Source organism: Hirundo rustica, chromosome 12 (genome assembly GCF_015227805.2).
Source record: "Hirundo rustica isolate bHirRus1 chromosome 12, bHirRus1.pri.v3, whole genome shotgun sequence".
NCBI classification, from domain to species: Eukaryota; Metazoa; Chordata; class Aves; order Passeriformes; family Hirundinidae; genus Hirundo; species Hirundo rustica.
Window position 1 is genome coordinate 2,599,003 of NC_053461.1, and position 485,794 is coordinate 3,084,796.

The 485,794-nt window shown below is 38.3% G+C and overlaps 2 protein-coding genes across 3 annotated transcripts; one reads left to right on the plus strand and one right to left on the minus strand.

Moving 5' to 3' along the window:
* Positions 1 to 34,104: 34,104 nt before the first annotated feature.
* On the minus strand, positions 34,105 to 430,946 carry CACNA2D3 (calcium voltage-gated channel auxiliary subunit alpha2delta 3). 2 transcript variants are annotated; one of them, XM_058422242.1, is made up of 38 exons: positions 430,122 to 430,945; positions 429,424 to 429,505; positions 346,368 to 346,484; positions 307,062 to 307,121; positions 271,417 to 271,579; positions 253,122 to 253,253; positions 251,677 to 251,737; positions 251,440 to 251,590; positions 244,292 to 244,366; positions 232,747 to 232,836; positions 228,965 to 229,078; positions 179,424 to 179,502; positions 173,195 to 173,328; positions 151,327 to 151,344; positions 144,470 to 144,541; positions 143,565 to 143,645; positions 139,737 to 139,811; positions 129,382 to 129,465; positions 123,643 to 123,714; positions 123,346 to 123,407; positions 121,398 to 121,465; positions 119,579 to 119,624; positions 119,328 to 119,425; positions 118,401 to 118,494; positions 116,860 to 116,955; positions 115,599 to 115,720; positions 114,931 to 115,011; positions 76,250 to 76,311; positions 75,334 to 75,378; positions 71,931 to 71,993; positions 69,324 to 69,394; positions 60,717 to 60,792; positions 57,156 to 57,208; positions 55,544 to 55,599; positions 52,004 to 52,115; positions 36,247 to 36,362; positions 35,341 to 35,420; positions 34,105 to 34,512 (listed from the first exon to the last, which is right to left on the minus strand). In XM_058422242.1, exons 1-38 carry the CDS (start codon positions 430,238 to 430,240, stop codon positions 34,420 to 34,422), a joined length of 3,273 nt encoding a protein of 1,090 aa, XP_058278225.1. In that variant the 5' UTR covers positions 430,241 to 430,945; the 3' UTR covers positions 34,105 to 34,419. The 2 variants fall into 2 exon arrangements, with proteins under 2 accessions (XP_058278225.1, XP_058278226.1); XM_058422243.1 differs by lacking the exon at positions 151,327 to 151,344 and having other exon boundaries at positions 430,122 to 430,946.
* LRTM1 (leucine rich repeats and transmembrane domains 1) lies at positions 97,783 to 104,452 on the plus strand. The gene is made up of 4 exons (XM_040075991.1): positions 97,783 to 97,996; positions 99,026 to 99,167; positions 100,607 to 101,184; positions 104,019 to 104,452. The coding sequence occupies exons 1-4, from the start codon at positions 97,783 to 97,785 to the stop codon at positions 104,450 to 104,452; spliced, it is 1,368 nt and encodes a 455-aa protein (XP_039931925.1).
* Positions 430,947 to 485,794: the final 54,848 nt, after the last annotated feature.

Genomic DNA, 485,794 nt, shown 5'->3' on the forward strand with positions numbered 1-485,794 from the left:
GGTGAGATGGAGACTTACCCCATGCAGCTCGTGGGAGCAGGACTGGCACGAGGAGCTCCATGGATTGGAGACTAAGGAGCAAGTTCCAGAAACTGAATTTTTACTATGTCAAAGCGATCCTGTGTGTATGTATCTAAGAGTCAGGGAAGCCAAAGCAAGCAAATTGAAGAGTTAATGTGAAGGCAGACTCAAAGCAAGCAGCAATGTACCATTACAGCTACCAAGGCTCCCTGCAGATTATTGCTACACGGAGAAATTACGCCTTGTGGTTTCCTGACATGTTCTTTAGTGCATGATCAGGCTCCAAATGACTCTGGCCACATGATGTCAAAAGCAAACCTTCTAAAATACACTGTGACCTGCAAAAGGCTCTTGGTCCCCAAGGAACCCACCAGCCTCATGCATGCCTGATGGACGTGGGGAAATAGCAGCCCTTGCAGCAGATATAGCAGAGGCAGGGGCTCCCTGAGGTCTCCATCACATACTATCCCTCTCCAGGTTGCCTTGTCATGGAAGTCCTGAGCCCTGCACTGGCTGCTCTGAGCCCAGCTCATCCTGTCTGCCCTGAGGGAGAAGCAAGATTGCCCAGGGTGGTGGCATGTGCTTCCTCTCCTCTTGCTCCCAGTATTCCTGGCATCCTCAGCAACACGTTACACTGATATTTAATGGAGTGGAGAACAATGTTCTTACAATTTTTACCTCATCAGAAGGGTTTCATGTTGGTCTTTCTTGTTTTATGGACTGTTTGCAGCAAAGAGCTGTGTGAGACACGATGTCAGAGTAGTGCAGGAGGAGCCCTCACCTTGCCAGCAGGTAGAACTGAGCCTCTCATGAGGCTGCTGGCAGGTGTGGCCAGCCACCCTCCCTCCAGATTCTCATTCCAGAGCAGCTGGGGAATGCCCCTGCCAGTGTCCCCTCCCCAGTGTGCCCACCGGGACATTCCAGCTCCCAGCCACCGCTGGGAGAAGAGGGGGCACTCTGAAATGAATGGATTTGAGTTGCAATACACCTTTCTGCCTTTCTGTGATAGGTGTTCCCTTAGGGGCACGTTTTGATCCTACTTGCATTAGGGGGACATGAGAATTTAGTGCAGAAAAAATAAAAAAGTACAGAGGTTGGAACATCTTTGGCTCTTTCTGCCAGTGGTACTGCTCCATTCCTTCAACAGGCTCCCTGCAGAAGAGCCTTGGCCAGACTGTGCTCTCTGGGGGTGGAGCTTTTTAAAGCAAGATTCTGATATTTACCCATGTCCCAGTACTGACGTCATTGCTCAAACCCACCTGTCAGGAAAAAAAAAACCACACACACACCCCAAACAACAAACAAACAAACAAACAAACAAACACCAAAAAAACCCCCCAAACATTTGGTTTTAGAGCTTCACAGATTCCTCAAGGCTCCATGTTTAACTTTCAGGATTCTAAATGTTCAATTTTTTATGGATCTTTAATAAAAATACAAATTACCCCTGAAAGCATCAGCTGCTTCAGTGCTCAGCGTGATATCTCCAGCCAGGGCCATTCTGCCTAGGAGAAGAGGAGGAACCTGGACAAGTCCTGGTACAAAATGGGAAAAGAGGACAAAGAAAGAGAGTGCATAAACATATCATCCCTAATATGCTGGGGTTGTTACAGGAAATCTCATATAAAATATATAGAAAACATTATACTGTTATTCAGTTGTTATTTTATATATAGATACACACACATGATGTTACTAAATTATTACATTAAATTAGGTATTTATGTACTTCACTTGTTACTGTCCAGTTAAAATGAGAAGGAAATTAATCCTGCAGAATTAACATGTAAAATAAAATGTTATGGTTTCACTTGTATTAATGTTACAACAGAAACTAACCAAAGCCAAAGGCTCCTGACACAACATCATGTAACTGCTACAAGAGTGGAAAAGAAATGTCACCCTAGAATGCTGTTCTTTGCCTTGCCTGCTTTAAGTCCTGGGTTTTGTGAGCTGGTGCTATTCAAATGTGTTATTTCTTTTTAATTATCATGCCAAGAATAATGTTTTTTTCCCTGATAGAACACACTCCTGCCTGGGAAGGAAGAACTCTTTGTTACATGTATATTTATTTTCTCACGCACAGTGAAGACATTGAAACTCAGCAAAATTCCTGGGAAAGTGCTTCAGAGGACATGCATTTAGAAATCTAGTTTGTTTTGTGTTTTTTACTGTGGAGGGACACACCTCAGTGAAAGAATAAAGCATGTTGTAGAGGTACTACCTGAAAAATACAAATGGATGGTTCAAAACACAGCTCCATATCAGCCTCTATGAAGAAAATGAACTCTACTCCAGCCCAAATCAGCACATAAGTAAAATTCAGGGGAAGTTTAAAGAGGACTAAACACAGATTCCTCTGCAGAAATGAAGCTTCCCTGTATCAGAACTTAAAAACCTTCAAAACAAGACCTCGGCTAATTATTCCTGATAGATGCTTCAAATGACAGTCAGAGACCCAATGGTTAACAAATTATTCCCAATTTAACTCAGCTCTTTTTACAAAAACATTTACTTAAAGATCCTCTAGTAGCTCTGTGAAAGTACAACCCACCTCAGGGACCGCTGAAAAGCTACTGGCAATAGGCAATATTTCACACACTTGTGTGTGATAATTGCTGTCCAGCTGACCCCATGGTATCAGTCCCTCCCCAGACTAGAGAGCCCCTGATTCAGATACTACATCCAAAGTAACCAGACATGGAATTGCAGTGCAAATATTTTGCCTTCAACATATTTACAGTCTTTTATCTTCTTACCCCTATGCCCAGTATTATTCATTAATATTAATAATTTCTACATATCTTTTGTGAAAGTCTCAAGAAAGCATCTGATTGCAAACACCAAAGTAAACCAGCAGACTCATTCAAATCCTTTCTCACGGAGTATTCACCCTGCTTTATTTCAAGAGTATGCTGGGAATAAAAAATGGACTTGGAGCAAAGCAATCCCTGTTGGAGACTGGAGAATCATCCATCCAGGAGAGATGCCCCGGGGGACACAGCAGCAGAGGCCGTGGCACCACTTGCTGCAGGCTGTGATGGTGACACGCAAAGCAACCACAGGGAGACCAGAGATTTGCAGGGCAGAGATGCTCCTAGAGAGAGCCCAAGGCTGAGCCAAGGCCGAGAGCCCCTCTGCCTGTTTATTTCTTACTTTTTATACATTTGTGGGTCAGGTTGTGGATTGGCTTCTGGGGTTGTCACCTCCCAGCCGAATGGCCAGACCAACTGTCAGTTACAATTGTTTTCAGGTTAGAAATATGCAAACAAAGGACAAGGAGTGAAAAACAAAAGGTTTGTTTATGTTACCATGTGTGAGAAAAAAGGGAAAACTGCTCCTAATATCGTACAGAGGCTAAAGAAACTGACTCCACCTTATGACAACCGGAAGGCTTTTAAAGAAACTCAGAAAAACCAGGGTGAGATCAGGTGATGCAGCAGCAGGACAGCGGCAACCACGGGCATCGCTCCTGAGGCAGCTGCTGCACGGCTGCTTTAGCTGTCCTGCGACAGCCACTGCCACTCCCCAGAGGGTTTGCACGGCTCCTGCTGCTCCGGGCACTGCACACAAGGGATGTTAGCTTGTCCACAGCATGCTGCGCTCTGCTCGGGTACCTGAATGCCCCTGCACACCACTTGCCTTCCCCAAAGCCTCTTTCCGTCATGTGTCCTCCCCCTCCTTGAGCTAGTCTCATTTTAGAACTTAGAATGATATAAAGTTTAAAGTAATCTTTTTGGGTTGTTTTTTCTTTGGGTTTTTGTTTGGTTTTTTTTTTTCAGGCTCAGTCAGGAAACTCCGGAGTGGGTGGGAGTTAAGCATTTTTGATTCTGAGGAAATTTGAAAACAGCACATCTTCCAGAATACCCATAAAAGTAAGCAGGAATTAGGCTTTGCAATTCTTTAAAGATTTAAAATATTTAAAATTCTTTTCATAACCTTACAAATTTCAGCAATGATCCAAAAGAACTAGAAAAAACAAGTGGCAATATAATACTACAATGTAATATAAAATCATAGATTAATAGCAGGAAACTATGGCTGTTCCATCTGAGATTGTGTGGGGAAGTCACTGGAACTATTTTAAGAGACTCCAGCTTTTTTATTTATGGGAAGTACTTGAATGTTGACATTGAAAACAAGTTTTGCAAATTCTCAAATACAGGATCTACAAGAACAGTAAATAAAGAAAAATGTTGTGAGATTAGAATCAACAACAAATCCCCAAACTTTTGATCTTTAGCATAAAATGACTAATGGATGAGAAAGTGACTTTCAGTTTAGATAACAAGAGCCAGCTCATTGGATCAAATAAATGCACAAAAGAAAAACCAGAGCCCTGTTTCTAGCCTGTGAGAAACAACAATAAAACTCCACTGACTGCAAAGGAGAAGAAATGAATCCCTTGAAGTAGACAGCTGCAGAAAAGCAAAAACCTTTCAGACAATGAAAAAAATCCGTAATTTGACTCACTGCTGTCAAAATGCAAAGAATTGACAGAAATGGGAACTGACAATACTGCCTGCAGAAAAATCAGAAGGGTTCTAATGGGGCTTAAGTAGCAAGAGCAGAGTTACTTCCTAAACTGCCAAAAAGATATTCAATATAAACATTTCAATCACTCACTCAGAAATTCAGTCAATCCATGTGGCGATTTTAAACCTAACAATAAATTAAAAGGCTGTTGCACTCTGGAGCAGAGTGTTTACATTAATCACATGGATAGTTATTTGCACCTTCTTTAGATCTGCTTTATTGTTCAAAGGAACATTTTCCCCAAAAAGTTAATCCTTAATTACATTCTGCTTTTGCTCATGGTATCTCTGTTACCAAAAGCAGCATGGACTTACGGATTGTTAAAGCCAGAAAGACCCATTACAACACGGACCATATTTTCCATACAGCGGTTCATGCCACTGGAACTGCATTTTGTATGTTTAACCTAAGTTTATCTTTTAGAAAGTTACCCAAATTTGAACTCACAGTGGTAGAAAACCTACCACATCCCTTGGCAGTCTTTTTCAAATGCCAATTGTTACAACTCCATGTTCACAATCCCTATATTTGAAAAAAAACAAATAAATTAAAATAATAAAAGAACATGGGTTTATATTCTTGGATCTAAGACAGAGTAAGGCCTGTTTATTGGCAGCAAGAGCACCTCTTCCTATTAACGTGCTAAACTTGAGGTTACAGGTCTGAGAAACTTCTTCACAGAGATAAATGAACACCTGAGAAAACACAGCCTTGTTAAAAAATGAAGGTGCACGACTCTACTATGTGGCCCTGTGCCAACAATATGAAAAAGCAACTCCCAGCACCTGCACGTGCACGTACAGGTTTTGATTCTAGCAGATAAGTGGGGGTGCATGCCACCTATTAAAGTGCTGGAGAAAAGCTTTGATCCCATTGACATCTCCTATATGTGTGTGCTTGTGTGTATAGGTGTACCTATTATATATATTGAAAGGTATTTTAATTATTCGTGCAGGAGCCTTTTTTTAGATGCCTTTTTGTTTCCTCCAGGTTTCTGTGTTTATCACTCAGTGATACCGGGGATGACTGAGAAGTTGAGCAAGAGGGAAGGCCCATGTTTTGTAACTTTATATGCTTTATTGAGCAAAGCACCTTGAATGAAATACTGCCTCTGTCAAAATCAGTGCCAAATCTTCCACCCATTTCAGTAAGGCCAGAATTTCAGGTCCAAGTCAAAAGGTCATCTCAGGTGCTGAAAGGTAAACATCTGCTTAAGCAGGAAATTTCCCTCATTGTTGGCTCAGATGCACGGACAAGACAAGGCAAGACAGAGCAGAGGAGGTTAAAAGCAGGCTGAAGGTTTACTTGTCACTCTTCATTGTCATGAGCAATGTCCAGGGCCTGAATGCAATATCAGAATTCTGAGAAAATTGTTTTTGAACTATGGAGATTTGTGTTAATTGAAAACATTAATGGACCTGGATGTCTCCTCTGCCTCCAGCAGGCGTTTGACCTCCCCAGCTCCTGACCAGCTGCTGCCTGGCCCTTGGCTGTCACAGACCTGTGCTGGACCTGTCCCCAGAGGCTCTCAGGGGACTGATTCCTCTTGCACTGTGGCATATTATGCAGATGCTTCTCCTATCTTACCTTCCCTTCTATGCTAGGAAATTGGGGGCAGGGAGAAGGTTCAATTTCTGCCAGCCTTGACAGGCCCAGTCTCTTCTGGCTGAGAGCTCGATTGCAGCCTTCGGTGCTTGGAGTGCAGCTCTTACTGACCACTGTACCCCAGGAACCAGCTGAGCTCATTCCTTCAGGGACTGTGCCCTCTAAGACCTTTTCCTTGCCTCCTATTCCAGCCAGTTCCTGCCTGAAGCCTGCTTAGGATCAGGAACCGAGTAATTTACCTGGGAAGAGCTCAGTCAAACGCCCAAGCCAGGAGAAGGGCAAAACTGAAAATTAAAAATGCTCTTAGGCAATCTGCTTTATTTCCCTGTTAGTTAGGCATCAGTCTACTACACTAAATTTCTAAAAGCTGCAGTCATTTTATTTTTAAATGTCTCAAGTAGAAAGGCTTACACAATGGTTTTTTCACATTCTCAGCTCTTATTCCTTGTTCTAGAAGCATTAATGCAGTAGCTCAGTGTCAAAAAATCTGCCAGAACAGCAGAAAAACAGAATTCCTTGCCAGGGAATCCTTAACACAGAGTAAGAAGGAGAAATAATTTCTTCTTAGGGGTGTGATCTTTGTTCTAATTTCCTCTAGTTAATTGAGGGTGTTAACACGCTGTATCCACAAGCAGATACAGAACAGGCAAGAAACAGTCAGCTTTTACTGCATATCCTACTGCTAAAGGTACTGAGGCTCCGCTTCAGCCAGTGAAGCAAGGAAGCATATTTTTCTCTTTGCAAATTTACCCCTCCATGTCCAATAAACCCCCTCCTGTTAGAGTGGGAATAGCCCTGATGAGGAAACCCCGCTGGACGGTCTATGATCTACTCCCTCTGATCTGAACAGGCAGCAGTGATGCTCTTCCACCTCATCCTGACCTCTTGAGACGTGTTTTGCACAGGTACTCCAGTGCATGGCACACAGGTGCTTTGGGAAAGGGGACATGGCATTTTTGCTGGCTGGCCCTCCCCTTGTCCTGGGCTTGCCCTGCCCAATGGGCGCCTGATGAGGCTGCTTCAAACGACAAACTTCAGTTCTCCCTTCCAGGGGTGTTGGACACTGGGGAGAAATGAAAATAACCAGCTTCAAAAAGTAGTACAAAGGCTCAACTCAGCAACAGAAAATAGATGTACATTTTATCCTTCCATATTCTTGACTCTTTTCAAGAAGTTCTTCTTCAAGCTTTCCTCCCTCTCCCTTGCTGCACTGTGCTTTCTCACCAGGCACCTTTAGCAAAATTTCATTTCTGAGAAGAGTATAATTTCATGGATGGACATAAATTCCTTGTGATACTGAAGCAATGCTGTTAAGGAGATGGACACAATAAAAGCACACTTATCAGCCTTGATTTCATAGAGGCTGGGCGCAGTATTTTGTCAGGGAATAGAAGACAAACTGCTAAATTATGTTACTCATTCTGCACAGTCCTTCTTATCTAATTTACATGTTAGGAGTGGTTACAAATATGGGTCTTTAAAGCTGGAAGAAAGATCCATGGCCATAAAAAACATTTAAGTCAAATGAAGATCATTTTGACCTAACTAAACTCAGTCAAAATATCCAAACTACATTCCGACCTGATTACAAATCAGAATTGGGGAACAGTAGGAATTTCATTTCTAGGGTCACACTTTCACCACCTTTAAATGGGCTCTCTGTACCTCTGTAGTTCTGAGTTTCAAGGAAGACTCGGTTGCCTGAAACTGGTTAGAACTCCCCTCCTGTTCCAGTTGGAGGTTGGCTTTCCCTGCACACAAGGTCCATATAGATCCCGTTCAACACCTATTGAATGTATTTGTGTATAATTGGAGCAAAATGGTGCATTTCAGAGTCGGGATGTTACACCTGAAATATCTCAGTACATAATTTCCTGCTTTTGTTGTTCTCAACTAATATCTTTTTAAAACCAGAAATTCAAGGTACATGGAAACCAAAAGAACAAACTCTTTAACCTCTCTCCATTTAAAGATTCTCCCTTTCCAATGTTCTTCAATAATTTCTTTCTACAATTTCTTTAAGTATCACGTAAAGAATTTATTTTACCACTCTTAAAGGTCATTTCTTGTAACCCATTCAGTATGTTTATTGCCCTTTGGATTAAATACAGTAGTTTCCTGTTAAGTTTCCTCTCCTAATTTCCTAGGATGTACATTATGTCGTCTTGGTTTTGTGATTTTGATGGTGGGAAAATTTTGTCTCGGTCAATTTTATCAGTCTTCTGCATGAGGAAAAGCATCAATTAGATAACCAAAATGTCTCCTTTCCCTAGTGAGAATAACCTTATTTTTCTCAGCCACTGCTAATTACATAAATCTTTCTGTTTTGCAAGTGCCAAGGGTTTCAACATTTGATACAGAGAATTAGATCTCATCACAAAGCCATGTGGAAAAATTTAGCGTGTAGATAGCAGCAAGAACATCAAAACTCAATTAAGCAGCACACAATTCTTTGGCAACAATCAGTAACTTGTGCTCCTAAACCAGAATGACTAAGTTTCACTGTCTTGAATTTCATGGAAATATCACAAAGAGATGCTTGAAGTAAACCAAATTAAGCTGATTGTATTGTAGTTTGAAAAGTAAAAAATTAATTGCCAACAGGGGTTACTGTGTTTATTGCTTCTCTATGGCTTCCAGATTAAATCTGTGCTGTTAATGAGATTTACAGCAAGCTTCCAAAGTTTATTGTAGTTTTCCTCTGTGAATCTAGGTTTAATACAGTTCTGATCATTACCAACAGATATAAATCTAAGAAAATTAACAAATGTGCCAAAGTAAAAAGGGCAGTTCCATGATCCATATTTGCAGTAAGCAAAGCACCATTCAGCATCTTTGAGAAAGACGAGGAAATCAGGAGAAAGAGAGCTTGAAGAATTGAAAAGAGAAAATGCAGGATGAAATTTTTTACTCTGGAAGGATTTTTCTCTTCCACTGGCCAGCTGAAGAGAGAATCTAGATGATACATTTGGCGTCCTGAATCATTGGCAGTTATGATGTTTGCCTCAATGTCCTGGCTATGTTTAAGTACATCTTGCATGGAGGGATGCATTCTCCTCCACTCCCTTCAAAGCTCATGGGACACGAGCTGGTACAACAGCTGTGTAGCTGCACTAACCTGGCACTGATCCCAGGCTCATCAACCCTGCTGTTTGCACCTCCCAAGTGGTTAAATTTATACTAAAATGCTGCAGAAAGACACTGCCTGCAGAAGCATTTGCTGAGGCAGCTCCAGAAATGACCAGCGGCCATTGAAGATTGACGACGTACTCACCAGTGTTTCCAACAGCCCTTGCAGAGGAAATACCACACTCATGCACCTCTCCAAAAAGGACGGACTGTGTAACCTCTGTGTCATGGATTGTGCAACATTTAACTCTGACCAAACTGAGAATTTATGTGCATATTTATTTTAAATATATTTTATCAGATCAGCTGTCCAGTAAGCTAATGACACAGCAATGTTTCTGAAGTAACTTCATCTCCTCTGTCTGGGATAACAGCAACAAGAGCAGTTAAGAGACTGGAGAATGTCAGAACTATGAACTTGTCCTTATTCATAGTACAAAAGACTGCACAAAACTGTTCTGTTCTTGGATTCACTCTGTGTCTAGCCTGGAGCTGAATTCTTTCTGGAGATCACTGCTATGGAATCATCAATTTCTGATGTGGGATTCCCTCACCATTGACATGTTTCTTTGTCTTTGATTGGTGAGCATGTATTAACCATGTATATTTTATCTGCCACGGTTATTGGTCTCGTCTACCATGACACCACCCACGGACTAAAGTCAGCTGATTTATTGCCTCTTTTCTAACTTGCCTTGACTATGCTTAAAGGATTTTCACTCATCTGAATATTTCCTTGCTTTCCCAAGGCTCCCCATTATATTTGTGAAATGTTTGCAATGTCCACGTGCTCTCAGATGGGCGTTAAAGCAGAAAAGACACAGCCACTTTGCAGGCTGCATGTATTTTCCCCAAGTTAAGCAACAGTGAGTGTAGAATTACAATTCTTTTAAAGCTTTTGTAGTGTACAAATAGTGCACTGGGGAACAAAAAGCTCCTCATTCACATTTTTTACTGTCTCTGTGTCATTTCTCACTTACCAGGGAACTTCTTGGTGAATTTTGACAAGCTCTGTGGATTTAAGCACTTTTTAAATTCATTCATCTGCAAAGTAGCAGTTTGTCTCTTATTTTCATTCTCTCAATTTGAATTTTCATTAATCTCTCTCATTTCTCTTGGTTAATGCTTACATTCAGAGACACAAATACCAGGGTTCACTTGAAGAGTTAAATAGTCTCACTGCATGACAGATTTGTTTGATGAAAGTCACCTTCCTTCCTGCCCATGCAATACGTTTCCATATTCAGGAAGCATTTTTAAGAGGAGACAGCATTGAGGTAATTCTGCCCCTGCTTAAATCCCGTGACACCCATTTCCGAAACTTAATACACATAGAGCTGAAAATAAGAGCTCTTTAAAAGCCTTGGAGTTAGGAATTACACACAGGCAGCATTTAGCTTTTTTCTTGACATTTTGTCCTCCTAGCAGATACAGCAAACTCTTCAGTCTGAGCAATGAAGTGAATGATGCAGCACTGCAAGCATGTGTCACACTTTTTCTTCCTTTTTTTTTTTTTTCTTTTTTTTTTTTTTTTTCCTTTTTGGTGAGAAAACAGACAACAACTCTGACATATATGAATAGAAAGCTTGAATTTTGACCTGTACAGACAATAGTCTGCCAGGTAGCTGGGACACAAATATCAAGGAAGAATGAAAAAAGACAGATGCACGTGAAATCCTGGCTCCATTGAGGCAGATGGGAATTTTGCCATTGATTTGAATGAAGCCAGGATTTCATTGCAAAAGCATTGTTCAGCTGTAAAAGTTGTCACTGTTAGGTCTGTACACCCTCATGCATTCAGTCCCAAATTCCTGATGAAAAGATTTGTAATTTTTCATATTGCCCAAATATTTTTTTTAACAGCTGACCCTTTCTCTTAAACACAACCTTTTTTCTCCAAGACAAGTATTGAATGCTTTTGTTGATTTTAATATGACTTTTAACAATTTTCCCACATTCCACAAAAGCCTACTTCTGCTATTTGCTTCCACTAAACTCCTCTTCTTGTTCTTTACAATTTTCTTAAAAATTGCTGTGAACATAACTGAGGCTGACTCAAAGTAATACAGAACCTTGTTGAACTGTGGCACTTTCTGGATTCTTGATGGCAGCAATACTTTATCATCCTCTTTTGTTCTTGGTAATCTATGTAGATAAACTACTTGTCTGCTGCTGTTATCTTTATTGTGCCAAACACTCTAGTTACAAACAGGAGGGTAGATGTTAGGGGAATTTCCATGTGGCTGTTTAATTGAGGAATTTTCATGCTTGCTATCTATATGGTCAGTGCCTCTGCCTGCCCTCATGCCTGACTTTTGGAGAGGTAATAATGTGATTCAAAGAGGAAAAAGAAAAGAAAGTAGAGGGCAAATTATGCTTAACATAAAATATTCTTTGATGTAACTAGCAATAACATAGCATCATGTGATTGACACAAACCATTACAATAAGTTCACAGAAGAAAATAGTTATGTTGTTTAGGATTATGTATTACCTGCTAAAAAATAAATATATCACCCAAACCAAGCAAATATAACCTTATACCTACTATAAAGTAGTAGACATACCGGCAGAAAATTAGTAGGGTGGCAGTGAAGAGAGCTTGGCCCTGGGTAGAAGTTTCAGGTCAGAGTGCCCTCACTTTTGGCAGCCACTGCTCAGGGTGGGGGACTTTGGAAGGCTTCCCTTTGCAGGAAAACTCTCCTCCACACCAAGATTTATATGAAAACGTGACTGATTTTCCCCACTCTGTACTGAGCCAAACACAGCAACAAAGTGGCAACACGAAAAGAGGAAGAAAAGAAACGTCTTTGGTACCTGAAGGCAGGGTGGGAATGCTGGCTTTCACAGCTGCAGCGACCAGCACTGAGGCAGCAGCCAGGCTCTGTCCGATGCGCCAAAGCAAGATTTGTGGATGTTCCACCCCAGCACCTTCAAGCAGAACCAACAGCAGCGTTCAGCTTTTGGCCCTAGTGAATCTCCAGGACCTGTGCTGTGTTTTGCAGTGCCTTGACACCAGTGCTGTGGTTCAGAGACTTGCGGGAGCCCAGCTCCTGATGAAGGCGGAGAAGCAGCTCCTTCCAGATGTCAGACTGCTGCTGGGACCCACCAGGTCTCATTTACTGCAGTGGGTGAGGAGGAACCACCAGGAGCCCCTGGTTCTCCCACTGCTCTGGCATCTGAGGGGTTGCAGCGACTGTTCAGCCTGATGCTCTGGTTGGAAGTTGAAGGAGGTTTTGCCAGTGAGATAACCAAAGGGAAACCTTTGGAAATATGTCTCCTAGGTATTTTTAAGAGAAGCCTATCATGGGAACAAGTCACATGAGTTTAATAAACGCATTTTTAAATACAGTTAACACTTTCACTGAAAATCTTCCAGTGATCCTGACCCCTGATGGAGGTCTCATTGTGGGTACGCCTACTGTCAGATTTAACATATGAAATAAAGTTAATATGCTTCAAATTAAATTTGAGGAGAAAGAGCATAAAAATTAAACACAATTGGTTTAGAAAAAAAATGTCTACTTTGTAGTTCTTGACCCTTTTATTTATAGTAAATATTTGTCTTGCCTTGGAGTAATTTCTATTCTGAAAGTCTATAATTAATGACATGGTTCATTAGTCGCAGGGAAACTAATGCAGCTCTGCTATACAGTGGTTCACATAATTGTGGGGGGTAACCCATCCCACGTTTTTAAAGTGTAATTTCAAAATATTTTCCTAATAGTTCTCAAATAAAAATATTTCTAAGTGCAAATTGAAATCTGCCTATATCCAAGGAAAAATTACCAGAATGTAGTTTAAGCATAACTTGCCAAAAAGTATTATTTTTGACTGTAACATAATTGGTATCACATGCTATTGCTGTTTTAAATACTTTTTTCCTTTTTGACCTAACTTCTATTATTTTATATGGCCACAGGTGTTACCTGAGGATGACCTCGCATATCAAGACGTAGGTGCATACTAGGTACCGGAATTTTAGTTTTCTTATTTCAAGCTGAAACAAATAAATGAAGCAGTTAAAGAAACTAATCTAATCCCCTCACACTTAGCAGAAATATTTTAACATGGCATTTTAAACAGCAATTTACATGGGAAAATAAAGCACAAGATCTAGAACAAGGCTGAATCTGGGGAAAAAAAAAAAAAAATTACCACAGTGAATAATCCTATAAACTTCACTTTTATGTAGAGGTATTTGACTTTATTTCAGCACCTTTGTCCCTTACCTCTAAGATCTTCAGAAGGCTGTTAACTTGGAATTTGTATCCCCGTGGCTCTCTGGGTCTTAACCCACTTTTTGAATAAGTAAGCTAATCATCCTTCACCCCATAAAACTCTTCATATATATACCCACTAAAGAGTTACTCTTCCCAGTCCATGGAAGATCCTCAATATTTCTGTGCCCAAGCTAAAATGCAGCTAAGAAATCCCAACAGTGAAACAGGATCAGGAGATTATACCTCTTCTATTATTTAATTAGGGGGGGATCCCAGGGAAGAGTAGAAATGTCACAGTTTAGAATGTGTATTTTTTACCTGTATTTAGTTTCAACAACATTAGATTTAATTATATCACTTCTCTTTAATGACATTGATGTGTTGATAGTGGTTACCTCTGGGTTCACAGGTACAAGAGGGACTTGTTATGCATTTGTCTTTAAAGAAACAGCTACAACAGGCTTTCAGGATATACTTCCAAGTACTGAAAATATTTTTAGCCACTGAGTCTCCTCTCCAAAAGGTCTTTTCTCAATATTAGAGGTGTTATAAGAGTTACTGCTATTATTATTTCTTTAAACTACTTTTCTGTTAAAAAAAAGAAATAAAAAAGGCAGTTCTGAGATTAAAGATTAGCTGGTACTATGATGAACCAGAGAAGTTTTTCAAGGAAATGAGTACTCAAAGCTGTACAGATTGCCTGGGTTTTGCCATTGCTATTTGTGCCAAAAAAAAGGGTGTTAATTGCATTTACTGGGAAATACCCCCACATTTTACCCCTGCATCAGCCAAGCCATAAAAAGCATAATTTACATTACATACTCAGGTTGATTTAAAAAGTCAATTTGGCCAACTGTAAAATTTTGTAGTTCCTAGAATAGCATCCAAAATCAATGTCAACTGAAAAATCCAGTTTGAAATGCAGTTATGTCATAGTTCTAATCAGTATTAGTAAATCAGGTGGGTTTGAAGCAAAACAATTCTGATTGCATCCCTTGAAACAATCCGATATATTGGTTATGAAATCCTGTGTATAATATTTAAGAGCTCTCATGGTGACTTGGTATGGACCTCCTACACAGCTTGTAAACCACAACCTTTTCTCCTTTTTCACACAGTTCCAGCACAATCTTTCAATCTCCTCTATTACATTATAGCAATTTGTAATTCAAACAGAGGAAATGCAGTTTATTAATGAGGAACTCTGGCAAGTAACATCCACAGATATATTTTACACTACAGTTTTGTCCTCAGAAACTATTTTAAAGTCTAACAGCAGCACTGACAGCAGAGACCTGTTTTTCTGTGCCCTCACATTGGCACTTGTTGAGGATCAAACATTCACCTGCTGATGTGATGCCCCCAATTCCTTGGCTGGGCTCCACCTGAGGCTGGGGAGGAGCCCATGCTCTGTGGGATCCTCTAAGGGATGAGGCGATTGGGAAGCCTCAGCAAAGCACTGGAGCTGCTGGTTGGTGACCCCTGGGATGCAAAGAGCTCTACAGGCACAGACTTGTCCTGCTGACCAAGTGGCTTCCTAATGTAGATGCAGTGTATGTTTTCCAAGCACAAATGATGAAGTTTTACTAATTGCCAGTGGTCTGTTTCCAGAAAACCACATATTCTATCTTCTACAATGCTTGGTAGATGGAGCACTGGATTCAGTAGGAGATTCCTTTTTTTTTGCCATTACAATCAAATTTATTTACCAAGAAACAGTTCTAGGTATTCTTAACACTACTATTTATAAAAAAAAAAAATAATAAAACCTATTCCACCCCCCTGTGAGATGGAAAGACAATACTTACAATGACAGACAGAGAAGCATAGCTGGATTATGCCTAATTCACCATGATTTGCTGTCGCACCAGAAACATTTTTGATATCAGAAATATGAGTTGTTCTACTTAGGTCAGTTTGGCTTGGACTGAGACTTTTATTCCGTGGAAGGGGAGTGCTGAATTAAGGTGTATCCTAACTTGTTTATATCGGAGGGGTTCCACTACTTCTCACGTTTGATTCGGCAGTGCTCACCTTAATGAAATTTTGTCCTTGGCTGCCATAGAAGCAGATTCAATGGTTACCACTAAAGACACCACTATAAATCCACAGATACTTCATAAGTAGTAAGAGGGAGTTCTAGTTCAAGTCATGTATAAAATAATATCTGAAATTCAGTGAGAGCATTGGTAAAATGATGGGAAAAGAGAGAGATATTTTTATTTTTCTAATGGAATTCACTCTGTAGAACATCCAAAAAGTTGTCTTTTTCTTATCCATATTTATGAAGGAAATTCTCCATTTTAAACTTCCTGGTAGAATCCAACCATTTGAGCTAATATTAATTTCAGAATGGATTATGCCTGAAAACTCAGCTGGCTACACCAAGAGAAGAGACTTCCTTGTATTTCCTCCGCACACCCCCAATTTTAGACATATTGAACATAAAGCAAGGCAGGCAGACAGTCATATTTACTCGTAGCAGAGACATTGCCAAGTTTGTAGAACAGCCTTTATCAAACGTTTTTTTGTCCATTATATTTCTCTTCCAGATACATTTTGAATTTTCATTTCTTTTCATATTCCCTTAGATACTCTGTTGATTTTTCTGTCTTGGCAACATGGTCTATCCTAATATCTTGCTTTAAAATGTGTTGAGTGATTAGAGAGGAGTCAGGGCAAAAATAGCAACAGCTGTGACTGCTTGTGCCTGACAGAAAATACCCAACTGTGCACGTCTCCAGGCACATCCAGCTTGTGAGGCCATGCCATGCCAGTGTTCCTCAGGACTTAAACTCACCAAAATGCTGTACAACAATGAAAAGGGGGCATTAGACAAATTAGGACTTCCATCTCTCTTCATTCATTTCTCCTGGGACAAAAAAAAAAGTATGTTTACTTACCCCAGGTAAAATTCAGGTGGCAAGTTCAGGTCTTCCTCCCTTCTCTTCCTCTAAGCCTCTATTGTCAATTAAAAAATAAAACAAACTGCTCTTTTAACTAACTTTGTCTGTATCTTCCTTGTAGCTTATGTATCTTCCACCCTTCTTCTGGTTGTTGGGGGTTAAGTTTAATTTGGTTTTTTTTCCTTTCCCTATAGAATTTTTCCCCCCCATAAGTTGCTAAGAGACTAAATCCTGATGCTTAAAGGGTACTTGACCCACACAAAAGTGGCAAGGGTGGTAGATCACTTAGTTTGGGGAGAGGGAAAGGCTCAGGGGCTCCGGGAGCTGAGGGTGGTTTCTTCTGCTCTCGGTTTCGGAGTGGACAGTCGGGCGACAGCTGGCTGTGTGAGGAGTCCACTGTTAACGAAGGGTCCGGTCCTGGGAATTCTATCACCTGCTGGAGCGCCCAGGAATTCAGAGCTTCTCGCCTGCCCTGCTGGATTTTGGGTCAGCCTCGTCCAGCCGCCACAGCTTCTCCAGCACTGCTCACTTTGCCTGCTGGGACACTCCCTGCCCGCCAGGACAACCCGCCGTTTCCAGCCATCAGCAGCTGGATTTTCCGCCGTTTCGGCTTGGTGCTCCCGGGGTCCCAAGAGATCAGACTGCCCGGGACTTGTGAGACAAAGCCCCTCGGGGTTCTTGGTTCCGTTTATTATTATTATTATTATTATTATTATTATTATTATTATTATTATTATTATTATTAATTGCTGTTGTTGTTTGTTTGTCCTGTTATATTTACTAGTAAAGAACTGTTATTCCTTTCCCCATAGCTCTGACTGAAAAGCCTCTTTAATCTTCTAAATTATAATAACTTGGAGGGAAGGGATTGGAATTCCCCATTCCTAGAGAGGCCCCGCCCCTCCCTAGCAGATGCCTGTCTTTTCAAACCAAGACACTGGTCTTGTTTTTCTCTTAAAGAGCAGAGAGGATTAATTTCAGATTTTTGGCAGAATGACCCATCCTCTAGAGATTTCCTCTCACTCTTACACCCTCATCACAATATTTAATAAATTAATAAACAGCAGCAGTCTGTACTCCAGTGATTGGTTGAAGGCCTAGTCACTAAAGAAAAAAAACAAAAACAAAAAAACAGTAGAGCTTTACTATGAGGTTTAGGGGGAATTTACTTCACATGTGCCCAAGTTATCAGTCATAACCCCATTCCCACCCTCATGCCCCAAATCTATTAGCTATTCTCTTTTTAAATCTATTTTTTGATTAAGTTTGTTTTATTCATCATTTGTGTCCCTTTCTCATAATGGAATTCTTGTCATGGTCTGTCTACAGATTTTCAGGATAAAAGCAAACCAACTACCATATTTTCTTGTGGACAAAGCTTTGTGTCTTGGCCAAGAGCCATTTATAGAAGGAATACATCAGTTGGAGGCCTTCCTCTCCAGTCTAAATGAGAAATTGCTCCTTATGTTGTCTTTCATCTTTTAAATATGTTCTGATCTGATCTGAGCGGCTGTCTATGTGAGATTTATTCCTCTGCTCGCTCACTGATGTTCTCGTCTATGCTAATCAGTCCTCCTTTGTGTCTTGAGCATTATCTTCTTAATCAAGTTTATTTTCAGGCCCCATTTCTTGGCTTTCATGGTCCAGTTCCTCAATTAATTCTTGTAGATTGAGTTTTAAGTCCAGCATGATATCTGACAATCTGATTTACCTAATATTTTTTTTATATTTGGGTGTTCATTTCTTTCATTCTAGACATTGCTTTTACAAAAATGCTACAGAATAGCTTTAAAACAGTAGAATCACATAGTTCTATTTTCTCTCTCTGTAAACACACACATGCGCATATATAAATAAGCCCACACAATTTAAACACGCGGTGGATGTTTCACATTACTGTGCTTCCTGGAGACACAAAGGAGTGCAACATTTTCATATGCTTTACCTTTCCAAAGCTCTGACTTTTGAGTTTTTCTCCAGCCAAAGATCCATGCTCACGCAGTTCATGAATGCCACGCAGAATAATAGTTACGTCTTTACTGGTGCTCGAGTAACTCATTAATCATCTGAGCATTATGTTACAAAGCACCCACAGCAAAAGCCCGACTCTTTTCATTGTTTAACCAAGTCACTGCAGTGTGGCAAATCCTGCTGGAACTATCTTTACACATTTGATTTCTGGAAGGACACAACCCTCCCAAGCTTAACAGTTTCTTGTCCAAGGCACCACCGAAACCATTTGGAGTCCACCACAACTTCCAGCACTAGGGTTCCTTTCTGCCACCTGACTGATGGCCCTGCTGTATATCTGGAATTACAGAAAACGTCTGTGGTGATCGCACAAGGAAAGTCACCAAAGGGACTCCTCAGAGCAACAGCCCACTTCTTCACTCAGCTGCAGGGCCGAGGGGGGACGAATAACCATTCCTCCCTGCGGCTAATGCAGAGCTGAAAAGACTTCAAAGAATCAAAGTGTTGGCTTATTTCAGCTTACTCCCAGTGTAAACTTTCCCAATAAAAACTCTTCTTGTCTTCCTCTTGTCTACCTCCTCTCTCCCAGGTAAAACTCATGTGGGATTTTAGCAGGGGAGAGGATGGGGAAAGTTCCAGAGCGGCTAACTCAGCCCAGCCCCGGCCTCAGCTCCACACTAAGAAGATCTCTTGCAATGTGATCACTTTCCTACCAAAGAGATACAGGCAGTGGCATGGTAAGTTTACACCTTCTACCTACAGCGCTGAATTCTTGTTGCCAAAATTTCCAGTTTCTGAGGACAGGTATTCCCTGCTGAGCACGTCTCTCTGACAGTACAGGCTCACTGACCAGCTTCCCTCAGGCCAACCTTTACTGCTTTCTCCATAATTCTGTCTTCATTCAGGCACTCAGCCTCTTTCCTCAGATGCTTTAACTCAATGGGAATTTGGAGGGAAATTTATCTCCACACCCAGGGTCCACCAATATCCCCCAAACCCTTTCAATTTTATTACCTAGTCCTGATTGTTGAGTGTTTTGCCACTTACCTATGGTTTGCCAGGATTTTGGTCCAACCACAAGGCCCAAATAATGCACCAGGCCTTGGAATGGAAATGAGCTTCTCCATTTCTCGACTGAAAGTCCTGGCTACTGCCACTAATGCTTGCCACTCCCCAGACATAAATGAGCATGTCATCAGAAACTCTCAGCTTCCAGCAAAAAGCATGAGAGTCACTGGTTTTACGAGAGTACAGAACTACATGTTGCTGCAACAGAGACCTCCAAAGTGTCTTTAAAAAAAAAAAAAATAGTGAACAGGCTTTTTAAAAGCCAAGTGGCAGCTACAAGCCAAACACAGTGGGTGGCTTTCACCTATCCTGCTCTAACACCACGGGAGGATTTATGGCAGATTCCCTTTACAGCTGCAGCTCGAGGTGCTCTTCTTCACTCCAGCAGTCTGGGAGCTGTGTGCTTTGACATTACCAGCCTGCCCTTCCCTTTGATCTGAGATTCTAGATCAGGCAGGGCACACAAATCACAGGGGTGTCTGTCTGAGCAGATTAGCTGACAGCACAGCACACACCAGGACTCTGTACCTTGCTTGAACCAAGAGCATGATGACCAGAGCCTGGCCCACACCCACTTTCTTGTCTTGGGAGGAAAGCAGAGTGTAAGACAGAGTGGTGGAAAAGGGGATTTGTTTGCCTCCACTGAAAAGCGCGGGGCAGACAGATGTTAATGCTGACGTCCCACTGTATTTTATGGTGGGCTTGCTTTGATAGTGTTCAATTACACACATGTGAAAAATAAATAAAACCACATAAGCACATGACTTTTACAGCTCCAGCCAGTGTGTGTCAGGTCCCTTGTTTAGTTTTTATTTTTAATTGAAGATGCTTACGCATTTAATAGCTTGAGACAGAAAGAGGTTCCTCTGTTGGCATGTGTTCAGGCTCATTTGTATTCAAATCCACATTTTGGAACAAAGAATCCAAAGCAAGCCCATATTGAAGTCAAAGGACGCATGAGCAGCTGAGCGTGGCTCTGGAACACATTGTGCAAACAGCCTCAGACCTGGGCTTGTGCAGCGCTGTCCTGCCAGGGGGTAAAGCCCCTTGCTAAGTTCGGCTCTGCTCCAGGAGACGTTTATGCATGTGTTTAATTTTTAGCAAAAAAGCTCTTCCACCAAAGCTGATGGAGCTGTGTAAGAATCTGGGCAAGCCTCGTTTAGTGCCTGTTGGATCAGGGCCACGGACAGCTACACTGCAATATGTAGGGGAAAACTCACTGAGCAGAGACAGCATCTTCCTTCAGGAAAATGTCTCATTCCTCATCTGCTTTTCCCGACGTTAACAATCAGGTGGATCTGAATTATACTTCCCTATTGAAACATGATGCTATTTATATACTCTTAAAACTTTACGCAGTTCTCAAGTAAGAAAAAAAGCCAAACAAGTAGTCAACAAAAATATAGCATTTTTACATTAAATTCAGAACTACACACTTTAAGTGCATCAGAAACTGTTCACATTTTTCTTAATGTTAGTTCAAAGAAAACATGTTTGGATTTTAATTTTTTTTTCTTTTTTTTTTTTTCTTTTTTTCTTTAGTAAAAGATGTTGGTTCGCTCCCCTCAAGGAAAAAAATATTTTCCATGGAAAGCAAAAGGTTACAACAAAACCATACTAAATTTTTTTTGTCCAAAAATGTTAACCACATCTTAATACAATTTAACAGCTACCCAGATTGTTGCACAACTGCCATCACTTATTTCTGAGGCATGAAGTCTCTCCTCAAAATCTATTGTGTCTTTTATCTGTAATGTGCATAAATTATTTTTTGAGCAGTAATGCATTGTGGCAATTGCTAAAATACAAGCATGTTTAATATGCCATGACATTTAAAAAGCTACAATTGCTTCTTAGAGAGGTACTGTAATCGTTTTTTTTCAGAATTAAATAGGAAATAAAAAGCCAAAGTGTACAGTGTATTATACATAATTGGCCAATCATCAAAATGAGCAAGAAAGTTCAGGACTCAGCCCGTGTGTTAAACTCAGCAAAGGAAGTGGCATACATTAACCAAGCTTCTGTATTTTATTTTCATTTCAAACCATATTACCAGAGCTGTAAGGGCTTGGGGAAAAAAACAGCCTGGCAGTGCACACTTCTCTAAGAAGCTCTTCAAGCTGCTGAGCCTTGGGAGAACTTCATTAAAGCCCCCTGCTTTTGCTTTTACACAGGTCTCCAACTCGGCTTCAACAAGTCCTGTCTCACTGTGCCAAATACTTAAGCAGACATTTTTCAATGAACAGTTTAAAACATAATAATTGAAAGTTATTTAGCACATCTCATCCCGAGAGATCCTGAAGCACGTTAAAAAGCTATCAGACTAACTCAGCAGCCAAATTTCTCCTACTTTCAGCTCTCCTTCCCTTTGCAAAGGGCGGTCGGAATTGGGCCCTGCTTTTAGTGAGGAAAAAAGGAAGCGTGAGAACGTATCTGAGCTTGTGGCTGGAGAATGAAGGCGAGCGTGTCGCCCCTGCACAGGGCTGAACAGATTCCTCCCTGCAGGAATGCTCAGGGCAGACTTCAGGAGCTCAGAGTGCAAGAGAGAGTCCAATTAAAGCTTTTGCCCCAGTCTCAGTAATTCCTCAGCGGCACACTTCTCTGAATCAGCACAAGGTGTGCCTGTGCCTGTTCATCAGCACCAGATTTTATCTGTAAGTGTTGCTAAAGTATTTTATCTAAAAGTGTTTCTATCCGATTTCCCCGATTCAGTACTTGCTGTCTGCAGCACTAGCTGAAATGTGATTAGAAGTCCTTCTCTTCTGAATGTGTTCAGGAATTTAGAAGATTTATTCACTTTTTTTGGTCTCTCTATAGAGAGCGAAGCTCTATGGATATTTTGTGCTATTTTCAGTGGCCAAAATCTAATGTTAGAAAATCGGGATTAGAGTTCCAAAAATATCCAAGCCCTCTAGCAATTTTTCCAAGCTTAGTACAAAGTTTGTTCCTTAACAGAGATTGATTTGTTACTACGAAAAAAAAAAATCAAAGGGTGTTTCCCATAACAGCTAGCTCTCTAAGTGTATATAATTTATATATACAGTTTGTTAAACTATTCTATGTACAATTAAAATATAAACAATTCTGAGGCAAAGGTTATCAGTGCATCTAACAGTATGTGTTTAAATATTTATAGAAATTGTCACAAAGAATGAGAACTTACCCAGAATATTTCTATACCTTCTAAACTACCTAGACAAGATTTAAATATTCACATCCTTCCTTAACAGCCAGGGATTAGGCCTTTGGTAAACTCCCCCACCTTCCAACCATCACAGAGCTCCAATTACCATCATAACACATAACCTCTAAAACGAATAGAAAAGGATGTATTTTGCAAAAAGCCCTGAAGATCAGTCAGCACACTGAGGCTTTTCTAGGAAGAGATGACATTAAGAAAGGGTTTCTAGACACCTGTCTCCTCTCTTTAGAGTGAAAAAGGATGCTTTTGCTCATTTTAACTACAAAAGTATGATGCTGGAAAGTCATTCTAGCATTCAGGATAATCCAAAGCTGTTTGGATCTTTCTAAATCAAACCTAGTGTCCTTTAAAATTCAGTCTGGATTTAACAGCTGTAGATTACAAAGCAGCAGGGCCTTGTGCTGTTGCACCAGCATCTATTAACTAGGAGACATCCTTCTTTATCAGTCTGTTCTGCTAATCAAAGCTGCACTGCAGTCACCTTATCTGGAAGAGGCAAAGGCTCCTGGTCCACATCAGAAACAATTAACCTCTTGGCTGGGCACAAATGGGACCAAAAAAAAAATCCTGATGAAGCATTTTTAAAACTGCAAACCTTTAAGACTCTAATTCCTAATTCAGGGCTTTGCTACACTGGGAAATTTATCAGCATAGCTCTAGTGGCCTAATTATAACTGTTATAATTATAACTGTTATAATAAGTATCTATTTCTACGCTCATATAAGGACTATGAGTGCTTATCTCTCATTTAGTTTATGTCACTATCAAAGTTGTGTGAGGAGAAAAAGATATCTTTACTTTATAATAAATATATCCAAAAGTGGAGTTATACTGGCCAGGCTGGTGTAATTGCAGCTGATATAATCACACCAGTACAACCAAGCCAGTGGGTGCTCCAGCCCTTCCCAGCAGACTCAGGTACAGGTGAACAGGATAAGAAAGTAGAAGGAAGCTTCTGGAGTCTCCCACCTCACACATTTGGTGAGCAAATGCCCTTCAGACTTACTGAGACTGTGCAGCAGGGGATGATGACTGAGGATGGAGACAATGTTTAAAATTACAGTGGCTGATGCAGCCAGCACCAGCTACAAATATTTTGAGTTGCCAAAATGATACTTGTGCAAAGGGCCAGCTGTCAATCCGAATTGACCAAGAGCTCTGCCCAGCCCTCAGTGGAACAGCAGCGCCTGTACCAGCTGCCCGTGCTCCTTGGGGACACCCACGTCAAAATAGGAGCTTATAGGTTTTACTTAGGAAGCAGCTCTAATATTTGACTTCCTCAAATTAGGAAGCATCTGCAGTGTGAACCTGGCATCTCCAATATTTGTTTCTTTCACCAACAATTTCCCGATGTTTCAGATCCTTATGTCCTGACAGGACCCTCCAGTGTTGCTTTCATTTCAGCAGAGGTGCACGGAAACCGGAATCTTTTTGAATTCATTGAATACAGAAAAACTTCTGAGATTATTCATTACAGTTTTAAAAGAAACATGTTTAAGCTAACATTTCACTGGGCAATATCTAATATTTTTCTCAACAGAAAAATATTCAGGAATAAGCGTTATACTTGCAAGAGAATTTTGAAGAATATGCATTTCCCTTTATAACAAAATAGTAAGACAAGTAACATGGAATACCTTAGAAGCCTTTCACAATAAAGAAAAAAAAAAAATACGATTTGCTGTCAATTAGCTTAAACTCTGGAGGTTTCAGTGTATTCCACTGGATCAAATAGATCTCACCTGATAGAGAGCTGCCTTCTACAGACAGAAAATCAGCCAGACTGTGTTTTCTTAGTGAGTTTTCCGAATCACTTTAAAAGTTGTGCTCAAAACCCATTTGCTTATATTTGCATGATCTCAGTTGCTCCTGATTCTTAAAATTGAAGAACTCCAACTTAAAACAAATTAATTTCAACCAGACAGAAACCAATTCCACCTGGAATAGGGATACAGGGCCCATGGCATGGGTGAAGATAGAATGACATACTGCTAACTTTGGAAATCCAGGAAATAATCTCCTGGAAACTCAGGAAGATTTACGCCTTTCTAATCCAATCATAATTCACTTTCTACAAAACATGGAATGAAATCCACAGAGAATCATCCAAGGAAATTCTTTGAGCAGACATATGGGGAAATTCCTCAGTAAAGGTAAAAGGTCATTTATTAACCTGAGACAACTGAATAAAAAAAAGAATAATGATGGTCTCCAATCCTTTCAAGACCTGTCCGTTTCTGAGAACAGTATAGGTGAAAAAGGGTGAAAACACAGCACCAGTACAGATATGCACAGCATTTCTCCTTGCAATTGTGCTAAATAAGAGGTTAAATTCACTGCAGCTGAGGAAGTTAGCACAGGACTGCAGATCTTAAGAATAGCCAAGAGGGTAATGCATGATTTAAAACCCTGCTAAAAATCCCTAAACTCTAAGTTGCAGAAGCCCAGAAACTATGAGGTTCCAGTCACCAGTGGCCACTTCAAACATACAATGCTTGCAGTGGATCACAGAATCAGACCCATATGTACTTTTATTCCCTGCTCAGATTGCTCTAAGTAGGTGTCATTGGTCCTTTCCAATCCAGCTTCCAGCAAACTCTAGAGAAACAGAAGGAAAAATAGCATTTTGTTGAAGTCAAGCCTCAAGATAAAACCAGTGCCTTTTCTTTCCCTGAAACAAAAGGAAAGATGAATTGACAAATGAAGTACTACTCTCCATATTGCATTCAAGAAGATAATCTAAAAGTGCACCATGGAATTCAATTACTTTTGATTGGCCCTGCCAAACCACTTCAAGTAGGGCACAGGTGCTAAAAAGCACATTATATAATGTATAAACAGGAACTGAAAATAATTCTCCCCAAGAAATCCTTGAGAAACACCAGGTAAAAGCAAAGAGAACTGAAAACAAAATGCTTCTCATTTCGGGGCTTCTCAATGGATTTTCTTTCCTAATTTTACCTCCCATCTCATACATCCAACACTTTGGAGGCAGTAGGGAATGTAGATGAATGGAGGGGTAGGGAGCAGAGCATGGATAGAGGGAATGCTGCCACACTCTTCAAACTCACCAGGAGACAAGGATTTACATTCTTTGCTGAAGACTGGACCAGGAGCTCAAAAGAGTCATGCTGTCACTTGAGAAGCCAGCTTGAAATATACACGGCCCATAATATTCCATGAATTATGGCACTCCAGTGCATAGGCATAGGTGGGGTTAAGAAGGTGTAATGAGAACCAGAAAGTGAGGATGTGCTTGGATGCCATGTTGCTTATCAATGCCTGCATAAGGAAAATAATGCTCCTTACAACATCACTATGTCCCAGACCTATGGCATATACAAATAGACATATACACACACTCCCTATAGCAGTGCCAAACTGATCTTTCTGTTTCTAATGGCAGCAGACTATATGAGAACCCCAAAAACATTCACTGAGCTCTTTTCCTTCCTCTGTATGACACTAGAGTTTGGTGGTTTCTTGGGTGTTTTACGATTGTTTTTCAAAACTCATGGAAAAAAAGTGAGTAGGAATAGAAACACAAAATGGAAGGATTTAAAAGGACCTAGAGCTCTATAAGCAGAAAAGATCCATCATGATAAAACTATGGAGAAGAAACAGATGTGGAGTCAGTAGTCTCTAAAGACTGGAACAAAGAGTGATAGATCAATTTTATATTCATTTGCTTTCTCTTTCCTTCTTCATGAATACTGTGATTGTGCCTCTTCAGTGATTATCCAGCCGCTAAAAAAACCCCAAACCTGATCTACTGATACTTTCAAGCATTGTCTGTTTGATAAGCGCCTGTTTTTTCATTTATATGAGTTGCAAATGTCTTCCAGAAGACAGTGCTGGTAATAGAAATTTATGTTTCTAGAAGTTCAGTAACAAATGGGCCAAGAGCCTTTTTGGGAACATTTTGCAATGTTTCACAGGTACTTACTTATGTTAAGGCTTTAAGATTAGTTTAATACTCTCTTCTTCCAGAAAGCAGACTTTTTAGGATATTATACTTCAGGGCTTACAGGCACCATTCAAGATTTCTCTCTTTGAGAGAAAATGTGACTTCTGATAAGCATGATAAATGTATATACTTTAAGAGCTATTTTTCAAATCAGCTTCTTTACTTATAGCACTGACCTTAAAATAACAGATACTTTAAATGAAGAGCTTTATATACTCCAGCTAAAGATATGGAAAAGATACCTGCCCCTACAATGCTGTTATTTCCATTAAAAAAAATGGCTAAGGCTCTAGCAGCACTTGTGAGATATAGGTGATTTTACACTTGATTTCTTATTCTGCGTTGATTTAGAAGATCTTCTCACCGGACACTGCAGTTTAACAGGCTGAACCTGCAGCTAATAGGTGAAATTCTTTGGAGCCATATCTTCACATTGTTTGCACACAACTGACTGAAACCTGAGCTCCTCAGTTTTATTTCCTGATTTGTTCAATGTAGCAGTTCTGGGGAAAAGTATTTACAGCCCAGTTAGGTCAAGCACCAGACTACTCTTACTTCCTGATTGAAACACAAATGCAGAATCCCAGAGGATTCACGTCCTGAGCTCTCTATATTTTCATCTCCCAAACTGCAAAAAGAGGACAATACGGTAGAAGAATTCCAGAGGAAATCTGTTGAATCAAGACCAAACCAAGCTCAGTGGGTAGCTTGTCTTTTTGTTTTCCCATTTTTCAGAGTTTACTCGGAATAAACTTCCCTCCCTGTTCCCTTGTCTTCATCTGCTACAGCTTTCAGCCTGTGCTGTCCTTGCTTGTGCTCACTCTGAAACAGCAAAGGTGGCTCCTGGGCAGCTGCCCTGCCACAAACACAAGTATGCACCAAATTCTCAGGCACTGCCTGCAATAATGTGTGTTGTCTCTTTTTTTTTCATATAAACTGCTGTATACAGAAGCCACGAAAATGCCGTCCCAAAAAAATTCATTTCACTCTGTAAAACATTAAAAAAAAAAAATAAAAAGAAAGCTGAATCTTGTATGCCCTCCCTGTTCATAGCCAGCTTTACCAGCAGGGCTACATGAAAGGAAGAATATTTCCAAGAAGGTGGCATGAATATTTCTATTGATAGGTACAAGAGGACTGGGGGAAAAATATGTCAGTCTTCCCTTTCAAGAGACCATAAGCTTTCCTCTGTAGCCATGCTACAAGGGATTTTTTTTCTTGTGTAAGACTGAGGCAAAAGCTCAGGGAAAGGCAGGGAAAGCAGTATAAAACATAGAAGGGGGTTTCCTGTTTATTTTACTCAGAGTATTTAATTTTTTTTTGAATTAGGGTATCCTCCACTAATCTTAAATCTGTCAGATGCTAATGAAGATAGGGTTGCTGTATTTGGAAAGGAATGGGCAGGACAAATTTCCAGGTTTTCTGCCATGAATATCAGAACGATAAAGCCTTCTTCTCTCAAGTGAAACAGTTAAGAAATTCATGGTTTATCCTAATCTGAAACAGCATTGCCTTGAGGTCCCAAATGCAGGGCTGAAAATATGCAACAATCTTGGTGTATTAGAAGTTGTAGATCATTTACATGCTTGGCAAGGCAGTTTAAGATCATTGTTTACTGTTAAGGAGTTCTCAAGTGTTTATTGAAAAATATGTTAAATGTGAAACTTTTAAGTATCTTCTATTAGAAAAAATCCTCCAAGATAGACAGATGCAAATACATAATGACTGCCATATGTCAAAAGGATTTCATGGTTAAAAACTGGACTTAAACAATGCCCCTCTGAGTTCTCATAAACCCAAGTTTTTAAAGCTTTTCTTTTTCTTTTAAATAAAATCTGGAGGTTTTCTGCCAAGAAAACTTTTATCAGTGGAAAATAAAAATTCTTGACCTTTCTATATCTTGCAAAATATTTATCTTCCTACAGAGATCTCTGTTTATATCATTACTAGTGGACCTAAAGGATATTAACTAGATATCCCTTATTGAGTCCATACTTGTATGAATTCAAGTGTATCATATTAACTCCAGGTTTTAAGCAGAATTCAAAATATTCTTTGTTTACTGTTTCTCCAGAGGACAGATTTCCTGGGAGTTCTTGAAATTCTCTGAGTTTAGACTTTGAAAGTCTGAAGAAGAAAGAGCAGGAAGTATTGTCAGCTTTAAAGAAAAATGCCTTTCTGAAACCCACAAAGATCTGATGATGGGAAATCACAACTCTCCATTAGAGCCTTTATGACTGGGTTTCATGTCCTGCTTTTTAAAGTCTGCTGGAGATAATAAAATTACAAATTAATTGTTGCTCTGGTTTGTCTTTGATGCTTAGAAACTAGCAATGTAATAGATTACTTTCCCCCCCGCCTAATTATTTCACTCACATCTGTAGACATTAATCAGATGTACCTAAACAGCTTCATTAACTATAATAATATTGTCAGAAACGGGATTCTCTCTTAACTATTGCACATATCACAGTAATGTCTAGGAAGCAAGAACAGAAGAACCAGGAATGCAGCTGACTGCTTCCAAATTGATTCTCCCCCACATACACCCCCCCAAACAAGATGGGCAAATGAAAAATAATATTTCATTTTTCCAGTTAAACCCAACTGACCAACGCCAAATGAATAACAAAGGAAAAACCCAAAACGATTCTGTGTTCCCTCTTTCAGGATTCATCTGAATCCACACACACACGTTGTATGTGTGCCCCAAGGATTCTCAGTTAGTGCAGCTATCCCAGCTAGTCCCGACTAGCTTCCTCTGTTAAACATTTAGCACTCTGCCTAAGACATTTAAATAGCTGATTCAAAACACTTCTCACCATGAACTGAAACCTGATCTTCCCTTTCTCCTGGAAGTGAAATGCCCAGCATGTTAAAGCTGCAAACTAAATCCTAACATAGTCAAACAAACCCAGCATTAACCACTTGAACTCCTGGTGTTAAGGTTCAAACCTGACTCAGAATTGTCAAGTGTAACCTTTTCTTACAAGGCTGCTTTAAACATACATATAAGTGCAGTTCAAGACCACATCTGGAATGAAAAAAACAGCTTTCCAGCTTGATCTTACAGAGGCCCTACTAGCTGTCAACTCCTTATAACCTCTTGATAAAAGAATTCAAGTAGGAGATAACCAAATTCTGCACTACTTGAATGAACCAGAGCTTAACTCTTCAAAAGCATCTTGGATTTTACAGTACTGTGACGTGACATCCTGGAAATTTATTCCTCAATTCCTCAATTCCGTTTAAAGATAACAAAGGACTTGCAATTAATAAGGAAAGCATCACAGGGAACACAATTGCTTCCACGCCACTTTTTGTGATATCGCGTTGATTTTTTTCAATACTATTTTGTCAATTTTGTGTGAATTGCCTGAAAATTTCTACATTGCCAGCACACCTCATTAGCTTCCAGAAGCTGTGAGCAGAGCGCAAATGTGAGCTTTTGACACCTGTTGAGGTGTTAGGGGGTAGTGTGACACAAACACAATTACCTGGTTATTCCTGCCAGAGTCACGAGCAATTAAATCTGCTAAGACTGTTGAAAAGGAAATTGTCTTAAGGTTTTAGTCTCTCACCACTTGGATGGCTGGATCAATCCATAGTTTGACCTGGCTACTCTTAATTAAGACACCATGAGACTTAGGACAAAATAATAGAAAATGTCTAATGTAGGAACAATCAATGAGTCCTTCCTAAATTAACACCGCGCTTTGAAATTCTTCAAAGCATCTGCTGGGCAGAACCGTGGACTTCACAAATAATTTGTACTGAAGTGCAAACAATAAAATAGTTACCCACAGTCACCATGGGAAGGAGGGAAAAAGTCTGGAAGAGTTGGAGACATATCCTTCCACCCAGAGCATCACAAGAACAGACTCTGAGTTGGTGTGTCCAAGTTATAACAGCCTCTTCCAAAAACTGTTCTTGGGAAGAAACATAGGACTGAATCTTGAGGAGGACATTAAAATCCTCCCAAGGAACTAGAGCAAGAATATTATTATATTGGAGGAAATATGATCTGAGCTTAAGGGCCAAAGGCTAAAGACAAGAGAGAAGAAAATTGTCTTGAGACTGGATTGTGATAAACTCCGGTGAGACCTTCTGGGCTCTGTACATGGGAACCATTTCTCTCTCAGGAGATACATGGGAGCTGGACCTGCCACAGGGAATATGTTGCTGTACACCAGATAAATAGCAAGGCAGCTACTCGGGGAAGGATTTGAACAAGTAGAAAAAAAGCTGCATATTATTGGGAGCATCTGAAGCAGCTCAGGGAAAAAGAATAATCAAATAGGAAAATTAGATTTAAATATTTTCCACGGGTGAAAGGTTTTGATGCACTCTTCTGCAGAAGACTTTCCAATTGTGAGTGCCTGTTTACATTAAATCTGCACGAGCTGGAATTTCTGAGGCACAGAATGTACCAAGATATAAAAGTCCTTGAAGGCCACAAAGGGCTCAGGAAACACATGGAAATAACTGGAGGCTTCCAGCCACAAAACTTCCGAGCCAAACTTCTATTTTACTTCGTGAACTCAAAGGGCTAAACAGGCCAGTGCCTTGTTCCGGGGCTCCTGCTCTCAGAAGAAAACTGAAACAGCCTCTTGAAGCTATTTAGGTAATGAAACAATTACTGCTGCTTTTAAATATCTTCTTGCCCAGGGCACCCACCTGTGTCGCTGAACACACATCTTGCAGAGCTGGCCCTGGCAGCGAAGCGCAGTGGCTCAGGCAGTCCCAGCGCCACAAAAACAATGAGAGGAGATAGCACAGCTGTGGAAACCTGCCCCAGGCTCTCTGGCTTACAGGATTTTAAAGGAGTGTTTGCAGCACTGACAGTTGTGGACAGTTTTCCCACACAAAACTATTAGAAAATGGAGTGTCCGTGGCCAGGCCTGAGCCCCCAGACAGCTTTTACTTTATCAAGATTAAAGGAAGAGGAGGCAGCTGGGGCTAATAAGTTGCAAATCAATGCCATTAGCAAGGAGAGTAAAGAAGAAAAAAGATCCAAGCCCTGCAAAAGCTAAAGCTTTTAGTTCTGCCTCTTGCTGTGCAGAAAATGATTGAACAGTTGTCCCAGTTCTCCTTGGATTTGTCCTCAGATTCAGGGAGATAAAAGATACAGAAAATGTCAGAATTTCCTGTTTATTAAAACTACATGTAGCTCACACATATGCACATGTACGTATGCATATGCACACATATTTGTTTTGCTTTTTACTGCAACTGACTTTGCATCAGACCTTGCATAATAATTTTAGTATTTAAGAGGAACAGCATCTCGGATTAGTGAGGTAATGGAATTAAATTCCATAACTTTCTATGACTTGACACAGGCACAGGAATGACAGCACAGACCCACTTCATGGTAGGATATCTTCACAGCTTCAGAGTTAAGGACACAGAGACCAGCGGACTCAAGCACGAGCATGAGATCAGCTTTCCTGGAAATCTGTTTCAGCCAGGCCCTGATCTCTGTCCCGTGAAGCTCATAACCATCATTTCTGTGTTCAGGCCAGGCTGCTCCTGCTGCAGCCATTTCCTCTGGAGAAGGGACTGACTGGCGCGCACACACACACACCCTGGAGTCTCTTGGCCTTGTGTCTATTTTTCCTGACTGGCTTTATCAACCTGGGTTCACACTGCACCAGAACCTGCCAAAGAATAGATACAAAATTAAAAAGATGTCTTCAATAAGTACTTTATACTCTCTTGCCACTCTCTGGCTCCTTTGTAATTAAAAAATTACCCATCTCTTTCCAAAATGAACAATGAATTACTATTATGGATTTTCACCTAGATTCTGTAGAAATAAACTTTCTCCATTCATGTAATTCCTTTCTTTGTAAGCAATGATGATTAACACATCAGACAATTGTATGCAGAGCTTTTCAATATCTACAATGAGAAAGATGCTTTTTTTCACTTTCTACTAACAAGGAAAATCACCTGTATTGTATTGTATTGGCTATAATAATTAAATATCATTACAGAATAATTTAATCAGATATACAAAAGTGTTTTGAGCCCGCAATGTTGTGAATTCTGGAAACCCAGATGGAGAATCAGAAGTTAAATGCTTTATTTATAAAGAATTGACATTCATTTTTTTGTGACAATGATGGACAGTAAGGGAGCTCAGAGAAAAACCAAGTAAAGAACCGCAGGATATCCAAGTCAGCCCAAGTGGAGAAAATGCCTTGAGTTCCCAATGTGCTTAGTAAACACAGCATGTCACTAGGACAACAGTTTGACTGAATCTCAGCTGGAAAATTATTCCATAGTGAGAGATTTTGAGACCAATAAGCAGGGACAGAGAAGTCTTTAGAAAGACACTAAAAAAAAAAAAAAAAAATAGAGGAAAAGAAATTTACGAGTACAAAGACCTGTATGGTTTCAGAATCAGAGGGAATACCAGTGCATTTGAATCCATTAAAGCATTGGAGTGGGAATTTTGTTTTACTAGTTCTTCCCCTTACAAGCTGGATAGTATTCTCTAAAACAAAGCCCCTCTCCGTGGCCTAGGTCCCTGTCCCAACCAGGATACGCAGCAAATCTGCTTAGCATTTATCCAAGGCTGAAAGCAAACTCACACCCAACCAGGAAACTGCAGTCTCCAAGCACCAGATTTAGACCAGTGGCATTTTATTTTGCATTTAATGTATTATATTGTTAGGAGGACAGGTCATCATTTGATAGCATTCTGCTTCGTATAAAACTCCAAACACAAACTGAGATCACTGTAGTTCAAAGATCAAGATCTTCAGCAAATACGTCCACAGCAGGGACTTTGCTGCCAATTGCAAAAGGAATATGCTCATCTTTATTACCTCATTTCCCTTACAGAGTAGAATGTAGGGCCTGGAATAAAAAGCATACTGGTCTAGATCTTTGCCTGCCATCAGGGACACTCAGTGAAAACCAATAATGGGTTCTGCTGACACAGATGTGTTGCAAGCCAGACTTTCTCTGCTTGTCACTTTCCTCCTGATGAGCTCCTGTCTGACGTGAGATCTGGAGGGCAGAACAGCAGCAGAACAGCGTCACCCTTTGATGTGGGCTACCCTGCATGTCTTCCTGGCCCTTTAGACAAAAAGAACTTGATTTTTGCCATCTGCAGCCAAATCAACCAATCTGACCCAAAGCTTGCCTAAGTTACAACCGAGGCTTTGATAAGGCTTTGATTCACTTTCTTAATGCAGATATTTTATAGCTATTTCCAGAAACCAAACATTTATAGTTCAGCACCATGTATTACCTGCTCAGCTTCACACACACACAGGTACTGCCTTAACTTGTCAATAAAAGCTCTTCTGCCCTGTTATAAAAGACAAGTCCCCATTTCCTTCTCTGAGCTTTTTCAGAAAGAGGCTAAAAGCATAATAAAATATCATCCATTTATTTTATTTTCTTCCCATCATTCATTATTTGAACAAATATATTAGCATACTTAAAATACACTCTGAAACTGTGATTTTAATATACTTTATTGAAAAAAGTACACAGTTTAAATTGTTCTCAATGGGACAAAGCAATGGTCACCTCTATCTACCAAGTCCTTTTTTGATGGATCATGACTGCCATATGCCAAATTCACATCTGCATGACTTGCAAAGTAAAAAGTTAAACCTTTTTTCAACATATCTTTAAGAATTTATATCACCAACAGTTTAAAATCATGAAATGCTGATGCTCTGACTATATTTCATGTCCTCTATGTTGCACCATTTCCCAGTTCACAGTTTATCCAAGTTTTAGCATGCTGTTGAACACATCAGTCACTGTCACCTGGAGAAAATCGTCAATAGCAGAGCAAGAAGAACAAGAGAAGGTTTAGCACTAAGGCCTGAGACACCACCACATTCTCTTGCATTTTCCTAAAGAAAATAAAACAACAACAAAGGAAAATAAATACAAGCCACTACAGTCAATTATGACACATGATTTTTTTAGCAAACACAGGCATAGGGAGCACTGGTGCAAACAACAAAGCCCATAAATAAAATATACTTGGGAAGTAATATAAGGGTTTGAGTTGAACAAGTTTAGGTTTCAGTTTTTAGACTGGAACAACAAGCGCTACACCATCCCCTCCACTTTATACTTTAGATCTTGTTCTACGTTTCATTACACCATCAGAGGCAGAAATTAAAGTTACTCCAGAGTAAAAAGGATGAACCTATGCTGTACGAGCCACTGCAATCACATCCTGGTCTCTATCAGCTCTCCTTGGCACTGTGTGAGAGCATTGTGCAGAACACAGAGCAGTAAATACAAGTAGTGGAGGGGTTTCTATCCCTCCCAAGCAATATTATGTGTGAGCATAATGACTACAGCATGACAGGTATGATACTGGAGCTAATTACTGAGACAAAGGTTAACAGCACAAAGTTCCCAGCCGTCTCTAACAAGGAGCCCTGTGGTCATTGTTTGAGCCAGAGTAAGTTCTCTGATATTCCTGGCTGCCAGTGCTCACATCCCACCACGTTCTCTGACACACAAACCAGTCTGCAAAAGCAGCAGCTCAAGACACTGTCTACATGAGTACAAAAAAGACTCGTAGCAATTACAATTTCCCTCACTTCCCTGACTCCTGAATATTTCCCAACATTTCATCTTGGAAGACAGGCTTCCTATTAATTATTTTTAAAGAAATAAAAAATTTACCAGAGTTCAAAAGAAAGGAAAAACAAATAGAAACTCACTTCAGGGTGAAATCCATGACAAGATTCTGGGCGTCTTCTTATCTTCTGAGATTTTAACCGTTCACATTTAAGGGATTCATTATGTACAAGGCAGTTAAGGAGAGATGCTCTAAGCATTGCATTCTCATGGCAGTGTTTTGAAATGAATACAGTGAAAATCTTTCAGCTCCTTCCTTCCTCTCCATTAAAACCCCAAGGTTTTAATGGATGTGTGATCACCACAAGAAAAAGAAAGTGATTCCAGTGCTTTCCTCTCTGTGATCTATGTTTTGAACAGCACATGTGCACTTACACCACTGACCTATCTTTCCATAAGTCTGCAATAAAAGCACAATGCAGGCTGCTTTTGACAAATTCCAACTCAGGGAAAAAAACCAAATCCTGAACTACCTGAACTACAGAACAGCAAAAAATAGGAAGTGGAGCAACCAAAAATCAAGCAGTATATTTACTTTGTTAAATTTTTGTAGTTTTGGAAAGCAGCATTCTGAAACATTTTCAATGCTCCAGTCAAACCTTAAATAAAGAGATATCTGTATTAGAAGGACTTCTATACGTTCCAGTATAATGAGGTCCATCCCTATAAGAAAATTACATACTTCATACTTAGTGCCTAATTTGAAATGCTTAATATTCAGCTGTCCAAAGATGATCATGGCCTTATGCTACATAAGATCCACGTAATATTGCATAATATTTAAAAAAAAAAAAAAAAAAAAAAAAAAAAAAAAAAAAAAAAAAGAAGTGAATTTTCATTGAAAAAATAGTGAGAACGTATTCCCAGACTGCTTAATTTCAAACAGCACATATAATGGGTGAGGATGTCATGTATTGCAACTTTTCCATGTTAAGAAATTCAGTATTTGCATCTTGAATCTCTTTCTGAGCAGTTTGTAAATAAAAGGATATACCTTATTTCTATAGGTGCCATGGTAATCGGTGGGATAGAATCACAGAAGCACTCATTATCTACTACCACCATGAAGAGGTTGCTACTTGGGATCTGCTGGATAACAAAAGACCTGAAAATTAAAAAGAAAACAGATAATGGCGACATTATCATCATCACTGGTTCTTACTGGGAGTTTATCAGACTTTTACATATTTACAGTCTGGAAGGGAACAGACCCACAACATTAATGAAGGTTCTTCTGCAGCCGTGCTCTGGTAGCTCAGTCTCAAACTTGAGTCTCTACACTTGTATTTTTAGGGCCTTTGTATACTCTGGGTCTTGCTTGAAGCAACACCAACTCCTGATCTCAGCTTTCATCTGACCTCTTGAGAGCCAGTTTATTATTGAGCCAACAAAACAGAGATTAGGCCTCAAAAATCTTCCAAGGCAATTTACTTTAGAATAATGGCTATCTGGTATAAATACGGTGATAACTTAGTACCATGTTCAAATGAAGACAGAGTAGGCAAACTCAAAGGGAGAGCAAAAAAAATAAAGAATTTTTTGTAAGAAGGAAAGCACCCAGGCGAGACCAGAGAAGGATCCTATGGGCATCAGTCAGTGATGCACAGAGTTTCAGAGAGCTGAACACTTCAGCACATACCATAGAGAAAAGGGGCAAAAGGTAGAGCCAAATAGAGACTATTTAGCTTTTCCTTTAAAACTCAGGACACAATACAAAGAATGGCTTTAAGGCTCAGACACAATTCTTCATGAAATTTTAAAACAATCTGTTAGAATTTATACATTTTATCAGCAGCATATTGGCCATCTCAAATATCACTGAAATCTGGCAATTCCAAGAATTAGGTGTTTTGCAGCATGGTTTGCTGGTGAATGTACAGAACGCTAAGTGAGGGTTTGAGCACCAAGAAGATGTGGAGAGAAACATATTTTTCCTCAGACATCTTTCTTTAAAATACATATTGTCTTACTATAATAACCCCCTACTTTTTCCAAAGATCACAGAAGATGAAATAGCAGAGAGGGCAGGGAATATTTAAACCTAGCCTAAGAAAAAAAATTTGGAAAACTTTCTATAAAAATGTTGCCAACGGAAAGATTAAATGCTTTTCAGTATTTTTTAAACTTACTGAACCTCCATTAAAATTACACTTAGAGTGATCTGCAATATGTTAACTTTATGTTTATACATGAAATATACATTTATGGCATAATGTAAAAGGCTGAACTTTATAAATGTACCTACCAAACAGCTGGAGCATGTAGCAAGACTGACATCATTGTAATGGAGCATCTGTGGCTTTGTGGATTTGTGTGTGGGAGAAATGGGGCCAATAAAAGGAAAGGAGGGAAAATCTTTAGCAGGCAATAGCACCAAAATTGTACTGCATGGATTTCTCAAAACATCTACGAATAAATCAAACAGTAAAGTATAGAAAAAACCATTACTTTTATTGCCAGAACTTGGCACAATTTGCATTTCGTGCAGTCTGAAACTTATATTCATTGTATCTTTAAAACTAGCTCAGAAAAGAACCTGATGGGCAGGAAGTGCTTCAGTAATAATTGGATGCTAAATGACTTATTTCTTTTTGCTGAGAAGGGAGTAATTACTCTTCTGTTTTACCTGTGGTGTTTCTAACTTCAAGCCCTTTTGTGACAGCCCTTTTTGTGACCCCCAGGTGACCACTGAAGCCAGTGGAAAGCATCTACCCTACAGCCAGGTTCACGGGTGCCAGTTCATGAAAGCTGGGCAATTTTCCACTCTGTTTCTTCTTTCACCCACTTTGAGGTGCCATAAGGGTTGTGCAGTATAAGGCTATTCCTTCCTCAAACTAGAGAGGGGGGAAGAAAAATTCCTATCGCTTCACCTAGCTGGGATGAAAGCACTTCATCCAGAAGAATGATTCCGCTACAGAGCTGTGATGCTGAATAAATTACTACAAAGCTAAACTACGAAGCCTAGCAACATTTTCTGTTTGCTTTATTACTTCAAGCCTTCATAATTTTGGACTTCATCAATTTGGGGGATGCAGTACCTGCACTGATTGATGGAAATTATGAATTAAAGGCAGTTCAAAGATCAATATATTAGTTATGCAAAACCCCCTCTTTGCTACCTTAGGAATTACATCCTAAGTATCAACTAATTTCTGACTAATTCACGAACAGCGAATATTCTTACAGACCTACAGTCTGTTTAACTAGTACAGAAGTTGGTGAAGTGTCTAAGCTTATGGTGGCTGCCACAGAGCATGGGACTGCTATAAAGAACAATAAAACAGTGAAACGCTTGGCTAACTGTGGCATTTTTTTCCTTAGCGCACAATAACAACTAAAGTAATGCCTTGAAAAGTGAAACAACTGGCTTCTCGTCCTCCCAATAAAAGTAATTTTAAAAGAAAATGTTCTCTTCCATCAAGCAGCATATGGATGTTTCCCCTTACACAGTTCTCAAACAAAATCTGGAAATGAAGTTGTAAAGCCTACATACCATTAAGTGAAGACAGAGGATTCAAGACCGAGACTGAGCTGAGCAAATAAATAAGGGCAAAAAATGTTCATTTTAGCTTTCTTTTCTGTTACTAGTTTGCACAAACAAAATATACTTCTTTCAGCCACTGTAATTTAAGATCATTTCACAGTCAGGAGATATTCTTACCCCCACCAGATCAGTGGCAAAGAAGCTTGTGCTGGTTGTAACCACCACAGCTGCTGTGTGACTACTCAGATAATTCACATGGCATTGCCTCCATGCCCAAACTGGATAAAGCACACAATCACCCCAGCAGCAGCTCTGCTGTTTGAGATCAGCCTTCAGTTCCCATGGTGACATGCATATGCATCTTTGAAATTCATTTTGAACATTCATGCCAGTAAGTCTCAGGAACCAAACACTGAGAGAAAACAAAAGGTGCATGAACACAGTCAGACCAAAGCCTTTCAGAGACTGAGACATTCCACCAAAGTACTTCACTACCTATGCCAAGGTTCTGTTGCAAGGGAGAAAAACCTCCAGCAAACAGCTTCCATGGCTGCAGTGAGAAATAAAGTCGCTAACAAAATAGGGAAAATGGTATTCTCTTTTTGTGAGATCCACTGTGAGTCTCTAAAGTTTCTCTTACAATGACCATTTCTGAGCACCTGCTGGCTTAAGCTGGCATTTGTGTCTCTGATAATATGGAAACCAACTCTCAAGGACTGAGTAAGGGGTTTGGCTGGACTTTATTGCTGCTCTAACAATCAAAAGAAAGTCTATGTTTAAGTGCCTTATTATTATGGAGAACGTTTCACATTTAAAGGATAAAGCTCTTTTTGTTTTAAGTAGTGTAAATCTTTTGATTTGAATCCTTTTCCTTTACAGCAGTATCATCGCCATCATTTGACAGGGGCAGCACAGGAATAGACTTGCATATATCTCCAAATATAAACCAGAATAAACTATTGGGGTTCCAGTTGAAGCTACGTTGAGTCAACAAGAACCTTATTAATATTTCCCCTCCATCTTTCATCCACTGAGGAACTAGCTTGGTTTATTTGATGTGCAGGTTCAGAGGCTTAAAACAGACCTGAAAACAAACTGTTTCTTGACTTTGTGGGGAAGGTGCGGAAGGAAGAAGTTTAATACTTGAAAGAGGTAGACAGGGAGGGAGGAAGAAAATCTAGTTATGCCAAGCTGTTTCGTTAATGAAGAAAAAGTAACAGCAGAGAGTAAGTCTGCAAGGAACTCCATATTTTGGGTCAGAGAATTACATGACAATTTTGTCATATTGCACACACAGTGTCTGTTTCTTTTTAAACTCTTTTGGTTATGGTCCACATAAAAACGTGCACAACCAAAATGCAAATTGATTTGGGAAAAAAACACCTTCATGTTTTAATTGGAGGTAGAAAATATTTGTTCAAAAAGTAATACTTATTAATCTGCTCCTTGAAAATTAATTTTTCATTGTGCAATTAAAGAGACTTGGACTTCGAGTACTGCTGTGTTCATAATTATATTTGGTAGTCATACTTCTGGAAGCATGATAAGAAAACAACCTTTTAATGTGTGTCTGGTGACTAAATGACTCTTCCCAGAGATAATCAGTTCTTTCTAACTCCTTTAGACAGCCTGTAACTTGGACAGCATCACAACAGCCCTGCAGTGCAATGCTGGGGTGCAATCACACCTACTGCCTTTAAGCACATAACTCAGGTTCCTGCATCAGAAGGGTGAGCACCTCCAGCCAGGACATGCAGAGACACACACTGTGAAAGGCTAATTTGGGGCAGGAGCTCGGCTTTGGGGGTCTGAGTCATCCTCTGCAGGAAGGTCCTTCTTTCTAATGGATGGACACTGATCCTGCAGAGAAATGCATCCTGAAACATGATGCCTAAAGCTAAGTGTGGGCTGCAACACCTGTTCTTAGAGAGCCAGCACATTACATTTGAATCTGGTTTGTTGTTTTTTCTTTTTTGTTTGTTTGCTGGGGTTTTTTTTGTTTGTTTAAATTTAAATTGGAATCTCTTCCTTTTATTTGTATATGTAAAAGTCCTGAAAGAGTTATAATATATATTCTATCATTATAGTATTTTTTTTTTTCCCCAGACTATGTTTAAAAACCCAAACAAATCAAAACCCTCAACCTAATTCCCAAAACGTCACCTCTCTGTCTTGTTATAAGACTCACTTTCTTTTGTAAGGAGAAATAATTAGAATATATACAGTACAGGAGCAGGGACTGAGCTGACACTACCCTTGCAAGCACTGCTTTCTCACCACTCTGTGCTTCTTTGTCTTTCTGTCTCTGAACCTCTCAGGTGGCAAAGTGTAAGTGAGGAAGCTTGGAGTGGGACAAACCTCTCTGGAAAAGGAGGAAGATGGAGGAAAGCACAGGGGACAAGCAGTGACAGTGCCCTCTGGGAAAGGATTTAGGGAAGCAGGTTATCTGCTGCTGCAGGAGCTGGCCCCTGCAGCCTGTCTCCTTAGAGATTTCAGAGCATTTCCCATGTTGATGGAAACAGGCACAGCAGGACCAAGGCAGAGCCGTGCCCTTTTTTTGGCTCCTGGCTGCTGTACCTCCTGACAGACCAAATCCAGCTTATTGGCCAACTTGAAGACCATACACTTCTGTAAGTCACTGATTTCCCTTCTTAATGCAGGCCATTGCTTCACTACAAATACCTCAATCATATAGTGCAAAATCTGTATGTGGTAGGCTTAATATCCTTGAAATGCTGCTGGCCTCACCTCTCCTCTCTTAGCATAGCTGGATCAATAACAGGCAAAGCTCAGGAAATTCTGTTTCAGACACGCCAGAGATGAGTCTCGTCCAGCTAAGCAAACCTAACCTTTAAGCTGTTTACTCTCCACTATTTGACTACAGCGTCTGCTGTTAAAGGAAATCAATATTCCAGTTGGGCAGCTTAGTCTCTCTATTTCCATGGAGAAGAGGTAATCCATTTCCTTGCCCGCTGGTGTTAGATTTTGGACAGGATATAAACGGAACACAGACGTGAGGTTTCCCTGCTAATAAGCAGCCACTTCCACGGCCCCAGCAGGGTGAATCTGAAGAAAACTGGTTCAACACAGCATATCCTGTATGGGCCAGGCAGCTGTGAGAGAGGGCACAGTGATAATGGCTTGTTCAGATTGAGCATCCCCAACAGCACAGGTCATTTGCAATGAGCTATTTTCCCTTTCCTGGCCCGCAGCCCCGCTGCCATTAGCTGGTGGCTACTGACACTGCTACAAGACTTGTTTCAGGAACAAACAATGGCAGGGAACCTCCTGAGAGCATTCAGGAATCTCTGATTTTCAGATCCACGGCTCCCTATTTTACTTCAAAGAGCTGCAAAGGCTGAAGAGTGTTAGAGGGAACAGAACTAATGTCAAGCAGCGTGGAACTCGGAAGACACAGGATAAAACTATGCTTGTGGGACCAGAACACTTAGAGAGAACATCTTCCCATTATACTGAAGAATGGAAGATATTTCTTTGTAATTTGGGGAGGATTTGAACATAGCAACAACACTAAAAGCAATTCCACTTGTTTGAAAACAATGTTGTGTACTTCTTGTTAAAAATTAATTCTTGTTTTCTCACAGAAATACTTCATTATTGCACTTTGCTTCAAATAAACCTTGCTCATAAGCTGTAATTGCTGGTCTGTATGCTGTATTTTACGATAAGTATTCTCTTTTAATTTTACAAAAATACCCTGCTGTTATGTCTGTGCTTATAACAACAGATACTTTGCGGTAGAATATATGGTCATGACAAACACATGGCTTAGGCAGGATTTTAGTCATATAAATATTTAAATCACTGTTTGGATTCACTTTTAATTCCATGCTCAGGAGGTTTAACAGCCTGATTTAAGGGCAAAAATATCTGTGTATGTATTTTCCATTTGTTTCCTTAATGACCATTGGAATACTATTTCTATCGTTTAATGTCACAGTGATGACTGAGGGACTTAAAATCAAATTATGAGTAGAATAACAGAGTATTGTGTTGGTAAATGTCACTCCTGCACATACATAATCATATCAATCATTTTTATGTGGCAATAGAAAAGATCCTTTAAATACCACTTGTTTTGCTCAGGCAGACAAAGCCTACAAAGCATGGAAGAATTTCACTGTGAGTAGTTTGACCTGAAATAAACATATGACAATACTTTCAGATTGGCAACCTACACAAAGGCACAAAGATGTGAGGAAGTATCTAAATTTCCGTGGACCTCAACTTAGATCACCCTCAGCAGCCACTCTGACTCTTGAGCATCACTGTAAGCTCAGCCTTTTCCCTCTGGGTCTTCCAGAGTTATATTTTGCCTGCAAACCTCCATTAATGAACTTGGAGTATTTTGGATTAAGATGAGTTGTAACTTTGGGATTACATTTCACATCTGTCAAATGTGATCCTTCCTATTTTTCACAGAAAGAAAAAATAAAATACCAGCATGAGGGCAGAGTAAATGGAAAATACTGTGCACACTGCGCTCAAATATGTGTTACTCACATCACTGTTGGTTGCAAACGTTCAACCCTAATGGTCTGGAACAAAGTTTAAGCATTCAGCTGAAGTGCAGATATCCACTTTGCTGTTTCCCAGCTCCTATCACGTGCTTTCCAGGCTGCTGGCCACCTTTCCAACCCACATCTCTCTCGCTTATCACATTTTTCAATGAATGAATGAAACATTTATATCACAGTCAAGTTGTGCTACCTGTTTTTTTTGGTTTTTCTCTCTTTTTGGTTTTTCTCTTTTTTTTTTTTTTTTTTTTTCCCCCAGGTAACTGATGACAGAGAATGAAATATCTAATGCAATTTCTAAAAATAACGTATATGCCAATAACAACATTTCTGAGAGCTGGAGGGGCATATAAATGGTTCTCTCACATGAAAAGAGGCAGATAAACTCTCAGCCTCAGGCTTGTAATGGGATCCTGACCTCATGCTAGCAAAATATTGCCACCACATACAGTCTGACTGACTGCAGTGCTGTTTGGCATCGGTGCAAACATAGAGCAAAGTTTAGCACGGAGGGTTTAGTTGAGCAATGTCATCCTCACCATTCCTGTGCTTCCTGAATGCTCAGAGCCCCACAGCGCTGTGCTGTGTTGGAAACCTCTTGGCATCAGACAGGATCCCCCAGAAGTGCCCGTCCTCGCTCACAACCCACCAGCAGGGGATTCTTTCTCAAATAACTGATGCTCAGACAGGAGTACTTGACCTGCTGCACGTTAGGAATGCTGCAAACAGCCAAAAACTTAGAGTGTACAGCCTTTGGGATGACAGAAGAGCCTTAGAGTAACGAGGCATCGTTCATACCCGTTCTAGTGCAGTCGCCCTCCCGTATGAGATGTAGGATAATGGAGAGTTTCAGACCTCTAGGTTTAAAATGTACTGGCAATTTTTTATTTTTTTTTTTCAAAGAAATCGAGACCAGAAATCCCATAAACTTTAAATATTTGTCAGGATTCCTACCCCTGAACAGACCAGGGTTGGGTGTGATGTACGTGAGTCTCCACAAGCAGAGTGGGTACCTGCTTCTGTGCTCACAGTGAGCAACTGAGGAGACACAGTAATCACCACAAAGCAAATCATATCAGACGTCTCCAAAAGACTTTTTCTTTTGACTGTGACAGGTCATTAACAAGACCACAACAGAGAGGTCAGAGAAGATATCCAGGCTCAAAAATGCAGTTCTACTACAGCATGTTAGCAAATATGTGTCTTTAGCAGAGTTCTTTAGCTCTGCACAAGTAGTTGTGGTTTCTATTGAGAGACATCTCAGATTGTGTTTTTTAAAATGCTATATGATTTCTAAGCTAGGTTCTAAATATAACTTTAAGATTAAAAAGCCTGTTGATATATTCTGGTTTAGGAAGGCTCGCAGATATCATATGACATTGCAAAAGTAACTTTTGAATTGCAAGAATTGGAATTACTCTTTTCCACAACTTTAGGTCAAGTCTCATCTACAATATGACGCTAGCAAGGATCTGCACAACAGAAATTGAAGCATAAAAAGCAGAAATGACTAGGAGATTCACATTAAAAGAGCAATAAGTCCTGGAGCTAAACTGCTCATCGGATATGTCCACAGTGTGTTTTGCAAGAATGTTGTTAATTTATTTCTGTTAACATAAACTTTAGCAATGATTGAGAATGCCACACCTGAAAGACTTAAGCACATTATGTGCAATCTTTTCCACAGCCAGCTAAAACTCTCTATTGTTTTATATAATACAAAAATGTTCTTTGCACGGCTCTCAGATCTTAAGATTCATGTTGTTTTTCTAAGTTAAAAGGCTTTAAAATATCCATTAAGCTATCCCAAACCCTTTAAAAAAGAAAGTGCTCCATGCAAAGATGTTTAAGCCATGCTTTTCATCTGGCTATAATATGAATATATTATATACTGAAATTAATGTTCTAGTATTAGCAATTCTTCACAAGTGTTCCTGGCTTTAAAAATTCATGGCAACATTTCTCAATTTCAATAATTTTTTTCATATCCCAAGCCATTCCATATAAAACTAATATATATTACTACTCAGCTCTGTATTTTATGGCATACATATGACTTTTTAAGTCTTGTCATTACAAAACATCCTTTTATAGCATCAGCTACTTTGTATAATTTTGTTAATATTAATTAAAGCTTGTTCAAAATGTAAAATTAAGCTAATTTTAAAGTAGATTGTGATTTACATTTTAATGGAGTACTGATTTTAACTATGAAGGGGGGATGGGTGCAAATCATCACATTCCGCTGCAGATGTTTTATTAGAAGAGGGGAGTTAAGAGAAACTGCACATCTCATCCAACTGGTGAGAAAAAAATTACAGCTAAATTTCATTTTAGCTAAATTTCCAAGATTTTACGGTGCTAACAGAGACAGACATAGAGTGGCATTCTGTGTATAGACAACTAAAATGCTCCAGAATTCAACAAGCATACTAAAAAAGTTCTGAAACAAACAAACAAACAAAAAAAAAACTCTCCAAGAAAATAGAAATTCTCCAGCCTTGAAAACTGTCCAAGGGATTGTTAAACTGGTGAGTGGCAGGCACAGACCTGCCTGGTAACCTAGATACGTCTTGCCCTATTATTTTATATACCTTTTTTTCTTAAATGGAAATAGTAATTTACAGTGTTTCCTGAACTGGACATTCAAAATATACATTATCAAAGGGTACAGTTAAATTGCCCATACAGTGACTTTAAATTACACCTGCATGACAAACGTTATAATCACTGGTGCCTTTGAAGTGAAGAGAAAGTTACTCAGCTTGCAAGTGGAGAAGTGTGGGTAACACACAATGTAACATTTTAAGCTAAGTATAAAGGCCTTTAATAAACAATTCTAGCAGTTTAAATGGCATAATTTGATACTTTTTACTAGGAAAGAACAAGGAAAAAATATTTTTGGATCTTCGAGAGTTTTGGGGTTTTGGCTACAATACGTTTCTAGAAATACTGTTGTTGCCTCAAATTTAAAGACTTTTTAGCAGCCATAAGTATTCTGCAAGTCTGGAAGATCTGCTTTTCAAAAGAGAGGCGCAAGATAATTCCATATACTTAGACTGTGATCCTTGAAACTTCAACAACGAACCACTGAGACATGCAAAATGCAGATATTCTTTTAGCTCTGTGCATGTCTAAGGAAGCTCACAGAAATCAAGAGCTGTTGAGCTTTGTAAAGACCAGTCCTGAGCAGTTTGACTGCAGCACACCTTGACCCAGCATGGGCACGGCTCGAAACCATTCGGGTGCACGTCGTCACGCGGGTACGCGGCACAGCTGCTGGAAAAGTGCAAAAACACAGGGGCTGAGCCAAGGGTGGGGAAATTGAGAGAGCGGGATCATAAAAGGTGGACGCAGGAAGAAGAATACAATCCACAGTGTCTTTTAGAAGACTGACTGTAATTTACCGCCCAAACAGCTCCGGGACAGACACAGGGACATTCCGATACACATCGATGGAGCTCCCAAAGAGAAGAAATTGGCCCTTGGTGCTTTGGCTCATTTATGTGGCAAGCTGGTTTGTTTAGAAGTAAGCTAACTACATCTGAAAAGGCAAATGATTATTTATTCCACGGGAAATTGAACTGTGTATTTATTTACACATTTTAAACACGATCAAGTACAGAAGTTTGGCAAGCTTCTACTGAGAAAGAAGTGCAGGAGTATTTTAGCAAATGGTGGTACGTCTCGAGATTAAGTGGGTTTTAAAAACCATTACCATTTCAATGTCTGCAGATTGCACCACTCCTGACACTAATGCACTCATGCCCTAGCAGTCTGCATCTAATTCGCTGTTATTTATCTGTTGCTGCAAAATCTGTGCGTTTAGTGGACAAGTCTGAAACTTGCCATTATAAATCCACATGAAGGGTTCAGTGTCATCCCTGTCATCCCGAACTACACTTCCATTGCCATTTACCTCTTTTATTGACAATAAACAGCATTCAATGCCCAGTCCATGAGAAAGCAAGAAAAGCAACTTGGTTTCTTGATGATTTTCCTTGTTAACTAAATGTCAGCTTACTAACACTCTGTCGGGGGAAACAGATGATACATGGGACAGTGTTTATCAAAATAAGTAATTATACATTTTAACAGGCAATTTACATGTGATGCCCAACAAAGTAAAGTAAGCACATTCATCTTTCATATCTGGCATAATTAAAACACGCAGAAATATTTCCCAGGGTTATGATGATTGTACCTTAAAACTTCCTTGTTTCCCTAGTGACAATATGGCTTTCTTATATTTACTTTCCTCTTTGTGTCTTAAGATTGTGAACAGAGGATCAACTGGAAACAAAACAGTTTCTTTGGGGTTTTGGTATTGACCTTGTAGACCCATGAGTGCTGCAATTAAAAGAGAAGGGGGAGTTTTTGGAAGTAAGGCCAGATTTTTGATCTTCATCCAAGTCCAATATGTCATCACACATGAACAGGAGAGGTTAAAAGGGCAAATTTTTCAGCATTTGACTGTGCACTGCTGCCTAATCTGTATGCCCACAGTTTTTACAGTGAATACACAAATTTGGTAGCTATGCACCCAAGTGGCTCCTGCAACTTTGAAATTTTAACATATATGCTTAAATTACAAATAGTCAGATGACTAAATTACTATGCTCACCTTCACAGCAGTTATAGCTGAAATTAAAGGTATTTTCCTAAGTGAAGCTTAATAAAAACATTTGAATTTTCATGAATAAATGACATTTGCAATTAGAGAAAAAACATTTTTGTTTGTTCTACAAAAAGATGGGAGGATACATTAAAAAGACTGGCAAACATTTTCTGATCAAGTATCTTAACAACAATCATCCTTTCTAATTTATAACAACTCTGACATTCTAAAGGATGCTTTTCTCAGACCCCTTTGGTGCAACTAAAATTTGTTATGATGAGCTCCCCAGAAGGCCAAAACTGGTTGGGTACCCCGTGAGAATTGCTGAACAACATTGGTTGGCACTCTTATTTAATTGGCTAAAATATTCAGGCAGTACTTCATGAAACTACAAGCAGCACTGAGATGTTTATATAGCCTAAAACTTCAAGCCTGATGTCTAATCAGAAACTCATCTCTGAGCAGCACAACCCCTTCAAAGCCCATACCAAGTACATCTGTCATTAGCGTAGTTCTGACTCCACAGAAGGAGTGCCAGTTGAGACTGATAAAGAAAAAGTATTTCTCTTTAGCAATTAATTACTTTCAGTGTTGAGGCTGTGATAGAACAGTCTATGATATCGGTTTTCAGAAGTAATGGGATCTTCTTTTTTTTTTTTTTTTTTTTTAGTTTTTTTTGTTTGTTTTTTTTTTAGGTTTTTTTGCTATAAAAGGGAATAGCTTACTGGAAAATATGAAATCATTTCAGATTTTTCAAAAAATCCCATTTTTTCTCTCCTGTTGACAGTGCTTAGAAAATGTGGGTTGACTTATTTTTGATTGCTGTTTAAATAACAGATTAATTTAATAATCATTGGGATATTGAGTAACAACAAATGATGGGGTGGGACAGCCAAACCCTGACCCTAATGACATTCTTATGTTAATTCTTATTTTCTTTTAGGCTCCTGCTTTCTTAATAAAACCTATATTTTTGAAAATAGTTTTTAAACATTGCAATTTATCTCAAACTAGGTTGCTTGTAAGAGATAAGTTTACATACAGGGAGTGCATTTTGTATGTCCGTGTATATTTAGTGCCTGACTCAAAGCCTGCTTAAGTGTATAGGTGTCCTTGCCTTGAATGAGTTCCCAGAGGTGGTTGAAGAAGTGAGCCAGCTATTAAAAAAGTAGTTAGCAGTTAGTCCTTTCTACTGTGTGATTTATTTTAGGATACTTCAATTTAAATCCAAGTACCCACAATTAAATTTATGACTGGAAATGTTCATGGATTTTCATTACTGAAAATTATAATTTTCATCACAAAATTCATTTCAGTTGTTAACTGTCCCTCTTTGCATGGGCAGAGTATTTCTACAAGATTAGTAACAGCACACCCAGGACAGGATAAAACTGAGCCTCAGCCCCTCACCCTGTGACCTTGCTGGCTATGACTGTGACTTTGTTAGCAAAAAAACAGTATTTGTGCCCCAAAATGTCTTATCTAAGTAACATTATATGGTTTCAATTAACATCAGTCATCATTTTTACTTCTACTAAGAGACTGTTTTCAGTCTCCCTTTTCAGACAAGGGCTCCATAGTAGTGCCTGACACCGCAGGAACAAAAGCCAGGGACTGGGGTATCTTTTGACACAAACGTGCTTAAAGCAGAGTATTTGCATAACTTTTGTTTGCAAACCTGTTCACAATGTAACGACTTCTCTAGTGTCTTTCAAGCAGTTTTTCAGTATGCCACGGGGTGCATAACCAGGTAAATATTTGCAATCATCTTCTTCTATTTGCAATAAATATTTGCAATTATATATCACAGAATAACCTATAACAGAAAATAATCCCACTGCCTGAAAGTGATGCTGCACAGGTTAAGCATCGGACACAGTGTCAGCTCCAGACTTACTGCAGAAAAGATTGAATCTAAATTCTGACTGATTGAGCCCACCGTTCTTAAATTACAAATATTAAGCAATACACTTGCTTGTAAAAATATTTATTGGTACTGAGGCTATGAAACAGAAAACTGGGTCAGAAGATGTAGGTCTACAAAGGACTTTGGGTCAAATTCCTTAGCTGTTCTGCGGGGAAGTGTCCTGGGTTATAACAAAAATATTTGGAATCCAGTGCAGTCTGCAATCTTAGATGCAATTTGTAGATTGTTAATGACAGTCGGTAAACGGTATAATGAACAACTTTCCCATGAGAATCTAATAGTTCTTCTGGATTATTTCTTTAGGTTTTGCCGTTGCTTGCGGAGAAAAATAATGGGCGCCTTGAGATCAGTTTGCAACTTACAGGGTTTTCTTTTATTTTATTTTTTTTTCCACTGTGGAGCACAAAATGTTTTTCTATGAAAAAGATCTTAGTGCATTATTTTTGAAATACTATAATTTTGACTAAACTCAGTTTCCAACTTGGTGCTTTCCAAGTATTGCAGAATTGTATTATTTTTGAAACTTATTGCCTTTGACCTGAAGTTACCTAGGAACACAGACTAAAATCTGCATTCCTTTGAGAAAACCTAGTCCTGGTAAATTAATCTTCCTTGCGTGGAATCATGCCTATTTGAAACATTTAAACAGAATCATACAATGGTTGGGGTTTGAAGGGACCTTAAAGACCATCTGGTTCCAGCCCCTCTGCCACGGCAGGGACGTCTTCCACTGGACCAGGGTGCTGAAAACCCCATCCAGCCTGGCCTGGAGCACCTCCAGGACTGCATGGTAATTTGTTGCACAACTTCTCAGTAACCTGCTGTTAAATTATCACAAAATAAGGCTGCCTAAATTCTACAATGCTGGCACAAAGCACTCACAGCAGTGTAACCTTCATTGTGTTTGATATGTCAAGTGGAAAAATCATGGCTTGATTTTGTTGAGCTTGTACTTTTCAGGCAGTGGGACTTATTGTTGCACTTATAAGGGTTCCAGAGCATCCATTTACAAAGCACATGCTTCTATTCCACAAAGCCATATAAAGCCAATTATTCATACTAGACATGAACAATTTCCTTCTACTTAAAAGTTGGTCAGAAGCAAATGGAAAGTGAATATTAGCACTTAAAATTTATCTCCAGTGTACTTATTCCTATTTCCTGTTTTAAAGTAGTGAAAATATCAAGGAGAAAATTTAGGAGTAAGTCTAGAAGCACACCTATAGACTTCAAAGTGAAGTTTTCAGCCTTATTTGCTAATTGCATATTGATTTCGCCTGGAAAGGAAGAGCTGTAACCATTTTTGTTTAACTTATAAATTCTTCCTGACATTTATATTGATAGACAAATTATTGCTGTAAATATTCATCTCCCTGGTGATGACAACTTCTCAGAATAAAGGAAATCCAATTAAGAGACTTATCAAAGTACAGAAATTTGCATAAGCAACACCTATGTAATTCCACAACTAAAATGTACCAGAACTACAGTAAAAATGTCACAGCACATGGGCACCAAATACAGAGAAAATACATTTTCAGTGTGAAAGAGGAAAGCTAGACTGAAGTCTTCCTCTTCTTTTAGCTCTATAAGGGATGAGTTTACAGCAGCACTGGTAGAAATGACATTACAGCACTGTCATGTGAGACTTTTTATTATTAACTCAGTTTCCCAGCACTGAAAGTTTGGAGAATAGATTTAATCATCTCCCACTCTTTCAGACTAACAGTTCCAAGAAGGAAACTCTGTTTGGAAGTCCTGTAAAACAACCAGATCTCACTGTACCACAAGGGAATTCCTAACATATCCAGCAGGGTTTCACTCCTGGACAGGAGACTGAACAGCATTTACCTTTTGAATCTAAGTCTTACAGCCTATGCCCTTAGAATGCTGCCTGCATTTAGGAAAAGTTTTAAAACATTCACCATTTGAAATTAACATAAGCCTCTACTGCTTTTACATTCCTTTTGGTAGAAAATAATCGGCACAGCTTTAATTTAAGAGCATCAAATTTAAGAGCAAAGTGACCCCTGTAACAGGAGAAATGACACCTTGACAGAGGTCAGTACACAGGATAAAACACGACAGACTTGTAGGCTCTTCAACGCTGCCTTGAATAATTCAGTTTTATTGCTTTGTCACAAACAGTTGTATAAAAAAAAAAATTGAAAGGGCTTACTTGAAACAGTCATCGCAAGCAATATTCCCCGTGGTCTCCTTTATAGTGCGCTCGGAAACAAAGGCTGGATATTCAGTATCACAGGGCTCTAGGGTTTGTTTCAACCTCTGCGCTATAGGCACAGGAAAAAACATCTTGATGTTAACATGAGAAGAACAGCACACAAAATTGCGAACAACGTGAGATGCTGTATTTGCAGAGCTCGCAGAGAACGGAAACGTTACTCAGCTTCTGCCACCCTGTGAGATTTCCTAGGCAGTGCATAACGCTATTTTTTCAATTAAATTTAAAAGAAAGAAAGGAAAAAAAAAAAGAAAAGTTTATCCATGGAATGTAATTTTGCAAGACATCACTGTTAAAGTAGTTATTAATGGTTTAGCCACTGCCTACCTACTTTACATTTATGCACAAGCTTTTATTCTTTCTGTGTAGATCCAAGAAGGATTTATTGTCATTTTTATCTCAGTGGTGCTGTGCATCACTAAACTTTATTCATGGCAGTTTACATTTATTTGATATGTCAATTGTGGTATATTTTACTGAAGCCAAAACATCTATTCTATATTACAGCTTGGGAATCTTGGAGGGTTTCATCGCTTAAAATAACTGCATGGGTGGGAGAGGCAGAAGAGTTACTTTACCCAACAGCAATGTTTGTTATCTGCTTCTGAAAATAGTAATAATTAAAAGGCTCCATAGCACCTTTAATCTGAAGTCCTTGCAATGCAAGGAAAAAGCTTCACTATTTCCATCTTAAAGACTAGGAAACTGAGTGTACCAGGAAGCTGTGGGGCTGGTTCAAGGTCAAACTACAGGACAGCAGCTCTTCTGGCTCTCACACTGAAGTATCTGTCACACAATCCCTCATTCCCTTTCTTTTTCCTCCCCACCCCTTCACTGTTCCTTAACGCAGAGATAACACTTTGCACATCAGCACAAATGTTGACCCTATCTTAAACTAATTGCTGACTGAGAAAACAAGATGAGGTATGTCAAAAATAGATTACACTGAACAGGCTCTTGGGCTCCACAGACCTTCCTGGGGATGATCTGTTTCAGAGTGAGTGGTGCATCCACTGAGCAGCGCCAGGAGAGCGACCACATCTGCATTTCCAATCACACCAGGGCAGGCATTTCTGAACTGGTCGCAGGTTTTTTGTATATAATAATAATAATAAAAAAAGATTCCACCAAATGCACAGATCTCAAAGGAGGTACTGAAGCTGGTCAGAAAAGTTTGGTTATTTTTGGTGTTTTCACTATGGTTGAGACATATTTAATAGTTCAGCATTTCTTAGAAAATTGTCTTACTAGCTCTGCTGCACCTCTTCCCTTTCTCTTCTGCTCTCCTTATCTGTTGTCAAGAATGACTGGAGTTTATCCCCTGTGGTTTGAGTCTACCCGCACTTGTATCAATGTATCGCTTCTGTAACAAAGAGACTGACAAAGATTCATTGGCCTCAGGTTTTCCTGCGCCTCCGTAGAGTCCAGAAGAAGATGGGGTTGGCCAAGGTTTAGGGTTTCTTCTCCCTCATTTACAAATGGGATTGCAACTACAAGATCTTGTCCAGAAGTGATTTCCAAAGTAGGGTTTCACAAATGGGCAGGTGTGTGTGGACCCTCCAACATCTCACGGTAAATCATATTCTATTAATATCACAATTTGAGTGGGAAGCAATTTCTCCACTCAAGTAACTGATATATATATTTTTTTTTCCTGAGCTTTGTTAAGCATTGTTAAGTAAAAAATAAATGTGCAAATTTATTTATTTTAATTTCATGTAGTGCAGTCATAAATATTACAACTCTTAGTGGTAACATAACACTTACAGAAGAACATACCCAAGCACATGCTTTTCTCTCCTGCTCTCTTGTGAAATATCTTCTGCTTTTTCTTCCTAAAATATGCTGCTTCCAAACAACCATCCCTTACTACCTAACCAGATCCGAGCTGGGCAAGCACCACCCAAAAATATTGACATTCCAATGAGTGTGATGAGGGGGTATTTCCAATACTCTTATCAAAGAAATGGAGCAAGTGACTTGTGAGATTAAAACTTCACTGTTAACTGAAACATGAATGGAAATTTCCCAATAATACTGGTCCATCAAGGGGCTGCACTGATAGCTTTGTTTTAAATAAAAGGAAGTTTGCAAGTTATTATTGCCTCTTCTGTAACGAGTAATAACGCACTTTCTAAATACAAATCAGGCATTCCTCTCTATGAGACGAAGGGGGATGTTGTGTTTGAAGAATATTTTCTCTAGCACACAGCGCAAGTGCCACTGGATGTTTCATGTCAGGATATATTAATGCATATTTGTACACTTGAAAAAAAAATTATTTATTTCCTACACTGGCTGTTTTGGCTGCTCTGCAAACACCTAGGAGCAGGACAGGCACAGCTGCCATTCCTCAAGGAACACTTTTCCATTTTCTGGGTTTAGCACAGCAAACCTGACTGTCTTTCACAGCCTCGGTGTTAGAGGTGGTTCTCTTCATGCTTAGGGAAAACTCTTGGTCTTGGTTTTTAGGGGCCTGACTGATATTTTAGCTGCAGACAGGACATTATTTGGGAATAAAGACAGCCTAGTATCCCGACAATACAAATATTAAATAAAGCCTAAAGCAGCAATTTAATCCCCTTCTTTGCTAAGAAATATGCAAATATGAAGCTGAAGAATTCAGTTTAAATCCTTATACCAGTCAATGACACACAGGATAATTTGCCTATTAAATTGTCACTTGAAGAGCACTGCTCTTGTAAAGTGGCCCTTTACTTTTGAGCAAGACTTCTGAAAATGCTATAAAATGTCTCTCAAAATATAAAAAGATGGCTTACACTGAAAACTTTCCATTCTTAGTGGAACTATTAAAATTTTTCATTATTTCAAATGAAGCTTCTGCATTTAAAAGAATTATTTTGAGTAAATTGAATTTTAATATATTTAAATGTCTATTTTGAACCGAATGATAAAACAAAATACAGATCAGCCTTTTTTTAGCATAAAATCTACTATCTTGAGCTTTAAAATTATTTTTTAATGAAATAATAGAGGTGGTCAGATTTCTGTACGCATGTTTTGAAATTGCATTTTCCAGCACAATAACTTCACTACACTTCATGGCAGCTCCAGAAAAAAAAAAAAAAAAAAAAAAAAAAAAAAAAAAAAAAAAAAAAAAATTGTATAAATAAAACAAGTCAATGTACTTGCTTTATTCACAAAGACTGTTTTGGAAGGAAGAGAAATGTTTTTAAAAAACACATTTAATCATTATCTACCATTTTAAATTTTCTGTTATAGTAGTGTGCTGCATTCCTAAAGTGCACACAAGCACTTAGTGGTTATTCATAGAAGATCTTAATTCTTGTGTGTTTTAGGAAACATTAACAAAGAAGAGGATGCTGGAATGGGAGGAAAACTATTATCAGATGTTTATTATTTAATCTAAAACACTGTACACACATCTGAATTTCCAAAGTCCAATTTGTTGTAGACATTTCTGCCATTATGCCAGGAAAAAAAAAAATCACTTACCTTTAGCTGTTAGATCAGAGTGCCACCAACTGCATAGATTAAATTCCACAAGGAACCTGGAGAAATTATTAGAGTTTTCACATTACTCCACACAATGTTTTCAAAACACTAAACTGGCAGTAGCTTCATAACATTAATCCTATTTTAAATAAAAGCCAACACAGAACTGAAATTCAAGTTACTGGCATAACTCTGGGATTAGAAATTCCTGCTACTCTCGTATTTTTACTTTTTTTTTTTTTTTTTTAAACTTCTGAAAACTTATTCTGAAAATAAACTCCTCAATAAATCATAGATTTACCCATTTTTAATTTAAAATATTGATTGTATTTGAAGTGTCCATTAAAACTCTCAGAGTGTGGCACCACACACCATTTTTGCTGTTGAACATTATTTCTTCATCTTGTGGGTATTTTGACTCAGTAAAATGCCATGGGATTATAACTGTCCTGGCTACCATACAGGAGTACACAGAAAATAGGGGGGTTTTTTATTAATTCTCAAACTGAAGAAATAAAGCCATTTTATTTCTAAGAGGAGAAAAGATTAACCACCATCTAATCAACTCTAACTAAATTATAAAGAACACCAAAATACACCATGATTTACTTGGAAGAATGGACTGAAAAGTGTCAGTCAGTCAGTTGTTGTAAGAGAAAAGAATGAAAACAACATTCAATTTTTATCATATGCCCGTGAATCTACAATACTGATAAGCACAGAAGGCTTCTTAATATTTTTAAAGCTGTGATATGTAGCATCAGTCATCAAATTTTACACAATTTCTTTCCCTTATACTCTCTTAGAACTCTGATTTTCAGATCAGTCTCTACCCTCTGGCAGCAGCCATTCATTTAATTCTCCTTAACTCTTGTTCTGCGCTTTGGAAAAAGCTCATACAGCTTACAATTGAACAAAACGACCACAAGAAAATAATCAGTTCCATGCCAGTAAAGATAAAATTCACATTTTATATCTGCAGCTCTGCTTTCAGATAAGAAGAACAACAAATCCTATAGCTAATACCATGGCACATTTTAAGGCTTCCTCTTCTCCACATGATATTGCTATTTCTTAGGCACCTTCTCTTAAAGATAATGATCATTACGAATTAACCGTGAATTTTAGAAGAATTCATGGGGATAGAAAAATTCAGCAACATCCAAGTGCACCTTCCCTGGCACTGTAATGGGTCCATCCTACAGAATTTTATGAAGTGACAAACAATAGAGTGAGTCAGGGTAACAAGTTTCTCTTCTGGCAAGAGCCCACCCAAGCAGCATCACAAACAGCCAGTCACGAATCTAAAATTTAACAGTAACCACAGAAAGAAATTTGGGTTGTCTATTGTGATCTGCTAAATGAAGACATGCAGATATAAGTGAGGACCATGAATACAATAATAGTGGAACTGCAATTATACAGCCAAAATGTTATCAGATATTTAAAACGCAAAATTGGAAAAAAAAAAATTTGAGAAATATTTAAGAGCATGTATGGAAAGCGGCACGATGCACGTAAAATGCTAAAGGTATAAATATCAATATTCAAAAATACAAATATTTAGTAATTCATAGACGTATTTGTTATATTCTTGACAAAATCTACTTACAAGACAAGTTCAGTCATAATCCACTTTACTGCAGCAAAGAAGGCATTATAAGGCTGAAGAGAAGCAAGTCATTTAATAAAAAGGCAAAACATGCAGCATTTATATCTTAACTGAATTCTTCATGTAAAAACAACACTTTGGATATTCAAATGCATGTGGAGCATAAAACCCCCCTTTTTTAATGATCAAGAAATATTATTATACTGATTATTAAAATGTATAGTAATGAAATTTCCTGTTTATCACACTTGGTCGTACACACAGATTATCAGTGGGAAAAGGAAAGTTTTGCAAACGATTCTTAAATCTTTAACCTCTAGGGGTTCCTATTTCCCAGGCTATTGCTGGAGGAACAGCTCCTGTAAATATGAGCTTTTCCTGGGCTGCAGTTCACAGCTTCCCTCTCTATAATGCAAATCCTTATTTCTTACCTCATTAGGCTCAGAAAAGCTTCTGAAGTCTGAATTTACCTAAAATTTTATCTGTGTCATTCGACAGTCCAGTTGTAAGCACTTTAAGAAGTTTTTCCCCCCTTCCTCTGTCTTCCTGGATCGTTACAAATACAGCAAATCCTTTGAAAATCCCCTGTTTACAGTACTTCTAATGCATTCTGAATATTTCATTTTTTAAAAGACTGTTTATAGGATAATGAATGAAAATCAGGCAGAAAAACCAGCTTCCAGAAACTTGGAATTTCTCCACATCTCCCTCATCTTTCTCAAGGTGTCCCAGTTGAATAAAATTCTGCAGACTCTTTTAAATACAGAGGATTTTAACAAATAGAAATCATAATGAAAGAACTCTTCGGATATCTAAAATCATGCTTAACCACCCCAAATCAGCACTCACTGAAGCAGTGCTGTTTGGCAGAGCAGGAACAGGATATCTGACATTTTCAGGGGCCACAGAGAAAGTTTCTGTGCAGGGCTGAGGACTCACAGATGCAAAGAACTCAGTCAGTGCCATGGAAAGCTGAGATCACAATCCAGCAGAAGGCACAATGTCTGAGACAGGAAAGATTTTCACCTGTGAAACCCTGAAAACATAAAGAACTACAAGACCTTCCTAGAGATGAAAGAGAAGATGAAGTCAGCCCTGTGGGACATCTTGTTTATCTCCATTCCAAATCAGAAAACCTGAAATATCATGCCCAAGCAATTAAATTTGCTATACACTTTTGTTTTCATAATGCCAAATTTAGTGTAAAACACTGTATTCCTTATTACTTATGAAGAATACTTATTTAGTGTAAAATATACGTGTTTTAGTAGCTATTTTCATATTAGAAATTAATTAAAATTTAAAACCCCAACATATCTGAAAAAATGCATTAATGTCTCCAGAAAATGAAAAAAATATTTTGATTTGAAATTCCAGTGGAAAAAACCCTGTGTCATTACATTGATATAAATGCATTCTCATGAAATGTGATTTTACTCAGGAGCGTTTTCCACTCACAGACCGTTCCTTCAAAGACTGCAACAAAAACCGCAGGAGTTTTATTCTCTCTACATATTTAAATCCCCATTGAGAGCCAAAATAATTTAGTTCTGTGGCTCCATGGCACTGCTACGTTTCCAACAAAGCAACTCTACAGAGAATCATATAGGTTTTGGACCAATTGAAACAAAAAAACCCGCTAAATAACAAAGTATCTGGATAGATATTAAGCAATACAATTCTGAGAAAGAAATGGACCAGGTGATCTGTAAATCTAGTCCATCCCTAATTTATCATCTCGCTCCCACAGTCTAAAAGGCTGGGATAGAGTCTCTGATGCCTCTTCTCCATGTCTGTGCTCTTTGGAATAGGAACTTTTTAGGGACTTTCCATCTTGTCCCTGTCTCTGTTCCTGTATTTAAAAAAAACATCATTCTCAAAAGGAAGGATAAACATTTGTAAGCAAACCTTTTGCTTAAGCAAAGAATTATACTGGATACTGCTTAATAACCTGGTATGTAAAAAATTGGGCACAAAACCAAGAAGCACGTGGAATGAGCCCTACCTGTCTTTGATGCAAGTTCTCTTTATACTTTCTCAGTAGTCATGGTTGATAGAAGTGATTGAATCAACAGGAAAATAATAACCTAAAGCTCTGTTCATCTTTCATACTGAGGATCACCAAAACTCACTTGAGGTTTAAAGAGCTTGATAATATTTAAGTTAAAAAAAAAAAAAAAAAAAAAATCCTTGACATGTTTCAGTGTATCCCATAACAGATACAGGTTTGGTTTGGTTGGTTTTGGTTTGGTTTTTCTTTTTATTTTTATTCATTCTTTTTTTCTTTTTTTTTTTTTCCCCTCAGATATCCTGGACAAAATTTGGAATAATAAAAAAATATATTTTGGATTAGAGCCCACTTTTTAAGGGATAATGCTTCAGCTCTACACGCTGAGCGCTGAGGCAAACTGGACTGAAGCTGCAAGTCTTTGGAGAGAAGGTTTTTGTTAAGTTGCAATATATTTTAAGATATTTCATGCAAATATGTTTCACAGCATCCCGTTCTATTTCACTAATAGTTTAGGTCTCATTGCAGTCTAATATTTATGATGTGAAGATGGTCTTTTTTTTGGGTTCAGATTTCAGTGGATAACAAACTGGTAAGTGCCATTAAGTCCAGGCGTATGAAAAACAGAGTCCCGTAAATATGTAAATGGAAACATCTCCAAAAGTACAACATTATTAAAGGGTGATCTTTTAATTTTTTACTTAGATCTATATTTTTCTAGTTAGATGTGCACCTAGAAATAGTATCAGATAATTTTTCCAGAGTGGCAAAATTGCCAGTGTTTTGCTGCTGTTCTCTTAACATAGGAATTTTTTCATGCTACTACTGTCATTTATTTGTGAAAACAGTTCCTTTTTAATATGCAGAACTTCTATCTAACACCTGATCAGTTCTGATAGATTATTATGGCCATCAGTGAAATGGATGCATGGTTACAAAGCATCCTTGGGGTTATTACCCTGATACAGGATTTAACAATAAGGAAGCGTTGCCTTGACAAGACCCAGATTGTCTCTAATCAAGCCTAGCAGAAGGACTGGGTTCGTTCTCAAACTGCAACAAGGGTTTAAACGCATCAAAATTCTACTTTAAAAGACATGTTTAAACACTAAGAATAAGAAATTGTAAAAAATCACTGACTTGCATGCCTTGACAATGAACCATTCCTTTCATATTAAAAAAAAACCCCTTCTTAATTTTTAATTTGAATTGCATGTTTATATACAGAAGAGACATATGTGATTCCAGTCCCCCAGACAAAACACAGTCTATTGCCAAATTTATAAATTCCTAAGAAGGCAGATTCATTCAGTGCAAAAACCATTCTGACAGAACCTCAGAAACGGTGGTCCAGCATTAAAATGTCTGAACTTGAAGAAACGGAACACTTTGCATTAATTTATAACGAACCACCCTTTGTATGCTCTGGGATAAGCACGAGAGCTGTAAGCATTCCAAATCAAAATAACAGTCTTACAATGGCCGTGAGACATCTGTAACAATTTTCTTTGATGATTGCATGGAAAGATGCTCATAAGATGCGCTGTACTTACGTCCAGTAAGCTATGGGCACTGTCACTGCTCTCTTTGTTTGTCCTACACATGGCCTGGTAGTCATAAAGTGTAATTCTACAGGGAAGAACAGAAAACTGCTTGACTAAAAGAAGAAAACACAGTGGAGTAAAAATGATGATACGGAACATTCTGCTCACAAACTGGACAGGAAAATAAAAATTAAAACAGGGGTGTGGGAAGAGGGAATGGGAGCATTAAAATACAGGTTACATGAAAGAGTGTAAGAAATGCTGTGAAAACTTTGTAAGGATTTTAGCAGACTACAGAAGAAAGCAAAAGCATAACTGGGAGGAATCAGGGAAGATATACAGGGAGTGTAACACGCAATGGCATAAACAATGTGGGGAGGAGGAGAATACACATCCAACACAATGCTTCAACGATTGGTTCTGGACTAAGATCAGCACATCTAGCCCCAGAAACTGAAAGAGCCTATGCATTTGAGTGGCTTCTCACAACAGACCACTTAGAACTTCAGTAAAACAGAAACACTCTTCTACAGCCCCAGCATCTCAGTGCACAACAGCTTTGTAACGTGGCATTGCTTCTGAAGGAGACAGAGGTGGAATTTCAGGGCATTGACAGTACGGATACTTGAAGCAGGATGGGTTTACCTTCGCTTCTTTTCATACAGGCAAAGTATTGCAGTTACCTGCTGTAACCAACTTATGCTAGAAGCCTCCTCAGATGCATAATTAACAGAGAAGTTTACTTATGCTTGCAATTTTACTCATCATTGAAACACTTCAGAGATCTAAATGTAAAATCCAGAACTCGGAGCTAGTAAATGGAATTATTGCGATTATTTCTCTAAATCTGTCTGTCCATAGAACAATCAATTAACTTTATCCATCCACACAAAAAATACCATTTAAAATGTGTAGCAGATGTAAAGAATCTTTAGCTGATTTGATTTAATTTGCAACAAGTGAAAATATATCGAACTCACTATTGTTATTTGAATATTTCCATTTGACTTTTGCATCGTCAGAGGGATAAGAGAACACAACAGGACAGAGATGGTTAGTAGAGGTATGAGATGGGACTTCAATGTTCTGCAATGTGTGCCTCGCTTTTAAGTGAAGAGGAAAGAAGAGCACACAAATTCAGCTACAGAGAGGATGTCCCAGAAGCTGCCAAAAGCAGGTCATGAAATGCATCCAGCATCACCATGAGGCATCCTGCACTGCATGCCATGAAACCTTGCAACCTGTACCAATAAAATGTTGTATTCCATTGTGGTAGAGAGTATACATTTTTTTCCTGATCTCATTTTGTGACAGCAATCATCACTAAAGACTTCTTTATTATGTCTATATTTTCTTTCCGGCTTACAGACAAAATCTCTAATATATCGGATGTCGCAGCTTCAACTAAACATTTAGCACATGGTCATAGAGCTTACATTATTGTTTTCTCTTATGTTGAGACTAGAAATGCCTAGGAAGCCATTGCTTTGTGGACTGGCAGAGAGAGGCACATGGGAGACAAACGCATAACTAGAGACCTAAATGTGGTGTGAGTCGAACACTGACCATCCTTGGCAGAATCCCGCCCACAGCCAGATCCGCGCACACACATCTGCCAAGACAAACAGAGCAGTACACGGTGTAAGCTGTGCTGCCTCTGCGGCCTGCAGAAACACACCACTTCCCCTAGCTTCTCCCTTCCTTCTTTTTCATCCTTTAACCGTGGTTGGGATCCGGCCCCTGGAAAGGAATTTCTAGAGCTCAGCCTTTCCAGCCTCGTTGGGCTCGAGAGTTTTATTCCTCGGGATCCACACACAGTGTTGTGTGCGTGCGCTTGGACCAGCCAGTGAAGAAGGCAAGAGATAAATGCATAGAAAAGGGCAGTTTAGAGATGTTAATGTGCTCCCTGCAGAGTATCAAGAAATTCTACATGGATGAAAAAGTCCCACCATGCTTCGTTTAATATCTAGCCTTAGAAGCAGACTACATTGTTTTGTTTGTATACATTGTTAATGTTTTTTTCAATATATTATTAAATTTGGTGACTGTTCCATGTTTGAAAGTGTAATCGATGTCTCAACTACCAGCTTCACACAGCAGAACTTCCTGGTCAATCAGTGGTCTTCATTATTCTGCGAAGCAGTTTTAATCAAATATTGTTATACTACTTTATAATACTATACTAGAATATATATATGCACTATTACACTATTCTAAGCTACATATAGAATATATATAGCATTATAATGTCATGTGAAAGATCTAATATAATTTGAACTTAATTTTTGATATTGATAAAAGCCTTTCCCCCCTCAGTATTTGAATTTGTATCACATTTCTTATGTAATTATTACATTCTGATAGAGCCAACAGCCTCTTTAAATGCTCAAAGATAAAAAAGTCTTAAAAGACTGAAATATGTACTCCCACAAAAAACCAGAAATACAAATAATACTGCACCCCAACATGTTAGGTAATATGTTTTATAGATTGTCTTATTTTATTGCAGGGAGTATTCAGCAATCTAATATTGCACTATGATTAAGAGAAACAAAACCCGTAAATAAATGTAGTTAAAACACTCTTCATTTAACAGGGAAAAAAAAAAATAAATTTTAGAGTGATGGCAGAAGGGAGGAGTTGTAATAAACAACCTCAAAATCATGTGGAACACTACAGAACTTGGAAAGGCTTGATATCATCTTGTGGATGATATTGGTTTTAGTTAGATGAATTTAGTTTGAGTAAATATATTTGAATCTTCCAGTGTGAAGGTTCTGGTTCAGGAAGAAAATGAGAAATCAGCTAATGTATCCAGGTTTAGAAAAAAGAAAAGCAAACAAACAAACTCCAAAGGAGCAAATGCTTGGAAAAGTACATAGTTTTCTGAACAAAAGTCTGGAATGAGTTTTGGGTTTAAAATGATGTGTTGCTGCCTCAGTAACTTTCAAAGTAGGCCGTTCAACACCTAGCTCAAAGTTTCTAAAGATGATTCAAACAATTTTAGCACAGGATGTGCAAAATATATTAGTGAGATCATTACTGCAAAACGTTCTTAGGAGATCTGATTGTTCTGTTCTAGAAACAAATAAGAATTGTGCAACACACTCCAAGGATCAGTGGATAAAGCAGATAACCACATTGAAATCTGAACACTGCCACATATTGAACCACTTCTTGATTCTCTGTCACAGTGAATGATATTATATGGGTTCCAAGGCATTCACAGTTTCAAATCTGGTTGTTTTAGTTTTATCCTTATAAATGTAATACAGCAAAGCAAAAGCCTTCCAGCCCTATTCCTTATAAAAGGTATTAGAGCATCTGTAGTCAAAGCAGTTGCCTAAGATGCTGTAGCATTTCTGTGCTCAGGTGTCATTTCCGGGGTGTTGTTTTACTGCTAAAGTCTTTCTGAGGTTTTAGAAAATAGACTTTCTTCTCACTCAGACTTAACCCAGTGTTTCAGGAGAAAGGCAACAGATCACCCTTTCTGAAGTGATTGTATTTCAGCTTCAAGTAACTGTTTGCAGCCGACCATATCCTGTCCAGCTGCTCATAGTCAGGGAACACAACTTCCCAAGCCCAAGTCTATGCTCTGAATCATAGCACCTCCCAGGAGAGCTCTGCTCTTAATACAGAGGACATTCCTGAGACTTTCTGACACCACCACGCTGTCAAATTCCACTCCTGAAGTCCACAGAGCAGTTGTGTTCAGCATCAGCTATTTAGCACAACCAAAATGTGCATTGTCAGTTTATGTAACTTCAGGGGCCAAACACATCTCAGTGAAAACCCTTTTATTGTCAATTTCCTGATACAGTAAATTCCACTCTCCTACTTTGCAGCGTACTTACAATTGAGTACGAATCTGGTTCAAGAAAATTAAACTTCCAAGACCTACCAGCAGCACAGGATATATTGGCAGATGTATTCTCTGCTGCTTTCAGCCAGGTTTTCATCACACCCATGGATTTCTACTTGGTAGTACAGAATACCCCCGCTGACAATTGTAGCAGCTGAAAGGTCTTCAATGCATAAAATTCCAAAGGTTTTGTCAGCAGTTCAAGATTTGGTGGGTTTCAAATACTGTGTAGGACTAATAAGCTTTTTACCATGGAAGTAAATGTCAAGTCTACAGGAAAGGAAAAAATGCTGAACAAAAGAGCTGAACAACAGAAGCCAATAATACAGAAGTCCTAATTATTGACACAGTGCTTTATTCACTGGTCTGTGGAAAAATTAGTGGTGACTACAGCTCGCTTGTGGTGGAAAGATGTTCATAACTCAGACATAAGGTGTGCAGCCTGTCTGGCACTCTCACAAGGAGGAGGAAGAGGGACAGGGTTGAACGGTGTGAAGATCAAACCAGTTTTTGAGTCTAAAGAGGTTCCTGTGGGGAGATAGCAGGACACTGTAGGAAACCTCAGACTGTTGCTGCTCTGGCTCTCACACCTGCACTGACAGATTATTAGTGTCCAGAAGCTGCCAGAAAAATACCTTTCACCAAAATCAATGGAAAGAATAAAACTAAATTACAGCATTTTGACAGAACAAACTTGTCATCACCTATCTTTGCTTTTATTGCTCAGCTATTCCTGAACTGCCAAGGTTCTCTAGCAATAACATGTATAAAAACTACAACTCAACCTGTATTTACTGAATATGGAACGAGAATTCATTTATGTAACCCATATACCTGTGTTTCTCTTTAAGTGTATAAACCTATTTTGTATGTGAATACGCTGCATTAAAGGTAATATTTACAGAGACATAAAGTTGAACAATGCCTAAAACTCTGATTAAAGATATTAATTTTACTTATCATATGAAAAAAAAAATCCTACAGCAATGTGAGAGTTTCAGTGTGCAGGTACCAGATATGCATTTAGTAAATGCCAAAATAAAAAGCAAACCTTATTGATAATTACAATTTGTCCAATGTCAAGTCCAACAACTGCAATTTGGAATGTTCCTTCAGTCTACCTCTGATCGTCTCCAAAGCATACATGGACAATTGGCTCAATTAATAAGCAGTTAAATCCATGACTGTAAAAATCCACATGAAAATACACATAAATTTTAAATATAAGTGTCAAATTAGCACTAAAAATTTTAATAATATCTCAATAAAATGCTTAAATATGAAATACTGGCCCAAACAAAAAAACATCCTTAATTTGGAGGCTGTGCTGCCTCAGTGAAAACTGTGTTCTGTTGTTAAGCAACTAGTTACTGTTCTCATGATTTGGCTTTAGGAATTTACTAAATTTACTAAATTTACTTTAGGAATTTACTACTTTCTAGAAGAAGAACAAAGTTTTGAATTTGTTTCATACTCATAATCTGGGGGCAAAACACTTGCTAGGTTTTCCTTGTAAAACAAATCAAGACAGATAGATGGAAGTCTGCCTCTTTGTGCATGAGGAGAGCACAAGCGAAGGATCTGCACTACAAGAAAATCTGGGAAACAAGAGAAACTCTAAGAGCAAAAAAAAAAAACTTGATGGAGTGAGCCTTAGCTCCTGGGAAAGCTGCATTTCAGGGATGTGCCACTTCAGTCATACATCCTGACAAACTGATCGAATATCTGTATCGCCAAATACCAGAATTACTAAATTACTAAATACCAAATACTACCGCACAGACTCTTCTATGTAAGAGGATGCCTGGTGGAAAGAGAACTGTAAGAGGAAATTATGCTGCTTCCATATTTGTCATGCAGAATTGCTTAGTTTTCCTCCTCCTGGGAAGGGTGAAAATGTTTTTAAGTCAAGAGATGTTTCATTTTCTCTTACAGATTTATTATGTTTATTTCTTCAGGGATCTCATTACTTTGATAGCCCTTAATTTTCCTGATGTTAGTGTTGTTTTTATAGATTTTCATGGCTTGAGCTGTTGAATTTTTTTCACTGTTTTTATATAAACAAAGCGCTGAGAAAACCATAAAGAAACTTTTCTAAGTTATGTGAAGCAGATACTTTTCCATAAGCACATCCTAATTTATTTAATAATACATTTAAATCATATTTAAATTATTTAACTACGTGCAATACTTAAGGTAGAAGATAAACATAATTTTGCTAAATGAAATCATAGAGCATGTCACGTTGCTCTGCAGGCACTGATATAATTTTTCTCCCTAATTATAAACCCCATAAACTAAGAAAATATACATACATACATACATATGCACACATTATTCAAAAGAAGTATTGAGTTTAAAGAAATTGAGGAGGGAAGGAGGTATTTAAGTTCACTTTAAAAAATAAACAGGGAATATAAAAATTGAATTTCATCCTGCTGCAGGTTGAAAAGAAACACAGTCAGCAGCAAACAACCCCCTTTTGTTTAGCACTTCCATCTCAATCCTACAAAGCGCTCCTATATCACTCCAAATGTGCGGTAGTTGGGAGAACAAAGAGTTTTTTCATTCCTTTTGTGGCTGCGGAGCCTGGAAGCTGGCAGGAGTCATGAGCACACACTGGCACTGCCACTCAGATCATGGGTGCTGGAGGAAGAGGGAGCTCCCACCCTTCTGCAGGGGAGGTCAGGCTCCACAGAACCTTCTAAACCCACCAGAAAGGGAGCACGAGCAGCTCAAGCAGGACAGGGTTATAAAATCCACCTGCTGGAGCGTACATGCCGTGTAAGAAGCGAACTGCAGGGAAGGATGGCTCTGGATATTCTCAGAATGAAATGCACTGAACAGAGCTGGCTCTCTGCTTTGCCCCCACGGTAAGAGCAGCAGTGACAATAAAATGCATGCGATGCCCACATTGTGCTCTCAGGGAAATGGTACTGCTGACAGACCTTGCCACTGCACCGAGCACTCTTGGTCTTTTCTCCTTATTTCATATAAATACATTTTGGAAAAGTAAAACGCACTCTTTGTCTTTTCTTCTTATTTCATATAAATACATTTTGGAAAAGTAAAACACAATCTCCACCAAAACAAATTAATAATATTAAAAATATTGCAAAAGCATCTGACACTATTTTTTGTGAGAACCGGCAAAGATTTCTTCTTCATATTGTTGGAATACTTTATTTAAAGGCCTCATCTAACACAGCTCAAAGGCAGTTTGGGGTTTTGGCTGCTGCTATCTGCTGTACACAAAGTTGCTCATTTGCAATTACTGCACCTTGATTCTGTCCCATCTTCAGCTGAGTTGCAATGGTCAGTTTATCACGGCTGAGTAACTGGCTCACTGTGTTTACACTTTCCTTAACATGCAGCTCAGTTGCCCTGACATTATGGCTTCTTTATCTCTAATAATGAAGTCCAAGACCAACAAAATCCTAACCAATGGTCCAGTCCAAAGATCCAGCCACTGCATTTTGGATGGAACCCTCAAGCTGTGCCTATTTTCTCAGTGGTGGCACCCACCACTATCAATCAGGGAGTAGATGTTCCATTTGAAATGCTTTGTTGGGCAGGACAAAACAAATTGGGACAAGTTAAAGCATTCTCACTTAGTTTTGACTCTATTATGTCCTTTGCATTAAATAAAATTCTTAATCTCTTGTACAAATAGATCCTTTCATTGCCAAATCCAGTCTATAAACAGGTATTACTTCACTTTCTTCTACAGTATATGTTAAAAACGTGGTCCTAAGTGTGAAAAAGTTGCCACCCTCAGAAAAGCAGGACCGGGGATGATTCCATGAGTGCTAGATCCTCACATTTCAGGTCAGTCATTTACTGGGAGCGGTACTCAGCTGCCATGCACAGAGACAGCACAGAAAGCTTCTGCCTTTAAGGGAGCTGATTTACCAAGCAGCCCACGAACCACCTGCTCAGAGAGCCTCTGCACACGCCCTCACAGGAAATAACTTATCTCAGGGATGGATGGCATCAGTGATATGTCTTTTTATTCATACTAGAAATGCACAAGAAAATAGAACGGAAAAGTAAAAAAGCAATTTTCTTCTGCTGTAAGAGGACAGAGGGCTACAGAACAGTTCTTAGACCACGTGAACAGTCCTTAGACCATGTGAAAGCCATGAAGACTCCAGCGGTGAGTTGCAGGTTAAAGGGAAATTTTATACTTAATCCATCAGAGTGCATAATTTATTTGAAAGGACAACACATAAAATCACTGTTAGTTTTTAATGTCATCACGATGGTGAAGCCAGGTCAATAGTCACAACCACGTTCAAAGGTAAGTCAGCATGTGAACGGAGATGGATCACTGGGAAAACACATCTTCCCTTCAGCAGCAGGGCATTTTGCACTGTCTAGCTTGAGCAATCTCAAACCTTTTACAGGTCAAACTGATAATGTGGCAAAATGTTTTGCTTCAGAGCTGTTTAAAACTGCTCAGTAGTGGATATGGCCCAATCGCTTCTCCACCTGAGCCCAGTGGGAAGAGGAAGGGGACACAGTTTTTGCTTTGTAGTCAAATAAACCATTCTTTTAATAAGAAACTCACTGTAGGCTGACTCCAATACTCTCAATATTTGATGTGTATGGAATCAAATTACACTCAGGTTGTACAGAAAACAGATATAGATTAGAATCCAGCCACACTGCCAGTCTTGGCTTTCTCTTACGTGACTTTGATTTTTGTTGTTGTTGTTAAAACACTTTTTAAGAGATAAAATGTCAACTCTTACCTCTTAAAAGAGCCCATTGTTAGTAACTTGTTCATCACAGCGCCTTCAACCTCCCCAAAAAAGTAACCAGTCTGTAAGGGGAAAATGCAAGGAATTACCAAAAGCATAGAAAAACGCCAAACAACACTGGATGCAATTTAAACTGGCACATTCTAGGATCTGACAACGGTGCCTTTGACAGTTATACAGACAGGTTTTCAAGACTGCTGCTACATAAAAACTAAAGAGGACTTCCCAGTCAGAGCAAATTGTTGGGATTATATTATTACCCCTGAGCAGATGTGAGAGCTTAAACAATATATTGAGGTATGTTATATAACATCTAATATCAAAAATAAAAGCCTTCCAAACCTAAGGCTTGTAAAGAAAACACACTAATCTGATCACAAACTCTTGTGATTAAAATGTTACTCAAAAAAGATATAAACAGGTTGTGAGAGGATTTCATAAACAGTCATTAAAAACATTGTTTATAATTCCTGTATGACCTGTTTAAGGAGCTGGAACAGTACATTTCATCAATCCTATAAATTTTAACTCCATTCAGAGTCATTTCATACTTAAAACCACTCAGCTTGATGAATTACTCATTTTGTCCCTATTCAGTACTTGTGGACTAATGAAAATAAATCTCTGTTGAGAAAACAAACATTGCTGTTATGAATTTGGTCTGTAGGATAGAAGTGACTCCGTCATCTGCAGCCATTCATGTGACAGTGGAAAATCTTGCAAGTACAGCACTTTTCTACCTTGGGAAGACCTGTTTTATTTTAGAGCCTCCACTCCCAGGGGGATTGGATATTTCTCTTCATTGTTTAAAGGGAGAAATCCCACAATTTATGAGGGGGAAAGGGCACTACACTCTCAAATTGCATGGATTCCATAGGTTTTGTACGAACTAAACCCCAATTCCATTACAAGGAACTTAGCTGACCTCAAGTATGCACCTGGGAGTTTGCAGGCAGAAAAGTTACAGCCTTTGCTAAAAAAAGGCATTCCTCCACCTAAAAGGCAAGCATTGCCTTTTTTTTTTTTTCTTTTCCTCAGGGGAATCTTGGAACATTTTTCCAAAAACATATGGGGATGTAAAGTCTCCTAGAAACACAAGGAACATGACTAAAAATACCAGCTTCAATAGCCTGGCTGACTGATGAAGAAGGATTACCCTAATGACTGGAGAGGCAGGCAATGTCAGGAAACTCCAAACCATAAATGCCTCATATAACCTTAGATAGTAATAAACTTGATTTGTCAAGCTGTGGACCAGTCTTATGAAGACGTTTCAGTGACAGCTCTCTCCACAAGAGCTCCCTTTGTAAATGCCACTTCTCCCCCAAAGCAGGCACACCCAGGTTATGGTTATTTTTTAATACATCAGGATTCTGAAGAATTCTGAAGAATTGCTCTGCCCCACAAACCCGATTCTGGGGGCAGTTTGGGTTGTGTTTGGAAAGCTGATAGAAAAACAGTGCTGGAGCAACCCCAGATAGGCCAGGAATTGATAAGGCATCATCCCACTTCTCTATCCACAGCAGCCTGTATGCACAAAATATATATAAAATAGACACACACTAATGTAATCTTATTTTAAATTTACATAAACACAGAGGCTTCTCTGTCGTCCATCTTAGACTTGGATTCATTTAATTAATGAAGCAGGTCAGAATAATTTCCAGCCTACTTCTGGTGCAACAGTTATCCAAATTATTCACAGGAATATGTAATGGATTTTATCAGGTGACTACCGAAAGAAATATCTCTTCCTAATAATCATTTGCCATAGCCAGCTATGAGCTGGTAAATCACTGACATATGTCACAGCTGTGCACCTGTAAACAGTAACAACCAAAGGGTATTTTAATTATATCAAGATCATTCCATAATGAGTGTATGTCTTAGCTCATGCTCATAGTGACAAATTTAATTCTGCTGAGGGCTAAGTAGGAGCGTGGCTATTCCTGTTCACAATCCCAACACATAAAAACAATTCAAATTCAGACAATTCTGGCATGAGGGGGCACCATCCCAGCAGTTTTCAGGCAAAAGTTAATGAGAATAGTGATGGTTCCTTCATAAGATTTGCAGGACTGAGCAAAAAGATTTTATGATTCTCTGATGTCATATTTCCTGTTCTCTCCATTGTGATGCTGAGTGCTTAGTTTTAATCCTTCAATGACTGTAATCCCCTTCAGAAAACAAACTCCTCAGCCAACAGCTCTGTAAAATCTCGTTATCTTAAGTTTGAATGTAAAAGTTCTGTGTCCTCTCCCTGTCCCTTCCCAACCTTTCCATGTGACAAAAATGGCACAGGGATTTTTTTTTTTTTACTTAGAGTAAAAGCCTCTTACAGAAAACACTTCTGCAGCGAGGAAGTTCTTTAAAGAGAACATTTATGAGTTTCAGAGCAGACTGCTCCAATGGGAGACAGAAATTGAGCTCTTGTGGAAAAAAAAGCTTGCATTCTTTGTAGAAGGCTTTGTTTTTTATTTTAATTTTATGTTACTAATTCTGTACCATTTTCAGATGGTGGCCTATTTTTTTTTTTTTTTAAGAAGTCATTTTAGATTAAAATGTTATATGAGAAGACAAGTAAAATCTTCCACTTACCTGCTGATAGTCTTCAGACACTAAAATAAATCCATTGTTATCTATTAGGTAACAGTTGATTGTCTGAAAAATAATAAAACACTATTTTAATTTTTTGATTTTAGGATACAGAATAAGTTAATTATATACTTTACTTCTAAGTCAATTATAAATAGGTAAAACCTTCAGATTGTTATAAGACTTTACATAAATTCAAAATGAGTATAGTCTTGGTTATAGGATATTAGCCAATTTAATTTTTATGCTTTTTTACAGGCAAAACCAAACAGTGATGTGTACAGAATGGCAGGATATAAGATAATTACCAACACAAAAGCCTAAATTTTGTGTTTTTATAATCCATTCTTAAAAGTTTTCCTTATACCAAAGTTAGCAAAGGCACAGAACTTGAGCGTTCCTGATGGCTTCTCCTGCATTCGCAGAAAAACCTCGGCGCAATGTCATTACCCTAACGATGTATTAATGAAAACACAGTGTCAGCCTGCAGAATCAACAGGGGAGCAGGTAATATTTTTTAATTTGTTCATTGGGGGATGGGACCAGAAACTTCTGGAACAGAGGCCCCACAGGTCTCCTAAAGCTTTTCAAATTGTGTTTTTAATTGGGAACTGGATTTAAAGGTAGGACTCTGTTAGCTTTTTGGAGGTCAGACGTCTGAACTGTATAAAAGGAGGTAAAGCCAAATCAGTGCTTCCCTCCGCACACACATGCACCGTTTTAACCTCACAGATTTACTTGCTACAGGCAAAGCTTTAATTACTGCGCTACAGAGTTTAAACATAAGGTTCAGCTCAAACCCTGAAACCTAGATATAACTCAGTTTCTCCTCAGTATTGCCAAATACCTATCTAAGTGTTAAATCTTTATTGTATTTCTATTGTTGGTCCAAAACACCAAGTTTTATCCTTGCTTATTGAATTTTCTATGGCATTTGTATAAAAGGAAGGAAAAAAAAAAAAAAAAGGCGGAATGGCTTTCAATACAGGAATCCTTCTAGCTTTGTTTTTAATTCAAAACCTGCTGCAAATGGGCTGTACAGGAATATGGCAAAATATATTTTCTGCTGCACCCTGCACATCCAGCAAGATCTCTGTGCTGTTTTAGGGAAGAAAGCAGCCTCATGCGGTAGTAGCTCTGCAAGATGTGAAAATGCAGTCTGATATTTCCAGAGATGCTTAGATATGCCTGATTCTCATTCTGGCCACATATTAGTACTGTTCTGTGGGGCCATAGAAGAGAAATTTGCAGAAATGCTAGCTTGAGGTTCAGTTAAAAAAAAAAAAAACAAACCACAAACAAACAAACAAATCCCAGAAGCTGAAATCAGGCAAAAATTCAGAATGAACATCATTCCCGAATGCAAATGCAGGATATTCATCCTAATAGGAGAAACCAAGCTACAGGCACCCCCAGCGACAGAAAACCTGTCAGAAAGGAAGCTGAAACAACTCATTTTTCACCTTTGATCTGCTCGAAAGCCCAGCGTTGGCCAATGCAGTGTGGAAAGCTGCTGATGCTGGCAGAGAGCTGAGCAGAGCTGATGCACTCAGGAGAGGCAGCTCCTTAACCCCAGTGGTGTGTGAAGGATGGAGTCGCAGAAGCAGGCTCTAACAGCACGACGCCGCTCTCCCCAAAGCCAGCCAGAAACCTCCCACCGAGTGGGTGAGGAGAGGAGCGAAGTCAACACAGAGATCTTTTGAGGACACGTCTTTGCAGTCCTCATGCATGAAAGTTTGATCTAAAGATACTGCTTTAGAAACAGTATTTCTCCATAGTATGGAAAATAAATAACAGAAGTCACGCTGGACAAGAAAGAAGCGTAGGCTTAATTTCCTAGTTTGTGGCTTAAGTGGTGTTGGGAAAAGACTGGCTCGATTCAAGAATTAGTGGCCGTGTCTCAAATCTCTTAAGATTTAGTTATTCACTAGCACAGTTCAGAATTTTAGAAGATGCTGATTTTTTTTTTAGCACTGTTATTGGAAGCAGGCATAATGCAATAAATGCAGTCTATATATTTTTTGTGGAACGTGAAGATAAGAGGGTTTCTATTTCGATCCATTTTAGAAATATTAACATTAATATTTTAGGGAAAAAAAATATTCTTTCAGGACCGTTTATTCATCACTTGCCAGCAACATAAATAACTTTCAGTATTACTACTTTGTTAAAGATGCTCCTTGTAATTTAACTTTAGCACGGACAAAGGGCAGAAGAATGCATTTACTCACTGCCAGCAAATCCCAGACAGATTTCTGATACAAGGTTTATGCAAGGGATAATAGCATTTGCATAGGCTACAGCTGTATGAAAGAGGTCTAATTCACAACGTTTCACAGGTATTGGAAGTGAACTACACTCAGGTCTGCCCAAAGGTTCAAGTTCAGTGAATTTCAGATTTCAAGGGGAATGTTCCGTAGGTGGAGGGTCCCTGAGCTTGTAAAACTGCAGGCACAAAGTCCAGAATAAACACAGCAAGAATGTTAGCTGAGGTCTGAGCACACATCTGAACTACAGTAACTTTGATCCTGTTCAAATCCTCCATGTATTTTTCACAGCTCCAGTATACAATAACAGTAATGGAATGTAACTTGGGTTAAGAAACCAAAAATGAAAAAGAAAGAAAACAGAACATTAAAATAAAACGTGAGGCATCGGGAAAACAAGAATAAATGAGCAAATTCAAAGCTCTCAAGGAAAAAAAAAAAATTAATTAATGGGTTGTCTCTATTTTAGGATCAAAGGTATCACACATTCACCAATTGATTACCTTTGTTTTTCAGTATACTTAAAATTAACATGTTATTATTAATAGTCATTAATATTTATTGACTATTGTGCCATTCAATTTGCATTAATGTTTTCATGTTTACTTTAAATCCTTTAATTTATACTGTAAATGTTCAGCAGATATTTTCTTGCCATTGAGAGAAGCTGTGAAAGTCAACAGACTCACCAGAGGAGCTGTGATATTTGTTTGAGTCCAATCAACAGTGTGTTTTATCATTAAGAAAAAGTCCAGAATCTCCAAATCAGCAATGTTCACACTATTACTACATTTCTACACGTTTGTATGGTTCCTGCTGGTGTGCAGCTGAAGACTTTAAACTGCTAACACTTTAGGTTTTTTTCATTAAAAATAAAGTAGTAAACAAATGTCTTAGAATTGCTTCAAATAATTTCCCAAACTGGATTCACAAAGCGAAAATTATTGCAACACATTTGAGGTACTGCAGTCAATCTTGGAATTCAGTGGCACAACAAAAGCCTCACTATCTAAACAGCAAAATATTTACAAGGTGATAAAGAACACAATGTACAATGAGACCTTGAAATTAAATTTGTCAACTGTATCTTCTACTGCAGTAGAGGTATACATGGAAAAAAAAATCTGTTAAATACTTACTTCATCATCACAGCTTATAGCACATCTGCCGTCGAGGGATGCACACTAAACATGATTTAAAAAAAAAAAAATCAATAAAATATTTTCAATTCGCATTTGATGATTCCAAAATAAAACATTTTATAAATTTGTATGAGCAAAGTTTTAAAGGAGTTGATACTGATCACATCTTTATCTAAATTACTTGTAAAAATGAGTAGCAAACTTTTGGATCGTTCACCAAACGTGTTCTGTCCCTCCCTGCAGAGAGAGGGTTCGTTCACACTGTAACAATTTCAGCTGCTTTAAGCACCACAATCTCTTCCATACCCTAAATCTTCGGGACCATTCATGGATGGGAGAAGATTCCAGCAGCGGTGGGGTCAGGGTTTATTTTCTGTAACACCACAGCTCCGATTGATTCTCAAACCAGGGGTGGCATCTCCCAATCTTTAGAAAGTGCCTGATTATCCTCTCCAGTGAGTACAAGTTCTACCCCTGAATGGTTTAGGTGAAGTTTACAGAACACTAGGAGTGCCAACCGTGATCCAGTAATGTAGTTTTGTTAATTAACCTGCGTGATCCTACAGTTACTTAGTGTTAGAGAAAAAAACCTGAGTGAGAAGTCACGATTCTGCTATCACATGAAAACAAATACCACACTTTTATTTACTGTTTACACTTCTTCTACGGGAGCAAAACCACGTGCCAGCAAAGTAACTCCTTATGCACTGGGGCCTAAAATTAACAAACTTTCTGCTTGCTTCCAAAAATCTAGCAACTTCTTCATCACTGAATTCTCCTTTTCTGCATCCAAATGTAAAACCAGAGCAAGTCTTCAAACACGCTGCTTCTTTACAATACTTTGCACGTGACAGGATCATCCCTTTCACTGTTGTGGATTCAATGACAAAGAACACTTCAATTTAAAATATACCTGTCTGCTCGCAGTCCAAAATTTCCGCTGGAAAAATTCAAGCTTCATCTGGATACCTACAGCTGCGAGAGACAAAATAAATGAATAAATAAACAAACAAACCCAGCATGCTTAATTCCTTCAAAATTATTCTTAAAATTAGTCAGGAAGAAAAGATTTCACAATAAAAACAGAAAGTTAACCCTAAAATACAATTAAAAAAAAAAAATGCAACTAATTAAATTGAAGAGACCACACAGTCATATTTTAAACCCTTTAAACAGAAAGATGTTGCTTGTATAACGTGAAGAATACACATGGGAAAAAAAAAAAATCATTCAAATTGCATGTCTCCATAATTAATATCAAAGAACCACAAGCTGAACATATTTATGTTCACACCAATCTCATTTATATTTTACTGGCACCAATATAACAGCTGTAGGGAGCACACACAATGTGTTTTCTACTGAAACCCATGATGATTTGCTGAAACAACATGAAAATGTTGGTTAACACTTCAAGTGATGATTTGTTTTGAGGTAATTTAACCCATAAATTATCAGTGGAATACAAGAAGTATTAAAAATGTATTTGAAGAAATGGAAGTAAAGAGTACGACATGTAATTCTGCTAAAGGGAAATATCTGACAAATATTACTGGGCATCAATTTTTTTTTTAAACGATATTAAAGATAATGGATTGCATTTTTTAAAAATCATTATTCAAGATAATACTGTTTCAAATTACATATTTCTCATAATCTCAGGTGGGATTATGTTTTGCCAAATATCAGCGAACCTTTCTGCCAGCCTAGTTTGATGTTCCTGTCACTGTTTTATTTTGAAGAGCAGTATAAAGCACTGAGGTTTGCAGAAGCTCCACAAGCAACTGATTCTTCAGGTTTCACTTGCCTAAACCGAGAGAATTCAAAAAAGCTTTAAAAGTCTGAAGATCTAACACCTTGCGAATTCATGGACTATTTTAAACACAAAGCCTCAAAAAAAAAAAAAGAGTTGTTTTGGAAAACTGAAGGAAATTTCATTTATTCATTCCTCCTCTAGGGCCTACAGCATGATTCATTTAAAAATGTATTTACATTTAGATTATTGGTACTTGTTTTTGCAAATGAGCACAGGCTGATGTCATGCACATATTTGATTTTGTGTTAGCAGGTAGGGAGAAGTATGTGAAATGAAATCTGTAATGGACCAATATAATGGGAGAAGTGAAATTAAATAAGGAATTTTCTTATTAGAGCAGGTTATTTATATTTTTCTGCTATCTGTAACTCATGGCTGGTTTTACTTCAGAGAGTAAGCAGAGAAATCCAATCCTCCTTTTGAATACACACCAGAGGAAACTCTCCAGCTAATTTTATTACCTAGGAGTTCATGTTCTGGTGCATGAGAAGATGCTCTCTGACAGCCAAGCAGCACACTCTCTTCATCTATTGCCTGTGTTTGGGCTCATCCCTAGCACACCCTTCCTGCTTTTTCTGAAATGCCGGCAAAACCCACACACACACGCTTTCAGGAGCTTTCCACAAGGAACTCGCATCACTTCTGGATGCTGTGTCATCTCCTGTGCTTCTAACAGGCAGAGGTGTGTGCACTGCAGGTAGATACTGCCCATTTTAGGTCCTGATAAGCTCAGCCCTTTGGAGTTCAAACTGTTGGAGACAGCGGTACCCGGAAAACCGCTGTTCTTGAAAAGTGTTAATGGAAGTGTAATAAGCATTCATTAAACAGTTAAAACTCTTGTTCTCCCCTAATGAAATTCTATGTATATACAAATTTGAGCAGGATTTTAGATGAGTGTCAGGAGGATCAGGAGATCCCTTCCGCTCTAAACTATCTTATGATTCTGATTTTAAGTGTAAATGTTTTCCTTGCAAAGAGAGTCAATATGCAGGGAAAGTTTTCTGTTTCCTGTACAAAACCTACCACACAACAGCATCTGAAACAGGAACGAGATAATTACAGCAAAGCTCGTTTGTAAAAGATTCCATGTGCACATTTCACCCAGTCACAATGGAATGCTGCAGCACATCAATTGAAATGCTGGGATTAATTTCTATGAAAAGCAGAGCATCCTTCTCCATGAGGGTGAGAAGGGGCAGCTGCAGGTTTGGTTTCATAGCAGCAACTCTTCAGATTTTGATGCTTTCTTGGACAGACTGTGAGGGAAAATAAAAGACAGTGAGGAATATTTGCTCCCACTTGAGCAGATTCAACAATTTAAGCAGTAGGGTAATTTGTGCAGAAACTGAAGGTACAGGCTTTATCAATTTAGCTGCTGCTGGACTCAAAAAAAAAAAAAAGAAATCAGTTTATTTCTCTAACTAACTTTGAAAAGGGTTGTATCACTAATCTCTGAGATACAATGCAATTAAAAAGGGTAAAACAGAAACACCCACTCTGTTCAAGGTAATACAACATTACAATATTTTAACATATCCCCCTTGCGAAGTAATTCCTCAATTAGAGTTTTGAAATCCTTTGGCTTGGTATCAAATAATGAACCACTACATGGTGTCAACTACATGATGGCTGGACCTGATTTATAGTTGGGCTCGATGACCTAAAGGGTCTTTTCCCATCTAAATGATTCTGTGATCTCTACTGTGCTTGCAGGGTAGGAGGAGAGAACACATCTCACAAACATGGCACAATGAAAGCAGCATTTGGTAGGGGTTTTTTTGAGATGTCTGTCTTAATATGAGATTTTAATCTCCTTAAAGTTTTGTCTCATTTACACATTGATCCCTGCACAATTCCACACAGGAACTTCCCTGTCACAGAACGAGTAGCTTAGAAATATTCTATATCTTACATAATATATAATCAATGAAAATAACGAATAGTTCCTAAAATTCAGCTGAAAATTATACTAATGCTTCCAGATTTGAAAGAACTAACTGTATTACGGTATAGGAAAATGATTTTCTTTTCAACCCCTCTTGTGATACCAAAGCACTCTTGCAGGTTTTTCCCTCCTGAGCTTTTCAAGGACTTTGTGACTAGAAGATGATTTTTTTTTTTTTTTGGTCTGGTCATTTAATGCCACAAGAGCTATTCAAATATACTTCAAAAGGTTTTTGAGACAATATATCCTCCTGAGAAATCTCTAATCCTTCAGCACTTGAGAACTTCAGAATAAAATATCTGTCCTCCAAACCACCCAATATTTAAATACTGTGTTTTACAAACTGGCTGCATGAGGGAGGAAAAGGAAAGATGGCAACTTCTAAATTATATCCCCCATGTCACTAATTCCTAGTTTAGCCCTCTGGGTATAAAAGCTACCACAGAGATTGAGATTAAAAAGCTGAAATTGCACTGAAATTTTTCTAGATACTGTTTAGGAAGGTACCCAGGTAACTGCCACAACAAAAACTCAAACTGACCTTTGTGTGGAACATACACTTCGCAGCATAAAGTATCCTTCCACATCGGCAGTTTTGGTTCAACCAAAATGGCCCAAAGGGAAAAAAATAATTGTGCAGCCAGGAAGAAAATGAGTTTTGTGTTCACTGTTGCCTTTTCTCTAATGCCACAGAGGAGGGTTGGCTGGAGCTGAGGGCAGGCAGAACAACTGATGGGAGCTAGTAGAGGGGTATTTTGTGTTATGCAACACACAAAATGTATCATTTCAAATGAATATTGCAAATCAAATTTTTTGTTTTCATCACATCAGCAAATTTACTTAGGTGATGCAAATAAAAACCTTTAATTCTGCCTGTGGAAAACAGTTATTAACTCCCTGAGATGATTTCTCTCTGTTTGATAAAGTGGCTGCTGTTTCTGTAGTGCAGACCCTATGGAGTAACAGATGGCTGAGAATGACAGAGCTGAATTCTCGGCTCAGTGATAATTATTGTTTAATAACTAATTTCCTTGTGCATTGATTCCATGGCTGAAGGTAATATTTTGCTCTCTCAGTGGGTTGCTTTCAGGATGGAAGTAGTGGGAAGGGCTCAAATGCTACACGGCTCAGGGCTGCTTAGTATCAAGGCAAACATGAAGGAAAACAAAAAACCACTCAGAACAGATCAGGATTCCTCGTGTTCACTTCAATCTCCACGGTTAAGCAAATAGACAGGAAGATAAGGAAATCCTTCCTTGACAAATTACTTCTGTGCAAAGAATTAGAATCCTTCTTAGGTTCTAAGTAAAAAGAATAATTTCCTACTTAAAATAAGAGAGGGAAATAGATTAGACTGATTTATTTCAGGCAAGAGAGGAGCTGAGTCTACCTACAGACCTGACAAATGGATTCTAAATGCACGATTATAGGAAAAAGTAGGAAAAGCTAAAGGGATTTCCACTCTCTGAAATACCCATTCCCTATAACACTGTATATAAGCACTAGATCAGCAAGGTTACAAAAATATCTTAAGGTCTCCATTCCTTTTCCCACAGAATACAGTAGAGATTTAGACTCTCTCTCATACATAAAAGTTGGCTAAATTCTTCAGGACATTTTTTAGCCTCCTATTTCTGAAGAAATTATCTTAAATGAGGTTTAACTTGGCTTCAGAATAAGAAATGTTGGACACAGACTTGTAGCGGGATTATTTTTCAATCTGTATCACCTTTGTGTATTGAGCTTAGACTCATTAAGATGCTCCTCTTTCTCCCTACTGGTATTAACTCTGACTATCATCTTTTAAAATATGTAATAACTGCATGTGAAATATTCCAGACACACTTAAATAATCTTTAAAAAGTTCATTTCACTTCTGTTTATACTCTAAATCTGTTTCCGTTTGAAATCCATCTTCAGCACTTAGCTCAGGCAAAGGAGACGCTGATTCTACACCCCAGTGCACAATCCTGAGAAATAAACACCATCAACTGCCAGGAACAACCAATACTGATTGTGCTGAGAAGACTCCCATCACCAAAGCCATGAGTGTTTTATGTAGAATAGTTAAAAATAAAATCTAGATATTTTTCTCCCCTCAATTGCAGGAAGTCTTAGCTAACAAGTTAAAGGTATTCCAACAGGAACTCTCTACAATATAGTTATTGAGGCATTACTATAGAAAATAATATAATTATGTAATTAGTAACACGGTTATGTTTCAGTATCACCCAACAGAGCTGTACTCTCAGTGGCAGTCATTCCTAAATCATATTCAGGATATATAAAAATGTGAACAAATACTTGTGAACTGGGCACTTCCCAGACTGCTTCTGAACCCAGGTTCAGTTTACTTGCACAATAAAATGAAGTCTCACCTTTCCAAACTTCATTCAGTTTCCTTCTCAGTGATGTTTCCCCTTTTATCTATACTTTCCTCTTCTCACCCCTGCTCATTTTCAGTTCCTCTCTTCAAAGAGAAGATCTTCAGGATATTATAACATGAAAAAAATTATTATTTTTATTATCTGGAATGACTGACTCTGATGTAAACATCCCTCAAAAAACAAAACAAATCAAAACAAACAAAAATAAGACCACCAGCCTAACAGTTTAAGCCTGGCTATTTTTTAATATAGTGAAAATACAAGCTTATTCTTGAAAGCATCAGGCAGTCTCAGTCCTGGGTGGTGCCCCCAGCCATCCTCACGGTGAACTGTTATGGGTAGCCTGTGATAAAAGAGCAAAATTGACAAAGAATGGGCCAAATTATTCAGCAGTTATACACTTTCTTCTGCTTTTCTTATGGTAAAGCGTGGTTCCTGCCTCGGCAAAAATAAGGTATCTGTTATGCATTTGGATGAGATGTCATTATTTTTCAGAAACTCTCCTTTGCAATGTGTTGCTTTGTTGTGTTGCGGTTTTCTTACGGTTAATTATTTTAAATCAGGGACAATTTCTAACATTTTTACAACTTGTTTTGTTGTTTCTTGATATGGAACTTTCTTGTTTACTCCACAATATGTCTATTGCATATTTAAGTACTCTAAAATTACTTTAATACCTTACAAATATTTTATTATTAAATCCTTTGAAATCCATATAAATGTGCACCTACCTTTTTCATCTCAGTTGGAGCTACTGAGAGCCTGATAGAGTGTCAAATACAAAATATCTCAAAGTGCAAACTATCAGCTAGTTTTGGATTCTAAACAATAGGCGGGGGAAAAAAAATCTGATATTATTTATGTTATCTTACCTTTACCTTTTTGTCACCAAGTAAGTGGAGTGACTGGAAATAGAGAGATATTTTTAAGTTTTATTTAATTATTGGTTTTTTTATGTGAGGCAGTTTGAATATGTCGTGGGATTTAGTAACACAAAGACTCCTTCCTTCATCAGAGCCTGGTCTATGAATATATGAAATGCCACTAGTCAAACCAAACACATCACACTGTGATGCACAGCGTCAATGAGCGAATCCTCCTTAAACGGGCAGCGGAAAGATGAAGTTGTGCCTCTTTTCTCACTGACCTCAGGCCTGCTGCTTTCCCCCGGAAGATTTTTGAATGAGTGGCGGAAGAGGTTGTGTGCGTGGAGACTACCAAGAGAGAGGGCAGGCAAATGGCGTTTGCTGGAGGCCACGCTCCGGCAGAAAGGGAGGAGATGCTGGGAAGCTGACGTGAGGCCAAGCTGAAAGGGGAGCAGGATGATGATGGCTGGGAGGCCAAAGTTCATCCAAACTCAAAGCTCCAGGGAAAGCTGCAGGGCTTGGTTTGCAGCCAAGCCCTGACAAACCGAACCGTGGAGGGCGGTCTGTGAACATCATCACGAACCAGACTCCCTCTGACTCCCTGACACACATCCTCCTTCTGGAGGACTAATGAAGGAGCAGCAGGAGCGGGAGGAAACGCAGAAAGGATACGGATTGAGTGTAAACATAAAAAAATATAGACACTGGTGACTGGAAGTCCATTGCCTTTTCAGGATGTCTTCAGAGGGGATCTGAAAATTATCGAGACAATCATCCTGCATCCCAAACTTTACAGGACAGCAGCTGATGTGCTGCCAACGCTGTGACAAAGGCTCCCACAGAAATCTGCTCACTTACCCCATGATGAACTTTCCATACCAGGAGCAAAGCTTGAGGGAGGTACTTGAGAATTAATCTGTGACTTAAAAAAAAAAAAACAAAACAAAAAACCCTAAAAGAAACCTCCCATAAGTCTGGAGGAAGGTAATCCCTGGGCATGTAAATTTACACTAAGTGCACTTTGCTGGAAAGGCAGGTGCCCTGTTCCTGGGGAAAACGAGGAGTACAGTGACAGCAGAAAGGAGTGGCTTGGGTGGCCCAGTTTGAAAAGGGTGAGGCAGGGCACAGCTCAGCCCTGTCTGGTGTCTGGAGGATCCTTCCTGTGACTTTTAGAAAATGCCTGACACCTACTGACACCTGGCTCATTCCATCGTCAAAAGAAAAAAAAAGGAAACAAACAAACAAACAAACAAAAAAACCAAAAAACCAAACCAAACCAAAACTAAACAAAACCACCAAAAAAAAAAAAAAAAAAAACCCCAAAAACCCCACAAAACAACAACAAAAAAACCCCACCAAAAATAGCAGCAGCCTCAAGAAGTTTCAGCAGCCTGCAGAAACAAGGCAAGAACCATCACAGAGGAAACTGTGCTGGTGGCAGAGCTTTTATGAATTCCTAAGAGCCTTCAACTTTCTTCCAGCATCTCCTAGCATGGCCACTGCTCTGACAAATATTTCTGAATTCCAACAGATAGGAAGCATGTGAAGATTGAAATCTGACCAGAGTAATGCTAAAATAATGAAGCAGTGAGAGTATTTTTATAGCTCCCTAACCATTTTTTAGTTTTATAGGGTTTTCTTGCTATTTGAGTACAAACCCCTGACTGAAATGAAAAATAGGAATATGTATTTGTAAGCACTTTTATAAATCTTAAGGGAAGATCCAGGACTTGTCAAGTTCTCAGAAAAAGCTTTACTTCTCGTAGCTGAGGTCCTAGCTTAGAGCAGCGCAGCCAGACTACCTTTCCATCCCAGCCAAAGGCTGTGGTTTCAAGCTGGCAATCAAGGAACCCTAAGAGGCTCAAAGTCCAGACAACCAGCCAGAAATTAGGATATTTATCTGAATATCCTGTGACCTTAGGATACAGAAGACTTGCTGCTTCCACTTGTGACTAAAACACAACACATTGAAGCCTCGATCACGTCTGATTTGCAGGCTTGATTCTGGCTACCTAAGCAGGTTAACAAAATAAAATCTGTTTCTACATTTCCCAGCATTGTGAGAAGGCTGATCTCAGACACGGGCAAAGATCCTACTGTAATGTCCAAAGTGCTTTACCCCTCCCAAACTGGAATCCTCTCACAGCAGAATGGGTACAAGTTGTCCTACTGCCAGACACAGAACACTTTGGACAAGACATTAAAGACAAACATTATGGCATCCACTGCGAAGGAACTTTGTGAGTCCTCTGTCCAGTTTGTCTCCTGACAGTTCAACCCCCCCACCACAGACCTGGGGCTCAATACATGCAGATTCTGCTGTACCAATCCTTGCAGGGGGAGGGATCTGACCAAATCCAACATTTCCTGCCTACAGAAGACGCTGAGCACCCACCACTCCCCCTCTGCTGCTGTCACAGGGGGATTTGTGTCCGTACAAAGTCTATGAATATCTGAAATGTCATTAGTCAAACCAGGCTTGGGACGCTGAATGAGCAAACACTGACATTTCATCAAACCACATCATCTGGGAAGAAGTCTTGGATCTCTTATTTATTGAGTTATAATAACAATAACAGTGATACTCTCTACAAACTGTTTGTGCTATACTGTGATTAGCAAATTACTTTGAATTACCGAAAATGTGAGTCATGTTACTTGAAGTCAAATAATACATCAGAAGGACCTCATAATGAATAAAAATCTCCAGCCTTTCAACACCATATCTGCTGGATGATTCATAAGTCAAATGTTTACTGCAATGTTCCAGAATAATTCTCATGTTTTTATTTTTCTAAGATGACTACTTCAACCATGTTTTTGCTGTTCAACCATGTGGTGATAATCTATAGTTTTAGAAGAGGACAAAAAAATTATGTGTCCAAAAGACTCAGTGCACATATTTTTATGTTTGTGCTTGAAATTGAGAAGTACCATGGTATTCTGCAGTTGCAAGTACAAAGAAAATAACTGGTGGATTTGCAACTTGATTTTCATTTGCGTCTTTTACTGACCGATTTTAAAAAAACAGTAACAGCAAAAGATACAGATGCTCAGCTTTTCCGTGAAGAGTATTATCTGCAAAAGCAGATTTGTTTGCCTCCTTTTTTCATTTTTGTGTCAAAATTTCTTTTTTATTAAATATACGTGTAGAAAAGAACACAGCTGCATCTTGGTTCAGCAAAATAGGAGTTAGCATTTGAGCTATAAACTAGCATTCTTGAGATCTCCTGAACTGCAGGTTTAAACCATGTCAGGAAGAGAAAACAATTTTAGACTAATAATACTGAGATTTTTCAGTATACTGAAATATAAATTTTCTTCTCTTTCATATTCTCCTACTTTTTATGTCTGAAATAAAAAGAAACACCACCTTTCAAGGTGTGTTCAGTATATTACAAACGCCCCTGGAAAGTCAGTTTCTAAAACTATGGATTTTCACGTTTACTTAAATTTTTTCATAAGAATACTTTACTGTCACAATTTTGAGTCATGGCCAAGAAATGTTAACTGTACCTCTCAGCAATGACCTGTACTGGGGAAATAAATTTATCTTTTGCTTTATTTAATGTGAAGAAGTCCATGCCCATCAGCTGCAAAGGAGCTAATGCCATCCAAGAGGTCAAGGAATCAGGGGTGGAATGAGAGCTTTCTGTTTACTTGTCTTACAAGATTTCAGGAAAAATAAGTAATCAACATCTTCAGAATTGCTACATGAGCCCACATAGGTTCCAGCAGAACTCGTTGCTTACAGCTGATATGCTGACTATTCCTGTATTAAGACGTGTTTTCATATTGCTGAAAATTAGCCAACAGCTTATTTTCTTCATTAGAAAAAATGAAATCACCTCTTTAAAGCCACAAAATATAAAGAACAATATATTGACCAACTTATGACCAAACACAAAATTAATAAATATTTTTAATTGATACTTCAAGAAAAAAAAAAAAAAAAAAAAAAAAAAAAAAAAAATAAGGCTTTTAAAAATGTTGAGACTGATAAAATTAAAAGGCACTGACACACTTCTAAAGTTTTTTAATGAAATGTCAGCATTGCCCAAGATGTGTGTGCCAAGTTATACCATAAGTGAACTTCCCTGGGTGAATTATTAACTTCTGGAAATAGCATAAGCACTGACATGAGTTTCACAATAAAAGTACAAAGGCACCATACTTACTTCACATAAACTGCTATCCAGATGCTTCAACAAGCATTATATGACTGCTTCAACAGTCTATTATAATTTATATACCAATGATTAGTAGGATTTAGCTATCAATGCCATCTCAAAGCATATTTTAGAAGTATAAATTGGTAAGTTTTAAGGGGAATCAATATAATGGGCACCAAATGTAATCCTCTTTAATGTAATTGCTTTGAAATAAATCAGGAAGGTTTCTGAAAGGGAGCTGTCCCATTATACATTAAACTAAGGATTTATCATACAAAATCGCTTCTCTTTCTAATAAGTTGCCTGATAGGCACAAATTCAGCTGGGGTTTTTGCCAGGAAGGTGCTGAGCGTTGCTAAGTGCTCACTGGAGTCTCTGAGAGTTAAGGGATGCCCAGCAAAGGATAAGAATACAAAACCCCTTCCAGAACAGAGCTCTGGAGAACACAAAACCCCTCAAAACTCTGCTCAAAAAAGGACTCTTGGCAGCACTTTCCAGAGACTGTGCTGTTGTACAGAGGCAAAGCTATTATTGACTTACAAGGAAAGTGCATCTTGCAAAGGCCAGGTTTTTAAAGCCATACCAAAGCAGGCTGATCCTGATGGGCTTTCCAGAAGCACTTATTTCACACTGCAATCAGTAAATGTTGGCCTGGAATTCTGAAGAATCTATCATATTCCTAGGCATCAAAATAACTTTGAAATACCACTTTCGAAAATGTAGACATTTATAAATGACAAAGGTTATCCTGGAAGTTCTGCTATAACACATTTATAAAATGTATTTAATTTTCTAATTAAGGCAAATTCAATAAATTCTTTCTTTTTCCGCTGCTCTACAAAAAGAATGCTGAGGTGTAATTTCCAGAGTTAATAAATCTCAGCACATCTATAATGGAAGCAAACATGATCTTCTCCATCCTCTCACAGAACAAGGCTGATATGCTCTATGCTAAGGGAAAAGCCCTCCTTATTTTTATTTGAAATAAAAGGAAATCAAAACCACACATTAGAGATGCAGTAAATTATAACAAACTCCAATAAAGTATATTTAAACAGATTTAGTTTATATTCTTATATAGATTTTTGCATTAAAGTGGCCACAGAAGGCAAAAAGAGAAGGGTCTCACACAAGTTTCCCTGCTTTACTCTGTTTTAAAGTACAGGCAGAAAACATCTACAGGGATGGAAGGCTCTGACTCTTGCATGTTTTATACTTTTATACTGTGTTGATTTCACAACAAATACTCATTTAATTCAATGAGTTTAGATTGTAGCGCTGATTACACTCATATCCAGAAATCAGAATTTTAACTGAGTTTCCATGGAAACACTACATGTCCCTGTTTTCCTTTCAGACAAGGCTATGCCTGTTTAACAAGTTTGCCGAGGACAACAGGTTTTGTTTAAGTTACATTAACTGGAGCCAATACTTCCTAATTGCATTACCAGAAGAAACATTTACAGCAAATCTTCTACCATGGGAAACCCTCCATTGTTCAGCCCATCCCTGAAAACCAGGAAATATCGGCATTCCTATAGCTTAAAATGTGGTAATTGGTCTTCTATGTGCAAAACAATCTCTTTTACAAAATGACAGCACTGCTCATGTTTTATAATATTCACATATAAGGAAATTATCACACGGAATCTGGGCTTCTGTGACACTTCCATCAGAGAACATCTGCCCAGGAGGACAACATAGGTCCAGGGTCTGAAGCACTGGAGGCTTAGGGCTGTTCCTGGTCTAAATATACCCTGTAAATAGGAATTAAAACAGATTCTCTTCTTCAGAGTGATTTTTTTTTTTTCCCCATAAGTTCAGCCCAACAAGGACTCTAGAAACCCAGGTCTGACAGGTGCCCTCAATCTGTCCAAAAAGGTGTAAAACATTTTGAAACTTTGAATGGTGTCTTTTTTTCACCATTTCATAATATTCTTACATAGAGCACCAGAAAGGATGTGCTGTATTCAGATTTGCAGTTCAAATCCTGTGTGGATGGAAGGGTGATAAGGACAATACATTTCCCTAGGATTTTAGGAGAAGAACCAGGTCCAAAGTCCTTATTTGGAACACTTAAAGAGATGCCTTAGCAAGAGTGCTGTGACAGTACAATGAAGAGGACTGTAGATAAACAGGGCTTTTTACTTTTTTAGTTTAAATCTGCCCTATGATGCAACTGCAATGTTGTTCTACATGATTAATTTCACCCAAGTTCCATTTAGACAAAGCATTATAGAAAATCAAGCTTAGGTAACTCCCACTTCTTTCTCAAAACCTTTTCACATTTTCGACGTAACAAAGTCTGCAGGAGTTCTAAAACAGGTATGCCTTTACTCCAAAGCTAAGAAAGCAACAATAGGTAAAAGTATGACCAGATGATGGCATAGAGAAAAGCAGAGAGTTTAATTTCCAAGGAAAAGCCTGTACTACAATTGCTTGAAATACAAATGGTCACTTCAGTGCCTACGTTTGAACACACCTCCAAATCATCACAAACTACAAATTACAGAGCGCTCTGCTCTTTCTTCTTTCTAACAGGTTTATAGAAAAGAAGCTTGTAGCAGTTACTAATGAAAACCATTTAAGATCTTAATGACACCACAAAAACTCGAGGTATGGAAATTATTATTTCACTAGGGTAGGCACATGATGCATAACTTCACCTTCTAAAAGTTAGCCCACTTCTCCCCCAGAGCACTTTGAGAAGGGAGAAGTCAACAGTGCTGTTCTCTGAACTCATTTATTCTAACTCTGCTGAAACATAGAGACGGAAAGGAAATGGACACTGTCATTTTGAAAAAGGAAAAGGATAAAAAGTCTCAGCCAAAATATGAGTAACCAAGCTCAGCCCTGCCATTATATTCTAAAATAACAGACTGCAGAAGGAAACAAAAGCAAATAAAGATGAAAACACACCCTTTTTGCTTAAGACAGCTATAGCTTTATGGACAGAGAAAGCTCAGCTACTCAGGCTGGGTACTTTTGAGATTAAAGAACAGTAAAATAGAAGTGCTTTTGGAATGAAAGGCATTCGTTGTATTAAATGATAATATGTATTATCTCTATACTTCAGTGTCACCCAGAGGTGACGCAGAAGTCAGATATAAATATGGAAGACAAAAAGATGACATCAACATTTAAACGCTTTCTGAACTTTAGGATTAATAATCTACTTTTATGCTGTACTTTTTTTTAAAATTTATTTTCTCACAGGCAAATTTAAGCTGTTGTCTTAAATTTGTTATCCTCTCGAGTAATGCATGGGCTTGAGAGAAAGTTCATCCTTCAGCACCTTAGGGGACAGTGAAACAGAAGCCACAGTTAAAAGTTAAACAATAACTTTAGGTAGTACAAACAAAAACGAGGCATAGCTCAGTGTTACAACTGTCAGGACTTCATAATTTATACCAATCCTAAAACATTTTCCTCCCTACTTAGCAGACAGCCTGTCAGCCATTTGGTATGATCCTCCCAAAAGAGGTATTAAAACCCAGAAAATAATATTCCTTTTCACCAAATCAAGAAAAGACAAATATACACTGGACATACTTAAGAAATTGCAATCAATATTGCAAAATAAACATTCTGTTAATGAGAGGAGAAACCATCGAATGAAGATCTTTGGGGATTCTCACCATGAAACAGGAAACCAAAACTGATGTACAGAAGGACGTGTAGCCAAAACAGACATGTTAATACAGAACTGGTAAAAAGAGCATAAGAATAGCGAAAACATGATGTTCCTTAATGATTTCAACCTTTAGCATCCCTTACTTGTCCCTTGGTTATCCCAGTCATATACTGCTCATATAAGTTGTACACCTACATAACCAGGGTATTATAGCCTCTTTTTATAATATTTCATAGCTACACTTTTTTTTTTTTTTTTTTTTTTTAATGCCTGTTGTTTAACTTCTGAATGCATTTCCTCCCAGGGTATCTGAAATCTGTAATCATCATCACAGTGTTTCTCTCCCACATTACACTTTTAGAATCAAGTTCCACGACTTTTAAGAGTTATGTTTACGTCAGAGGGATCAAGAGGTTTAAATTTCAGTACCTATTAAATGAATTTAATTATCCAACCAGTTCCATTTGGATACACTGTTACTGTTCTTCACTAATCCATAACAGACTTTCCAGTATTGTAATTCTCATTAATAAAATGCCCTCTGAAAGAGTATTTTCTTTTTTTTTTTTAAACAAAAGTGCTCTCAGTGGCCTATTTTACAAATTCTAAACAGAAGCATCATTATCCTGTATACTAGCTAAGTTTCCCAGGGATTTATCCTGTCTGAAAACAGCAGAACTAACTAAACATGAGGGATGAGAAGTTCCTCCATACACCTGACTTACCCTCTAACTTCATTTAAAACCTTCTGTGGAGGAAAAAAGGTTTTACAATAACGCCCTTGGTGTTTAAAACCTGCTGGCAGATTAAAAGTAAATGGTGAGGAAAGGATAACAGTGTGCTACGGGATCTCTAGGATGTTGTCAGAAGACTGTTGGTGTCTGCAGCTGCAGCAGCTCGAGCCATCGGGATGACAAAGCCAGAGTGAACAAGGAAACTGGAAATCCAGCAAACTATGCACTACTTTGTAAAACTTATCTGCTATTGAAACGAGGAACAGTGGCAACAGGTTCAGGCATCTGGCTCACTTGTTCACTGAAGCCATATGGGAAAATTCCCAATATCCCTCCTCTGCTTGTGAGATGGTGCCGTGAGCAACCAGCAGGGACATCCTGGGTGGTGTGCGTGGATCCTGCCCCGAGCTCTGCTGGCTACAGAGATGGATCCTGCCCACAGCTCTGCTGGGTGCAGAGATGGACCCTGCCCACAGCTCTGCTGGGTGCAGAGATGGATCCTGCCCCGAGCTCTGCTGGTCACAGAGATGGATCCTGCCCTGAGCTCTGCTGGTTACAGAGATGGATCCTGCCCACAGCTCTGCTGGTTACAGAGATGGACCCTGCCCTGAGCTCTGCTGGTTACAGAGATGGATCCTGCCCACAGCTCTGCTGGTTACAGAGATGGATCCTGCCCACAGCTCTGCTGGTTACAGAGATGGACCCTGCCCACAGCTCTGCTGGTTACAGAGATGGATCCTGCCCACAGCTCTGCTGGTTACAGAGATGGACCCTGCCCACAGCTCTGCTGGTCACAGAGATGGATCCTGCCCCGAGCTCTGCTGGGTGCAGAGATGGATCCTGCCCACAGCTCTGCTGGTTACAGAGATGGATCCTGCCCCGAGCTCTGCTGGGTGCAGAGATGGATCCTGCCCCGAGCTCTGCTGGTTACAGAGATGGATCCTGCCCACAGCTCTGCTGGTTACAGAGATGGATCCTGCCCCGAGCTCTGCTGGTTACAGAGATGTTGCCCAGAGCTCTGCTGGTTACAGAGATGGATCCTGCCCACAGCTCTGCTGGTCACAGAGATGGATCCTGCCCACAGCTCTGCTGGTTACAGAGACCCTGCCCACAGCTCTGCTGGTTACAGAGATGGATCCTGCCCACAGCTCTGCTGGTTACAGAGATGGATCCTGCCCACAGCTCTGCTGGTTACAGAGACCCTGCCCACAGCTCTGCTGGTTACAGAGATGGATCCTGCCCACAGCTCTGCTGGTTACAGAGATGGATCCTGCCCACAGCTCTGCTGGTTACAGAGACCCTGCCCACAGCTCTGCTGGTTACAGAGATGGATCCTGCCCACAGCTCTGCTGGTTACAGAGATGGATCCTGCCCACAGCTCTGCTGGTTACAGAGATGGACCCTGCCCACAGCTCTGCTAGTCACAGAGATGGACCCTGCCCACAGCTCTGCTGGTTACAGAGACTCTGCCCACAGCTCTGCTCATTACAGAGATGCTGCCCACAGCTCTGCTGGTTACAGAGATGGATCCTGCCCACAGCTCTGCTGGTTACAGAGATGGATCCTGCCCACAGCTCTGCTGGTTACAGAGATGGATCCTGCCCACAGCTCTGCTGGTTACAGAGATGGACCCTGCCCACAGCTCTGCTAGTCACAGAGATGGACCCTGCCCACAGCTCTGCTGGTTACAGAGACTCTGCCCACAGCTCTGCTCATTACAGAGATGCTGCCCACAGCTCTGCTGGTTACAGAGATGTTGCCCACAGCTCTGCTCATTACAGAGATGCTGCCCAGCTGCTAACAGCAGCATGGCAGAGGGCACAGCCTGGCAGCATGGACGTTTTAAAGGAGTTGGTCCCTCACACTTCACCTGCTCCAAGGCAATTAAGATCCTTTCAGGAGTTACTGTTACCTTTTGCCTCACAGCAAAACATCATCCAATGGAAATGTTCCACCCCAGCTCGAATCCAAAGCTACTGAGCACATCAGTCCTGATCAAACAGAATACTTACATTTCTACTGATGATGAAATCCACCAAAATTATGTATTTAACAGTTATCAGCTGCATCATTTTAATGTCAGGTTATTTAGTACCTTGTTAAATTAATGAAAAAAAAAAAAAAAAAAAAAAAAGCCCAAAAAAGCCTCCTGTGATTAGTTCCACAGTGCTGCAAGAATTTGAGCTTTAACTATACAACTTTTTACTGCAGCAAATGTGATCCCTGCTTCTGTAAGTTTCTGTGTTGAAGTGACTACTAGGGCAAAGAGTCTTTTTGAGGCCGCAAACATAGAAGTTCCCAACATTTTACAGTCGCTTGTACTCAAATACTACATTTTGCCTTAAAATCAGAAGGAATCAATGAAGTACAAGTTCTACTGTGTAGCACAATTGGTGAGCAGCAGTGTAAGAAACATTTACTGCACTTAAAAATATTTCTTCATACACTGTGAACATTTCGAAACCCTTTTACAGATGTTGTTCAAAAAAATTCCTTCCAATTCTTACAAGAGCTCCCCTAGTAAATCAACCACTCAGAATGCACAGGAGATTTATATCCTGGTCTTAAGTTTGAGTCCAGGGTGAGCTGTGACCATGAACAGAAATTCTCATCAAATATAAAAAGGAAACAAATTCACTAAGTAAAACTTTAGGGGAAAAAAAAAATGATGAAGAATAAGCTATCTAGAAAAGTAGCAAGTGATCTCAGTTTTAACATGTTTAAGAGAGGACAAAAAGCATCTAAAATGTCAAGATGAAACAAAGTGTAAACCTGGGCTTATTTTTGCATGTGCTTTTTCTCTCCAGTTTTATTTTTTTCATTTCTCTTAGCTTGATGTCAAGCATTTTTTTTTTTTTTTTTTTTTTCCTATTTGCAATAATGGCACAGCGAGTTCATTAATTTACTCTTACTGGAGATATGTTCTATCTATGGATGCCCAGCATGTATAACAGGTGGTTGACATTAGTCAGGAAATGATTGAAAATTGAATCTGCACCCCCTGCTGCTATTTGTGATGGAACAAATACTCTGCTGACACTTAATCTGCCCCTTGCTGCAACTTCATCTAACTTGCAATTAAGGTAGAGAGGCCCAGCATCTTTATTCCCTGTGCTTCTCCTCCTCTGAAGGCCTTGCATCCATCCTGCTAATTTTTCTACCTACCAAAGCACACTGTTCAAGCCAGTGTTTCAGCATTCTCCAGCTAATCCCTTCTCACCTTCATCTATTTCTTCTCATTTTGTTGTGGGGAAAGAGCACAAGCCACACTAACTCCTAAGAGCGTTATATTAAGAGTTAAAATACCACAACAAATAGCTGACTGCACTACCTAGTGAGTTAAAAGTCTTCAGAGAAAAGGGAAGGGAAAGGGAAAGGGAAAAGGGGAAAGGGAAAAGGGAAAAGGGAAAAGGGGAAAGGGGAAAGGGAAATGGAAAAGGGAAAGGGAAAAGGGAAAAGGGAAAGGGAAAAGGGTAAAGGGAAAGGGAAAAGGAAAAGGGAAAAGGAAAAGGGAAAAGGAAAAGGGAAAAGGAAAAGGGAAATGGAAAACAGGAAAAGGAAAGGAGGGGAGGGGACTGTAGACAAAGGACTGACCCAAACATTTGTTTATAGTTTATGAACAGACCCAGTGACAAAAACCTGGATATGAATATTGAAAGGATTTTCCAGTCCAGATCAGAACAGCAATGTGAGAAAAAGCAGAGTTCTGACCTGGACAGAGAGGATGCTCAGCCCAGCTGTTCTGTGGTGCCCGGGACACAGCAGCTCACACCTCCCCAGGCAGCAGCTTCCTGCCACTGCCAGGCTGCCCAGCCACCTCTTCCCCCACTGCAGATCTCCACCTGGAACACAGCACGTTCCAGTTCATCTCGTCCACTATTACATCTCATACTCTGGCCTCTCCTAGAGGTGTCAGAGGAAGGTGTAAAAATTCCCATAAATAATAATTATGGAAAAGAAAAAACCTGCCCACAGGGAAAGGTTTTTCTCCATAAGTTGTGTCATTAGTGGTTGATTAAAGCCCTTAAGAGTGAAAGTTTATATCCCTTCTAAATTTTTTTTTTTTTTTTCCCCATGAGGTAACTATGGCTCCAGATTATATATGAATCCTATTAATCTTCTGGCCCAAGGATAATTTCCAACAATGCATTTCAGAGATTAATTGCTCGCTGCATAAAAAAAGTATGCAGATACCAGATGTATCTAAGTAAAGCAAAATAAGCCACCGGAAAGGAAAAACTGGGCTCTTCCCCTGTACAAAATCACAACTCTCTGCCTGGTTTCTTGTTTCTAGAACTGCACAAGGTTACTTCCCACCTGAAAGGGACACCATCAAATAATTCATAACAACTCAGACACAAAGAAATCATGTTGTCTCATGCTGTGTCATAACCAGCATTGTATATTATTAAATTCTAGCTGATATTCCTCCCCTCTTATCTTGTTTAAGCAAAGGATGTCTGAAGAAATCCATAAGCCCACCTCTCTGGAAAATATGGCCAGGTTTTTAAGGTACATATTTTCCTTGAGCCAGATTGAGTTTGAGCCATTGGCTTATAGTTCTGTTTTGAAAAGCAAGCAGAAATAGGATCCAGGGCCCTCCTCTAAGCTTTGTCAACCTTTGAAAACCTAGTACCCTGCCAGGAAAAATTTGAGAGAGTCCTGATCTCTCAGAGCACAAGGAATGCCCTTGTAGAAGGAAAAGCATGAGAGACTCCCAGGCCTCTTTTGCCCTGGCACCTTTGCACACCGTTCTGACTCATGGGGAAGGGCACAACCTTTCTCCATCATGCCCTACTGTAGTTTTGAAAGTGACAGTTAAAGGGGAAGAATTTTAACAATAAAGGCATAGACTGTTTCACCAATAAATACAATTATTTTCTTTGTCCAGAACCAAAAGGAAGAGGGGTTTGCATTTATCCAAACTCATTCAGGGTCTTGCGCAAGAGCTTAGCTGTTTTACCAGTCTGGAGACACACATCAGTAAAGAGAAAGCACATGCCATTTCCCTGAAAGTATCTCAGTTTTAATTCCTTCCCACTCAAAGTATAAGGAAAATAAATCTAATAAAGAGTATGTACAGGAATTGTCTGCTGTGGTCTTGGGAACATTTTTCTATATAATCATGTCTGCCTGGACTCGATATACAATGCAGCGGAATCCAAATCCTGTAGCTTTTAAATATTCGAAATATTTAAATTGTTTCCTTTCTGCTAGAGTTTAATTAACATAATGATCTTCTGTAAAAGAGATGATTCTTACACATAGAGCTCCTTTAAAGCAGATGGCAGTAATTGCTGCAACAAAGAGTTTGCTGGCAAAGCAAAGACAGAGCTGGCCCCTCTCAGCCAACAGGGATCAGATATTAGTTCATGGGGCTTTCTTGCTCTTTGCAATAGGAAACATACCTTGCTACAACAAGGCACAGGCTAATTTAAGAGGCTGCAATAACAGTTGCTGCACCACATCAGACAACTGAAAAGAATCCTGCTGGTGGTTCAAAAGACCAGAAGTAGAGTAGGTTTCATGGTTATCCTGCTTCTGGCAAATCTCTACCTGTGACACGACTATAATTTTCACCACATCAGACTTCTCTGTCACAACCAAAGTATTATTCCTAATAAATGGGAACAGGACATGGATTATAGGTTGGGGAAACTTCTGTTTACAAAACATGTTTATTCAGAGTTCTCAATATAAGGAAAAAATGGCCACATCTACATGAAAAGCAAATTGACAGATTTAATCATATGTTTCCAAATCTGAACCCAGATGAAGATTTTTTTAAAGTGTAATAACTTCTTATACCATGATTCTGAGTAAATAAAACCACCTCTGCATTACTGCTGGAACTGAACCTCCCACAGCGTTTAACTTTCTGTGACCTTGTCCTGTGAACGTCTCTGTAATATGGTGCATACTAAAAATAATACAATTATAGTTGCAAAGATGTACCTAAAATAGGAGAGGCAGTTAAGAGGCATTTTTTAAGCCCACTGTTACATGAAATGAACTGCAGTGGGAACTCATATACCCATCTGGTCAGCAAATATTGGTTAAGATGGAAAAATAACTTAAAAAAGAAACCCTTTAAATTCCTAAGCCAAATAAAATTATAGATACCAAAGAGAATTTAAAAGCATCTTATCATACAAAAACTCAATAATATAATAGCTATTACCGAATCAAAAGTCATGAAAAGAGCTGCCACTGACACAACGGATGAGTTAATGCAAGGAGAGTGGGATGTCATCTCAAGAAAAAAGTGCCTGACCTACCTTTATTCTTTGTAAGAGCATCCATAGCCAACAAGGCTACAACTTCCAAGGAAGATGCTATTTTATGACTGACCTTTTTTCATTGAATTGTGTTTTCATTAAAATGATTCACGGGCATTTTTTAGGATGGGTCATAGAAACAGCAAATAAATGTATCAGGCTGCAAAAGTTAAAAAAGCTTTTTGCGTTAACCTGGCATTAATCTCAAGCACAGTACAGCTGATCTTTAAGCTTCTCTCCTCTTTCCTTTGCAAAGCTGGGGTTAACGAGCACGACTGTGCTGCGAGGTTATCTACATCTTCAGTGTTCCTCCACACTAAACCCCAGGCCTCACCCCGTACCAGGACACCGTGCATCCATCAAGAATGTCAAGGATGGTAAGGTCTGCCGTTCACAGCACTAATCCTGGGATCCTCAAGATGAACAATCATGTTTACTTTGCAGAATGACTATTTTCCCACATTCTCCTTCACCGTTCCCATGTATCCACCGTTCCTTTGGGTATCTTGACTGGTGTCAGAAACAACTGAGCAAAGCACACGATACTGGCAGGCACAGCTCTGCCCTGTGAGGCAGGGAGCTCAGCACAGACCTCTGGAAACCAAAAGGTACCTATGGAAAAGATAGGGCTACCCTCTTCACAAGGATTCATAGTGACAGGACAAGAGGGGAGGGACACAAGCTACTCCAAGGAAAACTCTAACCGGAAAGAAAGAAATATTGATTCTGAGGACAGCAACACATTGGAGAAGGTTGCCCAGAAAAATGACAGAATCTGTTACTGGAAATATCAAAGTCTCAACTTGACAGGACCCTGGATAACTTCTGGTAAAGATGCTGCTTTCAACAGCAGTTTGGTCCTTATGATCTGATTTTTCTAGCACTCCTTCTAGAATATTGCCTACATCATATAAATTTTGACCTGGAAAGTGAACTTTATGTGATCTTTTTAAAAGCACCTAAAAGCATAGTTTGTACCCAAGAAAGCTGTATTATAGGTCTGATATATTTTGATTGCACAGTTTCCCTCTCCACAGGACATAGCTGATAGATGGAGTGATCATATAGCCTGGAAAGACTCAATTATATACCAGATCTCTCATTCCTTTCAACACCTTTGAGTTCCTTCACAGTCACAGGTCATTAATCCTTTTATTGGTGTAGATGGCACAGTATGAGTTCTACTGAAGAAATAACAAAGAAACAAGTCACATTACAATTTCAGTGTCACCTGCTATGTCTTTCCAATACCTTTGAAAATAGAATTACTTTGTTCCATATTCATGGTGACTGTACTAGGATGTGTGCCATTTTTACAGAAGGATCCACTGCTCCTGTATTCCCAAGCAGTAAAATCCTGTCAGCACAACTAATGGATGTCAGATGAATAAGCTTAAAAGAGCAAACAAGGGCACTGTCAAAACCATGTCATCAACTCACAGGACTATTTGTAGAGATATTATACACTCCACTGCCTCCAGTCACAGCCCAGGATAATCAAAATCCACGTTCAGATCTTGCAAAAATTGACACAGCCTGGCTAACAATCCACCAGAACTCAGAAACCCTACTGGATATATAAAAAAAGGCAGCTTTATCTTTTGTACTTTGCTTTTGATGAAGATTAAGCAAATTGAAGAGGTGAGGTTATCAGGTTGTTATTTGTACGTTACAGCTGTCCAGTCGGAGTTGGACAGACACTGTTTACATGGCTTGTTGTCTGATTAAGATGCAGAATAAGTCTCTGAAAGTCAAAAAGGGGGGAGAAGATTGTGATTAAGAAAAAAAAAAAAAAAAAAAAAAAAAAACAAGGGCTGATAGAGTAACTGAAAAGAAATTGTTGCCCTTCTACACAAGTCACAGCTACACCTAAAAAACCACAAGAAAGGAAACTGGATGAGCTCGAAGTGGGAATCAGAACAGTGGCTGTTACTGTTCCACATCAGAAATCTGGACTGAATCTTCCACCAGGGGAAGAGCAAGCAGAGCGGAATGAAAGGTGAGACACTGAAGCATTCGGAGTAATAATGCAATTTTTCTGTTTGCAAAACATTTCCCTGCCAAGCAAGAGTTTATTTTACCTCTGCGTTGGAAGCTGTGTTTCTGAAGCCAACTGTTGCAGAACAATGTAATGAACTAAAAATATTGCTCACCTTGCATGCAGGAATGCTGGCTTCTTTCAAGTGACTTTTATGATGCAGAAATCAGTATTGCAGAAGATTATGCATATTTTTAATAGAAATATTTCATTTCTGATTGAAATGTAATGATTAATTTGTGCCTTAAACTGTAGTCTCAAAATACAACTTTCATTTATGTATTTATCATATTTCTTACTATGATCTTACATTATTCCATCAAAATGGTATTCCCTGTTAGTAATTCCCATTTGATCTCTGTAAATGAATAAATAGCAATTACTTTATTTTCGAAAGGTTTCAAGTAGCAGCTAAAATGTTTTGCACTTTGAAACAGTAAATAGTAAAGATTATTTGAAGCATCTCAGAAACAGTGTTAGAAAAAGATTCATTATTCTGACTTTCTTTAGTCAAAGAAAATGTAATTATTCAATACTGAGTTTTTTAATGTTTTATTATATGCATACAAGCATAGCTGCAAGTACCTTGTTTTCAAAGTTAAGATCATTAGCAAGACATAAAAGGTAAAAACTTTGGGGGTTTTTTTCAGTTTAAACCACCTGAACATCAAGAAGCAGTAGATAATTTTAAATACTAAATATTACTAAGTACTCCGGTCAACTAATTTATATTTTCAGAAGCTTATTGGCAAATGTCTGGTAGCTGTGTAGAAACCTGTGTCCATAGGGAAGTAATGCTGGCATTCAGAGAAGGGAATGAAAGCAAAAAGAATAAACAGATATTTTAAAGGAGAAACTTACAGAATCTGGATTGCTGAAGAAGTACTGCTAATAGTTTTTATAGTTATGTCTTTGAAGCTTGTCATTCTTTTAATGGTACATTGACTCAATTCTTCCAGGTAGTAGTATTAGTAAAACCGATGAAAAAGAAAAGTTTTGCTTTTAATTCTTCTGACACAAGATGTCTTAAAATTGCTACTACCACAGAAGGAGGGACATTTCAATTTAATAGTTTTAGAAACTGTCACATTCCCTTTAAACATCCCTGCTCTGTTGATGGCAAATCCTATTGAAAACCATTTGTACTTAAAAAAGCATGGGAAGTGCTTCATTTTCAGATCATGGTGACATTATCTTCATTCTGCACTATAGAAGTACATCAACACTATCTGTAATTTACTTATGTATTATAAAGGAAACAGACCCTGTGATATCTACATGATTGTTTATTGTGGAACTGCACACCTTCTGGGTGCGTTTATGGCCTAAAGACAAAAAATTTAAACTATTTTTAAATCTCCTTTCACTTGTGATACAGGTAACTGGCTTTTGGTTTGTAGTGTCATCATCTTGTTGGCACACAGAGCACACGGCTGCCCTGACAAATGCCTCTGCCACACAGCCTCAAAGACTGCAGACTGCAAGAACAGAGGGTTCACCGAAATTCCTGCCCGTTTACCTCCTGAAACTCAGATACTACAGCTGCAGAACAACCGTATCTGGAGAATCAACCAAAATGCATTCACTGCAACGCCGTTACTCAAAATCTTAGACTTGTCTAATAATACCCTCTCAAGCGTGGCACCTGGCGCTTTCCAAAAACTAAGGTATCTACAGGTTTTAAACCTAACCAGAAATTTGATTCATTATATAGAAAACAAGACTTTCAGTTTCCTCCCACACCTAAAAGAACTGGACTTATCATCCAACAGCATTATTCGCTTGCCCGAGACATTTGGAAACAGCACAGGGAATATAACATTGCTCTCTGTGAAGCATAACAAACTGCAGAAAATGGAAAGAATTCTGCTGGAGTCACTTCCAAACCTGAAAGTGGTTCTCTTCAAAGATAATCCCTGGCAATGCAATTGTAATATCTTTGGCCTCAAACTGTGGCTGGAGAGTTTTCTATACAGAGGTAAGGACTTTTTCTCGTCACATTTAGCGTACATGAGAACATTTAACCAGCATCTAACTGATCTTAATTTCTATTGCTTAAAAATTTACCCCACACTGTAGGTCACTTCCTCAAATAAATACATTAATTATATTCTTATGCAGAGATCAGAATGTAAGTGCTTTTATAAACACAAGTGGCAAACTAGAATCAGAGAGGGACTTCATATTTGTGCCCAGAGAAGAAGCAAGGATGCACACACCATACAGCAGGTACAGTGTATTCTCTAGTGTGTGAATTCAGATATAGACATTTTTAATTACAAAACAAGCAATACTTGTTCACATACACTTGTTTTAATCCTAGCAATATATTTTTTGCTGGAAACCAACCTACTGTTCTAAATCTTTTTACCTGTTGCATGATGGCAAGCATCAAGACAGATATCAGTCCTGGGCAAACTTTAGAGAACCCAGGATTCTAGTTATTATCTCAATTATGACTTAGTAGTTCTTTAATATTTTATGAATATGTAGTATCACTTCCTATTTTGTTGTTAACCAGAAGAGGAACTCAATTCATTAGCAATTTCCTGACAGAAATTTGTCATGGCATCACGTAGGGAAAAGTGAAGATTATAAATAATAGAGTCAGTATTTTGGTCACAACTGCTTTTAAATATATTCATGAGTTATGCTGTGAAAAATATAACATTATTTAATTCTAAAGGAATTAAGTATGAAAAGAAATTAATTTCTTTCTCCCAGGGGGTATGCTCAGACTGAGAATTCAGATCAGCGGGGTAAATTTCTTTTTTCTAAATCAGGCTTTGATGCTTGCATGTGACCAAACTACTGATTACCTGTCTCTGTACCAAAGTGATGTGGAGTCTGCTGTAGCACAGGGGATGTGGAGGTGGCCCACGTGGCCTGGGACTGATGGACTGCCTTTTGCAGGGATCAGAACTCTGCAGGCCAGCTGGAAAATTATCCTGGCCATGCAGGGACACAATTACGACTGGAGAGGTCTTCAGATGAAGTAAACTCACTACTATGAGCCACCTTTTAGAAAAGACAAAAGGCTAAACTCCTCTCAGCAATAAAATCTTAATGTCTTGAATAGGTAAAATATTACTTTATCACAGGGCTTTAGTCTATTATGCTGGAAATTCATCAGGGGTTGACTTCTCTGTGCAGAGGAATGAAATGATCCAAGATAAACATATCAGATTATCTTAATTACTCTGCCAGAAGCATAAATATTATCATTTATTTCAAAAACCAATGTTGTCTAGAATTTCCTAGTGATGTCCTTCCATCTTTCTGAACACTGTACCGATTAATTAAATGAAGTAACATGGAACTTACAAATTAATTTTAGCAACAAGCTTTAAAGGAAGCCCAAGGGTTATGTTCTCTTCTGTGTTTGCATTTCCCTAAAACTACTTGTGTGAATCACATGAAGAAAAATTAGTAACGGTACACATTAATGTTTCCCACTACTTATACGACACACGTGATGAAACTTCACGGTGGCCCTGCAGATATTTCTTGCATGTCATAACAAAGCAATGTAAGTCCAAAATATTTGAGTATTTTTAGCTGAATCCATCTCAATTCAGCTAAATTGATATTTCATGCACATTCACAGGAAATTACAGAGAATACTTCTGTTCAGGAGGAACACCAGGGTTCTATTCCAAGCACACATAATTAGTTACTTAAAACCATGAAATGATAAGAGTTAAAGGATTTGGAGGTTTTATCTATATCCATATTCAATCTAACACATTGAAGATGTCTGGAACCATGCTATGGGCTTCACCAGTAAAGACCAAGAGACCTGCTATGCTCAAATCTGTCCTGGAATATCACCATTATTTGTGGAGTAGTCTCCAGATTTCAGTTTGGCTCCATCTGTATTCACTACTTTTTCCAAGTCTTTTCAGGATGAAAATTCCTATGCCTGATTTTAGCTGAAAGGTGAATTATTCTGGACAGAGAGGAGAGGAGAAAGAAAAATCTGTTGATTAGTTAATTTTTAAAATATGTCAGCATTGTTTTTGGCCTTGTGGAATCCTTTACACACCACACCCCTAAAGCCCTGTGCTCTAACTAGGTACCTGAGGACTATCGATGTTTGGTGTATTTTCCTCTATAAACTCAGGAACAACCACATGATTTAGCAAGACTGTGGATTCCTACTTCCCTCCCCATTGTACTAAAAACCTCCCTTGGGAAGCTGGCTCTGAACAATCATGAAATTTAGCATCTGAGCAGAGTAATAGATTGATTAAACTCAACTCCTTTATACCTGTGTACGCGTTCTTTTCACAAGCCTTGCTTCAAAAAACCACTCATGGGTACATACAACTTACTGAACTTTCTCTCTTTGCCCTTTTAAAGCTAACCTGAGATGTCAGAATAATGATGATTTCATGGATATTTCAAAAAAGTGGGAAATATTCTACAAATACGTTGTTTCCATTTCTTGCCATAAAAATTAGCAGTGGCCAGAAGTTGAACAAACTGAATTTGCCATTAACAATACCTCTTTGTTTAGCTATGACAGTTCTTATTTCTCTACCACCATAGTTCTTTTTACACTTACATCCGTAAAAACACAGCTAACCTAATTCCTGATGAACCGCTTCTTGAAAACGCTCTCTTATGTGAGTTTTGAAGTGTAACAATCTCACCACTGACCTAATTGAACAAAAGCCTTTAAAATACATTACAAATCTTTAAAACTATGAAGCAGAAACTGATAATAAACCCACTCCCGGTTTACGTTAATTTTACGTTAAGGTGATTCAGAAACTGTCAGCTATTGAGACCGCTGCTTTTTATCTCCAGGAGGAATAAGCGATGGCATTATCTGCTCAGCGCCAGGGATCCGGAAGGGGAAGGACCTCCTCAAAGTTCCCTACGAGCTCTTTGGGGCTTGTCCTCTGAGGACAGCCCACGCGCACCCGGCCGGGAGCCACCACCACGGCTTCGAGCACCGCGGCTCGCCCAAGCACGGCCACCACGGCGAGCTCGGCGACGGCGGCCGTGCCAGCTGCGAGCCCAAGCCCAAGCCCAGGCCCGCCAGCCTGCGCCACGCCATCGCCACCGTCGTCATCACCGGCGTGGTGTGCGGCATCGTGTGCCTGATGATGCTGGCAGCTGCTGTTTATGGCTGCGCTTACGCCGCGATTACGGCCAAGTGCCACAAAGCCCGTTTGGCCCCGGTCCGGCAGCACGGGACTCCCAAGGAAAAAGAGCTGTTAGAGAGCTCCTCGGCTTGAGCTGCTTCTGTCTTTTTGGCTTCTTGACAATAAAGCCCTCACTGCAGTTGAAACGCCTAGGATCTCAATAGCATTGCTTTAATTGAAATTACTGGGGTTATTTTTTTTTTTTTCCCCTTTTTCATACTTTTTAAAAATGTAAGTATATATATCGATATATCGTCCGGAATATCCGCTAAGACTTTATATAGAACAACAGAAGTTTATTTATTTTGTGTGTGTGTATGTTCCAAACCTGCAATTTAGGGCTGAGTGTTTGAGATCACTAAATCTTGACGTAGCGAGTTTAAAGTATTTCAGCATCCCTTACTAACTCTCGATGCAGTATTAAACCAAGACATGATCTACGGTGCACCTACAGTCAGCGGCTGACAGGAGTGATGTTCTGCAAAGAAAAACAGAAAACAGCCATCTAACTCAGTACAAATTCAACTATCTTAGAGAGTACAAATTACTATTTAACTCAAGCTGTATACAATTCACGAGCAATTTTCAAACCAGCCACTCTATGCGCTGCCACTGATAACATAAATGTGCTAAAAGCATTTCCAAAAATGTGTTTTCAACTTTCCAGTGTGCCCCAGGAAGCAGCAATGAAACATAACATCCATTTCCTAACTCAGTAAATAGGAAGCATTTTGTTAACTATTGCATATGATTTTTAAATTACTTAGCAGGGGAGAAAGAAGAGAGCTGAGAAAATGCTGAAGAGAGGAAACGCTACTGTGCTTTCGATACAAGCCCCAAAAGGGGGTTCTGTAAGCAGAGCACACCTGAAGACACTGCCTGATATCCTGCAGGCTTACAGGTTTGCTACAGACTTTTCTGAAGCCACTGATCCACAGATCCTCACGCAAATACTCCATTTTGCAAATGCCATGACTGCAGAGGCAGCTCCCATCACAGTGCAGCCCTTCAGCAGGAGGATAATGTAGTTGCATGTTTACACGTCCTCCCTCTCAGAGGGAGCATTCAGCTGGATTCACTCAAGGGTGCTTCCTTACTCTCTGCAGAGCTGTTTCACCATCAGAGGAAATCAGAGCCAAATCCATTTGAATATCATAAGTTTAGAATTCCGAGAATATTTTGAGTGTGTGGAGGTAGTTATTTTAATGGTTCTTAGAAATTATTTTAAGACAACCAACAGAGATCAGGAGGTCCATTCACCTTTTCCAAGACTGGATAAAATACATTCTAGACTATTTGTGACAGACATCTCATCCGTCCCCCAACTGTCCTCAGTGACAGGGATAAAGGCCTGCCCCGGCAGCCAGTGCAGAAATCAGCAATGTTTATGGTATTGAGGAAAATGGCCGTGGAACAATCTGCAGTGAGGGCAAGGGGAAGCTGTGTCGTGGCACGTGGAGATCCGCACTCTCCTTCCAACAGATGGATTTCGAAATGAATCTCTGTAGCTGTTCCAGTTACAGCCTCGACTGAGTAATGAGCTCTATGGCAGGAGTCATGTAACCCTTGCTCTTATCTACTTTGTAATAATTGCAACCTAAATATTAAAGCTCATTCCTGCATCTGCAGTTACTTTCATGTCCAGAGAAAATTAAGCATCTCAGTCTTAATCTAAATCTGGCAGATATTGAAAACAATCAATTACTGTCTGTTCTTTTTTTTTTTTTTCTTTTTTTTTTTAACTGCTAAGTACTTCACATCATTATTAGGCTCCGTTCATTCTTCTTTGTCCTGAACTAAATAAACCAAGCTGTTTCAAATTTTTCCTGCAAGACCACATTCTTCAAAATTTTTCCTCATGCATTCCTTGGAGATTTTTCAGCTCTTTTACATTTTGTTTGAAATGTGGTACCCTAGACTCGGAACATCGCTTCAGCTGAGACATCATCAGTGCAACACTTTCAGAATATTTATATGTTTTTACAATATCCTAATATGTAGAATATTTGTATTCAGGCTCTGATGCCTTGATGCTTACTTTTTTTTTTTTTCCTTGTAAATATTTGTAAAGCTTAATGAATAATCTAATCTACTTTCAGAACTGAGTCATTTAAATATGTAAATCTACATTTTTTTACTTTTTTATCCATTAACTGCCATAGCATTTTGCAAAGCAAAGCACAGTTTTTCAGATACAGAAGACAGAAGGAAGACAGGATTGGATCCTATTGCCCATTGGCCCAAAAATGAATTTGCAGTTATGCCAAATCATTGTTTTTCCACAGTGACAACCTAAAATGAGCCCAGCTGTACTCAAAGTAGATCCTGAGATGAAAGCTAATAAACTTCCAGCCTCCAAAGAGATTTTACCCTCAGTGTTTCTAACAGGCTCAGACACAGCAGCACAGCTTCCATCGCAAATCACTTCACACTCCTGATCTTTTCAAGCAAAAGTAAAACAAGAATTGACTTGATATTTCCTAGTCAGGAATAAACCAGAACATATTCCTAGTCCATAAAGAAACAGTCCTAGCACCAAACACCTTTCAAACTTTCCTCATTGTATCATCAATCACAAATTAAAAAAAAAAAAAAAAAATTAAAAAAAAAGAAGGAAAAAAGAAAAAAGTGAGGAACAGTCAATGAAAGGGCACATCAACATTTAAAGAAACTCATTTTGAGTCACACTGAAGATGCTTTGGGGATTTTCATGCACACACGAGGCTGTAAATTGATATGGAGTTTTGCCAGAAAGCAAAGTATTAAACATTTCCATTAGTTTCCTTTGTTGTGGGAACAGAGCAAGACAACCCATGCAAATTCTGATTCTATATTTCTAATATGCCATTTGTCAAAGGAAAAAAAAAAAACTAAACACCATAAACAAACAAACAAAAAATCACAGGGGAACATTTCATTTAACATTTATAAGTCTGTATATCACGGTTATGGTAAAAGTGTTTGCAATTAACAAATTCAGTCATTTCTAATGATAAGTAATAGCAGAAAATGAACAGAGAAAAGTATTGAATCAATTATTTAATAAAGGTAAAACATTTATTATTCAGTAGAGGAAACAGAATTTTCAACTACTGATAAACAGAAATAAAAGCTGCAATTTGTTGTCTAGAAGAATTATTGACTACAACAAGTGGAAGACTGAATATAGGGAGTCCCCACAGAACTGCCCTTAATTTATAAAGCTTAGCAATGGACCTCTGCCACTGAAATTATTCATCTGTACAGATTTATTTTTCAGATAAAGGATCCTGAGAAAGCTTTGTTGTCCTTCCAGCAATCTCATGAGAGCATTATAGTAAGCACAGTATTTTTTTCTAATCTCTGTTAAAAACACTCTTTTCCCCCCAAAGTCAACAAAATATCAGGACACGCTACTTGGCAAGGCATTTGCAAAGACAGGGAAAGCACAGGTTGTTGTCTTCCTGTCTTTCATATAAAGGCTCAGTATATTGCTTTGTTTACAGAAAAAAAACTTTCTAAAATTTCATTTCAGAACAAAAATTGAAGACTATAATGCATCCATCTTCTTTACAGAAAATTATCGAAAGCATCTCTATGGAAAGACACAAAGTTTAAACTGAAACATTATTGCTTGCCATATTTGTCTTTCCATTGAGAGCTTGCAAAAAGTCAATCAAAATTCAGCTTCATTATTCTCTAGCAATACAATGTCCAAAAAAAAATCTGGATCCCTCTTCTTGAATATCAAAGTAGCACATTTAGTGACACTACACACAGCTTATCTTTCATTAACAATTAACAGGAAAACATCAACCATTACAACAATCTACCTTTGCTGCCCCGGAGACAAGGACACACAGGCTGTAGTCAAGCATCCAAAAAGGATGCTTGCTTTTACAGCTCAGATCTTTTAATCTGGCCAAAAGTGGCATAGTAACCACAATCTTCAGAGTCTTGGTATGTCCTGAGTTTATATTAACTGAAATGTGGCTGCATTCTCCCCAGATCAGGGGAAAACAGTAAACCACCACAGGGGAGAAGGTGTAGGAATCAGAAGCCCATAATAAACAAATAAACAAATCCAAACTTGACACCTCTCTCCAGTGGAAGCTGTGGTTGCTCTCTCATACTGATTGCAGAGGGATCCCTCCAGGTTTTAGGGCTGTGTACACTACGTGCTTTGCTTTTTTGCAAAGGCTGTCATCCCCATTTCAAGAAAAAACACTGTTGATGTTTGCAAATATAGTCCACTGAAGGGAAAATAAATTCATCAGTCCTCAATATTTAAAATTATAGCCATGTATTCATATTTATGATTGCAGCTTCAACCTTGGGCAGCATTATTTGAAGTTATCCAAAGGACCCACAGCTCGTCTGCTGCCTCATTCTGCTTGATCTGCAATCAGGGATTTATTCTGCTGGCAGCAGAACTCTTGAGCAAAATGCCCCTAGAATCTGACTGCTGTTAGATCACAAGGATCTTCCTCCTCCACAAATTACACAGAACTAAAACTCAAGCGAGCAACCAACAAATCCCGACACAAAGCAGAAGCGCAGAAGCAAAGAGCAGACGCTCTATGCCATTTATTATACATATTAATGCTAAACATGTTGGGATACATCTCTCCAAGTCCTGGATTCTCCAAGAAAAGTGGCGAGGAAATGCCAAGAATTAGATAAATAGAGGTTAAATTCTCAAGTTAACACCGGCAGAGAGTCAAAAAAGCAAAAACACTACTAAACTATTCCACACACTGATTCTGTAGGGTGAAATGAACTGAGAACAAATGCAAATGAATGTAAAGGTCTGAACTGTGAATGTGTCACTAACTTCAGCTTCTCTGTCCAGCCAGTGGAAAGGAACAGGACTTTACCACGTGCTCCAAAGCATCCAGTGGAGGAGTTGACCTCTCTCCACAGTTTTCCTCCAAACCATCTTTCCCAAGCAATGGCTCCCAACATGTGAGTTGCTTAATGTTAGGCTACACAAATGCACATCTCAGCTTTCCCAAAGCTGGGAACATTAGTCTGTATACCAATAATAGATTTATGAATACAAAAGCAATATTCAAAATGAACAAGAAACTCTGGAAAAACATAAAGTCGTGGTTTTCTACCGAAACATGAAAAACATTTTGAGGGATTTGCTAAATGCTACTGCTGAATATAATATTCTGTGGCTTATAATGGGGACTAAAGATTAGGTAAATCACTCTCTTGCCTGACAAGGAAAACATGTATTTTAGAATGCCTCAAAAATTTGGTTGGTGTGTCATTATGATGACATATTCATTTTCCCCTAGGCCTTCATATTAAAATGCAATTTAATAGATGGCATCATAAATTTTAAGGACTGTATATGGCATTGACATTTGCCTGAATGTTCTTAATAATATTATGAAAGCAATACACGTGAGAAAAAAAAAGGAAAAAAAGTCCAAGAACAGAGCCGATGTAATTGCTCTATGTATTACTGTAACATCAGCAGATTTCAGTATTTATGAAACTTTTACAGTATCTGTCACTTCTAGAAATACCAATAGTTCAAATTACTTTTGATTAAGTACTTGAGAGTCACTTTGTTAAAAGAGAATTGTGCATGCAAACCCAGGTTAAATTCATTTTAAAAAAACCCTGGATGAAGTGTTCAGGTGATGCATATACAAATATTAATACACAAAAAAAAAAAGGAAAACGGGGGAGAATTGTGCCATAAAAGTACATATTTTCAGAAATGAGGTGCACATCTTCTTCCACAATTTTTAAAAAGAATCTTCCATACTTAGAGCTTAGATCAGCAGAAGTCTCAGTTACTGGAAAACTGGCAAATTCATAAATTTTCCTTTTAAATTGCTGTCCTGGAGAGTCTGATCTGAACAGGAAGAATGAAGTGGGACCAGCCTCAATATGACTGATTTGTATTTTAAAAGTAATATGAGATCTTGGATCTTTCCTAATTTCAAGGTACAGTTTGACTATCTTAAACAGCAGGATGACAAGGGTGACTTTCCAATGGCCAGAGTAGAAGCATTCAAAATTGTGTGGCGTTTTTAACAAATCAGTGATTAAGTCTTTACTATTTCTTAGATAGAAATAGATAGATAGATAGATAGATAGATAGATAGATAGATAGATAGATAGATAGATAGATAGATACAAACCTAGAAGATAGATAGCTTATAGATACAAACCTAGAAGGAGATGCTAAATCTTCAAGCTGACTCATTCAAAAAACCTGAGGCTTTTTTTGCACTTGGACTAGGAATATTTAACATGAAATAACTGAATTTATTTTTATACTTAAGTTGGGTTTTAAAGTTATATGAAAGGGAGAACAAAGAGAGTGATGGATGAGGCCACTTGCAAAAAAATCTCTCTCTAACCAGAGTTTGGAGAAAAAAACCCCTTGAATTTGTATATGGGCTGGTTATAAAAATAAAGGATCAAGTTTGAAAAGTTAAACACTGGAAAAGTTAAATACTGGATCATGGCATTACTTGGAAAAATTTCCTTGGGAGAATAAAACATAGCATTCTTGTTTGCATGAGTATTTTTGGTAAGAGCATTTAAAATCCCACTGTCAGTGAACAGGAGAGGAGGACTGCCTTTACTTCAGTTTCAGTAACGCCTCTTAGACCTGATACAAAGGACTGCTTATTATATATTAAATATAATTTAGTTCATATATATGTGTGTGTGTGTTATATAAAATGTACATATTATATATAAGATATGTGTTATATGATATATGCATTATATTATATATGTTATATGATCTATATACTATATATATTATATAATATATATTATATATTATACTTTTTATATATATATGTTAGTGCAATTTCTCTTTTCATGCAGATTCATAAAGGGTAGAGTCAGAGCTATGGCAATGCCTAAACGCACATCCCAGGCAATCACCCTTCTTTGACAGACAATGATTGTAAACATGCCTTCATCCTCACAGAACTGGAATGCTTTCATTTCTCAATAATGGGGAGCTCAATTCCAAAATTTAGTGTTTTCTATTTTCTAATTTCTAATAGGAAGTCCAACACAAAACTGACCATATTAAAAAAAAAAAAAAAAAAAGACTGAAAATATTTCTTCAGATATTCCTTCCTTATACTTAAGTAGCATAGGAACAAAAGCTTTTTTCAATTCTACATTTTCAACAATTGGTGGTAACAGTAAGAAAACTCCTCCTGCTTTTCTATCTATTTACATTTAATTTAATACACCCAGAGAGGACATGGCCTCTGCACTTGGGAAGCATTTAAGATCTGACTGGACACAGTTCTGGGCAATCAGCTCTAGCTCAGATTCTCTCAAGATCTAGTCCACTAGGACTGGACTAGAGGAGATCAATTCCAGCCTCTAAAATTCATGTATTTTACTGGTCTGCACAAAAAAAGAGGCAGAAATATTAATATTCCAGGAATCTCACTAAATTTCAAGACTTGGGTCTGGGATCATCCTCCTGTTTTTAGTTCTTGTTAAGAGGAAAAAAAAAAAAAAAATCCCCCATATTTTAGTCTTCACTTTGTAACTGGGCAGTTTGAAGATGCTCAGCATTTCAATGTAAACTTGACAGAGAAGACATGGTCACAGAAAACACCGAATGTAAATGTGCTCAAATCTATAGAAAGCCCTGCCTGCAGTACTATTGTCACTTCCCTTCTGCAACTAAACTGAACTCTGTATACACAGCAATAAATATGATGTTACTACACTTATATTAAAGATTTATCTACACACCCATTATAGAAATTTGCATTCATTTAAGTGAAAATGAAATAATCACAATCTCAATTGCAAGAAGCAGAAGAGGTTTTAGGAAAAAATTAGATGGGCTTTTTGCCAAGAAGCAAAGATATTCTGACAGGGAACTGGTATCAGTAGGTACAGATGGATAAACAGCAGCAACACTCAATTCCTCTGTAGTAGCAGTGTGCAGACTCACTGATTTCAGGATTTTTTTGCCTATTTCATACAGCTGAATCTTCACTGTTTGCAACAGGCCTTAGACTTTTATATGAAATCTGTTATAAGTGATGAGTTTCTAAACAAAAAACACAAAACCCCAACAACAATAACAACAACAAAATCCCACTACAAATAAACAACAATAACAAGAAAAAGCAACCACCCCAAAATAAAACAAAAAAAAAAAAAAAAACAACCAAAACCCAGTCTATGGATTTTGCAGTAAAAATTGGTTTTATTCCTTTTTTCCCCTCTCATGGGCAGGAATAACTCAGTTTTCCATTTTATAACAACGTTTTTGTTTCTTTCTGTCAGATTTAAACCCTTGTAGTGATCTGTAATAAACAACATTCTGGCACAGCTTAATTTTCAGTCAAATCCCTCTAGGGAACAGAGTGATTTAACATGAAATGTGTATCCCATCCTGCTGCTTACTGAAATCTACTCAGGCCAAATGGGGATAAGGAATACTTACTTCACACAAATTAAAATGAGATGCTTTGGCCAAATTTGAACTCCAGAGGAAGTATTTGAAAACATTTCCCATAATCTTACTTTAGTTTCCTAAGTCTGGCTAATAAAAACTTCAAACTTCTCCCATTTATCGCTGCTCCAGTTTCTGCCCCCAAATCCATTTTGCTTAACATAGAATATTGTCAGCCTTATAATAAAACCTAAAAATTGAGCTAGAATGCTGGGTACTTTCCTGAAAGTTTTCTGAGGGAAAATAGGACTGACAAGTCACATTCATGATCTTACTGGGAACAAGAATAGTGCATATACTTATTTGTTTCTGAGAGGCTGTAGCTGGGTGAGTGATACCTTTATAAAAAAAGTTTGTACAAACCCAAGGTGACTTCCCCCCCAAAAAGAAAATCACCTGAAAACACACAACCATTCAAGAGGAAAAGGAAAAAAATATTCAAAACAAACTCTTAAAAATGCTTCATGTTGTAAATAAAATATGTAGCACACAGTTTTTAAAGTTTACAGAACTAGAAAAAAACCAAAACACTGACATGCTTCAGGGTGTAGGTACACTGCTCTTATCTTTCATGGCATTATACTTTTACAGATACCATGGAAATCTTCTACATGCTTTGGCATTAAAAACTTTCAAGACCCTGTGTTTATTTTGGACAGAAAGTATGGGACCCTAGCAATTTTAAATGTTCGAAAATAAACAGAATTACTGGGGGAATGGAAGCAACACCTGCTTTTCTCTTTTACAATTACTCAAAAGCAAACAACCACAAAGCTCGTTAACGGTGTATCAGAAGTAATTATGGCTGATACCTCCTCAAAGCCAAAACCAAATTGCAAATACTCATGAAAAAACAATAAATATCAGGATGTCTATTAACCCTACACATTTTAGAGAGGATGGAAAACTTCATGATGAAGCTTTTGCTAACTCCAAACAACAGAGCATCCTAGAAATAGCATGCCAACTTTCTTCCTTGTATGGTGAAAACTCTCAATTACATCTTCAGCACTTTGCAGGTATCTGCATTGGCACTAGTTTATAAATGCTGTTTTATGCTTTAACAGGAGCATGAAGTCAAAATTAAGATTCCATTAAATGTGATAGAAGAGTTCAATAATTTCTGAAGAATGATTCTTGTGGATTGGAGTCGGAAAGACACTTGACCTTCTAAAATCTTTTCTGATCAGTGGAAATATCCTGTGTTTGAGGAAGCATATTTGAGATTTCCCATTTTTCTGGAACATTCTTTTTCTTTCAGTATTGTATTCACTGCATTTTTAATAGTACTTTAAACACAAGAAAAAATTAGGTGGTTCTTGATTTTGTGGTAGGTATCTAATTTTTCCTGAGATAAGAGAGCTTGGTTTCTGGCAAAAAAAAAAAAAAAAATCATAAGAGTTATCAAAATTCTTTCCTTCTTCAAAAGTCAGTAACCATTGGGAACTAGAGAAACACTGGTCAGATAAGCATCTGAACTTGAGTGAGGAATATCCAACAATTTCAAATTTACTCACTCTTATTTTTAAATCAGTGTGATTTGTCTCTATTCTGTAGTTGTCACACTTCGCTTTTTAGCCTTCAGGTACTGTTATACTCTTGGCTGATAGACAGTAGAGTTTTGTTATTCAATTTCTATGCCCTGAACAAATCACATCTCTGATAATCTAGACAAAATCACCACATTATATCCTGTCATAAAACAATCCTGTTACAGCACAAAATTTTCAGACTTGAAGCCTGAGTGGAGCACTTACACATCAGATAATCCTTTCTCACATTTCTTTTTCCTTATCATAATAAAATCTGATATATGATGATATAGAATTGTGTCTACCAAAAATGCTTAGCAGATAATGGTTATTTCATAAAGTCAAACTCAATAGCTCACATGTAGCTTTGAGAGTCAATTAATAAAGGATCAAGTTCTTGGGGAGAGGAAGCATTAAATGCCCTCCACACTTAGTCATCCAACTGCATCTTCTAGGTGCGACTGCATCCTTCTCTCTCTCATCTCAGAAGATTGGATACCTATACCCGCTAACCCAAAAGAGAAAGCGAGGGACTCATAAACTGATTTTAAACAATTAACAAAATGGATGAACTACAACAATTGTACCTGCAACCACTGGAGATTTCCTGTCATCCAGAAGCTGAATAGCAGTACTGGCTGTCACCACATTGCTCTTGTTGGCGGTTTCTGCAGGGTGTATTAAGGTGGAGAATAAATTTGAAACAATCTATTGCAAAATGAGTAAATTTAGGGGTTTTTTTCCCCCCCTGGATTTAGATAACAGTCTATGTGGACACAGTGTTCAGAAAATAAAACAAGGAACATCACATATGCACAGAACATACTGCCAATGCCATTTTAAGTTCCCCAGTATGCCAAAAACAAGCCTAAAGCACTGAAATGAGTCAGCAGCTTCTGCCTCCCCTGCTAAAAGGGACAGTGGAGGGTGACAGCTGTTAGGGATTCTCAAAAATGCGGACATTTACTCTGCTGGACTTCCCCTGCTTAAAATACTGGTTAAAATATAGTTCTACCTGTGCAAATATTAAAATGAAAATTGTCACACCACATCTTGGGGTTTCGCTTGCAGCCCCATGAAAGACACACCTGGTCAAAGGACCAGTGAAGTAGCTGCCTATTTCAATTTCAAATTTCAATGCCTGTTTCAGATCAATATTTGAGATTAGCTGCAAAGCCCACTCTGTAGTGACACACTTGGGATCCTTTCAGTATCATGCGTGCTTCAGAATTTAGGGAATGACAAAATTGCAGACCTGTGCTGAAAGGGATTGAGTAGACAAAGCTCCCAGGTATTTGTTCAGCAGCTCTTCTGTACCAGAGTGGAAAATGGTCAGCATTAAAAATGTTCTCCTTATCTTCAGCTGTCAGGAAGTCTCTTGAGAAAAAGAGAGAATGAAAACAATTGTTTGTTGCACAGCACACAAGAGTTTCTAGCTTTGAAAGACAAAAAAGAAAATGCAGTCTTTTACAAAAGAAAATGGTTTGGTGCAATTTTTCTAGCACTTGTTCAACAAGAGTTACATTTAGTTACTAATAATTATTTGTGGCAGACAATAACCTTTTTTTGTGAAAGACAATAAAAGCCGTAAATAACAGTACCTCTACCACTCAAATTGTTTTTATGGATCTGTACAATTAAAAATGCTTAGCCTAAAAATCCTTTTTCTTTCAGCACAATAGAAGAACTGTGAGCTGCACAAGGTGGAAATGGCACTGGAGATTTGGTAGTCTGTTGCCAATGGCATTGACACTTAGGTAGTGAAAAAAGGGTAATTTCACAGTCTATTTTCAAAATACTATGAAGGGGTGGTAGTGGACAGCTATATACTTTATTCCTCAATAACTTCAGGGAACGTTGACAGAAGAAAATTTATGCAAAGAAGGAGTATAATGTTTGCTCTCTTGTTCTGGTTTTCTGTCTGACAGTAACAAATTGCAGTGCTGTTGATGTCACTTGCTCGTACAACAATATCTGTCCTCAGATAAGCCCACAGAACTTTATATTCAATCAACTTACATTATCATAAATATAAAACACAGATTTTCTTTTATATGCATAACACCTCCACTAGATTACATGTCCTCCAAGGAAAATGGGAAACTCTTGCAGGATGAGGTCTCCTGACTGCTCTTTCACCCAGTCCCATTCTGTCACTTGGCTTTATTTCAACACCAAAAATATTTTCCACAGCAGTGATGCAAAATCCCTGAAAAAACCTGCAGGTGTTTGTTTTCAGGTGGTGTAGTAAAAGGTGTAACATGCTCATAATGGTTCTCTGAAGAAGAGAGATGTGAGGATGGGGACGTGTGTGCAGGGAAAGCAAATTTATAAGGCTACAGGTGTAAAATAGTTTCTTCTTCCAAATGGTCCAGTCAAAGAAATAAATTAAGGGATCCTAGGATATCTTTCTATCTTGTTCTGTGTGAACAAGCAGCAGATGGGCTTTATAAAAATAAACTAAATTTTTTTTCTCTCTTTTCTTATCTGGCTGCCAGGCAGAGTTTCTTACTTACTGGTTGGTCAGCTGTTCTGGGCCCACAAACAGGTTGATACGAGAGAGTCCAGTCCGTGTCCCAAGGAAAGCAACTTCCACTCCCTTGTCAGAGTTTCTGAAACAGTGCAGAACATGAGCAAAGACAGTGCTTCAGACAGGAAACAGATAAAGCTGCATCACTGTCTCAGAGAGCACAAGTGCACACATTTTTTTGAGAAAGATTATTGTAAGCGTAGTTCCTTTATTTATTGATTTACTTTTAAATACTGGGTTTTTTTTAAGTTATAGTCATCTGGGTTTTGAATAATATGCAATGTAGAAATGCTATTTAGACCAAGAATCCCTAAAAAGCTAAATGCAATAAATTTTTAGGATTTGTAGAAAGGGATTATATGGCTAGAATAATAGAATAAAAATGTGTGGCATAAAATAATAAATAAATAAAGTAAGTAAGTAAGTAAGTAAGAATTATTTAGTAACTACTGACACACATTGATTCTGAGATAGGCAGGAATTCCAAATCTTGCTCTCAGTCCATGAAACATTTCTGTGCTATATTTATGCTTCAAATCATAGGCGTGACTACAAATCAGGTAAGCAAACAGATTTAAAACAGGTAGTTGAGAGTCAAACTTAACTACTATCAGGACAGCCCTTAGCCTCTAGAACTGGGGGGAAAAAAACAAACAAACAAACAAAAAAAAAACATGGCAGGCAGCTCAGACTGAACTCTTCTGCTGCACTGTTATCAGTATCAAGCCATTTTAAAACTATTTCTTGTATGGCTGCAAGAACTTCAGTCCCATCACCACAAAGCCAGAGTCCAGAGCCATTTAATTGTTTCATTAATGAGACAGAATAAAGCAAAGTCAGAATCTGAAAGAGCTTCAAAAGTCTCCTGCTGGCATCATTCCACAGCTGTCCTTGCTTTACTCTAATATGGATAAAAAAACTTGTTACTTAACACCTTAATATAGCATAACATAAATGAATAAAGTAGAAGATAAAACTCTGAAAAGAACACTCCCCTACCAGGAATCTAGATCCCAAGTAGTTCTAGAAAGTAAACAAATTAAGGATTAAAGAAATTATTTGCCAGTGTAAGGCTTTCTATATATAATTTATATATATAAAAATAACATATAAATATAAGTAATATATAAATATAAATTGCATCTATATATAGATATAATTTTATATGTTTATATATAATTTATTCTGAGACAAAGTACAATCTGCATCAATAATTTTGGTAAATTTTGCATTAAATTTCTCAAGTAACCTTTGTTAAAAAGGCACAGTACTATAAGCTGCAATTAGGGCACAATTTCATCAGTTTTATTGTTGAAATTGGGTAACCTTTCAGCTAATCATCATGACATATGCTGCAAGATAAACATTTCAGATTGAACTCAAACTTGGTGGTACTTAGGATCAAATAGTTAGTATAACATTTTCACGCATATCAGGATTTGTTGGACATTTCACCAGTTCATTAACATAAATAAATAAAAATACAGCCATGGCTGATGAATAATGATGGATACAAAGATCACTTACTCTGATTTATTCAGTGCTAGACTGGTCCAATAAGCTTCAATGGGTGCACTCACAACTGCATCAAACAAAACTTCCTGGATCAATTCTTTATCACCTACCACAGTGCAATAAAATCAGTAAATGTATGTGCATATAAAGACTTTTTTTAGATTACTAAACAATAGGGTTTTCTTGCATTTCACTTTATCTCTGATATGCTTTCAAACTTTTTGCACTACAAAGCATTTATTGCGTAATATTACGGCGTATTTTGCCACAACGCAGTTTTTCAAATATAATTTCATTGCATTATTAACCATTTTAGGTGAAAAGCCAATGCTACTCCACTGCATGTAACACATTCATGTACATATTATCTAATACTCATGTCTGCATGTGCCAAATGTTACAACTAGTAGGTCTAGTAACAGTCACAAAAACTCTGCATTTCTGCAAACATACAGAATATGCACCGATCTAAGTTTTTTGTTCTGCTTTGCAGTTCAGAAATGCTGCTTACATACGCATCCTCCCTAAAATACTCATGAAATATCTGGTATATTCTTTACAGGCGTGATCCAAGGGTTGATTCCCATCAGTCCTGTATAATTTATAAAACCAGATGGAGTGATAATTTTGCATAGTACAGCTACACCGTCTGAACAGAAACTTGAATGTTTGGTACAGCCACATAGTTTACTGAAAAAGTATATTTGTGTCATAATTAATATCACTACCACTACATAGTTAATTCTAATAAATAATGATATCTTTACTGATACCCTGGGAAAAGCTGAAAACCAAATGAAATTGCAACATCAGCTAAGCAATCCTATCTCGAATCATCACCGGCTGAACTAAGCAGAGCTTTGCATTTTGTAGAAGGTTAAGTAGGACAGGTTTTAGCTGGGATAAAGGCTGCAAATCCACGGTTCACAAAGTACTTGCATTGGAGCAGGGGCTCTTTTCCTGTGAGGTAGCGTTTAATTGCTTCTAACTGGGTCATCTGCCGGTGTTCAGGGTGTAAGTCAGTGTTGCAGTAGGACCTGTGAACACGTCGTCAAAACAGTAAAAAGTTATAATGTACAAGCACAATCTTTCTTTGCCTTTGAACGTAGAGAACTGGGCTGTGCAAGCACAAACAATATGAAACCAAGCAGGGTAACAGACACTAATTTCATGCTTTATTTAAGGCTTACCATTCGTCTGCTAAAGATACATCAGGGTGCTCTAAATCATGTAAACCTGTAACAGGAATAATAATGGGTTATTTAGGGAGAAATCTGGGTAACAGATGGTTATTTGCATACACTCCACAATATAAGCCCTTCTTGGAAAGTGCATTATTACCATAATGAAATAAATCACAGTAAACTATGTTCAAATACGCTTCAGGGTCTAACAAACTGTCAAAACCAGTTAAATATAAAACTGAAAATGTTAGAAAAAAAATTTGGGGCTGATGTGTTTAACTTATACGAGTTACTCGCATAATATATTTAAAGTTTAGAAGACAATTTGAGCAAAGACAAATGCAAACTGGTAACAGACTCCTGTTCATACTCCCTCATTCTCTTTGGCCAGTAAAGTTCTTCATGCTAAAATACACATTTCTCATTTCATGTGAGTTGTTTCTCCTCTCTTATAAAGAAAAAAAAAAAATCATTAAGAACCCTCAAAACCTAAGCACACAGCCTGTGAACACAAACAGCAATTTATGGGATTGTTCAGAAAAGATTTTTTGTACTAACAGGGTCACACAAATGCTCATAAATAAGAACTATATCATTAGTTATATAGCACAATAAAAATGTACTTTGTCAGTTTTAAAAACTCTTAAAACACTTATCAATAGACAATAAGCAAACAGGGTTCAGAAGGCAGCATCTGTGCTTAACTCCAGAGTACATAATGAGCAAGGACAGAGCAACCGTGGCTGAGGAAGGCAAGGAAACCAAACCTGAGCTAAAACTGTGGTCCCTGAGGAGGACAGTGAGGTGCAGTGAGAGAGAATCAGTGAAGGGAAGAGTGGGAACTGTTTGTTTTGGTTCTGTTTACACTTCTGGGGGTGCATCCAGGACTCAGGCTGACTGAGATGTGTGGCTGGATTAAAGAACATCGGTGAGAGGGATGTTGGGAACAGTCTGGGGAGTGAGTAGCTCCAAGTCTCCTGTTGTGCCTTCTTTGTAGCTGCTGTGTAGGTACTCAAACATCAAGAAATTTTTTTATATCTCTCCTTTTATATCTCTTTGTAGCTGCTGTGTATGTACTCAAACATCAAGAAAAAATTTTTATACCTCTCCTGAGTACAAGAACATATTCATCTCCCAAAATACAACCAAAGACCTGAAGAAGTTAACTGTCTTGTTTAGCATTACTGACAAAACAACTAGAAGAAAAAGAATGAGGAATAGAGAATTCAGCATAAAATCTGAAAGTGTTCCTCAATTGAAACATTTTTTGCTCAGCAGCTTTGAAAATTTTCAACCTTTCCTTCAACCTTCTGAAATGCCTCCACTCATCTTCAGAAACCTTCTTGCCAAGCAACTTTATCACCACACACAGTTGACTCCTCAACTCATTTAGCTGGGGACTTATTAAAAAGCAAAACCAAAGAACAGTTCTTTCCCTGGGTACCTCTACTCCTATTATAAAAATGTAAATCCTTGTAGCTAACGCACAAACCAGTTATAACTCTGAAAGATTTCACAATGTGTAGTCTGTGATCAAAACTAATAGCCATTACAGTGCTCTTAGTGGTTACTTCATTCAGAAAACACCACAAAAAATTAATATTGGACTATGGGTTGTTCTCTGGAACATTGAGAGAGGAGGATGGAAGATGATCCCATCTAAAGAAGACTCACAAACAGACTGACTACACTTTAAACCCTGTGAAGTAAAAGATCTTGAAAGAAAAAAGAAAAATCTAACTCCCTAATGGAATCTGCAGACAAGGAACTAGCAAATTAACACTAAAACTACTGTGTAAGCCACATGATAAAGTAGGTACTTTACCTTCTTCTACAGTTACGTTCCCTCTGAAGAAGTATTTTCCATGTCCTCTAGAGAGAGCCACACCTAAACTGTGCAGAGAAATAAAGCAGACCTTGAAATCTGTGAGACAAACAATAGCAGACATTCAGAGCTATTTTCATTTGTAACATTTCCAGCTCATGTACTATGATTGACTTAAAACTGTTTGTTTCCAAACCCTCACCAATTATATTTATTGTTCAATTAGTTGCTTCAATGATGTCTCAGTTCTGATGTGCCTGCAACAATTGGCTGTATTTATGTGTGCTTAGAGGTGCAGTAAACCATTATTCCCTGGCAAACTAATAAATGAGCCCCTCTAAGCTCACTGCTGTTCACCCAGCATGAGATTTCTTCAGCTGAGCCTTGAACATCACCATGGCCTTACAATGAAGGAGACAGTTTTTTGTAAATCAGACTAAGCTGTTGAGAAACTACAGAAGCGTGGGAATTGATGAAGCTACTGAGAGGAAAAGAATTTCAGATGTGACAACAGCATCATGACTCCTCCTGGACTAATTTTGCTGCGTTTCATATTTTTAGCTGGGGTAGCTTTTTTGTATTAACTTCAGCTTCATAAATTTTCAACAGTTATACGCTATGTTTTGGCCTGGTTTTCAGTCTACCATTTAAAACATCCAAGTTTCATGAGGTGGCTGGGGGATTCCATGGGGATCCCATGCCTCCTGCAGTTGAACACAAACACAGAATACCTTCTGGCATTCATTCATTCATTGAAGGGGATTATCTTGAGCTAGGAATCTGCAGTAATCAGCATGACTGCAAATGCATGGGCCAGTACTTGAAGTACATGGAGAGGCACCAAATCCAAGCTGCAATCAACAGCTCAGCCTGGGAAAGGGCTGAACACTAAACATCTTTGTCACTACATTGTGCAGTTGTCCCAAATCTGCACAGCAACCCAGAACTAGATACACACCATGTTGAAAAAGGACAGTTTTCCTAACTATATTTCTGTCCTTAGAGCCATAACTCACACTGCATGCATGTAGGTAGCCCCATTTCTGCTTACCTAACAGTGCAAGAGTGCCAGAGCCAAAGAAAAACAAACAAACAAACACACAAACAAAAAAGAAAAACGAAACAGCAACTAGAAAAAAAAAAATTCCACAAAATAAAAACAAAATAAGGAAATCACTGAGTATTACCACCCATGAGTAAATTTTAACATGCATTAGAGGTCAGAGAAATGTGCCTGCAGTTTCTCTGTGTGGTAATGTACCTCAAGTCATGTGAAATTCTTCCATTGAAGAAAATTTCAGTTGAGTATCACAGCTGCCAAACTCCTGCCTCAAGTGCAAAGTACAGTTAGAGCTCTTTTGTTAGTGGTTTATTTCTAGTTCAAATATGAGCATTTTTAAAGCGACTACCTGTTTTTCTTTTCCTTTTTTTTTTTTTTTTTCCTCCTAAAATATATGCCAAAATTACTGGCTTACTTGGGTTTTAGTTATAGAAATACACTGAAGGTAGTTCAGAGAAAGAAAACATCCAAACCTCAAATTGGAAATGAAATACTATCTCATTTTACATTACATTCTTGTTGTGGAAGAAAAAAAAAAATAAAATGGGGCTCAAGACGTAGTTACTTAAATGGATTATAGTATTTATAGCTCTCCAAGTACTTGCGAAAGCCTTTCGTTCAATGTAAACCTCAACTGAATATTTTTTCAATGAAACGTAAGCCATGACAAACACTGCGAGTTTGCCTGCGCGAGCTTGCACAAACTTTCCGTCCCTGGAAAAGCTGAAAGGAATGCTGGTAGGCTCCTTTTCCTTGCTATTTTCAGCATTGTCCAGGGATATTTCATTGTCAGCTTTTGCTGATGAGCTTTTAATGAGTTCACAAGCTCTGTATAAGCACAAATCCAACGCGCTGGATGAAACGTCCATTTATTATGGCCAGCTCTACCTGAATGGAGTACCCTTGATATCTGTATAATAGTAGTCATTTGTCATCACCAGGACCCGCTTCTAGATTCAGAACAAGAAAGTAAGAAAGGGAGAGGGGAAGAAGTTAGTTTGCTATAAGAAATGTATAAAAGATCAAGTGGTTAGTCGCTGACATAACTGGAAGCAAAATTTACATTCGGTGAGTGAAAAAAAAAAATGTACTGCAGGGAACTATATTTAAAGCAACCTTAAAAATAGTTTTTAAAATTATCTGCTTGCTTTATATTTAGTTGGAATAGTATTTTAGACATTGTACCCCTTTGTCCACTGTCTTCTTCACTTCCATGGAGAATTTTCCTGTTTTCCGGTTCACCATTGCATTTCGAAGCTGAAATAAAGGAAATGTGTGTCAGTTCCTTTATTTGTTTTTTTGGTAATCCTTTTAACTCTGAGCTCTCCAATACACTCATTTGGCCTCAGCAGCACTCAGTTTTCTTAATTTCTTTATTTTCAATAATTCTACTGCACACTGGAGAACCCGTTTACAGATTTTATTAGTGACTGCATAGGCCGAGGCTCCTGCCATATAATTTCAAGCTAAGGTACATAAAATAGGAGCTCTCAGCATCCCTCATAGTAAAATACCTTTTTGTGTAGTAATCTGGATTTTATTTGGTATGAACAGTGTAACTGACTACTATTCTGCATTTACTGCAAGGCAAGGACTAGATTCCTAGCTGGGTTTAACTGGTTATACCAGGGCCCCGTGTTTAAACACATCAACAATGACACAGATAACAAGGAAGCAAAAAAGAGAAAACCCCACATATCTTACACTATTTATTCAGCTTAAGGATCTACATTGGGCTGCATCATTAATGAACAACAGAAACTTTATTCCAACTGCCTCAAAAATTAACACTAGCCCATGAAAACCAGAATGACAGCCCATGTGGTGGGAACACACAGCAACAGGGCTCTGCAATTCCCTCTGGTTGTCCATTGCCCCCTTGCAAGGTATTAAATTTTACGTCTCTAGTGGAAGCCCTAGGCTAGTCACAGTTTATAACAATTGGCCTGGACCTTTCCAAGTCTTCCAAAAGACTTTTAAATCCCTTTCAAAAATGCGTTTCATTGCTTTATAAGGCAAAAATTCAGGGAAGCTAGGGAAAACAGAAAACAAATGGGAAAGGGTTTTTTACACAATGATTTAGCTGCTTCTCTGCAAATCTGTTACTTTTTAGATCACCACTACAAACAAACACTCTTTTCCTATAAAGTTTTTTTTTTCCCTACATGAGCTACAAGGCTCCCAAACCTGGGAGCTGCAAAGTTCCTGGCCCACCATCCCTAAAAACTCCGCCCTTGGTGCTCCCATCCTTCCTCCCAAAGGACACACCACCTCTTTCTTAGGTGAAGGTGCCGTGGTGATGAAAAGAAGAGTAAAAAACCCAACACCCATCGCTAAGGCCTGTAAGCCAGAATGACCATCGGTGTCCCCAAGGGTGGGGACAGGGCACCCCGGCACAGCGGCTCTGCGGAGAGGGTCTCTGGGCTAGAACGGAGGAAAGACAGGTTTTTGAGAAATCCTCAGGTTTGGAGTTTGCCTATTTATCGGTTCACTTCAGGGAAGAAATAAAAAAATCATTGTTTAACACTTACACCATCCATAAATGGAAATATTTAATTTGAACGCTCTTGGATTTACTAATGGAAGATGTGAGCTATTTTGCTTTTTTTGTGGGGAAAAAATCACCTATAGATCTCTTGCAGTTGTAATTTGCATTACAATTTGAAAATTCCACTATTACAAATCAATTCAGCATTTAAAATGCAGGAAAATATTGACAAAGTGAGTAGTTTTACGTCTCTTCTATTGCATATCTATCTAAACATAATTTTGGACATCATGTTTCTGCTGAATAAATATCTCCTATTCTACAGCACCTCATGCCAGACTGAGCAATTCAGTGGAGTTTTAATGAGAAATTGTGAAGACAGACATACCAATGTGCTCTGCAGACTGAGTCAGTATAGGGGGAAAAGAGAATAACCAAACTTCCCAGTGAAATACCTAGTTTTATTCTCACAAACAAGTTGAGAAGGTCTGACCTATCAAAAACTGCAAACTTTGCAGCTCTTTAAATTTAATTCTAGGGCATCCAGATTGGAATTAACAGTCTTATTCTTCTGTCAGTGAGCGTAAAAAAATAATTTTTAGCTGGAGGTATATATAAAATAAAGCATATATTTAACTGTAGATTTTTTTTTTTTTAACAATACATAATAGGCAATTCTGGAAATAGTTTCCTATTTTAAGTTTTGTGGTTTTGGACTTGGAGAGCTGGTCTTAATTAACCATCTACTTTCTAACATTTACTGAACAGTTCTATTTATCTTTAACGTGGTTTTCATTTTTATCCTATTGGTGCCTGCAGTTGTCTAAGACCCATTCCTCCCACAAGCCTCAGGCAAGTCATAGATTTACTAAAAGGATCTCCAAACTCTCAGTAGTGTTTAAGATCAAGTCTGCATGTGGGATTTAGAGTTTTACTCTTCTATTTTTTTTTCTTTTTTTTTTTTTTGTTTCTACTTGCTGTGATTGCATTTCTTGGCTTTGTAATCCAGTTTCTCAGCTCTTCTGCAGTTTCATCTCCCTCCTCAAATGCATAAAATAAGCACTGCCTCAGTTGGCTTCAAGCCCTAAAACATTCATTCATGGTCCTTTTTTTTTTTTTAATTTGGAAAAAAAGTATTTCATTCAGCTAGAAATTATAGCAGAAGAATTTTAAGTGACTTAATGAGAAAAAGGGCTCTATTCAAATTGAAACTTCTCTTTGGTACTGTGCAAACCTTGCTTGGAAGACACTATTAACTTAACAAGCTCATGCTAAAATTTCTGTTTCTAATAAAATGCCTGAACAGCAAGATAGCAGGTATTGTTAACCTGGAAAATGAGCTGATATATTTATGACAACAATATTTCAGGGTGAAAAAAATTCTAACCTTAGTTTGGCCACCTTTTCCTCATTGGATCACTGGAGAAAACCCATGTCTTCATCTTTCAGAGTAATAAGCATTATTGCTCCTTCAACAAAACATCTTTCAATCAATTCCTAGCAGCTCAGCTTCACTGCTGCAGTATGAGATCATTCTATATTCTTGGGAAACTATGTAGCCATTAAATTAATGTGGCAAAAAGCAAGAAAATGTCTTAATCAGCTTCTACATAAGTGTTTCACAGGAGAAAAATATACCAGTAGTAGTCTATGTTATTAAAAGCAGCTTTATGAATACATTAATTCTTTCCCTCTGCAGTTGAATAAACAATGCTTTACTACCGAAGCTTGGAAAAAATCAGGAACATCAAATTCAAGGCCTTGGGTGAAGCAGAGACACATGTAGCTTGTTTCTGTGTTACAATTAAAAATTCATATTTAAGAAACATATTCTATAGGTGAAAAATTAATATGAAATGTATGAATGTATTTTTCATCAAAATGAAAAAAAATTTTTGCAGACTTCATATGAGACAAAACTCAATTTTTGTAAGAAATTTTCAGAGAAAGTGATGGAGATTAGGGGGGTCTCAATCAAAGGCAGTACAGAGAGAGCTGAATCTGGACTTTCATGTGTACTCAGATAGAATCTCAATTATACATAAAACTTAATTTTCAATGTCACAGAAATAGCTCAATGTTCCATTATCCGAACCACTGAACTACTAAGATAAGATTTTAAAAAAGGGACTAAAAATGTGAAAAATAAGCAGAGGAAGTCATGGGAGAAATATAAAGAAAAAATAAAACAAACCAAGGAGAAATAACCTAAAGAAAAATCATGACGTTTAAAGACAAAACATCATGAAAGTTTAAAATCAATGTGTAACTACAGCAACACCATTTGAAAGGACAGAGGAAATTTTAAAAGGTGTCGGGTTTAATTTCCCGGCATTCAGGTGGTTTTAGAGTCCTGGCCCTCTGCAGAGCTCTGCGCCAAACCGAAGGAAGAGACGGGGTCTTCAGGTTTAGATTTTTCAAGGTTGCATACTTCATTTATTGTTTCTTATCTTACAATTTTCTCAGTGTCCCACAGATGTTTGCCACGGCTTGGACTTCTGAAGACTCCTCCCGAGCTGGGTTGTCCTTATCTTTTATACTAATTGCTATGTATTTTATATTTACTATTTCTTACCAATGTCTATCACTATTACTACAAAGGTCATCTCTACTCTGATCCAATCCCCACTAGCTACTTTGTGCCACGTCACTGCAGAAATGGAGTGAGGGAAGGAGAAATGAAGAAGAAGGAGACAACGCCCCAAATTCTCCATCTTGTCCCCATTCACTTCAATGCTATAAACCTAAATATACTGGTTTTTCCACCCTGTGATATACTAAACTACAATCTTTCACACTCCTGTGGCCTGCAATGCTTCCTGCCGTGCAAGAAGCCTCTCCCATGGACTGAAATCAAAGCCAGTGTCTCTCTGAGCTCTGGGCTGGGGTCCCAGACCCCCCTGCCCAGGTCCCTGACCCTCCAGGGCAGCCAAAGGAATGCCCTGGGCTCCAACAAAAAGGTCATTAGTAACTGGTTGAGTAATACATGATCAATGACAACAGAAAAAGCAGGGTATAAAACATGAGGCCAATGGGATTGCCAAGATAGCAGAAGGCTGATACAATAAAAGGAAATCTTTTGAGGAAACCTTAAATAGTGTGTGCATAGAAAACGACACAAAGCTATAAAAACGTTGAAGAAGTTTGTGTGTGCACTCCAACACAAAACTTCAACTTAGGAAGTGAAATGGCCTCTGAGGAGAGGCTGAGGACAATCTATCACCTGGTGGAACAGACGTTGCTTAAAACATAGATGAACTGTTTCACTATTCACCAAGGGGTGGAGAGCGAGGAATGCAAGATATATATTTTGTAAGGGAGAAAGAAAATATAGACTTATGTCAGAGCAGGGATCAAGAAATTAGGACATCTGAAGACTGACAAGACTCCAGGGGCTGCTGTACGTGATCCATCCCAGATTTCAGAAGGACATGACAAAGTAAATATGGGAACATTCAGTGGATGTATTTAAACCTCTCTGGAAAAGCAGAGGTATGAGGGACTCGAGAGAAGCTAACACAGGACTGATATTTGAGAAGGGATCGAGGAGACATCTATGAAAAATACAGACATGCTGTCGTGACTTTGGCAGGAGGGACCTTGTGGGGAAAACGAAATTATGGGACAGAAAGGTGAACACCTGGAAAGTTACGATTTAATTAGGGACAGTCAGCACAGATTCACACAAAACGAATCATGCCTAACAAATCAGATTTATAGGGGAAGTGATAGAAAGAACAGGCAAAGGTTAAGGCATGGACACAAGGAAAGCTTTTGATACAGTACTGCAGAAAAGGCTAAGCCTGAGAGGTAAGAAAGAACAAGATAAAGAGTGAACTACAGAGTAGATGGAGCACTGAAAAATGAGGTTAATGGAAAGCATTGTGTGATAGACACAGAACCCATGCTCCTGAAGTTCCCCATGTGTCTGAAATTAGAGTTTGGAATGAAACCCTGCTCTGCACATAGGTCAAAGAATCCAATTTTGTTTATTCATCTGATTTTTTTTGACTTTGTACATTACATAAAAACCTCACATTACTTCCCTTAAGGAAAGAAGGATCTCATGGAAAGAAGCTCAACTCATTTCTGAGCTTCAGCAGTTGTCTGGATCAGCCCTAGGGAGACATTCTGTTCCTGTTTCTAGTGTTTCTAGTTTCTATTTGCTATCCAGCACAAATACACAATGGGATGCATGGAGACTGCAAGGGTGATGGGTTTTACCAAAAATACAGGCTCTGTGTTTGGGGTATATGCATATGTAAGGAAGAAGCAATGCAAAAGTTATAAAATTCTGAATGAAATAAAAGGACTATTGTCCTTCCCTTCCTGAGAGCAGTCAGGTGGCCTCTCTAATGACTAGTCTAAACAGTTTCCAGGTACAGTAGTGGGATGCAATGATGTCCTCTGACAGGGTTTTAAAACACATCACTTACCACATCATCTCTGTCTTCCCACTCCACCTCAGAAAGGTCCACACTACTGTAGTTGGGCTTTCTTCGTTTCTTTCCCTCTTCATACTGGTATTAAAAAGGTGAAATAGTTAGTACATCCTGCTTTATTTGCACAACAATTTTTGTTTCAGAAGATTTTTAAAAAATTCTAAATTCATGCGGATGGTCTGCAATATATTTGGCAGTCAGTGGCTTAATTTGCATGAAGTGCACCATACTGCTGCATAAATGCTGCCTGTGAACTAAAACCCCACATCTCATGATTATCTGCATGATCTCTTGCCAAGATGCAGAGCTTTTCTTGATGGACACACAAGGAGGTCAACTCAGCTGCTGTACCTTCTTCTCCCCATATAGAAAATACATGAGGTCTTGGATCTTGCAGTTTATGTTAAATATCCCCTACTGGCTGTTTCAGCTGTACAGGAAGTTATATTTACTATAATCTTATCAACAAAATGTTTACCCATTTCACTTCAAACAAGATAAAATGCAAGTTTTGGCAAAGTGTGGTGTTAACATTTGCTGATACTTCATTTTATCTACAACTTCATGGGGGTAAGTAACATAGTAATAATGATAATGTAGGGGGCTTTATCACTACTCACTGTTACGCTGTAAATGGCACATTTAAAATAAACATTCTTGTGACAAATTAGTTTGACACCGAGGTGTTTATAACGTGGGAAACTCTGCCCTCTGCTGAACATTCAAAATCAGCCTATTAGTGCAACCACACAAACCTGGCTCAGTGGAAGAAAGGAGTACACAGGAAAACCTGTGAATAGAGAATCTGACTGGTTAAGTAAAAATTAGGAGACTACATTTGGAAAAAAAAACTTAAATTTGGGAGAGGACTGGCATAATGTGAAATCCGGTCTTTTATCAAGAGAAACCACAAGTCTTTTTTTGAGGTGTGACTGGAGACACTGTGATGTTGTGAAATGTCCCCAAATTGCTTTTGTGACTACTCAGCAGCACAACAGAAGGACAGAAACTGTACCTGTAAGGCAATATATATTTGGTTGATTCTCCTCCCACAGGCCAGGACCGACTAGACCATAAACCAAACCTGTCAGTGCTTGAGACAAGCAATTCATCACCACAGCCAGTGGTGCAGGCACTTTCATTCATGTTCTGCAGATTACACAAAAACCAAGGGAGAGCCTTCCTCTCTGAGCATTAAGAAGGTTAGTCCCATCCTGACTTTCCTCTCTGAATTAAAAACTCTCATATAAATCCCACAGTTTCTTTTTAAGACCATGGTGCTTAAAAATAGGAACAGCGAAAACCTTCCTGAACAGCAAACTTTTAAAAGTATTGATGACAATACTATAATCTCAAAGAAATTTTGAGATACTGGCAGCACTGTAAAGTTTCTCCTAGTAAAGGCTACACTGAGCTTCCTAAATTTTTGCTCATAAAAAATTGGTTACTCCAATTTTTCTTACAGACAATTCTTTCAGGAAATTCTGTGGGATAAATTCCCACATCAATTCTCATTTTTTGAATTAAAAAATCCCAGTGATTGGTATAAGTTCTGAGAAGTGATCCAGATGCAATTGAAAAGTATTTTCATGTGCTTTTCTTTCCCTCCTCTAACACCCACTATTCTTGTAACAAGGTTGTCTACTTCTCATCTACCACTGTTTGACAGATGGGTAGAGAGATGTGAAGAACTTCTGCTTTCAGCACAGTCCAGGCAGGGTGAAGTCTCAGTTCTACAATTAATTCTTGCTATGTGACAGCCCTGATAGCCAGAGAGATAACTATACCCAAATACTGAAGTCCAAAATTTGAATATAAATAAATCTCACAATGACATATGAGAGGATAACATCCCATTCATTACCAGGGCATGATTTCTGTAACTGTTTTGCAAGCCTTTCACTATGGCTGCAGCTATATCGATATTATCTTTAATCTTTCCAGGGAGTAACTGCATCCATTCTCCGTGGCTGCACCAATTAACCAAATAAATCTTTGATCTGATTTAGTCATTCTAGTATAGAAATGGTTACAGTCAAGCTCTGAAATGTTGAGAGCTGAACAGTGTTATAAAGACATTAGCTGGGATCATTTGAGTAGAGCAAACAGCTCCTGTACTGAATCCAATGTTTAATTACATCCTCCCTCCCAGATGTTGAAGAGCTTCTGGGCTATACTCAAACGTGCAGATCCTTAGGCCAAGAGAAGTAGATCTGGTGTGTCTGACAGCAGAAGGAGGCTTCAAACCCAAGGCAAACCATTAGCATCATCCTGATTGTGGGGTTTGTATTTATTTTAATCATATAGATTCCACACCTTGCGCTCAGAGAGAAAAAAAAAAAAAAAAAAAAAACCAAAAACAAATTAAGATCTGGACAAAACACCAAAGTTCTGCAGAAAAAAATCAGAAGCATTCATGTCTTAAAAATTCATACAAGTCACAAAGCCAAAATCCCAATGGTCAAGCAAGAGTTAGGCTCTATAAGCATTCAAAAGAACTACAAATGCACTTAAATGTATTTAGGACAGGAACTAATTAAGTACTGAGATGTCTAACCCCTTATTCAGCAATTACAATTTAGGGGCCACTCCTTAATTGCCTACACAGTAATTCAATAACTAAATAGGTTTATGTTACAGTGCAGAAAAGGACAGCAGAGAAAACAAAACCAACTTTCAGGAGGGATGGGATACAAAATCTATTTGTACATAATCTTCATGAAGATATCATCTTATTCTCAGCAGTATATTTACATTATGCTTATGTAAAGAGGGCATCAAACACCAATGCAAGCAGATCAGATATAAAATACTTCATAAAAGTAATTTTGAAATATCCATTCTTCTCTAGCTTCTTTCTGGTTCTATTGCTTAACTAATTTCTTAGTAAAAGTTATTCATGGACACAGAGGCAGTTCCCCAGGTTTTAAAGATAGCATTCACCTATATCTCCTCTGCTAGTAAACCTAATCTAACCTTTTATCTCTGAGGATCCTGGGTAAAGTATAAAATGCTGATTGAAGCCCGAAGCCAAGCCCATCTGCAAGATTATATTATAAAGCATTGAAAAAAATCATTAAAGGACCCATTGGGAAAGATAGAAACTAGGAATTCTACCAAATTACTATGATTTAAGTACAGGAGAAAAAGAGCTAGATTTAAAATGTGTGCTGTTAATCTTTGGCTAGTATAAAACATGAGGTGATATTATACAGCAGTTAACCCTGGAGAGAAAAAAAAAAAAAAAAAAAAAAAAAAAAAGACACTGAGAAGTGTTAAATACCTGGACTCAAAAGAAGAAACTTTTGGTCCACTCAAAACTACAGGATGGTTTTAACTTATTGTTTGTGAGAAAAGCACACAGTTTGGTTTTTTCCGTCAGAGTGATCTTTACCTTACTCAGTATCTTTTGTTTGAGACGGGGCCAGACTCTCACAGCATTGGATGATTCAAACAGCGTGTCATGTGTGTCGCTTAAAGACTGAACCACGCTTTCTCACCACCCTGTACACAACTGTTTACATGTGCCACGATTAAAAACTTTGCTTCGATTTTCTTTTTTTTTTTCTTTTAACACAAGCAGTCCCAAACCATCTGCATTGAACATGACCAGCCATGTGTTTATAGAGTCAGAGTGTAGCAATCTGATCAAGGACAGGGGCAAGCTACATCTTAACAGCTGCAATCTTGGGTCTAAGGTGATCGGAATTTCTCAGACGTGCTCCATCTGGATAACGGGGAGGTAGGAGCGAGGAAGTTTCTGTGATAGCAGCCTTGGAAGGATCAACAGGTTTTAGTGAACTTTCTAAGCCAAAATGTGGAATCTGTGAGAAAATACTATGGTGAGAAAGCACCTACTAAAAAGCAACAAAAACCTAGACAGGTAAAAATAATTTCAAGGAACAGGTCTCCGTTGCCAAACTACTAACGTGTACAAAAATAAGGAATTAGGTGCTGAAAAAACTCCTCCAATTTTAAAATATAGCATCATTCAACAAAATCTCATCTTTTTGAATTACCTCTTCAAAATTTGGATAATGTATTAATGTCATCATGTTTATTATTAATGTCATCCGGTTTATTAACATCATCAGGCCTTGAGAACGACTCCTTCTTCTTTTGTTTAGAGGACACAAATGAATGCATGCAAATATATTATGCTGAGCTTGATTTCTACATAATAAAATACACAATATAAATGTTTCTTTAACTGCAACTCACACTAAGCCATCCTGCAAAGGTATTCTTATCTATAAAGTCTGATAGGAAAGCTTGAATGAACAAATAGCAGAGGTAAAGCATAATGCACTAAAATGACACGCTTTTCCACGCAGTTTATTTGAAACAGGTAGAGATTGTATACACTGTATTTACTGCAGCTCCCTGGTCTGGGCAGCTGTTCAGCTCCCTTCCTTCCCTCAGACTACACATTAAAGCCACCACTTATTTATGGTCTGGGGTGGCTTTGACTGTCGTGCAAAACCCACAGGTTTGGGGTGGAAGCTGCATCACACCTGACTCCCCATGGTCAATGCAACATTCAAGACCTTCACCAGCCCTCCTGGCACAAGCTGCTGCTCTGTCCCACGGAGGGGACTGCGCAAGCAGAAAGTGTGATTTAAAAACAAATAAACAAACACAACAACAAAAAGGCCCCAAACAAGCAAACCAACAATATCAGTGAAAAATCCCCTTCCCTGCTTCACCAGCTTGTAACCTGATAATGCAACATCAGCCCCAGTGAGTGAGCTTTCATTCTCCATTTGCTGCTTAGCTCCAAAACATTCTGCCTGGGGATATATGTGAAGCAGCATTTTAATCTAAATCACTGCTGCTTGGCCTTTAAGCTCTTTATTTCATTTGGAATACTTTTTTTCCTCTGCTCACATGATCCTGATTTGTAATTCCTGATACTTTAATTTCATGGTTTCCATCCAGTTATTGATCTGCACCTCATCTTGAATCTGTAGAACACTAATAGGTGTTCAGTCAAAAAATAAAGTTTTTTCTATACACACCTCCTTAGCTTAATACTAAAAAAGGTAACGCCTTGATTCTCTTAGGAAAATAGGAAAAACAACTTCCCTGTCCAAAGACAGATTTTCATGACCAACCTATTATTTAAGATGTTAATCTAGAAGTTCCTAGGTTATGGTTGGGAGTAAAAAACCAGTTATTTTGGATGGATTCTCCATGACAGATGGCAGTGAAAGAAGGTTGCACTATAAAATTTACGGAAGTGCTGCAGAGAAAAGCTGAAAACAGGTGCCATGCCATTTGCTAGGGAAAAGAGAATAATTTAATTCTAAATTTCCAGGCAGAGAAAAAGTAGGAACTACTAGATGTGCCATGTACACAGGAGAACTCTCTAACGAAACAACAGAAGAAAACAGTTCTTATGCCACGGGTATTTAACTGCCTATTTAACATCCTAACATGTGTTTGCTTTTCAGATTGTGCAGTAATGTTTAAAATGACAAAGCAATATGGAAATGTACAGGGTGAAGTAAAAGCCGATACAAAATACCAGCTTTAGGTCCCACACCTTGAGCTCACGGTCTCAGGTGGATTGCAGTCAATTATCACAGCAACATGGATGTGATTTACTCCACTGAAGAAAACAACCCCTTTATTTGGGATATTATTTGCATTCTCGGGATTTATCATTTGGGATTATGTAAAACTGGCAGCTGCTTATAATTATTTGGGGTTTGAGTAGAAATAATGAAAAACATCTGCCTTTATCTTAATACTACCAGACTTAAACCCATGAGCTCAGTTATACCTAACTTCAAAGCTGAAAGCAAGGAATAAAAGAAAGCTTCGCATATTGCTAACAAATTTTCCGTGATTCATTTATATGTACGACCAGTTATTCAACAGCCTTCAAACCTTTAATTATCTTTTAAATATATGTAATTTTGCACTTCTAATTAGATAGCAATTTAATGCTCTCACAGGGATTCAGATGGGCTGTCTTTTTTTGAAATGTAAACTCCAATAGGAATAATCATTGGCATTCAAGTGATTGAATTCTTCAGTTATTTAAATGAACGTGAAGCATTTACACTGCTCAAATCATTTAAATATTCTGCTGTCAGCTACAGCTGTAGAGTTTTATGGAGTCAATGAATAAAGCAAGGGTAAGTGTAGGTTATCTTATGTTCCAGGCGGGACTCCCCAGGGAGAAATGAGATTTGCTGCTTCTGAAAGGCTAACACTGCCTAAGTGGGGCATTAATGTGTCCCCTGACACTCAGATTTCTCTGTTTTCCTGTATTAGGAGAAACAAATTTTCTCAAAATTTACAGCTACAAAAGACTTAATACTGATCTAGAATCTTCAAACGCTCCAGGTCCTGTAGCTTAACGCAACACATGGTGACAGTTCACATTCTAAGGCTGAAATGGGAACTTAGGCACCTGAACCACCAATATATTTTGGTGAGGTCATTGTAATATTATATAAAGGATTCGATTTCTAGCTGTAACTTTCCCAGTCAAGACTGATCAAATTAAAGATGTGTATCCTTGTATAGAAAGCGAGGCATCAATTGAATTAATATGCAGTGGTAAGAACATTCACAAGCAGCCATTCATAAACCCCATTACAAGTCTTCCAGAGCTTATATTGAAAGTAAGAATAAATGTCTCAATCTTCTGAGAGAAAGAGGATTTTGATTTAAACCCTGAAATATTACAAAATCTTTAGTAATCAGGGATGTTATTATATTAATTCACAAATCAGAACATATCTTTAACCTCAGATTTATTTTAAAAATGGTATGATATAAATAAAAGATGCAATTTTATTCAAGAACATATGCATTTGTCTTTAAATGCATTTTTTTTAATTAAGTCTGGCTTTTTTGATTCGATTGAGTTAGCAATGGGATTTGTATTTTTGTTCAGGGAGTGAAACAGGGTTGGGGTCTTTTTAGTAATTTACTAAGGTAATTTAGGGTAGAATACTCAGAGTTCTTGAACAAGGAGCATGAGTCTCTTAATTTCAAAAAATGCATTAATTTATCCTTTGTTTCTCATTCTTCCTTTACATTCAGTAAACTCATTTTTTTGGTAAACGGCAACATCAGCACCATGGCATATTTTCATTTTAAAATCTAACCGTCTGGTGCATACCACAAGTGTTAAGAGGCTCCTGAGAAGCAGATTAAACCTGCCAGGATCACAAATGAGGAAGACTCTGTCCTGATGTGCACATTTCAATACAGATAAGGAGCCTCAGACGCCGAGTTAAGAAAAATCTGAAATTCACTTCTGAACTCGCAAAAATTTTTTTATTATTATTATTTTTTTTTTTTAAATTAGCAGTAGGTCACGGTTTCCAACGGAATATAAAATTCCAAACTACATCGCACAACTGAAAACATTCTCTCGCAGAAAATAAAACAGCACTCTGTAATAGTATGGACTTTTAGTCAAACTCCGCGTATTTAGGAGGATTCTGATACTACAGAAACAAAACAACAAAAAAACAAAACAAAACAAAAGTATATCGTCTATGGAGTTGGAGTTCCCACTGGGGTACTTTTGGTATGAAAGAGGACTTTAAAAGGGCATAATACGGGAAAACGTGCAATGGGCACTCTTCAGCTGTGCGACGGAAGGAAGGAAGGAAGGAAGGAAGGAAGGAAAGGAAGGAAAGGAAGGAAAGGAAGGAAGGAAGGAAGGAAGGAAGGAAGGAAGGAAGGAAGGAAGGAAGGAAGGAAGGAAGGAAGGAAGGAAGGAAGGAAGGAAGGAAGGAAGGAAGGAAGGAAGGAAGGAAGGAAGGAAGGAAGGAAGGAAGGAAGGAAGGAAGGAAGGAAGGAAGGAAGGAAGGAAGGAAGGAAGGAAGGAAGGAAGGAAAAGAAAAGGGAAAAAAAAAGAAAGAAGAAAAAAAAAAGAAAAAAAAAAAAAAGGTGGGGGAAAATAATTTCAAAAAGCAAACGAAGACAATCAACCCTGAGGGGCAGCGAGGGCTCTGCAGGCCGGGGCGCGGATTCCCGGCGTTCCCCCGGGCGGAGCTGCGGCGCCACCTGCCGGCCAGCGCCCCGCACTGCAGCCCGCGGGCGGCGGGCTCCCTGTGCCGCCCGGCTCCTGAGGGAGCCCCGAGCCCCGCCGCCGCGGGTTCTTCTCGCCTTGTTTGTGGCCACTCATCGCCCTGCTAATGTCTTGTGAAGAATGGAAGCGAAAGGTGCTCTCCGGTCCCTCTGTGGGACGGTGACTGGTGAAAGCGCCCAGCACCCGCTGAGGGTTCAGGGAGCACCTTCCTCTGCGGCCTGCAATCCCTCCCATGAGCGCCCCAACCTACCGACCTCACCGAAAGCCACGTTTGTTCAAAAAAAAAAAACCAGCAGAAGAATCAAGAGACGAAATCTCCGAGAAAAGCATTTTTTTAAAATATAAACCCAGTAGAATAATCAGCACAAAAATGCAGCCGGCTTAATGATTACGTATGCTGCTCAGTGTTAGATAAAAATCTGGTGCAACAGGAAGCATTCTGTGCTGTTTGTTATCCTGCCTCTCTGCTCTGTGTCCCAGAAGACAATTCCTTAAAAAGCAGTACATCAGCTCCAGAACTAATAGATATGGGGTTAGGAACTCGGGAATTCTGTAATATTCTAGTTTTACATCACTGCCAGAAAATGCAACAGGATAAACTAGAGTGGATCAAGTCAGTAATCAGTGAGACTTGATTGTAAATCTAAGACAGAAATCATTTTAGAGAGTATCTTTAGTGAATTATCTAATTCCAGATCTACAGGCCTATTATCACATAGTTATTGTCCCAGCTTTCATTGAATCTTGCAATGGTATCAGCACTTGGCCTGCAATATTAAACCACGGGCCCAGGCCAGCAATCACTTCACTCTCAAAAACTCCACTGAAGTCAGCAGCAGACTCTCATTACCCACCACTGACAGAACCCAGAGGTAAAAATGACTCTTCCAAAAACCTGAAAAGAACAGACCATGAATATATCACAATGAGTTCCCTGAGCCGACAGCTTATGGGCTACCAACCAACATTTTGATTTTAAAAAGAGATTCCAATGTATCAGGTAATGAAGTAAGCACCTTCAACATGTACATTTGGTGAGGGATAGTAACAGCAAACCACCTTTTGCCTCACTAAAGCAAAAAATCAGAAATTAGGAAGACCCTCTGTCAGCCTAACTCAGAGCTATCCACAGTTCCTAGACCTCATTACCTTCTGCTTTATAAAATATATATTATATAGTGAATAAATACTAACAATTTTGAAGTAAGTAATTTGCCCGAAGTGAAAGGGACACCACAGCAAAGACAAGAGTTATCAAACTCTTGTGATGTAGAGAGAGAACTTTCAAATATATTCCTGCTTGCAAACCTGGGATATCAGATTTGCTCATTGAAGCTTCCTTCTTGCGCTTTTCGTAAGCTCTACTCCAGTTAAAAACCAAACTAAGTGCAAATATAAACGTTAATTTAGTGTGTAATTTCTAGCCCAAATCTTAGAAAGACAAATTCTTTTGCTTGGTGAAGACTTCAGATGTGCTAATAACTGAATAAATCATGCTTGTCAATAATTTTTTTTTTTTCATATTAAATTATCCACCCGGTTAATATTTCTGTTTTCCGCTGAAATATTGTTGGAATTGGATGGTGCTGGGAGTTCCTGCATGAGAAACACATGTGGCAGCCATGTGGCCACAGCAGTGGAACCATTAATGCCAGTGCTTTGCTAGGAGCCAGTGGTGATAGAACACTTGGCAGTGTCGTTCCCAAACAATGATGCAACCAGGAAAAGTACCAGACCCAAGGGGTGTTAACTTGATAAACATTTGAAATACAGTAACTTTCTTTTTCTTGCTGGGATCAGTGCAAACAAGATGATAAGGGAAACGAAAGGTAAAATTTGCTGCTATTTCTCTTTTAGTACAGAAAATCCCTAGTGCACCTATTTTGGTTAAAAATATGCTTTATTGAAATTTCTGCACATATATTAAATTAAATTAACTTTAACACTTTAGCATGAAAAATAGGGGTTATTACACAGCACTAGAGCATTCCAACATTCCATTTCAATGTAAAATGAACATAATTATAGCAATTTTTGGCTTTGCTATTTTGCAGTAATGGAGGTCTGCATCTTTTGCAGAAGCAACTTGTATATTTATTTTCCTAGGGGTTTTTTTCATGCTAAGTGCCGTTTCCAGAGATAAATTTACCAAGAACTATGACGGGTTATGAAACAATCCAAAGTATCTGCTCTGTTGTATTTAATTTTTAATGAAGGCTATTCACACTTGGAAAAAAAAACACCAAATGCAACACATACAGCTAAATAAATCAATAAATAGCATTCTTACCAAAGGCCTAAGTTCTGGGTGAGTCAAAATATATCCATTGTTTGTAATTGCAAAAGCATATCCATGAATACCTAACTGTAAAAGTAAATGAGAAAGAAATATTAATTAGCATGGTCTCCAGTAAGCCCTTAAACAAAGAAATCAGGCAATAATTTGTCTATCCAGGGCACCTGACATTCACAGCCCTTATCCACACAATGTTTTGCTATAACATAGGCAAAGATCCTTGACATGTTGTGCAAATGAGAACTTGCAATTGTGATGAATTCAGCATAGAGCAGAGTTTTACACTGTTCCACAACTCTGCTATCCAGGGCGCTTGTTCCTATGTGTGATAGAGTCAATTATTATATATATCCATATATAATATAGCTGTATATGAGATTCTAGCATGTGGCATACAGAGCATGGGCCAGGGCAAAGAGATACTGGAATATCATAAATTCCCCTACTCCCAGGAGTGCACAGCTTTCTTCCCTTGTTGTTAAAGAACCACTTAAATCAAAGATAAGGAAAGCACAGCTAGAGTGAGCAACAGTGACCTGTCATATGTGAGATTTACATCATCCCATCTTAAGGGCTCTCTGTTAATTCCAGGGCAGCTTGAGCCACAGAAGGCAGCTATTTCTGCTGAAGAATTTCCTCTAAGTTTACATCTTTGTACCAAGTGGAACTGTGGGAGATTCCTTGAGAGCAATGAGACGCTTGATGAGGCCTAACAGTGCCCAAATTTAGCATTGTACTTATTTAAATAAAATACTGGTCTGTTTAACAATATGCTTATTACACAGCTGATTGCATCCACTGAATGCAATAATGTACCTTTAAATCCTTCATGTGGTCGTTCAAACATCCCTTCTTAGCATGAAATTGCTGCTTATGTGGACTTTTTCTACAGGAAAATTTTTTCAAGTTCTTCAGACAATATATTATTTTTCTTTACGCATCTCAATACACTGGGGTATTAAATACCAAACAAACAATAACAAAAAAAAAAAAAAAAAAAGGAACTTGAAAGTTCAGCACTATCTTGCTTTGATATTTACTTTACAGTTCTCACTACTAAATCTTGTTCTTTTACTTGAGTGCATTCTTAAATGCTCTGCTGAAGTGGGTCTTTAGGAATCTGACACGAAGCAAGGCTGAAAAGCCAGAATCCTTTCTAGGAGGCAAAAGGGAGAGCAAGCCTATCGGATTCTGTGATTTTCTGGAAATATAAACCAGAGTATGATATTGTGGCAAGGTCACAGGTAAAGCATTCCAGATTAATTTATCGTGTCTGTGTGTGAATGGTTGTATATGGCCAACTGTAACTGCCACACACAAGATTGTTTCATAAATTAGAGGTTTTCCTATAGCAATAAACTTCAGTGAGAGCAATAGAAGGTGATAGGTTCTTGGCATCTCTTCATAAAGGAGGGATAACCAAAATAATAACAGCGGACATATTTTAACTATTATAGTGTGACAAGGGAATGAGCTGTTGGCTAAATATCAGATCTCAAGTGTAATTGTCTGTGTTGATAACTGCAGAATGACATCCAGGCAATGGAAGTCAGGTAAGGAAACAAATGTGGGTGGCATATTTCACAGGAAAAAAAGCATTTGCCTGTTTGAGGCCTGCACAGGATGCGAGGGTAGCGTTTTATCATGTTCTGTGCAATGTGTGAAACTGCACAGTCTCTGCAGTCTCTGAGAGATGCTACCCCTTACAGCAGCATTGCCGTTTTAAACCTTGAATTCTGTCTCTAAATCACAGATTCACAAACAAAAAAGCCTTTTTCTAACTGTCATAACTTCACATAGAAGTCAAGTATTACCAAATCAAACCCCATCTTATTCAGGAGAAACTGCCACTGACATCTGGGGATGTTTAGTCAAGGTAACAACTGCTGAAAACAGCTTATTGCTATTATTCATCTTCCTCAGCATAAAATCCACCTCATCCAAGCTGAGAGAATTCCAGGCCAGCAGACTTCTATTTTCAACCATCATTTTATATCCCTGTGTGAATTTTTTGTCACGTGTTGCCTCGGCAGGAATGGGTCCCAGGGGCGATGATGCCCTTGCAATTGCAGAGTCTTTCTTTAGGGCGTGTGGGACTGGAAGTTATAACTCAAGTGATCTCACTAACCCAACTGCATTGCATGATATTGCTGCCTCCTGTAATAATCCTCTCTTGCAGTACATCCTGCAATATAAAACATACCTTCAAATAAAAACTCTAATATTCAGCAAGAGGATCATATATTATTTCCTCAGAAAACTAATTCTTAAAAAACGTATTTTCTGAATCAGTCTCACTCTGTTCCAATTATCTGGGCCTCCCACTCTTTCTAGATTCTCATATTCAGGCTATGTCCAAATGTTACAGATTATTTAGGACTAACATCACTGTTACTTGGCTTATCCTATCCAGCCATGCACAGCCAAGCTTTTATTTTTGCAGGTACCACACCATTGTTCTTTCTTCTCACTACAAATGAAACTTCCTCTCCCCACAGCTCCTTCCAGGCAGCTCCAAAGATTGTGTCCATCGCTCCAAATTTAGCAAAGGAGCAAATTTTGCTCCTTTCTCCTCTGCCATCTACTGATTCAGTATTTCTGCATGCACTGAAATATAACATAAGCTGCTGTTAGCAAACTTTGATGGTCTGTGCACTGAGAGAGTTCCCTGTTATTTGCTCTGAGCAGCAATGTCTCTGTCACTCTTATATGTGTGGAATCACCTGCTGCCCATTCCCATAGCCTGCAATTTTTTTCCACCTGGGAAAGGGTTTCTGTGCTGGGTTTGCACAGCCCCCGTCCTAGTGGGATCCAGGTCACAGGAATTTACTCCAATCCACCTTATCAATATAACTGCCACTCTTTTTAATGTATCATTTTCATCAAGTTCTTGTTTAATTTAAACTTTCCAGTTACTGTATATTGATCCAGAAAATAATTTGGTAAATTCTAATGTATTCAAACTAGAATTAAAATTGATAGGAAGAATTTTTATGTGAGAATATTGGAAGGCACTCACAAGTCAGTTTCTTCCTCCACCCCCTTAGAAATCACTAAATGAGAACATGGCAGACAATTAAGAGACAATTTCTATGATATACAAATTTATGCTCAGTCCAGGTGCACCTGTTGCAGTGGCTGGCCTCTTTAGCAAAGGCTGTCTGCAATATCGTGTTACATGCTTGTTAGTCATGCAAAAACAATCCACTAGGAATTGACTGGAAAATAGTAATTTGATTTTCATTTGTGAATAGAAGAGTATTATAGTAAAGTATTTCATACATGGAGAAGTAGTGAAGTGCTGCATTAAATTTAAATGAAAAGTAATTACATTTTGTGTTCACCTGAAACCTACTTTTACCAAATGAAAAACATTTCACAAGAGGTACAGTGGCTCAAATTCTGAATTTTTTTAATGATAATTCATTTTTAAGAATTTTATTGTAGAGTTATCACTGACTTTGGAAAACTAAGTGGAGGAAAATATCTAGAAAATACTGGGTAGGAAGGAAGGAAGCATTAGTCTGGTGAAGCAGGAACTTAAACAAGTTAAATCAATTACATTGATTTTAATATGGGTGGTATTTACCATTACCTTCTAGACCACACTGATCCACAAAAATGTGACTATCAGGCCATATTTTAACTTAGGTTTTAAAAATGGCACTTGATCTCAGATGCTACAGAGGTAAAATTCCAGAGAAAAATGGGTGAAATAATGGAGCTATGTAAGTACAAACAATAACAGTATACTAAATTAATTATGTTATATTTTAGGCATTATACTGAATATAAATTATATATAAACCATTTGTGTATTACCTTGTATTTTGGAATAGTTTTTAAAAGCTCTTTAACTGGAACATCTGTGCCAACTACTCCCAGGAGGATTCCTTTAGACCTCTGAAAAGAATAAAAGATGCACTTAGAACCACAATAATAATAAACATTCTCACAACTTATTTCCCCTTGCAGCTACACTGCGGAATTGAACAGGTAACAGACAAATTATTTAAAAAGTGGGAAGGCAGAGAGTGGTACAACTCAGCTGATCAAGCAGTAATTAAATCAATAATATTTCTCCTTTCTGCTTTATTTACAAATCACATAGAAAAGGCATGCAAGGTTCTGATAGCTGATGAGTCCCTCTACCGAAATCTTTCACATGCAAATAGGTTTGAAATTAAAAACTACTATTAAAAAATATGTCGTCCTGTTTTTTCTCAATTTCTCCTACCATTTGATAAACAAAAGAGAAAGATGATGCATTAAGGGGAAAGTGCACTTAAGTTTCTTTAAAAATCTGTTGAATTACTAAAGATAAATAGATACGTATATAACAGACATAAAGCAAATAAAATTCTGATTATACATATATAAAATTATAACATTACATATTATAACAGAGCAAAGAGGAAAATTTAATAGACTATTTGCTACAAAAATGTTATACAGAAGTAAGAAAGCCGTAAGGCCTAGTGTCATCAGGGATTTTCCCTTAGACATAGGGTTTCATCATTTTACCGTGGTTTCTAGAGTACAGATATTTGGGATTATTTGTCCACATTTTTATGCTAATAAAGGGATACTAACTGTAGACAAAATAAGAAGAAGAAAAGAAAGAAAAAAAAAAGAATTGGAGTTGGCTAAAATCTTATTAGATCCCTGAAAGCAGCTTCACATCAGTAACACCATTATCACATGACAGAAATAATCTGAGTACTTACAGTCTCATTTTGCTTACTAAATACCGGCATGGCAACTGTTGTCATCAACACCAATCCCTGATCATCAGCAAGCTATATATGAAAAAGAAATACTATCTCTGAGAACTAAAGGACAATTAAAAGCATGTGATTGCAGTTTTCAGTGACTTTATTTCCATTTTAAATGAGATAAGGCAGTTTATCCAAATGACACTGATGTAGCTGAGCCTGAAGTCAGCGCAGCTTGGCCCCATCTGAACTGGACCAGCTCTGCCTATCCCAGCCCCTCCAGTGCAGCAAAGATGCTTCATCCTCTCTCCTGCTGCAGTCTGCCATGGGCCAGAGCAGGGGCTGACACGGTTGTGGAAGCAGCAGGAGCCGTAGCAAAGCAGCCGGAGCTCTGTTCCACATCCCTCCCACCATCAGCTCTGCCAAAGTTGCCTCGGGCTGGCTTGTCCCAGCAAAGAGCAAGAGGTCATGAGCTGTATGTGCTTTGTTCTGGTCCAGACCGAGATCTCAGCTCACACAGCAGCACGAAGGATCCCAGCAGCACCTTTGTCCCAGCTGCTTCCAGTTTGCTGGACAAAAAGAGGTGCCATGAAGCATTAGTTGATTCTGCACATCAGGTTTCGATTTTTCTAGTTTAGGGAGAAAGCAGATCTCCTGACCTTGGTTCCATTCAAGAGAAACATGCAGGATGTTTATCACATCACATGTTGGCCACAGGAGAGTGAGAGTGCTCAGATTGTCTCCTGTCAGCTCAGACTGAACCTCTGCCCTGGGGCAGACTGACTGGGGTGCTCCGGACAGGCACCGCTCTGTGCCTGCCGATCACACCAGCAACGCCAGAAAAACAGCTCATGCGGGACATGAGGTGTTATTGTTCAACCCTTTCTGTCCCCAGGGACAGATATAAAAGCTGAAGAGGTTTATCCAGCAATTGAAAGTGTGACACAGACAGTTATGATCTCAAGTGGAGATATTGTAGAACAAATTCTGCACCTGTATTCAGCCAGCTGAATGCAGCAATAGAGATGATCTTGCTGAGCAATACTGTAGGCGACAGTCATGCCCTATTGTGACTGACATTCTCCTACCACTCTTACATCTCTGCCATGTTTTCTGCACTCTGGTAGAACTCCTAATCCTTTTTTTTTTTTTTTTTAGAACTTTTGCAATTTATTTTTTTGCTTTCTCTGTGTTTACAAAGGTTTTCTTATAATGAAGCAATAGCAATTGGCTCCCCACATTCTCAGAAAACAATTCCTACACTATGATAAAGATACCTTATGGAGCATATTCCACATTAACAAGTCAGAAAAAACAAAATCTAGAAAACTATGTGTCCTGAATCTACCAATCTTCTTCAGAAGGATTTAAACTTTCTTAAACAAGTATATTTCCTGAGGCATGGCACTATTTCATGGTGAGAAGGAATGTTTGCAGACGTTAGACAGGACCACAATGGGGTTTAGAGTTAAAAAGTTTTACATCTGATAAGGAATCACTAGGGATATGAGGTGGAATGAACCTATGATCGTAACTCCTTTATTTTTGTTTGTTTTCCTTGCTAGCAAGAAGAGATAATTCTAACCCTAATATAATCCTGGATCAAGGAAGAGTAAGTTATCAAACAAACAAACAAAAAAAAAACCCCAAACTTGGCAAAACATTGTAGGTTCAAAGGCTGCACTTGAAACTCAAATGCAGCCCAACCAATGTAGGAATTTCCGCTCCTTAGCTAGAGTAGTAGAGTCAAGCACACTGACATGATTTGTGTGGAGAGGAGCCCAGGAAGTGGAAGAGCACTCTGCTGATTACGAGGAGATATTTTGGGGCACTTAGAGATTTTATATGATTGCCCTGGGTAATTTTCTCTGACATGTTTTTGTCAAGTACCAAGACAGTATTAATTTACAAGTCTGCTCACTCTCAAGATATTACTAAAAACAATTCAATGGACAGGATAAAGCCAGGGGACTGTCAGTAGAGTTTTTCTTTACAAGGAGGAAAAAAAACCAAACCCACAGTCTGGAGTTCCTGGGAATTTATGAAAGAGCTGCCCATTAACTCTCAAAACTGACTATGGAAGCAGGCAAGAGGGATTGCCCTGTAATTTTGTTATCTACAAGTACCAACCAGAGCTGGCTGCTGCAATCATTTCTATAGAATTGCAACTGCATAATCCAGCCTGTTTGATCTTTCATGTGTTTGGCAGATGAGCAGGTTGTCAAACACTTCCATAAGTGGAGTCAGCCAATAACTGGATGAGCAGGGACTCATATTTACAATGTTTGACTGAGTCACTGCTCATCATAATGTAGTTACTATCTAGTCTAAAATGATGAATGTAGGAGACAGCATCAGTGATTTGCCCCAGAATGTTCTTCTATTGGAAAGACATGGTGGTAACAGTTTTAGATGGGCAACTACCCAAGGGCAATGGATGCTCAGTTTGATAAAATGTTTAGCAAAAAACCACAAACTTTTGAAAGAAAATAAATCTCAAGACTGAGGAAAAAATGCATTCCCAGGCTAAATATCTCTGGGATGTTTAGAATAAAGAAACAGAACTTGGTCTCTGAAAAAGACACAGATGTCTAATGCCTAGTGATAATAGTTTTATGATTGGAGGAAAAATTCCCTTTAGAAATAGATTTAACTGCAACAGTTTTCCCTTTAATTCCTCACTGTACACAGTAACCTCCCTCACTGTACACAGTAACCTCAAGCAGATCTTCCCAAAAAACAAATAAAAATCATCCTCTTAAAGTTAAGACACTTAGTCTCACAGAACCAGCATCCATCTCTCAGGGCAAAGAGTAAGGCTGGTGCCAGAATTAAACCAGACCCACACATCCAGGAAAGAATATAAACATTTTCTGAGGTGTTCCCATTATGGAAAGAGGAATTTGAGAAGAGTTAGTGGGTTGCCCAGAATTTCTGACACACCTGCCCAAGCCAATGCCTCTTCTTCTTTTGCCCACCCTGTATAGATTTGTTTCACAATGTCTTTTCTTCTGTGACCACTGCATTTTTATCAGAGTCATGAGGCAGGCTGGAAGCCTCAGAGAACTGGAAATTGTGCTTTATATGGACTAAAAGAATAAGGAATAGCTATTATTCTGGCATAGTTATGGTCTGGGACAATATAAGAACATGCATGAGTGTCTTACGTTAAAGAGATGGGTTTTGTGTTTGACACACAGAGTAAACGAAAAAAAACAAACAACCTTATATTGTAAAATAGTTACTTGGAATTTGTAAATTGCTGATTCAGAAATGTTATTCCAATCAATTTGCTTTTTGAGGAATGTGAGAGAGAAATTTGGAAGCTAAAGATTGCAATTAATATGTAAGTGAAAATTTTAACATGGTTTTCTGAATAGAAACCAAACATACATTACAAGACAAAGACAATAGCATCTCATGAAGAGGAAATAAATCCAAAGGAACACTAAATAAAACTGTTTACTTTATGATTATTTTGTACCACATTAGATTCCACTTAAATGTTATAATTTTACAAAAGTACTAAAATCACTACTCATGCACTTCAGTGAAACCACAGCTTTCCAAATTTTCTATTTTCTATTTCCAGTGACAGTTAATTCAGCTCTTCAAAGTATAAGGTAAACAATGAAGGGAATGATAAATGGTCCTCCAAAAAGGCTGAAAGATCATAGCATCAAGATATGAGGAAGGCACAGCACTGCTTAGAGAAGTTAGGGATAACACAGAAAGAGAGAAGGAAGCTGTCAGGAACTTTTGGTCAATAAATATCATTAAAACATTTCTATGTGCAGGAAATATGGTTCCATTCATGAGAGAATCATTAAAAAAAATCTTAAATGTTCCTAAAAACAACTCTCTACTTCTGATTTGTGTGCCTAATTTATTCACTTTTACCTTTTCACTCAAGCTAAGTAGAACAAAACATCACAGCAGGAGTAGGGCAAAAGCTTTTGAATCCTGCTGTGTTTGCTCAAGAAAGCAAGCAAAGCTTTCCTACTTGGAAATAAAATACCTTTTTCAACTATTAAGGAAAAATGGCTTTTGCTCTTCAGTGCATACAAAAAGCTGTTTAACATAACTGTTTCAAAGATAAAGGTCAATTTGAAAATCAAAATGAAAAAATTTGTAAAGTGGTAAATTTGAGTTATTATTTCATCTTCATACTGCTATTTTCACAGCCCTGTGGGATGGCTACCTAAAAACATCCATAAAATAAACACAGAGGACAAGTAAAATTCATATGAATTTGTTTCATTTATCTGATAGCAGTTCCTCCTTTTAGATATATTAACTCTTCCTATACGTTTTTTGTTCTGAAAGTAACATAACCAGACCAAATCAAGGCCTGAAATTCTGACAAGTTTTTGGTTGGTATTTTTTTGGCTTGTTGGGTGGGTGGTTGGTTTGATTTGGTTTTGTGGTGCTTTCTATTTTAAGTATAGGGGATAACACAAAGATCATTTCAAGACAAATATCATGGTGCATCAGATATATCCGCCTCAAAGTCATCATTATTCATTTCACCTGCTCTCCAATTCTGAATTTGCACCAATTTGACTAAGAGCAGACAGCATAAGAATCATAGGTTTAATTGTTATTTGACTAAGAGCAGACAGCATAAGAATCATAGGTTTAATTGTTATTTAACTGCTGTAGACAGCTGAAAACCTACAGGTCTTCAAACTCAATAGCTGATCACCATAGAACACTGACTAAACACTGAGAAGTCAGAAGCCAAAGTGTCCCACATATAAGAGAAAACACATTTCATCAAGATGGTGAACTATTTATAACAAATACGAAATAGTAAAGGTAAACTTGAAATGCCACATTTTTCTTTCAGGTCACTCAGAGATTAAAGTGAACATGTTTAGAGAGACATGACTGTTTGAAATGTTTACAGAGAAAACATTTGCAAGATGATACATAGATTCCAGCAAAAATACGGCACGAGTTCAGACACCATATGGCAAAACAGTGACTAAGTCATTCATAAAGGCATGCACCAGCCGTGTGCTGCTTCCTTTCACCTTGCAGAGAGCAAGAGAGATTCTCTTGGTTTGTTCATAAGCTGCCAGGCCACACCCATCAAAAGGCATATTTCTTGCCTGAAGTTATCAAAAGCCCTGGAGGATTACTTGTACCTCTCCCCTCTCCCCACCCCATTCCTTCCTTCCCACCCCTCTCCTCTTTCTCTGCTCGAAAGTAACACACAGTCAATCAGAATGTAGTCAGCTATGAATGCATATAAAAATATCTGGCTTTAGTCCTGCATTTGTTCAATCTAGTGGTAAAACCACTGAAAATTGTTAATTTTGACCATTTATGAAAATTGTGTTTGCTAACTGCAAACTTGAGTAATTTGTGCCAGAATATTATTTACTAGCTCGTAACTGTGGCCATCAGAACAGGTAATACAGCATCACAGGGCACAAGCTGACAAAGAGCCCGGCTGGTTGTACTTTCTGCACCAGCACATCACAGTCCGACTCTCTCTGCTTTCTGCAAACTGTTAAGAGAAGCGTTTGGCGCAAATGTTTAGACAAGCAGGTGAAAATGAAAAAGCCAAAGTTAGCTAGTCTAGCCACTCTTTTGGTCCTTCTACTTTTCCAGATAGCTGTAAACAAAAGATTTCTTGAAAAAAAAAATAATTCAAGAAAAAAACAACCAAACAAACAAACAACAAAAACCAAAATAAACAAACAAACACAAACCCAACATCTTTTGGTACCACGTTCTGCAACTGTCAAAGCATGAACAAACAAACCATGGACATAGTCCAGTGTCATAAAAAGGCATATTACCTGCAGGCTTGAAATAGAATTTTCTGAGCTCCATGAGGAAGGAAATTTCAAATACGTGTGGTATCATAAAAATAAAGCCTCCCATCCTCATATTTATTGTTTTTTAAACTAAAAAATGGCTAAGATACATTCGTGAAGTTCTGAGATCTGTGGATGCCCTCACCATTTTTGGAAAGCTATGAAGTGAAAGATCGCTTCACTTATAGCTTTCATTAAAAAATCGAACTTTTATCATCATCCATGAATGTGAGGTCAAACTGACTAATTGCTGTGACATTTCTTATTGAAGTGCTTTACCAAGAACAGTAAGAATTGACTTGGACAAGTGAATGTTACAATTGCCCAGCACATTCTATTCCTTTTTATCGTTTTAATACCTTTTTTACCAAAAGCCAGCTACATTTTTACAAAATACCAGCTAGATTTCCTAGTTTCTGGAAGCCTTGATTATATTTGAAATACATAAGGATGATGCAACAGGCACCAAGCAATCGTTGGCTTTGCCCGTGCTGTCCTGAGGCGTGGAACTGACTCTGGTAACACCATATCGATGCACAAGTGGTTTAAGGGCAAGAGCACACTGCATGAAAAGTATGCAACCTGTTAGAGAAGGCAAATGCCAAATGTGCCCAGGGGTGTGTTGGTAGATACAGTGGGGAGCAGTGAAAGGGTGCCAGCTATGCCATGGGTTCTGTAGTCTCTACAGCAGATCCAGAAAGGTTTCATATGGAGTAATGGAGTGGATTGATTGGTTGTTTGTTTTTTTTTTAATCCCTATTATTATTTCAAATTGTTGATAAGATAGCCTCCCTGTTGTTTCCAAGTTGTAGGCTACTGGGTGCCTGGCATGTTAAATTAGCTCCTGTGTTTGGAGAGCTGCTCTCAGCAGGTATACCTCAGCTGGGCTCAAAGCAAGGCACCTTCCTGGGGCCCGGCTCGGAGCCCCCGTGACAGTGAAGGGTTTCACTGATCACCACCTGTACCGCACTCACACCACCATGGAAACGTGAAGCACTGATGACTACTTGGAATGACTAGGATTTGATTAAAATATTTTACCTTTTGTGCCTGAGGGAGCTGGAAAACAACAAAACAGAACAAGCAATTATTCATTAAATTAATTTGAACAGCTACTTTAGGTGCTGTAATAATAAAAGCATTAACATAATATAAAACAAAGTGTAAAGGAAAAAAGCTAGAGGAACTAGGTTTACATTGCCAATTGATTTAATTTATTGAGGGCTTATTAATTGACTTTATGATTTGACAGCTTCTCTTCAAGGTATTACAAAAGCAGTATGAAATTTGTTAACGACTACCACACCAAGAAAGGGATTGGTTCCTCATCAGATATGGTATCACACCTGAACTGTGAAGTAGTTCCATCTTCCTGAACACGAACGTAATTCAACATAAAGATAGTTTTAGGTTTAAATGAAACTGACATTAAGAAGAGATTATCACATTTAAGTAGAAGATTGTATCCTCCATGACAGAGGAAAGAAAAACAAAATGGGAATAGAAAGTTAGTAGCTGCTTATGCAAACAGATTACAATACATGCATAATATACAATAATTTATGCATAGAACAATACATTTCTGTGCTGTAAACACAAGTATGATTATATGTGCATATATGCAAATCAGATGCGAGTGTTTATGCATATATGCATATTTGTACCACACAGATGTTATTAGACAAGAGTGGCCATACCTGGTTGTGTGCACAGTATTTACTGTACGCAACAACTCACATATAAAAGCACTGAGAGCAGGCAGCAGACTCCATCACGTATAAAAGACCTTATTTACCAAGAGTTGTAATATGGGTTCTGTTTTCACTTCAGAAAAAAGAAAACCCATTGTAGTGGAGGAAGTCAGAAAACCAAACTGTTACAGGCACAATACAGTTTTCCCTTTTTCTGAATTCTTCTCCTCTTACAGCATACTTGTGGAGAAATTCACTCATGTAGCACTTTAGCCTTGTCCTAAATCTACCTCCTCGCAAAATTTCTTTGTCCAACTCAAGTTTTTTCTTTAAAGGCATCATCTGAACACAGAAACAGGCAGGTGAATTGATGCCAAAGGCAAAAAGACCTTCAAGATCTCTAGTGAGCTTCTGGCTGACCTTTTGCCCTTCCTCTGAACGAAAACAGAGAGAGAAAAAAACACCAAACTTGAACTCAGTCCTCTGTTAAAAGCTAATATCCACATGGTATATGCCATGAAAGAGAAGTGTCACATGATCTCTAATTCACAAATACTGAGAGTAAGCAGCAACAATTTCTGTTTTCACAACATAAAATGTAACAAAATTCTTGGCAGGAAGAATTGCTACAAGTAAAATTCTTTCATCCTAAAAATGCAGTGATCCAATATCAAAATACAAACCATGATCACATTACAATATGACCTCTATGTGTTTCAAAAAAAGCCTTTTTTAAAAAATAGATTACTATATTGAACACTATACGAGGGTTGCTGCAGAAATTGCAGATACCTGTGAATTGTAAATACATGACCTAAATACTGTTAACAGGTTAGAGCAGTTTAAAGCCTTTCTGAAAGTTTAACTGCTTGTTAGCCTTTGACTTGGTTAATTATTTTGACTCTGAGACGTGGAAATTTTTTTACATTCAAACAAGAGTAGAAAGTTGCAATACAATTTTAGTTTCTCTTTAATTTGCCAAATACAGTTAGGTACATGTAGTTTGGCCAAGTTTTGCCAAGTGAGGGAGTTACATTCAGATGGATTGAAGTGAGGATTTCCTATTAATAACTGCCACACAAACTAGATGCTTCACACTTTTGAATACGAAGTGGCCCCTATTGCTTTTATTCAGATTATTTTCATGAGCACATTAATAAGCATCTACAAACCACAGCTCTTTATTATCTACTGCTGAATTCAGTTAGTCAATCCAATTTATAACCTTTTATAAAATCAAGAGTATTTCCATTCTCTGAAATATTAGTAATCACAACCCTGATTAAAAATAATAAAGTCAGCAGATGAGAGCATCAATGCTTTTTCCAGGGCTGGAATTCTTAATATATTTTACCTAAGCTTAAAAATCCAGGTTCAAGGTATTTAGATCTTTCCTAAATAAATAAATAAATAAATAAATAAATAAATAAAAAAACAGTTTAAAAAAAAATTAAAAAGTCTTTGTTCCTATCAGATAAATTTTCATCTTATTGCTGATTTGAGACTTGGCTGTTACAAGGTCCTTTATGTCACCAATCCAATTTAATATTTGCTACAAACTCCTTTGAAATAAACTGCAGAGTTTGGTCTGACATTACCCCTTCTGGGGGCCATAGGAAACAATTAATTTTCCTAACCACAACAGTATTAATTCTCTGGTCTGACCCTCTGTTGGGCAGTGTAAGAGCTGCCTGTCTGTGTGTAAAAGCCTGCAGGTACCTCTGACTGGTGTGGTTTGCCTCATGCCCTGCCAAGAGGCAGCTTTGGGGCACTCTGTGATCTTTCCCTGGCCCTCCAGCACTGCAGGTATTTCTGTTCTACCTACACCCCTGGTAAATGCACCTTTGGGTGCTTTTGTTCAGCTCCAGCCACCCCAAAGTACCTCCTGTTCCTATTTGTTTTCCATTACATTTCCATTGTCTCTTCCTCCCTCAGATGCTTTTCCCTAAACAATACACACGACATAGGTTTGTTTTACTTGCTCCTAGTTTGCCACCCAGGTGAAGCAGGTTTAGTTAAAATTACTGTGGCTGAAGTGCAGGGGGGACACCAGGTCATCTCCTGTCTCCTGGTTTATCCGGTTGTGGGTCAGGAGAAGCCACCTGAAGGAAACTGGACCTTGCTCCACAAAGCTGCTTAGGAAGAGACCTTTGCTGTGCTGCCAGGTACAGCAGAGACAGGAGCCTGCAAACCTGTAAGCACCAGGGGAAACCTAAGGGAATTTTCTGATTTTCCAATTTAGAAGAGGCAGACTTAGGGATCTCGATGGAACTATGCAGATTTTGCTGCAACTTTAAAAAGTTCTTAGAATAAAGAGCAAGACTAAAGCACAGAGCACTGCAAGAACACAGGTAAAAAAGTAGTGGGATTTGTTTTCAAGCTCCTTTGAACCAGAAAAAAATATTCTTTACTAAGCACATTTTCTTCTTCTATTTTGCATTGTAAAAAAATTACTCTCAGAAACTGGAGGCCCCCTGAGGTTCACAATATGCTTGATGCCAGTAAGACATATGGAGAATTCCACGTCTAAATTCAGGTCAACTTGGGGTCCCATCACACAATGTAACACAGAATAAATAACCGCAGGAGGTTTTTCAATACTGGAGTTGCACACACTGTCATGCTTTCCACATTTGCAAATAATCTAGCATTGTTTTGAGCCTTTCATGGAAATGTGTTTGGTATTACCAGAAAAAGAAAAATTAGACACTACTAACATGGTAAAAAACCCCAAGATAGGCTGAGGGGTCCAACATCAATGACTTTGCACTGTTTTTTGGATCAGATACCTGTAAGACCAACATGATTGAATCAAACAAAACCCCAGAGATCGGAAATACTGTCTTTAGAGCAGGAGAAACAAGTTATAGAACCAGTAGTTCTGATAAGTACCTTGTAGAAGTCTATCTCCTTTCACCCTTACCAAAAGAAGACAGATTTTGTAAATTATTTCACGATAATTGAAAAGAAAAAAGTTAAAATATTTTAGAGCAGTTTCTTCAATTTATTCAAAACATTATGTAGCTGCATGTCCTAGATTGCCAAGAAACCAAGTCTAGAAGTTTTAAAGGAAAACAAAGTAGAATTACAGACTCATTGTTCCGTTGGAGCAGAATCCAACCTTATGTTTGTTTGAAGAATAGCAAAAAAAAAAGTGTTCTGCAAGAGTAAATTATACTCAGTAGCTTCTTACCGTATCAAAAACCATGGCTTCAATTAATAATGAAACAAAAATAACATCCATGATTATGATATTAACTTTCCATTTCTATTTTTCTAATGATTTCATGGAGTTACTGTTATAAAAAGTACACTATTGCAATTTACTTATGTTAAAACATTGAAAAAAATAAAGAAAAACTCTTCTTTTACATTCACTGACCTCATTTCCACAGTCCTCTTCTCCTGCCAAGCTTTTAAAAGTCACCAGTCACAGAAAAACCGCCCTACAGACTTCATTGTTCCACAGTCAGATACAATACAGGTCAACAGAAAGTAACTGCAAACATGTCAGTAAATAATCAGCAAGTCTGGATGTGGTTTTGATAATACAGACATTTCTATAAATACTTTCTGAGCTGCACTAAATTTAACCTTGATGCATTGCTAAATTTATGTCGTTTTTAATGTTCATGTTCATCCCATCCATGTCACATCCTGACTCTGTTTGACATGGGATGTTATGGCTTAGAACTTTTACTTTTCAGAAATACATTTTTGGGAAAGAGATGAAGTGCTGTGGCAAACATGGAGAGAATGAAAAGCATTTCATACATTGCTAGCAGGTTTCCTCAGCTCTTCCCATAAATAGCAAAAACTTGGGAAAGAGTAGAAAGAATATTCCATTTCTCAGTTTTGAGTAGAAAATGTAAACTTTCTGCTTTAAAATCGACTTACTCAATTGCTATAAGATATAGCATTTAAACATTATGATTTTGACAGTTTTTCTTTTGCAATCTATGCACTTATTCCCCCCCCCATCTAAGTACTACAGGCATCATAGAAAATTATACGCACACAGCGAGGAAGAAATAAAATTCAGCCTCCTACTGGGATGTTCCTGACATTAAGATTTCAGTATAAATATTAAAAGAGTGACATTAACCTGCAGCTTACTAGGCCAACATCTTTAAGGAAATGCACTTGATTTTTCATGGGATTTAACACCAAATCCTTCATTGTTCACATAATTGTTTTAGTGTGCTTCTACATATTTTTCAGTAACTACAGCATTTTAGACAAGGATAGGTTGTGCTCTGCATGCAAAGTACACCCATCAGAGGGAATTTAAATGTTGCTATGGAGAAGAGAGTCATAAAACATAGATGAAAACTACAATTCTAGTTCTCGCTTTAAAAAGAATTCCTATAGATGACAGAAAGGAAAGAATTTACCTCCTGTGAAATATGAAAAAGAGAACACACAGGAGCTGTAAAGGAATTGGATTGGAATTAAGAAAAAACAGCAAAATTTAAAATTACATACACTTAAGAACTTTTTAACAAATTGGCTCCATTCTTTGAAGATTTGATACATTTTCTAAAATGCATTAACTGCTTATTAATGCAAATAACTGAAGAATTCCTAAAGAACTCTAGTAATCTTGTTTGCAAAATGAGAATCAACACAAAAAAGGACCTAAGTATTCTCAAATTTTAAAACAGTTAGGTCATATCTGTCTGCATCTGCTCTCTAAGCTTCATGTGGAAATTAACAGAAAAGAAGCCCATACTCATATATTCTGTGAGTCTGTGCCTGTGATTCTTTTATTTGTATAAACTAACTGTTCTCTCTTTTTAACGAATGCAAAATATTTACAAGAAAGATTATACTTAAACTAAACCAAGATTACTTCAAACGTGAAGTGTGGCTAGAAATTTTATTAATAATTTTTTTAAAATAATTCTGCTAGTTGTAAGGATAAGCCACATGACTACAAATCAAAGTAGCAGAACCAAACACTCCATGAACATTCCACACACCATGACCAAAATTCTGGCCTCATGCTTGTGTGTGTAAAGGCAGCAAGTCTTATTTTCATCATTACACCAATAACTAAATACTCCTAAGCATGAAATATTTATCCATAGTTAATTCTGCTTATATATGCAAACATGTATTCTGTATAAACATTACTATATTTATATTTCCCTATAGAAATTATTGATACAACTATTTTCTTGCCTGCTATATAGTAGATATATCCTTCGTAATTAAAACCTGTACAAATATTCATTCATGGAATTAAAATAATTTTCTAAACATAGACAACTCCAAACAAAACTAATGATTGTAAAATACACATCACTAAGGGATACAATTCACAATTAAAATTTGCTTATCTAATCTTTTTATCTCTTACAAAAAAGGAAAGGAAGGAAGAGAAGGAATGAAAAAAGAATCAACCTCAGAAGACAGGTGCATATACACTCATTCATTTGTTCATCTCACATAAATGCTCTTCCACATTTGGAAAAAGGGCAGTTTTTTGACAGTCCTCCTAGAAACAAAAAATTATTTCTTGATCATAAGTCCTCTTAGGAGTCAATCACACGTCCTCTTTCTCTCACAGTAAAATCAGTTCTCAAAGCCAACCCAAGCAATAGCCTCACACAGTAACTATTAGAGTCAATGAGTATCCTGCAATGAGTTTAGTGGGGTTTTCATTATTAAATCTTATTAAATCTTAGTTGCTCTATGTCAACATCTAAAGATAACTCCTTCCTGAAGATAGATGAAAGCGTGTTTGATCAAATGAATGTGTAAAGCATGCCAGAATGTCTTCTAAAAAAATCAGACTTACTAATTGTGTTTGTGATTTTTAGCATGTTACTCTGATTGTATTAAATGGAAATGTATTTCTAGAAGAGATGTGCTGCTCTGTAGTCTGGTTTGCAATCATCCAACACAGCCTAAGAAGGGAACGGCTATAAGAACGTGCATAGGTGAATTATCCCAAACCATTGGTTTTCCTCCATATTTTTTCCACAAATACCATTTCCTCTGCTCAGCCAGAAGCAGTGGAAGGTGTAGCCAGGCTCTTTTTCCATTCCATTGCTCTCAGTCCCTCTCCCCTGCTGTCACAAACAATCTGTGCCTTTTGGGGCTCTTAGAAACCTGAGACGATTTCTCCTTTGCTGCGGTGGAGCTCACAACCTCACAGGAGCGAAGGTTTCTGCCGTGACAGGAGGTTTGTATAACTTAACTTTGAAAGCTGGAACTAAGCACATCTCATACCAGACAGTTTTACCTCAAGGATCTTGTATTCAATGAAGAACAATCTTTTGCTGGCGTTTACGTGCAAACAGCATCATTTCAAGTTCCCAGCATTTTGGTCTATGACCACAAAACGTGCAATGACAAAAGGAAGTTACTTACGTCAAGAAGTTCCCTGTAGAAGCAAAAATTTCCTTATTTGCAGGGGACACTACTTACAGGTAAAAAGACAAATCTGAGCCATTATAAAGTTCACATATAATTTTGTGTCAAGGACTCAGGGTTAAGAACAAAAATATTTGTATTCTGTAAAAAAACTGCCCTGACAGCAGGGGATGGACAGGACTTATTTACAATATTTAATTCAAGATGATTTTACTTTCCATTGTCTTCATTTAAGCTTTTTATTGTGGCAGTTGTTTTGGGGTTTGGTAGGTTTTTTTTGTTTGGTTCTGTTTGTTTGTTTGAGGGAGGGTTGTTCTTGTTTGGGGCATTTTGGGGGATTTTTTTTGGTGTTGGGGTTTTTTTCTTTTGTTTTTTAATTTATGATTAAATCAGTGAACTCGTAATTGAAAAAGCAAAACTTTAGCTAATACCAGGACAAAACAAGGCACCTGCAAAACTACTGTGAAATAGTTACCCTCACAACACATGGGGAAAGATAGAAAAATAACAGATTGATTTCAAATGTCTGAAATTCAGCATACAAGAACATGACCAGAAAAATCAGACTTAGGGAAAAAATCAGCACTGAGAACCTCATCAATAAGGCTGTGTATACAATTAAAGTAATCTACTTTTGCTAACTAGAGGACTAAATTAATCTTGTAAGAAATGTATCTTTTCTGCAAAAGATTCTAGGAATATCAAAATGAAGGAAGATGGAGTTGGCTTTGGGGAAGGGGAGGCTGTAATTAATGGGACTTACTCTTTCTCTTGCTTGCTTCCAAGTCCTTCCAAAAATATTTCGAAATTAACTTCTTGATTCTAGAAGACTGATGCAAAGACCAGAACCAGTCCAAAGTTCTAAATTCTGGAACCAATTATCTTTTAGAATTAAAATATTGGACATTTTTAGAGGTAACAATCTGCTTAGCTGCCTAACAAACACATTCCGAATAATTATTATATTTTATCGGGTATTTTTCCTCCCCCATTAATCGCTCCTGAATGAGCAGAATTTTTTGTACAGATTTTGAATTCAGCTGGCACAAAGCACCTTGAAGGCAATGTCAGTCAGCAATGGCCCAGAACTGCTCTGTGTGGAGCAGGAGGCTGCAGGGCAGAGCAAGATCGACACCATACGCTCACAAGATCATTTGAGCCGGTAAACAGCAAGAGATGATTTCAAAGGAAGAAAGGCTGCCCAAAAATGTTAGGATCATTTCTTTTGCTGGCAAGAAGTCCACAGATGCGATAATAGATCAAGGGCACCAGAAACCAGCAGGAAAGGCAGCTTATGCACAACAATTAAATGAGAAGCTTCAAACCTTTCAAAAAGCTTCATTTCCTTTCAAAGACAACCATCTTTTCTCTTGTTTATCAAATTGCCTCTGAAAGGGATAAACACTGATGAGTCCATCTCAAGGCACATCTGAAAAATTTTACATGAAGCATAAATAAAAAGAAGGAACTAATTATGTGCAAAAACAGTGCATAAATATACTACAAGAAGCAGAGGCGCTGAGCTCAGGTAGAGGTTTAAAAGTGTTATTCTGCTTTGTCGGGGAGAGGGATAGTCATGGGAACAAATCTCCATAAAAATTTTGTCCAAGTTTTGTGTACAAATTTGAGAATCAAATGCCCAACGTGTGTCTTGGAAATAAATTAACATTAAGCCATGTTCTAACAGCAAGGTGACCACCATGTGGTTTCAGGTTCACATACGTAAGCAAAGCAACTGATTTTATTAGCTAACAAATATGTACAAGATCAGAAGGGAGGTTTAAATCCCTGTTGAAAGCATTATTTTTAAACTATATGATAAAACAAAGAATTAATTAAAAAAAAAATCTTAGAAAACACTCCATCATTTAGTGTTGTGAAACCTCTTAGTTGTATAAGCTCCTAATCTAAAAAATCGATCCTTTTTTCTACAAAATTTTTCTATCACCTTGTGGGGAGGTTGGTATTTCAGACATGGTTAATGCTGCCATCATAAATGACAAAATGACATCATCAATGCCTCATCCTCTTCACCAGCTCTGCTTTGAGGACCAGATTCTGTCTTCATACCCTTCTAATAAGCACGTAGCTAATGCATCTCACCATTCCAATTTCACATTGAGATTTTATAGCCACACTTTATTGAAGCAGCCATGGAGCATTTTCTGGACTCTTCACACTACAGGGTGAATTCATCAGGTTCTATAAAGGTTCACTCACTCTGCAGAAAGAGCCACAATTCTCTTGCTGTTTTATTTTGGAAGAAGCTTTTTGTTGTTACTCTGCACATCTTGAAAGTTTAAAGCTTCCCAAAGGCCCATGTGACCTGACGGCCAATAACTAAGGCTCTGATTTGTTGGAAGATCACAAATCTGAGAGCATTTCTAGATGATCTAAGTTACATTCAAATATGCAGATTTAAATTTTTTAATACACTGCATGTGAAATCCAGATCCAGGAAACGTGTTTGTCCTAAGGCAAAGTTACCCATCACCTTCTCTCTTCTTTACTGAATCATCCAGCAGGTCTAAAAATCCTTACTCCTCCTTCACTACAAGGACTGACAAGAAAAACTCTCAAAATTCTTTCAGCTGTCTCAGAGCTAGAGCTGTTTGCAGACACTGAGGTAATTTTTAGACATACTAGAACCTAAAATGGGATAAATACCACCATCTTGTAGTACATGGCAAAAATTTCATTAACGTAAACCCCCTGATTATTGCAAATTCAGATTTCACTAACTCCATTTTTCAAACTAAATTATAACACAAAAAGGACAAGATGAAGGAGGCAAGGAAGGTTACACTTGTTTTTCCTACAAATACAATTTGTTGTTCACTGTAACTCAGTTTTAATACAAAATGTTGGAATGTTCCCTCGGTCAACAGCGGTGTAATCCAAGCACCTTAAACTAAGATTTCTTCTTCTTTTTTTATCTGACACAATGAATATGTGTTCTGATTTACATCAGCATAACTCCAGGTGCATAAGAGAGATACTGCTGATTTACTAGAGAGTAAAATAAGGAAGAACGATAATCAATAAATGTAACCCATATGGACTACAAGCATATAGCTGACTTAGGTAGTTTACATTTATGTTTTATGGAATAAACCTGTTGACATAGAAATGTGAAGCCTCTACTATTACTCAGAGTTCATTGGGTGCAACAACAAAAAGACATTGGAAAACTCAGTAATTTGTGCTGGTTTTTGGTATTAGTATACACTTTCTAATGTCTGCTGCTGTAGTATTTATGTGCCACTTAATGAAAGATAGTGCTAAAAAAAAGTAAAATCCTATTCTGTAAAAGACGTGCTTAAATGCAATGGTTGTGTAGAGTCCTTGTGGCAACTCTTACTAGACAGCCCTTGCATATTTTCCTAGAACTAGCAAATGTAAACTAATATTTAGGGTGAATAAATTTTCCTTCCCCCAAAAATTGACATCAGGGCAGGTGAAATGGCTGTTATAAATTCCAGAGAAAATGCTTGTGAGTTCTAAACTTTCTCCTGATGGCACTGATGTTGCTGAGGAACATTTACCAACTGGATAGATCATCTTTAAACTAATCTTTCATGAAAATGCCTGCTTGCAAAGATCTGACCTGACAAAATACAGGGGACCTTGTGGACCAAGGCCAAACACCTTGTTGTCAAGCAGGAAGAATATCAGTAAAAATATCCTGGTTTTCCTTGTAGAATAGAGTATATTTCTGAATAATTTCTCTGCAAATTACTAACTTCAAAGAAAATACTATTCATAATGACTGTGATAAATATGAGCTTCAGCATTTTTGCTTATTGTGCATATGACTGAGTTGTATGTGAAAACTCCTGATTATATAAAAAGAAGAGCTATAAATGGCTAAAGACTTCCATATCTGCAGAACAATAGACAAAAGAGAAAATTATTTCCTTTTATTCTCTGTTCTTCTCCGTTTTTGCACTAAACTCTGCCACTGCTGCAAAGCTCAAATAGTACCAATAATTTAATAAGCCTTTCTTATTACTGCAGGTTTTTACTCCAGCAGAGTAGATGAATTACATTTCATCTTCACTGCCCTCTTCCTTCCAGAAAGTCAAGGAATGATAAATATGAGATCAAAGGATGGGATTTAGTACATTATACTAAATTCATTGCTTTCCTACGTTATCATTTACCCTAAAAAAAAAAAAAAAAAATCTGTTATGTGACAACTACAGACACGCTGGAAAAAGATAATATATCTGACAAAATACAATTTCCTTATAATTAACGCAATTTCACTCATAGTAGAGGTAGTAAAATAAAAGATGAGCAGTTATCAGTTGTGAATATCTAAGTAATTTCCACTCAGGATAGACCTGTCCTCCTAAATGCCAGATACACCATAGCATGTAGCATAGGATGTAGAAACAAATTCTTTCTCAGGTTAGTGACTTGTCATCTTTTGATTTTATTTCTGTGTCACAACAAAACCAGAAAACTCCCTGGGAAACAAGATGGAAATGCAAAACATTTTCTGTCCTCTTAGTCAAAGGCACTGGAAGTCATTGGCAGATCCCAGTGCAGCTGGAAATGGTCCCAAGCTGCTCTATCTCTCGTATGCAGGTGTCTGGAAATGGGACCAATACCCTTTTGGCATGAATACACCTGTTAATCAAATTCAACAGCAGAGCAATTCTTTGTCATTTGTACATAGTGACTGGTGGAAGAACATCTAGCGGGTGAAACCTAGTGACTTCTGTAATTCTACGGATTCTTATTCGAATGCATCCAATCAGTTTTCATCTCAGAAGCCAGTTTCAATTATTTACCAGCAGTTATGGCTAACCAGGGGGGACCCAGCTGACTGCAAGCTACAAAACATTACACCTCTCTAGAACAAGGGTCACTGAGGGAAGGCTTTTGACACTGTTTCCCACAGCATTCTCCTGGGGGAGCTGGCTGCTCGTGGCTTGCACAAGTGCACTGTTTGCTGGGTAAGAAACTGGGCCCAGAGAGTGGTGGGGAATGGAGTCACATCCAGGGGGCAGCTGGTCACCAGTGCTGCTCCCCTGGGATCAGTGCTAGGGCCAGTCTTGTTTAATGTCTTTATCAATGCTCTGGGTGAGGAGATCAAGGACACCCTCGGTAAATTTGCAGATGACTCCAAGTTAGGTGGGAGTGTTGATGTGCTGGAGGGTAGGAGGGCTCTGCAGAGGGATCTGGGCAGGCTGGATCCATGGGCCAAGGCCAGTGGGGTGAGGTTCAACAGGATAAAGGTGGATCCTGCCTTTGGGTCACAAAAACCCCACACAGCACTCCAGGCTTGGGGCAGAAGGGCTGGAAAGCTGCCCGGTGGAAAAGGACATTGGGGTGTAAGTCAAAAGCAGGGGAAGCTGAGCCCAGGTGGCCAAGAAGGCCAGTGGCATGCCGGCTGTATCAGCAATAGTGTGGCTGGCAGGACCGGGGCAGCGATTGTCCCCCTGGACTGGGCACTGCTGAGGCTGCAGCTCAAATCCTGGCTTCAGTTTTGGGCCCCTCACTGCACAAAAGCCATTGAGGTGCTGGAGTGTGTCCAGAGAAGGGGAAGGGGCTGGGGCACAAGTCCCTTTGGGAGTAGCTGGGGCTGTTTAGCCTGGAGAAAAGGAGGCTCAGAGGGTGCTTTATGGCTCCACAACACCTGGAAGGAGATTGTAGCTAGATGGGGGTCAGTCTCTTCTCCTAGGTGTAACAAGTGACAGGACAAGAGGAAGCAACCTCAAGCTGCACCTGGGGAGGTTTAGATTGGATATTAGGAAGGTTTTTTTCCTAACAGAATTCCATGAAATCAAGTTTAACCAAACACAAGCAAGAACTCCATGATTCTCGAGACCTGGACACTCGTATGGAAATCTGTAGAAGTTGGACACTACCATTTGAAAGACCAGTAATCAATTATTGCATTGACCTGACCTGTCCTACTACGTCCTTTCATTCTCTGCCCTTTCTAGGCAACTGGTGATTCTTGCCTTTTACTTTAAATGTAAATTGTATGAGGAAGGAATCGTTATTTAGACCTGTCATCATCCATCATCTACTGCCATAGGACATTGGTGATTTATTAAAATTGATAGGTCATGATAATAGTATCACAGTGGCAAAATTGGATTTGAAGTCAGTGATATGAAGAAGGAGAAAATCCACATTAAAACAACCAAAACCAAGAGTGACCTTAGGAAAGCAGTAAAAGACAGTGTGGATAGTCATAGCATTCTGCAGGAAAGGAAGTGGAAAGAAAAGATTGTACAAGAGCAAGCTGATATGGTTACTGGGAAACAGAACTTTTTTTAAATGAATCATGATCAAGGATGACAATTTCTTCAACCATAATTTAGTTTAAATGTCAGAACATGTAGTAAATGAAGATACGGAAGAAGGTTAGACAGATGTCGAAGCACTTAAAGATGGTAAAGCTTACTTGTTCTCATTGGAAGCATTATTTAAAATAAAAAACCTAAAAACTAAAATAGTTCTTTATCTATCAAATACTGAGAATATTTCAAAAAAAGGTGAGACTTGACTTTGTTTAAAGCAATATTTCTGTAGGAACTAATCTGATTCAAATTTAGATGTTTAATCTCACTTTCATCTGGTGATAAAAGATGAACAGAGACCAAGGTCAAATTGAAGTTACCCCATCATATAAAATAATAAAATATTATAGAAGAGAATTTTTTTGGCAATATATAGCTAAAAGCCAAGATGTAACACTCCTGTGGTTTCCCTTCGATGGTTTAACATAATGCTTGTCTTATTTGCACCACACTGGGAGCAGAGCTGCTTAAGACCCAGCTTTGCTGTGGCATTGCAGCTCCTTGCTGATGTCGCAGGGAGATAAAAATAAATTCTATATAAAAGCCTCCAAGGGTAAAGAACTGTAAAATGCATTTAAAGACATCAACTGCATATCTCAAAGTTTGAAGAAGAACAATTTGCATTCTGCATTTCTCATGTAAATGTACCGTATGAAAAATAATTATAATAGTAATCTGATTCAATGGAAATAAAGTAGTGTAATATTTATAGTCTGTGCCAGAGTTATAATGACTGTGGGGCGAGAAGTGAAGTGTCTCAGCATGTTCCACATGTTTTTAACACTGTTTCTAAAGGCTCTGGAGGCTATTAAATTTAATGAACCCATCTGCTATGAAATAGAGGTCCAAACATAATCAGTTTTCTCAGTGCCATGCAATACAGATGGCATTCCATGTTCCATATCCCCAGCAGGAAATTTTATGTTCCTCTTTAAGTGCAGGACTTTTGGTTTTGATATTTTAAACATCTTTTTGATGTATCGCTTACAACATTTTACAGTGTAAATACCATGTAGAGCAATACACATGAAAAGTATTAATTCATTAAACTAAGTATTGCTATTTCCTTACAACAGTTTTTCTGTGACTTTGACAACTAGCAATTAGCTCTCTGTAGCAATATTCTTTGCTTAGTGCAATCACTGGAAATTGCCCTAATACTGTAAGTTCCAGCATTAGCAGTGGAGGAAAACAAACATGTAATTTATCAAAAGAAGCAGTTTCCTTCAAAAAGCTGAAAGATATACATTCTTGTGTACATAGTGTCTGCATAGGTGCTCTCTGTGATGAAGCCTTATTTGCCTGTGTTCTGTTTCCATGGAATAATATTTCTTATTTTAAGTGTCCATATCCCCACTAGGTCCTTATGGGCTTTATTTTCCTGTGCATGACCCAGTTTTGATTTCAGGCATCTCAGTTTGTCTGTTTTATTGGGATACACTACACCCAGACTCTTGTCTTGGTGTGTGAATGTGGGCAAATTCACACACAAATATAAACGGCACAACATTCCCTGCACTGATGGGCACCCTACTGCTGAGCAGGAGTAAATCAGATGATCATTTTCTAACATAAAAGAACAACATCCATTGTTGTTTTGAACAACTTTGCATCTGAAAGACAACTGGAATGCATGAATTCAATTCAGTTTAGAGGTTCATTCACTGACTATCTCCAGAACTCATTATGTTTTGACAGTTGACACAGATCTTAACTGAATTTGAAACAGTTTATGTGTTTCATGATAATTCATTTATTCTAGATCCAGCAATAAAACAAACAGATTAGAACTCTTTGGGAGAAAATGAGAGTACTTAATTATAGCAACTGAAAATTTGGGGCCATGAAACTCATAAAAGCTTTGGCTCAAATGCTTTCTTTTTTATGAGACCATCAATGAAGATTTCCACAGACAGTGCACTAATCACCAGCATAAATGGATATTGCACTTCCCTGTAAACATGTGCATAACCTGTTTTTCACATGTTTTGAAATGTGTGCACCTGTAGCTGCATTGATCAGCACTGTCAGTGGCTCAAGCCCTGCCCCAGATCTACGAGGCGCCGGTGCAGACACATCAGGCTGTCACTGCTGCAGCTTCGAACTGCAGCTGTGCTCCCAAGGAAACTTCAAGGTGAAATGGTCAGAACTGTTGTACTTTTCCAGGAAAATTAATCCAAACTGAAGTGCTGATATGGAGGCATTTCCTGGGCTACTTTCTACTTTTCTCCCATATCAGAACCTTCAAAAGACCACTGAGATCTGTAGGAGATGAAGCAGAGCTTGAAGAACCTTATTTCATGCACAAGCCTACCTGATGGAAGGCCTGATATCCATGCACAGGATTTTTTCTTCCCTAACCCAATTCACTCAAATGTCAAAGCAAGAAAAGGAAATTCCCATGGGAACCTCAGAGGCACTTGGAGGTGATGACGTTCTCAGATAAAGAGTTGTAAAATCCTAGAGATTAAGAGATGCTGGCCACAAAGGGAAGGTTAAAGCATGTAACCAAATCCAAAGTGGGATTGGGAAAAAAGCAACACAGATGTCTAGTTCTTAGTGTATTAAAAAAAAAAAAAATGAAAATTGTGTGCAAATTTTCTTATCTCAGCTGCTGATTAATCACATTTTTGACATTCAGTTTTGCAGTGATTACCAATATTTACTTACTTTAGATGTATGTGAGCATTCTGAACACACTGATGCATTTTAATGCCTACCAGTACTGCAATCTAGAAGTTACATTTTTGAAAGAGAAGCCCAGGGAACATTTCATGTTACAGAAATGCTAAATATACCTACTTATTATAATAGCACAATTAAATTAACTCGTGCTACCAAAAGTATCTGAAGATAACTCTGGGAATAGAAGCTAGTGGAAATGGGGTACTATTTTATTTTTGTTACTGCATAAAAGCTCTTCTGTGCATTGAACAAAAAAAACCTGTGTGAATGAAAGAAGCACCAAACAGCATTTTAATATCTCACTAGAAAGTCCCGGATAGAAAAATATGCCTAGCGCAACAGCTTTCAGTCTGGAGGACCTTCTCTTACAATTTTGTCCATATTTATATATATATATATATATATATATGTATGTATGTGTGTGTGTGTGTATATATATATATACACATATATATATATATATAAAATCCTCTCTGGAACTGGTTCATAATGCTCCTCTGTCAGAAGAACTGTATCCTATAATTTAAATTTTCATGCACGAAACATTTGGATCCTGATGTGACAGTTGAGAGACACGAGCTTCCTATAATGCTGCTGCATTTCTGCAAAGAACTTGGATCAGAGTAAAAGGTATGCCTACACAGTAGTAATTTTTTTTTAAGGATGAAGAAGAAGAAATTGATTTTTTTTTTGCTACATACATAATAATGTTATTGTAACACCCATCATAAGCATTTTAGAAATAGTTACTAAAGGCTTTGCTTCAGTGGAGTTATCTCAATTTATGGCCCATAAGGAGAAATAAGGTTCTTGGTTGACTTTCCAGGACAGCCTCAGTCTCTTAATCAGGAAATGCATTTAAGTATTAACTCCGTCAAAAAAAAAGAAAGAAATTAGGAAAATATAGTTATATTTACAAATACACATATATACAACAGCAACTGTAGAACTGAACTAGAATCAAACTAAAAGCCGTAAGGGAACATATGTCTGTGATAATGTGGGGATAATGCAAATAAAGAATCAACACGTGGTACTCTAACACCAAAGGAAATTACAAAGAGCAAAAGCACTCACCATTCACATTATGACAAACCATGACCTCTAATGACTCAGAACACTGATGTTTTAAAGGAACTCTTAAATTCTGGAGCATCAGACAGTCATCTCAAAATACTCAGTGAAAAAATAATTTGCTCTCTTTAAGCAAAGAACTCCTCAGTTTGGGAACAGAACAGAGACAGTGTGATAATGTTTGCCTGAACCGGCTCACAGCTGGAGACCAGCAGCCTGGAGATGAACTCAGCAGTGTGGCAGATCCAGAGGATATGTTCAGGTACACGATCAGGATCAAATTCCATCAGGAAGAATTAACCAAGGTCCAAGTAAAGTCAAACTGGACACCCCAATAAACAAGTTCTCCATCACAAGCTTTTAAACAGTGGGAACTCAGGGACCATACCAGTCTTTTTTTATTTCCTGAAGGAAAAAGAGGCAATGTTTCATCACATTCCAGATGTGACTGTAAGAAAGAGTTAAGGGCTTCTGTGGTCTACAGGGGATTACCCACAATACCAAGAGATGACCTCTATGTATTGTTCCACTGGAATATTCTGATGCCCAGCCCAGATTCCTTTTCCTTCCAAAATATTCACTTTTATCAACTCACTATAGATGCATGCTGAACAGTTGTTGACTACTTTAAAACTCATGCTTCCCTGAAATACTATGATAGTTTGAGAATTCTTTTCTACTTATATTTGAAAGCTATCACTTAGAAATCACTTCTTTCTAAGCATTCATTAGGATCATTTAATTTTCATAACCATTACACGCTTGTAGGCCTTAGCAATGTTGAGGGACTGATATCAGATCCAACTGTGACCCGTTTTTGAGCAGAAAAGGTATGCTGAGACTGTTTTGTAGGAGTGATGTCCAGACCTCACCATCTAGTGTCCACTTATCCCTTCTACAACCTTTGGAGATACTTCCTACAGCATCTCTGTGCTGTAAACCTGAACAGTAACCGGCAGCAAGACAATTTCTTCTGCTAAATTCCACAATTAAGAATCTTCCGCCTGACCCCTCACTCTCAACAGCCCAAACACCCTCATTCACAGAATTCCATAGATCCAACAAAGCTCACTCGTGCTGTGTATCAAACTTCTGAGTAGAGAAGGACAAATGGAAAACAGAAAAAGTCTAAGGAAAGTGTGGAATTTGGAATCAGAGGACTCTGAATCAGAAGACAGGAGGCTGGCAGGTACATGTCACAAACTTCAATTCCAACATTTTACCCTGAAGGTATTGGCAGCACGTAAGCCCCTGGGCTATTACAGGACTAGCATTCCCAACTGTTTTGAAGCTGACTTTAGAATTAGCCCAAGACAATCCTCTAAAGACTGTTTCACCAGTGAATACCAAAACCAAGTACAACCAGTTCTGTTCCCCACAGACCCAAGTTCAATTTTTTTCAGAAATCTGTTGTTTCTCCAAGAGCCGGTAACACATCTTAAAATTGTATTACTCCTATGTCAAAAGTCCTGGTTTTGAAAGAAATGAGGCTTTACACAGTGATAATCACCTTTCCAGCCTGAAATCGTGGGTTTAAGGGAAATAAACACAAATTATTTTCTGATGGATAACTAAAAATGACTGTAGAAGCTGACTGGCTATCTCTTCAGAAAGACAGGAACCACTGGGGAGAGAAAAAAGTCCAGGGACAGGAAAAAGGGAAGCAAGGAGTCACCAGAGAGGCCTTGTCCCAGTTGCTTTAAATCAATCCTGACAGTGCCAAAGGACACAGCCCTGGCACACATAAAGGTTGTTCAATGTCGTGCTTTCTGCATATGACATTTTGCCAGAGATTTCCACTTCTATAAAAGTCGTATTTTTTCCTGATAGTGTGTGAAGCTCCTCAGCAGTGCCAAAGCCACGTTGAAGAGGCAGCTGTACGAACATTTTGCAGACATCCTCTCACAGAAAAGGTGAGCAGAAACAGGAATTAGATGCTTTGATTTAGTAGCAAAATTCTGGGAATATTCCTAAATGGTATCAAACACTTAAATAAACTAACTTCTGGCTTTCGCAGACGACTTTGTCCTGCATAAATACTGGATGAGAACAGTCTGGGGTGACAGGGGAAGTATTTTGTACCCTAAGATAATTACTGTCCAGCTTCATTCTGCCTGGATCCTAGGATGTTCCAGCCTAATGTTGCTTGCTCAGAAGCAGCACAGCTGGCCAATTAGCTCTGCTGTTTGGTGAGAAGGGAGCAGGGAAGAATATTCCATGCTGTTAGGGCGCAGTGACACTGAGTGCAACCATGTAAATCTAACCCTGGCTGTTCGGACACTGCTGGGTAACAGCATTTAAGCCATCTGTAAATACACTAATATTTCTAACCGAGAAGGGTCCAAGCAGCAGCCACACAAACTGTCTGTGAAAACCAGCAAGTTGTGGGATAGAGAGGATTATATTAACAGCACTTCCAGTATCAAAGCACTAGAGATGGCCAGGGGGTCTGTCTCTGAACGTAGCACTCAGGCAGCTTTAGCTGCGGCAGAAGCAAGCCTGGTTTGGTAAAAGACCAAAAGCCTTCATTCTTATTTTCAAGTTTTGTATGTGATTACCCAAATTTATCCTGTTCTTTTGCCTGATTTGATTGGTTGTTTGGGTTGGTTGGTGTGTGTGTGTGTTGTTGATGGGTTTGGTTTGGTTTGGGTTGTTTTGGTTTTTTGGGGGGGAGGTTTGTGGGCAGAATGATGGAGGAGGGTGGGAAAAGGTAGTTTGCAACTAAGCAGATCTTAGGGATTTTATTTTTCAATCTTTTCTTATAGAATCCAGCTCATTAGTGTCCTGAATGGAGCTTTCATACTCTTAAAATATATGCGTGCATGTACGTACGTGAGCGCACGTGTGCACGTGTGTGTGAATATATGTGTGTCTGTGTGTTAACAGTGATATTGATTAGTTTAGTCAAAAGAGTAAGAAAACAAGGGAAGATTAAAAGAACCTGGAAGTGTTTTGACTGCATCAAAGGACCTTTTGTTTGGATTTAAGCAGTTCTATTATTCAAGACTGTAACAGCTCCATTGCCTTCATTTCCCGGTTTTCTCCAGACTCCCTCTTTACACTCCCTCTAGTGTTCTTAAATTCACTTGCATTTACTCACCCCTGCTGTATTCACTTAGCATTTCACACAACATTAAGTTAATTTCCCTTAGCTTTTCCATGACCTACAGGAGGATAACTGAAAGTTGGACTAATTTTTGTATTTTTCTCCCTGCAAACATCGAGGAATTACAGATTTACAGGCAAAAGTAAGAGTAAAGTCTCAAATTAATTCTGAGACAGCAATTTGTACTTTGTTAGTGGATAGAGAGGATGACTTGATACTGAGAAAGGAGAAAGATTTTGTTTACAATACTTTTAATGAACGATTCACAGGCAACGAAAGAGAGTTGCACCAGGACACCACTTACGTGAATGTCTTCCTGCTACTCTGTCTAACAAATACACAAACTCCCTTCAACAATCGCACACTGATTATTACTTCAAGTGCTCAAAAAAAAACGTGAATGAGAACAAGATTCTCCTGGTCATCTCCCCATTTCGTGGGATGCCCTGAAGGCACAGTAATAACACATATTTCCTGTTCATCTTATCTTACGGTTCAATAAAAGAAAGAGAACAAAGGGGAGACTGGATTAATACGTTATTTTTTAAAAGGAAACAGAGATAAGTTAATTCCCTCTAAAGCAATTAAGTGTTTGTTTCTCCTTTATAACTGCAGTTTAAGGATTTATTTTACATTACCCATGGCCGCAAATGAACACCAGAAAAGGCTTAAAGAATTGTGAAAATGAAATAAAAGCTCTGTTCCCAGGGTGGTTTGGGGTGGGTTTAAGACTGAGCCATCTAGAAGCAACAGAGACTCAAAACAAACAAAACCCACCAAATATCAGATCTCTACCTTGCCCACCTTACCCATCAAGGAAAAATTTAAAATAGAAAGAAGGAAACATCTGTGTCATGAGTAATTTGTGATCTTCTATCCATTATATTGAATACTTGGCATCTCCTGAACTAAATGGCAGACATTTGTACAAACTCCTGTTCTACGGATAATACACTAACCAAAATATTTTAAATGGAACAAAGGAAATATAATAAGAAACAGAAAATAGATAAAACTCTATTTCAGACCAATCCATGAAAATGAACAACTTTTACCTGCAAATCTGATGATTTACCACACATGCTACAGAAGAATCACAAGAGCTCAGTCACTGCATAATAGAAAGTTGTGCTTATTTCACAGGGATGTCAAGTTAAAATTGGATATTTATGATAATTATTTTAACATATCACACATTCAATACACTTTCAAAGGCAGAGCCTTTTCAATTTTCTTCCCCAAGATATCATAGTTGACCCCTGGAAATGACTCGCCTTTCTTCACTAAAAATATTGATTCTTGTCAGTCTATGGGTTTATACCCACATATTCAATGACATGTTTTAAAACATATAGAAAAAAAGGTTACTCAATCAATATCTGTTCAATGCTCATTATTGATTAATAAAAGAAATGTAGGTTTGCACATCAAAGTCTTCAAAATTATTCTGTAACTTAGGTTTGTTTCAGTATTTTCTATGTAATTACAACGTATAAATATCTGCTAAAGTTCAGTAATATTGAATTATTTGCTTGCAGCATAAAGATATCAAGTCCCAATTCTTACACTGAGTTAGCACATTCCAGCAACAGAAAGCATTTCCATAATGAGCGTTTCTACCACAGTATTTTGGCTTTATCATGCAGACTTACAGTGCTGTCAATGTATGCTTCCGTCCACACTACATCGTGCTCCTGGTCAATAACCTTTGGTCGGCTGAGAACATGGAGATATTCCATAACGTTCTCCTGCACATCAGCCAAGGTGGAGATCTGAGTAAAAAAACCTGTGAAAATGCACAATTCCAAGTTATAAACAAGAGAGAACCAATAAAGGAAGTTTTTCAAGAAGAAGTATTGATGTGGTTTATGTCTGTCATGTTTTTTGCTTATTTCCAAAGGAAAAAAAAAATACAAAAGAGGAATGTTTCAGCAGAAGCAGCCTCAAACAATAATAATAACTGCTGAAATAAAATAATAAAAATAATAAAAATAAAATAAAATAATTAAAAAATAAAAAATAATAAAAATAATAACTGCTGAAAGCAAATGTCTGTGAAACTTTTGGCCAGCTGTTAAGGACAGGATTTCCAACACTGCTATGAACCACTGCACTGTCTGTACTAAACTTTGATTCCAATACTTTGATTTTTTTTTTTTTTAATGGTTTGCGCTTTCTTCTTTTAATGCTGTCTGCTTTGAAATGTAGAACCGGTGTTATCTTTGTCCAAGTAAATCTCACCCACTTTATCCAGTTTCAGGAAACATGATGGAGTAGAACTACAGCAACAGAATGGTCGTTGCATATGCTCTGAAATACTCATCCCTACACAATGTGACTGAAATTTAAAAAGCAATATGCAATTTGCAAATATGGCAAGTCACAGAAAATGTAGACTACAACTAGAATTGTTTGGTTAGGTGATCACAGCCTTGTTAAGACTTTGAAGCATCTCTTCCAACCTGACAGCATTGAGAACTGCAGAAGCCTCAGCTGTTTGAGCAGTCACCATTCTCTTCTCCTTGTTTAGATGCCAAGTATCTTTATACATCACAAACCTGACATCTGGAGTCCACCTCATGCAAGAGTGATGAAGGACTGACAAATTTCAAGGCTAAAATTTCATCAGGCCTTATTTAAATGCATCACTTGCCTTCATTTACTTTCTGTTAATGAGAAAAGACCAACATGAAAGAGGCTTCACTACAATTTTAATCATTTGACAAGATCACAGCTTCTGTGGAGCTGCAATATTAAGCTTTATTAAGCTTCAGCAGAAAACATGGCAGCAAAGAACTTTTGAGCTGTGTTTTTGTAGATGGGGCCAGTTTTGGCAAGACAGTAAAGGTGAACTGTCTGAATCTAGAACTTTCCAAATTAATACGCTGGCCCATAATTCAAACACTACAAAATGGATGTTTCTGCATGAATTTTATCTATGTGTGAATTAAGGCACAGTGAAAGAACAGACTTTATAGCAGACAGCTATAAAATGAAACAAGTCATAGTAGTAGCTTAATGAATATCTTCAACTTGATAATAAAAAGAAGTAGCGCTGCATTTTGTTTTTAAACTAATTTGATTGCAGTATGATCTCAAATATTCCTAGTATGACATTTCTTACTCATAGTATACGTTCTTACTGTTAAAATAGTCAATATTCTGCTTAAGGAATTTTATTTATTTGATATTTTATTTTTTCTATTAAGTTCAGTATTGTATGAGGGTGTTAAATGACTACCACACATATTATTAAGGTTTATCTCTTGCTTCTGAACACGGCTATTACTTGTCTTAAGGTTCTAAGAGCTTTTTCAGCCATTGAGTACAATGACTAACATAAGTTTAATCAGGAAACCTGTACTTGAGAAAGCAGAATCCTATGTTTATGGTAAAAAAATATCCCCAAACATAGTATAATTTCTTGAATCAGAGGAAGACTCATGAGAAAAAGCAGTGTGTATGTTACTCTTTCTGAAACGCTGCCTGCTCCAATTTTGGGACCTCGAAGAACGGGTTTCTCTGTCATGTGAATAATGAGCAATACTTCAGTATTTAGTCCTTTTAATTCGGTGAAAATGTTAATGCACAGTCAAAGTACGTTTATTGGCCAACTATTCACATAGAGAACATGTATATAGACACATGTACATACCGTGGGTTAAAAGGCTTTTAATCAGGGATCCAAAATACTTCACAACTGTGTGATCACTCATTTTACAGGTAGGCCCTACGTTTTCCCAAAGCAGTTCAGAGTGACTGAATTTTGATATGCCTCTTTTCAGAATTACATTTGAAGCAGAGATCTGTTGGCACTGAGTAGTATCCAGTGAACAATATGATCACACCTGCACTCAGATACTTAATATATGTGAGAATATTATGTGATATATATAACTTATGTATAGATAAAAAGTGATATTATCATCTCAGAAAAGTCAGAGGAGATTAAGTACCTGGAAAATTTTGTATCTAAGGTGATAGAAAAGACTTTTCTAATCAAGTAGTATTTTGTTACCCATAAACTTTAGAATCACAATCAGTTAACTCTTTTTATTATCATACTTTACTAAAATCAAAACCTTAAAGACTCATTTAAGAAGCTTCTGGATGCCTGTGCCTGGAAAACTCTTTAATCACAGCCTATAAATTACCTCTGAGATAAAGAATGCATTGCTGTAAAATGAGGATCCTTTTTGATTGTCCCCTGAAATGTTTTTATGTCACAATTTCAAGCAAAAAAACCTATCTAGATTACTCAAACGAAAGGAAAAAAAGTAGACAGAAACCAGAATCCATTCTGAAACACTTTGGTACTGTGCCACACAGGTTCACACGTTACAAGACACTGGTACTGCTGCATTTTCTTCTTTTAGAGACCAGGTACAGCCAATGTGAGCAGAGACACCCATTTGAGCACTTATTTGTATTCTCCACAAGGTGTGTTATTTTTGGTGTTCCTCTTTGCAGTGTTTATGAGAATGTTGCCATATCACAACTCAAAAAGAAATCTCCAGGCAGCATGTTAAAGGATTCATTCCTTGTAGTATTTCAAATCATATGTCTAAACTGCACAATAGAGAAAAACGGGTTTTAGCCTAATTTCCTAAGACTAAAAGAGATAGTAAGTCTGAGTTAATTTTGTATAAACTTAGTAAAGAAATAAAGGTTTCAAAGACAAGTGAAAATATTTGTCGATCTCCTCCTAATGGGAAAACCCTACCAAAAGTTACTATATTATAGATAGGAACAATATTAGGTAACATGCTTTTAGTTATGTTTTTCATTTAAATTTTGGGTTTTTTGACAATTCATGTGTTTCTAGCTGTATGTAACTCACAAGGATGACCTTCCTACACTGCTGAGTTTACATCTCTTATCTAGAGATCAGAGATAGGCCATGGAATTGAAACCCTTACTGTTCCTATAGCCAGGTTTAATCACCAGATAAAGACTCGCTCTCAAGTCCTTGAGCACGGCTGCTGAGACCATGTCAGCAACAGCAGCAAACCCATGCTTCAGTTTTTGCATTCCAGCACCACTTTTCAGTTCCCTGGTGTGTGAATTATGCCACCTTCGAGCCCCCTCACAGTCAGCACCAACTTCTTTTCCTCCCCAGCAGGAAAAAACTCATGAAGGAAATGGGTAAGGTTTGGTAACGACAAGCATGAGAGATGTATAATAACGTGGTAAAAGACAGACACTGAGGCTCTGCACGTGGGCTGCCTTTCCCCATTACACAGTCCCTGCATGTTTGGCTTGTTTTTCTCTAAAATGTCCACCATCAGACCGATAACTTTTCAAAAGGCCTCCAGCTGATCTTTACATGCAGTGCAGTACTTTTCGTTTCCCGGGCGGCGCGCGAAAGAGATGCAGTACTCTTGCAACTAATAAAACAGCAGAATTTAAAAATCCTCTGGGTAAGGACTAAGGAGCGAATTCATTGTTTCAGTGCAGCTGTAAAACCCCCGTGGGGTTCCCCCCTCTCCCCCAGAGGAGGCCCCCGGAGCAGGTGAGCGGGCTGGGGAGCTGGCTGCCCGCCGCCGCAGAGCCCCTGCGCACGAGGGGCCGGGCGCACGCTAATGACGGGAATGGATGCGAGGGGGGCTCTCCTCTGCTGGTACAATACTCCAGAAACTGCTCCAGCTGGGGCACAACTTGCCTCAGGGCTGATCTGTCCTCTGCCCGAGCTGGAGCCGCTGTCGGCTCTCCGATACGCGAAGCCTTTTTCTCTACGTTCTTTTCTCAGCCTCAGCTCCTTTGGACTGATGAACCCGATCCTTTGTCCATTTTGTAATAGGCCAACCACAGTGATGGCCCAGGACAAAATGTTTAAAAAACCAAGTAAGTAAAAACGGAGGCTGGAAAATTGCTACTGCAATAGTTAATTTTACTGGGGGGGAAAAATAAATAATGCCAGCTGTTTTGTTAGCAAGTAATGCATTAACTCCCAGCTTTATCTCTACAGCTTTCTGCTGGAAGTGATGCTGAGGGAAAATCAGAGCCTGTCATTGCTAAGTTCTAGATGTTACTGCTAACATCTGGCTTATGGCCAGTAAGCACTAGGAAATTTTCACCTTTGTTCACTTCAGAATCTTCGTAAATCTTGTTTTCATTAATATGCGCTTGCTTATGATACAGACGAGTAAATCACTGCAAATTTCACAACCCCCTCTAGAGGGATTTGGGGGATCTTGAATGTTTTAATGTATTTAAAATGGTTTAGTGTTTTGCTTCATTAAGCAAGCTCCCTCTAGATACGCCCTACTTACAGGGGAAAATGTAACAGAAACAGGGGTTTCTCTAGGTTTCACTATCAGAACTTAGAAGCTGAAGAAGTTTTGCAAGGTGGTGTGAATTTCCCCTGTGACCTGTTTTGAAGGAAGGGGCTGCTGGGCACAGTCCAGTCAGCTGGAAACCCTGCAAACAGCCCTCATCTATGCTGTGCTTCCAAGGGGAAAATCACTGCCAGGAAAATTGATTTTAGGGTCATTCACCCTCAGTGACAACAACATATTTTGGCCCACCCACACAAGGAGTAAACTGCAGTCCTGCTATTCAGCCAGTCTTCAGACCAGCTTTACCACACTCCTCATCTGTTGTGCTGTAATCCCTCATTTCACTGAAATAAAATGGACAAGCTCTAAGTGAAAACTGCAAGGAAAAATCTAAATCTGAACGGTCTGACCAAGACACGCTGTTTCCAATTGTGATTTTCAAAGCTGAAAAAAAAAAATTAATTAATGATTAGAGGTAGAAGATTTCTACATTATGAGCTATCAGAGAGCAGGTATTGTAACTATTAAACTGAGAGGGAAATAAATTTATAGAAGTAACAGTCATTAAGCTGTTTAGTTGATTCATATGAGCATGACTCTGACTCAAATCAGCATGGCTCTGAAAAGAACAAAGTAGTCCTGAAGAATGACAAAGGTGACCACTTTTCCCCTCTGGGAATAAGGAAGACGTGGACCAGATGATCTACTGAGGCAGCCTCCATTGCCTGGTCCTAATTTCTGAGTTGCTGTACTTAGATCTTTATGAATTTGTGGAGCTGGGCTAAAAAGTTAAAAGATTTTGTTGATTAAATTGTCTTCAAAAAAAGATGCTTCAAAGGATTCTTATACTATTATTTAAACTAAATTATGGTGTAATATTAGCTGATTAAGACAAGACTTCAAACTGAGTAATTTCCATCAGCTGGACATAACAGTAGTTAAAGAAATAATGACTAAATGGATAGCACCTGATGCAATTCATCACAATGTAATGTGGCACAATGGAAAAGAAGAACTTTTTATTTTTTCCAAGAGGAAAGAAAAAGGAAAACCCAAAGATTAATTGGGGTTTGGGCCTGTTTTTTTCCTGAATCATTCCTGCTCATACCAATCAATCCTTTTACTGCAGCATCTCAGCATCTTAAATGTTTTAATGCTCTTTTCCTTAAAGGATATAAACCAGTTTTTTTCAATTACCCTGTCAGTTCCTCAAGGGACAGGATGTCTGGTGTTTTACATACCATTCCTAACTCAAGAGGACTTGGACCCAATGTTCTTAGAGACCAAACTCACTCTGGGTAACAACAGATAGAAGAGAACAAATGCTTTGAGATTAATTTGTCCTCTGAACAAAAATTTAAGACCCCATAGTTTAAAAGCTTCATACATCTTTTAAGAAAGAAAATTTCAAACTGTTGGTTTTTGCTCTTTAAATTGTATCTTACCAGATAATTAAGTATTTTCGTTTTCTGGGAAAAAGAAAGCAACCCATCCTCTGTGATTAGTGGCCAGCGACATCATATCTGTGGAAGGGTCAGATGTGCAGGAGGGCTCAGCTCCGGGGTTTTGAAAAGAAGGATTTGACAGAAGAAGGTTAACAAACCTTTGTTAGCACAGGCCATCCACTTCAGATTATCAGCAAATGCAGCTTCTCTTCCAATCAGATAGGTAAAAATACGGACCTGGAGGTAAAATGCAAAAGAAAAATCAATTAATGCTGCATTTAAAACATATCCAGTGGAACTTCAGATACAGATGTGTAATTGACAGGACAAATCTTTCTAAAGTATTACTGAATAAGCAGTAGAGTAGATTAAAAAAATATTTCTGCCAGTAATGTCTTCCTGACAAAAGGTGGGTTTTGTTCTGTGTAACAGAATGGTTGGTCTTTTTGAGCATCTTTAATATCTGACCTTTAACTGCATTTATGCTTAATGTGTAATTAAGAATAAACTAAAACAATTGGAGTACAAAATGGCATGTTTCAGACAAATCTTTTCTTCACTTATGAATTCAGAAAACTGTTATCATGGGCGGGGGGAAGAGGCACTTAACTAGCAAATACTTCTGTAGATAAAGAATTTGCAACACCAGGCAAACAAATTCCCTTAGTTTTCAAGGTTCACATGACACAATATCATTGTCAACACAGGGACAGGTATTCAGGGGTAGGTAGCACTTTAATATCATTCAATTAATTTTCAAATTTAAAAAAAAAACCCTTATAATTTTTGCATTAACATTTTTCCTCATTCACAAGTGGTAATATTTGTAAAATATAGCAACTTTATACTAAGTTCCCATAGGTTGTTTTTTCCCCACAGAAGCAGTTTTAAAACATTCAGAACGTGTCCCTCTTTACTGGCAGTGGTGACACCCTGTTTCCTCACTGCCCTTTTATCCATTTTCTTAAAGGCCACCTCCTGTCTCTAGGCAAACATAGTGTTTTTTGTTATCAGCATGCCTAGAGACCGGATTCCAATCACAAAACTTTTCCCAGCCTCTCAAACATAAAATATGCACAGAACTGACTTGTGATTTATATGGTTTAAAAAGTCCACACGCTGATGGTGTAGTGTTGCAAGTCTGAGTCCAACAGTCTGCATAATCCAACTCTAAGGCACTAAAGGACACAACATTAAACAAAAGAATGGTGTTTTTATACTTTGTTGATTACTATGAAAGCATTAATAAAGAAATTCTTTGTTCTGCAAAGACACATGAAAATGCACAGTGAGATTTATACTCTCAAAATACAGCATAAATCACTGTCATGTTTTATCCTCCTGCAAATGATGCTTGAAAATAGCCTATGATGAGACTGAATACTCTGAGAGATTTCTATTTAATGATCTGCTTTAATCTATAATGAATCAAACTAGACTGTGTTCCTAATAAAAGGAGACCAGCTTTATCTAAACAGATGAGCAGTGAGCATGATAACAGGCACAGGCAGCAAAATAACCACAAAAAAATAAAATTTCAACAAACTGGTAACACAGATCATCATGAGGAATGGGCTGTCTCTGGGATACAGCTGCAAGGATTTTAATGATTTTTTGCTGAGTATATTTTCTATATCTAGGTTACTTAGTATCTCACTGTTTTGCTAAAAAATATTTTAGGCATGATAAAAATACTGCTAATTGTAATTACTTGAAAAAATAAAGGAATCTATAAAACAGAGAGCTGGAAGGTGAGTGATCCAAGTTTATGAAGTGCTGTTTCCTTACCTGTTCCAAGGTATTGGGTACTTTTCTCTACACATCCCTGGTACATGTTATACAAGTGATGTTTACCATGGTCAGCATGAAGTAAAAAGGCTTTTATACAGAGAAATGCAAGTGACACTATAATTTTAAAATACCCTTTCTATGTTGCTCATGAATTAATAGAATTACTATTATTCCTGATCGTATTGTAAGAAAATACCATGACAGGATCACAAGAAGGTATTTTAACTGGTACTTTAAAGTTTTCCTTCTACATCGACCTTAAAGATACATTAATAGGTATTGCAAATATTGTTTAATTTTTCATTCAGCATACCCTCAAGAAAAAATCCTCAAGATCAGTTCTGATGGAACGCAATTCTGTTTATTTTGCTACTTCTAAAAGTTTCATTTGATCAGGTCATTGAACCCATCAACATAAACTTAATTCACTATGAGCTTGCAGTGAAAAGCATTAACCACATACTGCAAAAGTATCACAGAACCACAGCATTAAATGGGTTGGAAAAGACCTTTGGGATCATTAAGTTCAATCTATGACCCAACAGCGCCTTGTGAATCAGACCAGGGCACTGAGTTCCACATCCAGGCTTTGCTTAAACACCTCCAGGGATGAAGCCTTCACCACCTGCCTGGGCAGCCATTTTTATAAAACAAGGATATAGCATCCTATTTTCTGCTTTCAGAGACCACAGCAATGCCTTACGTAATAAATTGTTAGGACTGAAACGTGCGTGAATAATCCTACATTCTAAATCCCATTTTTCAAAACAAGCTTGGTTCTACGCACGTTTTATACCAGTTTTACTCTTCTGGGAAGGTATTCTACGTGATAATTCTGGATGTGTAATACCAATAAACAGGAAAAAAGCTACTGTGGCCACAACTTTCTTTACTGTAGATACATAAAAATATAACTGTCAGTATTACAGAAATACTACAATTATTTGGCAATGTATGTTCAAACTACTTCAACTGCTGGCCACAGATGAGGTCTGTGCAGTGATGGGCCATGTATGGTGAAAAACAGGACACACAGCATTGTAACAACCACTGAAATTGTCACTGTACATTGATTAGACATTAGGGACCATTTAATATTTAATATCCATCCATACTCTCAGATCCCAGGCAAGATATATGTTGGTAGGTAAAGCTGTCAACACTAACCACCAAATTTTTTTCTTGTATATGCGAGGCAACTGAACAGAAAGTGTATCTACTCAGTCCTGCTCTGCAAAATGATTGCATGAAATGTTTCTTTTACTCAAATACACATGTAGCACTAATATTGTGTAGTCTGCTGATACTGATATTATATATATATATATATATATATATATACTGAGGCATATGATTGAAATCTCTGTAATTAATAGATTAGGAACTATAAGGTGTGTCTGTCTCATTCTGTTGTCTATACTGGACCTTGAAGAAAATAACAAAATAGAAACTATTAGTTTCAATAGGTATGTGCACTGTGCAGACACGCACTGCTTCACCTATGTCAGCATCTTATGGTACAGCATCATGTTAGGACACTAAAAATTCCTTTGAGTCCATATGGAGAGAATATTTCAGTCAAGGGAAACTGAGTAAATTCAAAGTTGTTATGGGCACATCCCAGAAGACCCAGTAACAACATTTACACAGTCTACATATGCTCAGGCTAACCGAGTGTAAGCCAAATGAGAAAAACACCTTAGAATATCCAAGTGCTGTGACTGAATCAAGAGACTGCTGCCATCAGAGAAGGAATCAGGCAGAGAGTGTAAGCACCTCTCTGCTAAAAAGAAAAAAAAAAAAAGAATTAAAAAAAAAAAAAAAAATAGAAAGAGAGCCTTTCAGTTCTGCGTAATTTTGAAAGCTTTACAAGATAATTGAAAGAGACACCTGAATCAAAATACTTTCTGGGTCTTACCTGCAAAGTGTAATATCCACTGTATAAAGGATTATCATGAACTGTTAGGTTTGGAGAAAGAAAATATTCCCAGGCAGATGCACTAGTCTTGAATTTCAATATCCTATCTACAAAACTGAAAATTGTAGATGTCAGATTCACCAAACACAAAGCAAAGCTTACTCCAAGAGCAAAAACTTTAGCCTTTAACCTTTTCAATTATTCTTGCTGCTTCTGCACAGTAGGTGCCACAGACTGCTATTTTTACGCCAATGTTCACAGAGCATGGAGTGAGAGCTGAAAGAAACTGAAAGGACAATGGAACTAGAAACTTTTATAAAGCTAGTGACTTTCTCACTTCATATTTTTCTGAAGCAAGCATTGAATGGCAAAGAACACCATTTGAGATTGATGTATTTTAATTATATTTAAAACAGCAGCTGTGGAAACTTCCCATATGTTACCTTCTTATTATTTCTCATTCCTGACCTGGAAGGGTACTTCCTGGAGAGAGACTCCGTTCAGTTCCTCTTCTCACTAAAACACTGCTGCAAAAGCTCAAATGGTTCCAAACTGCAGAATCAAATTTATGTTATGCAACCAACTAATTTCAGCAGTGCATTTTATGATGGTTCTGTATTTTATGATACTCTGGTCCAAACCAGTGGTCCATAGTAAACTGGTGAGAAGCACAACGCGTCTGCAGTTTTCACAAGCTGTGTTGGCAACTGCTCCCATCTACACAGCAGAATTAACCACTCTTAAGGCATCTAACCTCTAAGCTCAGTAGTTCAGACAAAACTGAACACAAACCTAATACTGAGTAAAACACCTCAATCAAAAGCAGACATATAACTGCATACATCATTGGTATTTTTATCTTGCTTTCTCTTGGTTTTCCAGTCTCTGGTCTTTCACATTCTTGTTGCCTTACCTTGGCACAGATCATGGTTTGGCTAAGGGGTTGCTCTCTGCTCTTCGTTGCAGCCCCTCGAATTTTGAAGAATAAGAGAGTATTGTTAGTAAGTTTCTTGCTTTTACAGCTAGGGAATATTCTGAAGTTTGAACCTTTAAACTCTGGACAGAAGGTTTATATAAAATCTCAGAGATGCATACACTCAACCATTTGTGAGGAAAGCTAAGAATGATGACTTAAATGACAGCTATTTCAGTGCTAACCACTTCATCTGAAATATCCACTTAACGGTTTCATCCATTATGTGTGGGCCAACCTGCAGTCCCTGAACTGTCCTCACCTCTGAAACGTCATTAAACTGGCAGCATCGGGGAGAGAATAGGGACCTTCTCCCATCTCTGGTAAGCAGGACAAGTCAATCCGCAAGGTTCTACACAATGGAACTGTGAATTCACAGCTTCGTGCCAAACAGCTGGTAAAACAGTATTTCCAGAAACTTAAAATACCATGTGGGAGGGGAAATGGGACTTCTGCTTGAAGCTGACAGTGCAGACCTCTGTTTGCAGCTGCAAACTATTTCATGGACACCTTCAGCAAAACAGTCTTTCCTTTCTGGCTCAGCGAGAAATAAAAATAATCCTGTGGCAAGAGCTATGGAATTTAAGTGAGATATAGGGACAAAATTCAAGTTCCCATAGTTTTAATCTGTGGTGGTCCAGGAACACCTCAGCTATTCTCTGCATAGAGGAGCAAATGGACTGACTGGGAACAATGGGACAATGTGAGACTAAGTGCTTGCCTGAACTCCTAAGCAGCCTCACAAAAAATAATTGATTTAACTGTTACAAGGGCTCTCAAGACAGCTTTTCATAGGCACCTCGTGCTTCCCACCCCACATCACACTGTGCTTGTCACCACTTCCAGACTAATCTTCAATATCACTCTTCTTCACGTAATCTCAACCTCCTAGTCCCGCTCTCCTCCTCCTAGTCACCTCACCTCAGAAGACACCAGTGGGAAAAGGGGGAATTGATGCTTCTGTTGGTCCCTGTGTTAAGCAGATGGCACAGCCCCACATTTTCCCTGGAGGAACAGTCTGGATGCAGCCATAAAGGATTTTGAGAGGCATACTGGATGCACTCGTCATTATCAGTAAGATCCACAACAAAAAAAAAACTGACCAGGCCCCAGGTCTTTGCCCAAGAAACTTTTCCAAATCTAAAAATGGAAAAATGTTGAACTTGTAAAATATCATTATTACCTATGTATTATAGGTACTAACTTCAACTGATACACGCACAAATCGATCCAAAAATAAACACTAATTCCAAGTGTATGCAGAGCATCTGCTTGTAGCAAAGGACATAATGTGACAGTGAACAGGGATGGGAAAAAAAGAAATATGAAGTCACTCTGGAACCTTCAATTTATCTCTAAATGTTTTCACAACATTCTTATATTAAAAAAAAAACCAAAAAAACCACAACCTGAAGATCTATTTGTATTGGTAAGTTAACAGGAAATTCCATGAAGACAATGATCTAAATGAGCACATAAAATTCTGTTGAGGAGGGGTGCAAAGCCCTGTGATGCAACACAAGACAGCACTACCTCAGTATTTTCTGTCCTGCTCGAGACCTTTGCCCTGTGAGGTGCTGAAAGCCTCAACTCACAGTGCACTCAGAGCAAGGAAGCCATGAAATTGAAGACATTACCTCATGAAATTGAATCCTGAAATGTTAAGTTACTCAGCAAAAGGTTCTTCATTGTTAATTTTCCTCCCGTAGTATTCAAAATACCTCTTTTGGGAAGGTTTACGTTTATATTTTCCTCATGTTTTTTCCTTCCTGCACTGTACCCAGACAACTTTCTAATAATGTTTTGTATTATAGTGATATTGAAACTCCATACATTCTACCCTAAAAACTGATGGGACAGTTAGCAAAAACAAACTCCAAATACCTGAAATGTCTACGTCACTGAAAAAAACAAGATGTTGTAAGCAAGGACTGCAAGAAAACCACTCATCAGGAAGCTGAGCTCTGCTTCTCCAGACATCCACATCCTCAACAGCCCTTAGCATAGACCTACCTCAGAAAATTCATGCAGGAGAAAAGGAAATGAGAGGAGCAGTTAATCCCTTGGGGTCAGGGCACAGCAGCACTGTGTCACACCCGCCTGTGAGGAGCTCTTGTGATCTAGGGCAGCTGGAAGTTACTTTTGGAAAACTCAAGCAAGCCACGTGTTTTACGTGAGACATCAAGTGAGGGTATTTCTTCTAGCCTTGAAAACGTGCTGACGTGTTTTGCTGATTTCCGGAAAATTATAATGCAACTGAGGATTTACGAAGAATAATTTCCCACTGTGAAAATTCACCCAATACATAAGAAATATTTCTAGCAGGGAGAGATGGGGTTATACTGTTTTACACTGTGCAAGGACAGAGGAGGCAATGAGAAAGTGTCCAGCCCAAAGCATGTTAGCACAGGGCTTATTGTTTCCCTAAAAGAGTTTGGTGGTTGATATAGCTGTGAAAAAAAAAAACAAAAAACCAAACCAAGATGGGATTTTTACATGGGACACAAGTTTTAGGCATTTTGGACATTCTTCATCCATTTTAGATCAATTACTGGTCACGCAGCACTGAATAAGATCAGTTCCATCACAGGCGGCACAAACAGCGCAGCAGGAGCATAACAATAAATAATGCAAAGATGTGGCAGAGCAAATAGGTTAAATGGTACTAAACAACAATTTCAGAGGTGGTATTTAAAAGCAAAAAACAAAAAAACTTTCACAAAATAGGTCTAATAAGCATCCAATCCTTTCTAGCTCTCTTTTCTGCAGCACACGTTAATGATTCCAAACAGGCAATCAATAATCTACTAAGTGTGGTACAACAACGTGTAGCTTCAATGTGCTAAATTCTTCTTAGCAAGTAACAATGTTACTATTTCAAAGTAAAATGAAATTGTTTTGTTTGAGCTAGGAACAAATTCTATTCTATTCTATCATCTGAAAAGCAAAGGAAATTTTTGATTCCATTCTTGATTTGCAAGATTCCAGGTCAGTCATTACAACCAATTAATAAGTCAAGCCTAAATGAACTACTCAAGCATAATTCGACTCCACCTAATATTGACATTCTTCAAAATCCTGGAGGATTTGCTGAAATGTAGAACATACATTTTCTTCCTTAAATGCAAAATAGCAGCCTAAACAAATTAATTTGTCTGAACGGAGAGACGGGGTAGGGATTAGAGCAGAAGCTGTGACATAACCAACTTTCCTGGACCTAACAGAAGTTCCTGTGGAAAAAGCAGGCTCATGCAACTTCTGCTACTATTCTACTCAGCTTTCTTGTATATCAACTAATTATTTTGCAGGAATCCATGAGAAAAGATCAAAATCAGACTAAATTCTAAGTAACCAAATACTGCCAACATCTCCACCTCTGCTATTACACAGTTCCAGGATGTAACACAGAACAATGGTAACTCATTTACAGCGTACTTCACCATGCATGGTGCAGACACAGATTAGAGGATGACATAATGGATAAAGCACTGGCCTTTCACCCTTGGGATTCTGTCCAGCCTGCAGTCCTATCAGATAATGGGTTTGGCAATCTCCAGTAGTCTCTTTTGGACGCTAATCTCCACTACAGAGTCTCTATAATTCATCACATAATTTAATACACCTGGCAACTTTACCACCAGTTCATTCTTTTGTTACATAATGGCCCAAAGTGAAGTCAAGGGTGGTTAATGCTCTGACAACCGGCTATTATCTCCCATAACAGCTGATTTTGAGGGGATTATTGCAGTCATAAACCATTTTATAAAAATTGGCAACCGGGAAAGCAGTGTAAGAAAATAAGGTGATATTTAGAAGTTTTATCACTGATTTTCTACCAATCCGTAATGGAGTTCTTAGCATCCAAAAAATGCTGGAGAGGAAACTTAAGATTAAAGCTACAGGTCGTGAGCCAAGAATCTGAAGCCTGAACAAGCTGACAGTCAGAAAGGTTTGACTATTTTGGGGTTACAGATACCTTTTGTCTTTTTTTTTTTTTTTTTTTTTTTTTCTCTGTCAAATATACAGTACATTTCTTCTTTATTTTTTCTCAATTATTTGTTCACCTCTTCACTTTATCAGGATTCTTCCCTTTTCAGTTTGAAATACTTCACGATGTTTGGTACTCCAGTTTTAGACCCAGAGCTGTGTTCACCAATGAACAAGAGATTTCACTGCTATCCAATCACTGAGGATCTCAGTGACCCATGGGATAAGACAAAGGGGAGCTGCACTCCATTTATGGGACAAGAAATCACTGAAACTGTGGGGAAGCTTGGGAAGATGAGCAGTCGAGGAGCCAGTCTAAACTAAAATGGCATTTAAACACAGTCAAACGGGCAATAGTACCAAGGTACTCATAGTCAAGGGAATTAGCATACACAGTTCTCACTGGAAATAAATAGGGGTCCTGTACAGTGGTAAAAAGGCATCAAAAATTTCATTGGATGAGAGTTAACAGAATGTAATTTTTGTTTGGTAGACATCAGACCACCAAGGGATAATTATAAAAGGTGTCAGGTGCTTCTAGGCTCTCTGGTACGTCACAGCTGCATCTGTGCAGTGCCATTTTGTGTCATGCAGGTGGGTAGCAATAGTTGGGTGCTCTGTATTTAATAAACAAAACTGCTTTGTAGAGTAAATTTCACACAAAACAAATCATTTAAATAAAGCCAGAGAAGTTCAATCCATAGCCACTCCTGCTCTGACCAAGAGGCGTTACAAAAATGTCCAGTTTAATAAAATATGATCCATTTTCAGAAGATTTACAGAATTGTTTTGAGGTAAGGTTCTGTATTTCATGGCTCAGGATATCTGTCTTTTTTCATGCAGGCTTGAATTGAGCAGGCTTTCCTTCACTACAAGGAGATGTAAATCCCCCTGGCCTGTGCTTTGAGCCAACAATTTTAGGTTAAAAAATTGTGGTGCTGATCTCCCCTTTGAAAGGCTGTGCTTGGTTCTGTACAGCTGAATTTTATGACAGCTTTTATACCAGGTTCAGCGGCAAAAGTTTCAGGTTCTAAGAATCCAGCTTGCAACGGGAAGATTTTCATAATGTAGCACAGAAAACTGTATGATGTCTACTCAGAGAATGCAAAGAATTTTGTGAATTGTAGATGTAACAGTCACAGAATGTGAGATGGAAGGAAGGGATCCCCAAGGATTATCAGAGTACGGGTCCTGGGCCTGCACAGGACAGCCCCAAGAATCACACCATGCACCTGAGAATAAAATGGAAGACTTACAAGAATGGGGAAAAGTTTGTGCATAGAATTTTAGGATTACTTCACTTGTTCACTGAAATACAAAATCGGCCAAAGCAGAAGAAGCTGTAAATGCAGATGCTGCTCTGATGGAAGAACAGACCCAGTGTTTGGAAAACCCTGGTAGGAATGCATGTTTATTGTTGGACTTCCTGTGAGTAGAAACACTACACCTTCTTTAAGAAAATCTTTCTGAAGATGATGAGTTAGTGGATAGAAAAATGAATGAGATTTTACACAAAAACTGTCTGCTGTGCTGAAAAATATTTAATCCTTTAGACACTATGTATATACACCCATGAATTGTTTGAACCTTCAAAGTGCTACAGCATGAACATAAAATAGACGTGAAATTCCTTTATCTTGGCATTTCAACTAACTGAAGGCAATTGCTGCTCAGACTGTCATAATATATCAGTCAGTATTAAAACTGCTATGCCTTTAAGTTTATCTTTGAATAAAAATTAAATGTACTTCTTTATAATTTTTGTAGCCCTACGGCATCCATGTGTTCTCACCGTTAAGTGAAGTCAAACTAAATATTTAATACACCATTCTAATTAGCTACAAACTATTACCTGATTTAAGTCTGTAAATGAATGTGAAAAGACTCTGGAGGCCTAATGTTAACCTTCATCCACTCCAGTTATACGAGAGAAATTACGGGCTCTAATTAGACTCTTTAAACTGCAAAGAAATAGAATTTTCATAACCAGCTTATTAAAAAAACGAAGACCCCCTTGGGACAGGGCAAATTGCTTCTACCCTGATCCGCTTATCCTTGTACAACACCATACAGAAGACTCGTGTTGTCTGACTTGCAGCTCGTATTTCTCCCAAATTAATGAGCACTCAAATTATTCCAGCTGCCCCCTTGGCACGGGGAAAAATTGAAAATCCATGGCTGCCAAGTGACGCGAATAACCCAGCTGCTAAATAAAATGTGCTTAAGGCGACACAGCTGTCGAGGTGACTATTTACATTAAAATAAGTCCATGGATACAGAACAAATGTCTAAAGACAGAAACAGTACACAGCACTTTGTTTAACCCCTTGAATTTAACCAGGTCATCAAAATTTGCAGCATCATTTACAGGCTAAAGGTAAGTGCATGGTCTTTCGATGTTAGGATTTATTTCTTCCAATTTGTCTAATCTTGGGGGGGAAAAAAAAAAAATGATTTTCTTCTGCAAAACAGGTAAATTCAGAAGAATCATATTAAAGAGTGCAATTGACATGACAGAAAGGACAGCTGATCTTTCAAAACAACACTACTTGAGAAAAATACAGGAAGTTTAACTCCATTGCCTGCTCTCCAAATATGTGCATTGTGACCATAAGCAGGATCTTTGAGGCAGCAGAATGGAAAATGATACTTGCAGAGAATTCTCAAGTATCTGTAAGGACACAGACTTGTGGAATCAAAAAGAGACCATTATAAATCAAAAAGAGACCATTATATTTTTTTGCCTTAACCTTAACACAGGCTGCCAACTCACTTCCACATGAAACTGAGGCTATCAGGTATCATCTTTAAAACACTAAATAGTGTAAGAACTCTGTTCTGTAAGAGTTAACTGTGTTCTAAAATACTCTAGGATGCTGTGATTCATGGGCCACATTTTTAGATGTTTTATAAACCATGACTGTAATCCAGCTGACCCGAACAGCACTGTGCCAGTTGAATATATACCTTGGAATGATAGGGGCCAATGCAAAGTTTCTCTTTCCTAATCAGGATTACTTGGCCAGAGGACACCTTGGATCTAGGACCAAAATCTAAATTCAAATTTTTACGGTCAGAAACATTTACTTTGTTCAGCAAGTACATGTGAGGCCCAGGCCATAACAAAATGCGTGTGCAAGCAAACCCTAACAAGAATTGTACAGAACCCAACTGTAGAGAAAGTTTGATTAGTCAAAGCTTATTTATTTCAGCCTTCACCAGACAGTTTGAGTAGTTACTATGACAAAAACATTTTTAACTATGGGATTAGGAGCTGAGATCATATTTGGAAAAAATGGTAGATAAGTAATATGTGCTTCAATCAGTGAAGCCTGGTGAAATTTCCCATATATTGTTGGAGAAACTAATGAAATAATCTTTAAAATATTAGTGAATATTTTTTAAGATCTGTGGGTAGCAAAGGGAATGCCAAGGACAAGAAAAGGGAAACTTGCTTTTAAATATTTTCAAAACTAAGGAAAAAAAAATAAATTGTAGAACCACTTTCTAGATTTTACTACCCAAAGAGACACTAGCAGAAGTGATTAAACAATTAATTCACAATCATATATAACACAATAATGTGGAAAGAAACAGCCAACATCAATCTAAGAGTGATTTCTGTTTAACCAATCTTATTTCCTTTTATAACAAGTATCTTTTGTACTACTACAAAAGAGGAGGAAGAAGACACCCTGATTAAATTCTCTAAATATTTTTAGGAGTATGGCCATCCTCACCGATCCTGCACTCATGGGCAGCGTAGCATCCATGAGAGCTTCCAGGTGGGCCTGACAAAAACAAGGCACAGCACGTTCCATGCTCAGAGGTGCTGTTTGCCTCTAGGGACTCCAATCCTAATGAAATGAACGTAAGGTAAAGGCACTCCTCGGACAGATGGGGTCTCAAAGTGGATTTATTATTGCCGTGTTAGGAAGAGAATTTGGAAGAGTGGGGCAAGACCTGGCCAGTACCAAGTGCAATTTAATAAGTTGACTCAGGGTTTAGATGAAGAGAGCCCTTAAAAGTTTTTCAAATGACTTGAAGCTGGAAGTCATTCCATGCCCCTTGGAATATAGAAGGCCAATGGCACCCTGGCCTGGATCAGGAATGGTGTGGCCAGCAGGAGCAGGGAGGACATTTCTGCCCTGTGCCTGGCACTGCTGAGGCTGCACCTTAGTGCTATGTCCAGCTCTGGCCCCTCAGTTTGGGAAGGACATTGAGGGGCTTGAGTGTGTCCAGAGGAGGCAACGAGGTGGTGAACGACTGAGGGAGCTGGGGTTGGAGAAAAGGAGACTCAGAGGTGACCCCATCACTCCCTACAACTTCCTGGAAGGTGGCTGTGCTCAGGTAGGGGTTGGTTCATCATTCTTCTCTGACTGCATCCTGAACAACTCATTTAAAGGTTTTACCTGTGGGTGACTCCAGGTACTGTGGTTAACCCTTTTAGAATGTTAACAACACACTGAGGGGTTTCACCCGTCAATTTGAATTCAGCCATGTTCCGATATTCGCTTGCTAAACATCAACAGCAGCAGTTGAGGTGTTTGTAAAGAAATACTCTGGCTTTTTTAAACCTGATACTAGAGAGAACAAGAATGAAGTCCTGCCCTACTGTGGACATTAAATATGAAAGACAACCTAGAGAGGTTCATCCTCTGAGTTCAGAACTAAGTAAGCTTTTTTCTCTAACGTGACTCACAAGCTATGCTCTAAGTCCTGCAGTTAATTATAAAAACATGCTCTGGTTGCTCTCTCCATTTTCACTGCTGGTTTTGCATTGTCCAAACTGCCTAAAAGTATGCAGTGATGTCACCATATGTATCATGGAGAAGAAAAAACAGATGAATACTCTATAAACACTCTTCATTCTTAAAACATGTAGCCTAAACAAAGGCTTTTAGAGAAACATGGCAAGAAGGAGAACTGAGAACCAAAATGAGGACATTGTGCACCAGCACACTTACCTTGAACTTGCATTTGACATTAGGACACGCAGGAAAGTTAAGTTAGTCATGGAAAAATGGGGAGTTAACCCTTTTAACTCCAAATTTAAATTTTAAATTTGGAATTAAAGGGGTTAACTCCCCGTTTTTCACAGCTAACTTATTTATTTATTTTTAATTTAAACTACGATTTTAAATTAAGTTAAATAAAAATAATTAATTAAAATCTTCCATACATTCTATATCACTTAGTTATTTTTTGAGCAATCTTTTCTGGAGAATAAAACTGAATCTATTCAAAAAGTTCTCTTTTCTGACATTTCACTGCCTCCATCACAATGCCCATTACAAGATCTAAAATCAAATCAGCAGTTCCAAACTCTAACACCTCTGTAACACATGGAGTAATTTTAAATATCTAAAATCCCTCTAATCACTCTGTAACTTTTTAATGCAGTTGTTTAATGCTGCAGGAAAAGTAAGAGACTCTTGGAGAAGGGATGTAAAGACAAAAGGACAGAATAATGCCCTCAGTGCCAAGGAGACAAGAGAAGGAACAAAAGTTGGAAAACAAGACAAAGACAGGATTAAAGAATAAAATAGCTTACTGCAGAAGTAAGAGAGTACTTCTGAGAACTGTAAAGGACAGAGTTGTAAAAACTGCAAACTGCACTGAAAAGGAGACATGGAGAGCTCTTAGTGTGATGAAAAGAATAAACATCGTTAATGCAATGTCAGGCAACACAGGGACACAGTGCCCAACTGAGACACAAACAAAATGCAAGAATAGAAAAGATCAGGACATCAAGATACGAGCCTAAAAGTATATCTTATTCTCTACGTTATATATATATGACATCATATACGTATCTATACGTGACTTCATATAAAATGAGAGCAACAAGCAAACACAAAAACGAGAACAGAACATGAGGGCATGCAAGATTTCTCTAAAAAGTGAGCCTCAGGAAAGGGAAAACTAGCGTGCTACAAATTAAGACAGATATTTAATTCAACATTTTAACGAGATGGTCAAGAGAGGAAAAGGGTTTGTTCAATCAAAGGTAAAATTAGGTTAATTAAGCCAGACAACATTGAACACATGGAATGAAATCTCTGCCCAGCTGAACCTGAGGGTCCAGCAGTGCCAGGGGCCCTGCAGCAGGCACAGCTGGCACAGAGGGAGGGTGCATCCCCCAGGATGGATCCTTCACCCTGGCCCGGAGAGACGAGAAGTGCAGGTGGGAACCAGAGGAAAAGGAATGGCCAGCTGGGGGCAATGAAGCTCCAGGAACCCTGGCTGATGCCAGAGCAAGAAAACAAATGTAGCTCCACTAAAACTGCTTGCCAATCTGTCCATCATCCCCTTCCTGCTCTTGTGTCCAACTCCACAATACTTTTGGGTTGGCCACTGCCTTTCCCTCCACAGGAAAAACATTTGGTGTCTGTGCTGCTCCCTGTCACCATCACACACAGCATTTAAGGACTGCTATATTTAAACACTGATCTGAAATGAAGATATCTGAACTGAAAGCAACAGCTATTCTCGAATAAACCCACGCATGGAAACTTAATTCAGGGTACAAATTCAGATCTTATGAGTTTAATCTCCTTGGAAGGCATGATGATGAGGATACCTGCATGTGAAAATTCAAACAAAACAAAACAAAACCACAAAAAACAAACAAAAACCCACCTCATTCAAATTCTTATTAGTAGACACTTCTCAGTATTGACACACTTAAGCTGTGGTGCTCTCTGTGCCACAAAGATACAACATATATTTGTAAATCCCCCATATGCTCCCTGGAAGGAGGAATGAAGGCAGGGCCATGGATAGAAAAGCACCTTTATTATTTAATCCTTGTAACATTTACTCTAAAGTCAGCCATACTGCTGAAGTGAAGCACACAATTATGTTGCCACTACAGTCACTGAAATCAGAATTTTTTTTCTCGGATTTTTCTGAACAACTAATTTTTATTTGTTAAAAGTTTTTAAAAAAAGAAAAGAAGTTTACTTTAATAAGGCTCCGTATCTTTTTAAGCTCCACCATGCTGAAATCCAATAAATGAGATAGAGGAGATAGAGGCCCAGTGTTTTAGTGAACCAGAACACATATAAAGCTCACTCAAGTACAGGAATCTCACAGAAAAATAAATACAACTTTCAAATAAGGTTGAGACATTTGCTGTCTCAAATAGCATTCATTTGAGACAGCACATAGACACTTTCATCTCTCAGTTTATAGCTGCCAACTTTGACACTTCAGATTTCATTTTCAGATCAGCTCAGTGGCCCTAATGATGCAGTTTAGAGTGGAGCATGAAGCACCCACCATATTCAGGTGACACTTACTGCAAATACAAGCCACACACCAATCTGCATGCTCTTTCCAAAACCCTTTTTTCCCTTGAAAACTATTGAAGAGCTTTTACTGCCAAGTGCCTTCTCCAACAGTGTTCCTGTTCCTAACTCTTAACATCATCTTTCAGTGTAGCTGTTCACTGTCAGACATTTTCTAAGATGAGGTATGTTCCTAGAATTCTGTACTTTCCCATAACAGCAAATCTCCTTAACCAGCATTTTTCTGAAAGCATCACTAGAAACCGATTAAGTATATAAGTATAAACCAAAATTCAATGCATTCCTTAGACAAGAGATGTACAAGAGGTCTCTAAACATCCCAAAAACGTTAGTCCTGCAGGGGAGCTGAACTTGCACTACTCAAATACGTTCTTTTCTCTGTTGTGATTGTGCAATATTGAGCCATTAGTCCCAGTCTGGTCTCGAGTCTCTCCTCAGCCAGCCAGCGCTATTGATTACCTGAGCCGCTGTCAGAGGCAGATTAGGACAAGGCTGACAGTTTCCTGGCTGATGTTGAATCAGGAGAAAACTCCCTTGGTGCCAGTGCACTTCAAGGAAGAAATCAGCTTATGTACTGAAAAGGATCTCTTCCCTTTCTCTGCGGCGTGTTCCGACGTTTGTCACGCCCATCGCTGACACGGGAGCTGCACCAGCGGCTGAGCCCAGGCCAAGGAAGCTTTCTGCACGGGCAGCTAGCCAGGGAATTGCTACCTTTTGTTTCAAGTGTTACCCTTTCTACCATCACTTCTTTTCTCAAAATCAGGTTATGGCGTCATATTCCACACAGAAAAGTTATCTTGACTCAGTTTGACAGTCCAGAATATAACTTCTACATTAACTTCGGAACGAAGGCTGAATCTTTCAATCCCGACAATTTGAACAATGTCTCCTTGAAAGTCTCATCAGGATTACTCCACTTGGAAAAGTGTTGAAGCTGCCCTGACCTTCATTCAAAGGAGGCTTGCAAGAGAGCACTTTACATTAGAAACTCTTGTTCTACCATCAGCCTGAAATTGTCCAGAACCAATGACCTTCATAAAAACATAATTGAAGAACCATCTTATTATGGAGACTTTGAGCAAAGCGAGTCCCTCAAACACACACAGACAGGAAAAGGGTTTGCTCTTCGGCTGGCAACTTAATATTGGTTTAGCTATTTTATGCAAGGACGCCCAAGGCATTTTACTATTACCTATGTAATAAAAATGTAATAACAAATTTATAGGAGGCTCAATAATTGGATCAGTGAATTCTTTGACATTTTGCCTCAGGAGATACTGGCTGAATTTTACACAACTCAGAAAACTGACTCTCAGACAATAAAGAATAATGCAGGGATCTGGAATTCAAAGGCTGAAAATCTGGGTTTTTTTTTTTTGTTTCTGTTTTTTTTCCCCTGCTGGTAATGTACAGAAAGTGTCTGCACAGCTCTGTCTAATATCTAATTCACAGTGACTCAATAAATGAAGAGCAAATTTTCCCATTTGGGGCTTTTTATATGAATGCACATTATTACTAAACATCACAGAAACAAAAGAATGGCATGAAAATACAGAATTTGTGTCTACCAGGAATGTGTGTGACTATCAGAGCAGCATGTGGGTATGAGCATTATCCAGTGGGACGCTACAAGAGAGAAATATATTTTAAGTAGTTGGTGCTATTTCTGGGTTACTTCATGCTAACATTGATCCACTTTCATGACTGCTAAATAAAACCAAAATAATAACTGACAGGTTTTTTAAATAACCATTATGTTAAAATTAAGATGCCAACATTCTTCACAGAAAAATTAAAAAATAGAGTTCCACTTGAAAGGGTTTACACAGATGAAAATAGTGCAAGAGAAAAGTACTTCTGTGTTTCAATTTCAGTCTGACCTATGCCTAGATACTGGTACTCAGCACTGACCAGTGAGCCCATATGTGAATATGCTATTAAAAAATTTCAAATTATTGTGCAATCTATTGTTTTGACAGCTATTTTAAGCAAGCAGCCATGTATGTATTCATGTAACCTTCTTACTGAAATTTGTTTTCAGCAATAATAATTTATCTAGTAAATTTTATTTCCATTGAATTTTATAGAGCTACTTTAGCCTTTAAGGTGTCTAATAAAGCAGAATTGAGCTTACCATCTGATTATATATGTGGCATTTTCTTCCAAACTCTTAAAAAGAAATCCTTAATTCAATTGACATATCACCCATTCTTCAGTATTACATCTAATTCCAGGATCTCAAAGCAGACTGTTCAATCTCATCCTGCTCATCGCTTTAAAACTTTGTTTCTGCCCAATCCATTCTACTAAAATTATTAGCTCTAATTTTACCAACAAGAAATTGCAATTGCTGTATTCGGATTTATGTTTATCAGGATAAACATTTCCTTCATCTCTTTTTGCACGAGCTCTATTTTCTCACCTTGTTAAAGCCCTTTTCTTTTCCCCCGCTGAGGTAACTCTGTTGGCACTCATAATATTTCTGTCCTCGAGTACTGAGTGGAATTATTTACCTGCTTAACTGCTTGCTGTGCTGTCCTGGATGGCACAACACAAAACTTCACCAAAAAAAAAAATCAAACCTCTAAATAGGAAAATCACAACAAAACAATATGTCTTGCATTAGAAAACTACACAGATCCCCTAAGGTGTTTTGAGGAATAAAATTCACAGTCAAAATTACAATTCTCAAAAAACAGGGGTTCAGTTTCCAAAAGATAACCCAAAACTAGATAATCAGGATTTAATAATGCCGATAGTATAAAGCAAAGCAAGCAACTTTTCACATGCACATTTCATGTCAAATATTTCATGTCAAATTTTACTTTTTTTCTTCAGGATTAAAATCACCACTGCTATTCCATGCCATTTCTCCCACCTAGCAAACCATAGATTATTTCCATATAAAATTAGCCATTGATCAAAACTTTAATTTATTAACTCCATAGCCATTTTAAAAACAAAATGGGTAACAGCTGATTTCCAGTTCAGGTTTCACTGTTTGATAAAACTACTGAAACAGATGAATTGTTTATCTCTAAGGGTTAGAGGAAATAATGCATTTACTCTTCAATTTTTCCTTTGCCAGTGTCTATCACTTTCTTTAAATAATAAGCCATTTTTAACCTTTGGTTTTGTTTTGGAAGTGCGTTAAAACTGTATTTCTAGTTAAGATTACAATTCAACCACGACAATTTGTCAGGATTTATTTCATTAAAAGGATTCAAAATGTGTTTTATTTATTCAAACTTAAACTGTGTCTGATCTGAAGCTGAGAGAAAAGCTGCATCACCACATCTCCTTATGGTCTTTAATTAGCAGGGAGGGAGAGAATTTTAAATACTCAACCAGTTCAAAAGCTACAAGGTTGAAAATCAAAGAATTGCTGAAGACTTGGGAGAGTCTGTTTCAATGTTGACTCCCCACCAAGAACTCACCAGCTGGATAAAACTTCAGAATTTCCTGTGAATAAAATGTTTAGGTTACGTCTTAACTTACAAACACGCATTTTAAAGCATCCTGCCCTAAAAGATTTAATTGATCTGTGCCCTGTCCAAACAGCAGTCCCCACCTTCTTGCATACTTTGGCATAGGTTGTGGGCGCTAAAACTGCACCTTTCATGCTCCTCTCCTCAATCAACACATAACCCATTGTAAACATCCCAAAGTCCAGCCTGGCAGCTGTCCCAAATGCTCCAATCAAAGACATTTTGTTCAGGTTTATCCATTCAGTGTCAGGTTTATTTTTGTTATTTTTTTATGGTGGATTTTTGTCTCTGCTAGGTGTAGAGACCTCAGAATCAAGTGGGTCACTAATCTAAACTCCACAGGCAACTATTTATTCATTTCCATAGTATATCAAAACTCAGATGCAAAACTTTGGTTCCACTGACACGCCTGCATGTGCCACTACATTTGCAACAGCTCAGATACCCCAGATGTTGCCCATTCAACTGGGCTACCAAGAAGTTAAATAAAATGAACTTCTACAGACAGAACTGCAAAAAATGTGCAAATTTGGTGGGTTTATTCATCCCCTTATTTAAAAGAAAGCCAAAATATGCAAAAGCTCAAAGGCTCTAAGCAATGTGTTGCCCTGAAAACAAGACAGGAATAGAATTTAGATCTCATTTCCAAGGCAGGATCTTCAGTGCCTTTTATTTGTTCAGACACTCTGTGTTTTAAGCATGGAGCAGATTTCATATACAGAGTGTTTGCAATCCACAAAATTTACAAACCACAACATTCAGGTGAAGCCAGGGAGTGGAACACATAAAGGGAACGGTGTGAAGCTTTTCATGAACAAAACAAACTCTATTTTCATTCACCACGAACTCTCCTGACAAGTTTTTATTCAACTTTAAAGGTAGGTTACAGTCACAGTGTATCACAGTGGAACTTGAATGAGAAATTTCTCCTGAAATCTATAGGTTGTGGTATCAGGCTCCCAAATAAACTTATGTAAATATAGATAGATATCCACCGAATTTTTTGCAGGAAACAGATCATTAAAAACAAAGAAAGTTGGGAAGCTTTCTGAAAACTAGAAACTTCTTTTCTAGTTGAGAACTACATGTGTTGTATCAAATAATTATTCCAAATATTGGCCAACAGTGCTGCTTGCTTCAGCGACAGTGGGACAAGGGCTTTATACCAGAATTCATAAACCTCAGTCCTTAGATTTTGCACAGATATAGACAAATATTTCATTTAATTGCCTGGAATTATTTTCACAAATACACAGGACAAACCCAAATTCTCTACCCAGTCCTTCCTTGTCTGTTCATCCAGGAAGTTTTTCAGGCACATTTTAAGGCCACTGAGCTATATATGCCTGCTATGTACCCAGTTTTTCAAAAAGTTAGACAGAAATGTCACGTGTTCTTTCTGATTTTTGTTTTTCCTTGCAAAGAACAAGCAGAGAAAGGGCTTAAGCTGGCCTCAGATACTCTGTATGCTGGGCAGCTGGTGAACAGAAAGAGATCCCAGATCCTGCATCACTTTGTGATGCAATCCCTGCATCCTGAGGAGATACAACTTCCAGTGCCTTCATCCCATCATGAGGTCAAACTGCTAGTGTTACGTGAGCTAATGGGAAATTCACGGTCCCCTGACGAACAATTTTGTCCTAAAGGCTTGTGAATGCCACAATAGGACTTCTAAAAATTACGTAATGTGGAAGATTCGAATGGTTTCCCTTATCACTGTCCTTCCACCACGAGCATGTGGTGACAGATTTGATTCCTAAGCACCCTGAGCTCAAACAAAATTTAGGCAGTTCAGGAGGACAGTGAGGTGTCAGGACTTAGTGAAATTACTTATGGAAGTGGCAAACTCAAACATAAGTAAACAGACAAGGTCACAAATTAAAATGCTTTTCACAGAAGACTCAGAATATTTTCAGTGTGCAGAGCTAAGCACATACTTAAGCCTTGTCAGGATCACAGCTGCATCCTAACATAAAACAGAAGCAATGTTGAAAGATAAATAAAAAGAACGTTAAAACTGAATCAATTGCACTCGGTTTTGTATTTAATGTATGCTTCATAATCATGAGTAATTAATGAACAGTAATTGCATTTCTCTCCAAATTACTTGCTAACTAATTGAATTTACAGTGGACATTATTATATTATATTATATTTATGATATTACGTTATATTATATTTATTATATTATAACACTGGGTAATCTTCCATTGACTGTGGCAATGTATCTTTTAAGATACATTTTGGATTAGTGAGCCACAATTTTTTAATGATATCTACTATTAAGGATTCTTAATTTCTGAATAATGCCTTTTAAGCAAAAAACATATGTAAATATTTAATAACTATTAAAGTAAAACCTGTAGGTAATATGAATAAAAAAAATTAAAAGCAGCATATGTAAAAGTCACATGAAAGATAAAGAGGCACTATCTTTCCATTCTTTGCAACTTTACAGAAGAAACAGTTTGAAGTATGCAAAAGAAAAAAAAAAAAAAAACAAAACAAACACATAATTTGAAGGCTATAAGTAAAGGCTTAGTACATACCAGCAAGAATCAAACCCACAAATATTGAAAATTACCTGCCATTACAGCCTACACCACTTGCCAGTACCCTGCAGATCCCCTTCACCTCTTCATCCCATCCTCCCAACGTCACCAAACACTGCTTACTGCTTGTTTCAGGGACTATTTACCTGGTGAGCAATTTGCAGCTTAAAGACTTAGCCAAAGCTGCTTTGCATCCAATCACAAGAACATTAAGTTTTAAAAATCTCCTACTATTGTTTTACTATCACATAAACCTTTTAAACAGGTTCCTGTCCATGTACTTCAGGGAGCCACTAAAAAACCCAGTTGTCCCTCCACCCTTTGTGAGCAAAGCTCCTGCAGGATAACAGGTCCACCACTGAGAAGTACGAACCCAGGCACTTCCTTCTTACTCCTTCAACATGTCAGGCATGCAATGTAAAACTTGAGCTCTGCATCAACATTCCAGTGAAAACTTCCGATCTGTTTGAGCTCTTTGCTTGTCCTCTCCCTGTGCAAGTTTGCATTATTTTCATCCATTATCAAGGCAGCAATGACCCCTATCAATTTTTCACTTACTGTGATTGCATCATTACCATGCACCAACTATATACTTTCTAGATTACAGGCATTTTCAAAGGCTTTCTCCATCGAAATAGAAAAAAAACCAAAACTCCAAGGAGCCAGCAGACCATAAAATCCCAATCTGGACTGTGCACAGTTTTCTAAACGACAGCAGAAAGAGAGGCTGGAAATCACAGTGTCACAGCACTTGCAGTAGCCAGTGGAAGCTACCCAATCCATATCCTGAGCAGCTGAAAGTGCTCAAGGCTGCTGAGGGAACACAAGGTGCTGACCAGAGAGCACTACAAGGCATCCTGAGTTGATGACCAAATGCCTGACAGTCTCCTCAGAAGCCTGCCTTGCTCGAGTTTCCTCTGTTCACAGACACGGGCTCAGACTGGGCTGAGGCGGTGCAGAGGAAGGGGTGATAAATCAGCTGGAGAGAGCAGCAGCGGGTGGCTGTGGCAGGGAGAACCCCAGTGCCACACTCCATACCAAAGGAGTGAGACAAGCCTGCTCTGGGCTCCCCCAGAACTGCTGTAAATTAATAAAATACATAAACCCTCAAAGATCCAAACAATTGAATAAAAATAAATCAAGTTTTGCAGAAAATGCGAAATACTGAAAACTAGCAGGAATACACTCTTAAAGCCTCTGGTTTCAATCAGAGCCTGTTGCTGGGTTTTGAGAAGAAGTCAACAGAAATTCACTTCTCCCCCTGTCATCCACCCGCTAGAGCTGCCTTCTTCTCCAACCAAAACTCAATCTAGCAGTCCAAAAAGGGCCAGAGAGGATTTATGCTTCAGGCAGAGTAGAAGGAGCTGCACATAAATAGAAATACTCCAGGAGTTTTTGATCTAGCAAGGTGAAAGCACAGTAGCAGCAAAGACGCTGTAGAAACACAAACCAGAGCAGCCGTGAGAGTCAACCCCTGGCTCCACACGGGATCTGCTCCAGCTCTTGGACACCTGGTGTAACGTTCCCAGCTCTGCCAGGGCAGGAGGCTTTCGACCTGCCCTGTGCTGTCTGTCTGCAGTGCTGCCATCGCTTGTACCCTCAGAAAGCGCCCCAAGTCCTCTCCTAAACCTCAAAAATGCCACGGCACGCCACAAGGAATTGGAGCGGTGTCATTGCCGCAGCAGGGAGGCAGCAGATGAAGTGAAACGTGTGACCCACAGCCGCGGCTGGCAGTGCCACGTTCTCCCAGGGCTCAGAGGAGCACCTGGCTTGCTCGGGCAGGGACGGGGGGGTCCCCCATAACCACGGCTGCCCCAAGGGAATGCCGTCCCTCCTGAGCACTCTCCCTGCTCTCTGCTGTGGTCGTGGCCGCCAGGGAATCACCTTTGGCGCGTGCTTGATCCCTTGGGACTGAAGGGAGGTTGCCAGTGTTAAAGGGGTGCCATTAGGCTGCAGGGTCCAGCAAAGTTCAAGTTCCAAACCACTCAAGTGCGAGGAGTTCCGAGAAGAACATATGAGCAGTGGACTTTAACAGCTCCACTGTCCCTGGAGAGATTCCTTTGCTCTGTAATCAAAGCTGCCGTCGTGTAGCACCTCCAGATCTATTATTATCGTGTACTCATTACAAATGGAACGTGATCCTGGCTATATTGCCACTTCATGAATTTTTAGCATCGGGAATTTCTAACTCTCTGCAGTGCATTTTCTCTGTCCGTAAGCCAGAAATAAAAAAATAAATAATAATAAAAAAGTATTTTGAGGACTTCGGATACAAACATTCCATAAAACTGAACAGTCATTCATTATCGTCATTATGATCTGGTCAACTGTGAAAATTTCAACGGCAATCAAAACATTTAGAAGATATTTTAGAACACTTAGATGATGTGTTTTATTAAATTTATCAGAAAAACCTAAAGAGAAAAATTCTTCTAATAAAAATGTATAATATGCACAAAACTTCAGTTGTACAGAGAAGGTAATTGTTACTTTAGGAATTCCAGTGCTCTTTTAAAAAAACAATTTTCTATATGACATTCAGAACCAGAGCATTTCATTCTAGTTTTAATTTTGACATCCCTATTAAAATTTGAAACATTTGATTTTTACCATCAGTATAAATATGTTTCTCTTTTTAAAACTGCATATATATCAAACAGACAAAAATCAAAAATACGAGAAAGAATTACGGTAAGCCAAATAAAACACGTGTTTGTCCTGAATACAACTGTAACACTATAAACTAATGAAGAACAAATACAATTTGAAAAAATTCTTTGCCAGTGAGCAGTGCTCCAAGTGTTGTAAGGAACAGTGGAATTCTGCATCCACAGGCAGCGAGCAGCCTGAGCACCTCACTCGTGAAACGAAGTGAATTTAGGCCGATGCAGGAACAGCTCCATTGTGACACTTCAAATCAGACTACTGACAAGAATATTCTGCTCTTGGGTGGTTGTAAACCTTGTATCCTTTTGCTGTATGTGAAACTAAAACAAAATCTACCACAAGAACTAAAAGGGATTTTTGTTTTTACTTAGGGAAAACACAAAAGTATTAGAGAAATAAGCCAATGATCTTGCCTACTGTGAAGAACCAGAAGGGATTTGCATATCCTAAATAATTTTAATATTGAAATATTTGAATATTTATATATATATATAAAAATTTTTATGTATACTAAAAATTACAAGTAGAATCCTCAAAAATTACTAGAAGGATTGGGGATTCTTAGCAAACTTTTTACCAGCAAATATATTGACAGAGTGAGTAGGAAGATTATGAAAACAGATATATACTGCTGCATTCTATTCTTTTTCGATAAGACAGCCATTCCCTTCAATATCCCCAAAGGCAAGATGAGTTCTGACTCATCCTTAAGTCTATCCCAAGCCCCCAGAACCTGTGTGTGTCAAAATTCGACTTCTCCCTTCTTGAATTTGTAATACAAGAAACCATTGAAAATATCGTATATATTCCTCTGGTGCTCCATTTGTTGAGTTCCCGATACCTTATTTTTATTTCGCTTATCCCCACCCCAGGCTCCAGCAAGACTAGAATGAACAGAGCAATACATTTTCATTTTCAGTAGATGGCAAAGTCACAGTTAATACTTTATGGATGTAAGAGTTTCTGTAGAACTTACTCAATGAAACATGACAGTGTCAAAGTAAGTGCAATACAGTAAGTTACCAAATTCTGCTTCTTTGCCACAATACAGCATTGCATGGAAAATTAAGCTATTAAATCCATAGCGTTATATAAATACTTTATAAATGAAGAGATATTTGCCAACACAGGAAAACATTTTCCCCCCGTTCACTTAAGTTCGATTTTGTTCCCACTAAGAATTATTGCAGTTAAGAATGTGAAAATATGTGGATCTACAAATACAAAATACCTAAGTCTAACTTCCTCTATTGCCAAAGGGAGGAACTGAGCTGTAAAAAAAAATCTCTTTCCATTCTATGCCACACAGTCCAGCTAACTGTGAAACAAAGGTAAATATTCAAGTAGGTTTTCCTTGAAGAACTACAAACCTGTGCTGCTCCACAGAATAAGTCCTTTACGTGTTATCAACCCTTTAACTGCTCAAATTTCTTTACAAATATCAGCTAATTATTAACAATACAATTACTAACTAGCAATTTCTAATCAATTCCTACAAAGCAGGACTTAGCTTAGTAGTGGCCATTTTGTGCCATTTTCTTTAAATAATTCTCTATAGATGAAAAAAACAGACAGTGATGGCTTGCTCTTTATCAGGATGCAATCAAGTCTGGCCACGGGAAAATGGAGAATAGATAGAAGGGAGCTCTTTGAAGTGGTTGCCACTGAAAATAGTGTTGTTGCACACCTCATGCTTATTGAGAAAAATATGAAAAGGAGCTGTACCCTCTCACATCCCTCTCACCAAACTATCAAAACTTTATGGTATCTCTCATTTCTTTTGGCTCACATTTTTTTCACATGGAAAGAACCAAAAAAAAAGTCGTTTTCAAGCACCACTTTTGCCCTCTGGAGTCAGTGTCGTGGCAATGCACGAAGGGCGTGTAGTGCACTGATTTTCCAAGAAAAACACACATCTAAGTAAAAATATAAGTCCCTTTTTTATACATTTTCCTTCATTTTTCTTACCTTTTGTCTTGTTAATGCTGCACAGATGGGACAGCTTCTTTGGAATTCCTTCCTGGATCTCTCATTGTCAACTAAGCCATGACTGTATGTTCAATCCTCTCCTAATAGTCATGATGACTTTCCTATTCCTTTTTTGGGTTCTTCTCTCCCTCTTTTCACATTTCAGCACTTCCCTTTCAACTTTTGTACAGCCACTCCAGTCAATTTCTAGCACATCTAATGGTACGCATATATTTACTCTTATTTTTTTTTTATATAGCTTCCTACACAGTAGATTAAGATAAACTTCAAACCAGACGACAAGACAAAGAAACTTTGACTGTTCAAATACATGTATATTATTAAAACAGCATGTGATAAGGTACAGGATTTTTCTCTATAGTTTTTATAGCTTTTGCAAAAAGAATAGAAAATACCCTGCCGTCAATTAATACGTTAACTTTCAAAAAAATTCTAAAGTTCGCAGAAATTGTGAAGTTGCAGACACTCAAAACGTGCAGTTAAAAATGCATCGGTATCATAATCATATGTTATGAAAAGAAAAGGATTTCTTTCCATTTGACTAACAAGAAAAAGATGGAAGAGTAAGATTTCCCACTCTGAGTTAAGAACTGCTTTTCAAAGGTACCTGAAGGTACACATAAGTGAAATTGTGACCCTCAAAACCAGCACCCACTGTGTAGAATTTCTGAGAGCTTATAATAATGCCACCAAATGCACATAAAAGGACTATTTAGCCACTGTGCAGAACTGTGAACACGTTAAGCATTCATAATTCCTAAACACCATCACAACTGTTCCACACAGGACAGCTGGGAAATGGCTAATGTTAGCCCGGGGGTCCAGCAGGTCACTGAGGAATACTCCTCCCACTCTTTTTTGACACCGGGAAGTGAGTTTCCTAGGAAAAAGGAAGTCAACACTATGTCACAGCATTAACTGGTGTCTTTTTGGCTTTTGATTCCTAGACAGGTGCAGAGATACCTAAACCATTTTAAAAAGCTGAGCAAACCTTTGAGCAGTAAAGTGCAGCTGTTGATATATTATCCTACAGTGATGTCACACAGCACGGAGTGAAACTCTGAACACTCAACAAGAGATCAGAAGATTCTATTTTTCACTTTCCTTCAAGACCTTCCTTGCACACTGGGAACACACTTTATGGTTAAGTCTGTGTACTGTATTCCAAAGCCAGCCAAGCACAGCAGAAATCTGTTCAAAATGTAAGATAACACTACACACGAAGAACCAGCAGCCTGTCACCTCATTTCCAGGTTGACTTGTAGCACACAGCAGTGCTCAAAGCCATGTTTATGATTCTCACACTGCCCAGTGGCTCTCCTGCCTGCTGGCATTTATGAGTGTTGCTACTTCTGGATGTACCCGAGGGTCCAAAACTTGAGGAAAATAGAAAGGGTTCCAGGGGTCCCCTATTTAGGCATTTCTTCACAAGCCTTACAGATGCAAGATAAAAGATAACGCTTGTATGTGAAAAGATCTAATATAAGGATGCTGTATTCATGTGTTATGTCACATCTGGCACCTGTTCCTCCCTTATTTTGTTTTTATGACTGCAGTTAGTCCCAGTGTTTAAAGCCGGTCTCTTGCAAAGGACGTAATCCAAAAGAAATTGGAGCTACATTGATTTACAACAAAAGCACACTACGGTGCAAAACATTTTGTGCAAAAAAAAATTTCTCTAAACTTGTATAAGATGAGAAGGTACCATTTAAAAAAATGAAGTATCAACAGATTGCCTTAAGAGCCTTACTCTCTACAAAGTGCAGTGACTTCACATGTGCTCACCAGGTCAAGGTCCCCACCTTCAGTTAATATGAACTAATCCAATCATGTTTCCAGCTTATTCTGATGTGGCAGGACGAATGTCAGAATTTGCACATCCTTTTACATTTTTGAGAGGACCTGCCTGGGCTGCATCCCTGAGTGTTTTCACCTGGGTGCCAAGGGAAGCATTACCCATTTACAGGTCACATCAAAGAAAAGCTAATGATGTTTATACTCTAACGTGATCTTCTGTTGTACACACTTCCTTATTTATTGCTCAGTTTAATTTTCCCTCTGGCGTGCATCCCTCCTGTCGTGAAGGTGTACAAATGAAAAGCAAACAAAAGTCATGTGAAAAAAAAAAAAAAGAGTCTGGAACAAAAGCGTTGGGTCTGAAAAACTGTGCAAGAAAACAGATGTAGAAAACCCCACTGAAAGTATTCCTGTACAGGTAACAAGGAATTTTACTTCTATTAATTAAACTAATGCTTTAATTAAATAATGGTGAGATGCAGGCATAGTCATCTCCTTCAATCAATTAAAAAAAAAAAAAAAGGCTTTATGAATGTTAACAACAGAAAATCAAATATGAATATTAACATCTTAAACTGCATGCAAATTTATTAATAGATTTTTAAAAGCTGTTCTAATTAGATGCAGCAGCAAGCCTTCTGATATGCAAGCAGTGCATTTGCCTTCCTGTATTAACTCCTGTTAATGTTATTTTAATACACACTTTCAAACAGAGATTATGAGCATCAGTTCTGCAGAAAGTTTGCTTTAAGGAATATGCTAATGCTAATCACCAAGGAAGCTTTTTCCAGCTGAATACCTCAGTACAAGACACACACCACCTTCCTTTTTAGTCCAGGCATCTTTGTAGGATTGTTCTGCTGATCAGGCAGTTTATGCAAAAAAACCTTCACCTCTCTGGGGCCATATTCAAATGACAGCTCAGAGGATGCCGGGTCAGTCAGAAATGGGATGTAAAGAGCTCGGAAGCTTTCAGAAACTTTAGCTAAAGTAGGGTGGTAGGATGAAAAACTAAACCAGCAAAGTACCCCTTCTGTTCCAACTAGCAAGCAGAACACCTAAAACACCCACAGATAGATGGGACCTGGCATAAAGGAAACAAAAACCTCTTATCTGTAACATTTTACTCAGTTGTTGATAACTTCTAATACTAAGGAATTTATTTAATGTTCTGTGAATTAGGAGAGATTTTCAGCAGTTTTCGGAAAATTTCTCTCGGGATAAATGGATTTTTAAAAGGCATAAGGTATCTCTCTGGCTTAACAAAATATATATAAAAATAAATTCTAAAAAATGCAGAAAAAAAGAGAAAAAAAAATCCTAACTAATATAAATCCTGCTTCAGAGAAATTATAATAGCAGCATTATATCCTGATACTTGATGATTTAGAAGTATTTCACAGCCCAAACCCAATTTACAAATTTAATGGAACATTTCTACATTTCAAGGCTGCCAAACCTACATGTATCCAAAAGATTCTGTATGTTCTCATCAGGGAGCACGTATTAGGAGATAGTGAGGGAACGTCACATTTTATCTATCCCAGAAGAAGTGGAAGCAAACAAATTTAGCATTTTTGCAAGCAAACACAAATTACTGAACTGTAAGCAGAGCAAATAGTTTAGTTATCATTTAACTAAACAGGGATTAAACAGGGAAAGGGATTTAAACAGAGAAAGGGAGAAATACTTTCATGTTGCCAATATTTCAAACAGTTGTAGTTTGAGCTTAGCTTAATTGCAATTACTGCTTTTTCCTAATACTAATTTTCCTGCCAGCTGGAAAGTAAAATGGATTTAAGGTACTGTAGTGTTTTTTTTAGATGTCTTAGGTACACCGTAACATAAAGAACATGAAAAATATATCTATTTTAAAGAGTTCTGAACACAGAAATTTCTCCAAAATCTGGTGTACTTAACCTAATACCCTCAAACCATGTTCAGAATGTGTGTTATAAGGGAAGGACTACTGACTTCCTGATCTCCTGAAGATGAATGGAATGGTTTTCCTGCCAGCAGGCACTTTAAATGGGATATACAAAAACACAGTGCTGTTGTGAAAACCTTTGCATTCATTTCCAAACATTCTTACAGTAAGAGGTTTGTTACACATCCACTTTCTAACTTGGAATAAATACTGCTACTAATAAAAACCCGCTTAAACCGGTGCACATTTAAAACAACTAAAATATTAAGACAAGCATTTGATAACAGAGATTAGTATGGTATAAACCTCTTTCTGAAGGTCACGTTGTGCAAACCCTCCTAATTCAAATGGAAATATTATCTTCGAACCGAAAAAACAATTTGGCTTGTGCAACCAAGTTTTGCACTCCAGTTAGCATGTAAATTTACTGTAGCATTTACTGCTAATGTTCAGTAATGGTTTGAGGTGTGGTACCAAAGAGATACAGCCCAGAAATTCAGGTTTGAGTGTCTCATTAGCCCAACATCTGAGATCACCACACTTGCACACTCACAGTTGTTCTTGAATGCACCTGGGTGTTTCTAGGGATACATCTCCTGCATCTCTTGTGAGGAATTAAAGGTGACCATGCCTGGTCCACACTATGCCTGGTTCAGAATCGGAGGCTTTCGATTGAAAACAGGACAGAAGCTCGTGACAACAGCAAATAATCTAAATTCAGTAAGTCTCTCTCCCACAGTCACTTTCATGCGTTCCTGCAAACACTTGCAGCTTTGGATAATTTTACTCTCCCATTTCTGAGAGGAATGACAAGATTTGTCTTTACAAACAAGCCCTGGGTCTGCTGGTAGATAAAACTAGCACTGAGAGAGAAGAGAAACAATGGGAAGGATTCTACTGATTGATGAATTGAAAAGAAGATACTTGCCTTTACAAATGAAATTGAATATTGAAAGATTGAAAGCAACAATAGGGAAAACCCATAAACCCCATAAAAATTAAAAATTAGGGGGGTTATACATTAAAGGGGGAATCTTAGGCATTTTGGGAAGTCTGTACCTCTCAAGTACCTCAGCCAATGGGGAAAGAGAGAGGGAAATGCGGCCGGGAAATTGGGATAAAAAGGAGGCTGCATCCTCCGAAAAACTGAGAGACCCCGGGGGAAATGCCCCATGGCCTCGCCCTTTATTTGAATGAAGTAAAAGGACTCCTCTGCCTCCTTTTTGGACATAAACCTCTGGTGTTCATGGATTAATTTTCCTAACATTTCTTAGTTACTTCACTGGGCAATTCCCAAACAATCCTTTTAATATAGCTGAAAATATATCTCCTGGCAACAAAAAAAATTAAGCATTCTGTTTTTACTTTTGAGTCTTACAGCATAAACTGTCTTAATGCAACAACGACACGTAACATTTTCTTAAGTCAAACGTGGACATTATTAATTTTACCAGCAGGCATTTTTTCTTTTCAAAGCCATAAACTGCCATGAGTAACAACATACTAAAGGTAAAGGGGCATCCATTACACCTTAGACTCCCAGAGTATTCTGCATTATTTGTACATTTTTTCTGGGATCATATATCGTCATGGCACCATAGTCTTAGATTGGTTTAAGCTCTTAATGCAATGGTAGCTAGGGATCTTTATGGTATCTGAGAGTCACAAGCGTGTGGCAAAACCCTCTAAACATAAGAAATGTAGAGTTAACACTGCAAAATCCCCAGAGGTCAAATTTATCCTAGCTACTTCACTTCTGAGAAAGCAGAATATGTTCATGTCTCATACAAGAGCATTGATTCTAGGAGAGAGATCAGAGCTGAGCCAGATCTATGCTGACTATAAGATACAATAAGTGACGAAGAAAGGGATAAAAAGGAGAAGCTTTGATTAGAAATACTTTTGGGGGCAGTAACATTTAAAAACTGTATTTGAAAATATGGTCATTCTTTAAGCCACCAGCCCATAATTTTTTTGAAGAAATGCATTTCTCACTCAGAATTTGAGTCAACAAATGGCAATACTTTTGTGAAAGGAGAAAAGATCCAATCCGAATGAATTGATGCAACACTGATTTTATGAACTTTCTTTGTGCGTCCCTTTCAACTCTGAAACTGAAAGAACTAAAAAACAAAGAGTAATTGAATTTACAGAGAAACTTCATGACCTTCACAGCTGATGAAACAAGTGGCACCCATTCCACACATTTTCCACAGGCCAGCACATTAGCACTCGGTGAATAAAAAACACCTGAATGTAAGAAAAAGCAGACTGAAGCGATGCTGTACTACAAAAGGTAGCTTGGATATCAGCAATCAAAATTGTTGTGACACAAAAACTGCAGAAGCATTTTTTTCCGTCCCTCCATTTCACAGACGTTGGCAAGGTATTGAAATTTTGTAGTGAGTCCCATCACAAGACAGACAAAATAAAAGCCACAGATAAATATCTGTCAAGACTGCACTTGAAAGGTATAATCTTTTAACTTGTCAGTCCTCATCTATGGAAAGAAAAGGAAAAACAGAAAGGATAGAACAGGAAAAGCATACAAACAGGATTTGTACATCTGATTCTTGTTCTGAAAGAGCAAGAAAGTTGCATGAAGCTTTTCAATGCTTGTATCAATTGGGAAAATTTGTATGCTGCTACTAAAAAGGAACTTCAGCACTTAATCTTCCTCTGTCCTGCAAAATAAAAAGATAAATAAGATACTTTGCTTTGGAATAAATTTGAATAAATCTGAATATAGATATGATTGTTGGAGGTCTTTGGGAAAAAGAAAAACAAACAACAAACCAACAGATTTTTAGGAAAAAAAAAAAAATTGCCTGAATCAGAAAAGACTTCCCAAACAGACACAGTATGAGGAGAGACAGGGAGAAATATCAGTGTGCAATTGTGCAAACAAGATTCCCATAGGAACAAGATTCCAACAGGAAGCAGCAGCAAGAGAAGAACCCCAGGCATTGGTGTGTTCAGGGGTAGAACAGGATGAAAGGACAATCACAGAGCTGAGGAAGGCAAAGCGAAGTTTGCAACCAAATGTGGAAAGAAGCCAGGTCTCCAACACGAATACTGGTGCAGCACCTTAATCTGTAACAGCAAGTGTGCCACCTCCAGTGTTTTCATGGAACACCAGCTCCTCTTTTGCAAAAGAGATTACTGAGTTCAGCATCTGCATCAGGAGTCTTACCACACGTAAGACAAGTATCACAGCACTTGCTGTTGTGCAGTCATTCACATCTACCTTTACTCTCAACCGAAAAAAAAAAAAAACTTTTATATTTTTGATTTCTTCTGTACAGGAATTTGGCACTTCCTGTCTGAACTGCAAATATAAACCTAACCTCTCCTCATTATTAGATGTCATCTACCTGGCACCTCAATCTCATTGAGATATACTTCTTCCTTCAACTTAATTAATAATGTTCTTTAAAATAGAAGTGAGTCCTACTGACCTGTGTTCATTAAAAAACACTTCACTACTTCCCACGAGCCTGTGACTGTGTCTGTGTTCTCGACAGGTTTGTGCTCAGGCAACTGTACTCTCACAGTGCAACATAACCCTTGTAAAATGTCAGCTGGAAAAAATAACTTTTAGACTTTCCAAATAAAACCACCCTTGTTGTGTCATGTTGCTGGCACAGAGCGGATACCTGCATTCCTGAGAAGGATGAGACATCCTAACCATGCAGCCTGTAAGCACACCGGTACTTCACAGCACAAACGTGTACTGGAGGTGAAGGGAGAATGGCCAGGTGTAAATTGAAACCAATTTGCTAACTTATGCCGACAGAGCAGCATTTCAGAGCTCAAAAGAATTCAAGGCAGAGCGACTCTGTGCACCTGCAGCTGCTTGAATTATTCTGTGTGCAAACCCAACGCACAAGGAGCGCTCAGCCGTGCAGGGACCTGGGTGACATCTCCCCAGTGACACATGGTGGCTCTGTTTGGGATGCCAACAGCCACGCACCACGTGTGCAGGACTGACACACTGCTGAAAAGGAGGGAAGAGGGCATGAAAGAAACGGGGTAAAAAATAAAAAGTTAACAAATTGAAGCAGCCCCAAACTCCCATCTGACAGAAGACTCTGCTTCCAATTCTCTTGTTTAATGCGGTGTAAAAACCACAAGCAAAGCCAGGAGAAAGTACTTTATCTTACCAAAGGAAGAAATCTGACCCAACCATCCTATCAAGAAGGAAAAGGTCAAAATGAGAGAAATATGCTTTAAAATAGAGATGCTGGGGGACACTCTTTAGTGTTGAGCCGTGGAAAACCAAAATGAGGAAGATGCTCCATGAAGGGCCCTGGGAAAAAAAGCCTTCAAGGTTTCTTGGTGTATGTCCAAGTTCTGTGCTGCAAGGACTTCATTAACAAATGAACAGTATAACAGCAATGTCAGACCCAAGAACTGAGGATTCTAGAACAGGTGGGAAGATCACCTGCTCACGTTCTGCCAAAGGCTAAACAGGAGGCTGAGTGGACGCTCCAGCCAATCTGAGATGACAAACCCTGCATCTCTCCCGTATGTTCCTGAAGCAGAGGCATCCCGGTATATCTTGTTCATTTACAACTAGCATACAGCATATTGTGCCAGTTTTTGCTCTTTCAAGGCAGCACATTTTTCAGACATTTAAAAAAGAAATATTACTGGGAGAGACTTTAATAACACCAATTCACTGGCTGATTGGGCTGATGAAATCAATTCCTGTGCAATGGCCAACCAACAGCTCCCCAAATAAGGCAGCTTTGGATGCAAGAGCACACAGACTTGGTAGAAGGGCGGGTTGAATCCTGGCAGCAGGGCTAATAAATGTAATTATAATGATAAAAGCTCACAAATGGCTTCATTCTACACTGTCACTCACAGCACAACCTGCTATCGCTCACTCCTGCTGCACACAATGACCTTTGCCATGCTTGAGAAAACTGCTTCCCACTGTGATTTGACTCTTACTGAGTGGCCAGATGGGGCAGTTTTGCTTCATTATTTGTGTCTGTGAAGTGGAAATGCCAACAGAAAGATTCATTACTGTCAAGATCATCTCTGCAAAGCTCCCTTGATTTATTAGGGCATAAACTGCTGTACTGGCTGTAATGAGACATAAATGTTCTGTAAAGCCTATGAACTCAAGAAGGAAATACACTGCCATCAAGAGGCTCGGGGTCTAATTTATTAACAGCTTCTGTCATACAGGCAGCACTGACTGTGGCAGCTCTAGGAAAAAAATGTAAGAGATTTGCCAGTGACGTGTTTACATAAAAGAATCTCTTCTATTTTTTCCTGAAATTTGTTCAGTGCTGACAGGTGAAATGCAGTGGAATTCATAAATATGATAAAATATTAGCATCTCTCCAATTCTATTTAATGTCAAGATTATGATCCAGACTTATAAATCATAGGATAAGGAAGCCTAAGACTCAAGTTATCTCGAAGGGAGACAATTCCCTGTCCAGCTTCAGAGTGTTCTAGATATTTTTAAGCCCTACATTTTGTGAGGCAGTCCAGATTCTCTTGCATTTTAATTTTTAGCATGAGACCTCGCATACTTTTGTAATTAGTGCAGTACAACACTCCTAAAATATTACAAGTGTTTATGACAACAAACAAGTGTCAAAGAAACACCAGAACTTCTTGTTTGTGTCTGCCATGAAGTACGGGTATTATTTGAACAGAATACATCAGCTACTTAATCCACCCTGAAAGTGCGTAAAGAGCACTTCAGCAGTACAGGAATAATTTAATATTCCATTGACAAAGGGCTTCTGACATGGGCATGAGGAGCTGTAGAGGCTTTCACAGTCCAGCCCTTAGGATTTTGTGCTTCTATCAGTTACAGATTCATCAGATAGTTAAATCAACAAAACAAACAAAAGTTACAGTAACAAACCCCAAAATAACACAAACCGAAATAACACAAACACAGCACAACTTTAACGCTGGGTTCCAATCTGCACCCATGGTAAAGAGTCTTCTGCACGTTCAGAAAGAATGTAACACAGTATGTTTACATTCAGGCAAAAGATTAGAGAATAAATGCAAACATCCAGCTATAAAATTACACTGCTGTACAAAAGTTCCTTCTAAAATCTTATTTATTTTTCATGTACCTCTTCCAAAACTTAGATACACATAATACATGCACAATGTAGACTAATTGTCAAAAGTCTTTTTTCAGAATGCTGTTTCAGAGAACTTTTTGCAAGAAGCTATGCCACAGAAGAAACTTTTCTAGTGGGAAATATATCACAATCTGAGCACTGCTACACAGACAATTAAACCCACATAGAACTTTTTACGATTAAATCAGCAAAAATAATGGAGAAAAATGGAAGTACACAGATATCTCTTTACGATGGCATAATAATCTTGCCCATGCTTCTAATTTCATAATCCAGCCTCACTCAGAGGGCAACTACACTTTGTACTGGCACAACTCCTGTGCCCAGCTCTGGATCGTGTAGGTACAGTAGTGCTGTTAACACCTGATTAAATATTAATGTGGGAGTGAACACCAGGCTCTTCTGCCACTCAACAACCCTTTAATAAGTCACTTTGGAGAAAGAAGAAAAATACACCTCTTTTGTTGAGCCACTGTCTTTGGAAAGGCTAGGTCTGTACATCAGTAGAAAAAAAAAATAAGTTTATTAGGATTTGTACGCATATAAATGAACATAAAGTTCATTGCAGGTATTTAAATATACCTGTGTGGCTTCCTATGCATTAATATTCCCTTATGGCTATTAAATGTTCCAATGTTTAAAAAGCAGCACACTAAACAATAATTAAACTCGTTTATTTCTCACTAAATGATGGACAGTTTTCTACTGAATTATGACGTTTTGAAAATGCATGAAATATGGCAACATGACAACCCTTAGAGCTGAGCTCAGATTCCAACTATTTTCTCCCTCCTCAGCAAAAGTAGCTGTGGTTATTTACACAACATGAGCACTTTTGTGCTGAATTCCTCTCCTTTTCCTGAGAGTCCCTGTGGTTTACATTGTGCACAGATCCTGTCCATGTCTGCTAAACAGTTATCCTTAAAGATAACTCTTAGTAGTTATGGAAGTGAGTCTCTGGAAGAGAACATCTGAAAGTTGCTCTGGTGCAGAGTGGCACACTTCTTCCCAGAGTTCCCTCCGTGGATTCAGGAGCCTGATGGAAGGAGTCAGGAAAGGAATTTGCTAATGCCCTTAAAGGTTCAATGTTTGTCAGCTGAGACGTGTGTTCTGACTGGCTGCCAATGATTAATGGCATTAATGTCATCATTCTGAGCTGCTTTTGTGAAAGCCATGAAGGGGCAGGGGGATGAAAAGACATTCCATACATCCTCGCTGCTATGTGACCAAAAACGGCCTGACCTCAGCCTAGCCGTGTCTGCTAACTTGGGGGAAGTATGGGAGGATTTTATTATGAGCCAAACTACGATTTTGAGAATTTTATTTGTTATTTCCTATTGCTAATGCAAGCAGAGCGCAGTCAAAGGTCTCATTTTGATATTCACCTTCGCATACAACTGGTTATCGTATATAACACTGTGAAAACCATAGGGAAGCACCCAGCAATTATACCGACGGTCCAATGGCTAATTAATTACTGTTTGCTGCGCACAAATTCAGAGCCAAGTGCATTTTTCTGTCTGAAATGGCACAAACATGACGTACGACAAAGGCGTCCTCAGATGTCTGGCTCATCTCTGGCTTCCATACATGGCCTTTTAAGGAGAATTTAGGTCAGCCAAAATAAAACAGTTTGTTTCAAAATGGGGTGCCACATGTCAAAATGTACTGAGTCAGCCAGTAAAATTTTTAGCCAAAAAATCAGTATTATCATATATGGCGCTAAAAACTCGGCACTCACAGTTTTCTCATGCTGTTTGTATGCGCATTTGAATATTTTCTAAAAATCTGGGTTTGGTTGCTTAAATGTATCAAAATATTTTTTAAAAATTACTATCACAGTTATTAGAATAATGCTGATTTTTTTGTTGTTGTTGTTAAAGTCATTTGTAAGCTAAGTTTCTATTATGGACTGAGTTCTGTCACCCTTTTAAAAAAATTCTAAACAGTTCCATTGGCTCTATAAATACTGCGGGTACTACTCATCCTGGAATCAGTGATAAGACAGGGCCATAGCCCCAGAATAGAACATAACTCCCATTTTGACAGGATTATACTGAATAACGCCCGAGACAGTGCTAGAAACTACCTCCAGCAAAGAGAAGGAAAACTCATTTCATAAGGCAGCTAACAGGATCTTTTGTCTCGGCAAATATTGCCCCCTGTGCGAGAGACAAAGAGAAAACTACTATTGATCTCTGCTTAGAGCTATCTTCTAAAGAAATTCTTCCAGGAGAGCTGAACACACAGCGCTGATGCATCGATCCAGCCTCAGGCAGCGCGTGCCAGGGCAGCCAGGAGCCCGGAGCTGCTGCTGGAGCAAGGCACGGCCAGCTCAGACGCTGGGTGTGCCAAGTATGGGCCCAGCAGAGACACCAGCACCGTGCCTCGAGCACTCTGAGTGCCTCTGGTGAGCGGAACCCACCCAAGATGTGAGGAATCACGTTGATATCCTCACGATTCCCTGCTGCTGTGTTCCCAACTAATGCCAGCAGCGCTGGCTCCCCAGCACAGAGGCAGTGGGACAATGAGCAGAAAAGAACTCGGTCTCAGTAGAAGCCCAGAATAATTTCTGGAAGGTGGGCTGTTTATGCCTTTCCAGTACAACACAAACCATAAGATCAGTACTCGAATTCTACACTAGAAGACAATGGGAATCTCAGAGTGACTGCATTCCCTGGACGGATTCTGCGGCTCCCTCTCAAAACTGCCAGCAGTACAACTGCCAAAAGCTTTCACCAGTGGCACTCCCACAAACTGGGGACTGAGGAGGGACTGCTTTTCAATTGCAAGTGACAAGAAATGGATGGAGAGAAAGACAGTCAAACCAGAGTCACTTTTGCACACGGGATGAAATTCATTTTCCATAAATTTTTGTGCCTATAAAACTTGGTAGCACGAATATTTTATGAAGACACCCCCTAATGTGATACAAACTTAGCCAAAGCAAATGTTTACAGCTTTCACCCATCCCTACCACAGATGTTTCAGTATTTGGACAAAACTCTCATTTTATGAAAAATTCAGCTATTTCTTTTCCACAAGATGAGCAAACTCAATAAATGTGTACTCAGTTAATTTCACTCTTGGAGACTAAATTAATAGAATACACAAGATGCCTAGGATTTTTTTTTTTTTTTTTAAGCAACATTTAAAGATTTAGACTGAAATATTTATAGGCCAGTATTGTTCTATCTTTTGCTTTTTATTCTTAGGAAACTTTCTTTGTGGTTGTACTACTATCTTGTATTATTAAATCAGCTAAAAAGCACAGAAACAGACAATATCCAATACTACCTTAGACATTATTAAAACCCCCAAGAATTCTCCTTCATCAGAGGTTGAAGTACTGAACCATTTGATCTAAAACTCTTGGAAAAAATTACTTTATTTTGCAACACCATCATATTTTATTCTTGCCAAGGGGATTGCCCAGCTTGCCTAGAAGATTTGTCTGTTGTCTCCATTCATGCAAACTTCCAAATTTTTCTTTAGGCATCATGACAACAGTAGTCATATTTCTAAGGGTGTTTGTGGCATTTTTCCTTGCACAGGGATAACTTGTTTCTACTTATTTTTAAAATAGGTGATGCGAACATAAAAATATTACCAGAAGTCACTGAATATTTCCAGATCCTATTGAAGCATGAGGGCCAAAGGACTTGACTGTACAAATTGAGAAAAACAACAATTTTCCAGGAGAACAAGCCCTTCAGTGGCTTCTGTCTTGAATTGTCCAGGCTCTGTAGGTGTTCTATTTTATGAACCTTCCTGTAACACGTATTTCAAAATGTTTTATAAATATTAATAGCTGTTCCTATTTTCATAATTACATGCCAGACAGCAGTCACTGGCATACACACTTTACTACTACAATGGATTTTAAAGCCTTCTTCAATAACAAGTCCCGGATGATTCAAAATCCTCCATGTTTTTTCAAGATATGTCTAACAGAGCAAGATGGCAGAATAAAGACTTCTGTCTTCTAACAACGCACTGAACTCAGCTTCAATGTTAAGATTCAGCAAAAAGCTTTCAAGAACTTCTATAGTGAAACCTCTGCAACTGAACTGAAATCTTGACAGAAGTCAGTGCACGAATGATATCCCCCAGAAAGATAACGTATTTATTCAGATGGGCAAATCCCACTCTGTCAGTTCTGCACAGAGACAATTATGGTGAGGGTAGTAGAGAGGATTATGGGATGATGGAACTTAGAACCTCATAGAAAAGGATAGGTTTTTATCAGTTTTGCAGCAGACGTCTGCACACGGGAACGGAACACAAAAGTCAAGTCTACAGAGGCTGCCACGTTCTGCAGAAGTCTCAGAAGGCAGTTAATGCTGTTATGCCACTTTAGAAAAAGTAGGTATAAATACAGGGAGATAAACAAACAGAGCTCTTTAAATGGGTATTCTATAAAATGCATAACCACTAACAAAGTTAAAGATTCAACCACTCAGAAAGAATCAGCAGACCCACAACAGAGTTCTAAAGATGGGATTGTTTGGATAACTTGTTTAGTTCTTAATTCAGTAAAGCGCTTTAATGTATGCCTGAATCCATTGCTTTGGTTAGCAGGGATGTAATAACTCACATATGTAAGCATTTCCCTGAAATGAATACCAAACTAGACATATATGAGCCCCTGCATAGAATGAATCTTTCGTACCGCCTTGATATATGTGCATGCATTGAGGGATTGTTCCACAGCCAGACACCACGAAGGATAACAGAGGTACTCTGGGAAAATGGTATATATGAATAATAATTTCATATAAACAACGTCTGTTGTACTTCCAAACCAGCAGAATTTGGCCCCTCAGAGTATAATGAGCAAGAAATACCATTTGCTGTATGTAACGGGATGCCAGCAAGAGAACACTATACCAAACATTCAACTTCCTGTCTTTGTAACATTCCCTTTCCAAACATCTCCTGAGATTTGATATTTAAACATGCAATTTACCAACCTTCTCAACTTAATGTAAATATCCAACAGAAGTTAAAGTTTCCCTGTGTAATGAAACAACACACTACGGCTTATTTTAATACGGCGAGAGTTAGGGAAAATAGGAGTGTATGAAGATTTCATTGAGGGAAAAATGATAATGAACTAAGAATGGATCATACAAACTAGGTAGAAATATAGCTCAGAACTCAGATGAAAATATCTGAAAACAGGATTTGTTTGTGTGGTCCATAGTTTTCCAGGATACTTGCCAATTGCTTACAGGCTGTTGGAATTGCCATACCTCACCAGAACTAGCAAGAGATCTCACCTATGAGTTGAGGAGATGAAAACCTGCATTTTCCTGTGTAAACCTCACAATTGCATCTGTACTCCTGCATCAAGCTGAGGCCATTCCTCTTAGTCATAAAAAATCTTTAATCCTATTAAAGTGCTTGTCCACTACACCATACCAGTTTTGATTCAAGCTTAATCTTATATTTAAAAAAAAAAAAAAAAAAAAAAAAAAAAAAAAAAAAAAAAAAAAAAAAAAGTTTTAACAGGACATAATAAGCACAGTTTTTTAAAACTTACTCCAAAATACATGTGAATTTTTCACTCTTCCCTGTTTGTAAAGTCAGTGAAAAGTTTTCACTTAGTAACTTCTGCTCTACAGGTCAGAAAATATCTATTAAGCAAGCTTGCAGATCTATTATATCCTAATTTCAGGTGGAGGAACCAGAGTGAACATAGCACTCGTTTTATCTCTTGCACCAACTCAGTTTTCACCGTGACTCTTGGCTGCAATTTATTTTTTAATATAAAATCACATTATTTCAACTTTTTCTAAAAGGTAAACTTGAAACAGGAAATTTAAGAAGACATTCAATCCCACATAACCTTAACTTATTTACTATCTGTACTTGTTTTTTTTAATTATATTAATCAAAAATAATTGTTTGGAGTACTGTATTATCCCTTTGTTGTCCAATGCAACCAAATGGGTTTTATATATGCAGCTATGATCACCTTTTTTGGTGGTGGGTCACTCACAATTACCAAGATGCATTCTTGATATTTTATAGAGATTGTTGATACTCATCTAAAATAGAACAGTTCTGACAAACTTCAGCATCTCTTTTCTGTCTGTAATGTTTAAGAAGATGCATACCTTATGAAGAGAATTAAAAACAGTCTATAAAGTGAATCCTGGCTTTTAGGATAACTGCAGCGTTTCTCAGTTTAAACCACACAAACTAAAATGCAGTTTTTATTATGCTGTTAAAGAACTTCAAGAAATAAATGATCTCACCATTTCCTTAAGCAGATGACACAATTCTTCACAAAAAACCATTACCTCAAGAATAGACAGTCCACAAAAGAAAATAGACATATTTGTGCAATTACCATGCCCACTTTAACTGCCTTGCTTCTGGCATGATAACTTAGTTTTTTTAAAACTAAGGCCTTACAGCACATAAAATATCAGGAGAAGGTTTGGTTGTTTGAGGTTTCTCTAGTGAACAGAATCCATAATATATCAGCTCCTTATTATGATATTCACTTATGATGTTGTGGTTTCTCTTGTTAATAAGAGCAATCAGCCAAACATTTCAGCGACAAGGAGTTTTATGCCAGGTGCAAATAGCGATTACTTGTAGTCATCCAGGCATTTCTTACAGACACCTATTTTATCTCGAATTTTGGATCTCTCTATGTCTATATACTACATAAAAGTTAACTTCTTTTTTACAAGGAAAAGGAATCATTTTTTTGTTACTGATATTCATGAGTTCCAAAAGAGTACTTCGGATAATCTATTTCAAATTGTGGATTATTCTCCGTTTAGACTTTCCCTTACTTATAAGGTGTTCCATATGACTCGTGGCTGATTCACTTTTGTATCTATTTCTGATCATATGACAAATATTAGCATGGTAAGGGCACTTTGAACATGCATTTTCATTGGGTATAAATTACCATTCTATCTAAAATTCTTCGAACATTCAGAAAGCATTAGCCCCTCCATGATTCTAGCCAACAACTGACTGCATACAAGAAGCAGCGATCTTTCCTCTGGCAACCCATATATTCCCGGAGGATAATATTTAATTACCCTTATCTTCACAAAAAACCATCTCTCTTTCAATTTAAACACTGCAGGATAAGTTTCTTCATGGCAAATTAAATTGACAAGTGACTGAAAAAGAAGTCTTAACTACTCTGAGTGTCATATAAAAGAATTCAAGTAAAAATACTAGCAACAAATTTGGAGAAATTGTTATGGTAGTTTTGACCAAAAAAAAAAAACCCACCTTACTTAAACGGGACCTACCAGCCTATTTTTCTCCCTAAGAGGAGAAGTAATAAGGTAAAATAAAACCTTTTTAAAACTCTTTTTTTCCAAATGAAATCAGACTTGGGGCAGGAACCTGGCTGTGAGGAGTTATTTCTCTTTATCCTGAAATCAAAACCTTCTGTTTGATCTCATACCCCATCTTTCACCATACTACAGGAGTGCCTAAAAAGATAAGTAATTAACGTAAGTTACATCATAGCTTGAAAGGCCTATAAAGTGTCTGGACCTTCTTTTGTTCTTGAGATAACCAGCAATAAAGCACTAGGTTTGTGTAGCAGTAATGGCATCCGCCTGCAAAGTACGTCAGACTTTTCAGGAAAAAAAAAAATCGGTTTAATAACATCCAGACAGGACTGCACATGAGAAATTCAATTTGCTGTACTAATGTTCCATGTTGCCAGCGTTGCCACGATCCTGAGCTACAGACTTGGTTAAAGGTTTGCAGGAAGGTTTGTAACCCTGTGTGGGGCAGACAGAAAGAGAAAGATGTTTTGCCACCGCTGCGGTGCCACGATGCAGCCACCCATTGCCTTGCAGCCTGTGTTGACAGCAGCCATTCATTCCTTTAGGATAGCTTTCGGAAAAAGAAGATGAAAACACGCCAAGTTTTCATCTTTCTTTGCTAAAGGAGAGGAAGGAAAGCATCCTTTCCTGTCCTGTGGCAGAATTTAAATGTTTGGGGAAACTTATATATACCCAAAGCTCAGACGTTTATTTCATATATACAGTAGTTGAAGCCAATATGTTGTGGACCACTAAATAAACTCACTAAATAGGTTTCTAGCTTAAAAACAAACAAACAAACAAAAATAGTAGAATTAAATGTAAGTATTTTTTTCATAGATCTCTAACATAAATGAACAGATTGAAATTAAGAGCTTTAGTGACCAAGTGACCAGTTCTCGCCAGAAATTACCAAATATTTTCTTAAATATTTAAGAAAGACATATATTATTAAATGTGCTATAAATACTGATCCTGTAAAAGTATGCATGAAAGTCCCACATAATTAAGGAGCTATTTACTGATTATTATTGCCTGCAAATCTAATTTTCTATTATGAAATCAAACCTGAATCCAGCCAATTTTAAGGTGTTGGTCTCTGGATTCAATTATAATTTTAGGTACTGTATATAGATCCAGAGACCTGCCAGACTGTGAAATTTTTCCTGTAAAGCAGATCTAAGAGTAGGTATAAACACTTAAAAGTCATGGAACTATTTATATTGTAATTTCAACAGTTCCATTCAGACGCAGGCAGCATTGGCTGTTAGGTATTTCTACACCATAATCATTTAGCAGTTGGAATAAAGATGGTTTTGCAGTTATGCTTTATATTCACCCTACCTGAAGCCTTAGCAGTGATAGAAACCATCTTAAATCTCTGCTTTGTTGCAATGGTGCATAAGCATAAAGAAAGTATTTCATTGTGCCATACAAAATTAATTCTACCCAGAGCCCTCAGAATAACAGGACACAGACAGATGAAGTTCTATTCCCTGTTACTTGCCCAGAAAGAGAAAGGCTGCAGAATAACTAACAAAGTAACTGGATACAGAGGTATTTTTATCCCAGATTCTTGAGCTGGATTTGATTCTAGAAAATCAGGAAGCTTTAGATGGGATTTCGGTTTCCATTTGCCTTGACTTAGCGAGGAATTAGTGCTTCTGGTTTTGCATACATCTACCACAACACATAGCTATTTCACATAATTATGAAAGCAAATGCTTTTCAGACTCCAAGACACACCCAAGGGGAGGATAAAGTTCAAATGATTCAATGATTCTTTTCCAGATTCTACATATGGTACAAAACACCTCTCAGGCCAAGGAGCAGAACATCTCTTTCTGGTTGTCAGAAGTCATGAAGGGTCACAAAGTTGACATTTTCCTTGATCACCTGAGCGCTGCATTGACCCACATGGGAAAAGAATACTAAAACTCAAATACCCAAACTGAAATATTGATCTCCCCTTGATCTCAATGAGATTTTAGACTCTGCTCTCAGTCATGGTTATGGAAGAAATGTTTTGGGGCTTCTCCAAAACAAGGAGTAGACAGGTTTGTAAAAGTCTAGAACTTGACAGCCACATAAAAACTATGGGGAAATGGAGAAGAGAAAAAACCCCCCACATACGCAGGCACTGGGTTACTTTAGCCAGTGCAGAAAAAAACATCACGAGACTTCGTGGAGTTTCCAGTGAGTTAATAGGGTTTAAAATTGTTCCCTCACCCACCCTTGCAAACAAATTTGCTGCATTATTTTCCTTTGCAATATCATGACGTTCTGAGAACAGTCTTCCTATATTTAAAATGACAAAATACGTTAAGGAATATTTAAGTGGATATTTTCTGTTCCAAGTTTACTGATTTTCAATTAGTGATTAAAACGGCTTTCAGGTGAGAACCTGACAAAGCTTGAAGCTCTGTTAATGTCTCTAATCTCATAATAATAACTTTTTTTTTGTGCTACGGCATTTCAGCAACATTTACAAGGCTAATCTTCATGGAATTTTCTGTTAGTTACTGTTGGAATTTTCCACTAGAAAGGAAGTAGGACAGTTTGATTTAAGAAAAGATCATTAGTTGTACTGTCTTCTAGGAGCAGACCTGAAGCATTATCTTTCCATGAAGTCACATCTGTCTGCCTGCCTGCTTCCCCCACCCATGGCCTTTCATCCTTTTAAATTAGAATAAGGGACCTAGAGAAATATCAAAATGCAGTATTTTTCTTGGTTTCTGACAATGCACTTGGATCTCATAGTAGAAGCAATAACACAGAGTAAAAGCATGACTCTGGTACAACTGACATCAAAAAGTTATTTTGAGACTTAAAAAGCTTTCTTCTGAAATAGGGCATCTTAAAAAAATAAAATTATTGCAACTATATTATAGCTCTCATTGTAAACAAACACTTCCTTGGTACTTTTATTCCTTTTAAGTACTTATTTCTGCTATGTGATGAAAAGCTGGGCTTTTAAATGAGATGTGTAGATTTATTTACTCTTGTGGATTAATTATTCCCTTTTTGGTACTTCACATGGCAGAGTTGCCTTGAATGAATCAGAGAAATCTCAAAGTACTGACTGTAAGTTTCATGAATGAGAAAAATGATGCATACAGCAGAAACTCATTTCTAATGCGTGAGAATCAGCTCCTTAAGATTGCTCATATGGCCTCATGAAGAAAAGGAAATAGATGTTAACAACTAGTCATATAAATAAAATATAGTGTGTTATAAAAAGAGCATTGACTTGATTCACATTTAAAGTAGCAGAAGATACTATGTAAACATGGGGAAATATTTTGGAATTTTTTTTCTTTTGCTGAAGGAGACAGAGACTCATAAAAAAACCCAGTAAAATGGAAGCATTCTTTCTTTCAAGGAACCAATCCAGAAGATAATTTTTAATAGTCTTTTGATGGTCATAATTTCCTAGTTCATATGAAAAATCAGGTTGGTTTCATTCAAAAAACTCAATTGCTTAATTTAAGCTACTTTGGGGATTTAACTGGAGCCATTTTATTCCCTTTCCTAATCATTGCAACACAATTCTATTTTAATGGATTATCAGAAGGAGGATGATTTTTATCAGTTGTTAGGCAGAATATATCTCCAATAATAGGTAATAAAGTGCTCTTTTCCCTCTTTAGATGGTGTGTATATATATATATATATTATAAGACTATCTTTAGAAAGATACAAATGATTTGGAAAAAGGAAGAAAACATGAATTGTTTATATCCTGGAAGATTGCATTCCAAACTCTCCATTTTTCAAGATTCTCACTGACAAACTTTTGAAGCCTTCACAGTTGTATAAAGATATTTTTCCTTTTTATAAGAGAATAAGATGCTTATATTGCAACTTATTATAGATTATTTACTATTATCTAACATTAAATCAATTATAACTGAAATTGCTACTTTGCTGACCAGGTAAACAGAAACTTCAGAATTTACCTCAATTAGGGCTGTTGTTTTTTCCACCACTGTCCACCCCATATCAAAACACAGGAAAAACATAAATTATAAGAAGTATGGTGGGGCAATACATAGATAATAGGGGGAAAAATGTACATGAAAAAAACTATCAAGCAGTTCAAAGGTGTTATTTATAAATTAAAAAAAAAATAGCTTTGGAGAGGATAAAGAGAGTGTAATGCAAAGGTAGTGAATTCAGGTGCATGGGATGCTTAATTTCTAAGCACACTGACACTGCAAATATGTAGGATATTGCACCTTCAATAAGCCTTCCTTTCTAAAATAACAAATCCAACAAATACATCCAAAGCCCTAATGCATTAAAGCATACGTATGGAAATCTTTTACATTTTTCGTACTGAAACATTTCAGGCTGAAAAGAGAAAAAAACAGTTCGATTTTTTTTTTTTTTTTCCCCTCCCCATACACGTTTCTTAAAATACAATTTACAAGCCAGAATTAATACACTGAATTTTTTTAGGGGAATTGAGTAGAATGTTGCGTATTAACCAAAAGCTGCTCCCCAGACACCACGTCCTTGCTAAACGAGGACTCTCCATGCTCCTTGCAGAAGAATTCCCAATGGAAACCTCTCCTCTGCCTTTTGCAACAGCTGTGCTGAGCGTTGTTATCTCAGAGAGAGCTGTGGATCAGCACATGACAGACAACACATGTTTTTGGGAAAATACATAGCTGACTCTTTCAGAGAATTCTTTCCTGGCTGATCTCTTATGATAAGAGTTTCCCCACATTCTCTTCATCTTAAGAGAGGAACTAACGCCAAAGAACAAGAAAATACAGCACGTGGTTCTGAGAGATTCTGCGGATCTCCGTCAACACCCGTTTTTGCCAGATAAATTAAAATATTTGAGGAATAACAGCTTAAATTAGATGGCATCCCGTTGAGTAAGACAGGAATGACTGGCCACAAATTTTTAGCTTTTAAGCCTTCTTTCCAGTGGAACGATATTATGCTTGCATGAAACAGAGTTACAGAAGTTACTCAGAAAATAAGAGTTTTATAATAGAAAACCATGACTAGAAGCTGAAAATTAAAACTACTATTTCTACATAATACAGAACCCCACGCAGCATTGTAATATTAATAATTACTTGCTCAAACTGCACCTCAGACTGTGTGGTTGTTGCTTCCACAGGCATATAACATGGCAAAGAACTGCAAAAGCTTCCTAAAATAGTACCAAAACTTGCTTCAGCAGAAGATAAAATGTAGAAGAAAATTATTTCACATAGAGACACAAGCCCCACTAGAGCTTCCTCATCAGGTAAATTCAAGGCATTTCTAGCCTGCTGTGAAATTTCCACATTTTGTATAACAAGGTAATTTAACTCTGACCAAATTTCTCCATCCAGATCAATGGCACCAGATAAATTTTTAATAAAATCTAACCAACTGTCAGCTCTGTCCCTCACTCTGCCAAATGAAGGAATTAGAAATACTGAGCACGACATCTGCTCTTTCTCCTGTCATAGTAAGCCACTCACTGTCCACAGTGAACACGCACCCTGAGCTTGAAAAAACATTGAATTATTAATGGGTACTTTGGGAGAAAAAAGAAAAATTTTCTTCATGCTTAATGTTGTGTCTTAGGGGAAGGATTATGCAATGCTCAAAAAATGTAACCTGGAGGGAAATAGTGCCTTTATATCTAATTAACCCAAGTTCATTACCACGGTAAAAGGCCATCTCCATCCTCCAGCACGACCGTATAAGCATCATTTTTCTCTTTTAAATTAGTGAACAAAAATCACTTATAGACCATTAGACAGATTGTTACCGACTTTTCAATAGACATACACTTTAGATTGGATATGGAGTTTTGGGTTTTCCATTCAGTAAAGGTGATAAGGTACTCACTTTTCTGTCTGGCCAATTGTATTTTGCAAATATTGTATCATACGTGTCCACAGCTCCATCGGTGATCAACATTATGGCTTGGCTGCAAATGCTTCCTTGTCCTGTGTGATTGAACTGCAAGAGGAAACAACCGTCAGGAACAGCACATTCCTGTTATATGAAGATGGATAGGATCACACTGGATAAACATGGATTTTGTCAAATCTCTAGCGTCCTTAGAAGAAGTTGAAATATTCAGGCTGAAAACATTTTATAATAGATTTCATGTTCTTGGTGAATTGAAAAATAAGAAACATACGTAAATATAGCACTACACAAAATTAAAATGGTATTTTCCCCTGGTTTTGATAGGTGATAAGCGTTGATGCATCCACAGGGTTTGCTTTGATTTAAATATCATTTTAAAAGAACACGTTACACAAAAAGAAGTAATGAATGATGATTTTTTCAGTGAAGCACAGGAGATACTCAACTCATAGAGAGACATATGACTATTCATATGGCATTCATTCAGGATTACACTCCATATGCTATTTTCCTTAAAATATTTATCTGGGGCAAGCCAGTTCACATTTATATATTTTGAGATTCTGCTATTACCCAGAATGAATACATATAAGTAATTCAGGCTGCTGAAATGCAGTACTTGAGCACAGGTACTCAGACAGCAATCAGCAACCCTCTGGCATATGCAAAGGGAGCTTCATCATACAAATGGGATTTTTCTCCTGTCAAAGAGCAAACACATTGGACTGAGTCATAATATGAGCTTTGATCTCTTCATTTTGGAGTTGGTGCTCTGACTTTGAATCCATGTGCCTCCACTTGCTTTGGCTGCAGAACAGGTTCTTATTTGTCTGTGTGTTACCTTATGTATTCAGGGAACTTTGGTTAAACCTCCATCTTTAAACAAAAAAAAAAAAAAAGCTGTAAAATTATTTGATTTTTAATTGCTCTGCATGAACAACTTAAAAAAAAAACCTACAAAATTGTCAGTAAATGGGATATTGTAATTACTTATTTCTAGTCTTCATGTACGTTATCACATTTGAGCTCAGGCAAGCCTCATTCTATCGCCTCTCTCTTTTTGCTGAGAAAGCCAAGGAGGAATTACCTTGTCCCACCTCACCAGCCTTGCTGTGCCCATTCAAAAAGCAGTACCTGTGTTCATAGGTGAATTACCTTGCAGGGTAATGACTGCTCCTGCAGTCATGAAAAATTATTCAGAGTATTCTAGTTTGATTGGTTCTACCAACAGCTCTGCCTTTTCAGCTTCCTGCAGTCTACTTGCCCTTACATATTCACTGTTTTTCCAAACTCTAAAACCTGCTTTTGCTAATAAAGTTCTGCTAAAAATTTCTTCTTAGTAGAAATGCCTGCAGTAGAAAAGGGTGGGTGGTGGGTTCCAGAAGTCCTCTGTCTTTTCTGCCTTCATATTTTTGTATCTGAGTAACCACACCCACATTCAACAACCATTTCTGTCACCTGCATCTCTCCTCAAGCTCAGCTTCTTTTCCAGCAAACAGAAATCTCAGCAAGCAGTAACAGAAATACTCTGCCTTAAAGGAGAGCTAATGTGAATTTACAGAGCCAACTGCATTGTGATGACTGCCTGGGTGAAAACTCTTCTCCATGTAATTTGAAAGGCAGTTAACTTAAAATTCTCCTGTCATGACGGTTTTCCAGCTTTAACCAGAACCAAAATTATTAAAGTGGGATTTCTTCAGGATCTTAAGCCATTATTTTCTCAGAAAGGTGAAGTTACTTTGTTTAGGGATATCTTCCTCACATGCACAATTTTATTTTTTTTTAAGTGGCAAGGTATCTTAGAGAAATTAATGAAGGGGAAATGCCTTTGTACATTTATTTTAAAACACCACTCAGTATGCATCTGCATTATTCTACACAGTTATCTGAATATTTTGAAGAATGAGATGAAATTCAAATACTTTGATGACTAATATCTTCTCATATTTGTCTAAAACTTTTAATTTTATTGAATAGCAAGAGTGATGAAAGTGTTTTCCATAATAATAACAATGACAAGGGGCTTATGATGAACTACAATTAACGCAGTGATTCATCAGTTAGCAGCAAAAATTTCAATGCATCCTGACATTTCCAGCATTTGGTTGTGATTAACAGTCTTTGAAATGTCACAGAATTTTATTTAATTGGCTATGATTTTTTTTTTTTTAAAGGTAATCACTGCAAAGAGCACATTTGTCACCAAAAGAGATAATTGCAGTTGTCACATGACATAGTAGGTGTCTAACTACTGTACCAAGCACTTCTGTATTCTCACCCTGTACGATGTACGCTGCATAAACTGACAATTGGAAAGCATTTGGAAGTGGATTTTTAAACAAGCTTTTCAAAGATATCAGTAGCAAACATCTCCAAGTCTTGACAACCATAGCAAATATTGGGAGGTAATTGCAAGGCAAAACTGACTGAGTTTAATTAGTGTAACCTCTGAACCATTTTAAAATCCAGTCGGAATCTTTATAGACTATTCATTTAACACAAAGCTTTCTCTATTTTTTTTTTTTTTTCCTTTTCCTACGCCACCACCCACTCCTTCCCCCTCGCCATTCACCCACAATTGTTTTTAACGCGGGAAAGACATCCTTAGTTAACCTATAATTCAAAAAACAGGCTTCTGGTGCACAAAGGTCACATCCTGTAGACAAAGTGGAAAATGGTTTGCTGTACTCTTCTAAGGGGAGATTCAGTAGCTTTTCCTCTGGCCTAGGCTGCTTAATTGAATCTCCCAGAGATTTTGCAGATGTGTCTGTATAAAATGGAAAAGATTTTTTTATGCTGGCACTTTAGAAGCTTATATGCAAGAAGGATTGAAGCTATTATGTTTCCTTTTAAAGTACAAAGAGAAGCAATCAGTCCAGCACCTTGAAGAGAGCTGAACATAGATGTGGCACAGCCCATCATGACCTTACATCATGGGTGCAATTCAGCACATGGGATGTCAGATCCCTTTATTCTCAGTTCAGATTGTCTGATGAGATTTTTATACCACATTCATCATTATAACTTCTGTTACTTCACAGATTTTAAACCAAAGCAAAACAGATTTTGTTTCAGGTCTTTGCCTTCACTTCCTGCAATATGATTTTTTTTTCATTTTACATAGATTTGGAGGACTGGCATAGACCATCTCTTTCACTGAGGCATTCACGCTGTGTTTCTGGTTCCCAAGACTGTTTGGTGCCCACAATCCTCAATAAAACCTCTAAAAACAGCCTACAGCATCCTTCACTTTGTGCACCTTTTCCCATTGTCATTTTTGGCATGCACCACGTGAAGGCATTAGTTCCACACCGTCTAACTGAACACATGAGCAGTGGGTGGAAGAGCATACTCCTTTTTTCATTTTAGGATTTTATGCCTGGAAAAGAATCAATCAATATTGCCCTTCAAGATGAATACACAGGAATTAGAACCATTAATTAATCTAGGATCACGCAGCATAAAGGCAGGCACACTTGTCAAGTCAAACTTTTTTGGAGAATATTTGGGTTTGAGCTCTTATTTCCAAAGTACATCCTTCAATCAAAAGACATTTTGCTACTTAGTTTAGATGATTTTTTTCATGTGCCAGCAGACGAACACACTTTAGTATTTTTACCACAAAATACATACATACCACAAAATGATACTTTAGGAAACATTTTAAAACATTTTCACAAATATAAAGTCAGCTGGAAAAAGGTAAAACAAGAAGGAGGTGAAAAAGAAAAAGGACCTGAAAAACATGCACTTACTTCATTGAGCATGTTGAAAGCTTCATTTAAAGCTATGTCCAGCATTCCAATTCCTTTTGCAAAAAGTTTGTCGAGGTGTTCCCTGAAATGCTGAAACATGAACAAGGTTTCATTTGTCAGAATGTTATTTCAACAGACCTGTCGATGATTAAGGATTTCTGAATACTTTCGGCTTACTTCTTAGGCTTAAATGATCCCATAGAGTAATTAACAAAATAATTTCCAGTTAATCCCTCTTGACTCTTTAAGTAACACTAAACTAAGGATGTGTTAGTACAATAATAAGGCAATGGTATCACATTTTTGATATACTATTGGCTACTTATTCAATCAAATAATTTTGGTTTGTTTTTTTATTTTTGTTTGTGTTTCTATTTCTATTCTATCTTCATATTTTCTTTTCACTTTGTATAGTGATTTTATGCCATTTCTATTTTCCCTCTAGGTTTTTGGAATCTGATACTAAATAAAAATAATTCCTTCTGAAATTTGGCTTTGAGAGTACATAGCTCTAAAAGATGGCAGAGTCTAATCATTAGGTCATTGAAGCATAAATGCAGTTTATCAGTGTCAATATTAATATTAGATTTAGTAAAAACAGTTCTCCACAAGAAGATGAGACTATTAATTCATAAGAAGAAAATGAAGATCCGTGTGGTGGGAAATAGCAGGGCAGGCAATGCTTTTTTTGAAGTGCTATTTCAGTTTTCACAATTGGCTAAAAAGTACAAAAGAAGTGCAAAACAGAAAAGGATATTTCAACCCAACTAGCAGAGAAAAAAATGTCAGGGCAAGACATATACCACTGAAATATCAGTTAAAAACAAAATAAAACAAAATGTGATTTCAGAATGAGATAAAAAACACTTTAATTCCACTTCAGTAACTTTCAGGAACCAAACAGATTTCAAAAAGCAGACGTCCCCAGCTCTTAATGAGACAAAAGCATGCTTCAACTTTATAGCTTAAAGAGCTATTTTTTAGTAATAAACTGGTTTATCTCAGTCTCTTTTTGCTATTGCTTTGGAGCCCTTGTTTGAAAGGGACATCTGCCCAACCATGTGCACAAAAATTCCAGGGCAACTGAATGCTTAATTTCCATGTGCAAATACCAGAATGTGCAATACCTAACTGTAGGCTCATATATCTAATTGACATGCATCATCTCGGTAATTCTGAATGCAAATTAGACACACAATTATGACAATCAGACCTTGATGTCTGATTACAAAATTACAGGGTCAGAGCTGCACAGGAGTTGTGCGAGGAAGCACGGGAGCGTTCAGAAGGGGAAGTCTCTGTGATCACCCAGAAAGACGTGAGCTGAAGAGAATGAGGATGCAAATCCACACGTGCAGGTGAGTCAGGATGAGCTCCTCCAGAAGTTAAATGAGCAGAAACCCAGGAGGGTTTTTAATGTCCTTCATATTCCATGTGTCATGGGACAGTTATACAGAACGTTAAAATCACACCACTGCTGCATATGGCTTTGGCATAACTGAACAAGAGGACAAATTCATAACCAATTATCGTGATGGAACTTGGAATTTCTCTGGTAATGAGGCTGATGAAAGCACTTTTTGGTGCACCCTAGTGTATTCCCCTTTTCTAGCCTCACAGTTAAATGAACAACTGTAGGGGTTTGGGATCATACTTGGTTAGATGATTACACTAAGTTTTCATTCTTCAGGGATTAGGTAAAATTGCATCTCAAAATATGATTGCAACTTGCATTTTTGTTACTTCTTTTCTTACTTTCCTACTTTTGATTTAGTTAGGATTTAAGAGCTAATGAATTCAAATAATTCAAGTTAAGTAATTTATTTCAGCAAACCTCTGCTTGGGAGTTGACACATATTCAGAGCACTTTTCAAGACTCAGAACACAGACAAAGTTAGGGAGGTAGAGGAGGCAATCTCAATAGAGGCAAGAATTTGATTTTCCTTTCCTAATTCCAGACCATTGCAGGCAATTTACAAACTTTTCCGAGATGAAGGCCAGAAACTGAATTTTTCCTTTGTGGCAGACACTGTCAAACTTGTAGCCAAAATGAGACACTGATTTACGTAGCCCATATAAAACCTGAAGAATAATTTTCTAATTGGGTGGCAATTTTCAGGAAATTCCAAGGCAACTCCTTTTACTGATCTCTTATCTTAGAGGCTGATCTAATGGCCTCACAAGTTTTATTGAGATTAGACAAGCTGACTGGTGTCTATGATCACAAGATGACAAGTTTTTATATTCTGGAATAAATGGAAAGTGGTCACCCTCCAAGCAAACAGAGTCCAGTGTCTGCACAACCATCAGGGAAATTCTTTGGCCTCCATTAAAATAATATAAGACTACTCCACAACCTTCAAAGTTTTTATCCCTTCTGAACAAGAATAAAAGGAAAAGAACAAACTACAGCCATCTTCATTTGACATCTGAGGAGACAAACACATCTGAAAGCAGGTTACATTGACACAGAGGACTGAGTTCCAATTCCCCAGTTCCAGGTAAGGGCTGTGACAACCAGCCCATCACAGACACACACAAAAAAGCACAGGAGATGCCAGCTGAGGCAACCCCAAATGCCCAGCATTCATGATTACTGTATCAAACCTTTGCAGAATTATGCCGATGGCTTTTTTCCCCAGCATCACGACAAAGATTGTCACAACAGTGAGCTTGGCTCACCTTTTAATTGGCACACAGATTACAAGACCTCAAAGGTCTTGCATTTTAACATGAGAGCACCACCTAAAGCCTCACACATAGAGATCACTCAAATAGAGATCACACATCACTCAATGAGCTGAGCTTGCTATGGTTTATAGCAGATTCCTCTCCTGGAAGTCCTGGAAACCTGTTTCCCTTTACATCATCTCTCTCTGCTACTGATAAAACAGAAGGGAACCAACAGCAAGTTTACCCTCATAAACTGACCAAATCAAGTCCCCATCTCTACTCTTCCCATCTATCTAGAAAAAAAAAAAAAGCATTTTAAAAAAAATATTTTTGTTTACTTTAGGGCTTCAGAATTATTTAATTGAGTTTAATTTTTGTCATAACCACCAAAGTTTTGATTTTATTCTTGTTAAGCCAAAATGCTGCACAGGAGTCCCAGTATATTGCACAAATGCTTTATCAGAGCCTATTTATGTTTGCTAAAAATAAGGTGCCGCTTATGATGAGTAGGAATACCCAAATTAAACTGGGTACAAGACCACGGATTAAAGGCAATGAATGCAGCATTTTCCACTGATTCCAAAAAGGAGCAGTTCACAACTAATATTTGCATGGTGGTTATACAGTTACACTGCAAAAGCATGATACTTGCTAATAACTGTCTGACAAGGTTGAGCTTCCTACAGAAAAGCACCATTAATGGGTTCAACACTCCTCCATGTTTCCTTGTCAGCTTTGCTGCAAGTCTTTGCTACTTCTAGAATTACTTCCCATGCCTATCCACGCATGCTGTAACTCCAAAGGGTCCTGGGACTTACTTGGCAAAGATTTATCAGATTTGTGAGGATGGACTACATCAGCGCATAAATGGCAAAGAAATAATAAAAACACCAATCAGAAAGCCTGTGTGAGGCAGGAGTGATGCTGACTTGTGTGTCACAGGGAGGTTTACCCACGTGTACTGAGAGATAAATGTGCAGCACGTGTGTAAAATGCATTTAGGCATCGCCCCATTCCAAATCCTTTCTCAGGGCAATTTCAGGTTACCTTCCTGGAATGATTATCCAACCCCTTCTGTTTCCTAACACGTTGTATTGGAAAAGAAAGGGGCTTTTTTTGGAAAAAAATAATCATAAAAAACAATGCTGAATGAAGAGCTCAAGATTCAATATGCACAGACTAAAACCAAATTCTTCTTAAGTGAATTAGTTACTGCAATAGAAAACATCAGACCAAATTTAGGTGGTCAGGAGGTTACTGAAAGTTTTGTGGGTCTATAACAGCTTGACAGTTTTAAAATAAGAGTAGACTTCAGTGAGACTTTACTATTTTGAGTTTTTTAACAGCTAAGCAATGCGCTTGGTTTTTTGGGGTTTTCTTTTTATTTTTTGAGATCTGACAGAGATGGATAAATAAATATGCAAAAGGAATTCGCTTAAGTAAAATTCAATATGCAAAATTTGTACTTACCCACCTCTTATTGGCAATTTCACTCAGCTTCTTTGCTGAATCAGTTTTCTGGTTATTTAATTTCTGGTAATTGCATAGAAAAATAAAAGCTTTTTGGAAGTTATACATTACATCTGTCTATTTCTGTCATTCGAATTTACACTGGGGTAAGTTCTTGATTTAGTTTGGAGTTACTGTGCCTATCTGTGCATCTAGAAGATGATATATTTCATCTGGAAACATTTACAGAGAAATGTCCTCAGCCCATACATAGTGCATTAAAAAAACATATAAAAGAGGAATGTATATTGTAATATTGTTACTTTAAATCTGAAGTTACATTAAATCAGATTGTCATCCAATTCCTTTGGGGTAGGTAAATTGTAACATGGAGTTTCTCAAAGATGAAAACCTCTTGGCCCAGGAAAAATAGTATTAAAATCGGCAGTTCCACATGTTTGTAATTTGTGGAGAAAGTGCAGACGGTGACAGAATAGTGTCTGAACTATTTCCCACTCTTTTTTAAATTTGTGTATAGCAAATTGATACACTTCAAGGTAGCAGCTGTTTAACACTAATGCGAAATTATAAAATAGTCTGGTAAAATTCAAATATACCTTGCATATTTTATATTGCTAAGCCACATTTAGGATCATAGATTAATTTCAAGCTAAGTTATTCTACCCAATGTAATTGCAGATTTAATTTTTGTGAGAAACGAAACTCAAAGCAAGTTCTGCAAATTAGGGACAGCTTACAATATCCACATATATAAACTGAACTTCACTGTAGGTATGTGCCAACAGAAAAAGCTGTGACAATTGCTAAGCTGTGAAAACTTTTAGAAATAACTGGAGACACAGGGACACCTGCCATATCACCCGACATTATAGCTATTCCAAAAACAAATTACTATATTCTCCTATTGTAAAATGAATGTTCAAACACTCTGTCTTGGAAGAATTCTGGTAGTGGGATACCCACGTGTATCTTAGGAAAACTGGTGACACATACATTAACCCCACTCACATCGCTGTCACAGCTGAAGCTGTAACTTTGTCTTTTACAAATACATCAAGCAAACCACTCAGTAAGGTTTCCGAAAAGAAGAATGCTTTCTGAAGTGTACCTGACAGGAATTCACGGTTCGATTAGATCCTCACTGCTCTGAAAGCTACACACAGCAAGCACTTACAGAACTGGCAGTTTTGCAGAAAATAATAGAACAACTTGCTCAAGACCTAGGAAAGTTTCATTATAAAGATTATTTACAGAAAGTTTCATTATAGCAGATTATACAAATTCTGCTAGCATCTCCTGCGTGTCGTTTGTTGCTAGCAGTAGGAAAAAAACTAAAGGTAAATGAAGACTTACAACTCAAGTTAGCATTACTTGGCTGTTCTTTAAGCTGGCAGGGAAGAGGTCTAGATGCTTAGAGCCAATACTTCTTTCAAATTATTTTCACATTTTCTTAAAGAAAAGCACATTATATGCTGGAGACTTGGGGCTAAAAACAAGTTTTCTCCAACCTTTTTTGCTTTCCCATAAAAAAAAGGCATTAAAGGGTTAAACATTAAAAGGCTCAATGATACTAAATGTATTTGGTGTCCCTCAAAATCTACTGTAATACACCAGACATTTATTAATGCTTTAACAAAGGAGTGGCCTTGATCAAGTAACCCCTAAATTGTTAGGAGTTAAGCTTGCTCAAAATACATTCCTGCTTTTGCTACACCAATCACAATGAAATCTGTACCAGTCTTCAAAACACTCATTTAGCAAGGCTGAACTTTGCAGAGGTAAAAGTACTCATGCAATATTTTCTTTTTTGTCTGGCTGCTCTCTTTACGTAATAAAATGATGCAGGATCAAGAAGCTTTGGCTAACTTGAGTTCCATTATCACGTAAATTAAGAAGTTTAACTTTTCACCCCTTACTAATATAGCTGTGAGAAGAGAGTTCAGTTCAGATATTCCAGGTGGATCTTAATTCTTAATTTAGGTAAAGATGCAAATGGAATAAATACTGCATAAGCTAGAGGAAAAGAATGCTTCATCAGTAATAACTGGGATGCTATTCAAAGAGAGACGCAGCTTCCTTCCTCTGTGTGCACTTTTTACAACTTCTACTCTAATCTCAGGTACATGTTCTTACCTAAAAGACAGAGGAAAATGAAAGGAGAGGGATGGAGCTGAAGTTTGTAGTATCTCTCCTGCTTGCAACAGGAAAATCAAATACATTACTGAAGGGAGAGCGTCACCACAGAGTGGATATAAGAGAGATACAATGCTCTAAATACTTTTTCATACTTTAATGAGAGTGGATCTTTTTCTTTTAGGTAAGTAGTTCTCTTACTACTGTGGTGCAGAAAATAATAGTAAGTGTTCTAGAGCCAATGTGTGGAATTAACACTGTGTTTATTATACTGCTTCTGTTCCAAACAGAGAAGAGGTGGGAGGGGGTCAAGAGTGACAGTGTTTCAATGAGAAAATGTATAAACCAGACAGCTTTCTTCTTTTTTTCTTTTCTAAGACTGATTGAATTTTCTGAAAGCCTGGCTCTGTGGAAGCCTGTTACATTCCCTGAACACTGTGGATCCCATCCCTGAATGTGAAGGAGCATGTTTATTTGCTACCCGTAATCCCACTGAATGTTCAGCACCACCACCAGTAAAAAGCGCTCATTTCCCAGGCTGCTATAAGCCCTGAGGCTGAAGCTGTTTCCTGTAGCCTACAAAAAAAAATCCTTCCATTCCCTGAAGACGCTCCCAGGTCTCATTTCACCGAGACAGGCTGTGCATGGGAACACAAGAGGCTCTGGCTGCCTGGGGCAGGAGGCAAACTCAGCATCTCCTCGCTCCTGAGCCTTGGAGAGCCAAGGCTGTGGCTGGGCAAGGGCTCAGGATGAGCAGGGCTGACTCTGCTGGCACCACAGGGCCCTCCAAGCAGGAGCAAACATCACATTCTGCTCTCCCTAAAAAGGAGGAGTTTCCTGGGGTGTGTGGCCGGATGGGACAGGTGGGGATGAGATATCTCTGGGGTCAAGGCTGCGCTTAGAGCATGTGAATTATTGCACAGGTCGTGAGTGAAGGGGCCCTGCTGAGAGCTGCCAGGCACAGCTCAGAGCAGGCTCAGAGAGAAAGAGAGCTAGGAGAGAGCTAAGGGGGCAAAGTCAGGGAGTGAAGAAGAGGAGCTAATAGTGTAGTAGAGAGCAGAGAGGAAGACAAGAGTGAAGAGAGCAAAGTTCCCGTTACAATACATTAAATCCTTTTCCACACTGAATATTCTAATTTACACTAACCAATCTAGTACAAGATACAAGTCCTATAGCACTTACCTACCCCTATAAGAATCATTACATTACCCTATGTGTTACACTTTAAACTCTAAGGGTTTCTCTTTGAACCCCTCTTGCCAAGCTAGCAGGGTCTGCTCTGACCTTTGGACTTTTTGTAAAGAGAAGGGCATTGTTAAATCAAGGGAGGATTACCTTCATCTGGCCATACCATTGTTTTCCAGACATTCAGTAACCAGGACATCTCAGACATCAAAACTTGCTTTCAATTCTATCTCGCTTATAGGTTTCATATTCTCAAAATCCAAGCAGTCATATTTATAAGGCTTTCTAGGTTCATCCTTCCCAGCAAGGAGCTGGTCTCTCCCACGCCCAGCCCTGCCCCAGGTCAGTATAATTGAACCCAAGTTATTCTGCTGAGGAGACTGGTTTGCCCTTTAGCTCTCTACAAAATGGAGTGCAAGTGAGAGGAACAGCTATTCCTGACTCTGTTTCTTTGCTTTGTTAGAGTGGAGAGATTAAACACTTAAGTGACATCCTCAGAGCGGAAATATTCCGTTTGAAAATATGTGAGCCTTTCAGAAAGACAACAAAGTCGTCTCTTCAATAAATAATTTCAAGACAAATACAGACTGGAGTACTGATCCTGTGAGAGCAATTTTTATTTGGAGTTATTGAGACAGCTGCTTTTCTGGTGGGATTAAAAGCTCCAAACATCTCAGAGTAATTTCTTATCTCTGCTCCTAAGAACTGACTGTATTTGGTACAAGTGATGTCAGATGAATCTAGCAAGATGCAGTTAGCAAGAACTGGGGTGTGCATCCATGGTGCATGTCACAAGGGGGATTTCTTCCTTAAGGGAAATTTTTTATATTACCAATTAATGGGAATTTTTAATATTAAAACCCATGAATTATGGTAAAAAAAAAAAAAAAAAAAAAAAAAAAAAGAGAGAGAGAGAGAGAAATATAATACCAAAACAGTAGAAATTCAAGTTTATTCAGCATAAGCTAATAGTCTGGTAAAACTGTTTGGTTTTATGAAGTGATATGTGTCATAAGAAAAGTCAGGACTATTAATAGCAACAGAAAAGAGTGCTAGAGTGAACTGTTTAAAAATTTTAGTCCCTGTAATCATCAGCATCATACATCTCCTCTTTCCACATAAAAGGAAACGATAGCAATATGAAATACCACTACAGCAAATTTTAATTGTTTCTATTTAAAGATATCACTTGAGAACAGATGTTTGCCAGCTAAAGAAAAAGTGTTCTAACTTTTTTTTTAAATACTTGTATTTATTTTGGTGCTTGTAAAGCTTGTGATCATCCCTGCACCGATTCAATTGAGGGCAATATTTGACATAAAAATGAAGGATAAAAAGTTCTGAACCAAATATATAGCTACATTTTCAGACCTAGGTTAGAATCCAAAAAAAAAAACCCAGGCACATGTAGACATATGTAAACTGAAACAATAGATTATATCAAAACCTTGCCTCTCAACCTCCTGCTCTACTTTACCAGCACAGAATCGTGGTCACGTGCTGATAATGACTTCTTGGAAAAGCCACAAAACACAGTGTTTGTCTTGATATTATTCTTGGGGTTTTTCTCGTTTAACAAACTAAAGAAAGAGTTCATATTATTACCAGAGAGCTTGCAAAGGAATATTTACCTCATAAGACCGGTTGAGAAAGTGTAATTTTATCTACTTTTTTTCTGATATTACAATGGACCAATGACAATTACACACAAAAAAACAAACAAACCAACAAACAAAAAAACCCATCAAAAATACAACAACAACAAAATAAACCTACAGGAGTAGTCTGGTGTATTTGTGAGGCTCACAGAAAGAAAAGTTATAACCCAAATGGCTGAATACTTTTCATGAATTTCTGGAGCAGTTTTGGAATGAGCTTCTGAACAACATTTTAGGACTTCTTTTTTCCTATGGGCCTGATCAAAGGACTATGAATTCAAGAGAATCTTTTCCCGTTAATTCAGTGAGATTTTGATGAGGCCCCCAGGTAAATTTGCTGTGTCAGTATAGTCAGATCCCACAGTATCACATCTTACAACACTATCAGATATTTCAGAAAGCTGCTTTTTAACTGGGTTCAGGAGCATGATAACTGAATTACCTGTGTGGGATTAACTGGTTACCTCCTTGGACAACCTTTGCTTTGTACTCTGAGCTAAACTGGGGACAATGGAAGTTTTGTGCCTTCTGGAATTGAGGCAAATAAATTTTTAACTTCATTACAGTGTCTAGAAAAATGATACAAGAACATATAAGCTCACATATAAGAAAGAAATGAAGATTGGCAAAGTCATGTTGTATACAAATGCACCAAACTATTACATGCCACCTATCCCAGGTTTTTTTCTCCAGTTTTGGCCTTTCAAGGGAAGAACATGAACTACCTCACTAATATAACCAAATAAAAAAAGGTCTTATTTAATTATTCCCCCAAATCTTGCATATATTATTCAGTTTATAGACAAAGGACAAAGTTATTCTGTAAATGAATAAACAAATAAATAAATTCACTAACCAGAAATTATATCAGTGTTTACTCTGAAAAACAAAAGATGAACTTTGACTTAGTAATTCTGAAAAACTGAGCTCTGTTCATGAAATCTGAGCATCATCTGGGTGGCACAAAAACTTTTTGATCAGTTAAATTAAAATAAATCTGACATTAAGTAACATATGGGTGTGAGGTAATCTGCATTTTGCTCAGCTGCAGAATGACAGGAAGGTTAAACTGTAGGATTCATCCCAGACAGGACATCTGGGCAATACTTTTGAATCTTTAGGTCTGCATCTAGATCTTGCACAGATTTCATGTGGCTCATTTGATATATATTTCCACAATGAAGTGCTTGTTTAGAAAGCTGCATCACAATTCACAAATAAGGGACTTCAACATTAAATTATTGGAAACAAATAATGCCCACATAGCAACCAAATGATATTTAGATACCTACAGTGGTAAATATCAAAATACATAAAAAGAAGAAGCCCGTGAAGAATAATTTCTGCAGGACATAGATAAAATGCAAAGAACTCTTGGGAGTAAAGATCAGCCTAACAACATCAAAAATCATTTTGTCTTGGTAAACACAAAGATACCCAGCAGTGACAAACTTCAAAGGGTGTTTCCAGAGCTGTGCTCTCTACTCCCTGTAACAGAACCATGACAGGGAGGGCACAAATGAACGAGCACATTGGGTGTTGAGCACAATTCAGTGGTGAGCTGAAACTTTTCTGGTTACTTTCTTTTGGTGAAAATAGAAACTACTTAAAGAAAGACGTACGAGAGCTGCCTTCTCCAGCCATGAAGCCTTCGTAAGGAAGGAGCTCTGCAATAACAAATGTGGCTCATTCTAACAGGCCTTTCCCTCTGCAAGAATCACAGGGCATTTCAATCCTCTTATTTCATCATTTCACACGGCATAAACAATCTTACCTCAGCTCTTAAAGGGTGTCTGCACAGAACCACTGCAGAAAACTGGCAGGCAATAAACTAAACTGCAAGCTACAGATTAAGAGTGCAATCTTACTTCAAATAAAATTTGCACTGTAGTCATCATAATGGTTTTTTGTCCTAAAAAATTCTAGCAGGATGCAGCTAAGCTGAACATTTTCGCAGAGCATTCTTAAATGAGTACACTCTTACATTGACAGACCTGTTTGGAATGTTAAATCCTTTTATTCTCCAAATAAATGTAATACTATTCTAGTATTACATTTATTGGAGATTTTGCTTCAACTTTAGTGTTACTTTGAGTTAAGACTGCAATCTCTTCCTCAGTAATTCTTGTTAACAGAATGATAGTTCAATTTAAAGCGGTTGAAATATTTTACATAAAGTAATTCCCAAACTTTATTAACACTATATTTTCAATGACTCCTGCAATTTTCCATTAAGTTTATTCAACCAAATTGACTAGGAGATTATTTCTTTCTTTCTATGAAGTCACAAAAAAACTCCTTTGAAATGGTATGAGTAGAATAATTAATGAATTTGAATAATGGAGCGCATTGTACTAGGAAAAGATCATTATGGCACATTGTTACCCACTGCATCCAGCTCTCCAACGTTTTGTTTCATTCCTTACCTCTTTGTTGGCTCTGTCTGCTTGAACTAATGTTCCATTCAGACACGGCTCGACATAGTGGAGTTCTTCATTATACTGCAGAGGGAAACACAAAGTATGATGAAAAATTTAATTAAAAGCTTGGAAGATACAAGTCAATTTAATGACTTAGAACTACAGTGAATGTAACATGCACAGAGAGCGAGAACAAAAGGATTATGTTCATTTCTAAATACTGGCTGTGGTATTTCTTCTCCTTGTACATGATTGTTAATTTTTCAGGGGTTTATACTTCTAAAGGAGCGTTGAATGGATGCCAAAACTCAGGTGGAATTAAGGGTACTATATACCGCTAGCAGACAAAAAAATATCCCTCAAATTGAAATCTGGATAATATTAAGAGATCATGTTTGATACGTCACAAACTGAACTCCCAATTCTTTTTCTCAGTATAAGAAAAGTCCTGAAAAATATTTGTGGCACTGTCTAACATTTTAAAATGTTAATACTGGAACAACTACACAAAAAAAAAAATATCTGTGAATTGAATCAATTCTATAAATGACTGACAATTTTCAAATTTTCAGTCAAGCAGTGTCTTATTATACACAAAGTCATGAATATGTGACAGATCTTGAAGGACTTATCTGTTTTTCTCACAAGGTGTAGGAAGTTAGGTAGCCTAGTCCTACATTCAGAAGAATCCTAAACATTAAAAAAAAATGAAATCTCATCTGCAGTCAGTAGAACTTGTAATGGATGATTGATTGAACTTGTTTCAATCTTTTAAACCTTTGAACACAGGTCAAATAAATAAAGAAGTACCTTCAGCAAATAGTTTTCTAGATAGAACCTTAACTCAATTGTGTCTCTTGCTAATTTAATCTCCTTTAGAAGTAGATAACTTTATAAGTCATCACAGATCAAACTGTAAGGACTTACATTTAGGCTTTAGGTGGTTTCATCCTTTCATAAAGGGTTAAATGAATCAGAACATCCACAGTAAACGACAAAAAACAATCAGGGAAAACATTTCATTAGATTAATGTAAGCATTTACTCCCTTCTTCCTCCACCTCCGTGGGAACAAAGAACGCTCTCTAATAAATACCTCATAACAAAAAGCTGCTTACACAGGGGTCTCTGTCACTGTGAATTCTCACTGTCTCTCTGTGCCTGCAGCCCCAAATTTGCTCTACTCCCTTCGGTTTAACACCACTCCTCTCTCCACACCACACACCCCTGCAACCTGATCCACTCTGGACACCTGTCGTCACCACTGATTCCAGCAGTGCACTCACCACGTTCATCACCACGTAATTACTCTTGCACAGGGAAGAGAATTTAATTTGAGCTGCATGAAGGCACCGTGCCAAACCCAGTCCTCGGCTATAAGGGAATATAAACCCAGAGTAACTTGCTATTACTGGATATACAGATCATTTACATCTGCATCAGCAAAGGAACATATATAGATATAACATATAACATAACATACACCATCTATGGTTATACAGAAACAAGCAAAAAATGCTTGAAAGATATATGCACATCATTTCTGCAGCAGATTTGCACGCTTCCCTAATTGTTTAATTGCCATCAATATTATTTCAATGTATGAGAGTGTATGGACTTTTCTGTTGTTCCTTGGTAATACAAAGTACCAGGCAAAGGCTTCTAGAGCAGTTTGGAGTCACCAAGAGTGTCCCATGTGCATCTCAGCCTCATAACAGTTTATTGATCTGATAAATGATGTACTTTCCCCTGTAGTTTCTCTCTTCAGACTGCTTTCCAATCTATCTCCTGAGAGTCATTGTAAAATAATAATGCCAAATCTACAGAGCACCTGTTATTATAGTCCAAAGTTGAGACCATACTCCATTCTATTTTAAAAAACAAAATAATAATGCCAAATCTACAGAGCACCTGTTATTATAGTCCAAAGTTGAGACCATACTCCATTCTACTTTAAAAAACAAAATACTGAAAATCTGTGACAGGCTCTGGTACATCAGCCCCTGCTCCCAAGGTTTTTTCTGGTCATACACAGGTTTTTCTCAGATGTTCTTTAATCAAGATACTTTCCAGGTAAGCTTCTTCTTAGTTTTATCTCTGTGGCTTCCATTGCAAACTACAATACATATTTATCTTTATATCACACGTGGCAGGAGTAGCTGGATGGTGCCAACATGTGAAAAGGAATATATTATGTAATGGTGTTCTACGATAACAAGCATAACTTCTATTGTACAAATATAAATGAAAGCACCGTAAGAAAAATCTTTATATAAAAATGTGTAGAAGCTTCTCACGGTTTGAATTCTTGCACGGGTGCATTTTAATGACCTATTTAAATTTTTATCCCTTTACTAATTGGATACGCTTTCTAATAATTTTTAAAAATCTCAAATATAAACAGATATTCGCTGGAGAGAAAAATTCACTGGATAGAATTAATTCAGTTCCTAATGCAATTCCCACACAAAACATCTGCCTATGTCCATAAAAACTGTAATTCTGGAAGGTGAAACCATTCAAGCAGCGTTTGCTGCTTAAATTTGCACATCCACTCGATAAGATCCTCAGTACACCTGTAACTTTGTAGTAAAACACCTAACTCGTGCTTCATAGCATGGGATTGATTTCTTTGCCCTTGTCATTGGGTGTTTCACCGTGGTATTGGTGATGCCTTTCTTTTAACTGTGCCAAATCTTTAAAGTGCAATTAGTGAAGAAATTCTTCCCTCCTCCACCTCGCCACCACCTCATCAGTAATTTGGACTTATTCCTGCGTTTCTTCTGACATTTAAAATTTTATATTTAGTGAAATAACTTCCTGATTAACAACTGCTGCCTTGACCAGCAATGCCCACTATAGATGTTTTATCCCAGTTTACTCTTGTAAGTTAAACATGAATTTACACTGATATTTAATATTTTATTTGCACAGTGATAGTTATTTGTCTTATTACTTCATATTATTTTGTCCCTCTTCTTGTTTCTTTGCACAATAGTCGCAGAAAAGTGAGTTAAATGTGGACCAAGAGAAACCATAGAGCTATTCAGAGAGCTGCTGGCCTACATTCTATAATAAGGTAATATTCATATTCTGAACATGAGATGTATATGGTTTTAGCACACCTACACAAGTAGTATACATTTTCTCAGCATTTTCCAGATTTCTTCTCTGTCACATTTAAGCTGCCTGGCTCAAGGTCCCACAGAAATAAATTAAATTCCCATTTTGTTGTGCAACAATACACAGATAAAAATGTTTCACATTACATTAAAGCACGTTCAGATATCAAATTTGGCCCAGCCTAAGAAGCCAATCCAGAAAAGGAACCAAAAGAATTGGTGTTTCCATAGTTTACTGGGCTGGAAAAGTGGCACACAAGCACAGCCCACTGCTTGGAGCCTTCCTATGGAGGTTTATTTTGGCTGCCTCTCTTTGTCCGCCTGCTCACACATCAGCTCTACAGAATCTGATTATTCAGGCAGGCTGAAAAGTAAATTTATCCATGGTCTATTCGCAGGAATAAAAAAAAAAAAAAAAAAAAAAAAAGACTATTTATATTGTAAAATTCTACATATTAATACTGGGAGCCATACTACTGTGCTTTGAATTAAAAAAAATACTTTTATTCTAATCAATTTTGCTAAAAGGGTGTGTTTAAAGCAGTAAAATCAATTTAACATTCTTGGCTCAGTTAATATTTTGTTAATTCAAGATGGGTTTTGTATAAAAGCATTTTAAAAATTTGAGTATGTGACAAAATTAGTACTCCTTTTATGATAATATTGTTAATTTAATGCTTGACTTGGAATTATACTTCAAAGTGAATTGGGAAAATGTGCCTTTTCTCTTGCTGTTGCAGATATCTCTGTTCATTCACCAGTGAACTGACCTTAAATTTTAACATAGGCAGCACAAAATTGCCCTTGTATTTCAATTTTTTTTCTTTTTTTTTTCAATTCAATCATCTAGTCCATCAGTTTCAGACGGATATTGCAACAGCTTAACCATGAAAGCTAAAATGATCTTTAACATTATCCTTTTATGCTTATTCTCTGGAAAGACCTACAGTCTTTCTGCTTTCTGATATATAGATATCTATTCCTATGTTTATAGATAGAGACATTCCAGAAATACATCCAAGTATTCATTCTGTTAATCACTGTGCATAATAAAGCCATCCTGACAGTCACAGTCATTCAAGTTCAGAATTTTGCTTCACCTAGTAAGTACACACTGTTTGTCCAGGTTTCCCACACTACTAAAGTTCTTATTCCACCTCAGATTCTGGTCTGGGGACAAAGGGAGGTACTTGGCCATTTGTCTGAGACTTCCAGATGCCCAGGAGCTCTCCCAGAGCAACAATTTGGAGTGGCCTTTCAGAGCAGCGAGTGTGAGCAAGGCTCAAAGAGCCAGTGCTGTTTGAAGGTTCAGTCTCCACCAGCTGGGCACAGCAGCTCTGTTTCTGCACACGCTGCACAGCTGGACAGCTGTGGAGACAGAGGAGATCCGCTCAGACTGAGACATGACTAAAGAGTTAAGATTTTAGCTAAGGGTTAGAAGCAATTTATATTGATCAAGGTGTAAGTTAGATTAGGAAATGGTAGGTTAATGATTATTAGATGCCCAAGCTAGAGCTAACTGTTCTATTATGAGCTTGTTTATAGAAAAAGTGGAGTAAGGGAACCGTCATAAGAACAGATTGAAACCAGTAAGAACAGTGGCCAGCACCTGGACTTGGTATCAATCAATCACGAAGCAGAGGACCTTGGACAGTGCCAGAGGGTCACAGAGACCTGATGAAGACTCTCCTGACTTCATCCTTGGAGACCACTGACCCAATTTGAGACCACCAACCCAATTCAAGAGAAGGATTGCACACACGTGAAGGACTAACGGCCTCATTTTAATAGAGAGCGGGGATGGGAGGTGCTGGGGTTATGCACATGTATTGTAGGTAAGGTCTTGGAAAATAAATAGAGAGCAAAGAGCCTTGTTCGGGGCGGCCACGCCTTTGGGAGATGACTCCCGTGCTGCCCGCCGGTGAATAAACATACCACTGAATAACTTTAACTAGTTAGAGGGGCTTTGTCCGTGACTGTATCGGTTTTCAACGGCTCATCACCAGCACCAGCTGTGCCTGGAGACACTGCAAGGTGCCCAAATGGAGGCACAGCAGGCTGGGGGCTGTAGTGCCTGGGAAGAGCCGTCAGCAGCTGGAAACACCTGGAAACACAGCTGGGAAAATGTCCTGATGAAAAGGGTGTGATGCTGGGTACCTGGGACCGCGAGGACACCACCGAGGGAGCCAGGCTGAGCTGGGGACACCCCTGAGGGACTGTGGCCATGGGTGACCCAGCTGACGGGGACAACGATGAGCAGGGAAGGTCCAGAGAGGAGGGACAGACAGAACTGCTGCTGGAAACCAACCCTTGGCTCATCTTCCTTGGCTGCTCCCGTCCCTCACCCTGACAGGGGAGAGACCGGACGGGCAGCAGAGGTGCTGGGACTGGCCCCAGGGGGGTGCTGGGCACAATTTCAGCCTGGGCAGCTGGGGGGAAAGGCTCAGGTGGGTGATTCTTTCCTTTTCTCAACACAAATTCAGTGATCAGGAGCTTGTGTAGTTTGACAGTGAGTTACGGAAAAAATCCTGCGACTCCACGGTGTTTCGCACACAGCTCGGTTCATTTTCGAATAAACTTTCAATTGGAAGAAGTGGCAATTAAGTTTTCATACTTTTTTAAAAAGTATGGAAAAAAGCTACTTTTAAAAAGCTCTTTTTAAAAGTATTTGCACAGAATTGCCACTGTGCTACTTAGGCAAAATCATTAGTTTGGAATCAAGTTATGCATGTTTTTCCTTTTTTTTTTTTTTTGTTATAGATGAGCCTTTTGATTTTCCCAATGTAAATTTTTCCCTTAAAAAATCAACTTTTCTTTTTTTCTTCCTAGACAATTCACAGTAGCTGTTACAACTATTGATAAACAGAGATTATGTGCCAAAAAGGGGCTGGTCAGGCATCTTAGTAATTTCTCTAACATTCTGAAACATTCTTTCAGCTTACAGAAGTTATTTAGATTCCAGTTAATCTCTTTTTTTTTTTTTTTTTTTAAGGACAGTGGGGTTTTTTTTATACAAAGTGCATAATATATCTTTTTACAACATGAGTTTCTGCTAATTACACAAGTATCATGCCAAGAGATTAATATGAAAGATAGTCTGAACTTGCTATACATTAAAAAAATACAGTATATGTACATATACTTCATGCACATATACTTCATGCACATATACTGCATTTTCTATACAATCTCGATGATTTACACTCATGTCTCTGGGATAATTTAATTTAGTACACAAAGGACACTTCCCTCGTAGAAAAAAAAAAAAAAGGCCAAAATCTTCCTTATATTCTAGAAGCTGAAGACACTTACACATTGGAGAAAACCATTTCTTTATAAAGCAAGAGAATATCAGCAATTTAACAACCAATTCCTCCTCCCTTGCCTCCCCTGCAAATCATACCTCTGATGTCAGTTTTGGATCTCTTGAAGTCATCTTTACCTACAAGATTAATCCCGTTACTCTTAAGTACAGTAAAACCAGCCTCTTGTCATAGATTTAAAACCTGTACCATGGAAAACTCACTCCCAACACTCAAGGGGAGGTACTGGAGGATCTGATTTGTCTCAGTCAGTAAACGCCAGCAGCCCCTCTCCATAACTGCACATACATACATTTCAGACCACAACATGAACACGGAGGAGTTGTGTTGGCATTTGATCACGCCATGCAAGCAAAAGCTAAAATCTGAATCTATTAATCCTTACATTTTACTCATTTGGAATATTGCACTGTATTGCAGAAACGGAGGGGGAGGAGCAGGGGGGAGGGCAGGCACATCCCAAAGTTAAAAGTTAAGTTATCATACAAAGTTTCAAATTGCAGGTCATGGACAAACCGTCCAAAATTCCTTGACACTTGAAGAATCTGGTGCTGAAAAAACACAGTGTCTGCCCGGTGGGTTCAGGTGTCCTCTTGTCCATCACCTGTCTGCAACATTTTTCAGGTGGCTTGCGTGAAGTAAAACATGACAGATAGCACAAAATTATGGAAGAAAAATAGCAAAAAAAAAAAACATCCTGCGACACTCACAGCAATTATATTGAAGAAGTCATCATCTCCAAGGGTATCCAAAATAGATGAAACTGTCTGTTTTGCAATAGTCAAACGCAGTCCTTTCATACTGCCACTGACATCCACTAAAATTACCACATCTTTTGGAGAAGTTGCTGCCTGGATGTACCTGAGATGAAAGACAAAACTTCTTTTAGATACTGAACTTTTCATCATTTCAAATTTCTTTAATACTGGCAGTCATCAATTGCCTACCACTTTCTGTTTCTGCAGTCAAATGCAATGACTCCATTCTCATCGGGTTCCCATTTAATTCCTGTTAAAAAAAAAATAGATAATAAAATGATAAATTAAATTTTCACATCGAATGTGCAAAATGCATCTGTGCTATTGGGGCTAAGTAGCAGTTAATGGAGTTTCATACTTTAACCTAACAGGCAGTGACACCATAACATAGGAAATACTGGGAGGAAGAAAAGTTCCCAAATTAGGGAAATCTAATAATTTTTTTTCCCTCACTCCTTTTTAGTCCACTCTAAGGTGACACCTCTTCAGGCCTACTATGTTCATCGCACTATACTCAAAAAGTTCTTGCCATTCTTGGTCTTTGGTGCTGGCAAGATTTATCACATCTTGCCGAGTCCTTCCCAGACCTCGAGCACTTCCTACCCATGGCTGACTCCAGCAGCTCCCATTACACTGCCTGCTTCACTCACAGGTCATACTCTGAATTTGCACTCACATCACTATGAAGAGGCAATATCTCCTGGTCGTAAATCAGAAGAAATATAATAAAAATATCTCCAAGGGAAAAAAAAAATATACATAGGGAATTCTTCCTGTTTTTTGCACTCATTTTCTGGCACAAAACAAGTAATAGCCTTGAAAAGAAGAACTAATATTTGAAATATTATGGAGCTTGGGAACTGAAATATAATCTAGAACTAACACAGATGTAGTAGCCATTACTCTCAGCCACTTTCAGACACACAGGCTTATAGAGAACTTGCTTAAACTCAAAACCTATAGAAACATGGGTTGCTAACCCTCATCAGCCAAAGGAACAATACCCCTACGAGCTTGATTCAAAGTTATAGAAGCTGAGAATCAGTTTATTTAACTTCATAGTTTATTATAATCTGGTAACATTTGTATAGGATTAAACATAAAACTTAATAAGCAACAGTATAGGTTTTAACCTATTTCTACAGAAGTAATACAAGTGATGTGATTGCATTTTATTACAACTAGTGTGAAAATAAACTTTCAAACAAGTTCTTTAAATCTCAAAACGTGAATCTGCCAGGTTAAGTGGAAGTTTAAAAGTAGAACAACAAATAACGATGAAGTCTTACTGTGTGCATTGTCAGAGCACGCAATTTAATTTTAGTTCTATAAGAAGGCTCTAATCCTTTTGCCCTCTTTCCTCACAGCCTGTTTTCAAGTTATTTTTCACACCTGTGTACATGTTATCTGAACAGAAATTTTTATGAGTACAAGAGTTATCGTAATGGTTTCACTCCCAAATAAAAATTGGTTGAAAAACCAAAAAATTTTGAAAATATTGATTGAAAATTTCTCTGAGAACTAGACGAAGTAAAATCAAACCTGCAAGTATCTGTGGCAGTCAGGACTTGTGGCAATACACAATGCAGCCATAGCATTCTTTACTGTATTTTAAGAACTTCTCTTCTTCCTACCTGGATATTGCCTGAAAAATCCTTTTGCACTTCCAAAGTACTGCCAGATGAGAGAAGGGTCACGATCAAAGTTATCAACGAACACCTTATTTAAAGATTCTGACCAATAAACTCCATTTACAATGGCTGGATCTGGGAAAAAAAAAAAAAAAAAAAAATACACACACTATGAAAAGTGATTTTATCTAGGTAGAATCCCATGAACTCTACCATTTTCAGCTTATTCAATACCCAAAAATCTATTGACTGAAAACTGTTGCAAAATGTTTTCCTTTGTCAAATAAATAAATAAAAGCAAGTAATGCCCTTAAAGAATAGAAATATGGCTTAAATAGAGCAAAGGAACCTGGTACTACTTTTTAGGTAAGTTAAAATTGTTCTTTAGAGCGTATCTTGAGCCACCACATCACTTGTTCTGGAGAACATAAATAAATCAATCTAATTCAGATTATTTACGCAATGTACCTTCCCTAAATGCATGGAATATCTCACAGTAACACTTTATTTTTTTGAACATTAAGTCTGGTAACGCTTGAAAGTTTCCATGTTGGAACAGAAAGTGAAATACGTTTTGTTTCACACTCGAATTGTGAGATGCATAAAAACACATCTCATGACAAATTCCACTAGTTGTTATTTGGAAAACATTGAACCCGCATTCCACAACAATTACCAATTAGTTTCTATTTCCATAGAAAGAGAACTACAGAGCAAATCCTTAATGCTGAAACTGTTCTGTTGGATACATCCCCATCTATCAATTCCTAAAACCCCAGGCTGCCCAAGTACGTTTTTAAGCTGCAGATTTGGTTCAATAGTGGGAAATGAGACATCAGTGAACACGTCTTAGTTACTGGATTTCAAATTGTGAATTTTGCAAGGTGAGAAACAATTAAGATACAAAATATTTCCAGTTCAATCTTATGTGAAGTCAGAATAGAAAGGAAAAAACAGAACTGAAATCACAGATGTATTATTTAATTTGCAAAAGTGTGCATACATGAATACACAGTAACATTTGCTCAAGCATTTGAAATAAAGCAGCCATTAGCTTGCTAAATATCGTCGCTGTACTGATTTCAGAAGACTGCTACAAATGTGATTTTAATGGGGTGGAAAAAAAGGCAAATTGTTATCTTCCCCTGCATTCATCAAGAAAAACAGCAGAAAAATGGAAATGTCTCAGCTCCAAAACTTTGCATGTTGCTTTCACCTAAATATTTATGTTTGTATATAGATGAAATGATGAAAAAGCAAGGTCAACAAAACAGATGTTGTTTTTAAAACACCTGGAGTGTAGTTACTTGTTCCTCTAGAGGATGAAATAATCACTTGAAATCTGCCACACCAGACACATATCAAACAAACTGATGTCACTGGTCCAAGGGCAGGGCTTCAGTCCTGCCTAGCTGGCAAAACCCATCCTCCAGATGTTTTCCCATCTGTAGTAACCCCAATAATGAGCTGTGACCAAAAAATCACAAATCAGCTCTCAAGACTGAGATCTGTAATTGGTCTGTAAAAATACGCCCCTACGTCAGCATCCCAAAATATCAGCCCACTGTTCAGCCTTTAGATATCACCTGAGATGTGAAGCACTACAATAAGAATTCTATTCTGCAGCCCACAGGAACTTCCCAGTACCAGTTCAAACACTGACACTCTGATTCTGCTCCTATACTTAATTTCTAATCCAAATCATTAAAATCATGTTGACTCAGCATCACAATCCTGAGATAAGGCAATTAGTTGAATCCATCTTTGAAAAGAGCAACCAAGTTCAGAGGGTTGGGTTTGGGTTTTGCTCTTTTGCATTTCCTGGAGTTGCTAGCAAAGTCTGTTCACAGGAAAAGAGAGGGCACCATTTCTCAAGCCTCTAGAGGGCTACAGGCTCTTTATGTGCCCTTCAGTCACCAGGAGTAGTGAAAAGCCAAACAAATCAAACAAAAAAATTCTGTATTAATTTATATTTAAAATAACCTGCAGTACTTCTCAGCAACTTGTGTTTGGATGTCATTCCAAGACTGCCCATTGTATCTTGGGATTTCACAGTTTTATCAATCATTGGATGCCTTCTCTCCTGGACTCCTCAGGGCCTAATTTTTAATGTCTTTTCCTAATGAATCTGAGCTCTAATGCTCTCGTGGGCAGAACCCTCTGCCTCCCAACCCAATGACAATTTTCTTTGAATTCTGTATGCACTTCAATTCTATAAGGTCATGGCACAACTTGAGTCATTTACCTCTTAAGTTCCTAATTGAAGTCCTTCTAGTAGCATATGAAAATGTATATTTGTATATAAAAAATACAAATATAAATAACTTTTTAAAATCATATCGAAACATCCATGGCTATTTTTGATTTCTTTTATAGACCATCTGTGAAGAGCCACTTAACATCCATATTACAGGTCAGAGAACTCCACGGAAATAAAATCAGCAACTTTTCCCTGAACAAGACTGGTGGAGTCTATACTCTGCATTAGGCTGACAACACTAATCATCCAACTGCTGATCGCTCTAAACATTAATCCAGTGACTCTGAAACTAATAGATTTATTCTTTTTTAGCTGGAAGGAGCATAAAGCAGGCATTTTACATAAGAGGGCACAACTAAAACGTGACCTGTATTCACGGTGTTCCTTCAAAATCAAAGCTGGTGGTGATTCCCTGCCTTCCCACGCCCTGCACGTCTGCTATGCTGGCTGCTCTTTTTACAATAGATCAAGTTACATTTTAGGCATCAACCACTTAAATAAAAGAAGCAAATAGGGCTACAATCAGTTCAAATCCTTGCAATGAGAGGAAAAGTGGTGTAGGGGCAAACGTAGCCGCAGTGCAGAAGAGCAGAGCTGGAAATTGTGAGTCTCCCCTGGCTGCTGTGCCTTCAGGCAGAAGGATTTCACACCGGGGATCTTTGTTCTGAGCTGTGTAACGCTGCTGTGTGGATGCATCTCTGGCCACATGCGCCATCCCAAACGCAATTGCATTTCTGCCCATGTGTTCTCATTAGAATTTTACACTCCCATCATTTAATAACCTGTCTGTTAAACCTGTTCTGAGCAATTTCTGATTTTAGTAATTACACTAAACGATTTAAATTCCCCCAGTATTTCATTTAGAAACGGTATTCTTGAGTTTTTCAATTACTGGCGAATGTCATCTGCATCCCCCAGATAGTTAAATGTCAATAGTGGTAAATTAATCTGTGTGAATATTCAGAAATTTGGTGAGGGAAAAAAAAAAAAAAAAACAAAAACAAATAAAAGGTAAAGTTTAATATAAATGCAAAATCATTAATGTGATGTTATGGGGCTCAAAGATAATAAATGTAAATAGCTTCCACCACAGTTCTTGAAATATAATTTCTGCTTTTTCTTCCTGGCAGATAAAATATAATTAAAATATTGCCTTTCCCTTGTCTTTTATATGAGCTGGTTTGCAATTATATGGGATTTTGCTCAACCTTTGTTTGTGTAGCCGTTCCCTGTTTTTACTGACATTTAACGTAAAACCAACCTTCAGGAAAATAGGTACGGTGACACAAAACTGAAATGAGATTGCCAAAGAACAGTACAAAATCATGTAGCAATTAAGCGGCTGTCACAAATCCTGCTGGCCTGGAAAGGACTGAAGCCTCAACAAAGGCAAGGAAGGTGCACAGACTAAAAGATGTGCAACAGCCAAAGGCAATGGCTTTTTTTTTTTTTTTATGTTCACAGAATCCATAAAAGTATCTAGAGTATGGTAAGTCAATAGAACAAAGCTAATACCCACACAACCCAGTTTGCATTTCAATTATTGCAGCATGTTTTACAGAAAACAAGGGAAAGCACTGAGGAACTCAGTAACTATGAAGAAAGTGTGGAATACTTCTCTTTCTTGCCATGCTCTGCTTTATTATCAAGCAGAGAGAAGTTAGGAATGATCCCTTTTTTCTTTTCCTCCTTTTCTATTCCTTTTGTGACATAATCCATACTTTCTCCTGCGAAGCTGTCAAAGATGCTGGCACTGAAAATGATCTCCCCTCCTGTAATACCTGACAGCCTCGATGGCAGCCCCAAACTGCAGAGCAGTTCTGTCATACCACGAAGCAATGAAAGCACAGCCCATGGCCCCAAGCACTGGGAAAGGAATGCAAAACCCAGCACGCTTTCTGGCTCAGAGATAGCAACAGTATTAGCTCAGTTTTTACGACATTGACAACATATTTAGTCTGGTCATATTTTAAAGAATAACAAAATCATATACTTTGCTGGGATATATACCAACAATCTAATAATTACGCTACTCAACACTAAGATGAATGCTTTTCAGGGTGGTCCAGCATATTCAAGGGCTGGGGCTGGATGCCAGTTTTGGCAACTGCCTTCACTTTTTTTCTCTCTCTTCCCCTCTCTCTGACTCCAGGGTAATGTGGATGCATCAGCTCACAGATCAAAGCATCTGGCCATCTGCAGACATAAAAGAAAGTGTTTGTCCATTTTGCTTCATGTGCTGGAAACTGTTCACCGATGTCAGAAATCACATTCCCCCCTTGAAAGAATATGGATGGTAAAGACTTCAAGTACGTGACTGTATAAAGGCATTTAGCAATGGCAGTAGGCATTTAGAGCCTTCATCTTCCAACATTTCCCTAATAACTTCACCCTTCTCCTTTGAAGTGGCAGCAGAAGAACTGGAGTATGGCCAGATGTGTTTATTTTTATGCTGAGTTCCATGAGTGCATTTGGGTGATGCTTTGTATTGTTTTATGGTGTGGGGGGATAGTGTTCTTTTTTTGGTGGGGGGGGGGATGTAATACTTTTTTTTTTTTTTTTTTAATTACCAAGATGGACTGAGATTCAACTTTAGCTCATTTGAAAGCCAGTGGCAAACTCCTCACTAACAGCATTTTGGGATAGAGATTAATTTCTGTCTCCTAAGGGCTTGCCTTCTCGTGAGTGTAGAAAATATCCTGCAGCAAATCAGTGGAGATTTGAGCCCACTTGACCCATTTGGTACTGGCCTGGCTGGACTTGGCTTAACTTCTTAGATGTGACAGCTAAAAGCAATCAGTGTGGGGGCTCACCAGTGGGCAGGTTAGAGCAAAGCTCTGGAAACAGCATATAGGCACCATCTATGACAACAGAATATTATTGTCTCTTTTAAATTAAAGGAGAAACTCAGAAGAGAAGTCAAGGGCATCCCAGGACAAAGTAGAAAGATGCTGCTGTAACAGAGCTGTTGTCCCAGGAGCCAGGTACATGGGGCATTTACATCTGTCTCTAACAGAGGGGATTGCCCACCCAGCAGTTGCTTTGAGCTGAGAGCTAAAGTCAAAACCCAGTAATCCTGACAGATTAATTAATGTTACTGCAGATAGGATATTTCTGTATTTTCAGTGAAACATACTCACTTCCAAGCTTCTGCATGATACAAAATGGGGACTGTGAAAAATGAAAGGTTAATAAGAAAATGTCTTACCACAGAACACTAAGATGCCACAATGTAAAGAGAAAGGGTGAACAACATGGAAAATCACCGATAAGAAATGGTTTTCCAAGTGGAAAAGGGAAAACAGAATTAAGAGAATGCAGGAATCAAGCAAATTGAACAGAGGCCTTATATTGCATTTTCATCACAGAAGCAAAATTAGTCATGAATCCTGAAAAAAAAAAAAAAAGAAGCCATTTCTAACACATGGCAGGAAAAAAATTTCTGCACAGTCTGATGCAAGAGTAACTATCAGCAGCCAGGAAATTCAAACCTCTGGCAAGTGGCAGACCAGCAAAAGTGTCACAACGAGCAACAGAGGAAGCCAGTGGAACACACTGCAAATCAGGGGGAAAGAAGGCAAATATGACTGCTGCTAAATCCAGCCAACCGTGCTGTAAAATATTTAACGCACAACATACCAAAAGGGACAATTTTATCAGAGCTATTGACAAAGTGATGTATGACAAAGGCAAGGCACAGCCTTGGAAATAAAAGTCATCCTTACAGACATTTCTCAGGGACAGAGCCTTCCACCTGCCTTACGAAAGCCGTTTGAAACAAAAGACCACGCAAACGTGTTAGCTAGCACTTCACAAAAAATGTCCCATTCCTTTTGCACAGATATTCAGAGACACAGAGTCGCAGAAGCACGATAACGGCACAGCACTGTGCAGTTGGAGCTAACAAATAATGCTTTAAAGGAGGTTCCAGAGTCATGCTGTGTTTATCAACACATCATGTTTCTTGAATACAGCAAATGGAGGCATGAAAACCTCTAGAGAGCAATGTTTTAGCAGGTAAAATGCATCACAGTTGTACTGGGCTGTAATAAATTAAACCTCTGCTGCTCTCTTCCTGGGAGCATCAGCAGAGTACGAATATGCAAGTATTGAATGTAACAGCACACTTATCTACAACCAGGCAAGTCACCATCTCTTACCCTCTCAAAACAACAGCTCTTTACCCCTCTTTTGCTTTTATAATCCTTGAGTAGCACCTCCTTGCACAAAAGACTGCACGATTTAAGTAAAATGGAAGTTTTACTCCTACAAGATATGAGAATGTTCAGCTGGTTCTAAAGCCTCTGCAGATAGCATTAAAAACACTGAACAGATGTACAAATGTATCTTGGGATGAGTACATTACAAAATCCGTTATGTATTCCTAAACACTATTTACTCCTTCAGGAATGTGCCAAATAAAAGCTGCAGGACACCTAAATAAACAAAGTATAGTGTAAAAATGTCTTTGTACGTTTTTAGCCAAACAATATTTTGAAACAGTTTATATTCTAGCCAAGCATGCTAATGCTTAACCAGGAGAGCAAGCCGCCTTCCTCCTCACACAACACATACCCTAGAAAGAAAAAATGCTCCGTGTAACGTAGCAGCATGGAGAAACAAATTATTGCAGCATCCTAAAACAGTAGACAAAGTGAATATGTATATTTAAATAAAGTATTATTATTCTTTGTCAAATGTCAATCTTCTTCACTACATAGTAAAGTTACAGCTTTTACTTCGCCAGACAAGCATTTAATTAATGTATATTCACTCCTAAAGGTTTTCAGAGACCCAGGATTATTGTCACTTTCTTGTCCTTAAAAGCAACAAGGAAGTAGGGGTGGCATCATGATTGACAGAGGTCAAAAAACCTCTTAACACTGTACCTGAGATGGTGCTCAGTAATAAACATTCACTGGCTCACATTTGCCAAAAGGCAAAGCCCAACTCTGAGTAACTAAGCAACACTCACTGGATCAGAGTGGGAGAGAATAGGGCTTTCTAGAGGAAATACTTCACGTTTCCATGTAACCTGGCTCTGACATCTGGTTGCCATGGTGATGAGGATGCATTAGAAGCACCCAGATTAGATCCACAGCCAGAGACAGACTAGAACACAGCAAGGATAAAGCGTAGTACACATCTTGCATGGCCATGCCAACATTTCCAAAAGGCTTGCTGCTAAAGACAGGCTTGAGAGAAAAAAAAAAAAATCTGTGAAGCTAAAGCCCTTTTCAAGAACAAAGCAGCAGACTGAATAAATTCTGGGAATCAGATTTGAGGCAGAATTTAAGAAAAACCAGATGGAAGAAGCAGAGAAGTCTGTGCATCTCTGTCAAACAGGCAACAAGGGTTAAAACAAAGAAATATGGGAAGATAGGACATTTTCTGCAACCTTGATTAAATCTGTTGGACTAAGAAAACTCCTTTTAAATTAAACAATATCCTGTGTTAGGAAGACATCACAAACAGAAATGTCCTAGAGACCTTAAAATGTGAAGACAAACAATCCAGGGGAAGGATTTCAAAATATAAATATAGCTGTCCAGGACAGTATGTGACCATGAGTATTTAAACAACAACTCCAGGATGTCGAACGTTCAGAAGCAAAGTCCATAAAATCATATACCACAGTGACAGACAAGATTTTATTTCCTAATTTCACACCTTACAGGAAAATGGTTTTGCATATGGGCTAGCTGCAGATTATAATCTTTCTACATCACTTGAGAAATGATTTTTTTTTTTTTGGTTCTAATATTTTAGAAAATAGGTAATCTCAATTTTGGCAGCCAGTTGCAAGGCATTGATAGGAAAGTATGACTGAATGATATTCATAGCTCTTTTTAAGTATCAAATTGAAAAAACCTCACTTAATCAAAAAATGGTTGTGGTTCATCACATTTCAATATCTTTTAGAGAAGGCTCTATTTCATGCAGCAGATTTTTTTCCTATGCAAGCAAAACTTTTGATTAGAGTCTGCATTTATTGATTTGTAGTGCATAAACTTATCTTTTAACATGCAGTGAGCATCATGCAATGGAAATGCCATTCGACACAGGTAATATTCTTTACCAGTCTCCAAACTGTCCAGGCAAAACTTAAAGAATATTTGTAAAACCTAAGTCCAAGATCTCCTTTTGCAATGTTTTCAGCCTTCAAGTAAATATGGTAAGCAGAGAAACACAGGCTACACCTGATGTCTTCTGTGTGAGGTCAGAATTATTCTCAGTTGCATTCTCTTCACATTGTCGGTAAATAATTTTAAAAGTATTGGTGATTATAAAGGTAGGAAGAGGCAAAGGATGGAAACAACTGGAAGAAAATAACTTGCAATAGAATGGGAGATAAAAGCTTTCAAATTAAAAGATGGTTGGTTCAGACTAGATATAAGGAAGAAATTTTTTATGATGAAGTTGGTGAGGCGCTGGAACAGGTCACTTAGAGTTGATTCCCCCCTGGAAACACTCCAGGTCAGGCTCTGAGCACCATGATCGAGGTGAAGATGTCCCTGCTCTTTGCAGGGGAATTCGAGCAGATGACCTGCAAAGGTCTCCTCCAACCCAAACTGCCCCACAATCCACAGAACAATAAAAGAGCTCACGAATAATTGATTGCCAACTTTCCACAGGAGTAATAATGATAATCCTAGCAGAAAGCTTTTAAACAAAGGTTTTAGTCACATGATAAAATCTATACTTTCAACAGCCAGAGAAATTATACAGGACAGAGACAAGGGAGGCACAAAAGACAGTGCAAACGTGCTGCAAAGAATCATGTCATGAGCAAAGCTGTAAGACAAAGAGATAAAGCCTCTTTCTGCAAGACCATATTGCAACTATGTAAAAAAATATATATATATAAAAATTGAATTGTGAAAGGAGTTGAACTGTGAAAATGTGAGCAATGATAAGAATCGAATTTAAATCCATTAGAAAATATTTATAGTCATCTTGTTCTCAAAAAAGCTGAAGTACAAATATAAGTTAGGAGCTGTGAGATACTTTTTAATCACTTTTTTTAATAAATACATATTTATGCAGTGATCGTGTTACGGAGTCAAAATAGGTGTTAATATTTGAACGTATTCCAAATCCATTGACATGGAATTAGTATTAGTATGGTATTAATTTAAGGAAAAATGAATTTAGGCTATTATTAATGAAGACTTCGTTATCATTTTACTTATTGAAGTTTAAAGTGTATTTTACAGTCATGAAACAGTTCTAAAAACATGGATTTTACAGCTTGATTTACACAGTTTGAGAATCTGAGCAACATATTGTGTGCCTTATGTTTGTTAGTTGAGTTGACATAAACCATATCTACTGTTGACAGAAATGCTTGAAAATATTCATGGACTTCAGCATCCATCACTGAAAAACTCTGCAGTTATGGAAAGCACTGATAAAATTGCTTCCTGTACTTCAAAAACTCCACAACAGCAGCTCTATCACAGTATCAGGATGAGAAGAACAGACGGAAGACAGTTAAGACAGACTTCTCTTCATTAAAAATTACATTATTGCTTTTAGTTTTCAAAGCAGCAGATGAACTTCAGACTGTATAATTGATCATCAAATTTTATTTTCTGTCTTGATTCTGTCTACACTTGCACTAAAGACAAAGCAATATCTTGCACTAAGGCTTCTACTTCATTATCTAAACACATCTGGATAGACACCTGACAATCTGAAATGCAGCAGAATTTTTTTTTTGGGGGGGGGCGCTTTGTGATTTTTTTGGGTTTGTTTGTTTGTTTCTTCTTTTAAGCTCAATTGAAAAAAGGATTTGGAGAAAATTTTTCACCTGACCACGCACAAACTGTTCTCCAGTTGCCTTTAAAAAAAGATCTTTCCTGTAACATCCGTGTATTTCCTAACCTCACAGAGAACCAGGCCTGGCAATGTAAAAACGCAGAAGTAATTTACTGTGGCACCTGGCAGTTTATGATAGCAGAGATTTGATAAACTAACCAAGCACTGGGCTGCTGAGAGGAATTCACCAAAGACAGCCAATCTGATAAGAAAAATCCTCCCCAGTGCCAAAAGTGCCACTATCAGAATGCACAGTCTAATGTCAGGAGTGGGAAAGAGGGGACTCTTATCAAAGAGAGGTTTTTGGACGTCAATTATGATCATATTTAAGCCATATTATTCAGTTTCTCCCCTCTCAAATACATTATAGTAGGGCATAAAGATTTAATTACGAAATTCTCAAAAACATGACTGTCTTTTTTCACATTATATTTTCAAAATATAATTCTAAATCACATGGCAGTACTACAAAATATAACTTGCTAGATATAAGAAAGGATGTGAAAATTCACTCTTTTATAGTGGTAGAAGTGGTGAAATGTCAGAAATAGCTGCATGTAAATGACGAGAAATGTATTCAGTATAAATCATGTCAACATTAAAAAGAAATCACTGTAAGCACTGGGCTAAAAGTTCACCTAACTTCCTGAGTTTAAAACGTATTCACGTAAGGAAAAAAATGAAACATTGTTCATTAGTATAATGAACATTCTTCAGTATAACGAAAGCTGGAGTGTAACTTTCCAGACCCAACACTTTTGGGGAAATTTTATGCTTTATTTTGACGTATCATTATTAGATTCGCTAATTGATTCTAACACTTTTTCCTCTCCCTGCAGAGAGCACACATCCTCCCTGAAGCAGAGCCTAATGCCTTTTAGGTGAGGCAGTTATCCATATCAGATTTCTAAAAGGAGAAAATACACGTGAATAACCCTCTGCACATGCCCAGACACTGGTATTTCTATTTAGCTGGAACAACGAGGGAAAGCAGGAAGGTACCAAGAAAGCCATGGATGAAATATAGTTATTATTGTAGACTTCACAGGTTAATATGGTCCTTTTGTGCATTACCCACTACATCTCCCTTTTCCACACACCAATCAACACTTCACCTTGGGTCCTTCAGCGACAGTAAACAATTCTTTTCACAAAATTCCACGGCAGGAGTGGACGTTCCCATGTTCAAACTAACTTGAGCAGACATCACTCTAAATCAACCTGGGAAGAAAAATTTCCAAAGCGGAGTCTGTTCAGAGCAAGTCTGTTCATTTGTACCAGCGTGGGGCTGCTCTGTGTGCAGCACATTTAAGAGTTCATGTGATGTTTACCCCAGGGTCTTACTAGGAGTAAATGGCCAAAGCCCAAGCTAAAAGATACAGATGTCAGTTCTGCAGAATCCTGAGGCACAAGCTTCCATCTCCCCACGCGGAGCACAATAGCTGAGCACATGAATCTCAGGACCATGAAATGTAACTCTGTGTGTGACAGTGCCACTTCAGCTGTGCTGAAGAGACCAGACTGCTGAGCCAGCCCTGAAATGCTTCAATAGTCACAGAGCTTCAAGCGAGAAGCTGTGCCTTGGGCTATACAATGGAATCTCACAGGGAACAAACACCGGGGCAAAAAACAGGCAAGGACTAAAATAGTGGTTACAATACATTCCTGGCGCTCAGAAGTGGTCTGTGTGCTGTACAAACAGAAGGCGGTGCACAACTGTAATCTGACTGTCTCTGCATGGACGGGAAAATAGGGACATTAACCTTGTACTACAGCCTAAATTAAAATTCTGACGCGGGGCTTCTGCAACTTAGCTGCAGAACTGCAGTCACAAAACTATCTTGTGTCCATAATTTCCTGCAATATTTCAGTGAATCACACACACATGTCAGCATCCTTTGGTGTGAGAACAGGCTGCACCACTCTCCACCACATAAGAGAGGTATATATACACACATATGGATATAAACCTATATACTTTCATATATATTGTATACATATGGCTTTTCCTCAGACATTCACTAGTGATGGAAACAAAAATGCACTTAAGTTAATTAAGAGTATTTAAAATTGGAAAATCTGGAATTTTTATCCAGTAGTTAAGTTTGGACTCTCTGCTCAATGACTTTTAATAAGTACAAAAAATTCAGCAGATAACTAAGTCTTGCAAAGCTGTAGAATACACTTAAACACACTGCACAATTGTTGTGTTAATGGGATGAAGGTTTATCCTCTAGGAAGTGTTTCTCCATTATAAAACTGAACAAGTAAAACAAGATTATATATTCTGTAAACTAGAAATGACAACAAAGGAAAAACCTCCCATTACTTTAAATCAACTTATATAAGCCTACTTTCCCTCCTACTGCCAAGATAAATTGTTTTACTTTGTTCTTTTTTTTTTTTTTTAAGTCAAAATCAAACATGCTTCTCAAGATGCGTCTGATCTGATCCAAACAAAGAAATTATCCTTTCTCCAATCTACCACTATTGGCACATGTCTGCCTCCTCCACCACATCTCAAAGATGCTGTCCAGGGCTGCTAGACAGATCCACTTTGGTCACCTTGGTGGTATGGTCACCCTTACCCTCCTTCTGTCAAAACACCCAATGAGGAAAGTCAAACTTGGCTCATTCTGCAAGGCATTTTTAATTTTAAAAACATTTAGAAAGGCTGTCTTTGGGTGTGCAATATTTTAGTCCAAAATCTCAATCTTAGACCAAATACAGAGGCAGAGATATTGTAAGATTTTCTAAAATGTAAGGGGGTTAGAAAAAAATAATGATTTTATACATGAAAAAGCTCTCAGGCACAGAAATCTCTCTTTAGTTCTAAATTTCTTACTGTGAAGAGACTGTTACACTGAGAAACAGAGTTTAAAAGACAAGGAGAAGTGCTCACATCCTGATATTTTTGAATCCTTGAAGAGAAGAGAACCTAGGCTCTTACCGTTTCTCCAAATGTAAAGCCTATCTTGTCATATAAAAAAGGACCAACTGCAAAATCTCTGAACCAGGAGTTGTTTTCCGTTAATATCGAGGCAATGGGTTTCCTCACGTGTTTCCTAGATTTTATGCAAAGCTAATTTAAGTGGATGAGATCCTGCTGTGTGTCACTTCTGGTACTGTGCTATGCTAGGTTTTGCTTTTCAACAGGTGCCATGACTTAGAACTGCCTGAGCATGTGTCACCAAGGCACACTGACCCTCACCTTGGCTTTGGTTTTCATCTGCATTCCTCTGAAAACCACATTCATCCAAGCACTCATAAGCCTCTTCCATGGAAAAACTGCTGAGTGAAAACTCAGTAGCAGAAAATGTCATTGCTGTCCACAAGTAGGAGTAAATATGAGGTGACAGATTTAGGAAAAAAAACCCCAAAAACTGGAGTAGGTCCTTCATCCCAGATACAGCACATACTTTGGACAAAGAATATGGGATCCTGGCTACCTATATTCTCATACTAACTAAAGCTAAAATGCTACTATATATATATATATATATATATATATATATATATATATATATATATATATTTAATACACAGTTTTGAGTCTTTTTTTATCATTTCCTTGTGTACATAAACCCATTGTAGAATCTTCCTCTCCCCAGTGGCAATCTTACTGCCATGCTCCCCGTGGATGGTTGCCAGATAGCCTAGCCCACATTCCAAGTGCTGCTTTTTAATTATATGCCACGTTCCAAGATTCTTCTAAATATACTACTGTCATCTCAGAAAGTAATAAATCAAATGTTGAAACCATACAAACTTAAAATTAGTAATCTTCTTTCATTATTACTAATGTCTTCTACAATAGCTGCTTAAAATAGACTGACTGATAATGCAGACAGTTGTATCTGGGTGTCTGAGGAACGTGTAGCTGTGGAAGTGTACATGCAAGATATGTCCAAGACAGCAGCACATCCCAAATAATTCACATTCTAAATTAATAGGAAGACATAAAAAATAAGACCTATGAGAACTCAATTTGTGCCTCTATGTAACCCATGTAAATTTTTTTAAGAAAAGAGTCCAGCAGCTAAATGAGACAGTGCCTTATACACACCTGGACTCTCTGCCTTTGCAATGCCCAAACTGGATTCAGATTGATTCTGGACTTCCAAAAATTAGACTTTCCTTCTCTCATCAAAAACATACCTTCATTCCTCCCTTCTTCTTCCTCTATGAATACTTTTATGTGACTAATTCACTAACAAACTTTTCCCTGCTTTCTGCCAGAAACCTAGCCACAGCTGATAATTGCCGAATTTGTGGATGGAAGAGCTACTGCTTGTTAAGACAGTTATCCCAAAATGTCTCAATTAATTAATTATTCATTGTTTAAAAAGATACTGCCTGGCAAATCCCGTGGCTGTGGGCAATGAGGCTGCAGGTAATGAGCACACCAGGTGTTCAAAGAGAATAGAATGCAGTGACAGATTTAGATTCCCAAAGTATGCTTAAGCATTTCTAAACCAAAACATTATAGTGAGCAGTATTTTTCAGGAAACTATGAAGAAGCCAGGAGAATGTTGGGCAGTTTAAAAGGATCACCAGCTTTTCTGCAAAATGTCCTAAGGGTGACAGGTCTCTATGGACCCACAGGTAAATTCATTTAACTTTAAAGCACAATTATCCCACTTTTCCTTATTCTGAAGTCCTCAGTGTATGAACATTATAGGAATACCAAAATATTTCTTTTCTGAACTGCATAGGCCTTATATTCCAAAGACAAGTAATATTTATGTTTTTTAACCTTAATGGCTGTTCAGTTGTCATGGTTTGACACTGGCCCAACACCAGGCACCCACGAGAGTCATTCACTCACCCTCCCCTGACACAGCTGGGCAGAGAAGAGTTAAAAAAAAAAGATAATAAAGTGTTCAGGAGTTGAGGTAAGGACCAGAAGAAAGCACTGCAAGGGCAGAACAGTCTCAACTTAAGGTTGCAAAGTGAATTTTAGTACTAACAGAATGAGAGGAGGATAATGAGAAGTAAAATAAGCCCTTAAAACACCTTTTCTTCCCCCAGCCCCTCCTCACTTCCCACCAACAACACAGGGAGACAGGGTATGGAGGTTTTTGGGTCAGTTCATCACTGAGGTTTTCTTCCACTGCTCCAGGAGAGGAGTCCTTCCCGTGTGAGACCATGTTACCACCCTCTCTAATTGGCCCAGCCTTGGCCAGCAGCATGTCCATCAGGGACTGGCTCTGCTGGGCATGGTGGAAGCCTCCAGCAGCTCCTCACAGGAGCCACCACTGTGGTCCCCCTGCTGCCAAAAACCAGGCTGTGTAAAACCAATACACCATTCTAAGGTATGAAGAAAGCAGGGAATGAGGGTGTGCAGAATTGGAGAATCAAAAGTATAAAAGCACATCAATAACCAGACCAGCTCTTTCTATTTTTCAGTGATGATCAAGAGCACTGTAAATGCAAAGCTCTGATTGTTTGTTAAATTCGTAAGTTTATCTTTCCTTCTATATGATGCATGCACTCTGTACTCCAAGGTGGCTATAGTGCATGCTTACAAATTAGGTTGGCTCTCATTTTCCTTTTTAAAATGTCCCATGCTAGATTTTAATATTGCCAATTTGATATTCATCATATTTTTATTTATTTCATCATAAATGTAATGAAATTTGGTTTTGTTCTCTATTTTCAGATTCCAAACTTGAAGGTGTCCTTAGAATGGGAATTATTTAATCCTGTTGTTGGCATCGATATTTTTAAGCTTTTCTATGAAGAGGCTGAAAGAGCCAGAAGATATACGAAGAATAGCAATGTGCTTATGTGCCAAGATTTTTAAGCCCATCTCATTTGGTGCCCAGTTTAGGGACTGTGAACTTCAGTGATTCCACAGCTGGGCACGATCACTGTGATCATGGAAGCTGACCAGGACAAACCTTTTCCCAAAGCTTAACTCAGCCCACAGTTGTGCAATTCGCAAAATAATGGCACCTGATTTCAGCCACGGGATTTTTACAGTCTTTGGCAACCAGATTATAGAGCCTGGTATTAGTAATTAACTACAGAACAACTAATTGAGCCTTTAGTCATCTATTGAATAAGATAAATGAGCTGAGCTCCTGTGGTCTCAGTCCATAGCACATTTGCCAATGCTTTGATGAGTCCTGTGACTCTTCTCTGAACCCATTGCAAATTCTCAATATCTGTGCAACTGAAAAAACCAAAACTAAGGAAAAAGTTTAGAACTACCTTACAAATAGAGTTCTTTTTTTTTGCTATGTTGACTCAAAAGCCCTGTGTTTAACTATCCAGTGATCATACTTGTCTGTTTTCAACTGTGAGTTCAGGCTGTGGTTCTCCCTAGTAATTCAATAAAATAAAACATAACCTGGAAATGAACAACAGGCCCTTTATAGAGAAATGGTATTCTGCAGACACTTGGTTGTAAACCTATCAATATCTACTGCTTGTACCCTCAGGCTAGGATTAAATTAACTTGTTATCACCCCTCTGCATTACAGAACTGGGTAACAAAAAACTTAAGTATATAGTTCTCTTCTAGGTAAAAAGACCATTTCCAAATATTGACAGGCTCCAAACAAGATTATTATGTCCATGTGCAAGGAAAATGCCAATAACAAACTGTATTCCTGCAGTTGGAATATATTTACATGACTAAAAAAATGCTTTCTTTCCTGCAGCTGCATGAAGTGACAATTTTGGATGGACTGAATGACACAAAGTAGAAACAGGATCATCACAGAACTCTGTCTTCCCATTTCTACAGAAAATCCCTGTGTGAGAGGCCAAACCAAAATGTAGCAAGCCCTTTGACTTTGGCCTTTAACTATAAGTAATCAGTATATAGAATGCATTCAATACATAGCAGTAGCACATATCCCATAGCTGAAAGTTCTTTAGTTCTACTGTTCTCACTAACTACCCAGAATAATTTCCTTCTCTAGAAAAGCACAGTTGCTTGACCTCTATATTCCTGAGCAATCCTGGAATGAATTAATTTACAGATGGGCTTGATTAAATAAATATTAGCACTAGCACAAAAAAAGTCATTTGGTATCTTTAGAAGCTTTAAGCATTTTCCAAGTCTTTTCAAAATATCCTGCATTAATCATTTCACAACCTTTCAAATACTCTCTAGGAAGATTTATTTTTCATCCCTAGTTTAAGACTTTATTGTAGGAGTTTTGGCTTCTCGGGATTCTCAAGTCAGAATTCTAACTTTAAAAAGAAGCTGCCATATCCACTGCTTCCCTTACCAGACCAACTTATCCAAACTAATTTGCCTTATTACACAATATCCTTGCATGAATTACTCCAATCTCTAGCCTGGAATGTATTAAGAGGAAAGCACTAAATGTCCTTTTAGATGTCTCTTAGTATCGTTAAAACACAGAGGAGGAATGAGATAAAGAGATTAGGCAGCTTTCTACAGACCAATGACAAATATAGTCCAGATATTGTTAGGAAATTTTGGCACTTTCCTTCTTTATTTTTCTTTTATTACTGGCTTGAGAAAAAGTAAATAGGTAGGAGCTGCATAAGAACTGCAAAAAACCCCAAATTCTTGCTGTTTGATTAAAGGGAAGTGGCAAAAGGAAAATGAGTAAATATATATCTGAGGTTAGTTTACATTCCAAATTTTTACACCGAAGCCCGTCCCTCCTAATACCTAATGTTGCTGTTTGCTCGTACAATATGATATCCAGCACCTACATCAAATAGGGCAGTAGAAATTATTCCTTCTAAATATTACCTGCAAACTCACAGCAAAGTTTGTGTATAGAACAGGAATAGCACATATACTGCTAGAAATATCCTCAGAAGCTTGAAAGCATAAATCTGATAAAGTATTCCCCTCTACCTCTTCTATATCTTTCAAAGACAATTCTAGATCTCAGCAAAGATAGGATAAAACTGGTGACAATGCAAGCTCTGGTCAAATGATTTGAAGATTCTGGAAAACACTTCGCTAGAATAAACATATTCTGCCACATTCTATGGCAGAACTCGTGCAAGCCTCATATGCAAATCATTAAACTGCTAAATTGCCACAAAACAAAAGATATTACAGAGCTGCCATACTGAAAACATTCTTCCATGGAAAATTTCAGTATTATTGCCAACTGGAAAACGCAGATAATACACAGTTAATCAACAGCTTCATTTTTAAGCGAGGGTGTGCTTTTGTTTGGCCTGTGGAATGATGAAATAAAGCAGTTCTTTTCTTACCCTTATTGTACATATTGGTGGGTACTTGGACATCACTCAGACTGATGTTCACGGGCAAGTTGTTGAAGTGGTCGTTTGGCACCAGAATGAACTCCTTCCCCAGCTCCAGATAGTTTCCTTCTTCATCTCGTTCATTTATGAGCACAGCGTTGAAGTATTCATACTGCAACAGAAACCCACATTCTCTATTCAGAATGCACATTCAGCATAAAAATGTGGTTTGAGCAGTTTATTACACCTATCAATCCACTGATTAACTTCTCCAGCTAGAAGACTAAAACTACAAATTTTTATCCTCTCTCTGGTCCCCTCTATACTCTTTGTACAGGTACATTTATGAAAACAGATTTATCAATACAAAATCCCATATTGTTTCAGTTCTCTGGCTGCCCTGAAAATAATAAGGGCAGTCCAAGAAAAGCTCTAATCATAAACAATATATGTACTATTTTTAATACACACCTTTCTAAATTTAAATATTTTTCTGGATGATTACTTAATTATGACCTCTGTTTAGCTTATTTCCACCAGATCAAGAACTGCTGTCAGTGCTGAACTTAGTCCCTGACAAACTAAAAGTGCTTTTACTTCACAGGGGTATTAACCACAGCTGTGGATGTATACTCAATGTGTACTGACTGACATTTCCTAAAATTATTTGCTTTATACTGAATTTTAGAAATGCACATCATAGCTGGCCTTGTAAATTATGCATATTTTAATATGGAAATATAAACTTAGTAGTGACTTATTTTGAACAAGAAATTATTGTCTGCCTGTTAAAGATTCCTGAAGACTATTTGGCCTATTTTGTACATAATTATACCCAGATTAGCAAAAGCAATTTAGATAAAATTATTGATATCTTTTTGACCTAGTTTAACCAGAAGTTTTACTAAGCTTTGAAAGCAACAAACAGTACAGACTAGTTTTTAACCTCTTAAATAACTTAACCCTCAGCAATAAATTGTGATGTTTTTGCTAGTTGGAGACCAAAGTTTAGTGTCTTTGAAGAATCAGATTAATTGAAGTATGATTCCATGCCCTAATATCCATTTGAGAGTAAATGCATATTATATTTAAACACAAATCTATGTTTATTTGAGGATAAAATATTGTGTATTAGAATATGCAGCAATATACTGTTCTTCTTGAACTGAACTTAAGGTACGTATCATGGAATAATTTCTACAGAAATTCACATACAGATTTAGTAATTTCAAGGATGTAAATTTTATTTGTCCATAGCTTTTATAATACTTTATGAATGGAAGGAAAAATGGACAAATTTCAAGTAAGGATGTCAGAATATACTTGAAATCAACTCTAAAAAAGCACCATTTCATTTCATTCAGTGGATTATTTCCTTTTCCAAAGAAGTTAAAGAGTAGAAAAACTCCTTCGTCTTGTTCTGTGAGTTGCAAGGCTTGCCAACTACTAAAATCTGCTTATATTAAAAATAATAATAATAATAATAATAAAAAAAAAAAAAAAAAAAAAAAAAAAAAAAAAACCACACCACCAACCACTTGTTTTACAATTAAGGATATTTAGGACTGATTGTTTCTTCAGTTGATGTAATATTCATTGATTTATTGGTCTGAGTCTGTATTTTCTCAGTTCTACTAGTGTATACACAATAATCTGATTTATGTTTGGGGTTTTTTTCAAAAGCACATTGTAGCATAAAGTAATCCTTATGCTATTACAGATTATTAATATTTTCCTGTTTGGTTGGGGCAGGGGGTTGGCTTTGGCTTGTTGAGGTTATTTTTGCAAGTGAGAAGCCTACAAAAATAGCATATTTAAGACAGTCCTGGAAGTTCTAAGTATTAAACATCAGATAATGTATGCAGCTCAACAATACCACTGCAAAAGATGAGCATTTAAGCAGAGCTGTTATACAATGGCTTCTTTTGGGCTCTTCTTTTGCAAGGAAATTATTGAGTGTGACAGCCGAAAGGTGATAGAAAGAATATTAAAAACTGAAGAAAAAATAATAGAGTAAATCCATCTGGCATTCTGACACTGCATTTGAGATAAAGCCCAAGGGAAAGAGGATAAATTCCTGTTTGCTGACAACACAAATACTCTACCTATACTCTTAGAGAAAATGACTTCAATTTAATCTTGTCAGTGGAGGTCAGTCTTTGATAGAACCTTACCTAGGTGAGTTCTGAGTGCACACAATATAACACGCCAGAAAGTTATTAGTCTAATAAATAACAAGGTAATTATCCAGGTTAGGAGCAGACTCAGCTCTAGTGTGACTTGTCCAACAGATGAGTTCACTCCAACATTACCTAGAGACCTGCAGGTGAGCGAGGAAATCTCCTTCATGTCAACTGTTATATTAATCAATAGAACTAAAAATCAACTTTTAGACTTCTGTGCAGTCAGATTTGCTAAAGTAAATACACTGAGTTTTTGCTTGCACTTTCCTTCGCAGTATCAGCATCATTCTGCATGTTCGATCTGACATTTTGAAAACCACACTATCATAAAAATAAGACAAGGCACATGGGAATCTCGGTTCTCAGTTTTATCCCTGTAAATTTTTCCTAGTGCAAGCCAATATAAAGGGATCAGTGCCCAGCAAAACAAGCACTGGACCATTCTGCCTTAACACAGAGCCAACCATATTTGAGACACCCCAAATAATCCTACTGCTGGCAGTCTGCAGAACCCTGCGCTGCTCTGCCATACCCTGTAATCACAGGAGACAGAGACTTATGGGGCTGTTACAGAACTGATCACAAAACTGCTTTACAGCATCATTCACGATGACAGGCAAAAGCAAGTTTGTCTTGAAACAAAAGATACCTTCAGCCACAATAAAAAAAATGTGCTGTGTGATCGCTTAGGATGGCTGCCAAAGTTGTATGTTAATTATCACAAAGTTAATTTGGTCAAAAGAATAGAAAAATCAGAGAAGTGCAAAGTTTGTGGCCTGCAATGAGAACCATAAGGGTAGGTTGGAGACAAGAGCTGATCTACAAGGTAAGAAGGAAATTTCTTCAGAGTCCTCTCTTCCAGCCTAGCCACTTACTTTGTCATGATGTCTCAGCTAAACAAGCACCTTGATAACAATGGATACTTGCCTAAAACAAAACTTCAGTGATTTAGATGCAGTATTGAAAAGTATTGCACACATCTCACATAATTGCAGTATTGTACAAAGTATGGTACAGGACTGATGTTCTATATTGCCTTTTACATTTATCATTCTGTAAATAGAAATCCAGTGATGCCCAAGCATGCTATCAAGTATTTGTTAACACTGTAAACAGCATTTATTTAAACATAAATGTTTACTATTCAACTTAAAAGGTGCATTATAATGAAAACGGCCTTTGCAACTTAGAGAGGATTTGGCACATAAGAGTAAACCAGCATCAGTTTTTATCATCGCATTTTAAAATGAAGTATTTGGGGTTTGAACAGCATGAAAGAATGTAAGCCACAATTTTAGTTTGCTATATGTTTTTTCTAAACTGTAGGAATTTTTTTTTATTTTTTTATACCAGGACAGCAAAAAAAAAGTCTCATTCACAGGGCAACGAGGACCAGAAAGGTGTAAATGGGAATGATTTGCACTAAGGAGCCAGCATTAGAGCAATATTTGGATTACACTGATAATTCTTAACTACTCAAGAACCATTTTCACAGTGCTTCTGTAACTTTGCAGCTCATCTAAAGAGAAAGTTAAATGTATCTGAAAGATATTAAATTAAGGAAAGCTTATGGCATTTGTATCGAACCTCAAACTGTTAGAGCATCAGAGAAAGTGAAGTAGCAGCAAATAACATGGAAAATTAAGGGGAAAGCAAATCCTATCACAAAATAACACAGACGGCTGGAAACGTACAATATTTGAAACATCTACAACAGGTGCAGCACAATAACTATTATCATCAGTGTTTAAACAAAAAAAGGCAAAAAGTCTATTTTCTCAAGACTGACAAACAAGAGCCATCTCTAGGGAGAGCAGAAAGGTTCATGATATGTGAAAAGCAAAATGAGGAAAGTTATCCACTCCGAGGGAGGCAGTCCTACTAAGAACACATTGGAGACAGTGGTCTCCATTCTGGTACTCGAGTTAAAGAAGTGGCAAACATCTGAATGCTTATCTGTTTCTAAGGCTCAAAAAAACCTCTTCTGGTAGTAAAGAGAATCTGTTTTCAAGCAGATGATTAAAGCTCTTAGTTATCTATCTTAGTTATGATTAAAGCTCTTAGTATTCACTAACTTGGTCTGCTTAGCAAGTATAAAAGGTCATAAATGCAAAGTGCCTCATCCAATAAAAACTTCTGCATTTTAAAAAGCTTTTATGTTTGAGAAAACAGCATCTCTTGTTGTAAGAGACAATCTTTATAATTTCCAATTATTCTCTGAAGATCCCACCTTGCTCCTCTGTCAGAACATCCAGCAATTTTCCCCCTCTTTTTTATGTCTTTATTCAGCAGCAAGGCTCAAGAAACACCTGGGATCGAAAAGTTGTTATCAGTCCTGCTTTAATTATGGAGGCAGTACAGAAACATTACTCGCATCCTCGAAAGAACAACTGATCTGTGTTCTACACAATCAAATTAAGATGACCTTCCCCCAGGCTATACATTACTTCCCCAATATGATTACCCTATTAAAATTGCCATAAAAGAGAAAAAATAAATAATACTTCATTAGAGTACAAAATCTATTATAGCAGTAAATTGATAAGACATCAAGGTCTCAGACTTGTAAGGATTAACTGATTCATTGGATGTAGAGAGTTTTTATGAAGGCTATTTCACATCATCCACTAAAGTTAAAAAACATCATTTTGGGTTACAAGTTTCAGATGAAGCCCTCTTTTCCTTTACAGATAAATAACTTCAAAAATTTTACTTTTACATGCAAAAGCTCTCAAGAGTCTCTTCTTTGTCACAAGAATGAAAAAAACCTCTTTGCTCACTAAAATTTAGTAAATAAAACAAGGAAGAAGGAAACATTTATGTAACAGGCTTTTAGTTTAATATTTTGGACACCTTGACAAGCCTTACTGGATATCTATCATTTTTGTTGGGTCTAGAAGAGCAAATATTCAGCGTGTTCATTTTCATACACATAAGAAACCTCCAAGGAACCCTTTCTGCTAAAGACCAAAACAAATCCCTACTCTGCTGGCATCATAATTTTCCCCTTCTCCCAGTGTGCATAGGTTAAAAAGATTCCAGTTGCATGAATAAGTTCAGAGCCAGGGATCATGATCCTAGAAATGCAGCAAGCCAGGGAATAAATTTGATGAAAATTTCTAGAGCAACGCTAAACAAGACTTTCACGACTCAAGGGAATCATCTTGCAACCAGAGCACAATAATTGTCGACTCTGTGCATTTGTGGAGGTGGAGAATTTCAAACACACAAAATTACCCCCAGCCCCTGAGAGCCTGTGGCCCAGTTACTGTCAAACACTGCGAAAGGGTGAAAAGGCAAAAAAGCCCAACCTGGCAAATCCACCAGCCCAGGTAGCGTGGCCCTGGGCTAAGGTTTATCATCTCTTGCACGTGCTGCTGTGTGAGCAGGACAAAAACACTTCTGGGGCTGGGGCAGCCCCTTCTCAGCTCCCTCCTGCTCCTCCACTTTGGCCCCAGCACAGGCAGAGCTCCCCGGGCTCCGAATTCAGCTGAGGATGCTTCTTCCCGTTCCTGAGGGACACGGACAAGGGCTCTACACTTACTGCTCCCAATTCAGAAACACACCGTCAGAAGTGGCTCGATTTTCTTAGTAACAAACAGGAGAGGTTTGCTAGGCTTTATTCAAACAATATTGGAAGAAGCAGCAATCAGCCTAAAACTTGTCACTCCAAAAGGACAAACTGTACAAGATCAAAGAAAACAAGAGAAGACTAATAGGTACTTCTGAAGGCTTGAGGATGTTAAAACATTTTTGAACACACTTGTATCAAGTTTGCAATTACTTCCATCCTCAGTAGGGTTGATCACCTTTTTCAAACTAGGAAAAACAAGATAAAACATTGCATAGTAAGCCATGATTGGATTCATAATGTTTTTAGAGCATTATAAACCTTTGCTATGTCTCAATTTACTTTTAGGTTAAAAGTAGTATCCCACTGATATAGGTGTGGCCAAATCACAGATGCAGAATATGTAAAGCAAAACACATGCCAACAGGTTGTCAGGATGTCCTTCTTCTAAATTTCACTAACTCAGATATTCCCCAAATCAGTTTTATAGGGCAGACCTTTTTAAATTAATTATACCATATGTGTATCATTACAGATGCAAAAAACCTGCAAGATTTTAATTCATTTTAATACCATTTTTATTACTATCTATAACCACAGGATTTTTTCATTTCTTTTGAAAGCCCTACGGCTAATACCAAGCTAATGAACAAGCAAGATCAACAACTTCTGCAAAATAATTCTGTAAAAGAGAAGAGCAAAAATGGCAGACTTGCTTTGAAATCAATGAACTAACGTATTCTGATGTTTTTCATTTTACCACGAGGTAACAAGGGAGTGATGTTCAACATTAAAAACTCCCATCCATATAGTTTTAAACATGCTATAGGGATAGAAAAGCAAACTATTCCACAAACAGATAAGATGAAAACTTTTAAAGTGAAATCAGTGTCGTTCTGTGCATATTCCGTTCATCTGACACATTCAGGTTGATGACAACCTCAAGGCTGCTTCTAATTATCAATGGAGACGTTATGTGACTTCTCTGTGCCTTTCTACAATCATATGCCCTAAGCACCTCATTCCTACTTCTAAGAAGGAAGAAAAAAAGATATTTCTCGAGCTCTGCACCTTCTCTGTCTCCCACGAGAAGCAACTTCAACCCAGACTCTTCAGTCTAAAGCACGCATATACTGCTGCTCTGGGCTGAGCAAGGGCAGTGCAGCCTCCCCAGCAGGACGTGTTCAGGGACAGGACAGCCTACTCAGAGCCTTGTGCTGGGCTGGGGGTTAATAACTGATTAGTTAATAACTGCTCCCACAAATACAGAAAGTAACGAGGAGCCCATATCCAGCAGTCAGCATCTGAACACTAACCGGGGCCCTGAATGATGAATTAAACATGTACTTTACCAGATTTATCTTTTTCAGACCGAGAGGGGATAATCAAAATAATTAAACAGTGAAGAACTAGAACAGAGCAGAATTTCATGGTGCTCACTACAATCCCATCTTTGTTTAGTTACTTCCAACCACCCACCAACACGCAGGAGGTTAAATGAATATTATTGACTGCAAAAAGGAAAGCAGAACACGTGCAACGTTATTGAATTTATTTGGGGGTAAAGTGAGAGATGAGATGTTGAGCAACTGAACGTATACAAATCCTCTTCAAATGATTAATGACTCTCTCAAGCAATACAGAAATTTGGTCAGCTAGGCCCACAGTTGAAATAACAAAACCATGATGATGAGTTAATTTAATAAAAGAAACACATGTCTCTGGAGTAAAGGGGGAAGGACAATGGCATCTATTTTATTCATAAAATAAGTTTGAAGTGTTTAGAAACATCTCACAGAGTATCACAGAGCATGCACTTACACTTCTCTGATTCTTTACAATTTTGCTTTGTACTGATTTTACGAATAAAATTTTTAAAAGGACACAAAATACTTTTTCATGTCACATTCTAGGTTTTTTCTTGACTCCCTTCAGCAAGTGTGAGTCCTACATACAGAACTTCAGAATCCACATAAACCAGCTGAGGCAGGTTTACATCAAATACAGGTTTTTATTTGCCCTAAGAGAGAGCTGGGAGACAAGGGAGGTTGGAAAGAGGGGCAAGTTAAGAACCTGGATATTGGAAAATATCCGCTCCGGTAAAATTAACATCTGCACCCTATTGCCATCCTGAACTTGTGCAAATAAGTGAGTGGTAGAGCCCAAGAGTTAAGTTTATGGCGTACAAAAACAATCTCTTTTATGTTTTCAACTTCTAACCATTTTTCACATCAAGCAAAGACAGGCCAACAATGATAAATATCACAGCAGCGATAGAAGAACACATTACATAAACTGAATTTGTCAGAGCAACATCATGAAACTATCTGGAGTCTGGACAAGTATTTCTTCACTATATTAAATTCTCAGATACTCACAGAACAATTTACTGGGACACTCAGTGAGCTGTGGACCGTGTTCCTGTTGGAATCCTACGCACAACTTCAGAGTTATGGCCAAACCAGAGCACAGGGGAAGACTGAATGCAACTGTAAAAACAACTGAGATTTTCAGAAACACTACCACCATTTCCATGTTCCAGTTCTAGCTCATGTGGCAACTTTACCTATTCTAAATTAAAACAGATAAACACTTTTAGAAAAGCTGATTAGGCGAATTTCTAGTTTGAAACCCATCTGGGGGGTGGGATATCTGGTAGTTTTATGAATCAACTATACCACAATCCCTGGTTTTTGCTGCTCTGCCTTGTTTACAACCATTAGAAGTTTAGGTTCAAGTAGCAAGAGAGATAACATCTCCCAAAGACTCTGAAGAATCCCAGAAACGTTCCTAGGATGGGCTTTGCGTGAAACATCTGCTGAGAGCTAAGGAAGTCCCCAGCAGACAGTGGCAGCCCAGACTGGGTACATCTTGTATTTGTGCATTTCCCTCAGCTCAGCAGGAAAGATCACACACACAGGGGCCTCTCAGCCATCTAAACAGTTTAAAAAAACGTTTTTTAGCTCTCTCTAATTACTCTCTCTAAACATCCTAATTTCCTATTTCAATGCTCCTTCCTGTCTCTCTGGTAAAGGACAAATTGAAAATAACAAGAGAAAACACAGTATCATTCAGTCACAAATGAGTCTGAAATGCTCATCTAACAAAAAACATGAAGAAGCCCTCATTCCTACCAGATGTTTATCTGAGATCCTGCCTTTTTTTTTTTTTTTTGCTACCAGGACATCATCTGAACAATAACATTTTTAAGGACAAATAACATTTTTTTTCTTAATTGTTATTATCTTCTTAATGGAAAAGATGATATACAGATATACAAATTCCACTGCATTTGTTTACATCGAAGGAGAAGAGCTGAACATAAAAATATTATATAATTTTGTTAATTATGATTGGGAGGAAAATCCTCCATTGCCTCTAAATATTTATTTCAGAAACAAAGATTAGTGCTAATATAATATTCTCCCTTATAAAAAAGATATATCGGTTTTGAATGTGTTGGCTCTGAGCTTATTGCCACAGCTGAAACAATATTCGTAAAAATATACACATATTTACTATTTGTAATGGTTATTTTCATGGATAATTTCTGCATTTAATGTCTTTTAGCTCCATGCTTGCTTCATTTTAGGTCTGTGACAAAATGTAGCTGTATTGCCAATAGCCTTTTCCGGGTCATAAGCCATCCATAACCACTGCAATTCAGTGTCATCTTGAACAAAAGGCTTAGCCAACAGGAAAAGGTATTTGGAATAATGAGAAATTTGTGAAGCTGACCCAGAGGTTATTAATTCAAGCTTCCTGGACATAAGTTTACTGCACAGATGACTTACTCTGTGTAGATTCCAAGGGAGAAATTACAGTAGATATTGTTACAAAAGCCTACAACTGCCAGAAAAAAAGATCCTCCCTCCTAAATAAGGTGTCGTGGAAGCACTTCATTAAACAATAGCTTGTCTTTAGCTATTTTGTTGAAATAATATATGGCACGACTGGACCACACAGGGATCTGAACAATACATACAACATATCATGCAGAAACCCTGAAATGTAACACACATCTCAGCCATTTACTGATCTGTAGTTTAAACAAACATAAAGACCTAAACCAGACTTATAAACTTCAGTGACAAAAATATTTTCAAAGACAGAAGGGCTTATGCTAATGGATACCATTCAAAATGCCTAATGTAACACACATAATCCTGAAACAGAAATATGCCATGAATAAATCCTCAGCAAACATTCAGGTACTCGGAGCACAGATATGAGCTTAGTTTTACCTGAGCTATATGCTGACACTGAAAATTTGCAGGGTTTGTTTATAGTAAAGCTGATTGGAAATAATGAAATGTCATCCCTGAAATATCACTAATTCCCATTCCAAATATTACTGTACTTAGAAAGAATTTTACAACAGGAAGACTTATTATTATTACAAGATTATTTTCCAATCAGAAGAATGTCTCTGCTTCTATATATCCTGTATTTTAACTGCTTTACAAGTGACTTGCGTATTTGTCAGCATCTCGGGTTCAGTTAGACAGTGACAAGCCAGAAATACTTGAAGGAAATGAGACACCTTCAATTAAAAAAATCCTCTCATCTCTGTTACAGCTATGCAGAGACTTTGATGTGAATGGTGGGTGCTGCAGCTGAAAACAATAGCTGTCCATTTATCTTGGAGCACACACAGGACTAAGAAATTAAATGATACAATACCACTTTTATGTACAGAAGAATTGGGAGGGCTTGGATCTGCACGTTTCGATACCCACTCCCCAAACGCTGCACATGACTGTGCCAGAGAAGGTGAAACAAGTCTGGTTTTTAGTGCTTCTCTGGCAGAGTTCAGCTCCCAGACACTGCTGTGAGCAGTGGCCAAAGGGCAAATCACCTGCCTGCTCTGCACTAAGGACACTCAGGAGGAGATCAGAGTGCTGCAGGTTCATGACCCACAAACCCAATACATTTTCTTGTGCTCCTAGCTCTGAGTATCAATGCACAACACTGGCATCTTCCAGGCAAAGTTCAAATGCTAAGCTGGGGTTTCTCCTACCTGAGCCTCACAGTGATTACTGAAAGTCAGGCAAACAGTAACAAAAAGCAAAAGAGAAAACAGACCTGAAAATACAGCAAGCTTTATAGCTCTCCATGGAAAGCAGCAAGAATATTTCACTGATGTCTTTCCCAATTAGCTCTGATATTCTTGTTTCTCAAACCTTTAGAGTATTTCCAAAGACAGTCGTCGTACACCCCGTCACACTGGGCAGATCTGCTGAAGAGCTGCAAGGTGACAGGTGAGGAGCTTCACCCTTTGTATTTTCTTATTCCATTCACTCTTTATTTCTTTCTACTTTTCTTAAATCTAGTTTGTAAGAAAAGCAGTAGAAACTGAAGCAGTAAATGTTATCTTCACCAGGTTGCTAGTAGTAAAAAATTGAGAAAATTAGATTAAAAAATGAGAAAAGTATTATTTTACACTGGCCTTATGGGAGTCTTACTAATTGTGTCTCCTATTAACTGCAATTTAGTAGGTTAATGAAGTTGGAAAATTTTAATCCTGTTTCTGAAACTTAAAATTTTTCCTCCCACTTCAATTTTTCCTCCCTCCAAAAGCAAATTCTTTTACTTCAAATCAGAAAATCAAGCTTATCTACATCTTCCTACAAAAAAATCTTGCTGAAACTTATTCAATTTTTCATTAGACATTGTTCTTTAATCACTTTGTTAAAAGTGCAGCGGAAAAAAAAAAAAAAAATGGCACTATGTATATCTCAAGAGAGAGATCAATCTTGATTCCCGAGCTGCAAGATGGGAATCATCACATTTGTCATACCTGCTGTACTGACACTGCCTGGTGAAAAATCTCCACAGCATTACCTGCCCCTCAGAGCATCACTGTGCCTTCAAATGCTCTGTCTGATGTACCTCACCTGAACAACACAGAGCAGCACCCCAGCGTCCCTGCCTGAGCTCCCCACAGGTCACACTGACACAGAGCAGTTCAAACTCCCCGTTCCTGGGTGCAGCACCTGATCACACCACTTCAGCCCCCTGACGGGTTCCCTTTGGATGAAACCTTCCCACAGCAGCTCGCGTAACGCTGTCTAATTCCAAGCAAGAGCAATCATAGCAACATGAAGAATTTAACTCTCTCAGATTTACCTCCTGAAATAATTTTACCTCTGCAGCCAGGCTGTGTTTCTATTCTCAACAGCAACCAAGTACACCTGCTCGTATCTCAAAGCCTGGAGAAAATTCTTCATTTGACCTAATGGTTACAGCCAAGATAATCGGGGCATCATTAATTCAGAATGATTAGACAGTTTCCTAACACGCTGTTACTATGTATGAATTCGTCCCACTTGTGTGGATCTAGATCTTTTAGCATCCTAAAATAGCAAAAAAACACCCCAACCTTATGTTTTACGTTTTCTACCAAGCCAACAGCTGAAGCATCACCATGAGTCACAGAGGCTGAGTAGCTGGGGACAATCGTGTGTTGAAATTACAAACGTCAAAAGGCTGTGATTCACTGAAATCAAGCGCCTGCATTTAATTTATTTATATTAAGCTCCCACATTTCTGAGACATGGTTTCACCCAACTACTTCCCTAGGAGTGTAAATCACCATCAAAGTACAGAGGACTAAATCTGCAGAACAGAACTGGGTTTGAATATGACGCACAGCAAAGAGTTGCAAAAGCGCATATAGGGATTCATTGTTAGAGCTGCTCCAGTCTTGGAAACATCTCCACATTTTTCCACAGTTTATGCAGGAATTCAGAATGTTGCAAGTATATAATTAGTATTAGATGTGATTAATTCATAGTGTGGGAAAACACAGAAAGAACTGAAATAGAGCTCTGTGAATCTCCTTTCTCTCCACCCAAACTGCAATCAAGCATATGCCTGTTTGACTCTCTGAACATACTGCCAGAACCCAATTTTGGGAGCTGGCAATTTTCTCCTCTGGCTGTAATAGCGAATGTTTCGTTTTTCAATGTCACACTATTTACCATGCACATATTTCAGTCCTATCATTTCACAGTATGGTTCTGGGCTGGTTGGCTCACAGCTTCTTCGTACCTATTTTCCTTCATTCTCTTTCCTTTCTCACAAGAGTGTTTGCCAACTCTCATCTCTATATTTGTAAAATAAGAACAAGCTATTATCAGTCCTTTGAAAGGCCCGGAGGGCAGATTTCTAGGAAAAAAACTTGCAGGTTTCATCTGCATGGTTTGAGACGGATCAGTTTTGATTTCTACTCTGGCTCACTCTGGATTTTGCACTCAGCTATGCATCAGGATCAGAGCTTCCAAGTTTACTTGTAATGCTGAAAACACGAAACCCAAACCATTTTAGAGTTTGATACACAACAATAAATCAATCCTTAGACTACCGCCATGAGGCTCGAATTTACTTGAGGAGTTCTGTGAGCCTTAGCAAAAATCTCACAGAAATTTAGCTTATAATGATAGCTGAAGTCCATCAGTGCTTGGCACGGTTCCACAAGTTCTAACATAAGGTTTGGAAAGGGCTGGCAAGCCCAGTCCTTTACTGGTGTTTACTTACCTGCAATCAGCAAGAATAATACATTCCTGATGTATGCTCAGTTTCTGAATTTGGTGTGTTATTTCACTGCGCTAAAATTAAATTTAAGTGAAAGCAAGATGACAGAGGGGAAAAAGTGATATAGGGAATAAAGCATGGGAAAAGGAATTATTACTTTAGTCCTTTTCTGCCCAAAACGCCACATGCCTCCTGGAAAGATAACTGAAATGGAAAAAATAAATGCCTGGGTGACTTAAATACTTAATTCTCATTCTCAAACCTTACGTTTGGCTTTAAATTTGGTGTGACCTCTGCTGTGATCAAGTACAACTCTGCTGTACAGCACAAGCCAGGGCAGCAACTCTCTCGATACAGAGACTGAAAACAGTGAGCTGGAAGCTGTACTACCTTGCCTACACAGTACTGTGTCCAAGTTAATTAAAATTATTACGAGGAGAGCCTATGACCTCGGAGGCAGACCTATCCTACACAGATCACCTGCTATCGAAACCCCAGCCAACAGCTTTTCACGGCCCTGGGGCTGACCACACAGACCAGCACCTTACAGCACCACAAAGGATGTCAGGGAAAAACTGGATTCAGGATTTTCTGAGCATTTTACCCAACAGTAAGTTACAAGGCTCCCATTAAATTGTCCTGAGCTACCCATTTCTTACTGTGATTCGCTAAAAAGATTCACTCCATACCCTGAAAACAGAAAAAACATGAATAAAAAATTGTATTATAAATGACATACCATAACACTAACAGTTCTCATAGCACATTCCTCATTCTAATCATTACCTCCTACTCTAATAACTATCATTATGTTGACTTTAATATAAGTTCTCCCTAATTCCTTTCTATCCAGGTTATTATTTTTGTCAGCTAAAAAACATATAGATCATTGATTATACCCATAAACTCATCGATTATTACATTATTATCATTCTGTAATAACTATTTTTTAATGAGGTTCAACATATGAAGGAGTGTAAAAACTGAAAATAAAATATCTCTCCTAACCACACTTCATATTTTTAGTCCATATTTATCTGGCTCTTATTGGCCTCCAAGTTATATACCTACACAAATGGGGGAATAAACCCCCGTGGTCTCAGTTATTTACTGGAAAAAAAAAACCAAACATGTCATGTACTCTCTCTTCTCTTAAATTTAGTGGGTTTTTTTTACTCTTTTAGCTTTATTTATAAAAAGGTTATGCTTACTGCAAATTCTGTCCTGGAACAGACTTTATTAGATTAAAACTAATTCCTTTCAAAATGTCTGCCCTTCTACATCTGAGGAAAACATCCTGACTTAATATTGGAAGAGAGGGGGGGGAAAAAAGCCCAAGTTAACTAGGGGGAAAAATACACGCAGAGCCCCCAGCATGACAGCAGACACCCCCTGATCCCTGCGTGGTGCAGTCTGGGGCTCCCGACCCGCTGTGCCCGCGGTTTCCCGGGAGGAACACCCCGGTGCTGGCCTGGGCTCTGCTGCACGCCCAGGGGTGACCACGCAGAGGAAGCCCTGTCCTGCAGGCAGCTCCTTCTGCTTCCAGGCCTGCTGTGCCTGCGCTGCTCCAGACCGCAGGAAACATCGCAGCAGCTGGGATGCAGCTGCAGGACTGGGAGCGCCGCTCCAGAGATGCCCCTTCTCCTTTGCGGTTGTCCCAAAGGTGGAACGAGCAAGGTCATTCAGTGCCAGACAAGACAATTCCTGACACTGGCAACTCGCCCGCAATCAGGGTAAGGAGACATCACTTGGAGATCGCCGCAGAGAGGAAAACCGTACTGGATACTCACACTTCTTTATTTTAGTGACCACAGCAGATGGAAGAGGTGCGCTGTCCTTGTGCTCCAGAGGCTGGGAGAGGTGAGGATGGGCACTGCGGGGAGCAGGGCTCCCATGGGACATGGTGTGGTGTGAGGGAGCCGCTGCGGCTCCGAGGGTGTGTGCCGTCCCAGAAGCTGCTGATCCTGCTGATGGCGGCTCCTGAGCAAAACTGGCATCTGCAAAGCCTCGACACGGAGCTCTCCAAGCGAGGGCATGGAATGACTCTTGACAAAGAGGAGTGCCAACCATTGGGGAGAAGGAAACTCAACACTTCCTCCCATTTCTGTGAGCCCACGTAGCCTTGTGAGGGGTTTATATCCTCCAGATGCACCACATGAGGACGTGCTCTGGAAAAGCTGATACAGACTCTCTTTTCACCACCACCACTTAAATATTCACAGGAAAGGGAATTAATGGGGAGCTTATTGGGAAGAGATTACAAAGATCTGATAGCAGAGGAGACCAGAACTACAGAGTGACCTTTAATAAATAACTGCCATGGTCCCAAGCGAGTTAATAAAATTACAGACTAATTTAACCACATCCCTAAACTTGCCCTTCAACAATTGCACGGTCAAGATGTTGTATACAAACAGAGAGGTCAGCCTTTGCTAATGACCACAAAAAGCTTCCTCAGTGCAGCAGTGCAGACACGCTGTAGTTAGACTCAGGCGCTGAGTCACAGACTATACCCTCCCCTCCATGTGTAAGGCATTAAGTGTTCATCACAGAAACTTAAATAAATTAAATCATTCCATTGCAAATGACAAAAAGGGAACTTTCAAGTTGCAGAGTTATTATTCAGAGATATGGAAGCAATAAAGTTAAGGTTCCACAGGCAACCTCGGCTCTGGACTTTGGTCTGCATGTAGTGTGGTTGCTAATTCCATAAACCACTAATAGTCTTGGAGTTTTTTGTAAAAAGAACAGAATAATAGTTTTTATTGGCATACAGTCTATAAATTCTCAATAAAGGTAGCTGTGCTGTATTTAAATAATCCAATCTCCTTTTTACTGACATATTTTGATGCACTAACATCTTTTCCCTCTATTCTCACATTTTGATGTTCCAAAATCACATTTCCCCCCATAGAGCTCCACCAACAACCCTCACCTCTAAGAAACAAAGCAGGGTACAAAAAGTTTTCTCCATGGATCTATCCATCTGCATTTTTGTATTACTTCACAGCATTCCACATGTGCAAGAAGATGGATAAATCTAACTTAAGTGAATGTGCAGGGGGTCTTTATACATCTATAACTTTTCATCATTATTCAGCCCTGTTATTCACAAGTTTTTGCAGGTTGCCTGCAAAATATATACTATCTTTCAAGCGAGTGACTTCATCAGCTCAGGCTGCCATACACGTAGCTTAAGGTACATAGAAGTCATCCTATATATACATTAAAAACTGAAAATGAACATTTGATTCTGTATGGAAAGCGATATTAAAATCACAAGGTCTAGATCCAATTCACACAAACAAGAGAACAGCTTCAGTCTTGCCAACAAAAGAAATTTAGGTTTACTGTTGTGCGGATAGAACATTACAATTTTGTTATGTTGAAGGTTGTACGGATTACTTGACTTTTTAATTTTTTCTTCTATTGTCTTAAATAACCCGAATATTTTTACACTTATTCTTCCTCAACTACCTGGCTAAGAATATCCTGAAAATTGGCCTATCTGCAATAAGGCAACTTGCTTGGAAATGCCACGACAAATGTAGTAAAAAAGTCATCAATGGCAAAATCTGAATATACAACAGAACAGGTTCAAGAGCTTCCTACTGTATCTGGTATAGAAAAAAAATGCAAAGGTGAAGTTCATTGGAGAATTTTTTAAAAAATTAGGTTTTGAGGTTCCTACACCATAAGCAGCTGTGAAAACAATTGAACATGGATGAATATTTATGTCAGAATTTTGTGAATCCCACTCAAAGAGGAAAATGAGATAGAGCACAACGCAGCTATGCAAGAGTCCGGCAACAAAAATATTGTCTAGGGACGGCTTTGAAATATTTATAAACAAGCACAGCATTACAGCGGAGGGACGGAAAACTATAAACAATAGGGTCATATTGTAAGTTTAATTAAGAAAAAAAAAAAAAAAAAAAAGGCAAAATAGCTGAAATACCAAAGGAACATCTTCAAATAAATACCAAAGGGACTTTGGGGGTGGGAGGGCAGAGTTGGGTTTTTTAAACAACCGTAAATACCCTGAGCTTTGTATTGGGATGAGACAAGAGTGGCATCTAGTGGCTCCCAGCGTTAGGGTGCAGCTGGACTAGGGCTAGACCTGATTTATTCAGTGTTCATTCCAACCCTCTGAGCTGTAACTGAGTATCTGGTGAGTCCTTGATGGCAAAATTGGGGAACGGGGGAGCGGGGAGGATAACTAGTAAAGGAATAAAGTCCAGAGATTTTATTCTCAGTTTATCAGTGCTTTCTTAGGAACTTTGCTTAGAAGCAAGTAGGTGGGAAATTCTGTTTTAATCTGGCAGGAATAAACTGTACACTCTTTAAGAGAATAAGTAAGACTATAGCACTAATACTGGTTGGTTCTTCATGTGTGCTTGTTTACTTACAGCTGACTCCCAGCTATAAGGCACATTAACAGAGCATGTTCATACCTTGTATACACGTTTGGCCATGTTATCCAAAATTTACTTAATACTCAGGAGTTACATATTTTTAACATGAAAATAGTGAAAAAAAGTTCCCCAGCTGAAAATTGTGGAAGCTCCTTAGGAGAGTAGACAGTGCATTTGCAGGAATGAATTTCCAGAGAATCATTCAGATCCCCTGGGGGAGGATCACTTGCCGAGGAAAAGGGTACAGTATTATGGCATTAGGGAAATTTGATGAGTTTTTGATCCAGGTTCCATTTTAATTACGTATTATTAATCATTTTGCAGTTGGAAAAATCCACCATTGTCTATGTATAACTAATTAGGAACTCATGTTTCTTAAATTAAAGAAATGTGTGGAGGTTTCTTTTGCAATGTGGGGTTGAGCTGAGAATACATTGCACTAGAGCATAAATTTTCCTTCACAGTCCAAAAAACTGTTCCTCTACAACACAAATATACAGGAAATTAAATTGTGTATTATATTCCAAAACTGCTGTGAGACATTAGACACATTCAAATAACACCCCTGAAAAGGCCATTTAAGTAACTTCATCTGCTTTGCATTTGCCATTCTCATCTCTTTGAAATGGTTATCTGATAGTAAAAATAATTTCTCTATTTATCTCTGCACAGAGTAACCCACACAAGCATAAGTATACATTAATTGATATTACTGTTTATGACTTGGATGGCAATGACTGAACATTACAAATGCTGCTATTACTATCAGCAGAACAGCATGCAAGGAGGATTTGAATTGTAATCAGTGTCAGACACAAAGCCATTAAACTAATATTTAACCTATATTAAACAGAATCCAAGTGTTGAATGCTAATACATATATATACAGTGATGTAATTTAAAACGTTACAAAACGTATGTAGCAGAGAATAAACCAAAAAATCTGTGTGTGGTGGCAAGTCATTGCATTAGAGCTCAACTTACCAAAGTGTTTATTTACTTCAGAAATTACTTTCTTGTTTAGTTTTTGGAATTTACAGTGAAATTTAAAGCTAAAATTTTATTTTTAAAACTGAAATACAAAACTATTTCAGATTTTTAGAAAGTATTTTCATTCTGCCAGAAGTTGGCATTCACGGAAAATAAAGGATTTTGATATTACAGCTGCTGACTTGCAATACAAAAAATGAGATTTGTTGGCACAACTTGCCAAAATTCCAAGCTTTAAGTACCACCCTCTTCACAACAATGAAAATTGAAAAATCAAGGCAAAGGCAAAGCCTCAGTCAGTTCCTTATCTGACTCCACTGTGTGATTCTGTCTGGTGTTCCGAACATACATCGGCAATTTCACATCATTATAATGTTCTAGCTATTAAGTTTCCATATTCTGTGATGGCTTTTTGCAACACCTGCAAATGCAACATTTAAACTAGCTTTTCAGGATTTGTATTTCCCGCACAGGCCATCCCTGTGTGCTGGATCACTCACCAGAACTTTCCTGGGACCCCTCTGTTGGGACAGGCAGAATGACCAGGGGTGACAGTCCCGGCTGAGGGGGAACAGAACTGCACCATTTATCCGTGTGAGCAAAGAGCAGGCGCGTGAGCCACGGCTCAGGACTGGGGTGCGCTCACTGCCGTTCCACACGCACACACCATCGCACACAGGCACGCAAAGCAACCCCTGCTCTCGAGTTTCCCACCTAAACACGAGGGAGGAGACGGATACCGTCAGGGGCCAGCCATAAATAATTAGGTTATCCCAATCAGGAAGATAAGCAACACCTTCGGATCATCAACCTCCTTATTCGCCATCCAGGGTTTGCAGGGGGTGGGAGCTGGAGGGAGAAGCGGTGGATCACTTGTTGAAAAAGGACAATCAGAAAGAATGTAATTAGCCAATTGTAAGAACAGCCAACTCCCACACCCGGAGACAGCGATTGCAGGGCTCCCCAGCAGCGCTGTCCTTTGCCCTTGCAGAGCTGGGGGAACGAACCATCTGCGGATTTGTACAGTGCCTGCTGCCCTGGATGTGTGAATGGCCGCTTTTCCTGGAGTAGTGGAGACATGGTTTTAGTTAATGCAGGACATTTCGGCCGGTAAAATGTTACTAAATCAATTGCATATCAATATACGTTCTGGTATCGCAGCAGTTACAGTTCAGCACAATAATGGAAAACAGAACTTGCCATTATGTATCATTAAAGTATAATCAATTACAGGGATCTGTTAGTGCATTCCTTCAGGGACTCAATCACAAGGAAACACAATCTACTGAAATGTGCAGATAACAAACGGAAATGATTTTTAAAACAAGGTGACTGGGTTGAAAACATTTTTAAAGATAAACTTTAACAGATTTCCTGACCTCATTTTATTAATGCAAAAGTCAAAATAGACAAAAAAATGCTGGCTTTATATTCCAAGAATGGAATATGAAAGTTCCCTATTAAATCTGGGCCTGGAGCATGTATTTTCCAGCCAGCATACAAGCGTGCGTTTGCTGTATTCATCACCGTACGTTTGTGTGTATACACAATGACGTCACTCTTTACGGCACTGTAAATCCAAATCAGAAAACACAGATTTTATACTGTCCTTCTGGGGTTCCCTCGCACACGGGCTGAAGGCAACGCTCCCCTAATTCCCCAGTGAGCGTCAGGGTTTATCTGGAGACGGGAGCAGAGGTGCCTGCACACGGCCGAGCGCTCCCGCGGAGACACGCAGCCATGGCCAAGAGCTGATGAGACCACCAGGCACATCCTCGGCTGGGAGGAGGATTTGTCACTGCAGAAATGCTCTATCGGACAAAAGGAGAGCTCAGCTGCACTCTGAAGAGTAAGGGCAAGGCAGCAAATGAGGCAGCTTTTGTACCCTTTGTATCCCATTCCCTTTGTATCCCCTCCTGCCTCTCTCTTGGTCTATCCTGGCACACCGGGGGCTCTCCTGGTTGACACAGGTGAGTGACCCAGATAAAATACAACTGGATCCACCCAAACTGGCCTTGACAACAGTACCACTGCTCAGTTTTGTCTTCTCACACACAGGGAAGACAAGAAGAGGAGCTGAAAATCTGTGCTGGGAGAGGGTGAACGGGAGGAACGACGCTGAAGTGTTAGGGGTGGGAGGGAAGAAAGCTCGCCCATGAATGGAGAAAAAGCCACCAAGGCTGAACAGCTTTCACTCCAGCCAGTCCCAAGTGCTACTGTACTGCCTTTGAGTTAAAGTGAAAGCAAGCAACAAGTAAATCCTGCACTGCCAGGAATGCAAGCAGTCCTTGATTAAAACCTCCTCTCCACTTTGTGTTGTGAGCTCCCCTCTTTCCAAAGAACTTCCCTGACACTTTGGCCTAGGCAACAATCTCACCTCTCACTTTTGTCTTCTCACACACAGGAGGAAAATAGGAAGCTGAGGTGAAAATCTGTGTTGTTGTATTTCTCCACAAGCCAAACAACCCCTGCTCAAGAGGAACGCTGGTGCTGCCTGAATGTAGAAAAGATCAAGGTCTGGGAATTATTTGGAGGAAATACACGGCAAGGTATTTATCATGGAATTAAATTTTTAAAAAAAAAATCTAATTTCATTTATCTATGGGGTTAATTGTGAATACTCTTAGGGCTGATATTTTAAGGAGTTCAGTGCAGAACTTAGATGAAAAATTAAAAGTATTTTTGGGATTCTAGTGGTTTTATAGTACATGCTGCACATTCTTATTCTCCAAATTTCAATTAATCTTTAAGAGATTTCTCATTCTATAACCTGTAATAGATCCCAATGAATGTAGGTCCCACACAATCTGCAGAAAATTGCTATTCTAAGGGGTGAAACAGACTAGGGAAAAGGAGAGGATATAGAAATTGAATAATTTCTCATAACAATACCATCTTATATTTCACCTCCTTATTATGCCTTTTTCATATTATTGACATTTAACATGCAGCTAAAGCCCAGAAATTTAGGTCTTCCTAGGAGAAAAATAATCATTTGAGTTTTAGAGAGCTGCCTCAATAGATATTTACCTATATGGGAACTTCAGTGAAAACGAGGGAAATTTTCAAGAAGGGAATGTAGGATTTGCCACTTCACTGAGAGGTTTGCACTTAACTTTGAGCACCTCTACCCCATCAGAAACCCATAGCCCCAACCTCATGGGAATGTTAATTCCCCAAGTGTTTGCAGGAAACATCTGCTTCCCCAGCTACTAAATGAACGTGTTAGAAGGTGTGACACTGGTGATGGGCAAACACACGGGGATCCGAAGTGCTGCTGGGCTTCTGCAGCAGGTCCTGTGTAAGATGTGGCCAAGCAGCAGCCGGGGCTGTGTGGAGTACAGGGCAGCAGAGCGCTCCAGAGGCAAGGCAGCCGGGATGAGTTAGCGTGGAACGTTCCCACAGCTGGACCCCAGCCTGGCTCCTCCAGGGCGCTCTGCTGCTGCCATGGGGGCAGAATTTGAAGCAGGAGAGGGGAGAAGTGAGTAAGATCCCCAGCGAGGAGGGAAGACCATGGAGAGCAGTTCAGAACTGTGCAAGGGCAGCAAGGCCACTGGGCTGGGCAGAAAGGCTGGGAAAGACCTCACAGCCTCCAAAACCTCCCACAGCTTTTCATAACCTCAGATGGCCTCTGTCCAGACCATTTTACCTCATCACAATTCCATACATCCTGTCAAAAAAAAAGAAAAATGATCACAAATCCAACTTAAGCTTCCATAAGCCATAAAAATTGTACCAGATCTCCTCACTTTGCTGTCAACCAGCTGGGCCTTTGTCATCCCTATACCCAAAACCTCCATGGTCTGTTCCAAAACAGCACATCCCCCTCTACTCACCTCTTCTTTGCTGCAAAATTCTGATTTGCATATGATGCTGAAAGCTCTTGAGCTGACTTTGTCAGCAGGGGCTTCACACGGCACAGAATATCCATTAAACCTTTCAGTAATACCTCTGATTGGAACCTTTTGGATGCACAGCAAGATTTCTCTGAACACATGCTCCTCATTTCAAAAAGCTAAATCTTAATCCTGCATCCAGTTAAAATTGGTTTGTTTTTTGGGGTTTTTTTTTTTTTTTTTACATCTCAATTGAATAGTCTGAAAGCTTTAGCTAAGCAGATGATGGTTTAAATCTGAAATCTAAAATGCATGAAAAGTAATATTAAATAAAATTACTGTTATTTAAATGTTGTCCTTCTTTTTCCTTTTTTTTGTGATTCTTTCAATGAATCACAAACAAAACACTTATTTAAACTTGGCCTGCATGATTTTTCAAGGAAGAGACCATCTCTTTTTTCCCACACTTTTCCTACATCTTCTAATCATTTATTTTATGCACTTAATCATTGAGCTTTGTTGAGCAAAACCCATGGCGTGATCTTACACGTGGTCATTCACTAGGAGTTTTTCAGGGGTATTTTTTAAGGACATCCTTAAAAAATAAGGACGTTTTTTATATTAAAAAGACCTGAAAGTCATTAACAGTGGCCCTTGACATCAATCTATTGTGTACTGTGCTGTCACCTATTATTCACGGAAAAATAATTGGTTTTGTTTTTCCATTTTTTTATTATTATTTTTTTAATCTGAGTTTAAAAGTCACCAGTGACTATTTCACGAGGAGAAGTTTCTAACTATGCATTAATTAGACATGCAAGTGTATTTTTATGATTAAAAAACACCATAGTTCACTGAGTCCAGGCAAATCCTGGATATCATCACAATTGATGAAATGATGCATGAAAATAGAGACAGAGGCAAAATAACCTACTTGAACCCAGAAAATTTTCAGACAATTACCATTACCAGGTTTAATTAACTTTAACAGAAAAGTGGGCGCTCCTTCTGTTTCAAGTCAACACATGGACACTACAATTAGGGACAAAAGCATAAGTCTAAAGCAAGTTAAAATTCAGGATTGAAATAATGAGCTTGGTATTTTAATTTCACAGTCAGCAATTACGTGAGATCCAGAAACAACGGCACAATACATGCAATAGAAATGTTAAGGTACAAATGCATCTGGTTTTCACTCAATATCTTTCTTATAAGCCAGAGGCAAGAAAATAATTTATTTTTTTTTTCCCCCACAATAAGCAGTATGTACAATACCCTGGAAATATTTCGACTATGATCATCTAAGATTTACTCACTTTCATACTGCAAAAGTCAGAAACATGACCTCATCTAAAGCCCTGAACTGCTTAGTGACTCCTATCGTGCCTTTCTCATATATATTCATTAAATCTCTATCTATAATGCTGTTATTTCCATTTAAAATGATCGTTGTGTAGCAAAAAAAGCTGCTCTCCCACAAAAATGAATAAGCCTAGATCACTTCCACCCTTTTCAATAATTTGCCTACTCCTAAATACTAAGCTGGAAGAATATATGACCCTTAACTTAATCTCATCACCAAGCACCTCCAAAGGAAAAAAAAAAAAAAAAAAAAAAGAGGCACAAAAAGAGAAAAGATGGTCTGCCATTTATGTCTCCCATTTATAGTTTATTAAACCTAGAGATAATAGGAAAAAGGTGGAAAAAAGCAGAGAATGTCTGGGCTGTAGTATCAGATATCACTGCTTATTACTGGCTATCTGCCTAGTAATCATAAATCCATTGGGTAATATTCTCAAATCTTTTGCTTTTCAGGTAGGTGTGAGCCAAAAAGAAAAAAAAAGTTTAATTTTCTATGAAGAGCAGAAAACAGCAAGCACAGCACAACTGGGTACCAGGATGCATAAATATTCCTGATTACGAACCCTTGCACATAAAGCAAACAGGAAGAGTTTGAAGTTAACAGTGTGTACATCATGCAAAAGGTATCTCTGTCCCAAAAGATAGATATCACATAGACTATGAATGAACTGCTCCAATAAATTATATTATTCCTCAGAGGGAAGAGGAGAGCAATGTTATAAACAGTGACTTCAGAAAAAGTGAGAACAATAGGGCATTGAATTTTGTAAGAATGAATTAAGGATCTTTTTTTTCCTGAAGGAGAACTCAGTATCATTGACCAATGAGCCTTATAAATAAAAGCATTAACTCCAGCACTGCCTGTTCCCCTAAGCACCTCAGCATCCTGCACTTTCAGCATTCTGTACCTGCATTTCCTTTCTGATACAAGTACAAGTACATACAGAATTAAATAGAGGTTTCAAATAGATCTTTTTTTTAAACCCCTTTCCAGGGAGCTCAGAAAACATATGATCCTGGCAGAACACACATCTCAGACACCTAGCTTTGATGAGAGACTGAGTGTGCCTTTGTAGAAGGCTTAACAAATCGGAAAACAACAGCCCCTGTACATCACCTCCTCCTCGTGCTGTCAGATACGTACTGAATATCTGTGGATAAAGGAAAGCTAAGCCAGAGCAGAATTTTTCAAAATTAATCTTGATAGGATCAAACTCCTCAAATCTGTCACTTGCCTTTGGCATCACTTAAACCGAGGAGAGTCATTTTCTTAAAACATTCTCCGAGATCCTGACAGGTCTGGGAATGCAGGAGTAAGTGTGACTCCCACTGTGAACCCTGCTCAGGGCTAAGGGCAGGGCAAAGGCACAGGGCTTGGAGTTCTGCTGACCTTGTGTGCAGCACAAAGCTAAAAGCTCATTGAAAAGCATTTTCAGATGACAAGCTTTTTTTTTTTTTTTTTTTCCTATGAGAGAGGGATGTCCAGTACTTTCAAGGCCACAAATCTGAACAAAGGAAGTCAAAAAACTGCCTACTACGAAGTGAATTTCAATGTCAAATTCCTGTTTGCTATCACCAATATGCCAAACATTAAGCACTGGCAACTCCAACTTCACCTTGTATGTCATTTCTCTGGCTCTTTAGCTGCTCCCTTGCTTAGTTAGAATTGGAAATTGATAGGCCCATAAACATCTACGAGAGACACGTTATTAAACACATCATCTCTGTCTGCTCTGACAACGATAAGCCAAGTTCTCGAAGGTTTACGGCAATCTCAGGAGTGCATGTTTTTCAATAACATTTTGATCCTTTTTCCTCATCTACCCAGCGTTTCTCCCTCACTCCCAGTGCACACTTGTTTTGCCTGACTTCTCTGAAACCTGGTTTAAAATTTTATTTGAATGCGACCTACTCTTCTGCTCTCTCCAAAGGTGGGGGGTTTTTTTAAGTAGTTGAAAATGGTTTCTCCATTTTAGCCTCACTTTAAGCAAAGGTAATGGCTCTTAGAGAGACTTGCAAAAAGATTACTGTCAGTACTCTTGAAACACTAAGATATTAACACTTAACAGCTTTCCCCTTACACATTATTTAGGTATTTCTCCTTCTCCATCCTTCTTCCCTGCATTTACAGTCCTCTGACACCTAACTTTTTCTGCACTGTTTCTGGTTTCTCCTTCATCCTCCACATCCTTCCTTTCACAAAACCATGTTTGCCCCGTTTAACCTGTTCTGCCAACTGGTTCATCCCTGCCCAGGGCAGGGCCTGGGGTGGCATCACCTCTTCCCAAAGCACAGTCTGCTTCGAAATGCAGGAGCCTCCAGGTGCTCAGTTGGAAACTGTGGCACAAATGGTACACGTGCTGCTCTGACTGGGTGGAGAGGCAAAAACACTGCCTGAATCCGCTCTGGTTTGGGCAATTTTGGAAGGAGTGCTGAGCGTTTTGAGAGGAAATTGTTTTGGAGTCTCAGGTAAAGTTCTTGAAAGTTTATCCTCACTCCCAGTTTGATACGAGAAATAAGGATTAAATACCATTACTGATTTTCTGCTAAATGTTCATTCCATACTGTCTCTCCCCTTTTTCTTTTTTTTCCCTATTACCTGCTTGAAAATGAGCAGATTCATGGGACTGGTTTCTTCTGGTACATCATTATCCCCTTATCTGAACAATACTTGTTTATTCCTCTGTTTGTTCTACTGGAATAAGTTGAAGAATTGCCTTGCAAAAACAATAAATGAAAGAATTCCACGTTACAAACAACTAATTTTTTTTTTTTATCACTATTCTAAATAGAGTTTCAGCTTTATTTATAAACCCCCCGAGTTTGTGTGAATATGCAAGAATTTAGGCTTTTAGTTCTTTTAAACATGGCTCTAATACTTACAAGATGCATACAAAGAGCATTAAAAAAGCAACCCGGAGACATTTAATGACTTGAGAATGGGAAAGGAAAAAACTGTATAGGTACTATCTGTATGTAAAGACTTCCTGTTCCATCTTGTTGGTGCTGTTAGACGTGACCTGTTAATCTGCTTGGTTTTGGAAAACACGTTTCTTTTTTGCAGAATTGTGCCAGAAAGGAAAAGATTTATGCTGCTGTTCAAAGCTCTCCTCTGAATCAAGTAGGAGAGACACTCAGGCTAGAGCCTCTGAGATCCAAAACGACTGCCCCATCCATCAGGCTTTTCTGAGCTGAGTGTCTCACTAACTCTTCTGCTGAACTGTTTCACATAATACAAATAATTTAATATTCACTAGAGAAGAAACTTGAACAGGTTGCTCATATCCTGAGAGCCCCACCTAAGTGACTATGAGTTGCTCCGAAGCAGAGGTTTCTCTTGCTTAGGAAAACCTTTGGGGTGTCTCAATGCTTAATCAGAGAACCTGAAATCTTGAAAACACTCATGGGATGATAAAGCTATTTCATTCTCATTGCTGGTAGCAAGCAAACGTAATAAAAGACCAAATAAATATTAAAGGTAAAATCTCAGGAAAACAGCATTATCAGCCCAGTCATGCAGTTCTTTGACAACTCCAGGTTTCAGATTTCTGTAATTATTTACAGTAGGTATCACGAGACAAAAGCACTGTGTCCGTATTTGATGGGTAGAACTGAATTTATAGAGTGTTCTTCAGCACACACCTCACATACTTCAGATAGAAACTGCTGTCGGGAGAGGCTGGCAAGAACAAATCCAGAAATGTCTGGAAACTACTTCTGGCTTAAGGGTACCAAGAGGACAAGTCCTGTAGCTGAAGTGAGAAGAACCAACCTCCAGAAATCTGTGCCAAGCTTCCTCAGAAGCAGAGAACAACATTTGCAGTAACAAATCCAGAGCTGCCTGTTCCTCTGCTGTCAAGCCCCATGTCCACAGGGCAGCTATTGAACCAGACAAGCAGAGAATTACTGGTCTTTTTGGATGGGTCCCTTATATAAAGCAGAACTGCACCAAAATTACAAAATTGCTGGAAAATCATCCCTCCTGCACCTCCGCTTCTGAGACAGCAAGTTAAACTCTGCTCTTCTGTGCTGTCCTAGGTTACAATGTAAAATGTGCCCAAAGTATGTATTCTATCACCATCTACATGAAATGTTGTTGTGCACCACTGTTTCCCGTGCCCCCTCCCTCCAGACTATCTTCTGTTAATGGCCCATCAATACCGTCCTGCATGACTCATAGATAACTCTCCCCAGGAGCTATCTCTGTTTAATAGGCAATCAAGGACCCATTGCAAAACTGATAAAATGATATCAGTCCATTGTGAGACGCTCCGCCCAGGGGGAGGAGCCAAGCATTCCCACCTGGATATAATCGGGGCCTTGGGACAGCACAGGCAGCCTTACCCACTGGACTCCCAGAGGACAAGAGCTACCAGACCTTTCTGCAAGAACACTGCTTCAACAAGACCACTTCATCTGGACTGCCACCACCACGGTTTCAGGTTGTATTCTGACTCTGTCAGTGATCTTTTGTACCATTGCATGTGTTTTATTTTATTTTACTTTTTTTTTTCCTCTCCTATTAAATTGTTTTTTTCTGACTTAGAGTCTCTCGCTGGTTTTGCCTTCAAGCCAGCACATGTGCTCAGTCACTCCTTGTCAACAGAAGTTATGAACAACAAAAAACAAAATCTCTCTAGTTATTTACATTTGATTCGTTTGTAGTAAGAGAACATAGTTCTTTAGCAAGATAAATGTGTGGAAGGAGGAGAAGTAACAGAAATTATCCACCGATCATAATCTTCGTAAAACATCAAAAATATTCCCTCAGTGCTCAAACATCCCCAAACTACAAAACTCCAAAGTGCAAGAAATTAATGAAGACATTTATCATTAGAAGATGAGCTAAAATATCCTGGCTTCACAGAATATAGTTTCCCTTTTTCTCTTCACTTGCCACAGAGTCAGAAAACATAAAAGCTTTGAAATTAAAATAACCATAAAGGTGCAGGGCCTCTCTTTCTCTGTACTCTCTGATACTTAATCCCTGCCAAGCATGCAGAGTGAAGGCAAAGTGGAAGGCTTCCTCTGAAGATCACTCTGTGCATGAATTCTGCTGCAATTTTGACCAGTTATATCTGAATTCACTGAAGTCTTGATAGTTTCATGGCCAATCCAGTTTTCCTCTTGCCAACCTCAGCAAATAAATAGGAAAGAGTAGAGAAGCTAAAATTCTCTCCACTGAAACACCTAAAAATCTGAAAATCAATTTGTTGCAGTATTAGAGCAGTTGGGAAGTCCTTAATTTGAGCTCACAGAAATCAATAATAATAATACAAAACTAAGAATTGCAAAGAGGAACCTTTTATATCTTTCAGAAAAAAAAAAAAGTATTTTATGAAAAAAAATAACAAGCGAAAAACTAACGCCAAATAAAAAACTCTAACAGATGCTTTTATGATTTAAATGTGCCCTCCTGGACCTTGTAGTTCATTAGCTCACTAGACACTCACATTTCTGTGCACTTTTTCCTTCCCTTTAGCTTTTAAGCTGCACAGTAACTCTTAAGAGTTTAAGCCTTTGGTGTTGCAGTTAGTTTTTAAGGACATTCTGAATTCTATGCTTTGTTTTTCCTTAATCTCTCTCATCTTTTGATCAGTATGGAGAAGTTCAAACTATTCAGAATAAGAACCACACCTCTGCAGGTCCTGGCAGCATTTTACATCCTAGCTCTTTACGGTTTAGATCTTTGTGAGCTAGGGATCTCTTCCTCCTCTTGCCTTGTTGGAAGCTCCAGCTGCAGTGTCCACATCCCACCCAAACCGAGATGAGAGCGCTTGGGTCTGCAAAATGTTTCAAAATCTAAAAAGGAATTTAGGCTGTGTCCGGGCTTGGAGTTTAGACACACCGAATTCTGATCAAGGAAATAAGAAGCTTGGATGAATAATCCATGAAATCTGTCAAACTTCAGATGTTGCACTGCTATTTTAAATGCACTTTTCAAAAAGTCATTGCAATCGCTGGATACAGGTGTTTGAAGTCCAACAGGCTTCCCCTTTCCATTGTGGATGTTCAGGACCCTTCAAGAGCTGACTTCAGACTTGTGGACATTATTCTAACAGCCAGAAAAATATTAATAGAGTCTAAATCCAGTTATCATGTGCCTCATGCAATATTAGTGAGATAATAAATATGCAAACAGATTTATCCGAAATACTAACATAACAGTAATGCACATGTTATGAGATTGATAAGATTATGTGGAATATCTGTTCTCAATCATCTTTTGTCCTTGTATTTTTCAGTACCTGATGTCAATGTAATTATCACCTATTTGTTTAAATTTTTATTAAATCCCCGAGTATTTAATAATCCATCTTTATAAATTTTTGCCTGGTATCATTATACTAAATAAACAGTTAGGTCAGATTTTTTTTTTTTTTTAAGTAGAAATTTATTTATGATTTTATATCTATATTTAAGCTCCATATCTAAGAGCTAAATTGCAAAATTAGAAAATGTCAGGCAGTTCCCCTTAAACAAAACTATGGAGTAATATTAACAGTTGGAGGATTAGACCCAGAAGCTGTAAATCACATGAACTGGAGTAATTGTGCTTCTCAGCCCTCTTTTACTATTTGTGTTTTCTCCTAAACATGTGAAGTCTTAATTTTTGTAGATTTTCAAAATACGTATTTCAAAAAAGTGCATAGTTCACATGTGTAAACCACTGGAAACCCTTAACTGTCCATCTGCTGATTTCACAAGATTTTTTTATGTAGCCAACACACAGAGTCTGAGAGTAAGGATGTGATTTTTCAAGGACGTGAAATGCAATTTGGAGTTAACAGACAGCAAAATCTGGCAGACAGGTACCTAACTCTGGTATAGTTTTGCAAACATTTTCCTTGAGGCTCAGCCATATGTTGTAGATCTTAGAAAAATGAATAATGAAAACCAGCCTCACACCAGTCTTCCTTTTTTATCCCACTAAATTGAGATTATTCTTAAAAGAAACTAATCTTTTCCTAAAAACTATTTGATTAATCCTCTAGGTTTATACCCTTCTAGTCTTTGGGTATAAAACTAAAATAAGGACAACCATCTTAACACATTAGCACTTGAATCTCTCCTATCTTATGCAGGAAGTAAACCCGCAACAATCAGAAAAATAACACCTAGTAATTCCCTTGCATCAACCGTACACCAGCTTTGATTCTAGCAAACAGAAATAACCTTGCTTTTTTATCATCACATCATACACACGCAGAGAAAACTTAGCAGGAAAGTAAAGCAAATGAACTAATGAAATTAATTAACACACAGAGAAAAAAAAAAAAAAAAAAACACCCTAGCCTGCAGTTGTGTATTTGTAGTGAAATCAATTAGCAAATGAACAAGTAGTCACGACAGAACTTAATGTTAATTCCTCCTGTAACTGGGGTCAGAAGTACAGAAACTGGATAGGAACTAAGTTATTATAAATCTTTCTTCTAAAATTAATGCGGTTGTCTGTTTGTAAGAAACAAAGTGTGCATTACTTTTACTGCCGCACTGAGAACTCCAGCACCGGCCCCAGTGCAGAGCATCCACCTTCTGAGATCATGGAAACCCAGAAAGAGCAAACAAACTCCACCTGACACGGATGGCATTCAAGAAACCACGGATATAGGAATTCAGTTAAAGGTAAGGAGGTATTTACTCATCTAAGCATTGAGTAAGACTTTCTGTTAAACTTACAATGTCAGGTTAAATTACTTGCTATCTAAAATAAACCTTTTTTTTTTTTTAATTATGTGTCTTACTTAGGCAAAGGCTTTTGTTATAAACGTTTTTAGCTGTGAGCTGCCATGGTGCTGCTCCCTCCCGTGTTATGCCTAAAGGCAACACACAGCGGTGGAGAACCTCTAAGGGCTCCTAGGAAAAACCAGCGTCCGCTCTAGACACAGATCCAAACACAAACCACTTGCAAAAATCAAGGTCACACTAATCCCATCCCTGTGGGTCCCACCCCATCTGCAAATTCGACTCCCTGCTGACCAGCTCCTCACCAGCACACTGCAGAGACAACCAAACCCACCAGCGTTTCTGGGAGTCGGAACAAGACAGTTCACATCTTAGGAAACACACCCCCGAGCACAGAGAGAGTAGAACAGGAGGCCAAATTTCAGTTACCAATGATTATAAATTATCTGGTTGTTTTGTTTTTTTTTCTCCTAGCAGAGATGTTACCCACTTTATTATCTTTCTCCAATTTTTTTTTTTTCTCTGCCAAACAGCTAAGCTGAGAAAACTGAAGAATGATTGTAGAACCACTTCAAAACCTGCAACAACCAATACTCTTGTACTCTTGCTGAGAGTATGAGGGGGCAGTTGACCTCTGTGCTGGGTTTTTTCCATTACGTTAAAGTCACAAAATCAGGGCAATGGCTTAATTTTAAACAAAGGTGAGAACAGAGACATTCCCATTCAAAAGAAGAGAAGCAATCCTTTACACCTGTGAATATATTGTGACAGGGCAACTTGCTGTAGTAATACAAATGGTGACTTATTTTACATCCCCAAATTCATTAGGCATGACTAAAGAAATTCCACTTATGAACTTGAAAATAATATTTAATAACACTGAATAGCTTGCACCCATACCCATGAGGTAAGAAAACCCTAGACTGAGATTCAAATATAAGTAGCAATTAGATTATTATTTCCTTATAACCTCACATCTCTAACAGGAAAAAAAAAAAAAAAAGGATCTCCCAAACCCCAAATATTGCAAGGTAAATCTTTAAGGTCTGCTTTCACTGATTCATAGTTTGGCCATTACTCAAACATGCAATGCACAACGCTGATGAGTAAAACATCACATCACCCATTTTGATTTATTCCTTTCAATTCTCTGGGAATTTTATTTATGTTTATAACTACAAGGTTGGTGGTGCCAACACATTCAATCCAGGGATAGATAGTTGAATGCTTAGACCATTACAGAGAATTACAGTATATTGATTAGAATACCTACGGAATAACTAAGGACAAAACCAATAATGTTACTAAGAAAAATGCCCAGAAGGGATCAGATTTCGTCTAACCAAGTAATACAGTTTCATCATTGTTGAAGAGAATACCAGCAGCCTAAAAGGTGAACTCTTACAGTTCTTATTTTCTTTCAGCTGGTGCTTTTCTACAGTCAATAAAAATATTAATATTATTTTATTTCTCCCTTTTATCATTTTTATGTACTAAAGCAATATTGTCTATGCTGTCCTCAAGACACAGAAGACCAAAATCACCACAGTGTTTCTGTGAACCATAACAAAGCAGTTCACGTCTTAGGAAACACATTCCCAAGCACAGAGGTTATAAAAGATCAGGAGGCCTAATTTCAGTTAACAGTAATTACAAAATATTTGATTTTTTTTATTTTTTTAATAGGACATCTCCTAGCAGAAGATGTTACCCTCTTTATTATCTTTATCCAAAGAAAAAAAAAAAAAAAACACTTTCTATATGTGTTTTTTGAATTTCCAGAATACCTGAGCACAAAGAGCACAGGCTGGTGATGTATCACATATCACTAATTCAAAGCATTTAATCCTGTCTTCCACATGTCAGCCAAAGCAACACAAATGCCAAAAAATTCCTCTTTGATAGCAGAATTGTATACACTGCACATTATATAAGCCTTCTGTCTCCTTCCACTTGAATGTACACTATCAAATCATCCTGGCCATTACTTTCTATTGAGCAGATGGTATTATGAGATTTTTGATAAAGAACAACAATCACCCAGCAAGGGTTGCGAAGGGGTCGCTGAAACCAAGATTAACAATTGATTAGCTTTAATGGACCGTGACAGTAATAAACAACAGAGCTCCACACAAAGATTTGATTGTCCTGTTAATGCTGCTGACACAAATGACTTTTAACTGGCTTCCTGAAAGTGTTAATATGGCCAGAGCCCCAGCAAATGAAGGACTTTGTCAAAGGGAGACCTGTCCTGCAGTGAAGAAGCATTTACTGCAGCCCTCTAAAACATCTTCTCAAAAGTGTGTTTCTGATTTATTCAGGCAATCGTTCCTATTTCTCCAAGGCTTAAAGTCCAACGAAATGAAGGGCGGCACACCTCTGCAAGGCTGGAGTATAACAGAGTCTAAAGCATTTGAATACAGAGCACAGCACTCCTTGAATATACAAGAATAATGTGAATTTTCATTTTCAGTGGGCTCATTCTATCCTTACTCTAAACTGGGCTGACAGATCTCAGTATCACAGCCTTCTAAACCCAATTATTTTATGCTTGGTTCTGATAAGTTGACACTATTTTTTCTTCCTTTCTGCACATAAATCAGTAAGTTGCATCGTATATTTATTAAAATAAAGTGGTTTGTGATTACTGGAAGTAACCATGGCAAAATCTGAAAACAGAACTTAACAGATCTGTTTATTTCTTAGATACATGTATGGGAAAATCTCTGTGGAAAAAGTCTCTCTTTCCTTTAATTCTTCAAGCCCAAAATTTAAATAGTCTTATGGCAAATATTCACAGAAGGTTTTAAAATTAAAACTAGATAGAGACAAAGTAGACAAAACTCCACCTAACATCAATGGCATTCAAGAAACCATGGATATAGGAATTCAGTTAAAGGTAAGGAGGTATTTACTCATCTAAGTGTTGAATAAGAGTTTCTGTTAAACTTACAGTATCAGGTTAAATAACTTGCTTTCTAAAATGATTATTTTTTTTTTTAATTATATGTCTTATTTAGGCAAAGGCTTTTGTTATAAATGTTTTTAGCTGTGAGCTGCCATGGTGCTGCTCCCTCCCCTGTTATGCCTAAAGGCAACACACAGCGGTGGAGAACCTCCAAGGGCTCCTAGGAAAAACCAGCGTCCGCTCCAGACACAGATCCAAACACAAACCACTTGCAAAAATCAAGGTCATACTAATCCCATCCCTGTGGGTCCCGCCCCATCTGCAAATTCGACTCTCTACTGACCGCTTCCTCACCAGCACACTGCAGAGACACAACACGAGGCTCATTGCCGCATTTAAAAATGCGACCTACACAGATATGCAAGGGAATTTAAATGAAATCTCTGGAACAGTAAAAGCCACCTGCTTGGTGTCCCAACACACAAGCACTAAGTACATAACCTGTCAAAATACTGAGCCAGCCTTCTTTAATTCTGTTACAGAGGAGTCATGGGATGATTGGCTCTTGCAATTAAGGGATGAATACTGTGTGTATGTTAAGAGCAGCTTTATTGATGCATATTTATGTTCCTGTGGCTGGTTGTTTGGATGTCCCCTGTTCCCCCCTGTATTGCTGCCACCAGACAGCTGGGGTTGTCCCAGACTTGTGGAGGGAAGGCGAGTTCATGAGCGCCTCGCATGGGGCAGCTGGGAATGGGGAAGGCGTCTTAGCTAGCGGGACGCAGCACAGCAACACCTGAGCTCCAACCGAGCTGCAAGAAAGCAGTCTCCACCAATGGACGGCAAAGAAGAGTTGGCTGGCAGACTCTGGGAGGAGCCAGGGCTGGCTGATGCAACACCAGGGGCGTAAAAGGCGGAGCAGCCCTTTTGTAGATGAGCACATGGCGGCGTCCCAGCGCGCTGCCCTTTTTCCTTACTCTGCCCTTTGTTGTATCTTGTTAAGGTTTAATAATTTGAAATTTTTAAAACACAATTCCATTTTCTGTAATCAGCATCCTTCTATTAATCACATGCTTGGCTTTCTACAGCAGCTCTTTAAGCAAGCTATTGTATAAACTGTTGTATATACTCTAATGATAAACATTCAAGAAAGTAATTATTTACTACCTGTAAGTCAGCATCAAATTCGTGTTTCAGATAAGCATCTTCTGCAGCTTCAACAAGACGCTGGAAAAAAGAAAAAAATAAAAAGGTGTGTTTTTGAAATACTGGATAGCAACTTTATAACCTGGTATGAAAACAGAGATTGTTTGAGCATTGTGCAATTTATCTGCTCTCATACTTCTTTGAATAGAAATATATGATCCAGATTTAAAAAAGAAAGGAAGGACCAAATTTTTTAAACCCTCAGTACCCACTGTTGGTGGTTCAAAATTCTAAAAACAGCTCATCTATTAATAAATAAAGAAATTAAAAAGTCTGTTTTTTCACCAGTGTCCTGTAGCTCCCATTCTGAAATTATTTTTGGGAGAACAAAAATACAGTTGATTTAACACGGACCTTTTTTGCATATAGGAGCCCTTTTCAATCTTCCCTAACATTAAAATAGGAGGTATTCCCTAATAATGCACTTGATTTCAAGAAACTGATATAAGAATTCATTTCTAAATTACACATCAACTATAAATGATAAGAAAAATAGAGCCTAGGTTTGTTTACCGAGCAGACTGAAATACTACCTTAACATGGTACATTATCACAAGATTTTTCTGCAATTACAGAGGTAACATTTACTGAATGGCAGCAATTCAGTAGTATGTTCGCCCTCTTAACAACATCCAGAAACTCCTTGTAGTAGTTATCACTCCTCACCATTATCATCAGGAAAAAAACCACGGTTGTACGAAAACACAGCTACCTGAACCATTTAATTCATAGAGGGGTTTGCTGCAGATATTCTACTGGGAAATTACATTATATTCTAAGATTTTACTCAGGGTTCTTTATATTTCAGAGTATTTTAACCATGGGAGAGACTCCTAGTTTTCATTTAATCTATTTGAACATTCATATATGTACAAGCCAAAATCAAACAAAATACTCTTTGTCTTTTACTTTCTCTGCTTTTTCAGACACCGGTACACATAGGTCTTTTCAGATATTTTACATCAAGCAAGGTCCAGACTCTCATTAACAATATACAGAGTGGGCAGCCATGCACACATTTTTTTTTCTCCCTTTTCATAACACTTTGCACATTTATCAAGTCTTTGGATATAAATCAGAATGAAATCAGAATTCATATTGATTGCTATACAGTTTGAGCTATAATGGAAACAAAACCAAGAAAAATATTTCTGGTTGCCAATGGTTGAGAAGAATGCTGACAATTTGAGCAGAGCCAGGGTGGCTGCAGGGAGGATTTGTGCCTGCTGGGGTCTGCAGAACAGCAGTGAGTCCCAGCCTTCTCTCACTGCTCCATTCCATCTCCTGCTCATCCCATCACCCTGGGCCAGCACCAGTCCCAAAAACCCCAGAGCCTCTGCTGCACTTCTGCCCCCCTCCCTGCACCCCCGTGGGGAGGCTCTCCAGACTTTTCTTTGGTAAAGAATTACAATCTCAAACATGCAATTAAAAATGGAAATACAGCTAATATCTTGGCCCTGGGCTGGGAGTACCTCCCTGACATTTGACTGGTTCTAGCTTTAAACATCTTGTCCTGTGAAAACCCAGCTGGTCACAGCAAAGCCATCGACCCAAACTGGAACTGAACAGGTTCCGATACTGGGCAAATCAAACCAGAACTGAGCTGGCAAAATGACTGAGCTCACCTTCCTATGTACAAGGGTAAAAGAACCCAAAAATAACAACTCATCCCAGCATGCTGCAGGAAAGAGATCCATGGAAAAACCTTTCAAATGAAACTGAACTTCTGTCTCGTTGTTCCCGCTACTCCTGTACTATTTGCATAGTACCAAGAACAAAACTTGTTATGTGAAACATAAATAAATGTTCACTTGAGCCACAATTTTTTGTCTTTAGGATCTAAAAAGGGAAGTTACACAAATTTTCTCCTCTGTTGGGGAAGCCTTATAGCAACAGAAACAAATCCATACACATTTGAGCAGTCTCAGAAGCCCATCTTTATTCAGGATGCTAGCGACCTGCTGAAAGGATTTTACAATTATAGCCCCCATTTTTCTAGCATGGAAAAGGCCTTTTATGTAAAATAACTGCTCTAATTCAATGCATTACTGCAGATGTGTTTTCCTTTATTATAAAGCCATAGGTGTATTACTACTGTGCTCACCTGATACAAAAGTTCATGACTGATGAGTTTGGGAGGAAAAAAGTGAAAGGATCAAAATAATTCTTCATACAGAAAGGAATACAAGGAAAGGATATTTTTCTTTTCTTCCTATATTTTTCTTTCTGTGCTGAAACACTTACTTAACCATCAAAAGAAAAATTATTATAGTATTTCATGAGATACCAGTGATATTAGATATTAGTACCTAGCGGGCCAGAAAAATAATTCATGGCTTCTTATATAGTTTGTATCGATCCTAATGTGTTTCAATTTCATTTTTGCCTCAGTGAAATAAATTTAAACTAAGATTTATCCCCACATATAAGAAATAACAAGAGAAGCATAAGATGGGCAATAGTAGGAACATCTGGTAACAAGGACAGCTCAGAAATGAAAAGTACTGCTTGATATTTTATTGAATTATTCATTAAGATTTCAGTTGTTACTTTTTTTTTTAAATGTACATTTCAGCAACATTTTCTACAAGAAACTCAATGACAAAGAAGTGAAGTGTCTACTGACAGAAATTTTTCCTTGAAGCTATAGAAGCAAATATGTAAGCATGTTTTATGCTTTGACCTCACAAAACTAAATAAAAAATTAAACTTTTGGCACATGAAAAAAAAAAAAAAAATACAAGCATATGCTGCATTTCCTATGTATCAGTCCTTAACCACAGTTTGCTTGAAGTATCTCAACAGCATTATAAAGGAAACCATGAGAAATCTGGGAGAGCTACAGAAAAGCAAAGCCAATAATAAGTCCAACTCCATAAAATAACGTATTACTGGATACACACAAATTATATCGGAATGAAGAAATTGAATGCAAATGTTTCCTGGGGTTTTGTTGTGTTTTGGGGGGAGGAAGGGGGGTTTGGTTGTTTTGTTGTTTTTTTTTAAGAGGTCCCCAAAGGGATGAAGCACGATAAAAGAGATTCCTTAGCACTCCGCATGCAAAAGCATAAACACAAGATGTAATACTGCAACTTTTTTTATATGGGGGCAAAAAATCCCTTGTAAAATATTTTAATGACTGAACAGCTATTTAGCAGTGAGGCTCAACATTAGCATGATTAGCAATTTTAGCTTAATAGTTTATGATGACACTCTTAATAGAAATGCCAATATATTTTCCTTTGAGTAGCCATACTCTCAAATCCTTGCTGTAGCAAATAAATGCTTCCCAAGCTGTGGTTATCCTGAAGGGGATTTTGAGTTATCTGCATGTGCTTACATGGAATTAACAAACACAGGGTGAGAATTGGTACACTCACACCATTCAAGGGTGGTTTTAGAAAAATGTAGCACTAAATATGCAAAAGTGCCGGTATGTACACGATCAGGCAGCTCAAGGGCAGCAAACAATCTTTAGAGAAAGCAATTGTAATGTTCTAAGGTGCAGCTCAATTGAGGCTCCCCCAGTTAAGGAACTAATCCTTGGAATTTTCCCAATTCACACAAATATGAGAAAGATGAACTGCCTGTCCCAGAATATCAGAATGCAACATGGATAAAAACAGGGCACGAAGCAGAAGATGAGCAAATAACAGAACCACAAAAACTCTCAAAATGGTCACCAAAACATAAGGTCAATGTTTTGTATATTCAGTGGTACTGATATCATAAATAATATAGAAAAAGTCAAGAGATTAAAAATAAATGTTTGTTATCTCACAGTAATTTTTTTTTTAAATAAATCATCGAGCTATCTCTCAAATTACCTAACAAGGTAATTTTTTGACAAATGATATTATAATTTCAGTGAACTGATATTCCCAGATAAATTCTCTTTCAAGTTAGGTTGTTATAGACGGAGCAAAGGAAAGGTGAAACAGAACAGATGAGGCCAAGAAGAATCCAACAAAAAGTAAGGGGAAAAGGAACAGAAAGGGGAAAAAAAAGTGAAAATAGAAGTTGCAAATAATAATTTCAAGAAAAAAAAAATCGCACAAACATCCTGAAGGTAGGGTAATTATTTTAGCTTCTGAGAGCTTTTCTCTTTTCATGTACTTTTAAGAGTTTCAAATTACTTCTCAATGATTTTCCTCATTAGAATCCCATTTTGAAGTTAGATTAAATACATTCATAAGCATAACCAAATCTGAAACAGTTTCTGAACCCCTGAACTGTGGAGGGTTACTAATCTTTATCCATAAAATGCTGACTGAAGTTATGTCCTTCTCTCTTTTCAGCTATTATTTTTCTAAGATGAACCAACCGCAATACGTAAAACCGGAAATGCTTCTCCAAACTGCTCTTCTCAAAACTAAACTATTAGAAATCACAAAAAAAGGGTGGAAGACGGGTCTAATTTAATTATATCTAGTGTCAGCTAGGCACTGGTATCATCTCAGTCCATAACATAAATAGCTTATATTCCGTAATAACAATTTAATAACATTTCATTGAAAAAATGCACAGTCATTAAAGAAGTGTAGACAAACCTGTAAGCTGCTCTTATATTCTTGCATCAAATGCATTCAACCAACAGCAAAAAATAGCCCTGAACCCTAACAAACTTTCTCAATATTTCCCATGGCATCAGATCTGTTTGAGATTCCTGAAAAATTTTGAGGTTGATTTGAGATGTGTTTTGGATGAAAAAATAATAATAAATATTTGTGTAGCTTTAACAGGCCTGTCTCTCTGACTCCTATGTGTGGAATTATAACCAAGATTTCTGTCTTAATCAGATACAATGAACTTTTTAAAGAAAAACAGCAGATAACAAGAAAGGAAAACCTATGCCTGTATTTACAACCTTATTTCTTTCATATCTTGTAACAAGATTACCAGCCAAAAACCAGCAGCATTCTGTATGCTGAAACATCGTTTTCCTGTGTGCACAAAATACTTACAACTACCAATAGTTACCCTTCTTCAGGTGAAATATTCAGAGCAACTTTAATACTCTTACTCTTGATTTGCATGTCAAATTTCCAATCAAACTTCATAGTAATTGAGCTGTGAATATGCCAAAAATATTTCCTAAAGTGCTGCCAGATAACTATTTAAACATGGTTCAGCAGTTGAAAGTATTCCTGGGGGAGAAACGAGATTGTGTTTCCATCATCAGAGCAATTTTCTTCACTGGCTTCTCCGTGAGAAGTCAACGCCTTGCGCATGGGAGCACACAGCAACAGATCACTAAACTTTAAAAACATTCCCCAGGTACCCTCCTGTGACTTCCCCATTTTGGGGTTCATTTCAGATGTGAAAAAGGGCTTTTCCTCTCCAGAAAATCTGTAAGGCTGCAGGTGCTTTGAAAACTTCTGAAAAGGCCGGGCTGTTTTGAGCGAGAACAAGATTTATTAGCATTAACTGAGCTTAGGAAATATCCTGGCATGATGCTAATTCTGCTGCAGGTCCTCCTTACATCCTTCAGAGTCCTGGGGTTTGCTCCTTTCACAGCTCATTTAGCAGACAAGGTAAAGAATCCAGGAGAGATTTTGGTGTTGTTCCTCAGTCTCACTTTTATTTCCCATGGCCAAACCCACAATCACATCAGATAGCAATGAATGCCCCAATGTGCAAACAGGCTTCCCAATCTCGATGTTTTATCACAAAAATCATTGCACACGTTTGACGTAACCCGTGGAGAAGCATCGTGCTGGCCTTGGAGGAGTATTTGCTCCTCTCGGGAACACACGAGGCTTTTGGGCAATGATGCCAGACTGGAAGTCTGGCTGCTTCAGTCCTCGATGGTGGGGACACACAAACACACACAGGAGGTTTCCTCTTTTCAGAAAGCCTGGCAGTGTATTTTATAGCCCAGATTGTTCTCCTCAGCTGTGTGGTATTTTCTAGGAAATTTTAGCACTAAAATTACTGTTGCTGCAACTAGGATGCACCTCAAATTATTTAGTGCCTGTTACCTTGCTATTCAAATTCCTAGTGCTTGTGGCTCGAGATAGATATCCATCTTGCAGCTAATGCCAGATGAAAACTGAACAAATTCCACTGCAACCCGGCCAGACAATGCTCAGCCACGCTAAGTGCAGCAAAACACAATCAAAGCAGAAATTATAAATAAAGGATAAAAATAAATTAAAAGCTTAGCATATGCAATTATCGCAAATAACTTCAATTATCCACTTATATTCATTCAGAACTGGCAGATATTCAGGTTGATTGTTACTAGAGTGCTAGCTGGTTTTTTGAAGCAACAAGAGTTCAGCTTGGCACAGAGCTGGACAAAACAGAAATGAAACTGTAAGTGGGTTAAAGTACATGAAATTCACACGTTGCATAACAGTGGCTAAGACAATCCTGGAGTAATTAGATGCATTTCTACTTAACTAGGCCAACACTATATTTAATTGTGGCATCTGGAGATTGCCAGGGCATTGAAGGCAGACTCCATATGAAGAAGGTAACACATTTGTCTTGCACCAAGTTCTTCAGTGCTCAAAGGCTGCGCAAAGCCAATATATCAGATACAAAATATGCAGATTATCAAATCTGCTCCTACCATGTTATTATGTCTAGCACAGAGCAGAATGACGTGCTAAATGAGGTTTTATTCCATACTTTTAATTCCATATGTCCCAGACGTCAAGGAATCAGTTCAGTTGCAGACACAACTTCGAGCTGTTCCAGGGATATTTAAAATGTGATTAGCCTGGCTGGGATACAGCAACAACCTTCAGGCACCTCTCCTGCCTCGGGGCCAGGAGGAAGATTCTTCAGCATTCTGCCCCAAGCACACATCCACCCACGGTTGTGTAATGCTCTGGCAATACCTTTATGCATCCTTTTAATTTCACTTGCAACACGGCAGCGCAATTTGTAAAGTTTTACTTTCAATGAATAATTCACAACCAGTGCCTTTTTCTCTTCCACATAAATTTAAAAGTTGAATCAAAATGTTACTTTGTAAAACACCTTCCAAAAGCAAAGGAAGCAGGCCTGTGCATGAGTCCATAGACCCACCTGTTTATACACACCTTTAAATATATTGTCAACAGCAACCTGTGCCATTATCCTTTTTGCCCTCTCCTATATTGAAACCACTAGATTAAAACATCTGATTTATTAATCGGTTTGACACATTTAGGGTGCCCCAGGTCGTATTCTTTACCTGACTGTCACAATTGCTCTCCTGCTTGCATTATGCCAGACTGTCTTTTCTGCATTTTCAGAGGATGGTGAGGATGTATAGGCTGAGCAAAAATAGCTCTCCTTCAGCTCTGACAGCTCTCAGCACCACTGCTGGATGATTGGCAGGTCTCGCTTGAGAGAAATTTTGGATAACTGTTTTCACGCTAATTCTTTTAATGCGAAATTCTCCTTTGGTAGGATTTATCTCACCTAACCTCATCTATTTCAAAGTTAATCATCTCTCCACTGAAGCTTCCTAAACATCCTTCATACGTAGAGACAGAAAACTCCAAAGGTGCTGCTTGTTCCATTCTAAAATAGCTCATAAGATACAGAAAGACCTTTGGAACTTTTCCTTCCCTCTTTTCTTCACTAGATGTTTAACGGATTGAAACTAAGGGAGATGAATCCCACACCATATGTGCAACACAAATGAGCTGAAGAGAAATGGAAATATCCCAAAACTCAATGGGGAAAAGGACACTTGAAGCAACACTTTGTGCTGACAGCGGTCCTGGGACAAGTCAAGGTGTTCCTGTTCTGTTTACATTTAGAGGCACCAAGCGAAATCGATTGTGTTTGCTTCATTCCCTCACTCAGCTTGTTCCTCACCTCTGCACTAAGGCTTAGTCCCCCAAGTTAATTCAAATTCAGCTGGCAATTTGTGGCCTATTTCAACCAAACCAGTCAGGATATACTGCTCCTCCTTTCAGTTTCCAACCAGATTACTGTCACACAACGGCAGGGAAAAAACCCTCAAGATTTATTACTCAAAACAAAGGTCAGTTCCACAGTTTGCAGGGACTTACTTCCATTGTCTAGCCCAGCACTCGATCACAAGGCACAGAGCCTTGTCCTCACTTTCAAACCAAGCAATGTAATGTCCACTGGACTGGTTTTTAATTCTCACAGGGTCAGGAGGACAGTTGCCACTAGATTAACTGAAAAGGAAAATTTTAAAGAACTGAAAGGAAATGAAACACCAAGTTTTCAACTAAAAATTTCACAGCTTCCTCTTGCAAGTAGAATTCTCTAAATTAGCTATTGAGGCAAATAGAACATTATTGTGAAGATGTGAACAAGGCAGTTGGTATCAATTTCTAAACGCATCAGTAGTGGATTTTACAAGCATTAACCAAAGACTTAGAAATCCAGTGTTACATCTCAAGTGAAACAGGCACGGATTCAATGCTAGAACATCCCAAATTCTTGCATTCAAACACAGCCATGGCTTAGTCCTGCTTCTTCCCTTACTGAGAACAGCCCTCATATTTCTTTTCTACTCCCTTCTCTCTATCCAGAGCTCACCTTAGGTTTCCCAAACTCTACTGTTAAAGTTTTTTGTACTGTTCTCCACTGCTTCTGTAGCACCCAGCAATTATTCTTTCTTCTTCATAAAATCTTTGGTGTTCACACTGTCAAGCATGTTCACAACCAGTCTCTTCTAGGTCCCTACCAATTTCTCACTCTGCCAACTTCCATTTCCAGTTCTCCCTATTCCCTTTGCACACTCATTAAGCACGTCTAGAATATCTTGCACTAGCACAGTCTAATTCTGTTGCCTTTGTCTCTTTAGACCATCTCATTATTCTCCAGTCTCTGCTCTCCTTGCGGCAGTACCCTCCTCAGCCTCTCCTAAACCCACCAACAGACGCCCTTGGCTGCTGACCCTCCCATTTTCCAGTGCCCCAGTGTGAGCACAGAGAGATGAGAACTCTCTCCTGGGTCCAGAAGGCACGTGGGCCACACTGACAGTGCCTCAGGAGAGAAAGACTCCGTTTCCCCTGCCTGCTGCTGCCTCAAGCAATAAGAAAGTAATGATCCTCCAGCTGGGGCAAAGTCTTGTTCAATCCTGTGCAGAAAATTCACAGTGCAAAGAACTTTCAAAGATTTCACTTGCAGACAGTCTTGCTGTGATACATTTCTAATGGCCATATGCCTCCCTCTGCAGAGTTTCCAAATGCTAAAAACTCGATCCAGCTGGAACAGAATGTCGAAGAAAACCTTGTGTCAAGGCCTCAGCCCTGCCAATTTCAAGAGCTGGTTCCCAAGCACAGAAGTACTACAGAGCCTTAATGAAAAGAACATCAGTATTCTGTTTAAAAGAGTAAACCAATGCACTTCCCCCAGTTTCTCTCTTGTAAAAAGATGAAGATCAAGATAAAATTCCAAGTTTCTTTGGTCTCCTGAACCATACTTTATAGTTCTGGAGACTCGGTTGCTGAGGATGCCGGAAATAATCACAAAGTCAACATTCAGACTAAGTGATAATTTAGTCTTTTCATTGTTTATTATATTCTAGGTGGTCTGGTACAAAAAAGGAAAAAAAGACTATGTTGAAACTCTCTGGATTTGGCATTTTGGAAAAACGCCCTGGTGTGGACATTTGTCCAGACTTAGTAACTGGACATCTGTCCCCATGCACCTGAAAGATTTTGCTGGTACCCTACGGATTAATGCTGAAGTCCCAGAGAGCGTAGGGGTATCACCTTGTCAAAGTCATGATTAAATACAGACTGGCAAGTCTGTATTCAGGTACAGATTCCATCACATCTATTCATTTATTGATTTTTTTAAATAAATATTTTTGTAGTAATAGTATTTTTCATTCTGTCTTAGGAATAATATAAAACTGCCCTTGTAATTAATGGAAAATTGCAAATTCCCAAACCCAAAAGAAAGGCTGCATTGCATAGTCAAAACCTTATCTGCTTTGCTTTGTAAAGGTAATGAGTTCAAATCCAGTGGGTGTTTTGTTCCTTATTAAGAAGAATCTTGTAACTTGTATTCTCCCAGTCACTAAAAGATTGCTATACTTTCACCTCTTAATTAGTTTTTATCAACTGAAACATTCACCATTTAATTATCGTATGCAGATTTATTTAGAAAACGAAATAAAATATGCAACACAGCACATAATTTCCATTAAGTTTGACACACCTCTAGATTTTGGTATGGCCTAGGGAACTCAGTTCATAGCATACTCCCATTTTTCTCAGTAATTTTTTTCTCTTGACTTTCAAAGTGCTTCTAAAATGCACCTGGGGAGCAGTTAAGAGTCTTCACAGAGCTAACCAACACCTGCAGGTTCAAAAAGTAACAACCAAGACTACAACCGAGCCAACAAAAACTATTAACTGAAGTTTGCAGAGGCGGTGAGTAAATGATAACAATAGTTCTCCATTTATCTTGGATTACAGGGGAATTGTGGACTACCCCACACTGCTGGCTTCCTCCACTGGCTGAAATCCCTCACCCACCACGCAACAGCTACAACCTACAACCAAAAAATGTGCTCCAACCTGCAAAGTCCTAACAAGGAAAAAAAAACCAACCAAACAAACAAACACTGAGGTCATTACTGTTGCTGCAAGCAGTTTTAAGTCCCAGTCAACTCTGATCCTGAGAAACATGTGCAAAACAGTTCCACAAACCATGAGGTCACCATGAGATCTGTGCCTTCTGTGGCTGCTGAACCTAAACCACGCACACTGATGGAGCATCACAGACACAGTATGAGAATGGGAAGGTCTCTGTGGTTCCATATGGAGGTAGGCTCCCCTTTCATTAAATCCTTATTCCATGAAAGTGCCTACACTTTGCAGGCTGGAGCCTCTAGGAACACCTTGACTTTGTACACTCCAATAAATCTGTCCTTGGCGTGGCAACAGCCCAGCCAGAAGCAGGGATGAGGCTGGGGGCTTCTTCCTCCAGCCTGGGGTTTGTGGGGTGATAGCAAGACACACCTTGAGCAAACACTCAGAGCCTTTACCTCACCTTCATGAAACCCCACTGAAAGGGGCTCATGGTCAACCTGGCGTGTTTGTGCAGTGTTAGATTGTAATATTTGTCATATTTTGGCAATTAAATCTATTGGGCAACCTCTCAAAGGCTTACACACTAGATTTAGCTTTTAAAAAGGGTGTTTTGTGCCCTCTTAACAGTTACAACTCATTCCAAATTAATAAACCAAATAAAGAGATTTGCAATATCTGTCATGAAAAACATGTAATGCTGCAGTATCTACAGAGGCTACAGGAGAGCTGGACACGGATTTTGTACAAGGGCATGTAGCAATGGGACAAGGGACAATGGCCTTAAGCTGAAAGGCAGCAACCTTAAATTAGATATCAAGAAGAAATATTTCTCTGTGAGGGTAGAGAGGCACAGGTTGCTCAGAGAAGCTGGGGCTGCCCCATCCCTGGAAGTGTCCAAGGCCAGGTTGGATGAGGCTTGGAGTAACTGGGGATAGTGGAAGTCCCTGCCCATGACATGGTAGAACAAGAAGATCTTTCATGTCCCTTCCGACCCAAACCATTCTATGTTTCTACTGAAAAGAAGATAAAATTAAATGCACTTTCTATGACCAAACCATTATAATTAATGTTTTTACCACACCAGGACACAAAGATGAGTCAAACATGCTCGGTAATTAGGCTTTCATCATAGGCTCTTGAAGAAATAAAAAGCAAATTGAAATGGAGAACGTGTCTGTGTAACACTTAAATGGTTCAGAATGAGTTCTCACCAACTGGATTTTTTCTGTTTCTGATATCTCACACAATCCATATAAATTATATAAGACCTGAACAATGTAAGTACTAAAAAGTAGACATAAAAAATTTAAAAAGACAGAGCAATGACTTCTTTCATCTGAAAACATCTCAGTGGTCTGCTGTAACTATTGCAGAAGATCTGAGATAACCATTAACGGAAAAACCTCGGGAGAAGGATTCAGAAAATTAGACAGAGAATATACAGAGATATTGCATATATCATAAACACAAGGTGCAGCTCAGTTTACATTCCTTGCACGCTCTTCAATTGGTGACAAGAAATTTGCCTGCCACACTTTGGAATTCAGAGTATAACACCGGTAAGTTCTAAAATGCCTTAATTTTTCTCACTTTTAACTCAGTAATATAATAGATGTTGACATGTTACTAACTTTCGCAAGCTTCTTGGACTACTCAGGTATTTCTTGAGTAGAGGAAGCCCTTGCTTTACTACAGGTCTGACAGAGCCCATCTTCCCCCCTCATCTTCCCTGAGCATGTCTCACTATATAAAAAAGCAAAACCACAACAACAAAACCAAAAGAAACACAATATAAAGCACAAAATTTATAGCCAAATTTTGCACATATTTCGCAGGGCTATCATTTATCATCAGTTGCAGTTTTTAGACTGTTTTGTGAGAAAACAATCTGTGCTTTGCTTGAACCACTTGTAAAGAAAAATCAACAATTTTAATGGAAGTGGATTGTTTCTATTCATTTCATTGAGTTGCTTGATGAGCACAGCAACCTACCGATCTAAAGCATCAGATCCTAACAGCATCTCCAAAAGCTGAAGTGCTGCAGGCACTAACCAAATCTCAGACCTAAGTACTTTTTGCTCATTAGCAGTCTACTTCTGAAGTGCTCTTTCCCCATCGTTGCTCCCTTCCAAGCTTTGTTATTTAACGTTCCACTGTCAAAATAAAAGAAAACTGCAGCTATGTCACCCTTAAACTTTCAAATATAGGAGGTTTTACCCTCTGTGTCTACTTAAAAAGTAATTTTTTATTATCTGGCTTAGCTAGAAATAAATTATGTTTGCCACACATAACATTTTGTAGAGAGCACAGGATTTTGGGGACAAAGACTGCCACCTTTTGGCAATAGTCTGAAACAAAAAAAAACCCTCAGTTGTTATGTAAATCATCCTATTCTAGTGAACATCTTTATTATATTATTTTAGCATCTTATATCCAACAAGACATTGGGTTTAACTGAAGCCAACCTGAAAGAATTCCATAGCAACACAGGGGGTTTTTAGCATGGAATCAGAGAAATAAAACCTAGGGGTTTTTTTCTGGAGGGCACTCTGAGTACGTAGCCCTGGCACACAAAATTAAATATTACATAGGAAAATTCTTTTTTTTTAAAACATAAAAAACCAAAAATTTTAATGCACAATTTTTTTTCCCCACATGCAGTACTGATTTAACCTTCGAGTATGTCTGCTCTATTCATTAGGTCAGAAGACCTAAGAAAAATTATTAAACAATTAGAATGTATCCACATATAAATAATCTACTGCCAGCCTTAAATGGTATTTTCTACTTTTTTAGTGCTTGACCTTGGAAACAAGGATTTTTCATTATGTTTTGAGAGTTGGGGCTAGCTGAAATAAAAAGGGGTAGAACTCGATTCCATTAAAGAACACAAGGGGTATTTTCTCAGGGATTCAACAGAAAAACATTTCTATTAGGCAACGTATCTGATGCAAAAACAATCAGGGCTGGTGGAATCACCAAGCAGCAGTGGGTCACAACCACCATCTTGCTAGATGGTAAAAGAATTACTGAAATAAATTAACAGAATGTCTGAAATGTTTGGATTCCATTTGAGAAATGCAAAAGTATACAGGTAGAATTCTTCTAAAATATGGACAGAAAATCTTGAGGAATAATTCAAGAATGGTTTGAGGCTTTAAAAGAGTCCTTAGAAGTTCCAGAAAACATTCATAATGAAACATGCCGTGGGTATGGACTATGCTGGAAGATCCAAAAGCAATCAGTAATACAGAGACAAGGGAAGGACCAAAACAGGACAACAGGGGGCCTGAGAAAAGTTTGTAAATCAGCAGCATGAGGAAAAAAAAATTATCCAAGTTTTAATTTTCACCAGATAATATAAAAGCCAGAACTCACACAGAACAGCTGAGAAGATGAATGAAGACAACACTGATAGAGCTAGATTAATTTGCAACTTCAATACGTGAAGAAATCAAAGTTGAAGGATGAACACAGAAATGCAGATATATTTTTGTTAAAACAATTATAGAAAGATAAAAGAGTATTTTACTGAGCTTCTCTATGCTGAAATTCACAAAAGCAATCGGCCTTTTTCCAGACAGCTGAGCCATTTGTAGAAGAATGAAATTGTGAAGAGCTTCAAGAGGCAATCAGAATACTGAGGAGAAACAAAAGCGCCAGGTGTGAGTAATCTTGGCACTGAATTATCAAGAGCAAGTGAGGAAGAGGAAATCAAACATTTTATAGGGGCATTTGGTTAGCTTGAGTTTGGGGAAGATTTTCAAACATTAAGCAAGACACATATGCTCTATTAAAAAATTAACAAAAATAAACTCATTTCACAAAAAAACTAGTCTTCCACTAGAATAGAATAGTTCTCAAAATCAGTTACAGTTCCAGCATGTTAAAAACATATCTTCCTTCTACAAATGTTGGAGGTGGGTTTTTTTGTCATTGGCAAGTTTATTGGTTTTGTTTTTTGGGGTAGAGGGGTCTGGTTGGGGTATTTTTTTCGTTTTGTTTTTTTGGATTTTTGGGGTTTGGGGGTTTTTTGTTTGTTTTGGGGGGTTGGGGTTTTTTGGGGTTTGGTTGGTTGGTTTAGTTTTTTTTTTTTTGGCCCCTGGTAGCTTTTTAATTGTATTAAACACACCTAATCTATTAAATACAGGAACTTGAACAGCACTCATGATTTTAAGGACTTAAATACCATCAAAATTAAAAGCTCACCCCCTTTAAAGACTGTACTGAAAACAAGCGACTAACCCCTTGCCATATGGAATTTCATGGGTTTAACTGAATTTCAGCAGCATAATTCTGCTTTTACTAGTGGGAGTCATGAAAGCAGATGAAGGGTAGCAGAGCACAGCGGAGTCTACTACCTGTCTGGCACCAGAGCCATCCTGCACAGATGGAAGAGGGATATGGTGCGGGCTTCCAGGCTTCCACATCACGCACTTCACAGCTCTTTGGAGCAGGATAACAGTACATGCTGCTTAAAAACTGTTTTGCTGCTGTCAGCAGCACTTCCATATGGGGACTGCCATGTTCCCACTGCACGTATTACACGGCTTGATGAAGGATGTGCCATTTCCAGTCTTTTCAAAATCGTGTCCTGGAGGTCAGGTTTAAACGTCTGCAATGCCTTCAGCCTTGAGTTTTCAACTTATTAAGGAAGTGAAGTAAAGAAAATTTTTTTTTTTTTAGAGCTCTTACGCATAAAGGCTGGGCTTAGAGTTGTAAAACAGTATCATCTTGGCAGCCTCAACTCTGAATTTCTTTGGTGTAGAATTTTGGGAGGCTTTTTTTGGGGGGTGGGAGGAAGGGTAGATTATTGTTGTTTTGGGATTTTTGAGGAGTTGTTTTGCATGTGCTGCTTACTCTGCTCAAGTTAAGTCTTTTTCCAGTAGGTGTTTGAACTGTTTGCCAAACAATATTCAAATAAAAATGTGTAAGATGTTTCCCATGAATCTTTAGGAAGTATGAATGATGGCTAAGTCATACCCTAATAAAACTTGCAAGGTCAATTTTATTGCACAAATGTGTAACAGACCGTGGCAAAGGGCAATTAAATCCTCGATTTTTGAAAGTTGGGATATTGCTTTCTTCTTCAGACATTCAGTAGGGATTTCCAGAAGCAGGCATTGAACCCCAGGGATCTCTACTAATACATCTAGGAAAATATTTCAGTTCCTCATTAAGAGAAACAGCAAAAAAACCAAAGAACAAGCCCTTTAAGAGTAGTAAAACAGTACGGTAGCCGTAAGTACCGCAGTGGAACACTCTCATGTATAAATATCGGCATTGATTAATTCAGATCCCATTTTGGTACAAAAGTTGCACTGACTCTTAACAGTGGTAAATGGAAGAATAACGCAATGTCTTCATTTTACTTTTTTTTATACACGACTTGTATATATTAACTTTTAACATCTGCAAAGAAACAGTCAGGGAAATCTGCAACCCAGACAGAGAGGGTGACCTCCAAAGGAAATTATTGTCCCACAGTATGTCACAAGGAAGCTACTTAGGCTTCAAATCTACTTCTTAATCAATGGAAAAACCCATCTTAAATAAAGATTGTGAAGAAGATAGCTAGGTTAGAAACTAATAGAAAACCCCAAGATTACTATTTCTGACCATTTTCTGTCCCACCCTTATAAGCAGTTTCACAGATAACGCTTTCATTTATGCTGGCTACACTGGCTTGGGCTCGTTTCCCAAATCATTTACATTGTCACACACACTTTCACTGTTCTTAAAACAATTTTATCTCCGTTTTAAAAGACTGCAGAAAAGGTAAAGAAAAATTTACCACTCTGAGTGAGCCAACACAGTAACAATATTGTTTTGTTTATGAGTCCCTTCTCTATTTTGGTTTATGTTTATGGCTTTCCTGATGCCAAGGAAGTATCAAAGGATATGCTAATGATAAACCATAGTGGTACTGCCAGATAACACTTGAAAGGTGAAATGCATAATTCTCTAATAACCTTAGTAGGATAGTCATCTTCCCTGAAACACAGTGCAAAGCCACTCCTTTTGCATCACATTACTCAGCTTCAGAAATGAAGAAATAAACCTCAGATGTGGGTGGGTTTTTTGGTTTTTTGTTGTTTTTTTCTTTTCTCTCTCTTTTGGGTTTAATATATCTACAGCTAAATTTTATTTGGAAATATCATTTCTTTAAAACGGATAGTGTTTTGTCTCAGGTTCAAGAGTTAAAAGGATAAAAAAAGAGTTCTTAGCTCTGTAAGACAGCTGATGGTTTGCTGCAGGTATTCTGGTAAATACTGCACAAAAATAGCTGTTCAGCCACCTCACATTACAGTATTAAGTTCTTGAGTTCTGTGTGGCAACTGCTACATTCAAATATTGTTTATGTATAAAGATCAAACCTTGAAAAATTATGTGGTTTGCTCTGCTGAGATGTCTAACTATTGATGTCCCCAAAGTAACTTAGAGTCATTTAGTTCTCAGCTCATTTAACAGATTTTACACAGATTTCTCCCACATCAATTAACATTGTCTCAAACGGCATAAATTTTGAAATTCTTTCATGCTAAAGACAAACCAAATATTAGAAACATTTCCAACTAACCTGCATCTAGCAATTATCACATTTACATTATGAAACACCACAGACTCTGCACATCACTTTTTGCAATCAGAAATCCTACTTTATTCAGTCTACTTTGTCTTTGCACATGAATGTAAGGCAACTCTTTTAAAAAGCTTTATTCTAAAAATTCAAATGCAGAGGAACTGCATATATATTATATATATAAATTACTGAAAATAATTTTTTTCAAGCCATATATTAATATTATTATGGCACAGATTTTTGAACAACTCTAAGAGTGAGAATTTTACATCTACTGACTAATTTGTCTTAAACCAAAACTACAAGAGATGTTAATTAGTAGCAAGCTAGCTTGCTTTATAGTATGAATAGGCTTGAATTGAGCTCGAATCTCAGACCTGACTCAGGATATTTTACCAGCCCTGACACCATACAGGAGTGTCAGCAGTATACCAATCTCCAACTTGTCACAAATAAAACCTTTTCCTTGTCCCAAAAGATGATAAATATGCACTGTTTATTTTTAATTTTTTAGTAATGTTATCTGAGAAAGTGTTGATTTTTAACAATTACTCTCCAGTCATTCGTACGCTTTTCTATCCTATATATTAGCATTGCATCCAGCGGGGAGAGCAAGAAAGAAGGGATGTGCTTTGTATTTGGAGAGGCCAAAAGGAAAATGTGAGGTTATTTGCTGTGCATTCCTGTTAGAATTCATTCTACTCCTGTGAAAGGTAAACTGCCCTCCCACAGGCTTTTACTGGGGAATGTTGCACTGCACCACAGAAATGAAGCTGTTAACGATGCTCTTCACAATGCAATCACATATACACACACATCCACTTGCAGGTCTCCAACAGCTGTTTCAAAACTATTTTTTCCGGGGTCCCCAAGTACGTAATTCAGTAAGGGATCACAGGAATGGTACCCAGAAGAACCCATACTTTGCCATTTTAGGAGTTTAGAAGGCAAAAGAGAAAGTGGTCAGGATCAGCAACAACACACATTCATTCAAGAAGTTCAAATTCATCCTTTGGCAAATCAGGATTTAGCAGTTTGGAACCACCAAGACAAAACACCACCAAGAAACCCCTTGCTCTGGGATCCCATTACTCATATTCCCATTTTAGTCATCACCTACTGATAAAAGCTCCACTCAAGAAAGCCAACCGTAACACCGCTTTCTCAAAAATGATTGCAAATCTTTGGTTTTCACAAGTTCCCAACTTACGGAGGGTGACAGGGGAGGAATTTGCCTGATGTGTAGCAGAGAGTTCTCCATCACCAGGGCAGGGTAGCTCCTGGCACAAGGGAATCAGCACACGCTGTCAGAGCACAGACACTGCTGGGAAGCCTTTTTGGAAAATTCGGTGGTCTTCAGGTTGCTTTGTTCATATTGGTCCCCTAAGAAGCTAATAAGCAAATAAATACTCCTAGATTTCAGAGTACTTTCTAAGAGATACCAGGACAAAATCATTATCTGCACAGCTGCTTGAACAGCAGTGAGAGAAGCTAGTTCCATCAGAGGGATGGAAATCATTCCAGTTTCAATTTCGCTTTAAGTACTAGCAGAGGATTTTAGAGCAAGTGTCTGACCCAGCCAGCACTGCTCTGGTTCCTGAGCGATTTGGCTTCCACAGAGGCTCCCTTTCACAGTCACTCATTGCAGATCTCTTCTTCAAAAACACACATTTGGAAACTTCAAAGCCTATTAATTCTGTCCTTCAATCCGAGAGAAAAACCACAACGCTCACTGTGTCTACACAGCCTGACCGCAGGGAGAGGAAAACAAAATCAAACAAGCTGCTCCTTCAGGTGGCAGAGAAAGTGCGCTGTGGAGGAAGGAGGTTTAGGAATATTATGCCTTGCTTATTAACATGCAGCAAGATTAATATCCCAGGCACATCTGCATATTTGCATCCAGGACACTATCAGGGACCAGGCAGAGAGAGAGTGCAAGGATCTGTAGATCCTTCCTGGGCATACAAGGGCTAAATCAGCCAGAGAGCTACAGAAATGGGAGAGAGCTCTGCTAACAAGCATCCCTCCAGGCTACAGGGGAAAGGGGCACAGCTGTGGGGGGAATGTTAATTCTGGGCTGGTTTATTGTCTGCTGGAAGTAATGAAATGAGCCATAGTGGCAATTTCATCCTGGAGGTTTAAGGTTTATTTTAAAATCCAAAGAAAATGAATCTCAGAGATATGGGTGAACTCAGACTGACAGGTTTCACACAGCTTACCCCAAAATTAATAAATGCCTTGGTGGTGTTCCCTTCCTTCTTTTTTAATTAAGTGACAGCCAGATAGAGTAGACAGAAGTATTAAAATTAAAGGATACACCAAATCTTATTACTAGTTATGCTGTTCTACAATTCCAGTGAGGATTTTACCCTTTCCAGGAGCTCTCTATATGTCTGAGTAGTTTTTGTCTTGTTCTGAGGCAAATTCGATGCCAATTCCAGAAGATGGGGAAAGTGCCATACAGAATTAATTTCAGCTGCAATTCCAGTTTCAAAGCCTCTCTTTGAAGGTAGCACATGAGCAGATTTAATATTCTCAGAACATATGCATTCACTGCATATCTACTTTGCCTGACAGTTTAAGTGAGACATTTAAATATTCTCTGGATTGCAGTGCTCCACGTTTCACCTACATCCCACAAAATCCACTGCTCTCAACCTTTTCCTTCTATATCACACAGCACCTATCACGACATTCTGAATTGTGAGGAGCATCCACAGAGCAGAAATACCAGGTATTCCCTAGGGCGAAATTCAGATTAATTGCTAAAATGAGAAAAAGATAAAAAACACAGCTTTCAACAGTGTCCCTTGCCAAAGGCAAGTTTCTGAGGAAGAAAAAATGATCCTTTATGAACCCTCAAAATGGTCAGTACAAGAGCTGCACATATATCAAAACTGGAGAAAACTAAATGGCCCTCAGGTTTAGAAACAGAGCTTGATTTCAAATAGAAACAAAAAGCACAAAGCTGTTTCTCAAAAATCAGCTAGATTAAAAACTTGTCAGGCTTTTGTGTGTGTGTGCAAGGAGAGAAGGCCAAGTCTGGTACAAGTGAGAGAGTCCTCTGAATACGTGACAACCAAAGATCTGGGGAACTGCATCATAAATTCTTACTTGGATAGATGGATTCTAAGTTTGAGCTGACCTTAAAAAACACCCTCCCTGCAACAGAAATTGTTGACCACTGAAATTTTCTTACTTCAAGTTAGTTTAATTAGAATTCTACACAATTCTCTCTCCTTGCGAGGAAGCTGCTGAGTCTGTCCTGTTCAGGCTCTGAGCACTCCAGAGCTGGAATTCCCTTCCTACACCTGAGAGCAGGTACCACAGAGCCCATCCAGACCAGAATTGTCTCACAAGTGGCCAAAAGAAGAAATCCAAGGAAGTGCAGTGCAAAGTAACCATCCACATTTCAGGGGTACCCTGCCAAGTTTGCAGTCTGCAGCTCCGGGACTGCACAAGGGCTGAGCAGCCTTTCTGGGGCATTGCAGAGGAAAACAGAGCAGCTGCTCGCTCCCCAATCCTCCCCGCTGTTTGTGACACTACTCACTCCCAGCCTCAGCTCTTCTTCTCAAAAATGAAGAATTCACATGCGTGGAATCCTCTTCCAACAAAGACATTCCAACCTGCAACTGCCTTTGCTTCTCTTCTCTGAGCTTTTTTAAGTCCATTATTGCTTTTCTAAGACCCGAAACCTGCGCTGCTGAACTTGCAGCTGTGCCTAAAATCGTGATATCAGCAAACAGCTGGCAGAGAAATGAGAGTTCACAGGGGATTTATTACACCCAAAAGCACGAGGTGAAAATCCTCAGCATAAACCTGAACACAGCCACCAAACCATGAGCTACAAACCATTTGAGGCTTCAAATGGGGTGTGATGAAGCCTGGGAGGGTGAATAGAACACCTGAGGCAGGTGGCTGCTCCTGCTGCACCACTTGCCTGGACCATGGGACCTTGGTCACCACCAGGTAAAATTTATGGTATTTCCTGGTGCCAGTCACTACACAACACAGTGTCATTTGCACTCAGCTACCAGAAACATACAGGTTTTCTGATAAAAAAAAATATTAATCTGTGTTCAAGGATTGTAAATGTCTTCTCTGAGCTTCTATTCATATAAAAATAGGATTGGGGGGGGGGGGGGGTATTGTTTGTTTTGGTTTTTTTTTTTTTTTTCTTTTTTTAACCTTCTAAAATCATATTTAACACTCTATTTTCTATCAGTTCAGAATCCCAGCATTTAGTATTATTTTTTTCTTCCTCTTTTGCACTATTTATTTTGAGATAAAAAGGAATTAGAACAGAAATACTGGAAGGGCTATATGGCATTACTGGGCAAGGAGGAGAAGCAGCTTTGGGAGAGAGCACTGGTTAAGACACCTGAAAGGCTGAAAGGGTTTCCCACACTCCATAAAGGGGATGGGGAGCTCTCCAGATCTGCATTAAGATACTAAAAGTTAGGACTTGGAAAGCCCTAAGCTCCTTCTCAGCTGTTGTACATGGAGGACATTTCAATTTCTCTATTCTCTTCTGCTAACAAATAATTGCATGTATTGAAAACTCAGAGGTTCATACCAAGCCTCGAGACCTTTAGGGATAATGAGATGGAGAAGCTTGGTCTCAGCAGAACCTTACAAAAGGTGAGAACATCACCTTTACTATCATATTAATTTTACAAAATTTAAATCTAATATAACTTTTATTTGGAAGTTTTATTTTGCATTTATCATTACTTTATTTTTATTATTATTTTTTTAAAAAGTCACAATGCTGCATGTTATAATGAAATTGCTGGGAAAGACCAAATTATCTCTGCTGGAATTTGATAGGACAGTGGAGCACCTACTCACTGCCGGGTTATGATTTACTAAGCAGAGTCAAGGTTAGACCCAGATGCCAATAAAGGTTCATTAAGTATGAAATACAATATCGGCAGTGACTTTGTAATAACCCAAAAGCTAATTTTGGCTCAGAGTACTCCAATTCCCCAATGAGAGAAAGGGAAACAATTTCACAGCTTTTAACCATAAATGTGATAATATGTAAAACATTTGAAAATATATTGGGAGCTATGTAAAAGTGAGAGTAGGCAAGTGGAATAAACGCAGCACTGCAAATTAAAAGTGTTTAGTTACATTTTTCTTTTTTTTTTCCACATCAAACAATTATTCATTTTCCTAGTTATTTTAATTTGATTATGACTGCTGCACCAAAAAAAAAAGCTAAAGTTATTTTTATCATATAATTCACATGTTATGTAATACCAGCAGACTAAACTAGCTTAATAACACTACAGCACTTAGAGAAAGGAAAAAAAAATCATGCTTGTCTATTCTCAGCTCTTCATAAATAACTGCATAAGAAAAATACTAGGAAAGGAAGGCTGTATTTTCAAAAGAAAAATTGTACAGGAGGAAATATTGAGTTTAAAATGCCCTTTTTGAAGGGAAAAAATGGAAATAAAATAAATACAACAACAAAAAGAAATAAAACCCCAATAAAAAAGGATATTAAGCACTTTGTGGTTTTGTTAAATTTTATAGGCTCTTTTCATGCCAGTAGGTAATATTTGTTTGTCTCCCAAAAAGCATTACAAGAAACTAATACTGAAATCAGAGTGAGTGAAATTTCATCCGGGATTTAATTTTATGTTCTTGCACTTTGGCCTAAAATTAAATGTTCAGCTACTGAGGCTGGCAGTGCTATTAACTTCTGGAGTAATAATCACCACAGCACTTTCTCATTTCACTTCTTAAAGCATTAATGCTTTGTAACACAAATAAGGGGAAACAAATAACACACATTTGTAACAGATAATGAAGACATTTCTCCTGCAAAACATTTTCTTAAATTCAGTCCCATTAGCAATAATTCAAATGTGTCATTGCAGGCTGGTCCAAGCCCTCAATGAAATCAGATGCTGGTGCTAATAATTTCTGTCAGGATAAAGGTCCATATTGCAATCAGGATGGCTCAGTCAATATGTTAACTGTGACAGAATGAATGCAGGGGATTTAGCAGGTTTTGAAACTAAATTATTTTTCTCACCATATACGTAGATTGAAAGGAAAAGCAGACAAAATTTACAGTCCAAGATATTTTCCTTTATACCAGCAGCAATGATAACAAACAACAAAAAAAAGCATTTTATGTGATATAAAAAAAAAAAAAACCACTTGATTGCCTTTTTTTTTTTTTTTAAATCTGAATATATTTTATATATGGCATTCCAAGTTTTTCTACATCAGAGCTTTAAACTTTTATGGGGTTGCAATAAATGAAAGTCTGTAAGTTTTTCCTGCCTTGTCAGTACCTCGGAAGACATTTACATCAACAAATTAAAATTAACCAGAAACCAAGTGTACCATCCACATCAGCACGCACAGGGGTCCCTGCCTCATTAGGTGTGAACAGTGTGGATTTATCTTGTGTGGGAGCACAGTAACTGTAGGGCTGTGCAGATGGAACCTCTGCCCCAGGACTGGCGCTAAATTCTCCTGGAAGAAATGCACAATGTCTGTGCCTATTTATGCATGCCAAGGCTCTGAATTCCAGACCAACTTTATACTTACACCTGAAATGCTGAGCATCCTCCTGAGTCCTGCTCTACAGCATAATCGGAATTATGCAAGATCAATTTGGTCTGTGACAGGAAGCACCACGTCACACCACAATTCTCTTCCTCTCTGCCATGTGAAGAAGCTATTTAAGACTTCATTCATTCATGCATAATATATGAAAGGCTTCTGCGTTTGTCTTAGCTCTGCCATTTTAGATGAAACATTTTAGTTATGTCATTTAGAAAACCTGGAGTTTGTTCTGACTGCATCCTATATCCCTTTAACTGGGGAAATCCTCAGCAGGGGCAGCTGGACTTTGACAATTTTGTAATTACAGGAGAGAATGTTTCTCTTTTACCTGCAACATTCTAACAAGCTACCAAGAGTAAAAACACCTAGGCCTACGGATTTTCACAATACTATGTCCATAGAGATGTTTTAAGAATATATAACATAAAAGCCATTGTTATGTACTTTACTTTTTAATAATTTTTAAAGTATGATCTATTTCTCTGCTGGTATTGTAATAAAACCACATCCTTTTCTATGCCATCAGCTATCTTTATCATCAGAGATTATGATGACACAACTACATTCTCTCACCTGTTCCATTCATATTCGATATACGTATATAGGGAGAAAGAAGCCTTGCAAAACTCAGTCTGGGTTATACCTGCATGACAAAAACCAACTTCAAATCCAGTCATTAGTGAATTATTTTTTTTAAGATATTCTAGTAAACTGCTCTATTCTTCCTTCCTTTACTGCAACACAATAATTCTTAATATTTCTTCATAATAAGTGACTAGTTGTACCAAGGCTTTTCTGATGTGGCAGCACAACTCTTAAGTAATCGATGCTTGAAATGTAGAGTGCAAAAAGAAATTAAAGCAGCTTGGTTCTAGACATGGGAAGGGGCTGGAATCATTGCAAATTTCATGGTGGCTCTCTTAGGGGATAGATAAAATATAAAAGTTAGTGCTGCCAGACTAAATCAAACTCCTGTGCCTTCGTTTTGAGTATTTTGTAGAAAATCCAAGTATACTTAGCTACAATCAATTAATTTAACTGCTTTCATTTCAATCATAATTTCTAGCAGTCTTTCAGAGTAGAAGCCTTGTTTTCAAACCCTAACCTTCAAAATAAACACCTCGTTTATACCCACAGTGCACCTTGTGACCTTTTATCTCTTTCATTGTTATTAACAGCTGTAAAGTTGCCCTCGTCTTTGTTTATTCCAAGGAAAGGTCCCAGCCCTGCAAACACCTGCACTGAAAGCAGAGAGCACCATAAGGGTTTACAGCCATTGGCTCCTTAGCAAACTGCACTCTCAGACAAGAGAAACGGAAAAATTTCCTGGAATTTCACCTCTGGTCAATCACAAAACAACCCCTTCGTGCTCTCCTTACACGCTCACCATGAACACGTTAGTCTAATGCGATATGTTACTTTGATAAACGTGCAGGTGAAAGGTGAAATCGGGTCAACGCTGATTTCAACGGGTTTCCAATGGCAAAGGTAAATAATTTGTGTAATTATGGGTGAAAGTAACAAAACCACATCACAGTTTAAAAATGTCTCAGGGGCAAGGCAGTCGGTAAACAGAGCGGAATGCAAGATGAAGCGCTATGCAATGAGTAACCCAGCAGCGCAAAGTAAACTTAACCACTATTAAAGAAACCTCATTTACAAAGGACTGAACAGAAAGAGGCAAGAAAAAATCAAGAAGGCAAATTAAAACATCCAAAAAAATGTTACAAAATCAGGGGAAATTCTTTTAAAAGTATCAAATATTGGCAAGGAGACAGCCAGACCACATAGGATATGGAAAGAAAGTGTCAGACAGTACTGATATAGTATGGAAGAAGCAAATTAATTGCCTCAGAGTTCAGAATAAAATATACAAAACAGTGATCAGGAATTTTATAATATTTTTTTAATGGGAACATATGCTTAAAAAGAAAAAAGAAAAATAAAGACCCAAGGTAATTAAATAATTTCAAGGAAACTCCTAAAGCAAGAGTTACAATAGTTTCTGGCTTCAAAAAGTCTATCAAGGCAGTGATAATCCCTTTGGTGCACACTGTCACTTGGAATTGTCTAAAATAAATAACTAATCTGCATTGCTGCAGCTTCCCAGCCACACAGGCCTCCTCCTTAGCCATGAAAAACTGCAAGCCATTTGTTAGAGTGTTTATTTTATATATTGCATTATAGTCATTGGGAAAGACATGAGGTAAAAAAAAAATTATATTTCCCAATTAATTGTGAATTTCAGTGGAGGAGGAGGTACTGGGGAAAACTTCAAAACTGCCACCTGCAGCCCGGAACAGAATGCAGGATATTGCCTGTGTCCTACAGAGATGTAGATCTGGCTAAAAGAGGTGAACAATATTTGATGGTTATTAGACTGCTCTTCACCTCTTTCCTTTCTGCTCACATCCATCAACATTCATGTGTAAAGCTGTTTCAACATGCAAAGAGAAGACAGAAAGAATTCCATTGAAGACTCCAGACTGTTTTAAACCCAAGGCATCTCTCTGGGGGCTTGTTAATTTTTTTTTTTCTTTTTTTTACATTTTGGGGTTGTGTTGACCTAGTTCTCAGGGACTTTTGTTTCACCTTTATCATGCAAAGGTCTGAGTTTCTCCCAAACATTGCTTTGGGTTTGCACGAAGCATCCTGGCCAGTGCTGCCTGCACAGTTCACTCTTAGAGCTCGGAAAACAGGATGAGGAGAAGAAAAAGCCATAAGCATGCAGCATCTTTTTTTACAAATAAAATACAATTTTTAAAATAAGAACATAGCAGCACCCAAAGAACTGTGTCATAAGCTCAAATTGCCTTCAAAAACATGGCTTTCATTAATAACTTTTTCAGTTTGACCCTTGGAGCCGTTAGCGGAATCTCAGCAATGAGCGTCAGCGAGACACAAGAGAGCTCCCAACTCTCGCCAGCAGTGACTGCTGCAGTGAAGAACATGAGAAATAGGACAAAAGCCTTTGTCTGCTTTCCCAGCAAATAATTTCAGTTTATGGCAATCAGTGTTTTATGGGCTTCCTGATTTAAAGGCTGTCCATTACTATATTAATTAGCCAGCTATGGACTAATCTTTTATGAGTTTATCCAATTCCTTATTGAACTTCAGTCAAAAATAAAGCTCAAGAGGTTAAGGATTTAATTACTCAAGCATGAGAGTGCAGTTATCTAAAAGCAAAAGGAAAATTAGCTATTCCCATTTCTATAACAATTCATAGTGACATTTAAATGAAAATTACTTAACTCACAAATCAAGGCAAAATTTCTATTTTTATATGTCAAAAATATTTCCATTAAGATAATTTTGTTTTCTTAAGCCCATCTCAAAAATAACACTGTAGTAATATTTTTCAAGTGTAAAAAAGTGAAGCTCCATAAATATCCATAGATGTAACACAATTAAAATAAATGCAAAATTAATGACTCAAGAACTACTGATTTACTGGCACATTTACAAAGTGCTAAATTACCATCTCACTACAATTTATGGGAAATGAATGATAAAAGTATGATTTTACTGACAAAACCCAAATTCTTCAACATAATGGAAAATTATAATATAAGCCAATCTTTTTTAATAATAGATGTTATTCCAGCCTGCTCAGTTGTGTTAAAAAAGGAGAAAATCACCATGTTGTGCTGGCCACAAGGGGTATCAAAACCAGAAACTCCACTGATGAAACAAACCAAGGCATAAACCAGCAAATAAAGATGGTTTCTTTACCAGGGTTCTCCCTTAACCAGTGCCAAAGGTTTACCAGTTACAGTGGTTTTAAATAATCTCTTATCCTCACACTTAAAAATTAAAGGATTAACTGGAGATGTCACTGATTTTTTTTCTGATGCGTAGAAAGTTGCACTGTAATCCTTTAGGGGAGGCTGTAGTGTATAGTCTGTGTTATGATACACTTGGCAAGGGTGATGTGAAGCCAAAGGAAATCTCTAAATGCTCCCTAACTCTCTTTCTGCACACAGATTTTGCTGTGCCTTTTGCTGCAGCATACGCCTTGCTTCCCCAGTTCCAGCTTCTTTTTAAAACAAAGACTCACAAGTACAGAGCAGTTCTTTGCTTTTTGCTTGCATATGCTATTGCTCTTAAATGATCCATTGAAAATACATGGCACAAGATTTTTCTATAATGTAGCATTTCTGTAGTGCTTTGTGCCACAATGATTGCTGTAATTTAAACTTTATATTAATAAAAAAACCCCAACAGACTAATCAATAAAATTTCAATTTACAGTATTTGTTTGGAACTGTTGATTTCTTACATGAAACACCTTTTTGGTTACAATTTACTCAAACAATTTGTCCTCCTGGAGCACTTGCACAGCACCAGAGGCAATCATCCAAGATATGCTGTGCCAGCTTAAATGACAGAGAAATGTATTTGGGCCAAGAATACATGGCTTTGTATCTATTTATATGGAGGTGAAAGAATGTAAAAAGTGATCTCTCTAATTTATTGTTTGTTCCCTTCACTGCAAAAAATTTTATAACATATACCAAAGGTAATGTGGCATAATTACGTGGCACTGAAGTCAAGGTGCTCCTGAAATAAATGACTACACTTTTTCTTACCATGGCCCTGGCACCAAATGACGCAGCGATTAGGATAACGTGAGCTACACAATATTCTTCTTCCCAACCATAAAATGCCACAAAATCAAAGTTCCCACTTTTGCTCTCCCCATGGATTTTTAACTTTGTGTCTTCTCAGAAGAGAAAAGCAAACTCCAGCGCAGAAGTCAGGCTCTGCACCTGCTCTCACCCAAGCGTGTTGCAGAGCTTGCCAGAGCTGTGAGCCTCAGCTGTCCCTGCCACAAATCCCAAACCTGCAACAGAAATACATCAGGATGCTTTTGGCTGTGCACACGGAAAGCTTTGCCTAGACATTTTCATTAAACCTCACATTCAGAGTCTGTCTTTGGAAGTAGTTCGAAATCCATTAACATTTTAATTTTTAAGCAGAATTTGATCAATTAGTTAAACTGATCAACAGCAAGACTATTATTTTAGTGAGACTCTTTCCGCCCCTCCTATCAGCCCTAAAGCTTGTTGGTCTTCAGTGCCACAGACTGAAATACCACAGAATTTGTGCACTCTGAGACTCAGGATGAGTCCTTTTGTCCAGCAAAATCTCAAATTTATCAGTATGTGCCATGCGAAATTTTAAGTCTTGTTTATATTTTACTGAAGCTCTAGGGATTCGGGTAACTGATTTGAGACATTTTTTGCTCCAACATCCACAGTTTGAGCTAGGAGCTCAGCTTTCTGCAGCTACTCTACATAAGGAACTAAAAACCTACAGACGAGAGGAGATTCTCACCCTCTAGTACAGCAACAGCAACCCACAAAATACCAGACCTGAAGTGACTCTAAGTAATTAGACAATTTCTCTAAACAGCTGCAGTCACCAGAGTTTAAAAAAAAATCATCGAAATGGGGAGATGGCTCACTAAAGTTCTAAGTCACCACCACGACTCCCGTGAGAAAATAAAAAAAGTAGTGTCCATCATATATCCAACTCATTCCTATGTCCCAGCTCTTTCCTGGGCCTTACTCTTACAAGTATTTTTCATGTCGTGCAAGGAACAAGATCCTAATTAATCTAAGGGAAAGAGAACATCTCTTAGCTTTTTGTTTGGGGTTTCTGCACTGGGTAATTCTTCCATCTCAAAATTCTCAGACTATTCTGTACAGCTTTGCCACAGCTCAGTGGAGCAAATGTAAAGGAGAAAGAAGACATGAGCAAGCACCTGTGGAAGCCAGAAAGGAGATTTCTTTTTTAAGGGCCATTGTCTATTTGCAAGCACATCAAAGTACAGGCCAGGACAATCCAGAAGTCTAACGTTAGCAAACAAAACTTGAGCCTTTTTCTTGGTATTCATCAAAAGGAAGATTAGTTTTGAACGTTTGAAATTCTAGTTACAGCATCAGATCTGATGTTTTATTGCAGCTGTATTTCAGACAGCTGTTAAAATACAGTTCAAAACAAGAGCATTAACTAAATGTTTGGTTAACTCACTCTCAAAATAAGTCCTTTTCCAGGAAAAAAAAAAAAAAGGTGACTCATCTCATTGTTGGTCTGCTTTTGTCTCCCAAAAGTTTCACATACCACCAGTAGCGATAATCCTGACATTCTGATTTAATTCCAGCAGAACCTGTGACCCCCTGAAATTCAGTGCTGCTGGGAAGAGTTTCTTTACCCCCACCCTGGAATGATCAGAGAGCCCGTGAGCTCAAAAGCACAATGCAAGGGTCCGTGCAGTTCTCCAGTCTCAAAGAAACTGTTCAGCTGGGAGAAGGAGCGCAGTGGGTTGGTTGTATAAACCATAAAGTATGATTCTATTCAAATTAGAAGATAAAAGAAACCGTAGTGTCCAGAGAAAGTAAGATGAGGCAGAATAACTTTTGAAGCAGTAGGTGTTAAAAATCCAAAAGGTGAGAGAGCAAGGAAACGCGCTGACCGCTGCTGGACGTGTTTGCAATACGTAATCAGCTGTTAGAGACAAAAAATCAACTAAGCTGGAAGAATTTAAATTAAGCAGTCTTCTTCCTACCTAATTACACTGAAGTCAAACTCAAGAAAGGTGGGAGTGAAGAAGATAAATGGTGTATTTGCCCTCAGTTATGTGTGTAGGAGGCACTTCTCGTGCAATGGTGCTCCAGTGGCAGGTCAGGCTGAGCCAACACACCTCACCTAGCGTGGTCCCTGCTGGAAGCTCCATCACAGAGCAGAGGGGAGAGTTAATGCTCATAAAAAACATTAATGAATCCTCCTTACACCTCTTTTCATTGAAATGCTTCTGAGCACTTCAAAATGAAGAATCGCACAGAGATTGCAGTCTCTCTCCTCCTCAAAATATTGATAAATGACCATTCATTAAATCCCTCCAAGAAAGCTATTAACAGTCTCCTCCTCACTACTGCTCCTGGTGCTCCCTCACACTCCACAGACGGAGCAGAGGAGTCGGAATGGAAAAAGGGGGCAGCAAAAAGACCTGGAAACCTGCTCAGCATGGATGCAGGCTGAGCAATCTCTAAAGGAAGAGATCTTTTTTATTACCTAAGCATTAAAGCAGATGAGCACAAGGGTTCAGAAAACAGGCTAATGTTACATGAACAGCAAGTTAATGTGCATCTTCTCAGGAGAATATTTATAATCAATTAAAAATAGGTATCAATAAACCCTCTAAAATTGATACGACACCAAACATCTATCATTTCTTCCACATAAAAGTACCACTATTTGTTTTTATAATTCCAACAAATAGATTCAATGATACGTATTTACAATATGAGATCAGAATCCTTATTGAAAATTGAGAAGATGACAGTCGTGCAAGTGAAATTAAGTTTTAATTAAAACATTACTATTTGAAGTGATGAGTTTAAATCCCACACTAAACAGAAAGTTGGACAATATGACTAATTTTGTTAAAATAATTAATGTTAATGTAAAGCGCTAAAATATGCTAATACCCTAAAATACTGATAAGAAAGAAGGATAAATGAGACTAATTTTTCCTACTTCATTCTTCCAAAACTACTTTATTGGTTTTTTCCCCGCTGTCTGAAAAACTGTTTTATGTTGATTGCAAAGACTGAATGTTGTTCAGTCTGTTCTGTATTAGACGTCACTGTTGCAGTGAAGTCTAATACAGGAACTAATCTGTGAAGGGGCTGGATTTCCTCGCTGTATTTTCACATAAATGCTACACAGTTCAATGCACTATCTTTAAACACTTTTTCCTTCTTTTCTTGGCACTGGTGGTAAGACCATCATAATTGTCTCCAGCACAAATGCTTTGAAGTTTTCTCTAAAAGTCTTAATTTTTCTCCTTTTTATCTTATGAGTACTTTTTCTTTTTTCTAAATTTGAACTTCAAGAAATTCACTAAATGTCCTAAGACTGACTAGACCATGGACTCCTTTTTTTCTTTCAGCATACAAACATGCCAGGGATTTAAAGACAGACAAAATCCAAGATGGTTCGAGTTGCTTTGCTTTTTGTAGATATTTATTTCACAGAGTACCCAGACCATGAAAGCTCCACACTTGCAGAGCTGTAGCAGAGGGTGTTACAGCAGTGATGAGCTGGGAGCAGGAATTCCTGGGTACTGCACATCCTGTACAGGACTCCCTGGAAATTCTGGCAAACACTTATCCCCTGAAACACATCCCTGAAGTTTTCACTGGTTTTCTTTTCATTGTCTCCCACTGAGCTTTTCCACGTTTCGCCTCTTCCCCCCTACCAGGACCCATTTTAACAACTCAGCTAATCTGGGCTTTAGGACATATGGGAGCTAAATATTTAATCAATGCACTTGAGCTCCCTGCTATGATTCAGAGGGGTCTACAGACAGAAAAACGAGCTTCCATTAAAGCTGTCTATTCCATATTTATTCCATTACACACACAGAGAGCGGGTATGAGGTAAACTGATTGTGCCTGTTTCATTCATTCCTCCTGTTCACCAGCAAATGCACCTGAGGACAGTCTGAGCTCTCACACCACAGCCATGGGATGGAAAAGGTGAAGGAGAAAAGAAGCCCACCCACACTCCAATAAAAATAGATCTTTCTCCCCCATTTCAGAACTCGTAGCTGTATCTGCTTATAAATACACAAATTTCTTGGCAAACTCAAAGAACTAAAAAGCAAAACAGCAATGTGGGATTTAGTTGATTTGCACTAGAATAGGTTTGCCAATCCCTCATCTGTTGAATATCCTAAATTCTACACATTTATGAAAAGCAGTCTTCAAGCCCAATAGCAATAAAGAAGAAAAATATTTACTGTGCCTTTAAATATTCTCCAAATTATGACTATCAAGGTTATGTATTATGCTGTTGAATACTCCATTGTCAGTGGATTGCTATCCATCTCTTCATTTTCCAATGCATTCTAATTTTCAAAAAGTAAAAATAAAGCTCTTCATGCTTTCAAGAACACAAATTTATCACTGACAAATGAAGGAGACCAGTAAAACTATAAGCAAGTTTAAATGACACCAAAATTAAACAGCAACAATTACAGTTAAAATACTAAATGTGAACACAAAAATATTGTTGAAAACCTTTAATTTGTTAGCAGTAATTAACACAACTGTAGCCATCTCTGCTTTATTCATTATGTCTTTATTCTGTCAGTTAAAGCTATTTATAGTGATACTGGGTTGATCCACCATAATTTCCTTCCACCCACAACCACCTACAATTTTTTCCCTCAGTAATTTTATAAATTTAATGTTGAGGTTCTTTTTTTTTTTTCTTTCCCATTTCCATCTGCAGATTTAAAAAAAAAAACCCTTTCTTACAATATTTATTAAAAAAAAAAAAAAGTCCGGGGTCAATACAGCCCCCATTGAGCTGCAGCTGTTGAGATTGCATATTGATATTCATTTTTCCTCTAATTCTACAGATGCAAATTACCTCTATGAAGGAATTTCATTTATTTTATATTTGAAACAGTGAGCCTAGAAAAGTAATATGTTTTGACATTAAAGATCTATTTCTATTTTATTATATGAATATAAAAATATGAATGATTGTTTGCTTCTCTTCTCAAGAATGCCATTCCCAATCTAGCCTTGATCTGATAGAAAATCAGAATGAAAACACAATGCAATAAAATACACAGTGAGCATTCAAGCCAGTGCATTTAAAAGTCTCCAAAAAAAAAAAAAAAATCACCTGGAATAGTCCTCACTGTTGCCTCTCATAGGAATGAACTCACCACTAAGTTACACATTAAAAACCAGTTAAATTCCAAGTACACTCAAGGAAAGACTAAAGTGTTTGGAGGTGATTTGTAAATAAAAGCTACAATTATTGACTACAGTATTTAGTATGATTTTTTTACTGAGTTTTCATACACTATGGAAGTATTTTGCAGTGCTCTGAATAAAGAAGCACTCTTTAACTTTCACTCTTAGATTTGAATTACTTGCCACAATCTTTGTGCTCATCAAATCAAGTTCATTTTGCACTCATTAACACATCACTTTAAATAAAAATCCACTTATTGACCAGGACACCAGGACACAATTTACCACTATTTGCTTGGAAATATCTGAACACAATATATTTTGTTTAATACTTTGCTTACATATATATGTGCATATACATGCAGAAAAACAATAGCAAACTGCATCTGCTGATAGTGCACGTAAAAACCCCAAAATGCACATTTGTACCCACACAAATATACATGTGCATACTAAAATGTGCACACCACATATGCCTGTGACTAAGCACAAACATCTCAAACACATACATTACTTTAACTGTGCATAAACATTATCATCCTAATAGTATTGGAAGAAAGCTTAAAGACTGGTGTAAAAATCATCAGTGGAAAAAAATCCATTTCTCTTCACTGCAAATGTTTGTTAAATGTAAATGCTGATATTCTACTCCTTGGAAGAACATTTGCGTGCATGTGGAATTTCGTGATAAAAAGCTTTAGAGTCCCAGGTTTCTCTAGATAAACCCCGCTGGTTTACTGATGCATGAATGCACTGAAATTGAATTACTGTACAACAGCAATTACTTTTCACAGTACAGTTATAATGAGAATCAGCTTCACAATGAACACCAGGTAGCTATAGTAGGAAAAGTTAATAAAAAGAAGCCTCCTATTTGCATTTTCCACTGCAGCAAGTGGAGTCGCCTTAAAGAAAAACCATCCTTAACACTTCATTTGCCATCTTAGCAGTGAATCAACAATCATTTTTATAGCACCTCTTTTTTTGCAAGGAAATGTTAATGAAAATCAAATTTTGAATACAAAGCTAAAGGTATAATAGCTTTTCAAATATTCCCAAATAACTTGGTTATCTTTCATTTTGCTATTTTTTTCTCTTCTCTCTAGCCTTCAATTTTTTCCCCAAATGCCAATAACTAAGAAAATTAAAAGCATCAAATGAACAATTTTAACCCCACCTTTTTTCACTATCAAGTTTGTTGCTATTGTCATTTGTTACTGAGCATTATGTCACAGTGCTTCATTCACATACAGTTTGAAATTAGTAAAGTCACTGAAGTATCATAAAGCCTTCTAAAAATTATATGGAAAAAAAATCACAGATAACTTTAAGAGGGGTCAAGCAAATTTCTTATGAGTGAAATAACTAAAAGTCCAGGAAAAGCAGCAATACCTCAATCGACAGCAGACTAAACAGGGGTCTCGAAGGGATTATTTGTGTTTGGCTGTAAAATTAAAATCAACTACTGAACAATGCAGGACACATTTCTGTGTCTGTCTTCTTGTGGGCAGTAAGTTTTTTCCCATCTTAAGCATCATAATATTAAAAGTAAATGGATACATTTACCTTTGTCACAGATAGAACACCAGTGGCATTGAATCAAAACCACAGCTCAGGGGATTTAACTTAATTCATGTCACAAATACTTCAAAATAAAATATGAAGTTGCCTGCCTAAAATTCAATCAGGTGGAGCAGCATTAGGAAGGAAATAGTTAACAGGAATATCCTGAAGGGATATAACCCAAGGTAAATAGTGAACACTGAGGAGAAGGAGTGGGGGAAAAATGTTGCTCACAAGGTTTTCCATCAGTAAGTAAATGACAAAAGGTTATATAATTGGTTTAGTACTTTCAGTTTTCCATTTATCATATGTATCTGACAGAACAAAAATAGGACAATCTGTGATAGGATAATTGCATACTGAAGGGTAATTCAAACAGGGAATGAATATGATAAAAATCACACTGAACCAACTAATCACTATGAAAAGTGATGAGACAGAAAGATAAGAATTCATCCAGAATATTACAGGGGAGGAGGGAAAAGAGTTCACATGTGATCAGTAGCTTCAAATAAGTTCATATGTTTGAAAGCATCAAGCAGAACCATCAAAAAAAAAAAACCACTGAACAAACAATCAACCAAATAACCTGCCCCCCAAAAAACAACCAAAAAAACACAGCACCACAAATGAGGCCCATCCAAGCCATCCTAATTTTATATATCCAGGTCATTCTTCCTGGCCTTTTTTACAAATCAAACACTTTATGTACTATGAATTTCTGAGCATTTTCAGAGTGTTCCATCTGCTAGAACCTGAAGAAATATGTTTAACCCAAAATGCTTTTGGATAAAGCGTTTTAATCAACCACGAATTTTGATGCCTACTTGAAGCTAATTCACTCAGTGGTGTAGAGTAACAATTTGGGCTAATATTGAAACATATTTTCTGAACCCTTGGATGTGGCAGCCAGTGAGCCTGCCTCTAAGATTTCATATATTGACCCTGGAGGGGTCAGAGTAAGTAAAGAGATGTGCTTTTATTTTATAGTGAGAAAGGCTTCTCTCCCATGGATCCTTACAGCAGCACGTCAATATCTCCCGAGTGCTGTTACTCCATTGGTTTATTAAAACGATGTAAGCTCACGTCACTTCTGTTCAGCCCTCATTTTCCATATGTGTTTGTTCCCCGGAATGTTCTCCCTTCCTTGTATCCTCATTGGTTTCTATATCCTCGCCTATCTAAAGGGTAACAAATTGGTTGTTACCCTTTTCCCTACCCAAGTACCGCCCCTGTACCCTCAGACCATCGGTTCTGACGCTCTGCTCCGCCCTCACTTCTCCTGTACCCTCCCTTGCTCTTGGTCTTTCTGTCCCTGGAATCCTTTGGTGCAAGCCCAATAAACTCCTCCAGAGCCTCACACAGAAGACCCTTCCTGCCTCTCATTTGCCAACTTCTGCGTGTTGCGTGTGACTGGGTGGACAGCGTGCTCGTTTGCGTGCCAGCCCAAGCGGCTCTGTGCAAGGAGACGCTCTTGGGGAAGGTGGCGGCGCTCACCAAACGCGCGCGGCCCGCAGCACTGGGCTCTGCAGCCTCCCAGTCACATCCCCGTTATTTCTAAGGCTGAGGGATATTTTGTAAGGTGCTCTTCATTTAGTACTTCCTCCCTGTCGGGGGCTTACCCCAACATTGAGGTGGTTTCAGGGTCCTTTGCTCCCCTGCACAGCTCCGAGCCGAGCCGAAGGAAGAGACGGAGTTCTCAGGTTTAGATTTCTCAAGGTTGCATACTTCGTTTATTGTTTCTTATCTTACAATTTTCTCGGAGTCCGACAAGATGTTCGCAGCTGCATGGATTCCTCACGTCTCCCCCCGAGCTGGGCTGTCCTTATCTTTTATACTAATTACTACGTATTTCTTATTTACTATTTCTTACCAATGTCTATCACTATTACTAAAAAGGTCATCTTTACTCTGACCCAATCCTCACTAACTACTTTGTGCCACGTCAATGCAGCAATGGAGTGAGGGAAGAAGAAGGAGAAGGAGACAACGCCCCAGATTCTCCATCTTGTCCCCATTCACTTCAATGCTAGGAACCTAAAACTACTATTTTCTCACCCTGTGATAAGCTAAACTACTATTTCTCACATTCTTGTGGCCTGTAAACCTTCCCTCAGTGTAGGAAGTTTTTCCCATGGACTGAAATCAAAGCCAGTGTCTCTCTGAGCCCTGGGCTGGGGTCCCAGACCCCCCTGCCCAGGTCCCTGACCCTCCAGGGCAACCAAAGGAATGCCCTGGACTCCAACACCTCCCAACATCGTCACCAATATACCTGACGTGTTACTCTGAATTCTATGCTTCGTTGCTCTTGTACAAGTTTCCATCAATAGCTTATGTCATAATTCTAGTATTTTAGGGAGAGGATGATCCAGTATCGAGATGGAACAGAGCTCTTAAGTGTACAGGAGTTTCCTAATTCCCATTTCACCTCCCCAGACGTGAGGGGAAAATTAATTGTGACGAACCAAGGACAAAACTTACGCAAAACCTGCATTGTACCAAAGGATTTTGTACTACTCAGGATGCAAATTACTAAGCACTACTTACTACCAGAACAGAACAGGTAACTCGTTCCATCTCTAGCATCAATAAACACCAATTTATATCATTATGCAAAAATTAATAACTCAATTGGAAAGTACTCTAAAGAGATAATTTCTTAAAAGAAGTGACCCTGTCCAAACCACACTTTTAGCTTCTTTTCCAAAGATGGGAACCTTCTAAAGAAGGCTCTGGATTTCATTCACTTTTTCCAGCACTAAAATCCATTCACTCAAGATTACACACATGGTTTAACTTCACAGAATTTGGGCTTGGTTTCACTCAGAGCATGGTGGTCTATATTGATCCTGTATTTTTTCCCTCCTTAGATAAAAACACCAACTGTATAAAGGGACCAAACCTGTTTTAAACATTTGTTATGAAACTCTAATTGAGACGCAAACTGCTCTTCCCCACCAGCACTCCTCACTGATGGAATTCTATTCCCTCACCAGCCAAGCGTGCAGCTTGCTGGTCACTTCTTGCTCTAAACAAATGCTGCTCCAAGAAGGCTTTGTTCACATTATGATCTCAGGGGAGCAGTTTTCTCTGCTAAGAAACAAGGAAAAGAATCCTCCCCCTTCCCCAAGTCAATATTCTTCAGGCTTCTGGAAGCTGTTGCACAGATATTAAAGTGTAGTTTTCCCTCTGAAAACACGCTGTAAAAATAGCATTGCGGGGTTCCATGTTTATTGTCTTTCTCCACTTCCCTGCCAAGCGTGCTCAGTTTTACAAGCTGAAATGTTTTACTTCACTGCCAGCCCTAAAAATCCAACCTCTTAAACGTAGCCAAATTCTTTCATCCCTTTGCACCATAACAAACAGTACGAGGCTGAAGGCGAAATTGTATCCTCGGTCACACAATAGGAATCCCTGTCCTCGGGTGATACCTCCAGCTCTACAGAGGAGACATGAGGATCTTCAACTCAAATGAGCAGAAAAATCTGGCTGAAATAGATCAGCTGAGGGCAAACAGCATCACCATAGTGTGCTGTGAGTTTGCTGACTGGGGGGATACCAAAGGAGCTATTGTTTCAGGCAATCACCTCAATTTCTAGTGAAGAATAATGAAAAAGGAAAACTACAACAGGAAGATTTGTTACTCTTTAGAACATGTGTTACAACAAACTCCTATTTGATAAAACATAAAATTCTGAACTTTTTCTTGGTTTTATAGTCAGTCTAATAGACACCAAAGCTATTACAAAAGGAGGATCAGAATGGAGATAGAAAAACAAAACAAAAAAACCTTACAGACATACAGACAGCTGTCTAGTTATTCAATGATCATTAATAACTTGACTAAAGGACAATTATTGAACTCAGACATTTCCCTGCAATACTATTTTTATAACAGTGAGCACTGAAATTAAGTCTGCTTTGGTTGGATATTTTAAAATCCAACATTTAAACCATATGCACTTAGGTTTTACTGCACACAAGTGATGTTACAAACTCATATTGGAAATTGGTAGTCCCAATCTTGTTGCACACTCCTACATTTATCTATGAATGATATAAATAATTTAAATCTATTCTCTTGAACAGTGATTCTAAAATACTTCTGAATGCTTTAGCATTTCCACTTCAGCACCTTCAACTGCTAGTACAGCCTTCAGAGCAGAGCCTAAACTATATATTTAGTTTTACATCATAGAAGGAAATAGCAGATTGATCAGCTGCTTACCCGTACGGCTTCAGACTTCTTATGAAACATTTCTTCCATATTTTTTGCTAACTTTTTCACAAGCTGAAGGCCATCAATTTCTTCTATTGCAACATCCTTCTCGTATTCTTTGTATTTCTGGAAGAAGAAAAGAAAAGTAGGGGAAAGTTACTCACAGGGAACCAGCTGAAATTCTGACAACTAATTATTCGTTTTATATTACACTTTGCTGACATTCTTCATTTATTTGATCTTTATTTGTGTGACAGCAGGCTGCTTTGTGCCAAGATGCTGTCGTGGGGAGAGAACAACTGGATTAGAACCAGAAGTCAATTTAAAAAATAATAAAAATATTTATCTCATGCACTGTAGGAAAATGATAACTCCCCTTCACAATGTTTAAATTACTCTTCCCCACGACTAAACAAGAGCCAGAAAAAATTAACAAAAAAATCCTTGTATCTCCTCCAAAAATCATGTAAAAACAGTGACACGATTGCCAATCCCTGTGCCTTGGCAAATTAGAATCCTCCTCAGCTGAACTTCCTGTAGATGCCTGTATCACAAGCTTTATACAATGCTGACATTATGAGTACTTAGACTACAAGCTTATCTTGACTTGCTTAGGTTTTTGTGCAAAAAAAAGCCTAAACAAATACGTGAACATGAGCCTTCATCCAAACACAAGCATTACAGCACCCTTTAACCAATATGATGAGCATGACCTCCTTTCACGACATGAATAACTCTCAGAATGCCCAGAAGCACTAAAAATATATTCAAAACTATTTTATCCTCTATTTTCTATGTATCAATACTTTTTTCCCTCATCAAGGAAGCTTTACAAGGAAGTTTTGTAAAAATTAGTTATTAAAAAGAATTTAATGCTGCGAACTTTCTTCTTGCCCATGTTTTTCCACTGCAGCCTGTACTCCAAGAACTGCTGGCTTCCACTCTGGCTATTGTTTGCTTCTCTCTCTCTCTAAAACACGCAGAGTTATGTTGAACTAATCACTGCCCATCACCAAACTCTGCCCCTGGTCACAAACTTGCACCTCCACGACACAGTGAGGGAGAAGGGAGGCACACCTGCCTCCTACCAATTAGCCCTGTGTGCCAGAAGTATCTCCTAAACCTCTACAGCAGACTCTTGGGACAACCCACAGTATTGGAGTGAATAAAATGAAATGGTAAAAAAAAAGTATCATTAAAATTTGCCTGCAGAATGATGATTCTTACAGAACTCCAGAGAGACAATGTAGAATAAGGTGACCAAAACCAGCGGTGCAAAACACCTGGATGAATATTAAAAATGCTCAAAACACTGAATAAGCCAGGACTAGTTATGTCCTGGCCGGTGATACAAGAAAGGACTCTTTTGTTAAGACAATGTCTGCACGTGTTGTACTTATTTCCCCCAGGAAAACTAATTTTCAAGGTAGACTGACACTTTGTACTTCCTTTAAACTTTACACTTCTCTGTAAAAAACTAGTGTGAATATTTGGATAATGAAACAATATTTGATAAAAGATAATTTGCAGACAATTTCAGAACACTGTTAAAAATACAAAGCTCTCAGTAAATATTTAGGGCAATTTTATAAATATATGTGTGTGTGTGTATATATATATTTATATATATATATATATGTCATTTCAGCAATAATTTCATTTTTCCATATTATTACCTGTCATGGATCTCTAGTCTGAGACCTTAATAGCAATCTAGCAACCTAAAAGACCTCGAATAAACACCTTGCATTTTGCCCCTCAAGGCAGGCAGGGAGATTTGCTTTTTTTCCCTTCTTTGATCTGCACTTAGATAGTATCAAGAGATTTCAATTCTTGAAGTCCATTTATGTCATTACTTGAGATAAAAGTGATTTTTCTAAAATAAAAAAAATACATTTTATTTTTTATTTGCTGGATAAAATATAAGGACACAGCAGACAAGAGAGGTAAATGCTATTGTAACAAATACCATGATAAAATGCAGTAAATGATCAGTAAATTGAAAACACTGCCAGTTAATTAATGATGTCAATGTCTGTCCACATCCCAAAGGCTTTGAAGCTTTGGAGAATTTAAACCAAATCAAGTACAAATTTGAATCACTTATTTCCAGCTGCACAGATCATGTTCAACATATCACCTCCCGTTAAAAATGTTTCCTTTAGACTTGACCTTTGGGTTTTTTAGAAAGTATTCTAAAATGCAGCACTTGAAGAGACAGCTTTCAGGTCATCAGATTTATTGATTTAAGCTTTGCCATCGGGTGAAGAAAGCCAGGCAATTATTCTCTGCGTTTGCTTGAAAGCTGAATGGTACTGTTGAAATCCACAACATTTTCTAGGCACGCAGAATCCCAGCACGTGGTTTATTAGGCTCTTGTGAAAGCATATTAAAAAGCCACACTTCTCAATGTTGAGTAACTGGTACTTTTGAAAACTAAAAATAACTTGCACTCAAAATAGATGTGAATGATTTCTTAACTCATAATTTGTGATCTTATAATTATGCCAGTTCGTAGTAAATAAACACATTTTTTCATAATTCAAATGGCAAAGTTCCAACACAAAAGAATAAACTGGAAGAAACAGAAGATATTATTTCAGATCTATTTGAAAAGACCCCACATCTTGCATGGTGCAAATCTACGCAGTTGCTGGAAGCCTTCAAGAACATTTGCAACAAAACTAGGAGAGCTTACTTGGTCTGCAGGACCCTGGCAACCAAGAGGTTTATGCAATAGCATTTTATATTTGGAATTCCATTGCCACAAAAAAAAAAAAAAAAAAAAAACACCAAAAACCACCCACCACTTCTATCATTTTTTCAGCCATCACTGAAAAGTTCCAAAACAGGCAAATTATGTGGAAAACTTCCAGCTGTTTTTGCTGTCCTGGAAAGGAGAGGTGCCAGCCAGACCCGAGTGTGTCTGTGCCCTGCTCTCCGTGGGGATCTAGGTCTCAGGATGCTGCGGATTTAGATTCCATCCACAGAGAACCTGATTTTATTACAACTACCAATGCAAGAAACCTGAATTACAGAGGATAGTGGGAAAAAAACCCCACAAAACCACAATAAAACCACAACAAAGGCCATCATTAATACTGCATTCTCTTCCTTCCACTGTCGGACCTCCAGGCCCTCATCCTTTCCCTATCGCTGAACTTTTACATCTAAAATTTGGGTTTAGTTTCAATAAATTAAAACAGTAAAGATACAGTCCCTTTGAAAAAAAATTTGGATTTGTTTTTAAATAAAATTATTTTATTTTGACATCATCTTGAGAAAGCAGCATGGCACTATCATTCTAGTTAAACAAAATGAGTGGTGAAAAAACCCAAGCTTTCTGGCCAGGTTCGCCTTCATACTCCAGATGTGCAAACTATCTTGTTGTACTGCTACTATGAAGGTGCTCGTACAAGCAATGCCTTAAATTGCCATTTCCCTTCCATGTAAAAATAATGAAGCTGACGATAAAGTTATTTTGTTTTATTAAAAAATCATTCGAGCCCTAGGTTTTTTTTCAATATTCCCTAATTTTACCTCATTAAGAGATAATGATAATCCTCATCATTTGTAAGACAGGCAATAATGCATTTGTATCGTTATCAAAAGGAAAGAAAAGAGCTCTAACTTTACTATAAACAATTTACTTGCTTTAGAAAGAGTATGAAATATTAGAGTCATAGTTGAAATTTCTTCTGATAATGGAATTTACAGTTGTCTAGAAGATGAAGCAGATACAACTTCTGATTTGCTGCATTATTAAAAAAAAAACTTGAAATGCTGATTCTGGCTGCTTGCAAAAATCAGCATTTGGTAAGGAATTCTCTAGAGAGACAAGAACATTTATCATTTGAGAAAGCCCACAAAAAATACATTATTTCTTCAGTATCTGTTTTGCCAGATCATTTCACATAAGCACCGGGGAAAGACAGACAGTATTTCACTGTCAGAACCCTTAATGCTTTTATGTTTTTCACTGGTTTAAGTGTGGGGTTTTTTTCTTGGTAAATGATCATCTAGAAATAACAAACCAAAAAGCAGTCTGTACAAAACTCAGATCAGAAGCGTTTAACGCAATCTAAATACTTGGCAGTGAAAGCACAACACAAACACACACAAACCAAAAAGTGGTAACCCCCCAAAACAAACCCCCAAACAAACAAAGCCAAACCACACCGAAACCCACAGAGGTTGAGTGACCAAGGCAGGAAAAGAAGTCCACTCTTGGAGCAAGTCTGTTGGCTGCAGCAGAATTCTTTTCTCCATGTTTTTATGCTAAAGAGAAGCATGGTCTTTGTGTTCCTATTTGTATCTACTTCTATCAAGTCTTATCGAAATCAATATATTCATCTTTGTGCTGTATACAAAAACATTTCGGGCTACTTACTCATGTGTACACCGTCCTTAGTCTCAGTCTTTCGAAAGGGCTCCGGTTGCTCTGTACATCTGCAGAACAGTACACCCATTTATGATGAAAATTCTTCCCACTCCCTGGGATTTTCAGAGCCAGTAAATACCACTACCATCCTGATTAAAGCAAGGAATTCAACGGGAATCTTGTAATAATACTTTAGAAGTCATCTCTCTGTGTTGCGTGTTTGGAACTGTTATTTGCCTCTGAGGTGCATTCGTAGCTCTATTGCTTCACAAATGTTGCTGGTCGAGAGATTTTGTCAAAGGCATGTTAAAACTATATGTGCATATATACATTTTATGTTTTATAATGAAAAAGCAGAACCAGCATGCAAATGGCAGATCAAATATCCAATCCATCCATTGTTTCCATGAAAAAAAAATGAAATGTGTGTTTACTCCACGTCATTTTCAAAAAACCACTTTCAGATGTTCAAGCCTCAACATTGCGAATGTAAAGTGAGATTGCAGGAACATACACTTTTGATTAAATCGCCAACTTTTGATTTAAATTAATATCTCTGGCCTGGCAGAAAGGTTGTGCTGTGCAGTGGCTGAACTGTTTAGACTTGCTTCACTCCCTCTGCCATGCAAGTCCGAGCAGCGACTCCCTTCAGAGAGGCGGTGCTGGACTGAAGGGCCACAGGAGTTAATAAACTTACTAGAATTATTTTGATTCTGTATTTGAGATGCCCCAGCAATCATATGTCATTAATGAGACTGAAGGCTGCAAAAAGCTCGCGGCTGACGCAACTTGCAGCTCTTAAAGCAATTTCTTTAGTTACAGAGTCAAAAGTTATGCCACAGTTGTGACCATATTCTTTACCCCTAAATGCATTAATTTACCTCTCAAGTTGACTTTTCTGACTGAAGTAGCCTTGAATTTTTATGCCAAGTTATTTTAAATTGTAGGGATCTCAGGGCTGATAATAAACTACTTTTCTATGCATAAAAAAATTCCTTCTTCTTTCAATAATGTATTCTTCATTGCAATCTAACATTAAGCCCCTTCATTTTTCTGTGTTCCTCTTAATGTACAATGATTTTTTACTTTTTTTTTTAGCACAACTGCACAGAATTTTTTTAAAATGTCATTTATTCAGGTTGTTTTAATAACGCCTCTTCCTTTTTGCAGCTTATATAGATTTTGGTTTTGTGAACTTTTTAAATTATAGAACCCAAAACCTGCCATATACATAGAGCAAACTCAAAATGTCTCATTAGTTGCTGCCTTACCCCCTGAACAGTTCTGTTGAAATTTAAAAAAGCTAACCATAGAGCAGGGACTATAACAAAACATGGCTTTGGGCTTTTGAATCGAAACAAATATAAATTACTCTTCATCTGGAAAGCCTATCAGAGCATTTCACAAGAAAATATCCATGTTTTAATTGGTGGGACAAAACTGGTGACAGTTCAAACCTTATGTGGCATGAGCTCTTGCAGTGCTCTACCATATAGCACACATCCCTTCTGCCTGTGGGAGACGGTAGAGCAATTCCCAGTAGAAGAATTAAAATTATCCAGCACAGCCTCTGAATGCCTCATTAGAGCTGAGGGGTCACTAACCATGTATGCACTGCTGGAATAAACCTGCCTGGAAGCCAAAAAAAAAAGCCTTCTCCAGCATCACGTGTGCATGTGAGTGGGCATCTGAGATTTTCCACCGAGCAGAAGGGTGCTCAGATGGCGCAGGCACAGCAGAGATATCAAATACAGATGGTGCTCTCCTCCGATAGACTCATCTGTGAATCGCTGATTCGTACAAGATTTGTATTTTACGCTTATCACACTGACCCCATGGTGGGGTGCTTCTGTTAGAGTGCCCCTGTGATGTTGCTGTCTGGTTCTCCTGACTCTAAAACATATTCATTCAGTGAACCAACTTTAACAAAATAAACAACTTTTTTTTTTTAATATTGTTGTTGACCAAAAATATTTTAGTTCAGAGTTGGTATAAAGTTTTGCATCCTCTGAGTTTCAAAGGCTTTGTAAAGCATGTATCTATGTATCTTCATATAGAAGAGGATCTTGGGCTATCCTTAAATTCAATTATGTGCCCAATGTCACACAACAGTTCAAAACTAGAAAGAGAGCAAGTTCTCTTGGTTATTCTTGCAATGCCCTGCTCAATAAACCACAGCCAACTTTGTTAACTTCCTCTTGATCTGCATGGCAAGGTGAGTCAAAACAGCACACTTCTCACCTTGACACGGAGAGCTCCTTAGTAATTGCAAGTTTGTGTTACACCACATTACACATGCCTATTAACCTTTCCTGAACCTCTTTGTGTTGATGAAATCCATCAGCAATGCCTAGTGTGATGGCACACTCATTTTCTGCAGAGAAATTCTCACTCACTTCATCAAACAATTCCTAGGAGCTCTGGATTAGTCCGTCGCATTTGACTCTTGCACACATTGCTGACTGAGGAACTCCTGTTGCCTCAAAGTCCAGTTTGGTTACTTCACAAAAGTAACACTTTAAAAACAAAATATTTTTTGCATACTACTTCACTGTCATTAGCTACTTAACGCTGTACCTGGAATATTACAGCCAAAGATCAGCTATCCTGGGAAATTTGTTATCATCAGCAGACTTGACAAGGGTAGTTACTGCTTCCCTTGCAAAATAATTTACACATGGAAAGCACTGCAAGGGCACTATACCCCCAGCATATTTAATTGCTACAAAGATATTTACTTCTGACCTATTTTTACCTTATGGCTATGTGCAAACGCTACAAAACCAAATCCATTAAAGCATTAAATTGAATGATCATCAAAACCAAACAACCCAACTCCTCATTTAGCAACACTCCCCTGCCCCATCTATGAAATGCCACACAAGGTGTCTTCTTGAACTTTTTCACAACTAGATATATTTATATCTGTCTAGATATAGACATATATAGCATCCATATAATCAAGAATACCATGTAAACAGTATTAATTAGAAGAGTCTTCAATACAAACGTGGTTAAAACAGCTGAGCTAGTGGGGGAAGATAAAAGCTACTCTACCACAGAGTACTTGCCGTCATAAATACAATTTTAGGAAAGCAATCACATTGGTGCTGCATAAATTATAGCATCTAGTAAATAAAAAGATAAGGAAACACACTCCAGGAGGTTCAAATGCTTGCTCTCTGAGAATAATTCACTATTTATTTTTTCACTCCAAGTACCTAATGAAAAAAATCACCACAAGTGGGTAACCCAAATAACTAGTTAGGCAATCTAGTTCCAAGCAAACAGAAACTGGAAATGCATTCTCATCTTTCCCTTTAACAAAGTTGCTTTGGTCAGTGCTAACCAGAGGAATAAATGTTTGGGAAGGTTTGACTGGCTGCTGCTTCCAGAGCCCCATGGAAGAGGCCAAGGGCACGTGGGACTCCTTTCAAAGAAGAGTTACCTTACCAGATTTCTTGAATATGAATTTAATCATAATTGAAAATAGCTGAAAAAGCAAACTATTGTCTTGCAAATTATGTCAGACATCTGAATCATCTCCACAGGCCAGCAAGGATGTTTCAACAGTTAACAAAGGCTATTAAAAGCAGCTTTGGAAATATATTTCACAGAAGCTGTCTATACAATTACCCACACCTTTGCTTCTATTTTAGAATAGAACATAAAGCCCTCATTTAAACTGAAAAAGAACATTCTGGAACTGCCCTGGAGACTCCTTTTTCTGTAAGCGTGTTCTGGATACTCTTGAAAAGTCATTACAATATTTCATATGAATTGCTTTACATGAGGAACAAAACACCTCTCAGTATAAACCTGCAGAATTAAACGTAATCCAGAGGACATGTCCATCCAAGGCAAAGCCTTCACTGTATTTTCAGGTGGAAGTAAGTATACTAAAAGTGTTCCTCACAAAACACTGAAGCAATCTGAGACTGCAAACCTTTCATCCTGAACACTTATTCTAAGCCACGAAGATTCAGGAGTAGGGAACCTGACAACTCCCTACCATCACCAATTCTCAGCAGGGATGAGATATTACAATATTTTCTTTTGTACACAAAGCTGCATTATTCTTGTCCAAAAGCCTCTATGGCTGCTGGAAACAAGAACAGCCAAAAGAGACAGCTTACTTTGTGCTGTAAGGTGACAGGATACAACCACAAACTAATTATTTCAATTAGACATTCTGGTAATGTTTTGGGTTTTTTTTTCTTTTTAGACTCCTCTTATCACTGAATGTCTTTTTCTCTTCTTATTGTTCCCCCTCAACCTATGCCTGCCTTCCACCCAGCTCATGTTCTGGCTTTTGCTATTTCTGTAGACTTTTTTTAGACAACACTTATTTTCCATCTAAAAAAAAATTACACAATTTCTTTGCACCCATCACAGCTGACCTTAAACAAGCAATAAAATAAAATGAGCAGCCAAGAAAACTTGAAATAAAGTGGAATGTATGCAGAAAATTTAAAAAAAAAAAAAAAAAAAAAAAGAAGTGCATTCCAAGACAAATCTTTGCTTAGCCATATCCCTGCCTTTTGAGAAGGTCCAAAAGCACTGTTATTAAGAATCGCTAATGGGTTTTGTTCCTCAGAAAAAGAAACACAATCTCCTCAGGACACAAATTATGTTTTGCAATGTTCTCTATCACGAACATTTGTCTGCTTGGACACCTCTAAACCACTGTGTGGTACCTTCAACATTAACTCTTAAATGAGCTTTATATTTCATTGCTTGTCACTCTGAAGGACATGGCATTGATCCCTGCTGCTCTGGCTCATCATTGCACTTTTCTGTACGCACCTGATAAAAGTATTTATATTGATTTAGGGCTTCAGACAGGTGGCAGAACACTACAGATCCAAGGGGACTTGTAATAACAAGAAAAAGCATAACATCTGAATACCTGAATTTGGGCTAAATTTAGGGTCCCAGTTCTTCATCTCACCACTGAACATTAAAAATTATTATGTTTTCAAAATTCTGAACTCCCCTCAGTTACATCAAAGCCAGCAACATCAGTCTATTCTCAGCAGCTCTGAAAAATCAGACCACCTGCATGTGGTCTGAGTGCAGATGTCTTAAGAAGAATTCAGCAAGTTACCCATAAAAAAAAATAAATTTTATATATATATGGAAACCTAACTATAGCATTTGGCACTGCCTGGAAGTGTGAAAACATATTTGTGGTTTTGCCACACAAGCTAATGCTTTTCACTTCCATATGTGATTCCCAGTCACTTATAAAACTTCACAAGAAAGAGTATGGGATGGCCAGCCTTTCTGTGTCCTTATGGAGAGCAGCACATCCACCGTGATTTCCCTCAAAGCTTCATAAAACCAGCTGGGGGAGCAGACAAGGACAAACGAAGGGTTAAAGTTCAACTGCCAAACCACCCTTATTGCAGTATTTAATAACTGTAATATGATATAAACTAATGCCCTGTACAGCAGAACTTGTGCAGATCCTTTTCTCTTTGGACCATTTAGCTGTGAGAGTCTTAGACTGGCATCTGGCATGGCTGGCTCACAATATGTTTTTCCCCAACAGAGTTTTTACTCTGTCACACTTTTAAAAATGACACTTGAAACCTCATTAAGGAAAAGCCCTGTGCATCAAAATCCCAGTCCCGTGCAACAAAATCCCAGCCAGAGTTCTGTTTGTCGTTCTTTCTTTGGTTTGTTTGATTGTTGTTGCATTTTGGGGGGTTTGGTTGGTTGGTTTTGTATTTTGTTTTGGTTGGTTGTTTTGGGGTCTTTTTTATGAAAATTGGATGAATAATCTAGACAATAGTAACCTTTGTACCGTATCATGCCCACACATAGGTATTCCAAACATCAGTGGGAAGAGTAAAGGAGCCCTGAGCAATTTCAAATGCTGCAGAGAGGACTGAAGTATGGCAGCCCCAATCTCTGCCCTCATTTCCCCACAAACTGAAAACTCAGGACATTTTTATTAAGTGTCCATAGCTGCCTAATGATATCACAGTCATCAAAACCTATCATCAAAAATGAACCAGATCCAGACCCTCTACTCAGAAATTTGTATAGTCTCACATCTGTATTACAAACCTGTATTTTTTTCCTCTCCCAAAAATCCCACAAAACTAAACAACAGAATCAGTTAGCTACCAAGCTAGAGCAGATTCATTTTTGTGTACCCACATTTTTGCGTACACATCTGATCAGACTAGAAGCATTTCAACAAATCTTCAGTTTAGCGCTGTTTTGGAAAACTTAAAAGAAATTTGTCCAAATTAAATCTGAACCAAACCTATTTCAAGTTAAAATACAGGGCACATTCTTTTTTTCTATTACTTAGAGAGTTTTCTAAGTTCAGTTAGCTGTAAAATACACACAAAACCAAGGAGATGCTTATTCAGCTTTTATCCGATTCTCAAAAGGAGCAGAAGGGGTATTTTGCAAGTTAGGAATTCATTACATTACCAACAGAGTTCACCTCACAAGATATGCATATTACCTACAGCACCACAACAGATTATTACCCTAGTGCACAGAAATAAACCATCAAACTCCAGAGTCTGTAACAGACTGCACAAACTAATACATTCATCAGAAGAAGTCCAGAGCTTTGGCACTAGAAAGGACCCAACAACAGCTTTGTTTTGCTTGGTCAATAAACCACTATTAATGATAATGTATCTATGAATTAAAGATGCATCAATCTGCATAGCAGAGAATAAAAGCCATGAATAACAGCCAAATCAATACTATGAAGTTGTAAAGAATACAGTGTGCTCTCCTTCAGGCTAATGGTAATTAATTTACTTTCACTCCCTTCACACATGAGAGGAAGCAAGTAGAAGAAGACGGTAATCACATAAAAACTGTTAATTATAAAATGAACTCATGTTGTTATCTCCTTACTGTATCTTTTCTGTTCATGTGTTTAGAGCATTTTAAAAAATATTACTTTATTTGCACATAGAGAAAACAGCTTGTGTTTTAGGGAGCATATGCACATACCAGCTGATATTTTCAAGTACTGCAATTTCAAAGTTTGTTTCTTAAATAAAAGAACTTGCTCTGGTTGGGTTCTTCATTAGCAGAAATGACCAATGCCTAAAATTACATTTCTGCAGCACAAGTACTCTCCCAGTGGATGTACCTGTAGAAATGTTCTAAGCCTTTTGTGGTTCAATATCCCTAAATGGAAAGCCTTATCACTGAAAACTACATTTGCTTATGCTGCAGCTTAGTAGGTTTTTTTGGGTGGGTGGTTTTTTTGTTGTTGTTTTTTTGTTTGTTTGTTTGTTTTGGGGTGTTTTTTTTTAATTCAACTCCACTGTTAATTAAATAATGCCCTTTCTTTGCAATTGAAAAAGAGACAAAGTGTAACTGATCAGCATCTAAGAGAGGCGCCCCCAGCTTAGGAAAAGAAATATTTGGAGGTCCTGTTAATTCAATGGACTGTCTCTGGACCAGCAAGGTTCCAGGAGAAGAAACAAGATAAAGTTACTGGTTCTCTGGTTTTAAAGAGAGTACTGTTGCTTTCTAAAGAACAGAATTTTAATATTCATTGTATTACAGTTCTTCTAAGTACTATTTTTGTACAAAGTAAACCTTAGGCTGCTGTAATTAACAGTGCACTTTCACAGACATGGAAATTAAAGTTTCCATTTTTAAAATATATTCTTCGTGACAATGTTCATCAAACTGCCATCAGCAGACTGCTACTATTTCATTGCTTGTTAAAAATACAAAATTTCACTAAACCTCAAAACATCAAACAAAGACACCACAATCACAGGTCACTTGGAGGCAACCTATTGATAAATTCCTCAGTGTGCACCACAAAGCAATGACCTTGGTGAACTGCATTCAGGCCTCTAAGCAGCAGAGTAATTAACATACACTGAAGTTAAAATCACAAGTGGTGCTATTAAAGCAGGCAGAACAAGTCAGCACATAATGATAACTCTATGTGAAATAGGGTCTCAGTGGTCATTTCACATCCTTCCGTGGTTCTGCAAAACTGCCGCCCCCAAACCCAGAAAAGCTGAGTTCTGAGTCTGAGCTGACCCTTGGGCTTTTCCCTGTACGAAACACTCAAAGTGGGACCACATCTCCATCTTGTGAGATTTCTGAAAGTTGTGTTGCGAAACAATGTAATGCAAACAACCAAGGGAAAGGCACTCTCAATTTCCAACCCCAAATCTTGTCACGTTAACCTACTGAAAACTATAATTACTTAGATTCTCTTCAAACTCTACCCTGCATTGTAAACACCCTTAAATTTACTTTCCAGTTTCACAACAACGTAATTCATCCCTCGTTATTACAAAAGCACAAAGAGTGGCGCACGCCGATAAAATACCGTTGTGGCAAGCGGACATTTGTGTTTGCATTCGGAGGCACGGCAGAGCCTGCACAGCACAGCACTGCCAGAGGCACACATCTGCTTGTGCAGTTCTAGTTCAGTAGTTTAAGGAATGAAGTATCACCTCATTACAGAACTGCCATGTATGAGTGAATTTGTGGAGCTTGCCCTCCTCACAGCCAGACAGTTCTAATCTCCTTGCAAACCACAGTGGCAGCACAGAGATGGAGTGTTAAGCTTATCAGGCCTCATCTGTACCATCACCTACTTATTTAAACCCAGGCCATCCATTTCTCTGTCATTTCTTTGTTCCTGAGGTGCCTGAATGCATAATAGCCGCTGGCAAAAGATGCAAGATATCTTTAAAGACTTCAATAGTACACCACCTACTATTTTTTTTTTTTAATACAGACTGAAAACAATTCACAAGGACCATTTTAATCATGGGATGCAGTAAATGCATTTCTTCTTGCTCTAGAATTCTAACTTGTACTATCACCACATAACCTGTTATATACAGTTATTATTTTATATTTACTTTCAGTGTTTGCACAGAAATTCCTGACTCTGAAAAAGCTTGTATTCCCATCACAGTAGGGAAGGGTTCTGATAACTGAAAATCCTACAGCATAATAAAACCAACTTTATATTCAACCACTCTTTTTGGGCATCACCAAGCAAATCAACACTTCTGTTTCAGTGTCAAAATAAGGATTATTCTTCAGTGCCTTTAAAAAATGAATCAAAAAATGTTGCCTTCAATTCACTCAAAATTAAGTTCCCTTTTTACTGTCCGTTTTTAGTGACACAACCCTGCTTTCAAAACCATGATACCTTACAAATTTTTATTTCGGGAATAAGGGGCAAAACTTTACAGACGAGCAACTGCACCCACAGGACATCTAAACCCCTGAGCTGGCTAGAGTGCCCTCAGATCCGAGTCGTGCTGCTGATTCAGGAGGTTGCTGACCCGCAGCTAAAGGAGACTCCTCCTCTCACCCAGCTGTGGTGGTGCACGGGACAGAAACAGACACAATGAGCCAGTTTGATGAGGCTGTCAGCAAGGCAGCCACTCCACCTCGTCCTGGTTTAACACAGCCTCCAGTGACTGTTCAGGTACCTCTGAGAGGTGCATGAGGAGACACGGATATCACTGCAGACCCACAGCCACGGAGAGCTGTCAGCACAAACAGGGAACAGACCGGTTCCAGCTGTGCTCAGTCTCTGGGGTGCTGGCAATGCACAGGCAGAGCGTTGTTTATCCCCAAATAGCCAGACACAAACGGAGCAGCACCCAAACTAACCTTGATAAGTTGAGGAGCCGATTAATTTGTCTCAACCCTGGCTGTTGGAGGACGTGGGGGAGTGGCACACGCGTGCCATGTCCAGAAGGCAGTTAGGATAAGATAGAGGAAGGCCTTTTGTCTGGAGAGACTTAGCCTGGCAGCCAGTTCATGTCTCACGTGGGACAGGCAGTGAGCAGGGGAACACCGAAACCCTGAACCCTGCGGAGACACTCTGCGATCGATGGCAAGTCTCTACCGATGTGGGTAGAGCCACACTGGACTGAGCCAATGCTCTCCTGTCAGTAGGCAGACCCTGGGAGAAACCAGGGGCATAAAAAGTAAAGGTGTCCCAAGCCTCAGGGGCCTTTCTGAACTTGTTTTTTGAGTGTGGGCTTTTGGAGCTTATGCTTCTGTCTCTTGGAGGGCAGCTTTTTGGACCCTATGTTTTTTGCCCTGGCCCCAGCCTACCTTTTGGCTCTCCTGCTCTCACGGCTCTTGCTCGCCCCTGAGTCTGCCCTGCATCCCTGTGTCCCTGCCTGAGCCACCCATGTCCAAGGCAGCCCACAGCTGTGCTCCACGCCTGACCCTGTGCAGGCTCCTGGCGTTCCTGCCCGAGCAGTCCTGCCCTCCCCTCGTGTTTGGCGCTCCTCTCCCCTCGTGTGTGACTCTTCCCTCCCCTCGTGTTTGGCGCTCCTCTCCCCTCGTGTGTGACTCTTCCCTCCCCTCGTGTTTGGCGCTCCTCTCCCCTCGTGTGTGACTCTTCCCTCCCCTCGTGTGTGACTGTTCCCTCCCCTCGTGTTTGGCGCTCCTCTCCCCTCGTGTGTGACTGTTCCCTCCCCTCGTGCTCAAGGCTCCTCTCCCCTCACGTGCGGCCACACGGGTTCTCCCCAGGCAGGCAGCCAGCACAGCCCTGCCGCGGGACATGGATGGCGCTTCCTGACTCCACTGGGAATGCCCTTTTGTCCTCTCTGTCTTCTCTCTCTCCCTTCTCCCTCGGGCCTTCTCCGTTTTCCTTCCTTTTCTGTCTCTTCTAGCCCTCATTCATTTAGGAAACTCCTTTCCCTTCTCGTTTTCATTACCAATAAACAGTTCTCAGATGCAATGTTTGCCTCGTTTGCCTTAATTTCTTTCTTGACCATCCATGTTTAAAATAATTCATCACAGTTTCCCGCAGAGGAACGCAACAGATACCTACATCCAAATTCTCTTAAAAGGCATTTGAACATGGAAAAGGTCATTTTACAGCAACGTCCCAAGCCTGCCTGCAACACTTAACACTCAGCTCGTGTGGATTCCTGAGCTTTATTGGTGCCGTCATACATCTCTAGCTATCTCTAGCACACCCTAATCAGATGGATGCTGAACAATGTCTTAGCTGATAAGAGAATGTTTTCCAGCCCTTAAAACAAACAAAAAACTGCACCGTTCATAATTTGCTTTTGGCTCATATTCTTCAAAGCTTCCCTGTTCCAACTGGTGATGAAAAGTCAAACCATAGGAATACTGCCAATCACTTCACCAGTACACCCATGCAAGTCAGAAAAATAAAATCGTACATTTATAGGAAACAGTGAAAGGGAGTGGGAGCATTTATTGGAATAAATTAGAAGATTTTGCAGCAGTTTACAGTACAGAATGTCGCTTTGATTTTAGTCAATTTTACAGCTTTCTTGTCAATAATGCATTTGGAAAAAAAGTCAAGAAATAAGTATGCAAATATTCCAGTCACACCCCCAGCCCTTTTATATTCTTGGTTCAAATGAATAGTTGGGTGATCGCTTTGGAAGAGATTTGTGGTTGGCAGAAGCTTCATCCCAAAACAACAAATAGAAAAATTTCTTGAACCCAACTTGCTTAACCATCTAAAAATCACCGTTTAGGGGCCCCAAGGCATGAGATACGGAAAATTTTAAAAAGAAGCCCTGACAAGACAATATTTCTAAATAAAATAGTGGAATACATATTAAAGAAAATGAAGAATATCTAGAGAATATGCTAAGAATATCTGATCTCTGGTACTCAGTACTAGAAACGAAAACATTCTTCAGCAAACTAACCTTTTATCATACTGCCATGTCTTCCAGTAAAAAGTTAACTATGAGTTGCCAGATTTAGAACTCTTTGATAACCCTGGTAGCTGAGCAAATCACTCTATACATTAGGATTTCATGCCAGAACAGACTATGGATACTCAAATTGCCACCACACATTTTTGAACAGTGAATCGCTTCACTCTAAACAGTTTCTCTCACTATTAATGGTTACAGAAATGACCCACCCTCTATCCCTTTTGGTGAACTGTTGACGTCTTACTCAGAATACCAGCATCAGATTATTTTCTTCTCCCCATCTGGTTCTGCTGACCCAGTGGGTAAAATCAAGATAATCAAAGAAAATCCACACGGATAGAACGAGGCGTGTTTCTGTGAGGCCCTCGTGAAAGTCTCTGGTTACTGTGGGATGACAAGAAGAGATGTGCCAAAGCACACAACAGCACAGCTGACAGGAAGATAAATGTCCCAGTGCAACTCTTCCTGGATATTTTACTCTTATTGCTTCTGTAATCCTCATCCCTTTGTTCCATTAATTAGTATGCAATGGCTACAATCCTGCCCAGAAAAAGTCTTTGTTCATAGATAATGATTTCACTAACAAGAAGAAACATTTCACAAATTTTATAACAACAAATTAGTAAAGGTCCTAACCAGCTGGCCACCTCTGGCTTTCCTTGGAATTCTTCCGTAATCCAAATTCTATACAATATCAGCTAACAGCATATGAAAGAATCAATGGGTTTAGAAAATATATACAATTCCATGACTATTAGAGCCTAACTTTTGCATATTTCCCATAAAAATTTAACAGTTCCCTTCTGGTGTAAGAAGGTAGAGGTGGGTTTAGAGGTTATATACCAGGATCAGGAGAAAGGATAAAAAGGTCCTCTTTTGCACAGTACACTGAATCAGAGCAAAGCACTTGCTAAATGACAATTGAGAAGATAACACAAATCTCTTGGGCACTGCAGCTGTCTTCCCTGCACTGCAGCAGCCTTCTGATGGAATTGTTTTAACTTTTCTGTGTCTGCATTTCTTCGTTCATAAAACAAGTTAATTTGTGTTTCAGGAACAGTTTGGTGCTGAAATTGTTATAATTCTTCAATATCCTTGTATAGATAAGATGTGTAAACATTTAAAATACATTATTTGTTCATTCACTAAAATATTTGCAAGATCTTCTTTATAAGTTTAAGAGAACCAGGTATTAGCATACAGCACAGAGCAAACTGAATAAGAATTAACAATATCTAAAAGTACCATTACATTTATTTCTACCCTAGTTGGTATCTTAATAAACCAGATCATGGAAGCTGCATCTAAAAATTGAGTCCCCCTGAAAATATTTTGGCAAATAAAGAGTTTGCTTGTTTCCTAAAGCAGCACACACATTAGATATACAATACTTCAGACTTCTTTAATGTTCCATTTCTTTCCCATTAATTTATAGCATCTGTGATTAACCCTAATTATTTGTTGTTCTTCCAGTTACTGCTCCTGGCTCCTCATCCTTTTTCGGGGCTGAACTGTAAAATTATTCCCATATAATTCCAGATGAAGTTCACAAGTTGCATTAGAAGAAATCATTTTGCTCTATGATAAAACATCTTCTAGACAGGCAGCATGTACTCATACTTCATTTTTTTGTCTTGAATACTATCTTTTTAATTCTTTTAATTGAGAGCTGCAATATAAATCAAGTCTAATGTCAATTGTCCCTCTACAGCAGCTTTAAATTTTAGAATATTGAACTGTCATGTTATTAATAATTCCTTCATAATTCAGCTCCCATTTTATAAATATATTTCTTTTCTCTCAATATATAACAAATACGCTATATAGTTCAAGTATTTCTGAGATAGACACAATCTGTCTAGTTTCCAGAAACAAAAATTATTTTTAGATGGTGTGAGGTGGCAGAGGAAAGAAAACCTCAAAGCAAGCATTAAAAAATCTCACTATTTAAGCTTAAACATGTTTTCAAATATCAGTTATTTTACCAACAAATACAGCTTAATAATAGTCAGACTTTGCAGGAGCAGTTTTTAAGTCCCTCGTTACTTGAGAGTAACTACGGAAAATTTAAGTCACAGGGATTTTGGTTTTTCAGGAAAATTAGGATAAGAGAAATTTTGGGTTAAAGCGAAAGCTACATTCCTAGAGGAAGAATGGTCTGGTGGTTGAGATATTAACCTTGGCCTTGGAAGAACTGGGCTCAAGTCCCAGCTTTGCCACAGAGTTTTGCATAACCTTGAATTAGTCACCTAATCTCTTTTCTCAAGGTATTAAACACAGATAATAATATTTCCATGGTCAGCTTCACCTTGTTCTCTGGCAAATCAGGAAGAAAACAAAAATCTGGGAAAGGCCCCAGTAGTTTAGACCCAAAACCAATTTGTTTCAGGACTAAGTTTTTTGTTCTGAAGCTTTGGCAACAGTCTCAGTTTGCATTGTGGGATCCCAAACACCAAAAAATCCTAGGAATTACAGTAAAAAAAAAAAACCAATAACAATAGAATTCCAGCAATAATATTAGTGTCATCCGTAGTGTATCTGCATAAAAGACAAAGACTTACTACATTGATTGTTAAAATAACACTAGCAAACTTCAAACCTAATATAAAACCACAAGTATTGGGGGGTTTTAATACATTACTATATTTCAGCACAAATTCTGTGCATATGCAAGTCTTTAAAAAATGGAAACAATGCAGAATTTTGATTAAAACTTGAATCTGATGAAATAAAATGTACTTTTCATAATTCATGTGTGAGGGAGACATGCACAGCTTAAGAAGAAACACTCTTCATGTAGCAAGAGCACTCAGTACCTGTCATTCTGAAGACCTCATACACTGAAACACACATAAGAAAATCTTTATCTTCCACGAAATGCTTGTGTACATAATTTGTTTTTCAATTTGCAACAAGTTATCCAATTTTCAGCCTATGATAAATATGTATCATAAAGCATCTCAAGTTTTTTACATCACTTAAAAAAAAAATAGCCACTTTCTCTATAAATCCCCTACTTTTGCTTTTCCCAAAGAGTTCTTAGAGATTAACTGCATAAAAAAAAGTATTTTCCAACCATTTATTTTAAAGCTGCACAACTCCACAAGTAATTAAGTGCAGTTAGAACCACAAGACACTTATTTGCTCTTTAAATTCCGTAAAAGCATACACATACTGAGCTAAGACCTTTTATGAAACACAAGGTCATAGATTTTAAGCCTGACTGATGAGCAGCTTCAGACATTTAAACACGACAACAACAAAACCATTCTAAGTATGGCTGAGATGTCAGTTTGCAGTAGTTTGAAAATAAAAGTTGTTACTGCTCTTTTCCATAAGCTTGCAAGAAAGAGGGAACACACTGGGAGCACGATAGATGTCCTGATAGAAAGAAAGATGTGGGGACACACTCCTTAAAATGGTAAAGAAGGTGAGGTGTTGAACAAAAGAAGAAAATCTCATTAATTTGGAATTAAGGGCCTTGAACAAGAATTAATTCTTTTTCTGAGCTGCACTGATAAAGCACCCGAAACCACCCAAGCTTCACGTTTGAAGTTTATGGCATGTTCAGAACTCCTCAGTGGAATTACAAGTCTCTAATTCACAGTTGTCACTGTGTATTCTATACATTATGGTTCCCTGAATTTCATTTTCACAAAGCATGCAGTGACACATTCATTACCCCTGGACCATTATATACTGCATAAATCATCATTTCTTTTGTTCTGCAGATGAGTGTGTAATACACGCCAACGCAGAAACAACAAAATCTAGCTGCACAAGGAATTTTCTTGGATGTCAGGTTTCCTCTAGTCCAAAAATAATACAGAAAGTTCCACACAATTTATTTGCTTCTCCTTCAATTTCTTATTCAGAAATACAAAACGTCTAAACAGTTTCTTGGAAGTTGTAATAAACAAACCAAAAGAGTACAAAATATTCATATTATCTAACAAATCAAGCCACAATATTAATGACTTTTTTATTAACCTCAGCAAAAACCTCTGTGAAATGAGGTATCATGTAAAGTTAATGTTATTAAAATAGCTTGAAAGAAACCGTGACTTTACTAACCTGTTTCATAATGCTAATGTGGGGGGAGAGGCAAAGGGACCTGAGAAAAAGACATTTAATTAGCCCATAAAACCCTTCAGGTAGGAGTGGGTGAACCTTTTTTTAGGATTTTCCCCCCCCAATAAATCTGAGGGGAATTGCTTAATGCATTGTATGCAAATGTTCTAAATCATTTTAAACTAAAAGAAATTTGCATACAGTGCGTGATACATTCCTGCAAACCCTCCTTCAGCTGCCATCAAGTGCAGCTCCTACTTGTGCAAACAGTAATCACAGGAGGAGCAGTTGCCAGAAAAAGATTTTACACTTTAAAGCCTACATAGATAACATGAAATAAAAAGTCCACAACAGTTAAAAATTATGATATTTCATATAGTTTTAATTCAAGCAACAGCAAGATTCAGACTTATTTGGAAACCAAATGCAATATAATACAAAGAGCAGAATGCTACTGCAACCAAGTAAAGGCTGTGAGTGATCTACATGACGCCCCAGACCTGCACAGGTGCTGCTGCAAACAGTATTTCATAGCACTTCACTGAGGGATAACAACTATGTTTAATATCACTTCTATTTGCTAAATCTTTAAAATTTAATTGACCCCATCTGAAGTTTTTACTTACTGCAGTTTATGAAAAAGGTGAGAGGTTCCAAAACATGGTTTTCCTATAAAATCTTATAACCAGAGGACTGTAATTTGACTTAACTGCTGTCATCAATTTCTATTAATTTAATAATATAATCCTTTAGGAATCTTTCATTGGATTATGTATTTCAGATTTGTGTTCTATCGAATCAAAACATTAAACTCAGTTTTATTATTTTAAGACTTCACCCAACAATCATAAATCTAGTGAAACACATACTCTTTTTTAGGAGCTGATACTATATTTCCAATCGCTATAGACATTGCAGTCCTCTCACTTGCAATTTTGTTTAAGGGCTACAAGTCTGAAAGTGCACCAAACCATTCTTCTCCTTGAAAAACCACTGAAAATACAGAATCTTTACATTTTAGCTTGAAATTTCAGTCATCTGTGTACAGAAATCCATTTACTCTATGTAGTATTATTGATCCAGAGTGACTATACTTTTCCATGACAATTTGGTTACCAGTTCCATAAATCTGCCGCTGACACTTTCTTGTTGGAAACAAATTCACGCAAAGGCACGACGGCTGCTTTTCAAACCACGACAACCAGATTCATTTCCACACACAGTTTTTTATATATCTCCTCATCTTTCCAGTGTGAATTGTACATTTTGTGCACTAAGTTATGCTCTCCCACACAAAAAAAAAGAGAAATGGTGAAGTCTCAGTTTTGAACTGTTTTTAAAACTACAGATGCATAATGCAGTATATAAACGTGTGTGTATATATACCCCTTTGCTAGAGATGCAGCTAGAAAGCATTCTTATTTTCCAGTCCTCATAAGAGAGTTTGAAAATGCTCCTATATTTTGCTTAGTGATGCTTCATTTACTTTAATTTCAACAATGAAAATGCGTATTTCAAACCTTCACTGATTATCAAAAATACACTGCAACTTCCTGTTCCCACAAGCCTTACTGCACACCAAATAAATTTACTTTTCCTTTTTTTCCCTTAAACCAGAATTATTGCCTATTTTCACTATTATTTTCAGGTCTGACACTAAGTCCATTAAAAAATTAAAGATTTTCGACTTATATAGAGCAGAACACAAGATTATATGCATTACCTTCAGCTATCCACATGTAAATCAATCAGATTCAGGAATGTTCAATGGTAAACAGAATCAGAGGAAGAAAAATTTTAAAAACCATATAAAATCTCAATATATTTCTGTCGCACAGAGCATTGTCAATCTATCCCAGCTCTCACAGCTGCTGACTGGGCTCCACTTCACCGTAACTGCACCTCTGGCTGTTCCACCTGCCCAGCTTCATCCCACATCCAAAGGAAGCCCTGACAGCACTCCAGGCAGGGCTGCTGGGGCGCTCTCGTGGTGGGGCAAGATAGCTGAGACAGTTTTGTCCCTGCTGTCTTGGTGGCTCAGAGCGAGGCAAGGAGCCCTCGCCCCTGGGTCAGTCTGTGGCCAGCAGAGCTCAGCCTGGCCGGTCACACCTGGCCCATCTGCCCAGCAGCTCGGTCCTGCAGCTGTGCTCCACCTGCTCCAGACAGGTTGTGCACTCGGGAAATCCAAGCAGGAATTTCCTAGCATAAGGCTGAGGATGCGTCCCAAGGGCTTTAGGCACGCACGAGCTGCCCTGGTGCCCTCGAGAGCTTCGGTGCCAGCACGGTGCCCACGGGAAAACGCCCAACAATCCCAGCTGGGATCTGCAGCACACCAGTGCCACCATCCATCCTAGAGAGCCCAGGGACAAAGCCCTGGAACAAAACAGGGAGGACAACCAGTTCCCGCTGTGGACAGCCCAAAGGCAGCAGAGCACTCCAGTGTCCATTAGATTTTACAGTCCTAACATGTGCAATTGCTTTCAGCAAGCGCTCCAGATTTTCAAAATTAAGTCACTTCAGCTTTACTCCCCAAATGCATGGAGAAATGGGGAGGGGAAAAGTAATTCCTGCTGACAGACTAAGCTTTAGTCTGTAAGTATTGTCAGCTGACAGGGTATTTTGTGACCATGTCAGATGAATAACCAGTACCTGTCAGAGACAGATTTAGGACCCTTGACTCAAGCGAATGAAAGGAGACGTTTTATCCATTTTTTCTCACAAGTTTTAATCGTACAATGCGTTATATGTGCCTACATTTATATTATCCGGGATTAAAGTATAAATAAGGAAAGAAAGGAGAATTTCTAAAAACTAGCATACATATGCAGGCATATGAGTTTTTTAGAAAAAGTGATTTCCAGCTCTGAAACAGACAAACTTAATCCTCAAATCTGCTAATCCGATCAAAGCATTTATATACTGAGCACTTGCTCCTTCAAATATGCCTGTTGGGAATGGAGACAAATTTCAGGTTTTAAAGGCAGCATTTGGTTCAGTTTCAATAACACGCTGAGGCTCACAACTCTACCAGATCCAGGGTGTCAGTAGCCACAACTTCCCTCTCTCCAAGTACTTCCCACTCAAAAGTATTTTGTTTTTTCTTTATAGCTGCTTCCTTCCTTTTTTTAAAGCAACCTGCTCCAAGTAGGCAGTGTTTTATGCTAGAAGTGTGAATTTCCACTGTGCAACAAAATGCAAAATAGACTTAAGCTGTAGAATAATATTGCAAAGGGAAAAAAAAATGCCAAGATATACCTGGCAAAGCTCTTGGACAGGGAATCTTTATTTCTTTAAGTTATCAATAAGATTTGGGCAGCACACTAATAAAAAAACCTTTCACAATTTCAGATTCATGTAATATTTTCATTTTATAATGTTCAGCAGATAAATATATACCCTTCACTATAGAACAGATATAAAAAAATTAGCAAATAAAGAGAATCAATGACTAGGTAAGCCTACAAAATGTTGGGTGATTTATCACATGAGAGTTTGCATAAATATTTTCCTGGTAGTAGTTACATTAACACTAGTTACAAATTATAACAGAATTTTTACATAGCAAACACCCTCAAATAAATGGAATTTTAATGCTTTAATATTTTTAATACTTTTTTAATTTTAAAATTTAGCATGAAGGTAAATACATTTGCCTGCTAAGGCTCAGAAAATAGTAAGTTCTGGAGGTTTTTTTCATTTAAATTTGGTCTGACTTTAATTTTTGAAGAAGAAAATAACCAGTTTTTGTTAAAACTGTACATATCACCCTTTAGGCATAAACTAATACAGTCTTCTGTTTTAAAAGAATACTGAAAAAAGCCCTGGGCTCATCAACTGCTACACACACACACACAACCCCAGCACAAAACCTTGTCCTAAGAGAAACCTGAAGTAACAAACTAGCTGTGGAACACTGTGCAAACAACAAGAGCCACCAAGAGTGAGCATCTCAGAGAATTTCAAGAAGGAAACAAATTTCTGCCCTTCAGAAATGGAAAGCATTACTTGCAATTCAAGCAGGGGGATTATGTTCTCTGCCCAGAAAACTCCCGGCTCAGGTGAAGCTCTCCGGCCTGAAGGTAAGCAGCTGTTATCTGCATCTGTGGGGCAACAGCAGCACACCTCAGGATGCCTGCCCCTACCGACCCACTATTCTGCCCTCCCTCCTTTCATCTCTGAAAGCAAACCATGCACTCTGATTGTCTTTCCCTCCGTTGTATCGCTGAGATTTCTATCATACAAGAAACCAAACCTGTAAACATCTATCAAGCGAGCAAGCTTTTGAATTTATTCTCCTTGCAATTTGATAAAACAAGCTGAAAAAAATCAATGCATGTAGGAACAATCTCAAAACTGTAAGCGATTGAGGTTGTGTTATATTTGATGCCCTAGATAAAATAAAACTCAAGTGATCACAGATCACACGCCATAATAGCAATAAAGCAGACAGGGTTATGGTAATTAAGAAGGAGACAGATCAATAAAATATCTGTTATATTTTGGAAAGTCAGCAAGTAGCAGTTCTTTGAATTTCTAGAGAAGTGTCTGATACATTTCTGTTGTTCTGCCATGATCTGTCTTCAGCAAAGAGATTTGTTGTGTGTTTAGCCTAGGGATGAATTAAAGATAAATGCTAGATTTCAGTGAGTTCATTGCAAAAAAAAAAAAAAAAAAAAAAAAAAAAAAAAAAAAAAAAAAAAAAAAAAAAAAAAAACACCTATTTCAAAGAACAATTCAAAACTCAACAAAAAATAATGAGCTTCAAAAAACCCAAGTTTGACATTTAGGGGGAAGGTGTATTTTATTTTTCTTTTTAATTCATGGAAGAACCACCGTAGTTGATTAATTTGTGTGCAAACTTCTATGCACTATTTCTGATAGATATATAAATGTGAATTTTATAACTAAATTAAAAAATCCATTGAAATGCAAAAGTTTTGTCTCAAGATATATTTGAAAGCTTAAGTTCCCTGCTGACTGCTGCAGTACAGATACGTGAGAAAATGAGAACACAAAGCTAAATCTCCCTGACAGGTTTTTTTGTACTTGCTAGACTTGAGCCACAACTGGCCCTGGGCTTCCTTCATTTGTGTTTGATTCATGTCTGCATCCTGAAAATGCAATTTGAAATTCACATGATGGCATAAACTTCAACTGGTTCAGGCAGAAAAGAACCAAACATTCAAAAACAAGTTAAAAAAACAAAATAAACCTCAGTTAGCACAGGACAAATCTTGAGCCAAATGGTTCATTAAAGAGATGATTTTTTTTTTTTTTTTTCATTTTATACAACTGAAAATATTTCTTTCTTTTCATATAGGAAAGTAGATTTAAAACATGTTGGTAGTGTTCTATATCTGGAAGATTCCCTGGGAAGAGCCTAAGAAAGCAGTTGTAACACAAACAGAATGAACAAGTCCCTTCAGAAATAAAACCCTCTGAGCACCATCACTTTACACAAGGTATCTCTAAAGCCCTGGAACTGCCATCACAAAAAAACCACCATGGTCAACTGGATAAGCAGTGCTTAAAAGGATTGGCAGCCTCCTGTGCTGATGAGAGAAGAGCAGCCCCAGGACAGGAGTCTTTTTCAATAGGTGACAGGAGCCTTTACATTTATGAAAATAAATCAGGGACTCTGTGCTGGGCTCCTCATTCCTGCAAGAAGGTTATTCTCAGCTGTTCACAACTGAAATATTAGCATCATCCTCCAATATTTAAATCTGACACTATTAGACAAAATGGTAGATTAAGAAATGTCCATGGTTCCACAGCTATTTCTATATTTTCCATATTCAAGCCAGTATACTCATAGCCAGCTATGAATTTATTTTGTTAGAATTTACACAGATGCAGTAAAATTACACACATGCATAGGTGCACACACACCATGCCAGCTGGCAACAAACAATCCTTGCCTTTGAGAAAAAAAAAGCTTATACAAAAGAGAAGAAAATGACAAGACAGAATAGGATAAAGTTAAAAGCCTTTAAGTTCAAGTATTTTAATATCATGAATATTCTTTTAAGAAACCTTAAACTGAAAGTTAACATCCTCAAAGTAGAAACGCACAAGTGTAAGGGTGACATAGTTTGGGAACTATGTACTAATAACTGCCATTTCATTATCACACATTGATTAATTACTTTCCATTTATGAATAAGCCATTTGTCCAACCAACCATGAATCAACCAAAGTGGAGTGGCACAGTACATCTATATTTATGTTTCTAAGTATTCTCTCTCTAAATGTAATCTCTTTTTCCACCAAGGCAATTTGAAGATAACATTTTCAGTATAAATATCCATTAAAAAAAACCAAAAACACACTAGTAATGATGCAACACTTCAGATTAAAAACAAAAACAACCAGCATTTGAAACATTGTCTTGTTCTGCTATACCTTCATATACAAGGATTTTGAATTTCCTTGCCTCACTGGTACTTCAGTATTTTTAAAACATTTCTATAGCTTGGAAGATAAAGCCTATTCTTCTCTTGCCAAGATATGCAATTCCATCCTCCCAAACTTGAAAGAATATGAAGCTGAGTCACAAATCCCTTTGATTTTGCTTAAAAGGGGTAAAGGAACTGATCTTGCAAAGATCAGGGAAAAGACAAAGACCAAGAAAGCCACACCTAAAGTGGCACCGAAGCTGTACAGTTCCCAGGCTACACACAGCAACAAATTACTCTCTCAAAAGAAGAATGCAGGTCTTACATGAAGTGGAACAATTAATTTCACGCTTGTCAGCCCAGTCTCAATAGTGTGTTGATTTGAATCCGATATTTGTGGCGTATTACTGCATGCAGCGGACAGTCCTGATGCCTCCTGAGCAGACACACTGCAGTGATGACTATCATTGTGAAACAATCCATCAATAAGAATAATTACAGTATTGATCAAAATGGCTCATTGTTTCGTATCAGAATCAATTCTCAGGAGTTGCCAGAAACAGAAATATCTAATGGACTATTCCATCACTGCAGCCACTGAAACAGCTAATATTCTGGAAAGCTCTTAATAATTACTCATTGACTCTAAATTTCTGCTTCAGTGATTAACTATAGCCTGCTTAGTGTTGCTTGAAAGTCAGTCTTAGTGGCTGAAATAAGATTCCAATGCAAATTTATAAAGTGCTAACATCTGCAAAAAAATTCAGAACCACCTTATATAAATTTCACTGTGTTCTGTTAATCAGAGAATCTAATTATTTTTCTTATTACATTGTTTCTGGGTGAGAAACTGCATTCTGGATGCCGACAGCTTGTTTTACAGTGGCTGCTCTTACAGTACTCTACAATAGGCAGGGTGGAATTTATTATGGCTCAGACTGTAAACAATAGATGGCATAATACCATTAATGGCATATTTTTGTGTAAATGTCACTGAATTACAGATGGTGTTTTGAGATAGCTCTTAATGTCGCACTATAAACCCTCAAAGATAGAGGATCACAGAACAGTTTAGGTTGGAAAATACCTTTAACATCATCAAGTCCAGCCATTAACCCAGTACCATCCAAGCCACCACTAACCCACACCCCTTGCTGCCACATCTACACATCTTTTAAATACCTCCAGGGATGGTGACTCCACCTGGACAGCCAGCTCCCAGGGAGCTTTGCAGCCCTCCTACTGAAGAAGTTTTCCTAATAGCCATTTAAACCTCCCATGCCACAACTTGAAGCCGTTTCCTCTCATGCTGTCTCTTGTTACGTTAGAGAAGACAAGATAGCAACGCCCTCCCAGATACATCTCCTGTCAGGTAGCTGTAGAGAGCCATAAGGTCCCCCCTAAAATTTGTTTTCATCAGGTTAAACACCCCCAGCTCCCCTGTGAGACTCGTGCTCCACACGCTTCACCAGACCCCTCTGCAGAGCCTCCCTGCCCTCCAGCAAAAATCAACATTCCCACCCACCCTGGAGTCATCTCCAACTGACTGAGGTACCCTCAAGCCCCTCGTTCGATCACTGATAAACCACTGGCCCCACCACAGATCCCAGGGGAGCGCGGCTGGTGACCGGCCCCAGCTGGAGGGAACTCCATTCCCCGCCAGCCTCCGGGCCCAGCCAGGTTTGCATCCAGCAAGGAGCACGCCCACCCTGGCCAAGGGCAGCCAGTTCACCCAGGAGAATTCTGCAGGAAATGGTGTCCAAGGCTTTCCTGAAGTCCAGAGAGACAACAAGCACCACCGTTCCCTCATCCACTAAGGAGCAGCTCTGTCACAGAGGATCAGGTTGGTCAAGCAGGACCTGCCTTGCATAAACTGGCCCACGCTGACTGGGCCTGACCCCTGGTTGTCCTGTATGTGCCGTGTGAGGACACTGGAGATGATCTGCTCCACAACCTTCCTGCTCCAAGGTCACACTGCCCAGCCTGACCTTCCTGGGACCCTCATTCCCGCCCATCTTGTAGATGGGCATCACGTTTGGCAACTTGCAGTCGGCTGGGACCTCTCCAGTCCCTGATAAATAATGGGAAGTGGCCCAATGAGGGTTTCCACCAGCTCCCTCCGTACCCTTGGGTGGATCCCACCTGGCCCCACAGTCTGTGTGTTTCAGGGCCGTGGGAGGTTGCTGGTTCCTGACCATTTCCTGACCATTTCCCCTTGGATTATGGGGCTTTCTCTCTGTTCCCCAACCCTCCAGCTCAGAGGCCTGGGTACCTGGAGAACAACTGGTCTTACAATTTAAGACAGGCAAAGAAGGCATTCAGTACTTCAGCCTTTTCCTCATCCTTGTTCACTATGTTTTCCCCAAGGCCAATAAAAGGATGGAGATTCTCCTTAGGCCTCGTTTTTGTAGTGAACATCTTTATAGAAACATTCTTTAATTATCTTTTATGGCCAAAGCCAGATTAGGATTTGACCCATCAATTTTCTCCCCTCATGACATCCTTGCAGTCCTCCTGAGATGGCTAATCCATTTTCCAAAGGTCATAAACCCTCTATTTTTTAAATTTTTTTTTTTCTCCTGCATTCCATCCAGAGCTCTCTGCTCAGCCAGGACAGTCCCCACTCACTCCTCTTTTGGCTCATGGGGTCAGCCAGCCCCTGTGCCTTTAAGATTTCCTTCTTAAGGAATGTCCAGCCTTCCTGGACTTCCCTTGCCCTTCAGGAATGCCTTCCAAGGGACTGCATCAGCCAGCCTCCTAAAGAAGTCAAAAATCTGCCCTCCACGAGTCTAATGTAGCAGGTTTGCTGTCTTCCAATATCTTCATACACATTCCCATTTCATTTCAGATTTGTCTGTCCTCACACCTAAACTGTCCTGCAAGGAAACTGAATGTAATTAAGACTGTATTAAAACACATTTTCATGCTGATATAATCTTAAATTGCGAATAAAAACATGTTTAAATTAATAAACTGGCACATTACACAGGCACTGCAAGAGACAGGATTATACTATTTCTAATAAAATACTTCTATGTAACACATTAGCATTATCATCAATTGGAAATCTCTAATATTTCCTCTGATGTTTGCTGAAGTAGCATTAATTACGCTCACTTTCTTCTGGTATTCATGTACCATCAATGTAATTAATTTGGAGTTTACTGAAGTGTGAAATGTTCTGCCAGAAAATAGATTTCCCAGCTTCTGATACAGCGGCTGACCTTAAACATTCCACTTTTGCTCTGGCTGAACACAGGGGCTGAGTTCAGTACTACAGTATCCTCAATGGTAAACAGTCATCTGAAAGAATATTTTTAAATTATTTTCCTGAAAAGATTAGCATAAATATTTGGGTACGTCAGATGAAAAGGTAAGCTGAGACATAAAACAGTGTGGTTGGATTCAGACTGCAGGGTGAAATTGCTTCCATTTAGTTTTAATTGTTAACAGTATATTTTACAAATCCTTGAAGGTCTCAGAACCAGATTTAATAATATGGAACATTTTGAAGCCAAGATGCTTAGGGCAAAAGAAACGAAATTTTTCAGAGTAAGAAATAAACAAGGAACAATTATTACATTAAATACCAGCCCATACTTAGTCCATCATTGGTAGTAATGATGAAACTCCAGAAACTTATAGACAACCTGCTTCACACCCCACTGAAGACAAGAAAAAATTTCTTTTTTTACCCTCCTATGCTGAGGACCAGGCCTATAATCCAGAGCTCTCCACAAATACCAACAAAATGAGAACATCAAATATTTTAAGTTTTTATATAGCAAAACATTTTTCTCTGTATTGTCTATTTATACCCTCTAAGCTGTGTACTACGTAATTCCATGTCACTAATACTGCCATGGTTTTTTTCCTCAAGGGGATTACATTTCCACACTAATGATATCATCAGGAAATTTATCTATGCTCATCCTAGATGCTTTAATCATTTCCTGGATTAACAGCGGGGAAAGTCTGTCAAATGCAGTTATCTTACAACTCGAGAAATCTTAGTGCATGAGCCACCATTAAACTTTGTAAAGTTTAATCATAAGAACTACAGCCACCAGATACTACCAAACCACTTCTGATGAACGCTGACTTCTTAATGTGCACCAGCGTATTTTAACCCTACCGTCACAAGGATGAATGACCAGCAGCTCGTACTGTTACTGCACATTTTGCTCCCTCCAAAAAAGGAAACCCTTGGAAAAGATTCTACAAGCAGTAAGCCTAAAATTTACAAAATCGAGATTAAAAAACTACCCCCAGAAAGCCAGGAAACAAAACCAGTCAAAGCAGATTGCACATCTTTAGAGAGCAGGTGGTTTCCTTCCGTGCTCTCCATACAAACATATTTATCCTGTGCTAAGGGTACACAGCATAGCAGAACCAGATACTACAAGCCCAGGCTTCAGATAAAGGAATAAAAGCAGCCTAAACAGAGCTGCGTATCCTAAAAATTAAGTAAATTTTTATGACAGTATGTTTTCAAAATGCTACAATAAAGAGTATTTATGAGAATTATAAGTTATAGGTCACTTAGAACCTACAGGAAAACTCCCACAGAGGCAGATCTCCCCTAAACCAAATGCATGTTCTGCACTCAGGGTAGGTCTTCATAATTTATAATTTTAATTCATCATAATATTATCTGTTTTAGAAAACTTCCTTGAGCAAAAGCCATGCACAGCTGGTGAATGAAATGTCATAAAACTCTTGCCCTCTGAAAATAGCTGACAGAGTGAAATAGCTAATGATGCCCAAGGTGCCTGTGTGCCACCATTAACACTGAAGTAGTCCATTCTATTTCAACAAATCATGCTTTTAAAAAGAAAATTTAAAATACCAGCGAGATAGCTGCTTGATAAACTATAGAAAAAAAAATATATAGCACATCTCACTCCTCTGCATTGTTTATATCACTATCATTTAAAACTACATATTAACAAACACCATTAAATGTTGACAGTGGCACTTATTATTGATAAAGACAGAAAATGTTAATCAATGAGAGATACTTTTAATCATTTGCAATTATTTTAACATTTTACTATGATCATCAGCCGCCTTCACTAAAAAGCGGCAAAGGAATTCAGTTTGTTTCTATATATTTGAAGCAACTCTTTCTGCCACGCTGTCCCCAGTTTGTGCTCCCTTCAAAGTGCCAGAAACCTTTGGAGTTCTTAAATGCTTACAGGCAATTTGCTGATGTTAAAACCTCCTGCTGGACTGCGGTTCAGCTCAGAGCAAGGCTTGTAAGCAGGTTACAAGCCACCTATTTCCATTTTCCTACCTGGAGATTCTACCAACAGGGAGCAATCCAGCTGCTGAGCTCGTTTGAGTGTCCTGTAACACATCGAAGGATATGCACTGAGAGACTCCCACCTATGGTCTATACGCAGATTTTGTAACAAAGTTCTGCCAGGAAAATATTTAAGAATTCTTAGATATTTTGGATGCACTATTATTCCAAATGATTGTCTTGGTTCTATGGATTTCATGTTATAGATTCAGTTTCATGTTATTGCTTTGGACAAAACAGACAATGTTTAAGAATTGGAATTGTCTCTTCCCACAGCATTTTGTCGATTTAACCTTTGTTTAATGACACAGTTCCTGTGGAGGCACACACACTTACACTGACTGCTGATTTTGGATTTCATGCTGACTAAACAGCAGCCAATTACACGCACAAGAAAATCCACAACACTGCATGAACGGAGTTGGTAAAAACTGCTTCCTTGAGGCTTGAGACACACAACACAACTCTGTGTTGTAATAAACACATCACGTTGTTACAGCAAGACAGGATGTGTGACACATCTCTGCTCAGCCGCAGCATAAGCAACTTTCAAAACTGAGAAATTTGCTGGCACTATGACTGCGAGCACTGTGAGACACAACAGCTCTCTGACAACAAGCAGAGCAAAATTAATCGCCTGAAAAATGGGCATAAAATGCTACTTATATGAGAACTAAGTTGTGGTAGAAGGTTAAACACTTGTCACAGCAGATGTGACACTGCTACATCAGAGTAAAAATATCTTCCCTGGTCTTGTTTCATATGTCCAGGTATACCAGAAAGGGACAAAGAGACAAGAAAGAGTTTAAGTGGATGACCAGGTAAAATATAAAAAAGCCTGAATATTAAAAACTAATTTATTATTTAAACATACACAAAGGCCAAAATGCAATGCCACCACCATTTTATAGTAGAGTAACCACTAAAGCCAGCAAAATGTTCTATATTTAAACAAATGTCTGCTTTTACACAAACATTTCCCATTGCAACCAGCTTTCTCCCTGTCAGAAATACAGAGCTCAAAGGCAGAGCAGCTACACTGTGTGCAAGTAACACACAGCACACGCACAGAAAACTACTGGTAATTGCATTGGAAATACAAACCACTCCCAATCACTTGCCAGCGCTGAGGCTGCACACCTGATTAGCCAAATATTGCAACCAGCATTAAGTTCTCTAGCATCTACGTTCCTGCCAGTCTGGTGAATGCACTTTTGGCAGACTTAACACAGATTTTAATACACTCTATTTATTTTTTTTTAAAGTATATTTTATACTAACAAGTGCAAACTTGTGGGTTTGTATGTTTTTTAGGGATTCTTGCTTCATGTGCATGGAGCAAACCTTGTTGGAAAACCCTGCTGAATGGAGGAGATATACAGATTTTATACCCTACCCTCATGAAAATTAAGTAAAAGTGCGTGCAGTAAATACAGCTGTCAGATATTGATCAGAATTTCAAGAAACTGAAACCTATCAAAAGTTTTAATGCAGAAAAATGAAGAAATTCTACAATATTTTATTCTGCCTTGAAATACATTCAATGCCATCTTCTAGTTCCTTATTTCGCTTGATCCTCACAGAACCCTCCAGCTTTTTAAGGACAGCACACTAATAGACAGAGGAAACACTTTCTCTCCAAAACAGTAACGTGGGGCAAAAATTACTTTTAGGTTTTTAATACAAAAATAATTATAAAACACTTTTTTTTCTGTTAAACTGCCTGCTGGGATGTTTGTTTCTCCATCAGTCAAGTATCTAATAAAGATGATAGCCTCAATTCAGACAATTTCATTGGAACTGCTGATGTTTTGTATAAAGTTTGGCCAGGTCTGCTCATTCTATTAATTACTCTTCAGTTAAGGCAGTTTATGAATAAAGGGGTCATAAAATCCAATTTAAGCAGAAAGATTCAGAGAAATATCTTCTTATATAAAAAACAAATCATGATGCAAGCCAATTGTTCCACTGCTGAATGTCAATACAATTTCAGTTCGGAAGCTTCACCTCTTCAGTGTACCTGCAATTTCAAAGCCATTTCTACCTTTTCTGTCTATAGTCTATAAAAGTTATATAACATTTATCTCCTGCTCACAGTGCATTTGCAGTTTCAGAATGGTCCAGCTTTCAATGCAAGAATTATCATTTCTTTCAAATATAAGCATTAACAAAAGTGCAGAATTGCTGGTTTGGAATAAAGGGCAACATACATATTTTTTCCTCCAATTGTTCTCCAATGTAACAGCATTTTGAAATTCATTGGAAGAAGCAGAGTAGCAAACCCAGTAAAGTTAAAATTGAAAATGTCTGAAAGTTTACAATAAAAGACTTCTCTTTACTAATTTTCTTACCACAATCAGTACAAAAATTTTAGAATTCAGGATAGCAGTAACTTATGCTCAACCAGTCACAGTCTGATATTCCATATTAACCATAATGGCTTTTTTATAAAACTTTTCAGAAGTATTTGGAATAAAACAGGTTGCTCTCCAAAATCAGCCACATCATGAGAAATCTCCGTCCATCAAGACCTTGTCCTTTACCTCAATGTTCCTGCTTTCTTCCTTTTGGTTAAAGGAGAGGTGCATTAGGAGCCTGTAGATCCCTGGAACTCAGATTTCACTGGGATCTGCAGTCCTGCTTGCTCTGATTCACAAGAGGAAAATAACAGTTTTCAGTAGAAATAGCCTGTAGCAGTTAATGGCTCTGCTTTTCATCCCTACAGTCACATCAAGTCTTTACAACTTTTAGTCTGAGAGAAGCAAAGCTTGTAATTCAGGATGCATATTGTGAATACTCATGTTAATGTCTTACATTTTTCCCTGTGTGATATTAGAATGGACAAATAATCTGCTACTAAAATTTATAAGATAATTGCCATCATTTTTAAGGCATGAGACTTATGTGAAGAAATTCAAGGGTTTGAGGCTGAAATATATTGTCCTAAAACTGCTGTTAAAAAAAAAAAAAGGCAAACAAACCAAACCAGACCAAAAAAAAAAAATCCATTTGTCTTCTAATATGCACTTGCCACAAAATATTTTCTTGTATGTTGAATCAGAGTTATTTGAAAGAAAAGAAATTAATTCTTCTGTAGGACTGTACACTATGTGTATACACTGCCACACTATTTGCAGACATGAGATGGAAGTGTCTGTGCTTTCAAGACTGCAAGGCTTCTTCGTCCAAATGCCTCATTGGACATACAATCATACTACTTAAGGCATTTTACTCATTAAAGTAATTAAACTACTAAACTAATAGTAAATAAATAGCATGCTTACAGGTAAACACTACGAGGAATAGTTAGCAAGTGTACCTGGTGCTACGCTCTGGATGTACAAGCTTTATTCATCTGCTATACAAAAATTGCCTCAAAAAATTGTGAAAGAGAAAAAACTAATAATTGCTCGCCATGACACAAAAGGCATGGCTCTGCAATGCATTTAACTCTGATTACACAAGAGTGTTTGCAGAACAGACAGGGGAGAGAGAGAATTAGACTCTTAATTCATTACTAAATTTAGCCTTCATCTGACACAGACAAATATAATTTATTCCAGCATCAATTGTATAGGACGTGGCAAACCAAGGAACCTGTAAGAACTGCACTGCAAACTGAACCCTGAATGGCAAAAAAGCTTTGTCTGCAAAGTATTTTTTAATCCTTCCATACCCAGAGCATTATGTTAAATAAGCTGTTCCCTTACTTTTAAGTATAAATCTCTCCAGTTCCAGTTTTTACCACGTTTGTTACTATGAAGCATACGCGAATGTAGATTAACTCAACTAGTTCAAAAAACATCACACTTCTTCTGAAGACAGTTTTATTTGCTGTCATTTTCCCATCTTCAGACTCTTCTCAATCACATTGCCAAGATACATTCTCTCATTATTTCAGGCAATAACGATTTACCCCTCTGACAAGGGGTGGGCCTCGGGACAATAAACCAGAGAAGCTGAACTCATGAATACCTGATCCAGTGGAAACTTTGCTTCATGCTGGTGGGACAGCTGGTGTGCTGTGACCACCCGTTATTACAGCAATTGCAATTATTGCACTCATTCCTAGAGCACCTGTGCTGCTGCGGTGTCCAGCTGTTCTCTCCCGTGCTGTATTCACACTGCAGACTTCTGGGGCTGCAATTGTCTTTTCATTGCCCCCATGCAACCATACACAACTGAACTCTGAGATGTTCTAAAACCAAGAAGTAAAAATTACTTAATAAAACGCACACAGCGTGAAAAGTTTGATTTTTGTTCTCCCTCAGATTTGTTGCCAGTACTGTTATCTGTCTAACAGGAATTATAAAAACACTAGACTTCTTAGCCCACTGGAGAAATAAATTACTTTAGCTTGTGTCAAGAGGAGTTACGCCCTTCTTGTTCTTTCATTTTGAAAAGAAAAAAATAGATGTCAATTGGGAAAGAGAGGTGGAGTCCAGAGACAGCTGAGAGTTTGAATTTTGACTTTTGAAAAAATTCTTATAATGCAAGAATTAAATACTTTACATTTCTAGGACAATATACCATTACTGAATTAATAATCTCCTGGGTACAAATAGGAAACAAAATCCAAGTCTGTGTAGGGGAAGAAGACAGCAACCTCTATGTTTAACTTGATCTTTCCTGTTAGAACCGCTTTTGTTTGCTGCCAAAGCTGTTGATATTCTCAAAGGACAAGAAAGCAGTCTACAGTGTGCTTGTTTTCACTGAGACTCTCTGCATTAGTAATATGGGAGGAGCTCCTCCTTTCTCTTCCTTGGATCATCAGAAGCATTTTACTTTGTCACTTCACCAAAGCTGGAAGATGAAAACTGCAGAACTCTCAGGCACCGGCCACTGAGATCACCGACAGCATCAGCACTGCAACAAAGGGCTGCAAAGGTCTGGGAGGGACCAGGGCAGCTGAAGAAGGGCAGGCACAGACCAGAGTCACCCAGCAGAAGCAGCACAGTAGTTTTAACGCCCAGGCTTTCCAGGCTCATCACCCTCTCCAGCTACGGGCCACCGCTGTCAGCCCCAAAGATGAAACGCTCACAACCACGGGGGCTGTTCAGATCCAGCCTTCCCCAAGGATGTTTGCAACTGGAAACACAAGAAGCTCTCTGAGGCTTTGTCTTTGGAAACAAGGAAACAAAAACCCCCAAGGGAATAAAAAACGGGCAAGTTATGCTAAGGAGAACAATTTATCTGACAAACTCAAGCATTTGTAAATTAAAAGAAACTCTATTTACAGTTTCAAAAGCAAAAGCGTCTTAGCTTGCATGTACAAACACTTTATGATGTAAACTTTACTTTCTTCATGAGATCAGTGACTTCCAGTGCACAGGATGGTCTCTCAATCTCACAAATTAAGGTTTCAAAAGTGCAATTTTGCAATTGCGATGATTTTTTTTATGCAAAATTATTATATTTAATTTCTATTTTGTTTCTATTCAGTTCTAATGTTTTACATCAAGGAAACATTTCTATGGATGCAGCAACATTTTATAACTCCAGATGTAGATTTGAATCATTAACTGAACCTCAGAACACCAGACACTAATTTCAACAGCTGAAACAAGTGTGAATAAAAGCAAAAGCTGCATCCTATGCATTCCTACAAACCTCTTAAGAAAATACGCCCCTAAAAAGACTTGCCTTTGCATCTTTGGTTTGAAAAAGAAATGCTTAGTGATTTGATTCTGCTCACTGAGATCATCTCCCACGATCAATTGTGACTTTCACAACAAGAGCCTTCTACAACCTGTGTGAAGGTAAAGGCGTTGTATCTCCGCTTTCAAAAGACAACACGCACAACTAATCCAGGGATGTAGAAGTGGCCAAAAAAATGTCTCTGTGCTCTTCTAATCCAACACTTAATGTGCAGCCTGACAGCGATTTGTTTTCTGGGTGCAGTCTCCCAGTTCTGCCCAAGAGATGTGTGCAGAGAGGACTGCAGAAAATGCAACTCTAAACTGTTATATTAGTGCAATACCACAGGAAACATCAACAAAGGTTCTTTGGCAAGTGTTGGTGCTCTCGAGGTACTTTTATAGAAAGTAGAGGTTTAGAGATTTCCATCCCGCTGACAAACTGACAGAGAAAACCAGCTACAGCAATTTTATTATCTAAACTAAAGCAGAAATCTCGGTGTTAATGAGATACATTTGGGAACTCAGGGTCAAACCCTATGATGGTTAACACAGTGAAAAGATATGAAACATCACAAAGCACTTCAGGGGAGTTCCTCACAACATTAATTTTTTGCCTGGCAGAATAATACTCATTATAAGATCCCACAGATGAAAACTAATGTACTGTGAATTTTATACCACTTCATTATAATTCAAATGACTTTTTCTTTCTTCTTACATTTTCATTGTTTGATAAACTAAAATACCTCTGCTCCTTTTATACAACATAGGAGCAGTGGCAAATGTTCATCAAATAGCATATTAAATAAGCAATATTCCTCAACTAGATAGAGCTGAATATTATTGAATTCTGTTCTGTCACAAAATTGTCACTTCGTTTCAAAATATAACTTAAAAAGAAAGACAAAAAAAAAAGCTGATCTTTATGAAAGCCTTTTCAAAGACGCTCTTCAACTTTTGAGGGTTTGAAAATAAATGGTATGTCTTACCTACAAAATAAGCACATGAAGTACTTTATGTCACACCCAAGATTTTTGTAAGCCCCTAGTAAATAATTAGCCCAATTCACACTTTTTTTTAATTTTTTTTTTCTTTTTACACAAATTCACAGATTATTGTACTGGATCAAGCACTTTTGGACACAATAGTTTCTCAGCACCTCCCTTATTTTTGCCATAAAAAGTCAGTTTTGCTGCTGTTCACCAACAAAAGGGATATTTGAAGTATTGCTGTCTTTTCTCTTGAGACCCTAGGCCCCATGTAGGCTGCACGCTATCACAAAAATATTTTTGTTATTTTATAATGATAAAATCAGGTTGACAAACTATATTCCATTGCTAATTTGCACAATCTCAACATTTCCCTGTCTCATGACATTTTCTCTGATGAAATTAATGTACTGAGTTTCTTGCAGTGTTACTGCAGCAAAAAGTGTTTTATTATGAGCAAAACTATTACTGGTTGTGTATCACAGCATAAAATAGCTATTTTCTTTAATCTCTCAACTTAAAATCCTTCATGTGCTATTACTTTCTGCTTTACCATGTTTGCTGGAAGCGCTGGGATTTTCTGCACAAAAATAATGTCTTTCATACCTCTTATGCCGCACACAGTAAGTTTTGCAGAAAGTGGTTTGGAGCCATAAATATAAAATAAATTTACAAATGAAACAAAATATAACATCCCACAACTATATGTGTTTATTCCCACAAAGATTTTAAGTAGGTCAAAGCCTTTTAAGAGACCACTAGCAACTCAGTTTTCTTCCAGCCTTAGAGTCTCTCTGAGTGCCTATCTGTCAAAGGATCTGGCCTGGCTCCTGGTCTGCATTAGCAGCTCCAGCATGTTAAAACACTTTTGAATGCTTCCTCAAAGATGTGCAGTTCAGCACTCCTGCTGTACATTCCAAACCGGCCTCTAAATCCCAGGTTCTCTGACCAAGGGCACTCTGCACCCCAGCATCATCTCTGCTTCCAGGTCCCCACCAGCACAGCTGACCCTCCTGGTGCTGGGAGAGATCCTGGAGACTGGACATGACTCCTTCTAGGAAAGCAGCCCTGCTGCCCTCGCTGCGTAGGAGGTGGTGAGTGGAGGCACCAGGTGGTTTCAGCAAAGAGCTGGTGCTCTCCAGCCTAAGCAAAGGCGGCACTGAGAGGGACCACCTCCCTTTGGTGAGATCCATAAAGAGAAGATTAAACAGTCAGAATACACCAGAGCCCCTTCACAACAATCTAGGTTAAGAACATCTCGGTGATTTTGGAAGACTGACTCTGTAGCAGTGATGTTCTCAAGAGCTGGGGGTCAAACACTCTTTCAAAAGGCAGCTGGGTGCCCCTCTTCTGGCTCACTTATTTGGGGGAAGGAGGAGGTTTGCCTCAAATTTCTGGGTGAAAATAAGCAGTAGAACACAATACAGAGGAAGGGCACTCTCCAGAGATAGCTAAAGGGGGTCTGGGGCAGGAATTGTCAAAGAGGAGAGCTAAAAGCCCTGGGCAGAGGAAAGCATTGAGAGGATGGACGAGAGCAGAGGAACGAGACAACGCCAATGCCTGCCCTGCCCTGCAAACTTCTTGGTCACTCTGCACAATGCATCCCTGGCTCCTGCTTCCCACAGCTGACTAGAAACAGCATGAGCTGTGCCCTGCCTTGACATCTCTGTTTGTGGGGCACAAAGAAACACGTGGAGAGAACATTTAAGCTCCAGTGCCCGGGTGCTGATGTGCCCAGTGGTGAAGCTCTCTGGGCTGCCAGCGCTCCCTGCTTTGGTGCCTGTGCTGCTGCAGCTTCTGTCAGAAACAACCAGAAAAGGGGAACTTCTGAAAGTATCATCCTCTATAAACTCCTTTTTTCAGAACTTCTTTTCCCTGCAGATTCTTGAAAATCGCTTTGTTTCAGTGGAGACGCCCATCAGTGACACAGAACCCTTTAAAATATGCTGACCGTGTCATGATCTTCATTTGCATATTAATAGATCTCTCCCTGTCTCTCTCAAGGGATTAATTGCCTTCCCAACAGAATCCTGCAATCCCATTTATTCAGGTTTATTCCGGCCCTGGGATGGGGGTGGGGATGGACACTGCCTTGACTGCAATTTTACTGTTTCAGGATTTGGAAATTCTCATCATTTACCTTTTCTAAAAAAATTTCAGTGATCATGGCAGTATGAAATAGAGATAGACCTTTTAAACCAAGCTTATCCAATTCAACACTGGGTTATATTCTGCAATTATTCAATTCATAATTTTAAACAGGATGGCAAATTAAAACTTTTGACTAGAATTCTACAAAGTGGATAAATAGCATATTAAAAAGTAATTGATATGCAATCTTATAACTGTGAAAACTAGAAACTTGAGTGCAGTAATAACCTAGAACTCCTTCCTTTGCAAAAAGGGAGTTCTATTGAGACAATACAAAGCCAGATTATGCTTTTACATAGGCTACTCTCAACTAACCCATGTTTTATGAGTCCAAATGGCTGTAGTCTCTTCTACAGTCAGTAAGAAAAATATTTTAAAGCAGCCTGACAACATACTGTGACTGGATTTACCTAAATATGCAATAAAATTAATTCATCTCAGATATCTGGCAATCATGGAAGTTAAATATGGCTTCAACAAAAATAATCTAACATACCCAGCGTTCATGTGACTAGAGCTCAACAGGAAATATGGCAAAGGGTACAGGGGATTTCTAATTTATTGCAGTGACCTGCAATACAAGAATGCACTTTTACAGATTCCAAATTAAAAAAAACCACCTCTCCCAATAATTACTTATTTAACTTTTCACCTAAAAAGGACAGATAGGTTGAGGGGGACAGAGTAAAACCCTATTTCAGAGTAGACACTAAAACCTTTTCTCTCTGAACTATTGTATTTACCTTGCAGCTATATCAAAATTATTTGGAAAATATGTATTCATTTCTGTTTACAATCTTTTTTTTTTTTTTCCTCCCAAAGTATTTTCCCCATTCAGTCTTCTGGTTCATCCTTTCTGTAAATAGATTTTATACGAGTCGAAACACTTTTCAAAAGGCACAGGAGGAATTTCTTGAACACTGTACTCGGCACAGCTGGGAATACACTGTCTTTAATGACATTCATCTCAGTGCTTTTTGAGCCCAAGGATATGCAGAAAATAATAACAGAAAGTAGTTTCGTAGAACACCACCACTGTAATTACCATATCTTTTTCTTGCACTACTGCTGTTCCAAAGCCTCTGTCTCTGCTACTTAGTGCATTTCAGAGGAAGCAGAGGGTTATAATGAATTTTCTGCTTTTGCTGTTCTGATGTTATCAGTGACCAACTTTGACAGACATAAAAACAAAAACCTAAGATTTTAATCAGCTAATAAGGAAAGCTCAGTTGTGATGCACTTTGTGTTTTTCCCAGATAGAACAGGGCAAAAATATTTAAGGGGATAAGAGATATGAGTATACAAAGAGAATATTACTCAAGATTCTAAACATAATTCCAGCAGGCTCCATGGCAAGCTCCACAGGACTTAACCATTTAGACCAAGGTTGTCCAATGTGGATGAAGGGCCAAAGACACCTTCACAGCATTTCAGGAAAAGTAGGCTTGCTTTTCCCATGTAGGAAAATCAGGTCAAGTCAGACAACATAAATATAATCCTCTTTGTGAGCAAAAGGGTGCAAAATGCTTTCTTTAAACACTGACTACTACTAATCCTTGCTTTAAAAAAAACATATTTTCTACACCAAGCAAAATGTGTAAAAAAGGAATCAAGTTATATAAGCAGGCAGCGAGGATATTTTCACACGATATCGAGAGCACATTTGTGCTAATGCATCTATGTAACAATTGCAAGTTTATGTACTGTGCAAATCTGATCATCAGGACTCCTGATTCTGTGCCTCATTTCTAAATTGGTCCACTTGCCTCTGATTTCACAGATGGGAGGAGGCTGCCTGTGGTCCAGTCACCTGGGTTGGAAGGGGACTGTGTGCTCACACCAGATTAAGTGGATTAAAAAGGAGGTAATGGTTAAAGGAAATATTTGACTAGCACTTCATTATGTGCGAGATACAACAAAGTGCTCTGAACAGGGTCCAGTTCTGGTGTTTTAGCCCTGGAAATGAATTTTATATACTGATGAGCCTCAAAATGTTCTGAAATAAACTCTCTAAGGAAATAAGACAAATATATAGACAATATATAAACTGTAAACCACTACAAAAGGCCACTTTTTTACAACAGATTTGACCTATACTACAAGTACTATGCTGGGCTATTTTCCTTGATAGGAATGAATATAAATTGCATCAAGAGACCACAAGCCAAATTCATACATCCCCTTTGTCTTTACCACAATTAATGCTTTAGTGAAGCTTCAGAAAGGCTTGAAGCTTCTGATCAAAAAAAAAGGATTGCAAATCCTATTAAAATGGATTAAGGAAAACATTGCACATTGCTAAAAATATCAAGCTCAATTTAAGAAGATCTTCAAATGCTACCATTGCATCACACTGGTAATATTTTAGCAAAAATGTAAATTTAAAAAAAAAAAATAAAAAAAAGGTAACAGTGTTTCTATTAGAACACAGTTTGCATGGGCATCATAGTATTTTTTATTCATCCTATTGTCCCTACAAGCCTCCTTGAAGGTAATGTCTTATTACCAGCAGTTTCTTTCTGCAAGTTTCAACCTGTTCCATAATAACACTTCAAAGAGATGTCTGATGTTAAAGTTCCAGCTCTGCCCACTGGCACAGGGACCCAACTTCTGTCTGGTATTGTGCTGGTACTGCAAGAACAGCCAATTTCACACAGGGGTCACTGATCAGCTGTGAAAAACTGAGCATACTGAGGAAAGCTGGGAAGCCTGAGATGAATCTTCCTAAAAACTTTTGGGGTTTCTATTTTTTTTATTTTTTTTTTGCATTTTTATACTTACATAGAAGTGAAAATATGCAATTAATGAACCCAACAGCAATTCTGTAATAAGTTCATTTTGTTCAAATCAATTCAAGACATAGTAGGAAAGGTCTTATCTCTTTTTATTTCACGTTCCCTCTCCTCTTGATAGGCTGTACAAGTTTTCCACATATATTCTCACCTGTATTAAACTACTGGACACATGATGTGTCTTGCCAGAGTGAGCCCTATTTATATAGTACAAATATTTTTTTCAGATCTCTTAGATTTTTGGAGTTTAGGTTGAACCACAACTTGTTTAATACTGTAATGGATTCAGATTCCCAGAACACAGAGCTGACAGTACTTGCAAGTAGGTTTTTCGGGACCAAGCACAGACCTTTGTAGTGACTGTAGCTTTCCAGCTACAGCAGTCAGCTTCTAATCAGTTTAGTCACTTTAAACATTTCTGCTGAGGCCAAATGAGACTGTTTATGTTCAGAAAATTGTGCATTTCCATGACTGTTTATGAAACAGAATTTAATACGCAGCAGTCCCAGTTTTCCTCTCATTGAAGAGAGGAAGCATTCCAAATACACCTAGAGAATTGTTTACATTGGAACTTTGACATATTAAATTAATGGAGATCATAGAATACGTGGTATATGAAGTTATTCCATTGACATACGCTTTATACTTGGATATAGCCAAAACACAAATCAGCCCTTAAAAGTAGCTGAAGGCAGGCTTTGCCACCTACAAAAACACACTGGGAGCAGCTAAAAGACGAAAGTCATGAAACAGTGAGTGAGTAGAGTCACAGCCAGGCTGCCCTCAGTTCTACCAAGTTCTCAGGTTCTGCACGAGAACCACCCTTCCTGATGCTAGTTCCAAACTTGTGCTTGACTGTCGGAGAGGGAAAAACTCAGTGTTGGCCAGAGCTAAACAGTGCCCACTATCCAGCAGCACTTGCTTAGAAGTTTGAGGCATTAAGGACTCAGAGTAATAAAAAAAACTAGAATAATTTTTTTCCCCCCGCAGAAGCCACTACTGAAGCATAACTGTGTCTAACACATCTCCTGTTTAAACACCTTTTCTGCCTGACACAGGAGAGGCAGAAGCAGGTCGTTTGTTTCCCAAGGAAGGGCCCCAAATGGCAAGGAAAAGTTTTGCCACATGGACTACAAGGGAAGTAGGAAACTCATTCCTTTCTTGGGAAATGATGAACGGAGCACCAGGGAGACCAAGAGCTCCTGCTGCCTGTGCCCCCAGCACCTTCATGGTCCCCCAGCACAGCAGCTGGTGGACACCCCACCTGCAGGCAGCAAAGGGATTTTGGTGACTCTGTTAGGCTGTTATCTGCCTGAGGCACTCTCCTACAAGTGGGTAGAAATCACCACATGAGGAAAAAATTGAACATCCAGCAAAATCTTTTTGGCTTTTCCGTAATATTAGTTTTATGCTGCTCTATGGGAGAAATACCCTTAGAAAAGTGGTTTTTGAAAGTACCCAGGCTCCATTCATCTCCAAATCATTTCTGCGCTAACTCTGTCACAACAAGATGCTACTAAAGCCAATTTTTTCCCTAGGATTTGGGGAAGGCTGGGAACTAAATCCTCCTTCCTGCAGTCAGCTCGTGGAATAACAGCTGGACTGGGGCTGTGGGTGAGAGCTGCTGCTCAGCTCCAGGAGCTCCTGACTTCAGCTGAGACTCCTGAGCTGTGAGCAAACAAACACAGCCCTGATTATGGGCACGGGAACAGGAAAGGGGAAAGTCTGTTATCATCTGCAGACAGGCTCTCATCAGCGCTCCCATTAAAGCACAGTAAACGGCTACCGGTGATAAAATTACCAGTAATGAATTTTAAACGCGTTATTGATGTACTCTGGGGACGGCTGGGGGTGTGAAGATGTTAACCCTTTGGGCTAAGCAAGAGAGCCAATAAACAAAAATGTTCCACTACATTATGACGATTTTTCCATTTAATATACTTGTCATTTCGTTGCTAGCCATTAATACCCATGTCTCTGAACACACACTGTGCTGGGTGCCTGCAACATCTTGTTAAATATGAGAAAGTTGGGATAAATCAGCATGTCACGTGTGATCCTCGGTATCTCGCTACACACAGTTCCTGGGTTGTGGTCTTTTGGGCTTGTTGACTGGTTAGATCGAATTTATTTTATTTTGGGCGTTGTTTTTTAGCATGTGGTGGGTTTGTTTTTTGTTTTTTTCAAGCTACAGATGAGCTATCCATCTTCTTGCAGACATTTCTATTATCCTCAGCCATGAAAATTTCACTTTTCCTATTTCAAACAAATGGCACATGGAGTTACTTTTTGTCTTACAACCATGCTTCTGCTAAAGCACAAGTTAAACGTGTACAATAAATCACCATTTGTCTGAACCTGTAAATATTGATGGCTGCTTAGTTTACAAACCTCACTGTAAGTGTTCCTTGGTGGTGCTTTAAATCATCATGCCCTCTGGGTCCATTGCTTCACCATTTAGTTTTAAAATAATTTTCCGGATAATGTAGCTTTCAAACATTTGAGTTTTCCCTCTAGATAAATCATTACTCTAATTGTTTATCAGAAAACTGCAGGCTGCCAGTGGATTAGGAGAAAACAAAGGGGCCATATTTAATTCTGCTTGATAGAACTCAAAGGGGAAAAAAAAATTATGAAAAGTTGCACTCAACTTTTCTTCATGGGATCAAAAATTAAACAGTATGAACAGGGACATTTCCAAGCTAATTTTTATGACAAAATACAAAAAAGTAAATAGCGAAATCTAACTAATTCTCTTAAAATACAGTATGGATTCCAAACTGACTTATGCTCAGAATATTTAATTCATAACAGGACTTTTTTCAGATTTTTCCTACAGCTAACTGCAGATTGAGAATCTAGAAATCATTTGAATTTATCATTTTTATGAAATGAATGAAATTTAGCAATGAAATTATAAAGGCAGTGGTTGTTACTGTGTCAGGATGCACAGAACTGTTTGAGAAAGAAAGGCCACAAACTAAGGAAATTATAAAGCCCCAAACCCCTTTTCATTTTTTTCCAGTAGATTAGGCACATCTGGCAAGAAATTCAGTGAAACCTGGGGCAATAGTATTCAACTGCATTTTTTATACTGCAGCAACTTTTTAATACACCTCCTTCAAAGGTCATCATCAGAAACTTTAAAGCTGACACCTATTTCACTGCTTGCACCCACACCAGCCCCACAATTACATCTACCTTGAAAACAGAAATTAAGAATTCCATGTAGAAAAGCTGGCACAGAATCTTAAGCTTTGATACCTAAATAAGCAGTGTTAGAGATGTTAGAATCCCGTGCTTTCAGGATTTTTACTAACACTAATTACTCCCTCACTAGCACCAACTTTTAACCCTGGCTGGCTGAATTTGCTTTTCAGGAGCGGTATGAAATGTTTTCTCTAGCCTTGTAGGTATTTTGTCCTCTATTTTATATTAGCTCAGGTTTTATAACCATTCTTTTTAATCACATCTGAAATTCAGGTCCTTGCATTTATGAAAAGATCACAGGGAATGAAAAAACTTGAACGGGTCGAGTGATGTGAATAGGCACGGACAAATGGTTATCTGTTCTCCTGTTCCTTTGGTTAATGACTAGAGGAGGAACATAAATCATTGCTCAGCATGTTCTCAACCATCTCCTCTTGACTCACACATCCAACAGCACTCCGAAGAAACGTGCACACAGGAAAAGGCCAAACCACACCGGGGCTGCTTCCTTCAACTCATCAGTTTATAGGGGGAAAAAACAAACAGACAGAATTTGGACCCATGTAGAAATTTATCTTAAAGTCAATTTAATTTAAATCAAAGCTGATTTTTCTTTCCATTTTTACTCCCAGATTTAAGTGCTAAGCATTTTGCAATTTACGCCTTTAATGAAACAAAATGCATATATTAATATTACTTAACAAAGCTTTCCTGAAACAAGTGTATAGCTTAGATTTGGGCATGAATTGTCCATTCTCCTTTTACAGAAGAATAAGCTTTTGAGAAAAAAATAAAATGAACAAACCACAGCTCTCATAATTCTTTATAAATAGGGGGAAATGAAACAATTCAAAAAACACTTGTCAGTTAAGAGTAACACAAAATATTATTTCATTTTTCTTGCTGGATCCAAGACAGAAGTATGGGGGAGAGAAATTTAATACACTGCAAGAAAGAGGAGATGGTAACAGCTTTCCAAAATATCCCAGTTGATGAGAAAGTTGTCCGATTCTTAATTTGATAAGGACTGATAAGAAATATATGATGGCAGGGATGCATTATCCCTAAAATTTCCTAACCAAACTTTCTCTACCTTCCAGAAATTCACTGTTTTCTCTTCCAGACTCAGAAATATGGTGAGTGGGACCTGAGCACATATTACACAACTGTCTTGAATGCGTTTCCAGCATTTCTCCACTCGTATCTCTCAGTTCAGCAAGGTATGTATTTTGTAAGGCACACACAAAGCACGGAGAAAATCTTCCTGGAATTAATTCTCCCAAAAACCACAGGACATCTCCACACCTAAGAACTGCTGTACTTTACAGCATGTACAAATGTGGTGCCCAAACAACTACAAACTAATGAGCTTTGCTATACCAGCTGAGTGAAAAAAAAATAGAGAAAATGTATCAAAATAAATATGAATTGCTCCAAAGATGCTCCAGTTGGAAAAAATAAGTGGACAGTGTCTTTGTGAAAAACGCAGGATGAGACTTTAACACATAATTGCCAGCACAGCTTTAAGACTGGTGCAGAAGTACGCTCACAGCATGGGAAATATATTTTACACGCTAAATAAAAACTGACAAAAGATGTCCGTGTCCACATTGTCAGCGTGTTCCTTGCTGCCAAAAGCCAGTCTGCTGACAAATAGATTATGTTCATTTGGCCTTTGGGAATGGTGGCATCTTAGAATTTCAATTTCAAAATATAATTAGAAAAAGAAAAATACACCACAAACATTAAAATGGCTGGAGGAGGAATTCCTTGTACAGAATATTTAATTCCGGTTCAGACTTTTTCATTTGGTGTTTTACTGGAAACCAGTGAAGCAGTGAGAGGTTGGAACATACAAAATATTACGCCAGTAATACACAGACCTTCTTTTCTCAGAAACTCAAATATTTCAACAGAAACGAGGGCAACCACTGTGCAAGTCAGGGCACAAGGTAAAATACCCAACTTTAGCCACAAATCCACTCAGTTAAGAGTAGCCACATATCATGGAACGTATTTCCACTCACATATTTGGGAAATATTAGAAAGTGAAGTGTGATGGTTAAAAATAATAATAATAGGTTTTCCATACATACTCTGCTGTTTAGTTTCTCCATCTAGTTGACAACATGACTACAAGGAATGTTATCTGATAATGCACTAATTTTTTACCTCAGAAAGCAGAGATAAATGTTGAAATACATTCGGGGGAAAAAAAATAAATAAATTAAAAAAAAAAAAAAAACACAGATGGCTTTAAGTGAATAACAGATTCACTTAACCAAACATTTTATTTCCTGTATCTTGAATAATTAACAAAAAAAGTGTTTACCAACAATTATATAACTGCTTTTATAGTAACACAAGGAGGAGAGAAACATTTAGCACTCATAAATAATTCAAAAGGTCTAATTTACTATAATCATGTCTGGCATTTATCTTCAGTAAATAATGTATTAGGCATATAGTGTGCACTCTTTCCTACAGTAGCTACTAGAGAGCATCAGGAACAAACCCATCTGTGTTTAGCATTCTGTGAATCAGGCCAGCACTTGCATGCATAAAATGATTGCTGATGAAGCCATTTACCTATGCAATGGATAGAAAGGACGTCTTTTAATGTAAAATTAAATAAAAACCATAGAAACTGCAACAGAGATGAGGGGGTTTTTTTGTACACCATAAATATTCATATCTTCCTCACTGAGAACCTCCGAAACCATAGGAACCGCTCTAGAAAAAGAAGTTGGGTCTTCCACATCCAGTGTGCCATTGACAGGTTAATTTGCATAAGAGCAAATTAACATCTCAAAAGCCTTCTCTTGGCTAACATTTTCAAGAAATCACCCACCATTGCACTGAAACCACTGCAGCTACATCAGCAGGACAGAAATGTGAGTTCTGGTGTTGTCCAGGCTCAGGGTGGTTTTGTTTGCTGGTTTGCCTGAAGCAGCACCGTCCCAGCTCCTTCCTTCCACACTGACAGCTCCCAGTTCCCAATAAATGGCACCATACACACAGCCATAGCCAGGTAATAGGTTTTCCTCTAAATTTTCAATTATTTCCTATTTTCGCCTCCTAAATCTGAAATTATTTAAACTCTTCTGAAACTTGCCCGTTTTCTAATAACAGAGAATTTTAATTTGTCACAAATACAAATACATCTCCCCAGAATTAAGGAACACTCTAGTGCAACTACACTTAAACTGATCAGCCACATCTGGGTTACCTGTCAGTAAGAATACAAAACACAGTGTATAGTATGTGCATAAAACAAGGATTACTCTTTTTATAGCTATTTTACAGCTCACTTCCCTGTTTGTTTGGTGATTGGTTTTTTTTAATTTTTTGTAATGTGTTTAACACAATCAAAATAACGCAAGCAGAATCCTTTGAAACATTGGGTACTTTACTTCTTCATATGGATTTTTAGTGTAGAACATGCCCCAGGCTTTGTAACACAGTTCTCACATTCTGAAACGTATGTACTCAAATATAAAGTTTTATATTCACGATTCGAGAGAAATCAAGATCATATTTTCTCACAAAAATCGAGGCCATTAGGCACCTAAATCAAGTGAGCTTATGTCACACATTTTAACAAGTGCTGTCTTTGAGATCTCCAAAAAGCTTAACTTTAAGCACGCAGTGGAGCACATTCAGTAGGATTTTGTGTCATTTTCAAGCACATTTGTGTTAATTTATTTAGATTACCTTTATTCCCTCTGCAGTTATACAAACACCCATACACACCACAGCCACATATTTGTTCACTCATCTCCTAGTCTCATTTCGTCATTCCACCATTCAAAAAAAGGTGTTTAGTTGTAGAAGTAGTTAGAATGTTTCACGTTAATTACAGCATATCTTCTTGTGAGATCCTTTTGTTAAGACTCACGTCCCAGATAGTAGCACTTTACGTATCTCCTGTGAAATGAGCCAGCCTACAAGAACGATTTCAAGAACTGTTGTTTCTTTCATGTTACATCACTATACCAACCATCTAAATTAGCTTAAAAAAAAAAAAAAAACCAGCCAAGAAACCAGTGCAAATTGTCAGAATAATTTTTTCTTTTATATTAACCTGTATGTTGAGAGACCATGAAAAGGTGAAATACTTATGCTTTCCAAATATCTCTCTGTTTCTAAAAAGCCTAGATCAATTTAACACGACTCAGACTGCAAAGACTGCTGCACCAGAATGTTGCTGAGCAAAACCCCCAAGGACACATCAGCGACTCAGCAGCAGGCAGAGCCTCAGTGGCAGCTCAGCAGGATGGAGAAGACCTTCCTTGCTCAACCTGTTCCAGTTACAAAAGGGATGCATGGACAAAGGTGGCCTGCTACTTATCTTGACATTCCCTATCCCCGTTTTTCCTGCTACTCAACACCGCAAATTTTCCTTTTGACATCAATGTAAGAAAGTTCTGTAGCAACAAAGCCAGAATCTCCCGGGGGTTAAGAGCCCAGGTCAAGGAGACCTGAATTCAACCTTGTTAAACATAAACATGGGAACATCGGCACGTAATAACGACCAGACACACGTTTTAAAAAACCTCCCACCAACAGGAAAATCACTGTTTGAATTGGAAAGAAATTGCAATTATACTTGCTTACTGAAATCTTTAAGTCTCCATAAAGAAACCACAGGAGAATATCTTTAAAATGGAAATATATATCTTCAGCAGTAGAATCAATAAAGCAAATTATATGAACCTTCTGCATCTTGTCTGTAATCATGCCTGCATCAAACACCATGTGAGAACTGCACCCTCATTATGAAAGAAGAGCCCTCAAGAACAGACAGCAGCACATAAATACAGTGCTCCAAAGACTCTCAGAGCAAAGAGCATAAAGGTAATTTATAGGAATACTGTTGAAGACAATGCTGCTCAGCTGACACTGTAATTTAATCACACATAATGCAAGGTTTTCATGGAACTATCTTTCAGTCATGAATCTCAACAGCACAAAAATCCCAGTTAGCTGTAAGTAGTTCCTTAACACTTCCTTATTTGTTTTCCCTTTAATTATCAAAGTCAATTAGGAAGCTGCACCTGAAGTTCAACTGCTAGATACCCACAATGGACAAAATACTTCCTCTAATGTGTATATTTCATCTGAAGCTACTATAATGAACCAAATAAAACTGCAAAGACCTAAGTTAGTTCATGTGAAATGACACAAACTGCATTTTTCCATCATGGCATTTTATTAAGTCAAAGGCTTAACCCAGCTTCAGTCACCCAACCAAGAAAATAATCAATTTCCCAGTAGAAATGCCTACTACTGTCAGTTTGTCCAATCCACATAAAACCTAATTTCATGTAACTTTACCCTTACATGGACACCACATGCACATATCCAGGTAGAGTAGTTAGAACTAGGAAGGAAATACATAGAAATACTATATTAAACCTATTGCTTATTCATCACCTTAATATTACTTTCTGGCTTCAGTTTGTGTTGCTGTATAGCAGCTGGTCATAAATAAATGCGGTCTTAGAGTGGAGAGAGAAGTTAACACTTGAACATAAAATGAGTTCTGAAACAAGAAAGTATATAAAAATGCCATTTTAGCAATTATCACAATATGCTTCCATGCATCTGCAAAGGCTGCTGGAAATTAAGCACATTAACAATTCAGTCAGTAAAACATTTTGTTCATATAACCAGAACTCATCACCAAACAGCTCTGCAGATTGGCACTGCAAAAAAAAAAAACCCTATACATTTTAGATGAGATTGAGGGCTCCTTTTATCATGAAATCCAATTTTACCTCTGTCTCATTTAATAAAAATTTTTGACAAATATTGTCAACATTTATTATATGTATGAAACACAAAAAAAAAAACACCACCCAAACCTGCCCTCTTAGCAAAGAAAGCACAGTAAATGAACTTGGAGGACTGATGCAGCAGTTTTTAGTTGATATTTTGTGTTAAATGACAGCCTCAGACATGCTGCCTGGTTGTTTTAAGAAAGACAACATTTAAATCAGACTGTATTAACAAATCTGATATGTGCAAAAAACATGCTCAAAACTAGAGACTTCCACATAAAAAGGGGGAGCAACAAGGATTCAGCGACATGCTACTAGATTTCTGAAAAAGGGCAAGCTACCAAGAAACACAACTTATGAATTAAATGTTTGTGAGATACACACACAGATACTTTTTAGTTTAGAATATAACTCTTATTTTCTTTGTCAGTTTGATGTATCTAAGTTTCCTGAAATGATTGACAATAAATTAGCTTCAATAAATGCTCTATTATAACCCAGAACTCCCGGAATTTCCATAGCAGAACAGTATCTGCAAAATTTCCTTATTCATGACGGCAAATCTCAAGCTGTTTATGCTTTCTTAAAAGTTTACCTTCTGAGAGAAGAGGTACTACATCCAAATTGAGTTCTGATGAAAAAGTATCTATATCAATTTCATGATTTTAGAGTAAATTCTGAAAGCTGACCAACTTCAAGATTAAGAGCTAGTAGAGCAAGTAGACGGAATGTACTCTGTTGAAGCCTGTCTCTTGTTTTAAGGGGACTGTCTCAAAACTTTTGATGGCTTAGGACTGGCAAGAAGGAAATATTTCCTTACTGCTTAGTCAACAGCCTAGAAGAAAATACAAAGGACAGGAAAACTAAGACCAGACACAGGTGCAAGGAACCCAAATGTGGCTTTTACCTTTCTCATTGTGTCTTTTGAAGCTTCAGTTCCTCTTCCTGCTTTGTCAAAAACCACACACCTTTCCCTTCTAAAGATTGCTTGATATTTAGAGGTAAACTTACTGTTTTCTCATGCAATCATTAACAAAATATTAATTTATTTGGACTCAATTTAGAGAGCTTCTATTCAAGTTACTGTTTTCTTTTATGACAATTTTTCAGATAGCTTACCGTAAGATAAAAAAACCCCAAACCTAAAACCCATTCAGGATTTAATTAATACTTTAAGTCATAATTCTTCTCTTCCTATGAGTATATTATTACCATATGGTGGTTTTAAAATACCTATTTCACTTCAAAGTCTCCCATTAAAAAAAACACTATTTTATTTAGGTATTCATAAAATGGCACAGAAAAGGTAATATCCCAGTTTGCACTTTTTCCCCAAAAGCAAGAGTAAATGCAGTTGGGACTGGAATAGGTGCTGTGGTCTAGTCTCATTCAGTGCAGCTGTAATTATATCATTTCAGCAATTAATTCTGATTAAATGTTCTGCGATGATTGTACAGAAAGTGGCCTCATGCAATTCCTTTCCTCTCTACAGTGAAACATTGAGATGGCAACATTTGCTCTCAGCAGCCTGAAAAAAGGGTAAGAAATCCTGAAGACACTTTAGGATTCAAGGGATAATTTGAAAAACCAAGCAAAGCAGCAGAGAAAAGAAAGGATGGCAGGGTACAGTTCTCTTACCCATCAGGATAAAAACGAAGTTGAGATTTCTGCCACAGTTCAGAGAGTTATCTATGAAAATGCAAGAGAGGTTGAAGGAAATGAACTGAAGAGTTTAAATCTCACTATTTAGTTTGCCACTGATCATCCAAATAAGTATGTCTACTTTGTGTTCAAAACATCTGAAATGAATGAGGATTATTCCAGAGATGGGAATTAACACAAAAGAATGGCTTTCAAAAGTTAATGTTGCAGCAAAAGGCATAAGGATAAAAGAAATACTATTTTGGAGATGCAATAATTTCATTAAGAGCTTTCAAATACATATAGGATCAAACCCATTTTGTGCAGTTTCTGCTCCGGAGGGAAGTCTCTATTTTCCACAAAAATTAATGATTTCATCACATTTTCTGAAAAATCATCAATTTGACTGTGAACTATTTTTTGCAGCCCCAAGTGGAGCGTACACTCTTCATGCCGCACATCATTTCAACAACAGATGCTGCTTTGCAGTGGTGCTACACAGCAATAAACTACTTTGAGATCCACTGCCCCTACAGTTTTGGGGGTTGCTTTTTCTCATCAAATTCATTAAGCTTTGATTTCAGACAGAAAGTTTCAGGAGTTATAGGAAGTAGGAATACAACCCCCAAAAAGTACCTGCCACAAAACTACTGACAGAAAATTATGTGAAAAGCTGTAAAAACCAGGATGAGGTCTGCCATCCAAGGAAACAATGTTTTAGATACTTCGATCGTAGATATTCATCACATAGATGTGAAAAGCCTTCTATCAGTGGGAACACATTCTTTAGCTATTACACACCGCTCCTGTCACTTGCGAGCGCGTCCTTTTCATGTTCTCGTACAACGAGAAACTTTCCGACTCTGGAAACGAGACCATTGCTTTAAGGTTAAATATGAGAAATCTCTCTGAAATACCATCCAAGCTCCCAAGGAGGACGGTGAGAGGCAGCGACAGTCGGTGTGATTCATGTGCTCCCAGAGCAAGCGTGGCAAGAACATTCCTCATCCATCATGCTTGCCTTTGGAAGTGCTTCTAAGCTAACTCGGCGACACGCACTTCTAGCTGTCATCTCATCAAGTGAATGTTTAAGATTATAAAGCTCACAAAACCGCGTCTATGAATGTGAGCACATGTGCATTTCTTCCCCACGGTGGTTTAAGTTTGCAGCCCCCAGTCTATGTTAACTTTGGTTGTAATGATTAATAGCACCACGATAATTGGTGTCCAGTGCCTATTCATCACAGGGCTTCCATTTCTTCGTGGAGTTTCTCTTTATGTAATGAATGTAGGACTTTCACATTGTACCTGACAGCCTGATTAATGATGCTATAGTTAGTTTCTCACACAATAAGCACAGCATAAGAATTGTAGGTGTCAGTTCGGCTCAATTTCAAGTCGATTTACTGCTCTTAACCATTAACAAAGGGTAAAAGAGGTGAGAAAGAGGTGTACATATTGTAACATGACCTTTTAAAATAATTTTAGCTGTGCCCATTTCTGCTATTTTAGCTGCAAAGACAAAACACAAAGAAGCTACTGATGCCTAATCAGTTGAACACCTTATTTAGAGGAACAGACTACAAGCTATCCTGACTACGCAACAAAGATTTACTGACAGGTTATGTTTCTAATTTTGTTTTTAGCTGTTTTATAACAAAACAAAACAAAAAAAAAAAATTGAAAGCAATAAGTAAGAAGGAACTGAAGTGAAATGGCACAAGAGCAAACATTCAGCCATAGAACTCCTAACTCATGAAGCTTTCGTATCTTCAGCATTCAAAACTGAAAAGTGCAAACTCAGTGTAGAGGGGAGGCACCCACACCTGGAGTTCAAATCTAACTGCATATCCAATTTTGTCAGTGAACCAGGCACTTAATGGTGTCTTCAAACATTTTTTCTGATGTAAATTGATTTCTTGGACTAAGTAATTTTAATTGACTTTTCTAAATAGTCACACTAACAAATTATTTTATCAAGGAATTCAAAAGTAATTAAACTAACAAATATAATCTACAATGACACAACAAATTACATGAGGAACCAGCAGGAGGAAACAGTTTGGTGTAGTTGATATTGCTGTCAGCTATCTGTTTTACTGTCTTCCTTTGATGTGTATCAAAGATACAACATCCAGTTCCAGAGAAGCACTGTAAATAAATCATTCCTTTAGCTTACTGAGCAGAGATCAAAGATTACTTCTCCTAAAGTGGTACCAAAACTCACAATACCGGGCTGAAGCCACACACTGTATTCAACAAGGAAATAACACAAAACACCCCTATAGCAGAAAGCAAAACAGCCAGGTTATTTGTAAGACCTCCAATGACACATCTGAAATTGTTTCTGTTCAGCACAGGAAGTTATGCCTAAACTTCATCAGCCTGTAGCCACCATGATTCATGCTGTCACCCTAAATTAGCATAAATGAACAAGGTATGTTTTATGTAGCCTACAATAATCGTTATGGACACGAGAATAGTCACATTGGATGAACACAATATTCACTGCTACAGTGTCCAGCAGCACATGCTTAAATGCTATAAAGAGCAAAGATTTGGGTGTTAATATGCTCCACATATATTCTCCCAGGCATTAAAAACCTGTGATGTAAGAACTTCAAGATAAAAGTAGCATCTGCATCCACTTAATTTTTAATGCTCTTTGGTAAACCTTTCCTCTGTGCACTTGCTTAATTGCTTTTTGAACTTATTTATAGTTTGGCATTTATAATATCCCATGCCAATGGATTGAATAGATTAGTTATGTCTAATGAAAATGCCATCTTCTTTATATCAAAACTTTTAACTGAACCTCATATGCTTTTCAAGTCCTTTGTTAAAAGAAACTGTGAATAATTTCTTGATCACTTCTGTCATCAGTGATTTACACAGCTTTCAAACTATCCTTTCTCTGCTTTTCATTCCTTTTTTATGCTGGTCTTAATTTCAGCCTGCAAAGGTGTCTTGTACATTTCAGCATATTGAAGATTTGCATCTACCTTTTCTCATCCTACTGCAACCTTTTCGGGATGGAAAAATCAGCCCTGCATATTTTATTCAAGATTTGAGTCCAACGTGCACGAATAGCCTAGCGTAATCATTGGTTTCATTCTGTTCCACTGCCATCTATTCTTACTGGCTTCTTTTTTCATTTGGACTTCCCCTCGGCATAAAGATGATTCTACAGGACCTGGTTGCACCAAACTCACCGTTTTGCTGTAAACCAGAGATGCTTTTTGTAAGAATGCAGAGATCAAGGCTGACCGTGTCAGTTGTTGAACTGAGCAGCACAAAGATTCAACTCAGTGTTAGGAAGCCAACGCTGAGATTTAGCCAAACACAGCTGCAATGTAGCACTGCACTACGCTGGTTTTCCAGCAAACTCCGAGACTCTAGGAAACTGTAACTGTATGAATTAGGTCATACTGAATGTATTAGAATATATTGGTGGATTGCAAAATTTCTGTATTATTCTCCTTTCCAATTGCAAGGCATATAACCAACAGCACATTTAAAATTGCTCCTGGTCACATGAATATTATCCATTTAACTATATTTCTTGAAGGAGTTATTGCTTTCAAGAGTAATCTTAGGCTCACAAAAGAAAACCGTTCACTTTTTAAAGCTTTCAAATTTAAGAATCCAGTAAAATATACCATCCTAAGGAAGAGTACTGTTTCAATTCAATTTTTAAATATAAAATATGACCGATTTCAAAAATTAGAAGGGACAAAGTAATAGGGAGAGATATTTTTAAGCTCATTTCAAATTCTTTCATCTTTTCATTCACTTACTCACGCAGCTGATGGAACTCACTCCACAATACCACTGAGTTGCTAGGCCTTATTTCCATTTCTATAGGGGCATATCTTGAACCCAGAAAAAATAGCAAAGGATTTAAAATATTACAGGAAATAAGCCTGGTTCTTTTCTGCACATGGTCAACATCTGAATGTATCTCGCTTCTAGAGCGGGCAATAAAGAAGAACAAGAAGAACAGATCCTATGAAGCTGGGACCAGAACGAGACAAAAGCACTATGATTATGACTGAATACAGAATGTCTGACTTTTGCAAGCAGTGCTGTATTCCCATGGCACCACTAAAATCCAGTGGCTGGATACAGCTAAAGATGTACATCTGAAAACAGACAGCAGTCCTGGGTAACTGCTGCTATAATCTGTACTGGTGTGCCAGTACCATGGACACTTCCCTGCTCTTTTCCAGAGACTATTACTGTTAAAATTTAAGGGAAAAAAATAAAACATTACATCAAGTCACAAGGAAAAAGGCAAATCAACACATTTTCTTTTTTAAAGTAAAACAGTTTGGTTTAAGAAGGGCAGAAACAAAGTAACAAGTGACTGTCCTCGGAATTATTCAAATTGTGCAGGGCTTCTCAAAGTCTCAGCCTGAAGGCCTGGTAAGAGTTCTCAGAGGTTTCAACTGCAACATTCTCTGCATATATACCATTAAATGTTTAAACAGCTTTTGCCCTAGCAAAGATTTTCTCATCTTAGCCAAACACTAAGTTCTATTAGTTTCTGATATACAACACAAAGAACAAAAATAGGATAAAGTAGTGTAATTATATTTTGGAGAAGAATAATATTTTGGGGCAAATTCCCAATTGATGTGAGATAAATTTTAGGAAGTCCTGCTGGAGAAGTGCCTTCAAAGCTCTTTCCATCTTGAAGAGAAACCACAGAAATACCACTTTGAAAACTTATGCCTGGCAGAGTTATCTGCACCATACAAAAGGTTGCTTGCATTAAAGTTTCCCCAGCATTATCTGTAATTGTTACAACATCCCAGGACGTCCACACTACTTAAATTGCTGTAGCAACATAGCCCAACCCCTGTATCATGCACCTTCCTTAAAAATATATAGATATTTTCAGAAAGAATAGATTCCATTGGCAAGTAAAGAGCAGTCTGCATCCTGCCCTGTGATTTCAAGCTACATTTCCTATATTCTGAAGCCATCCATCTTCAATGCCAGCAGCACAGTCACGTTTCTTTGGGTTCACCAATAACTACTAAATGCAAACCTCTTTTCCTCATGTAGTGCCTATCCTGGAAGAGCTCTGACCTCATGGCAAGCACAAATCCTGAAGAGAAAAGTGTTTCTGAGCAGTAGTATTTTCCTTCTTAAAACAGAAGCCGCTTTATAGTAGACCCATAACTTTCACCAGATTGGGGGGTTGGCGGTGATTTTTAGAAATCCCAACCCTGTGCTTCAAAATCAGTTTTCTTCCCACAATATTTCACCTAAAATATTCTCTACGTTTAGTCCCACTGTTCCTTGGGAAAAACTTAAACCACTAACTTGATCTACCCAACACTAGGCCTAGAGCACACCAAAAATTCTCTGCAAAGAGGACCAAAGAGTAATAACTCCCAGGACCTCCTGGGGGGCTTTCTCAGCCCCCCAGATAATCTGGCTATTCTGTGGGGATAGAATGTGTTCAGAAACATCAAAAAATTTTGCTTTACAGAAATGGAATGCTATCCATCATAGAAAACTTTTCAGGAGAATTACATTTCACGAAAAGTTGGAGTTTAGTTGTTAGTGATAACAAACCCTTCTTACACTCAGAAATATGAAATAGTGTGTTACCTCTATATGGTGAAAGAAAGCTTTATGGCTCGGTACAAAAGACAGCAAGCAAACATGGCAAAGCCTGGCTCTGCAAATACGACTGATTTGAAAACCTCTCCCCAGTTTTGAGCCATGTGAAATGAGATGAAACACCATGCTACTTTCCCAGAATAGATCCTCCCAGGCAGCCTTTAACTTTAATCCCTTTTGAAGACTATGGTAGAGAACAGGAGAAAGTCTCTGCGCTTTGTGCTTTTCAAACACATTCCCTCAATGTTCAGAAAGTACTTTATAAACATTAGTGTGCCTGTATCCACAAAACAGATAAGGAAAAAATTGAATAAGCCTAAATAAATAACTTTTACAAAATTCTTCCAGCTGAAGCCGATGTCCACTAACTGCAATCACTGCCATAATGCCAGCCAAGAGATTTTCTGGTTTTCTGCCTCAAAACAAAGTACATAATGACAAGAAGTAGCCAAGAAAGTGCATTCTCATGAGGGGAGAGAAATAACAGATGGAGGTGTGGGATTTAGCGCCATACCTGAACCTCTTATATCACATTTCCTACTCCTCCCAAACAGAGAAACAAAACAAAACCCCCCTGCTCAAACTTTTTTTTTTCCTCACCTATTGAAAGACTGTAAGCTCAGAGTTACTATTCCTTTATGCAGTTATTCCAGTACAATTGTAGACTAAAAGACACACAATCATGAGTTTCAGAACTCATGAACTTAAATTATTTGAAAGACATTATATAGTCTGACAGAAATTAAACTACAAATAGAGAAAACACAAGCCCTGTTAAATTCAAAATTTTAATTTAAAACCAAAACAATCATAACTCCAAAGTTAATTTTTTTTTAAAAAAAACAACCTCTAGATTTAAATAAAAACCTTGGGAAAAGTTACTTTGAAAAGACGTACATGTAAAATAATTAAAGTTATACATAGTAAAATACATTGTTTAATGCAAAGCCCATCTCGTTTGAAGAGTTCCCCTTTTCAATTATCAGCCATATTAAGAAATCAACAATCTTATCAGAATTCCCCATCATGCTTTGAATCAATGGGCATATCAGGCACACATGACCTTAATTCATTCTTCCCTAAGAAAATTTTGAAGGTTGATAATGATGATGCTAAATTCTTCCTGTGCTCACAACTAAGCAACACACGTAGGAGTTTTCCTTACAGCATGATGAATTCAGCAAACATTTAATTTTCAGAACCCAAGCTATAATACTATGATAAACAAAGAGGATGTTGAGTGTGTGGGGGGAGTCCAGTAGCTAATTAAAACCCAAAGTATCTTTCTGTGTGTGAGAAGGAAGAAGAAGAAAAAAAAAAAGGGGGTGGGGGGAATAGTCCTTCAAGCTCCCAAATTGTATGATATTACCATTTACATTGCTTGCTACATAACAGGTGATCTAAACCAATACTTCAGCTGGCATTGTCTCCTTTCTGTTGTTAACGACAATTACTGAATCCAGGCACTGCATTTTCAAGAAATAATGCTTGGCCTCTGGATAGTTTTCATTTCTTACTCACTGCTTTTCAAGGTTAACAGCTAATAACCCAGCATAAGTTACATAACACACTTTAGATCAATGGTATTGAGTGCAAAGCGTTAACAGTTTGGTGCTGCAATCCCTCACAGGATCTATGGGCGAGCAAACACGATAAAAGGATCCTGCCAGCGGTCCTTGGGACACATAGACATGCATGCAACCAAGAAATGACTTTTCCAACCTTGTGCCTGCCCTTTGGAATAAAAGATGATCAGTACAGACTCCATTAATGCACAGAACTTCCATTCACCTCTCCACTTGGTATCATTTATGCAGTAGTTAACAGGGATGGCAATCCAGTGCTACTACCCTCAACAGCACAGCAAGGACCAACTGCACCATTTATTTTTTCCAGGCCAACTGAGCTTGCTGTTTCAGTAATTCAAACCAAATAACGTTTTGCTCAAGCAAATTCTGAGTTAGAGAGAAAATTCAAAAGCACGATGCAAAGAAGTCGCACGATTTCTACTCACTTTACTTCTGGAAGTCCGCAAGTGCTTCAAAAACGCTGTCATGCCAAAATAGCGTGACAAAGTCCCATACTCAGCCACCCATGAGCTTGCCTTCTCTATTAAGTTTATCTTATCTATTGAATGCATTAAGTCAGAACCACGTCAAAGCAGACATTTCAAGAACTCTGCATCATGATTTTCCCCGGGTCTCTCTGAGGAGTGAGAAGCTACACAAGCCGAAAGAATCTGCCTGATTAACATTCCACTTAGGAAGATCTTGCTCCATTTTGTAACTGGGATGTATTTGAGCTATTTATATCAAGTAGCTCATTCACTAGCATATACATTACTAGCAAATACTTGTTTTCTTTCCTGTTTCATCACTATATTTTTAGTGAGATTGCTGGTAGCAGCACACTGTGATCCTGCTGAGAACACCCACATGATTGCTGCTCTATACAGTTGCTTCTGTGAAACACGTAGACTCGCCTAAAACTCAGCTCAGGAAATAAATGTTAACAACTTGTCATTCTTAATTCTTGCCTCCAAGGGTATCTTAGAACATGGACTTGGCAGCTCTCTAGTTGTGCTACACTGAGATCCCTTTATGTAATATCACTTATTACTATTAGAACCTTTAACCAAAAAGGACAAAATAAGCATAATTTCTCTTTCCTGGGATATTGAAAGCAAACCTCCTTATGCTCATACTTCTTCCAAATATGCAGAAATAGCTCTTTAAAAAGAAGCCAATAAGAAGATTTATGCATGTATTTTTATCACTGCATAATAATTATCACTCTACAAAGGCATTTTTTCTGAAGGATCTGGTATTGAAAAACTAGAGATTTTAAAAGTCACTCTCTGGCTGTTTCCACACTTCATGTGGAAATATCTGGAGAATGACCAGGAACTCTTCACTCTATTTCTGCACACGATGCCACCAAGGGAACAGAATGAGCTCCACAGCTGAGCCAGGTGAACTGCAACGCTGTGATTCGCTAACGGCTGCGATCTACAAGTAAAACTAATGAACGTACTGAAACTGCACACATTCCCTGCTATTCACTGCATAAGCAATGGAAGTAATTACTTTGGATTTCTGGTCACTGCTAGCACAACATACAGGTCCTTGAAGATTGCAGACTCATTCTTATGCTGCATCAGCATCACAGAGGAACGTGGGCACATTATCATTTGAAGAGGCCTAACAATGGTCGTGGGATATATTCAACTGCTACTTGTATATCTAATAGGCACATTGTACAGCATCAATAGATGAAATTGTTCACATGCTTTTCTGTGAATACAAATATACTACTACCAAGAATGTCAAACAAATTAGAGCTGAAATAACACTCGATACACAGAAAAATGAATAGGAAGGACACGAACCACTCACAGAATAAAACGGACAAAGTAATAGAATTTGTAAATGTAAATCTGCATAGTGAGCATTATACTTAAAGCCTCTAAAATTACTGGCAGCTGGGAGCACTACAGCATAAGTTTGCTTAGCTCCCCAGCAGGAGCAGAAAAGCACTAGAGTGCTGTTCATGAACTCCTCTGTAGACTCAGAACCAGCACCAATGGCATCTGCAGGGATAATGCAGAGCCCTCTCCAGCTGAAGGGTGTCTTGGTTTGATGCAGGATTGGAGTAGAATTCTTTGAAGCTTTCAAAAGGGCCCAGAAATTCCTGAAAAGAAAGTGACTAATAAACACCACAGAAGTGATCAAAGACACGGTTGGCTTTGTGGTTGACATAGCATTATGTGAGAGCACATGACAACTCTAAGTGGTTTATAGCAGCATTATCTGCAGTGGCAAATTAAGATCCAATATGAAAGAAGTCTGCAGGGAAAGAGAGATTACACAGTCAGAATCACACAAGTGATATGTCAGCACACGTACCACCCAAACCTCATCCCCCCTCCTCGTGTATTCTCCCTTTCTATTGACAATGCCCTACAGTAACAATCCTTGTTCATACGGGAAAAATGGAATAAGTAGATCTCCATCTATTGCCCCTCACCATTTTGCCTTCACTACTAATACATAGAAGTTGTATAATTATGATGGCTAATACTGGGTTTATTTCAGACTGAAATGGTTTGCTTCTTTTCTGAACACAAACTGCTCCCAAGCCATAAACCCCCAAGACTTAGCTTGGTTGTGAAGATACGTCCTAGGATCTTCATATTGTATTAATCTCTGGAAAGAGGGTGAAGAATTCAGTCTACCAAGCAGAGAATTTTCAGTATGAAAATGTTTTTTTCTCATGTCTCTCAATGTTGGAACAAGTAGCGAAAGTCTGAATCTTCAGTTATAAAGCTCCTAGATATAACAATGGAGCAAGACACAAAACTATCAGAGTATAGTTCTAGGGAAACTAAGGCTGTAACATTTGGAGAGTTTCGATTCGAGTAACAGAAACAAAATGGAAAATTATTAGGTCACAAATAGAAGCTGTGTTTCCTCCTTTTATATTCTGCATTTTTAAGCAAATAGTTTTGAGGATAAAGGCAATGGATGGCAAGAAAATTCAATCCATAATTTCGTACAACTCAGAACACATGTACATGTTCAAGAACCCCTTAATCTGAGAAACAGGTGCTTTTCCAGGTGAGATATCTGAGACACAATCACTGCACTTGACAGGGGGATGCCTAGTACTAGTAGGTGTCTTGCAAAACCAGTCATTTTGTGAGAGATCTTCCCCAGGACCTGGTTAAACCAATGATCAAATAACCCATTTTAAAAACAAGTTTGGCCTACATAGTTCTAATAGATAAGATGCATCAGGGTTTAGGGAACTAGGAATTTGATTCAACCTCAAGTATATATTTGTGAAGTGTTTTGACAAGCCAGAAGTTGTTAGTCCAGTAACAAAAAGGAAAAAATTACCAAGTCGTATACAAGTATGCTAAAAATGAACCCTGTATTCTTATACAGAAAATAAAAGGCCAAGGTATAAATGCCAATACTCTTCAAAAGCCTGATCTGAATGGAAACTTTATCTTTCAAATGAGAAGCTTATTCACTTCATAGTTTGCCCTCTAGATCATAAGATGATGCATGAGCATTTCAAACTTAGTCAGTCTTTAGGATGGAAAATTATAGCTGATGCCTCCCTTTGAAGGACAACAAATCTAACCCTGTAGAAATCTTTAAATTACAGGAAAAAAAGGAGTCCCTGCTATACCTTCTTAGGGTCTTACTCATGCTGCCATCCTGTGACAGAAAACAGTAAACGCAAGAAAAAAGTTCCACAGAAGAATCCCAGACCATTATCAAAACACTTCTGAAATCCCTTCCCATTTTCTAAGCTTAGAAGAAAGTCTTGCATAAAACATAAAACTTCAAAATACAATGCCTTAGAGCAGTGTGTAATTGCTTTACCATTTTCACAGTGAAAAACTGACTCTTCTCCTGATCTCTGTTACAAAAATTGTCACAAAAAGGAGGAAAAAGTACTAAAGGGGTCAAGCTAATAAAATGTTATTATGGATCCAGTATAACTATTTTTTTTGTCTGCTATAACAGTGTAACAGGTAACATTTCCTTGGTACACCTTGCCTCACAGCAGAGTGTCAGGGGATTAAAACGCTTCTCCTGACTTGATGAATTAAAGCACCCATAGCACATGAAAGGAGATGGAACTGGAAAATCCCCACGTTAGGCTGAGCACTTCTGAGGAAAGAAGCTTCCAAAGAGTCAAAGCTTAACTGAATATCCTCAAGGTGTTTTAATTATGCCAAGTGGCAGTAAATCCCAGAAAGATAAGAGAGTTTCAGGAGATTTGGATGGGTTCTTTTTTTTCTGTATTGACCAAGTTTATTGCATGAAATGGGACAATAATTTTTTTAAGAAAGTATATATCACAGATACAAAATGTTTAGGTAACTGCAGGAATACTGAAGGGATTATTTTTAAGATAGATCACCTAAAAATTCTGGCTTGCACGTGGCACTGGTTAAAGAGAACCTTCTGAAGGGTGGAATCATTTGCCTGAAAACTTGCATCCTTTTATTTGGAAGAGTAGGAAAATTATCCTCAGCAACCAAAACAGATTAATAAAGTGGTAGAAAATGAAATACTGATCAGTCTGTATAATACAATATTTTGCCTGCTTTCAACTCTTCTAGTTTGCTTGTTAACGATCTATTGTTTATTATTCCAACCAGATGCGAAAGGCTCAGCAGAGAAACACATAAGAGACTGGAACCTGAATACAGGAACTTTTCAGGCAGCTCACCCACAAAGAAGCAGGACTGAAGAGGGGGTTAGCAGGGAGAGGTTTGTCATTAATTTGATTCCAGGTAGGAAGGGTATTAAAGTCCAGGTAAGGATCTGCTGATAGACAAAGTGTGGTCTGGACTGAGAGCTGTACCCCAAAGATTCCTTGCTGGGACTCTTAGCCAGTACAGCTAAGATTCCTGGTGTGACTTAATACCCTCTGGCACTTCTGCAGTTTATCTTTTACTATCAGCCAGCTGTTTACAAGAGGAATGCATTTATCTTTGGTGAGAGGAAAAAAAAAAAAAAGGACTGAACTCTGCCTAGACCATGGGATAAACACCTACTGTTGTCTCACAGTGCTGCCATTCCCAATTGCAGAACAGAAAATCTGAGGAAATGAGCACCCAAGCAACACTGACCTTCAGAAACACGTTTGTCTATGTGTCCAACACACGATAGCCAGCACACATCAAAAAATATGGGATACACCATTGAAAAAATCCCCCTTTAATAAAATTAAGATTAAAGTTTTAATCAATAATTACTTTCCTTTGAGCAGTTGTTTTATATTATGTTTCAAAAAACATTTGGAGCAAAGACTACTCAGAAGGCAGCTCAGCAGATTTGGGCACTCCATGGTCACCATGACACACCTGGCCCCACACCTGGCTCCCAGGTCAACCTACAAACTCCTTCATTTCCAGCTCTTCTCCACTATTTTCCCTCTGATGTCAGCTACACACCCAACCTTAGTAATAAGATGATTCCACAAGCCAAGTTTGCTCATCAACCATTTTCTGCTTAATTTTGAATTTATTTAACCACAACAAAGGGAGAGCTTTTATACCTATACCACATCCTCCCCCAAAATATACTAGTAATTGTTTCCAGGATTTAGATTTTTTTAGTGCTCTTTATTCCTGAACACCTGACATAGCAGGAGCTCTGGGCTGTGCAGTTCCCTGGAGAGTAGCCAAGCTCTACTGAAATACCACTTCTACATGGGACTGGAAGTGTGTGGTTTAAGTACCAAATCACTACTTTGTTCAACAGCTTAAAAAACTTCAGGTAAAAACAAAAATAAACCTCAAACAAAACAAAACAAAAAAAAAAACCACACAACACACCAAAAACAAGTAAAGCTAAGATGTCATTCACAGCATGCTGTGGACAAATCAGATGTCCTTGGGGGCATTGCTTATTTTTTAACTCTCATTCTTTCTAATTTTCATTTACAAAGATGCAATAACTTTATGGTAAGGAAGTTGTGATGGATACTTGTATACAGAAAGGATTTGTTTCTTTAAAAGGTCAAGGTCAAGAAATAATCCAGACAGTATATAACCAAAAAAAAAAAAAAAAAAAAAAAAAACAAACCAAAACCAGCAATTAAATCCTGCTCTTAGAACATCAGACAAGAGATTGGCTTGTTAGGACAATGAAAAATGGCATCCAACTTCACCTACTGTCTTCCTCCTTTACCTCTCTAGTTCATAACAGACAACTGTTAATACTTATGTAGCACAAGAAAGTCAATCTCTGTTCACAATTTCTCCACATTTCAGAAAACCAGAGTGAGGAAGGGTTTTTTCATGCCTGGACAAACACCACCTGCAATACAACATCTTGCTGCAGTGCTTGGGTATTTTTATCTCTGCACAGGTAGAACAATCCTTGAATGTATAATGAATACATAGTGGGGGGGAATCTGTACAGGTGGTTTTTTTTCTTATCAGCCTTTTTCTAGTTCTCCTGGATAACTGTGTTATAAAACATAAAGTTTACCCTGTAAACCTTCTCCAGACTTGGAATCATATCACACTTCTACTATATGATTTTTAAGGACTATTTAGACAGGGTAAACAAAGAATAGACAACACTGTACATAACACATTAGTGATGAATTTCACCATCTCAGACAATAAGGTGTATTCAAATGGCTCTATTTTTTTTTTTACCAAACCTCATGATGCTTCATACAGCTACATAATAAAGTCAAATGTTATTCAAGTTTTTCTGAGCTTTTGGGGAGTTTTGGTTTTTAAGGATAGCATGACTGTGTATATACATATAGAACACATCTAGCAAAATCTATCAATAGCAATGAGAGAAAAGTTACGATGGAACAGGAATTTTAAACATGCAATCAAAAAAGAGCCATAAAGCTACACAAATGCTTTTTTTTACCCCTTTCTAGTACAGTATTTAGCCTGCAGTTGTAAAATCCTGTAAAACCGCATCGCTCTCTTCAAATGAAGGTGATTGCCATTAAAAAAAAAGCCAACTAGATCAGTTCCTTTCTGCAGCTAAAGCAAATCATGACCTTGAGCTGTTTCATGCACAATGAACAAGTAGAGAATAATTTGCACTTTCCAGATGAAATAATGTACAACCAAGAAGTTCTAGACTAAATGCAGTCAACACCAAGGGGCATTTAGGAGGCTGAATGACACTGGCAGAGACAGAGATGTCCACGTTAACAGGCGATACGGCAAAAGGAAACAGCCTCAAGCTGCACCAAGGGAGGTTTAGATTAGGTAATTAGGAAAAATTTTGTTACTAAAAGGGTGGCAAAGCATTAGCACAAGGATGCCCAGGGAAGCGGTGGCGTCACCACCCCCAGAGGGATTTTATGTACATCAAGGTTAACTTTTATATTCTTCTATAGATAGCTATTGGGGTTATTTCCAAGAGCTGAGAGGGTACTAACAGTTTAATTGTATGTATCTGAATATTAAAAAAAATTAAGTTATACACAGGAGTAAATCTGAAAACAGGATTAAATAAATTGTATTATGAAAAAGCCAATTATTAAATAATATCAGAAGCCTGAAAGCAAGGACTTGTGGGGGGGAGGAAATTAAAAAGAAAGGAGAACAGAACTAAATGCTTAAGGCAAAAGATATGTTGTGTATCAAACCACTCATTAAAAGGGGTAAAAAAGCAATTCTTTCTATGTGACAGAAGGACAGAGAAGAGTTGGTGCCACAGAAGGATTCCCAGCTCCTATGGGAGGCAATGAACAGAAGAATTAAGGAGTGCATATTTTGAGATCAGTAGGTGAGAGAATCTCATTTTATTGTTCCCTACAAGAAATGGGATTCTATTCCAGTCACTTTTTTTTTAGGCAATTAAACCAGGAAAACAAAAGCCATCTTTCAATTCTAACCTCCTACCCACCAAGGAGAAAAAGACAAAATCAGCAAACTACAATGTTTTGCAGTGAAATAAATTACAGCTTGACTTAATGAGAAGCCATCAAGAAGATTTATAATTACTCTTCATATTTAAACCATAACATTTTTCTAGTCTGAAGAACATTGCCCCCTCAAACATTCTCTACCTCTTTTCCAAGAGAATAGTTTCATCACAGATAACAGTCTCATTGTTGCATATGACTATTGTGACTATAAAAGAAAAATACCAGATTGAAGATCCAATCCTTTCATAATTTATACAAAATTTGGTATTCCAAGAACTGGTTTAAAAGCTTGCAAGGCAGCATAGACTCACAGTCTTATACATCCTAGATATATGTGGGAAGTTTTTTTCTGCTTTAACTACCTGCCAGTCAACAGCAATTCTTTTCTTCTTCATATCGTTTCTCATCAGCAATTGATTTTAGCCCTAGACCCTCAACAGCGAATCTGCTATTCTTTGGCAATAATTGAGACAATTCAGACGAGAACTTCTCATTAAAAGCAACCCAAAAACGACCCTGCTTCAGGCACAAGACTGCTGCAGAGGTGCCACTGACATCAAGAGAAGTGACTCTGTCTGCATTGGCCTCAATCAACCCTGAACGGTCTTGCATTCAAATGTTACGGTAATCAGTTTACCTCCAAATGGGACTGAGATGATAATATTAATCCTGCACACACCTTGTTTTCATTCAAGCCTTGGGAAACAGGTGCTAAAAATGCCATATAGATTGTTATTCTTTTTTTGACAGCATCGCTATATATGCAAAGTTACAGATAATTGGCCTGTTCAGTCAAAGGGATCAATAATTCATCCATAACTACTCCTGATATTTGACCCCATTTTATTAAAAAGCCCACCCAACTTACAAAACAAAGGATCCCAAACCTTTCAGAATACACCCCACAGAAGCAAGCTTTGCACAGAATTGCCATCAAAACGTTTTTAAACTGCAGACAGAAAGGAGGACTTTCCACATCTTTATACACATGGAAGAAGACATTTTAGAACAGAATTGCATAAGGTTAATCACTAGGTCAGGGGAAAATTCGAACTGCAGGTTTTTTGAAGGCTTTGAAAGCAGGAGTATTATTTAATTCAGCTTAATGGCTGCACTAGACGATGAACGTATCGACATTTCAGCCAAGATCACCTCTGAAAGAATCATCTCTGCCGACCTACAGGTTAAATAATGTCAAAAAGTTTGCTGTGAGTAAAGTCCAAGCAATGCAAGCCATAATACAGTCTCAGCCTGGACTTCGCCTTTTCAGTCACATCAGAAAAACCTAGGCTTTTACTGGACTGTGGAGGGGAAGGTACCCAACAGGCAGAGAGGATTTGTGTGAAGAATGGGAATTCTCTACTTTTCAAGACATTATTATTTAGGTTGTGCATTTTACTGAAGATTCCTGAGAAGAGCTGAGTTAGCAGCTGGTTTTGTCTGACAAATTTTGTTCAGAATAATTAGAGCTTCCAGTAATTCGACTCCTGTATATTTATAAACTGAGATAAACAAGCAGCATGCAATCCAGATAAATATGGTCTACACAAATAATACTATACACTAAGGTTTGAATTATTCCAACACACAAGTAGAGGTCCCAGTCCCTCATATAATGCTGTCCTCTGCCATCCTTTTTCAGACAAAATTCCCTAGACATCTTGCAATCTTGAGGAAATTCTACTGAACAAATGTATATCTACATTAATAACATGCTTAAGGTGGACTGGACAGGAGCAGTGCCAATTTTTAAAGGTAGCTGAACTATATTCCTGTTACACTGGGGTTGTACAGAATAAAAGACTTTGGCAAAGCAATCTACATTTTTTTAAAATGCTTAAGCGTTCCAATTTTAAGCATCTGAGAAGCAAAATACAAAAGTCAGAATTACGTCATTACGAAATCCAGTTTAATTTCAGATGCTTTTCCTGACTTGAAATTTACATTTCTTAGCATATAATTTCTTCTTATTTTTAGTTCTTGGTTGAAGTTTTAAGTCATGTGGTACTCACGCACTCAAACTAGGCTTGACCTTCTATGATTGATATACTTTTAATACGTTATTTATTTAATGGATTTGCAAAAAATCACTAGAATACAGATATTGCCTGCATTTCATACAAAAATATTTCTTCTCCAATTGTTTTAAAATACAGGGAAAAAACATTCTTCAGTCGTTGTGCTTCTTTGCTCCCAATGTGTTCTATTCCTGTTCATTTCGCTACCTTTACGTGTCCCTGTTCTCACCTTTAGCTGGTTTTTGAGCCTGCTGTAGCTTCCTGATGCTGACTCCTTTCTGCAAAACCTGCTTCCCACTCCATGACAAAGTTTCCCTTTGGTTTTGGAGGGAATTCTGTCCCTCTTGCCCTCTGCACTTGCCATCCAAGGCACAAAGTATATTGTCTGTGACTGGGGAAATAACCACCCTCTCTTTCCAATGACATTCACAATGTATAAAGTGCACTAATAGATCCTAATACATTTATTTTTCCTTTTAAGGGTTCATGCATCATAATTTAATGAAAAGACTTTAAGAAAAACAGCTGTATTTGCAAAACCTTTTCACATTCTTAGGTATAAAAGTATTACTAAGCTATTACTCATTTTATTTCTGCATCGTTTTCTCAGGTGACCAGATCCTTACTGCAGCATTATGATTGCAGCTGGTAAAGGAACAGAAAAATTACATTAATGGCAAAAATTTCCCAAGGAAAAATGTAATGGCTGTAAACAAGTGTGAGTAAAGAAAAGGACATAGTGGCAAAAAACACATGAAAATAAATTTCTATGGTAATTGAAATGCAGACAGAAATAATCAGACACTCATAAAATGATAAATAAAATTGCTCAATTCCCAATTTAGCTGCATTTAACAATTGTGAATTTGATTCCAATGAGTGTCTTGGCTGAATCATACTTGAACCAGAATAGGTTAGAAAAAGTCTGAAGGATCTAGACAGGGAGAAGTAGTGCAGAACTGTAGTTATGGGGAAAATGGATAAAAAGAGAGAAATACCAGCACGGAAAAAATTATAAGGAAAGAAGAAAAGGTTTGCAAATTTGCAAATTACTTTCTGATATCAGCGGAGCATATCACCTTGCATTCAAAGCACAGCAGGGATTCATCCTCTAACAAAAAAGGGTTCAATCCCATTTGCCAGTGCAATGCCATATGGAGATTTATTGCCAGTTACAGACACCAAATACCAACAACAGGAATAAGTGAGGTTTTTTTTCAATTTTGTAGCTATTCAAGACAGTTACAGGAAACCATTTATTTTTCAGTAGTGCAAGAAATTATATTTAGTGTGTTAAAATTAATGCCTTGTAGCTCTCAGAGCTGATCCATTCCATTCTGCTTCCCTCTGTTTCCATATCCATATGCTAAGGGTGTTCTTCACCAGCCAATTCTCTCTATATGCTAAACTCTGTAATGAAGCATTGCCCCTAATTCTAATCTCAAAGTTTTAAAATTTAAGGGGAAAGAAAGTATTACTAGGCCCATATTACACAGAAAAATAGGAAAAGACACCTCCAGCTGGGGAGAGGGGGGAGTTTTGCTTGCAGTTTTAAGTTCTAATTTAAGGTTTCCGGCACTCTCCATGAAATCCTACCACCACTACGTGCACCAGATTTGTCAGTGTCATTACAGGTTAAATTACCATTGTGCTTAAGGACTGCACCGAGCTTTGGCCACCAGGATCACAGGACTTAAGAAAACCATCAAGAAATGGTTATCACAGCCCCAGAATAAAAGCCAGATATATCTATACATAGAAAATTAGAGCTGACCAACAGAAATTCTCCAGTTTTCTTTCATTCCTACTCTTCTCCCTCACAAAGGTTTCATGGGGGATGCCAAAATTTATCCCCACTTTTACTGTAAAACTGCATTGCAGTTCGCAGTGACTGCATTCTTGAAATGTGAAGTGAGCACCCAGATTTTTTTTCTGTTTCATGCCATCTATAACATCTTTCATGTACTTTGATGAAGAAACGGCAGAAAACATTATAAAAGGCACAATGTGCGTAGGGGGTAATAAATCTGCTGGATGCAGATAGTCAATGGCTGCAAGTCATAATCTCAATCTTTGCTCTTAGCCTCCTACCAGTTTTCATTATCAGTGAAAATTGCTATTAATGTAATATGATAGCATCATGTCCAAACAGCTCGGTATTCATCCATTTCGCACAGCTGTCAGAAGATGATAGACATTTAGCTGCAAGGTAAAGCCAAAGTTTAAATGTTCCTGCTTTTTGTCTCTGAAGCTTTGTTACTTTAGAAGATAATTATCTAATTTTATGACCAATGATGTGTTCCAGACACATCAAATTTTAACATCCATAGTATGTAGATTTGTGTGTGTGTGCGTTTTTAGAGTTAACAATTTTAGATAGCTTGACACAAAATCTTCAAAGTATATTGAATAGCCAAGTATTGAAATGGGACCTGGAGGAACAATAACACTGCATGCTGGGGCCCTGACCAGAGTTTTCATAATCATGCATTCCAAACAGCATTTTCACTGTGCTGTTACCTAACAGGCTAGAGATATTGTGACTGCATAATTTTGAATCCCACTTCTAGGAAAGCAAGTTAAATCCTTGTTTGTGCATAAAAGCACAAAGAAATCCCTTGACAGCTACTGTAGAGTAAAGTAAAAATAGGCAACAAAACATAAAACCCTTTGCCAGCTGACAGACTTTTTCTGTACAACACTAAGTTCACTTAAGATACTGGGGAGGGGGGGGGGGAAGATGGTAAAAGAAATGGCTAATAATGCAACTGGGAGCTAAATGGCTTGTCTTAGCCCTAGATTAGAAAATAAATTCCTGTGTTACCACGACAAATTAAAAAGTCTTCTCCTATTCATGCAATCAGCTAAGCGAAAATTACTCTTGCGACTTCATAATTATGAGAATGGTTACATATTCCTATTGTGAGTGGTAAAAAGCCCACCTGAATATCAAACAGCAGAGAGCTCAGTTTAAGAGCCCATAAAGCTACTGAGAATTGTTTTAAAAATATTGGTTAGAAAAAGTGTTGAGACCTGATGAAACAACTAAAAAATTCCATGATGTTGTCTATGACTGAGGCCTCAGGGATGCTTGGCATGACAACGTGCTGTGCCTTTCCATGCCTTCCAGGAGATTATCAAGATGATGAACCAACAATATTTAGAGAGTTGGAAGTGACACTCAGCAATTAAATCAAAATGGAAATTCCAGCTCAAGTATATTCTTGCCCAGATTATAGACAAGCATCGGAACCAAAGGGACTGTGCTACTGCTGTCCTTGAGTCTGATCTTCAAAGCCCTCAAAGACCCAAGAAATCTGCACTGATTTTAGCTTTGGCCCCGCTTTGAACAGGAATCTGAGTTAAAAGACCTTCTAAATCCCGTTCCAGAATTAACTATTCCATTAGTCCAGAAATAACAAAAAGCAGAGTTCCACAGTGGAAGACAAGAAGACTTTGTGTAGAAGGGATTATAAGTGTTGGTTTCCAGAACCAGTTTTGTGGACTCATTCGTGCCAAACACAAATGTCTCAGTTCTTAGAGTATAATTAGAATTTCTTAATTCAGTAGCACTATATTCAGAACAACATAAAACAAAAGAAATCTACTCAACTTGCCCACTGCAGAGGAATGGTATCAACAGGATATATCATCTGCCACCTGCACAAAATTCAGGGAAGCCTGTCAAAACCATGTTTTGAGAGCACCAAGGAAAATGTTTTATGATGCTATTAGAAGCTCTTCCACCCTTTCCTAAAAACTAAGTGGAACACTTCAAGAAAATGACTGTCAGTCAGTAATATGAGAAACTTTACTAGCCAACAATCCACAGGATCCACGCACTAAACCCTGATATTCTGAATTAATTATACGCACAAAGTTCTTACTTTTTATCTCCAGTCTTATGACGCAGACTAGACCACCTTACAATTTGGTTTATTAATGGACCTAAGAACAATTTTTCCTTCATCTTTTATTACTTCCTTAACTTTGGCACACTAAAATTTCAATCCAGAAGAACAAATAGAAATAACTATCTCTAAGTGCCTCCTGTACTATAAAATCATTTATGCAAAACTTTTGGCATCAGGCTCAGAAGAAAACATTTCTTTCTAGAAAATATGCCTATTTAAAATCAGATACGAAAGATAAATAAAGTGGTTCAGAAAGAGATAGGGAGAGAAACAAAGACAACAATAAAATGTGTCATGGAAAGTCAAAGCAAAAACACACGAGCAGAAGCAGGTACTTTGACTAAGAAAACACCTAAGATTCTATAAATCTTTTTTATCACCTCAGCGAAATGCATTGGTTTAACTGCTTATAGTTCTTTCAGGAATCTTGACAGACAGAAGATATGATTAGAAGGAATCACTTGTCAAACTCTTTTGATGAGGAATCCCTACAAGAACCCATACACTTTGAAGATTCCATCCAATCAACCAAGCAGGCTCTGCCTAAAGAGGCAAAACTTCAGTGCAAGCAATGCTTCTGGAAAATTCCTCTCAAGAATAACAGTGAATAACAAACTCTAACAAGTATCAATTGTTGATAACAAAGCACGAGAAATTGTGACAGGTTTATAAAAAAATCAACCAGGAGTTTACATCTGATCATTTCCTTCTTTCTCATTGGGACATCCCAGGGTCTCACAAGCCCCACTGAAGTTCCATCATGTACTTCATAGCTGCATCTAACACACAGAACACATTGGAGCACCTTGAAACCTCACCCTGCTGATACATTTTCATGTGGTTGTCAGACCTGATGACCAACAAGAGATGAGCTGAGCAGTCGAAATCTTTTTCCAACAAGTTTAGTCTATTATAGCTAACATATTTGTTCCTCTATAGTAAAATATATTTTATAAAGATCATTTGTTTGTGTGCTTAAAAGGGGAGGGGAAAACCAGCAAGTCTTCATCCAGTCTGGCTACCTGTCTTTGCTGTACAGCAGTGACTACTGTGTTTATAACCTGGTTCTGCTCTGAAAATGAAGGACACCCCAACCATGCTTTAAGGAGACACAGACACAAAGATTAATAGTGCATAGATAGAAATCAAAGAAGAAATACAATTACTGTTATTGATAAGAGTCCAAAATAAAGGATGTAGCTCATCTTCCTAACATAAGGCAGTTTACAAAGTCCACAGAAACCTATTCTGAACAGCCGACCTGCAAGAGTTGGACACTATTCTAGGGTTTTCTCTCAGTTAAAAGAAACAAATAAATAAATAGATAGAAGCAAAAAATTAATTATTTTGTTTAAAGACTGGTTCTTGTACATCTACCATGGATATGGAGAACAAATTTTTATTGCCCTCTTTTTGATATGTTGGATGCAGATTCTGTACACCCCCATGTGAAGGGGTGTCTTGAGCACTCACACTCCCCTCATGTCTTATATTGTTTTCTTTAAAACCAGTGTACTGGCTATCATTTAATACATGGGTAACTTCACCTGGAAAGTCCTGGGAGACCTGAGGACAGGATATTTTCAATAATTATGTGTCTCTGGAACTCATCACTTTTGGAAAAGTTACCCAGACCCTTACCAGCTTCTTTCCAGCTATGATTTTGAGTGTTTTTGCAAAGGCTTCCTTTTAAAACAAAAATCTTGCCTTCATTTGATCATACAATCTAAGAAAGTACTTCAGCTTTACACAAACTAACTTGGTAGATGCGAAACGGGACCATAAAACCATTCATATAATTTTGCAAAAAAGCATTATATGTAAAAAAAAAAATCAAAATGGAACATCACAAGAGCTACATATTAATTGTTGCATTTCATTAAAACCTGTCAGTGAAATTTCTACAGAAACTAAAATACCATCTACCCTATCAATACATAATTTGTGTTGTAAAGTGCGTTAGCACTTATTATCAGCAACAAAAAACTGTCCCCTACAGAACAGTAATGACATTTGAAAGTGTGGAGTATTGATTAGCAGTTACTTAAGAGTGAATCACCACTACAATACAGCATCTATTCATGCTCTACATACCTTCAGTGTCAAGACAATTTGCATGGAGAGCAGCTCCTTTAACCTTGAAACGTAAGCATTTTCCAACGCAGGATGTGAAAACAAACAACCATAAATGCATTAAAAGCAAGGGAATTAGCATTCTCTCCCTTTCAAGATCTGAGGTTTTCCAGTTGGATTGTCTGCTCAATAATTTCCATATTAAAAGACATTACGGAAAGTGTAATGCACGTATCATGAACTTACTAAAGCCATCTCATATTCCTCTTACATACTAACAAGAGAGCTTTTTTGCTTTCAGTAATACGAGTAAGAGGATCACAATCTGCTTGCAAAACCCAGAAAGACACAGAACATCCTGCAAAATACAGAGTGCTGAAGGAAGCAAAACTTGAATTCAGCATGGCTTTCCTTTTAGACCAAGTGAAATCTAAAACATGATGTTTGATATTCAACCTGATTTTGCTACATTTTAAAACCATTACCAACACCAAAATAATTATTACCCCTGCCATAACATTCAAACAGGAGAGGACAGTACAAATCATAGATCATTCAAGGTGCAGTTCTAACCTCACAGAAGAGAAATTTTTCCAATACCTCCAGAAAAGGCAGAACTTTATTACAAAAAAAAAAAAAAGAAGACCAAGGGGTTTGGGTTTTTTTTGTTGTGGAGAAAGAGAGAACAAAGTATCCAAAGTTTGATAAAACTAATCCTTTCCTCTACAGATCAACATACCACCTGAAAATCAGCATGGAACCCACCAGGATTTCCCCACCAAATACATCAGTAGCATAACAATGCGTTTGATTTTTTTATTCTTGAACTAAGTTAAAATAGCTCTCCAGAAGATTTTATGTCTGCAGATAACATTAAATACTTCAAAGCACGCTGAAATGTTCTGTACCTAGTTTGGCAGGGAGAACAATCTTGCCATTCATGCAGCCCAAAGATGTGTAGGAATTAAAGGGGATGGAGATTCAAGCTCTGCAAGTTCCAAAACATTGTTTGCATTAATCATCAGAACTACACTGGTTTAAGATTCTCAGATGTATGTTTCTTTTATTTTCTAAGGTTTGATTTTAAGTCAGTGCTAGGAGATGCGTTTTGCATAAACCAGAATTCAGGAGTCCAAATTACAATGAATTAACTCTGAATACAGTTTTTGGCAAGCTCTACACCGTTTACTTGGCTGATGGGGTTTTGAATTTGGGCTTTGGGGTAGGTGTCAGGTTTGCTTGGTGGGGAGAAGGGGGTTGGTGCTGTTGGTTTGGTATTTTTGCAGGGGTGGTGGTATTTCCTTTGATGGTGTTTTTTTTGTATTTTTATTTACAGCCATATGTCCACAGATTTTACTGATAATTTTCCCTATTTTTGATTTTTAAAAAATATTGGTTTTGTTGCTTTGGAATTGCTCAGCTGGCAAAAGTTTAAATTGCTACCCAAAAAGTTGGTCCATGCTTTTCCTTTAACCTGCATGTCTCTGTCCTACTTGACCCTTCCTTCAAAGCAGTAGTTTCAGCGTTTTGAGCAAAGAAACAGCCTACAAAAACCAAAACCAACATAAGGTTGAACAAAAGAAAGGCAATTAACGTCAAGATGATTGCACTAAACTTGCCTAAGAATTTAAGTCACTATCACACAATTTAAACTAAAGATAGATGTAACTGTATGAATCAGATCCACCAGCTGAATGCTAATTGATCCAAATCACCCCGTTATATTAATTTTGCACTGACATTTCCACGGTTGCAACAAACTACCGAGATGCAGCACCCCATCCTAGTCAGGGAGATTAAATGAAATTCTGCATCTTTAAAAACCAGAATGCTCTCCTGACTAAAAAAAAAAAAAAAAAAACCTGCTCTGAGAAAACAATGATTTGAGAAGTCTCAACACAATGAAGGATTTGTTGAAAGGATGCAGACTCCATCCTGCTTCAGACCAAGGCAGGCAGTGCTTACATAACACTGAGGGCTCCAGCAGAAAACTTACATAAGAAAAAAAACTGAGGGAGCCTAAAACAAGCTTCTCATCAGGAACAAACCCTTGTGGAAGGACCAAGAAATTAAGGGTATTTTCACCTGGAAACCGTTCCTACATTTGCAATAAATAATATTGATCATTCTGGAGGAAATGAAGACTATTCAAAGCTCAGACTTTTTTTAGAGGTAGTCTCATCAAAAGGAGCCTGAGAAAGCATAGACCGTGCTGCGCTTTCTCACAGACACTGCACTGATTTAAGAGCTTTACTGTACAACAGCAGCATTCCCCAAAGCCTGTTTTCCAAAACTCCAATTGCAGCAACTGAAGTGAGTTTGTTCCTGCCACCCAACCCTTGCCTTGCATCCCGTATTTGAAGCCAGGCTTTGCCAGTGTACTCACATTCAGTACAGGACCCACTAAACACAGAGTGTTTACAAAAGAAAAAAAAAAAACCAAAATGTCAGGATTCAAATAAGGTAGATGTTTTTGACTGTCTAAGGAAAAAAAAAAAAACACAACGCCTAAGAGAGAATTAAAATTAATTCTTAGGCCCCAGTAGTATGTGCTAAGTAGGTGAAGAGTATGAACATCTCTACAGCATTAAGGAGCCTCTCCAAATCTATATGACAACAGTAAAAACTCCAGAAACCAGACAAATTAGGAATAATACAGTCCTGTTTGCTTCTGGATGTTTTTTTGTACACTTAATGGTGTTCCATCTCTTTGAAAGCAAGGAATTGAACACTTAAGTGCTAATTTTGCTTAAAACCTCATCATAATTTCTGAAATTACTTACTGAACTGTTATTTTCCAAGCAATTTGAAGCATCTGTATTTCATCTACAGTCAGTTTTTGGAAAAGTCATATATCCAAGATACTTCTAGGAGGTGTAACAAAATACTTGGATAAGATTATCATAATGACATAAAATAATGAAGCATTCAATTAAGACATGGGAAGCAATGGATTAAAAAAAAATACTTTCAAAAAGCAGCCAAAATATTCTTACACATCTTTTACACACTCAAGAAGACACCAGTGCTGGTCACACATTTGATGTTCACAGTACAGCAAGACCTTAAGAACTGCAGTAACTCCACCAATATTCACAACTGTAAACTGACCAAAAAAAATTCTGTACTGATTTCTCACTTGAATTAATTTGCTCAATGAAATTTTAGTGTGGGTCAAATGACTCAGTGCGCAAAACATTTGGGCAGTAGGGAACTGTCAATCACGCCTCGACTGTGAGCACATCCCCTTGAAAGCAGCACTCACTGTGAGTGCTGACAAAATGAATCAAGTAACCTTTACATTAATTTTTCATTTAGCAAGCCTGTATTAAGCTAAATGGCACTCCAAAGCAGTTGACAGTTGAGGAATCTATACTGTCCAGATCCATAATCATACACACATTTTATATCTTCACTTAAGGATGCTTAATTCATAATCCAGAGATGTGGGCTCCTCTGGTAATGTCAGAAGTCTCACTGCTTCTAAAAGTGGAATCTTGACTTTAAAATGACATGGATTCTGATCACCCAGAGCTCAGAGTGAATACCAAACATATTCTTGATGCCTGGCTAGTGGGGATGGGGAAAAAAAGGCATTTGTAACTTAGAGCCCTCCCATGCTATCACCTCCTTAACTGCTGTGACAACCTCTGCCACTGACTTTGAACGTTGAAAATACTTGCAGGTCTTGAAGTTTGATACATTTCTATTCACACGAGCTTAAAGAAGAAATATACCTCATAACAATACAAAAAAAGTACATGGTAAAGCCATCTGTCATCCAGACTCATTTGCCACAATCAATGCCAGGACATAGCAAGCTTAAATGGACGGAGACATTTTGGAATTCTAAATAAAAGCAAAAGCAACTGACATCTTATAAAAATACTGTATCAGAGGGAAGAAAAAAAGAAGAAAAACAATAGAGTATGTGCCAGAGGAATAAAAATGCTCTAAGTACCTGTCAAACCTGCATTTATCTTTTCTCTTTCATTAAATAATCAGACGTAATATAAGCAAGAAAGAAAAACAGAATAGCTTGGAAAGAACAAACACTGTCCACCTTCAAAAACCAGAGCACAGACTGGTTAGTGAAACAGAAAGGATGCTGATGAAAAGGTAAAATGAATAGCTTCCAATTACCTACAATTATAACCACCAATAGGAAGCAATCTTGCTACTTCAGAGGGAAAAAACGCATTACAGAAGAGATGACAGCAGCATCCACTACGAGGAAGAGGAGGAGGATTAAGGATCCCATACTGATCCTTTGAGGATTTTAGCATGATCAATGCACACAGTACATTCCGTGTTCTTCTAGCAAGTGTTGGGCTCAGCACTGGGGAGGTTTCATTGCTAAAGCCATTTTTGCGCAAAAATGGCCGCGCGTGGAACAGCTCCAAAGTTAAATAAAGATATTTGTTTGTAATGGCCCAATTAAAAAAAAAAATAAAATAAAGCTTTTTATTGATACTTGATTACAAACTAATCAAAACTGAAGGCTCCGTCTGCTTTATGAATTTAAGGTGCTCACAAAAAAGAGTGACAATGGAAGACTACACAGACTTCAAAGGCTGTGATCTGGAAGTATAATAAATATTGAGTGTCCAGATTTTCATAATAAAATGAAAGTTTGCCCAACATATTGAAGTGAAGGCACTGTTAAAGGCCTTGAAAGGCAGTAAGAGACCGCAAATATTTTTGTTTTTAATAGCTCTGTATTTTCGCTCAGTGAAATTCATGTTTTACAGCCCTGGGTATACAAATCTGAATAGACAAGCTACTAAAGAACTCATTTGTCTTTAGTAATTACTAAAGCCAGTTCCTTTCATTTTAAAGGACAGCACAAGCTTTTTATTTCAGCTGCTACACGTACTGTTATATAATTTCACACATATATAAGCCTTTTGAAATAAATGCTACAAGCTCAAGGAATAATTTCCTTCACAATCAGGCAACAGATAAAATTAGTATTACTCAGAACTAAAAATCATGTCTACAAAAAAAACCTGCAGAAATTTAATATATGGGTCGAATGTGTGTTTTTGATCAGTGAATGTCTCAATGTTTTTCCATTTACATATTGCATTTGGAGAATCACGTGTTAAATGCCCCAAAATAGCAGTCTCAATCTAACATATTCCTCTTAGTCTCTCAATTTTTTTGCAACTGTTGTAAAAATAAACGGTCCACAATAAAAAAGTTTACTATAGGTCGCATGTTTAAATTAAACAGCGTCCTTGATATATACCTAATACTCAAATCTGCTTTTTTATTACCCTCTACCCCAATTATGTAGACTTATACCAATTTCTCAAGTTTTTGCTATACTTCACTACCTTATTACCCAGCTGTGCAGCTGAGCAAGAAGATAACCACATTCATTCCTCTTATCTGTAATGATGTAATACATCTCAGCACTGGGTTGAGATGATTGGGGGAATAATGGCATTGTAAAAGCTGCAGAGATGACAAACAACAGTGCAGCCGCCTTCTCCTGATACAGTGCATTGTGTACATACCGCCCAGGCTGAAAATAATACAACGCGCACTAATTCTGCCCCTTGAACGAAGTTACCATTTTTCATAAGAAACAGCTGTTTCTGCACAGAAACATCCTCATCACAAAGGCAGCAACCAGGCTCAACACCCGCAACACCTGGGCTGAAGCCTAGGCTACAAGAAATAAGTGTTGGAGTTTACTTTCCAATGGAAAAAAAAAAAAGAGTCATCCAAACAGAAAAATATCAGGTTAAGCAAGAACTCTACAGATAGTGCAGTGCAATGCAAAGAGTCATCAGGGACTAGTATGCAATACAAAAATAGATCTTGGACAAAAGCACATACAGCACTGCTTTCCTGTTCATTTAAAAATTAAATCTGCCTCCATTTTCTCTGTTAAAACCTTCCTTATTACAACCGAAGAAATCCTTACCTTCTGTAGGAGCTGGGAACCTGAGTATTTGGCTGCAATAGATTTGATCTCTCCACCAAATGCTGAGGCCCAGAGCTTTACACTGTGAAGGAAAAAAAAAAGAAAGAGACAGGAAGAAATGTAATACACATGTCATAGCAAGCAACAGAGGCTGTAACAGCTTCAGCTGCACTCGGAAGGATCCGAGCAATTTCGCATTAGAGAGCTCACTGAGGATGCTAAGCACAGAAAAAGATCAGTGAAGCTGTACAAGTATAAGCTCAAACTAGACCCCGTGCTAAGGTAAGGCCTCTGGTATGGAACTACCAACCTGAAGCATTAAAATTTAAGGAATTAACTTGTACAGAAACATGCTTTGGTACAACATGACATATATCCGTTGAAAGGAAGGCAGCAGATGAAATGGCAAAACAGCTCTGAATGATAAATTCCCACATGAGAAAGAGTTAACAGCATCAATTTCAGTAAATACAAGCACTCAAAACTCAGTGGCCACATACTCCGCCAACACATGCTCCTACAATAAAATCAAAGTAGTGCCAAGCGCCTTGGAGACAGCCACTTTAAACACAGCTGACAGAGGAACAAAGGTGCCCTGGAACCGTCAAATATCTGCAATACAAAAACCAGGAGAACTTGAGAAGCCAAGTTCTCATCCTTGAACACGGTCCTGAGAGGAATAGCATGAAAGCACTTACACCGACAAGGGGATCTGCTGCTCCGATCCAACCACATCCACTAAGGCTGTGTTAAAAGCTGACCAGAAGAGAAAGAAAAAACCCCCAAAAGCCCGAAGAAGATTCAGGTTCTCTGGCATTGTGCCTCTCTGTGCCTGGAAAGGTTTAGGGAAATTCAAGTGAAGCTGAGTTCAGCAGCAGTGGGCTTTTGCTTTTAAAAGCTTCTTTTCCCCCACTCTTACCCCCTTCTACTGGAAGGGGACACCGGAACACTGGAAAAGAAAAATTCACAGCTCCATCCTCATTCCTCCAAAGGATGACCCTCTCTGTGTAATGGAAGGAGCGGACCAGAAGCGAAGCTCTAATGACTTGAAAACTACTGTGCCCCTGGTAACAGCGAAGCGTTTTCCAGCACCACTGCAGCCACTTGCATGTAGTTCTTTACAACTCCGCAGTCAGCAGCGTGCCGAAGTTACTTCGGTGACCTACTGCTGCTCCAAAGTGCCCTTAGCAGCAAGAAAGCAGACTATCGATTCCGACTGGGGAGAGGCTGTCTTCTTGCGATTACTGCTCACTTTGCAAACGGAAAGCTGCCTAGAGTTCTCCTTTCCCCCGCCGATAACCTCCAGCCTTCATCCCAGACCGAGCCAGTTCAGCGGAGCGGGAGCTGCAGCCTTTGAACGGGATAGCGCCGAGACACGGAGGCAGGCACAGGAGGAGCCGGACCGGAGGGAGGCGACGGCAAAAGCAGGGAAAAGTCTGGAGGAGCCGAAAGTGGAGTCGAGCCCTTCCAGGAAGGCGACAAGAGAGCGCTGCACATCGCCGGGGGCCGAGCCTGGGAGGGCTCGGCGGGGCTGGCAGGGGCGGGGGCGGGGGGGCCGCGCACACCCACCGGGGACGGAGCCCGGCACCTGCCGGTCACACAGCCCGGAGAGCCGGGGGCTGCTCGCAGCTCAGCGCCGGGCCGTGACCGGGGCATCCCGCCGCACCGGGCCGGCAGGGAGGGAGGAGAGCGGCGCTCCCTGCCCGGGGAGCATCGCCCGGCAGCGGCGGGCGGCTTCCCGGAGCGAGCCCCGGCCTCCGGTCAGACTCGAGCCGCGGGGAGCGCGTCCTTGCGCATCACAGCGCGTTCGCTGCCTCCCTCCCACGCCGGAGCGCCGCAGCAAGTCACTCCCCGAGAGCTCGGGACCGGCGAAGGCTCATGAATGGAGAGAAATGCAGCACAAGTAAATCAATGCGGGCTGACTCCAGCCCATGAATAAATTATTAATTTGCGCTCACAGAAGGATCCTCTCGATATAGCAAATGTAGGATGACAAGCTCCCTCCGCTGAGAGAGCGGCGTACGGAGCGGGAGGGATTGGTCCAGGTATTTTTGTTGTTGTAGCGATTTAAAACCTACCCCTCCCCTCCTCCTTTGGCTTTTATTCTTCTCCCTCTGCTTTTTTTCTCACCTTCTTCTCCGCTAAATGTGCGGAATTAAAATAGCAGCTGAACTTTAATGTAAACAAGTACGGCAAGACCATGATCTGAGCATGGGCTGAGTCATCCCTTGCATCCTACAGTAAAGCTCCAGTGTCCGCTCCAGGATTCCGGTTTCTTCCCTCAAAATATTCACTCCGCCTTTGTACACTGCTCTTAACATTTTCTGCCTTGATGCTCGAGGTGTAGTACCCGTATTTATGTCCACGTTTACATCTTTAAGAGCGCTGAACAGCTTGCTTTAAATATCAAAACCTCTATTCAACACCTAGCTGACAAAAGCTTCCTGCTTTCTCCGAAGAAAGGAGAAGTTTAAAGATAGAAAGACTGACAGGGGAACTGTGCAGAGCAGAGTAGCACAGCACCGTGCAACTTTCACCACCCACCAGCCATCCCCACCAGGAACAGTAAATAGATCACATTTCTCTCTGCACTAATATCTTCATATGAAGCCAATAAAGAAAAAAAAAAATCTTAAAAGGAACATTTATTTTGTGTTTTACTGAACCATTTTGGAAGTCCTGTTATCTGTGCTGTTACTGTGGATTTCCTAAGAAGCGTTTTAAACGTGCTGCCATGTCACCAGGTGTTCAGCTTACCTACAGGCAGAAATGTAAAAATGCACACGGCTGACTAACAGTATCTAATCAATTATGTGCTCCTTTGAACATATAACATTAATAGTATCTTTCTAAAGCCAGGAATAAAACACAAATGGTTGATTTTCTCAATACTCGGGCTGTTTACTTCTTTTTACATGCTAAACACTGTCAGGCAGTAAATTTGTAAGCTCATTTTGTGAGATTCAAGCAGTTCTTATGTTAACAAAGATCCTTCTCTGCTTCAAGCCAACACAATGCCCTGATGACAACACTTACCTTCATTTTTGAAGGCATTCCTGGAAGCCCTAGAAACTTTTTGAAAGCACACAATATGCCTGTGCTTAAGAGGCCAGCAAAATTCAACACATATTTAACCCATCATTAATTATTGGCAAGAAAAGACGATAAAGTCATTCATCAAACCTTGACTTTGTTTACATTTATCATACATTCAGTACTATATCAGACCCACAGTTTATGGACACTCACATTTTCTTAATGCAAAAATTGTATTTGTACTATTGCTAGTCTAAGAAACTAAATTCACCTGCAAAAGAAATTTTTGCTTGAAAGAACAAGCTTCTTTCGTGTTAACAAACACTTGCGTGCACTATAGCACAGGGTGCTTCCAGCACCTTTCATTAATGCACGCTGGGTGTGTCTGTGCAGGGAATCAGCTCCTCCCAAGCCTTCAGTGAATGGAAAGCAAGCCTGAACCACAACGCTCACAAACCACAATCTGTCTGCAGCTGTGTCCTGACCACTGCTGACTGCTCCTGGTATGCAGATCACTGCAGATGTGACACCGGATTCAAAATTCATGTTAGCACTTCTCCCATGTTGTTCCCACCAGGATGAAGAAACTTTCCTTAAGTGGGTTTGCATAACAAAGGACCAAGGAAAACAGAGGAAAAAGAAGTGCTAAGTTCTGCTGAAGAGTTTCCAGTCCTTTTTACTGGTGATAGAGCAATGTGTTTCATTATTTGCTGCCAGCCTTGTGATGTCCTGGAGCAAAGGCAGAAGAAAGCCAAGTTTCGAAGCATAGCAATGAATTTATCTTTTGGAAGTAAGTGGCATTTCTGTCATGTCCTTATGCGGTCACAGACAACTGCTGAATCTGGAATAATTTCTGGTCCCACTAGAAAAGTGTATGTACAGATAACTCACCAGAGAAGGAACGCATTTATGCACATAGCAAATACACATTCTGAAACCAAAGTGCAGGTAAGTCCCTGGCATGCCACTGGTCCCCGAAGCAGAGCTCCCCATACAATTGTATTATGTTGCAGCTCCCTGCTCCTGGTCTCCCATTTTTAAGGGCTAAAAAGTGACAACAGATTTTCTCCTGTGTCCTTGATGGCAGAGCATAATGGTATCTCACAGAAAATGAAAAGCTGTTTTCCCCACGAAAGCAGAAATAAAACCTGGATATGTGAATCAAATGTTGTAACAGAAAGTCACAAACAGGAGCCAAGAAACTTGCTGAATCCCCAAAGGTTTTTCAGAGGGCTTCATTCAAGAAAACAACCAAGGGATTGGAGGAAATATAATAATAAAAATAATCAAACCAACCTACAAAGAAACAAACAAAAAATCCAGGTCAAGGGGTAATATGAGATGTGACACAAAGACTGAAGCAGAGACTACAGACTAAGGCAAAGCCCCATATACAAATACATATAAGAACTACCTAATGAATTCATCCCATTGTTCTTTTCTTCCACCTCCAGATATATTTACACTTATGAAAGGGTGCAGAAACAGGGTCACAAATTGCATTATCAGCGTGTACTTTGAGGTGTCTGATTAGACACATACCAAACCCTAATAAAAGTCAATCGAGAGGCATACAGAGAAGAGAACATACAGTGCAGGGGAGAAGGGGAGAAAATTATATCATTAACAAAAAATGTTCATTGTATTTCTTTTTTCAGATGCTTATCTACAATGAGTTCTAAACAGAAGTAATAAATGCAGAAGGCTGAAGTACTAAAAGCCTTGCTGAAGATGTAAGCCTCCTCCACTGGAAATTAATATTCAAAAAAGAATACAAGAAAGGAAATATGTCAGTTTATCTATATTCCACATATATTAGGAGATTCAGATACTGCAAAAATAGAAAAGCTGTAACTACTCTGCATGATGTGGTGTTAATACTTGCTTTGTACTGCATTCCCCTGCACTTCTAAATACTAAGACTATAATCCTCAGATATGTTCTCCACAGTGATTTTTTAATTTAACAGACTAAAATGTTCATTTTCACTCTCGTTTGAAATACTTCATTTAAAAACATCACCCTTAAATAATGGTGAGAAAAAAAAATGTGTAAAGTGAAAGGATATAAAGTCACCTCATATAGTAAACAATTTTACATAATGTCCCATGGTGAAAATCCTTCCAGCCTTTAACAACTCTGTGAAACTTTCCCTTACTTCTGTGCAAACATAACGTTTCACATACACTTACTTGTGGAAGATAGGAACACGAGAAGTAGAAGGATAACAAAATTATCTCAGCTTTGCAGAGCTTGAGACTGTCAGATAAAAGGCAAAATCTGAAGGTTCTGAGTTTATTATTTGGAAACAACCCAGCGGTGGAAGCACTCATCAAGTAGTATTTGCCTGCTGTGAGCACACAGCTCACTTATTTCGAGAGATCTGTACATCAGATCTGTTCTGGAGAGGCTGAACACGTATTCCCAGAATTTTTTGGAGGTCTCTGGTGTACAAACCCAAGTGTTCCACTGGTGTGGGAATGCCAAGTTATTGACTGATTCCAACGCACTTAGAGCAAAGATTGAGGTCAAGTAGCATTACTCACTGGCTTAAATGAACACAGCTTCACATCATGGGCTTGAGCTAGTGTTTCAGAGAAATAAAAAACCCTGCAGAAATTCTGAACCACATCAGTATTTTTTCTATACAACTTGACAATATTTTCATCTTGTTCATGTATATTGTTATATAGGTCAACTCAAGCTCTGGTAGTTCATCCATGAGAGCATTAAGAGCATACACAACCAATCTTCACATATACTCAATCCTTTACATGACTAGAAATACAAATCTCTGGAGATTTTTAAGAACACTAATACATGATCCTAATTAGTATGTTGGGAGTACAGCATTTTAGGTTACTGTCACGTTATCTTTAGCACACTTCCACACCCAATAAACCTCACAGTTTGCCATAAGCCCCCAAGGAACATGTGGTTCATTTCGCTTTCACAAAGCCTAAGATCAGCTGGCTTTTGAATCTCCACAAGGAGTTAAAATGCAAAAGAGCAAAGCATTATCACATCCCAGCCTATGAGAGCTCACGCTGCACGGCAAGCTAGAATGCTTTAAGCTAATTATGTTTATAGCTACCCAAATCCAATTTCAGCCGTCCACTGTAGCTCTAGTCTGTTACTGCCATTTTACATAAGCTTCATTTATTTTGAATTTTCAACTATTAAGACAAAGTCTGCCTTTGGTTTCTTTCAAGTGTTTCACGCTGGGAAATGAACTCTTCTCTAAGCAAATAAACTATTTTTTTATTCCCAAAGCCGGTGTTAGGTTGTAAACGTTAATGCTTTCAATGAATTCAAAATACCTGCAAACTGAAGATAGGACTTGAAAATGAGAAACTGTAATTAAGGACTCTGAAATAATGAACAGAATGCTATGGAAACAAACCCATCTAGCATTCTTTCTCTGACAATTAAAAAAAAAGAAAAAAGACTAGATGACACAGCATATTTAACTGTGAATCTATTACTGTCTACGCTCTAGAATGAACCCCTGGTCATGTCTATAATGGCCTGTGAATGTCCCATCCCCCCAAAACTTACAAATTCCTCAGACCCACTTGAAGGCACCCTTGTTGCAGCTCTAAGTACAGGCTTCAAGGGTTAGGAAATTGCCTTTACTTTAGACCTTGGCAGGGTTGGTGGCACAAACACCGGGTGCCAAAAATGATGTATTCGAGGGGGGAGGGAGGAGCAACAGTCCTGAGCAGCCGCTGTCAAAGGGGCACCTTTAGCAGCAGGCCATGGAGTGACATCTATGGACCCACCGTCATCAGGGAGGCCAAAGGTCCAACCACTCAGCTGAAAGCAACCTGCAAATTTTAGATCAGCATGCAATGATTTTCAAAATAACATTCTTATTGCCAAGTGGAAAACGTAACACGGCTTTTAGCCCAAGAAACGGTGCCATGTCAAGTAATTACATGGAGCCATAAGGTACTTCAGAGGCCCAGAATTCTGTCACTCTCCAATAAATTCCTACACCACAAGTATGAATTTTGTGGTGGGAATGTGACTTTCATGAAGTCTTGACTACGACTGCCAGTTTCCTGATCTGATATTCACCACAGTTCTGCTTCTAGATGTAACAGAAATTCAATTTTGTATAATTCCATGGCAGCAGTTGCTAACCTGTGATCCACCTCTGCTCTGTCACTTTGTTGAGCCTTTTTCATTTATTGTGAACATTGACTGATCCTGAAAATCAAAGTTATCTCAAAAAGAGTTATCTCAAACTGGAAAAAGTAATGCACCATGGTAATGAATTCCATTAAATTGTTGCATAAGGAAAAATAATATGTATCAACAGAATAAAGTGTCTTGTGAAGTTATTAGACTTGCATATCTGATCTCAATTGCAGAGAAAGGCCACCAGGAACTACCAAAAGGCCAACAGACTTCAGTAAGGTCTAAAATAACACTAGGAAGCACTAAGCAAATTCCTTAACTTTTCCGGGTTTGAAATTGATTTAACGTCAAGAAGAGTGTAAGCAAGTCATAATTTGTCTTAAGGTCACAATAGAACCCGATAAAACCTACTCAAGAGTTGCTGGTTTATGCAAATCAAGTTTCACTTCTTAAGGGGTTTCGATCACCTTGAGTAAGAATCAAATTTAAAATTGCCTTTTTTTTTTCCCCACCAGTGCAAGTGCCTTCCTGTTCTGGTGAGCATTAATTGAAACCTGGCTGCTGTAGACAGATGAAACCACCTATAATTAGGGCACTTTTATAATATTCTAAAGTGGAAAAGTGGACTTGGGCATAATGAATGATTCCAACATCACACAAAATACCCCATCACAGGGAAAAAAAACACCAAAACAACAAGATAGCTTCTTATTTTGGGATTTCAAATTCTGGCTTGTGTCTAACGCTCACATTCTACTTCAATAATATAACTTGACATTACATATCATGGGAAGTTCACACCTGCAGAAGAACAGCAGATTTATGGGTCTGTGGGGTTTTAAAATATATTAAAGCATGATTATGCTTAAAAGATGCAAAGTAAAAGCAAAATTGATATCAATAAATATACTAATAAGTGTTAGGTAAAATATTTGCCAGAGCATGCATTTCTATTTTACAGGCTGTTAATCCATCATAGTGTCACTAACATTGCAACAGACACACTCAGACTGCTGTGCTTATTACTTTTTAATGCATCACTCCATTTTAAACATTAATACTAACAAGTTCAGGCTATAATATAGTCATCCTTCCTATCCATAAAAAGGAAAAAAAGAATCACCACCCAAACACCAGTTTACACTAAAATTTTACTTAAAAGCACACAATACTAGATAGATTTTAGAAAAATACACAAAAAAAAAAAAGAAAAGTTCTGAGTCAAAATTATTTTCACATTTTTCCCACCCCAATATTCTGTGGGTGGGAGGGCTGGAGTTTGAGGGGGTTGGTTTGGTTCAGGGTTTTTTATGCAGTGAAAACACTTTTGCTTGATCTTCAATTGGGACCAATAAAGTAGATTTAGATAATGGATTCAATACAATTTTTTAGCAAAGGCCAGTGATACCACCCTTTCATCCAAAAGGGATGTTTTTCTTATATTTGCCATTTATCAATGGCCTTCAAAATACACATAAAAAGTTTGTGCAGTTCTCAGCCCTCTACCTCCCATCCATTACTGAAATATCTCTCAATTCCACCACTGGGTGGATGAACTTCTTAACTTTCCTCAGACTGGTATTTTTTTGAATTAGCTGAGGGCTGCTGAGGAGAAAAAGCAATAGGCTATCTTGTCAATGTTTACAGAAAAGACAGACAAGAAGGACACAGGAAAGACATCAGACCCCAAGAGCTTCTCCTGAGCATTATACAACGTGATACATAGTTTGGTACCTGCAAACTGAGGCTCCCTATTTTTCCTTCAATCCATTTATTCCCCTGCCATTTTTTCCCCACTGCTGTGTGTTTCTACTTTCAGTTCTCACCCTTGTCTGTTACAAGCCCCACCTTTCCAAACCACAGAAAGGTACTGCCCTTTTTCTCACAAAAACGCATCAAATTCCCTAAGCAGTTTTCCAGCTCCTTGGATCCCTAAATTCCATGCTTCCATCCTCCTTCATAAGTGTAGTGAAGGCTATTTCATCCTAGATACCTTTCTGATTCCTACAAGCCTCTGGCAAAGACACAGCCATTGAAATCACTGCCTATTCTCAGTTCTGTCTCCAACTACCATAAACCTGAACTGCGAAAGCTGCTCAGTCTCCAGAGCAGGAGGTGCCAGAACTCCATGAAAAGCCTTCTGAAGTGATTCCCTGTGCTCCTAATCAAGGGGTACAGCCACAAGCCCCTGAGGGCACCACTGCCATCCACCCCTCACAAGCCCCCTGACCCCTCACCAGTGCAATGTTGATTCCCTGGGGTGTCATTTCTCCCCAGGGAATCTCCACCTGAGGTGTCATCTACTCACACTGCTTGAAGCCCTCCTCCCAAGCAGCTGTTTCTAGGCAGCTCCTTACTTTGCTTCAAGCTTTACAATCTAAAGTCAGAGCTCTTTTTAGTTATGAAAGAAAGCGATACTATGATGTTTTTTTTACCAAGGAAAACTGCAACAATTCAAAGGCACTTTGGTCTCACAGCTTTGTCCTAGCAGTCACTAGTCTGGTAGGTGTGCTGAACCAAACTGATCGTTCCCAGGCAAAGCAAGACAATCGTAACACACAGCTGAGATTCTGCAGAGCTCTGAAGAGATAAGCTCTCCCAAATCGAGTAAATAAAAAGCTTCAGTTTCCCCAAGACAACATTCAGTTACTCAGGATAATCAGTACATGCCCAGTCTTTAACCTACAGATGCACAGAGCCAACAAGAGTCCTTCAGCCAAGCTGCGCTCCTCCACAGCACCCCGGGTAACATCTGATCCCCCTGGCAGCGACAGGAGGATCTGACAACAGCCAGCACTTCAAGGAGCGCTTTTTAGAGCAGCAGCTCCGTGTTTCTTGAAGCAGTAAGACCAGGAAACTGCAGTAGCTGAAGACAGCACATGTCATCTTTCTGGGCATCTTGCCTTAGCTGTACTACCCAGGGAGCTGATGTTAGGCATTTCAAAGAATTGTAGATTAAGTGACAAGGGATACATTAAAAAAAAAAAAAAAAAAAAAAAATGGAGTGCCCTAATTGCCCCTTTTTTAACCACAACTGACACAATATGCACCCCCCAGCATCCTGCCACCCCCACCCTGAGACTGAAATAGAGTCGAGCACAGGCTGTTCGAGCATACAAATTGCCAACGGGGAAAAGTAATAATCTCAAGGCTTGCATCATTTCACAGTCGAGTTGTTTGAAGACAGACTAGCCATTACATAGAGCAGCTGTGTTATCTGGCTTTTCCTTTCATTCATTTATAGGCTTGGGCTGGTTTTCTGAGTATGTTGAAACTATTTCCCTCATTAACAGTTTTTGTTCAGTGTGCAGGGAACTCTGCTATGGCAAAAACACACAGCCACTTCCGTTCTGTATATGTCGATATTTAAGGGACATTGGTAGGTTGGAAGCCTGTCAGGGCCCTCCAGATATGTCACAGTATTGGCTGGAATTCACCAGGACACGACAAAAAGATCTGTCTTCACAAGCTTGGGCAACCTTTTTCTCACAGAGCTGACTGACACGACTGCATCTTGGCATTATCAGTCAAGGTAAGGATCAAAATCTCCTCTACTTGCAAAACAGAGTAACACAACAGAAATAAAATATAAGATTTTCACATATTCAGGTATTATTGCCCAGAAGCAAAGGGCATTCCACATTATTCCAAATAGAGAAGATCAATAAAAAAAGCAATCTGAGGTATAAAGGTTGCCATCTTTTTTTCATTTGACTGGGGTTTTTTCTGCATTTCTAGAATGCAAAAACTAGGAAGAACTCAGCAATTAAATATGAGATTTAAAACAGTACGTGTCAGAAAAACAAAGTAATATCAGGTTAACAGGGATATCTTCCAGTACTTTAATATTTCATTCTTAATGATCCTTTACCAACAGAAGATCTGTTCCTATTTTTCACACTGGAATGCTCTTCTATTATTATTATATTCAAATATTTGTTGTTATCACTGTACCAGTACTAACACAGACACACATACAGAGCGAGAAACACTCAAAACAAACCCTATGAATTTAGGATTTACAAAGAGGCTTCCTATGTTTTAGGCATTTTTCCAATGCTACCACAAGCAATGGTGCCTCTAGACCTCAATTTCTCCTCTTCTCCATCACATCCTCTTAACTCTCCCATCTCTTTCCCTTTGTTTAGGGGTGCTTTCCTTTTAAATTCCACCCTTGTCCCCCTTCTATGATGTAGATGCTTAATAAATAGTAAAATAACAATGCAGTTATCACACCAAAAAGCCTTTCACCTTTCAGTAGCAGGTGGTAAGGTGTTTGTTCTCTCCAATTCAAGTTAGACTGAGTTATAACAAAATGTTCTAAACTGCAGGTTTAGAAGCATCCTTCCTGATGGACACTGTTGCATTGTTTTAAAAAACCAGCATTCTATGTAGGAGAAAAATATTCTGCAAAATCCATTACTACTCCATGGAAGTCTCATACAGAGTTATTTACATAATGAACTGCAATTACTCACATTACATTTACCTAGTGAAGAATGAACCCGTTGTGTGCAGTGGGACGTGTCTGTTCTGCACTAATACACGCACAGGGGAAGTTACCTGCTGAAATAACACATCAATCACGGGTTAACACCAAGCCTGCACCCCTGTAATGCCATTTCCAGTTCATTAAAGGAAACCAGCTGCAGAATCTGCCACGGTGCCAGACTGTTGAGGCTCAGCAAGAGGTTAGGAAGAGATGTGCAGTGAGCTTGAGAGTCGTTTGTTGTGGGCAGGGAAATCCTTTGTGCTGAAAGTGCTGTGGCAATGATCATCGCAAGGTTTACACACTAGATCTTATGCACACACTGAATCTGCCTTCACTGGAGCAGAGTCCTCAGCTCCTGGCTAATAGGTATTTTGTTATTTATGTAACACCACAGACAGCTGCAGTGTACCAACACAGGTGCTGAAGCTCTGGAGTCGCAGAAGGGGTCGGGCTAGAAGGGACCAGAGCGGTTCATCCTCCCTGCTCAAGCAGGGTTATCCTAGAGCACCAAGTCCTGAGGCTGAATCCTGCCAGAAGAAATCCTTTTCTTTGCTGACACCACAAACCTGCATATGTATTTTAAAATTTAATGAAATCTTGACAGAAGAAGAGTCTGCTCTACTTACTGAGTTCAGAGTTCACAGGCTAAGTAAGGCTGGCCAAGCCTTCTGTTGGTAAGCATGCAACTTTGGAAAATGCCTGCAAAAACAGCCAGCAAACTGGACCCTGATTTCTGGATTAGAAGGAATTTGATATTTGCACGCATCTGAACACTGTCAGTCTCAGGTATGCACATTTTTACTACACTTTTGACTTCTCATAGTACATTCATAGGTAAAATATCACTCACTGGGGAGTACTTGCAGATCAGACATAGTTTCCTGTTTCTACTTTTTTAGTTTCCACTTTTGAATCTTTCTCCTCAAAAATAAATACTGGGAAAATACATAACCCCTTCATTTGATTTGTCAGAATGGGACTGCTCTTAAGTGCTCCAACACAACAGTAATAAGCCCCTGTTAGACCAAAAAGAAAAACCCAGGTATGTTTAGACCTCTTGTAACATTTCTTAATTCTGCTCTTCAATATTAGCAAAGTCCACCACTTAGGAACTATTTTCCTTCAAGATGGTGTTTTAAAGTGACATGATCTTTGCACGGTAGCTGTGTGAGTGCAGCAGGTCTCCACAACACACAAAGACTCCTCTTTGCTAAAAGATGTGTTGCTCTCCTTACATTTCCTTTAACTACTATATTCAACCACTGCTACAGCATTTCACAGTCCACATCAGAGGCATGTGGGCTGGAGGAGAGGATAAGAGACAGATAAGTTAAGCACCTATATTAGTCCAAAGCAAAGTGGAGTTCAAGAAGCTGCAACCAGGGACTTTTAAACTCAGAAAGTTACTCTCTTGGTTCTATGTGCATATGCATCATCCAAAATTAAAATAGAAAAACATTACTGCAGCAGCAACCTCAAAAAAATTAAAATACATTAGAATCACATGTTTAAACCCCCTGCACACACAAGATAAACAGCTTCACCTCATCAATCTTCCTTTCCTTAGCTGCTTCCTTTTCAGGGATTAAGAGATGACTTTAAAATTTAACTTAAACACTTGTCTACCAAAATAAAAGTTCATTTTTGTTCTTAATACCTTAAAAAAATCCATTTTTCTCAAAAAATACAACAAAAAAAATTACAATTTTTCATAAGAAAAATGAAACTCATGATGTGTTTTTAGTCAGTGAGATTTTTCACTTTCATAAGTACTTAAAGAATAATATAGGCAACTTTAACATCTCTGCTAAATAAACTCACCTTTCTGCATAGGGAGGCCCATCTATGTGAGAGAGAATTGTATTTGATGAAGGGGTTTGTACAATGCCAGTCAGAGATCCTGACTTAATTTTTTTACTTTAAACCACAAAGCAGGTATTTCTGAGATAATGCACAAGAAAAGTCACGAGTCCAAATATTTTTCTTACAGTAAGTTAGTGAAAAAACTAACACAGAGCAAGAACAATGAAGAACAATCAGAAGGAATGATATTCTACAGCAACAGGGTTTTGTCACAGCCATGGGAGATCAGAGCCTGGATCCCAAAACAACAAATGGAATGTCCCACAGGGCTGGAGTGCAGTGCCCAAGAGGTAAAGGAACACCACAAGAGAACACAGAGAAAAAGAGAGTTCTTTTCTCATGGATAAAGAGAAATTGTGATATTTGCAACTCCAAGTAAAAACACTGAGTGAAAAAAAGGTATATAAATGTTAAATCCTCAATTATTTTGATGACAACTATTTGAATCATATGAGCTAAAGAAATGGGTCCTATGAGAGGAACAACAGAGCACACAATTAATACCGACCAGAGAAAAAGTCTTCATAAACAATAATTAAATATTTTTTTAAATCCCACTAAACCCAAGAAGCAGACCTTGTTTCAGCTGTTGTGTCCATAATTATAAAGGTGAAGGATATGATTGTGGCTGAAACAAGCAGATGCAAAATATACAGAGCTGTCTGTCAAAGGAGGAGATTCTGCTGTAGAAATAAACGAGTGGTCCTAATAGTTCAGTTTGGATTTTTTTTTTTTTTTTCCCTGAAGTGGTATTAGTTCAGCTTCAGAGTTTTGTTTCAGGAATTTAAGCTCACGCCTGACACACTCTAGTCTATCACAACTCCCCCTTCCCAGTTTTCAAGCCGTGCCCTTAGCGGAGGGCAATGTGAAAAGCAAGTCTTCAGTAACTTAAACTTTCTGCTTTTGCACAGCCCCGCTCAAAGTCACTCAATTGCTGTTTACACGCAGGCTGACACCAAGTAATTCCAGCACTTGGTTATTTCAGTTGTTTGCATCCCACTGAATTGTGCAAAGAGGGAAAACCAAACACAAGGCTTAAAACAAGAATGATCCACTGCTAAAGCCATCCGAAAAGCGGGGGGTGAACGTGCATCCTGTCTCAGTGCTGCTGGCAGGCCTGCCTGCCATCAACCAGGAAAGTGAAAACTTCTCCCAGCAAAAGAGGCTTTTTCACCACCCCTTTGATCCTGATCACCAGGGTCACTTTGCACACAGGTTCTCTGCAACTGAGAGAGTCAGCAAGAATTTGGGGCAGAAAAATGGACTTCAACCGCACTGTGCCACACACAAGCCCAAGAGTTTATACCTTCACAGACATGTTTATACCTTCACACATGAAATTTTTGAGACACTAAGACACATTTTACAAAAATGTAAAAACGGCTGTCCTAGGGTGAATTTATGATGCCTGTATCCCCAATCGTCTGTTCTGTTTGTGCTGTATATTGAGTTCTGTGCCTTTCAGACTGGTTCTAAGAGCAAGGAGAAGCGCGGAGTTTGTTTTGAGAAAACTGCCTGACTCCTCCACATTCTTCTCCGGACGGGGTGTTTGGCAGAGCCTTGGAGAAAGTGCAGGACAGAAATATTTTTGCTTTTAGTTAGTTTCAGCTAGCTAGGGCAGAGAAGTTCCCTAGACTGTTTTTTGGGGGTTTTTTTCCTTAGAACTGTTTTAACCTACTCTAGACTACAAAAACTAAGAGAGTACTAGAGGCTTGCACCTGCAGCCCACTGAGGCATTTTCCAGCAGCACCAGAAGGACTAGGACTAATAAAAGACAGAGAGAGCAGAGCTACACCCTCGGCAAGAACTTTCTCAATTTGCCATCTCACTCCAGAACGAGAACTTTTATTGTTTCATATTACTCATTCTTTAAACTTACATACACTTTGTTTGTTAAGTAAAATAGTTTTTTCCACTTTTTTCCAAAGAAGTTTTTTACCCGACCAGTTGGGAAGGGTAAAAGGGAAGGGCCATTTGGGTTTACTTCCCGGAAGGATCCCTTTCAGGGCTTTTCTCCCAAATTTGTCCCTAAACCAGGACAATGGCTTATTTTAAGTCTGCAGTTCAACTATGCATGGGACTAGTACACAACAGTGAGAACAAGGACTGAGCTGGGTTCTTTTGTTTTTAGCAACCTGAACTGCACTTTGTGAGTTGGACTAGAGCTGAAGTGAAATGACTGCACAGGAGTCAGAATTAATTCATGGGTCTAAAATAACACTGACAAAGCATTATGAGAAGTAATTCATGGCATGTATACAGGATGGCACATAAAAACTTGCATAAAATGAAACTGCAGGCAGATATGTACTCTCAGCATCAGCAGGTGGCATTAGCAGAGCATATTTTACTCGTTTCTTAGCTGAAGCCTTAGGCTACTTAAAAAAAAAACCCCAAACTTGGCAACCATGAGTTAATTAAATTGTAAAGTGGCAAATAGCAGTACTAGTAAGAGTTACATGCCTGCAGGAGACAGAACAAACATATCAGTCTCTAAAGGGAGCAGGCTGGTAAACCTTCCAATCAAGAAAAGCCTATTACTAGTCAGAAATATGCTGCAATTTCCAGTTTCAACAGCTGAGTCCCTTCAGAAAGGAATTATTCTAGAATGAGAGTATAGAAGACATAGAATAACCTCTCAATTCCTGTTAAATATGTGACTCAGGAGCAAGTGCCAGATCAATACACAACTACTTAGGATAAACATATTATTGGTTAAGCAGGAGTTCACTTATCAATAAAGTGGAAATATTATTAAAACTTGCAAAGCTTTGAAGCCACCAATTGAAAAGATCTTTACTGCTGGAAAACTTGCCACTACAAGGTAAAACTCCAAGCAAAACAGCAAACTACAAAAAGCTATTTGATTTTTTTTGATGGATTTGAGATTTTATTCTGTGCCCTGTCATTATATTTGCTCTGTAATTATTGAGATATTAGTACAGCCTCCCAGGGCTTGCCTAGAAAGATTAAGTTATTCTTTCCTCACACCCCCTGTGATTTATTTCCAACTTTTGGGACTGAAGACTCAGAAAGAGAATGCGTGCTTTGTAGATGTCTTCACACCTATTCTGGGAGTAAATTAGAAAAGGGAAATGCTGCACAATGTAGGATAATCCTGTTAAACACAGGAAAAGTGCAGTGCATACGTGTTCCAACTGGTACTCCTCCTGCTCCACAGAGGATCCAGTAATGCATCCAGAGAAGAGCAGCACACGGGCCCTCAGGGAGGCACCACAGCCTGCTCCCTGACCAGCCTCCCCCTCAGAGCGTGGAAAAATGAGAGATAAAAATGATACCATATGAACCCTTTGGGAAAGGGCATTCGAGTCCCCAGGACATGAATTTGCCCATTAAACATCACTGCCTCCATGCCAAGCACCCATCTGTGCTACGAGCTGGTTTGGACAGCTGTGTCTGGCTTTTGTTTGGGAAAATCTCTTTCCTGATGGTGTATACTGGGCAGATTAAGAAATATTTACTAGACTGGTTGCCCAAAAAAATCCTCAGCACTGGACATTGACGAGTTCAACCCTTCACAGCAAATTCCTTGTGCACAGAGAACCCAACCTGTCAGGATTGAGGAAATTTAGTTGACGTGGATCTACAGCAGTTCTCAAGATCCAGTAACAGCTAAACTTCACTGAAATGCTTTCTGTCAGGGTAAGGTCACATCATCACCTGGCTCAGCACGCTGCACGAGACATGCTCAGTCTCTTGGTTTTGACTAAACCAACCACATCATTTCTACCAGATTTCCTACTTCTACACCTCGTGTTGTTTTATTAAACCCTGGATCCATCGTTCACCTTTCGGTGCAAGATTCCTCTCTGTTTTTCCTATATGCTACCTAACTTGTTATCAAATAATCTGACTACACCTTTAATTACCTATACTTTTGTTCACCTTTTCCTATTGTACAAGGTGGTTTTCCCTTTTCTGCTGAGACAATGTGTTCAGAGAATACATTTGGAAAATTAAACAGTATTTTTAAAAAGTTTTGATCTATTTTCATTTACATGCTCCTCCCTATTTCAGTCTGTTTCAGATCTTGTCTGTTTACTACAGCTACGAAAAAACCCAGCCTACAAAACAACCACTTGCCACACACTGAGCTCCTTGGAAATTATTTAGCTACCAAGCTGTTCACATGCTATATTGGGAAACTTCCTTCTAAAATATAAACCACAAAATCCATTATAGACTTTTAACAACCTGTAAAGATTATCTCATTCACTGTAAGTCTTGCAAACAGTCACAAGCAAAAAAATATTACACTGCAAGACCTTTAGAAATCAGCTGGTTATCAGCAGAGCTTGTAAATCAGATTCTTCCTACAAAATGAGAAAGCCAAAAGGGAGGAGTACAGATTATTTAACATCAGTTTGATGGGGTTTAAAGGGTATATAGCCAGTTTGTGTTTTCCACATAAAATGTTCATTCAAAAACTTGCCATTTTGTGATTTATCTTTGTTAAACTATATAGTGATAGAATTTCTATTTTTAAAAAACCCAGGCTAGAACTATACACTGTGGTTCCATGTTATTGGAATCTGCTGAACAAAGGATACTAGAAAGGACCTGCATCTACTGTAACCATAATCCATTTTTACTTATGAAATCTACCTCAACATTCCCCTTGTTTTATTATATAAATGTAGAGAGAAATGCTAGTCTCATATGAGACCAGCTTTTGTACAAGACAGTAAATACTTACTGAAAACACTTAACAGGGCTAAGTGACTTCTCCTTTTCCCAGACTTCCACATTTTCACAGGAACAAAACACAACTGTATCATTAAACTGCCTCCACGGTAAAGCACTCAAGCAACGCAGTGCTTCAAACACTACAGAGAAACCCAGCAGAAACCAAAAACAAAACACAAGAAGCTCCGCTACTTTTAATGAAGAATCACTTGCAGTTAAGGAAATGTCTCCTTAACAATCTGAGAGTTCTTTAAACCTAGATACCAGAAACCTCATATTCATAAACTCTTCATTTCTGCTCAAGAACCACCTGCTAACATCTGATAAAACATCAGCCAGGAAATTTGCTTTAGTTTTGTCTATGCCTTTCCCACACCACAGAGATAACTGCTCTTTTTGAGTAAGGCATCAAACTTCTGGCCATGCAACTGAGCACCAGGTTTGCAGGAGATTGGGGAAATTACAGCCAGGGGTACCCCTAGAAGTGTGCTTTGCTGGCAGCCTGGTAACAGCAGCACAGCAGCAACCAGAGCTCAGGTCATTCCTGCATTCTCAAGACAATCTGCACTTATTCAGTCTTTATTCCCCATGAGTAAACCACTTATAAAACTACTAAGAGCAAGAAATCCAGGTGGCAGCACATGTGAATGGCCAACAGTAGGGGTGGGGTAGAATTTGAACAAGTTAACAAGTGAATGTGTAGGGAATGAGATGGAAACAGATGCTGAACAGCAGCTCACTGGAAGGTCTCACCCCCCACACAGGCTCAATTGATCTGTCTGGATAAACAGATAATTATTTTGTTAATCTCTCAGCAAAAGAGCTTAAAACAAATAATTATTGTAGTACAGACATCACTGAGGGCCCAAAGCTTTGAGCCCCCAGCACAGAGGTGAGCAGCAGCTTCAGGGCTGTCTCTTGGCTAACACCAAGCTCACTGCTTCAACCCAACCCCCAAGCTCTCTTCTGGGGAACCATAGCCAAGGTTACTTGGCAGAGTGCTCTGGAGAGTGTCATCCAGAACATCAATCAATGTCATCATAAAGGTCAGAGTCACCACATGCCAAGGCACAGAAATTTTCCATTTTACTGATAATCTTTCTTTCATATCCCAAAAAAGGAGATTCAAATGAAGAAACAAAGACTACATCTGCCAAAATATCTTCTCAAATTATGCTGTAAGTACTTTCTCAGTTATTCCTTACCACTTTCTCTGTGAATTTAAGGAAGAATAAAAAACACCCCTCCGAACAACAAAAGTCTCACAGCTGACACCTAACCACACTTAGCCCCCAAACACAACCGAGAGCATCTACGGGAAGATCAAGTACAGAAATTATTTTGAGAAATGCTCAAGAGGAGAAGGGAAAATAGAGTTAGTAAAAAGGCTTGGGAGTTACCACCATCAGTTGAAATACTCTCTACCTTACATTTACATTGTGGATGCTTGGCACTTTTACCCTCGTTCCACAATTTCTCTTCAAATCTCTGCTAACCAAAATACAGAAAGTGAACAGACTCACGGCTCTTTTCTAGCAGTGAGTGACAGGACCCAAGGGAATGGCCTGAATTGTGTCAGGGGAGTTTAGGTTGGATGTTGGAGAAAGGTTCCTAACTCAGAGGGTGGCTGGGCACTGGAATAGGCTCCCCAGGGCAGTGATCACAGCACCAAATCTGACAAAGCTCAAGCAGCATCTGGGAAATACTCTCACAGTGTGACCCTTAGGGATGGTTCTGCACAGGACCAGGAGCTGGACAAAATGGTCCTTGTGGGTCCCTTCCAACTCAGCATACTCTGTGATAAGATCTTTCTGGTCCTGGACAAACCTCGTTGTAAACATTCTATCTGAAGTTTCCAGCATATTAAGAAAAAACACGCTTCAATTCTAGTTTGATTAATTTTTTTTTTTGTTTGTTTTAAGTTCAGATAAAAATTTCTGAATATACCCTAATTCTTTTTTCCTATAGACAAAAGAAAGCAAAACGCCTCACAAGATGCTCATGGAAAGGGCTGACCAGGGAAGAAAATTGTCCAAGGCTTTAAGGTTCACACTTCCATCATGGTGAAAATAAAGACCTAATTTTCACTCAAAGAAGGAACACGTAACATAGGTAACATGCAGGAAGAGCCAGAGCTGTTGATGGTGGCACCAAAGGTAAAAATGAAAGTAAAATCAGAAATCACTTTTATGAGTGTTGATATGCATCAATGCCATGAAAAAGGACCTTTATTACTATTTCAGTGAACAGAAAGTGTCTGGTGATCTCACAAGTAAAACATCCTGCAAGTCTTGCAAAGCATTCACAGAAAATACATTAATAAGACTGATAATCTATGTACCTGAATCTGCCATGAAAATCCTAGTGCTCTCTACAGGGGGGCTTTAGCTTTTTCAGACCAGATTAAAACTGTTCTTCAAGCACCTAAAAATAGAGTTAGACATCTGCTAGAGTTTTCAAAATCATCTAAGCACTTCAGATGCCTGACTTGGTGAGAACTGGCTACAATTGCTTTCCACTCAAAACCAGCAGCCAGCATTTCCAGCCCAGAGTAATAATTCATATTCAATTCATCCTAAGTGTTACACAAAAACAGTAACAGGCGGTAAAGTCAATGTCCACTTCCAAAACAATGCACTGGCATCAATGAAATCCTCTGAACATACAAAACACATCTCAAAAGCCCCAGCCACAAATTGTACCAGCCTACACTCACAGGCCTGCTTGTCCTGGACATCCTGTATGTACATAATGCAGGAAAATACATTTAGTCACTCTAACGTCTTTTAGACAAGTAGCAGTCAGCATGGGAGGTGTTCCCAGAGCATGTAATAACAGAACTATTACCTTGCTTACAGTGACTCAAACTTGTATATTACCAGGACCAACCTCTGAAAGTGCTAAAGATTTGATTCTTGATCTTATACTCAAATTTTGACTGCAAGATATAGCAATTATGCATTAGTTTTAGCTAAATATTAACTGGACCACACACACACACACAAAAAAAAAAATCTTTCAACAAATCTTATTATTTTATTTTTTAAAATCAATGTTTCAGTATTTGGCATGAGAACACATCTTGGCTCCTTGAACCCCTGAGGGTCTTTTGTTTCCTACCACACCATCATATCCAGAAAATTCCTCCAAATGCAAAAGCTATTCTATATATTCCCACTATGGACTTCCTTCATCCTACTTTTTTCCAAAACAACTGCCACTGATCACTATCAGATGTAGGTAGTGGAGCAGAAGCAACACTGCTCCAGTCAGAGATGACAATTTCTAGGTCAACATTTTCACTAAAAGGAGTAAGTAAAATGAGATTGAAATACCATAGAGCAGCTGTTTATACTTGACACCAACCTGTACAGAAGTAGTGCATACAACTTAATTATTTATTGCAGACTTACAAGAAAGACGAGGACAAAGCAATTGAGCCTAGATTTGACTACACATTAAAAATAATTTTGCATTGCTGTTTCTTTGAATCTTTAAAGGCATTTGCTACTATTCTCTTCCCTCCCCCCTTTTCCTATCATCTTTATGGAAGGCTAAAAAGAAGGTTGGAAAAACAAGGTCTCAAAATAGAAAAAGCAGACCTTGAATGCTCTAGCATTACTTGGAAAATGGAGTGCTGTATTCTGCTACAGGAGATAGCACTTCAAATTTGAAAGGTCAGCTGCAAAGCTTGGCTTCAAAAGCAACTCACAATCACAACATCAGAGAACAGAAATAACTCTTCCTAGGCCAGAAATGAATGCAGAATCCTGGAGATGATTGTTTTCAGGTAAAACTGATGACAGAGTCAAATACCCCCTGATGCAGCCCTGCCCATCTTCAGTGAGACAGTCTGAAGTCCCATTTCCCTGAAGACAGCAAGAACTAAGGAACAGGGAACATTTTCCCTGCTCACTGCCCGTGGCTCTCTCACCAGAGCTCTGAGCATTCACACCCTGTGCTGACACCTCTCCTGTGACAGCTGCCAGCTCCCGACACCACTCAGCACCCAGGGGTTCCTCTCCCAACCAATTCACATTGTTATCCTTCCTACAACCCATCCGTCCTCAGTGTCCTCAATTGTTTCATGCATGTCATAAATGGTAAATTACAGGATCTAAAACACCAACCAGATGGTCAAGATCAGTCCCTTTCCTCCCTGCAATCATTCAGTAAGGCAGCTCAGACATGGTGGCAGATATGGAAAATGCAGCAATTGTCTTCTATGAAACCCAGACTGGATTTTTTTTCCTTCCCCAGTAGAAGCTATGCATAAAAATATTCACAGCATATTCAGATAAGCGTGTTTATATTTATCTAATACAATGTTTGTTTGTACTGGAAATAAGCCTTGCATGGTAGACAGCCCTTACTCTTCAGAGAGTAATGCTGAATCTATCTCCACTCACCTAGTGTTGGTTAGGTAACCACTGTTGATTTATTAGCATTCTGCCACCAAATCTTAATGCAGAGGAAATTGGTAGCCCTACAGTGACTGAAAATTCTTTTGTATTATGATGCAGTCCGCTGAAGCTAATAAATATCTTTAGTGGTCCTTCCTGATAGCATGACATTACTCTGCAAAGCCACAAATTTCCCTGCCTCCTTCTCTCTCATGTTGTTTCATTTGATGGAAGGATCAAAGCCATCAAGTCATTTTTTCACCCCAACTCAATCAGGCAAGTAGCTCTTTGAAGTGATATTTTTTTCTTCTTTATTTTTCTATGATTTTTTTTCTCTTCATTAGGACAAATCTTTCCAAAAACAGTCTGACATTCTGAAGATTCAGAATGTTAATTCTACAACAGGTGTGACATGTCTCTGAAAGCAATGCTCTGATGGTTTATTTATGGGCTTTGCTCTTTCTTTTCACTTAAAAAGAGACCTTGAATATGTTTTCATATGTCCAACATATATTTAGGAACTTTAAAGGCAACATCCATTCATCAAAAACAGGAAAACTAGAGACAAGAGTTCAAATAAATCTGAAAAGCCATTTGTGGCTGCAGCTTAAGGCTGTCATAGAAAGAAGTATATCAAAACACCTCCATTAACAATTGCCTTGCAAGTGCTGGGAAGTTGAAAGCCTGTTACTAATGTTCTTTTCTCTAGTGGGAATTCAAACTACTGTGCACAAGAAGGTGAATAAGAAAAGAAGAAAGGGGAAAAAAATTCAAAATGATTTAATTTCAGAAGTCAAGAAACACAGTACTTTGTTCAGCAACACAAAAAGAAACACCACCATTTTCTCCTGACCCTTGGTAGCACAAAGCAGGAATCATCCAAAGCAGCAGGAGCCAGAAAATTCAGTAATCACTGACAATCTGTCCCATTAGAAAAACCTTAGTGATTCACTGTATTGTTAATGTGTTCTCCTCACTGGAGGTTTTAAACATATTTCAGCACTTTTGCCACAAAGAGCATTAAGAGATATAAACAAAAATCAGTACTCTCCATTTGTAGTCTCGCCATATTTTGAGACTGTTTCCTTAACTTTAAATAGAGCTACTGAAACAAGAAGTTACTAGAGGTCACTGGACTGAAAACCAGTGTCTGTTGGCCAGATGACACACCAGCAGAAGTCAAGGGCAAAATTTAAAAAGGGAGCAGGGAAAGGCAAAAACAGGCAGCACAAGTCCCATCCCTCCACACCTCAACAGTCTCTGAAACAACACATACTTCTTGCTACAGAGCAGCTGCACAACACAAAATCCTTCATTTCTCCACCCAATGGTGGCTTAGTGTTCCCTTCTTGGGCATGGGGTGGTGGCTGAGATCTGTCCTGAATTGTTCCCTACAGCTGATACCACTGATCCGCTTCTGAAATTGTTCAAGAGACCATTGGAGCTATTGAGTATTCAAAACAGAAACTTTAATTGACAACACAATCTAATTTATTTTAATAGTCCTTACTACATTCCCATAACACTCAGAGGAAAGAAAAATATCAGAGATATTTTAGTTGGGCAGAAATTATCATCACCTAAAGACTCTAGAATGGAGGTCTACGATTTGTGCAAAATGGGAAAGAGTTTAGAAGCAAGGACCCAAAACCTGGGAGTGCAAGAAAAACACTTAGTGGTGTTATCTCCAAACGCAAACCCACAACTAATTTCCTGCCATTTTCACTTATTCGTAGCTTTACAAAGACTCTTCAACTTTGCAGTGGAATTACTAATTTCAGAGCAGTTAACTTTGAGCTCAAATTAAAGACATCAGTGATAAAAATTACCAGGTGCATTCTTTTTTGAACAGCTTTTGCTCAGAAACAAAAGCAAGCCATATTGAAAAATCAGAACCATTTCATCCCTGAAGAGTCTCTACAGAGTAGAAAACAAAGACAGGATAAGAGAAACTCAAAACTGCTACTGGAAGAGAAACGAGGTACACAACCAATTCCTTCAGCTTCATTTTCTGTGTAGGAAATGGACAAAAGATGTTATTTTGGTAACCTTGGCCCCACAGCTCTTAAACTGTGTTGCAGTTAGTTTGGGGTTTTTTTAGGTTGTCACCATCCAGCTACAGGAATTTAAAAGCATTTTTTCAATATCAATGTTTTTCCTGTCTCTTTCTGCAAGTGTTGTGACCCATTGCCTCCAGCCCAAAGGCTGGCACTAATGGTAAATCTTTTTCATTTAAACTGTTAATTCAGCTGCAAAAGGGAGGTCAGAAGGTGCCAGCTCTTATTTTAATATTGCCTTGCACATTTCACATAGAAATCAGTGATGAATTCCAGGATGTCACTCAGCTTCCCTTAAAGCTTTACTCTAGACCTCAAATGAACTGGCAGAGTCTGGAACAGCATCTATTCCAGTGAAAGAACAAATGGCTATTTATAGAACAAGGGTTCTATAAGAAACACAGTTTATATACAGCATTTTTTATATAGAATATAATAATAGATGCAAAACAGAAAATTAATAGACATTAGTTCTGTTGTTATTTTTGTGAGTTACAACACAAGAATTTGAAAACATAGGCAAGCTTCAAGTAGTCACACATGAACAAATGATAGCTCCAGAAGCTGTTGGTTTATAAACGGGTATCTTATATCAAGCAGTTAAACAAAAAAGACACCCAGCAGATCTTCACAATGCCACTGAGTTATAACAAGAGAAAATATCTAAGGTGGAGCAAGGACTTTTTTATTCTCAGGCCCTTAAACACAAATTATACTGTTTAATTGCACTCCAAAAAAACATATATTCATTAAAAAGAATTATGGCTGGCTGAAAGGAGAGTCTTTGATTTCTTTGTCTTTGTGGATTTAAGAAATACAATTTCAAGATACAAACAATGTGTTCAAGTAACACATTGAACCAAATAACAGAGTTCATGCAAATTAGATTCATCTTTCAGAATGACAAGGAGCTTTTTGATCTGCTGTAAAATTCCAAGCAGTGGTATATAATGCATTCATATCAATGGAACTAAAAATTTGTGGGTACTGCAGGTGTATTGTAATAATTCACCATGATACAAATTATAATTATTAATATGCAAGCCATTTGCACACACCAGGACTAAAAATATTGTTTCATTGTAATAATGCCATAGTAGAGAGACATTTTCAGCATCTGTTGTTGCATTTGTATCAAATGAACAGTCCACTCCACACATGGTGGTTACAAACAAAAACCTTCTCCTGTCTAGTTGCATTGCTCAATATTTGTTCTTCCTGTTTCAGTGCCATCTGCAAATGCTGTTTTCAATCATTAGTTCCAAGGAGTTAGCATAAGATACTACGATATTCCTTGTTTGGTATTTTTTTGTTTTATGCTGGCCGTTTATAGTTTAGATCTAACTGCATTAATGACCAAGGGTCTTGCATGATCCAGCTTATACCAACTTGGTTTTTGGTATAAGACTGTAGTTTCCGTATATTAACCAATTACATGAATTATGTGGAACTCCCCAAACAAAACCACCTCACAGTTCCTTTCTGTGATGGGAGGCAGCCCTGTCATCACCTATCACACCATACAGGATGCAGACTATAAACAGGAATATTGGGTAGGCGGTGTTAGTAGTACAGTGCTGTACACGTAAGAGAATTTGTAAATTTATATCCATAACAGCAGCCATGGGACCTTTGAAATAATGTATTACAGTTATTGGCCATTGCTCTCCTCCCTGCATTAAGAGCAATTGCAAGAATACGTTATTTAACTGAGTGGGAAGCACACCTACACCGATATTTGCAGGTCCAAGAGCACAGACATTTACAAAGGCACCATTTATTATGAGGGAACTTCACATATTAGTCTTGAGAAATCCCTTAAAGACGTTTGAAGATATGACCTAATTTTTTTCCCAGCCTTCCTTGTTTTCGTTCTCTTGTAATAATTCCTTGTTAAGGAAGTAAGCCCCAATTTTTATTCACAAAATTCTAACAGGCAGAAATTTCTCCTGAGTGCTGCAGAGCAAAGACATACCCACCACCAAAGTGTGTGACATCTGTGTGCATCCCCCAGGTCTATATTAAAGCAAAGCAGACTACCAGCGCTGCAGATGACACTCAGATTTTAAAAATATGCACAAAAATAAAAATGAAGCTATATATGTGCAAGGTTGCCAAGATGTTAATTATGACCCAGAAGAAAATTCTGTAAAGCCTCAACAAATTGATAATACTGTTTGCCAAACTAAAACATGATTTTTCACATAACTCCCAGTAACAGTTTAGCTTTTATGAGTGACAATAAAAGAGCATATTGTAACTTTCTTAACCTACTTGCTTTTCAAAGAAAATTACAGCCCATTACATTTTTCCCCTCTTGTACTTTAAGGGAAAAAAAAAAAAAACACTTTTCCAGCTCTAGTTAATGTTGGTCCATAGACTACCACTTATTAAAAAAAAAAAAATACAAAAACTGAAGAGTATTTTCTGGGTAGCAAAAAATTGGAAGCAATGGAATAAAACTAGCTGGTAATTTCTGCACCTGGGAAAGTATTATCCTGCTCTACAAAATGTGATGGTTCATGAAAAGGACGGCTAATGGCTACACTTTTACAGGGCTTGCTGTATTCTTTTTAAATATAAAGGTTCAGTCTGCAAAGTTTCATTGCATGTATTAGTATTTCTTGTTTTCCTTTCAAGCAGTCCATCTGCAGCAAAACAGCTCACCATACTTTCAGCACACACACCACTGTTCAAGTCCTGAAGTAGAACACGAGTATTTTGAAATTTGAAAGTAATTTGAAAGTCAGTAATGCCTGTGGTTTACACATTTCCAGAGCCACAAGCACTGAAGATCAACCTTACAAAATGGGATTCTCCAACTGTCATTGAAGAAAATTCATAGGTTTGGGGCATATTATTAAACCTAATTCTTAGAATTGCTGGTTGTGCCCCAGGAGGGCTTTTATGTATAATTTTAGACTTGCAGTGTCACCGCTGATTTCTGAGTAGTAGAGGGTCAATAAAGGGAGGAAATGGTAGTTCAAAAAAAGCATGAGCAGCCCTTAAAGTCAGTAAGTAGCGACCATGCATCTGGTGCTCCTGTAGATAAGCATCACCTTTGTGCTTTACTCATCACTCTGAGGAGTGTTTTTCTTTTATTAAACTCAATTGTTTCATGCTTTGTTCTTCTAGACTCAATTGAAACTAAGTACAGAATTCCAATATAATAGAAACAAATCAAAAAATTACTTGGCGAAGCCAGGAAACCAAAACACAGGCAACAGAGAGGAATTATTTCTTTTTAAATGAAGACTGAAACCATTCATCTGTATAGATTGTCTAACCAGCAGGAGAAGTAAAGGCTCCAAGTGGGACAGGAGTCAGTGCACCAAAGAGTTGGTATCATTCAAAATGCATAGAACCTCCAAAGCATTCCAGTTAGATCCCAATTTAAGAGTCCAAAACAGGCTCTACATTGAAATTAATAGAAATTTTACTATAAGCTTTCCTTAAAAAAAAAAAAAAAGGAATAACAGACTACTGAATCATTTAAAAGAACAACAAACAAAGCTTGGAGGAATATACAGCCAGATACATCAAAGATAAAGCTAAGTATTTGAATAGATATTCTTTTTATGCAACATCTACAAAGACATCAAACTGAAAAACTCATCAATTTCTCATTTTCAGCAAAAATACTAGTGACGAGGAAGGGTAGAAATAAAAATTAAGAATAAACCTTTGTCAGTATCATTGATGCATATGCATCTTTATCCCTCCCCTCTTTGCAAAGAAATCTTTTGTTTCTAAAAACTTAAATTTCGTCTACACGTATCTAACTAGCTTCAACCATTTTTTCTCTGCAGTTTGCAGAGAAAGCAAAGATAATTAAGTTAGAGAGGAAAATCAGTGGCGTTTCACAAAAAAAAAAAAAAAAAAAAGAAGGAGTGAATTGTGGGAAGAGATAAGATATAAGATAGAATTGAGTTATGGGCTGTGGGATGCCTGCAGAACACCATGGCAGCACAGAAGGGAGCTTAGGAACTTCAACAATTGAACAGAACTGGACAGTTCCACTAGCAAATGAAAATATTTTTACTTTTATTTCTAGTCTTAAAATTAAGCACATGACACAGTCTTCTCCACGCTATTCATTACAGTCCTGGCAGTACATGGCATTTTCTTTGTTGAATTTAAGACTGTGAAATATGTTAGCATTTACTCCTAAAAATATTGCCATAACATAAAAAAAAAAAACAAAACCAAAAAAACACAACATACTTTTCCTGTTTGTCTCCCCCACCATCATCTCCTCTAGTCATTCTTTCATATAATAGAAAAGAGATGGCAATAAAAGCGCAAGGGAAAACAAAATCAGCATCACTTTTCTTTTAATAGATTATTAAAGCTGTAGATAAATGCTGTTACCTAACATACTAAAAGCAAATATGTGTGAAATCAGTCACCACCAGTAGCATCTGCCCACAGAATTTTATTTTAAATTTGCAAAAGACAGGCAGAGCACAAGCACGTCTGCAAACTCACTGCTGCTGGCTCGCTGGCCAGTGCTGAGTTCTGCAGCTGTCAGCTGCAGCAATCTCACAGAGGCAGAGGCTGCAGCAAGCAGATTGTAATTTGGGCCCCAAGAGAGCCGGGCAAGGGATGCCAAAGATAAGTCATATTTATCTAAGGACTGGAATGAAATGCCAGGCATAAACAAGGTATTATTAGGCCTTCTTTGTTTTCAAATCCTTTTCTTTGTCCAGTCTGTATTGCTCAGTGAGTCACAGCTTTACTGTTTTGTTCTGAAGAACCTTTAACATCTATTTAACATCATGTTTCTTACAGCAACCCAAAGTAAACTCCTGTAGGTACCAAGGTCAGTAAACCACCCCACCACAAGCAAAGACACTCTGAGATGAGATGGGGTGATTCAGCAGCACAAAGAGTCAGAGGATAAGAACTGAGCATAATAATGCAGCAATCCAGGCTGAATTGCCACATCAGTAGGACCCAAAATGGAATAGATTTTCCTAGGAGGAGACAAAATTAGCATGGGGATGAGGGGAGAAACAGCCTCTGCCTCAAGTACATTGGATGGCTTGTGATGAAGTTGTTACATCACTGAAATTTCCTAATACTTGGAATTCAGACATGTCCATGTCCAACTGGAGACTTACTAAACATCACAAAAAGGAGTGAAAAACATACTGACACAGGAGAGATTACTATAAACAACTAAGGCTTGACTTCATTTCTTAAATCTTGAGTGATGTATTCCAGCAAGAGGTCACTGTGCAAAAGTCATTCCCCACTAATTGCAAGAGGAGTTTTTTGTATTGGAACTCCCAGGGAGCAGCCAAATAACCACCTTGGATGAGCACTCAGACCTTCAGAACAAACTGTGGTACAAAAGCTTTGAAAGGCAGAACAAAAAGGTCCCACAACTGATTTTGGAGACCAGACGGGGTTTTACTGCTAAGTCAGAAAATAAGCACTTAGCTGATTCAGCAAGAATGCTACAGACAGGATAAGGACAGGATCCCTTAAGGGATTCTGAGCCAAGCCAAGCAGCACACAAGGGGTTATGAAGAAGTTACAGAGGAAGGTCACACAGGTACCTTATTGTTTAGGTCAGTCATTTTCAGCTCTTTTCAACTAGAGTCCCCATAAGACAAATACAAATTTACTGACAGCTGCTGCTTTTTGTACCCTTTAAAAGTAGCCCACAGATTCTCAATATCACTACTCTATATGTAATTCTAGAGGAGAAGCCTACGGGCTAACACCTGACTTGTGACTTAAGTGAGAAGACTCCCTTCTATGTGCTTATAAAAAAATCAAGTATTAAAAAAATCAAAATCGAGCATCTTACTATGCCTAGCCTTGTCCCTAGCTTACAGTTCTGATCTGCAAAAGTGTAAAGCCTTTTCATCATATGCAGCATTACTGGAGGTTTCTCATAGCACACAAAAGCATAAAGTCTATAAGATTTCAAGTGTAAAGAACATAAGGGCACACATGAGAAAGGCAAAAAAATTAAGAAAAACTGTTTTACTAGGAGGGGAAAAAACCCACCCACACAAAACCAGGATGAACAGAAGTTAGGTGGACTTAGGTGCAAATGAGGAAAGGAACATCTGCTTACCCAACTGCAAGCCCCACATCAGTCCTCTCACAGTATGAAAATTTAACAGGATGAACTCCAACAACTCCTTTGTATTGCACTTTACATTGCCTTCTCTCCAGCTTTTCCTTCCCTTCTTCCTTCATAGCCAACCTCATCTCTTATAACCCAGCTGGTTGCTCCCAAAGCACCTGAATCTCAAGTGCAGATTGGTCCCAGGTGAGGACAATAATGATGAACTCAGTGAGGACCAGGTGTGTGTGGTGATTTTTTTTAAACCACATAAAAACTGTTTCAAGATTTACAAGTTTGTACTTATCTAAAGTTATTTACTACAAATTTCATTTCTGGAATTTTTTTCCAGTAAGGTGAACTTGAAATTAATGTAAGTTTCTCCTTTTTAAGTTGTCGTGGTTTGACACTGGCCCAACACCAGGCACCCACGAGAGTCACCCACTCACCTTCCCCTGCCACAGCTGGGCAGAGGAGGGAAAAAAAACAATGAACACTTCACTTCATGGGGGAGATAAGGACCAGGAGAAATATTTCAAGGGCAAAACAGGTTCCATTTAAGTTGTAAAGAGAATTTTAGTGCTAACAGTGTCAGAGGAGGTTAATGAGAAGTCAAAATTAGCCCTTTAAAACACATTTTCTTCCCTCAACCCCTCCTTCCTACCCATGACAGTGCAAGCAGACAGGGTACGGAGGTTTTTGGGTCAGTTCATCACTGAGGTTTTCTTCCACTGCTCCAGGAGAGGAGTCCTTCCCGTGTGAGACCGTGGGGTCCCTCCCCCGTGGGAAGTGTCACGTGGGGTGACAGTTCTCTGTGAAATCCCCTGGAAGCGTAGTCTGAAATCTCATCCTTGAAATCTGCCCCACATAGGTAGCACAGTTAAGAAATTAAATAACTCTGTGAACAAATAAATACACAAAAACACTTTAAAAGGCTAGAGGAACATTAATTAATGAAACACCAGGTAACCAGAAATGGAACATATCTCTGGATGTCTGGTTTAAAACAAAATATATTTGCTGTAAAGATGTTTGGGTTGGTGTTTTTTCCAAAGTATTGCCATGGATTTTAGAAGAGACCTGCCCTGCATGGGACTTCCAAGGGAGTTAAAATATGAAAAATGACTGTGCAAAATTACTGTTTGTCTATTGAACAGATCTACAGAGGAGATGTTTTTGTAAGGTTTTTACTCAAAAAAAAAAAAAAAAAAAAAAAATCCATAAAATAAGGAGGTTCAATCCAGCTTTGATTTCAACACAGGGCTACTTGGTCTTGCAGCTGCCTTGCTGTATGCCTCATGTTGCCTAGTCTTCATAAATCAACTTCCATCTCTATTTTTTATTAAGCATTAAAATAATTACCATGTATGGCGCACAGAATTGCAACATATCTTGGAGATAACAGACATTTTCCTACCTTTTTGTAAAGTAAGTTGATTTCTAAGAACCTAATCAGCCTTCAGCAACTGAAGAACACCTTTGGCATTTCAGGGATTTCATACCCTTGCAAATTCCTTGTGAATCGAGATATTCAGAGGAACAAATGTAAAACAGTGTTCAGTGCAAGTGAGTAGAGAGAAAACCACATTGCACCGTAACAAGTACATGGTATTGGAAACAGGAGTGAGTCTCCTATCAGGAGCGGGATGTGAAAGGAGGAAATTTGAGGTGACAGTGGCTTTCTTGTTTCTCTCAAGATAGTCAAGTACAGACATTTTAGCTCTTTAGCTGCCTTGGCCCCTGATAACATAAGGAATCTTCATTTAACCACCTCTGACTTGTTTTTTACTCTTTGCTCAACTAATCTGTTTGATATTAAAAAAAAAAACCAAACACCTACCTGTAATTAAAGCTACTAAAAACAAATTTTAAATTCTTTGTTAACAGCCTTGCTTTTCAAAAGTACTGAGCCTCTTGCTAGTTAGCTCTGGCTGTTGTTATGAACAAGGTATTTGTCTTTTTAGAATGTGTTCAAGCACTTCATTCTGCTTAGCTGCTTCAGTTTACGGTTTCTGAGTCTGCTTGCAAGGCACAAAGATAAGAAATAAAATTAATTTACAGTATCCAAAAAAAGGATTGTCTATTCAAGGAAAAAGAAATATTAGTGTTCACTATTATCTATCAGATAGTTTCAGGAATCTCTCTCTCTCACATGGTTAAAATTTTAAGAAGGAACTACAAACACCTGGTTTAATACTACTTTAGTGATCCCAAATCAACTCCACTCAACACAGTTGTGTGTATTTTTCCCAAATGTGTTTACTACATATTGGAACAAGCATTGGGAAGATTATTTATGATGTGACCAGAATACAAATCAATAAACTGTGCTGCACTGTTTGACTGTGTGCTAGGTTTCCTGCTAAATTCCCTAAGGCAAAAAGAAAAGATGCACAGATGGGAACTATCTCTGTGCAAAGCGATGCATTAGGAAAGAAAGAGCTGATTAAATCACAGTTGGTCTCACCCACTTCATGAAACACAAGAGACCTACAATATCAGTGGCCATCATTTTAACCCATCCTTGGAATATAGTCGTAAAAATATGATATTCAGGTGCTTTGATATAAACACTGATAAAATGTTTGACCAAAGGGATGAGTGAGGGATTGACTGGAGCCAGATGAAAGGGGTGCATGTGCTATGCTAGTCCACTCTCAGTTTCTTACATAAGGCTCTGTAGCCTTTGGTTCCTCAGGAGATCCTGCAGGCTGGGGCGTTAAAAGCCTACACCTACCACGTGTCACAGCAGAGAAGGCAGAGACAGAAGTTACTGAGGAATTAAATCTCCCTCATTGTTTCTCCTCCTTTTGTCCAGTAAATCTTTTGAGGGGGGAAGATTTTGGAAAGCCTTCATTCTTTTTAATGTGTTTTAATTTTAGTTTGCATTCCGCATCTAGTGAGGCGTAACAGCAAGGGCATTTCTATTTGTATCCAAAATCTAACTCCTTGAGGGATAAATGGTAACATAAATGGAAATTAACTCAACCAGATCTTAAGAGTAATTTCAGCTTTTATTTCATAATTTCTACAAACTTTAGACTTGGAAGATATGCCCAAGGCGCTGCAGATGAGTGGCACAAATCAACAGGCACTGTTTTTTAAATATAGAGTAGAAGTATATTTTATCCTCATTTGCCTTCTTTTTCACACTGGCATCACACTGGTATGTTTTTCTACTCATGTCCTGCGCTGCTGAAACCAGGATTACATTGGCAAACTTACAGGGCATTGTCTTCACTGAAGTGATGATCTGAATCAAACTGTTTTGGTGGCCTTGAAGGAGCTGGGGACTGGGGTGCATTTGGCACAGAGCCCTCAGCAGCTTGCAAACACCACATTGGTACAAAGGGCCAGCTTGGGGAAAAAGAGGGATTTCCCTGATGACCACAAGCAGCATTCTTGTGAACCCACTAAACTAAAGAAATCCCTGTGAGGTTTATGCACTCAGGTGTCCAAGGACAAACACTTTTCTCTTTCCTCTTGGTACCATACGAAGCCCCAAAGCCTCTCTCATGGTTACAACGTTTACCTCTGTTTGCAAGGAAATCCTGAAAGAAAACACAGATAATTCAGACTGACATTTCTCAACTGGGGTCAATTTCTTGTCATCAAATTAAGCAAAACAGGGATTTGTGTCTACTTGCATCAATATTGTACTTTAATCCAGGAAACCCACATATCCAAAGCATTCTGGGCACCAGGCAGGCAGAGAAACAACTCCCAGTCAAAAGTCTCACCCGAGATCTCTTCCAGGTCTTTCAAGCAGCTCTACTGATGTGCTGTGGTGTGCTTGGTCTTGACAGGGAGTTCACATTTTTACTGGAAGCTAAACCTTGCCTCTGTCCTGCTCTGTGAAGAGTTCTCAGCCTGGATGGCATTCATTGCATTATACACTGCTGCCCAGGGTAAACGTACATTTAACCTGATTTCAATGTCTTGTTTTGAATTTTCTTGGGAGCACGATCCTATAACAGTGCAAAATACTTACTTTATGTCTCTATTATGATAAAAAGCGCACACAGTAGCAGCATTAAGTTTTTGTACAAGCTCAAAGAGAGAGAGTGACTGACCCAGGAGTGAACACAGGTGGAAGCTGCTGAGTAAAGTTCTGCATTTAAGTGCATGAACACCTGTGACAGAATGCAGTTAAGTGATGCATCAGTGGACCTCAGGTTCAGCCCAAACACCTGGAGGTGTTGGAATGTAAGAATTTGAACTGGAGCCAGTCATGCAAAACCAGCTTGAGAACTGAGAACATCTATTGAGAGGGTTTGTTTTTATCAAGTCCTCCTAGCACTTACTACATGTTCCAGCCATAAAAATCCATAACTAAGTTCTTATACGTGTTCTTCGTGATGTGGTTTCCTCCACTGGCTGATCTTCTATTTCACTGTGAAACCTTCACTGTAGGACTGAAGTGGTTTCAGATATGCACACAGCTTCATTTCAGTACTTCAGCGATATTTCAAGCCGCATTAAACTGAAATATTTGACCATGACAAATAATTTTATTATAGCTTCATTAGATTGTCCACCTTTCTTACTGCTAATTTCTTAATACAGCACATATTTCTAATTTTAGACTTAAATAGGTATTGGATTTCCCCTGAAAAAAGTGTAACTGGGTTCCTTCTACCGCTCAGTTTCTTTCCCCTTCTCCGCTGTCTTTGAGCCTTCTGACTAGCGTAAGATATTCTTTATTTAAATTGACCTCATTCTATTTTATTGAAAATAGCCAAGTTTTATCAGTGTCATTCATTGTTTAGCAGCAGACAAAAAGACTTCCATCCCTCACAAGAAAGAGGCAAAAAGCAAGGAAAAGAACATGCAAAACAGCACCACTGTAGTTTTAAGGTCTGAACAAAACAGTAAATTAGTTTCTAACCTGGGCAGAACTAAGCTGTTTGAAGATAATTAGACAAAAGTCTTTGGCATCTTAAACAGAAGAATTCACATCAGCTTGAGACAGCCTTCTAAATTTTTCACTAAATAATTGCCTTTGTCTAGATCACAGAATCACATCTTACTCGAGTCTAAGTGCAACTAGTATGTACACAGGTATATAAATAGTACTCATTTTACTTTTAAAAAACTGAGCTTGGGTCTACACCTCCAGCTTGCAATATTAGTGCATGATAACCAAAGATAACGAGAACAGAGTTACTCATATGTACTCTCATTAGTATAAAGCTTCGTGATGGATATTTAGGGAATGACCCTGCAAGAATATTTTTGTTAAAACAGCAAAAAAATAAAGCAAATATTTATAATATATTAAATATGACCTTTCTTAGCCTTGATTTTTACTTCTACTGAGCTTTTTTTGTGATGATCTGTCATAAGATTTGACTTTTAAATAACCATGTCTATGGTTTTTTTATGCTGAAGTTGCAAATGTAGTTATACCTGGTATAGAACTTCATACATCCATATGTAAATGTTATAAGCCTTATCTTTATATGGTTTGCAGCAACCAAATATTATGAAATGTGGAAAGACTCATCATCTATGTGGAATTCAGTAACAGGAAGGTCTACTGTAGCAGTTGATCTTATATTTATTGTTTGCAGCCTGTCCCTGAATTCACAAACACATTTGCATCGCAACTCCTGATTAAGGAGAGTTGTGACCCTGACTTGCTGCTCCCCTGGCAAGACACATTTAAGGGTCACAGTTTCTGGCTTTGAGTCTTCACCACCCAGGCACATTTAGTGTTGTCTTTACTTTTTCCTTGCAAGCAGTAAATGCTGCCGCACAGCAAAGTGCTTTCTGCGTGTGTTGCACAAGCTCGCAAAAGAAACCCCAAGGGCAGTTCTAGTTACAGGCTTCCCTGGGATTCTTCGTGCCATTCATCCCAACTTTGTCAAAATCAATGTGGAAAATTCATCAGTTCTTTCTAAATTAAACATTCGAGCTAGTCAGAATACAGCAGCTATACTGTTCAAAAGATCGAATAATTTACTCACACTTATTTCAGATGCTACCCTGGATGTCTCCGTGTGCGCTCTGTGCAGGTGCAGAGGTGGACATGAGCACATGCACACCCCTGTGTGTATCAACAGCATCCCCAGAAATGTGGAATTCCATGTGAGTTAGTGAAACAACACAGCCTTATGGTAGCTGGGTAAAAAACTTACAGAATGTAGGCAACATTGTGATAGCAATTCACTTTCTGTGTTCAGAGTAACTGAGAAACTGATGAATTAACACACAGAGAACACAGATGTGAATTGCTGTCACACTGGCTTTACAATTAATTAGAGAATGCAACTATCCAGAAAAAAATACACTTTTTACGAACCTAAGTTTTAAGATTTGCTTTAGTCATCTATTTATTTCTGGTGTATTAAATAACTGTAAAATCAAAAATCCACTGTTAGGGGGAATATAATCTAATCTCCATGATCAGGACATAAATGTACTCAGCAGAGCCTGCTTTCCTTCAGCAGACCGTTCAGGTGTGTCATTTTGGTCGTGCAGCTGTTCTGTCATTCCTCCCTTGCAACCCCAGTTTTACAGAGGCAGGTATAGCAACATTTAGCCTGCCCTGTTTGTTAGCTTAGGGGTGACCATAAACCCCAAGTAACTGAATGCAGGCCAAAATCCAGCCCACAGAACCACATGTTCCCGTTTTATTCCCAATACACTCAAGTTTTATGAGGCATTTTGGTGAATCAATAGCTACATTGTTTTCTTCTGTAAATTGTTTCCAATGTTTTTGACATATGAGCTATGCTTTTTTGCTTTTTCCAAACTTTTTAATGTTCTATGTAAATCCCAGTAGCACTTATATACCAATTGATGTCTTTTCCTGCCATCGATGACTGCATTTCAAACCCTTGTTTTGCTCCAATCTGCTATCCAGCATTTCCACTCCCAGTATTTCTTTGCTTTTGAGTGTATTTCAAATTGTTTGCTTTGCAGACATATTACCTTCCAGAGGCAGAGAGCGCATTATCACTAATGTCAGCTCTCTTCTTAGTTTTCCACAGTTATTATTCACCATAGCTGCTTCCTGTAATGCTCTTTCCTTAATGGATGAGGGAACAAGGGGCTGCAGTTCATTTAATTGTTCCAAACTTTCTCCTCATTACCTGCCTCTTCGCTAGGAGTAGAAAAAGCAAGTTCATTTCGTAGGAACAGGCCTCCAAGCACCTTTCACACACTGAAAATCGTGTTGTAGATGGGTCTGTGAACAGGTGAACGTGAAATGATTCATTTTCCTGAGACATGGCAAATGGTAGCTTTTATTTCCTTACTTTTTCTTTTTGTCCCTAAGCAAGGGAAAAGTACATCAATTCACCTATCAACATTTATTCTTTCTCACCTTGTTATTTCATTTCATATGCTCAAAGTTGTGCCTGAATGAAAAGAAATTCAGTTTTGGAAATCTGCCTGATTTCAAAATAAGTCAAAACCTCCAGGGCCATATGCCTGAGCTACACCACTCAAACATCCATTTGGAGCAAAACTAGCACCAAGCAGCTATATTTCTCTTCTAGAAAAGAGAATAATCACAGATATTGAGAAGAAATAACTGGCTTCCCATGGTTAAAATGAGTCAGGTTGATTACATCAACAAGAGACACGGGACAGATCTTTTGATGACAAATTTGGATACAAGCTACTGCCACAGAAATCAGAGGCATGAGTGAAGATAGAGTTCTGTCATGACCATCAAATGAGGCAGACAGATGATTTTGCAAAAGATTCCATGACCAAAACATTTACAGTTACACAGGGATAGATGGTTTATTAACAATGATTTGAATAACAATCTTGCATTGCACCGAGGCCAAAAACTCATTTAATGCATGCTACAAAAAATCCACCCCACTGGATTCTTGCTGAAACTTGGGGAAGTGAAAGGCTTCATAAATTCACCTCGAGCTGATACCTCACCTCTTTATTTTTTTCTACAGATTGACTTACTCGTACCAAATATCTTCTCTAAGTTATTCCTAATGTTGAATATGCAAGATTTAGAAAGGCAAGTACTACTAAAACCAACAGGGAATTCAAAATTGTTCTACCATTTTGGTCATCGCACAGAGGAATTTTTAAAAATCTGTCATTTTGCAATTTTTACTGAGGGGTTCGAATTTGGAATGATGGCTATAAAGGCAAATGAGAGAACCACTTTCACTACTTGCATTAATTACCTACACTTTATATAGAGCGTTTGTGTCCACAGGCCAACAGACTGGGAGCTACAGTGATGAGGACCTGTGGGAAGTGTCCTGCTCTGTACTTAAATATAAGACCAGAGGAACAGGAACTCCAGTTAGAACTTGTCTTCTGCTGATCTTTTCAAAGAAACTTGAAAAAGGGCAAGTGTCTTATTTCCTGGCTGGACATAAAACCTGGCACAAAGAGACGTGATAAAATTCTTAATCAGAATTAGACAATTAGCTCAAGGATGGCATATTTGATAAAAGAAGGAAAGAGGTTGGCCATGTTTCTTCCTCCCTGGGGAAACTGTGACCTGTTGGATATGAGAGAGTTGTACATGTGAAAGATCTTCCTTCCACAGGGCAAAGGGCTGAAAACCGAATCTTGAATAATATTTCTGCAGATTGCACCTAATGCGAGTCCTGCCACAGTCTGAAGCTTCAGCAGTGGAAAAGAATTCCTGGCTGACAGCCCACTCACCAGGATTATCCATCATGCACAAAGTTATCATGCTGTATAATCCAAAATAATTTCCTTCCAATATTTTTCCATGTAAACCATTTCTGTTGTCACAAGCAGTCCAAGTGAAGTGATGGTGGAAATATCGCCAGGCTGACCTCTCCAAATGGGGTTGATTCACTCACCCACCTTCTGGAAGCATTAACACAGAGGAAAATTACACACAGTCCTCAGCCCCTTTTTACAAGTAGTGTTAATTTAGAGCTTTTAACACCTCTAAATCCATTCTCAGATGTCATAATTACTTCTTGAGAGCACAACATTATACCACCACAGAAAAATTGAGAAGGAAATGCAGACCATATTTTGCATCACTTAGGGGTGTTTTTTTTAACATTTGGATACTACAGAAACTCCCACGTCAAGGAAAAACTTTTTGGCCAAAACCTGTCAGATGGCAGATTGACAGGCCCTGCAAGGAATTTTTATGTGACTTGTGAATATCATTTGTTGATAACGTGAATGTAGTTAAAGATCTTACATCCCAATTATTTTTTTAAATTACATAATATTGTTGATTAACTTCAGAAAACATTTATACATTATACTGAATTAATTAGCCTGGAATTCTTTTTCTGCTCTGAAAATGATGACTATGTACCACAAGTGCAAGACGAAGACAAAGAACAAAAAAGGAAAAGGTCACTCCTAACTCCCTCCTCTGACTCACCACTTCTTTTCCCATGCAGTCAGCCTGTTTTTCCCTAATGTATATAAAATGCCACATCTACAAATTTTCACCAAGGTATATCAGGTTGCAGCACCACAAAAGAATTCATCTTGGATGATGAGAATATTTTAGTTGACTACATTATTTTTAGAGTGATTAATTCTAATCCAAAATGGTTGCCACAAAAGATGAGTGATAATTACAGTAACAGGTTAACTAATGAAAAGGCAAAGAAAAATGAATAATATATTGCAGATTTACAGAGGATGCAGCCTCTCGTATACTCTTAATTAATTATATATTCATCTACATATGTTACTTGTGTAAAGAACCTCCATTTTCTGACAACCTCCCTGCGCTGTTTGGCAAGATTTCATTACACTTGACTGTTTCACAACTGTAAGGAGAAAAATGCAGCCAAATACTGAATAGATAATTAATAATATATGCATTCAAGTATTTTAAAACTTGTGCAGGAAAACTTGGGTGAAATCTCTGTGTGTTGTGCTCACAATAATTTAAATGCATTTTTTCAAAACTTCTATTTTTCCACAGCCTCTCAAACTTACAGAGCTGCCTGCATATGCCCAAAAGATACATCAAATTGGCGTATTTCCAGTTTACACCAATTTCTGAGAAGCAGCTCTTAAAGGATAAAACAGCAATAACAATAATATTTTTTTCCATTGCTGTGCAGTTACTCATTGAAAAATGCAAGCACTGGAGAAAAATGCAACAGGAACAAGGCATGGATCCTCAGCTTCTAAAACCTTCTTGAGCTAGGGTTCAGAAACTCACTGTGAATTCTGCAATGATCAGATAAGCAGAGAGAATTTTCCATAAAAAGATACAACTACCATGTCAGGTGTCATCTTTTTAATGGCTCTCACCCCGTGAATACTCACAGAACCCTCATTAACCTCTCAAAACTTGCTTTCAAGAGCCATCAAACTAAATAAAAACTCAGAAAGGATTTTCTGTGTATGATCTTTTCTTTGCTCCCAAAATCCTGGTCAGAAAAAGCCTAGAAAAGTCTAGATGCAAATAGATAAGATACAAACTGGTGCAGCATTGTATGTTTTATGTTTTGTCATAAAACATGCAACTACAACAGCGACTAACATTTTAAGTGTTTGCACAGTAACAATAACATTAAATCACTAAATTATGGTCTATCATTTCATCACTAAGCATTTTCCAGCAGAACAGGGGTATATGAGACAATTGCTGTCCAGGTTTACTTGTGTGCTAACCCAAACTGGCATTTTTTCCATTTAGCTCAGTTTACATCTTGAGGAATTCTTAAGTATTCAGTAAAGCGGCACTTACAGAGCACCTTACACACCACGATTTAAACCCCTGGTCATCTGGGAACAGGAATTTCAGTTGCACAATTCAAAAGTGCATTAAAAAGTTCATTAACAACATTTCATTCACAACATTTAACAAAGATAAAGGGTAAAATTTAGATGTGACAAAAAAAAAAAAAAATTATTGTATACGTTATAGAATTTAAAGCCCAAAGTCCAAGTTTTCCAAACTTGTATCTAAAACCAGTCTCTGGTATCCATCCTTCAGGAATAATTTCCACTGCTTCAGTATGACAGACCTGATAGTCAACCTTTTAAAATCCAGTTTTTTAAACATCAGTGCTTTTAAAAAGCAGTTATATTTTATGCACTCATCTATGGACTTGGAACCAGATTTCAGAATTCCAAATTTAAGTTTACTTCAGTATTTAAAGAAGTCCACTCAATATCCTTGCCAACTAGCAAAATCACTGAAGAAATTCATAAATTCAGTCACCACAGACTTGTAATATCCTGAGGACAATTTCATAGACTTGTGTTGCAGCATCCTCTGCTTTCGGAGGCTCCTCTCCTCCTGCTGTGCCCGTCACAGAGCTCACCTACACCTCCAAAATTCTGTGTGCTTTTATCCATGTCACTAACTATTAGGTAACTAACCTAATACATTTCTCCCAGCAAGAAGGACTTCTTGAAACAAGAGTTTAGGAAGGGGAATTTGCAGAGGACAGCAAGGAGGAAAGACTTGCCATCAGTCTCACAATGGGAAAATGTACTTCACTGCCATCTGGGCAAATCATGTTGACATCTTCATTAAATACATTGGTTTTTCTGAGATACACCAGTCAAGGTAAGAACTGAAACCCCTCCATGCTCTATATATTCTTAAAGATCTCAGAGAGGGTTTTTTTCATTAAAATCCACACCATCAGCAACAAGTAATGCTACTTTTGTCCATACTGGGGCTAGAGAAAGGTGGGTTACAATTCCTCTGTGCAACAAGAAAATGAGGTAAGTACATATTTGAACTGGAGGACAGATGAATTTTCAAGAGAGTTCCTTTAAAAATAAACTCTTTTATTCAAAGTATTTTTTATATTAGTAACAAAAGCATTTAAAGAAATTTTGGTGACATCTCTGGTGGCAAACCTGCTTCCCTTGCGAAGGATCATCTCCATCTTTAATAGAAGAGTAGTGGAATCATAGACTACATTAAGGAAAATAGCTTAAAAGCTGTAAAAAGAGCAGGAATAAAGAGAAAAATGCTGCACACTCGTGTAGAGATATAAAGCTGTGATAGAAGCTGTCAATAACTTGAATGAAACAGAAAAATCCCTTTATCATAAGTTCTTTAATTATATCACATTTGCTCTGTGTTTTTGATGTGGGAAAGGAAAAAAAGCCTGTCTATGAAAAATCTTAGCAGATTTTTTTGTATCACTGCAAATATTTAATATTTTAAAAACACTTGCATCCAGATAGTTTCATGGACAACTAATGCATATTATGCATGCTTACTCCTTTATGATTGATTTATTTTGATTGCTAGATTTAAAAGTGATGCACAGCTTCTCATCCTACCATAAAATCCAGATGAAAGATCTTTTCAATTCCACTAATTCTTGGAATTAATTCTAATTACTTGTAACTCACAATATATAATGAACATCCCCTTAGACATGTCCAGTACAAAGGGCACTAGGAAATACTATTTCAGATGACATAATCATCAAAATTGGTGATCAGAATTTTACTGGTACTTTGTCTCCTTTTTTCAAATTCTAGACAATAAAAAAATAGCTGACAAATGGGAAAATGAATGCAAATGAAACTGTAAGGGGCAAATATATTTTATAAAGTAAAAATACTCAGTCACAAAGGTTTATAATAAAGCCTAGTGTGCTATTCAGCACTGAAATTTCTAAAATTATGATGAGCTGGTTCATGAACATTCTCATTATTGGTATCCAGATCCCTTCAGGAATATTCGAGATAAAAGACAAACCATTTGTGGCTAAGCAGCAGTTTCTGCACTCACATATCTGAGGTTTGTGTTCGTTCTACAAAAATGCTGTTCCTCATCTTCTGAGCTGTTCCTCATTAGGCATGCAAAGCTCATTCTTGTGCAACTTGACTGAGTTAGAAAGGTAAAACAGAAAAAGTTTATATCCTATACAACAAGGAAATACATATCTGAAATTTCATTCAGGTGATCAAGCAAGTGGAGACAACGTTGGGTTGGGGTTTTTTTGCAGAAGTTCTGACAGTTTTAAATTCACTGTGGTTATCACAGGTATAATTTCTTATACAAAGTCAACACATATGTATTTTCTGACCCAAAGAAGTATGCTTTACTTCTCTGGGAATTTGAAGACATTTCTCATTGTGATTGTCAAAGGGACAACACTGATACTTATTTTGTAACAATAAATGTTTTACTAATTATTCAAATATTGAAGACTTTGAAGAATCACTCCAGCCTTAAAAAAATTTTCCCTCTTAGCGGAACCTTGTGTTCCTTAGTAATATAGCATTTGCAAAATTTAATTAAAGTTGGCATTAAAAATGCCTCTTATAGGCTGAAAATAGTCTGTAGTTCCTGCAGTTAGCTACATTTCAACTCGCACATGAAATATTTCTTAAAACTCTAGTCAGATTTTCTCCCACAAAAAGATATGAACATCTCAGGGAACAACACATTTAGTTTACATTTTTAGTACAAAATAACTAGAAATAACTATTTTAGTAGAAATAACTATTTTGACTAGAAATACAGTACATTTGTGCTTAAGAAATACAAATACACTTCAGGGAGGGGAAAAAAGCCCAGAAAGAATCTGTGAGTAAATCTGAAAAATCGGGATCATTGATTTGTGAAAAAATTCCTGACTTTAAGTGTGCCTGGTGTACCTTATTCAAAACTGCTGCACATAAGGGATGGGCCACAGCAACGACTGAAACTCTAAAATGTGAAATCTGCAGGGAAGTTCTCTCGAGCCAATGTTGCCTTATGAATTCTAGGAACTTGTGCAGCTTAGAGCTCTCTGCTTATCCAAATAGCACTAAAAGTGAAGTAAATCTGTCTACACACCATGATTATAATTTTTTGCCTTGCCCTAAATTTGAAGAAGTTCAAGGGTACTTATTATAAAGTCATGGATTGTGTTGGACTTCAAACATTCCCTATCTATGGAATAGATAAACACAGCTGAGTTTCAAACCCACTTTAGTGTGGGTTTGAAAGTGAGTGCTATAGAAATTCCAGCGCAGGAATAACACAGCAGGTAGCAGCTTATCTTTATGTCAACGTGAGACACAAATAATGTCTCATTTGGCCATTTGTTATGTTGTGTTAGCTACTGATTCGATCCTCATGTGCTATTCTCCAAAACAGCCAGAAACTCATAAACACAATTTCAGAACCGTTTGTTCTCATCAACAACTTCTCAGAAATTATGAGAAAAAAAAAAAAGGGAAAAAAAAAAAAAAAAAAAAAAAAAAAAAAAAAAGAAAGGGGAAAAAAAAAAAAAAAAAGGAAGAGCAACAAAGAGTAACACTTGATTTTGCAAGTTATTAGCAGTCACAAAGAAGAATGGTGACTAAGGATTAAGAGTATCATTTTAGAATTCTGGTAGTATGCAGGTTCAGCGACACCCAGACCTGATCAGTTACAGAGAAAAGCTTTGCTGGGAAGTAAGACATGACATGTCTTATCCTTTTCCACAAAAGAACATCCCTGGATCATGGTAGACATAAATCTGTATTACTTATGCTAATCCTTACACTTTTTGATGAGCTACCAGCAGGGGATCTAAAACTTAAATGCGGAAGTTATTATGACACAAAGCACATGAACAGAGGCATCAATTTGAGCTGAATAACTTGACATTTTCAAATGTAAATAACTTTCTGTTTCTGGAATATATTTGAGCCAATGAACTATAAATGACATATAATAAATAAACATTAAATGAAGGGTAGGAATTATTCTCCTTGGACCACTCTAAAAGGTAGTTTTATTTATCTCATGTTTTTCAGTGATCACACTTTTTGGTCAACTTCCATTTTGAGTAAGCCTATTCTTTTATCCAAAACAGTTTAATCAAATTCAGTCATTAAGGTATTTAAGTATGTAGCTGCATGCTTTAAAAACAAGTTCTTGTTGTGGCATTAGCAATAGCCTGCAGTTATCAACAATTCACAGTTACAAGGACTGACAGTGTTATTAATTGCAATACAACTTTTAGTGGAAAATTTCACTGGCCAATTTGTAAGATCAAGTAATTGTTTTGAACAGGGAAAAAATACATTTTGTTATAAACATGATTTCCAATAATGGGATGGAGGCATCCAAATAAAGAATAGGTGAGTGTATTTGAAACATGTTAAAAAAAATGCATAGGTATATCTGCAGCCATTGTGGTTATTTTTTAAACAAGTCTTAGATCCAAATTTAATATTAAATCTAGCACTTAGCTCTTAATCAAAAGGAAGATGAAGATTATGAGAGTAGCTAGCAGTCCTTACTTTTAAATTACTATTACAATATATCATATTACAAGATATCATTTAAGAAAGTATGGTCTTCACATGATCCCCCTTTTAATATGAGGGTTTTGAAAGTGAATATGGTAAGCTAATAATAACAAAATTCTTAGTCATGGGTTTTCTCTGAAGGCAGGTGACATTTCCGATTTGGTGAGCATAAATTGAACTGACCTTGGAAGAAACCTTAATGTCCTCATGTGCACAAAGCAGTAGGAGCTATCTATATGCATTTTCACACCTCATGAACTTTTACACATTATTCACCTAAATCAGAGATCCAGACACAAAATCTGGCACTTGGGACTTTGCGTGGAATTCTGATATTCCTTGGCAAACGTGGAGTTCTGAAATAAAGCGCTACATTTAAATGATTTACAGATGTAGGGGCAGGATAGTGGGGAGAGGGCAATTGGCATTATTTTATTCCAGATGCACACCTGAAGTGTAGATAATCATTCGAAATACCACACTGGAGAGAGCACAGTGGCTTGGAGACTGATTATGCAGAACATCAGTGGAGACTGCAGAATTTCCTGGCATCTGGCTCACAGTTTTAAATGAGGAGCTTGTCATATGCTGTCCTTTCAGCTGTGGCACGTCACCTCGAGTCTGCAGTGTGTGGCATGGGTGAAATGACACGGCTGATGTGCCAGGATGTGACATACCTTTAATTTCACGTGCCAAGCCTGGCTGCATCCCCCACTCTGCAATGCCGCAGGGGCACATTTTTCATGTGATGTTACATTGTTTTGTTGGACTATTTGCTCCAGTTTGAAGTCCAATTAGCATTTGGGATGAGAAAAGAAATGTTAGCTGAGCTCTTTGGATGGGACACTTTCACTGGAGACTGGTTTTAATCCTCTCATAATGCTAAGCACCATTGCTACCACCATTTATTTTATGTCCAGCAGATAAATGTTTTTTTCTGGATTGGACTATCAAATAAGGCACATGATAAACACATGAGAGAAACCTCGACATAATTATTTCTGGCAGAAGTCCAGAACAAAATGACAAAATGTACCATGTGTCCTTTATACAGAAATCAACAAGATATATGGTTTAACATACATATATATACACACATATATGTATATAAAACTTATTATCAAAACCTCCAGACATATGTTAGGTTTTCCTACAGAAATGCCAAAGCATACAGAACAAGACTGCTTAAGAAACCTACAACAATGGCAGAAATACCAAAGAGGTACAGCGCCATGACTGCCATCACAGAAATAATATTTCATGTTGGGACACTCAAATTTTAAAATTTCAAAATACAGTCACAAACATGTAGTTGAAACACAGAGTTCTGAAACAAAGTTTTTGATAGGACACTTCTTAAAAAGAAAAAAAAGAGATCTATATCACTTGGCTTTGAAGCTTTACATACCACGGTGTGTAAATAATACAGGCTATTCTCAACCCCCTCTTTATGAATTTGTTTCTTTAAATCTCACCTGCTCTCCACCTCATGTCTGCCTTTGAAAGCTGGATATTTCACATCTTTACTCAAGCAGAAATATAAAACACAGACCATTTGATGATTAGCAATATTCCACCAAGGTTAAGCCCTTATTTTTTTGTAAATATACAATATCTAACATTTTTATTTTTCTCAGTAATAAATAAGCTTTAAAAAAATACAAACATAAATACTACTAGAGGTATTTTAGAGCAACGAAAAACTAAAGTTACATTTGAAAGGCTTGAACACTGACTGGCCAACAATCCGAGTCACTGTCTGGATGAACCTAACCCAGGATAACTCTGTCTCTGAGCCTATTTAATTCCTTACTCTTTCTGCAAAAATAAACATGGGATTTTCCTGTTCCAAAGAGGACTTGGTAATCCAAAGGACTTGCTCTTTTTGTCACAGTGTGGGTCAACACCACCAGTTTGGTTATCATTTGACACTCCAGTGAGCCAGTGCCCAACTCAGGCCAAAGTGAAAGCAGCTCAGACAGTGGCACCCTGGATATCTTATGGCTATCCCAAAAATTCCATTGTTACTATTTTCACTCAGTAGTGGGGAAGTTAACAATTCGTTGAGTCTTGATACTTCGTCTATTCAAATTCTAAGACACATAAAGAATTAACATAGCCTTTTACACATGTAATAGCCCCGTTATTTTTGCACATTTCTATTATTAAAAGTCACAAAGCAATTCTTAACTATAGTTCCCTTATGGTAATGAGTATTTTTCAAAATTTAGTGGAGGAATGATGCAACTGTTGCCAGGATTTGAATATTAAAAAAAAAAAAAAAAAAAAAAAAGGCAAAATAAAGAAAAAGCATGAAAAAAAAAATCATTACTACCTTCTCAGAGAAGGACAATTGGTATTGAATCATCAATAAATGCAGTGCAAACAGTCTGCCAAATTTACACCCAGAAATAATCAGAGTAAATAATTTTGAAATATAAAAAGAACTCTGAAAACTAGATACAAGAGTGTAAACAAGAGCAATTCTTTTTACTCTGAATTACCCACCTGACTCAGTGCCATAATTTTCTAGGTAGGAGGATGAGAAAGAAAAGAGAAAAGCTTAAATATAATTTCTTTTTACTCTCTAAGCAAAGAGATGGCTGAAGAAAATAGAGAAATCTGAAAGGGTACATTTTCTCTTGTGACTGCAAAAGTTGCGATGTGCGGTAAAGCCTGGGGCCTTCAGTTGTGTTCAAATTTGTGACGTTCTTGTAAAAAAAGGAATAATTTGTGAAAAAATTATAAGATTAAAATGCTTCTCACAACTCCCCTAACAATTTCATGCAAATGTCTCAACTGCACATCCCTTGTTCTTCGTCTCCTGTTAACCCTTTCCAGGGGAATGAGGAGCTCTTTACACTGGGTTGTGTATGAGCCTAGGCATGAAGCTAAATCCACAGACCGGGCCATTCCTATCACAATGACAATTATGCAGCACAAAAAAAACCCCCAGAAGTTCATTGATTAAATTCATTTTCCTAGAGTTTTAGCTGAAACTCTCACGTCTTTAACACTGCATAGAGTGGAGATCCACTAGAACCGCAAACCAGTCTGAAGACGTGAGCTCGCCGTGAGCGCTCCTCCCCACACCCTGGAGGGCAAGTGGGCTGGCTGCACGTTTATTGGTGTAGGCTTCTCACATAAATCACAGCTGTCCAAAGTCTAATCGGATTTTCTCTGGCTGCCAACGTTCCCAAAGGCTTCTGCACCATCAGCTTGGCAGCTCCCTGAGCGCGGCCCGACCACGCACAGCGGAGTCTCCAGGGAGGCTCCTTCTGTTGTGCACATCCCTCCATGGCCAATTAAACCGGCTCCAGAGTCACCTTGTGCTCGGGATGCTGCAAAGAGCCTGCAGTGCAGTCAGGACTAGGGCCAAGGTGTTGTCAGATCAGATCCTAAGGTTGGGGAACGCTCTCAAAGAGAAATTTCAGAGTTACGTTCACAGCGCGTTGCTGAAACACGACACAAATGACCTTCTCGTGAAATAAAACCCTTCCCCGTGATGAAAGCTCCAAATAAAAGCATTCTCACCTCGACACAGAGCAGCTTCACGCCCAGCAAAGCAGAACTGCAAAACGCCGTTGTGGTTGTTGACCACGGAAATTTCTAAAAGAAGCCTCAGAAAATGCTATCCATTATATTTTCTAGGTATAATAGATGAAAAGATATTAAGAAAGATCCCTATTTTAGGAATTGTTTTGAGGTTTATGTTGCTTGCAAAAACTCTAAGTTTATCAAATATATGGCATTATTGAGTACAGCATTTTTACTGTTGTAGCATACAATGAGAGTCACCAGTAAAATGCTGACTAACCAGCAGCAGCTGTTGAAGAACTCGCTGGAGTTGCAAACCAAACTCTCTCAACAGCTTGAGCTACAAGTTGAGAAAGCTGAAATATTAAGGAAATAATAAACTGAAATAATTAATAAAAACTGGCAGCTGACTGCACAGTGCTTTCAGAACCTGAACATCCAAGATCTAACTTGACAGTTACCTGTAACCTCAAAGTCTTTGTAAGCACATCATAAAAATGTGGAGGTACACTAAAAAGACTTGAGGATGCAGCTGTTTAAAGACTATCACAAGCATTTCACATCAATTAATAGTGAAACACAAAAAAGAACTATTTAAGGAAGAATGCTTTTTTATTAATATATGCATATAGCCATGTGTGTGTATGCAAATATATATATATATATATTTGTACAATAAAACTTTTTGGTAAGGTCCCTTTTTTAACTGAAGCAAAGCTATTTGTACCAGAGTATAGATGGCTGTATTCCATATTTCCTGTGCTTCCTTTGACTTTAGTAAGAATGTGCTCAGTGTTGATTAATCAGTTATAACCAGCAAGCTGTGTGAATGTCTGTTATGAATATAATTAAATGAAATTGCAGTAATTCTCTTTAAAGTCTCTATTTTTAACACATGTTGCACAGCAATGTTTCACATTGTGGTACGCATTTTAACACCAACACATTCCTCTGGACCACTGGTTTTTTTGAAATGTTAGAACTAATCTTTTCTCATTAATGTCAATTTAACAATTGAAGGATTTTTCCTTGTCTCTTAATTTATACTTTTTTGCATCAAATCACTGCATGGCTTATATTAAAATTTATTTGGTGTATTTATTTAAAGTTAATTTCTTTAACACGCTGCATATTGGTACATTTTTTGATCACGCATTCATTTTTCGGCATGTACCTATTGAGGTAAATTCATACGCAGAGAATATCAAAAGTGGACTTACTCAAGAAGCTTAATAGCCTCAGGATGTGGAACTCAAACCCAGATCGTCTATTTGCCTGGAGAAGAAAGTAAACACCAAAAAGAAGACAAATCTTCTTGTGCCCGGGTTTACTTTCAGTGGTGTCCTTCCTTGGATGGAAATGGACAGCATTTCTTTATAAAAGTGGACTCCTAGGGATCAATGTCTCAAATCTAAATACTCCAGGCGAGGGACCTATAGACAGGATGATTTGTGATTGCCGTGGTGCAGTCACAGAAATAAATGCTAATGATCCAAGGTGCCTTGTAAAGCAGCGTGGATTCCTTTAAAAACATCGTGCTTCAACTGCACATTGCAGCTCCCAAGAGGCTGCTTTCCAACACAAGCACCATGGATTCCTTCAGCACACTCATTTCATTCTTTTGGACATTTCCCAAAATAGACCACTGACACACAGACACACTAAAATAGAACTTTTCACCTTTTCTGGTACTCTAAATAGTATGCAGAATAAAGTAATGGGGACATTAAAAAAAAAAAAAAAAAAAAAAAAAAAAAAAAAAAGAGCATTTCTTTGTCTAAATCCAGGTATTGTTTAATGTAGAATTAGTTTGGTTGAGGCAGTTTCATTTGCTGGGTACCAGGAAAACACATTCTTTGTAATTAGAAAATAAATTTCTACTAACTATGTAATAATACTTGGGAAATACAAGAGAAAGACTTGTAGTCCTAGTATGATGAACCACCAACTAATCAAAAATCTTCTTACTCACATCTTTCTCTCCTCTAAGATGCTCAGCAGAGGGAATGGAATTTGAGATTTTGCATGATGTCAATATCAAAATTAGCACTGAGTAGAAATAACACATTTGTAACTTCACAGAAAAAACAACAACAACAAAAAATTCATTCCAAACTAAACAAGGAAATAACTCAGTTGTTGTGGATTCAGTAACTTACAATCATTTGTTTTTAGCACAGGGCTCTCTATTCGGAGAAATATTTTCTATTTAAAGTAACAGAAAATAAAATCCTGATTCCTATATATTTCAAATAGGACATGATATGGATCAGTAATGAATAATAAAGTAGGATCCTAAGAACCCAGAATTCAGGTTATTTCTAGCTTAACAGCAGCCTGTTTCTGAATCTTTCTGGTTTTATTTTTTTAAGCTTTCCTATCTGAAAGAGAGGAACTAAAAATATATTCTTCAGATATATTTCCACATATTTAGAAAATACCAGGCATGTAAAATGTCATAGCATGTTCTCAGTGAGACAACAAAATGATACAGTAATAAACAAAGCCCTATTGACGCTCTTAAGTACAACTAATACAAGTTTTTGCATTTAAGATATCTTGTGGGACTGTGAACAGAATATGGGCAGAAAAGTATCTTAAAAAAAATAAAATAAAAGCTTCAAATAATTCCAGTGTAGTCAAATAAGAGAGTCAGAAACTAAAAGCAAATTATTGGACTAATAGCAAGATGGTTTTTTTCTTTTTTTTCATTCAGAGAGCAGGAATGACAGCACCCATCATCTATAAAAATCAAGTTGGGAGCATGCAGCTGCAGAGCTGCGCAGGAGCAGGGAGGGTGTGCCCAGTGAGTGCTGTGCCTTGCAGACCACAACTCTCTATAAATCCATCTATCCAGCAATTACACGCTGCAGCATGAACCCTCTGCTCCAAAGGGCACTGGTACACATTGCGCTGAAACCAATAATTATCCTCACGCATGCCAATTCGCAGAGAGGAAAGAAGGAAGCAATCATTAAGGGTACTCAACACTACCACCAGTGGCATATCTCTCAATATTCCTAATAAATACATTGCAAGCTTTCATGAGGAAAAAGGAATAACCATGCTTAGATGAAAAATGCTTTTTTCTTACAGGAATATTCATGAAAAACAAGAGTAATTGTTCTGGTATGAACATCGCTGAAATGCATGGAAAGTTTTTTGATATGAACAAGCATATTATCTTCCATGTTCTCTCTCTCATCATTGATTAAGTTCACCAAAGGAAACAAAAGTGCTTGCTGGCCTGCATGGCAAAGCAGCAAGAAGGCAACCAAATCAATAGAGAAGTGATTTTGTGCTGAGCAAGTGATTTTTTAAGCTGTATTTTACCATCCTTGCAAAAAAACTTAATGAAAAGCACATGATGTACACTTGCAAGAGAGACTATTGAACATTGCTTGCCACCAACTCTGTTTCAACTTCCACTGGACTGCAGGACCACCTCTACACATCAGATTTGTACCTGCATTAGGGAGGCAAAAAGATGGCAGACCCTGAAGGGAAGTTAACACACAGCAGATTGTCTCTCTGCTAGAGAAAAGACTGATGAAAATTGGTCAGCGAGGGATGAGGAAAACACCTACATCAGAAATCTTGTGTTCTTCTTACAGGGATTCACATTAGAATGTAGATAATATTCCTCTTCTAGTAGTTTTTTTTAAAACATGAAATTCCATGCGAAAACTATGAATGAAGCCCTGCAGAACTGAAGGATCTGCAGAACTGAAGGATTCCTTTGCTCAGTATTACAGGTTCAAATGTTCAATAGCCACTCAAGGGCTCACTGCTTTCACAGCTCTAAGACAGACTTTCCTCAGAAGCAAAACCAAAAGTGCTGCCCAGCTGTGTCCCTACATCTGTGAGCTGCTGTGCAGGTGGGTAAATATATAAAACAAAATTGAAATAACTACAAAGGCAGTTCAAAACCTTTTCAACCTAAGAAATAAACCGCTCATTTTACTACTTTTTTTAAATCTCAGTAATTAAATGAGCTGTGGTTTTCCTTGCACTGCCCTCCCTTGTTTGACCTGTCAGGATGTACAGTGTCACTATTACAGCACTTTACCTTTAACATTCCTACGAGGAAATAAGATTATAAAACAACAGATCCCGTTCTCCACTCTCACCTATGACCTATTTTGGCCACATTCATTTCATTGCAGGAAGAGCCTGGGAAACACTTTGAATTTTTTAACACTCAGATTTTTCCATTGTATATTTATAGCAGGTGGGAGCGAAAGCACAGAAACTGTCGAGTCTGTGTTGTCAAGAACTGAATATAGATATAGACTACCACACACATGGTCTATAACTGGATCCTAGCTCATAGGTTTGATCCACTTAGCTCTTTAATGAGCTCCAATTATAGAAAAAAAAAAATACAATATTTTTGAAAAGCATCCAGTATTCTCAAGAACACATCGAGACATGGAAAGATTTACTTTCCTCAGAGGTTTTTGTCGTGAGCTTCTTATGCACACTGCTGTTCTGAGTGGGCTCTTTTGCCAGAAAAGCCCTCAAGGTGCACTGGGGATTAACGTTGCCTTAAGAGAATTTCCAGGACACAGCTGCCCCTCTCGTCACAGGGCTGGAGGGACTCCCAGGTGCAAAGTGTTTCACTGCCTCTGAAATGCATTATATCAACAGTAACCCAGCTGGGGCCAGGGTCAAACCCACCTGGAAGGTCTGTGAGAATTCCACTGTGTTTGGCAACTATGATGGAATGATACCTCTTCTAATGGTCAGAATTACTGACGACCTAAAAGAGAACCGGGATTACCACACTCGTGCACTTTGGTTTCGCCACATTCTGAAGCGGCGGTGCCAACTTTTTGTGATCCCAAACAAAAAGCTGAAGTGGATGAATAACGTGGGAGGAGGTTTGGCACCTCCCTGGAGGCAGCATAAAGATGCTGTGGGTCCTGATGGTGTTGATGCCAAGAGAAAAAAAAACCATCTCTCTGCCATGGATCTCCAGAGAACATTAAAGAGCGATGCTGGTATGGGCATGAGGACTGCAGTTAGATGTGGTCAGCACCCACTCCCAGGAGAAATGGGTTCCAGGTGGTTACTTCATTTCAAAACTATCAGTCATTGTAATCGCACCACGAAGTGGGAATGACTGTCTGTAGCCAAAGGTGAAACAAGTTCAAAAAGCACAAGTAAATTCGAAAGAAGGGGGTTTGGACCAGAATTCTGTAACTAATGTCCAGAGGGTTAAAATAAAACTAAAATTAAAAGAAATAAATTTAAAAAAAAAAAAAAAAAAAAGTGGGAGGGGCATGCAGAGGGAGAGAGAGAGCAGGATTTGGGGATTTCTCTTCCCACCACCCCTATCCATTTCGATACTCCAGCGGGACAGAAACCCTCCAGCGTTAGATCAGCACGGAAAGAACAATCATCACCACGCATTTCCGAACTCTCGGGCGAGCGGCAGGAAGGCCGGCTGCCACTCAGAGCTTCAGCCCCAGAAGGGAGGGTGTCCTTAGGGCGGCCCCGTTCCACGATCCGCCCCTTCCCCATCCCCATCCCCGTCCCCGTCCCCAGCCCGAGCCCGAGCCGCGCTCCCGGCGCTTCCCGCGTACTGCGGCGCCCCCCGGTGGCGCGCGGGCGCAGTGCAGGCGGGAGCTCCGCGCACCCCCGGGCTGCGCGCTCCGAGCGCCGCCTTCCCTCCCGACCGAAAAACGCATCTTTGCGCCCAAAACCCGCCAGAAACGACCCGTTTGCACCTTCCCCCTGGGGATTTCTCCTTTGAGGTTTTTTCTGGCTGTGATTTGGAAGGACTAGGAGGTGATATAAAACTACAGAAGAGTTAAAACCCATAATTTTCATTTAAAAAAATCTCCACAAATGTTTCGGTTTTATACATTGAATAAAGACTTGATTTTGCATTCTATTTCTTGGTACGAATTTATCTTCCTTTCCTTGAAATGTACTGTAAGTGCAGAGACAGGGGAGGCAGCTCAACAGAAAACATATGCATGCTCTACTTACTCGGGTGACCCTGCAAGAAGGGCACCCTACTGTCAGAAGGTGCTTGTGGAAATCCAAAACAATAAACTCCCTTTTTAAAAGAAACTTTTTTTTTTTTTGAGTACTCCTTTACTGTATTTCTTGTGACTAATGTGATCCTCACAAATCTCTGTCAATGTAGCAGGGGAAATAGTTTAAAAGACTTAGTTTCACATCATTCTAATAACCCTTGGAGTTATTTTTAAGAGGATACCCATTACTCAAAAATAAAAGGTAGAGTCCAAACTCTTCTTTCATTATACCATCTCCTGAAATTTTTCATCTGACTAGCGCAGCGGATGAAAAACAAGGAAATAATTACAGCTCCACGATTCTGCAGGCAAGCCAGCGCCAACCTAATGCTCTAGAAACACATGTTTTTCATAAAACATTACATATCAGATGGATTAATGGATCAAAATGTTGCCCCTCTTCTGATGTCAGGGCAGAAGTGTTTGGTGCAGAAGCCAGCTCTGTGTGCTTTATTCCAGCTGAGAGCTTTCCATCAACAGAACAATTCTCTACTGATTAATTACAGCCAGCATCTGGCTCCTTTATATCACCTGAACAGCAAAAAATGTCAGATCAGTATGGAGATATCTGTCCTTTCATGTGGCAGTTAGTGAAACCCATACTAGAGCATGTAGTAGTTAATTATTGCACATTATCTATGTAATTCTTTGAATAAATTAATGGTATGAATCACAGCATTAAGTGCCACTACAAATGATTGATGGAAAGGGATAGCAGATTGCTATAGAATAAAACAAACAAAAAGGGACAATAGAGCTTCTCCTTTTACAAACTATTTTCTGTTAATTTTGGATGT

Excerpts from the sequence above, each read along its gene's own strand:
- LRTM1 (XM_040075991.1), top strand. The coding sequence starts at position 97,783 with ATGGAAAAGATAGGGCTACCCTCTTCACAAGGATTCATAGTGACAGGA. Across the intron at positions 97,997-99,025 it reads AGGACCCTGGATAACTTCTG|TCACAGCTACACCTAAAAAA; the intron begins GTAAAGATGCTG and ends CTTCTACACAAG. Across the intron at positions 101,185-104,018 it reads GGAGAGTTTTCTATACAGAG|GAGGAATAAGCGATGGCATT; the intron begins GTAAGGACTTTT and ends TTTTATCTCCAG.
- CACNA2D3 (XM_058422242.1), bottom strand. The coding sequence starts at position 430,240 with ATGCCAGAGAACCTGAATCTTCTTCGGGCTTTTGGGGGTTTTTTCTTT. Across the intron at positions 119,426-119,578 it reads GTATCTTTAGCAGACGAATG|GTCCTACTGCAACACTGACT; the intron begins GTAAGCCTTAAA and ends ACGTGTTCACAG. Across the intron at positions 34,513-35,340 it reads GTCATGGATTTCACCCTGAA|GAAAATGCAAGAGAATGTGG; the intron begins GTGAGTTTCTAT and ends TATTTTCTTTAG.